Source organism: Peromyscus californicus, unplaced genomic scaffold, assembly GCF_007827085.1.
Source record: "Peromyscus californicus insignis strain IS unplaced genomic scaffold, ASM782708v3 Scaffold_13__1_contigs__length_99412109, whole genome shotgun sequence".
Classification (NCBI taxonomy): Eukaryota; Metazoa; Chordata; class Mammalia; order Rodentia; family Cricetidae; genus Peromyscus; species Peromyscus californicus.
Genome location: NW_026294424.1, coordinates 14,829,636 through 15,398,412, shown reverse-complemented (window position 1 = coordinate 15,398,412; position 568,777 = coordinate 14,829,636). Strand labels below are relative to the sequence as shown.

Sequence of the window (568,777 nt, the reverse complement as noted above, 5' to 3'; positions counted from 1 at the left end):
TTCTAATTTAATAATCTCACCATCATATGGGTTTACATTTATAAATAAATGTCAATCCCTTTATATCAAGGCTACTTTTACAACAGCAATTATGTTTTATCATTTCATAAAGTGATTGACAGAGTAACTTTTTTATGACAGTCTGTAAAGCATACTATAGCCCCTACCTTTTTCTTTGGTGCCTGTATCATTCTCATGCTTGTACCCCTTCAGGATATGGTGGAATACACATTCTAGCCACTTACTAAGAAAAGGTGAAAGCTAAAATTTTGGACATGCCCATACCTGGTTGTATCTTAATCAATTCTCATGCTAGCATTAACATCAAAGTTGGGTCTAAGATTCTAATTGGGAAGTCATTTCCCTTCATAATGCTAACAGCACTCCTCCTCAGTGTTTTCAGTATATGATTCCATGGGGCTAATCCTTTGCAGAGAGTCAACTCCTATGCTCTTCCAAAGTTAGAGTGAGGACTCCCCACCAGGTTCCTCAAGGTAGAAAAAGTGTATCAGACAGCATCACACAGCATCCAAAAGGAAAATGCCATCGCTTCAGCCTTTACCTTCTACCTCTAATCTTCCAAAAGTTCATTTCCTCCAATGCCTGAATACTAAGTTTTCAGAATGAATCAGCTTGATGCTGGGCCTCCCAGACCGCCGACAGAAATGCATTGCTCTTTCATCCCATATTCCCCAAATCTAGTCTTCTCGTCCATCCTCTTTGACCTTGTGCACAGAGGCCCTTTTGACACCAATTTACCATCACTGTGGTCATCTTCCAGGAATAAGTTGGTCAATCCATACACTATTCACTGTTTGGGGTCCATTTACCAAGTATGCGCCCATACCCAGTTATTACCTTCCTGTGACTCATCTCATTTCTAAAATGGGGCAATGATAGTATTAAACTATATACGGGTATTTTGAAGACTGGATAGGTAATACAAAGGTCTTAAAAACAAAATTACATAAACACAGCTGTTATGTCACAAGCATGAGTAAAACCTGCCCTACTAGAGTGTTAAAGAAAACCTGCAGGAAGTGATTTTCTTTTTCAAGAATGAAGTTCCCTTCTGTTTCTCAGGAGGAAGGGGATTTTTATGTTATTTATTTACTTATTGGATGAGCTGTGGAAACTTGGAGACATATGCATTTAAACAGAGGAACAACTAAAAAAATCCAGGTCATCTGTATATTATCTGCACCTGAAAAACAGCAGGTGCTTTACTTTTAATGTGGGTGGAAGCTTTGATGTATTCAGTCATCAAGAATTAGCATGTGGAAGTTGATGTGCCCTATCCATGGCTACTTGCTTAGCACACATTTTATGCCACAACTAAATGCTATTGAGAAACAGCATGGTATCAAAGACAAGAGTACGTATGGTTTTGATGATAGAGAATCTTCATCCAAATACTGTTTTCATTATTTACTGGCTGGGTGAACCTCAGCAAGTTATTTATCTGTCCATAACTCCACAACAGTTCTACCTAAAATACTACTGTGTGTTATATGAGATAAATTGTAAAATACTTACAATTTAGTATATAAGCTACAGTAATGCTTTGATTTAGTGACTACTAATAGATTCCTAATAGCTTGTCAATTTTTCATTCAAAAATAATAATTTTAAATTTGTCTTCTCTAGAAATTTCAGATCATGCCACTAGAGAGCTTCAGAAGATGCCTATCTATGTGTTTTTAGAGGAAACCCAGTATCTCAGTGGAGAAATAGTTCGGCTCTCAGCTTGCTAATGTGTGGAAAGACTGACAGAGATAAATGTAAAGAGCATCTTTGTGAACACTGTGCTGGATGGGAATTTGGCAGGACTGACGGGACTTAGGAAATGCGTCTAGGTTTGTCTTTACCATATAAGTGAGTTTAGAAAGTTGGGAATGCAGGAAGAGCATTGCATGAATACGTAAGATTCCAAAAGATCACTGCACACAGAGATACTGAGAAATGTCCATGAACATAATTGTGACGAATGAGGCCGAGATTAAGGGTGAGCAGACAGAAACACATGGCACACTAACAAAAATTCAGAAAACAATCCATCACAAAAGCGGTGGTCCAAGCCTAATCCCAAGGGCACACTCTTGGATGAGCCGCTGAAAATGTCCCTCTAACAGAATTCAGTGACGTCCTGCTTGTCACAGTCAGCCTTCTGCTGACCAAGTTGACCCTAATTTGTTTCCTCTCCATTCCTATGCCAACCCTTTATGTCCTACCCCATCCCTGAAGCCTCATCCTCCTGGGCTGGGAATAAGCCTGAGCTCTGAGTCCTCTCTCTTCTTTCTGGTACCAGAGCTGTGACTTTTTAGTCCCTTGCTTTTGTATCATAAAGGCTACCTGGAAAACAGGACCCCAAGAAAGACACAGGGATCGCCCAGTGACGGAGAAATGGAAGAGATCTACATGAACAACCTGGACATGAGTGGAGGTAATGAAGAGCGAGGGTCGAGGGAAAGAGAGCTTGGGGGAGCGGGAGATCCCAGCTGGATCAACAACAGAGAGGGAGAACAAGGAATAGGAGACCATGGTAAATGAAGACCACATGAGAATAGGAAGAAGCAAAGTGCTAGAGAGGCCCACAGAAATCCACAAAGATACCCCCACAACAGACTGCTGGCAATGGTTGAGAGACAGCCCGAACTGACCTACTCTGGTGATGGGATGGCCAAACACCCTAATTGTCATGCTAGAAACCCCATCCAATGACTGAGGGATCTGGATGCAGAGATCCATGGCTAGGCCCCGGGTGGAGTTCTGGGAGTCCAATTAGTGAGAAAGAGGAGGGTTTATATGAGCGAGAATTGTTGAGACCAAGGTTGGATAAAGCACAGGGACAAATAGCCAAACTATGAACCAATGGCTGAGGGGTCACCAACTGGATCAGGCCCTCTGAATGGGTGAGACAGTTGATTGGCTTGATCTGTTTGGGAGGCATCCAGGCAGTGGGACCAGGTCCTGTGCTCATTGCATGAGTTGGCTGTTTGAAACCTGGGGCTTATGCAAGGATGCTTGGCTAGGCCTGGGAGGAAGGGACTGGACCTACCTGGACTGAGTCTACCAGGTTGATCTCAGTCTGTGGGGGAGGCTTTGCCCTGGAGGAGATGGGAATGGGGGGTGGGCTGGGGGGAAGGTGAGGGGGGGCAGGAGCGGGGAGAACAAGGGAATCCGTGGCTGATGTGTGGAACTGAATTGTATTGCAAAATAAAAATAAAAAAAAGAATAGCTATTACTTGAAAATTGTATTATTGTATATAATTTTGTTGAAATAAAGGTGATAAAACTTAAAAAAAAAAAAAAAAAAAAAAAGAGTGCTAGGCCCTGCCTTGGCTCGTGGCTTTCTGCTTAGTATTATTTTCTGATTTTTATTTTTAAAATAATACATTGTCATTGCTGAAAATCTGAAAACTATAGAGAAACACAATGTGGAAATATCTAAATCACTCCCAGAGAGCCATAGTTTATGCTATCTCTGTAAAAATTTTATATGAACTGATTGATATAAAAATGGATTCATGCTGTAGGTACTTGCTGTATAATAAACATTTTCTTGTTCTTACTCCCCGTGTATTACAGAGTTTATATTGATGACTGTGGATTCTAGTTTTTATTTACATCCTCGATGTGCTTAGAAGGTCTCATCAATAGATGTAAAACTGAAAATATTTACAGGCCACAAACATTGCCTTAGGTTTGCTCGGTATCCTGCGTCACAGTTCTTCAGAAAAAAAAAGTCAGTGTCCTCTGCTTTAAGGAAACCAAGCACATTATTAGAAAGAATTTTATAAAATTTGGAACAATTGCTAGTTTTGTTTTAAATACCTTTCTAATGGCGTAAATGTCTTATCCAAAGTGGTGAAATTAGTAGCAAGTGAGAAATCAGATTTCTTTCCCTCTGACCTATCTCTTCTTCCAGTTGTCCAGAAAAGCATAGGGACACAAGAGTAGATCCACACCAATATAAGAGCTCCCCTCACTATACAATGATGAAACTGAGGTTCCAAGGAAGCAAATTGCATCTCTACGGCTTTCTTGCCTCAAGCAGGGGCAGGGAAAGAGTCTCAAACAATAACTAACAGAGCCTTGGAGTCCTTTATCTCACAGACTTGAAAAATGAACTTCATGGTCAATGGGAAGGTGAGGTTTTTTTTATTTTTTGGTTTTTGTTTGTTTGTTTCGAGGTAAAATACTTTGTTATTATTTAAAAGGTTTTTTTTTTCATCTTACATACCAACCACAGTTCTCCCCTCCCTCCCCCCTCCTCCAGCTCACCTCCCGCCTTCCCCCCACCACACACACACCCACACCCATCCACTCCTTAGGGAGGGTAAGGCCTCCCATAGGGAGTCAACAACATATGGCATATCAAGTTGATGCAGGACCGAGCCCCGAGCCCCTATATCAGGGAGGGTGAGTTTGAGAAAAAAAGTGTATATGAGAACTTAATAAAAGGAAGCAAGTTCCTGTACAGCAAGAGTTAGTTCTAGGAAAGGCTTGCCACCCAGGGTCTGACTCTAGAGACTAACACGGTGTTACTGGGTGGAGGAATTAGAGGGAGGGTAGTGAGCTGGCCAGTTTTCTCACTCACCAGGTGTTGAAGGTGTTGATGTACCTTTCCCACCCTAGCGTCTGGCATTTCAGGCACTTTCTGATGAAACATAGCTTTTGGTTAGCTCTTCTCATTAAAGCTGCTCTTTAAATGGAGAAGAAGAAAAAGAAAACAGAACACAGACCAACATTTCTAGACACTTCTGGTATTTCTGGCCTCCAGCAAGGAAAAAGCTGCTTATAGAACCAAGAGTATTCTCAGCTTCTGGCCAACAGGGTACTGATTTGCAAGGACAAGTGGCAGGATTATTGGGTTTTTTTTTAGGTCCCCACTCCTGTACTCATCAAAGGGAAAGAGACACTCAAGAAGAAAGCAAGATGCATCCAAGACAATGGGTGTCAGTTCCTCAAAGGGAGTTGCAATTCAGTGTGCCAAGACCACTGTGCCAGTCTATATGTGTAGATAGGCTGTGTGCTACTATCTAAAGTCTCGAGAACAGATACCTGTCCTGAGGACCATCTTCTGGTCGATATGATTGACAGGCCCATTTGGGTTAGCATTTAAGTGAGGACTATAATGTGTCTTTCCCCTTTACCAGCAAGTATCCATAGATAGTGATCTTAGGACCTTTGGGGCAACTTAAAATCTCCATCCAGATCAAAGATACAACTCAGATCCTGTTGTTTTGTCTAAAATTCATGTAAATAAAATAAAGAAAAATAAAAGAAATAAATCTATGACATAGCTTGACAGGAGGTAGTGGCCTTGCTTTCATGAGCATCAATGAATCCCTTCCTTCCTTCCTTCCTTCCTTCCTTCCTTCCTTCCTTCCTTCCTTCCATAAGGTATTTTAAGTCTTCGGGAAAGGCAATTATGCCTCTCCCTGTTTCATATTCTAAGAAGGGGCACTTTCTTATGCATTCCATTTCTTTAAAATTAATGTGTTAGCCAGAACACAAGAGGTAGTGTCTAAAATTGATCATGAGAGGTAATGATTTTCAAGTCTCCTAATTTCTAACTAGCTGTTTAACATTTAGACCCACATTCCCTGTACAAAAATCTTATTTTTCCCTAGGTGGTGGTGGCGCACACCTTTAATCCCAGCACTTGGGAGGCAGAGCCAGGCGTATCTCTGTGAGTTCGAGGCCAGCTTGGTCTACAGAGCAAGATCCAGGACAGGCACCAAAACTACACAGAGGAACCCTGTCTCCAAGAAAGAAACATCTTATTTTTCCACAATGCTGGTTTTGTCATGCCACATCTGTTAACTCACTAAAAGACCATCAGAATAAGCAGTTTGTGATGCTAAGTTTATTAAAGTCACTGCAGAGGCACATATGCCAGGAGTAAAAGTCAAAAGGACTGACTCAGAGGATGAAATGGGCAGAAACTATTGACAGGGTCTGTTGTTCTGATCTCTGGCCTTCTTATGTAGGGACCTGATCAGAAAGAGGTGTACATGAGGCTATAAAAATGGCAAGGGAAGATGGTTTTATTTGCATACAGGAGGGATTCTAATTTCTCCCCACCCGTGTCCATGGCTATGTTACTGTAGCAATGAAGACCAATTGAGAAAAATCTCTTTCAGGTCAAGAGAATACAATTTCAGGCCTAGGTGGAGAACTGACAATCACCTGACTGAGAATCAACCCCTAGGAAGGCAAAATCAACTTAAGCCTTGCCAAAGAATTAAGTGAAATAATTTTTTCTTTAATAAGATACTTCTGAGTTACTTAGAAAAACATAACTTTGGTTGTTCTTTTTATCTCTGCTCACAGCATGCTTTCCCTGACACTCTGAGCTTCCTTACTCTTACTCTAAGCCCCATCCCCTTCTCTGCTACATGGCAGCTTGTCCTCCATGCTCCTGATATCCATGTTGGTTTAAATGCAATGAGTATTTTTCCTCTTCCCTCTTCCATTCTCCTTCCCTGGGTAAATATTGAGATTACAGCTTGCCTTTTCTGGGCTCTTTATTTTAAACTCTAATAAAATGGTTTCAAGCTCCTGTTTGAGTCCATTCTTATGTAATTTTATTAATGAGACTAAGAACCCCAAAGGAAAACCTTGATTACCCCAGTTCCATGTAGCAGCCCAAATGGGATCCACCCCCACCCCAAATCACAGTAACAGCAGCCTTACAATTCATAGTTAATATGAAACAAAACCCAGAAGATACGCAGACTTAGCTGTTAGGCAGTTTAACCAGACTTTTCCTGTAGGGAAGCCCCTCTGTTTGCCTCTGTGGTCTCTATTCTCAGCAGTTGCCTTCACCTTCATCACAGAGGGTCTGTTACATATTTAAAAACTGTGCAGTCACAGAGACAATTTTGTGTTCAATTCAATGCCTGAGAAAACTGGAGCAGACATTCCATCTACAATCCCTTGTTCAAAAAGGAAAACAAATCTTAGGGGCTCTGTGTGATGATGGGTATAGAACCCTTCTCATTCTGTCCTGGAAGAGGTCTTTGATCCCCAGAGTCCTTTGATAGATATAGAGAAGAAGCCTGTGTATCTTTTCTTTGGAGGTCAGCTTCAAGCTCTGGTTTCACCACCCCTGTTTAAAGGCACTAAATTCACCTCTGACTAAAGAGCCTGTCACAGATACGTGAGAGCAGTCTTAAAAGTCAGGTGTTGTTAAATAAAAATTACAGGAGGACATTGTTTGAGACTAAGCTTCCATACTTGCCACACCAGCTTAAACTAAAAATCAAAATGGAGTCACTCATGCTGAAGTTCCACATCACCGAGCTGAAACTAAGCTGTTTATCTACCCTTCCCAGAAATCAGGATTAGAGAGATAACAGCCACAGTTCCCAAAGAAGCCAGTTTCAATCGACATGGTAATAAGTTTCCCTCTGCCTTAATCCTTACACACACACACACACACACACACACACACACACACACACACACACATACACACATACACACACACACACACACACACACACACACACACACACACACACACCCCACAGCTTGTTAACCAATCCGTTATTTTTCTATTCTCTCTTCCTGGCCCTGCCTCACACAAAAAGTAACTTTGAAATAGCTGATCTGTCTGTGTGTTGGGCTCTTCCTGTCAATAAACCCAACCTTCTCTGGTCAGTTCATTGAAGCATTTATTCTAGTTTATGAAATAAAGACATTCCAGATTCAAGGATCATAAATAAAACCAATTAAGATCTTTAGACTAAATTGTTTTTGTGATTTTGTTTTTTGATAATGCCATAAGCATCTGGTAACATTTCAGTTTAGAGAAAATGGTATTGAAGCAAAGACTTTGAAGATGATAAAGCACCAGAAGATACCTGCCTAGGGCTGAGCTATCAGTGGCAGTTATTCAACTCTGAAGGTCAGGTGAGGATAGTCATAGCCAGGCTACACTTCATCATCCTTAGTTTAAGCCCCATCACTGAAGCTTCACTAATTAAATGAAAATTGATTAGGTGTCCACTAAATTGGCAAGCAATAAGCTAAGCACTGTGCTATGGCTTAAGGGACTTAGTATTTAGTAAAGGATACATAACAATTCATAAATAACTATTTCGTGAAGTGGCAATAGAAATGTCTCACAAAAAGATGACATTCCAACCAGGCCACAAAGAGTGACAGATTTTGCTGGTGAAGGAATGTCAGTAAAAGCAAATGCAAGTGATTTGAAAATGTGGCATTTTATGAGACCACTGATGAGCAAGGGGGCTGTCTGGCCATAACGAGAGCAAGATGAGGCATGAGGGACAGCTTCAGGCTGCCTATGGATTGTAGATTCTAAGGCATCTACTCCTTCAGGAAACCAGATACTGTATTGACATCAGGCATTCCAGACTCTATATTACTCCATATTGTATAAAAGCAACTGGCTTTTCAGTCTTACATATGCCCATTTTACAAGCAACTTTTAGCTCCACTTAGAAGAAAAATGATTCCAGTCAGTCCCTGGGTAGACTCAGAAATTGTACCATCCATCAGGTACCACCACCCAGCACAGACTGATACATGACTTATTCCCTAGTATACAAAGGGAGCTACCCTATATACTTATCAGAATAAATTGAGATGATAAGGCCAAATTATTTCAAGGAAACCAGGTATAAGATCTTATTCTTAATCCCAAAGATGTGAGGATAAAGACCACCAGCCCAAATCATCATGACCAAATTAATTAAAGCAAGCTTCTTTATTTATGTACATAGGCTGCCTCCCCCTAAGGTGAGGTTCAAGATGTCAATATTAGACATGAGGAAGACAAGATTTTTATAGCTCAGAGGTAGGGGGTTTCTAAATGGGGGATTTGGTAGACAAAGTAGGTTATTACAGGAGCAAAACATAAACATAACAAATTCATCATAACTACCTCCTGCAACAAAGACATGATTGCAAGGTGGCCATAACAAAGTAATAGCAACCTTTTGAAACAAAGACATGATTGCCAAGTGGTCATAAGGTAATCCTAACAATAGGGGTTCATAATAACAGGTGGCCATCATAGCCTTTTGAAACAAAGGCAGTGATGCTATTTCCTGGAATAGGCAGTACAGAACCATTTGTAGCTAAAGGTTACAGGTGGGGTCCAATCCTTGACAAACAGAGATTTAATCATAAACAAATGAACCAGTTTGTCTTCACTGTAAGATGGCTTTCAAGCCTAAAATGGAGGCAGACTGTTTCATCACTTATCAGACACTCCAGAGTCAGGAAAAGCTGTAACTTCTTTGCCTGAACACTATACAGTGATGGACACCTAACACTGTGATGGTGTGGCCACCAAACAACATATGATCCAATACCTTGCATGTGCATGAAGGACCAGCAAGCAGAGAACTTCTTGGCTATCCCTGCCTTTACCTGTACCATATTACCAAGGTAGGCATGATTATATGGCAAATCCTTGTCACTGTCACTGCAGAACTTTGTGTATTAATTGTTGTTCAATAAATTCTGAAATTGGGTATGTTTCTGGCATAGTATAATTGGGACTTATAGTAACCATTTTTAAATCAAGATTTGACTTTGTCTTGTTCATATAGTTTTGGCCTCTTAGGGGAGGATTGATTGAATCAGGAAACTGCCTATTGACCAGGAACCTGAGTGCTTCACAATCAGGAAATGAGCTAGAAGGGCCTGTGAGGGGTGAAAGACCTGGAATGGCACCTCACACTCCTAGCCCCAGCTGTTTGGCTGCCTATCACTGGCACCACATGAAGAGTACATTCAAATGTCAATTTCCAACACAGTGGGAGGCAGGGAGATATTGGCCTTTTAAAAATGCCTCCCAGCAGCTTGGTAAGTGAGAAAATCAAACCTTTTCTTATGCAAGTTGCTTTTCTCCTCAGTGAACTGGTGAATTGTTTGTTTCTTACAACTTATTCACCAAATTCCTACTTAGGTCAATCTGACCTTGGCTAAGAATGTTCAAATGTGAATTTTTATCTTAATGACAAATAAACATCTTATTGGAGTCTGAGAGCTATTAGTAATTGTTAAGATTTAGCTTTGACAATGGCTTGGCCTTAACCTGAGCCCCAGACTCATCAAGACTTATATCTGCTACTCAACATGAGGTCCACTCAACCGCCTCAAGTACATGGCTGTGTAATCATCCTGGCAGGGATAGGGAGATTCTAAAGAGACACAAGTTTCCCTACTTTTGGCAATCAGATTATTCCATTGTTTAATGGCACCCTAAGATTTGGAGTTTTCTCATGATGAGAAAAAGAAAAATTCTGACACCCTGACCCTGAGGAAGAAAGAGTTGCTGGAGTTGAGAGCCATTGGTGAATGGCTACGCTGTTGAGTTGTGATTTTTTTTTCCTTATATTCCTAGGACTCCAAAGATGGACTTGTAGAAGTAGTCACTGTCTCTTTGTCCACTTTCCCAATGTTAAATTGGCTAAATCTCCTTTTTTCTGCTTCTCACAATTACTTTGGCTTTTTAGTTGAGCTTATTGCAGAGAGGTATATTATATCCCTGACCCTCTAGCTGCTGTTTGCTTTCCTAAATATCAGGTCTCTCTCCAGAGAGCTAATAGCAATGTCAGCTATGGCCTTGCAGTCCTCCTCTGTCCTCCCTTGCAGCTGCAAGCAAGCACAGCCTCATTCACAGCCCCAACTTAGACCGCAGGTAATCTTGAGTTGCGAGCCTGTCTATGCAAGAAAACACATCTCTCTCCTCTAACAGGATAAGAAATAGTTTATTCTGGAGAAAAATATGAGTGACCAGGGCTCAGAAACACAGATTCATGTCACCCAAATTGCATGATCCAATGTAGTAACAGTTTCATGGAGTTTTTATAGTAACTGAACAAAGAAAAATCATAAATCAAGATACTTTTAAAATACAGTAGCAGAAATATCAGGTAGGCAGGCATCCTAGCTAGTTTTATGTCAACTTGACACAGGCTAAAGTCATTTGAGAGAAGGGAACATCAGTTGAAAAAAAAATGCCTACATGTGTTTAGGCTGTAGGCAAGTCTGTAGGGTATTTTCTTAATTAGTTATTGATGTGGGAGGACCCAGACGAAGAGAGAACACCCTTGAGCTGGTGGCCCTGGGTTCTATAAGAAAGTGGCTGATTAAGCAATGAGGACCAAGCCAGTAAGCAGCACCCCTCCACAGCCTCTGCCTCAGCTCTTGCCTCCAGGTTCCCAAATACAAGGATTGAATTCCTCCCTTGGCTTCCCCTCAGTCCCTTGAGATTCATGATATGTAAGCTAAATAAACCACTTTCTCCTCAAGTTGCTTTTGGCCATAGTATTTTATCATAGCAGTAGTAACCCTAACCAGGATAGAAAAATGGGGAAAACTCTGCTATACATGCAAGATGCTATTTGACAGCATTCTTAGGGTTTTTTTTAGTGGAAACTAGTGGTCTATTTGTACAATCCAAAAGATTTATCTAGTGATGACAAAGACATTAGGTCACATACAGAGATGGGCAATAAATGGCAATTAACGGCCTAAGAAAGCCCAAGATATTTTGTAATTAGGCCTTAGATCTGCAACATTCCAACCTCTCCACAATAAATGAATTTCTAATTAATCCTGTGATTAAGAAGATAGGTCTTCTTTCCATGAACTTACATCCACAGTCCCTAGTCCTCATTACTCTCTTCCTGCCTCCCAGCATATGGACTAGGTCACATGTCTTGAAATTCCCCCTACCCCTGCTGAGGAATCTATATAGCCAAGAAATTCTATTCTCTGGAATTGAATATAGCCTCCCTCATGACCCCATTGTGCTGTCTATGGCACAATGCTCTAATACTCCTGCTGAAGTATTGACTTTGAAAGTCAATGTCACAGCACCTTGCATCCTGCCTGGAACATCTTCTAAAATTTATCTAACAGGGTAGCTGAGCCGCAGCTGTCAGCACTACCAGGATATAGTAAGAGGAGATCCCAGAGACTGGCAGACAAGAGGAAGCAGCAGTGGAAAAACTGGAAACCCTCAGCCTACCTGAGCTTCATTCAACTGAGGGAGCATGCTTAGAAAAGCCCTTCCACTCTATGAACTTGGGAGAGACGGGTACTATGTAAATGACCCATAAAAGATCACTGCAGCCCTTGACTCCTCGTCCTTTTCACCCTTTCGCAGCCAGACTATGATAAACCATCCTGCCTCCATCTTGGGCTTGAAGGCTATGTTATAGTAAAATCAAACAAGACTCATTCCTGTTTATAATTAAACCTCTGTTTCTCAAGGATTGGGCTATGCCCCATCTGTAACTTTAACTCTAAATGGTTCTTGACTGCCTGTTCCAGCAAACAGTAACTGTGCCTTTGTTTTAAAAGGTGACTACTGGACTGGAGAGATGGCTCACAACCAAAAATATAAAAGGTTATGATCACCTGTTATGACCACCTTGCAATCATGTTTTTGTTTCAGGAGGTTGTTATGACCAATTTGTTATGCTTGTGTTCTTTTTCTATAACCCCACCTATTTGCCTGCCAAATATTCTCTTTGGAAACCCCCTACTCTTGGACGATAAAAGCCCTTGCCTTACCCATGTCCAATGTTGATCTTTTGAACACTGTCTTTAAGGGGAGACAACCTGTGATCACTAATAATAAAAAGTTTGTTTTAATTAATTTGGCCATGATTTGGGTTGATGGTCTTTGTCCTCGAGTCTGTGGGATCAACATTTGGAGGCCCCCCAGCAAGATTAAAAACCCCAACCTAAATTCAGAAGCCAGACCTTTCCCTCCTGTCCTCCAGGATTGAACTTCTTCCTAGGTGTTGTGCACCTTGGAGACATTCCAAGGCCCCAGAGTATGACTTCTGTTTGGTGGACTGCCTGAGCAAACAGCAGCATCCTCTGGTAAGTCACAGATACTCTCTATGACATCAGCTTCTGTTCTGGTTCTGTAGGATCCCAATCTGGAGATGTGGTAGGAAGGGTCTGAAGAGATCCAATATTATCCCATCTAGGGCAACAAGGGAGACATGGCAGTTGCCCATCTCATTACCTGGGAGTTCAGTCAGAGCCACCATTTTTTTGTTGCTGTTGTTTTGTTTTGTTGTTTTTCTTTGGGGGATGTTTTCTTTGGGGGGGTGTTTTGTTTTGTTTGTTTGTTTGTTTTGTTTTTCTGACCCACCTTGGGACCCTGGGGACACACTGATATGACTGGGAGCTGAGAAGTAAGAGAGGCCAGGAACCTGAGCACCCATTGGCAAGTTTTCAATGTTTAGGCTGTACAACAGAGTCAAGGACCCCTGAGGATGTTTCCAGATACGGGGAGCCAATAGATTGCAAAGGCCCAGTGTGGGATGCCAGGTATTACTGGAAGCTGAGATGGAAATTGGAGAGGCCTGGCCTAGCTGAACTGGGGAAACCACACACTCTGAGAAAAAGCCTTGTATTTGTTTAAAAGAAAAACTTCTTTGGTCAAACTGGTGTATCTTTGAATGACCCCAGTGGTTCTTGCCATTGTCCCTGTTCTGTTAATATTTTTAATCTGTCTTGTCTTGTGCTTTGCTTGTCTTTGTATGTTCTAACTCCAGGTGACTGAAACAGACAAAGGACATGAGTAATAAGACTAGTAAGCTGGACAGTCCTCTAGCCTGTGCCCTGGGTATTGGTTTCGATTTTGCTGTCTCCATCTCTTGAGTGTGCATCTGTGCCCCCCATCAATCTTTTTAAGTTACATGTAAAGATGGGAGCCAGACAATGCTCTAGCTACTGCCACTTCAATGCTGCCTGGCTGAGGCTGGGGCAATGCAGGCATGCCCCTCTCCAGCATGCCACCCTGGGCGGCATGCCTCCCTGCCCAGGCACAAATCCCATGCTGCTGCTTGCTGCAGCCACATGTTAGCCAAGCTTCAAATTTTCTTTTTGGTCACTGGATTCAATCTAGTAGGGATTCAAACATCTTCTGGGTATGGATAATGTTGAAATATTGTTTTGTACTATTCTACCATATTGAAAAGCTGGCTCCAGAGTTGGAAAGTTTCTGTCTTGTGTCAGGGGAGCCACCTGACTTTATGACAGAAAAAAATGAGCTAGGCAGTACAGCTAAAAAAAATAAATAAACTATTGGTTTCATTTAACTGCCTAAAACTTTTTCTAAGATACAAACCTTGCTCCAAGGTTCGTAAGACTATTATATGGACTTTCTATACTTCTAGATTTATAAATTTATTGAATATGGTTAAAAATCTGTAGAATCTATAATAAAAGCTGACTTAAAACTTATAGCACATGTGTTAATAATTAGAAAGCTACATAGGTAATCTTACCATTCAGGCTGTAAAACTCAGCACACAGACAACACCACCAGCCAAAATGAAAACAAAGACCTAATCCATCAGAGTCCGTAGTTCTGGGAAAGTTTCCAAATATACTAACCTTGTTTTGTAACCCCCATAGTTCTGAATCTGACTAACTGTTTTTGTTAAAAGAAATAAGTCAACCCAAAACTTAAAGTCTCAAGGCTACGCTGGAATCCCAAACACCCAGAATAATTGCCAGCTGATATTCCTATCTTATAAGGCACCAAGACAATGTCCTAAGCAGTCTGACAAAGAGCCTATAAAAGCCTCTCCTTACCTAAGGTCTAGTCAGGCTAACAGAGACTGACTTAAAAATGTATGTCTAATTTCCTTTTCTTTGCTAACTTTGTTACGTTTTAGATATTTTGATAAACTGACTCATACTAGAATTGGTGATATTCTGTAATGGGGCAATATGAAAGGAAAATTGCCAGTCTCCCTGTGGACTACATTTATGATTTGTACTAAAAGAGCTTCAAGAATTGTAAATTTTTTTTTTTTTTTTTTTTTTTTTTTTTTTTTTTTTTTTTTTTTTTTTTTTTTTTGGTTTTTCGAGACAGGGTTTTTCTGTGTAGCTTTGTGCCTTTCCTGGAACTCACTTGGTAGTCCAGGCTGGCCTCGAACTCACAGAGATCCGCCTGGCTCTGCCTCCCGAGTGCTGGGATTAAAGGCGTGCGCCACCACCGCCCGGCAAGAATTGTAAATTTTTAAAACTAAATTTAACAGGGATAAAACTATAAAATCCTAGTCTCATAAAAGATACTAATTTTTGTAAACTGTTAAAGATAATTAAGACATACAGATTAGTCGTCACCTTATAAATGATCAAATTCCCTACAAATATAATTCACTTATGGGGACAAGCTTTATTTAGCCTCCTGTATATGTTTTCAAGGCTAAACCTAAAACAAGTAACTAAAAACAAGTAAAGTTTATTTAGCTCAGGTATACTTAATAAATGGCCTTCAAAACTCTTCAGAGATCTGCTGAATATGGTTTTTAAAATGTTTAATAGAGAAAGCTTCATGTAATAGGCAGAAATGTCAAATCCTAGAGGCAACCCTAAGATCTCCAAAGAAGACAATGGGACACCAACAAAACCACCTGGATTGTAATAACACACTAACCACTAGGCAAAACTGTCCTTTGCTTCGCCTGCCACTAGGGCTTTACCCAAACTATGGATGTTGTTGGGTTAACTGCCATACTCTGCCTCATCAAAGTGAGGCCAGTTTTCCCAGGTTTCTTCTCCACAGGAAAATCTTTCAGTTCATCTGGGTCTGGCAAGCTAAAGGCTGATGCTGTTCTGTGTAGCAGCTGAAAATGTAATGCTGTACTGTACGACAGCTGAAGACCTCTGTCCCCTGTGAAACCACTGGGACCACCACAGGAGCCTAGGTGTGGTGGTTTGAAAGAAAATAGCCCCCAAAGGAAGTAGCATTATTAAGAGGTGTGGCTTTGTTGGAGTGGGTGTGGCCCTTGTTAGAGGAAGTTTGTCACTGTAAGGGCAGACTTTGAGATCTCCTTTGCTCAAGCTACACTCAGTGTGGCACACAGGTCACTTCTTGTTTCCTGTGGATCGAGATGTAGAACTCCCAGTTTCTTTTCTAGCACCGCCATGTTCCATCATGAAGATAATGGATTCAACCTCTGAAACTGTGTGCCAGCCCCAGTTAAATGTTTTCCTTTATAGGAGTTGCCGAGGTCAACTTCACAGCAACAGAAATCCTAACTAAGACACTAGGGTAATCATCCAGATAGCTGGTACGTCTCTGTCGTTTTAATCGATACAGAGGCCACTTGGTTATACTTTTTACCATAATTTATCCTCAGATTGCTGATGGTGTTGACAGCTAACTGCAGTTTTATCAGTTTCACAGCAGCTTCCTCATCAATGCATTTCATATATAAAAACCAGGCCTTACTTTTCTAAAGCTATTAGGTCACCTGCTGAATAAGAAAAACCCAAAGACAGGTTTATCTTAATAAAGGGCTTCATATTAAAGGATAAAAAGGTTTCAAATGTAACTTGTACTATTTAAAGGAAATTGCTTTTCAAAAAGTGCTCTCAGTCATCAACTACTTATGTATGACTAATGGTAAATAATTGGAATAAAAAAGTTTAAGGTTTATATAAATTATAAGAGTCTAAAAATAATTTAAATTATAAACATTTGAGGATATAAAAATCTAAATAAATTATGAAGATATAAAAAGATGGCTTAAGATACATAAATACAAGTGACTCTATGCTATTGTTATATTAAGATTTCAAAACTTCAAAGTTTTAACATTAATCATTGAAGTTCTGATAAGTTGGTAAAGCACAGATTACTCTTATCAGTCACAGCACAAGATTTTAAATTTCCTCTGGTTGTCTTCTAAATATAGACTTGAAGATACTTCTCATCAGTTGCTATATCCCAGTCACCAACTCAGATGAAGACTCCCTGCTCTACCAGAGACCACATTGGCCACAAGAAATCCAGATAGGGCCCCCATCCATGGTCCTTTCCACTCTTTTAGTGCACTCCCCATGCTATCCCAAATCTCCCCCCTCCATGTCACCATATCCTAGCTCCCAACTTGGGTAGAGACCCCCTGCTCAACCACAGGCCATAGCAATCAGAAGACCAGAAAGAAAACAGAAACAAGGGACAAAATATCATTCAACAAAGACAAACCCAGAAATCAGCACCTAGACCTATAATCACCCAAACCCCAGATGTCTAGACAACAGAATAAGAACACAATTAACAATAGCCAAGGCAACAGGTCACCACCATAACCCACCTATCCTACCAAAGCAGGCTATGAATATTCCAACATAGCTGAAACACAAGAAAAAGACCTTAAAACCAACTTTATGAAGATGGTTGAAGTCTTTAAAGAGGAAGTGAATAAATTCCTCCCAAGAAATTGAAGAAAAGTGTGGAGGCCCACAAAGGTTTCCTACTGAGATCTGAGCTTGCTTCACCCAGCAGGCTGTATTAGAGGATAGCTTGACCACATGTATGGTTACCAGGTGATTGGAAGGGTCTACACTTGGCTGAGCTAAGGGGAGGTCTTTTGCTCCACGCCTTGGTAGTCCTATAAATAACCCTTTAGAAGAGACAAGAGGGGCTGTCGAATAATGATCCAGGTCCTCCCGAGGCTGTCCTGTGTTTCTACCTGTTTCCTCTCCCCTTCTATATCCTTCTGTCTAATATCTCTTATCCCTCTCTCCTCAAGAGTTCCCTGTCATAAAATATGGGAGCCAGTCTCCCAGCAAGGCTCCCACAGAAAAGACAAACAACTGAGGGAAAAGAATAAATTCCTTAAAGAAAGCCTGGGAATGAGGAAGAGACAGTTGGAAGAAACAAAACTGTTCAAGACTTTAAAATGAAAATGAAAACAATAAAGAAAACACAAATTGAGGGAATTCTGAAAATATAAAATCCAGGTAAACAAACAGGAGCAACAGACACAAGTATCATCAACAAAATACATGTGATGAAAGAGAGAATCTCAGACACTGAAGATATGATAAAAGAAATGGTTTCATCAGTCAAAGAAAATACTAAATCTAAACTATTCATGACATAAAACATCAAGGAACTCTGGGACACTATGAAAAGACCAAACTTAAGAATAATAGGAATAGAAAAAGGAGAAGAAACCCAGTTCAAAGTCCCAGAAAATGTTTTCAACAAAATCATAGAAGAAAATTTTCCTGACCCAAAGAAAGAAATGCCTATAAAGGTGCAAGAAGCATACAGAACACCAAATAGATGGGACTACAAAAAAATGTCCACTAACCACATAATAATCAAAACACTAAATATACAGAACAAAGTAAGAATATTAAAAGTTTCAAGGGAAAAAGAACAAGTAACATATAAAGGCAGACCTATTAGAATTACACCTGACTTCTCAATGGAGACCATAAAAGCCAGAAGGTTCTGGACAGATGTCCTGCAAATTCTAAGAGACCACAGATGCCAACCCAGGTTACTATACCCAGCAAAACTTTCAATTGCCATAGATGGAGAAAACAAGATATTCCATAATAAAGTCAAATTTAAACAATATCTATCCACAATCCCAGCCCTACAGAAGGTACTAAAAGGAAAACTTTAACCCAAGAGGATATACATATTTATATATATATATATATATATATATATTATATATATATATATATATATGAAAACACAGGAAATAAATAATCTCACACCAGTAAAATAAAAGAAGAGAAGCACACATGAATGCACACACAATCCAACAACAACAGTGATGGTTGCATGTCATCATGGTGAGCAAAGATAGGGTGGGGTGTGAGAAAGAGAGGGAGGTAGAGTGGATCATACTGAAGAGAGGCAGATCTGGGGAGGCAAAGGTGATGAGGAACAGGCTGATGTCAGAAGCCTGATTGCCACCCAGTGGCATCTGGTCCTGGGCTGCTCCCTAGGGCTATGTCTGGGTCTGTAGCCCTGCCACGGCCATAGTCTGTGTTGATCTCCATGACCCCTGTCAACCACCGAGGGCTGTGGGAATCCCCAGGGTCTGAGCTCCTACATGTGACCTCATTGGTATCTAAGGACCACCCTATAGCCTAGGTGATGCTGATCGCAGTAGCCTGCACTGCTACCCAAGGCTATGGTGATATCCAGGCCTAGGCTGCTGCCATAGACTATATCTGGTCTGTGGTCTACCTTAGCTGGAGTCTGTGTTGATATCCATGGTGCATGTTGCCACCAAAGGCCACATGGATGCCTGGATTCTAGGCAGCCACCTGTAGCCATGTTGGGGACTGAGGGAAATGCTGGGGCTGGGGCTATGCCAATCTGAGTGGCCTGCACTGCCACCCATGGCTATGGTGTCAACCAGACCCAAGTTGCTGCTAAGGGCCATGTCTGGGTCCATGGCCCTACCATAGCCAGGACCTGCATTGATGCCAGTGGCTCCTGTTACCTCTGAAGGCTATGAAAATGCCTGGGTCTGAGCTGACACCTGAGGCAATGTTGTTGCCTAAAGGTCATGCTGCCACCAGATCCATACAGATGGGGTTAGCTGAGCTGCTACCCGGAGCCATTGTTGATTTCCAAACCTTAGCTGTAGCCCTACCACAGCCAGAGTCTGTGTTGAGGTCCATGGCTCCTATGAGGGTCTGGGCTGCCTGCTGATCTGAGAGGCCTGGCTGCCACCTGGGTCCATGGTGACATCTGAGCCCAATCTGTTGCTGATGGCCATGTCTGGGTTGTGGTCTTGCCACAGTTGGGGTCTCTGTTGATGTGTCGGGGTTCAGTGTTGGAGTTCCCAACCTGTTGATGGGTTCTTGTGGGGAGGAGTGAGGAACTGAGAAACGCTGGATAGAAATATAGATGGAGAAAAAGACAAAGACACAGGATAGCTTCAGGATGTCCCTGGGTCAATACCCAGCAGCCTCGAGTTTATTTCTAATGAGCTTTTTACGTACGAGCAAGGGGAGAGGCAAAAGACCTCCCCCTTTCAGGATCAAAGCACAATGTACAACCAAGTGTAGACCCTTCAAAACACCTGGCAATCATGCCTTTGGCCAAATCATTCTATTATGCAGCCCTGCTGGGTAAAGCAAGTTCAGACTTTCTGACCTTGAGTTAGGCCTTACTAGAGAGCCTCTGTGGGCCCCTACATTGATGTCCATTGTCCATGTTACCACAGGGGCCCATGCAACCATGTGTTGAAATGTGTTGAAGTACAAGGGCTGTGCTGAGCTGGTCCTGCCCCTCACTGGCCCTGAGTTAATGAACCCAATAACCCCGGCACAGTAGAGCTGGCCCTGACCCTAATAGGAGAACTACATGCCCCACCTTGGGAAATCTGGCTCCATCCCTCACCATAGGCATGTGAGAGCTGGCTCCACCCTCTGAGTGGGGTGGTCCTGGCAGCCTGGTCAGACCAACTCAGCTACCACCCAGGCACACATCCAGGACTTTGAGCTGGCACTCCCCAACATCTACCCCATCTTCAACCTGCTGGAGTATGTGAAGGGATTGATCCTACAGAACCATAGCTGCAGGGTCTCCATAAATCGGGGCAACAGCAGGATATCTGAGAGGAGTTTTGGCGAGGGTCCAGTATTGATGGTGTACCAGAAGCCAGAGGCCTTTAACCTGACCAATAACTCATTGCAGTGAACATTTGCAAGTAAAGTTGCATGAAATGCCCCAGCTCCCACTGCCACTAAGACAAATTAAGAAACAATGGCAAGGCAAGAAAGACAGAGGAGTGAAATGGGCTTTTGGGTTGCTTTGTTTCTTTGTTTGTTTGTAATACTATTATTTGTATTTTGTTTATTTGTATTTTTTATTTTTATTATTTCTCTTTTAGTTTTCCTTTAGTGAAGGACACCACAAGGGTGAAGGGCAGATACAGTGGAACTGGAAAATGAATGAAATTGGGGTGCATGATGTGAAATTCCCTAAGAATCAATAAAAAATTATTTAAAAGAGACAGAAATAAACAGTCTATATTGTCATGAGAGTTTAAATGCTGCAAACCCCACAGAAATGAGATTATCTTATCACTCAGGGGGCAAAATATAGTGTATTGTAATGTAATGGAGAAACAAATTTATTGTCAAAAGTTAAGCTTTTAGTAGACCAAAGGTGAATAGCCCATCTATGTAACAGATGCATACTTTGGAGACAAACATGGAAAAAATCTTTAGCAGTTAAAAGTATAAACTGAGAAAAACAACATATTGTCACAATTTGGACAACAACATGTCACTTGAGCAAAATGGCTATGGCAAGATTAATTGAGAAAAGAAAGAAAAAAGAAAATGTGGTACATTTATACAGTGTAGTATTATTCAGCTAATTTTTTTTTTAAATTGACATCATGAAATTTGGAGACAAATGGATGGAACTAGGAAAAAAAATCATCTTCAGTGAGGTAACCCAGACCCAGAAATACAATTATGCATGTACTCACTTACAAGTGGATATTAGTTGTTAAGTAAATGATAATCATGCTGCAATCCACAGACCTAGAGAGGCTCAGTAACAAGGAGGGAGCTATGGGGGATGCATGGATCTCTTTGAGAAAGGGAAATAGAATAGAGTTTGTGGGTAGACTGGAGGTGGGGTAGAAAGGGAACAGCCAAGGGATCAGGTGGAGGAAGAATGGAGGGAGAGAATATGGGAAGAAATGATTGGAATTGGAGGGCATTGAGAGGGGCAACGTGCAAACCCAGTACCCTAGAAATTCCCAGGGTTCTACAAGGGTGAAACTAGCAAGGACACCTAGTAATGGAAGATTCAGAGCCTGAACCAGCCATCCTCTGTAACCAGGCAAGGTTTCCAATGGTGGGACTGGGACTCTAACCCAGCCACAAAGCCTCCGACCTACAATCTATGCAATCTACAGGATGTGCTGAGGCGATGGAGATGCAGAACTTCTGGGAGTGGCCAACCGATAACTGCTCTAATTTGAGGCCCAAGCCAAAAGAGGGAGCCCATGCCTGACACTGCCTGGATCACTGGGAACTGGACACTGGGTAGCCCAGAGACCTAGGGGGGAAAACCAATAAAATGATTCAATAAAATGATTGCTAGTAATATTCTGCTGTTCTCATAGACTGTCATCAGAACCCAATTGTCATCAGAGAGACTTCCACCCGCAGCTGATAAGAGCAGATACAGAGATCCATTGCCAAACATTAGGTGGAGAGAGGGCCCAAATTGGAGATCTCTACTGAGTTCCTCCCCTTGGAGCTCAGGGAACCCAGCAGAGACAGGGGGGGAAGAATTGCAGGAGCCAGAGGGGTTGAAACACAAGGAGAACACAGGCTCACAGAATCAACTAAGCAGGACTCAAAGGGGCTCACAGAGACTGAAGAGATAATCACAGAGCCTACATGCATCTGTGCCAGTTCCTCTGCCTATTTGTTATGGCTGTTAGCCTGATATTTGGGGGGGACTTCTGACAGTGGGAGTTGGGGTGTCTCTGACGCTTTCACCTGCTCTTGGAACCCTTTTCCTCCTATTGGGTTGCTTTGTCCAACCTTAATATGATGGTTTGTGCCTAGCCTTACTGTATCTTGTTATGTGGTGTTTAGTTGATATCCCTGGGAGGCCTGCTCTTTTCTGATGAGAAATGGAGGAGGACTGGATCTAGAGGAGAAGGGAGGTGAGGAGGGCAGGGACTTAAAGGAGTGGAGGGAGGGGAAACTGCAGTCAGGATGTATTAAAAGCAAAAAAATAAAGAAAGAAAAAAATTGGAAAAAAAAAGATGCTTCTCATCATACTAAAAATATCTCTGTCCAATCTATATATTCAGCCCTATAGACAAAAAAAAAAGGTCTGTGCTTTTTAATCCAAAGTGATAGCTCTTGCTGTGACTCAAAGGCATGACTCTATTCAGCTGTTTTTATAGATCCCTATTAGCTGCTTTTTCTATAATATTGATTTCAATACAGATTATAATGATAATGTAAGTTTCAGGGAGTTGAAAAAGTCATAAAAACTTAGATCCACCTCTCACAGGTCAAATGGACTCCAGCTAAGTACTCCTGTCAACAGCCTAAGCTTCCCTGCCTTTACCCTGTTCATGAGGGGAAGCTCCATTAAATTTCCTTTAAGTCTTTAACCTTAACTTCTGTACTTAGTCTATATCTGTCTTGACAGAGTTCTACTCGGCTGGTAGACACCATCCAGAGATCAGCTGCAGACTACAAATTGCTCCAAAGGTGATCTACACCATGCCAGTCCCAGGTAGTCCTATAAAGCTGGAAAGTCCTGGAGTTGCAGAAAACTGATCAACTGTAAACTGTAAACCAGTCAAGTCAATGTGATTGCTCTCTGTCTCTTCAGCTGAATCAGCAAATCTGACACTTGTGATGAATAGCCCATTGCCCTAATCCCCTCCTGGCCTTTAACTAATATTCCATCCTTCCTGGGCCCTGACCACCACATCCTAATTTCAATTGAGAAGCAGTTACAGAAGAGAATACATTGTCCCTTATCCTCAACAGAAGGCCAGAATGTTAGATCAAAAGGAAACTCCCTGGTAAAGGGAACAAAATAACTACTTACAATCCTATTGGCATACCAAGATTATATGGACTCAATAAAATCTGTTGCCAACCAAACAGATATATAATCAGGCCATGCATCTTATAATGCATTACAAATTTTGTTCCGCCCTGGATAAAGAGTGCTAAGTTCCTATCAAGGATTTGACAGGGACACAAGACAAGTGGCAAATGATAAAACAGCCTGCCTCCATCTTAAGCCTGAAAGCCATCTTACAGTAAAGGCAAACTACAGGCTCATTCCTGATTAAACCTTTGTTTCTCAAAGATTAGGCTATACCTCACCTGTAACCTTAACTACAAATGGTCTGTGCTGCCTGTTCCAGAAAACAGCAACCATGCCTTTGTTTCAGAAGGTTATTATGACCAACTCGTTATGTTTATGTTCTACCTCTGTAACTCCACCTATTTGCTTGCCAAATTCCCTCTTTGGAAACCCCCTACTCCTGGACCATGAAAGCCCTTGTCTTAACCATGTCCAATGTTGATCTCTTGAACCCTGCCTTTAAGGGGAGACAGCCTGTGTAAACAAATTTTAAAAAGCTTGTTTTAATTAATTGCTTACTTTAATTAATTTGGCCATGGTTTGAGTCAGTGGTCTTTCTCTTCCCATCTGTGGGATCAACAACCACAGATGATGTCTGTGTATCTCCAAGATTCTCTGTATTTCTCCTTAGTAACTACCTTTTTTCCTGTAACTATCTATGTGTAACTTCATTGGATAAAGCACAAGAACCTAGAAATGCTGGGACCTGTCCTCTAGACTCAAAGAGTAAGGTAGGGGATACTGGGAACTATTAAAGTGAAGGATGAAAACATACTGATAAAGTGAAGGATGAAAAGAGGGGAGACATCTAAATAGTGAAGGTGAAGGAGAAAGCTTTGAGTCATCCCTTATTGACCTCAATTCTCATAGGTGGTTCTCATAGTTCCTTTCACTTTCTTTTGGAATATACTGCATGCTTTTGTATCTCAGTTTATGTTTTAGCTCTACTAAGTTTACAACAGGAAACTTAAGGTTTCAGTCATGTAAAATTACACTGGAGAGACTGTTTCATAGAAGACTTCCTAGACAAAAGAACTACAGGCAACTAAGGACTGATGGCAGAAGAATTAACTTCTCCCAGGAATGAGTCCCCTTATTGGTTGTCCAGTGCAGAGCAGTCAGCCTTGATACCATATATACACAAACAATAAAAATGGACTCACCAGGTTGTATTTTATATATATTTGTATATACTTTACATATATGTGTGTGTGTGTGTGTGTGTGTGTGTGTGTGTGTGTGTGTGTGTGTGTGTGTGTGTATGTGTGTGTGTGTGTGTGTGCAATAATAATAATAAAGATGCTACAAACTTGAGGGAGAACATGGGAGGGATTCAAGGGGGAGTAACATACAGGGGCTGGAGGGATTTGGGGGAGAAGTGTTACTCTATTTCAATTAAGAACATTTTAAAAATACCCTAGATAAGCATGTAAACACATTTGAGAAAGTATCTCTAGAGAAATCTCCCCAGAGCAAGTGTGATATGTCCTTTTGATTAGCAATCTGGTCTAATCAATAACTTTAATAGGAGGCCCTATAATATACCAATTTTGGAGTGTGTCACAGACATCAAGGATTCAGGAGGTGGACTGATAACTTGTTGTGATCCCCAAAGACATTCAAACACCCAGTAAAAATGTTAGGTAGCTAGTCAGATAATGATCAAGCTCAGAATTCGTTGAGGGTGGGCCTCTCCCCTTCCTAATCAGCTTTGGCCCCTACATCCTGTTTCCTTGATAACACACAAATTTTAAGAAAGGGTACATTCTGCAACTGTCCTCCTTAAAATTTGAAATACTATGTGAAAGGAGAAAGAAACAAAAAGAAAGAAGAAAGAAGCATCTTCCTCTTCCTGGTAGCTACCTAGATTTACAGTTGCCCTGCGCTTTTTTTTTTTTTTTTTGTCAAAATCCAATAAACTTGTTTTCTAGTTCCCTTGAATCCATTTTAAAATTACTTTATCTATGAAACTGAGAGCACAACACACACACACACACACACACACACACACACACACACACACACACACACACACGGGGTCCCTTTGTCTCTTGGTAACAAAAACAAGACACTGTCAGTGGGCTTAGTCCTCCCATTTGTCAACAATGCACTCTGCTGCTCAAGATGACCTTGCTGGACTCAGTTAGAATACTGACCTAGAACTTGAAGTTACAGTATCAGAGCAAAGTGCAGAGGAGAAGGTGATTAAACTCCAAACTTTCATACAGTTTTAGCTCTTACAGACTGGCCTTGAGACATTCATAGCTTCACACCGTGCTCTTTTTAGGTATTACGAACTCAATGAATTCTCTCATTCACCTTCACTTCATTACCTAATGTCCAAGAGAGATGATACTTCTAAAGAGGGGTGACACAGAGACGAGGGCTGGCATATAGTCTTGAGGTGAGACAGACATTAATATGAGTATCTTCGAATAAATGAATTAATTTTAACTTTTTGAATGCTATGTAATGCATGCCAACCTCATTTACTCATTTAATGAAATTGGAATAATATCTACTTTATAGAGGTCTTATGAAAATGTGTTACAAGATATGCCAAATATCTCAAAAACAGTAAAAATTACTACTGCTTGTTATATTAATTCTGGGCCAGCATCTTAGCTGAACAACCCGAAGAAACCACTTCATGAATACCGTTTCATGAAATGACTTTTTAAAAAGAATCTCCATCACATAACCTTCTGTCTGGCACTCTCAAATACAATGCAATGGATTTCAATATATGCAAAATCTTACCTTGTGGACCATTCTGTGCTCATCTTCCTCAGGGATGGCTCATTTTTTATCTTGCAAGTGTGTGCTACAACTCAAAGTTGGATGTATAAATGTGTCTGGTGACAGGGTGGCCCCTGTGGCTCCTGGGACATTCTAGGAGCTGTAAATACTCAGCAGGATGGCACTGGAATTATTACCAAATGTCAGCATGAATACATGAAGGTACGACTTCCCTGAGTCAGAAAAAAATGAAACTATAAATCAAAGACCCTGGAGTAAAATTATTGAAATTGCTCTGCCCTTCACATGTGGGGATGGTCAGCCATTGTGATAATAAATTGGTCTACCTGAAATCCCAAAGGAGGAGCTTTTACTTCAAAGAAAATAAATTCAGTTCTACCTTCTGCCTTTCCAAATAGCATTCCATTAGCAATGTGCAAATAAACTTCTAGAAATTAGGCACTTGATGACTGAATTCGAATCAAGATGCTACTATCAGGTCCACATCCATTGGCTTTAATTTATCTTGAGAAATCTGAATTTAGAAACTCCATCGCTGCAGCCTTCTCTGGCATACAAATAATTCAATTTACATCTTTTTATCACAGCTACAGTTGTACATATTTTTCTCTCATTTACCAAGGACAAGACAGAGTTACAATTGAAGGACAGTTGGTCTAAATACTGGTACTAGACAGGAAGGTCATGGTGTGCTCAGTATCATCAGGTTCACAGAACAGAACCCCTCAGTAGTACACCTTAGCATGTACAGGATCCTGTGTCTATCCCCAGCAGCAGAAAAACAAATACACAAAAGTTCACAAAACACATGCATGCCTCTGAATATGGTGTACATAGATTTTTTTTGTATGTGTAGCTCTTAAAAACATGGACAAAACATGAACTTCTTTCGGAAGTTCAAAGACTCCTGGAAGGTCACTGGAAGGAGAGAACAGAAAACACAGGACTTTAACAAGATAAATCCTGCTGTTTGAAATAGGGGTTCATCAAAGCTAAATAGTGAGATGAGAATAAAAGATTCAAGATATTGACAGGGCTCTTTGCTTTTCGATGATATTAAATTCAAAAGCCTCACTCCAGAGATGGGTCTGGCTGCATGCAGGAACCTCACAGAGAATTCTAGTCTCAAGCTTAGGACCAGAATGGATTGCACTGTGTCCTCACATTTATATCACTGAAAACCAGGGCAGTAGAGAGCCTCTACCACACTCTGTTTTCAATTTTGAGGGGCAAACAGGAAGGAAAAATTGCTCTGTCTTTTCAACATTTTCATTAACGAGCTGTCCAAGTCACTATTGTAGAAATGACTGTATTAATTGGGCTTAATTAATCACCTTCTGAGTTATCTGCTGATGGGACAAAGAACTTTCCTTCAAGGTCAGAGGGTATCAGCCATTAAAATGTTTTGCCAAGAAAAAAAATTATTTTGTCCTAATTACCAAAATTACTGTAATTTACAGAATAATCTGAAACAGCTGGTTATATGTTTGGGACAATTTCACACTATCACATAAGACTAGGGTGCCAAGATCTCTGCATCTGCATTGACTCAGGGTTGGAACAGCTAGTAGATTGCCATCTATGTAGGAACCAGCCTGCTGATGCCAATTTGTGTACCTCACAGTAGGAATGTTTCAGACTTCTGGACAGCAGAACACTGAAGCAATTTTCAAGGCCTTCTTATGAAAATTTCCACTTCTTTCTACAACCAGAAAAGAAAAAGTAGTAATTCTTTGTGCCTTTTAATTGAGGGAAGGATGTTTTTTTTTTTAAGTCTGAGCCAAGAGGGATTAGACATTTTTGCCAAATAATCCTGGATTTTGCAGCTTCTGAGGCTCTTGGATTCTTTTCAGACCTAGGTATCTCTAAGGCAAGGATGTCACTTGCAAAGTTACTGGGCCCTAAGAGTTGACTCTAGTAAATAAAGAAGGCTGCTGTTTTGTTCTGCAATGCTTATGGGGGTTAGAGAGCAGTATTTGGAGAAGTATGTCTACTGTGGTCAAAAGCTTTGTTCTTGACTCCCAAAGAAAATGTCACAAAATGTGCTGGATGTGAAGACTGCATCGTGGGAGCTGCTAAAGGGGCTACAGGGGAATGGGGAGGAGCAAAACGGAGAGGAAGGGGTTGCTTATCCCAAGATGACACTGGGGAATAGTGATAGTTAATTTCAACTACTCACTTCACATGACGTAGAATCACACACCTGCCTGCCCTTGTGGGATTGGTTATATTGATTAGATTAACTGGGGTGAGAATACCCACTCACTACATTTTGAGTGGCAGCATTTCCTGGCCTGGGATCCTGGACTAAATAAGAAGGAGAGAGTGGGTTGAGCATAAGCATTTATCACTCTGTGCTTCTTCACTGGCTGCTGATGCAATATGACCAACTGCCTCACGTTCCTGCAGCTGCCACTTCCCCACCCCATAACAGACTACACCCTGGAGCTGTGGGTCACAATTAACGCTTCCTTCTTTAATTTGTCAGAGTATTTTAACATAGCAATTGGAAAAGCAGCTAAGACAGGTGCCCAGAGATGACATTTTCTTTTCATAGTTTTTTTTTAAATTACATCATTTCCTCCCTTCCCTTTCTCCCATGTTACCCCGGCCCTTCCCTCTCAAATTCATGGCCTCTTTTTCCTTAATCATTATAGTTACACACACACACACACACACACACACACACACACACACACACACACACACACTATATATATATATATTTACTGTTGCTTGGATACATGTGATTTCAGGGCTGACCCCTTGGTACTGGATAATCAATTAGGAGGCTCATCCCCAGGGACACTTATTCTCCTGCTCTGAGCATTCCTTAGTTGCCTGTGGTTCTTTGTCTAGGGATGGAAGGCCCTGCTCCTGAGGTTTCCTCCTTTAGTGTTAGGATGTTTATTGATGCTTTCCATGTTCAAGTCTTATCTATGCAGCCATATCATTGAACTATCATGGGTCATTCCCAGAAAATAGTATCTCAGCAGATTTCCTAGTCTGTGTCTTAAAATCATTACACCCCCTCTTCCATGATGTTCCCCCCTAAGCCTTAGGTGCAAGAGTTGTGTTGCAGATGTATCCACTGGGGCTGGGCACCCCACTATCAATTTTTTCTCTATATTTTGACAACCTTTGGTTTTCTGTAAGAGTCTCCATCGGTTGCAAAGAGAAGTTTCTTCAATGAAGCTATTTTTGTCTGTGGGTATAAGGTAAGTATTTGGCATGCAGTTAGGAATTATACTGATGTAGAAAAGTTGTGGTAGCTGGTTCTCCTCTAAGGTCCATGACCTCACCAGCCCCAGGAAAGTGGCTAGGTTTCCAGTACCAGGCATGATTTCTCTCTTGCTGAGCAGGCCTCAAGTCCAATTAAACAGGATCTGAGAGCCACTATTAGAAATATCTTCCTGTGCTGGTCATTGTTGTTCATAGGTGCATGGCAACATTTTCAGTGTGTGCTCAAGGTTTATAAAGCAGAATAGAAACATAGAACCACCTTCTTACTACAACACATTATAACCCTTGACCTCCCTATAGTCCACTGAGGAGTTAGATAGATGAACTCTGAGCAAAGGGCCATACAATTACTTCATTTAAATCTCCCACTATAGAGAAACTATCTGAACAGGTATCATGACCATCTGTACTTTAACTTAGTCCCATTAAATTACAAAAGGAATAGATTTATATTGCAAATAATAACCCATTGGCAATGGACCCTTGCCTCAGACTCAGCTTATCCTGTTACTGAAGCTGCTGCCTAGCTACAACATCTCATCCTTACAGCTACCATGGTAGGAAAGAGGTTCACTTAGCTACAGAGAGAACAAGTAGGGTTCATTTCTCCTTAAAATCTAAACATCCAAAGCAAAGGGAACAGCCATGCAAGTTTCACGGGGCATCACATGACATGCTAGACAGCTGATACCTCAAGGCAGAAATATCAGATTTAGCAAATGAGAACACAGGACACATAGGCTTTCATTTAAGTGAATAACAAATGATTTTTTTTAATTCTAAGTATAGTTCAAATGTTAATAGCACTAAGGACAAATGAAGAGTGATGAGAAGAGCCACCACGTGCGGACATCTTATCTGACCTTCCTGCTTCAAGACGGGAATATCTGTGCCCTGGCCCACAACTCCAGACACCCCTGGTGAGGCTGACTCCCTCAGCTACTTGTTACTAAGCAACTATGCCAGCTCTGGCAGCTTCCAAAGGCAGCCCTTTTATCTCCTACAGACATGAAGCCTATTGGTTCATATTTGTCAGCGAAGGCCATCAGCAGCACCTGTGCAGTGGGTTGCCTGACATGAACAGAGCCTACCAAACCTAAGCACACTAATAAAGAGAATGACTACAATCAACAAATGTTATATGCATATGCAAAAAATGCTACAGTGTGATCCGTTATTGCATACAGATAATAAACAGCAATAAAAACTCAATGAAACAACCACATATCTATCTTTCCCTTCCCATTAGGTTTGACCATCAAATCTTAAGTTCTGTTGGGAACAGAGGGAAGGGGGGAAAATGAGTAGATAGGGGAAATAAAGGAAGGCGTCAAGTAGGAAGGAAGGAGGAAAGGAAAGAAGGGCAGGTCATAGTAGAGCAACCAGAAGGGAGAGGCAGGGATTCAGCTCACTCACCTACTCACTCTGAAAATATAGGCCCAGTACAGGCCTAGGTCTCTGAGGATAGCAGAAGGCTCCAGTTCCATGCACAGTCTCTACCTCCTCAAAGTGGGTGTGATTGCATGCTCCGGGTAGACACTATCATACACTCACACAAACAAATTACATAAAAGTTATTTCACAAGCACATATTCTTACCTAAACACCCTTCCCAATCAACATATCCACCCTGAAATGCATATATCCCCTCATACATGCTCATACACTCACAGGTGATTGTCTTGGTCCCATTACATGGGTAACAAAGAGCTCTACTGTCACAGTAAAGAACTAAAAGTTCTGTTTTAAATCCCTGTCAACACAAGGTGCAGAGAGTGAGAGACCTTGGAACACTCAGCCCTAAACTGGATGTCTCCATCAAATCATCCCCTCACACCTCAGAGAACTTTGTAGAAGAGGAGGCAGAACCATTTTAAGAGCTGGGGTAGGAGAGGGAGGGGGGTGAAAGGCACCAAGAAAGCAAGGCCTTCTAGACACAAGAGGACTGACACACATATAAAGTCACAGAGACTGTGGCAGCATGCACAGGGCCTGCACAGGTCTAAGCCAGATGAGGTCCCAGCACTGCGAGGGGAAGTGGGTATAAGCCCCCATCCCTAACCAACTGAAAACTACTCTCAAAGGAAAAATTACTTTTCTCCAACAGAATTGCACTGGGTATTCAAACCACACTTAGGGGCAAGGTGGCCCCTTGCCCAGGAGTAGATGGCCAACACAAAGGAAGCTCAATGACATTTCTGGAGGTTCTTTGTCTCACAATTCTTTGTCTGGACTTTTTTTTTAATCTTACATATTTTTTTATATTTTTTTTGCTTACATATTATGGTTTCTGGTTTTGTTCTGGTGAGTTTGTATGTGTGTGTGTGTGTGTGTGTGTGTGTGTGTGTGTGTGTGTGTGTGTGTGTGTGTGTGCATCTGAATGTGTTCACTTTTTCTTCAGCTCTTTTTTTGGTGTGTATTTGCTTGTTCTGTCCTGTTCTGCTTTGTTTTTACTTTATTTTATTTTTATTATATATTTTAGATGTTTGTTTGTATTCTAATGAAAGAGTGTGGATTTGAGTGGGTGGGGAAGTAGCAGGAATTTTGGAGGGGATGAGGGAAGGGAAACCATAGTCGGAATAAACTGTATGAAAAAAAATCTGTTTTCAATCAAAAATAAAGCACTCTTGTATAAAATGCCTTAAAAATTAATAAATAAGTTCCTGACAATATACTGAGTACTCTGTGACTCAATTAAAGTCTTGAGAAAACTATCTGAGCTGGAGTTAAGAAAACCCTGTATGTGGTGAATCTCCTTCCAAATTGATAATCAAACACAGACAGAATTTTCTTGCTTCTTGAAGGGTAGATAGGTGGAGGGATGCACTCTCCAATAACCAGTCCATGACCTCCCCATGCTCTCAAAGGTGCCTCCCAGGCATCATGACCCATTCTTTCCTTCTTGAATGATTTATTATAAATAATTAATAATAACTATTGATAAATAATAATAAACATCTTTTGCTCAAGTGGGTTGGGGTTTTTTTGTTGTTGTTGTTTTGTTTATTGTGGGAGCCTACAAGGTTTCCTAGTGAGATCTGAGTTTGCCTTACACAGCAGGGCTGCATTAGGGGATGACTTGACCATGTGCGTGGCCACCAGGTGTCTGGGATGGTCTGCACTTGGCTGTGCTGAGGGGAGGTTTTTTGCTCCACCCCTTGGCACTCCTTTAAAAGCCCTTTAGTAGAGACAGAGGGGGCTGGTGGGCTTTGACCCAGGCCCTCCCGAGGCTATCCTATGTTTCAAACTGTCTCTCTTCTCTTTATTACTATCTACATATTCCTCATTTCTCCCTGCTCAAGAGTACCCTGGGGGGAAAAGTGGGATTGGCCCCCCACAATTCATATACTCTCTTGATAAGAAAGGGTCATTTACCCCACTTGCTGAAAACAACACCAACGCAACTTTTTTTTTCTTTTTTGATTAATGATTAACAATTTTTTCCTTTATTTTATATACCAACCACAGTTTCCTCTTCCCTCCTCTCCTCCTCTACCTTCCCCCTCATTCCCATCTACTCCCTCCTCATCCACCCACTCCTCCTCTGTCTCCATTTAGAAAGAGGCAGGCCTCCTATGGGCTTGAACATAGCATGGTACACCAAGTTGAGATAGGACTGAGCTCCTGCCCCCATATAAAGGGTGGACAAGGTAATCCAGCATGGGGAACAGGTTCCCAAAAGCCAGCTAAGCACCAGGGACAGGTCCTGAACTCACTGATAAGAGCCTTACAAAAGGCCAAACTACACAACTGTCACACACAAGCAGAGGGCCTAGGTTGGTACCATGCAGGCTCCCTAACTGTTGGTCCAGAGTCCATGTGCTCCCACAAACTCAGATCAGCTGTCTCTGTGGGTTCCTCCATCATGACTTCCCTGGCTCATACAAACCCGCCTCCCTTTCTTCAAGAGGACTCCCAGAGCTCTGCCCAGTGCTTGGCTGTGGATCTCTGCATCTGCTTCCATCAGTTTACTGGATAAAGGCTCTGTGGTGACAATTAGGGTAGTCACCAATCAGATTACAATAGATTGTCAGTCCAGGCACCCTCTCCACTATTGCTAGTGGTCTTAGCTAGGGATATCCTTATGGATTCCTGGGAGTTTCCCTGGCACTAGGTTTTTCCCTAGCCCTCTATCCTGCAAACTGCCTCCTGCACTAAAGAGGGCCCAAAGAGGGATGCATGCATTTCTCTGGGAAAGGAAAATAGAAGAGATCTCCTAGTGAACTGTGGGTGGGGATGGAGGGATGAGGGCGTGGGAACTTGAGGGAGCTGGTTGGGCAGTGCAAGTCTTGAACATGGCAAAGTTGAACTAGCGCCTTCACCCTTGCATTCTAGCATCTCTTTGGCACAGGAAGGTACTCTGCTCACTACCAAGAGAGAAACACCAACCCAGCCACACGCCTTTGATCTACAGTGGTGTCCTGCCTGCAGGATACACTATGGCAATCGTGGCTCAAAGCTTGTGGGAGTAACTAATCAATATCTGACTTAATTTAATGCCTACTCCACAAGATGGAACTCATACTTGAAACTGCTTGGGTGACCAAGAACTGAAGACTAGATAGCCCAGGGACCTAGGATAAAACCAAATATTATTGTTCTAAACAAACAAACAAATAAAAAGTAGCAATAAAATGACTCCTAATGACATTCTACTGTACGCATAGATCAGTGCCTTTCTCAGCCATCATCAGAGAAGTTTCCTCCTACAGCACATGGGAACAAATACAGAGACCAACAGCTTAACATTGTGCAAGAAATAAAAGACCTTAGATCATTCAGCCCAGCCCTAAACAGGATGACTCTATCAAATCCCTCCCATCAGGGAACCCTATGGAGGAGAAGGCAGACAAAGTGTATAAGAGCCAGAGAAGATGGAAGACATCAAGAAAATAAGGCCCTCTAAATCAACCTGATCAAAGTTCATATGAACTCACAGAGACTGAAGCAGCAAGCACAGGGCTTGCATTGGTCTGCACTAGGTCTTCTGTATAATATATATTTCCAGTTTAGTATTTTTATGGGACTGGGTCTCTAATTCCTGTGCCTTCTCTTGGGCTCTTTCCCTTCTGTTTATCTTGTCTAACTCCAGTGTGGTAGTTCATGTTTTATCTTATTATATTTTATCATTATCTGTAGCACAAATCTTATTCAGTCTTATTAATAAAAACAAACCCAGAGCCAGGTATTGGAATAAATGCTGAAAGATCAGAGAAACAGAACCAGCCACAGCTAACCTCACCTCGCCAATTCCTCAGCTGATCTTGTTTCCTCAAACTGGAAGCCTCTGCATCCTCATCCGAACAGATCTCAGCTAAACTGCTGCTAAAAGCCTAAAAGATTAACAGGACTCTAGTTCTTGGTCCTCACGCCTTATATACCTTTCTGCTTCCTGCTATCACTTCCTGGGATTAAAAGGCGTGTGTGTCACCATGCCTGGCAGTTTCCAGTGTGGCTTTGAACTCACAGAAATCCAGATAGATCTCTGCCTCTGGAATGCTAGGATTAAAGGTGTGTGTGCCACCATTTTCTGGCCTCTATGTCTATCTAGTGGTTGTTCTGTTCTCTGGCCCCAGAAAAGTTTATTGGGGTCCACAATATATTGGGGGACACAATATAACCACAATTATCCCTTAGAAGCCTGTTTATTTTCTAATGAGAGAGTGGAAATGGACGGGAGGTGATGTCGGGAGGAACTGGGAGGAGTAGAAGGAGGGGAAGTCATAATCAGGATATACTGTTAGAAAAAATTATTTTCAATAAAGGGAGAAAAAAGAAAGTAAGGGTCCTTTCAAGTTGGCAATCAGAAGATGACTATGGAGACACAAAAAAGAGACTGACCCAGCCGGGCGGTGGTGGCGCACACCTTTAATCCCAGCACTCGGGAGGCAGAGCCAGGCGGATTTCTGTGAGTTCGAGGCCAGCCTGGGCTACCAAGCAAGTTTCAGGAAAGGCACAAAGCTACACAGAGAAACCCTGTCTTGAAAAAAAAAAAAAAAGAGACTGACCCATCCTGTCTTGCAATACCCACCCCACTGAAAGCTGAGACCCTCCATTCAGTGAATAAGAGTATACTAGACTAAAAAGCTTCATTATCATACCTTTAAAGAAGCTGAGAGACTGAGAAGATACTTCACCCAGTCTCTGGACTGGCTCCACTAGTTCCCTGATCTAACTTACACACACACACACACACACACACACACACACACACACACACACACAGAGAGAGAGAGAGAGAGAGAGAGAGAGAGAGAGAGAGAGAGAGAGAGAGAGGCCTGAGCAGTTGCTAATGGATGTGGACCAGCATGAATGTCAAACTAGGTCCCCAGGAAAACACTTTACTGATGGCCCCTCACTGCTTAGGGCTTAAAATAAGATACGGTGGGGAAAACAGGATGGCCCTGGCTGTTCTGGAGGAACATCCAGCCCAGACTAAAGGCCAGTTCCCAACGGAGACCGTTATGGTCCTAAACACTAGCCTGTAGTTCCTAAGAGTGGCCACTAGCAGAGAGGTGAGGAAGCAGGGAGATGGGCAGAGTGGGCAAGACTTTATACATGGGCTGTAAAATTAGCACACAAGGAAGTTGTTGCCAGGATTCACCCAGGCCCCCAGAAAACACCATCATGCAAAAGAGCCAAACAACACAGAATGTGGCATCAAAGTCCCTATCCTTTATATATCACTGCTACTGAGCTTCTAAACTTTCTCCAGCTTCAAAGTGTATCTTTTCTAATAAGCTATTCCTGTTTCTGCCACTATCCAGGTGTCTCTGTCCAATTACTTTTACTGGGACACTGTAGCACAAATTGTAATTGGTCTTAATAAAAACCAAAGTCAGATATCAGGGTGAAAGCTGAAAGATCAGAGAAGCAGAGCAGCCAGCCACTAGAAAGACTTCTTACCTCTACCGAATCGTCAGACCAAAAGGGGCTGAGTTCCTGTGTCCACCCCGCCTTATCACTTCCTCTCTCTGCCCAGCCATATCACTTCCTGTTTCATCCTCCCAAAGGCTAGGATTAAAGGCATGAGCCTCCCAAGTACTGGGATCAAAGGTGTGTGCCACCACTGCCTGGCCTCTAGTGGCTAGCTCTGCACTCTGATCTCTAGGCAAGCTTTGTTTGTTAGAGCACAAACAAAATATCACCACAGGACACAAGACCCTGGAGCCCCTCAGGAGATTCCCACAGAACTCTAACATCAGCCAAAATCTGAAACATCTACCATAGCCCTTGCCTCGCATCCACCAAGTCCTGAATCTAATCCAGTATGCCACCTAGAGTCAAAATGATGGTTGAAGTTTGAAAATGTAGCAGTATATATGAGGGGGAAAAAACACAAAGGTGTCCAATTACAGCCATCTTCTCATAAACACTCTGGGTATTTTTGTAAACTAGTACACTAAGTAAAATTTCAACAGACTTCTCTCCTTTTAGTCTTTTAGGCAGAAACTATTCCGTTGTCAGTGTTGAAGTGTCTTCAGTATTCTCCTCCTTGGTTGTCTAGGTCTTCCAAGTATGTTCCCCTAATCAGAACCTGTTTTTTAAAATGCAGATTCACTGCTCTCCTCCAGGTCTACTGAATCAGGAATGCTGTGTCAAGAACATAGAGTCTCTTCTGCAAGTTAAAACATGGACTCAGGAGAGAGAGACAGAGACAGAGACAGAGAGACAGAGAAAGAGAGAGAGAGAACAGAGGAGGCAAGCTGTAGTAATCTTGATAGCATCATGTAGTAGCATCTTGGTAGATGCTGGGAGGAGGGAAATGGAAAAGAGAAGGAGAGAAAGCCTTGCTTCTGGAGTCAGAGGTCAGGAAAACAGGCCGGCTCAGCAATGGAGGTCTTTCAGAGCTGTATTGGTTGGGGGCTGAGAGAAAAGAAATCGATGCTGTCTCAGTTAGAACTGAGACAAGTGGGGAGACTTGCAGTGAGGAGCTGTATGCAGCGGCATCCAGAGAGGGAACAGTTGGATCACATGGGAGTCCTAACAGTCTTTTGAGGAGCTGCTCTCCTGATTACCACAGCACTGATCTGCATTCCCACCTCAGGCTCCTTTCCCCCACTCTCTATCCTAATGTTTGTTGTTTGTGTTTGTTTTCTTGATGACCCCCTTCCTGACCAAGGTGAGACAGAATTTCAAAAGATTCTTGTAGAGGACAAGACAGATTGGCCTTGTGAATTTTAAAAGTTGTTTTATTTAGGGGGAGTAAAAGGTCTAAAACTCAGTTCTACATGATATTCTGAGCTCAACTCTGACTTAAGGCCAAGTGGGAATTTATAAACAATCCAGGGTCAGTGGCTAGAAAGCTATGTAGAGGAAACCTGAGGAGTAAAGAGGATTCTCATTAGACAAATGTAACAGCATTCTCTCTGGAGGGCAGGTTAGAATGCTAATATACTCAGCATGGTCAGACACTAAGGACAGAGGCTTTTTGCTAAACTGATAGAGTGAGACTCGAGACAAAATTGGATTCCACCAGAACATAGAATGAAGTCCAAGGTCAAGTTCAATCAGCAAGGACCCAGGATAGACTGACGAAGTGTTGTCAAGGAGAGTCTTGTCACCATTACAAGGAGGAATGACCCCACTCTCTTGAGCCCAAGGGTAGATCTCTTCATTAGTGTTCTGTTCTGCTCCATCATCGTGAAGGCAGTTCTGTCATCCCACTACTAAAGTAAAGCCGCTCAGTGTTAGGGAGGGAGCGAATGCCTTTCGCTCTTCACCGTGTCCACTTCATCACCCAGTGCCCCGCACACAGATGTCTCTAACACCTACTCTTGTGGAAGTCCTAATTTCCAAAATCTCAGAGTATGACTGTATTTTGAGAAGGGAATGGTAATAAGGGAATTGACTTGTTGAGGCCTTGAAAGTGCTAATGCATTCTGACTGGTGTCCTTATAATAAAGGATAATTGGCCCCAAAGCATGAAGAGAGATCATGAAAAGACTCGGGGAGCAGTGGCTGTCTGCAAGCTAAGGAAAAACACCTCAGGCCCAGACTTCCAGCACCCAGAACTGTAAGACAATCCATTTCTACTGTCCTGGTCACCTGGGTGCATATGTCACATATCTCCAGGTCACTGAGACAGCCTTGTAGGATGAGTCCCTCTTTCTCACACCCGTCCAAACCCCAGACCTAGATGTGTGCTGTGCACGCAAGGGAAGGGAGCCTTGCTTCTGTGTGAGGCAGCTATAATCTGGTTTCCGATCTGAAAGGCAAGAGCAGAAAAGCAAAGCTCCCTCTAGAAGGGGGCTGCAGTAGGTCAGGAGGGACATGGAAGGTAAGACGGGGTGAATGGAGACTTCCACAAAACCCCAACTAGCATCCTGACACTACGGCTCATGGCTTCCCAAGGCCTCATGGCTTCAGGCTCCTCCCTCTCCCTAGACACATTCCAGATATCTAGGACCTTGGGTGTGAATCATGACTACGAAGTCCTAGGGGAAAAAAGTGAGGACAGCTTACCCATTGTATTAAGGAAGTGTGGCAACAAGTTTTGTATGTGTGAGAATCTGGGGACTTGGGTTTTATTTTGTTCAATGTTTCTTCATTGGAGAGGTAAAATATGTACTTTACCTGCTCTGTGAGGAATTATCTCTCTCTAATTTCCTCCAACTCATTCTAGGAATTCCTCCCAGACCACCACCTTTGCCAGATCATTCCCAAGCCCTCCACTTTCCCACTTTTGTGGCGAGATCTGGTCCTCTGCTTCAGAAGCCTGGGGCTGCTCTATTCTATCTCTCCAGTCTATGCCTGAATATTAGACCCATAGAAGAAGGGAACCCACACCAACTCGGTCTTAGCCTATGTTACCAAGACATTTTAAGGAGTTTGCTTGACCCCCACTGACATATTTCTGTAACAGTGTGATCACTTTCTGGGCAGGAAAGGCAGTTTCTGCTTGGCTGCTCTTTCCCTACATTGGCCTTTGTCTTTAAACCAAATGTGGTAGAATCAATTAAATCAGTGCTGCTCTGTCTGGTAATTATCTTTAGCACCTTAACTAGGCCACTGGCAGGTAGGGCACCCTTGCCTTCTACTTTGTAGAAAAATCTTTGTAAATGTCACTATATGATACCATGGGTTCCAATTAAGAACCCCCACACTACATTCCTGCTGTCTTTAGCTTGTCTCCAGACTGGGGACCAAATGACTCTGGAGCTGAGAATGTAAGTAAATCTAACAAAAAATGATTTAAAAAAAAAGTGTAAGTTCCTAAATAAGCCTAACAGTGAGACCCCAGCACTGGCATTTGTCATCAGCTAATTGGAGATGTAGTAGTTTGATGATGAAATATCTCCCACTAGAATATGTGTTTGATCATTTGTTGTGCAGCTAATGACTCTGTTTTGATAGGCTGTGGTACTTTCAAGGGATACACCTAGATGGTAGAGGTAGGCCACTGGGAGTGAAGCTTCCCGTGTTACTACCAAGCCCCATGGCAGCCCTGTTCTTGCTTCCGGTCCTGTTTGCTATTTCTAGCCTTACCTCTTTCCTGATCCAATAAAACATAACCCTCTGACACACACACTCCTGCCACCGTAAACTCCACCACGTCTTTATGACGATGGCCAAAAACTAAAACCCCAGATAAATCTTTCTGGGGTTTGCTTCTGTCAGGGGCTTTTACATCAATGAGAGAAGTAACCAATACGTGGAATTAATAAGAGGAGTGGGATTGTCACTGTAATAAACCCACCCATTCGTTATTCCTAGACCTTCAGAGCTGATTTGTGAGAGGAGACTAGAAGTTTGGAATTCCAGGATAGACAATCCCTAGAGTTCTTTTTTTCTAATTCCACATTCTATTTATTTTCATGATAAAATTCTCATAATGGGAAAACCCAAAGTATGCTCTCCTGAGCATCCAGCCAGCCACCCCTAGAGCTCTTTAAGCAGCCATTTATAATGGAAACACAGAAAATAAAAACATGAATAGAAGTCTCAACAACGTAAAAGCTGTGCTCACATCTGGGCTGGCTGAAGGCATCCACAGGCCCTCCTGGTGCCACACTGCTCCCGCAGGTAGAAGACACCTGTGGTCCAGAATGGGTCATCACAGTCTGGGCTGGCTGAAGGCATCCACAGGCCCTCCTGGTGCCACACTGCTCCCGCAGGTAGAAGACACCTGTGGTCCAGAATGGGTCATCACAGTCTGGGCTGGCTGAAGGCATCCACAGGCCCTCCTGGTGCCACACTGCTCCCACGGGTAGAAGACACCGATGGTCCAGCCTGGGTCATCACAGTCTGGGCTGGCTGAAGGCATCTGCAGGCCTGCCTGGTGCCTTGTGTTGCTAGGTGGGTGGGTCCCATTATGATGAGCAAGTACATAGTGGAGAAACAGGAGGGAAAGAGAAACAGAACAGTTCGTCTGCTGTGGTAAGAGTCAGATCTGAAGAAGTGAGGGCTGTGAAGAATGGGCTGATATTGGCAACCTGCTTGCCACCCAAGACCAGGGTAACATCCAGGCCCGGGCTGCTACCTAGGGCCATGCCTGGGTCCATGGTCCTACTGCAGCCAGAATCTGTATTGATATCCATGACCCATGTTGCCACCAAGGGCCATGGGGATGCCTGGGGTCTAGGCCACCGCCTGTGGTCATTTTGGTGTCTGAGGGCTATGCTGCTGCCAGGGCCATGCTGATCTGAGTGGTCTGTGCTGCCACCTGGAGACATGATGACATCTGGGCCTGAGCTGTTGCTGGGAGACATGTCTAGGTCCATGGTCCTGCAGCAGCCAGGGTCTGTGTTGATATCCATGGTTGCAGTAACCACTGAAGACCATGTGGATGACTGGGGTCTGGTCAGACACCTGAGTGCATGTTGGTGTCAAAGAACTGTGCTGCCACTGGGGCCATGCTAATCTTGGTGGCCTGTACTTCCAACCAGGATCATGGTGATAACTGAACCTGGGCTGCGGCATAGGGCCATATCTGGATCCATGATCCTACCACAGCCAGGGTCCGTGTTGATATCTGTGGCTCCTATTAACACTGAAAGCCATGCAAATACCCAGGGTCTGTCACCTGAGACCAGGTGAGGGTCTGAGGGTCATGTTGCAACTGAGGCCATACAGATCAGAGTGGCCTGTACTTCCACAAGGTACCACCTTGGTGACATCCAGGCCTGGGCTGCAGCTGAGGATTAGGTCTGGGTCCATGGCCCTAACACTGTAGTAAGAGAGCTGGTCCTGCCCCTCATGGGAAAGCTGGCCCCCACACTCAGGAGAGATGGCCCCACCCCTCCCCACAGGCATGGGAAAGCTGGCTCCAATGACATGGGCCTAGGAGAGTTGGCTCTGCCTCTCATTTGAGGCACAGGGGGGTGGGGAAGGGCGGGGGGGGCAGTCCTAGAAACCCGGACCAACCAGCTTAGATACCACCGAGACCCACATCCTGGGCCTTAGGTTGGCCCACCCTAACATCAAACCCCTTCTATGACCCGCTGGAGCACATGAAGGGACTGGTCCTATAGAATGACAGCCACAGGATCTCCATGACTTGGACAACAGCAGGATTTCAAAGAGGAGTTTCCAGTGAGGGTCCAGTGATGATGGTGTGTCAGAGGCCTTGAACCAAACCAATGACTCATCTCAATGAACATTTTGCGAGTGGGGTTGATTGGAAAAAAGGGTATAGTACATGACACACTCCAGCTCCCAATGCCTCTAGGATGAATGAAGAGGTATTGCAAAGACAGAAGAGAGAGGTGGGTTTTTGTTTGTTTGTTTGTTTGTTTTGTTTTTAATAATGTTTTTCTTTGGCGGGACGTTACTGGGGTGAGGGGTGGCTACGGAGGGACTGGAAGTGAGCAGGATTGGGGTGCATGATGTGAAATTCCCAAAGACTTAATGAGTTATGTTTTAAAAAAAAAAACAAAGCTGTGCTCATGAGGTTTCAGAGGATAACCAGGAATTGGATTAAAAGTCATTTGGGCAACATTATGGTAAAGAATCTGGCTACGTTTTTCCTAGGTCCAGAGAATAGGAATGAGGCTGAATTCCAAAGTAATGGACTGATTCATTTGCAGGGGAAATTTCAAGACCGCATAGCATTCAGGGTGTGACATGATTAATTCTTTCTGATTTTAGCTGTATTTATATAAGAGGAAGCAAGATTTAGAGGAGAAAGATGTAAAACGCATGCAGTATGAAAGTGTGGGGATGCGTGAAGTCGCAGACAAAGGAGGCACAGACAAAACAAGTATAATTTTTAAAGAGCTCAACACAATTTCAAAGAAACATTGCTCACAGCACTGGGGCAATAGGAAAGGTGCCTTGCAGCAACAACATGGCATCACTCCTGTAGTGTCATTTCATAGGCATGCAAAATGCAACACTTACAGAATCATAGCAGCTGGGGTCAAGCTCTCGAAAAAAAAGCCAACAAACCCAAGCATTTAATACATAGTAGAGCCAGGTTCCTTGAATGGAACTCCTTGGCAAGTGAAAGCCTCAATGGAGACTCCTGGATGGTGGAGCTGTGAGGAAAATGGGGTGTCCAACAAGGAAAGCTATGGGCACCAAGCAAATTGAGCCCAAGATAGAGGCCATGTGTATACCCAGTCACAGCATCATGGAGACTGGAGCACACTGGGGCACAGATGATGCTACCACGTGGTACAGATTCCAGATGTGGATTGCCTTAGTTTCTTTTTTCATGCTGTAATAAAATACTTGGACAAAAGCAATTTAAGAGGAATAGGATTTATATTAGTTCATAGTTCTAGGTTATAGTCTATTATGTGTGGGGAAGTCAAGGCACCAGGAACTTCCAGAAGTCAGTCACATTATGTGCCCAGTCAGAGCCGAGCAATATGAATGTGTATCTGTGCTTAGCTTACCTTCTCCACTTTAGACATTCCAGGGTCCCCTACCCAGAGAATGATCCTGTGCACAATTAAAGTAGAACATCCTATATCAATTAAGATAACCAATACAATCCTTCACTGACATTCTCAGAGGCTAACCTTAATCTAGACAATTCTTCACAGGTGTGCCTGGAGACTTGCCTCCTAATTGTCCAGTTGACAATTAATACTATCTATCACATGGACCTACACTGTTTGATTTTTGCCCTGCTGGGTTTTGGGTTTGCATTAGTCCAGTCTTTCTTTACTGTCTTCCCATTATTTCTTTTTAGAATAGATGTTTTTATTACACATCTATTTTTATTAAACTTTATTGTAAAGAACTTTCAAATAAAAAACATTACGAAAAGAGATTTGATGGGCATTTCTATTCTTCACCATTGTATATTATAAGTATATAACTTTCTTTTATATTGCACACAGGCACACAGTTTCATAGATGTTTATTTAAGTTTTTTCTTTATTTTACTTTTTTTTTTTTTTTTTTGGTTTTTTGAGACAGGGTTTCTCCATGTAGTTTTGGTGCCTGTCCTGGCTCTGCCTCCCAAATGGAGTGCTGGGATTAAAGGAGTGTGCCACTGCCACCTGGCTTTTTTTTAACTTTTTGAGATTATAATGTAACTACAACATTTATTGTATCCATTTATGTATATGTATACACATATATATCCCTAAATAAAACCTGTTCAGTCTGTATAATGTTGATTGTATGTTTTCAGGACTGACCATTTAGCACAATTGATGCTCTCTTCCCTGGGGAAGACCCCCATCTCCCACTCCCAGCTTTCCTCAGTTGCCTATAATTCTTGTGTAGGGATGAGGCCATGTGGGCTTTTCCCCATCTACTTTAACATATCTATTGGTGTCGCCATTGTTCAGCTCATGTGTGGAAAGTCATGTTGGTGAGACTTTATGGATGTAGCTTCTGATACTACTAGGAGAAACAATCTCACAGCAAACTCCGTAATTCTCTGGCTCTTACAATCTTTCTACCTCATCTTCTGCAATATTCCCAGAACCTTAGGTGTGGTAGCCTTTTGTAGATGTATACATTGGGACTGGGTTCCACAATTCTGCATTTTGATTGGTTGTGGGTTTCTGTCATGGCCTGTCTGTGACAAAGAGAAGTTTCCTTGATGATGGGTGAAGACTACATTTCTTGGTGGGTATAAGGAAAATGTTTATTTCTTAGGGATTCTACTGGCTTAGTAAATTATTGGTTGCAAATTCTCCTCCAAGAACCACGACCTCACTAACTACTACTGAGTAGTTAGCTAGGTTTCCAGTACCAGCCATAGTTTCCCCTCTTGTTGAGCAGTCCTTAAGTCCACTTAGAGATCTCTTAGTTGCTACCAAGGTATGCATGTCACTACTACACCCTTAACAGTATTATGCCATGCTTATCGTTAATGTGATTCATCAGTGTCATAGCTAGGTAGGATTGCTGGTTACCTCCCCTTTGAAAGCTTCCACGGTGCTTCCTAGTATCATGAGAACTAGTCCTTGGGGAGATGGCATTCAGGTCAGTCCCAGTGCAGGGGCCTCAGCCCTCCTTCTGAAGTGCGCGGTGTCTTCAACAATAGGGACTACATTCCACTGCTGGGGGGTAACCAAGGGCAACAGCGATAGGCTGCATGCTTTGAGAGTCCCTTGGGCAGCCCTGGGCAACAGCAAAGAGGCCTTCTTGGGCCTGGTGTTAGAGTTGTTAGGTTGTCTTTGACGCTTAGAGAGAACGTCATCAGCCCAGAAGGAAAAGTTCATTAAAACTATGTGTGTATATTTAAATACTGAATTTTCAGTATTATAGGTGGATTTTTGTCCCTAAAAATGTTTCCCTAATTACTTTATATAATAGGATAACTTAAATTTAACATTTCTTATTTTTCACAAGACATCTAACAACGTCATATATAATAATTTTAGTGCCTTTATCACAGAACTTCACACAAAATGATTGATTGTTGAATAATAATTTAATTAGTCTTTAAAATGCCTTTGCTTCACAATAGCTCTTTTTAAAAAATCTTCTTTGATTGAAAAACTTTTTTTTCATACAATATGGTCTGATCATGGTGTCTCTTCCCAGATCCTCTCCACCATCCAATCCATCCAACTCCATGCCTTATTTCTCTCTCCTTCTCTCTTCCCCGCCCCCTCTCTCTCTTTCCCTGCTGTCTTTAGAAAACATACAGGCAAATAAAAGAGCAGAATAAATAAATAAATAAATAAATAAATAAATAAATACAAACAAAAAGCATGAGAAACATACACACATACACACATTCTCACACACGCGCGCGCGCGCGCACACACACACACACACACACACACACACAAGAACATAAAAATATAAAATCAGAAACCATAATGACATTCGAGAAAAAAACTGGTAGGGTTTTCAAAAATGCCCAAACAAAGCCAACAAAGTAATATTACACAAAAAAATAAATCTACAAGGCCACCCTCAAGTTTCTTTTGCATTGGTCATCTGATGCCAGGTATGGGTCCTGCCCTTAAGTGTGGTTTTTATATATGGGGCTTTGGGTTTTGTTTTTTGTTTTGTTGTTTTGTTTTGTTTTGTTTGGGTAAATAGTTAATAGTAAGATTCCTTGTGGCCTTTCAGACATACTTATTGTTATTTTACCCTCCTCTCTCTGCCTTAAATAAAAATTAAAATTAAAAAATTTAAAAAAAGCCGGGCGGTGGTGGCGCACGCCTTTAATCCCAGCACTCGGGAGGCAGAGCCAGGCGGATCTCTGTGAGTTCGAGGCCAGCCTGGGCTACCAAGTGAGTCCCAGAAAAGGCGCAAAGCTACACAGAGAAACCCTGTCTCGAAAAACCAAAAAAAAAAAAAAAAAAAAAAAAAAAAAAAAAAAAAAAAAATTAAAAAAAAAAAAACTTTGAACATTGTACTTTTGAAACATGCTGGGTGTTGAGGACTCTTGAAATTGAACTGGAGATATTTTGCATGAGCTATCCATTAAAATATGGGACCAGGAGCTTGTGGGAAGTTTAGAGAGTGACCCGGCTTCTGCCCCTGTGTTCTCTTTCCTGATACACCAAGAAGTACGGAACTTCAGCCACATGCTCCCACTGCCACATTCTTCCATACCTTCCCCACTGGTACATACTGAAACTATAGGTAAAAACACATCCTTCCTCTCTTGAGCTGCTTCTGTGGGTGTTTGTCACACTGATAAGGCGAGTAATACAACAGGGAACTGGTAACAAACAGCCAATCTCCAGAATCCAAACTGCTCCAGATATACTGATATTTTCATCCATATTATTTCTAATATCAAAATGGGAGGAAAAAAATACATAGGTGTGCTTCTCATCTCTGTAGTACTAACCCACTTCATAATTGCTACCTTGAAAATTACACTGAAAAATGCACTCTCCATTGAGCTATCTACCCTGGCCTTCCGCTTCTCACCTAAGCTATCTTACTATATAAAATTTGAAGGCGGTATTTTTCTGTTGTCTCCTTTAATTGCCTGCGTGATAGTACATTCCTGTAATCCTAGTCCTCAGAAGACTGAAGCAGGAGGATTCAGAGTTCAAATCTAATTCAGGCTACAAAGCAAGACTCATCTAAAAAAAAAAAAAAAAAAAAACCACTGGCATTTAGAACAAATGAGACCTAAGCAAGCTCGTTAGGATTTTCTCATTTGGGGAAATGACTTGTTCTCCTCTCTTCCAGATCTCCCATCAATTTCCAGCTCCCCCATGATGCCCTTATCAAAGCCAGTGCTGGAAACTTTACTCTTTGGTTATTCCATTTACTTCCAATTTAAACACAATGCACCCTCTTTCTGTGTTTCCATGGCTGCTTAGGCCGTACTAAAGCACCTGTCCTGTGTCACTGGTTAATGTTCCTTTTTCCCACTTCAGTTTCTGAAAGAGATATATTTCCTACAGTGCACGGAATCAGACTTACAAAGGTACACAGTAAAAATGAATTGAACCTGTCCAGTTAAGTGTTCACTGGGATCCGAGAAAATTCACATGGCCCAAACTACTTGCAATAGATTTCTGCTACTGTTGTTATACAGATTTCACAAATTTCTTGCTGGAGAAATTTACAAAATGGTTTCTGGGATATTCTGTTAGTGAGATGGAGATGGAAAAATCCAAATTGCATTGTCTTCACCTTCATTAATGAAACAGTCTGTTGTCCTAGCAAACATCTGCTAAAATGCCATATATATATCCCAAGGGACGGTTTCTGCTGGATGTGGAAGAGCAAAGCCTGTCAGTCATGAATGATTAATCTTTAGCTTCAAGAATAACAAGGCAACTGTCCCTTTACCATGGAAGGAGATCTGGTTACTCTCACTAAACGCGATGAGGGGTTTCCCATCCTCTGCCCTGTTAGTATGGGTAAAAGGGCATCTGAAGAACCTGGAAGCTATAGGACAGAGACACCCATGGCTAGGAATACAGTTCCCTCAGTGAGGACTTGTGAAGACGTTTGCTATACTAGTATTGACATGCCCTGAATCTCAGGCCTTTCTCTGTGCCTAAAGAGAAGGTGAAAGGGGTATCGTAGCCAAAGATGAGAAGCTCTGCCACAGCTCTGTTGCCAGGTGACTACTTCCAGTTTCTCTGCCATTGGAAAATTGTATTCTGAATTATAATTTCTAGTCATTGTCTAGGAAGAAAGAAAAGAAAGGAATAATTTTATATTTGATTATCATATTCTTGAGTTTCTGCATTTAAGAAAACAAGTGTCACTGGTTTTCAAATTGAGCCTATGTCTGCCTTAGGATTTAGTTATTTTCAATATAATCATGAGTCTCTTCATAGGTAGATTTTAAACATATATGTATTTATGAATACATACATACATACACACATACACACATGTAGATGTACAAATATATATGGAAATTCATGAGTGTATTTATATACATATATTATGTACCTATGTGTGCATTTTTAAATCTATTATATGAATTTACATAAAAGTATTGATATGATAAACTTACAGCCTGAGAAGCATCGTGGAAAAGAGCTCATCTAACAGAAAGAAACAGAAACCCAAGGGCAATCTCAAAGCAACAGGTACCATACCCAGGATAGTTACATACACGCAAACCCCTTAAACCAGCATTCCCCCTTCCAGAGATTTATCTTAACAGAACCATGTGGAGCTTGACCTGACGTTTACATTACGTAAGGCATCACAACATGATGACTATATGCAAACAGCTGAAACCAATCTTGCTTTCCCCCTCTGAGCACTAGGCAGATAACTATGCCCATCCTGTGCTTTACAATGCAGCCTTGAAATAAGGCTATCACAATGTTATCCATGGATGAATTTCATAGGAGATACTATAAAGCAATAAAAAGTGCTGGATATTGGATATTTGTGTGCCCTGGGTCTACAGGCATAACTGTCTACTAAGACATGCTCAGATATCTGTGTAAAATATGTCACTTGTGCTACTGTTCACACACTTTATGTACTTTATATATTTATTTATCTATTTATTTTCAAGACAGAGTTTCTCTGTGTAACCCTGGCTGTCCTGAATCTCATTCTGCAGATTAGGCTGACCTCAAACTCAGAGATCCACCTGCCTCTGCCTCCTGCCTGCTGAGATTAAAAGTATGCACCAGCTTGGTTTATGCACCTTAAAAAAATGGAAATATAAATGAAAAGACAGAACCAATGGAGGTTGGTTTGTGTGGCAGTGGGAGAACATGGAGATGGGAAAGAAGAAAGTTGGTATGCCAAGCTACAGTTTTCATTTTTCATTTTAGAATCTTATGAATATTTTATAAAAATCAAGAAGTAAAACCAAAACTAGATATTTTAACCTTAAAAATCGGAAACACTAGTTTGGCTAGTTGTCTCTGGACCTGCCTCAACTGAATGTACCAGGCTCTGCTGACTCCCCATGGGAGACCTTGCCTTGGAGGAGGTGAGAACAGGGACTGTTTTGTGGGGGAAGGCTGTGGGGTGGGAGGAGGGAGGACGGGAATCTGTGGTTGATATGTAAAATGAATAGAAAATCTCTTAATAAAAAAATCGGAAACAACTGAAAGCTAACTCTTCAGTGTGGTTTATGACAATATTGTGAAGAATTATTTTAAGTGACTTAAAACAAATGATTTTGACTCAGAAACCTCAGTAAAATATAGCATCATTATAAGAAGAACAATCACACTACATTCACCAGCTTTTTGTTAGTAACATTGATACATTTATATGAAAATGTTCGTGTGTGGACAAAACAAGTAAATACTTGTATCAAGTATCAGTAGAAACCATTATGCACATGGAACCAGACTCAAGTAAAACTCAAAGTCAAATATACCCCACGCAATACCAAGTTTGGGTGGATGGTATATGCCTCCCAACAGGCTCAGGACAGTCTTGCTAAATGAACCAGCACCTGTGTGTACTCATGCTCCCATGACATATGGACACAAAATAAAGGGCCCCGAGAATACTCAGTGACAATGTGTTAGTTACTTTTTTTCTGTGATAAAACACAATAGCCCAAACAACTCACTGGAGAGTTTTGGGGGACATATGATTCTAACAGAATAAGAGTCCATCATGAGCCGGGCGGTGGTGGCCCACGCCTTTAATCCCAGCACTTGGGAGGCAGAGCCAGGAGGATCTCTGTGAGTTCAAGGCCATCTTGGGCTACCAAGTGAGCTCCAGGAAAGGCGCAAAGCTACACAGAGAAACCCTGTCTCGAAAAAACCAAAAAAAAAAAAAAAAAAAGAGTCCGTCATGGCAGAGAAGCATGACAGCAAGCATCAGGCATGGTAGCAGGAGCAGAAAGCTGAGGTGTCACATCTTTTAATAAAATCATGAAGTGAAGCATGAACTGAAATAGGGAGAGGTTATATAATCTCAAATCCTAGCCCAGGGTAATTCCTCCATTAATGCCATACTTCCTGTACCTCCCCAAGTGGAATCGCCAAGTGGGCATCAGATGTTCAAATGCCTGAGCCTCCAGGGTACATTTCTCATTCAAACCACCACAGGCCACGTGGAGACCTGATTCCAACAAATTGAATGTGGGAATGTTCTGTGCTGCTAATAAGAGAAACCAAGTGCAGGGAATGGAAGTGGTGGTAATAAATCATTAGCAGTAGACGTGACACTGAGAATAAAATCACTGTATATTAAAGATTCCTGCTATTGACTGGAACACAGATGGCATTGTTCAGGAAACTTCAGAAGTACTGACCTCCTCTGTCAAGCATTTGCCACCTAACAACAGGGGTTCATACAGCATTGTGTTATCGATAGAAACTTCGAAGGGCTGAATCAAAGTTCTAGCCCCCATGTGGCACTCAGGTGATCTACAGTGACAAAGCTCCTAGTAGTCCCTAGACCCTGCCTTCTATGCTACCATGACAGCAGAAGCTGCCTTTCCTCCATGGTTTGGTGCCGTTTCCCATGAATTGATGGACAGACAGCCTGTTTGCTTCCCTTATGGAGTCTGCTCTGAAAAGAAACCTCCAGATCTTGACTCAATCTTCACCTATGGCCTGAATCCAAAGGCAAACCTCAAAACTTCCTAAAACCCCAAGGTGGTGTAATTTTATATTAGGTGTCTGTAAAAATCTATAACCTAAATGCAAAACTGGAATCTGAAAGTGTTGACTATGGGGAGAGGTCTGTGATTTTTATATATAGATAAATTCATTTTTAGGAAGTCACTTGCCTGATAATTTGAAGTCTGAAACCCAGCAGCTGGGGGTAGTATGGTGTTGTTTGAGAGGTTGATTGACTAAAATTAGAAATGAAAAGCTGTCATACTAAGTAAGAAAAGATACTAGGAGTTTCTAGGTATAACATTTTTTTTAAAAAAGAAAAGAAATCCTAGTCATTGGGAGACAGAAGTGCAGGAGATCTACTTTGCTTTGCTTTTTATCATAGTGACCTTTATCTTTCCCAACTCTGGGGAATGAAAAAGAGCACTGGACACAAAACAGCCCCGTAGTTGAGACCAAAGAATCCTCCAAAGGTCAGGAGTGAGCAATTGATACCTCACTCAGAAGTGTATCTGTCTTTGGTAACGATTATAATTTCTCTGGCTGACATGAGCTTGGAAACTAGAGAAAAGATGGCATTGTTATTGTCCTGGGCAGCCAAACTGGGATGGAGCTCAGAAATGACCACCTAAAGATAGTTGGCAGAGGCTGAGGGTGATTGAATATGGTCCCAGAAACTAAAAGAGATGAGCAATGTAAGCCTAAACTAACATCAGTCTTGGTGAATAATATTTCCATTGTATTTGTGCTGTATATTCTAAGAGCCTCAGTAAATTCCTGACTCCACCAGTAGTACTGGGCTTTGTATATCGTCACTCATGTGCACGCATACCTGTAATAAAATTTAATTATGTAGTAAATTAATAGATTAAAAAATAATTGTTTTGGTTGTGCTAGAGAGATGGCTCAGGTATTAAAGGCTAGGCTCACAACCAAAAATAACTGTGGGGTTAATCTTGTCAACTTGGTAGCCTGGAATTAATAAAACACATTTCTAGATGTACATGTAAAGACATAGCCAAGAAATGACTATCTAAGGACAGAAGAATCACCCTGAATGTGGGTAACACTATCCAATAGTCTAGGGCCTTGGATAGAACAAACAGAGAAGTTAGACAAAGCCTGTGAGTGCAGACATTCTCTGCACTCTGGTAGGAACCGTGAAGTAAACTCCTCTTCCCTACCTTTGCACCGTGCCTTCCCAGGCACAATGTAGTGGGACCTCTCAAACCATGAACGAAGTCCTTCTTTCCTTAAGTTGTTTTGCTATGATATTTTTGTCACAGTGACAAAGATCTTACTAACAGCAGATTGGCACACACACAAAAAAAATGAGATTATCACCATGATTGCAAGCTCTCATGGTTCAAAAGCCTTTGAACTGATGTGTTGGAGTAATTTGGAGAATTTTGGATATGTGAGCTAGAAAATCCTAGAATGATAAAGTAGGGCATGATGGGAGAGTCTAGAGGGAGCTCAGAGGGCCAAAATGTTAATAGGAACAGAGAGAGTAAAGGTTATACTCATCCAATTTAAGATGGTAACCGGAACTCTACAGGGAAATAGAAGGGAACGTGTTTGTATTACATTGTCGCAAAGAACCTGTCTAAATTTTCTTCCCACTATGAGACTTTGGGGATGGTGAGGTTAAGAGTGACAGCTAAGTCTGGCAGACTGAATGTCAAGGCAGTCCAGCATTCACCTTATATTATGGGTATTTTATTGCTATTGCTGGCTATTTTAAGCCAAGTTTATAAGAATAGCTGTGAGAAAGTAGGTATGGAAAAGTAATTTAGCCAGAAGTCTATGTAAAGTTGGCGCTAAGAAAGATACGTTTTTTAAAAAGATTAGTAGTTATTAAAAGGGCAATAATTAGGATGCAAAAATGGCAATAGGAACAATGGCCTGGTAGGGACAGACAATGTATGGCAGGGTGAGGATACCTGGAAATTCCTCCTAAGAAGTCATGGAAGAGTGAGGGGGAAGACGAAGTAGGCATGGACAACCTAGGGAGTTTGAGATGCCAGAAACGTAAAACATTTGTCAGGGGAAACTGCAGGGTGTAAGAGAGCTAACACAAGAGAGGCCATGCGGGCTGCAACTAGCGCTTTCATGGAGATGAGACTGCCCAGGCCTGTGGAAGTTAAGATCAAAGGACACACGGGGCTACAGAATTTAGTGCATATTGTCCTGGGTTCCGATCTTTCTTTGTCCCAACCCTCTTTTCTGTACCCCTATCATTCTCTTTGGGAATGGAAATGCTCATTTCTTGTCACTATATATTGGAAGTACTTAATTGGTTTGATTTTGCAGGCTTATGACTTCAGAAGTTGCCTTTAAACTTCAAAAGAAAATTTGAACTTGGCCTTTTGAATAATGCTTGAACTGACACACCTATGAGTCTTACAGTTTGGAGAAGGACTGAGTGTGTTTGGCATTACAAAATGGTCATGAACCTTTTGGTGGAGCCAGTGGTATAATTTTATAAGTGAAGAGATATCGGGTATCAAGTTGATAAGGAATGGGTTTGTCATAGTTAATCTTAATTATTAACTTAATTTGATTCAGAAATGCCTAGATGTTGGCACAACACCTTCCTGGATGTGTTTGTAAAAGCATTTCACAGAGGTTTAACTAAGAAGGGAGACCTGCATGAACATGGAGGAAAGTGGTAGGTACAGTCCTCTTGAATGAGGGCCAGGCAGGGTAGAAAGGAAGATGGATAAAGCTTTTTGGTGCAGACAGCTTCTTTGCCTTCTGGAAACTATTATCTGCCACACTCTATCAATGGGGATGGAATGAAACTATGAAGCAAAACAATTCTTCCATCCTGTAGTTTGTCTTGCTCAGGCACTTTGCCCCAGAGACTAATAGAGGAGCGAATAATAAACTGTAACTATTATATAGCAATATGCTATAATACAAACTACATGAATGTGGCTGGCTATTACCCAGAAAGTCTTATCTTATACTGTGCTCACCTTTCTCTTCTTATGATGATGTATGATGATAGTTGAAGGAAACACATTACAATTTTCCTTTGACATAATTGAATTATTAGATAAGTACAATTGTGCTTTGGAGCTGTGATAGCTAATCTTGGTGGTCAACATAATAAAGGGAAGAAGAGATCCTCAATTTAAGATTTTTCTCCATCAGATTGGCCTGTGGGCACAACTTTGGGGTGAGTTTTCTAGATTGCTAATTGATGTAGGAAGACTCTATCCACTATGAGTGGTCCAATACCTAGGCACATAGTCCTGCTATATAAGAAAAGTTGCTGAAAATGAGTTGGTAAACCAGCAAGCAGTGTTCCTCTGGGTTTCTCACTTCACCACCTGGCCTGGTTGTCCTCAATAATGGACTATAACCTATAAGTTGAAATAAAGGCATTCCTTCCCAAGTTGTTTTTGGTCATGGTGTTTATCATAGCAAAAGTAAATTAGAACATGGACCATTGTTAAGTGAAACAAAGGTTACATGAGCACAATCACTTCAATACTGTGACAGTCTGATAACTAATAAAGTTAAGTAACAGACAAATAGTACAGTTCCCCTAGAGAAGGGATGATTCATATACAAGGTGAAATAGAATGTGACAGACTAAGATTCCATCATACTATTCATGATGATGCACAATTTTGAACTTATTACTTATTTATATAATTTCCAATTTCATATTTTCAAATTACTTTTCTGGGAAACTGAAACCACTTAGACTGCAAATGAAGGAGTCTAGTGTATATGATTAAGAAGCAAGTTAAACACAGATTTGACATGCATGTCCATAGTCTTTCACTCAGTTCTTCCATCTGAGACAGTTCATTGATTGTTTCAGTTACAAGAAGTTAGGTTCTGTCTTAGTTACTTTTTCTATTGCTCTTAAGTGACACAACAATCAAGGCAACTTAAAGAAGAGAGAATTTATTGGCACTTGCAGTACCAGAGGGCTCAAGTTCATGACCATCATGTCGGGGAGAATGGCAGAAAGCAGGCAGGCAGTTAAGCAAGGTGCCGAGCAGTAGCTAAGAGCTTATTTCCTTATCTACAAGTAGGAAGCAGAGAAAGAGCTAGCTTGGAAATAGAATGGACTTTTGAAACCTCAAAACCCACTCCCTAGTGACATACTCCCTCCAATAAAGCCATGGTTCCTCCATCCACACGGGCTGTGTGACAATTTTAATAAAATAATGTTCCCCATGAGCTCATGTATTTGAATACTTGGTCCCCAGTTTGTGGTACTGTTTAGGGATGTTGTAGAATCTTGAAGAGGTGCAGCCTGGCCAAAGGAAGTACATCACAGGGTACAGGGTTTGAGCATTTTAGAGCTTTGTCTCACTTCTTGATTGCCCTCTCTGCTTTCTATGTGTGATTGGGATATGATCTCTCAGCATCCTGATTTTGCTGCTTGCTGTCATGTTGGACTACCCTCTAGAACTCTAAGTCAAAAATTAACTCTTCTTGAGCTAGCCAGGACAGTTCTGGAGAGCTCACCCTGGTGGTGACAATGAGGGAAAGCTGGCAGGCTGACCCCCAGCCACTACCCAGGCCCAGAACCAGGGCTCTGAGTTGGCTCACCCCAACATCCACCTCATCTACAAACTGCTGGAACATATGAAGGGGCTGGACATACAGATCCAAAGCTACAGGTTCTCCATGATATAAGGCAGCAATGGAATATCCAGGAAGATTCCCAGTGATGGCTCAGTATTGAGGACAGCAGAAGCCAGGGCCTCAAACCAGACCAATGACTCATTGCAACGAACACTCACAAGTAAAGATGTATGGAATAAAAGGTATACTATGTGACTCACTGTGTCACACTATAACTTCCACACTGAGGCTTTTGTTTGTTTTTGCTTTTTATTTTTTGTTTTTCTTTTAAATTTTATTTTATTGGGGGGTATAAAAGCAGAGGGCTAATAAGACAGAATGGGAAGATGAATGAGATTGGGATGCATGACATGAAATCCACAAAGAATCAATTAGAAATGTTTAAAACAAGTTAACTCTCCTACCAGATACTTTTAATCATGGCATTTTAATAAAAGAGAGTAATATAGGCTACAGTAACACCATAAATATTGGGCCCTCCTAGCTAAATGGAAAGCATTTCCTAGATGGTCAGATGTTTTCTAATTAGCAAGATATATACAGAAGGAAGGAGAAGATGGTGTAGAATTCTTCATCTCTTTCAAGCAAATCCAGAACCGTTTGAAAGAGCCTGGGTGATTGAGAGCAAGTGGAATTCTTACTGAAAGATACAGTTGGCCATTAATATATATGGATTTTGAATGTCCAGATTCAACCAATTGGAGATTTAAAATATTTGCTGAGGAAATAGTGTCTATACTGAACATGAATAGACTTATTTCCTTGTCATTATGCCCTGAACACCACAGCATAATACAGTATAGGTAGGATAAAAAAGGTTAGTGATGATTTAAAGTGACAGGAGGCTCTACAAAGATATTATACGAGTACTAAACCATGTTTATAGAAGGGAGTTGAGCATCCACAAATTCTTTTCTTTGGGTTCTGTAACCAGTTTCCTGTGGATACCGAAGTATCACAGCACCATGGATCTTTTTAGCCTTTCCCAAAGGAATGCTATTCATCTTCAAAAGTATCTAGATACTGTGGTAAGAGAAACAGACAATTCAGAGATGGTTGGAGGCTGGGTCTGTACTGATACTACCACAGGCATATCAAAATATCCCTGTGGCCAATCTATTAGAAAGGACTTTCCATGAAAAGGAATCCATTGTGCTGACTTTCACCATGAAAGGGATAATTCCTCTGTCTTTCACTGACTCAGGAAATACAGGTCTAGCGTCAGGAGGTAAAGATGGGAATGGCCTTTAAATTTACCTCCTTTGGGTCCCTTGCTGATGTTTTAATTCTGACCTCGGCCAGTCTGGACATCTCAGTACTAGAGGAGAATAATATTTCAATTAATCAATGAATTCCATCAAAATGGAGGCTGAAACTTCTTAAAACAGTGGTTTTAAACCTCCCTAATGCTGCGGCCCTTTAAAACAGTTCCTCATGTTGTGGTGACCCCCAACCATAAAATTATTTTCATTGCTACATCATAACTGTAATTTTGATACTGTTATGAATTGTAATGTAAATAGTTTTGAAGACAGAGGTTTTCTGAAGGGATCATGATCCATGGCTTGAGAACCACTGGCTTAAAAACCTATGGCACTGGGGATTGGAGTCTTATCAAAACAAAGGGCTACAATGTCCCCTGTAATGACTAATTCTAGTCATCTAAGAGGAACTACATCATATCTAAGAGGTTCTGTAACATTCCATAACACTACACTACAAAGGACATTAAAAGTATAGCATTTTGAATACAACTACCAAGACAATCAAACCCTTCAGAAAAAGTTTTGTTTACCCAACACAAAAAAATTCCAACAAAACCAATCAAGATGCTACTGAGAGCAGTGGAAACATGGGTTAGGTATAAAAAGGTCATTAATGAAGCCAAGGCCTACAGATGGTACAACATCAAGAGAAACGATGCCGACCACATATTGCCTTGGTAGGCTTGCCCTTATCCATTCCTCCACTGCCAATCCTACATCAATCTTCTATCACAGGAGCTCTCTCTAAAAGCTAGACAAACTATTCTACTGAAATGGCTTCAGTTAGCAGGTACAGTATCCTTGTTCTTACATCTCTACCTCTCATTTCTCTGTCTTTCATGAAAATAATATTGGTAGTATTTGCTTTACTCATTCATCTGTAGTCATTCAATAACAAGCTGAGCCCTAGGAAAATGATTACCCAGCTCAACTTCCTCTGCGTATCACTTCATATATCCCCCAACTCTCCCCTCCTTGCCTCCTTTACATTTTCTTTCATTTCCATCCTGCTATCCCTTCACCCTCTAATAAAGAAAATTAATACTATGATCTGAGTATCAGTATTTCCCCTATCAGTATGTCATAGTAGTAGTATTGCCAACTGAGGATCATAGGAAGTGACTAAGTCTTGAAAACTGCATCCACATGTGAGACCAGTGAGAAAGGTTTGAAGGGACTGATTTTTCCCCTCCTACTAGACAGGAACACAGAGAAGGCGTCATTTTGGAAACAGGTTTTCACTAGACATCAAATCTGCCATCACCTTAAACTTAGGCTTCCCAGTCTAAGACTGAAAGGAGGGGAAAGTCAATTATGTATATATTTTTCTAGACTAAGGATTTGTTGTATTAACTTCAGCAAGCTTAAGACAGCCCTTACTAACAATAATTCCTCCACTGCCAATCCTACATCAATCTTCTATCACAGGAGCTCTCTAAAAGCTAGACAAACTATTCTACTGAAACAGCTTCAGATAGCAGGTACAGTATCCTTGTTCTTACATCTGTTCTTTAGTGTTCTTTAGTCATACTAATACCATTGATTGTTCACCCCCATTAAACCTCTCAGCCTCACAGATTTCTGTGACCAGTTTGTTCTAAGTTCTGTTTATAATTGTTATTTTTTCTTTTAAGCATATTTTTGTTGGAGGTTTGTGGTGGTTTAAATGAAAATGGCTCCCATAGGCTCCCATACTGTAATGTCTAGTCCCTAGTTGGTATACTGTTTAGGGAAGGATTAGGAGATGTGGCCTTGTTAGAGGGGATATGACACTGGAGGTGGGCTTTGAGATTTCAAAGACCTCACACCAGGTTCAATGTCTTTCTCTGTCTGCTGTCTGCAGATCAGGATATAAAAGCTCTTAGCTACTCTTCCAGCACCATGCTAGCCTGTTGCCCTTGCCCCCCCCCCCCCAAATAAGCTGGAGGTTAAATGGAAGAGTTTTGGATTAATGGCTTTGGCAAAGGAGATGTCATGACAGCCTAGTACTGATGTGGTTATTAGTGATTGCTCTTAGGCAGATCTACATGAAAGGGAGTGAATGGAACAAACAGAAATAGAAAATGCACAGTTTGAGGAGGAAAAGAGGACCAGGAAATGTAGTGTTGAAGCCAAGGATACACACTTTGTCTCTTGTGCTCAAGGAGATAAAGTTTAAAAAAAAGACTTAATGATAAATGGAATAAAAGAAGTGGTACCCCAGGGCAAGACACTACCCAACCAATGCTGAAACTTGTGAAAAGAAATAATCTTAAAGGATTTCCTCAGTCTAGATCATCAACAAGTCAAAGTTTATGCAAGTATAATTCAAGGAGGTAGCCAGATTTCAATCCTAGCCAGCAGAAGAACTAGGCAGCTTTGGGAAAGTTCTGGCTTTAAAGGAAAGGAATTGTGGAATCTCCCTCAGAGGTTAAAGAAAGCCCCTGAGGCCAGGCATGGAGCAGATGAGTCTTAGCATGGAGGCCCAGAGAATCTATTGCATGAAACTGTGAAGGTGAAGCCTGGATTGCAGTGGAGACTCCCACTGCATCCGTGGGCTCCTTATCCTTCTGCTCAATTACCCACAGATTGAAAGTATTCAAAATAACAAACGATACCAATACTGAACATGCACTATCTTATTTTTCTTCAATATGAGAGTCAATGGCTCTTCGCAAAGCATCTGTGTCACAGTAGGTATTACTGGCAATTTGGAGATGACTTAAAGTATGTAGAAGGACTGTGTGGATTCTGTGAAAATACTATGCTACTTTACAAAAAGATTCAAGCATATATAGATTCCAGAGTCAACTGAGGATCCTAGTAGGGATTCTGAGGGTTGACTGTGTTTACAACCATTCAAGGCATCCTTAAAGAAATGTTGATGGTCAAAAGATCTGCCCTTTTTCCCCTTAAAGCTCCAGCTCTAGGCCATCTGCCCCCACCCTCGAACCAATTGCTTTTGAAATTCAGATTCCAGTAAACACCATGATACAGGATTATTTCTCCCTCCATGGAGTATTTTATAATCTGGAGACACTTTTGGTTGTCACAACTAAAGAGTGAGGGCTACAAGCACCAGGGCAAGGGCGACTGCCAAATGCCCCACAGTGCACATGGCAGACTCTCCTCTCTACATCAAATCATTTGTTTCCAAAATGCCAGTAATGGCAACTGTGTCTTCAAGCTTGGACTCTATTTTAGACTTTAGGTTATACAAATGGAAGAAAGGAACCACTTAACTTTAATGAAATTATTCTCAATTCACAGATAAAGAAACTAGGACCCAAAAAAAATTCTTTTAAATCACATTTTCTCTGATAATAAATCATAATCCTGATATGTGGTAAAGGGGTGGCAGCCTCCCTTACACTATGAGCCTTGCAAGGCCCACTGCACAGGGCAAAGGACAGCCACATCCTTAATGCCCCATTTCCATCAAACAGATGCCATTGATAGCCAGAAAAAAATGGTTTGATCCAACCAAGTACTTTACATAATTGTTAAAAATGCGTCAATTTAGTTTTGGTCTTGGGTTCTTTCTCTCAGCTTTTTAAAGTAATGAAACACTTTCTGTGTCAAATCCAGGCACTGTGGTGTGTCTCGAGGAATCTGGGCTGCATCTTCAGCAGAGTAGTCGTGAGGCTCCTGTCTCCTTCCCACCTGGTCATGTGGCTATTCAGCCTGATAAGAAGCCATATTACTCCAGAAGTCAGCACACAAGGTGTCAAGGCCCACACAACAACGGTTTTCTGTGTCCATGATTTTTACTAAGGGCTTTTCTTTTTATCCTACATAGTGCTGCCTGCCAGGTTGCTTCAAAATACCATGAGAAATAAGGAGACTGTATTTGCTTTGTACAATGTTAGTATTATAATCAAGACACTGTTTGCCATAGAAGAAAGCATGCAGGCACAAGCTTTTGCTTCTTCTTTTATTGCTTTACGGCTGCATTTCCCAAACTGGGTTCTATGAAATGCTTTTCAGAAAAAGGTGCCAGAAAGAGGGGAAAGGGTTGCAGTAAAAGTGAAAATTACAAACACGTGTATGAAATTCGCTGAGAGAAATCCAGAAAGCATGACAGCTGATTACAATCTCTAAGAAACCCAAGCATGGGCAGATGGATAATTATGCCTCTTCATCTAGCTCAGGCTTTCCTGGGTGCCTTGATCAGCAATCCCATTTTTTACAAGAATTAGCAACCAGCAGGCTATTGTTTGACAGTACATCACAAATGCTGCTCTGAGACATAGGAAATGCAGGCATTACAATCTTTGTTCTAAAGATGAGAAATTTTGGGCTCAAGCCACAAGACCAAGCTCACTGTCACCTAAAAGGTGCAGATTTTCACTGCCTTCCATTCAGCATTTCTAGATCCAAAACTCTCTCACCTACCACAGGATTTTTATTTCCCGTGTCTCACATTTGCGTAGATTCTCCTACATGAGGACTTTCCACAAAGCCACGTACTGTCAGGCCATGACTGGTGCCTGTTTCCTTAAAATTTCCACTCATAAAACCCTGAATCCTTCTGCTTGCAAATCTGGAGCCCAGAGGTAAACTCACCCATACCATAAATAGCAGGCTGATTCTTGTTTTCCTCCTCGGGGCTCACTTTGAAGTAGACACATAGATTGAAGAATCACTTGTCGAAGTTTTAAGTCTCAACCAGTTGCTGGGGCTGTTGGTCAAACCTTACCGTTGTATTCCGACTGAAACCACCGTTTTTCTGTTGTGTTCCTAAGTATAGTCACTCTCTTGTTGTCATGTGGTAAGACTTTTCCTAGGGAGATTCAACACACACATCTACTAACTCCAGATAGGGAGCCCATGACATACACGCTAGAGTACAGATTCATGGGCAAATTGGGATCCTGTCACTTCTTCTCCCTTTGTCTGTGACTGCTACGAGATGAACAAACCCTTCCAATACTCATTCATGTCATAATGTCTGACTGCACCACTGTCTCAAAAGCTATGAGCAATTCAAAAATAGGCTGGCATCTCAAAAAGAAAGAAAGAAGCTTGGGATTATCTTGAGGGTTTAGATACAGTAATAGAAATCTGACCAAGCCCAGACCACAGTTTATGCCTTCAATGACCAATGACTTTCCATGCCAGTTGCTGCTCACCTGAGTTGTCTTGATTCACAGTCTCCTTTTGGATTTATTTTTATTATTTTTAAGTTCTCTCTCTCTCTCTCTCTCTCTCTCTCTCTCTCTCTCTCTCTCTCTCTCTCTCTCTCTCTTTCTCTCTCCTCTTTCTCTCTCTGGAAAGGGGGGTGAACATGAGTGTGAGTACACACAAAGGCTAGAAGCATTGGATCCCCCTAGGTCTGGACTTACAGGTAGTTGTGAGCAACCCAATGTAAGTTCTGAGATCACTTTGGGTCCTCTGCAAGAACAGTACTTGCTTTTAACCACTGAGCTGTCTCTCCAGCCCTTACTCATGGTCTCTTGTCCACTGAATCTACCACCATAGACACAAAGACTTGAAAGACCAATGGATTACCTGATAGACCAAAGCATTCTTTACTACAATCTTCAACTATTTTTTTCCTGACTAAACATTCTTTCCACTTCCTATGGAATCACATCTTATTCCTTAATTTTTGCTATAAAAAAAAAAAACCCAGGGAACAGAAGAGATAGCTCAGTGGTTAAGAGTGCTCTTGTGGAGGATCTGACTTCAGTTCCCAGCACCCCCATGGGGCTCACAACCATCTATAATTCCAATTCCAGAGTCTGATGCTCTCTTCTGACATCTACAGGCACCAGGCAAACACATAGTCCACATGCATACATACAGGCAAACATTCATAGAAACAAAATACTAATAATAAATATAAAGGAAACCTCAGTGCTCTGCTCCCTGCCTCGATTTTACTCAGAGGTAAAGGGACTACTTGGCTGAGCCCTGGAACAAAGAGTCTCATGTTATATTTTTGAAAAGCTGTGCATATGCTTGGAATGGATAAATGCCCTAATAAGGTGACTCAGATGTCTGATATGAAATGAGTCCTGAGGGGAAGATGAGAAGTGGTCAGATGGAGGGAAATCATACAGATACTGACGTGAGAACTCACTGATGGAAACAATGAGTGGGTGTACTGAGGCTGCCGTGATTTACTTGACATGCTACTGTCCACTTGAGGAAAGCAGAGCTCAGGCATAAAAAGGCTTAATGGCGGCCGGGCGGTGGTGGCGCACGCCTTTAATCCCAGCACTCGGGAGGCAGAGGCAGGCGGATCTCTGTGAGTTCGAGGCCAGCCTGGTCTCCAAAGCGAGTACCAGGAAAGGCGCAAAGCTACACAGAGAAACCCTGTCTCGAAAAACCAAAAAAAAAAAGGCTTAATGGGAAAGGCTTGCAGGGAAAAAGCAATACCTTTCTCCACTGTTATTGGTTTTTTTTTTTTTTTAAAAAAAAGATCTATTTTGTTATGTATTATGCATGTGTAGTTGAATGCCTGTGTAAAGTTACATGAACCACATGCATGCAGTTGCCCACAGAGGTGAGAGGGTGTTGGGTTCTCTGAAACTGGAGTTACAGGTGGCCATTTCTCTAGTACCTATCGTTTTTTATTAAATGTATTATATTATTTATCACATGTGTGTGCATGTGCACACACATTCATGCATGCACAAGTGTGTGCACCTGTGGGAGTTTATGTGTACCATGGGCATGTAGGTACCTGAAGAAGCCAAAAAAAGGGGGGGGCATCAGATCCCCTGGAGCTGGAGGTACAAATGGCTGTGAGCCTCCCAGTATGGGTGCTGGGAACTGAATTCAGGTTCTCTGCAAGAGTAATACAGGCTGGAAACTGCTGAGTCATCTGTCTACCTCCTCACTACTCTGAGACTTGAAACGCCCTCCAAAGACCCATGAGTTTAAGTCTAAGTCTTTGCCTTAAGAAAGTCATTTCTCATCATGGATTTTGCAGGCAAATGGATGGAACTAGAAAATATCATCCTGAGTGAGGTAACCCAGACTCAGAAGGACAAACATAGTATGTACTCACTCATGAGTGCGTAATAGATGTAAAGCAAAGGATAACCAGACTACAGCCCACAGCTCCAGAGAAACTAGCTAAGAAGGAGACCCAAAGAGGGATGCATGGATCCCCCTAGGAAGGGCAAATAGATGAGACCTCCTAGAGTAAACCGGGCATGAGGGGATGGCAATGGAGGGTAGGGGATGGAGGATGAGAACATAAGGGAATGGGATGGTCAAGCTGGAACAGGGATGGAGTGGGAGAGCAATGAAAGAGATACCATGATAGAGGGAGACATCACGGGGATAGGGAGAAACCGGGTGCTAGGGAAGTTCCCAGGAATCCCCAAGGATGACCCCAGTTTAGACTACTAGCAATAGTAGTGGAGAGGGTGCCTGAGCTGACTTACCCCAGTAATCAGATTGGTGAATACCCTAAATGTCATCATAGAGCCTTTCTCCAGCAACTGATGAAAGCAGATGCAGAGATCCACAACCAAACATCAGGCCAAGCTCCAGGAGTCCAGTCAAGGAGAGGGAAGAGGGATTCTATGAGCAAGGGGCATCAAGATCATGATGGGGAAACGTATAGAGACAACCAAACCAAACTAGTGGGAACTCATGAAATTTAGATCAACACCTGTGGAGCCTCCATGGGACTGGACTAGGCCCTCTGCATAAGGGAGACAGTTTTATAGCTTGATCTGCTTAAGGGGCCCCCACGCAGTACGATCAGGATCCATCCCTGGTGATGAGTGGGCTTTTTGGAAACCACTACCTATGGTGGAACACCTCGTGCAGCCTTGAGTCAGTGGGAGGGGCTTGGACCTGCCTCTACTGAATGTACCAGGCTCTGCTGACTCCTCATGGAAAGTCTTACTTACCTTCTTGTAGGAGGGAATGGGGGAATGGGTTGGGAGGGGGAGGCTGAAGGGGCAGGATAGGGGAAGAGGGGGATCTGTGATTGGTATGTAAAATGAATAAAATATTTTTTAATTAAAAAAAAGAAAGTCATTTCTTCTCTCTTTTGCTGGGGCTCTTGCATATCAGAACTCCAAGCTTCCTGACTGTGGAACTCCAGGACTCATGCTGGCAGCCCCTTGGTTCTCATGCCTTAGGCCTTGGACAGAGTTATACTATGAGATCTCTCAGTTCTGAGACCATCAGTTCTGATTAGGACACATCGTTAGGATCCCAGGTCCTCCAACTACAGATAGCCTATTGCAGGACTTCCCCTTCCCCAAGATAACACATGCAATTCCCCAATAAATCCCAAATATACACAGATTATATCCTATTGGTTCTATGTCTCTTGAAAACTCTCCCACAGGCATAAAACAATCTCCAGAGTGTGGAATAGGGGTAGGCCTCCTCCTGAGGGTGGGCCTGGGCACACTGATCAACTTATAAGAGGCAGAATGAGGTCTCTATGATTTGCAAGCATTTTCCTTTAAAGAAAAAAAAATTGCCTTCAGACCAAAATATAGGATTCTGTGGAAATGAATATAAACTTTGTGTGGGTATATTTCAAATGGCTGGCAGTAGAGAAAACAGAAAGAAAAAAATAAGAACAGCATGTATTTGACGTAGCAAAGGACAATCTAATCCTCCTTTTTAATAACCCCCATCTATTCTGCATTCTTTTGGAAGAACGCAATAGAAGAAAAAAAAAACAAGGCCTTATTACATTATGACTATGACTAGCACAATTCAAAGTGATCAGGGCAGAATGCTTGCCAGGCATTACAAACATTTAAAACTATGCGTTTGTGCCAAGTGAAAGAGGCTCATTCTATTCTTTCCCAGCCTCATAAGAAAATATGCACTTGCTTAAAGGGGTCATTCAGCTGCCAAGGAAATAATAACCTCAGGTTTTCAGAATAAATAACACTTTAGTCCGTGTTCCAATTCACAGTATCAAGATCAGCTATGTATGCCCTATGTCTGCAGAAGAACTCATAGCTAGCGCTTGCACACAAGGTCTAATTTACCGATGTAATAAAGCAGGAGTGGGTGCTTCAAAGTCTGCTTTGCAGGTGGTAAAGACATGAGGCAGAAGGGTGTCAGTATTGTTCAAGGTCACACAGACCCTCCCACTCCTAGTGCACATAATTGCCTGCTCTAGCAGGAATCCAAACAATAAAATAAAATAGCTCTTTAGTCTGGAACCAATCACTTGCCGGCCCTTCACAACATATTTCTGTTTTCTTTCTGCTGGAGTAATTATTTGTATTTATAAGGTAATTTTATTTCCTTATCAATCACGGCTCTCACACACATTTAAGAATTTCCTTGAAATGATATTCCACTGCCATAGAGAAAAAAAATTGATTGTGATATGTTTGAAAGAATTAGGTGCCCAATTTAAAAAGAAATTATTCTCATTGACATCTTATTTGGCAGGAAGCTGGGAGACAGGGCCCTGGGCTGTAGGAACACAGTCCTAGTAAAGACAGGCAAGGGAAGAGCTTCAAGCCAGGAGTCGGCTGCGATACTAAGGCAGGTCCTACCTGTGCTGGGGAGTCCTGAGTTCCTGTCTAAGTCCCAAGCTCCTCATTGCCTACCTGTGCTGGAAAGTCCTGAGTTCCTGAGTCCCATGCTCCTCACTGCCTACCTGTGCTGGAAAGTCCTGAGTTCCTAAGTCCCAAGCTCCTCACTCCTACCTGTGCTGGCAAGTCCTGAGTTCCTAAGTCCCAAGCTCCTCACTGCTTACCTGTGCTGGAGAGTCCTGAGTTTATGCATGTTCCTGTCTGAGTCCCAAGCTCCTCAGGATACAAGTGCCTGGGCCTTCAGATCAGGGTGATTAGTTCTGCTGAATTTTCAGGAGAAAGAGTAAATAAAGTTGTCTATAAGGGGTGTCCAAATTTTTTAGTGCTAATACCATTTTTTAATTCATTTTCAGGTCATCCTGGGCCAAACCCAACCCAAATGCAGGTCAAACCTACAGGCCATCAGTATGCATAACTTTTGTATAACATCAAGTCCTTGATTCCCACTGTGGTTGGCGCTTTTGTTTCCAGGCTGGGAAAACAAGCTATTGGCTTCTCCCTACGGGATGTCTGCTGGGTGGATAAGCCTTGAACAGTGACAGAACTGGAGAGTCCCCGTTGGAACTCCACAGGGTAGGTGACTGACTGCTTTGTCTCCTGTGACCTTAACGCCTTAATCCACTGATCCTAACGCGGTTCCACTCCTTAATATGGGGCGTGGATGAAGCACTCTAAGGAGGCCCTGACATTCTCATCATCGAGGTGTCTTTTAAGCCTGTGGTTTTAGGATGACCTCTTTCAGCATGGTACCATCAGACTCCTGTTCAGCTGGTTGCAGCAAGCTTCAGATGACCTCCTCTTACCCTCTTGTCACCTCAGTGACAGAAGTGCCAAAGATAAGGCATGCAAACCAGAAACACAAGGGTCTAGAGCCAGCAGTGAGAAGAGTGGACAAGCAAGTGACAGGGCCATAAACTAACTCACTCTTTCAACTTAGACTTAAGTGAACAAACCTCTTCCGTTGGGCTTGATCAGCCACTCGATGACTCCACCCACGGCCACTGCTGCCTCCTTCATCCACTAGTGGGCCAGTTTCACAGGCCCACGCTCTGTCTTCAATTTCTTAATTTTCTCTTGAGCCTATCTTTCCTCTAAGTGAAGTCTGCTGGGAAAACTGAATATGCACATAAGCAGAAAAGTCATGTGGACAAAAAGAGAAAACTCTGCATTTTTGTACCTTTAAGAGGGGAGAGAAATACTTTCTGTTATATATGCAAGCTAGGGAGACCCATTAGGTAAGAAGCTATTCAAGATGGTTTTCCTTGTTAGCCTAGGCTAGCCTTCAACTCCCTATGTAGCTGATGATTACCTAGAATTTCCGATCGACCTGCCTTTACCACCCAAGTGTTGTTATTACAGGCATGGGCCATGTCACCCAGTTTTGTTCATGGCAATTCTCCAGTTTTTCTACAGACATCAATTTGCTGTCTTAAAATTTAATCCAGCTCTGGCAGAGTTGGAGCCTTGGTGCCAACCCTACAGGGGAAGGCCAGACTTGCCAGACTGCCCCTGTTTCAGGTCCCCAACACAACAAGGTGGACTTCCCTTTTGACTTACGACTGAGGGAAGCCAGGGCAAGAACTCAAGGCAGCAACCTGAAAAAAAAAAAAAAAAGAACTCGAAGCAGAAGCCATGGAGGACCACAGCTTGCTGACTTCCTTCCCCTAGCTTTTCCTGCTTGCTTTCTTACACAGCTCAGGCCCGCCTGCCTAGGGATGGCACTGTTTACAATGGGCTGGGCCCTTCTGTATCAATTAGCAATTAAGAAAATGCCTCACAGACATGGCCACAGGCCAATCTGATGGAGGCAGTTTTTCAGTCGAGGTTCCTCTTCCCAGGTGACTGTAGGGTTGTGCCAACTTGACAGCTGAAGCTAATTATGACACTTACTATCACCGGTTTATGATAAAGGGCACAGCTCCAAAGCAAACACACAGAGGAGATTATGGGGCAGAGTCAGGGAGGGTGTTTTTCAGGTGCTCGCGGAGGTTTCTAGTGCACCACCACTTAGGTTAAGCCCTCCTGGAGTTGTCTGCTATGCTTTGGAAGTGTCCCTCAAAGGCCCATGTGTCGAAACTCGATCACTAACTGCTGGCACTATTGGCAGGTGACTGACCCCATCGCAAGTGAGGCCTAGTAGAGGAAGTGTGACCTAGGCCAACCTCTGCTTTCTCTCTGCTTCTTGGCTTTTGTGAGGCAAGTGTCTTTGTTCCACAATGTGCTGCACACCATGACATGAGACAGGACCAGGAGCAATGAGCCCAACTAAGCAAAGACCGAAACCTCTGTGTCGATAGCCCAAAGTAAACTCTCTCTTTTTCACTTATCTCAGGTACTCATTCATGTGTGGAAAGCCAAGATCAATTACACACGCTATGTCAGAAGAGCTCAGGGCAACCAGCTCCCAGGACCCAAGATTTTCCCACTCGCATCAACCCTGGTAGGGTCAAGAGGGGTTTGTTACACATAAGGAAAGATGTTCCTCTCAACTCTGCCTCCTCGGGGAATCTCAGGGGTCTTCGAAGCTGCGTGCCAAGAACCAGGAGCTATTTTTTGCGGCTGTTACAGCTCTAACAGTTTTCTTGTCCCCGTCAGCAGGAGGCCCAGCATTTTCATTTCACAGTGAACCTTACAAATTAGAAATCATATGTAACCTACAGAAATTGTGGCTTTGGTGGGCCACAGGAGAGGTGTCCAGCCTTCCTAAACCCAAACCACAACCCTTCGACTGTACTATGATGGATACCATCCTCACTCAGTAGGTAAGCTTGCTCCAACGCCTTTTGAAACCCGGGGTCCTGTGCAATGCTCTAACCTTACCAAGTGTCGGGGGACTCTGAGGGCAGTATGCCTTCGTCTTTGCCTCCTCTTCTTCCACTTGTGATCTCTCTCTGCCCTGAGCAGCAACATTACAAGTAAAATGAGGAGCAGAGGAAGGCAGAGGTTTGTGGCAGAGAGAGAAAGGCTGTGCAGTGAGAAACTCCGCCCTTCAGGATTCAGGTTCCTCACGTTGGCTGTTGCCCAACGACAGTCATAGCAATTGTTTACTCTGTATGAAACCCTCAGCCTGCTAATGACACATTCATATGGGTGTGGTGTGTATTTTAAGGACTTACAGGGAGACTAAATTTACTTTCCTCGAATTCTCATACTCTCTGTGTGGGAAAGCACCTGTTTTATTTTGATTACATTTTTTGTCTGTTGCTAAACTCTGCCTCTAAGCCACAGATGAGTAAGCAGCATTTCTGGGCTACTGCCTAGGTAGCATCTACCCAACTGGTTGTCTTTATTTTCACCAACCATGATGGAAACATGCCATTTTTGAAAATCCTAATTCAATTATTGCCCCCTCCCCAGTCCCTCAAATACTCTGATCACTGCAGATCTAGCCTTTGAAATAAGCAATTCTCCTGCAGGACCCAAACTACAGGCTGATCCACTAAAAAGCCTTGGGGACTTTGACACCTACCTGAAATGTGTTTGTACAGTTCCCCGTGTGTGTGTGTGTGTGTGTGTGTGTATGTGTGTGTGTGTGTGTGTGTATGCCCATTCATGCATTGTTCTAGAAACAAATATTACTCGAATGCCAAAAAAGAAAAAAAAAAAAGTGCCAGGTACTAGCCAGTGCATTCTCCATTCCTGAAACAATTATAATCTATTCTGCCACCGGGTCGAGAGAGTCAGGGGCAAAAGGCTGTTACAACTTTCAATGCTAAATTGTCCTCATGAATGTTCCAGTTCTCAAAACGCTTAGGAAGAGACTCCCATCTGCTGCCCTGTGGTAGCGGGGAAAGTTAGATTAGCTTTCTCAGCCTATTTGCCCATCAGTAAAGTGAAGCTATTAACACGTTGCAGGGACTGCTGTGAAAATGTAATGAGATAACATTGTATGTGAGTCACCCTCATCCCCAGGTCAGGGCCACCATGGGCTTGATACATGGAAGTCCTTGGCCCTCCCAAGGGAGGTGCTTTCCTGATTACCGGTCCTCACCACCTGTGTTCTCCTGTGATGCTGTGCTCTGCAATTCCCAGCAGTTTTAGCAGCATGACCCTCCAGCCCAGAGATAAGATGCCGTGGAATTGCCTCTGCTACTCGGATCCGTGGTCCCAATTTGATATATTACTAATGCAGCCAGCTGCTATGCCAATGTTAGCAATTCCATCCCCTGCACACCTCCATTCTGTCCCACAGCTGTGAATACAAGTGCCATCCTCTCTGGCCTGGCTGTGAGTCTAGAGTACAAAGCAGCAGAGGATACTGAGGTGAGCTAGCTCTGCAGTTAGGCAGCTCCTGCTGGTCCTTCTCCTGTTTGCCTACAGCCCTACAAGAGTGTTTTCATCCTAGATGGCAGACCCTCCGCTCCAGAGAGAATGGCTGCCTTGCCATGGACCAGGCCTGGCTAAAGCTATTCTGGGAAGGTACATTTCTGGTCTTCCAGGTAGAGGTCTTGGGAAAGCCATGGGGAAATGGATTCTTACATGGCCCAATCTCTTCTTAGCAGACAGCCTCATACTCAATCCCCTTTAAGTGATGCTGCAGGACAAAAACATGCGCAGAGCCCTCCTCTGTGAGAGGGATTTCAACTTGTAGGTGCCCAACCCTAATATCAACATCACATTATCTGAAAACTCGAAGCCTTGGGTTCTGCCCAGGCTTCCTGATTCAGAAGTGCTGGTCTGCTCTGAGGGTCAGAACCAAGGACAATGATTCTATGGTAGCTTCTAACATGCCATCCTGGTCTGCTTGCTCTCTCTCTCTCTCTCTCTCTCTCTCTCTCTCTCCCTCCCTCCCTCCCTCCCTCCCTCCCTCCATCTCTGATTCTAATATTCATCTTCCTTAGGAGTCTCTCCAGCTGTTGTCTAGTTTCATCTGTTTCGTTCTGTGACATGGCCCAACTATGTAGCCCAAGCTGGCTTTGAACTCACACTCATCCTGCCTCAGCCTCCTCAGTGCTAGGATTAAAAGGTTAGAGTACCACGTTCATCTGCTATGTGGTTGAGGCTTTCCAAATGTCCTGATAACTAGAGAATCTCTACTCTAATAAGAAAATCATCCTCTCTCTCTTTGGGAATCAGTAACACATTCTCAAATCTACTTTGTATCCCTTTTCACAGATGCAGGACATTCACTTGTCAAATTCCACCAGGAGCTGGGAACCCACTGAGATTTTCCCAGGAGGCAACTGGTGCCATTCTCTCTGTGGCTCTGGGAAGGTGATTCTATGTTGACTCAGTTCACACACACACACACAAAAAACTAGACACTCAAAGAGTACTCGGGCAGGACCAGCTTAATAAAAGTAGGTGGTGGAATGAGATCAGATGTGCCATCGTCAATTGGCATGCCTCAGAGCATATGTATATTTCCAGTGCTGCTTCAAACCTGTCGTTACAAGTGTGGTGTTAAGCGGGATTGGTTTATACCACGTATCCAATCGCAACTGTATCTACAAAGCACATTAGTGTCTCCAAGTCACTGAGAATTATTCTTACCCATCACTGACCATTTCGAATTCCAGTCTTAACAAGTGTAGGCCTGGCCGCCTCTTACGCCTGGCACAGCCTGGTACCCCTGTTTACTTCACTTTCTCGCTGTCGCTTTACTTCACTGTTGCCTTCCTGCCAAATATGCGTAAGCTGGTACATATTCTCAATAGCATGCTTACATCCTCTCTGTGTGTTTCTCTCTGTCCCTCTGTCTGTGTGTGTGTGTGTATCTGTCTATCTGTCTCTCTGTTTCCCCTACACACACCCCCAATCATACTCTACTGCTCCAGAAGACAGAGGATCTTATAAGTACTGCTCATTCCTATTCCTCCAAACTGAGCTCATGATTCCTTTCAATAGATAGTGACTCTTTGGAGTCCACAGCTTCTCTAACTAGAGGGGAACCCTCAGAACCAGGCCCAGGGCAGATGGCACATATCATCCTCAGGAGCAGTGGCCCCCACACAAGCCTCACCTGAATGAAGCCTCACACAGCATTTCTCCCAGTGCTGCTGCATGGTGTTGCTGATCGTAAGTACCAGCTTTATTCACTCAGTAGTTCATGCGCTGACTCTTGGGTACTTCCTGCATTTCAGGGATACAACAGTACAATTCAGACCTCCCACATTAATGTCTTCTGTGTGTTTTGGGGTTTTGACAGGGACTTGCTCTGTAGCCCAGACTGGCTTTGAACTTGTGATCCTCCTGCCTCTACCTCCGGAGTGCTAGGATTACAGACATGCATTAGCTGGAGTTAGCATTTTCAATAATCATATATAATTTTCAGTTTAGATTTAACTAGGGGTTACTAGACCTCCAAGGAATGACTATATATAGACACAGAGTCACAGTATTGTCTCATATTCTTAGTGTGGTCTACTGATTCCTACTGTGTTACCCTTTGTATTTATTGTAGATTGTTTTATGATTAATGTCTCATGCAATGGGCTTATGAAACCCTTCTGATTTCCCTTAATGTGCAATCCTGATTTAACAAGTGTTTTGCCACTGTAATTGCATAATTATCACTTGAGACATTTTGAGTCTTTTCAGCCTGAGTTCTCTATCTTTTGTTCTATTCTTATTCCAGCATTCCGGGTTTCTTTGGATGCCTGTCCTCTTTTCTACATCCATTCTGCCCCTTGCTTTGTTCTCAGCAGCACCTGACACAGTGCAGAGCAAAGAGCCTAATGTCTGACTGTCTCAGGCCAGAACATTTGCCACTGTGGAATAGCTGGCTGGTCCTGTTTAGCTTACAAAACCTCCCTGAGCCGGGGAAGGTCTGTTGAGACGTGCAACATGGCAGCGCCTTCATAACTGGCCACAGGCTTTCTACAGACAGGTCCGAGTCCTGCAGAAGCACACAACTGATTGACTGGGAAGGGGGAGTGCAGGCACTTGTCAGGTGCTGGCTACATTTCTTCACAGTGGCCTCCTGCACAGTGACTACCCAGCAGACAGACACAACAGTCTTCTATTATGTTCTGCTTGCTTGCCAGGGCCATGTGCAAAGGGCACATACCCACTTCTAAAAAGCTGTACTTTGCTTGACCCGAGACCTAAGTATGGGCATTTCCAAGTTATATTATGACGAAGTCTATAGCTCCATCTGCATCTATCTCATCTCTTTTATGTTCATGTTTCTATTTATATGTATCATAGATACATAAATAAAAAGACATATACAGGAATTCATGAGCACTGTTTGTAACAATTTCTCCAGTAAATAAAATAAAGACATGTTAAAACTGGGTGAAATGTTTAAGTTAGTAGTCCACACCTGTAATCCCAACACTGAGTCCAGATGATCAAGAGCCCATGCAGCCTGAGTCATACAGAAAGATCCTTTCACAAGTAAACAAACACGGGAAGGTCGGGTTTGCCCAGTCAGAAAGAAACAATGGAACAGCCAGGGAGCTACTTGCTTTACTTTGACAGTTGTCCACAGATACATGGTTCTCATCTTCCAACACGTAACTGCTGTTTCTCCTTTGGTACAAGGATAGAAACAATCCATTATAAGATTCCAGGGTCTGCAAGACAAGGAACATGACTGATGCTGACATTTAGACCTGGGAGAATTCCTCCTTTGGGCCTTTATGAATGGATGCTGTGCAAAAGAAGAGATGCCTCTAGCCTGCATTCATGGATTCATTACAGATTTATTGATTTACAGTCTTTCATTCCTTATCTGAAAATATTAAAAATGAAAATAATAACACAGGATTTTCTTTCCTCTAGTCTCTGCATAATCCTCAGCATCTCCCTTTATGCAGTGAAAGGTTTTAACCTGAAAGCATATTTTCCAAATGAACTTGACGAGTCATTTTTTTCAGGTCATGACTTCTTTTTGTGCCTCTGTTAATACTGTCCACATCCATGCCCAGACAGCAAATGTGCTGGCTTGTGATTAGAAGGTTTTGGGGAATAATGCTGGATGAATAAAATAGTCTTTTAGTTTGAATGCATATGGACATCTTTTCATATGTCATTTTAGTAAAATATAAAGTGTATGAATCTTAATATTCATTTTGCATTTGTATACTTTTTGATCTTCATTTAAGTGGATTCTCTCAAGGAACTGCCATTTTCCAAAACATCAGTGCCTCCTGCTATTTCCAATCCCCTTTCTCATTTCTTTTGAATTAATTCAACCCCAGATGTGTGACACACACACACACATACACACACACACACACCACACATGCACTCACACACCTATGTGTACACACACACAAACACACACACACACACACACACACACACACACACACACACACACACACACACAGAATGTCTAGAGTGGGACCTAGTGCCTCACTGTGAGTCAGAAAAAAAATGAAGAATATAAGGGATTTGCTCTTAACGATTGTTAGTGGCTACCATTTAGAGCCGTTAGTGGTTCTTAGCCCCGACAATAAGTAAGGCTGGATCTGATGACCAGAAAATAATCACTGTCCTCTCAGTGTTTACTCTTTCCAAAGCACCTCCAGGACAACACTACTGGTTTTCAACCTTCTGTCTCCTTAGCAGCCTCCTGTGAAGATGCACAGACCTCAGAGTCGGGAGCATACAAGCGCTGGAGCTTCATTTCATGATGGGACTTCCCATCCCATGGCTTAGGAAAGGCTATTTCTGTTGAACAAGTGATTAAGTATTTCCAAATGAAACATTTTTGAAAACGTAAGAGTGATGTTTTTCATCTTGGGCCTCCTTCGCTCAGTTTCCGTGGTTCAGCAGCGCCACCCAGTGTTAAAAACATTTCCGTGAGAAAATTCTCCCCTTTGCCTTGTGAAAGTGAACCTGGGAGTGTCTTTGAGTATCACATGAGAAGAAAATGGGCATCCACAGAATGGATAACAATACGCCTGGGCAGTTCAGAAAAATTCTGACCTAGAATGCCACCAAGATCACCCAGGAAACAAAAGGACTTTCCAGTCCCACCCAATTAATAACAGGGGGCAAGCCAGAACTAGCCCAGTACAAAGTAGTCAGTAGCATCCCGACAGTGAGGGCTATAAAGACAAGATCATGTGGATGACGGGTCAGTCGTGGCTGGACCAGATCTCAGAGATGACATCTTTCACTTTATACATGAACTAAGACTAAGCAAAACTTCACAATATGCACAAGTCCACAGCCAATGACTTTGTAGCTTAGATAAAAGTGTGTACCATTCACCTCCTGGGTCATCATTCTCCTCCAAAATGTCAAAACTCAAGATGACCTAGTGTGACAGTCCATAAAGAAGTATATGGGGAAAGGTAAGAATGAAAACAGCTGGGAGGCAGAGGCAGGAAGATCTCAAGGAGCCAGCCTGGGTAACAGAATCAGATATTGTCACCAAAAAAATGAACAAGAAAAAAAAGGGAGAATATATTTCTCATCTCTATGTCTTTTTTGAAACTCTAATGTTAAAATTCTTAATGTTTGGAAATAACAGAGTTCTATATATAAAATTAATTAGAGATAAAAACCAAGTGCTAGAAATAGCTTGTTATGCTAAAATGAAAGTAGAGGCCGTGGATATGAAGCAAATCAAGAGATGTGCTGGAGACTCTCACAGGCTGGGTCCTTGTTCTGTGATAATCTGTTCTTTGTATAGGAAAGGCCGTCCTTGATCAGGGCCAGAGCTTAGACATTTGCTTTCCCAACAGCAGTTACATTTATCCCACGATGCTTAGAATGTGTTTTGTTTCCTAATGAGTGAAAAACAAGTGTTGTGATGGAACCTAGCAACATGGACATGGATGGAAGTCCTGTTGTTCATCACCTGCACAGTTGGTCAACTTCCTTAGCCATCATGGTTCCTGATGGCTTTAATCTTTAACAGTGTGTGTGTGTGTGTGTGTGTGTGTGTGTGTGTGTGTGTGTGTGTGTGTGTATGAGGTAAAGGAGTCAAATCTCTTTCCACTCTATGAGTTCTAGGTATAGAACTCAAGATGTCCAGCTTGGTAGCAAGTGTCTTTACAAGCTGAGTCAATTCACAGGCGCCTCCTCCTGACATATCTTTAAATATAGCAATTAATGAAAATAAGATCAAGTTCGTGGCATCCAGTATTCAACTGAGAATTGTTTTCTGACATTATACTGCAAGATTCTCTAACATGCAGAAAAATTGGAAACATTTTCCTATATGCATATACCATCTCACTTCTGCAATTCTTTTTCACTACACTGGATTTATAACAATACATATATCTAATATGCCTGTTCATTGGTGAACCTGTTATTTGTAAGTGCACTTCACAAGCTCAAACATGAGTAATTTTCTCCATGACATTTTATTTTGGAAGTAAAACTCACATGTAATGAAACACATTCTCTCTCTCTCTCTCTCTCTCTCTCTCTCTCTCTCTCTCTCTCTCTCTCCCTCCTTCTCTCTCTCATTCTTACTCTCTTGCTCTTGTTCCGTGTGTGTGTGTGTGTGTGTGTGTGTGTGTGTGTGTGTGTGTATGCATGCATATGAGTGAATGTGTGCATGTGCACATGTGTGTGCAGGTGGAGGCCAGAGGTCATTCCTCAGAAGCTGTCCGCCTTGGTTTTTGAGACAAAGTCTCTTACTGGGCCTCACCAATTAAGCTAAGTCGACTGATCAGCAAGTACAAAGGATCCACCTGTCTCTGCTCCCCCAGCACTGTGACTGCTTGCTCACACCGCTGTGTCCAGTGTCTTCTTATGTGGGTTCTGGTGAGAGAATTCAGGTCCTCCTATTTGTGCAGCAGTGCTTGATGACTGAGCTGGGACCCCACCACACAAATAACTCAAGTGTACCATCTGGAGAGTTCTGAAGAGTGCTCACACTCTACAACCCAAGCCTCTCTCGTGGCACCTGGAGCATTGATGCCACCCCCTAGAATGTTTCCACATGACCCCTTCCGGTAAACTCCTGAGCCAACAACCAAAGTGCAACCGCCACCCAGACTCCTCTCACCACGCATTAGTTTTGCTCCCATCAAAAGCTGGCCCGATGGGACCCAGAGCCTGTGTTCTGTTAAGTGGAGGCTCTCACTCATTAACCAACAAGATTACACCCAGACAGGTACAGTCTCCATTAGTGGTTGCTGCTGGCTTCCTAAGAAGTGTCACATCTACAAGATGACAAACGCAACCCCACATACAAATCAAGACTCTTGTGGGATAGTGCATCAGTCTGTCTTTTTCTTTCCTTAAGATTTATATATATTAATTATACGCAATAACGGGTTTCATTGTGCATTGTAATATAGGCATCTAAAGTATTTTAATAATATTCACGCTCATTACCCTCCCTCATTCCTCTCCACTCTTGGTGATTCTCTTACCAGTCTGTCCCTTTTGTATTTTCATCTGTTCTTTTAACCTATTGTTTTTGCCTTGACAATGAAGAGTTTGACCGCTAGATGGCAGGAGGAACTCATTGTATCATATCCACTTCAGTGCGTAGCTCACTCCCTGTTCGCCTATCTTGACATTTGATTAAAAACATAGGTGCAAACAACAATCAAGAGTGGCCATATTGATGACTAGAATTTATGCACGGGAAAACTAATAAGCAACTGAAGAAATCCACAGAGGAGGCTAATTACTAGATGAGAGATTCTTGAGTGTCTGTGCACCTGTTCGAGGGCTCTGGGCAGCTTCGGATGGAGGTATAGGGTGTGCTAGATGATGTGCCTCTGAGGACTGATTGTGGAGTGCTGACTGCAGTCACATAGTGATAGCTAACAGCGTTCAGACGAAGGACTTTCACATCTGCTTTAAATAAAATACTGTGAAAAGCCAGCGTATTGACTCCATCTCCACTGTCAAATTATGATTTAAATTCACAAGAAAGTAGACAAAGTGTGGAAGGCTTGCATCTGGACCATCATAAATAGCATTAGCCACATATAAAAATGATTGAAGAATTCAGAACACCCAGAGAGAAGTTAAGGGAAGGTGCCAGGGGCCAACTCATAATTTGTGGCATTGATAATAAGGTGTGCAATATAGGAAAGGTTACACTAATGTTAGCCACCAAGGAAAGCACTAATATGGAGGTTCTCAACCTTCCTGATGCTGGGGCTCCTTCACACAGTTCTTCATGTGATGGTGACCACCAAAAATAGTTAGTTTCGTTGCTACTTCGTAACTGTAATTTTGCTACTGTTATGAATCACAGTGTATACATCAGATACGCAGATAGTCTTAGGTGACCCCTGTAAAAGGGTCATTCGTGATCCACAGGTTGAGAACCACTACTAAACAGAGCAAGAACAGATTTAGGAGGCAAAACATCTTCCCAGGAGAAGAAACATGTGTTCTGGTTTGTTTTCTGTTGTGTGATAGACACTATGACCAAAAGCAACTTGGCAATAAGAACTCTCTTTCATCTACAGGACATCATCAATGGAGGAAACTCAAGGCCAGAGCTTAAAGCAGAAACCATAAAGGACCTCTGCTTATTGGGTTGCTCACAGGCTACCTTTATTATATAGCTCAGACCCAACTGCCTGGGGATAGGACCACCCACAGTGGACTGAACCCTTCTTCATCAATTAGCGATTAGGAAAATGCTCCCACAGATGTTCCTGAAGCCCGAACTGGTGGAGACAATTCTTCAATTGAAGTTCTTTCCCCCCAGATGTGTCAAATTGGCAACCAAGATTAACCATGCAAATGTGTGACAAACTGATTTTCCTTTATTGCATATCCTTTCACTGAATCATTCACATTGAAGGGTCAGAGGACAGTGAGATCAAGCCAGTGGCTTGTTAGTCAGACTTTGAAACTTGCACCATCTGTAGGTGCTCCAGGATTTCCATGTGAAAAGTTTATTTGGGGAAGTGCTTAGATAAACATTAAATAACAATAGCTCATGGTAGCCAAGTGCATCCTGAAACACCAGCTGATCTCTGTGAGGTTTTGAATCACATACTGCAATTAGCTGCTCACAACTCCAGTAAAACCAAGAGATTCTTAAAGTTACAGCATTTCTTGGGGGCTCCCCTATTGAGCCCTTCCTCACCTCACAGCCCACACAAAGCCTGTACCTACCCTAACACCCTCACATAGCCACTCCTGGATTCCCAGGTAGATATCCACATTTATTTTTCTTAACAAATAAATGTACTTAAGTAAAAAAGTGTGAAACAGTTTAATTGATTATTTGAGAATCTCACAGCATGCAACCCAATTGTGTTCACTTCCCATGTGGCCTCCCCCTTCAAAAAAAAGTCCATTTTGTGTTGTCCTATATTCACTGGAGCGTGGAGCATGATCAGATTCCTAGTACCCAGCCCACCAAAGGAGGGTGAGTCTTTATCCATCAGCTGAGGAGAGCTGTGTGGTTGGTGTCCAAGGGTTTTAGCTCTCCTGCACCCCTACACCCACACCACCACCTGCACCACAGTGCTGAGGGCTGGTGAAGGGTGGGGCCAGCTCTGCTGTGAGGGGCAGGACCAGCTCTCCTGCCGCCCACACACATTAGCATGGCTTCAGGTAGCAGCCCTAACCACAGGCATGGCCTTTGGTGGTAACACTGGCCACAGACATCAACACGGCTCTTGGCCATATCAGGACCACTGTCCCACTCACGGCCCTCAGCGGCTGATGACCATGAGCCTCAACACTGCCTTAGGTGGCGACACATGCCACTTACATCAGCATGGCTCCCCAAGGCAGCAAAGCCAAGGCATGGGGCAGCGACACAGACTGCAAACATCCACATGGATCTCAGGCTTCGTGGCGGTCCAGGCAGCAACATGGACCTCCGACACCAACATGCCCTCTGGTGGTATTGAGGACCATGGTGGTCCTTTGAGGAGGTCCAATCCAGGAAGTGAAACTTTCCCATCTCCGGCCTCCAACATTGCCCAGAGCCAGGGGAATCCCGCAGCCAGGTGGCAGGTTCAGGGCTGAGTCTGTGTCTGCATAAGTTCCCGGCTGTTGTGCACCATCCCACCAACCCTACCGGACAATGACAGCATGTCGACCTCAGCCTTCTCTCTCACCTGTCACCACCATCATGTCTCCAGGTCCACCTCTCCCTAGCAAGGGCACCACTCAGTTTTTCTGTCTTTGCTCTTCTCCATCAAGTATTTATTGTAGTGGTGCCTGCCTACCCCAGGCAGCAGGGGCCCCAGGCAGCACTCAGGTGTGTCCATCCACCTAGGCCACCTTTAAAACATTTTTAAAGTGGTAACACAATTAGCATAAATTATAGAAATGGCAGAAACATGAGGGGAATACACTAATGACAGAAAGTTTAAAAAAAATTACCTCCCAAAAGGAGCTCTTCTTAAAATCATATGGTCAATATTTTAAAGAAACTAATAGGTAATTACAATGCAAACTCTGGTCAAAGTTTTAAGTCCATGTATTTATTTCATATTCTCTCTCTCTCTCTCTCTCTCTCTCTCTCTCTCTCTCTCTCTCTCTCTCTCTCTCTCTCCTCTCTCTCTCTCTCTCTCTCTCTCTCTCTCTCTCTCTCTCTCTCTCTCTCTCTCTCTCTCTCTCTCACACACACACACACACACACACACACACACACACACACCCCTCTCTTTTTAGGAGGACAAATGCAGACATAATGTTTCACCAAGTCCATCATATTGAAGCATTCCATATTGGTGTCCTCTTTTCCAAGCTCTAACTAAAAATTAAGTGCATTATAACTAGGCCGGGGGCGGGGGGATGTAGCTCAGTTGTCTAGCACACAGTAAGTCTTGGGTTTGATCCCTGGTACCTCATAAACCAACCAGACCTGGTGGCACATGTTTGTCATCTCAGCACCTGGAAGGTGGAGGCAGGGGGATTGCATCCTCCACTATATAACGAAGTGAAGGCCAAGTCGGGAGACATGAGATTTTGTCAAATAAATAAACAAACAAACAAATGTTCTCCATTAAATGTTCTCTTTAACCCCAAGTGGTGACTGTGGGTCTTGGTGTATTGGTCATCTCAGGATGAAAGTCCCTTGTCAATGATCTACAAATCTATCAATCACTTGCAACAAGAGTTAAGATCACCTTAACATATGATAGTACAATGTCATTGACTTTGATTCCTTATGGGGACAATAAGCCCATATTGAAAGGCCAATGTGAGTGAATAACTGTTAAGTACTTAAATGAATATATGGGTGTATTAAGAACAGTCATAGTGTGGCAGGTGACTGAAGGTTGAAACATCAAGATTAACATATGATTTGTGTATTTTAATTTCAATTTTAAAATTAAAATATAATTACACCTTTTCCCCCTCCCTCTCTTCCCTCCAACCCCTCCCATCACACCTCTTATCCTGCGTCCTCTCAAATTCATGGCTTCTTTTTCTTTATTGCCACATATATAAACAGATAAATATATAAATACAATTTACTGAGTATGTTTAGTGTTACTTGAATGTATAGGATTTCAGCACTGACCATTTGATATTAGATAACCAATTAGGGGGCTCATTCCCGAGGAAGACTAATTCTTCTCTCATCAGTTGTTAAATGCCTGATGATCTATAGCTCTTTGTCTAGAGCTGGGAACCAGTGAGATTTCCCCCTTCCATGTTATCATATCTATGGTGTTATCGTTGTTCAGATCCTTTATGCAGACATATTGCTGAGGTATCATGGGTGTCGTTTCCCTGTCTTTCTAGGAGACATGATCTTGCAGCAGACTTTATAGTAATTTTTTTTTAAAGAATCACATGACATAAGCCAGGTTGCAGAAGACTGGAAGTCTTTTCTCACCTGGTCTTCATGTAATGAATAGAGCCAGCTCACAAAGAGCCTGCAAAACACGAAAGGGATGGACAGGCATTATGTAAGTGTTCAATAAAGGACTGCAAGCCTCTTGATCTGGTGTGTGAGGCTCCTTCCTTGGTTCACTAGCCCACTCCCATTGGATGCTTTTCCTTTCATGATACACCATCTGTTTCTATATCTAATCACATCTCCTCAATGCAGTCCTTTGTCCTTGGATACCATAGCCTGGAATTGGGTGCCCCTGAACTCAGATCTGGAGCTCAGCACGAAGCAGGTTTTTCCTTCTCCTTTTCTTTGTCTCTGTTTTGGATACTGGCCTAAAACCTAAGCATGCTTCCCAGACACCCTTTGTCAATGTTTTCGTGACTCTGCACCTGACTTAAAAAGCATAGTTTTGTTTGGTTTCATCTCCTCTCCTCCTGGCAGCTGCCAGGATTTGCAGCTTGCCTATCCTGTTGTTTTTCTCTCAAAATTGGCTGTGCTTGGGCTTCTTCAAATCTTTTTTAAAATTCTTTTATTAAAGAGACTGAGAATCCAGAAGGACATCTCAGTTCCCCATAACCAAAGGACCATTGAGCCTTCAGAAGATGTCTTTATCTCAGATATATCATTCTCCAGAGCAGTGAAAATAGTTAACTCAAGTGCAGATAGGCCAGCATGGCCAATCCAGATCAGAAAAGTTAGTAAATGTGTGCATGTGTGTGTTCTTTTGTGTGAAGGAAAATATCAAGGGCAGTAACTCTCAGTGTAACTTTGGTTGCATGAACAATGAGTCCATGAGGTGCTCATTGCTCAGGAAGGATGACTGACTGGCCTGTCTTCTTAAGCAAAGAGGTCCAACATGAAGGAAGTCAGCTGTGTGACCACCTCTCTCTTTTGTTAAATTTTTTAAAATTCATTTTACATACCAACCACAGATCCGCCTCTCATCCCTCCTCCTGCTCCCTCTCAGTCTTCCCTCCAGACCCCCCCATCCCCTCCTCCAAAGGGGTAAGGCCTCCTATGGGGAGTCAGCAAAGCCTAGTACATTTAGTTGAGGCAGGACCAAGCTCCTCCCCACTGCATCAAGGGTGAGCAAAGCATCCCACCATAGGTAGTGGACTCCAGAGAGCCAGTTCATGCACCAGGGATAGACCCTGATCCCACTGCCAGGGGCCCTTCAAACAGACCAAGCTACACAATTGTCTCCTGTATGCAGAGGGCTTAGTCCAGTCCCATGCAGGTTCCACAGTTGTCAGTCTAAAGTTCGTGAGTTCCTATGAGCTTGGTTTACTGTCTCTGTATATTTCTCCATCATGATCTTGACACCACCACCCCCCCACTGCTCATAGAATCCCTCTTCCCTCTCTTCCACTGGACTCCTGGAGCTGGGCCTGGTGTTTGGCTGTGGATCTCTGCATCTGTTTCCATCAGTTCCTGAATGAAGGCTCTATGATGACAGTTAGGGTATTCACCAATCTGCTTACCAGAGTAAGCCAGCTCAGGCACCCTCTCCACTATTGCTAGTAGTCTAGTCTGGGGTCATCCTTATGGGTTCCTGGGATTTTCCCTAGCACCAGAGTTCTCCCTTACCCCCATAATGTCTCCCTCTATCAAGATATCTTTTTCATTGCTCTTCCACTCTGTCCCTGCCCAACTCAATCATCCCATTCCCTCATGGTCTCAACCCCTATCCATGCCCTCTATTGCCCCCACCTCATCCCCAGTTTGCTCATGGAGATTTCATCTGTTTCCCCTTCTAAAAGTGATCCATGTGTGTGACCACCTCTTTTAGAAATGCCTTCATAGACAAGAATGTGAACAATGGAACTATCAATAGACATACTAACATGGAAGGAAGAAAGTCTCATAGGATCCCACACACAGACAAAGAGCTATAGGCAACTAGTGAATGCTGAGAGAGAATTAGCCTTGCCCAGGGATGAGTCGCCTGCTTGGTTATCCAATAGGGGGAGGTCAGCCCTGAAACCATACATACACAGCTCTGAAACCAAACAAGAAAAATAGATTTAGCAGGCTATATTTATGCATATAACGCAACAATAATGATCAAATAAAAAAGCTATCAAATTGAGAGTGATGAGGGCATTGGAAGAAGAAAGAGAGGGGGAAGTAATATAGTTATATTTTTATTCATTTTAGTTGAATAGAATTATATCAATTTCCTCTCCTCCTCCCTCCAGCCATTTCATGCCCCCACTGTCAGGTTGATAGCCTCTTTTTCTTCGATTGTTATTGTTAAAGATGTGTGTATGTATGTGCATGCACAAATACACACACACACACACACACACACACACACACACACACACACACACACACACACAACCTGCACTCTGTTTTTGTTTGTGTGCATGTTTGTGTGCATGTTTGTGTTTTCAAGGCTGACTATTCTGCATTGGACAATCAATAATGGGGCTCATCCCTGAAATGGGCTAATTCTCCTTTTCACAGCAGTCATTAGCTGCCTGTGGTTCTTTGACTAGGAGACGGACCCCATGAAATTTTCCCCCTTTCTCCATTAACTTGTGCATTGATATTACCTCTGTTCCAGTCTTGGTTTTGCAGCCATTCCTTGGAGACACTACTTCTAGCAGAATTCTTGCTGTTCGCGCTCTTACAATCCTTCTGCCCCTCTTCTTCTATGTTCCCCGAGCCATAGATGTAGGAGCTGTGATGGAGATGTATCCATTGGGGCTGTGCTCCCCACAATCCATTGATATTTGCCTTATATTCAGTTGTGATTTTTCTGTCACGGTCTCAGCTTGCTGCAGAGAGAAGCTTCTTTGATGAGGAATAATAGCTACACTTAGCTGTGGGTATAAGGATAAGAGTTAGAATTTAGATAAGGAATAATCCCATCTCTCTCATCTGCTGCAGTCCCTAGCTCCAAATCTTCAGATGTGAGTATATGAGTAACCACAGAAACCAGGAAAGTATAAAGGAACTCCATGTGTGTGTGTGTGTGTGTGTGTGTGTGTGTGTGTGTGTGTGTGTGTGTGTAGGGGAGTCAGGGGTTGAGGGGGAATAACAGAATATAGGTGATATGAAAGGGGAAAATCAGAGCAGAGGCTCTAATTGGGAAGACGAAGAAAGGACAAATAACACTGAGGTCATTTGATAACTGTGGGGGGGCAGCTCCCACAGTTATTTACCCCAAGTACTCTTGAGGAGTGAGGGATAAAAGAGTTAGATAGAAATATGGAGGAGAGAGACAGACAGAAAGAAACACAGGATAGCCTCGGGAGGGCCTGGGTCAAAACCCACCAGCCCCTTCTGTCTCTACTAAAGGGCTTTTAAAAGAATGCCAAGGGGTGGAGAAAAAGACCTCCCCCCAGCACAGCCAAGTGCAGAATAATCCCAAACACCTGGTGACCATGCGTGTGGTCAAGCCATCCCCTAATGCAGCCCTGCTGCGTGAAGCAAGCTCAGATCTCACCAGAAAACCTTGGTGGGCCTCTACAGATAATGCATCACAGTTTTAATGGTACTTCCTTGCTTGACTTCTGCTAGACACTATTTCATATTTTGTAATTAATTATGAAAACTTTTTAAATTTCAGTTCTGTTAATCTTAGAGATCTTCCCAGGAAACGTATTTGTAAAAAGTTTGCCTTTGTTGGTTCTTTCCTTTTCCTTTGACAGGATTTACTGGATCTGCCTCCTTGATCTCTTCCTGACCATCTTAGAGTTATTGTCACCACCACCTTAGCACCCTGGATGGCCTTCTCCCATCACTTACCTAAGCCCAGACCTTCCCCTCAATGCAGCCAAACAACACACTGAGTAACCCTTGCCTGACTGGGCTCTTTGCTTAAATATCCTCAATGATTTCTCTTTGCCACAGGGTGGCACCAATAAAAAGACATCTATCGTCGCAAAACAGAAATAACAAGTCATGAAGTTAAATGACATGCATGTGACTTTACCAATTAAGATGTTTTAAAATGGTTGAGGTTGAAGACATGTGATCTTTCAAGTTCAGCCTGTTGAACAATGTATGTTCAATCAGGTATGTGTGGGGGCTATGAAAGGTACGGCAAGGCAATAAAGGTGAAGGTGAAGGCAATGAGCCTACATCTTGCCTGTGATGACAAGTTAAAGTGAAGCCTGGGTATCCTTAAAAACTCAGCTTGGTGCACCTGGGGATAGGTAAGGCCCTCCTGTGGCTCCCTCCCCTAACAACATTATATGAGGACAAAAAAAAAAAAAAATACCGTGTAGATAAAACAAAGAGCAATTTGGGCAATAAGACACTCTTCTGCCTCAGGGTTTGAAAAAGCTGAGAGCAAAGACAAGGTTATGGTAAAGGGCTTGGGCCTTGGCTATCAAATGGAGCAAGTTCACACCCCACAGGCGTAAACCAAGAAGGCCAACTCCCTGTGCTCTGCCTCTCTGCCAAGGACATGGCCGTGCCTAGGGTGCTGTCCTGGTGATGTCCTAAAGTGGCTTGAGCTGCTGTTGATGTCAGCAGTTTGCTGCCTGGCCACTCCACTTGTTCTTCAATAGTGCTACCACAGTTTGCCCTCTGGGAGCTGCCAAACTGGAGATGTACCTCTGTCTTTAGAGCAGTCTATAATCTTAATTATAGCCTGTTCCTTCCTCCACTTTCCCCAGGACCCATTGCTGTCCCCTCATCTCCCCTCTCTCTGTCATGCTCCACCTCCAGAAGTCCTAACCCTCTCAACGAATCTCCTGCCCTCAGAATCCTTGCATGTGCACCTTAGGGAGCCAGAAATGGCCATTTTCTTTTCCCTCTTCTTCGACTGACTCAGCGTGAATAATTTGGAATTTTAGCTTTAACATTATCATCACCCTAGGAAGGAAGAATGGCGCAAATTACCTCAAACATTATTTGGGTACCGCACTTTTTCCTAATAACTATCACCTTTATAATATTTACAGTATTTAAATTCATATTTAAAACTGTACTTGATTACAGATACCTTGAGTTGTCATAACTTGGAGAATGAAAAAAATAGACCTTGTTTTCAGACAAAGAATGTATTTATAAAAGGTTTGGGTACAAAACAATGTTTGAAAATAATGAAAAAAACATAATAGTAGTCTATATCATAATTAAATATAGATTTCAAAGACCAGCCAGAAAAACAGAGTTTGTCCATAGAAGGAAAAAAGTATTGAGAATTTTTAAAACATAAACAAAGCTGAGGAGAAGGAAGTCCATCCTCTAGATGTGCTCAGCAGGGGAGGTGGAAAGAGCAAGCTCCAAATTAAGTCAACTGTCACCTCTTGCTACATCTTAACATCATAAATGAAGTGTCCAAAAATTTCTCAGTGTCTGTTGTTCAAGGAAAATCCAGGCACAAGGATGACACTCTTATCTGCCCCGCTTCTGGTGAAGAGAGGCCACAGCAGTAGCCTGGCAGGTGGCGTTGACAGTCCTCCAAGGCTACAGCTTCACTACCACATGATGACTGTCTCCCTCTAGTGTGTGAACACAGAGAACCCCACCCCACCCCTCCGGCTACCAGGGTCCCCTCTAGCAGCACAAGGCATATGGTCCATGTTCTCTAGTCACTCAGCCAGTGGCAAGTGGCCAGCTTCTTGAGACTGGAACCCAACAGAGACCAGAGTGTGACTTCCAGCAGGATCACATGAAGAGAAGACACTTGCTTGGAGAGTTGGACTTGCTTCTCCTTGTAATAAATTTTAACCCCTGTAAAGCCTTAACTCAAGGAATTTATCACATACATTGTGGCAACTTAATCAGATAAATGAAGTAATTGGACTTAAGTGGAAGGAAGAACTTAGTCATAAAGTTCCTGTGAAAATTTGTAAGCTAAGTATTCTACTACCTTGCATCCATTTTAAAGAAAAATGAAATAAAATAATATACATAGGCAAGGATGTAGACAAATTAGAACTTTTGTTTACTGTTGGAGGTACTGAAAAATGGCATAGCTCCTAACCATATGATATCATAATGTTACTTCTGTTTGTATTTCTAAAATAATTAAAAGCAAGAACTTCCAAAGATCTTAATACATACACACAACAACAGCAACTTTATTCACAATAACCAAAAGATGTAAGCACTGAGTGTTTATTAAAGGATAAATGGAAAAGGAAATTATACAATTTACAGTTTTGAATGTTGCTTAACCTACAAAGGAAGAAAATGTTGGCATCCTGACAATGATGCTACAATGTGGAGCAATATGGAGGACAAAAGGCTCATCAAAATAAGCCAACAACAGAGCAAAAATTATATCATCTCATTTATTACAAGTGTCTTGATTAGTTAAATGTCTAGAGACAGAAGGCAGACGATAAGGACCAGCAGCTGAGTGACGGGGGGAAGGAGAGTTATTGTTTAAGGATATTGGGTTAATTACTTTTCTGTGGCTGTGATAAGACACCATTATCAAAGGCAACTTACGGAAGAAAGAGTATATTTTGATTTATGGTTCCAGGAAGACAAAAGTCCATTATGGGAGGAAATCATGGCAGCAATTACGGAGGCAGGAACAGAAAGCTGAATACTTATATCTTTTTAAAAAAATTTTTATTAATATATTTTTCCTTTATTTTACATATCAACCAGTTTTCTGTCTCTCCTTTCCTCGTGTTCCCTACACACACACACACACACACACACACACACACACACACACACACACACACACACACACTGACTCCCATCTACTCCCCTCCCCATCTATCCACTCCTCCTCCATCTCCATTCAGAAAGGAGCAGGCCTCCTATGGACTTGAACATAGCATGGCACATCAAGTTGAGGTGGGACTGAGCTCCTCCCCCTGGGGAAGGTAATCCAGCATGGGGAACAGGTTCCCAAAAGCCAGCCAAGCACCAGGGATAGGTCTTGACCTCACTGCTTACAAACAGACCAAGCCACACACTGTCACACACATGCAGAGGACCTAGGTCGGTCCCATGCAAGCTCCCTAACTGTTGGTCCAGAGTCCATGTGTTCCCAGGAGCTCAGGTCAGAATGCTTATATCTCAACCATAAGTACAAAACACAAAAGAGAAAACAGGAATGTCACCAGACTTTTAATCTCAAAGCCCTCCCACAGTGATTTACTTCCTGCAGCAAGTCTGCACCACCTAAACCTTACCAAATCGTGTTACCAATTGGGTACCAAGTGTCCAAATGCCCAAGACTATTTTAAACATTTTTCCTTTAAAGCATCACAGATATAGAATTTCATTTTTGCAAGGTGAAAAGTTTGGTGTACAAATAGTGTTGTCAGTAAATGTATGTTTCAGAATGGGTAAAATGTTGTGTTAGTTGGAGTTCTCTGAAGAAACAGTCAATTGTGTGTATGTGTGAGCAGGGAGATTAGATGATGGAGGCCAAGTCCTAAGATCTGAGGTTGGCAAGTTGGAAGGCTAATAGTGTAAATTTCAACCCAAAGTCTACAGACTTCAGACCCAAGAAAAGCCAATGTTTCCATTCATACTGAGAAGACCAAGCAGATGCCGTAACAGGCTGCTCAGTCTTCTCTCAGAGATCAGGCCTCAATTTCAGTTTCCTAAGATTGAGCAAGCAGTTTCTGGGAGGGCCATGAACAAAAGAAAATTAATAACTGATGCTCCTGTCAACAGGGACAGGGAGATAAGACACACCAAGCCTGGCCACTGAGTCAGTCCCACAGTCAATAAGTGCTAGACCAGCCGGCCTCCACAGCAGCTCAAGGACAAAGCCTGGGACTTGTCCAGGCCTGCCTCAAAATGGCTAAGTGTAGCCTTGACAAACCCCCAACTAACCCTAGCCAATTAAAAGTTATTAACATGATTGTCACTCACGTAAACCAATCCTGAGTCGTTTCCTATGTAATCTGTAGACCCCAAGACTCGCCCAACCTTGCTTTACCTACTATTAAAACCCTGCCCTGTTGCTACTCAGGGTCTCTCCTTCTCTGCTGCGTCGTCAGTCAGACAGAGAGGCCTGAGCTAACTCTCAATAAAAGACTCTTTGCTTTTGCATCGGTTTAGCCCTCGGCATATTATCACTCAGCTGAAAGAATGCCAAGCACGATTCTTGTTCATTTCCCTCCATTCTCAGCTGGCCTTTAGTAGTCTCATCTCTCAACCTCTAACATCCTCTCCTCCTTGTTCTTGTCTCTGCCAACCATGGCTACTCATCCCCAAGGTCACATGGTGTTCTGTGCTATTGTTAATGATAACCTTCCCAAATCATGAACCCATCATTTCCAGCCTCTCCTGCTCCTTCTCTCTAGCACACTTTTCCTGCCTACCTTCCAGGTTAACTAACATCCTGCCACAAGTGGAAGTAAGTGTGTTTTCAGAATCAGACACCAGATGGCAACCAAGGACACCTAATCCAGGAACAGACCTGGCCATTCACTCTAGGTTGAGAGCATGCACCAGAGACCAGAGAGGGGCCTTAAAAGAAGGCATCGAGCCAGCACATTCCCATGTTTACTGCGGTGCCCAAAGCTCACAGCACTAGCTGGCCTCTTCACCAGCTCTTCCACCTAGTGCCTGATTTCAGAGTGCAGAAGCACAACTTTCCATCCCTTTGTTAGCGGGACATGGCTGCATGTTTTCCACAGCTGTTTCTGATGTTAATCTACTCCTTCTCCCAGAGAGTCTATGAGATGAGGGATTTCAGCTTTAACTCCCAATCTAGAAAGTCAGTTTGCTTATAGAAATGGTACAATGAATACTATATGGGGAATTAGTGGGAAGGGGGGCTTTCAAAAGGATGGAGAATAATAAGAATTCATGTCTCACTCTTCAGAATTTCAGGAGACTTTTCTATCGTCTTTCCATTACAGAATCAGAGATTGGAAGACATTTTAGCATAAATTATGTTGGCCATGCCATCTGCTCTCTACCCACTCCCTGTTCCAACCATTGCTCTCTGGGAACATAGTCACTGTTATTTTTATGCATCAGTCACTTATATTTTTACTTTGTTGATTAAGCTATTAAGAAATGAGTTCTGCAGATAACCATGCACACGTGGAAGAGAACCCAATGCCTCAGAGGAGATGCCAGCCTGAGCCAGTGTCTAAATTGTAGCATTCAGACATCCTAAGCTTAGGAGAGAGCTAAGCCCTTCTCCCTTTTCTGACCCACAGACACTATGAGATAACAAATGTACATTGTTTAAACTGCTAAATTATAGCAATTTGTCACACAGCAATAGAAAACAAATATAAGCAATGAGCAACACTGTAGCATTATGGTGGGGACACTACTTTCATTCCATGAAACTCTTAGGTACAAAGTGTATCTTTACTAACTTAATCTCTATTTAATGTACCATTTCCTCTGCCAGAACAAAATGATAAATTGTTCAAATTAAATCTGAATCACTTGAGAGTTCTGTTTTTTCCCTAAATTTTCATTTAATTTTCAGGCACATTTTAGTCTGATGGTTAACATTATGTTTAAAGTTTAAACTTACTGTGGTGATATATTGTGTCCCCCAATATATTGTGCACCCTAATAAAGCTTAGTGCACCCTAATAAAGTTTATCTGGAGATCAGAGAAAAAAAGCCAGCCACTATATTAAACATAGAGGTAAGGCAGTGATAGCACACACCCTTAATCCTAGCATTCAGGAGGCAGAGATTCATCTGGATCTCTGTGAGTTCAAGGCCACACTGGAAACAGAGTGGACCAGGATTTATCCCTAGTGCATGAAATGACTTTTTGGAGCCCATTTCCTATGGAGGGATACCTTGCTCAGCCTTGATGCAGAGGGGAGGAGCTTGGTAGTGCCTTCACTTGGTCTGCTAGACTTTGTTGACTCCCCAGGGGAAGCCTTACCCTCTCTGAGGAGTGGTTGGAGGCGGGATGGTGATGGGGAGTAGGGGGTGATTGAAGGGGAAGTGGGGGGGACACAGGAAGTGGGGAGGGAGGGGAAACTGGTTAGTATGTAAAATGAAAAACAAGGCTTTTAAATAAAAAAAAGGAAAATAAATGGTTCATTAGCCCTTATATGAAACCAAAAATCAAAAACAAAAACAAAACAAACAAACAAACAAAAACCTGTGACTCTCTCCAGAGCCTGGGGTCAAGCACAATCTTTCAGGCCTGTGCCTTCCAAGCATACCATCGAGGGCTTTATTCTTTGAGGGAACCAACCCTTCTTTCTTCCTCAAGTCTTCTGCCCCCTTCATCAGTCCCAAGAACAATTGCAAGTATGGAGGGGATGAGGGAGAGAATCTCTCTCTCTCTCTCTCTCTCTCTCTCTCTCTCTCTCTCTCTCTCTCTCTCTCTCTCTCTCTGTGTGTGCATGTGCGTCTGTGTCTGTGTCTGTTTCTTACTGGAAATTAAACCTAAGAGCATGTGCTCTACCACTGAGCACACTCCTAGACCATGACGTATTTTTTTCAGTGTTTGTTTTATACCAGACCAAAACACTTCTAGAACAAGGATTTGATGATATGGTCCCTAGTCTTTTAGAACTAGAAATCTCAAATCTTGTGCCAAATATTGAGGTCATAATCAATAAGCCCTGTTTGACCTTCAGCAAGAAACACAATCCCTGAGAGTTAGTACATAAAAATTTTCTTTCACACATATAGCATCTGCTCTTAGCAAGACAACTCTCATGGTTGCTCCCTGCTGTAACTCTGTATCCAGGTAACTTTGATTTGATGGCTCTGTGTCCAATGTTGGCTCATGCTGGCTAGCCACAACCAGGTCTTGGTATCTCCTCCTACCTTCACACTGGATGATAATACACACTAACATAATGTTGGGAGATACCAACATGTTGATTTACATTTATCAGCACACTACTAATGATTTATTTTAGCACATTGTCACCAAGGTAACCAACACAAAGGAGTATATATCTTGAGAGTGCATTGCTAGGTATTATATGACTCAATCTACATAAAACACATATTAACTCCAATATCAGGCCATTGACCAGAGCATGCTCACCACCTATGTCTGAGTACAGAAAAGCTAAGAAATGTGACCTAGTACATGAGTATTCCATGGGAAGTAAAGGCCCATGTGACACTGCAGGAAAGGCATTATCAACAACTAACATCAAATTCCCTACTACCTCCCTACAGAAGAAATCTGGATGGGCTTACCTGGAAACACAGATAAAGAGACATCTTACACAGAGACATCAGAGGAATAGCAGCTATTTCAATTACAGAATAAAATGTATAGAAGTCGCATATGACAATTGCTTCAGATTTTGAAAGAAGTTCCATCTGTGTGAAGATGCTAATGGTTTTGATACACGTCTCTCCAAAACATATATGCTGAAATCTACTCACAGAGGCAATCGTATTAGAAGGTGGGGTCTTTAGGAAAGAGATGAGGCTAAGGGCTCTTCTTCCATGGACTGGAGTGGTGCTCTTATAAAAGAGGCTTCAGAAAGCTGTCGTGTCTGTCCATCCTTTCTGCCATGTGAGCACACACCATGTTCTCCTCCAGAGGATGCCACATCACGGTGCCATCCTGAAAAGAGAGAGATTAGATACTGATCAGACTCCAAATCTGCAGGTGCCTCGGGATTGGACTTCAAAAACACTGCATACCTTTGAAGAATAATTTCTATTTTCTGTAAATTATCTAGTGCTGTGGGATGGTCTGTATGTCAAATGCGTTGCTGATTGGTCAATAAATAAATCACTGATTGGTCAGTGGCCAGGCAGGAAGTATAGGCGGGACAAGGAGGAGAAAAAACTGGGAAGTGGAAGGCTGAGTGAGGGAGACACTGCCAGCCGCCATGATGACAAGCCGCATGTGAAGATGCCGGTAAGCCACGAGCCATGTGGCAAGGTATAGATTAATGAAAATGGATTAATTTAAGCTGTAAGAACAGTTAGCAAGAAGCCTGCCATGGCCATACAGTTTGTAACCAATATAAGTCTCTGTGTTTACTTGGTTGGGTCTGAGTGGCTGTGGGACTGGCGGGTGAGAGAGATTTGCCCTGACCGTGGGCCAGGCAGGAAAACTCTAGCTACAATCTAGTCTCAGGCATTTTGCTACAGCAGCAGAAACAGAGTGGGGTAGAGTGATTTTTACTTCATAGAGTTTGGTTTAAAGAATGAATAAAATGGATCATCAAAGCTAAATTAAGTAACTAGACATAACTAAGCACTAAAATGAAATCAAACAAAAATAAAGAATTGTAAGAGAGTGTGAACAGAAGCATTCTTTCCATTTAGATTGGGTAAAGAAGAATATGTCCTGATGATATTGAGCAGCAATGGCTAATCACAAGAAGAAATAGGAGTATGAGCAAGCCAGTGGGTGAATAGTCTAAGATACTCATGACTCCATAAAATAATGTTATAACAATCAAAACCAATTAGCCAGTGAGGGTGCATCTTGTCCAAAAGTCTCAAAGATGACTCATTGTTGTGTTGAGATAGTGACTTAAATAGATGTCCTTTGGGCTCCAAATTTCAGTGACTTGCAGGTGGGTGTTCGGTGTTTGGAAGAAGGATGATGATTGTTGTCAACTGGGAAATAAATAATCTAAGAAAAAACAGGGGGAAATGAAGAGCACAGAATGTCTTCCTTTGGAGAGAGAGGAAACACGAAGCTCAGAGCAGCAGGCATGCTTTGCCAAGAATCTGAAGAATGCTTGCTCAATGAGCTCCGTGCCTCTGCCTCCGCGACCCAGTCTTGGTTAGAACTACTGCTACCTGGGGATAGAATAGGAAGCACAGAAGTTCCCCTGGCTGCCCTTACAGAATTTCCCTTTAGGGAAATGAACATAAGTGAATTAACATAAAACATTATTCTGATGTCCTCTTGGCCAAACAATCATGAAATACTGGTTTTCCCAAAGCAACGAAAAGGCTGAAAAATGAAAACGAAGCATTGTGTACCGAACAGATTTGGTTGTATTATTTAGGCTTCACTTACTGTTTAGTTCTAAATGGTTGCCTGTCCGTGGTCAATTTGTCCATTTGTTTGTCTTTTTCTTCTCTATCTATCTAGACACTCTTTGCATAGCTTCATGCCTCTCCTTAGGTGCAGGAAGTGGCTACTTTGAGAAGCCAGCTAGCCCCAGAAGCTGTAAGTACCCCAAGTTTTTCACACTTTCTGTAAAGATGACAGACAGCTTTCATTTCAGGGCCAGACTGCTGATCTGGAAGGTGATTTTGCCCTTGGGTCGGGGTGTGTGTGTGTGTGTGTGTGTGTGTGTGTGTGTGTGTGTGTGAAGGTGGACAATAAAGCTTGCCACTGGGTTTGTGGCTTCTTCCTTGGGTCGGGGTGTGTGTGTGTGTGTGTGTGTGTGTGTGTGTGTGTGTGTGTGTGTGTGTGTGTGAAGGGGTTTGTGGCTTCTTCCTTAGGCAATCATTGCAATTTGTGGGCTGTATTTTATCACAGTTACCACTAGATGGAAGTAGTTTCCGCAGATTTGTTTCCAAGGGTTCTGAGGCAAGCCTTTTTACTGGCTGAAGCTCGGGCAGTCTGGCGAGCTGCCTAGGAAACCCTGTGGCTTCTCTCAGAGGATTGGATGCAGCCTTGCAGAACAACCACTCTGTGGCTCACACTTTTCCTCTGCCCCGCCCCCGCCGAAGAGAGCTGTCCTGGTAACCAAGATCAGAAGCAAACATCACACATTCATCCCCCACCTTCATGAACCATGCTGTTCCCATGGTGCTGCTCATACAGGATAGCATGCTGCCCTTCAGAAACCCTCTGAGGTTCGTGCAGATCCTGATGGCTTGGGCATGACTGTAGGCAGCACTTAATGGGACACGGCCTACCTGAGCCAGTGCAGGCACAATTTGTCCACGAACATGGCCTTCCACATAAATCTCGGCAAAATCTCTGCTCCAGCTTCAGGCTCTCTTTAAACTACATAGACTTCATGTCTTTCCCTCTAGCTGCCAACTCCCAGCATCCCTTTGGGCTACATAGTCGCCTTTCTTCCCCTGTTCATTGTCTGTCTGACTGTTCATCATCTCCAACTCTCTGACCTTGGCCAGGGTTCACATCCCTGAGCCTGGTTCGAAGTTACTTCTGGAGGGGACAACTCCCGAAGCCTGGTTGACTATGTATAGTTGGTAAAGGACATAGCTGAGATTTTAAGGCTAATTTCTCTCTCTCTCTCTCTCTCTCTCTCTCTCTCTCTCTCTCTCTCTCTCTCTCTCTCTCTCTCTCTGTGTGTGTCTGTGTGTCTGTATGTGTTGTGTATTACTGGGTATTGAACCCAGGGCCTTGCACATACTAGACAAATGCTTTACCACTCAGTTATATGTGCAGATCTTCTCCAATGTTTACACTGTCACGGACCAACTATACCTCTCCTATTGAGTCCACACTTGAAAATGCTGTTCTAGGCAACTGGACATTTATTTGATGCATGTTGAAAACAGGGGCTGCAATGTTCTGTGCCCATATCAGATATTAGTAGCAGTTCTTCACTCAGCCCAGGGGAGGCTTCACCCAGCCAAAGTGGCCTCATTAATACATCAGATAGTACTTGATATGAGTGACTAGGTACCCCAACCTAAGAGCACTTCTCCGCTAAAGCAAAACTCCTATTTCTGTGATCTGAAAGTGGTTTAATTACCTCTGCTTTTATAAATGTGTTTTTGATGATGGCTTCATCATAAAACACAGGCAAGTATTTCTGCATCAGGAGAGTTTAATCACATTTTCAGTGTGTCCTATTAAGACATTAGTCTATTTTAATTGGCCAATTTAGTAGGTGTACATATTAAGCTCAGAAACAGAGAAGTCAGCAGGGGAAATAAAGGTATACAGTTCCGGGAAGTGACAGCTGCCAGAGTGAGAAGTATGGCGACACCAGTGAAGTTTTTTCGAGAAACTCCAGGGGAGCCATAGAGATGCTGGGTGTCGCTGGTGGAGACGGAGAGGGCACAAGGCAAGTGCTCTCTCTCTCTCTCACTGGATGTCTTGCACCTAAAGCCCAGATATCACTGGTTTCCAAATTTGTAAAACCATAAATTCTATTATTTATAAGTGCCAAGTCATGTCATTCCTCCCCTGAGTACCAGTCATCAATGTCTGATAGCTCCTCATTTGAATAGCACAAACATTGAGCTTGTGGATTTGTCTTCAGTCTCTGGATTACAGGCCCTGTTCTATTAGGCTGTGGTGTCTTTCCTAGCCACCCTTTTGTTCTTTTTGGCTTGTTCATTTTACTATTACTAGTTGACTTTCCTGTACAGACAATGTCCTCCATTACTATAAATTATGCAGTTGAATCCCCCACATTTGGTGAAGTCACATTGGGGATCAGCAAAAGTGCAGCAGCATGGACCTAACCCTGGGAAAGCTGATGTCTTGGTCCTGGCATCTCTCCTACCGAGTAAACGTTATCATTTTACTTTTAATACAGACACTCTAGAACAGAGAAACCGGGGGAAGGAGAAGTGGTTTCCTTACAGTAGTCACCCACTTCAGCAGCATCTGCCCTTACTTCCATTCAGATTATGATAAAGCAATTCCCCAGCATCAGGTTTCTCATCTCAAAACATTTTACCATATTCTTTTTAAGGGCAAGTATTCTTTTTAAACAGTACACACAGTCATTCCAAAACTAAATTATCAATTGTACCTAATACCATTCAATATCCAGAGGATACTTGGGTATCTCTGAATGTTCTCTTTATTTCTGTGTTTATTTTTTCAAATAAGGTCTCTGTTAAAGCTTGCTGATAATGGTGTCCAATGGTCTCTTTTAATATGAAAGGTTTTTTTTTTCTCTCTCCCTCCACCTTTCTTTCCCGTAAATGGATTTGTTAAAGGAACAGAGTCATTCTCCTGTTCCCTGAGTCACTGCACACTGCTGAAGGTCTACATCTACTGAAGATCTCCATCTGCTGAAGATCTCCATCTACTGAAATATACATCTACTGAAGATCTCCATCTACTGAAATCTACATCTACTGAAGATCTCCATCTACTGAAGATCTCCATCAACTGAAATATACATCTACTGAAGATCTCCATCTACTGAAGATCTACATCTGCTGAAGATCTACATCTACTGAAATATACATCTACTGAAGATCTACATCTACTGAAATATACATCTACTGAAGATCTCCATCTACTGAAGATCTACATCTACTGAAGATCTACATCTACTGAAGATCTCCATCGGCTGAAGATCTCCATCTGCTGAAGATCTACATGTACTGAAATCTACATCTACTGAAGATCTCCATCTACTGAAATCTACATCTACTGAAATCTACATCTACTGAAGATCTACATCTGCTGAAGATCTACATCTACTGAAGATCTACATCTACAGTAGTATTGAACACCATCTTCCAATGGTACATTTTCTGTGACTCAATCATTAAATCTAGGCTTTGTGTGATTCACAATTATTTGGTAAAACTACATAGACAGGACTAGGCTCTAGGTCAGCATGTACTTAGCATGTCTGAAACCTCAATCCTTGTCATAGTTCTTGTCAACTTGCTATAAACTGTACACACTGAGAAGAGGGCACTTCAGCTGAGGGATAGTTTCCATCAGCCTGGACTTTGGGTATGTCTGTGGGGCATTTTCCTAACTTCTGGTTGATGTGGGAGGGCCAGTGTGGGCAGCGCCTCCTCTGTGCAGGTTGACCTGGCCTGAATAAGGAGTGTAGCTGAGCAAACTATACAAAGGAAGAAAATAAGTATACAAAGTAAATAAAGTAAAGTAATAAAGAAAGTAAGCAGAGTTCCCCTGTGGTCTCTGCTTCAGTTCCTGCCTCCAGGTTTCTACTTTTGAGCTCATACCCTGCCTTCCCTCCATGAGTGACTCTAACTGGTAAGCTGAAATAAACACGTTCTCGAGTTGGTTTGGGCCATGGTATTTATCACAGCAACAGAAAGCTGACTAGAATGATCTCCCACAATAAAAGGAAAACACATTCCAACAAACATGAATGGCTTTGTGTATTTCTATTCTTATATGACTGATTGTATCCTGGGACAGCTGTGGAAATCAAAGATTGCTATTAGATCCAGAACAATTTTTCTTGATTTTTCAATATAAAAAATTACAAATACAATTATATTTTTGGTTTATTTGCCTAACCATCTGAGTTCAAAAAATATTTGGGGCCAATATGATACTACATTACTCCTGGGAATTTCATTGGGGTCACTATTTCACCGTTGTTAGCAGAAAGAAATGTCAATCCAGAGTGTGCTGTTTGGGCCTTAATTGATGTTAGTCTTTTATATTTATTCCCAATTGACCTGTAACTCTAGGGTCTGTGCATCGGGCAACAGAGGAGGTAAACACAGCTGGGTGGTGGTAAACACAGCTGGGTACATCTGTGAAGAAGGGTCAAAGGGGAAGACACAGAATGAGACAAAATGAGACCTGGAAAGGGGAAGAAGGGTCAGAACGGGCGAGTACAAAAGCTGACATAAGAAGGATTGACTTTTCACACTGGGTCAGCCTACTGAGATGAGCCCAAGGGAAAGGAAGAGTCTGGGATGATGAATACAAGCAATTCTTCCAGGAGGGCCTTAAACAGAGGTGCTGTGGTGGGTCTGCTGGGCTCCATGGTTGTTTGCACAGCCCCATCCCCCTGTTCCTCCCTTTACATAGGCAAGAGGCTCTGCTCACTCAGTGGGAGTTCACAGAGGGGTGTGGGTTTCCCTCACTCCTCCTTTTTCCACCCCAGCCACGGCAGGCACTGCTTTCCCAGGGACCACCCTGGAGCTTCAGAGAAGACCTCCTTGTTTCAGTCTCCAACCCCCACTCCCCCACCTGTGGACAGGGCAGGCCACTGAGGCCCATCTAGACTGCAGTGGCCCAGTAGGATCAGATAAGGCACAAGAAAGCAAAAAGGCATGTGTGTTTATAAAGGAAGTAGCCGGCAGTGGTGGTGATGGTGGTGATTGCCAGTAGTGTTAGTGGTGAAGAGGTGGTAATGATAACAGTAATGGTTATGGGGATTATAGTAGTACACTATCTGCCTCAGTCAGGCTAATCTTACAGAGAAATGTGTTTAGCTTACAGCTTTGGAGGATCGAGAGCATAAAACCGGCACAGCTCTGATAAGGGCCTTCTCGGCTGTGTCACATCATGGTGAGACTGTGAATACAAGGAAGAGATGCAAAACAAGAAATCAGAGAGAGTCTGGGACCACAGTATCCCTTCTGAGAGCACATCCCCAATCGAACTCAGGACCTCTTACTATGGCCTACCTCTTTATAGTCCTCTTACCAAAACACCTATGAATCCAGCCTCCAGCACATGATTCTTAGAAAACAAACCACAGCAGAGATGGCATCGGTGAAAGCGATGTGGTGATGGTGGTGATGATGACCGTAGAGTTGCTGGTGATGATAGTAATGATGGTGCTGGCGATAGTAAGCATTCTAGTGATGCAGGAGATATTATAACGGTGGTGGTGGTGGTGGGGAAATGATTCTGGTAACAGTGACAGCAGGCAAGTCTTAGTGTCTACTGAGGACTTAACCATAAAGCACCATAAGTGTACTGTATGATTAAATCTAATTAATCCTCATAATTCACATCTAAGCACTCTGTCCCCGTAGTGAGTATCCTAAAGGACCACCCATGCATGGCTCATTCATCAGAAAAGGTTCCCAGTCAGTATCAAGAGGCCAAAGGGACACCAAGGCTACCAGCACTATGAATAAGTTGTTACAACTAGTTAGAAAAGAGCTTGGTGGTGCTCAGTAGGGGTGTTCTCATTATGTAATAACAAAGTACAAGGGGAAAAAGAGGTTAGAGGCCTTGAAAGTGCCCAGTGAATGTCCTCCATTTAATATTGTGAGCATTCTTGGTATCTAATGGGCAGACAAACAGATATTCCCAAGCCTCCATCACCAACTAATATGTATATATGAGTTTAATAAAGTGTAGTAAGTTAGAAACCCAAAGTCTGCATTGATTCCTCAGGACAGCGTGAATTTCTGTGAGCGTTGACACCAGTGCAGACATGTTTTCCCAATCTCCACAAGTTTCTGCTGGGAAAGAAGACCTGTCTAAAACACAGGCACACTCAGCAGCACCCTCTCATTTCATTAAAAAAAAAAAAAAAAACCCTCATCTTCTATCTGAAACCAGACTGGAATGGATGAGGTGAGAATTGCCACTGAGGTTAAAATAACACAATATGGGATTAAAGGCGTGCGCCACCACCGCACTCGGGAGGCAGAGGCAGGAGGATCTCTGTGAGTTCGAGGCCAGCCTGGACTACCAAGTGAGTCCCAGGAAAGGCACAAATCTACACAGAGAAACCCTGTCTCGAAAAACCAAAATAAATAAATAAATAAATAACACAATATGCAGTGAAGGATCCACAACTCACGTACTGAGTCTAGGGGAGAAAAAAAAAACAGCCCAATCCTCAAATAATGAGATCCAATGCTAAAATACTGTAGGGAAGTGATCAATATTCAAAGGTTATATATCTGGACACTCTCCCTGACACACACACACACACACACACACACACACACACACACACACACACAGATAGCATTGTTCAAGGATGTAATGCCCATGATGTACTAGGGAGACACTAAGTCAGTTACAGAACAGTACCCTCTTATGATTGTGTCTATGGTGGGCAGAGGAGGGAAACAGGGTTAGAAGCTGGGTGCAGTCAACATACTGGAACAGGTGCAATATTTCATGGCCCCACCCTATTATTTACCCAGAATACAAATATCTCAAAGGGGTGTCACCCGGAGTCACACAGTGAAATAAATGAGCAAAGTTCAGTTCTTGAGCATGAGCCTCCAACCAGAGTCACAACTGATGCTTTCACATAACGTGTCTCTTCCAGGGTCACTCAGCCCAAAGCCCCTAGATACATTGCCAAGGCTATAAGGGAGGATGTCCCACTGAGTGGAAGGACATCTAGAGAAGGACTGAGCCAGATTTTGTACATTCACAAAATGTACAAAATAAGATTCGAAATGACCTCTGACCTGCCCTGGCCTGATGGGAACAAAATTTCAGGGTTTGTCACTGTGGCTGTGGCTGTCAATAAAATGTGACACTCTGATAGTGACGAATTGCTATTCCCACACAGGTTGTTTAATTTTTTTTTATTGTGATGAATGTCTCAAAAAATAAGCTTGGAAGTGGAGGCCCTCACTCAGAGAACAGTGAATACCAGGAAATTGAAGAATCATTCTGTACTGCAGAAGGCACAAGTAATATGTTGTCAGTCAGGTTTTTGTCACTGTGATAAACATCAAAATCAAACAACTTCAGAGAAGAAGGATTTATTTGGTTCAAGACAAGGATTCACCATAGCTCAGTTTCAGAAGCTTTATTCAATAGTCAACTGGTTCCATGTTTCTGGGTCCATGGCCAGTAATGCCACGTTAGGAATTCATCAGGAGATTAATCCATTCAGCAAGTCAGAGCCCTCATGAACCCATCATTTCCCCAAATTCACTCTGAACACTCCTTGTATCAGGGACTAAGCCTTCAAAACTTAAGAGTCTTTGAGGGAACACTTCATATCCAAACTCTAAAACAATATGATTTCACTGGTTAGCTGCCAATATCTTCAGGACCTCCTATAGGACCAAATAAGTATTCTTTCCTCTTGAAGAAGATTGGATTCCAAAACAATGGTGGAAAGAAGACTAAATGTGGGCAATTTCAGAATGTTCTGGAGTCTCCTGAGTAAAGGACATCTACATGTCTAGTTGGGATAATGTCCAAGTGCATACTGTGTGTGTACTTGCCTAAGGAGATTGTAGAGTTGTTGTCCAGAAAACCAAGACATGCAAACGTAGACCAGGCCTGCCTAGAAGGCATCTCCTGCGTTTGCCACTTCTGCTGGCATCATTGGTTTGCAGGAATGTTTAACTTTCTAAGTGCCTGCATGCTGCAGAGGTAGAACAAGAGTTAGAGGCCAGACAAGGCCTGTCTCGGATGGTAAATACACACTGGAGGTTGTAATCATCTAGTAGACAGTCTTCATCAGAAGGCCATCTCTGAGCTAGATAAAGGGGATGTCCAGCTAAGTGGTGGTTAGTGCCTCTGCATCATACCTTGACTTTAATCCCAGGGGCTGTGATAGATACAGAGTTGATCCTCAGTGCCTGTCCATCAACTCCTCCAGCATGCCTTTCTCAGAGTGTTTGGGCTGCTTTTTAAAAAAATAACATAGATTAGATAGTTTATGGACAATAGGCATTTGTTACAATTCTAGTCTGGAGAGTGGAGATCAAAGCATTACCAGTATTGGCTAAGGATCTATTTCCTGGTTTGTAGATGGCCATGTTCTAGCTATGTCCTCACATGTTAAGGTACTTTTGTAAAGGTAATCCCATTCATGTGAGCTTACCTCCGAAAACCATCTCACGGGGTAGTAGGTTTCAACATATGAATTTTAGAGGGACACAGACATTTAGACCATAGCCACAACCTTAGGACCAATTTAATTTAGCTAAATTCCTTCTTTACATACCCGGTCAAATGCAACGCTATTGAGACACTAAGAATTAGGACTTTAGCATATTAATCACAGGGAGCACAATCAGTCCATAACATTAATAATAATGCATTAATGATATATCAAGTGATAATAATTACAAGGGAAAATAAAGTAAGGACAAAGAATTAGGAAATGCAATTTTAAATATATTAGTAACAGATCTAATAAGGTAACTACAGGAAATGAATTTTCAGAGAACATGCAGAGTAGGATAGAAAGATGTAAAGCCATGGAGCAGAAGCTCCCCACCGTGTCCCACAGGTGGGCAGACTGGTCTCAGATTCTCAAGCTGTTACCTCAGCTTCCCTAGTTCTGGGACTACTTTAAAAGGCTTATCTTAAAGGGAAGGTGCCAGCATGAAGTGGGGGCATATATACAGGCAAGGATAAGTCAAAGGTGACACAAAGGACTAGCCTTGACCACTCACAAGAGGGTTAGATGGGGTATCAGCTACAAAACAGGGTCCCAGTCGAGAATCCAATCTCGAAACAAGTCCCAGAGACCTTCAGAATAGGCATTTGCATAAAATACACCTTGAATTTTAGAAAAGCTGCCCATACTTTCTATTTCTAACACAAAGTATGCATCACTTGTGTGTAGGATAAAACAATGGGGTTTTAAATACAGTTTGATATCAATAAACACTTCAGTGATGAAGTATTTGCCAACATTAACCACCACAGATAAACAAATTAATTTTCTTCTATTTACCAGTCAAATCAGACAAGTCTGATAAAATAATAAAGACTATCACGCTAAAGAGTCAGGGGCTCTTCAAAGAATGGTGTATATGAGAGGCTGAATCTGACAGCATCAGCATTTGTCATTAGGAACATTCACATCATGCCAAGCAAATTTTGGATATTAGAAATCTGATGCGTCCAAAACGACTGGAAAGGTTGTTCTTTGAGTTTGAGCCACCATTTACTTACTGTGTTTGCTCAAATGATAGGCAAAGTACATCCTATTGTTTATACAGGAGTTCAATGCCTCTCTGTAAATCCTATGAGAACGTGGTCAAGCATGACCCTTCTATCTTTGAGAAAAGGCAGAATAAAGTCACAGTATGACGAAGGCCCCCAACATTCTTTGGTGCTTTTCTGCACCCTGTTCCAATCTGTTACAAAGGACATGTGTGCAGAGCAGACAAGAGGAATAAAATTTTCACACATGTATCATCTTAGAGGTCACATGGAGGGAACTAACAAGCAGGCATAATATATGAAATGTCAGGTTAAACTTGAGTGAGAAAAGGGAAAAAATATGTGAGGAAATCTCACCATTGCGCTATCATTGACTATTCATGAGTAAAGGGAAGAAACTGATTTATGCAAGATCCTGTACTATGAGTGCTTTTCTGAGACAGGGATGGCAGGCAGCCAGGCCCCTCTACTCCTGAGCCACAGTTCTGCAGCCTTAGGTAGCTACAGGCTGTGCCCTGCTCACGTGTCTCCATAATGATCCCCGTGCAGGAGAAGCCTCCAGACACCAGCACCTGTGTTTATTTTTACAATGAATGGAGAGGGCCAGGCAGTCTCACCCCCAGCTAGATACCCCCACCTTGTTTTAGTGACCTGGGGGCAGGGGGATGTCATCTGCATGAAGAAGATGAAAACCAGGCAAAAGCACACCGTGTATTCCTTCCAGCACATAAGACCTGAGCTCAGAGAGTAATAAAATATACAGAAATCAAAGACTCTAACTGACAAATTAAACCTTGTTTTCTTGAACACTTCAAAGATCCCAGTGAGAACATGAAAACAAACTATTTATATTTGTTTACTTTTCCCTGGAGACTCAAAGACAGGCTTTTCCCTTGTACTCTGGACACTTGACCTTGATCTGCCACCCAGCTCTACTTCCACTCCCCACAGATCCTTCCATGTCCATACCCGATTCAAATCCTATAGCTTGGTGCAGCCTTTCCCAAAATGCCCTTTTGCCAGGTGGAAATTTCCAGCATTCCACAAGGCACAGATTAGCTGTACATGGAGGACAGTTGCCCCTCTTTGTTTGCAGAGGTTGTGTTCAAGCCTCAAGGGAAGGCAGAGACCACAGATTTGCTAAAATTTCTATTGGCTGTTTTTTCCTTATATATTATCCCTTGCTTTCTGAGGGCCACTGGTTCTAGGGTACCCTGCAGTTACCAAAGTCAAAAGATGCTTAAATCCCTTTCATAAAACTGCAGAGTGCTTGCTTACAAGCCACCAACATCCTACTATATTTTCTAAGTTGTCTGTAGATTTCTTACAACACTGAGGACAATGTGTAAGTAGCTATTAGTCTTACTCTTAGAGAATAAATAATACTGGCAGGAAAAAGTCTGTACATGTTTAGTAATGGATGAGATTTTTTTCAAATATTTTCTATCCATGACTGGCTGAATCTGTGGATACAGAACTTGCAAGTATGAAAGGCTGATTATACCTACATATCTATTAAAAGGTTTAATTTATAAATTTGGCACAGTAAGAGATTTATGGCAACAATAATAAAACAAATAGTATAATGATATGCCAGAAGAAAGTATTTAAAACCTATATGGATTATTTCTATAATGCTTCAAATAATATTTTCATACAATAGGTTACTATGGCTTACTAAAAACCACAGAAAGCAAAACCATGGGTGAGGAGAGTCCAATGTGCTTAAATCACATTATATGCCCTTCAAGACTCCATGGGTGGTAGGCAAGTTCTCTGCCACTGGGCTACATCCCTAGAACTGGTATTTCTGCTGTTGAAACACATTGAATCTTGGAGAATTAGATAAATGTTTCAGATCCATCTCAGGATTCACATCAGCTCAGTGTTAATAGTTATTATCATAAACATAAAAGGTAGAAATTAAAAGTTGCATTCTTTCATAGTTTGTATACATGAGGAAAATGCAGAAACAAAGCTGAGGCCTGGGAGCTCCATGAAGCAAGATCCAGTGTTGACTCAAATGTTGACAAGGGCTAACTGCAGTGTTAGTGTGGGAAGGTGGGAAAACCTGCCTCCTGTACCATCATTCCTCTATGAGCAGAGCATGGAGTGCTCAAGGCCAAAGACAGATGGTAGTATTGAGAATATAAGCCAAGCACTTGGCCCCATCACATGTGTTTGTTGCATGTTCAAACAGAAAGAGGAGGGTTGAAGAGATAACTCAGTCAAGCACTTGTCACACAAGTTGAGGACCTGAATTTGATCACCAGAAGCCATGAAAAAAAAAAAAAAAACCAGGCTCAGGGGCACTCATTTGTAATCCTGGCACTAGATGGGCAAAACAGGTAGATCCTTAAGACTCAACAGCCAGCCAACCTAGAGTGAGCTCCAGGTCAAGGAGAGACCCTGGTTCAAAAAGCAATGTAAATATCCCCAGAGGAACATCTGAGGTTGACCTCTTGCTTCCACATGTAAATCCCTGTAATCACACACTACACATACGCAAGCATTTTAAAATAAAATAATAAAAGAGAAAAATGTAGAAGTCATGCATTTAGCAGATGTTCTACAGATACTTTATAGTTAGATAAAACTTAAACTTTTAAATAAAAACATGTTTCCCTAAAACTGATCACAATAGAAATGGAATGCTTAATCAAGACCAATTACCATAGAAGAGACATGTGTAAAAAATGCTTCTTTATAATAAAAGCCATGATCAGAAACTTCTTTTCTTTGTTAGACACAAATGTGTGTGTGCGCGTGCACACACACACACACACACACACACACACACACACACACACACATGCACGCAGAGAGACAGAGAGAGAATAAGTAAAGAAAGAAAAGAGTGTTCAATATGGTAGGGCTTTAAGTAGACAAGGATACACATAGCAAACCCACCAGTATCTAGACATTGCCTGCTGAAGAAATTGGTCAACAAAGTGGGGGGGCAGGGAATTAGAATTTGAATGTACAGTTGATCAAACGTATAGTTTTAGTTGGTATAACCTTTGTCTATGACAGAGGTCATAGCCATTTGCATATGCCCTCTCACAGTAGCCTTACTATTATCTGAGCTCAAGGTCTTATTCTCAGTTTGTTAAATGTAGCCTACCACATATTTGATCAAAGACAATGATTTGCATTAGCTGAATTCACAGGTGCTGCATGTAGAAATTAGACTGTGTTCTGCTTTAGTTGTGGTGAGCAGGCACCATCAAGGAAACGGAATGAAATGCACAGTGTGATCTCTGTTCACACATGCTATTAGAATTGCAATAGAAAAGACTGACAATACCAAGTCTTGGTATCTATCTATGCTAGCAGGAAATTCCACTCAATGTTGCCAGCTGTATAGTCTAAGGAACTCTCTTCAGAGATCTACTCTGATGAAGCTGGTATTCTTAACTTACACCACAGGAGAAAAAACCATCAGGGCAAGTCAGTATAAAGCATAGTTGAAGTTTACTAAGAAAATTAAGTTTTAATGTGGATATAAGCATGAGTGCTGCAAAAGATGCTTAATAAAATGCAATATAATGAATAAGACTGAAGTGTGGTTTGTGAGGCACAAGTTCAGAGGCTGATAAAATAGAGCATAGATAAAATAGTAAAAGGTATTCTTACCCTCCAGGGAAGTCAGAGCCTATGTTTTGACTATAGACATGGTTCACTGCTACTTTAGCATTCTTATTTGAAGTATCTCTCAAAGAAAAAGGAAGATTGTCTCTATACAGGCTATCTTCAGTTTGTTGTTGTTAGTTGTACTGGAATTTTTGAATCTCAGCCAGCAAGAGACTTAAACCAGGTTCCAGGGTAATGGTTCATTTCCCTTCCCAGGTCTTCTTACTTTTCTCTGTGTTTCTATCCTGCTTCTTCAAGAATAAGCACTAGTTCACAATTCATGGGTGGGACTTTAAATCTGCATGTCATGTCCACCTTGGGAACCTATCAGCAGCATCTAAAACTGAGCAGGTCCCTTCCCCATGATTCAACAATCCATTTCCTGGATAAGACAATAAGGGGAGCTGTTATACAATTTCTCACAAGCACATGCACTAGAATAGACATAGAATCTTTACTTATATTAGCAAAAATTTAGGCAACGCATCTGTGAATTACTACTATGTTTGACAAATGAAGTAGAATGTTTTCATGCAATGGAATATACAGAGCAAACAGCTGGCCCTGTAACTCCATAGACAAAATTCATGGTCAGAAAAAGCTACACAAGAACACATAGCCTTTCCTTTGGCTGATGTTTCAGAACATCAAGCATTCTGAAAATATTCTTTGTATACTTTGCAAAATTAGGAAACTATACATCTGCAATAACAGCGTCTTGATGGTAAGCATGGCATATAACAAACACCAAAAGTGAAAGAATTTAATTGGATATTGAATGGAGTTTGGTAAAAAACATTACAATGTTATCACACAAATAAGACCCATGTACTTTGAAAACAGGATATTAGACCCAAAAGAGATGAATCATGAAAATTTCTTAAAGACTGGAAGCCCTGTCTCTCAAAGAAACTATTTCAAATCTAATGCAGCATGCCCTGGGCTTAGACATATTTTCTGGACAATAGTAGGCACTCAATAAATATGTTGGGAATTAATAAATAGCATTAATAAATCAGCATTGATCCAATTAAATAACACAAAGATAAGTACTTGAAGATTAAAACATTAGTTTAAACCAGTAGATGAAACAGCAAATTGATACTTTATCAGCTTGCTCTCTCCCTCTCATTACATATATTTCTTTAATTTTCAATGTGTTTATATTTGAGGTAGGACTGAGACTCCAATTTGTGGCTCCACTACAACTTGTTTCAATTTGTATAAATCTGATACATTTGGGAAGCCTTCTAAACTTGGTATGAATTCAATTAGGAAATTCTGGATTGGATCCAAAGTTTCAGGAGTCCCCAAAGAAACAACAGTAACCTGAAACTCCCATAGAAGATCATAAACGCTGCCTTTGTCAGGCTTCTCCAGCCGAGTGAAACCTGCCTGGCAGGGAAAGTGTAGAAACTGGAGAGTGACCTCACGATCTGCCAGTTTCAATCTATTGTAGAAGAGAGCCACTTAACACAGAACAGGTAGAACGACTCACAATTAAATTTTCCCATATGCTGCTACTCAGAGAAATGGCATCTCACCCAAGGACACTGTCATCCAATGGACTGAGAAACTTGTCTTTACAGACTATTACAAGTTATAAAAACAAACAAACACATATGTCTGTTTTCTCGGGCTGTAGCAGTCAAACCATAAAACACCAGCAAGCATATCCTTACCATAATCTGAAGACCTTCAGGGTGTCAGGGTGACTGTCATGTGCAGAGATGGAGTGGGGCTGGCAACAGATTCTCAAAACTCTCACTCAGTCCCAAGTTAAGTTAAGCAAACTCCAAGACCTGTGCCTTCAGGCTGGTCAGCCACCTCTGAGTACATTTTTATGGTTATGATTTGTTTTTCATGCAGACTTCGCAGCCTGGTGGTGTCTGCCTGAGTAGGCAACCCCTAGGCTCAGGGGAACACACAGCAGAAGGGGTTACTGTTGCCTGAAAGAGAAATGAGAGAAAGGATATTTAGTGCTACCCCTGGCTCTTCCTTGGAATGCAAAGACAACTGCATTAGGATTTGGTAGCGTGGTTCTGACAAAGTTACAGGATGGTGCCTGTGAAAGAGGTACGTGACTGACATCTTATGGGTCTTCAGCATTGCCAAATCATTGAAATTCAAGATCTTAAGAGTCCCTGGCCTTCAAGAGGGAAATTTTCATGTATATGTGAGCTTGATACCAATTTGTTTGAAAAAAATTCCCATTAACCAAATACACAAGAGGACAATATAGGAATAGGACACCCACTTGATAAATTGTGATGAGATATATCAATCTTAAGAAGTGATAGTAATTACACTCAGTAGGCTTCGTGCTTCTATGGGAAAGTCTGTACAGAAAACAATTATACAAGACACAGAGTTTTACACCTCTAGACCTGTACATCCTTTGTGGCAGTTTCTATAAGCTCTGAGGCCCATCAATTATGCATGGATGTTACCTGCTGGACTCTCAGGGTATGCTGCCCAAGTTCTTAGGAGTACATTACATGACAATACCATGTACACTGCCCACAATTGTCTCTTCATTATGACATTAACATCTCTGTATCTTGGACAAAGTAATTTACCTTTTTGGAATGAGCTATATAATCTGTACATTTTAAGCATATTGGGAAGAATAGAAAAGATGGCTTCTTGAGAATTCTTGAAACCTGAAGTTTATGATTTCAAGGAGAAATAAGCCTAAGATTTATATATTCCCATAAAGCAGAGCTAAGGTGTATACAGACACCACTGAAGACATGGCCCATCTCTTCTTGCATGATTCCTAAGGATCTTCTGTTGAAGGTCTCTTAGCCATCAGCTAAATTGCATATTATATAATCCATTTGTCATGCAGTGGTCTCTTAGATCAATTTGGCTTGAAAACCAGTGGCCTACGTGTGTTTCATTGTATGAGCCAATGGTCAGAGGCTAGCAAACTGCAATCATGGCCCAGTAATTATGCCTGAAGCAAGAGCATGGATTTTGCCTATTCTTAACAAACATATAAGCATTTAATTATCACTAACAGTAGTATCCTTATTTTATAGATTAAAAATCACTTCAGAAGTTTTAAGTGATATGCCCTAGCTTTCCATCCCTGATAATTATAAGCTGTGTGTCAAATCATGGAGATTCTAACTTCAAATCTGTTATATTAGTCTTTTCACAATTATAGGTAATCATAGCCCAATAGGTTCCTATAACATTTTGCTTTGGTTAACACAGTCAGTAAGAACAGCATTCCAGACAAACAAAACAGAACTTTCTATATGCTCCACCCTTATATCCCAGAACTAAGAATGCTCCACACTAGGGAAACCTTGGCTAATGATACAGGGAATTTCAGCACCACCCTGAGTGTCTGAAGTTTCCGGAAGGCAAAGAAGGGAAAGATGCCAGGGCCAACCTGACACCAGGGATCCCATACGCTCTTCCTCCTGGACTGAAACCCAATGCCTGCCTTCACAGCACACAGCCAACCGATCCTCTTCCCTATTTGGAAGGGGCTATCACCACACTAACTTGAAACCCAAGCAGCCCGACTGCTGGACAGGCTGTATTGTATGTCCTGGGAACATCAGATGCAGACGTGCTAGGTGCTCCTGCACTCATTCTGGGAGGCTCTGCTCAGGAGTCTCTGGCTTGGAAAGCAGTAGACTGAATATGTTTCAATGTACAGGCTGATGGTCTGATACTGGCAAGCTGTAATTGTGGCCATAGCTGAAGCAAGTGGGCAACTGTGAAGGCTTTCTCTCCTTTACATTCGATCAATATAAACTGATCGGTCAATCAATAACTGCTTCTACCCAATCAAATCAATTCCTCTTTTCTTTGGAGATGTTCCTGAAAGCACATGAGAAACTGAAATGGAGTTTAATTACTATATCTTGGACCAGAGAAGCCAAAGATCTCATGTCCTCTTATCTGTTCCAGTTTCCTTCAATCCAGGGGAAGAGAATTGGTAATGTGCCCATTCACAAATGCAGATGTAAAATAAAAGCCAAATTTAGAAATGAAGCTATACCAAAGTTTGTAGAGCACTTTGCCTAGCATGTAATCCCCAGCCCTAGGAAGAAGTGAGGAATTTGAATATTTATAATAAAGTATCCTTTTATATTGACATGGCTACCAGGATGTGAATATTGAGAGATTTCTTTATTGCTCTGTATTTGAAATGGGCCTGAATCTTAGTTAATACTTTCAAGTTCTATTTTAAACTAATTTTATACATATTCACATATATGGTATATATGGAATTACACAGGTTTACATAGGTGTAAAATCACAACAAATTCCAACAGGAACAAACATTCCTAATGCTTATGTCACTCTAAGTATTTATGGCCCTACAAATTTGATAGTGTCTGAGCTATAAAAAGAGATAATGAATATCATTCCATTAAAACAAATTCATGAAAGAACTTTATTGCAAAAAAAGCATAGTAAAGATACCTGAGCAGTGATCATATTTTAATATTAAAATCATATTTTATCTAGTGGCATATGCAAGCTCTCTTATGGAAATGTATGACTGGGGTCTTACATTATCACAACCATTTCCGGTCTGCAGGTGTTTGTCAGAATTTGATTAGACATATTAGATATTAAAAGCTTATCAAACAACAATTGTTAAGTTGAAAGGAAATAGCTCAATATTCTTTAAAAATGTCCAAATAAGCAAGATTGACTTGTATTTGTGACTTCAAAATACCTGTACTATAGAAAAATAGAATTCTAAAATGGTTATGATGCAACCTAGAGCTTTCTTTGCAGGGCAGAAGGGTGGCCTCTGTATAGGCAGATTGTAGGCCATGTCACCAGGGCTCTGAGCCCATTACAGTGAGAGAGGAAGGTGATCAGAAGATACCCATCATCCCTCTGGTTATTAGAGATTGACAGCAGCTCACCTCTCAGTCCACTGACAAAAGAATGGGTATTTTGCCTTGCACTAGTTTATGCCATCTGGTTTCACTGTGACAGCTGAGGAAAACTCCACTATGGAGCATTGCTGTTCAGTGATGAACAGGAAAGGCTGCAGCTGCTCATTTGGTTATTTTGCACAATCAGAGAAAACATTTACAGTGTACACTAGCCCAAATAGCAAATGGCTGCTTATTTTCCTATTTACTGACTATCTCTAAGTTACACATCTCAACACAACACAGAGAATTAACTTAACAGAACCAAGTGACATCCTAGAGAGCTTTCTTCATCAAAGGGGGACTTTCATGGCCTCTGTTAGGCGGTGTGTTGTTCCAAATCACACCTTCTCTGCAAGGTGCAGAGTCATAGTTTTCCTGCTAAACAAATTGTGTTTATCATCTCAGGTAGTGAACTCCACTCTGCATACATAATGCATACACACACACACACACACACACACACACACACACACACACACACACACACACACACACACGTACACACGCACGCACTAAAGGAAAGACATTGAAGGGGTGAATATTAAGATCTACAAATTATATTTCAGCGGACAAGTACCAAAAGGGAATCCCACTCTAAGTAACCTTACCTATGAAAGTATGTTTGTATGTTTTTGTGTGTTTTCTTGCTTGCTAGGCTTTCATAGGAGGCACAATGTATATAGCATATAGACCAACTCACAGCAAAGCAGAATGTCTGTCACTCCTCCATCCCCCGACTGCAAAACTTTCGGTGCTCTCACAAGTCACAGTTCCTACTGGAAGCTTTTGACACTCACTAGCACACAGTTTGGAATTTTCTTTCTTCTTGATTTATGTTTAAGCCCTATGGACAGGCACTTTGAATGGCCTTAGAGAATCTACCTTTTTTCACGGTTCTTCTTTTGCTGCTTATTCTATGCGGCAGTAATCAAGCCGTGGCCTTCTGTGGTGAAGCATCTTCCCACAGATCTCCTTGAGTTCCTATTTCCATTGTCAAGTCCCTCTCCTTGCCCAGTTCCACGGCCCAGCTCAGTCACTTCCTAGATCCCTAACCACCGGAGAGCTAGGAGGAGATACTGTCTGCTGTATACACTCACAGGTCCCTTGCTTTTCGGGTGTGTTGCCTGCCCGTGTCCTAACCTTTATTTCCTCACAGTTGTACCATACACACTGCTGCACTAAATAGCGGGAGCTATTTTCGCCAAGGCCAATATGAATTGCAACCATCGCTTCCAGAGCCCTATTTGTCCCCGTGTGGCTCCGCATCCGCTGCAAATACAGGAAGTCATGATTCCCATGACATCTCATCAGGTCGTTGATAAAGCTGTTAAGCAATGCTGAACCCAGGCTGGGGAAACACCTGCTCTTTAGTCCCAGGTGTCACTGATAGGTGATAGCCACTCCCAGTACCGACCTCTGGCCAGTCAGCCGGTCATCTCTGCGGTGCGTTTTCCTCCTGGTGATTTTAGTGATATGGAAACAGTGGTCTGTTTCAGGCGGCTCAATGGCCAAGATAGATGCATCGTTATTATTGTAGATTAATATTTAATATGGTGATTAATCATTTGTTGTGTAAAAGAGTATTTATTAATACGTATTGTATGTAAAAGAAGAGAAAACAATGAACTGGTGCAAAAGGGGGCACTGGTGAATAGGACAGCCTTTGCTCCGTACTTGGGAACAAGCTCCGGGACTGTTGGCAGAATATCCATAGGAAGAACACTCTGATTTACCTTCAGGAATGGCACAGAGTTCATAGTTTTTATAACAGTCTTGTCTTAGTTTTTTTTTCTTAGAAAGAATGTTCTTTATTTTATTAGGATTTATTTTTATTACCTTTGATTATGTGTATTTGTGTATCTGTGTGTAGATATGTGCACATGAATGCAGGTGTCTGAGGAGTCCAGAGGCATCAAATAGTCCCAGGGCTGGAGTCACATATGGGTGCTGGGAGCTGCACTCAGGTCTTCTGCAAGAGCAGCACATGCTCTCAACAGCTAAGCTGTATCTGCAGTCTTTATTTCCCTATCTAGCAATTCATGACCCAGTGGAATCGTTCTAGGTCATAACTTGTATCTTAAGATAAAAGAAGAATTCAAGAGAAGCACACCTCAAAGAGAGTTCAAGGACGAGGAAACTTTAGACGATTTCATCTCGAGATTCTTTAAAAATAAGGTATTTTATTTACCCATGATGGTTTACTATATAAGCACAAGATGAATAATAATAATAAATAGAAAATTATAATAATAAATAGAAAATTTTAATAATATATTGAAATAAGTGGTTTGGGTTTAAATTATTTTTCTTAGCACATATTAATTATATATAACAATGTACTTTACCAGTGGTTATACCACTGAAGAAGTCTCTCAGGTTCTAGTCAACCATTAACTGTCTATAATAAACATGAGGGTGGGGCCTCATGTGTTCTTCCCTCCCTGTGACAGAATATCAACAGGCCTCATCTCATGGAGTTCTTGTGCAGGTCCATGAATTCGTAAGTGCAATGTTTATGTTGTGCGTGAACGACAATAGTCACAGCACTCCACCCCTTCCCCCAGCTCCAACATTCTTTTGCTCTCTTTTCTGCAATGTTCCCTGAGCCTCACACTGAATAATATAGATGCCCCATTTATGGCTGAGTATTCAACTGTCACTGGTTTTTATTATGTCAACTAGTTATCATCTCTGCAGTAACTGCTATACCCTGAAAAAGGAAGCTTCTCTGACAAAAAAAAACTATGTTACCACTCATCTGTGGCTATAAACACAGTTGTTTAAAATGCAATTTGATGGTAAGATCACATCCATGTAGAAACCTAGACTACGGGGTTCCCCACTAGAGCCTGTGACTTCTGGAACCACAGACTTCTGATTGAGTTTACCATACCAAATGTAAGTTCCCTCCCATGGAGCAGAACTCAAATCCAATCAGAAGGTAGCTGGTTACTCCCATAATAGACTTGAAACTATTGAACCAGTGGGCATATCTTGCTGACAAGTAAGTCATGTTACAGGAAGAGTCCACAGCTGAGCAAGACTATTGACAACACAAAAGCACAACTCTTGCCTCAAAGTGGATAAGAGACAGCTTATTCTGGAGTCAAATATGAATAACGATGGCCTGGGAACAGAGATTCAGGCTGCCCCAAATTCTATGCTCATATATGGAAACAGTTTCATGGAGACTCTACAGTAACAGAATAAAGAAAATCATAAATCATAACACCTTTCACATCCGTTGGTAGAAATGTCAGGTGAGCAAGTTACAGAAAAATAGGGTGGAAACTCAGATATTTAACCTAGATGATATCTCAAGTCATTTTCAGTCTGTTGGTTGGTTGAAGCTAGTGGTTTGTTTCTACATACCAAAGGATTGACTCAATAGTCATAGGGATATTTGGTCAGACATGGAGTTTCTGGCGGACTCCATAGAATGAGAATAGCATCACCTATAATAAAGAAACCGACTTCTTCCTTTCTTATTTGTAACCCTTTAATTTCCTTGTCTTGTTTTATGGCCATTATTGCTCTGGCTGAGACTTTAGGCACCATCGTGGATAGGAGAGTAGAGAGAATAGACACCTTTGTCTTTTTCCTGTTTTTAACTTAAATGTTTTATTTTCTTCCTCAATTTAGCATGATGTTAGCTGTAAGTTTGCCATATACAACCATTATTGTGTTAAGATACGTTCCCCTCATGTCTTGTCTCTTCAGGGATTCCATGCCAAATTTTGTCAATGGCCTTTTCTGCATGGAGATGATTGTGTGATTTCTGCCCATCAGTCCTTTTATGTGACATATTGCATTTATTCACTTGTACATGTTGAACCATCCCTGCATCTCTCATATGAAGTCAACTTGATCATGGTGAATGATATTTTAGACTTACTCTTGAATTCAGTTTTTGAGTATTTTATTGAGAAGTTTTGCATCTAGGTTCATCGGAAACCTGTAATTTTGTTTTTTGTTGTGTTTTGATATGATTTGGTATCACAGTGATACTGGCTTCATAAAAAGTTTGTAAGCATCCATTTCCTATTTTATGGAATAATTTGAGAAGTATTGGTGTTAGCTCTTTTTAAATGATCTTGTAGAAGTCTGCAGTGAATCTGTGTGGATCTGAACTTTATTGTGGTGGTATTGTGTTCCCCAAATTATTGTGCACCCTAATAAACTTAATTGGGGTCAGAGACAGAACAGCCACTAGATACAAAGGCTAGAAAATGGTGGCACTCACACCTTTAATCCTAGCATTCCAGAGGTAGAAATCCCTCTGGATCTCGGTGAGTTCAAGGCCACATTGGAAACAGCCAGGCATGGTGACACACGCCTTTAATCCCAAGAAGTGAGCCTTTAATCCCAGGAAGTGATGGCAAAAAACAGAAAGATATATAAGGCATGGAGACCAGAAACTAGAAGCATTTGGCTGGTTAAGCTTTCAAGCAGCAGCAGTTCAGCTGAGATTCATTCTGGATGAGGACTCAGAGGCATCCAGTCTGAGGAAACAGGAACAGCTAAGGAATTGGCAAGGTAGGGTAGCTGTGGCTTGTTCTGATTCTCTGATCTTCCGTTATTCACCCCAATGCCTGGCCCAAGGTTTGATTTTATTAATAAAGACTCTTTAAGATTCCTGCTACACTTTATTTGATTAGGAGAGGTATTTTTTGTTTTGTTTTGTTTTTGTCTTTGTTTTTTCACTGTTTTAATCTCATTGCTTGCTCTAAGTCTGTTAAATTATTTATGTGATTTGGTGTTGACCTGAAATACATCTGTTTCTTTTAGGATTTCCACTTTATTGGAATGTAAGTATTTTTTCAGTTTGTTCTTTAATCTATCTAATGTGATCTTTCTCCCTCTTGATAGTTTGGATTTGACATCTATTTTGTGCAGTCTTAGAACATTGACTACTGCTTGTTTCCTGGTTCCATTTTCCTGGGACATTTTTCCATCCTTCCACCACAGGGCAGTGTATTAGTTGACTGATCACTGATTTGACAAAGCATCTTACAGAAGGAAGGGTGATTCTGTATCTCGTCAAGTTGACAAGACTAACTACTACAGGTAGTATCTATCTTTGATGGCAAAGTCTGTTTCTTAGAGGCAGAAAGATACAGGAATTCTGCTTTTAAATGTAACCCCAGTCTGTGTCTTTTAAAAATTACTACATGTGTTTATGTGGTGGAGGGGAAGGAAGGCCCTTGCCACAGCATGTGTGTGGAGATCGGAGGAAGACTTGTTAGAGTTGGTTCTTTCCTTTCACTATGTAGGCCTCAGCAATCAAATTCAGGTTATCAGAATTGGGGGCAGATACCCTAACCTCCTGAGCCATGTCTCCAGCCATAGACTGTGCCTTTGGATTGGAGAGTTGAGATCACAAATATTCAAAGTTATTTTTGAAAGGGTGGCATTAATTTCTGTCATTTTGTTGATTTTGTAGTGTTTGGCGTTCCCCTCATTTGCATCACTACTATTTTACCATTGTTTATTTTTACCTTGTAGCCCTTTAGATGTGTTTATCTTTCTTTTCAGTCTGAAAAATTCATTTCAGTATCCTCTATGGAACGAGGTTAGTATCTCACATTCCTTTAGCCTGCTTTTCTCATGAATATTTTTTTCCAACAGTGAAAGTTTTAGTAAACATAGCAATCTGTGTTGTAAGTTGTCTAAGTTAGGATTTCTGTTGCTGTGATATAACATCATGACCAAGGCAAATTATAAAAGAAAGCATTTAATTGGGTTATTGGTTCAGAGAGTTGAGGTCCATGATGACAGAGTGAAGGCCTGGTAACAGCTGAGAACTCACATCTTGAACCACAAGTAGGAGACAGGCAGGGCACACTGAAATGACATAAGCCTTTTTAAATCTCAAAGCCCACTCCCAGTGACATACCTCTTTCAACAAGGCCACATCTCCTAATCCTTCCCTAATAATTTAACCAACTGGAGTTCCAGTACTCAAAATGAGCCTTTGGGGTCCATTTTCATTCAAACCACAACACTCCACTCTCTGCTCACTATAGGCTCATGCCCGTATCATGATGCAACATGCATTTAGTCCAACTTCAAAAGTCCCCACAGGATTTCACTACCAACACTGTTTAAAAGTCCAAAGTTTGGCCGGGCAGTGGTGGCACACGCCTTTAATCCCAGCACTTGGGAGACAGAGGCAGGTGAATCTCTGCAAGTTCAAGGCCAGCCTGGACTATAGAGTGAGTTCCAGGAAAGGCACAAAGCTACACAGAGAAATCTTGTCTCAAAAAACCAAAAAAGAAAAAGTCCAAAGTTTAAAGTTTGATTTGAGACTCAAAGAAATCTCTTAATTATAATCCTCTATTTTAAAAAATATATATATACTTCCAACATAAAATGGCACAGAATATAAATTACCATTACAAAAGGGAAGAATTGGGGCATGGAGAAAAAATACTGAACCAAAGCAAGACCAAAATCTAGCAGGTAAAACTCCATATTCTATAGCTCCATATCTGATACCAAAGGAATTAGATGGTTCTGTTCTTCAGTTTTGCTGCCTCCAACAGACATCTCCTGGGCTGGTTCCACCACCTGTGTGTTACTCTCCTTGGCAAATACCTCGTGTCTCTGGCACTTTGAACTTCTTGGGGTTTCCAGTACAATCCTGGCTTCACTTCTATAGCCTCATGCAATGACCATTCAGTGCCTTCATATAAGGACTGCCTTGCCATACATTGCCAGGCTTCAGCAGTTCTCAACCATGGAGGAAGATTCTATAGCTCCTTCAGTCATGTATCTTTCATGACAATAAAGTCAGAACCACATGGACAAGACTGTATGTTATGTAATAATCTTTTTGTACATTGTGAAGATGTGTCTTTGCCAAGGTGTCTTCTGATTGGTTTAATAAAAGGCTAAATGACTGATGATAGCTAGGCAGGAAGAGGTTAGGTGGAGAACCAAACTAAGAGAATGCTGGGAAGAAGAAGAAGGCAAAGTATTGAGGGTGCTCACCAACCAGAAACAGAGAGAGAGCTGGAGATGAACATGACATGCTAGAAAAAAGGTACCACCACGTGATAGAGTGTAGATAAGAAATATAGGTTAATTTAAATTAGAAGAGCTAGTTAGTAGCAAGCCTAAGCTATCAGCCCAGAATTAGGAATATATCTCTGTGTGATTATTTGGGAGCTGGCTGGCAAGACAGAAAACCCAACCTACAACTATAAGTTCAGCTATCTGCTTGAGATGGAACCTGTTCCCATCCCCAAATCACATTTGTAGCAGCTTTCATTTGTTAGGGTGTTTTAAGAGCATAAAATTCCTTAGGCTTTTTCCTTTCACAAGTTGGAAGATTAGCTGGAGGGGGGGGGAGTTTCCAAGGGCACTCCTCCCTTATCTCATTGGGGATCAGACTTCTCTTTAATATCTTTATCATTTAAAGAACAAGCCTTGGCTCCAACATCAAATTTCTTGGTGCTCTTTTTCTCTTCAAATTATACGTTTTGTATTTCTTTTTGTCTCACCTGCACTTTTTTATTGTAGGCCTATACAAGCCTGATTACTAGTAACAATGCAAAAGAATCAATTCTAGGCTGCCCTGAAATCTCCTCTGCCAAAGAAATTAACCCAATACTTTTCAGTTTAGCCTCAAGAAAATTCTTAGGACAAGGGCAGAAGGCAGCCACATTATTTGCCAAAGTTTCACAAGAGGAGTCTCTAGCCCACTTGCTAATAGTGTTTGCATCTAAAATCCCTTGAACTTGGCCTCTACAGTCTTCATGGCTCATTTCAGTGTTTTCCAGGCACATACCAAGATGATTCATCAAGCTTCACTTAACAGCACTCAAGTCAAAAAAAAAAAAAAAAAAAAAAGTCAGGTCTGTCATAGCAATAGCTGACTTCCTAGTACCCTATGGTCTCTACTGCTGGGATAAAACACCATGATGAATGCAATTTATAAAGAAAAGTATTTAATTGGGCTTACAGTTTCAGAGGGCTAGAGTCCATGATGGCAGAGCAAAGGCATGGTGGCAGGGACAGCTGAGAACTCACATCTTGAACCACAAGTAGAGGCATACAAGGCACACTGGAATGACATGAGTCTTTTTAAACCTCAAAGCTCACCCCTAGTAGCACACCTCCTTCAACAAGGTCACATCTCCTAATAATTTCGAAATAGTTCCACCAAATGGGGACTACATTTTCAAACATATGTTACTATCGGGGGCCTTTCTCATTCAAACCACTACAGAAGCTGTGATCATTCAGAACTGAAATAACATCATCATCCAAAGACCTTTTCTCTTTTGATGTTTGTGCAAGAAATCATCTGCTATTCTGATGGGTTTGCCTTTGTATGTAACGTTGTGTTTCTCTTTTGCAGGTTTCAATGTGTTTTCTTTGTTCTGTGTATCTAGTTTCAACTATAAAATGGCACATGAAATTTTTTGCTCATTCTGTCGGTTTGGTGTTCTATATAGTTGTTATACTTGCATGGGCCTTTCCCTAGATTTTAGAAAGTTACTGTAATGGTTTTAGTGAAAACTATTTTACATGCCTTTGTTAGGAGTTCTCCTTCTATGCCAATAATTCATAGAAATAGTCTTCTTATGGTGTAATCAAGATCCTGCACATTCCACTCACACATCTGTTGTCCTTGACTGAATCTTTCAACTGGTCTACTTTGTCTTGGTGCTCTGATAGTCCATCCTCCCCATCATCTATCCTATTGTTGAAGTTCTTCATTCAGTTTTGTATTTACTTATTGAATTTTTCAAATCCCATCATTTCTATTTGGCTCATTTTTCAGTACTTCTACCTCTTTACGGAATACTTTTACATATCCTATGTTGAGTTTCTTATCTCATTTAGCTATTTGTTTTCATATAATTTATTCATGAGTCCATTCATATCCTCTTTTATTTTTTTGAAAATATTATAATCGTTTTTGAATTCTTTGTCCATAATTTCATCAAAGTCATTTGCATTGGCAGCCTTTATGTTGGGATTTGTGGGGTTTTTTTGAGTCCTCTAGTCTTGCTTTTTCATATTACTTGTGTTTTTTTCATTAGGACTTGCACATCAAGACTTAGACTGTAAGTTGAATTCTTTTCTTTAAGTCATTTTTCTTCTTTCAGTGAAAGTATTTGCAGTGTTCAAGAGGGATTAATTTGTAGTAGGGTTAAAGTGTCATTTTATCTGCTAAGCTGTTATCCAGGGCACCAGGCTCTATCCCTCATCTTTCACTGAGCATAGAATATGCTCTGTAACAGCTGTGACTCTGCAGGGATAGTTTCCCTACAAAACCAGTGTAATAAGCAACTGCAAAACAACTTCTCCTAAAGAATCAACAGTGTGATAGAGTAAAGGGACACTGCTTGTACTGTGAGTGCCAATGTATTAGTTATTACAGATGAGGGGGAGGAAAAGAAGCAAAATGCAGCAAGACTAGTGATTAGTATTGGGATAATAGAAGAGGAAACATAAACAGAATGGGGAACCGGAAGGTCACATACAAATACACACACACACACATACACACACACACACACACACACACACACACACACACACACACACACACACACAAGCTGGAGGATATGAAGTCTGACTAAAGGAAAGACTGAGAAAGAAACGTAAAGATATGGTATCATAATGACATCTAGTAATCTCTCTCAGGAGCTAAGCCACCGAGACCCTGTAAACCAGGCCAGAAAAAGAAAGACAGAAGTATAAGGAGGGGGAGAAAAGCCATATAAGGCAAGATCAGAGCTGGACTGCTGGATAAACTTTGAGTACTAGACAAAAAAAAAAAAAAGAACATGTATAGAGAGAAAGAGAGTCAGGTGAGGATATAGGAAATGAAGCTAATTGGCCTGGTGGCTGAATTCCTTCGGGATTCTCTCAGGCTCTCTCCCTGGCTCCTAAAAGCCTGTCTCACTGCTGGGAGCTCCTCTGTGACGGAGTGGTCCCTGTGGCACTTTGAATCTTACTCTGGATGGTGGGTTTCCTGATGCTGTCACAATCTGTGGACAGCATGTCACAGGTGGAATCTCAGATAGTAGTGCACCTCTGTGAATTCCTTCAGGACACACTGGCTTTGCCCCTCTGTAGCTCTTACCGATAGCCTGTGCGCTGCTAGTCTGTATGAGTTTCCCTGTAAAGTTTGGCCACCTCCAGATTTTTAACTTCACTGAATGCTGTGCAGATCTTCTCTCTCTCTCTCTCTCTCTCTCTCTCTCTGCATGTGTGCGCGCGCGTGCGCATATGTCTGTCTCTGTCTCTTCCCCCAGTTGCTCAGGGTTTTGCTCAGGTTTCAGCACACAGTCCTAAAACACTTCATCTGAGTTTCCTGAGGTTCACAGAGGGTCTTGGGCTGTCAAGAGCCACAGCTGCAGAAGTGTTTTTGAAATGGCGTCCTGCCTCTGCTCTGCGGGAGAAGGCTTTCCCCAGTGTCTTTTCTATTAACACTCACTGCCCTGGATGTGACCTCTTTTCTTCCCATCTGTTTAAAGTGTTTGTTGCTTTTCTGATAGCTGGTTTTCAGCCTTCACCTGATTATTCCCTGGAGATTCTCTGAGGTCGTGTCTGAGTGCAGCCTGCAATCTTGAAAGGAAAAAAGAAAACAAAAAAAAAAGCATGGAGTTTAATTTTGCTTGATCATCAACTCACACAGTTGACTAAACTCTGTCGGGTGATGTTTTGAAGGCGCTCCCTTTCAGGGCATGTCTTGGCCCCTCTTTCAGTGATGTTGTTAGAAGTTTCTCCTCTCTAGACTGGCTGTATTGGCACACAGATTCAGTCCCAACTCTAAGGAGGCAGAGACCAAAGGACCAGGCTAGCTAGTTTACACAGCCAGGTCAGTCAGCCAGGGCTGCATAGTGAAACTTGGTGTCAAAAAGCACAACTACTGCCACCACCACTACCACCACCACACACACACACACACACACACACACACACACACACACACACACACACACACACAGAGAGAGAGAGAGAGAGAGAGAGAGAGAGAGAGAGAGAGAGTTGAAAAGAAAAGCATTGAAAAGACGTTTTTCCTTCTCTTATTCAAAGTTGAATTCTTGGATTCCTAGCCTTCCCAGCCACCTGGGTAGCTGGACATACATGGGCAAGAGGAATGAAGCAGGGCCTTATGTCCCCACATTATCACTGATATCATGCTATGCAGTTATTGGGCAGTTGCTTAACTACCTAGTTTTTTTCATTTGCAAAACTGAAGGAAAATCATCCATTTGAGGATTTTAAGTAGGTTAATATATATTTTTTCCCCTTTTTTGGTTTTTTGAGACAGGGTTTCTCTGTGTAGCCCTGGCTATCCTGGAACTTGCTCTGTAGACCAGGCTGGCCTCGAACTCACAGAGATCTGCCTGCCTCTGCCTCCCAAGTTCTAGGATTAAAGGTGTGTACCACCACCACCCAGCTGGTTAATTTATTTTTGAAAACACTTAGAATATTGTCAGTCATCTTAGAAACAAGCCTATAAATTTACAAGTTGAATGTACCTTATCTAAAATGTTTGAGACCAGAAGTGTTTCAGAAGGATTTAAGAAAAAAAATTAGGATATGACTATCATACACATAGTAAGTTACTTAGGGGTATCTAAGTGTAGAATTTATTTATGTTTTATTTACTACATTTTATTTACATAACCCAAAGGTAAGTCTAGACAATATTTTAAGTAATTTTGTGTGTTAAAAAAATTCCAAAAAAAAAAAAAATCCAAGGTGTGGAATTTATGGCTTCTGAAGTCATGTTGTTACTCAAAAAGTTTTAGATTTCATATTTTCAGATTAGAATTGCTCAATCTATATGGTTTTTACTAGGGCCATGGCGACATCAGGGCCCAAGCTGCTGCCAAGGGCCATGTCTGGGTCCATGGTCTTGCTACAGCTGGAGTCTGTGTTGATCTGCATGGCCCATGTTACCACAGGGGGCCACAGGAACCACTCATGTTAAAATCCAAGGGTTGTACAAAGTCGGCACTGCCCTGTGCTGGCCCTGGGAGAGCTGGCCCTGCCCCTTGCTGGCCACTGCAGCAGAAGAGCTGGCCCCAACTCCCACCCCTCATGGAGAAGATGCCTCCCCCACACTCAAGAGAGATGGTCCCACTCCTCACCATAGGTATGGGAGAGCTAGCCCTCGTGGCATGGGCAAAGAAGAGCTCTCTCTGCCCCACACCTGAGGTTGGCAGTCTCAACAGCCAGGACTGACCAAATCAGCTACCACCCAGACCCACATCCCAGGCTTTCTGTTGGCCCACGCCAGCATCCCATCCCCACCTATGACCTGCCCAAGTGTAAGGGGCCTGGTGCTGCAGACCCATAATGACAGGATCCTCATGACGCAGGGCAACAGCAGACTATCTGAGAAGAGATTTGGTGAGAGTCCAGTGTTGGTGGTGTACCAGAAGCCAGAGGCCTTGAACCAGACCAACAACTCATTGTCATGTACATTTGCAAATAAAGCTGAGTGGACAAATGGATACACTGCTTGACCCACAGCTGCTCCCAAAGCCACTATGATGAATGAAAAGATGTAGAGAAAGTGGGAAAGATGCAGAGATGCAGGAGCAAAGTGTTTTGGGTTTTTTTTTGTTTTTGTTTTGTTTTCAGTTAATATGTTTTTAGTTTTTTTTTATTTTTTATTTATTTATTTATTTTTGGAGGGAAGGGACAGATATGGAGAGACTGGAAAAATGAACAGGATTGGAGTGCACGATGTGAAATTCCCAAAGGATCAATAAAAAGAAATGTTTTTTTTTTTTTTTAAAAAAAAAAGACAAAAAAAGAAGTATTTGCATTAGTCAGAAAACATAGGACCAAGTTGAACTGGAGAACTATCTTAAATTGTAACTATCTTAAATCTGGTGAAGTGGTAACTAAATGCTGTCTGGGGCCCTGGAGTAGACAGAAAAAGAACAGTCGAGAGACTGGCAACTTTTAACTAACTGCTGTAGTTTAATAAACAGCCTCACACCAATGTCCAGTTCCTGGTTTGAATAATGAGGCCATTGTTACAGACGATATTAACTCAGGAAATTGATTGAGGGCATCCACGGACTTTCTGTACTATTTTGAGACTTGTTAGTAAGTCCTGTGAGTTCGAGGCCAGCCTGGTCTACAGCGCGAGATCCAGGAAAGGCGCAAAGCTACACAGAGAAACCCTGTCTCGAAAAACCAAAAAAAAAAAAAAAAAAAAAAAAAAAATTATTTAGAAACACTTTGAAATGCTATTTTTAATGTTAAAAGAATCATAAATTTCAATTCAGTTCTTTAAAACTTCTGCATGTTTTTAAAGCAATTCTTTAATTTCCTGTTGCTCTTGAAGGCTTCTTTTATATTTTTATGATTGTACATGGTTGCGGTTTAAAGAGCAGAGCAGGATAGGGAAAGACCTAGCACTGGCCGTTGACTGCCCACATGCGGGACCCAGTGATACTAACAGGCAAATAGAGTTAGAACAGACCTGAAAAGCAGATGGGTGGGAGCTGGCAGCAGCAACATAGAAATTGCTCTCAGAGGGGTTGATCTTGAAAGACAGCAATGAAAGGGGGACCCAAACACCAGCAGCTGGGGGTATTTAATATGTGGGCTTGGTGACAGGAGTGATCCGGGAAAGGGTGATTATGGGGGTCATAAAGGTTAGGGGAGCAAAGCCCTCGGTTGGGGAGAGGTAGCCTTAGGAGTTAGGGCCTTGAGCCTATTAGCAAGGTGAGAGACAGGGTTATAGGCAAGTTACTGAGAGGTTAGGAAGAGATTGCAAGGTTCTTCTGATTACAGACATTCCTTGGCTTCGGGTGGCTTGACTCCATGATGGTGTGAAGGTAGCATGCCTACAACAGAGATGGTTCCTTGAGGTTGGAATGTTGACGTTTTTCAGCCCAGTAGTGTGTTCAGCTTGTACTCCCTCTGGGTGCAGAGCAAGGCAGTGAGTGATCTATAGCTCTAGGCAGCTTCTCCAGAATGTGGATTATTAACCAAAACTCTGTTATGCCCCGCTGAGAAGCAAGGATGTGCAGCATCAGATATAGTAAATACACTTTCTGATTATAGCATCTTGAAGTTAATGATAGGCTTGTCAGTACATAGCCCCATCCTAAGGTAGGAGTAACTGTACTTATGTTTCCTCATGACACAATTACCAAGGTTGTTAGCTCTATTAGTGAGAATTTTTAGAGAACTAGAACAGAAAGAAACAGGTACACATATCCATTTAATCCATTTAGGCTTCTGCATCCTCAGGTTCCGCATCCATGAATTCAACTCACAGGGTCAAAAGCATGTGGAAAGGGAGGCTTGAGAGATGCCTCAGTGGTTAAGAGCATTTTCTGCTCGTACAGAGGACTCAGTTTCGTTCTTAGCACACACAAGGCAGCTCACAATGGGTCTGTAACTCCAGTTGCAGAAGATCAAAGCCAGATTTGCACAAGGCGCACAGATTTACATGCAGAAAAAAAACACTCATACACGTACAATAAAAACAAATTACTGTTTCTTAAAGTATGAGAAAAAGCTGTTTTGTCTGCATTGACTGTAGATAGATAGATAGATAGATAGATAGATAGATAGATAGATAGATAGAGATATCCCTTAGTCATATCAACACATATAATTATCACAGCAATGAACAAAGGATCAGAGAAGAGGCTCAGAGGTCTTGGGAAATTCCAAAGGACATCAAGTGGTGTCATGCAAGGTGGGAAATGTAATCACGGAGCAGTTCCTGGGCTCCCTTGAGGTGAGAGGTTATGAGTTTAAATGAGTTCACTCTCCTGTACGGTATGTTTTACTGCAACATTCAATTTCTCAAAGTGCAGAACCCAATTGCATTTTGCTGCAGCGAAAAGCAGGTGGGAGAGAAGGAATGGGCGCACAGAGGAGTGGCTCCCACAGTTCACCATGAAGTCAGCTGAGGATTTAATGTAACATAATTTACTATAATTGGTGGGTCTCAAGAGAAAGAGGTTTATGACTTTCAGTATGTTTGTTTAGTTAAAACACTTAAAATACTATTCCCTCCCATGTCTTAATGACCATGTAAATTAGATGGCATAACCTGTAATCAGTGAGATCCCGGCAGATGCACTGTAGGTAAGGACAGCAAAGGCTTCACTGACTCACCCTGGGCACCCAGGCTCTGCTCATTACATTTCCTTTCTCAGTAAATAGCAGTTTTAGTAGGCAAATGTGTTTCCTTCCAGGCTCTATTCTAAGCAGACATAATAAAATTTCAACATCTCTAACAAGAATTTATGGAATCATAAATCCTCCTGTTTTTAAAAACTATGATATTGTCTTCCAATTATTTCTTCATTTTATTTTATATTTTGGTTGACTAGGACGACATTTCTACAAATTTATAGGGCATAATGCAACATTTTGATGCATATGTCCAATGTATAATCAAATACATATGCCTTAGCAGAGGGCAGAAATCATGAGGTATGGAATGCTGTGGCAGCTTAAACATGGAGCCCTATCCAAACAGATCAGCAAGGTGGGGCAGGATATGGTGTGAGCCTTAGCTAGGCACTTTTCCTTGTCTGTAACCACTGAATTAGCTTCTTTAAGATTATTACACATGGAGCCGGTTCTCATTTCTCCTTTAAATTCATACAAAAATTTAAGCATATGATTGGAAAACTAGTAGGCATCCCATTCACTCAATGAATTGCTAAAGAGTGTGAATCCGGGCTGGAGAGATGGCTAAGTGGTTAAGAGCACTGGCTGCTCTTCCAGAGGGCCTGAGTTCAATTCCTAGCAACTACATGGTGGCTCACAACCATGTCCTCTTATGGCATAAAAGCTTACTGGTCTGCAGATAGTGCTCATATACATATAAAAATAAATAAATAAATAATTTAAAGTGTTTTTTGTTTGTGATTCTGAGATACTATGTTCACTTTATGCCTGAAGATGCTGCACCCAGGGCCATTAAGAAGCTTACTTGGATCCAATAGCAAATGTGTCTGTTCTTAGTACACAGCATGGAAAGGATATCATGATAAATGCTGAGCGAAGTATCCATGAAAAATCAAAGGAAGCTTGAGCTTGGTGCCAACTGAGATAAGGAATGGAAACTCTGAGCTCACAGAGGACCATGGAGGAGGAATGTCTGGACTTGGTTAAGAAACCTCCTTTTACCTTCTTCAATAAACAGGAGATTTTTTTTCCTTAGGGGTAGATTAAACTTAATATGTATGTGTATCAGGGGTATCAGTTCTTCCTTTATCAGAGATCACTGTGGGAGCAAGTCCAAGAAACATGGCAGGGAGTCACAAGGAAATTATATGCAGGCATGCTCACACACACAATCACCACCACCATCACCACCAACACACACACACACACACACACACACACACACACACACACACACACACACACACAATCACCACCACCATCACCAACACCCACTGCCACTACCACACCACACCACACCACACACTTTGGATAGATTCAAACTTCCAGTCAGGCCTTATATTTGATAGTGATATGGTTGGACTAATAATGAGAAGAGCAATAGCCTCTAACATGGAAGGCTGCTACCTCCAGCATTCTGTTCTCTCAGAGATTGAAATTAGCAGCTTGTTGTGTATCTCCTATATGTTTTATATATGTGTGTGTGTATATATATAAAACATATAGAAAATATGTTAGATTTAGTCCTTAGATTGTTTTGTTTTGATTGACAAGTAACATAATAATGTGTAGACTATTATGAGTGTTTCCATTTACCTGTTGTGTACTTGATTTGTTTCCGGCTTAGGAGTATGACAAATAAAACTCCTTAGAACGCTAGTCTATATGTAATATAGATATGTTTCCATCTCTGTTGGGCAAATACCTAGAAGAAGAATGGCTGGATCACATGGTAGGTATATGGCACTTCTCAACTGTCTTCCAGGTAGAATCTACACTAATTCATTTTTTGTTTCTGTGATAAAACACAGATCAAAATTAAAGAAACATACATCACCAAGGGAAGCCAGGGCAGGAATTTAAGGCAGGAATCTGGAGGCAGGAACCAAAGCAGAGACCACAGAGAAATGTTGTTTACTGGTTTACTCCCAGGCTCAAGTTCAGCTTACTTTTCTTATGCAGCCCAGGCCCTCCTGCCCCAGGGATGACACTGCCCACAGTGGTTTGGACCCTCCTATATTAGTGAAAAACTAATAAAATTCACCACAAACGTTCCCATCGGCTGATTGATGGAGGCAATTCCTCAACTGAAGTTCCCTCTTCCCAGGTGACCCTAGGTCTGCATTAAGTTGGCAGCCAAAATTAGTCATCACAGTATCATTCCACACTCCTATAAGAAGTGAATGAGAGTATTAGTTCATTCACACTCTCCCAGTACTCTCAGTAAAAATCAATCTTTTTCTTTTGCTATTTTAATCCCCAGGTTGTAGTGTTTTCTTGAGTCTTATATGGCTAACAGGTTTTGAGCATTTTTAATTCTTTATTATAAACCTATGCATCTTCCTTTGTGGTACTTATCTTCAAATCTTCTGCCAGTGTTTCAGTTGGGTTGTCTTTGGTGTGTGTGTGTGTGTGTGTGTGTGTGTGTGTGTGTGTGTGTGTGTGTGTGTGTAAGTATGTAAAAGAGAAAGAGAACAGAAACAGAGATGGAGATGTGCATTGCCAATGTTTTCTTACATTCCAGAGGTTCTTGTTTTTCATCTTCCAAGAGCAGAATTTTAAATTCTGGCAGAGTCAAATTTGTATTATTTTTCTTTTATTGTCCTTTTCTTTTATTGTCCTTTTATTGTCATATCTATCTAATAAATCTTACCCCAATCTAGGAGCACAAACTGTTCTTGTATGATATTTCCTCAAAGTTTTATATGTAATTTTGAGTTAAATTTTATCTATTTCACAAACCAGAATTCACATCAATATTTCAAAATATGAATACTTTCTTATTATAGTACTAGTTGTTGAAAGGTGTGTTCTTTCTATATTGAATTGACCCTACACTGAGAGCCAGTTGCCCAGGTGTACGTAGAATTACTTCTGGATTCTTATTTTGTATAGTTATAGCTGCTGTACAAGGTGTGGTTTCATTGCTTGAACAAATTAGCACGTCCCTGGTATGCAGTTACTGATCTGGCAAATGCTCATTTTATATACACTAGTAAAGACTTCCAGAAGAAGTTTGGTTTGAGGTGACAAGGTCAGCAGTGTACTTTCTCTGTCTTGACTCTTCAATTCTATTGCATTTAGTTATAAGGGAACTTTATCCCCCTTTCTCCTCTATAGGATGGGGCATGGTATATCCCCTTTATGGCACTATGGCCCGTTTTCATTTAATAATCAAGAAAAAGAAGCTACTCTAGATGTGTTGATAATACAGATACATGTTCAGGGTTGGACATGTTTTATTAAAATTCAGGAGCCTTCTACTTCAGTGAAACATTCGGGGTTCCTGTGGCAGGGCGAGACATCCATTCTAAAGCAAAGGATACATCTCTGTAGTTATCCTTTCTTACAATTGAAGAAGGGGCACATTGCATAGTGGGCCTCATAGAACGGTGCAGATAACCCATCTCACATATGACTGTGCTACTCTGTTCCACATAATAGATAAACACAAAAGCTGCTAGTTTTAAATGTGTTCCAAGACATAGAGAGGTATCGCATGGACCTCTCTGCCATGAGTTGATCAGCTGTTTGGGCCATGTGATATGACAGATCCAATGGCTTTGAACTGTCATTGGAGAGCCAGAAGGGATGTAGAGCATTTTCCAATCCTTTATAGTTGAACTGTAACACAGAGCCTTGTGATTTTGGAACAATGCCCTGCTATCACCTGCAGACACCTTTTTCTTAGACAGAGAAAGATTGGCCTGCTATGGCGCCTTAATAAAAACAGAATTATGATCATGGGCCACTAAGTTCCTGTGTACTATTAACTGTCCTCTGTAAACTGGGTATTAACTGAATCATCAAGCTATAAATCTTGACATACACAGCAATATTCCATCATCAATTGGAGTGGTTTGTAAACGATCAGGCTCTGAAGGTATAGTTAAGCTATGGAGAAGTAAAACAAACCCCCACAATCCTACTTTGATACACTGCTTTCTGTTTTTCACTCTACATCTTCTTAGGGATTCCCTACCAGCAGGAGTAGAGCTTTGACTTTGTAGGAGTAAGAAAGAACTACAGCCTGTTTACGAATGCCTCCTTGTGATATGCACTTGCCACCTAAGTAGATGTCTGTAGCACTACAACCCTTCTCTGTTACATCTCTAAGGCACAGTGGTAGAGGGAAATCCTCTACATATGAAGAACTTTGAGTAGTATATATGCTTAGAAAAAAAATTATAAGACATTTGGAGCCGGGCGGTGGTGGCGCTCGCCTTTAATCCCAGCACTTGGGAGGCAGAGGCAGGTAGATCTCTATGAGTTCAAGGCCAGTCTGGGCTAAAGAATGAGTCCCAGGAAAGGCACCAAAACTACACAGAGAAACTCTGTCTCGAAAAACCAAAAAAAAAAAAAAAAAAAAAAAAAAAAAAAGACATTTGGATATATTCATAGGCTTATATTCAATTCACTGGTTTGGCTGAATTGAATTCTATTATAGAATTAATAGGAAAATGATTAAAATGATTGAAAAATTGGTAGAAAAGAACTTTGGAGAAAAGAAAAGGCTAGACTTCTTTTTCATGAATAGGGGACAAGAAAGTGTAGTCTAAAAGTTTTTTCCCAGTTCCGAGTTCCTCTGGTCCAGCCCAGCCCCGTGGTCACTCAGCCACTTATAAAATAATCACTCAGGCTTAATATTACTTACAAACTGTATGGCCTACGGCAGGCCTCTTGCTAGTTATCTCTTATATTTTAAATTAACCCATTTCTATTAATCTGTGTTTTGCCACACATTCCATAGCTTTACCAGTCTGTTGGTATGTTGCTCCTTGGGCAGCAGGCTGGCATCTCCCCAGATGCCACCTTTTTCTTTTCTGTCTCTCTCTCTCTTTGGATTTCCCGCCTGCCTCTAAGCTGTCTTACCATAGGCCAAAGCAACTTATTTATTAACCAGTGGGAACAACATACATTTACAGCATACAGAAAGACATCCCCCAGCAAGAAGGTATCGGGGCACCCATGTCAATGCTCATCAAAGGAGGATTTCAGCAATCAGGTATATAAGGTGACCCATTCTGTGGACCCCCCCCCCCATCAACTTCTTCCCCTAGCCACCTCCATCATCATCTAGTGTGCGAGGACAAAGGTGGCTATGGTGGTGGGGATGGAAGTTAATCACATGATGGGTGATGTCGTTCTGTATTCTGTGAGTATGTGTTGCTCTGATTGGTTGATAAATAAAGCTGTTTGGCCAATGGTGAGGCAGAATAAGGTTAGGCAGGACATTCTAACCAGAGAGAGAGAGAGAGAGAGAGAGAGAGAGAGAGAGAGAGAGAGAGAGAGAGAGAGGAAGAAGAAACACAGAGCAAAGGAGACACTGCCAGCTGCCACCAGGAGAAGCAAGATGGAAAGGTAGCAGCAAGCCACAAGCCACGTGGCAAAATATAGATTTATAGAAATGGGTTAATTTCAGATGTAAGAGCTAGCTAGCAAGAAGCCTGAGCCATAGGCCATACAGTTCATAATTAATATAAGCCTCTGTGTGTTCATTTGGGTCTGAGTAGCCATGGGACCGCAGGAGCCAGGCGGGACCAGAGAAAACTTCCAGCTATAGTCACATGCTTAATACTATGGGCTTCTGATCAAGGCTGACCTAGCTCCAACCACATCAGATTCCCTAGTATGATGTTATTCTGTGTAGTGACAGTGATCAGACAGTTATATGGCAATATTGGATATATTGTATCACTTCCTTAGTGGGAGAAATATCATTTCATTCTTACTGGACTCTTACTAAAAACTGGATTTGACTTTTCTGCCTACATCATCTTTTTCAAAACCCCCATCCTTAGAAATAGAGAAAGCCTTATCTAGCATGATATGCCACACAACATTGGCTCTGATCAAAAATTTCTTTTCACAGCCAGAGAAGTATAGCATTGGTATCATGCTCATGGAATTTAATATGAACTTCAGCACCCTGAAGCAGCTAATCTGTAGAATAGTGGATGGCTTCTGAGGATAACAACACTTGCTCAGTGGCATTTCTTGCAAGCTGGACACAGTTCTTTAGAAGGCTGCTTATGCTCTGAATCAGGTCCTATTGTATGGTGTTGTTTTTCTCATAGCTGAAACGCATGGGTCTAGAAATGAAGGGGTGGAGCTGGGAGTGGCCCCACACACCATCACCCCTATTAATCTACTAGAAAAAGTTTGTTTCCTGTTCCCACAGACTTATGCTCTGTTGGCCTAAGGTTCTTAGCTCCAGATCAAAGAATTATTCCACCAGGTAACAAAACAATGATTCCATTGAACTCAAGGTTGACACTGCCACCTGGCCACTTTGGGCTCCTTGTGTCTCTGAGTCAATAGGCTGAGAAGGGAGTTACTATGTTGGCTAGGGTGGTTGATCTAGACTGCCAAGGGGGAAATTGTTTTGCTATTTCACAATGGAGGTGGGGAAGACGTGTTTCTGAAGCACAGACCATTTCTGAGAGCATTTCTCAGAATTACAATGCCCCGTGATTAAGGCCAGTGGAAAACTACAGCTGCTCAGTCCAGTCGGGACATCTGACAGCCCTTCAGGAATGCAGCTCTGAGCTACTCCACCAGGGAAAGAAAAAGGTTGCTTGCTGGAAGGACACAGAATTAATAGTAGAAGAGTATAAATGCCAGCTATGACCATGTGACTAGTCATGGAAAGGAGGATTCTAATAGCCTTATTTAATTGAGAATATGCTTATGTGCATATAGTACATATAATTAGCGAGCATCTTTGTTTTTGCTCCTGTGTTATTCCAGTAACACGAAGGGGAAAATGTACTAATTTTACATAAATGTTGTCAGTTTCCCATCATAGCACTAAAGTTATGGGCTACCAGGAGAAGAGTAAACATTACTTGGGGTCTTTACCATTGATTCTGGGAAGGGAATAGTCAGTTTTGTTTGGGTACAGGAGAGCTGGGTTGTGTTAGATCTAAATAGAACTTTACAATTGTCTTTATTTGGAGGTTTAGTTTGGATTAAGGTGATATGGCTGAGCACCAAGTTGATAAGAAGTGAGCTTTGGATCATTCCTTTTATGTGACCATTTCGCTAATCTAAGTTTGTCTTAATATCTGGCAAATAGTGATATAGTTTTTGTTGTTTTATTTTTATGTATGTGTATATATGTATGTATGTATGTATGTATGTGCACATGCATGCACACATGTGTGCTAGTGTCCATGGAGGTCAGAAGAGGCCATTAGACTCCCTAGAGCTGGAGTAACAAATGACTGTATATTGTACAATGTATGCAGAGATCTGAACTGTGGTCCTATGGAAGAGCAGCAAGTGTTCCTTTCTACTTCCCCAACCTCATATTATTAATCGTAGTTGAAGTGGTCTTTTAAAAAAATAATTTTTTTGTGTGTTGAGTTCGTGGACCATAGTGGCTGTGGGGAAGTCAGACAATCATCCGCAGGAGTGGGTTCTCACCTTTCACCCCACGAGGCTCTGGGATTGAATTCAGGTCATCAGGCTTGGTGGCAGGTGCCTTTACTCACTGAACCACCTTATGAGCTCCTAAAAGTAAGCTCTTAAAGGAAGAACTATACCTATGTTGACAACATCATGCACAATAGCAAAGTGATAGCTGTAATCCAGGCAGCGGATATAGACAATGGTGTATTATTTAGCTTAAAATAGGGTTTGCTGACACACGCTGCAATATACAAGGTGGAGGATGTTAGGCTATGTGAAATGACCCAGTCACAAAAGGACCAGTACTATATGATTTCACTTTCACTCAGTCATCAAATTCATGGAAAGTAGAATGGTGGTTACCAGGGCTGGAGGGAAAGCAGGAACTTGAGGAATTGTGGTTTAATGGGTACAATAAGTGCTCTTAACTGCTGAGCCATTCCTTCATCCAAATGGCATGTCCTTGGAGAGTCTGTGAGAGAGTTTGGGAAAGAAACTAACATTCAAATGAGGTGACAGAATAAAGAGGATTGCTTTCCTTAAGGCACGTGGGTATCATGGTATCATTCAGTCCACTGAGGCCTTGGATAGAAACAGGAGGAGAAAGAATGAATCCTTTCCTCCATTGATGCTGCAGAATCCATCTTCTTCTATTTGTGATTTGCAAGATCTTTGGGCCAAGACACGGACTTACACCATTGGCTCCCCTAGTTTCCACATGTTGAGGTTTGCACTGAAACTGTTACTGACTTTCCTTGGCCTCCAGCTTGTAGGTGGTCCATGGTCATTTCATGGACTCCATAATCATGTAAGTCAATCAATTAGTTTAAATTTTGGTCTCCGTCACTCTCTTTCTCTCTTACTGATTCTGTTTTCTCAAGAGAATCTTCAGTTACTGATTGTACATCTATAGTTGCAGGGTTCTATCTGTATTCATGATAGTGCTGGCTGTTGTCTCTCTCTGAATTATATCTCTGATATAATTCTGATGTCTCTGAACAAATTAGGAACTATCACCCCCTCTTCCATTTCTGGGGGAGTTTGGTGGGAAGTACAATCACACACACAAACACACACAGAAACACATTTACACACACACACACACATACACATACATACACACAAACTTATGTTTATAGACACACATACATATACACAAACTTATGTTCATAGACACACACACACACACACACACACACACACACACACACACACACACACTTCTTTGGTCAGGACAGTAACTGGATTAGCTGAGGATATCTAACCTCATCTAATCTCATGTAGAAGTCATGAGATTTTCTCTTTCATATATATACCACTCAAAGCAGAAGATATTGACAACGAAGGAAAGGGAAAATTAAGGCAACTCATAGCTCCTTTTCCATTTAGTCTTCCCTTATACAATCATAGACAGAAACAAAATAAAAGCAGTTTGGTTAGTTTCCTGAAGTTTTATTTAGCAAGTTCTGATATGAACAAAATACATCACATGTGGGAGCTACAAAATAGATGCTGTGTCATTTTGGTGAGTCTACATATAAATTAAAGACAATTTGTCTTTTAAAAACTTTTAATTTTATGTATATTTGCGTGTGTATGCCAGTGTGTGTCTATGTGCACCATGTGCATACAGGAGTCTTCAGAGGGCAGAAGAGGCATAGGACCCCCTGAAGCTGGAGTTACAGATGGTTGTGAGCCACCGTGTGCGTACTGGGAACTGAACCTGGGTCCTCTGCAAGAGCAGTCAGTGCTCTTAACTGCTGAGCCATCTCTCTTGGCTCTGTCTTTATTTTCATTTAGAAGTGGCATTATGCAATAAAAAGATCAAAAGAAAATATATGTTCAGGATTTAAAGTTTCAGAATATTCTTTACTGGGGACGACAATGACCAAGTGGAAATCATTATGACAAGTTAAGGGAAATCGTACAGAAAAAAAGACAAGAAAAAGCTTTACATTCAGAACCTTAAATGCTCCTGTTCAAATATTGAGAACGACCCCTGTGTTTCATTTTGCAGTAAGTTTTAGGGAGGCCATACCTCCAGACCTCCTTGAAATTGGACGATGGTGTCTGGTGACCCTTGAGGAAGACTCGAAAGTGTGTCACTGGTAATCACTGGTGTGAAATGAAAGTACAAATAAACTGTGACTGTCTGGATCTACAATGCTCCCCAGGGGCTGAAGAGATGGCTCAGTGATAAAGAACACTGGCTGCTGTTCTAGAGGACCCAGGTTTGATTCCTAGTACCCACATGGCTGCTCAAAACTGGCTGGAACTCCAGTCCCTGGGGATCTGATGCCCTCCCTGGAGTCTATGGGCACTGCAGGCACATGGTGCCCAGACATAGGCACAGGCATTACATCCATATACATAAAGTAAAATAAGAAAATAAATAAATAAATAAATAAATAAATAAATAAATAAATAAATAAAGACACTGGCCATCTGTTTTTTAAAGCAATTTAAAAACAAATGAGCCGGGCGGTGGTGGCGCACGCCTTTAATCCCAGCACTCGGGAGGCAGAGCCAGGCGGATCTCTGTGAGTTCGAGGCCAGCCTGGGCTACCAAGTGAGTCCCAGGAAAGGCGCAAAGCTGCACAGAGAAACCCTGTCTCGAAAAACCAAAAAAAAAAAAAAAAAAAAAAACAAACAAACAAACAAAAAAAAAAACAAATGAAGTATGGAGTTTTAAGATAACATTTTATGAAAAGTTCCACAAGGGCCATGCATTGAAATTTAGTCCATAACTCATGGCACTTGTGCAAAATGGTGAAACATTCAGGCGCTCAGGACTAGTAGCAGGAAGTTAGATCCTTCAAGGCATACTCTTAAAGGGATCATTACGACTCTGGCTTCTCTTTGTCTGTCTTTGCTTTCCAGTGGTCATGATGTGAGTATGACCACTATGCCATTTGCTCTTGTGGTACGTTGTGCTGCCACATGCCCAAGACAAGAGGTCCACGTAACCATGGACTGAAACTGGAAGCCCAGACAAACGCTCTGCTTCATGGATTGATTCATTCAGGTACTTTGTCACAGTCATGGAATGCTGACTGGCATGTAGTCAGTAAATTCTTGCCATCATTGCCTTTCCATGTTAGCTTCTGCTCCTGGTAGCCTAGCTTCTCTTGTAGTACTTACACTGCTAATTCAAGTCCCTGAGTGTCTGATCCAGAGGCCCTGCCACTGCCTTGCTCCCTGAGTCCCTAGATGAAAATGATCAAGTCATGATCCCACTTTTAGACTAGTGTCAACAAAGTCGAATCACTATCCCCCAGGTGACCAAAAGCAGCTTTATTACCTTCTGTTTTTTAAAGAGTGACAGCTGCAGCAAGACCCGAATGGAGGTAGGGAGCCACCGAGAATTGGCCGTCTCATTCTTCTCAGCATTATTTCAATGATTTCACTAGTTGTGCAGATGTAGGACTCAGGCACCTTTGACCTCAGAGAAGCAACACTGTAAGGACTGTGCTGGGAGCATCTGCAATCCTTATGACACCCAGGTTGGAGGAGAGATGAGGACGGAAAGAGAAGTGATCTTGGGTCTCTCCATTCCAGAATTCAAGAATCAATCCCGTCCCTTCATTTTCGCTTCTGGGTTTGGGAGGGTAAATAAATACAGCTCAACATTAGCTGTAACCTGGGAAGCATAAGCACAAGCACCTTCACGAGTCTGCAAGAGAAGTCCCGGGACCAGCAGGCATCAGCCCACTTCTGAAGACCCAGATTCACAGGATCTACAGAACCCATCTCTGCGTGGGGTTGACGGTAACACATCACTTCATCACTGAGCTGCAACTCCTTCTGAGGCTGATGCTAAGCAAGATCTTATCTACCCCATAACTTTCCCACAGGGTGCTTGGAACATTCCACAGGGGCTGGACCCTCACAGGAAGAAACCTAACGTTTGCCAAAAAGCCATTGTGATGTTCATGTGATTAGTTGGAAAAATAAAAGTAATACCTTCAGAAGAGTGAATATCACAGAGCTGCCTGCATTTAAGATCTGTTCTCTTGGGATACTTTTTAATCTGGAAGTGTGGGAAGCCACTGCTTCTGCAGTTTAGCGTGCTGATGTTGGCATGGCCTCCATGAGAACTCTCTGTCTTTTAATGAGTGAAACAAAGGAAAACATTGGATTAGAAGTTGAGTATAATAGGCTGTGACATTTCCTGAACTAAGATTCCAAAGTCTGCTTTTTCATTTTTTAAAATCCCAGAAGATCTAGTTAAGATGGAAAGTGTGATTTCACCAGGCAGGGATGAGATGCACCCCAGGGAAAGCCCTCAGCTGTTGAGACATACCATCACCTCCAGATATTTCAGTCATGGCATTTCTGACTTAGCTATCATAAGCTGCTTTTACAGTTAAAAAAAAAAAAAAACAAAACACTTTCAGCTCTGTCTGTTGTTTGCGCCTGAAGCTTATCCAACCACGGTGAACTTTTTAAATTAAATTTTAAAATTTATTTTACATACCAACCACAGTTTCCCCTCTCTCCTCTCCTCCCATTCCCTCTCCCCACCTCCTTTCTACCCCCACCCCCCATCCACTCCTCAGAAAGGGTAAGGCCTCCCATGGGAGTCAACAAAGCAAGGCATACCAAGTTGAGACAGGACCAAGCTCCTCCCCACTGCATCAAGGCTGAGCAAAGGCATCCCCCCATAGGAAATAGGTTCCAAAATGTCAGCTCATGCACCAGAGACAGATCTTGGTCTCACTGCTTGGGGCCACAAACAGAGCAAGCTGCACAACTATCACCTGTATGCAGAGGGCTTAGGTCGGTCCCATGCAGGCTCCCTAGCTGTCCATCTAGAGTCCCTGAGCTCTCACGACCTGGGTCAGCTGTCTCTGTGGGTTTCCCCATCATGATCTTGACCCTCCCCCCCCCACTTGCTCATACAATCCCTCCTCCCTCTCTTCAACTTGACTCCCAGGGCTCGGTCCAGTGCTTGGCTTCCATAATGAACTTTTGTGGTGACGGCATGCACATATGTCAGAGAGTCCTCTTCCCTGGAGTATTGTTCTGAAGGAGGCTGGGACCCTCCATCACCATTTCTGTCATTATGAATCTGCAGAATCTTGAAGGTCTTTGAAAATATCCCTGGAGAAATTGTTCGCTCCACAGCTGAGGTTCTCTTGGCTGTCCTAGACAATGAATGAAAAGAATGCCTAACTAGCATAACAAAGAGAGTGTCCTTACCTCTATCCTAGTATCCTTAAGGATCTCCAAGGCACCCATAGCTCTGAAACTCCCCCAAGATGTTTTTTTCCATACTTCACAGATCAGTGGTCCTGCCACGAGTGGTGGCTCCCCAAGATCCTCTCGTTTAGTCAATGACCATCTTTGGTGCGGTCGCCTCTGCTGAAACCCTGTGCTGGGGCTTTCCTCCACAACTGCACTGTAAGACAATGTGGCTTAGATGTTGATCTGCCCCACACCTGTTGGGACTAGGAAAGACTGAAGCAAAACACAACATGTATGACACTATGACACGTATGAGGTTTTTGCATTCCCCCATCCTTGATGCTGAGAGTGCTCTTGAACTTCCTCTGCTCTTCTCTACCCTCAACCCCGGGGATAAACTTCTGCTAGAAGCTTCCTCAGCTTCTCCAGACATGGGTGTCTTAACAACCCAACTCCTTCTTTTGTCTGGTATGCCTGGTACAGCCTGAGACCAAAGTATAGGTGCTATCTGGGATCCCTGTTAAATATTAAATACTTGGGAATGCAGGAATTCAGAAACGACTCCCTCCTCTTTCTTCCTTGTGTAAATGCAGAGTTTTGGCTTACTAGAAAGATGACATTTTTCATTCAAGTTAGAATCTCATGGTTTGATACAAAACACCACCAATATTCAAACTATAAACAAAATTTAGAATGTAGTTCCATTCACCAATCTCTTCATTCTTGGTCAAGTTAGGAAATAGAGAGTTTGTAGCAATGAAGGAGGTATATAAGAGGGACCAGTGATAAATCCATCTCTGATTTTTCAGAATAGCATTAAAGCAGAACAGAACAGAGCTATAACAGAGGACATACTTATCTGTTGACTTCTGAGATTTACTTTCTGCTGACTTTTAACCAGGCAAGTTCTTTGAGGCAAAATACTTCATAGAGACAGAACACACACACAGGCCCAGGTCGGGAAGTCTTCTTTAGTCAGAACAGCTTGATGCCTTTTCTGTGCAGGCTCATATTTCCGGAAACCCCTGCAAAGAATCCTACACGCAGTTGCATAATCCTCGTGTGGGCTGAGGGTGGAGGTGCGATGTTATATAAGTTCACCCCGACTGCACATCAAGGCAGAGCGGCCAAGCGATGCTTCCCTCAACCAGAAGCAGAGCTCCCAGAATGATCTCATCAGAAGAAAAATGATGACAGCTGGTGGCTTAAATAAAGCTTCATGACAACGTGGCAGGCGAGCCACACCTACACATTCTCTCCGTTTGCTGTTTGGCTGTAAGCACAGCACACACTTTCCGACAAACTCTAAGTGTTGGCGCTACTTCTGTGTTGAATCATCGTCAGAAGAGCTGGGCAGCCGGCATACATGAGAGCAACTGTGCTTTGTGGATGGTGAAGAGCCTAGTATCCAGGGTAAGATTCCAGGGAACAAGCCCTTGCTTTGTGCAAACATGAATAACTTTCTGAGGCTCCCAAACTCTTGTTTTTTCCCCATTGTAAAATGGTGACAGCAATGATACCTATGTTTTGTGCTGATTTTCTGTAGAGGGCAGTGCTGGGGATAGAACCCAGATAAGCACCCTATCACTGAGCTATACTCAAGCCCTTTGGGGTTTCCTTAAACATTAAGTGATTAGCATTTCTTAACAAGTTTATCATAGTCCATGGCATCTAATTGTTGTATTTTGATTTTGTTTTACTTTTTGCAGCATTGGATGCTGAATCTCACCCACATGCTGGACCCTGCAACTGTCCACCACCAGCCCCTATAGCCACTGCTTTTAAATATTAACTTTTGCTATGGTTCAACAAACACTGGGGTATTGTCCACTGGGTACATGAAGTTATTATAATTATTACTCAAAGAGAGGAAGAGACAAATGAGTATCTATACTGTTTAATTGCTGGGGGTGGGGGTTCAAAGGAAATAAATGAAGCAAAGTGGAGACACGGATTCAGCTCACAGACTGTGATTTTGAAGTAGAGTAAGATAGGAACTCCTCCCATAAGCCTCATCCATTGCTGGCAAGTCTGTAAAATAGTGCAACCATTTTGGAAAACAGCTTTGCATTTCTTCAAGGGAACCCTGGAAGGAATAAGTATGGAGTTACCTATTTGTCTGGTTATGCCTCTTAAGTACATACCCAAAGAGAACCCAAAATATACATCCACACAGTTTTCAATATGTATAGCACAGCAGCAGTGTTTATAACGTCCAAAGCAGAAATCCAATTAATGTTTATCATCTGATCCACAGTTAAATTCAATGTCGTTTGTACATTCAATGGAGTATGATTTGAGTATTAAAAGATGAGATAATGACATGTGCTACACTGTGGATAAACCTTGATGATATTATCCTAAGTAAAATAATCCAGCCATTAAAGACCATTTGTTGTATGGTGTCATGTATATAAATTGTCCAGAATAGGCAAATTAATAAGGGAGATTAATGGTCCCAAATAATGAAATCCAATAGATACAGGGCTTACTTGGGGGTGATTATAATGATCTGGGATGAGATGGTGGTGGTTGTTGCCAAGATCTACATGCATACAAATACCTACTAAACTGCATTCTTTATTTCTTTTTCCTGTGTGTGTTTGTGTGTTTTTGTGTGTGTGTGTGTGTGTGTGTGTGTGTGTGTGTGTGTGTACACCTGGAGGCCAGAGGTCAACCTAGTATGTCACTTCTTAGCTGTACTCCACTGTTTTCTTGAGACAAGGCTTCTCACTTGGCTTGGAACTCACCAATTAGGCTACACTGGCGGTTGACAGGCCTTGGAGATTTGCTCATTTCTGCTCTCTAGTGCTGGGATTATGAGCGTGTCTGACCATGCTGCTGGTTTTTTGACCTAGGTTCTGGAGATCAAGCCTAGGTTCTCATGTTTGGCAAACACATTGCCAACTGAGCCGCCACACCAGTCCCAAACTGTATGTCTTAAAAGGGATGACTCTCATGGAATGTAAACTGTATTTTCCATAAAAGAGAAGCAATCTATACAAACATTTAAGCCATCATTATTACCTAATGATAGCATGTGTGGGGGGCCATCCCTCACCCCCACATTTCCCCAGAGTACTCGAGTAGGAGCAGCAGGAAGTATTAGATAGAAGAATAGAGGGGAGAGAAACAGAAAATACAGGCTAGCCTCTAGAGGGCCTGGATCCGAATCCATCAGGCCTCAATTGTCTCTGCCCTAAGGTATTTAAAGGAAAGGCAAGGGGTAGAACAAAAGACCTCCCCCGCAACAGCCAAATGCAGACCATCTCAGACACTTGCACCCAGGCCCGTGGTCCAATCATTCTCTCTATGCAGACCTGCTGGGTAAAGCCACTAGGAAACCTGAAAATGGGCTCCAAGAAGCATGTAAAATATGCCATTTAAATACTTGATTCTGTTATGTTTTAGATATGATTTGCCACCAAAAGTTCACATGGTGAAAACTTTGTCCCTAATGCAATGGTGTTGACATACTGAGACATTTATGATTTGATTAGCTTATGGAATACCACCATTTGAAGGGAGTCATGTAGTTCTTTTAGAATCAGGTTTATTCTACTTAGAGAACGTTGTTGTAAAAGAACAAGTCTGGTCCCTCCCTTTATTCATTCCTCACTTCCATCTCTCTGCTCCTCTGTAATGCCATCCATCATGCTACGACATAGGCAGCCTTATGGGATTAGGCAACACAATCCTGGAATTTTAGCCTCTAAAGCTGTGATATAAACAAACCTCTGTTTTTTATACATTACCTAGTATCAAGTATTGTTGTAGAACACACAAAACTGGCTAAGACACATGGGCTAGCGGGCCTTTGAGTTGCTGTGACAGAACGGGCAATGTAACTTAAGAGAAGGAGGGTTTCTTTTGCTCATCGTGCCTGATGCGTCATTCCTTTGTGGTGGAGAGGATGGGGTGAACAGAGCAAATCCCACTGCAGCAAATAGAGAGACAGAGAATGACTGCCCTTAGCTGGCTCTCTCCTTTTTCCCAGTTTATTTCATTCAGAGAGGACAGTGAATTCAAAGTAGGGCTTCCCCTCTCAGCTAACTTATCTTCTCTGGAAATGTCCACACTAACATGCCCAGAGATGTATTTTACTGATCCCCGGGCACTTCCCAATCCAATCAAGTTGACACTCAAAATTAATCATTGAGGATACCATCCTAAAGAGAAAGTGTTGTAGAATATTATTTTAAGGTGTGTTACTTTTGTTCCTGTTGCATTTAACTCTGTGACGCTGTGCTACTGTGCCTGTCTAAAACGCCTGATGGTCTAATAAAGAACTGGCCAATAGCAAGGCAGGAGAAAGGATAGGTGGGGCTGGCAGGCAGAGAGAATATATAGAAGAAGAAATCTGGAGGGAGGAGACATAAAGGTAGCCAGAGAAGGAGGAGGACTCCAGGGGCCAGTCACCCAGCTGCACAGCAAGCCACAGAGTAAGAGTAAGATTTACAGAAATAAGAGACTGGAAAAACCCAGAGGCAAAAGGTAGACAGGTTATTTAAGTCAAGGAAAGCTGGCAAGAAACAAGCCAAGCTAAGGCCAGGCGTGTATAACTAAGAATAAGCCTCCCTGTGTGATTTATTTGGGAGCTGGGTGGCAGGCCCCCCCAAAAGAGCCAAAACTAGCAACAAGAAAGCAGTTCAGCCTTTACCTTGAAGTAGAGTTGAGAATGGAATAGCAACATGGATGTCAGGACATGGGGTTATCAGGTCTCTTCTCAAGAGACCTTGGGCCTAAAATTGTTGCAGACTCCAGGTGGGTGCCACAAGCTGCACAGAAATAACACACAGTTGCAGCTGTGAAACTCACACTCTCCCCAGGAAAGTGGTTCCTAGGACTTCAAGCACCCAAGCAAGATGGCTGAAGAAGAGACTTTGGTCCCGAGTTACTTCTCAAGCTTCACTCCCGTGAGGAGAAAGGCATCCCTGCTCTGGCACTGTTTACCGCCAATAACCTTCCCGCCACCACCCAACTCGTGTCACCTGCCAGAGCAAAATGACTGGGGTGTGGCTTTTGTTTATGTTCTAGCAATGGTTCAAGGAGCTAGAACTCTGGTCACACACGTTTGAAGGGAACTATGCACCTCAAGAAAAACGAATATCTAATCTGTGCAATCAGAATTAAAAAGAATTGATTGCTTATGAGTGCCAGGTGCCACCGTAAGCCATTGATAAGTGATATCTTGTTTAATCCTTACCCAGACATGTGAGATAAATATTACTCTTTATTCTTACCCCTGGGGAGCTGACTTACTGATATGCTAGCAACCTGCTGGTTTTTAGTGGTGTGTCAACTTTGAACAATTGTTTTAATGGTTTATTTTCTAAATCTTTTTCAGTCTCTTCAGACTGCCATAACAAAAATACGATGGAATGGGTAGCTTAAAAAGCAGAAATTCATTTTCTAATGTCTCTGAACACTGAAAAAGACATGATTGACATGCTGCTGGGCTTGTGTTCTGGTGAGGACTTTCTCCTTGGGTTCCACACCGCCAACCTCTCACTGTGTCCTCGGGTGGCCTTTGTTGAGCATACTGAGAATGCTGGTATTTCTTTTTTTCCTATAGGACATCTACCACAATGGAGTAGAGATTCAACAGCATGTTATTGTTTTATCTTACTGACTTAGAACCTTTCTCCAAATACTGTGGATTATAGACTAGGACTTTATTATTCTTCAGAAGGCCACAAAATTTTATCCATACAATAAATAACCACCTTAGAATTACAATTTGTATCAATCATGTTATTATTTTTAAAAGGTTCCTGAAATCATGTAAGGTTAAGGCCCCACAAAACCTGGATCCGTTTAGGTTGCTCTCACATTGCACAGGAGGAAATGAATGTTTAGAGAGAAGGAATTTGCTGCTGGCAACACTACCAGTCAGTGCAGGATCAGTCCAGAAGCTACTGTGTGTGACCTTCAGTCCCTGGGCCAGCAAATTTTGCATCCCTGAGAGCCCATTAGGAACAAAAGCTCTCAGGTGCCTCACTAACTGGATCAGAATCTGCACCCTTCTCACATTCTAATTCAGGAAGCACCGACCTAGCTAGATTCACCTCTACCCATCTTTATGTCCCCTTGTGGTGACCCTGGGCCATCCTGGGCACCTTGTATATGGTCTGGGTGTACAGTAGTAGGGCCTCTGAGGTCCCAGGTGTCCCTCCCAGAGGAAAGGCAAGACTTGAGAGGAAAGGTAGAAGGGAAAGGGGAGATTGGGACACAGTAAGACAAGAAAGTCCCTCCAGTGACCTGGACTCTGGTGCTGGCTCTTTCCCCTGAGTCATCAGCCTCACCAGTCCCAACCCCGAGATGCACAGCTAGTGCTTAGCTGTGCTCTTGGATGAAAGGGACAGAGGTACAGCCTTTGTGTAGCACATAGGAAGTTGAGATCTGAAGAAGTGCAAGCGTGTTGCCTCCCCCTTCTTCCTTCAGGAACACCTTGATGGGAACCTGACATCATCAGTCCATGTGGACTAGTCACATCATGCAAACTGACAAATACTACATCCTTACCCCCTCAGCAATTACAGATAATTATCAGAATATCTTGGCTGTTTGCAGGTCTATAAAATATTTTGTGAAGGTCAATATTTGAAAGAGTGTTGGTTTGTTGAAAGGCATTTTAAAGTGCATGCAGGGAGGAATCATCCTCTTCCTGGAATCAGTGTCCTAACATGTCATTATGTTATTTGCTCTACTCAGATCAAGGTGTACATGAAAGCATCCAGTGACCTCCAAGGTCAAGTCATCTCGGCATGTGGTACTGTACAGAATCCTCCTCAGACCTTTGTTTTACAGCCTCTGTCTCAAAGAGCTATGCCTTCTGCGTGTTATTTCTGTTTTCCCTGTTTGGTTCTACCTATTACCGGCCTTCATAGGTACCTGTGAGAAAGATATGATTTTGGGAACAATTGTGCATAGATGGATCTGTTGGGACCCTTTCCATAAGGGAAGCTGGGTCCTGATTGTCAGGGCTGGCCTATTTACATTCCGAGCAGAGGCATCAGGAGCTTAGATCTGCCTACGGGTATTAAGCCCCAACCTTGCCTTGTGCTTCACTGTGGTAAGTCTTCTCAGTTTCTTCCACCCACTCCACTTCCCTTTTGGGTTTCTCAGATTATGGTGTTTAGTGGCTTCCCTAGAATTGGAAGTTGTCCAAGCCCAATGCTACCAGGGCCTTTTTCCTAGGACAGAAATGGGAAGCTCAGCCTTGAGGTGGACAGTGCCTGACTTCCTCTAATTCTTTTTGTGTGGTATTCTCTCTCTCTGAGAACCAACTGCCTTCCGTGCTCATGACTTCTAGCTGCTATCTCTGCCCACCATCTGAGCCACTGATACTTCTTGAGATATTCGCTGGGGTCTAGATCCCTAGTTCCTGGCCTGCTGGCCTCTCCCAGGCTACTCTTTCCCACAGTAGTGTCCAGAGCATGGAGAGATCTTAGAGATTCCAGGAGGTAACTTCTGATACCCACACCCAGAGCTGGAAAGCAGCCTAGAAATTCATTCACTCAATGTTCTCTTTATGTAGTGAGCCCTAATCCACCCTCACTTGCTCTCCTAAATGTTGAGAGTAATGAAAAAAATCAGACAAGGCCCACTGTTCGAACACCGAGTCACATTCTCAGGAAAGAAACCCAAGTCAAACACATAAAAACAAAAAACCATATCGAATACAGTATGGACATATGCATATACTTATATCCCATGTATATATAATTCACACACCCATATTTATTTATATAAATATAAAATTTGTATGCATATACATGGAAGCACTTTATAAACATACACACACACACACACACACACACACACACACACACACACACACACTAAAGTGATAAGCATCCATGAGGAACATCAAGACAATGACAATGAGCAAGAGTGTCAAATTCAAGACACTGGACAAGAAGCAGATGGGAATTGAGAATGGGGTTGTGCTTTAGTGCAAAGGGGTCACAAAAGGCCTCCCTGAGTAGCAGGTATCCGAGTAGAGCCAGCAGGGTTCATACAGATCCCAGAGGCCCTAGGGTGGGAAAGTGCTCTGAGTATTTGCATTCAGAATGAGGCCAGGCCATGCTGCAGGTGTGAAGTGGCTCACCTGTTCTGAGTGGGCACTGGGGCTGGGGGAACTGAAGGCTTTGCAACCACCCCAGGACTTACATTTTGTACAAAGTCTGACCTTCCCATCTTTCCTTAATCGGAAAGTTGGGGCTCAGAGGCAGAAAGGCTTAGGGCTGGCTTCTGAATACCGAGTCCAGTCACAGAATCTTGCATCTTACTAGTCTTTTATTCTAACTCGAAGAACCTAGTACAATTGCTGTATTTGTAGGGCTGAACTTCATAGCCACCAGGTTCTTTTCCTGTTCCCCTGGTGTCAATTAGCAGTGTGGAGAGGTGAGGTTTGGTGGATCTGGGCCTTTAGGTTGACTTGCCCTGAGGTTTCAGCACCTGCTGCCTCTGCTGGTATTTTTGCCCACCAGTCCGCACAGGAGTCGCCACAGTAATGTCCACTACTATCCAGTCAACCAGGCTGGCAAATCAAAGCATGCATCCAACCCAGTGCAGTTCTTGTTGGCACAGCAGGTCTGAACCAGCCTCACTGCTTTCTGATGTCTCAGGAACGTGTACCTGCACCCCAAACTACATCCCTCTCCACTTCCCGGTGCTGCACACCTAGAACCTCATGGACCACTCTCCCCGCCCCTCGCAGTAGCCCTGTGGCACTGACAAAGCTTCTTTTAGGTTCCGGGACAGAAATTGGGGCCCCAGGTACGCCTCTCTGTTTCTTCCACTCAATTCTCGACAGCTAGTCCACCGGCCTCGCCCTACACAGCCACAGGTGGCCAGGTGGTTCCCTGCCCAGTTCCTACCACCCGCCCGGCAGGCAGGCAGGCCGGCGAGCCGGTGCCCACCGCGGGGTGCGCGCCCCGCCCAGGTGCGCTCGGGCGGCGGCGGGGGCGCGCGGGGAGGCGGGCGCTGGGGAGCGGCGCGCGGGCGCGGGGCGGTGCCGCGGTGGGCGCGGCTGAGCCAGCTCGGCGGGGGCGCGGCGCACCTTGCTCCCGCGTCCCGGCCAGCCGCGTCGGTCCCTCCCCGCGCCCCCGCCCGCCCGGACGCCTCCGGTCGCTTCCGTCCTCTCCTCTCGGCACGGCCGCTGATCCTCGCCAAGCCCGCGTGGGAGGACGATGGGTCAGCGCGGAAAAAGTGAATGAGGACGGCGGCGCCGCAGCCAGCGCCTCACTCGGCCGGCAGAGCCCGGAGCGCAGCCCGCCGGCTCCATGGACGCGCCGCACGCACTGGCGGCCAAGCCCCCTACCGGGTAAGCGGGTGCTGGAGAAGGGCGGGCACAGTTCTCCGCGAGGTGCTGAGTACTTGGGGCGCCAGGGTCTTGCACTGGTCACCGTGGCAGGCCTGGCCCGGGAGCACTTTCCGCGAACGGTGCTGGTGTAAAAGCTCTTGTGTATAAATGTGTGTGTCGGGGTCGGGGGTGGGGGGCTGACCCTCTGTGCAGAACCTCAGCTTGGGGCTGCCTCCTGCCCCTTGCGATCGTGGCCGCTGCAGGCCGAGGGGACAACAGGACTTCGGGCCTCGGACTCCAGGGGTGCCCGTCTGGTCCTGTGTGTGGGTTCCTCCAGCCACCCCTGGCAGGCCCAGTGGCCGGTTTGCACCCTGCCTCATGACAGGAGGGTACTTGGACGCGTGAGGCCCATGTGGCCAGGCGATCTTGGGAGGTGTGTGTAGAAGGGACTAAATGAACACTGTTCTTCGTGCTGCCCCACCCCCCCTGCCTGTATGGGGCCGGAAGAGGTGAAGACCCCTTCATCGGACCAGAAAAGCAGAGCTGTCATCCCTGTCTTCCGGTATCCTCTAATGTCCAGGCCTCTTTAGTTTCTTTTTGCTGTTCCCACACCTTGACGGCAGAGATTGCCTGTCACATTGAGGATTTTACTTGCAGAAAGAGAAACTTGCCTAACACAGGTCAAACAACCTTGCCCTTTAACCCCTCCCCAGATCATGCCCACTCGTGCCCATCCCTGTCAGGACGGTTGGCAACCCTTGTGGACTAGGTAGATTTCAGAGAGTGCCATGGGGCGGACCTTTGACCTCTGATCTCTGGAGCAAATGTGTCATGAGTGTTGCGAATGGAATGAGTTGGGGTGGGCCCGCACCTGCTCCCGGAATGGCCCACTTTCCACTTGAGCAACTGGGTTTTCTGAGGCAGCATTGGGGACAACAAATCTCTTTTCTTTTGCAGTTATGTCCACTGACTCACCCTGTCCTTTGCCCATAGATGTTGTTGCCCAAGTGTTTATAAAACCCTTCTAAAGCAGCTCTTTATTATTTCTTAAAAATCTCCCCCTGGAGGCTTCCAAAAAGTAAGCTACATTAGTAACTCATAACCTTGAAGCTAAGGAATGTTGAAAAAAAAAAAAGTCTTTCCCCCCACTAAACTTAGGTGTGGTTATATAATTTCTTTGAACAAACAGATTCCCCTTAAAGAAAATAAATACGGGAATACTTTTTCTTGGTAACCGGAAATCCCAACATGACCCGGGGAGATGTAAACAGAATTGCTTTTACATTTGTGGCTTTTCTAGATTATTACATAAGTGTATTTAAGGGAATTGAATTATTTGATGACATTTTCTTATAAATAAATATGAATAGAATATTTAGGAGGCCTGCAAAGTTTCCTATAGTATCTACAGAACCAGTAAACGAGTCTGGTAATAGTGAAACCACCCTTCTCAGCCTGATCCCTAAGAGGACAACCTAGGTCTGCCTTCCTCACTTCGGGTCACCAAGGAAAACCAAGGACTTGTACCATGGTGCAGAGCATATGAGGCGTGATGGTCAGCAGCCCAAGCATATTGTTTGCTTGCTTCAACCTCTTTGTCCAGGAAATGTAGATCTATTTTTTGTAATGTCTTTTATTGCCATTTGTCACTTGTTTATACTTTGAGTACAGAAACACCAAGAAAGTATAAAATATGCTTTTATTTTTTTCAACAAAGATTACAAGTTCCATATAAAGTATCTTATGTTAAAATTCAAAGAAGGAAATGGCACTAGAATTTTGGATATTTTATATTGTTTAGTTGTATTGCTTGCCTCTCATGAAGGATTGTGGCATTTTGGGGCTTCACAGTGTTATCGGAGGCAATTAGATTTTGTTGGCTTGTATCGGAAATTACTGTTTTCTTTATCTCTTGAGAATAGGCAGTGTTTGCAGTGTGCTTGAGGGAAGTTTGTTTTCTATCTGATACCAAAGAGGCTAGTTATAGAATTAAACTTTGTGTAAACTATCATTTTCCCATGTGACAGCAGACAACTGATGTAATGAGTTTGTTATTATTGACAAAAACTCCTTGTGCTGTGTAGACTGGTTGGAATGGGCAAGAGATTGCATATTATAAAGCGTGGATTAGTGAAGGGACAGATGGGCTGGCGAATGTAAAATCATCTCCTTAGAGCGTTATCTTTGTTAAGAACACAAATGCAAATTTTACTTGGATTGAAATCATATTTTTCTTAGTAATTCCATTAAAGCAGTGACTGTGACGCGTGTCTGTCTGGGGAAGGCATTCTTTTAGGAAGGAGATTGTGTGTAGACTTGATGTGTTGCTTAGGGAATTTTAGAGCTCATTTTTAAAGGGCGTGGTGTGTGTGTGTGTGTGTGTGTGTGTGTGTGTGTGTGTGTGTGTGTGTGTGTTTGCAAATGTGGCTGGCTGCACACATGAGTGCAGATTAGGAAGACAACCTGGGAGTCAGTTCTCTCCTCAGGTTTCGACTAGTCAGAAGTGATAGCTGGTGGAATATTTTAGAATACAGATTTAAGCAAATTGCTTTTGGGTGAAGTTTTAAAATATAGTTAAGCCCATACTTAATGTATTTTAATGTATCTGTTTGAGTATGTGGGATCCATCTTAGAAGTTGGTTGTTATAGAACTAGAGACTGAATTCTGGACTGAACACCATGTAAATAAGGGAGAGTGTTTGGCATTTGGCAGGATGGTAGATATTGATTTTTTTTTCTATAGAGAAAATGCTTAATTGTATAGAACTAGAAAGTATCCATTGACATGAAATTTCAAAACTGGGTACATCTGAGCTAAGGCTGAGTGGCTCATACAAAATCAGTGAACTTCACAAAAACATAGCTTTACTTATTTGTATGCATATATTTATTTTAATAGACTTATTAGAACAAGAAATAATTTGGAAAAAAATTAAGTGGGTGACTTTTTGTTGTTGTTGTTGCTTTGGGATATAGAGTCTCTCTATGTAGCCCAGAGTGACCTTGAACTTGTGATCTTCGTGCCTCAGACCTCTGGGATGACAGGCATGCATTGCTATGCCCAGCTCAAAGTGGGCAATGTGAGACACTCTTACCTGTCAGCAGCCAACACAATATCAAGAAAGAGGGCCTATCCATTTTAATGGTAATATGACCAGCCATACTCATGCTTTGTACCAAACCATTCAGTGTTTTGATAGTAAAGAAATAGTAACTACATATCATAAGACATTTAGATTTGCTTTTGGAGAATGGACTGGGGAGTGTTGAGATCTTTAAGAATGAGAGAATAAGGATATCTGTTACAAAACTTCAACACTAAATTTGAGCTACATTTTTAAAGATGTTATTACTCTGAGCTCTTCTTTATTCCATCAATCCACTTAAATAACATTTAATTTCTGGTTTGGAGAGTATTCCTAGGGATTTTACTTTTTGTAGTCATGGTTTTTTATCTATGAGGAATTAGACATTTGCAATGTCAAATAATCACAGATCATTTTTATTACGTCAGAATAGCTCTGTTCAGATGATGGATCTGAAGGGCCATGAACATTGCTTCAAAGATACATGCAAACTGTTGAATCACTCCTTCTCTGGGATTCTAGAATGCAGGCCATCCTTTGGTTTTCTCTCATGATCTCCCATGCATGGGCATATTAGATTATTACTGGGTGGCACTGTGACCTGGAAATATGACAATCCCCACATTTATGCAGGCTTGAATTCTGTGGCCTCTTTAATTTGTGACTTGCACAATGAGGTCGTAACTTGTGTGCACCCAATTATATGTCTGTATTTATTAAGAAAACAGTGATTATAGGATGTATCTGTATCCCATAATAACTGCCTTAAGATACTAGGCCTTTTGAACTTTGTGATTGAATTTACAATTATATTTGCTTTTGCAACTGATCAAAAGTTTTCAAAACTGATCAGAAATATTTAATATCAAATCAAATTTGAAATACATGAACAAGGTTTTATTTAGACTTGAACTAAGAAGACATATTCAACAGACAGTGTATTTACTGTGTCCCTTTGGCCCCATTCACCTTGAATGATGGGGTTTGTGGATTTTGTGGATCTACTTAGTGATGTGTTTTAATCTGTGCTGCAACATAGCACAGCTCTCATATTGTACCAGCCACTGAAAACTTACATATCTTCTCCTACTTGTACTTTTCTTAAACTATTTACATTGACTTATATTGTTGGTATATAGATATATAGGTATATAGATAATGTATCTTTTAAAATTATTTTCATTTATATAAGTGAATTGTGATCTGTGTCTGCAGTCTTCCTTCTGTCTTGCCACTGTGTGGTTGAAGGGCCTTTCACAGGTTTCCATTAGCCTTCCCTGCTTCCACCACTCTATATTTCCGACTCTTCTCTTGCTAGGGAGACATTATGTATGCTTGACAAGGTTTTGGTTGCCTTTTATAAAGCTTTCAAGACTTGTACTCATCATTGTAGACCCACGGTGGTATGTATGCACTTTACAGTGACAAATGGTGATGTTTCTCCAACAGTACAGACATTCCCCATAGTCCATCCCCTGGGCCTTTCACATGTTTCTGAGCAAGTCTGTTTATAAGATAGCTTTTTCCCCCAGCCAGCAGCACCCTGTGGTAATTTAGGATTTTAAAATCATCTGTCTAGTCTCCCTCAACAGGAGGTAAACTGCTCCTGGCTAGGACCATGTCTTCCACTGGCCAATTAAAGTAAGTTCCCTAGCCAAACATATTTTATTTAAAAAAACGAACATGAAGCTTTTTTTTTTTTTTTTTTTTTTTTTTTGGTTTTTTGAGGCAGGGTCTCTCTGTGTAGCTTTGGCGCCTTTCCTGGAGCTCAATCTGTAGACCAGGCTGGCCTTGAACTCACAGAGATCCACCTGCCTCTGCCTCCCAAGTGCTGGGATTAAAGACGTGCACCACCACTGCCCAAGAAGTTTTAAGATCAACTGTCAAAATATGTTTTACTTAGGCTCATTTGATTAGACACATTCCCAGGTCACAGGTGCTTTTACATAAATGCTCTTGTAGATCCACTTCCCATCTACACCAAACCAAGTGATGGGGTTTTTGTTTTTTGTTGTTGTTGTTGTTGTTGTTGTTTTGGGGGGGTTCGAGACAGGGTTTCTCTGTGTCGTTTTGGTGCCTGTCCTGGATCTCGCTCTGTAGACCAGGCTGGCCTTGAACCCACAGAGATCTGCCCGGCTCTGCCTCCCGAGTGCTGGGATTAAAAGTGTGCACCACCACCACCTGGCCCAAGTGATGCGTTTTAAAGACTCCAGCTGAAGCTGGGCATGGTGGTGCAGGCCTGCAGTCTCAGCTACTTGGGAAACTGAGGTGGGAAGATCGTAAGTTCAAGGCCAGTCTGAGCTACAGACTCAGTCACACTGTCTTCTTGGGTTCCGGAGTGAGTTCAAGGCCGTCCTGGGCAACTTAGACCCTTTTTCAAAGCAAAAAGCACAAGGAAGGGTGGAAATGTGGCCTAAGATAATCTCTTAGGATTCTCACTCAGTGGTATAGCTCCCCACCCCCAGAACCTAAAATCAATCAATCAGTCAAATAAACCCTGCACACAACAACAGCAAAACACTGCCTTGAATTCATTTAGAGAATTCAATAAGCCCTTATCCCTTTAAAAATTTCCTACTGTAAGTCACTGAACTCAGGAGTCCTACTCCTCTACCTCATCCTCTTACCATAGTTCCTGTCCAGTCTTTGCTGCTCTAGAACCCAGTGAGGGAGCCATTGTTCTAGGGCAAGCCCCATGTTGCTCCAGGCACAAGGCAGCAAGGATACCCATTCTCTTTTATGCACCAGGAGAAGGTGGGGTTAGTGGGTACCATTTTAGGTGACTAGGACTTTTGCTTGTTACTCCTGTCCTCCTGTGGGAAGCAGAGAGAAGACTGGAAGGAGATTTGGATGCTGGTGGTAGTGTGCACCTCTGATAGCATGGTCTGCAGCCCTCCTGACAGGGCTCTGCATGTCAGTCAGCTGAACTGTGATCTTACAGTGCCGTCCTGTGTGAGTGGCCAGTGCACCTGGAGGACAGAGTTCTTCACCTGGCCTGTTTTCAGCTCATTTTAAATCTAAGTTACTCTGTGCGGCTTGGAGGTCTAAGGTGACTGGTCAGGATTCTGACTGTGGTTTCTCAGTCTCTGGTGGCCGCAGCAGCATCTTCCCTATAATTCTGCCAGTGTTGCATACTTTTCCCCATCACTTTGCCCTGGCAGCCTTTCCTTCTGTCCCAGGAAGGGACATGGTTCCTGGAAGCCTTTAGACCATGTAGGCTTCCCATCCCAGGCCTCCGGTGACTTATAGAAGTTAGTTGACTGACATTTCTTCTTGCATCTCCAGGCTTTCCCCTGACAGATCCCTTGTAGGAATTGTGATTTTAGTCGGCTAATCTTTTCCCCACTGAATTCAGAGCTCCTCGGAGGCAGGCACCCTCTGTGTTAGTGTCATCTGCCTGTGGCACAGGAGACAGCTGTCATCCAGTAAACCAGCTCCGCTTCCCATTTGTGGCTGGATAAGATAGAACTCAGAGGGGCCTCGTGTCATATGATTCAGTGTGTTCCCAGCATGTGCCGAATGCCTCTTTCAAAAAGACATTTTTCAAAATGGCATTTTCTTAAACTCTCACATACCTTTGTTTCTGCCCAACTGTGTGTGAACAGACAGATCAGCTGGTACTGTGGGTTCTCAGCTCTGACAACGTTTGCCAGCGACGTGGCCCTGTTCTGCACTGACTTGAGAGGTGTTGGATGCCTTATGGAGGAACTTGGAGCAATGGTGGCTTTGGGAAAGTATGTCCATTTTTAGCTGATTGTCCAGTGAGTGGGCTGGGGGAGATCCCAGCTTATCACAAAGCTCCTTCCTTGCCTTGATGCTTTGAAATGGCCATCATGTGGCTTTGCCGTGTTCTAGCCCCAAAGAGGAGCAGGATGCAGAAGCACCTGCCCTTTACTTTGTGACACAAGTTGTACATATCTCTTTTATATATGTGGCCTTGGCCCAGCTCCCAAAATACAGTCATTAAGGTGAGACTCAGCATAGGGGAACACAGCCTCTGACAAGATGGTGCTATTGGTGAAATTATTAAGGCCACTCCACGTAGTTAAAAGGAGATTTATTTAATGGCGTAACTTACAAATTAAGGGATAGGTAGGTCGTGGGGTCTGGAGAAGGTGTATCGCAGTCCAGCGGTGTTCTCTGGAGCTCTGCTTGGTCCACCTCTCACGTCCAGGGGTCCCGGAACCCAGCGGGAGCCTGCTGATCCAGATCTCCAGTCTCTAGGCACCTCCCTTGGCCCCGCCTTGTAGGCGTGACAGTTGCCGAAGTCTCAATGGGGGTTGGAACTTCCAGATCAAAGCTGGAATGGCTACCCACTACATGGTGCAGTGAAGGATAGGAAGAACTTGACACAGTAGGCTGACGGGACCGGTGATCTCAGTGCACATGTGACTCTTCTTCCTCCTACCAGGGGCCTCAGAAGTCAGCTGTCAGGAGGTGTGTCCAGATGGTTTCTAGCCTGAGCTGAGAAATGCATCCTTATTTTGCTCAGTTTATAATTGGTAGGAAATGGGCCTGAGCTTCACAGAATGGCTATGTATTGGCCTCTAGCAGCTGGTGTTTCTGATTCTTGTCTCCACATCTGAGTGTGGAGAAAATGCAGACCCTTCACCCCTGCCATCTCTCCAGGACTTTGGAGACTCAGAGCATAGGAGTTCCCTGTCCATCCCCAGGAGGAAGTGACATTTAGACAGTCACCCAAAAAGATGGAAGGGAAGGAACCAGGCCTTTCTCTCTGTTAGATGTTGGGGGACTGGCATGCTTTGACTTTTATGATTTTCATCTTCCATATTCATGTCACACCAACTTCTTTTTGTTCATGGTGTACAGCAGTCTAAAGTTGAACAGGTTGGGGAGAGAATTCCCTAGCCAGAGCCATAGGCTAGCTGTGCTGGCAAAGTTGGAGAGCCTCTTGCCTTCCTCCTTAGAGAAGGCAGGATGAGCAAGGAATACCTGTTCTCCAATGACGAAGGTTGTCTGCAAAGTTCAGCAACTTAAATACTGTGTGTGGCTGGAAGAGTCAGAGACCTGAACCTGAGACGTACCCAGGGCACTGATTTTCAATTCTAACTACATAGTCTGAGCAATTAAATACTTAAATAGCTTCCTCAATCAGTCCTGGCAGTGTTTCCCAAACTTAATAGTTTGGGAGTTGTTTAAAAATAGGCCTGGGTGGGAGTGATAATTCAGACATGAACACTTCTGTTCAGGTGGCTAGAACCTTGATAATTAAGAACAAAACTCACTAATGTTCATTAAACAAATGGTTAGCTTGCAAGCAGCTGGTGTAGTGTAGGTAGAATCTAGACGTTTGCCATTGCAAATAGTTCCTTGTCAAGGTCCCCATCTGTCTGGTCACCCATCTTGCTGCTGCTAATTTGGTGTTGACTCGGTTTTAAGGTAGAAGTAAAACCTTGTCCGTCCTACTCAGTGCCTACGTCACTTATTATGTGGTAATGGTCAGTTATGCTCTGACAGCATCGTTTGTATGGAGAATGAGTTAGAGATCTCTTCCGGCCCTTACCAGATCTCATGACTTGTTCTCACAAGTGTTAGTTGGGGTACAGAAATCTCAGTGTTTCTCATGCTACATCAGCCCTCTAAATTCCTGTCCTTAACTACTTCTCAGATGTTTTTGACTGGTGTTCATGGAGTGATTCATTTTCAAAGAAAATGCTCCAAATGAAGTTCATGTGCAAATTTCACAACATTAAGAACCATAATGAGAGGCTGGAATGATGGCTCCCTGGGTAAAGTGCTCACTATGCAGGCATGATAGCCTGGGCTCAGAATTCCCAGTGCCCGAGTAAAAGCTGGGTGTGGTGGCATGCATCCGTAAAGTACAGCATCAGGGGCAGAAACAGGCTGGCCCCTGGGGGTTGATACCCTCTCAGTCTAGTAGCTAGACTCTAGCTGAAACATGGAGCTGCCGGTTCAGTGAGACACCCTGAGTCAAGTAATAAGGGGGGCAGTGACAGAGGAAGATGCCTTGCATGGATCTCTGGCTTACACACACACACACACACACACACACACACACACACACACACACACACTGGCACTCACACAGATGAGAGTATACCCCACATATCTCCACACACACATACACACTGGCACTCACACAGATGAGAGTTCTCCCTCACATATCTGCACACACACACACACACACACACACACACACACACACACACACACACACACACACACCATACACACTGACACTCATACAGATGAGAGTATCCCCCACACATCTACATACACATACACATACACACACACCATACACACTGGTAATCACACAGATGAGAGCACTCCCCCACATCTACACACACACACACATACACACACACACACACACACACGCACACACACACACACACACACACACACGCACACACACATGCACATGCACGCACGCGCACATGCAGGAAGGTAATGAAATCTAGTTTGTAAAGTAGACCAATTTGAGAAATTTCCTTATTATTTTTCAGTTTACCTAAAATTTTACATTTTTGGAATGGTAGTCTTTTGGGTTATAGTTTTTTAATTATTTATTTTTGTTTTATTTACGTTGGTGTTTTGCCTACATGTATGTCTGTGTGAGGGTGTCAGATCTTGGAGTTACAAACAGTTGTTAGTTGCCATGTGGGTGTTAGGAATTGAACCCGAGTCCTCTGGAAGAGCACTCAGTGCTCTTAACCACTGAGCCATCTCTCCAGCCCAGTTTTTTTTTTTTCCTTTTTCTTTTTAAAGGAGGAAATTGAAGTGTTCATAGGCTGTCAGTTAGGTGTGTTACTGTACTGGTGGTATGCTGTAGGTCATGTTGAGTCTTTGGATGCTCTGTGGGGCTTGACTCTTACAGGGTATTCCCCTGGTCAGAAGGACAGTAGTAGCTTTCTTCTGGTTGGGGTTTCAATTGCCCTGTGACTTTCTAATCTGGGAGGTAGCCCCTACACCTCATCCCTTGGTTCTATTGCTGCACCAGCTGGAAACACAGAACTGAGGTTCCAAAGTCCCCTCTGCTGGGGCCTCTTCTGCTTCCTGCAGGAGGATGTGATACCCCGATATGCTGTAGCTTCTCACCAGCCTTTTAAGACACAGTCTGCCGCAAGCACCCCCATGAAGCCTCTTGATATCTGTTGCCTGCTGCTGTCCACCTGATGATGTCTTGCTACAGTTCCAGGAAGCACACCCCCTGAGACTCTAGATGGGACTTAATTTCCTGAAGGAAGTATGCATGTGTGGTAGAAGAGGACCTCTCTCAGAAGTGGGTGGATGCAGTGAGAGCATGGCTGAATTCATACAAGTTGGGTCCAGACTCTGCCTCCCATCTAGCAAGTGCTTCTGCCCCGATGCTGGCTAATGAATTAATAAACATGAAAAGCCTTCCTTTGTACTGATATGACTCGGCTCTCTGTGTCTTGTGCTGATTCCTTGGATAGAGGTGCAGAATTCTGCTCTGTTCAGTAAATGCACTCCCTAAACTTCCAGGTTTCTTAGTTGTGTTTTCTTGTGTATAACTTTAGGCAGCCCTCAGTGAGAGCTAGGTGATTCTTTAACTGCCCCTTTGTTGTTGGTAAGTGAGTTTCACTGACAACAAGTGTACTTGGTACTTGTAGGGCTTCTAAGGGCTGATATCCTTCTGCAGGGACATGCTAGACAGGGGAAGGATAGTGTGTAGCATTTTGGTGTGGCTCTTTTTTTTAATATAATAAAAATTTATTTATTTATTTATTTATTTATTTATTTATTTATTTATTTATTTATTTATTTATTTATTCAACATCCCAGCCACAATTTCCACTCTCTCCTCTTCTCCCAGTCCCTCCCTGGCCTTCCCCATTGTATGCTCCCATTCACTTCTCCTCCACTTCTATTCAGAAAATGGCAGGCTTCCAATGGATATCAACAAAACATGGCATATCAAGTTGCAGTAAGACTAAAACCTTCCTCTTGTAGTTATACATAAGTCTACACAATTATAATAATAAAAATCTTGTATCACGTACCTCAATGTGGTATTTTTATTTCCTTTTTTCTTTCATTTTTCTTTATTAAGAAATTTTCTACTCACTCTACATACCACCCACAGATCCCCCCTCCTCCCTCCTCTCACCCCCCATCATAGAGCCTTTGTCCAGTGACTGATGGAAGCAGATGCAGAGATCCACAGCCAGGCGCCAGGCTGAGCTCCGGGAATCCAATCGATGAGAGAGAGGAGGGATTCTGCAGGTGGGGGATGTTGAGATCATGATGGGAGGATGTGCAGAGATGACTGGCCACACTAGTGGAAGCCCATAAACTGTGGACTGGTGGCTGTGGAGCCCCCATGGGACTGAACTAAGCCCTCTGGATATGGGAGATGGTTGTTTGGCTCGAACTGTTTGGGGGGCACCCAGGCAGGGGGATCGAGATCCATCCCTGGTGCATGGGCAGGCTTTTGGGAACCCGGTGCCTGTAGTGTGAGACCTTGTGCAGCCTTGGTGCAGTGGGGAGGGGCTTGGATCTGCCTAGGCTCAGTGTCCTGGGCTCTGCTGACTCCCCATGGGAGACCTTGATTTGGGGGATGTGGGGATGTGGGGTGGCTTGGGAGGGTGTGGCTCTTACTGGGTTATTGTGCTTGGTATTGCATCCATTCCTACAGCTCACTGGTTCTTATTTTTATTAGTCAACTTCTTATTAATGTGACAATTACCTAAGATATTTAAGTTCTCAGGAGGAAAGATTTCTTGTGGTTATGGTTTTCAGTGGCTTTAGTCCATGGTCTCCTGTTCCTGTTGCCTTTGGATAGTGGGAGTACATCATGGTAGGGAGTGCTGTGGAGGAAGCTGCTCAGATCATGGTAGCTAACTGGGAAGTAGACACAGGAAGGGAGGGCAGGGTCCCCAGTGACAGGACTTTCTCCATCTGGGCTTACCTCCTTAAGGTTATGTCACGCCCCAGTAACACCAAGTTCAAGACCAAGCCATTAAAATGCCAAGCTTTTAGGGGCTCTCCAAATCCAAACATTACGTTGCACACTGAGAGACACAGACACAAAAGTGGAAAACCATTCCTTCTTCATGGCTAATGCATTTCTCACTTAGTGTGAGTTGTTTTTGTGTTGAATCTTCTCTGCAAATTAGATTCTTAGCTCTGTGGGGGTCTGTGCACATGGAACATCCCTCATCCAATCTTTTTTTTTTTGAGTGGAATCTATTTGTGGTGATGTTGGATGGACCTTAGCAGAATCCTTGTTTCTGTTTTAACCAGTTGCTATAGCTAACTCAGGTGAAGGAGGAAGAGTATACCCTTGACTCTTATTTTAACTGTTGGTCTGTGGGAAACATTGCTCCTTACACAAGACATCTGAGCAGCAACCTTAGAGGAAAATTGTATGCTTGAAATGTTTTTTGGTGCTGACTTTTCAAAACTATAGGTCTCTTACGTCAGTGATGATCGTTTAACAGGGAGCTTAGTGGAAAGTGATGGGTTATTTGCCTTTGAACTGAGTTGGCCTTCATAAAAAAAACTCCTGTGCCCTGAGGGGAGAGGGCTGCACACTCATTTGCATAACGTTTTTATTTAGAAAAGGCAGTGTTTCTGTAATGAAAAAAATGTTTATTGGCTTGAAAATGTGTTTGTTTTAAATATGTCTAAGTGTTATATGATTTTTGTGAAAGATTTTCCCCACCCGTCTCTCTTTCTTTTGTTAGTGATGCAAGGGATAAGGCCCTGCTCTGTGGGTGCTTCCTGGCGTTGGGACAGTGGGGGATGTTGCTGCAGAACCATGGCTGTGGTTCTGGTCTCTTTCATGCTGAGCATGTGGAACTGCAGATCTTGTGGGGAGGAAAAGTAAGATCTTTCAAACCATCCTCGGCCACTGAGACATGTGTAACTTGAACCAGTTAGCTAGTTTCCTTGTCCCCCAGGTCCTTCCTCTTGATTTTCTGGAATTACATGGATTATAGAATGTTTTTAAAAGTTTTTAAATTTTATTTATTATTACTGTGTGTGTGTGTGTGTGTGTGTGTGTGTGTGTGTGTGTGTGTGTGTGTGTGTGTGCTCGCGCGCGCACGCTACAGTCAGTGCATGTGGAAGTAAGAAGAGGATTTTCAGGAGTTGCTTCTTTCTTTCTCTCTACTGTGAGACTGGGGACTCAAACTTAGGCCATCAGGTTGATGTGGTCTTTATCCCCGAGCCATCTTGTTGGCCTTGGGTTGTAGAATTCATGAGATAATTTGACAAGGAGTAAAAGGATCCAGTGGAGTGAGTGCCTGCCATATGGTGGTTCCTCTTTTTTCCCATTACTTTTTTCTACCAGCAAGCCATCAGGCTAAACAAAGGAACAGACAGTAGGTACTAGTACGGTACACTGCCTCAGAGCATGTCTGTAGAGAGACATTCACTACATTTCCCATTGTTTTCCCACAGTAGAGACACGGCCAATGCTACTGTAATAGGAAACTGAGGACTTAGTATAGTGTTCAGAAGGGCCTGCTGCTTTAACACAGGAAAACAGCAGTAGGGGTTTGATAAAGATGGTAGCTTGTGTTCCTAAATTGCTCCTGTGCAGATGTTATGAGCACAGCATTGTACATGGATCAGGTAGGCTGAGCTACTGGGAAAGTTCTGGGGTGGACAGGACTGGAAAGACTCGGGGCTGATGGAGAAGCTCTAGAGACCTGTTTGTCTCTCTTGAGGAGTTTTGTCATCATTTTGTAGTGTGGGCTGCACCTTGTAACAGCTTAGTGACCCTGGCTGGGGCTCAGTGCTCTGCTCCCAAACAGAAGTGTCTGCTCCATGAAGACAAGGCCAGGTCTCATCCAGGATGAAGTGATAGCTGCCCTTAACAAGTTGTATGTCATCCTATATCCAATTAAAATGAGTGTGAAAGTACGTCTTTGAGCTTGGTGTTTGTGTAGCACCATCGGTAATAATATTCAGAAAAGAAGCAACAAGAATCAGGACGATTTACCTAGACATTGGTGTCTAGGTGTTAGGTAAAATGCTGCACATGTGTATAGGTCATTCCAGAGGATATTTACACGTGTCCTGTTGGGAGTTGGACCAATAGTTAAGCTAAACTATGAACAGTATGCCTGTTCTTGTCACATGTAACATCTAAGAGTCATTAAGAAGTTGCCCTGCCTTTTTCCTGAGGCCCCACTGTCCAGATGGGGCAGGGTGCCCTATCCCACCAGTGATGATGCCACCTTGATACAGCACAATAACTTGATGTATAGTTTTAGATGGTGAAATTTTCCTTTCTCATTCAATTGGGTTTTATGTCTCAGACTCTATAAGGGGTAAAAAGCATTCATGTATATCTTTGCCCTCTGCAAATGAATATTAGAGCATTACTCTGAGATTATAGTGTTTTGCATTAACTCTGTAAGGAGGCTTAGACAAACATTAGTCCATTATAGTATTTTAACCATCCTATTTTATAAAGTGTAGAGTATATAGCAGTAATGGAGGCAATAGCTCATTTTGAAAATGCAGGCCTGTTAATTGGTATATGTTATCATACTTTTAGCGTTACATTGGAAACACTAACCTAGTAATTTCATATGTGCCAGAGCCTGGTTCTGCTGGTGCCTGGCAGGTGCCCGTGTCCAGCTCTGATAATCATGCTTGGTGCTGTATGTGATGCCCCTTTTTAAAAATAGATGCAAACTGGCAGAAGAAGTTCTCATCAAGAGGTGGAATGGGCGTGGTTATCAAGACACTTGTGATCCTTTAGGGGGAAAGAGGGCTTTATCAGTTTACATGGCAGTAGAATGTGGGTATGGCTTGAAAGTGTCCTCCAATCTTTATTGGTTGGAGACTTTAATTCCCAAATTGATATCTTAGTGGAGAGGTATTTGGGAGGTAACTGGGATTTAAGATCATGGGTTGGGGACCCCATGCTTGCTTTAGTGGCTTTTCAGAAAAGGTAGCAGGAGCCCAGTTAGCCCACAAGCTTTGCTTTATTGCACAACAATTCAGGACGCAGCTGTATCAGATGCTAAGCAAATGCGGGTGCCATGCTCTGGACTTCTCTGTCTCCAGAATCATGGGGTAAGGGAATCTGTATTCTTTGTAGGTTTCCTAGTCTGTGACATTCGGTTACAACAATAGCAATGTCTGGGAGTGGGACTTCTTGTCAGGGTTCAGCACTAGGAAAGGTGTTCATGCTTTATTCACAGGTTTCTTCCAAACTTATTCTGCAGAGAGTGAGGTCAGGTCTTTACCCTTGTTAGCTACAGTTCTTTCATAAGGGCCTTTTTTAGCACAAGGCACATGGACTGTCCTCAGAGAGGACATAGGAATTGAGTGGGATGCGGGTGAGGGAAGGTTGAGGCAGTGAAAAGCAAGCAGAGGCAATCAAAGGCAAGGCCTGGCTGTTGCTGCTGAGAAATGATGCCTTTGTGAAGCTGGAGGGGGGGGGTTGTTAAGAGCTTGTGAGGCTTTGAGCTGGAGGTTGAAAATTAGATAAGGTATAGCTAAGGGGATTGCAGAAGGGTACCAACTGGCATGAATAGAAGCCACAGGACTGATGAAAGTGTGGGCTGTAGTCACCACCGTGCGTGTGTAAGTCAGTAGCAGGGGTAACAAGTGACTTAGATGCCTGCATCAGGAGTGCATTGTGGAGGGTCAGCTGGTGGGCATTGCAGAACATGGCTTTATCTTGATGAACTAGGAATCGGACCAGCATTTTTGAGTACAACATGATACTAATGAACAAAGGTTGTTCTTAGAATATTTCATGATTCCAGAGAGAGAATAGAGGAAAGAAGGGTGGAGATTAGCTGGGTTGTGGTGACATGGCTTGGTTCTGCTGTCTCATTAATAATGAAGTTGGTATCCTGAAGCGGCTCTAGTCTGATGAGTCCTGGATGGTAGGGTGTTGCCCTGTCCCACAGTCATGGCGAAGGGAGTGTAGTTGGAAGTGTTAAAACCTTCACAGTGGGGGTGTTGGTGTCTTGGACAGATCACAAAGTGGGAACTGGGCAGAAGCCCAGGGTCTGAAAAGCTTCATAAATTTCCTTAGGGTGGGAATGGGTGCGTTGTATTCTGACCACAGGATAACGATTCATCAGATGTGACTGTCAGCAGGTGCCTCTATCTCCTCGAAGACTGATAAACTTTGTGATTGGCCATGGGGTCAGGACAGCTGCTCCAGTGTATAGCAGAAGTAAGGGGGCAGGCGGGGCTAGGCCCTGGTGATATCAGCCGAGAGTGTAGAAACTGGCAGGGTACGAGGTGTCTAATGTCTTCATGTGTGTCCTCACCTTTACTTCTCACAAATACCTCATGGGGTGGGTTCTAATCCTATTTTAAAGGCAAGGACTGCAGACAGACCACAGAGGGTTAACTCTCATGACCAAGGACAGCTAACTTGATACATTCACCTATTAATTATGTTGATGTAATCTCATTCCCTCCTCAGATGTTCATGGATAACATGCTGGAGGGCCCTGAGGGAAGTCCAGACTCCGAGGTGAAAGCAGGGAGATCAGGGAGGAACAGTGAGAGCTCACTCAGGTCCTTGGAAGGCAGGTGACCTGGGCGGAAGGCTGGGTTTACTTAGGCCGTGCTTGGTCCTTGGCGTGGTTGGCTTGGAGTTTGTCACGGTTTATTCTTTCATTCCCCTGAGAAGGTATCCATCCTGCTTACCCAGTGTTTCTGCAACACGCAGGTGGTAATGACATGGTAGAGGACATAGACCAAGGACTGTGAGTGTGCACTGTTTATTCTAGTACACTGTGCATCCTGCTCTTTGAGAAGCGGGGGTGTCTGAAACTTAAAGCAAGCATGAACACATGTGAACATAAAGCAAGCAAGAATGGAAGCCAGTGAGCTTCTGGTCAGAGATGTGCAGAGTTACTCAAATTTAGTCTGTGGGCTCATCTGTCCACAGTGAGATAAGCATGGCTTTGAGAGTGAATCCCTGCTTCAAGAAGTTCAGAACCTTGTGGAGACACCCAGGCATACCATGAGAAGGATGCATACAACTTTGGACTTCTAGACCCAGAGCAGGCCACCTGAGTCACTGAGTGCTTTTCTTAGATTTTTTGTCATTCATCCACCTCAGTAGATCTGTTTGCAGGACCATTACACTCCCCATTTTGGAGCTGAACATACTGAATCCAGAGAGATTGAGGAGCTAGTTTAGGGTAACCTGGAAATAGTACCACACCACACACACACACACACACACACACACACACACACACACACACACACACGTAGCATTTCTACTGTTAACACCACCTGTCCTCTGAACAGGACTACCAGCCTCCACTGGCTCCAGGGCCATAGGGCCCATCCTTACTTGCAATGATGGGGAAGCCACAGGTGTGTACCCCTGGAACCAATGCTGGTGTGCTGGGATTTATTAATCCTGCAGGGGTTTCAAGCTTATGACTTTGGGAAGAAATAGGGACAGACAGGAAAAGATGATTAAAGTCTAGATTACTTTGGTCTCATTATTATTCTTTTTGGTTCCACAGCAAATTTGCATTAAAATGTCTTTGTTTGTTTGTTGGCTTTAAAAAAAATTTTTATACAATATATTTTTATCATACTTTTCCTCTCCCCCAGACTTTGTGCCTACTTTCCCTTAGCCGTGCTGGGATTTTGTCTGGCTTGCACTTATTCAGGTCTTATACATGATGTCAGTCTCTCTGAGCTCATATGTGCATCAGCACTGTTGGGTCTGGAAGATGTTCTGTCCTTGGAGAATATAATGCTTTCTTAACAGACAACTTCATACCTTCTAGGAAGCCAGGCAGTGGGGCCTGACTGCAATTGCTCAGCTACATTACTTCATTTCTCAATGTCTTAAGAGTGCTGAGCCCTGTGAGGGGTGTGCTTGTGTGTGTGTGTGTGTGTGTGTGTGTGTGTGTGTGTGTGTATGTGTGTGTGTGTGTGTGTGTATGTACAGACCATGGAAGGTTGTGTTGGCTGGTCTTTGAGAGGGTGTGTTGTATAAACTTGTGGCCCTAGGAAAGAGCAGAATAAGACTACATGCTCTTCAGCAGTGCCTGCCTCTAGCTGTCTTTTCTTGGCCACACCATATGTACCATAAGGGACTCTATTCAGATGGTTCTTCCTGACCACAGGAACTCTGTGATGGGGAGAGTCTTGGAGGGGAGTCTTCAGGGGTAAGTGGAGGAGATCTGAAATGACAGAAATGAGTCATTATACTGAGATGAACTGATTGGACTGGAGAATTAGAGTCTATTTTATACAAGCAAGTCCACTCTAAGCTTGCTTATAGCTATGGATTGTCTGGGATCCTGGATGCTATACAGAATGCTCTCTGTTCATGTTATTTAGGTCATTATTGTTACTTCTGGGGCCTGTTTATGATACTTGATATATTTCACTTGAATTTCATGAATTTCATTCCCTACTTTCCAGATGGAGAATAGCCAATGTACTGATTAAAGACATCGAAGTAAGCTGGGCATTATAATTCCCATCTGTTATTTTAGCACTGGGAAGGCTGAGGCAGAAGAGCTATGAGTTCAAGGCCAGACTGGTCTACATAGTGAGTTTCCAGGGCAGTCTGAGCTACAGAGGAAGATCCTATCTCCAAACTAACAAACTTCAAATAAATCAAGCATGATGACGTAACCCACCTTGCTCAGTTATCTGCCTTTGTGCTGGGTTGTAAAGCAACTTGGGGCTGGCTCTATGTAGGTAGCCTGTATGTGTGGATGGTTGTTGTTTACTGTGATGAAATCACATCTGATCACAAAGGAAAGTGACTGGATTTAAGACTACAGATAGTAGTGATCTGTTACTTTGTATCGGTGTCCTAGAACTATGCACCTGGCATCAGGAACAGCTGTTCTAAATGTGACGTAAGCTCCCTTGTTGCAGTAGCTATGTGTAGTTCATATGAAATGGCTAGGAGATGGCTCCATCTTTGTTAACTTACAGTGGATGCTTCAGCTCTTTGCGGTGTGGCCATCTTTCTCTGTGTGCTTGGGTGTCCTCACAGCTGGTACCTGACACCTGCAGATGACAAAGTGACTTGGGGGAGTGAAGGAGGAAGCTGTAAGACCTTTTGTGACCTAGCCTCCAAAGTCACACATGATAGCTCCGAATTCTGTTGGTTAGATACAAATCACTAAGTCAAGACCATGCTGGGGGGGGGGGGGGCGGTGGTTGGAGTGGCTACTCTAAAACACCTGTTTGGGAATTTCCATGGAGCAATCAGCTGAATTGCCTTCTTCCAAAGCAACTGTCAAGACCCTATTGAGGATCCACTAATAACATCCATCAGGGGTCCGAAGAGGAGACTTTTATAACCAAATCCCACTTGAGGTGGGATGGGCACAAGGTGTTCTGATAGTTGTTTTTCTGTGTGCAGAGAACTGCATGTGGTAATTATCTTTACATGAGTATGTATCATTGTTTACATAGACATTCACAAAATGGTGAAAGTTTGCCTACTGTTAATAACAAAGGACAACAAAACCCTCAGATACTGGAAAGTGAACAAGTATCTCAGTTTGGGTTTACCCTTGTTATCCTCATGTTGTTCCTGATAATGTCCATTTGCTGCCATTTTTAATGCATTTCACATGCTTCATCCGTGTTGCTTAGAGAAAAGGCAGCTGAGTCCAGATTGCAGGCAAGCCCTTGATGGGCTCAGCACTCTCTGTGAGTAATCAGCAAAGGGTGTCAGGAACACTCATGGTTAAAGGACCAATTAGTTCTGCCTAGAGTGTAGGGCCCAGACACGTCCAGTTTACTTTTGTGAAGGGCCATCTCAGAAAATCTGATGTGTGTTTCATCGCCATAGTCACCATGTTAAGTGTTTTTCTTGCAGCCAGCAGTTCTGGTATTCGGGTATGCACCTTCGCTGTCCCTCCCCGCCTTCGTCTGTCCGGTGCTGCTGTCAGTCTGTGTGTGGCTGTCTGTATGTGGCGCTGCGCATCGCAGTACTCTGCTTTGGTTATGTTCTTTCACTGAACATAATGGTTTCGATATTTACTCTCGTGTGGCACTTCTGGGCTTCACACTCTTTATTGACAGGCACTGATCCATGCACTAACTTGGAACAGTTTGTCTAACCATTCTCCACTTGACAGATATTTGGATGATTTCCAGGTTTCCTATTATAGGTAAAGCTACTGTGCTCATCCACATACAGGCTTTATGTGACATGTATCCCCTTCCTTTTGGGTCAATACTTTGAGAAGAAAGGAGGGGTCACATGATTGATGTGCTTTTAATGTTTTAAGGAACTTCTGCCCAGTCGTACATTCCACCAGCTATGCACAGGAATTATATTTACTGGGCCAGTTTTCCCCCCATTTTAATGTGTATGAAACTTACTGAATTTTACATGTAAGTGGTTTTTGTTTGTTTGTTTGTTTGTTTTGTTTTTCAAGACAGGGTTTCTCTGTGTAGCTTTGCGCCTTTCCTGGATCTTACTCTGTAGACCAGGCTGGCCTCGAACTCACAGAGATCCGCCTGCCTCTGCTGGGATTAAAGGCATGCGCCACCACTGCCCAGCTCATGTAAGTGTTTTGATTTGAGATATGATATATGTTTGGTAGCTTTCTTCAGAAGGACAACAGCCTTCTTTATAAGGGCACCTTGTTTCCAAGCATGGGCTGTGTGGCAAGTGTGTGAGGCTTAGGCCTCTCCTCCCACATATGCAGAGTGAAGAATCAGTCTTCCTTTGTGGCTCTAATTCTCAAGTGGCTGAATTCCTTGAGCCAAGGTTTCTCTTTCCAGTTTCTAGTATTCCTAGTGCTGGTCATCCAGCTCATGATGCACGCACACCCTGACATTAACCTAGCCTCTGCTGTTTTGGGATTCAGCACTAGATGTCGGTGACTTGGCTCTTTAGAAGGCAGACACAGCTGGTTGTAGTCATGCAGGCTATATGCTGTTGCTATTGGTGAGATGTGGCAAGAGGGACAGGCAGTCAAACCTCAGGGGAGGCCTCTGCTAGAGGGAGTGCCCCAGGGCTTCCTCAGAAGATTAGTATGCGTGTGCAGGGGAGGCATGTGCCTGATAACAAAGTCAGGGTTGGATCTATGGGGAAGTGCCGTTCACATATTAATGGTTAGTGTCATTATTTTGGTAATTCAGTCTTCCTGAAACTTGAAAGGAGAAGAAAAGACTGAGGATGTGAGGAATGTTTCTGGGAAGTAGTCTAGGATGGTAGGGGAGCTGCAGAGGTTCAAGCTGGCTGAGCATAGGCTTGGGTTTAACTTCAGGAAGACAGCCATGTGTACTCCTCAGTGCCCTTTCTCTTTGTATTTATGCTTATCTTTGTGGGTGAGGGAACAGTTAAACTTTTTTCTTCAGACAAGATTTAAAGGAAGACTGAACGCAAGTCTTTCAGTGATATTAACAGGTTTTGTTTTGCTTTCCTGAAGTCGGCTTCTTGAACTGTGACATTTGGTAACTCACATGATCTCTGCTGGGAAGATCCTAGTGATAGGGGTTGGGGTAGGGGTATTCCAGTCTGCTTAGCCTCTTGGAACCAACGTGTCCCAGAGATCAATAGCCAGATTTCCAAGGAAAAAGAAATGGTCCTTTGTCTTCTGGTAGCCAACAGCACATGGCACACATAATGATATTGTGACTTGGCCTTCTACTGTCTCTAGGATTGGTGTTTGTGTTTGACTGTATTTTTTCAATGTAAGTTGGACCTTGAACAATCGGCTTCTCCACTTCAAATGGAAGTCCAGCCACCCTGAGGTGAGGCCGATGCTGCTCCAGTTAACATCCTACTTCCCAGTACCTTCTGAATGGGTGCCTCCCAACAACATTTTCTTGCTTCTGTGCTCCTATTTTTTTTTCTATACCCCATCTGTTTCCCCAAGGCTTTAATAGGGCCCATATGCAAGGATGGTAATCGAAACAGAGCTAGCAAAGCAAGCCAAACAAACAGAGAATGGAGAGAGCCTTTAGCTATGAACACAAAGCAGTGTGCTGTGACTGAGCATCAGTTTTGTCTTAGTATTTCTGGCAAGCTGAGCATAAGGGAAACAATAATTTCCATTATTCCAATTATTAAAAGTAGGACATATTCTGGTTCCCCAAAAGCGGCGTTACTTTTCCTGCCGCTAAAGGGTAATAATTCCTTGCAGTTGTTTGGTCAGGACCCTGTACTCCCATCCATTCTGTGGCCCGTTGGAAAGGTTTACTCAGAATTTCCAGACTCTGTAAGCATACCTACTGCATGTGGAATGTGATAAGTGGTTGATGGTGTAGTGTGAGCATTTGTGGAACCATACTTCTGTGGGTATGGCGCTCCATTGAGTCAAGAGCATGGGGCTGCCTGTGCTGGGCTCAGTGGCCTGGGCAGTGAAACTTCCAGTAGAAAAGGCATAGTAGCATAACAGGAGCAAGGAACAGAGGCATCTGATGAGATTTATTTATTTATGGATGGCAAGAAAGTTGGCATTGCATGAAGGGAGGCCAGCAGAAAGAATATCTGGGCAGGATCTCTCATAGAGGCCACACAGCAGTGGAGCCCGTCAGGAGCTTTGACCAAAGGCATTGGAAGAACATGAGGGACCACTGGAGCCTCTCTTAGAAAGCTAACTCTGGTAGCATTCAGGGGGTGCTGGGAGACAAGAGCTTGGGCTATGCGGGGGCAGCCAGCCTAGAGGGAGGAGAAAGAGGTTCTGAGCTGCCTCAAGAAGGAGGTTGTGGGTTGGGAGGGGATTTAGGATGCCTGTCATTGATGGAGCAGAGACCCACTGTAGGTGCAAATTGGGGAAGGAAAGGGACTTTTGAGTTCTGATGTTATGACTTGGTTGGTCATGAGCCCATAAGAATAGTTTGAAGAGCACTTTGTAAATGCCTTTGCAAGCATGATCGTGCCATCATGCATGCTTGATCTTCCTCAGAGGACAGGACAGGTTCAGTTCAGTTTCACTTCATCAAGACTCATTCTGAGTCGCATAGCCAGAGTGGTGGAGGCCGGCCTACAGCTAGCTGGAGCTGCCAACTCCCTGGGTCGTGGTGGTTGTCAAAGCAGGTCTGTAATTTCAGCCATCAGTTTGGGGTAAGGAGCCAAGGGCCAGCTTTCATATGGAGTGAGAATGCGATGGAGGGCTGGTGAGCAGGGCCTGCCTAGAGTGCTCAGCAGTGACTGGGTACCTGCAGGGAGTCCAAGCTCCTGAATGGACCTTGGAGATCACCAAGTGGACCAGAGACTAACTCTGATTAAAGGTTGCTAAAGCCACAGCAGAAACTGACACTACCTGTCTCGTTTTTATCACCCATCTATCTGGTAGGTCTCACCTTCCTCTCTTCCCTAAGGATACTGTGACATGGAGGATCAAGAACTTTCCCAGGGCCTGGAAGCTAAGGCGATGACTCAGCTGGTTAAAGGACTTGTTGCACAAATGTGAGGACTTGAGGTTGAGTCTCTAGTACCCACGTAGAAAACTGAACAGAGTGACCCCATTGCTGGTAGGGAAGGTAGGGTGTAAAGAGGAGGACCTCGGGAGCTAGCTGGTTAGCCAGTCTAGCATAATCAGTGAGTTTCATGTTCAGTGAGAAATCCTGTCTGAAAAAAGAAAGTAGAGAGGGATAAAGGGAGACACCTGATAATCAAGTTCTGACCTCCACGTGGACGCATGCACATACACCTACATTTGCACCCCACACAAGTCCACACACACACACACACACACACACACACACACACACACACACACACACACGTGTGTACATGCCATGTCCTAGGGTTGCCAACATACAGGAAGCCCAGTTAAGTGAGAATTTGAAGTGAAAAGCAAGACTTAAAATTGAAAACGTATCCTAACTCTTCATTGTTTATTTGAAGTTCACATTGGACTAGGCAGCTTGTATTTTTGCTTGCTGTTCTACTGTGTATTTGACTTAGTTTTCTGACAGTCTAAACTGACTAAGAATATCATAGACTAAACAACTTAAACAACAAATATTTATTCTCACAATTTCTGGATGCCATGAAGCCCCAGATCACAGTGCCAGCATGGTTGGTTCTGATTCTTGGTGAGAGCTTTCTTCCTATCTTAGGGTTTTGTTGCTGTGAAGGGACATCATGACCATGGTGATTCTTATAAAGGAAAACATTTAATTGGGGCTGCCTTACAGTTCAGAAGTTTAGTCGATTATTATCATGATGGGAAGCATGGCAGCATGCAGGCAGACATGGTGCTGGAGAGGTAGCTGAGAATTCTACATCTGAATTTACAGGCAACAGGAAGAGGCAGTAAGCCACTAGGCCTGCCTTGAGCTTCTAAAACCTCAAAGCCATTCCCTAGTGACATACTTCTTCCAAAAAGGCCACACCTACTCCAACAATGCCATACCTCCTGATAGTGCCACCCCTTGTGAGCCTATGGGGGCCATTTTCATTCAGACCAGCACACTAACTTAATGATGGCATCCTTCTTCATGTCCTGAAGTGGGAGAGATGGAGGCACAGGCAAGAGAGAGAAAGAACCACTCCTCGGGGTACTGATCACATTTTTTTAGACTCTGAACCCATGGCCTATGCTCTTCCTTCAGGCCCTACCTCCAGATAGCATCATCTTGGGCATTATGATTCAGCAGAGAATTGCGGGTGAGGGGGGATGTGAGGGGTGGAGGGGTTGGGGGTGGGGGGTGGCATGAACATTGATTCCCACAGTTCAGGTGACAAAGCTGTTACTGCAGTCTATGAAATCTGTCCTTCCCTTCTGAGATGGAACAGCGTGTTCTTCAACAATCACAGCTGTAAGTCCCTGAGGGAAAGTGTGTGAAGTGAGGACAGAGGAGGAACAGGTGCAGTCTTGGAAGCACTGTTCCCAGAGGGATGGCCCAAAACCCTAGACAGCTAAAAGAAAAAGCACTGCCATGAACCAGTTGATGTCTATTCACTGTCCATCCAGTTCTGAACCCCACATCAATCACTGATTAAGAAAATTCTACAGGCTTGCCTACAGCCTATGGAGGCATTTTCTCAACTGAGGCTCCCTCCTCTCAGATGACTCTAGCTTGTTTCTAGTTGATATAAAGGTAGCCAACACGGTGTATCCCTTTGAGCCTTCACTTACCATTGCATTGGTGATTGTGTATGTCGGTTTATTCCTCTCTGTTGCCCAGCAGTAATCTATCCTGTGGGTCCACCAATCTGTTTACCATCACTCATTGTTCCAGTGTTATACCACTGCTATGCTGCTATCAGCATTCTTGCAGGTCTGTGTTTGTGTGCACTTCCTAGTTTTGTGTTGCTAGGGTGAGTATGTTTACTCTTGCATTTACCTGATGACTAATAGCTTCATTTCTCTGCCAGCCATGCATCTGTTTAGTAAAAGAATGCGTCTAAGCCCTTTGCCTGTTTTTTTTTTTTTTTTTAAATAATGTTTTTTTGAAGTTTCTTTATGTAACCTAAGTACAGTTCTTTGGCCCTGTATGTGATTTGAGAATCTGTTTTGCTCAGTCTATAGCTTGTATTTTCATTGTTTTTTTTTTTAATCATCATCTTTAGAAGAGTGGAAGTTTTCACTGAAGACATTTGTTCTCTTTGAACTTCATGTTTACATGTGTAGGTACCGTGCCTGAGAACTCTTGCCTACTCCTGAATAGGAAGGTTTTGTCTTATGCTTCCTTATATACATCTCATTTTGTGAATTTCTGTATAAATGTGGGATTTGGGTCAATGTTCTCTTCCTTCTCCACTTTCTCCTCTCTGTCCCTTTTAGCCCAGGGTCCAGTCACAATGCCACCACTCATTGAAAAGACCATTTTCGTTTGTTTGATTGTTTGTTTTCCTTCATTCCTTCATACTTTTGACAAAAAAAAAAAAATCACCTGGCCATATTTGTGAGGGTCTGTTTCTTGATTAACTTGTTTAATGACTTAAACCTGTTCCCCACAAATACCACACTGCTTGAGTATTGTAACTTTATAGTAACGACTAAAGTAGTGTAGTCTAATGCCCTAAACATCCTTGGTTTTTCAACACTGTCTCGGCTGTTTTTCCTTTGCTTCTCCACACAAATTATTAAATAAGGTTATCCATAGCTACAAAATAATCACATTGACAATGTCTGGAATCATGGGAAATCTGTAAAGCAATTTCAGTCTCCCAATCCATGAATGTTTGTCCCTTTTTCTAAGTCCCCCTCCATTTCTCCCATCAGCATCGTCTATCAGTGTTATCAGTGTTCAGGAGGGTTATACCTAAATATGTTTTTCTTTAGGAACCAAAAGTGTAAGTGATATTTTCAAATTCCAGTTTGAAATTGTTGCTTGATAACATAGAAATTTAATTGATTTTTGCATCTGGACCTTGTCCTGTTCCTTTGTTAAATCTATTAATTCTGTGGGTTTATATTATTTGAAGATTCTTTGGGAATGTATATGACTGTCTAGAAAACAGGCATGGCTTCATGCCACTGGTCTAAACTTTATTTCTTTTAAACCTTTTCCCTTCCTGTTGCCCAATGTTTGGGTCGAGTGAAAAGACTGATGGTGTCATCCTTATCTTGTTCCTAATCTTAGTGGGAAAGCATTCAGTTTTTTAACCAAGAAAATCTATCAGCTGTAGATGTTTTATAGATGTCTTTTTAAAAAAATTGTTCATTTTTATTTTATGTGCATTGGTGTTTTGCCATGGGGTGTTGGGTTCCCTGGAACTGGAGTCACAGACAGTTGTGAGCTGCCATGTGGGTGCTGGGAGTTGAACCCAGGTCCTCTGGAAGAGCAGTCCGTGCTCTTCATCACTGACCCATCTCTCCAGCCCCCTATAGATGTCTTTTTAAAAACTAAAGGGGTTCCATTTTCTTCTTTATTTATTGAATTACATCATTGTGTTTTTTCATTTGGTTTTCCTTCAACTGATAGTGTTGATTATTTACAATAACTGATTAATTACATTAATCAAGTTTCAAATATTGAGCCAGCCTTGTACTTCTGTGATTAAGACATTTTGTGTGACATATTATTCCCTTTATGTATCTCTGATTCTATTTGCTCTTTTTTCTTAAGTTTTGTTATATATGTTGCCAAGGGCCATTGATATGTTGGTTTCTGTTCTTATGCTATTTATTTTTTCATGTTTTTTCATCTGGTTAATAATAGCCTTATATAATAATTTGGAAAGTGCTGTCTTCTGTTTTCTAGAAATGATTGTATAGAGCAGAATTTTTTTTTTTAGTGTTAAGTAGGCCTGAAAACTCCTTTTCCATAGTGTTCCTAACTATAAATTCAAAGTTATTTGTTACTGTTCATGTTGGTGGGGATTGAAATCAGGGCCTTATGAATGTTAAACATGTGACTCACCACTGAACAGCATTCCCCACAGAAAAACCAAAGTTTTAAGTGGATATCTTTAGGTTATCTATTCTGATTTTTTAATTTCTGGTGGATTTTTTTTTAATTTCCTTTAGGAAACCTTTAAAATTCTGTGAATTTACTAGTATGGGAAATACACAAGCTTTTGGCATTTTACTTAAGTTAGTATTTTGCCATTTATGTGGCATATAACATACAGGTCAAGCATTTCTAATCCCAAACCCTGAAATCTGAAATTCTGTAAGATATAAAACACTTTGAGCTAAACATTATTCTAAAAATGTACAAATATTTAAGAACCCACCCCACCCCACCCCCCAAAAAATAACCCCAGAAATCCAAAGTACTGCTGGTGCCAATCATTTCTTGTAAGGAGTGCTCAGCTTATCCACTCACATGGTGTCATCTGTGCCTTGTGCTCTGTGCATATTGTCAAGAACTGAAGTCAAGAATATGCAGAGTCTATGGGACTGAATGTGTTACCAGGTTCCCGTTCCCTTTCCTCATAATATATGTGCCATGTTCATTGCCATGTCTTGTCATATCCGAAGAGCTTAATTTAGCAATTGTAGAACAGTTTTGTTGGCAATAAATTATTTTTATCTGCCTTCATTTGAGAATGTCTTTTCTTTTTCAACTTACATGTGAATGAAGGTATTAGTTTGCTTTTCATGGCTATGACCAAAATAGCTCTTATAAGCATCTGAAGGGAGGAAGGTTTTTCTTTAGTTGGGGTTTCTGAGGAGTCAGTCCATGATTGGTCTTGTGTGTTTTGGTAGAACATGATGTCTACAAGAGCTTCTTCACCTGGTTGTAGACAGGAAGCAGCAGAGACAGGAAAGAAAGCAAAAACAAGAGACCCCCCCCCCCAAAGACTTCCTGCAGTGACCTCTTTGCTCCAGGTAGGCCTCACCTCCTAAAGTTTCCAGAACCTTCCAAAATCATGAAGTGAGCTGAGGACTCAAGTATTTAACATGGGAACCTATGGGGGGGAGCAGTATCTCATATTAAATTCAAACTGCAGCCAGGATACAGTCACCAAATGTACAAATTCCTTTCGGTACTTTGCATGACTTTGTTACTCCCTAGGCATTGTTTCTGTGTCATGAAAAATGTGGTTTGCTCTGTTTACTCTCAAGATGTCTGCAGCCTTTCAGTCCCAAATAAATATACAGAGGTTTATATAAATTATAAACTGTTTGGTCCATGACTCAGACTTCTCACTAGCTAGCTCTTTCATCTTAAATGAACCCATTTCTATTAATCTATGTTTTGCCACATGGCTTCGTGGCATTACCTATGTTCCATTACTTCGTGCTCCCCCAGCACTCTGTCTTCTTCTCCTGGTCTCTCTGCTTGGATTCACCACCTGGCTCTATTCTGCCATAGGCCATAGCAGCTTCTTTATTAACCAGTGGTAGCAACACATATTCACAACATACAGAAAGACCATCCCACAGCACTTCCCATTTTCTGTCTAATCAAAAAGGAATGTTTTTATTTTAATATAGTAAAATTACATATAACAAAACAGATATCAAGTAAGAATTATAGTTACAATACCTAGTTTATTTGTATTTAGCAAAATTAAAGAAAATATCCTATTTTTGTGAGTCTAAAGTTTCATATCTAATTTACCATTTATCATGATTAAGAAAACATGTACTTATAACTATCTAGTCTTCAGGTCCATCAAAAACCCCCAAAGGATATAATATTACCTGAGTAAACAGGAAGTGCACTGTAAGCAACTTCCAAAAATCTAGAAATGACAGAGACATCTGGCTGCCTGGACAATCACCCAAATTCCTCTGTAACATTGGGGCATCTATCTTCAACCTGCAGGCCTAGAGTCTCTGGCAGACTTTTTGGTGAAGCAGGTAATTTGAAGGACTGTTTCGCCTATTTTGGCAAAGTTTGTCAGTCTCTTTTCTCCATGTCCTGCAGAATGTCTGGCAGTTTCTTCTGTGAGGCAGGAACCTGAAGGACCATCTCACCCTGTTTTGACAAAGTTCAGGGGTCATTTTCCCATGGGTCCTGCATGTCCAGTTTACACAACATACTGTCAAACAATCCAGGCAAGAGCAATTTCTTGGCTCATGTCTCTCATGCAGGCCAAGGCACAGAGATGCTGCAGCATCTGAGATTGAGCACAGCATGGCAGATTCCTGCTGTGGTACACAGAGGCATCTCCAAATTGCACAGAGCACTGTGTAGCAGATTTAGCTTTTGCTAGTGCAGACAAAAAAAAAAAATCTGGGCTACACGATGCTTGATGGAGGCATATAGACCCACTGCTCCCCAGAGTTGGCAGTGATCATGGCTCCCAGTGCTGGTGGTAAATGTACCTCTGCCATGTTGGGAATCTATGTTTTGCCATGTTGTTTCATGTTCTCTCACATCTTGCTTCTCCTGGCATCCACTTGGAGCGTCTCTTACTCCACCTATCTTCTCTCTATCTCTCTTGGATTTCCTGCCTGGCTCCATCCTGTCCTGACATGGGCCAGTGCAGCATTTTTGATTAACCAATGGGAGCAACACATATTCACAGCATACGGAAAGACCATCCCCCAGCAGTCTTCAGCTGTAAGATAACGTAGATTATCATGTCCAAGATTGGGCAGTGCTTCACTCTGTACGGGGTTTGCTGAACTTTATGAACATGTAGGTTTGTTTCCTGTGCCAACTTTGGGAAGTTTTCTGCCATTAACTCTTGAAATGGTCACTTTCTCTTTCCTTTCTAGAATCCCATTGACCTGAAGCTTAGACCTCTTGGTACCATTCGGTAGGTTCTCAAGCCTTCATTTTTTTTTGTTTTTTGTTTTTTGTTTTTTCGAGACAGGGTTTCTCTGTGTAGCTTTGCGCCTTTCCTGGAACTCAAACTGTAGCCCAGGCTGGCCTCGAACTCACGATCCACCTGCCAAGCCTTCATTTTTGACAGATTATTTCTCTCTGACACCTAGATTGGATAATTCCACTGACAAATACTTAGGCTTGGTGATTCTGCCGAGGACCCATCCCTTGAGTTGTTTATTTCACTTACTGCACATTCTCATTCCTCCTTTTCTTTTCTTTCTGCTGGATCTGGGGGAGGGCAGGTGGTGGTTGCATGGTGCTTGTCCAGATTTCCTTATTCCAGCCTTGCCTGCCCCAGGTTTCAGGCTGTGCTGAGTCCAGGACTGAGCAAAGAAGTGGCAGACCGAGCTGGTGGTCCTCCGAATTCTGGCTTTTGTTCTCAGTTCATCCACCACTGTTCACGTTCCCCAGCTCACGTAGTGGTGTGCACCCCGAGCAGCTTCTGTAGCCGCACTGAACAAATCGTGCAGCCCTTGTATTTGAACCACTCTTCTTTTTCTGTGACATTCGTGTCCCATTCACATCCAGACAATGAAACTTTATTCAGCACTAAGAAGAAATAATGAGTCAATCTAGGACAGGACAGGACGGGCTGTTAACTGTGTGTATTACGAAGCTAAAATCATCGGTCTCCAAAAGCTACATGCTGTATCCTTCCAACTGACTTCTGAAAGGGAGAAGATAATGGAGAAAGTAAAAAAGAACAGGGGGTGCCCGGGATTGAGGAGAGGGAAAGTGGGCACATTTGTGCCTTACAAAGGATGTGTGGGACACTAAAAGGGCTTACAGGACACTAATGGTGATTTGTGGCTTTGCACCTTTGTTTGCTGTACAGCCTACTGGATGTACAGCACTGAGAGTGATGTGATGTGATGTGATGTAATGTAATGTAACATAATGTAGGTCACAGTGATGTGTGCTATAGTGTACCAGTTTTAACAATGCATGATCACAATAGAGAGTGTTGATAGTGGGAATGGCTGTGCCAATGTGAAGGAAGTGAGCATATGTGACCTCTGTACCTCCTTTTCAAATTCACTGCAAACCTAAAACTACTAAAACATTTAAGTTGATTTTAAAATTAATACATTCGCCAAAGGTTACATAGTAAAACAATTGGAATGCCTAGGAAATGTAGTTGAAATCTTCAGTGTATTTGCTTTAAAGCACAGTGATATTAAATTTATCAAAAAAGCAATGTGCACTTTGGAAGTGTAATGCAGCCCCCCCCCCCCTTTTCCTCTTCATTTGTCATGATATGACTGTTGGCTGCTTTTTATGTGACTTATTGGAATTATCAGGATCTAATAGATAATTTTGAACTTGCTAGAACTCCATGATAAATTTAAAGTGTGTACAATGCCTTTTTCAGAACTTTGCCACATGCTGCCCTGGTGATTCATTGGGTTTTAAGAGCTGAGACAGTGGATTCATCTCACTGCTGGGCTGGCACACAGGGTGGGGCTTGGTGTAATTTGAGAACGATAACAGCTGTACCATTCCTTATAGGACACAAGTGTCTCTGAGGAGAGCATTTCCCTGTCGCCTGCCCTGAGGCCGTGTGGGTGCTGCAATTAGTCATAACACACAGCCCTGGAACAGTCACAGGCAAGGCATGCAGTAGCTATGTAGAGCCTGTAATTATCATGTATCTCCAAATTGAAATCTTAAAAGAAATACCACCACACAAACGAACAAACAAAACAACAACAAAACAGAAAAATAAAACAAAACCAGACAGTGCATATTAAGAGACAGGGTCTCCACCCCTGTCCCTGTTCTCTATGGCTGCCATTTTATAGTTTTTGTAGTTTGTTTGTTTGTGGGTTGGTTGGTGTTTTTGTTTGTTTGTTTTTCTGTTTTTATGCTTTTGGAAAAAAAATGAAGTATTAAGACACTGTCTGTAACCCACTGGCTTAGGAGGTGAGAGTCAGGGACTTGTCTAAATATAACACTGCTGCTGTCTCTAGTGCTGGAGAAGGGGCCATCGGAGTGACTATACAAGGGTTGCTCTGACCCCTGGTCTGGGAGGAGGCTCATCCTTCCTCCCCGCCCTGGCCTGTTTCTGGGTTCAACTCATCTGATCAGACACTGTCCTTTTGGTGTGCCTGTATGAGTCTGTACATGTGGAATTTCTACATTTACTTATTGCTTGATAAGAATTTTGTGTTCTTGTATTTGGGTACTCCAGGCTACTGCTGCTTTTAGTACAGTTTGGATTATTAGACATGTTCGTATTCCTATGCAGTCCAAAGATGCATGTCAAACTGAACTGCCTACTTAGATCACAGGCACAGCTCCTTCATACATGTCAAACTGAACTGCCTACATCACAGACACAGATCCTTCAATTCCTGCATGCTCAGAGGTGGCCCTAGAGTATTGCAGTGACTCCAGGATGTATTTGAGAGCCCATGCTGGGCCAGGTTCCCTGTCTCCCCAGCTGAAGTCAGTATTGATCGTTCTCATTGGCCAGACTCTGTGTGTTGCCTCTTCAGTAGCAATAGTATAATTTCCTGCAGCAGTCTCCCCTTTTTTTAATGAAAAAAGATTGTTTTCATACAATCTATTCTGATCATGCGTCTCTCCTCTCTCAACCCCTCCCAGACCCTCCTTGCCTCCCTACCCACCCAATTTCACTCACTTTCTCTCTCTCTTTAAAAAACAATACACACATACACACACACACACACACACACACACACACAATCATAAACCAGAATATACAAGCAATAGACCAATAAGACAAAAAAAAAAAAAAATGCCCTAACAAAGCTATATGAGACAGAGTGTGATGGTTTGAGAGAAGATGGCCCCCAAAAGGAGTGGCACTATTAGGATGTGTGGCTTGATTAGAGTAGGTGTGGCCTTGTTGGAGAAAGTGTGTCCAGTGGGGGTGGGCTTTGAGGCCTCCTATGCTAAAACTATACCCAATGACACAGTTCACTTCCTGTGGCCTGTGGATCAAGATGTAGACCTCTCAGCTCCTTCTCCAGTACCATGTCTGCCTGCATGCCACCATGTCCCACCATGATGATAATGGACTAAACCTCTGAAACTGTAAGTCACCCGAATTAAATCTTTGCCTTTATAAGAGTTGTCATGGTGTCTCTTCATAGCAATGGAAACCATAACTAAGACAAAGGTACTAAATTTGCTTTGTATTGACCATATATTTCTGGACATGGGGCCTGCCCTGAAGTGTGGTTAATATACTCAGTGAGCCTCTCTTGGAAAAGACTAATTTTTCATTTGCGAGTGGGTACCAATTGCAGATAGCTTCTTGGTTAGTGATGTGGGCCTGTGTTCACTTAGGTTATGATCCTCCCACCTGCATTTGACCTTAAGAACTGTGGAGGAGATAGGATGTTCTGTCACGTCAGCCTTGCTGAGTTGATTATCAGTGGTTAGATACTGTAGCTCACTAAGGGATATTCACCATGACTACAGAACCTCATTGGAATTAAGGAGGGCCAACTCATGGGAATAAAAAAAAAACATACAATTCATACAGTTAAAATTTTAAAATGCGACCAAAAGTTCTTCTTTGGAAAATAATTAAATTGCTTGAAATCAAGAATCTTGAATTCCTCTTAAATGTTTTAATTTATACATCCAAAACAACTACTTATGATGCAGTTAAGACAGATGACAGACAGAGAGGCTGGAGGCCAAAGTTGGTCAAGTGCTACCAGGAGTGTTAGGGAGTGGTCTGGAGGGAGTGGCTAGCGGTGTCTCTGGTACACATGAGTAGGTGGATCAAACAGAAACTACACCATTATATCTGTGGATCAAATCTAATTTCCTTGTTTATTTGCTTTATATTTTTGGAATCATATCAGATTTACGGGAAGTCCCGTGATGCAAGAATCTTGAAGAGAGTGAGGCAGTGGTGGCACACACCTTTAATCCCAGCACTCGGGAGGCAGAGGCAAATGGATTTCTGTGAACTTGAGACCAACCTGTCTACAGAGGGAGTTCCAGGACAGCCAGGGCTACACAGAGAAACCTTGTCTCAAAAAGCAAACAAACAAACAAATAAATAAATAAATAAGTGAATGAGTGAATAAATAAGTGAATGAATGAATGAGGGAGGAAGGAAGGAAGGAAAGAATCTTGAAACACTCTCCCTCCATATATTCCTGCTGTTCACGTGGATGTAATGTTCTCGCTGCTCTCTCTTCTACTCCTTATTGTCACATGTATCTGTTCACATGTGTGTGACACATGCACACACATTCTCTTTTATCTCAGAGCAAGATATACTAATTCAAGAGCTCACCCTTATGTCTCTCTGTCTAACATTGCCCCTCCCAGCCTTCCCACACTCCTTATTTATAACTCATTCCCTGGCACTGATAGGCCTGGCTCCTAGTCTTTTCCATATAATTACATAGTTTTCTCACTCCCCTCAGCCAGGCCTACTTTCCCCTTCCCCTCTAAACCAGTACTCAAAGAAAGGAGAACAGAGGTATAAAGGGACGAGGTTCCTTTAGGGAAAGGCTCATTTCTTCCCCCCAAACGGTGATTGTACTGATACACGAGAGTTCCACACATTTTTGGAAATGTGTTTTGGGACATTGGACTTTTCATAGGTAGAAATCTTGCATCAAAATACTCTGTTCTTCATAATTAAAAAACTGACAGTTTTGTTGATCTTTGTACCTTACATTGCTATGCAACTCATGCCTACATTTTCAATGTGTTAGATATAAAAACACCCAAATGAGTAGAGGCCAGAGTCACATCATTATCAATCACTCACCCCCTTTCATCAGCATCCCTAGGGCAGAAAGCCTCTCACCAAACTCTTGCTCTTGATGCTAGCTATGGAAAATGTAGAGGAGGCAAGGCCTTGTGCCCCATGGAGCTGCTGGATGGGGACTGGCTGTGTGCAGATATCCGCCGGTTTATCCACAGATATCAGGCAAATCTGGGCTCACAGTTAAGACTGGGTGCTACCAACTTAAAAATCATTGCATCCTGCCGACAGTGGGAAAGCGCAGGGGTGGGGTCTGTTCTTGGCTGACTGACCCTAGCTTTTTAAGAGCACGACTGGCACGTTTGGATTGGACATGACATTGACTTGGACTCCAGAGCATCTGTGGCCATCATAGAAGCAGTAGGGCTATATCCTGGGCCTTGACAGTAGCATCTCATCCTGCACTGAGAGAGATTCTGTGCTTGGGGTCCTGTTCCCTGCCTGCTGCCTTTGTGCAGGCCAGTGACAGACCAGGAGCAGGAGGGCATGAACGATACCTACTTCAGCTTCCCTCCATGTGTGTGTGCTCACTGGAGGTTCCGGGCCTTCCTTCCCTTTGGTTTCCTGTGCTGTATCTCATAACTCTTGCTGGTCAATTCCTACTTGCTTATGTGTAAGCAATGACTAAGGATGACTCCTCTCCCCTCTGTGGTGCAAGCCAGGTTCTTCCTTGGGCATTGGGCCCAGGTACACGTAAGGCTTGGCTGACACTGTGTCCAGCCTTCCCCTCCCCTTTGCTAACGGTGACCTGAAACTTTCTCCCCCTCCTCTGGAGGCATCTTCCTTCCCACTTACCCACTCCCTTGCTCAGCCCACTTACCACCATGCCTCTAGGCCCATTCTCAGGTTCCACCACAGCCCTTTGGCCAGTGTGTACCTCTGGGGCCTCCTTGCCCTGTGTGTTCGCTGGCTTTCTGGTGGTGTTCTTGGAAGTTTTCTGAAGGTTTCAATGACAAAATAAGAAGAGCCATTGCTGGGCAGGATTGGTGAGAAAGTCCAGCATGGACATTTCCTGAAGTCAAGGCAGATTCTCCATCTGTGGCTGAGTGTATGGCATCACCAGCAGGGGCCACCCTGACTCAGCAGCTACCATGGGTAGTGCCTCCTTTCCCAGAAGTTTGGGTCATCCTCCCTTTTCCCATAGGCTTCAGGACCCAGAGTTGTCTAGAAGTTATAACAAGTCAAAGAGTCCCATTCCTCATGTTCTCCAAAACAAAGAGTTAATGGGGTCAGAGACCTTCTTACATAGACTCAGAAGGTACTGAGGATGCGTGTGGGCCATCCAGCCATGTATGAGAGTACTAGAGACCTTCTTACACAGGCTCAGAAGGTACTGAGGATGCGTGTGGGCCATCCAGCCATGTATGAGAGTACCAGAGACCTTCTTACACAGACTCAGAAGGTACTGAGGATGCGTGTGGGTCATAGCCATGTATGAGAGTAGAGACCTTCTTACACAGACTCAGAAGGTACTGAGGATGCGTGTGGGCCATCCAGCCATGTATGAGAGTACTAGAGACCTTCTTACACAGACTCAGAAGGTACTGAGGAAGCGTGTGGGCCATCCAGCCATATATGAGAGTACCGATGGAAAGAGATTCCTTACCATTCCTGTCTTACTCTAACAAAAATGTACAGAATGTCCTGGAAACCTGTCTTCATAGTAGATCCTCCAAAGTGTACCTTCTATTTGGAGAAACCAGAGATTAATTTGTAGAGAAAAGAGTGGGGGCTGATAGTTATCCACAAGTGAGTAGAAAGAAGGTCAATTCCTCTATATTAAGGTAGACACTTCAGTTCCCACCTGACAGGTTAGAGGAAGAGGGCAACAGGTGAAAAATAGGGCTGTAGCATTTGCCAGGGCTTTGAGAACATATTTGGGGTTCACACTGGGAGGCGGAAGCTACAATTGCTAGCCTTCTAGGAGTCCATGGGTAATTGCGTTTGTGCCCTTGCATGGCCAGGTGGGATGCTGTGGTTCCTCCTGAGCACTTGTCACTGACCATGGGGTCCGTGTCTATGGGCTGCCTGGTGCCCTGGGCATCTGTAATTTTGTGTCACTCACTGACCATGCGGTCCATGACTGTGGGTTGCCTGGTACCCTGGGCATTTGTAATTTCATGTTTACTCACTGACCATGGTGGTCTGTATCTGTGGGTTGCCTGGTGCCCTTGGCATCTGTAATTTTGTGTTCACTCACTAACCATGGAGGTCAGTGTCTGTGGGCTGCCTGGTGCTCTGGGCATCTGTCACTTTGGGAAGTACCTTCGTGACTCTAATAGATGCTAAGGGCTGAGGATATTTGTGTCCTTATAGTGGCTCTTGAGCCACACTGCATTGTGTGGCAGACATACTTGGATGTCTTTTTCTTTGTGTGTTTCCTACATAGTCTTTTCTCCATCCTTCAAGGAACCTCTTGCTGTGGTGGGGTCTTATCCTCATCCTCTCTCTCCTGCCAAATGTGCTCTAGAAAGGATTATGGCCACTTGGACTGCAGAGGCCAGAACCCTGGAATAGTATATGACCCAGTTGGAGAGCAGGGCCAGAACTCTGTATATCATGTCACCCTGTGTGCCCTGCCCTGCCAGATCTGGAAGCAGTAGTTCTCCAACAGCAACCACAAGGATGCTAAATGTGGGCTCAGAAAAAAAAAGCTAGAGGATGAGGTGTTCGTTGCCTCAGTTTTACATATACATAACGTCCAGAGGGGTTTATCCTTCAGGCAGAGAAGGGAACTCCCCAGTGGAACTTCCTGGCCCTTACTGAAGCTGCCCTGGTGCCCCCTCTCTTTGTGAGCTGGCCTCTGCCTTTGCTCTCAACTGTCTGGCGTGGAGTAATCATCTCTGTCACGGTTCCTAGTGTTTACCAGCCCTGTCAACCCCGTCTCCGCCAGCCTCTTCAGCCCTGCCTGCATCTCTTCCAACGGTTCAGTCCCTGATGAAGTGAACTCTCAGGCAGCCAAGAGTTCAAGCCAGATTGTTTATATTTTAAGTTGTTATCACCATGGGTGTTTCTCCTTTCAGGGCCTCATAATGAGCATGCAGACCTTCAAATCAAATCAAATTATTGGTGTCAGAGAAGAATTCTTTTTATTAACAACGTGTCAAAATACTGCCTTGCGTTTCAAAACATGACTAAATAACAAAGATTTAAACTAGTGTTTTCTAAAACGAATCTGTTGTTGGAGGCAGGGAGTCCCTGAACTTGGAATTTCTGCAGGAGTGTTGTTTACTTTGACGAGTCCTCCACTGTGCAAGGCAAAGATTGTGCTGAGCCTGTGCAGAGAAGCATGCTGAGTGGCGGATTTTAGTGGGGCTTTGTAGGCTGAGCTTTCCAGAGTAAGTCACCACACAGATGCAAGAGTTGTCTACTGTGCTTGGCTCCAGACACCCCTGCTCCGTGGCCTATTTCTGCCTTTCTTTCACAGATAATTAGTGGTCTCGACTTGGTTCCTTTGAAAGCAAGGGAGTAAGAAGTAGAAAACAGTTTGGAGCCCATTGTGACAGTAAAGCAAATAGATAAAAAGGAACTGGAGGGTGTGGAGGCAATAACCATGGGCAGAAAAGAGCACATTAGAGGTCCTTGCAAGTGATGCCATCCTCAGGCCTGGGGTGACTTAGCTTTGGGGGTGAGCTGGGGTAGTTATTCAAGGGGTGTTCTTTGTCTGAGGAACAGTGTATTTATTTGGTAGGGAAGGTGCTAAAACATGGTTGGGTATAAATTGGAAGTCTATTTATATGGGAGGGGGCAGTTGAAGGCAAGGCACAACATGACAGTGAATTTCAGGCAAAACGAGGCCCTTCCAGTAGAGGAGAGGAAGGCCCGCTCAAGGAATAGAAAGGTGCCACTGTGGAGGGGGCCACTGTGTCCTGTGACACGAAGAAGAGGAAGAGGGCTGTGAACAAGTGGCCGCCGAGGAAGACTGCATTTTCACAAGGCATACAGGCCTGTCCAAGGTTTTGCCTGCTCTTCTGTTGCTCTGATAAACACCATGACCAAGAACGACTTCGGTGAGTAGAGTTTCAGTTTACAGATTACAGTCCATTGTTGAAGGAAACGAGAGCATGAGTATGGAGGCAGGAACTGAAAGAGAGACCATGGAGGGGTGCTGCTTACTGGCTGGCTCTCCATAGCTTGCTCAGCCTGCGTTCTTACACATTCCAGGACCACCCGCCACCACTGACAGTGGGCTGGGTCCTCCCACATCAATCATTAATCAAGAAAATGCTCCACAGACTTGCCTATAGGTCAGTCTGATGTAGGCATTTCCGTAATTGGTGTTTTTTTTTTTTTTCTTGCCAGATGACTGAAGCTTGTGTCATGTACACCAAAAATCAAATAAAACCAAAATGAAATGAAAACAACTGACTAGCCCAAGTCCCAATCACAAATGGGTGGAGTTAGTGTCACCAGAGAAAGCGCTGCTGGATGCAGGAGTTGGGACAGGTTCGGTGACACTTAAAAAGAAACATCTAAAATAGGTTGTATGAGATGCTGGAATTCCAAGGCCACTGAAGTGATAAAGTATTTTAAGAATTGGTTTTGATTATCAAACAATTTAGGCAAGTTAACTATTTTCAAAGAAGTAAAATTAGTTTGTCTTGCTGGCAAAGCTCGTCATTCTCATTTAGAATCTTGATGGTAAATGCCAGCTAGACCAGGCCGCTATAAATATGCAGCAGACAAGCTGCCCAGGCCCTCACATAGGAAGAGCTGAGGATGGAGGACCAGTCTTCTGTCTTAAAGCAGAGGACTGTGGCAGGGAGTAAGTCCGATCCAGGTTGTCATGATCTGACATCTGCAAGAATTTTCTCAGAAATGTCTCTGTAGGTACTGGTTACTTTTATGATAAATGTTATGAGAATTTTAGATAGTGGCATTTTTCGTCGTATTACCTCAGACACCTTTACAGTATGTTGATGATTAATAGTAGATGGTTTGTATTTTAAGATGGCTGTTCGATTGATTAGCATTTGACTTATTCTAAAACAGGAACAGGCACGTGTTTGGGTTATTGTTTCTGCTGTTGCTTGTGTGGCATTCCATAATGGAAGCACACACTGAGGAAAGGGGTCCGTACTGTGGCATCTCCTCTTTCCGGTAAGCAGTGGATTGTGAATAGCTTTCTGAACTCACAGGCCTGCTTTGGGCTTCTGTTTGGACATCTCTGGACTCCAGAGACAGGTTGGCGATATGGAGAGAGGAGCCTGGACAGCATTTATGTGGGTACGTGGGCTCCCCTTGATCTGGCAGCTTGTATAGCTTGCACCTATTTGAATGTTTTAGACGTCTAAGGATATATTCACTGATATTTTAGGACTTAGACTAGAACTGAATGACCCTTGAATTCGTCTTTTCCTGAATTAATTTGTTCTTAGTAATCTGAATATTCTTTTTGAAACTTCAAATTAAAATAAGATTTTTGTTTTACCTGTGGTGGAGGGTTCAGCGGGCTAAATATTTCTTATCTGTACAAAAACGTGATTTGGGTTTCTTCAGAGTGAGAGTACTAGAGACTTGAAGAAAAGGATGCTGTGTTGGATCAGGTTGCCTGGGATTAAATGTGCTGCCTCTGAGCTGTGAGACCTTGCCAGGCTAAATCCATACTCAAGATGCAAAGGGGGAAGAAACTCTACCCCAGTGGAAGAAGACCCAGCTGGAGTGGGCCATGCCCACCTGAAAGAGCAAGGAGCTTAGGCTCTTTAGGCCCTCACTGTGCTAGCAAGAACTCACGTAAGTGAGTTAATTTACCATGTATTTACAAGGATGTGGTGGCCTTTTGATAGAGGGCCATGCCCAGAATGTGACTAGGAACTGCAAACCATGTGGTAAAATCTGAGATTCGGTCCTCCTCCTGCCCTGAATCTTTCTCAGTTCCCTCTCTGTGACCTTAGTAAACATCTGTTTACATGTTTATAATTTTTAGCCGCTCACTTAGGTTTTCCTTAAACATTAAAATGGAACTTTGGTAAAAATATTTCTACACTCTCTTTACAGCTATTATCTGCTGCAAAATTATTTAAATAGTATGACTAGCTATTACACTGCCGGCCTGAGCCGCTTGGGAATGTCAGAGTTGGCATTTAATGACGATGTCCCCACCTCACAATCTGGCCCCTGGAGGAGCCTGGTGGGAGCTCTTTCACAGAAGGAGCTGAGGAAGTGGTTCACAGAGTGGCCGGAAGAGGGACAGCCCGTGTCTTGGAAAACCTTGCGTGCCCTACGCAGCAGGGCAGGAGTCGGCCAACACTTTGGCAGAGGGTCAGGTGGTAAATGTTTCCAGCTCTGTGGGCCATCTGTCTCCGCAGGACTCCTTGGCTCTGCCATGACATCCATGGCCACTGAGCAGTTCATAAATGAGTTCTGGCTGGGATCCAGTGCTGCTTTGTCTATGGGCAGAGGAACTTGAATTTCTTGAAATGTGTAACAGGAAATATTGTTTGTTCTCTTGTTTTCTCACCAACCCATTTTAAAAATGTCAAAGTCATTTTAGTCACGTTGGTGATTGGGAAATTTTTTCAATGTCTTTTGTACCCTTCCTACCATTTGTATATGTTCTTTCTTCAGATTTTATTTATTCTGTGTGCATGTGTGTCAGATGTGTGTGTGTGTGGGGGGGGTGCTGTGTTGTCCATGTGAAGATAAGAGGATACTTTGGGAAGCTGGCTCTCTTCCACTTTTCCACGGGTCCCAGGGATGGAGCTCAGGTTGCAAACACCTTTACTTGCCTCGCCGTCTCAGACCCCCTTTTGTCTTCTCTAAGGAGGTGTCTGTTTCAGTCCATTAAATGAGAAAGAAGGTTGAGGTTAGACCTCTGATATAGAGATAATCTGTTGTATTCTCAAGCAGGCCCTGGGTTAACAAGGATGCTTTCCAGACAGTCCGGAACCCATGTGCTGGCAAACCTGCGTTTATAAGAAGGTCTGCAGCTACAGCAGGGAACGGACCAAAGCTTGTGAGCCAGTGTGCCATCCCTGCTGGTGGAGGGGCTCAGGGCTGGTTCCTAGTGCCCACGCCGAGGCCTGGTGGTAGCAAGTCTTCTTTGACTGGACAGGTTGCACAGGAGCCCGTTTGTTGCTGCAGAGGAAGACCAGCCTGTCCACATTCCCTACCTAATGCCCTCCCACATGTTATCTACACAAATACATTGAACAAAAGCGAATTACTAAGAGTTCAGCACTGTGTGTTGGTAGCAAACATACTTCTGCGTGCATACGTGTACATGCATGACCATGTGGGTGTATGTGGACATATATGCGTGTGTGTGTAGAAGGTCAACCTTGGGTGTCATTCCTCAGGAGCTGTCCCCCTTTTGTTGTTGTTGCTGCTGACAGAGTCTTTCCTTAGCCGGGAGCTTACCAACTTGGCTAGGCTAGCCTGCTCGCCAACCCCAGAGATCACCTTGTCACTAGTCCCCAGTTCTGGAATTACAAGGTATACCGCCATACCTTACTTCTTCTTTCCCATGTTGTGGAGGTTGATTTAGGGTCCCCAGGCTTGTACAGGAAGCACTTTCCTGGCTGAGCTTCTTCTCCACCTGCTTAACATTTCTAAAATCATATAACCTTGTTGTTTTTTAAAAAGTTAGATGTGTTTTGTGTGCTTCATAATTCTCTAGTAAATTGCTATCAAAACGGCACTGAGGTAAATGGGTTTTTTCAGTCTTTCAGATCGCCTTTTGTGAGGCCTTAGTTTCCATATGTCTTCTCTGTCCTGTTAGCATTCCTATTTTCTATAGAAATAGTCTATGAAACTCCATTCGGAAGATTAAAAATCTGACAGTGGGTTATTAAATTTATTTTTCTGTGCCATGTCTCCTAGGGATATTTGTGTTTGCTTAATCAAGTTTGCCCAGCAAAAGGCACCGTCTCCTTTAATGGTGTCTGAAGTGTAAGCAAGTCAGATGTTTTTGCCCTCTGCCAGAATTCGGGCTGTGCTTTCTTACCCCCGCTTCACCACACGACTCCTGAAAGCAGCGCTTGGCACCCAGTAAGCACATATTAAACACGGGGATGAATGAGCAGATTGAGGAAACTCGGAACCACATCCAGGAATCTGAGTTTGCAAGGAACCTCGTTTTAAAGTCGTTTTGAATGGGACTGCTGCTTCTCACCACCTCGGAGCTGGTCCTGGCGCAGAGCTTTGCTGTCTTTCGGCTGAATAAAGAAACTTTTCAAATTTCTCTTCCCTTCTGAAAAGGATGCCTTTTATTTTGTTTCAACTAGATCCCCTGTGCTTTGTCAGGTGCTCCAAATATGCCCCCATGGCAAGTTCTGCTCACTAGAAGCATTTGTATGACAAGACAGGGGCATTCATATAAGTCTGTGTCCATGTCAGAGGCTGACTGTGTAAGTAGACTCCAGACAGAAACCTGTGCTTGGGAAAGGTTTAGGCATCGGCATATTTACATTCTGCTAATTGAAATTTAGCCAGAAGGGAGGAGAAGCAATGGGCGTTTTCTGCCCTTTCTCAGGACAGCCTTCAACTATCTCAGGATTTTCTTTGTTTTGTTTTGTTTTCCCCTGAAGACAAGACAGACACCTTATCTTTCCTATGGGGAGTGTTGGTATAACTGAACATTGATTTTCTAACTGAAAAGATGAGCAGACATAGAAAAGGTTGATAACCCACAGAAACGTGATTTCCCTTTCCTGCCTCTGGTTGTCTCAAAAGAAAATTTCAAGGATGACACCAAGAAGTCTGCATTTATTGTCCCTTGCCTTAAACTGAGCAGGTCTTGTCTGCTTACTTGGAACCCGCCATGGAAGAGCTAACCCACAGGAGTCGGGTGAGGTGGAACATGGGACTCCTTTCTGAGTGCTTCCCCACCCTGTGTGGTAAGGCAACACCCAGACTTGAATACATGCCTCACATTCCTGCCAACTGGGCCAGCCAGGGGCTCTGGGTGGTGGCTGCATCTTGTTCCTTCTGTTAGTTACAGAACCGTGACAAGTAGGTCCTTGCAGTACCACCCAGCCCTCTCCTCTCCTGCAGACACTGATGTATATGACCTTAGAGCAGACCTCCAGCTGTGGGTTGCCTAGAGACCCGGCAGCTTTTTAGGACATGCTGGAAGGGAGAAGGGATGCATTTGCCTTTAGGGCTGCTGCTGCTTGCACTCCTGGCTCTGGAACACTCATTTCCTGTCCTTGGCAAGGATGGGGAAGAAGGCTGTAGGTTCCTTATCACTCCACCATAAGACCCAATCGTGGATAGGTCACTTGTTCATTTGTTAGAGCTATGTTCCCCCAAGTGGTTGTGTGTCATCCTTGCCTGCGCCTTGTGATCCAACTGGATTTTGGCAAGAAAATATTTACTGTTATCTTAGTCTTCCAAAGATCTATTTTGTATAATTTTTGTAATGCTCACAATATGCTAATAATGTGCCTATGATTTATAAGTAGTCAAATATACAGAAATAGAGGTAGTGGCATAAAGCCTTTTCAGAAGCAGTCATGATGTGGACCTTGCTTGATGACCAAAAGGAATGGCTTTTGTCCTTAGATTGGCCCCCTAGGGTTGTTTTGTCTCCAACTACTATGTGGAAAAGGGCCAACAACCTTCAGTTCAGAGGGCTTACCTAAGTAGACAGGCTATTTACTGTATCAGAATGGGCATGAAAAATCAAATTTAAGGAAATAAAGGGATAATGATGATGATGATGACGATTGTTACTATTATGTCGTGAGAGTCTCACTTTGTAGTCTCATCTGGCTTGAAACTCATTATGTAGAACAATTTTGCCTTGGATTTACAGAGATCCTCCTGCTTTTGTGTCTTTATAGCTGGCATCAAAAGTGTGCACCACCTTGCCCAGCTAGGGATAATTTTTTTTATTGGTTTCCTCCTAACACACCCTGTTTATTTAAAGAGCCAGTGTGCTAGAAGGAAGATTGATAAATTGAGATGACATCTTTGACTCCCTTGAGGTTTATCCCAAACCCATTTGGAAATTTAACCATGACACAAGTTGAAATGGTTTTGTTTTTGTAATTATTTAATGTAGCTGTGCAATAAATCATTGGCTGAAACTGAGAAGCTAATGAATGCAGGTTGCCATAGTGTTAATGGGGTATATAAAAATGGGACTCAGTTTACACATTTCCCTTTCCATATGCTTCCCAAGGCAAGCGAGTTGCATTATCTGAATAAAAACACAATTATCCACAGTCTACAGTCTGCAGCACTTAGAAGCAAGTCATGAAACAGGCACACACTGGTGCTTTGCCCTGCAGTCCATCCATCCATTTGTGTGTGGGAGGATGGAGGTGTCTTTGCACGTGAGTCATGTGTGCAAAAGGGCTGTCAAGCAGCCGGTAGAAAAACCTTTCTCACCTTGTCCTTTAAAGTAATAGCAAGTTGACCTTTAAAGCAAAAAAAGAAAAACAAGAACTGCATGTCCTGAATGAATCTTTTGCTTATAATAAATAAATTTCAGTCTGTATTTACTATACATTTTCTTTCTGTGACAGAAAATGATAATTCTTATTTTGTGATTAATTTGCTCACATACAAGTTTGTTAATTACCAAATTAAAATATTTCCACAGCATGTGTCATTAGGTACTTGAAATGCTACAGTTTGTCCTGGTGTCTGGTGAATATCAAATACTAATGTTATAGTAACTCAAGAAGGCTCGCAGGATTATATGTTACTGTAAAAGAAATCATGAGTCAAAATGTAGACGGAATCATGGGTGGACTGAATCCCACATGGACCTAGTTTTTACTACAGATACAGAGATACTGTTTCCTTAGATTGTTGGTGGGTATACATTTTATCATATGGTTTAAAAAAAATCTGCTGGTCCCCATAGACTGTATCAATCTATGTGAAATTTGAGCTCATTGTAGAAGCCTGAGAGCCCTAGCAGGGAGGGAAGTGACAAGAAACAGAACACTGCCTGTGTGACCTCAGCTGGGAGTAAGTGCCAGCCTTCATTCCCATCCTTTTGCCCTGAGCAGCAGGAGTTTCCCCTGGATCACTAGGAGAACAGGATCCCATCCAGAGGTGGGCCTGGCAGGTTGCCCTTCCCCCTTCCATCCTCCTCTGCGGTAAGCTCTGTTCCCAGAAACGGACCGGGAACACCCTGTCTCACCTGCTTCTCTGTCCTCGCTAGAACCAGGTGACAGTTGTGCCTTCTAGCCACTCGCTGATGAACATTCTGCCCTAATGCTGGTAGTGGTCTGTCTGGGGGACAGCAACAGAGGCAGGAGTCAGTGGTTAGGGACCCTCCCCTCTGAAGTGTTGCACTGACTCTGTGCTCTGAACTCTCTAGAGGCTTCAGGGATACAAATGCCACTAGCCTTGAACAGCCGAGGGACGCTGAAACACATGAGAACATGACTGAAGAGTAAGAATGCCCCTACCTCTGAGGTCCTGCCTTGTGGATTTTCTTGAGCAGCTCATTTAAACGCTTTTGTGTAGAGGGTTAAGGCCACTGTCATGTAGCCCGTTAGGAGGGACTCACAGTAGAAATGAGAGAGTGTGATTGATCTGAGCAAGGAGACTCCCGGGACTCGCTGGATTGATGCCACCAGCTTAAGGGAATTGAAGGCATCTGCTTCTTCTTGCCTCACATGTTAGGATTACTTTTATCATATTATCGCTGGTTGGCAGCGAGCATCTCCTGGTGACTGAGCTGAGACGGACCTGAGCTGGAGTTATGGCTCCATCCCTTCCTAGCTATCTCGTGTTTTGACAGTTACTTAATCCCAGTCTCGGTTTCATCTATAAAAATGGGAAGTAACCCCTCCCTTATGGGTTGTCATGAAAATCCAAGGAGACTGTGTGTCTGGACGCCTATCTCGGCACTGTCTCAGAGTGAGGGTGAGCATTCCATCCGTATTAGTTATCTCCTCTCCCTCCTGTGAAAAGGGGGTAACTCTACAATGCCAGATACTTTTGCATAGAAATGATTATGAAATGTTCGGAAGTCGCCAAGAAGGTGTTCAATGACATTAGACTTGTGTCACCATCAGAGGGACAATCTATCAAGACCAGTCTGGCCGGTTCTTTCTCCCAGGCCTCAACCAGAGTCCTTGAACTTAGAGCCAGGCTGGCAGGGCTGAAACCCGGAGCCTTACGACCACGTCTGGGAGTTCTTATCCTCATGGCTTTTGAAATTTTTACTAAAAATGGTTAAGATTCATCTAAAAGTCAATGTGTATCATTTGCAATATACCCTAAAGCAGAGTCCTCCGCCTGCTGCATGAGCAGGTCACCTACTAGTCTCCCTCTCTCTCTCTCTCTCAATCTCCCTCTTTCTCTCCCTCTCTGTCTGTCTCTGTCTCTCTCTCTCTCTCTCTCTCTCTCTCTCTCTCTCTCTCTCTCTCTCTCACACACACACACACACACACACACACACACACAGGCACATACCCACCCCTTTTTTGTTCAGGAAGAAGTCATAGATCCAGCTGTGAACATTTCCCCTTTGATTCCCCTCTGACAGAATTTGTCCCTGTGTGGTCTGTGGAATCTTGAATAACTTCAGACCCTACTTGGGGTAGCTGACCTTGGTCTGTCTCCCAAGAAGCCCTGGCTCCTGTGAGAAGTCCTGGCTCCACACAAGGTGTGGATCCTAAGGCATGTTCAGAATCTGCAGCAGATGGGAATCCAAGCCTGGGTTTGGAGGGTCCTTGGTAATCGACTCGGCCCAGATAATGAAGTGACATAGTGAATGTGGCTGTGTGGGGGATCGGCATGGTTGTCATGAGCCAGATAATGTGGGGAGAGGAAAATGCTGACAGTGGTCGGTCATGACCCTCTGAACTCTCAGCCCCCTGCTCAGCTACCCCTCCCTTTCATTGTGGTCTCCTCCAGCATTTCCCTATTCCGTGGTCTTATCCCCACTGCGAGGTTTGTGCAGCCCTGGTTCTTGTTCAGCCCCTTGCCAGTTCCTCCTGAGGTTTCTGAAGCTTTCTTGCTTCAAGCCTCGTACTTGCTCACCCATCTTCTGTTTGCTACCGAGCGTTCTTGAAGCACACTCCTCTCGTCTTCCCTCCTTTTCAGCAATGTACTTGCTCCTTCTCTCTGTCCCAGGACCACTCAAACACAGCCGCCCAGGAGCATCTGAGAATAAGGTCCTCTGGCCTAGTCCAGATCTTCTCAGGCTGTGTGGTCCATGCTCAGCAGAGCCTGAGTGGGAGCATGCTTCTCTTCCTTTGCCCCAGTGGGGTGAACGTGACAAGTGATTTCTCGAATAGGACTCTGTCCCGGGGCCACTCTCTGGGCTTGGGAAACTCCCAGTGAATGAGTAGTCACTCCATATGTGGTCACCCCACTGCTATTAAGGACATTGCCACTAATGCCAGAGTGAGCCCCGAGCCCCGGCTGTTGCTGCCTTCATCTTGCTTTGCCCAGCCCACCAGGGCAATGCTGATTGCTCTGTGTACACATGGCCTGGGACTCTTTCATCTCAGAAGCTTTTGTCCCCAGCTTCTTGGAGGACTTATCAGTGCTCTGTCCTGTGTGACGTCTGCTGGGGTGGATCCATGTGTTTCTGGCCCCACTCTATAGGGTAACACCTTCTTTTCTTTTCTCAAAACTCTTGAAAAACCCACAATTTTTCTGCCTTACATTCTTTCCTGAGGGTGTGACCTTCTGAGAGCACAAAGGCCACTGTTCTGTAGCACTTCCTGCTGTTTCTGGGACAAGGCCTCTCTATTGTGGAATATTAATTTAACTGGGCAAAGATGTGTTCCATTTGTTTATGCTGCAGATTATCACTTTAACTGTGTAAAGATGGGTTACATTTGTTTATGCTGCATTTGTTTAACAATGTATGGATGTGTGTTTAATTTTGTAAAGATGTGTTACATTTGTTTCACGTTGCCTGCCTAAGGCACCTGATTGGTCTAATAAAGAGCTGAATGGCCAATAGCTAGGCAGAAGAGAGATAGCCGAGGATGGCAGGCAGAGAGAATAAATAGGAGAACTGTAGGCTCAAGAGAGGAAGAGAGGAGAGAATGAGGAAGACACCTGGGGCCAGAAGCCAGGCAGCTGCCAGCCAGCAGACACGAGAAGCAGTGAAAGTAAGTTAAACACTGTGTGTTCTAAGTTCAAACCATGCTTGTAAACTCAATTGTTCTTATGTCCAGCCATGTTTCCCATCTTTTCCTCTTAGTTCATACCCTTCTTTCCATGATGAATATTGTGCTGTTCCTTAAAACATAGCTCAACCAGCACCTCCAGATTGTTGCCTGGGACCACATTCTCTTCCTTAGGTAGACAGTGCTCATACTCTGATCTTGAGCTCTTGTCTTGTAGCATGAATCTTAAAGAGTCTTGTTAATAAAAATAATCCCAAGGCCAGTTATTGGGGTGAATGCTGGATGATCAGAGAAGCAGAACAAGCCACAGTTACCTCACCTCGCCAGTTCCTCAGCTGATCCTGTTTCCTCAGAATGGAAGCCTCTGAGTCTTTATCCAAATGAATCTCAGCTGAACTGCTTCTCGAAAGCCTGATGCTTAACCAGCCTAGTTCCTAGTTTTCATGCCTTATATATCTTTCTGCTTTCTGCCCTCACTCCCTGGGATTAAAGGCTCACTTTCTGGGATTAAAGGCATGTGTCACCATGCCTGGCTGTTTCCAATGTGGCCTTGAACTCACAGAGATCCAGACAGATTTCTGCCTCTGGAATGCTAGGATTAAAGGCAAGAGTGCCAACATTTTCTAGCCTCTGTATCTAGTGGCTGTTCTGTTCTCTGACCCCAGATAAGTTTATTAGGGTGCACAATATTTTGGGAAACACAATACCATCACATTGTCTAGTTAGGTATTTTCTATGTTTATCATGCTACTGGGGTTGGAATTCCCTATATCTTACCGTATCCTTCCTCTTACAAGGGCCTTTGGCAGTATGCTTCTGTGGGCCACTGGCTTTTCCATCTTGTCCTGGCTGTAGTATTCATCTTTGTTGTGACTGCTTAGCAAGCTCAGAGTCCTGCCTACTACTGTAGGGACTGAAGAATTTGTGGCATCGTGGACTTCTGAGCATTTGTGGGGCCTTTCACATCCCTATCTGTTTTAGGCACAACATAATGGATAAATAATACTGGTGAAAGTAATGGTAAAAATTCCCATCTAGGAAACGTGTGGCCTCTTTACCTGCAGTAGTAACTCAGGGAAGCAGGCTGTCCAACAGGAAATGTTTTAAGCTGGACAATTATGAGGCAATAAAACTTCCTCTAGTGTACCTGTCATCTATGAACCAGCTGGCCACCTTCATCAAGCCTCAAAGCTTCTTCATCTAGGTTTGTGTTTCCTGTTAGCTGCCTCCTTGTGGGCTCCTTTTGAGTAGACTATGCTTAGAACTGTCCGTGTACTAGAAAGATTATGTAAAAGCAGGTTGGCCAGAGGAGAGCTATGGCCTCCAGCAATGGCACCACGGGCAGGCAGCTCCCATGATAGTTTTTCCCCAGGGATTCTGGCCTCTGAATCCCAACTCAGAACAATGTGGGTGCAGTTGTTGACTCTCCATTGCGTTTTAAGAGTGGGTTCTGCTTCCCAGTGGCTATGTGTGCCAACAGTGGACTTTCCTGGTGCACAAAGGCTTGTTTGTGTCCCTGCAAGCTTGATTTCGAAGGATGCTGAGGAAGAACAGATGGGGTGGCTCCTGTAAGAATTTCATGACTGGATCTTTGTGTCTTTGGCTTCAGCCTTTTATTTGGCTCACTTCTCAAGTCTATAGCAAGTGAGATTGCTAATTTGTTCTTGTCAGATCAAGTACCCAGGGCAGGCTGACGAAGGGCCAGTATAAAGGCTAGGTAGCTCTGTTACTGCCTGGAAACACTGCCTTTGTTCTGGAAACTGACATGACATCAAAATCCTGCTCATGGGATTTCAGAGTGCATTTCAGAAAACCTAACCAAGAGTAATAATGTTAGTGTAGTGGGTAAAAATAGCCTCTAGTTCTGTCATAGAGAGGTAACTATAGGCTAGTCCTGGGTTTGAGGCCAGTGTCAGGGTATGGTAGACTTGCTGATAGGAGGCGAGCATCCGACTCTGTAGGAGCTTAAGGAATAAAACAGAGTGGGGCTGGAATTCCTGCAGGTCAGCTGAGTGACTGTGATGGGTGAGGCCACCTCTAGAGCCTGAATGGCCCTTGTGTTGGGAGCAGGACAGTTCTCCTTTAACTGTAGTCTCTCATGATATGAGACAACAGAGCTCTGGTCATGATTCATTGCGAGCCTCACAAGAATGCAAATGCCACAAGGACAAGGCAACTGGTCTACCAGAAAATAATTAAGGCCTGGATGATGCCATTTCCTATAGTGTCCGAGGTCTGGCCATCAATAAGTTTGTTCAGAGGAGACTTGGCAAAGGCTGTAGTGTTACTGCTTGGCTCTTTTCCCAGAGAAAGACGAAGAAATGCTCTCATAGGATGGCTGAATGTCACTGTGCACCCAGCAGTACCCCAGACACTCTTAAAGACCTTTTTTCACTTTACCCTCACAGTAGCAGCAATGTGAGATAGCTGGGATGATCCCTCTTTCATTAGAATGTGCATTTAAAATGCTTATTTTTAGACAAAGGAATCTGGCATGTTCTAAACAGCAGGCTCAGAAATAGCATAAGATATTCAGATTAATTCAGGCTTTGCAGAAATCTTATGGTTCAGTTTCTTATTAGTGATTTAGGGGAAATATATGTTTGGCTGATGGCTTGAAAAAGTGTTTGTAGTTAAGTGAGTAAGAATACATATATATTTAAGTACATGATAGGACATGTTAATACTTTTTAAATGGAGGTAGGACTGCTATAGATCACCTGAGGAGTAAGATACCATGGAATCAAACATTCACCTAGCCCTGTGCTGAGGTCTGAGCAAGACTACAGGAAACATAAAGCAAACAGGGACCGTGGGATATAGGACCATGCCTTCACCATAAACCCAAGAACTAATAGACAGTTGTCTAGAGAATTTTAGTTACTCAGAGCTCTAATATTTGATCTGGAGGATTCTTGGAGTTTAATAGGCCACTTGATGACCCTAATGGAGGTGAATGAAAGAGGAATTCAAAGAAAGGGAAAGAAGATGGATATGGAGCTCTGTATGGGTGATAGGATTTGGTTGTTTTAATATGATTTAGTTCAAGTTCACAGTTCAATGTTGAAGATATGTTTTTGTCTACTTGCTGTAAATAGATAATGCATTTTCCTATTTGCTTTGATTTTAGGATCCAATTAAATACAAATAGCACCTCATTCTACAGTGATAGTGCCACGTTTAATTATCAAAGGGAAGATGCTTCTTTCATATCAAGACAGTATTCTTAGTCTTAGCTCATTTTCTAAAAGTACTTTGTAGCAACCATAAAAATAAAGATGAAACTCATTGATGGTTAACAGAGTTATTTCTAATAGTCACTGTAAGAGAAAAGAGCATTCAGAAGCTGTTTGTTGTATGTCTTTGGAGCAAGAATTGAGGGGAAAATGGAATAAACACATATTTGCTTTCTTTTGGGGAAAAACATATAAAGAGAAATAGTACATGTCTACAAAAAAAAAAAGGATGTCTGAAGAAAATAGAAATGAGACTTCCTCAAACATTCCTCTTTATATGATTTTGATTTTGAGATGTGAGATGTTTTACAGATTCAGAAAACAAGATAGTGCCAAAGCTCACGTGAATTCTGAAGTTGAAAACCAAAATGCTGTCTGAATAGAGAAAATTGATAACATGGTTGAGACTGTTCAACATAGCAGCAGTAAAGCTTCTTCATAAAACTCAGTGTCATGATCCTAAAAGTCCTGTGGAAATGCAAGAGACCCAGGAGAGCTAAAACAACCCTGAGAAAGAACAGCAAACAGTATGCCAGGACTTGTTTTACCTGATTTCAGTGTGAGCAAGAAGAGCCTTCCAACCAGGCTGCCAGTCAACCAGTGCTGCCGGGCAACCAGTGCTGCAGGGCAACCAGTGCTGCCAGGAACAGCTGTATACCCACATGCAAAAGAATGAAGTTGGATTCAGTATTTGTATTATACGCAGTGGCTCGCACACTCTGATTTAAATTTATTAGTATTACTATTATTACTGTGTGTATGTGTGTGCACATGTGATTGAGTATGGGTGTATGTGGTGCGGTGGAGGTCAGACTACTTACTACTTTGTGGAGTCAGTTCTCTTCTTCCTCCTTTACATGGATTCCAGGAATTGAACTCAGGTTGCTAGGCTTTTGCAGCAAGCACCTTTATCATGGAGCCATATTGCTGGCCCAGATCACAGACCATAATCTAAGAGCTAAAAATGAGAAAATTCTTAGAAGGAAACAGAAATAAATTGTTGTGATTTTGAATTAAGAAAACATTTTTTTTAAGACTAACAGCAAGTACACAGTAGGCCAAAGAGAACCTGGATAAGTTAGACATACAAACATTTGTGCTTCATAAAATATCATGAAGAAGGAAAAATGTAATCTGTGGAGTGTGTTAAAATATTTGCCCATTTCTTATGTGATGCAGGCACTTGATTCTGGAACCTGTAAAGAACTCTGTCCATCTCTGTTGTAAAAAGGTTAGAAAAGGTTAGAAAACTGCCGAAAGGTTTCAGCAGATCTTTCTCCAAAAGAGATATCCAAATTGTCAATAAACACATGAAATGTGCCTGATTCTATTAGTGATTGCAGCCATGCAAATGAAAACCGTGTGAACTGCCTCTGAAAAACCATTAAAATGGCTGTAATAGAAAAGTCAGTACAAAAACAAAACAAAACGACAAAAGAAAAGCCAGTAACAGATGCCCCCGGAATGCAGAGCAGCTAGAAACCTCGTGCATTGCTTGTGGGACTGTCCAGTGACTTTGAAAAATGGTTTGTCAACTCCTCTAATTATTAAACACGGGCTGGCCACATGGCACAGAAATTTTATACCTACGCAGAAACATGAAAACACACGTCCACACAAAACCTTTTTCACAGATGTTTATGGCAGCATTATTTACCATAACTAAAGAAATGGGAGCAGCCAAAATGTCCACTAACTATTGAATGCATAAATATAATGTGGCCTGCTCTTACAGTGGGATATCTTGCAGTACTCAAAATAACCAAATGCTGATACATGGTGCAGCAATGAGTATACAATTTGAAAATATTATGCTATGTGAAAGAAGGTAGCCACAAAGACCATGAGGTATATGGTTTCATCTATATGACAATGTCCATAATAGACAAATCCAGAAAAAAGTTGATCAATAGTTGCTCAAATCTAAGGAAGGAAGGAGCAAGGGCACTGGTTACTAAGACATATAGGTGTCATTGGGGTTGATAAAAATATAGAATTGTTGGCTGTGAATCGATGAAACATTGAAATGGTACAATGTCAGTGGGAAAATCTTATGGTATGTGTATATCAATAAAACTGCTTTTAAAAATCCAATGCTAGAACTACAATACAAAACAAAGACAAAGGAGAGAATGTTTTCATTTAAACGGGTCCAGCAATGAAGCACAGTGCCTGAAACTTGACTATGATTTTGACTGAAAAAATCTCTCCAAAGAATTGCTTGGGCACAACTGAGACTTTTGAGTTTAAATTGAGTGTTAAGTACTTTTTGCTTAGGTTTGATGAAGGGTCATGGGATTGACTAGGGTTCTTCTCCATGCCTGAGAGATGCTTTCTTTGAGAAAGATTGCATTTAATTGATTTAAGTACTCCTTCATGTGGTTGGTAGCACCCCGAAGCAGATGCAGAACCCCTTATCACCAGCAGTTTCCTACGTTAACGCTCTACTCTCACCCCTGAGATGGCGGGAGATACAGAACTGTTGAGTGTATTTTGTGCTTGAAATTCCTAAAGAAAAGAGGTATGAAGTATACAGGAAAATAAGATGTCTGATGTGTCTAATACATTTTCATGGGGTTGCCTATTCTTTAATTTATTGCATTCATCTTAATTTGCATGTTTATCTCTGGTCCTCTACCCATTCATGTGACATTTATAGGGTGGTTATACTGTTCAAGATATTGTTAATCATTTTAAGTTTAGAATATATACTACAATCTGATGTTAGGCTCTGACTGTCATTGAGGAGATTTAACAGTGCTCAAAAAATCATCTTAAGCAATGCCAATACTTGGCCAGCTGCTTTAAAAAGTTATTTAAAGGAGGAAATATAGTACATATGTACCTTTCTCTTAACAAAATATGTAGAATACCTTCATTGGCAAATTCTTCAATATAGGGCTGTCTTTCAGTTGTTGTAACAGAATTCCTGAGGATTGCTGACTTATAAAAAATAGAGGGGCCTGGCAGTGGTGGCACAGGCCTTTAATTCCAGTATTTAGGAGGCAGAGGCAGGCAGATCTTTGTGAGGTGGAGGCCAGCCTGGTCTACAAAATGAGTTTTAGGATAGCTAGAGTTGTTACACAGAGAAACCCTGTCTCAAAAAGAAAAAAAAAATAGAGATTTATTTTGGCTCACAGCTCCGAAGTATGGAAGTCCAAAATCAGCATCTCTACCTGATGGTGATCTTGTACTGCATCATAACACAGTAGAAAACTAAGATGGATGTGTGAATATGTGAAATAAGGCACAGTGCTAGGGGTGACCTTGCTCCTACCAGTATTTGCTAACCATTAGTCCTTGGGGTGACTAATCCTTTCCTGAAAATACTGCATTCGTCCTGATGACCTATTCACTTCCAGAAAGTTCTTACATGCAGGATTTTAGCATGCATTTTGGAGGGGACAAACCGTATTCAAACCACAGCAGGAGTAAGGCCCTTTCCCCAAGTGTGACTGGAGCCTGTATGGCTCTCACCCTCAGCATTCTCAGGGCACCTAGTACCTGGGGCTGGTGAGGCTAAAACCAGCTTGTCTCTGTTTGCTGTTGCAGATGCCTACATTGTTGGCATGGAGGACTATTGCCTTTTTCTGTATTACATCAAGCCCCCTATGGTTGACATGGGGTTTAATACTTAAGATTCAAGAGCATCTTTTAAGCAATTTTATTCATGTAAGAACTTGAGATTTTCTGTTAAGTTTCGTAAGGGACAAAGACAATAAAAGACAGTTGTACTGAATCAGTAGTGAATGCATTTTCACTTTAGTAATTCCCATTCTTTTACAGTTTGCTTGATGACTTCTAGGAAGACTATTTTAAAAACAAAGACAATCATCATTACTTGTCCACAGTATTTTACATACAGCCATCCGTTGTTTTGCTGTCGCTATAGTTGGGGTCTGGAATGTCCCCTAGACCCATGGTTCAAAACTTGGTCCTCAGAGTGGTGCTTTTGGGTAGTAGAATCCAGTAGAAGGAAGTTACGTTGTTACAGGTGCACCTTTCGAAGGGATATGAAGATTTCCCACCCCCTGGTTCTCTCTTTGCTTCCCTCTTTGTCGAGGTAACAGAGCCTGGGCTGTATTAAGAAAGGAAGCTGAGCAAGCCAGAGGGAGTAAACCAATAAGGATCATTCTTCCATAGACTCTGCTTCAAGAGCCTGCCTCAGGTTGCTGTTTAAGTTCCTATCCTGACTATCACAGTGATGTGCTGTGATGTCAAAGAGTAAGCCAAATAAATCCTTTCTTTCTCTGAATTACTTTGGGTCATGTTTATCACAGCAGTGGGAAGCCAGCTAGGACAATTGCATATCTCAAGTACTTTGCCCATGTGATGGAAAAGGCAATTAACGGAGTTGTTAAACTTAGATCTCATTACTTTAACTGATATTTAGTTAAGTTATATAATTGGTCACATGGACAACTGGTAGTGATGAACGTGTACACACAGCCCGTTCTGCTTTGTCAATTATCATCATAGCCAGCAGTAGGAGGAATGGCCGTTTGGTGGGTGTGATGGGTTGCGGGGACTTTGGTTTTGCTTACTAGAGACACGGGAGCCCGTGCTTGTAGACCTGCCACACGTGGACTTTGGTCAAGAGAATGCCCATTCTGCACTTCATTTGATCAAGCTAGAGTTCACAGTCAGACCCAATCCTGTGCAGAGAGCATGAGCCTCCCTTCAGGGCTGGGTCTGCTAGCTTCTGCTACTTTGATGCATGAAAACTGCAGGATGGTCAAAGCACAAAAATAAATGAAGAGTCGTTACTGAGAAGCAGAAGTAGGCAGAAAGGAAAATGTCAAGAATAAAAGCTGTGACAAAAATGTGGGTGTGTCTTGCTTGGAGAAGTGAGATTGCAAAATGTATTTCATTAAGGAAAATGTAGATGAAAGGAGTCACATTATATAATTCAGATGATCTACTCCTGAAGAATTAAAGAAAGTCACTTTTGGATTCCTTGGTCTGCCCTCATTGAAAGTGTGATTTGATATATAAAAATGGACTCATGTTGCCCTTTCTTTCCAGAGTTTTATTCTGTGGAACACATGATGAAAATATATTTTTGGGAAGACCCTGGACAGGTTAAGCAGCAGAGTCTCTGTGTTAGTTACTGGTTTTCATGTATTCTTTTCTCTAGCGAAGATTCCATTTTAGGTTACAGGACTCATGTCTCCCTTTGGTTGTCTCCTAGAACTCACGCCTTCCTCTCACCATACTGTTAATCCTGGGTCACCAAGAGCCCAAGAGAGAGGAGAGGCATACAAATTGGTTGAAAAGTTGCCTCATTTAAATTTACTGGATGAGTAGAAAGGCAAACTCACATAAATAGGCAGCCTACTTTCATATTTAGGAATCATAATCTACCCATTTTATTTTACTGTATATTAGAAACCTCAGACAACTGAGCTTCTACCTAATCAACTTGGTAAAAGCTATTTTTTTATTGAACTTTCATTTGTAAGATCCCTATAGCTTTGGCAAGAAAAATATGTAACTTTCCTTTAAGATAAATACATACACACATACACATTTATGTACACATTCCTTTCAACACACACATATATACATATATATGTATACCTTTCAACACACATAATACACACAAAGATACACAAACATACAGACACAGACACACAGACACACACCATCTTCCATCTAGCTGCCTAGGATTGTCTCAAGTTTAAAACTGAGAAACATGAATCTTTATTTCCTGTACAGCAACACTCCCAAAGGAGGAATAGCCTTATTTACTCTTTTTCCTCAAGAGGCCTTGTACCAAGGGCCAGTGGGGGTCTTTGAGAGGGAGTAGAGAACACAATCCCCACAGCCTGCAGGTATCAAGGCAATTCAATGCTAGCAAGAAGGCAAATGACTCTGAAGGAACTGGACCCCAAACTCACTGTATTTCTAGAGTCAATTCCAGTTGGGAAGTAATTTAAAGGACTTGTTGGTGGGTGGTGTTGATGTTTCAAATCCTATGATTTTGCAGCATAGACAAGAAAGAAAGAATGTGGTATTCTTAATTTAGTAATGGAGGACATGGACTGTGCAAGTTCCGATGATATTCATAGGTGTCCACTGATCTTATAAGAAACCAAGGCCCAAAGATCTGATGTGCTTCTGGTTTGTAGACATGCCAGTCTCAGTTAACTGTGAGGAGCTTTTGTGATGTGCTGGACCCTAATGGCACTGACATGAAACAGGTGCACAGTCCCATCTAGATCATTCTGTGAAAACCCTGAAATTTTTCTAATATCTCTGATGTTTATCATGTAGTTTAAAAAGAATAATTAAAATGCACTTGAGTTGTCTACATAAAATGTCTGTTTGCCCATGTCCTACCTTGGAAGAAGTCAGTAGGTATGGCAAAATGTTCATAACTAGGATATCTGATCAAGCCAAGGACGATCTAGAATAACAACCACCATAACTTTTATTTCATAAACATTTTAGTGATGTATTAATCAGCATTCAGTGCATTTTTTTCTTTTGATCCAGTACCACACGTTGTGCTGGGCTGTGTTATGTACAGATATCAGTCTGTCCCTATCACTGCTGGAACTGAGAGCTGGGCCAAAGTATGCAAGGGTGGGGCCGAGATAATGTCTGAGATGTGTGCCAGGGACTTGGTTCACTCACGTAGCTTTGAGCAATGCCTCGTGACGTGACTGAAGATGGACAAGGAAGGGTCTCAGGAGACTTGGAGGAGTGGAGTTATTAGGTACCCTGCAGCCACAGTTATCATGAGGTCCCAAGCTGGCCGAGAAAAGAAGAGTTGTCCTTGCTGTTGTAGCTCCTGCCTGGACAGAATGCAGATTATCTGTCACTTTCTGCCTGATTATACATTGAAATGCTTTTTTCTGAACAGAGCCCCTTTGTTTCGAATAGGGAATTCAGATATTAGATTGTTCTTTGTGAAGGTTAGAGTGTTTGAGTTTTCTTTTCTTGTTTCAAATTCATGGAATGATAGTTTTTCTTTAAGTGCTACTAAATATTTTTGCTTAAAATTAAATACCATATGCTACTATGTGACATAACTGATTATTATTTTGTATTTAATATTTGCAATGATCTTTGTTATATTGAGAATTAACCTTCTGGGTAATATGTCTTTTGTGCCAAAATAAAACTATCTTACAAAATTATAAGTTACTCTGCAGGCAAGCTTTGTTTTTTCATCTAACTTTCTTTTGCATAATTTAGTACCATTAATAACTGCTTTTAAATGTCCACATTTGAATCCTGCAAGCTGCCTTCCTTACTTCCTATCACTTAATCACATGCTTTCTTTCAGTTTAAAACTTATGTGTGTTTCTTACCATCTCTAATAGACTGTTAGCTACCAAAAAATCTGAGACCATATAACATTTGTATCACAGGTTGCCCAGTGAATCTTCCAAAAATAACAAAGTCCTAAATAGTCACCCCTCCATATCCACAAAGGGATTGGTTCCAGGACCCCCCAAAATACCCATCTACAGATGCCCAGGCCCCTTACCTACATTGACATAGTCCTTGCCCAGAACCTATGCAGTGCTCCTATAAAGCTTAAGTAATCTCTATATGACTTGTAATGCCCACTGCAATGTAAATTCTATATAAGTAGGCATTTTATGGTTTAGATCATTGTGATGAGGAAAATGTCTATTCAGTACAGATGCTATTTTTATTTTGAGAAAGGGTCTGGTTATGAAGTCCAGGTGGACTTGAACTTGAGTCCTCCTGAGCCTCTACCTACTAAGTGATGGGATTGGTTCCAGTCAGGCACCATCATGCCCAGCCTCAGTGTAATTAAAAAAAAGTTTTCACTCTGCATTTGATTAAACTCATGGATGTGGCACACCCATATTCAGAAAGTCAATTTTCCATGTTTATGAATTCCGTGCTCTTTGCATGCCGTTTCTATGGGTGTAATTAATTCACTTGGCAGTTACGCCTTGAGCTTATATTTTCAGCTAGCTACTCTTGACTGTTCTGATTGGTGCAGAGTTTGGTGAGAAGACAAAGCTTATGCCACTTGGGACCGAGTTGATCAGAGCACATGTTGCAGAGCTCTGGGGAAAGTGTTGAGAAGAAGCACAGAACTGATATCCTAATTGGGAGGTTGCAGAAATGGCTTCTCATTCTCACAGGAGTGGGTGGAAATGAAGAGGAGGTGAGGGTTAAAAAATATAAGGTGTTTTAGGACTAGCTAAAGTTTTTGTTGCACTCTGTAAGAGGTATGAGAGCGGGACAGAGACAGAATCTCAGGAAGAATGAGGAAGAGGGGCCATCTTGGGAGGGGACACTTTATGTAACCATGATAACTTCCTACAGACTGGTCATGGTCAGCTATCTGACCAGTCCAGGTGCAGAGGTAGAAGTCTGACTTTTAGAGATGCTGAACCAGTAGGGGGCTTTTTTTTTTCTTTTTCCTTCCTGGGCCCTGCACTCCCTGCATAGAATTGCTAAGCTCTGTTGATGAGAGCATGAGGGTTAGCCCTCAGGAGAAGATCTTGGCAGAACTGCAGTGGTCAGTAAGAGGTTTGGCAGGCATAGGAAGGAGCAGCCAGGAGACCTTGCATGTCTTTGGAAGTCATTAAGTGTGCATTTGGAAGGAGATTGCGTTTCTTCCAACAGTGAGTGCCCCGAAGCAAGCCAGGGAGAAAGCTCAGGGAACGCAGGGAATGGGAACAGAAGCAAGTGACTTCAACAGAGGCTTGGCCCCATCAGGCCTGACCTATTGCGTGTGAGAGAGAGGACTCGGTTTGCTAAGAAGAAATCAGTCATCTTGTACACCAGGAGAAGACAAGTCATTATTTTACCCACTACCCCAGTATGCTCTCAGTTCTGTAGCCATTTCAAAGACACTGCCCCTGCCACTTGGCTGGTGTCCTCTCCTGCAACCTCTCCTGCTTACGGAGTTTCATTATTTTCCCTCTAATACTCATGCTATTGAGAGCTCTATCTCTTGAGTCGGTGAGCTTCGTTCCTCATCATCCGTAGAACACAGTTCTGGGGATGCAGACCATGATAATGACACTTCTGTGTCCTTGTGACCAGCATTAATGCATTGGTCTGTTATCTCTTCAAAGACTCTGTAGCTGTCCAGATCTTGAGATATTTCATGAGTTAAAGTTTGGATCACCTCAGACGCCTTCTCTATCCTGAGGGGAAGGCCCCTGCCCAATTGGTGAAGGTACCTACCCACACTGAAAGGAATTAAATGCCCCAACTCTTAGACTTGCTGATAAAATCTGTCTACCAGACTTCCCTGGGATTGGATCTCATCGTTTCTTTTTCCTGGGGATCAAGCCAACGAATTTAAGGGTCATTCTTCCAGCGAAGCTTGAAACCCCTAAGTCTCTGGTAAGGGGTTTTAGTGATTTTTCTCCCTGAAAAATAGTGTTTTTGTCAGCTGTAGGGTTCCATCCCTGCCCAGATGAAAGGCTTTATGAAGAGTTTTCTTGGGAGATCTCCTGTGTCTTGTCTAGTATCTACTGTTCTATACCATAATTGCTCCAGGTCTGAATTCCTGTTCTAGTTTAAGTCACTTGTGGACAGGAACTGGGTTTCTCTATTTTTAGGACTTCCCAACCCTTCTTGTGAAAACAGCAAACCTCAGTTTTTCTATCTGTTAAGTCAGATGACCGCTCCCATGTGGGTCGCCACAAAAGACCTTGGAGTTTCACTGAAATGTTAGTTTTCTTCAGTCTTGGAGGACCAAACAGAGTAAGGCTAAGCCTCTGCTTATGTAAGGGAGGGGACACACTTGAAAACTTAACAGTTTCTTTTTTTCCTACATAAGAAAGGTATGGGGGTGGGATTTTGGCACAGCATACTGAAGTGCCCTGTCTATGGGAAGAGTAGAGAGAGTAAAAGGTGAGACTGGATTGGGGCTGGGAAAAGTAGAGGGAGCTGGGTAAGAAGAGTGTGCACTTTTGCTGGAACTAAAAGCCAGTCCTTCCCCATCCCACTGTTAAAGGAGTCTCTGGTTCCCCTCCTTACTTGATAGCTGGTTTGGAGGTTCTAGCAGGGGAGTGCAGCTCTTCCTATACCCCTGACCTGAAAGCAGTGCTACTGCATTGGAGAAGGTTGTCCTTTTTAATTGAACAGACAGCTCTAGGAAGCATCTATATGGAGTGGTGAGGGAGAAGTGAGTGTTTTGTAAGGTTTAGAGAATGATCCATGACAGTCATATTTGGCCTTTAAATGAGTGAGTTTATGAAGTACATAAACAAGTCAAAGTAAAAGAATAAATGATAAGAGATGGCAAACAATCATGGTGTCCAAAGCATCCAGCAGAAATCAGTTGGGGAAGGCCTGGTGAGGCAGTCGTTTATAGTCACTGGCCGAGTCCCAGGCAAAATAGATAGTATCCCCTTGGATAGAACTTCCAAGTAAAATAACAAATAATAGCTGAAAGGTAACATCATCAAACACAGGTTTACAAACATCCTACAGAAAACAGTTTGGAGGAAGCTCCATTAAAGAAGCTAGCTGCTGTTCTCCCATGGCAGGGCACCAGCCAGACTACCAACAAGGGAAGGACAGAGACCATCAGCCAAGGACACGCCCTCTTCCATGTCCCCACCTGGGCCGTGGAGGTAGATCTCCAAGGAGAGGAGGCCAAGAGCAGGAACCGGCGCTTTGCTAGCCAGGCCCCGCAACTGTGGAGTTCGTGGTGGGAGCAGGGGATTTAGCCCAGTCTTCATGTTCACCTTCTGAGAAATGGGGCCGTTCGGGTAGTGCATAGAGCCTGCTTCCAGGAGAGAAGAGTGACAGAACTGTCAGTCCAACTCCCCATAATGCAACAGTGTCCCTCCCCTTCAACTCCAGTTTCCAGAACTGAACCCCCTGCCCCAGAACTGAAGTCTGGGTAGCAAGGTATACTGAACTAACTAGCCAATTTGAAATAATGTCCTCCTGAACATCTGTCCAGTTTCTTCCCAGACTACTTGACCACTGCCAGCTACATCCTCTGGAACTACCTAGGCCATTCTAGTGTTAAATAATAGGTAATTAGGAAACCACCAGAAGTAAACTGCACAACATATAACTATAAAAATGGAAAACAAGCCACAAGAGTGATTGGCGAAAATAAATATAAACAGCAATTAAGTTATTGAACATACCAGAATGAATGTTTACAAACCTAATTAAAATGAAATTTGTCAAATTTGGGAAGCATAACCAATTTCCAATTATGTCTTATCATCACATTAGCCCCAGAGGAGATATGCTGGCTGAATCGGCACTCATTTTAGATCTAAAATTCTACAATAAAATTAACAGTTTTCATGTGAATCCATTCATGGAGCTAGCGAGGGTAGAAGTCACTATGTCTCCTGTCTCAGGAAGAACAGAATGCCAATGCCCAGAAGTCAGGAAAATATTAAAGATAGTCATTTGCTTTCAGTAAGCCACACGGTGTAGTTTTTTCCCCCCAATCAGTGGGAAAAGAAATAACAGAGCTGTATTAAATTCCTTCTAACAAAGCATGAAGAAAAGTGGAGTGGGAATCTTAAGATAAAGATGCCAGAACCAGGAGTTAAATAGGAAGCCATCTACTCTGAAACACATTGTGGCTCCCCACTGATAAGCCAGCTCTCTACTTACTTTTGTGAATAACTGAAAAGCAGGGAAATCTGACTACACAGCTTTCCACACAACTAGTAACTGATGGGAATTGAACAGAGCTCAGAGAAGTTCTCAGGAAAATGAAGCCAGCTCCCTGCACCTGGGGCTAGGGGTTCATATAACACAGTGGGTCAAAGAAGCAAATGTCCACGTGGTCCACATCCATGTCTTAGGGACTTCCTTGTTTCTGGGCCGGCACTCTTCCATACAGTATCACATGTTAACAAACGTTTGTGTATTTGTTCTAAAACCAGCTAGACCTGTGTATAAATGTACCTACAATTTAATTAAATCACCTTACAATCTTATTTCTGCTGTTGTTTTAAACAGAGCTTCCACTGCCTAAAATAGACACAACACGCTTCCCCCACCCTCCCGGGGTTGGGGGTGGGGAGACATGCTATAATCCAAGATACCTCCAGTAAAAACATCAGAGAGAAGGGACAGTGTGAAAACACAGCAACCCAGAGTCACTCTGATTCCATATGGACATTTTCTGAACAAAGAGTCAAGTGCTGGGTGCCTTTTAATTCTCTGTTGAAAATATGACACTTGATAACCTCAGTGTGACTGTTTCTCAAAATAGGGACTGGGCCTCACAGCAGATGTCTGGGCTGGTGAAACCTGAGCTGAGTGGCCCCACAGGCTCTGTGGGAACAGGCAACACAGCCTCTCTGGCTCTTTGTCCACCCTCTCAGAATTCCTGCAACCCACCCCCAGGACTTAGAACTGTGCAAAGATGCCAGACCGTGGACTCCAGCTCTACTCACCCACTTCCCAGATAACACCTGCAACAAGAAGTCTAAGCAAAGAACACTAACAATGACAGCATAAACAAAAACAAACCTTGAAAACAGTGTGATGATTGCCCATCATTGGAATTGACTGATCAATTGACTGAGTCCTAGGCATGGGCCTGTGAGAAGCATTGGTCTTCCTGGCTTGTTACAATAGAGAAGGAAGAGAGAGAGAAGGGATATTGTAAAATGGTTTTTGAAAAATACTTTGTGGTATTTGTTTGTGTGTTATCTGCACCCCTGAATCCCAGGGGCCCTTGTCACTGAGGTCTTGGGATGCTCCAAGCCTGAAGGTGTATCCTGTCTGCTGACCTCACCCTGCCCAGCCCTACATAGGTCACCAGGAATCCCACTTGTTTGTGGGGTAACTGGAGAAGCACCAGGTAAAGAGGGCAGTCTGATGTCCTATCATTTCTGTAGTATGATATCAGGGGATGAGACACTGGTTGCTGCTTTCGAGGGCTCCCCAATACAAGCACATTCCTAGTGTCTGATGATGGGGTTCTGAGTCAGCTCTAAGATTTCAGGAGGTGTGTAACACAGACTGCTTCATTTTTACACTGTGTTGCAGAGTCATATCTGAAGGCTTAGGCACCAGGAACTTGACTTTGGCCATGGACTTTGAAGATTAGACTCCTGCAGTCTCTACTTGATCCCATGGTGAAGGGGTGGCCATTATCCCCATCACACAAAGGGGAGAGAGAAGCAATCATAGCATATATTGTTAGGCCATGCATGTTCCTGATAGTACTGAGATTTGAGCCCAATCAATGTTAAACTTTTCCCGTCACTTCTTAAGGTTCTTCTTTACCTTCTTGCCTCCCACTGCAGGACACTTTTACAGTCTGCCCTGTGACTCTGTTCTCTACTAACTCAGTGGAGGCTAGGAAGGATTGGCAGACCATGAAACCTGGAGCCTACACCAAGGTTCTTGCCATGGATGATGCAGGGAATGATGGATGTAACATTGGAGTCTTAGATCAGACAGAACGATCTGGACCAAGCAGGGAGTGGAGACTCAGACATTTGTATCATGGAGGGAATCTAGATGGAGATTTTCTAGAAAAGATACATCTTTAGCTTGAGATGGGACTTGGAGGTTGGTGAGCCAGGTAGGTGGTGGAGATTTCTTAGGAGTCTACCCTAAGAGTCTGAAGGTAAGAGGAACAGCCAGAGCATCTGTAGCTCTAAAGACGTGGAAAGTGCCTTGGCAACATTGAAATAAAGTTGGATTTGGGAAAAGAGTAGAAGGATTTTGTTGAATGTGAGGAGGAAGAGAGAGGAGAGTGTGGGGTTGAACCCTGAGCAGAAGATGAAGTACTGAAAGAGACAAGAGGCTCCTTAGGAAGTTCTTTTCTGGATAGCCTTAGGGGCTAGGGTGCTACAAACTTGGATCCTCATGGTGCCTGTATATTCAGGGCCAGGGGGTGTTTCAGTATGCTGGGTGTTTGTTGTGAGGAAGAGTGGAGGAGATGGCCTCTCCCTGGGGATGCCAGAGGCCTACTCTGTACTTTCCTAGGTCTATTTTGGAAGTGGCCTTTGTCCCTAGGAGATGAGAGAGGCTGATCACAACTGTGGAGGTCGTCAGCCAGGCATGGCGTTGATTCTGGTTACACAGCAGTGGACATAGAGATGAGGGGAGCAATCAAAGATGGAGGAAAGCTGGAGAGGATGGCCAGATTCCTAGATCCTGAAACCTGTTCATTGGGGTCCTGGAGCCCTTGACTGCAGGAGAGCTGAGAGTCCACCAGGCTCACAGACATAACTGCTTGCTTGTGTCCTTTGCATCAGCAGCAGCCTTTGTGATTCTGGGACAGGACTGTGAGTGGAACAAAACGTATCTTTCAGATTCAATAAATAAATAAATAAATAAATAAATAAAATAATATACCATCCCTTAAAGACAGACTACCAAGAAATAACGAGCTTCCGGTTGCATAGCTTTGAAAAGAAGAAAACCCCAAACTCCTTCAGGAGAAGGTTCTACATCATGGCTGAGAAGATGATAGGAAGGATTGCTATATCCAAATTCAATAACGCTTAAGCACATACGGCCAGCTGGCAGTGTTAGGAGAGCTGACTCATCTCTCCAAGAATATTTAGGCATCTTCCCCACGGGAACGCCTGTGCACCCACACTGCCAACTCCCAGAGGTTTGCACACGCGTTGGGAGGAAGAAGCAGGTGCTGCCAGACATCCTCATTCCATAGGAACTCTGCTCTTCCTCCTGCATGACTTCTGTGTTCTCCTTTATGTTTTTATGCGTTTAAACGGGGGAGGGGGGAGCAGGACAATTCCATTGATGTCATTCTGCAAAGGGCCTTGCGAGCTTTTTGCTGGAAACCCAGGCAGCAGCCTTCTCCCCACCTGTGAAGTACTACATCAGGTGGCCCTCATAAAAATGTCACTGTGCTCCTCCACCAGGCCTGACTGAGCCCAGTGGAATCTTTCCTTTAGCTCCTGGGGCTGCACTGACTACCATAGAAAGCACATGCTCACTTCTGTGTAGTGTGAGCAAGTCCCCTGGCCCGGGTAGGGAACAGCCTGAGATGTACGCATGTGTTGGCTAACGGTTTGGCAATTGGTAAGTTTTCTCCCAGTTTACCTCATTTCATTTGTTAAGAATGTTCAAACCTCAGTAAACTAGTATTGGCTTGTTTGTGAAAGTAGATACTCCTTTTCTGTAATATTCAACAATACAACTCTAGCTTTTATCTGCTCCTCAGAGCAGGAGCTGCCATGCTCAGCCCCAGGGTGGAGTATTTGCTGATAGCTAAGTCATGCACACTACAGGCTTTCTTAACTTGATAGGAGTTCAGTAATAGCTATGAGACCCAGCTCTCAAATGTTCCTCTTTGAATATGTACCTGATGTCTGGTGAGATATCAGCATTCCCATATGTACTGGTCCCTGAGTTTAGAGGTTGGTCAGACCTAATAGCTTTTGTTACTGTGCTGCAGAGAATCCTATCAGGAAAGTCAATCTTTTTATGGTGAGTTACTGAAAGCTTCCTCCACCCTAGGTCAAAACTAAAATTTTATTGTGAATAGCGTTTCTTAGTTTTCAGTGGGTTTGCTGTGTAAGTGAGCTTTTCATTGTGCATCTGGAAGAATAGGCTAATGTTCTGCTCTTACACAGATAAAAGGTTTTTCTCTTAATCCCAAAGAGTAAAAATACGTGTGGTTAATTAGTAGTCATTGATCATTGCCTGTGTCCCCATAGGAGTCATTTCATACAATGCTCATGCCACCACTACCTGGTAAACCTCTTCATTTTCTGTTCAGCTCTTGGAGAAACTGAGGCCTACAGATTACAATGGTTTGTCCAAATAGAGCCACCTGCTGGAGGATGCACAGTACCTCAGAGACTTGCTGGGTCTGACCTGAGAGACTTAGTGAATCTGGAGTAGGGAGCATGCCCAGTACTTCATTTGCACTTATGAGAGGGTATCCTGAGGCTGACTGTTTCCCTGAAATGAAGTATTTTTGTGGGTTAACTTACATCCTTGCATCCAATGAGCAGTGAGCTAGACAGCGCCTCTCAGCAGCTCTCTTGCAAGCTGTAGTTTGAATGTGGTCTCAGCCTGTCTGTTTTATAGATACATACTCTAGGCCTCGATTATCTGGATCCTGGATGTCTTCTTAGAGTTAAGTTCTATTTTGAAAGGCAAGGACAGTTGTGAAAGCTTTGGCAGAAGTTTCCTGATTTATCTTTTCTATCATTAGAAGACAATCTTGTCATAGGAGCAGTGCCCTGAATTTTGGGATTGCTGAGCCCCCAGGGTTTCTTATCTTGGGTCCCTGAAAGACAACCTGTTTTGCAAAAACCATGTTAATAGGAAGAAAATGTGGTATATCTTGTTTTCAAGAAATTTCCCAGCTTTGGTTATATGTTCCAATGGAGGTTTTGGCCCTAGAGGCATTGCGGAACCCTTGGGACTAACGGGCCTGCCTCAGCTCAACTACCTGTCATCAGCCTGGGCATGTGTTTCCATCTGTTTGCAACTTCAGTTCTTTCTCCATTTCCTGAGGCAATTTAGCAAGTTCCTGACATTATGTCTGAGTCACATGGAGCCTTAACAGTGGGTGCAGTTCTCAGGGGGCACCAGTTCTATTTACAAAGGTTGGCCATAGCCCTCATTAGAGAAGAGGATGTATCTGATTGTGTGCTGGAAACCTTGTTGAAGGATGGCCCTTATCCAATCCCTTCCCCTGCAGGGCCCCCAGTGTGCTAAGGCAGTGCATAGGGCCTGCATTTCTACAGTAGCTTGGGGTTGTTTGGTTTTGAAAAGCATTTAAGGCAGTGTAGTGTCCACAGCCGCCAGTGCAGTGCTCAGGGGTCAGTAATGCTGTAGTTGGAGTTCTGACGTTCTAGCTGTGTGCTTGTCTGAAGGTTGATGCATCTGTTGGATCCTCAGTAGCCTCAGACTCCAGAGAGGAAGCTTGTCACATGAAATTGCTGTTAGGATTGGATACATACAGTGTTTGGTTTGACGACTAGTCCCTAATTGTTCAGGGAAACAATAGCTAAAAAATTGACTGTTAATGGATTATAGATGCAGGAGTTGGTGCTGGACAATGTGGACACCCCTTAACTTCTTGACCTGATTGTATGCTGGGTGAGAGTGGGGTTCCTGAAATCCTTTGTATAAAGTTGAGCACAAGACGACTGATCACAGGGGATTTACTCCAGTAACCACTCTTTGGGCCAGTGGCTTCTGAGCTGTCTTCCCTGGGCTTAGCACTGTCCTGTTGAAGTCCGTGGTTTCTTGGGATTGCTGTCTAGAGCTGTGGCTAGTAACTGACACTCAAACAGAACAGAGGCAGCTCACTTTGCACTCAAAGGCTCCCTTCCAGGAGAAAGCAAAGACAGGAATCCAGAGACCTCCAGGAGAGAAAGGAAACCCCCATGGGCCTGCAGCATAAACAGATGCCGGTTTGCTTCATGGTGTGATTGGCAGGCAGGATGTGCCAGGTCTACCTGGTTCCACTAAAATGTCCTGTGAGCAGGTGCTATTTAGCACTAGCTAGGCAGGATATCTTGCTTAGTAAATTGCAAGAATCTCATACTTGGCGTTTTTCAGGCAAGTTAGTGTCAGCAACCTGTAACTCAATTTTCTAAATGGTCTTTTAATTAAAAAACCCAGAGCCAGATATTGGGGTAAATGCTGGAAGATCAGAGAGACAAAGGAACAGGCCACTGCCTTGTCTTACCTCTAGGACTCCTTAGCCTGAAAGGCTTCAGCTGAAAAGCACTCCTCAGCCAAAAAGCTAGTTCCCGTCTCCTCACACCTCATATACTGTTCTCTGCCCAGCCGTATCACTTCCTTCTTAGTGCTGAGATTAAAGGAATGAAGGCCTGTGTGCTTCCCAAGCAAAGGCATGAGATCTCACGTGCTGGGATTAAAGGCGTGTGATTCCCAAGTACGGTATTAAAGGTGTGTGCCACCACTGCCTGGCTCTGTTCCTCTCCTAAACTGAGTCAATCTCATGTAGTCCACGGTGACTTTGAACTCACAGAGATCCAGACAGATCTCTGCCTCCCGAGTGCTAGGATTAAAGGTGTGTGCCACCACTGCCTGGCTCTGTTTCTCTCCTAAACTGAGTCAATCTCATGTAGTCCACGGTGACTTTGAACTCACAGAGATCCAGACAGATCTCTGCCTCCCGAGTGCTAGGATTAAAGGTGTGAGCCACCACTGGCTAGGCTCTATGTTTAATCTAGTGGCTTGTTCTGTCCTCTGATCTTCAGGCAAATTTTGTTAGTGTATACAATATATTACCACATTTCCCTTTTTTGTCTAAAATAATAAAAGAAGTAACTAATATAAGAAAAACTAGATACATAAGTATATACAATATATATAGTCAAAAATTACATTAACAATGTCCAGTCCATTACCATTTGACAGATTCAGAGAAAATACTCCATTATTTATCCTATTTTGGTGAGTCCAAAATGTTGTACCTAATTCATTTTCTATCCTAACTTGTATTACCAATGCAAAACTATCTTTTGATATCGTTCAAACTTATACACTTTACCCCTCTTTAGTGGGTTTCTTTTCTGAATTTATTAACAAGGAAAAATATAACTATCTAATCTTCAGCTCCCTCAGAGACTCGAGAAGGAAATGATATTAACTGAGTAAGCAGGAAGTGAAAACAAGAGACTTTAAAAACTGAGAAATGACAGAAACAGCTGGCTGCCTGGACAGTCACCCAAGGTTCCTCTGCAACATTGGGGCATTATCTTTGGCCTACAGGCTTAGCATATCTGATAGACTTATCTGTGAAGCAGGATTTTCTGAAGGGCCTTCCCATCTTGCAAGGTTTGGCAGTCCTTTCTTCTGTGTCCTGCTTGTCCATTTTGGACAGCAGACTGTCAGCAGTCAAGGCAAGGGCACTTTCTTGCCCAGTGGCTAACTTGCCACAAAGAAAGTAAACTCCATATGGAGTTTCTTCAATACCCATCATCTTCTCTGAAGTAGATTGATGCTGCCAGGAGAAGACATGTCTCACTGTCATAAAAAAAAAAAAAAGAATCTATGTTATTAAAACATCTTAAGTGCCATATTCTGAGGATCTCTGAAGTGTTTGAAGATGACCTGTCTATCTAAAATATATCTGTTTGACCTTGAAAAAATACATAATATGACTACAACTTCAATTGTAATAACTAACTACTAACTTTCATTTCTTTATATTCTAATAATTACTTTCAAGGACTAGCAATTTGCATTACATTGTTAAATGAGCTGTATAGGTACAATACCTTGAACAAGTGTAGAAATGTAAGTACAGTATATTCCAATGAAAATAATCTCAACTTTGTATCAATATACACAATTTGTATACAATATAGAAAAATCCAATCCAATGTAAAATATTTAAAAATAGTAGTTGCTTTTAAAAAGTAGAGTCAATAATCTACCTTTTAATCTTATCATATTCATATTCTCTCTTTTTTCTTTTCAGAATAGATTCAATAATCTACCCTTTTATCCTATTATTTCTCTCTTTTTAGAGTAGATTCAATAATCTACCCTTTTATCCTATCATTTCTATATAATACACTTTTATATCATACTCCCCTTTCTTCTTCTATGACCAATAGCAATTTTTAACCAACCCCTAAACAAAGACAAACATCCATAATCCATTTTGGGGGCACAGTTTTCTAGGCTACTTCCTACTGATTGGGGATGCTGGTAATCTTATGGGGACACAAAGAAAATTTTGGATTATGGTCAGGTCCTGACGAGTAGTGTGTGAGGCTGTATCATCTCAGCTACCCATCTCAGTATTGTCCTGAGCAGTTTGTAGTCCAAAGCTGATCTTTTGGTGATGTTTGTCAGCTTAATGGTGTCATCATCATCCTGATGATTGTTGTTGTGGGGTCCCATCATCCTTTTTGGAGACTTCAATGGTCACTGTTAGGCATGGTCATGGTTCATTGCAGAAAATCTTTTTCTTGCGACAAGTTTTCTGGATGATTTGTCCTTTTTCTTCGGATGTCTCTTTTGTCCAGTGTTCTTGAGATTCTTTAGCTTTCATTCTCCTGAAAGACAAAAACAAAACCCTTACCCACCCTAACTTTAGGGAGTTTCCAAATCTAATCTTTATCAATTTTGATTTATAATTTTTCCTTAAATTTTTGTTTTATTTTCTAAAGCTATTCTATCATCCAGAGTTGTATGGTTTCTTACAATAGGCCTTAGGTTATTTAATTGCTCTGAGAAGGAGTTTCTTCCATGATGACAGAAACAACTGAAAGGAATTTAACATGGGGGCCTTTGAAAGGTCCCTCAGGGCATTTTCTGTAGGCAAAGGCAAGGGATTATCTTGTCGGTCCTTTGTTGAACTACATTTGTTAGTCCAATATCTGCCTTTGTCACACTTTTTGCATAATCCAGAAGAGAGGGGTGTTCTGTTGGGTTTATTCCTTGAAAAAACATTGTTTCTAGGAACACCCTGTTTACAATCCCTTCTTAGGTGACCATGTTTACTGCAATTGAAACATTTGACATTACTATTTTTCTTCACACCTCTGGAAATCACCTCTCCTATCAGGCATCATCATGAGATTCAATATTTATTGTATCTCAGATCTATTCTTCCAAAGGTGCTGATCTTGCCTTTAACAGTGTAATTACACTTTTTCATTGTGCATTAGCATTTTCAAAAGCCAGAGATTCAATAATTATATGTCTAGCTTCTGAATTTAGTATCATTCTATTTACTGCTGATGTCAATCTTTGTAAGAAATCAGTGAAGATTTCTTTTGGGCCCTGTATAACTTTGGTAAATGACTCAATTTTCTTTCCTACTTCTTCAGTTCTGTCCCACACATTCAAGGCTGCTATGTGACATAAAGCCAGGGTGTGGTCATCGTATAAAGATTGTCTTTGTACATCAGCATAATCACCTTCTCCAAGAAGTTGATCTTGGGATATTTCAAGACCTCTAGCCCTACTTCATTGTTCAATGGTCTTAGTCTCATCCTTCCACCAGGTCCTCCATTGTAATTGGGGACCAGCCTCTAAGATTGCTGTAACAAAATCTTTCCGGTCTTGAGGGATAATTCTATTACAAGCTGACCATGAGTTTAACATCTGCTTCACAAAAGATTAGCCGTATGAAACTATTGCTTCTTTGAGTCTCCTCAAATTTAACATTTACACAGGAGTCCATTCAGCTCGTATCCAGTCTTGGGGATATCTATCATTTGGCAGTTCCTATAAGGTTACTGGATAAATTAAGGTTGGCTGTTTGAAAGCATTAGGCAGTTTCTCTGTAACCTTATAATGCAATGTTGAGATTTCTTCTCCTTTAAATTCTTCTGTCTGAGTCTGAATATCTCTAAGATCTGTTTTAACAAGTTTTTCTAAAACTTTTATCTTGGCACTCATATTAACCAACTTTTTTAAATGATAAAATAGAAATGATCAAACAAATAATATTTATAATTAACATTATATAAATCACATCAACATTGATTATCCTCTCATTTAATTGTTCCATCATTAGACCATCTGTCATTTCATATTATCAAATAGAGACCAAACTCCCTCCAATGTAAAAATGCTTCCTAATTTTTAATGTGGGAAAAAAATTTCTTTTAACTAATTTCTGCCTTTAAGAAATCTTAATTGACTCACCAAATATGCTGACAATGATGATTCAGATAAGGGTGTTGCCACAGCCCAAAGAGGGGGCCCAAGGAAAGCCAAAACCCACCAGGAGAGGAAAGAAGTGAAAGATCCAGCTGTCTGCACAGGGAAAATGTACGAAAGTGGCTAACTCCTGTGGTTTTTGGAGCTGAAAAAAACCTACAGAGTTTGCTGCAGAGAGGCTGCAACAGAAACTTAGCCAGCAGGGTGGGGACTCTGGCCTTGTGTAGCTCTGGCCTGAGCCACAGACAAGCAGCCTTTTTGTGAATTTGTGCCCCAAAAGTTGGACACCAGATGTAACTCTAACTTCTAAATGGTCTTTTAATAAAAACAAACAAACAAACAAACAAACAAACAAACCAAAAAAAAAAAAAAACCCGGAGCCAGATATTGGGGTAAATGCTGAAATATCAGAGAGACAAAGGAACAAGCCACTGCCACATCTTACCTCTAGGACTCCTTAGTCTGAAAGGACTTCCTCAGCCAAAAGGCTTCAACTGAAAAGGGACTCTCAGACAAAAAGCATTAGTTCCTGTCTCCTCACGCCTTTTGTGTCCTCTGGTCCTGGGCGGCTAAAAAGAATTTATGCCTGGTCTGGCAGTGGTGACGCACGCCTTTAATCCCAGCCTGGCCTACAGAGCGAGGCCAGCCTGGCCTACAGAGCGAGATCCAGGACAGGCACCAAAACTACACAGAGAAACCCTGTCTCGAAAAAAAAACAAAAAAACAAAATTTTTATGCCTCTATGTCTGCAGCTGAAGGCTCTGATGGAGAGACAAGAGAAACACAAAGTACATACCCTTCAGATGCTGGCCTTGGGGCTACCGAGAGGCGGGAGAGGTATGAATTTTCCCTGTTCAATCTACAGACCCTGGACTCCCTCATCCTGGGCCTCAGTAGTCTTGAGTGAAGGCCTTTGATCCTTTATGGAATTTGGGTTTAATTCATCTGTCTGCACAGAGCCTGAAATTTGCAGTCTCTGGACCATTTAGCCCATGTCTTCATAGGTCCTCTAGCTTTCAGGGACCAGGTTTCAGGCACTCTTTGCTACAGTGAGAAAGCTATCAGAAATAAAACCGAGCTGGGAGCCACGAACTGATGGGGATATTAGTAAGTACTCAGGAGCGTGGATGTCGGATGGTCCCACATCATTTGGAGCCACAATTGATGACTTGGAAATGCCAGGACTGTTTTCTTATATAATATACTTTTTTTTTTTTTTAATAAACAGTTCCTGCCAGGGCACACACACTGTTTTAACTTGGAGAGTTGGAAAGGAGTCGGGTTTTGTGCTAGTGATTCATCTCCTGAAGAGCCCTGGCTGGACCAACCTGGTGGCAGCTGAGCAGCACCTGCCCTGGGTGTGCCCAAGAGGAGCCAGGCAAGGCCCTAGCCCCAAGGACTTCATGGCACTTGGGCAGAAGCTTGGCCCTCTCTCATGTGCTCCTATATTCTTGAATCTTAGCTTCTGTAGATTGACGATTTGCATAGATCTTTGACAACCATCTACTTGGTAGCGCCCATGAGGTTGTTCACAACTGAGTGAAGATGACTCAGGATATCTGTTTGAACAGCAGTGGTTCTCTCTGTGGTGTTCAAAAGGGCAGGAAGGTGGAGTTTTCTGTTTCTCACTATGACTATGTTCTTTTGTTTGTTTGGTTTTTGTTTTTGTTTTTCAAGACAAAGTTTACAAGTTTCTCTGTATATCTCTGACTGTTCTGGAACTTCATCTGTATGCCAAGTTGATCTTGAACCTAGAGATCCACCTGCCTCTGTCTTCTGAGTTCTGAGATTAAAGGCATAGGCCACCATACCCAGCTATGACTATGTTCTATGGAGGACATTCAGAGAAGCCATGCCTGCAAGCATGGAGAAGGGAAAAAAGATCTTTGCCCTAAGGCTGTGTACTTCACCCACACTAGAAACCTCTGCTCCCTAATGTGCACATCCTTGATAAGCCTGACTATAAAATATCTGCATCAGTACACTGTCCCTTGGTGGAAGATGAGTCAGGAGGGAGCCAGGGTTGAGGCTTCATCATATTCCATGCACAGCCTGCTCCCTCCATCAGGATCCCCACCCGGGAGACTCATCATGTTAACCATGACCTCCTAAGAGACAGTTTAAAATCTCTGTCCGCTTCCTCTTCAGGCTCAGCATCCTTGCTTCATCTGGCAGCCTGCTCATCAAAACAGCCACCTGCTATGAACACAGGTGAACAAATACCTAGTCAAGCCTCTTTTTTCAGTTCTTCGGCATCTATGTCTAGAAGGACTTGTTAGTCATATGATAATTCTAACTTTTAAGGAATCACTTTCCTGTCTCCTGTAGTGCCTGTGCTGCTGCATAGGCTCAGTAGCAGTCCACAGGTGTTCCACCTCTATAGTATCCTAATGGCTACATTTCGTTGTCCAGTGAAATAAATGTTGTAGCTATAATAATGCTATTTTAACTTTTGATTACAATCCATACATTTCAGATGTTAGGATTTAACTGGTCAGTGACAGATGCAGGGCACATTTTCAGCTCCCTGTGGAGTTTCAGGCTGAGTGTAGAGAAGTGGAGACTCTTCATCTTGGTCATAGGTCTTTCCCCAGGCCTGTCACATCCAGAGATGAGCACTCAGAAACTGTGGTCTTCCAGGGACCTACACGGGACAAAGAGTAGGGAGAGGGCAGAGTGCCATGAGGCTCATATAGATGGGGCTGCTCCAGACTACGGACCAGTTGTCAGGACAGTGGGAGAGACCTGGGAGAGGTTGAAGGCCAAGACTCCAAAGGTGTGGTTATCAGTATAGTCTGGTGGGGCAAAGATGTATGATGTCACTGAGATGGAAACCCCCTCCGTCACTGGAATGGACACAGCTGACTTTGCTGTGACTGTGATCAGTACACTGTCACGTTTCCTCTTTAACAGAATGAACTAGAAATTATGTTGTGGTTTTGAAATAATTCTGTTTTTCTTAAATATTGGCTGACTTGCCACATGTGCATACATGATGTGCACACACACACACACACACACACACACACCCCTCACTGTCCTGAGCAAAAAGCTCTACTCAGAGTAGTCACAGCCTTCCAAGTTGTATCAGACCATAGTCAATGGGCTTTCCCAGGTAGTTTGTGGAGTGTGCTGTGAGGATCAGCCCTCAGATCATGTTCCCTAAATACTGTGGAAGGAACCTTAGGGTGGTGTAACTGACTGGGAAAGAAGCGGGTTATGTGACTGTGGAATTGTGAGGTTCATGGCCACTGGAATCATGAACACTGTAGGGTGGATAAAGTGATATTACAAGGTATCTAGAAGATGGTGACGGGTTGCCTTTGCAATGAGTGAAGGAATGGATGACAGCCGTCACCTAACTATAATACTGGGCTCCTGTAATAGCACTGAACACTGGGCTGCTTCCTGCCTGACTCTGCTCTGCTAAATTGGAAAGGTATTTCTTCTCTAAAAAATTACAAAATAAATTTTATTTGTCTAGGCACCTGTGGGAGGTAATTCATAGACTGGGCTTCTGGCTTGAAGTTAAGGCTAATTGGTGAATGTTTCTTTGTCTTCATCTTTTTAATCTCCAAAATGGATTTAACAGCTGTCCTTCAAAGAGACTCAATAATACAGTGGTTAAAATTTCAGACACTGCGTAAATTATCTGGGTCTGAGGGCAGCTCTACGAGTCTTGGTAATGCTGGGAGGATGTGCCCCTTTGTTATCTATAACATAGGAAAAGTCTTACCTTTGGAAGCGGCACAGACGGAAATAGGAGTTAATCAATAATGGGACCTCTGATACTAAGAGTTTTATTTTATTTGAAATTGTTTTTTCATGGTTTTCTCTTATATAGCCCAGATTTGGCATGAAAGTTACTATGTAGCTCAGGCTGGCCTGGAACTTGCTACCTTCCTACCTCAGCCTCTTGAGTGTGTTGGGGTTATATGAGTGTACCACTATTCCTGGATATTTTTGACTTTTATGTCTATGAATGAAAGGAAATAAGCAATAACAGTTAAAATACAGCATAATGTACAAATATTATAATATAAATCTTATGTTTTTATTTTTTAAACTTAATTTATAATTACTTTCCCAGCAGAGAATAGTAAGCAAGTGCCATTCCTCAGTCTGTGTTAACTGTGATGGGGACATCTGGAAGCTTACAGCCTCTTCTGGATCCCATTTCCTGCTTGTTCTCATTTCTAAATGATGGCTCATGGTTTACAAGTAACACACATTACAGTAGCAAAGCACATGTCATATCTGGCATCGCCCACTGCTACTTGTTCACTATGTCTTTCTAGACTGTTGTAGAGTCTGTTACTAGAATGTAGCCCTCTCTAAAAATGGTTTCCTAAACAACTATTTTGAAATTTTCTATTTTTTTTAAATTATTTTCAAAAACATCTGGTTTTGCCTATTGAATGACACATTTTTAACTATTGTTACCAATATACCAATATAAAATAATTTATTGATTTTTACTGATATGTCCTATTGGTTATTTAATTTACTGGTTGGTATGTGGTTAGATTAATTGTCTGCCATTAGAAATGATGTCATTATATTACATAGTATAGTCTTATGAGCTTCTTGAGAATAAATTTCTATAAGCCTGTCTGATATCTTTGAAACCTCATGCCAGAATGCCTACAGAAATTCAGTTGGGCAATAGAGCTCAGGGTGTGTGAAGGACTCTCATGGCCTCTGTATGGGTCTTCTGGCTAGGGCTGTACAGGGTGGGGAGGAAGTAGGCAGGCAGTAGGAGCATTGGGGCATCAGCTAGGTATGGTTCCCACCTCTGCCTGATATTGAGTGATTGTGGGCTTTTAATTAAGCTACAGATCAATCTGGGCTGCAAATTATTTTGAAATCTGGAAAGTGACTATTGAATGAATAGGTAGTTATTAAGCAAATTGTGATGGTTATTTGGTTCGGGGCATCCAGTATTACAGGTTCATAGATCCAGGCCCTCAGAACTGGTCCTAGTTCCTGAGCTGGAAAAGGTGGACACGAGAGCTTTGCAGAAAATTAGGTATGACCACCTACTTGTTAGTAGTGAGCCAGCATGGAGAATCCAGAAAGGACCAGGCCAACAAACTCCTCTGTACATGCCTATACCTTGACCAGGGTGGGTAGAAAGTAGGACATGTTGCTTGCAGATGGGGACAACATTTTTAGGATGTTTCTTTTTCAGAAACACTTTCAGAAATGCTTCTCATGCTGTTTCTTTGAACTGGTTTGGTTTTTACTTGTTTGTGGAAGATATTATCTGTTAGGACTGGAGACTGCTGACACAGAACTTTGAAAGGTCTCCATAGCTTTCAAGGTATTTCTGAAGCAAGCCATGAATGCTTTTAAGGATGAGTCATTTGGAGGCAAGCATAAAACCCTCATGTAGTGTCTCTGTGTTATCATTTTCAAGAAGGAAGATGAAGGCCCGTGCTCCACCACCTCCTGGAAAGCCTACTGCCCAGAGTGTCCACAGTGAACAGAAACTGCCTCATGATGCCACACTGGGTTCACAGCAAAGCCTGGTCCACATGAAGGAGGGACTACAGAATAGCACCTTGGACATCACTGTGGTCCTGCCCAGTGGACTGGAGAAACAGAGTGTGGTCAGTGGAAGGTAAGATCCTGGTACCTAGGTGATAGATAGCTCCTGTGTTCTGCTTCATTCATGTGGGAAGAAAAGGAAGAATGGGTGTGGGCATGTCATACTTAGTTCCATGTTGAATTTGACTCAGGTTAGAATACATGCTATGGATTGGTACAAGAGCACAGCCTAGGAGAACCAGAACAGTACCACTGGGGAAGAGTGTGGGCTAACTGGCCCAACCAGGCTCTCTGTAGTCTTTAGGGGACCCAGAGCTAAAAGCCCACCGTGGTAGAGTTTGGACTCAGAGAAAAGTATAGAGATACATAAATTTTCAGGTTTATTTTATGTGATAATTAAACATAATATTGATGAGTATTGCTTCCAGCCTCAGTCTATAGCCACAACTGGAATTGTTGTGTTCTAAAATACCATGCCTTTAGTTATGATGGGTAATATCACACTGTCTTTGAAGGTCTTACCACCAGCATAGGGTAAGAAGATATTTTTCAGCAGGGTTCCTCCTTGCTGCCATTGTCACAGGTATAGGGAGATCTTCACATTAGCAACAAAGGAGCTTCTTGGGCTTGAGACTGACACCTGGTGGCATTACCCCAGTCCCAGCTCAGAGACTCTGAATTGTAAGAGTTTCTGTGTGTGTCTGGTTGTTTTATAGAACAGTCATTATGTTTGGCACTCACTTCCTGCAAAGTCAGGAGTATGTTATACTATCATATCATAGATTAAAAATGATTTTAGAATGCATGCCAGTCTACCAGTAAATGTATATTTCCCATTTTTATATTTTGTCCCAGTTGATAGTTATCACTTTCTCTTCCCTTAGCTTGTGGCGTCTGGATAGTAACACATGAATCTTCTTTGACAAACACAGGAAAAGGTGGGGTTCCTCCTAGAAAGTAGAAATATTTCTGAAAAAAAAAAATGCTTTCAAGTGAATGCATTGTGCTCCCTCTATCCTTCAACTTCTTCTTCCCTTAGAGCAGTGATAACACTGTGCCGTTTTGTAAGATTGCCACAGAGACGAGGCCGAACCTTATAAAAGATTCAGATACATTCTCTGTTCTAAGCAGGGAAGCTTAGAGTCAGGAAGAATCAGCATCGGCCTGGAGGCCTCTGTTCCTGGGCTGCTCTCTGGGTGCTACAGATGAAGGCATGTTAGGTTCCTGTGTCAGGTTCCTGACTCTTTGCTTTTCTGTTACATTTTTTTCTCTCTTCTGCTTAAGCAGTGGCTTTAGCAAGGAACATGCTTATCTTGCCCTAAAAAGCACTTTACAAAACATAGCCAGCCTTGAACCTTGTGTTTCCTGACGGGCAAGAATCACCTAGAGAAAACATGCTAGTGATTGAATGCTTATGGCCCCATTCTGCAAATCATAGTTTTTGATTTTTTGAGCTGCTCTGTAACTTAGGGACTTTTACTTGTGTTTCTATCTGTTCTGAAATATTAAGATGTAAGGATGGGGCTTGGAACCGTTCCTGACTAAGGGAGAAGGCCTGGCAGGCCTTTAGGAGTTGGGCTGCCAGCTCTCTGCATGGCGGGTGGGAAGGAAGCCAGCAGCCCCATTGCTTTAATTGGGAGCACAAGTGAAGAGAATATCTTTGAAGACACAGTACCCTCAGCCCCGGGGGAGCTTCATAAAAGGCTCGTAAGTGTTGACAGTGTTAGGCTGTGTCATTTTAGTGTAGAAAATTAGTCACATCCACATTGGTTCACACAGCTAAGGGACATCTGGCAGGGAAAGGCAAGTGTTTCTTTTTCCAGAATAGATGAAATCTCTCCCAGGGTTCAGTCCTGATTCTGCCCCTAAGAACCATTGTGCCCCAAACACCACAGAATAGACAAGTTTATACCTGTGCAGGGAATTCCAGGTCACGAGCCTTGTAAAGCAGCATAAGACTTCTACTTCCTAGTTATTAAGCCTATGAAAAAGGCTATTAAAGGACATCATTATTTACAGGAGTTTCCATACCCAGTTTCCCCTTTCTTCCTTCCTCTCTCCTCTCCTTCCCTCCCTCCTTTTCTCCCTCCCTCCCTCCCTCCCTCTCTCCCTTCTTCCTTTTCTCTCTCCCTCTCCCTCCCTTTTAAATAAAGGAAATAGTCTTTTCTGTGTAAATAGCAAGACTGAGGGTCTGACATTTGAATGGCAAAGAGCTTGTTGTCCTGCAAAAGGAAAGGAGTGTTTTCACACACCCACAGCCCGACAGATAGTTCGTAGAAGGTTTTGTCCTTGTTTGGATGGTGGTCCTATTCCAATCCAGGAGAAGTATTACTTTGTGGGCTCTTGATAGGTTACTAAATAGTAAAATGTTCATTTATCCATCAAGCAAAATAAATAATAAATGACAAACCCATGCGAGTCACTGGGAAGAGTGTATCTCAGGCAGCAGGGGGAAGGGGAACATTTGCTGAGCAGCCCACATATGAAACAGGCAGGTCCATGTTACAGAGTCTAGAGTGAGGAGGAAAGGTAGATGGACCTGCCCATGCAGTGGTTTTTCCTTAGCCTATACAAATTGTAAGAAATCTGGCTTTGGAGCACGAATTTTCTTCAAACCCAAGGAAAAACAAACATATTGAGTGGCATGTAAAATTCAGATGAATTTTTAAGACAACCAGAATTCATTACTCTAAGGGTAATTAGGTGTGTCCAGGTCTGCCACGGTACAACCTCTTAATGAGGATCATATAGAAGACATCTGCTTCTCCTATAAGCTGGACACAGAATGGTATAGACCAGTGGTTCTCAACCTGTGGATCTCAACCTCCTTTGGGGTCAAATGAGCTTCTCACAGGGGTCACCTAGTGATATACTACATTGCATATCAGATATTTACATTACGATTCATAACATTGGCAAAATTAGAGTTACGAAGTAGCAGTGAATAATTTTATGGTTGGAGGTCACCACGACTGTATTAAAGGGTTAAAGCATTAGGAAGGCTGAGAACCATTGCTGTAGACTCTGAAGAAAGGTGACCTCTAAGACACAGGTGAAAAACAGTAAGGACAGAGTTAAAAAAGGACAAGAGTAACTGTGGTCAGAAAAGGGATACCTTTGGGGCAGAACCTGTCCACACTTGCTGCCATTACCCGCATCATATGGGATCGCTACTGAACAGGATAAGCACCAGGTTCTCCTGGATTCCCAGCTGAAGCTTATCTCCTCTCTTCAGAGCAAAGATTCCAGGCAACGTTGTTTTCAGATTGTTTTTAAGTTCAGTTGCCTTAAGAAGACAGGCTCTCTCCACTTAGCAACCTGCACCTCTCTCTAAACCCAAATTGTTAGACCTCTTTTAGACAGGCAACAGCTACATGGCCCTGGGAGATCAAGTCTCTCGAATTTTACTCCATTGTTCTCTCTGTAGCATTTGTTAACCAGGACCCAGGCTTTCATGAGACTAGATTCTGGTTGGAGATTTCAGCTTCATATCTGAAATCCTGCCTTTGGCCATCAGACCTCCCCGTCTATGGGCCTTTTTCTGGTCTCCTATCTTGTTCTTGACTGTATTGCTGTCTTGTGCACATGTTCCCTGGTAAAGATCCTCAGTGCAGACTCTCTGCCAAGGACCTTGATTACATCTTGCCTTTCCTCTTTGGTGCCACATGAACCTGACAAACTGGACTTTCTGTCAGGATTTGTACTGACCTTGTGGTATGCCTCACCCAGAGCTTAGGGCCACATGCTGGCCTTGGTCCATACCAGAAACTAGGACACAATGGAACAGTTTGAAATTTGGCCATGTGTGTAAATTCAGTTTGTTTTAAGACTGCTGGGATACACCTGAAAGCACTTTGCGTACCTAGTACCCGGTGACCATTCAGTCAACATAGGTTCCCAGTGTGCATGTTATGATACTTAGTATCATGAAATTCTAAAGGTGAGCCCCTACAACTGTAGCATTGGCACCACCAGGGCACTTGTAAGAAGTATAGGTTGGGGGTTGGGGATTTAACTCAGTGCTAGAGTGCTTGCTTAGCAAGTGCAAGGCCCTGGCTTTGGTCCTCAACTCCAGGGGGAAAAAAAGTGTAGGTTTTTCAGCCCCACCCAAGCTTGGCTGAATCAGAACACCATGGGTGGGGTCCATTAAACTATGTCTCCATAGCCCTAAAGTTTCAGATAGCATCCTCATCAGGAGATCTTCTGCTAACAGCATGTTCTTGGTTGTGCCCTTGGCCAGGCACTCTGTCCTGACAGTGAGTTTGGGCTCTTCCTGGCCTGATGACATGAGGAAGGAGATTGGAGTACTATATGTACTCCATCGTCTTTATCACCCAGACACCCAGATGGAGTGTCCTCAGTGCCTTTCCACCTATCCCATCCATCTGAGGGTAGCAACAGGTTGTGATCTAGAGACGAATTCCCTTCAGTCCAGGACGGCAGTTGGTTTGTGGCCCCTCTAACTTTGGCCTGTTGGCCTCTGAGTGGCTCACCAGCGTGGGGATAGTGCTGGCGGCCACACAGACCTTTCATTTCTTGTTTAGTTCCTTAGTACGACTCTGAAAACAGCCACATAAGGCAGAAGACCAGTTTCTTACTGGAGTCACTGACTCAGGCAAAACCAAGTTTTAAACTTTGTATACTTTTAGAAAGCAATAGTTGTATATTATACGTACATAAATATGAAAAAAAATTTTCTTGTCCCCCATGACAGGGTTTCTGGACTATCCTGGAATTCACTTTGAAGACCAGGATAGCCTTGAACTCACAGAGATCTCCCTAACTGCCTTCCGAGTGCTGGGATTAAAATCACCACTGCCTAGCAGAAAGCAATATTTTTAAGAGAAAGAAATTTATAAAAATTCTGCTCACTTTTCAAATTTATAATTAGGTTTATAATAAGTGCCCAGAAACAGTTTCATTTGTGTTATGAATGTTAAATGGCATTGGGCAGCAGAGGGCAAAGCAGCTGAATGAAAAAAGCCATGGAGGGTAAATGGGAGGAAAAAATTAAAGAGACAAGTGAGCCCTCCAGCTCAGCTTACTTGTTTCTGGGAGATGGTCACTCCCCCTTTATCACTGTAATTTTTGTTCTTCTATTAAGCTTGTGATTCTGCCTTAATTTTAAATGGGTGATTAGGTAGAGAAGTGGCACAGAGGGCTATTTGTGTATTTTATTCAGATTCTTGAGTGTTCCTATGGAATCATCCCTGGGGGCCAGATCTCTAGCACTTCCTGGTTTCCAGCATGCCTGACTATGCCTTTGACATTCTGAGAGTGTCTGATTGCTAAGTTTCATTCCTTAGGAGATAGGGGAAACTCTTTTGCAATTTGAGGGTCTGATGTCACTTGCTGAGAGCAGGGTGGCACTTAGTCACATACACTGTAATCCTCTGCCAGAGCAGTATACAGTTCACATGGAACAGAGCAGTGAACTGCCATTGACTTAGCAAGTGGTGACATGGTGCCTGCATCTGGGCTGACAGTGTTTGGTGTCTTAAAGCTATTAATTTACGGAAGTCTCCAACAACCCTCTAAGGTGGGCTCTAGCCTAATGCTCATATTGTGGGGAAACTGAGGCACAAAGCAGTGCAGGCACATTTCCTGGGCCAGAGAGGCCATGTGTAGTCATCCCAGGATTCCACACAGGCAGGCTCTCTGAGTACCACTAACAGAATGCTGCTGTGGGAAAGACACCAGTCCCTGACTAGAGGATGATGTCAGGAAAGCTGTGGACCAGGGGCCAGGATTTCTCTAGGAGTTCATGGGAGGAGAGGCCAGGCTCAGCAGGTGGTGAGAATGATGAGGAGTGGCCAAGCAGCCTTGCCAGTCTTTGGAAAATTCTCTGTGGTAGAGTGACACAGTGACCTACTAAGACCGTGTGGAGGTATGCGCATAACACTCAGTTAATGAAGTCATTAGTTCTTTGTCCATGGGCAACAGGAGGCAAGTTGGGATCTGATGGGTCTGTCATAAAAACACACAGAGACTGGAGGCAGCTAGCACCTCTGTCCATTCTTAGGCATTGCCACTATGCATAGAGCCATCTTTCCCTTTCTGGATAGGTTTCTCCAGGAGGATCAAAGGAGGTTTTAGAGACCTGAGGAGCTCCACCAAGTAGCTGTTTAACAGGTGTGCTTCAAACTGGAACAGACATGGCCCCACTCACACTTGGTTTTGACAAATGTAAAATGATGGCACAGTCACAAGTCATGCCAGTGAGCATCCTCTTTTAAATCAAGTGCCAACCCCCTCCCGACACATAGTAAATTGACCCAGCATCCTGTGTTTTCTTATCTGTACCCAGGTTCCCATTACAGCCAAGTCAGTCCTCAGGAGAAAGCTTCAATGGGACTTTCACAGTGAAAGATAGCTAGGGCAGGGTGGAGCGGCTACTAAGACCTCAGTCCTATCTGGCCCCAAACCTCCTCACCTTTCCATAAAAACTTATCTGAGCTGGGTATAGGCTCTAGCCACCAGGAAGGTGTGAGAACCTGTTTGCTCCTCAAGGCAGAATTAGTAATGACTTTGTGCTCTTTAGTAATGTAACATGCATAGTGAGGCATGTCTAGTTTATTGTGTTTGGGAGTTTTAGGTTTTGCTTTGTTTTTGTGCCTCCCCCTCCACTTAATGATAAGTTGGAGTAGGTAGGTTATTGGCTATTGATAACTGCTCCACCCCTCAGATATTGAAATGTCATTGCAGTTCCTCAGAATGAAGCACTCTATGGAAATCTACAGCCTTTCCTCGGTGACTTGGAAGGATGGAGGACAGTATCACATAGAGATTGGGTCAGCTGATTTTAGAATGTCATTTGATATAGAAAGTTGAGATTTGGACACCAAGTTATTTACTTCGACCTAATGATAAACACTGTCAATACATAGAGTTGCATGTATTGGCATCTACTAAGGCAAAAAGGATGTGTTCTCTCTAGTGGAGAAAGCCCCAAACTTGCATGCTCCCTTTTACAGCACTTTGCATTTCAGATATATTTCCAAGGACTCTGGTTGTTCTTCAGACATTAATGTTTGGATGGTAGTAGTTAATGGCTGTGTGCTTTTTTGTGTTCTTTGATAGTTTCTATTCACATGTTTATGTGGTGGGAATAGATTCCCCAGTGGGCTTAGTTGAGACAAAGCTGGAATCAGTATCCATAGACGTGGGTATAAATTGAGCCCCAGCACGGCTGGTTTGTAGAAACCCCGGAATGACTGTCCCTATTGCTCATACTGGAACTACTTGTGAATATAAAGTAAGTAGCCCTAGGCTACCAGAAAGACAATGAATGGAAATTAGTATTTTTAAAAGATTTATTTTCATTTATATATATATATATATATATATATATATATATATATATATATAAGCATTTTGCCTGCATGTATATTAAAATGCATTGCATATGTTCCTGGTGCCCTCTAAGGCCAGAAAAGGGTGTTAGATCCCCTAGAAGTGGAGGTACAAATGATGTGAGCACTACAAGGATGTTGGGAACCAAATCTAGGTCTTCCACCAGAGCAGCAAGTGCTCCTAACCACTGAGCCATCTCTTCAGCCCAATGATAGTGGCATTTTATTGTTCTATTTCATTTTATTTTTCCACAGTGCCTATTTCAGGATAGTCAAGAGTTGTGCCAATGAGCTTCACCCTCAGCCTTATTTTATTTTATTAAACCACCAGAAAGAAAAACCTAAAACCAAAGGAGGCAACAGAAAATCATAACAAATATTCAAAGAATTACACAGCAATGCTTCTTAAACTCTTCAACAACCGCAACAAAGAATAAATACCTCCAAACTACAGTATCAGCAAACCACAGGCTGCCATCCAAAATGAACCGGGATGAAAAAAAACCTGAACAAAATACTAGCAAAGAAGATGCAGGGTTGTTTTAGTACTTTTCAAAGAGATTTCTCTGTGGAGAAGGCTTTACTGTGGTACACTGCATGGCAGTGTGTGTTTTCCTTGTACTGTAAGTTCTGTTTTGGGAGAAAGGTGAGTGTGTATCCAAGCTGGAAGAATCAGATGTCACAGCAGGGCTTATCCTGCTCATGCCTTAGTGTATATGTGAAGGTTGAAGGTGTCCTGGTCCCTCCCACCCAATGTCAAAGGGAACACAGGTTGCCAGCTTCATGAGAATCATTGTACTGGTTGGCGCATGCTGTTAATGTCATCTTAGATGGAAGATGTGGTAACCATTGCTTGACAGTCTTGAGTATTTCTTTGAATCAATCAGAATATTCTCGATGTTCTATGGTGATATGTTATTTGTATGTTAATAAATAAAGTTGCCCGGGGGTCAGAGCTATTAGCAAGCCATAGGAAAGCAGGGCAGTGGTGGCATACGTTTGTAATCCCAGCACTTGGTAGGCATAGCTGGGTAAGTCTCTGTGTGTTCAGGGATACAGCCATTATTGGATACACATGCCTTTAATCTCAATACCAATCATGGAAAACCTGGAGGCCTATACAGACAGGCCATGACGAGGCGGTCATGTGGTTGGGTTTACAACCAATGAGAAGGCAGAACAGGAACTCTATATAAAGACTTTAACACAGGGGTAGCGGGTTGGAGAGGTAGGACCACTGCAGGAGAAAGGGTAAGGTTTTAGCTCTTAGCGCTGACCTCTTGGCTTTCTTCTTTGCATTGGTTCTGTGTTTCTTATTTAATAAGAAGGTTGGTTACATCTACAATGTTCATTAGGTAATAAATGAATAAATAAATGAATGAGAAATACGGCATTTAGGGGATTCTTTTGATACTGTATTTGCTCAGAGCCAAGGAGCAAGGAACCAAGGGCTTGTGTTTTCTTCTGGGTTCAGAGACGAGGCTTTATTTATTTTAAAAATTTTCAAATAAATGACCCCATACACCAGTAAGTGTTCTAGTTATCTGTATTATTTTCTGAATTAAGCATGTACTTTTATGCTTTTTCATTCTCTCTCTCTCTCTCTCTCTCTCTCTCTCTCTCTCTCTCTCTCTCTCTCTCTCTGTGTGATTTTTATTGTATTGCAGTAAGTTCTTATGTATCTATTGTGGTGAGAGACTTTTAAATCATGAATGGATGAATTTTGTAAGATATTTTTAGTATGAATTGAGATGTATATTTGTGTTTTTATGGTTAATTTTGATGGTATGATATATCACATTATTTATTGACTTGCCCCTATATATTGAACTGGGCTTGAATTCTAGAAATAAATCCTATTCATTCATGGGACATAATCTCTTTGCTGTGCTATTGAATTATATTTGCTAGTATTTTATTGGAGTTTTTTTTTCATTTGGTATGGCAGCCTGTAGTTTGCTGATGTTGGGAGATGTTTATTCTTTTGTTACTATTATTCATGAGTTTAAAAAACATTGGTGTGTTATTTAATTAATTGGTATATTTTCTGTTGTATCCTTTGGTTTTAGATTTTTCTTTTTGGTGAGGTTTGATTTGGTGAGGTGATTCAATCTCTATTTATTATTGGTATGTTCAAGATTCTCATTTTTCTTTGATTCAATCTTGGTAGAGTCTGTCAGTTGTTAATTTGTTGGCTCATTGTTCATCAAAGTACCTCTCAATTTTTTCAACTTAAAATTTAATCTTTGAATTAATCTTTACATTTACAAATAACTGAAAAACCAGTGCCATGAAACCATAGGTTGTGTAGTTTTGCTTGTAGAATTTAGAGAGCTAACCTAGTAGATCCATGGATTTAACTAGAAATAGAACTCTTATTTTCATCTATTATGATTTTGAGGGGCTGTTAAAATAGTTTTTCTTTTAGTAATGTTGGTAGCATTGAAACTGTTAATACACCATCATATAATCATGGATAAGAACTTAGTTTTTACATTGTTTTTGTCGTCATTGTCTTCTTCCTCCTCCTCCTCCTCCTCCTCTTCTTCTTTTCTTCTCTAGGCTTTTTCATGCATCCACATGTGCATTTGCTCTGCCTCACTCAGCTAGACAGAAGAGAGCCTGCAGACAGTCTTGATAACCATGATTTGTCTTCTCCTTTTCAGCCATGCCATGATGGACCTTCTGGTTGACCTCTGCCTTCAGAACCACCTGAATCCTTCTCATCATGTCCTGGAGATCTGGTCTTCTGAGACCCAACAGCCCTTGAGTTTTAAGCCAAATACTTTGATTGGGTCCTTGAATATACATACTGTACTTCTGAAAGAAAAAGTTCCTGAAGAGAAACTTAAGCCTGGCCTACCCAAGGTGCCTGAGGTCAGTGGTGCCTGTGTGTTGTCCGAGGATATACAGAGATACAGATTTGTGTGTGAGTGAGTGTGCAGGAGTGCTGTCGAGGTCAGGCTTGCTCTTTGTTTGAGTACCTAACACACAGTGCTGTATTGAGGTTTCTTCTTCTATGCCAAGTGAAGGTAAGTACTAGTGAGATTTGCAACAGGAAATAAGAACTTTAAAGCCGGGCGGTGGTGGGGCACGCCTTTAATCCCAGGACTCAGGAGGCAGAGGCAGGCGGATCTCTGTGAGTTCGAAGCCAGCCTGGTCTACAGAGCGAGATCCAGGAAAGGCGCAAAGCTACACAGAGAAACCCTGTCTTGGGAAAAAAAAAAAACTTTTCAAATTTATAATGTTTATTGTTGTAATACTAACCCTTTCTATATTATACAAGTGGAACTATTATAGGACAAAGTGTCCATCAGAACCACCTTGAAGATGGAAGTGTTCCTAAATCTGCATTCTCCAGCATGATAGTCACAGATCCTATGTCACATCTGAGCACTTGAAATGTAGCTGTATGATCAAGAAATTGATTTCTCAATTTTACTTAACTGGTGACTGCTTTCTTGACACACATATTTCTGGATTTCTTTTGGCCCTAAGAGTCAAAGCTCCATAAAAGAATTTGCTGTCTGAGAGAGAGAGAGAGAGAGAGAGAGAGAGAGAGAGAGAGAGAGAGAGAGAGAGAGAGAGAGAGAGAGAAGAAGAGATAGGCCCTTTGGAAATTTTTATTTTAATTTTTGATTTTTGCTATTTTTCTTTTGGTTCTGAGAGAGGGGGATGGGGGAGGCATATGAAGTTGGGAAGTGGATAGGACCTGGTAGGAGTTGGGAGAGAAGAGAGATTATGATCAAAATGTATTATTTAAATTTTTTAATTTAAATGTTTAGACTGTTGTTTTCAGGGAATATCTTAGTTGTTATTCTGTTGCAGCCATAAATTATCAAGTAAAATTAATCCCAAATTCCTTTAAAATTTTTTTTTTCTGAGGTAGGGTTTCCTTGTGTAGCCTTAGCTGTCCTGGAACTCATTGTATAGATCAGGTTGGCCTTAATATAACTATATGTAGTGCATATGTACATACATATATAAACATGTATATCTATATGTACATATATGTCTGTCCATACCTTATATGTACTTATATTACATATAATGCCTTTATATATAAACTTATATATATTCACATTTATATGAATATTTTGACTTCTAAAGCAAGCATTTTTATTTTATGAGACTTATTCTTAAAACTCTTCGTACCATTTACAGAGAGTTTTCCCTTAGGAAAAATATATAAATGATTTGTGCCGGAGTCTAACCAGAATCTGTGAAAAGCTGTACCCGTACAGGATTTAAATTTAGATGCCTCACTTACGTCAAGTTCTCCCTGTTGTTTAGTAGTTGCTAATTACAAGCGAGATCCTAACAAACATCTGATATTCTGTACATTTATTTTTCAGTATTCATTATGTTATTTTTTTTCTCCTGGACCCACCAACTTCGTGGAAGAACGACCAGGGCCATACTCAACTCTAGAATTAAAACAGAAATTAAAGTAATACCAGGAAGACGTATTCATAAAATTCTTGTGTCTGGTGTGTCCTTGCAGAAATCCGTGCGTCTGGTCGTGAATTACCTGAGAACGCAGAAAGCTGTCGTGCGTGTGAGCCCTGAGGTGCCTCTGCAGAATATTCTGCCAGTCATCTGTGCAAAGTGTGAGGTCAACCCGGATCACGTGGTTCTGCTCCGGGACAATGTTGCTGGGGAGGAGCTGGAGCTGTCCAAGTCCCTGAATGAATTAGGGATAAAGGAGCTGTATGCGTGGGACAACAGAAGAGGTGAGGCTTGCCGTGTTGAACATACCCTGACGCATAGTGACTCGGACATGAGGTCTGCACACAAAACCTGCATTCTCTGCTTGCCTCTGTCAGTAGCACTACCTAGCCATGGGTGTGGGGAGCTTCAGGCACCTGGGTTTTTGTCCAGTGGTGAAGTAGGCAAAAGAAGAGTTTGGCCTGTCTGCTAAGTGTGTCTCCGTCTTCCTTCAAACTCTGACAAGAAATAGCAAATAAAAAGAAATGGTGAGGAGAGGGTCCACCTTTTGCTATTCCTAATCAGAGACCACTTACAACATTGCTTGAATTCTGGTTCAGATGTCATGGCTTTAGCCACTGTTCGTGTCTAAGATCACCTGCCAGAAGAACATTGACTATCTTCTGACGTCCACCAATTCTGGTCCCCGTGATCGGTGCCGCAGACAAATTTTACACTAGTTTATTGCCCATGCTGCACCTGTGATGTGAATGTGGCACCATCATTAGTGCCATAGATGAGTGGCAGCCCCTGTGTAAGGTTGGTACAGAGAAATACATTATGTAATCAGAATTTTCCAATTGACATAACAATTTGAAGTTTTAGTTAAATAACTTTCAGGCAAAAGTATAATTTATAGTCCTTGGCATTTTAGTTTTAAGATGGACTTTCAAGTGTGGAACCCTGCCCTTGGTCAAGACATAGATGCCACCATCATGAAGTCAGAGCAGCTGCGATTACCTGCTGAGGACTCTCACAAAATTGGTCCAAATAACACTGCTGCTGCCCATGTTATTTATTCTTCAGATAGCCTGGACTTCTAAAAACATGCAGCTGGTCTTTTATATGTGCTTCTATATTCTTTCAAACACAGCTTTTTAAGATAATTGATTCTAATAAAAATATGGTTTTCCTTATTAGCAAATATATTGTGAAAACAGTGGTTTTCTCTGGGTCCAATCCATACTTTGGCTCCTCTCAGCCCACCCCTTCTCTGGGGATTCTGGGCTCATTCTCCCGATTGGCATGGAAGAAAGGGTTCCCGTTCCAGGTAGGGTGAGGCACATGGAGTAGTTAGTCTCCTGGAAAAGGTGCTCTGAGGCTTAGAACATAGTCAAGTTTATTGCTGCTGATATTCGTGGTTCTGGAGGTTGAACTTGGGACCTCAGGTGTGATCTCCCAACCCGAATCTTTTTCAAGCACAGATGGCAGTGCTCCCTTGTCAGCAGCACAGACCTGGTGCTGAGAGTGTGTTTGCTTGGTTACATTTAAACTTGGATTATGGGATTTTTTTTTGTATGTGTATGTGGTGGGGGGTCTTCTCTTGTAATACAAAAGGAAAAGAAAATCTCTCCTAATAAAAAGAAGAAAGAAAAGGAAAGAAAAAGAAAAACTGTTCTATGTTTAGCGATCCAAGAGTAAAAAGGCTTGCACACCTAGGCTTCTGTTACACACTCACTTGGACATATCTTAGAGAGCAGAGGCCAAGCTGCTTCCTGGAGAAGTCATACCAGCCTGCCTCTCTGTTAAGGAGAAGTCCCACTGAGGTATCAGAGACATGGAAGCTGAAGCCTCAGCAGGACCAGGACGCTGAGCACAGCTCATGCAATCTGTGGACATGGCGAGCTTCAGAACATGAGATACAGCTAGTTAGCCTTTCCACTCTTGACCGAAACTCCAAAGACCCAGAGTAGCCCACTCTCTGCCATGGCAATCTATCTCCCAACCCCGTGGTGGGGAGACCTCCCAGCCCAAGGCCACCTGTATGCCTTTCACTTAGACCAGGCCTGTTTTGATGTCCTTGGGTACCACCCTGCCACATGCCTCCATCTCATCTTGCTAACCACCAGACATCTAAGAAGAAAGGAGTATTTCCCAGAGGCTGTCCTTGAGGACCCTTCTCTCTTTGGAAGCTGACCAGCAGAGCTGCTAGGGTGTGGGTAGGGAGCCTTTGCAAGAGGGTGGGGAGCCCTTTCCCTGGTCCTGAGGCTGCTGGAGAAAGGGGAGAGAGCCGCAGGAGTTTAAGGCTGCTGGTTGATGCCTCAGCTTTCTGGGCTCTGATGGATGCTTGAAGAATCCCAAGGCTCTGCTGCCCCCTGTGCTCACTGCAGGCCTAGCAGCCTGTGCTGGGGAGTCCAGGCTTGGAGATACAGGCCAGCTCTACATACGCCTTTGTCACTTTTGTGAGTGCTGTAACCCACACTTGAGACTGAGGAGTACTTAGACCTTTGGTCGGGGCTGCTGCAGACCTCCAAGCTGTTCTCATTCTCTCCTTGCCTGCCTTTTCCAGTTCCTCTGACCAAAACGCAGTCTGAGCCTTCTCTGAGCTGTCAAGGTAACAGTGAGTGAGCTCACAGGCTGTACTCTGCATGGCTCCAGATGGGAGGGTGCACGGAGGCAATATGTATGTCAGACCCTGAGGAGCTGAGTTTGGCTTGAGGCACCCCAGGGAAGGGAGGGGGCTTGCTGGGTTGACAGGAGGTTATGATTTAAGTTTTCAGTTCCCCAGTTGTTCTAGACAAGAATGTGTCCGTGTGAGAATTGGCTATGTGGCTTTAACCCACAGGAATGGCTGCGACTGTTGAAGATAGGGAAGTCTGTGGCTCAGGGCTTCAGGTGAAAGTGATATGTACTGAAATGACACCAGGCCCCTTTGCCTCCACTTGCCTGTGGTTCTTACTTTTGTGCTTCCTGCCCAGGTCTAGCCTACATGCTGCGGAGTATGCGCCAGTGTGGGATTGAAATTGAACCCTATATATCCTAGTAATATAGGTGTGCAAAGGGTTGGTTCAAATTTGGCACTTATTTAGAAAGTCTCTGTGTATTTACATGTACATTCACATATATATATATATATATATATATATATATAAACACGGAGGTACACATATTTACATGCATGTATTTGTGCATATTTGCATAAGCATATGCACACAGACATAAACACATATGAATTACGGTTTTAGTGAGCCTTTTAGAGCGTGCACATACCCATATGAACATATATACTAAAAGCTAATATTCTGATGAGTTTCTGTTTTTGGCAGGAAGTTTATCATTTTTGCTAAAGTATTGATTATAATATAATAAATGCCAATTTATGTTTAAAACACATTTAATGAAAGAAAATGCAGCATTTGCATGGAGCCCAGTGATGTGATGGAGCATCTGAGTGCTGGGGCTGTGTCCTGTTTGCCAACCCATAGCTGACCTGTCTCCTCAACAACAGAATTTCGCACACAAGCGTTCTCTCTAAGGAACACCATTGTTCTGAACAGGACACTCATGACACGTGAAGGCTTTAGCCATTCTGGGAGATTTTACTTCGGGATTCAGGCAGACTGGGGCTGGGGAGAGGTACACTTACTGCCTCTTCCTTTGCTGCCCTGTGTCTGTACCTTAGAGACAGCCTATGATGAGAACGCCCTCATGGACCATGTGGGAACTCCCCCCTGTTCTCTCTTCTGGGGACTCGTTCGCTGGCCTTTTTCTGGTGACGGAACTGCCAAGTTTCCACTTTTCCCATCCAGACAAACAGGTGCTCTGGACTAGATTCAGCGATATTTTCACTTTCTCCTCCCCTGTGCCACTCAGCGCACCTCTATCATTGTCTCCATCACTTTCATATGTCCACGTGGGAATTGCTTTCTTGGAGATTAAACGTGAGCCTCGAAAATAAGTGCACTGTTCCCATGTGTGGTCATCCATTTGGGGCTGTGATTCCAGTTCTTAGAGCACATGCTCTCCAGGGAGATCTGTGTGTCCACAGCTCACTGCCCTCATGGGAGAGCAATCTGTCTGTGGAGACTGAGGTCAGTGTAGAGATCTCTCTGTTGCTCAGCTCTCTCCCTTCTACAGTGTTTGTCTAGTATCAGGAACCTCTTATCGATCCATAGGTAAAGCCTTTAGAAATAGGCCATCAGTTTGAGGCCCTACTGTACCACGCAGTTGTTAGACAGTGGCGTGAGAAGCCACCTTGCAAACACTATGGTTCTGATGCCAGGGTCATACATAACCCTTCTTCATAGGGTGCTCTCAAGCCTCTGAACAGTCACTGTCTATTCAGGGAGAGAGACAAAAGATTTAGCTTGCTTTCAGTTTTCTGTTTCAATCTATCATTTTCATGGGTACTCTAGTTGGGCCTGTGTAATAGCAACATATTTTCTTTCTTCTTTGTCTATGGGGTTCTGCAATGTTACCAATTTTAATATATCCTTGTCATATGCCATTCAGTTGTAAAACCAATATAAATTAGAAATACACATGTTAATGCATGCCGTAATTTGAATATGGTATTATTTTGTGCTGTAAGATGTTTTATTCTTCCTAATTCTACACTGAGTGAGGATGTTTGAAGTGACTAACATATAATTATGTGTGTGCATGTGTGTCTGTACAACTGCATCATGTGAGCAAGTCCTCTGGTTTGGTTGCTGTGTGATGCAGAGCCTGCTAATCTCCTTAGCTAAGCCCTTTGCATGTCGTTAAGCGCCCTGGCCTGCCCAAACAGGACAAAGGCCCTGCTTCCTGCAGGATGGTTTAAGAACCACAGGGCCTGGGTTTGGCTTTGTTGAATAGACAGTATTATTTCATTACGAATTTTTAAAATGCATTGACTTTTATGTTCTTCTTCAACTTAGATAATGAATCCACATGTCATTAGACACAAACATTAATGGGTGTTTACTGTATTTGGGTTGATATACTCATGGCAGTTTGTCAAATCCCACAAGGAAGTATTTCCACCAGTGGTCCTGAGGTCTGGCTGTCCTGCAGTTTGGTCTGGAAAAGTTGATCTTTCTTCCCTTTACAAACACCTGTTTTGTTTGTTTTTTGTTTTCCCCAGCTCTTTCAGACCTTTAAGTGTTGGAAGAGAAGGGCAGAGTGAATGAAGATTAAAAGCCCAGAATAGGCAAATAGGAGAATGTAATTTAAAAAGGAAATATTCTGTGATTGGAGAGAAGACAGCTCAGTAGTTACGAGAGCTTACTGCTCTTTCAGAGGACCTGGGTTTGGTTCCCAGAACTTACATGGCTGCTCCCAAACATCTGTAACTCCAGTTGAGGGGACTTGATGTCCTCTTTGGGCCTTTGTGGGCACCAGGCATGAATGTAGTACACAGGCATACATTGTAGGAAAACACTCATATGTGCAAAATAGCACAAATCAAAATTTTAATTAAAAATATAAGAAAGATTATAGAAAAAAATGGTGACCAGTATCCCTGGAGATCTGGTTTCAATAGTACCCAAATCTCTTCCACTGTTCCTCCATGTTCTAGGAAAGAACAGGGGAGTTAATGATTTATTTAGCATTTCTTTAACCTTACTTATAGCTCATAAGGCAGACTGTCTTTTACAGATGCCACAGCCCTTGCAGCAATACTGTTTAATTGAGTAGCACCAGACCATCTCTTGCCCTTAGAGCTTAAGTAGTCAGTCCAGATGGAGAAATACTGTCAGTTCCAAGGCAAGTGTAAAAGATCAGTCACATTCATATTAACCTTGGTAAGATTATAATATTTTAATTATTTTTGATTAGATAAAATTATAAAGTTGACTTCACCTATTTTTAATTTTTCTTGTTTGTAGAAAATTTCTTAATTAAAAAAATAAAAGAAAATAGTCTATTTTCAATAAAAGAAAAAAGGAAAATACATCACCTGTTTTTTTTTAATGCAGTTGCTAGCAGATGTAAAACGACAGTTTGCATTAGCCGTCTCTTGAAAGGCATTCACTATTGAACCTCCATTGATTTGCTTCTTTTCAGCTCCACAAGGACAAAGCCACTCTCAGAGAAAACGCTGCTTTAGTCCCTAAAAACCTGTGTAAGGACTTCATGTGATTTCCTGTGGGCCAGAAGGCTTTGAGGTAGCGCCGAAGGCTTTGAATGAAATCGTGATGATTTTCTTCTTAGAACTAACAGATTAAAGGATTCGGTTAAGGTTTTAACAAGTGAAGTACTTAATCTCACATTTCAAATGCTGAAGAATACAACTTTTTTTTTCCCCTCCAGAAGTGTTCAGGAAATCATCGCTTGGCAATGATGAGACAGATAAAGAGAAGAAAAAATTTCTGGGATTTTTCAAAGTTAATAAAAGGAGCAGCAGTAAGGTAATTCACCATACGCATATGACTCTGTGGGGTATAAAGGTGTTTCTCACAGTGTTTCTACTGGACCGATCTTGGGACTTTTTCTAAATAATTCTGTTTAGTAATACTGAATCTTCACCTGGTGCTCCAGGCAATTATTTAAGATGAAGTCATTCACTTATTGGTAGACTGGCAAACCTCTGGACTCCCCAGGCCAAGGTGAGCCACACGCTGCCGGGTGCCCACACTCACACGGAATGCTGTGAGACTCAGCACATAGTCCTTGGGTATATGAATGAGTGAATCTTGCATTATTAAGTTTAAGTGCCTGGTCAGAGATCTTGCAAATAATTGCAGCTTTCCAGCTTAAAGTGGGAAGCCTGGAATTGCTGAACTCAAGACCATTTGCATCTGTCTGGAACTAGCCCATTTTCTATAGTTTTAAATGTTTTCATACCTTTTTAACATGGCCTGAAATCATAGAACACTGTAAGTTGTTTTTGATCTCATTACTCTTTGTTAAATAAGTCTTTATAGTCATATTATAGATGTAATATTGTACGATAATTTAAAGTCATATTACAAAGAGTTAAAATGAAGGGCTTTTTGTTTGTTTTTACTTCTAACTATTTGGCAAAGAACACATTAATGTTATTCTATTCTTTTAATATGTGTATTTTACTAGCATGTGGTATCTGTTCCTTGCTAATAATTATGGCTCAAAAATACGAAGTTGAAGGTAAAGGGATGGCTTAATGGGTAAGCGTTATCTGCTGTGCAAGCATGAAGAAAGACCTGAGTTTGGGTTCCCAGCTCCTTGTAGAAAACCAGGCACGTGTGTGTAAGACACACATATAACACACACACATGCATACACACACACACACACACACACACACACACACACACACACACACACTGTTTTTTTTAAAGAAATGACTAATATAAATAATTGACATTAATGCCACTCTCTCAGTTGGAACAGGGTCGCCATCTGTGTGGCTTTATAAGAGGTGAGGAAGCCCTTCAGCTCTACTTCACAAACCTGTACCTCTGTGCTACATAGATATCTCCTGCTCTTTCCTTCTGCGACTTGCAGCCCTGGTATGATTCTGCCTGTGCTCGCTGCTGGTGATGGTGCTAAAGTTTAGAAACGTAATGTGCTTTGCCCAGTGTCCCTGACCCGTTAACGCCAGGGTCTGTCCAGCTGTGGAGGCAATCAGCACCTTCCACTAGACATAAGTTACACAGAACTCCAGACTCTTAACAGCGAAACCCTCATGTCTTCAGTGATTTCAGTCTACTCCTCCTTCCTCCTGGAACCTTGTACTGGTTTTCTCATTCTGATTTGTGAATGGTGAGGTATATAATTATATATTTTCTGCTCTTTACCATGTTGTCCTGTGTTCTTTGAGAATTTGTGCTCAGGATATGACTCTTTACTGAGATTTTTTTAGCCTTGGGGAGTTCACTCCCCTCCTCTCCTTCCCCTTCCTTTCCTGGCCTCTTTTCCTTTCATGTCTAGTATAAATGAAATTAAGGAATCAAAATTCTTTAGGTCACTTAATTGTGTTTTTGTTCCTCGTGTTGTTTAGATGAACTTGCTGGGACTGTGTTTTCTGATGTCCCCTCGGTCACCAGTTCATAATAAAACCGCCATTCCCCATTCCTCACCTTAGATCTGGCTGATTCTGCAACTCCTTCTTTATGTGAGGCAAACCCCAAAAATAAAGCAAAATATAGGGGTCGGAGTACATTTGGTTTAGCCAGTAAGGCACCTGCCAAAATTGGGGTTTAGAGATGACCATGTAACTTTTAATTAGAAAGGAGTAGACACCAGGACTCCATGACTGTTAGTCATGTGGTGGTATAATCTGCTCTGTTCATCATAAGGACATTTCCTTATGTAGTGCCTTACCTTTTCTGTGTTGGAATTCTAGAGTCATTTTTCACTTTTTATGTACCTTATCTTTCATTTATTACTGCCTTATTTAAATATATTTTGCTCTAGACATCCACTTACTCAGCCTTGTCTTTATTCTCTCTCTCTCTCTCTCTCTCTCTCTCTCTCTCTCTCTCTCTCTCTCTCTCTCTCTCTGTGTGTGTGTGTGTGTGTGTGTGTGTGTGTGTGGTGTGTGGTGTGTGGTGTGGTGTGTGTTATGCATACACTTCCTAGCTCTTTGCCTCTCTTCTTGTTATAGTTAGAGGTTTTTGCATGCTAAATACATCCTTACCTTTGTCCCTAAAGACCTGGGAGAGAAGAATTATCATCACATTATACGGATCAATATGGTCAAGCAGCTCATGCCTTTGTAATTTAGTCAGTTATAGGATTAATAAATGCTAGAATTAACACCTTTCTAAGTCCTTTATGTTAATAACTCATTCATATTGTACAATGCTTAGCAAAACTTTCAATTTCTTTATCTATAAAAAACACTTGGAGTAACTTTAAAATGATTCTTAAAATCCTGTGATGTGATGACACAGTACAGAATCAAATCTGAGAATGGGGACTTGTGAAAGCATTCAAACTGAAGTTATATTCTAGTATATTGCCGTCATGGAAGACTATGCATAGGTGCATATAGGTGAGTGAACGTTACATCCATAAAATGTCAATAAAGTATATACCTTAAAGGGACATAATTTTGGTTCAAGTAAAGTGAGGGCCAATGTTTTATAATTTGATGTTTAATGCATGCCAATTTTGTATCACTTTGGCATCATATATTCTCTTAAACCAGTTGTTTTCAAAACATACCCAAGTGTCATCTTGAGACCTAATTGAAAGTGTGAATTCTTGCGGGTCATGTCCCCACATTCTCATTAGGAGGCCAGGGAATTGAATTTTCCAATTAGCTCTCCCTACCTGATCGTGTGGCTGATGGTGTATTATTATTTGTCTTTTATGCATAGGAAGGGAATCAGCTGTTTGGTAAATGGTTTCTGTGTACACTCAGTCCATTAACTGTGCAGAGATTAAAACTGGGAAATCTTCAAGACCTAGTTAATCAGTTGATTTGTTGGGCTAACTTGTCAGTTCACGGCCCCTGCTATTTTTTAAATTACATGTTTTCTAAATTAAAGAAATGCATTGGGGAAAGAGAAAAGGAAAAAGTAAGTCTCTTCCCATGCGTTGTGGGTTCAGTAATGTGATTTTGGAGTGAGGGAGTGCTTTGGTTAGGAGCTGTTTTAAGACAGTATTCCATTTCATAAGGTGAAGGAGTGAGTGTGGACTCTGCACTCTCCATTGTCGGAAGCTTGGCCATGCCATGCCGGTGTTTTTTGCCTTAAGAGATGCTAAGGATGCCTGCACTTGTTGGAGATGATTTTCCCTGGAGTTGACAGTGGGGTGCATGTCTGTGTTCTAGGCTGAGCATCTCGGGCTGTCGGGTGCAGATAGTGATGAGGACCCCTTGAAGTCAGCGTCTGGAGGGAACTTGAACGTGAGTACTTAATCCAGTGGGTGCTTCTGCTAGCCAGGTGGAACTTCCCACTGCAGGTAACAAAACTGAAGATTAGCTTCTGTTCACTCCTCTGCTTGGTTTCTGTAGTGGCTGCGTATGGTTGCTCGGACTTATTTGGACAGTGTTCAGTATTTTGGCTTCTGCTCTTCTGTATTCCACTAAGCACAGGCAGGAGAACCCTGCATTAGATTAGGCAAATGTACACTTTCTGAAGTTTTTCACATATGCTACCAGGAGCAGGCTGATAGTTTATAACCACTGGCCACCCAGAGCTAACATTTATTAACCTCTGTAACTATATTTTGTGCACAGAACCAAGAAAGGAATCTCTTCAAACTCCATTTTACCCACATTTCAATACTGGCATCTAGAAAGTTTCCTTCTCATTTTTTTAAATACCTGAAACAGTGTAATTCATTGCATCATATAAGGACGTATATGTTGAATATCTTTAATAAAAGTCTGACAATTACTTCTAAAATTTATCTAGACAGGGCATAGGAAAATGGCCCAGTGCCTGGCACCCACACATAAAGCCAGGTATGGCTGCTTCGTGTGCCTGTAACTCCAGATTGGAGGCTGGAAATGGGTGGATTCTGGGAGCTCACTGGCCAGCCAGTCTAGCTGAAATGGCAGTTTCCGGGGGCAGTGAGAGGCACTGTCTCAAAGGAGTAAGGCAATGAGTGACAAAGTAGGACAGCCGATGTACTCCTCTGGCTTCTGTTCGGCTCATTCATTATCCTCCACACACATGTGGACACACGTGTGGACATGCACACACATACATGCGTGCACACGTGCATCCATACAGGCACACATACATGCACACACAAATTACCAGGACCAACTTTCCGTATCAGTAACAATTTTATATTGTCACTCTTGGTCTCACCTCAGTTACCACGTCAAATTTTCTTCTAGCCAGTGTGTGTTTTATACTTTAAAGCATTTAATAACAATCTTGAAATAAAGTCTGGTGTAGAAATATCCATCTAAGATTTGTTTTATTTCTGTGGTTATATAGCTATAAATTAGAAAACATTTTTATATGTTAAGTTTTATAACAATTCTTCAAGATAATATAATGATATTACATTTGACATTGAATCGTTAAACATGAGAAATAAATTTTTCTTGCAAAGGCCTTTCTTTCTTTCTTTTTGTTTTTTCGAGACAGGGTTTCTCTGTGTACCCCTGGCTGTCCTGGAACTCACTCTGTAGACCAGGTTGGCCTTGAACTCACAAACATCCACCTGCCTCTACCTCCCAAGTGCTGGGATTAAAGTCGTGCACCACTATCAACCAGTGCAAAGACATTTCTTAATAAAATGAAAGATAAATCTTTCACCTATTCCACAGGTTCAGAAGAGACTCAGCACTAATTCAGTACATCTTTCCCCATTCACTGATTTAAACTGAGGAACGTTTTCTATGAATAGTCCGTAAGGGTGGAGCACTTCTGTCACATGGGCACCTTTTACTTCTTTGATGTCTTTCAAGAAGGCCCACACCAAAGCACAGAGACCTAGGGTCAGAATAAATAAATTGTCTTCCAGATCTGTTCACGGCCCAAACTCGGGAGCCTTCGGATGTGTAGTCACTCGGGAACCGCTGATTTCTGGGAAGTGTAAAGGTCTATCTCAGTCGTTATCCAGTGCTTGTCACACTCACACCAGTGGGTAGTTTCTAAACCTTATGTTGTGAGACTTGAAGTCTTTGTAATAGCCTTACTTTCTACTAATTTTTGCAAACAAATTCTTTTTTTTTTTGGTTTTTTTTTTTTTTTTTTTTTTTTTTTTTTTGGTTTTTCGAGACAGGGTTTCTCTGTGTAGCTTTGCGCCTTTCCTGGAACTCACTTGGTAGTCCAGGCTGGCCTCGAACTCACAGAGATCCGCCTGGCTCTGCCTCCTGAGTGCTGGGATTAAAGGCGTGCGCCACCACCGCCCAGCGGTTTTTTGGTTTTTTGAGACAGGGTTTCTCTGTGTAGCTTTATGCCTTTCCTGGAACTCACTTTGTAGCCCAGGCTGGCCTCTTAATGATTTGTATTTTCATGAAGTGCAAGTCTATTTTGGGGGGAGGGCAGGCAAGAATGTGGAATTTTATTTGAGATCAATCTTGGGCTTATTTTTTTGTCAAGGGCTGGGGTTAGTGAAAGTTAGCTCATTCAGACAGTGGGAGATGATGCCTGTTATCTAAGTTAATTGGTACAAGAAGCCCTTACTGTTGGCCTTAGAAAATGTCAAATTTCCCTTAGTTACAAAAGTCCAATTACGTTTTTAAATTCAAGGAAATAAATAAATATGTGCCCGAGGTAATTATGTCACGTCTGCCTTTAACCACAGCTGTGCTGGGATGTACTGATGCTCTGTATGCACTTGAAAACACAAGTTTAATGCTCAGAACTTAAGTGTTTCCTCCTTTCAATGGCCTCCTATGAATGCACCGTGGAAACCAGACTTCCGCCTTTATTGTAGCCACTTCTTTTTGGCAAGTAAGAATGTTTGCAGTTTTGAGGATTTAATGCAATCCCCGAAGCTCCGCTGAGCCCGCATGAACAGGGGCACACACTTGTCCATGCCTTTTCCCATACAAATCGCCCCAGCCTGAATAGAATTATGGAATGATTGTAAGGAACGCTCTTCTGTGATAATCTTCAGTAAGTTCCTATCTGAACTAATTGCACCAGCCAGGCATTGTGTTTGTTTTGCTATTAAACAGACTTAAATCAACAGAGGATGACTTTTGATGGCTATAAACTCCCTAGTCTTTTGGGCTTGTCTTTCATCAGCCTATTTTATCCAGGAGATGTTGAAAACAAAATGTCTTCTAATATTTCACACACTCAATAAACAAACTACTTATGTTTGAGTGGGGAACCCATTATAGCCAAGGGCTTGGCATCTCCTATGTTTGAGGCTATTATATAACCAAGTAGTAACTCTTTCTACATTAATGAATGCTAGCTTAATTTTTCAGTAAGCATCGCTAATTTGGGTGAGCCATTTTGGTGTGCTTAGGAACATAACATAGTCATGATACCCATGGCTGGCTGACTGGATGAGTAGATAGAAAGGTGGATGAGTGGATAAATGATGGATGGTGACACATAGATGTCAGAATCTGAGCAAAAACTTCATAGGAAATGTCTAAAACATTTTTTTTTTAATTTAAGATCCTACAAATATATCTGACAATAGAACTGTTTCTATGGAAACAGGGGCCATACTCTTGGACAGGTTGATTCAGTACCATTGTTGCAGTTAGGTTTTGTTTTAGAACCAATTAAGTTAATTATAAAGTTTAGTTGGAAAAATTAACAAACAAGAATAGCTAAGAAAACCTTTAAAAAAGCCTGAGAGATGGAAAGCTTTATATTTTTTCAAGTAAATTTTGAAGCTTTGAAGAAAACTATAGCAGTTTGGCAGCACTATGGTGGTATGGCAACACAATAGGAAAACTTGGAGCCAATTGCATAGGAAATATGGACTCCAGAACAGTCAGCACTCCACAGCAGAGGCCAGTGAACATTAATGAGTGAGGGTGGGAATGACCAGGAAGGAAAGTGAAAACTGAGCATGCTCTATAGCATACAGCACAACAAATCCAAAGATCAAAAATCTACATGTGTATATTGAAACCAGGCATGTGATCAGCAGAAAACATGTGTGAATAATTTCTAGCTGTGGCTCAAACTCAAGATGTGCTAATGAGAACTTTGATAAATTTGACTGTGGGGTGGGGGGGTGGGGTGGGAATGTTGAATGACAGGATGAAAAATAAAGGCATAGGAAAGCAATCCAGGAGAAAGAGGAGGGAGAGCGAGAGAAAATATGAATGTAAGAATAGCATAAAAACTATAAAACTCCAAATATCACATGGGAGAGGGCCTTCAGAAATATTGAAGGCAGATTTAAGTTGATGCATGGACAGTCTAGAAAGAAAACTGGTGTGTGTAGTATGTAAATTATTGAAAATAGTTGAAGCTTAGTCATGAGAAATACTAATTACACTTACAGGGAACTCTTATTACCCACCTATTAGATGGCAAAATTTCTGAAGTTTGCCCATCACTTCAGTTGGCTATTCTGTGGGGACTCTTAAATGTGTTACTGAGCACAATATAAAACAACATAGCATTTAAAGTGGGGAATTTGGTACTATCTAGCCAAACTGTTAAGTAGATTTATTATTCCTTGCATCAGAAATTCTACTTTTAGAAAGCTATTGATCGTAAAAGCTCCTTTATCAGAGTCTGTGGTGATGCAGGAGTCCATTTCTTACGACATCATTTGTAATAGCAAGAGCTAAACAACGCCCACAGGCTCCTGAGTGGGAGACTGAGCGGGTAAACAACCGTGATTCAGCATGATTCACTGCAGCATTGTGAAGGGAAGAAAATGATGTTTACCTACTGATGTGAGGTCTTCTCTGGGATATATATTTCCCCATTAGAAAAAAGAGGAATAATTATTTTTAATGTAAAACAAAGTCTGTAATGAAGCTTCGATATGCCAGGTCAACCATTGATTTTGAAAATAATTCAAGTCCTAGGACAGGATGACATGTAAGGAAATGGTGACTGTCCCTTCAGGTGACCTTAGCTGCTACCCCAGCCCTGCCTGGCATCAGTGGTTAGCTTAGTTATATGATCTCGGTCCATCTTCCTTTTACAGACACAGAAAAATCCAATTTCCAGAGGTGGATGATTGATCGAATCTGTTGCCCTTGTTGAATCCCTTTGTGGGTGTTTAATGAGATCTCTGCTTTGCCAGAGTGCAGAGATGACACAGCATTCCTTCAGAACGCCGTGCTGCCATTGCCTGTTACTTTGCTGTTGTCTTCTAGCCTGCAGGTACACCCTCAAACCGACAAGAAGGCAGGGTCAGATTGCATCAGCAGGCGGGGGCACAGGAGCCCTTCATATCTTTGAACATTCTCTGTTTTGAAGGATTGAAGGCAGCCATTCCTCCTTCTAGTTGTACTATTTAGACTGAGAGACTCCCAGTTCATAGATCCAGTGATAAATTGCAAGCTCTTCATCTCCTGATTTCTTCTTCTTCTAGGCCCGATACAGGACTGTGTATTGCCTTAAGAGCTGTGAGATGATGGCTTTGTGACTCTTGAGCACTTCTCTGCCATTAGGCTGCTCTGTGCTTTTATATAACTTTTCCAGCCACAGACAGTAGAGTGCTTGGAAGGGTGTGTGTGTGTGTGTGTGTCTGTCTGTCTGTCTGTCTGTCTGTCTGTCTGTGGTAAGGGTAGGGTCAGTCTCTATGAGACCCAGGGCAAGTACCTGCCTCAGGGTCAGGAGCTGATCTTTATATTCCATCCTCGAAGAGGGACCTGTCCACCTTCCCTTCCTCAACTGTAAAACAGCATCCTTCAGGAGAGCTCAGTATAAAGATTAGCGTTGCATGGCTCACTTAACACCACCCACCGGGAAGCCTTCTGAAATACTGAACACAATTGAGTGGAGCCTTGTCAGAGGGGTTGCAGATATTGTTGCTTGCTTTTTTCTTTAGAAGCTTGTAACTTGGTTATCATATCTATGAAACAAACAACTACAAAAAAAAACGGTATCAATATAAATGGTTCATATAATCCACTTCTCAGGAAAATTCAGTTTCTATAGACTGAAGTTTACCTTAAAGATTTAGCTTCCTTCTGTTATTTGAATCAAATTAAGTATACTCAGTACTTTTCTAATAACTTCAAATGATTTTCTTGAAATTCCACATTTTCCAGGAAGCATTTCTTTCTGTGTCTATGGATGGAATGTGATTTAGAGGATTTGTCATTAGCTCAAGTACACTGAGCAAGGCATGCTGACCTTTCCAGAATTAACATGGGAAGTAATCTACCTTTAATAAGCCCCATCATTTGCTTAAAAAAATCCTATAAATGAACCAATCTACAATTCATTAACAAGAGGTTCATTGATACTGTTGTCTTGCTACTGTGAAGTCAAAGGCTTTTTGATGAATGAGTTAAAGAATCAGGGATCAAAAAGTAAGTACATAAAATTCAAACTAGAGGCAGTTTATTCACTTGCCCTGTTCAAGTCCTGGGGAAAATTGGTACTGTGGCATTGGCTCCCCTGGGTAGAAGGAGTCTTTTGTGTTTTGCAGTGTCTTCCATATTCAAATCCCTCATAAGCTCTCTGTAGTCTTTACCCACAAGCCCAGCCATTTAGGACTCCAGAAAATAGCAAGGAAGCCCATGAACACAAGGACAACTTAGGAAAGGTCATTAGAAATACTGTCTTCAGGAAATTCTGTCATATTTCCCATGCATTCCAGTCTATCTTCCTTCCCAGCTGGTACTGGTCTAGGTGAAGAAGACAATGAACTCCCAGAGGCTGCCAGAAGCATGTGTGTGGAGCTAGCTCACCACAGGGTGTCAGTGTTCCCACAAGTACAAGGAATCAGGCTTGCCCTAGCCTGGAAAAGCTCAAGAAGGCTGTTTCTGGAACATTCACAAATTGCTAATAAGAAAATATATCCTGAGGGCTGAGCCATGTGCTTTTAGGGTAGAACTAACTTTTGTTAGAAATCAATTTTGTATAGTCTGTATCTTTACATTATATATTCAATATTGTAAAATGAATAGCAGATGGCAATTGAAAAAATATATTTTTATTTATTCTTTGGGAATTTCATGCATGTATACAGTATATTTTGATCATATCCATTCCACTCCACTCCCTAACTCTAACTCCAAGATCACAACACCATGTTTCTCTCCCCAACTTAAGGTTCCCTTTGTTGGTTTGTTGTTGTTGTTAAATCCACTGCATCTAATTAGTGCTAGCTACTAGTACGTGCATGAGTAGCCTGGGAGTCGCATCAAATGCTTCTGGTCTCCAAGGTTTCTTGTCACTTTGTACCTTTCTCGGTGGTAGAGCTGACGTACACGTAGAGTGGCAGATTTGCTCTCCCCTTTCCCCATTTAAAATCAGATGCTTAAAATTTTGCCCTGCTGTCTTCATAGTGAAAAGGCTGGATGTGCTTTTGTAAAAGGAAGCTGGGAGTGCAGCTCAGTGGAAAGCCATTGCCTAGCACACCAGGCCCTGGGTTCCATCTGCAGTACAGAAAGGAGACTGACTCTGGGTTGTGTCTGTTCGAATTTAGATTCTGACTTAAGCACTTAGAGTCCTCTGACCTTATAGAGCTTGTCTTTCCCTGTGTTGGGGTTTTAACATCCCCGCCACCCAGCGTCTTTAGGAAAACTGAATGATCCCGAGTGAGTGGAAGCAGAGTGGGGGCCCTCGGTCATTTCTTGATAAAGCTCACGTATCTGTCACTTGTTACTGTTTCATTCATGCAGGCCACCATGGTCTCTAAAACTGTTTGCATTTGGAAGTTTTGTTCTTGCTGTTGTTGTTTTAATGAAGCTAGCAGAAGAATTAGTGAACCAGTGCAACTGGGAATTTTGTGGCTTTCACAGGACTGTGTCACTACATTGATTCCTGCAAGGGCATGCTCCTGCCAGAAACAAGTACCAGTTCATTGTGAAGTCGCTCAGTTTTGAGTTTCTTTTCCCATGACTCAGTTGTGAAATTCCTATACATTGGAGGTATGTAGACCTCAACACACAGTTGAGAGGAGTTATCAAATATCTTTTTCTCTGTGTACTTGTGAAAAATAGTAATTAAAATGTTCACATTAGGCTGATGAGATGACTCAGCATGTAAAGGCACTTGCTGCCAAGTTTAATGACCCCAGTTCAATTCCTGGGACCCACATGATAGAAGAAAAGTGACTGCAGCAAGCTGCCCTGTGTCTGACCTCCATATATGTCCCCCCCCATGAAATAAATGGAAAAATTATATTAAAAATAAAATAGTCATGCTATGTCTTTCTTAGAGCTAATGTGGGAGCTGTCAGAGAAACATTTATATTTAAAGCTTCAGTGAGTTTTCCTCCCAAAGTATTTGCAATGAGAGTTCAAATTAATGCCCCTTATCCAACAAATACTTGGCACGAGAAGTATCTGCAGTATTTGTGTTTGGTTTTCCAGCTGATAGTCCTTAATTCAAAAGTTCAAAATCTGAAAGGCTTCACAATGGGAAACATAAGCATCATGTCAGTACCCAAAACCTTTGGAATGTCAGAGTTTGTTAGATTCCTAATTGCCCAATTAGAGATGCTGTGTTCATCAGCATCTGCTACTGAAGTGAGATGTCTTAAGATGAGGTTAGGAAGATGGCTTAGTGGGTAAAGTTTCTGTCACAGAAGCATGAAAAACCGAGTTCAGGCTTGCCAGCACCCACCTTCGAAAAAGAAAAACATGTGGCCATGTATGCCCATAATCCCAGCACTGGGAGGCAGAGCCAGGAGGATCCTGGGGACTCAGTGAGCTCCAAGTTCAGTGAGAGACCAAGTCTCAAAAAAAGAAGGTAGAGAGCAGTAGAGGAAGCCACCTGCCGTCCATGTGTGTCCTCTGCGTGCAAACCCACACATGCGCACATGCATATTAAAGTTAAAAGTATCTAAGGCAGTCTGGGATGTAGCTTAATGATAGAGCGTCAGCCTACCCTATTGTGTGCATGATCCTGGATGCCATCTCCATAAACACACACACACACACACACACACACACACACACACACACTCACACACACACTTTTTCTCTCTGTCTCTCTGTCACTGTCTCTCTTCCTCTCTCTCTCTCTCTCTCTCTCTCTCTCTCTCTCTCTCTCTCTCTCTCTCTCTCTCTGTCTCTGTCTCTCCCCCCACACCCCAATTTTTAAAAAGGTTTATCTTAGCTCACAATTTGCATTTTGGAGGTTTCAAGTCATAGTTGATTAACCTGTTGCTTTGGGGCTTAGGTAAGGTAGCAGATTATAAGGGAAGTGTGTGGCAGAGAAGGCTGGTCATCTCATGGTGGCTAGGAACCCAAGAAAGAAGAGGATGAGATTCGAATATCCCTATCAAGGCTATTCCTTCAGTGATCTAAACTCTTTGTACTAGGTCCCCTTTTGAAGGTTCCACCACCTCCTAATAGGTTCTAAGAACTAAGTCATGGCTTTCAGGGATACTCCACACCCAGCAATTGCAGATGCTTAGCTTGTAGTACATAACAGAGCCTGAAAAATTGATGACAGTCGTTAACTCTAGGTGAAAAAAAGGAAAAAAGGAAGTACAGATTTTTTAAAAAACGTTTTATTGATTTATTTTGGATTTCATATCATGCACCCCAATCCTATTCATCTCCCTATCTCTTTTTATCCACATTTTGCCTTTGCAACATCCTCCCCCAAACAAAATAAAATTTAATTAAAAGAAAAAACTCTCATCATGGAAGCTGTACTGAGGCACAGTGAGTCACACAGTGTACCCTTTAGTCCAAACATCTTCACTTGCAAGTGTTTATTGCAGTGAGTCATTGGTGTGATTCAAGGCTGGCTTCTGCTACACTATCAATAATGGCCCTCACTGGGACTCCTCTTGAATATCCTGTTGTTGTCCTGTGTCATGGAGAGCCTGCAGCTTTGGATCTGTAGAACCACCCCTTCACATGCTCTAAAAGTTCATAGATAAGGTGGATATTGGGGTGGACCAACTCATAGCCCTGGTTCTGAGCTTGGGTGGTGGTTGGGTTGGTCTGCCCACTGGTTCCCCTTCATCCTCACTATCAGAGAGAGCTCTCCAGCATGACCTAGCTAGCTCACCCAGTGGAAGAGATGGCAAGGGAAAGGGCCATTCATCCTGTTCTCAAGCTCTGAGGGCCAGCTCACCCATATCCACACCTCCAGGGCCAGTTCTACTGTGCTGTCCAGACAACGCGCAGGGGCCCACTCTCCAGAGTGCTGCAGCCGGTGAGGGGTGGGGCCAACTCTGTGCAGCCCTTGGATATCAACATTGTCCCCAGGTGGCAATCTAGACCAGGGACATGCACATGGCCTTCAGTGTGCCTTGGACATTGACACAGACCCCTACTGCTTCATGACCATCAACCCAGTCATGGCCCTCAGTGACAACATGGGCCAGGACTTGACTTCACCATGGTCTCAGGTGGCTTCACATCAGGCTGTTTCTCTCCACCTTTGAGTCTTCAGCTCTACCTCTCTTCATCATGCTCAAACCATTCAGCTCTTGTCTTTCTCTCCCATCTCTCCATCCCATACTTGCATGGTATAGTGGCTAGGAAGTACAGATTTTTAACTTCTACTGAAAACATGGTATTTGTAGGGATGCCAGGGGTAGAAAATGTCCCTCTCAAAACACTTATTTCCTCTTCCCCCCTTAAGGCATGACCTGCTGTTTCTCACATCCTTAGTTCTTTCCTGGCCTTGTCCCTATTCTCTAACAGGTGAATACAAAGCTAGACTCTCACGTGGCTGCATGCCGATTGGTTTAAGTTGCTTCAGATACTAGGGAGGGGTGACTTGCAGAGCACTGCACCCATGATCATTTCCATCCAGGAAATGGTAGTTCTGTATTCTCTATGCCTAAACAGAAACCTAGGATGCTCTTTGCTTCCTTTGTCTACTGTTGCACCTGTGACCCACCATCAGGTCATCTGCTACCTGCAAGGAGCGCGCAGAACATCATGTTGTGGCACAGCCCTGTTGCCATCATCTTGCCCAGGCTGATGCTCCCAACTCCCAGCACAGTCTATGCAACCACCTTCTAATCTTGGAGTTTGTGGTCCTGGTACAGCCCTTCAAAAGCTAGAGAAATGCTGTCTGCAGCCTCCTTGGCTTAGAGCCTTGGAGGTCTGGCTGCCTGAGGAGGATGCGTCTTCCTGGGGCCTCCTCATTTCTTCAATCTCATCTCTTCCGGTGTTGCTCCCTCAAACTTCCTGTGCACATTTGCTTGTGCCTGTATCTGGATCTGTGTGGAGACGGGCTTTCTATACTATGGCTTTTCCCTGGATATGTCCTTTCAAACAATGGTAGAGTCTTTTTTCTACTCATTGCCCAACACCTATGCTATCTCAGACCTCTTGCTACCTTGTTCTAATGCTCTGGATTTATTTTCAGTTTGTACCCTGAGAATGTTGAGTGGTGGGCACAAGGCCAGCTGCGCTTTGCACATTCTTATGATCTCATGTGTTCTTTCTACAATGAGTTATTTCTTCCTGAAACTGTCTGATGTTAGCTCTCTTGTCTGCTTTCTCCCTGGGCTTAGCAGGCAAAGTGTGTCCAGCAGTGCAGCTATGGGTTCCCTGGGAGCATCTAGCCCCCACTTTTTTGCAGTCCTGGGATGAGTTCATCTCTAGTGTTTAGGACCTTGGACCGGGTATCTGTGACATGTATCTCTACCTCTACAGCATCTTGAAAAATCCCAGCATTCCCTGCTGCTCCATTTACTTTACATTTCCTTCCCTATTGGCTGGCCTTTGCTGTGACTTTCAGCTTAAGTGAGTTCCATGTTGACCTTGTCTCTTATGATGGTTTTGGACTCATGACTGGGGAGACTTAGAGGACCTCAGCATCCTACTCCTTCACTCAGGACTCCACTCTGAAAACAAATCACCTCTGAGGGTCCTTCTGCATTTTAGAAATGCTCTTAGCCCCAATTTGTACTGAACTACTGAGGACAAACAAAACCATTCATCCATCATGCACAGCTCACAAGGCTTCATGTTTAGCTACATTTATATTGTATTGTATTATATTGTATTGTATTGTATTGTTAATCTCTGAGAAACACAGGAAGTACAAATGGTGTTGCCCCTCTAAGCCTAGCACATCTCATGCTCTCCCTCCCTGAGGTAATGACCCCTCTGAAGCAACATTCCCCCACCCAGGGTAAGGAACCTTTTGATAAGTGTTCATAAACAGTACACAGTATGTTTTTTTATAGTTTAACAGATGAGGACTCCTTTTCTTCATTTAACTGATAAATGAAAATTATATAGCTTTTTCTGTATACTATGATGTACAAATGTACAAATGTACAAATATAGCTGAATCAAAGTAACATCTCTGCTACATCATATTTTTCTCAGTTAGAGCTTTTGCATTTTCCATCAGCACTTTTCCAGCATGTAGAACATTAAGTATAATCACACTGATGTAAAGTAATCAGCTCTTTTGAAGTGATGGCTTATTCTCTAATGTTGGGTCTTGATTCATGGAATAAGACCAATTCATGGAATAATATCAATTAATATTGATAGGGCGAGAGATGAGGGATGGAGGGAGGGAGGGAGAGGGCATAAAAACACCTCCCCTGCAGTAACTAAGCACACAGACATGACTCTCACTGGTGCAAACTAAACCTGTACTGATGCTATGGGCCTGAGGTCATGGTACTCAGATGGAAGCTCGTCTACATGCTAGGGGTCCACTTCCTCATTGGTGTAGGTTGCTCCCAGTGAGAGAGGAAGAAGGCCTGGACACATAAGATCAACTCTCCTCCAGAATTCCCTGAGAATCCTGAGGGGAACTCCAACTTAAGGGGACATTTGGGCTTCCAGCTCAAGTGTAGAAGAGTTTAAAGGAGACGGAGAAGAAAAGCTAAGTAAAACTTCAGTTCTTCAGTCATACTGTTTTATGATTAGGAAGCTCACCCTTAAATATTTAACTTAGGCCGAGGTGTACATGTTTGTGCCTATGTGTGAGCATACACCTGGGATGTACATATGTATATAAAGGGTGGGTTTTAATGGCTACTATTGGAAACATGCATCTAGAGATAAGCTGAACATATGACCTATCACTACTCCATACATGACCTCCACTGTGGTGAGAAAGATGAAGTAATTCTTTTCATGTCACAGTCAGAATGACTCCCTAGTAGCTTGGCTAAGAGTGCTTTCAGCTGTGGATGAAGCCATGCACTCGTAATTAGAAAGCATAACTCCTTTGAATGGTGGCCTCCCATAAACCTGGACACTTCTGTGTGATGCTTTCATCCTGGAGCTGGGTGTCTCCTTTTAGGGTGAAACTTGGATGAGCTTTCAGGAAAGGACATTTCATCAGGGATGGCATTGAACTTCACACTGAGATAATTTGGTAAATTTGGACAATAACTACTTCATGAATACTTTGGCGAGATTTTTTTCTGAAAGGAAGAAAACACATGAAAACTAAAAGTGTAAGAAAGAAATTGTTTGGCTTCCTCACTTGAAAATAATAGTTATTTATTGCTAATATATGTATTCCAGCTTTTTATATAAGTATTTTGAAGTAAAACTGTATACTTAATCATAATTCCTAAGTTAACTCTATTGCCTTTGATATTTGTTTTCTTTTAGCATAATGAATTTCTGTCTTAGATGGGCTAGAAGCATTGTGTGTATGCGTTTGTGTGTGTGTGTGTGTGTGTGTGTGTGTGTGTGTGTGTGTACATGCATATATATGCAAGTTGTGAGTTTTCTTCATTCTTACTCTCGCTTTATTTAATGTGATGTGAATCCTCTTGGTCTTGTGGAGATGAATAAGTAAGAATGCTGGAAATTTCCTGAGTGATGTAGGCTGTCCTCCATAGAAATCTTTATAATTGGACCCAGATTAGATGCCTCAAGTAAAACCTAAACAAGTCAAATAGCTGACTTAAATATTACTAGGAAGGTGGTGGTCTGCTTATGTTCCATTAAATCAAGTATGAACTCTATTTAGTATGTACTACTCTGTAGATATCTTCCTCTGAGTATTTATTTTTTAATTTGGGGTAAGGAAGGGAATTTGGACTATGCAGATAAAAAGCCGTGAACTCCCATAAATTCTGTGTACAGTCATTGTCACTACTATTAACACTTTATCTTCTATGTACTGTATCTCTAATGGCCCTGCCAAACCGTGATTGTGGTTTCCTTTCAGTCATCTACACACGTTTGACCATGTCAAAATCTACCTCTGCTATTTGTTTTGGGGGTTATCTTCTGACTTCAGCAATCAATTGCAGCCTGCTTCTTTTTGAAACATTGGAGTGATTTGGTAGCACATAAAAGATTTTAACTCAAAAAGACAAGCATCATTTATTATTTTTCTTATTAATCTTACAATTATTAATCCAGATCGCATTAAACAATGCAGCTGTGTGACATGTTCGAAGTACAGCCAATGAGAATTGACTTCTGGTCTAATTTGTTAGTATTTATGGCCTACACTAAAGCAGATCGCAGTGTTTCAGCAAAGCTATGATGCACACAAAAAAAGAAAGAATGTATTAGTGCTAAAACTTCTGTCACAGTTGCAAAGCAGGTTTTCATGCAGAGATCTGGAAAAAGGCGGCCTCCTCAAAAGGATAGAGCAGCACGCTCAATTATTACTGGGTGTTCATGGAAAACCATGAGTACCCATTCCTCTCCAGGAACTGCCATCTCCAGCCCATGGGGGTTGAGGTCAGGAGGACCAGGCACAAGTACCAGTAAGGCAGCCCCAGATGTCACTGATGACCCCTGCTTCACTGCATTGTTGAGACTGCTGACTCTTAAGAGGAAAAGGATATCCCATGTCCTGCAGAAATTTTATATGGCAGAAGCAGAGGAGGGAAAAGCTTCAGCCTGATGTTTTTGTTGAATCACCAGGATATTTATTTTGTTGTTGTTGTTGTGAGTACCATCCCCCCAGGTCTACTGTCTCCTTTAAAATATCACCTTTTGCACTGAACGCTGTAATGACAACTGTGTTACCTTTGTTCTGTGGCTCTCAAGCCCCTCTGCCTCCGGGCCTCACCTACTAGTTACCCATGAGGTCTATCCCATGTAGCTCACAGTTGCTGGTCCGTTCTCAGATCCAGTGAACAGCCTCAAGAAATTTCTGCTTCAGGAAGTAGCTTAAAACTGCCATAGTCCTTCTTCAGGCTTTCTTTTCTAAACTAACATCCATGGCATTCAAATAACCTCTCACAGCGGCCACCATAATACGGAAAGATATGCTGCTATAACAAGATTCCAAAATGCAAAGGTTTTGATCAGACACTCTCTCACACAGTGCCTGAAAAGTTGCAGTAATTAGACATGGAGGCATCGGCCTTTTAGCCCAACACAGTTCCAGGGTGGCTCTTGTTGGTGACTATGATTGGGTGTCACTCTAGAGAAGACAAGCCTGGAAGTACATGTCCATTTTATTGGAGAGAGTTTAAGAACATGGGTGTATAAAGCTACAAAAGAGCCTGGGAGATAATGGCATTCAGCTTAGCACAGACGTTGGAATAAAATAAAGGGAAGGGAGTTGGGCACACAGCTGGCAGAACTGCCATTACCCTCCTGCAAATGAAAGTTGCTGAGGCCTCCTTTGCTTGTCTGCCTCTGCTGCCCCTCACCTCCCTTTCCTGATGACAAGAAAGTGGAAGATAGGGAGAAACAGTCTGAGTTGAGCAGCTACTTTGCTAATTTACTTTGTGGGAAGAAAAAAAATTCCTATATGGTTTTAATTAGTTGAGCATACTGTTAAAACAGCAACAACCAAGTCATATTCAACATCTTTTTTTTTTAATTAAAAAAAACAGCAACATGTATTTCTGGGCAGCATCTCAATAATGAGTTATTATTATTCAGATAAGTAGGATGAGATAATGTTTACATATGTTTTAGTCTCAGAGTATAGATAATTCCTTCTGAATTTTATGTCATTCTAGTTTATGTAAAAAGTATATGCTGAGCATCCTGTTCACAATAATACTTAATTGCTAGCAAGCAAGCAAATTCAACAGCAATATGTCAAGAAGCACAGTAATATAACCTCAAAAGAAAGACCAATTTTTATGTGACTACCTATCCTTGGGTGTCTAACTAAAGATGGTCCACATTTGGTAAGACCCTTACATTCCGGGACCCATAGGAGAGGACAAAACTGGAATCCACAGTCAACTCTATGAGCATGTAAATTTAATATTATGAGCACAAAAGTACAGTAACTCCCTAAGGGTTTCAACATATATAAAAATAATTCGCAATGAATGAGGGCTCTAGCTTGTATACTGTTGGTTCCTGCCTGTCTATTCTGAGAAATCCATTAGTCCAGCCATAGCTGAAGGTCTGAGCTGCAGAATCCTGGTGGGTCAGCCAGAACATTTCCATGTTGGGTCAGAGAAAAAGAAATGCCCCCCAACCCATTTTCATCCTTTGTCCCTCCAAGGCCACCACATCTCCTCTGCAACCATATTCTAAGGCGGAGAGAAGATGCTGTCTCCAAGCTGATTAGTGCTATCCATTAGCCTGTGTACAAAGCTGCTTTCAATTTCAGAATATTTTTGGCCTTTGCCAGCTTCTCCTTAGCAACAGAACACAGCACCCCAGGAAGCCAGAGACTAGTGAGAAAGCTTAAAGCAGCGATTTGACAGCACTAAGAAATACCTGGGGAGCCTTGAAAATATGAAATAACGGTTTATTCCTTCTCCTCTTGCTTTTGGTTTGGCAATTGTGCTAAAAAGATGTTGGAGAGAGTTGGTTTCTATACAGAATCAGTGACCTCTGCAATGATAAATGCTGGAGCTTTTCGTGAAGCCAGAGGGAAGGGTGGAAGGTGAACATCGCCACTGACCACCTTTGATTGGTACCAAATACCTGGTCATCTGAAAGGTGGAAGTCGGAGCAGCTCTGACACGACCTGTTGGTTCCCGCCTGTCTATTTTGAGAAATCCTTTCCTCAGAATAACACATAGAAAGGATATAGTAGAAAGCTATAAACACCTTTCTACTGGGGCAGAGAGATTGGTTTTTTGTTTGTTTGCTTGTTTGTTTGTTTGTTTTGGCTTACAGCTGACAGGTCCCCTGCTTCTGAAATTCTTTCCTGAACCAGATGTGAACAACTACCTTAGAGTACTTGCCATGTCTGCCCTTTTGCCCTGTGCCTAGCCAGCCCTTCCTGGAACACTGACATTGCAAGAGCAGCCTTGCCATTTCAGATCGTAGCAGTTTCCTCAAACACTGTCTAAACCTTTAATGCAAAGTTGCAGTGTGTAAATTAAACATTAAGGTATAAGTCAGAGTATATTTTTCCCTAAGACCATATGATATGTGAGCTAGGCATGGATGGCATAAAGCCAGATCAGATCACTGAAGAAATAATCTGCCAATGTATCTGAGTTCAAGAATGGACTCAGGTCCCTGCGGGTGCTGGCCTTGGTGCACAGGCGGGAGGACGGCCATGCTGCATCCCTAGCCTGCACAGGCGGGAGGAAGGCCTTGCTGCATCCCCAGCCTGTGGGTGCTGGCCTTGGTGCACAGGTGGGAGGATGGCCATGCTGCATCCCCAGCCTGCACAGGCAGGAGAATGCCCATGCTGCATTCCCAGCCTGCACAGGCAGGAGGATGGCCATGCTGCATCCCCAGCCTGCACAGGCAGGAGGACGGCCATGCTGCATCCCCAGCCTGCATAGGCGGGAGGATGGCCATGCTGCATCCCCAGCATGTCTTGCTGTGAATCCTTCATCTTGTTGCAGCGAGGCTTCTGCTTTTGAAAAAAAATGACCATGCTCATGTCTTAATCAAGGAAGCTTGGACTTTGCCCCTCTAATTTTTCCTAGTATGAGTGTTTTTCATTTTTATATTAAAGCCTGGTAATGTATACCTAGAGAACTAATAGAATATGCTGGACATTGTTGTAGGTAAGCTATAGTTGACCTTAAATGCCTTAGTTTCTTCTTAATTGCTTTATGAAATATACTGTATCATGAGGACTACACACTGACTTATTAGCAAGGTTTAAATACACCTTCTTTAAATTATGTCTTTTACTTTTTTGAGATTATAACATAATTAAATCATTTCCCCCTTCCCTTTTCTCCCTCCAAGCCCTCCACATACCCTGCCTTACTCTCTTTCAAATTTATGGTTTTTTTCTTCGTGAATTGCTGTTATATACACATAAGTATATGTATACATACACACACATATATATTCATATATATATATACACACACACATATATATATATAATATATATTTCCTAAATACATAGGTATAACCTGCTCAGTCCGCATATTGTTACTTGTATGTATGTTTTCAGGGCTGACCATTTGGCGGTGAATAACCAATTTGTGTGCTCTTCCCTGAAGAAGACTATTTCTTCCACTCCCAGCATTCCTTAGTTGCCTATAGTTCTTTGTGTACGATTGAGGCCTTTTGAGCTGTCACCCATCCATGTTAACATTTCTATTGTTGTTGTCTTTGTTCACCTCACTTTTAGATAATTTTGGTGAGACTTTATAGTTATAGCTTCTGACATTCCTAGGTGACACTTATGAGGGTGCATTCATGTCACACATACCTTGTTGGTAACCGACAGCTCTCTAATTGAACTTAAGATCCTCTTAACAAGAGGGATAACCTGTATGTTACCAGAAACCTACCTAACTACACGGAGCTAGTGAGGTCAGGAATCTTGGAGTAGAACCTACAACTACCACTTTACTAGACCAGCATAGTCTCTGGCTGCATTCTAAATATTTGCTCTTGTACCCCCAGATAAGTGAATTCCTCACCTCTCATCAAGGAAGCTTTGCAGCAGGGACCATTACAGAAAAACCACAATGAATCACAATGCAGAGTTGTAGAGCCCTGTCCCAACGGAAAAAAAAAAAATCTATAAGCCCTACACCTAAGACACAGGGAACATTGTGAAAGAAGGAGCAGGAAGATTATGAGGCAGAGGAGCAGGCATTGAATCTCTTCTTTAAACATCAGAACATCTGTTTGCCAGCCTTCTCTACTTTCCTACACATGCCAGTGTCCTATGGAAACTCTTAAGAAGGCAGACTGGGCACAGTGGGTGAAGCTTGTTTTATCTTTCTATAGTGTCTGGGAGGAGATGCCAATGTGTATCCCAGGCTCAAGTCTATAGTATACCATTGGGCAACAGACTGGAGCTAACATACAAAATTTATATGGATCTTGGTTTTCTGTGATTCAGAGCCAAGGGAAATTGGCATAAATCGCTGAATTAAGATTGGAAAATTTGGGGCGTGTTCAGCAGATGAGGTGAATCCAGATCTTATGGCAGCTTATGCATGAATGCACTGAGAATTTTAGTTGGCCCAGAGTTTCTTACTAGTATCATTCTATTTTTCTCTGAGGGTATGTCTTGGTCATGTCAGAATGGCTAGTGCTAGTTGAGGAACGGAGACTGGTGACTCTCATCTTGATCAAGGGCTCTCTGTCTCTTCAAGACTGAGCATCTGCAGAGAGTTTCCACATAAGCTCATGTCTGAAAAGGTGACATCCCAGCTCTAAGATCCTATAATTTTGTGTGGGAAGAAACAGTGCATACTCCCCAAAGGCCAGTAAGCCAGAAGGAGACCCATTACCCTTTGAGTTGTGGAGCTCAGCATCTCTCTTTGGCTTTAAGTGGCCCTTGTTGGTTTTCATCATTACAAAGAATTAACTAGACCCTTTGTAACAATGGAGCCATAGGTTTGCTCCCTTTTCTCACTTCTAGACTACAAGGCCATGGGGTGGTTCTACTTTCTCCTGGAGAATTACTTATATTTACACACTCCCCAGGGAGTTGTTAATGTGCTAAGGAGGATATTGGCTCCCTTGTAGCTAGAGTTACAGATGGTTGTGAGCAATCTTACATGAGTTCTGGGTTCTAAACTTGGGCCCACCACAAGAGAACTATCTTTCTAGCCACTTCATTTGATACCTCTAATATGACAGAATGATGCCAGGTGCTTTCCCTTAGTTACTTCATTTAATGCTTATAATAGTGTTGAAGCCAATAGAATTTTCCCCATTTTAAATGTGATAACAGTCCTTGCCCTAGTTGTTGACCATTCAATATGTCAGTGCTTCTGGGGGTGGAAGAGTTATAAAATTAAAACTTGAAATCAGTAAGTTCCTTGTCAAATGTTTTAATGAGAATAGGCAACATAGAACTTTACGCAGAGACATTTAAAGAACAGAGGTAATTTCACAAGCATGTTGTATGATCAGTCAGGCAAGCATGCTTAGTGGTGAATACTAAGGAGAGAGGAAGTGAAGACCCATAACTAGACAGGATGGAGTGAAGAGAAGCAATGAGATGCCAGAATTGTGAAATGTGTTGTCCTGAGAAGGTATTAGTGTTACTGGGATGCCAGATAGTTAGTCTTGTTCTCCATTGAGGGAAACCAACCTCCCTAACAGGAGTGTGTGAGCTTATGCTAATATTGTGTGTTAAATGTTTATGTGAAGGGGTGTGTGTGTGTGTGTGTGTGTGTGTGTGTGTGTGTGTGTGTGTGTGTGTGTGTAATCACCTGACTTTATGTATAAGTAAATTGCTTGGATGGTCCTGGTGTCTATGTTTCTGGCTACATGCAGACTGGTAAGGAAAATCGAGGTTTATGCTCCTCCAACATTTGGAGATAATTTAAGTCAACTTGCCACCAGTGAAACATCTCCACAACTCCAATCATTGAGTGAGCAAAGTTCCTTTAGTGGTTTGTTTCTTATACTTCATTTAGTCACTGAACCCTCAGGTCCTGTGTTCTTGAGGTTTTCCATGAACAACTTGGAAGCAACTTATAGAGGAGAGAGTTTATTAGGGGTTCGCTTTCAGTTTCAGGGAGTTAGTTCATGACCATCATGGCAAGGAATATGAAAGCAGGTAAGCAGACATGGTGCTGGAGCAGTAGCAGAGAGCTTATATGTTGAGACAACCACAAGACAGAAAAAGAGCTAACTGGAATGGCATGGTCTTTTGAAACCTCAAGGCCTCCTAATGACATACCTCCTTCAACAAGGCTATGCCTACACCAATAAGGCCACACCTCCTAATCCTTCCCAAACAGTCCTACCAACTAGGAACCAAGCATTCAAACATGTGAGCCTATGGTGACCATTCCCATTAAAATTACCACAGCTTTTGTAATTAAGGTCAAAGAAATCTGAGACTAAATTTCTATATCAAGTAATTGAATAATAAAATTTATGACTAACCAAAGTAATACTAGGTTGTTGCTTACTCTTTTATATATTTCTTTATTTAAAACAATTATGTGATAAAATCTTGCCGTATCGCTCAGACTGATCTTAATCTTATGATCCACCAGCCTCATCATTCCAAGTATCCATGATTATAGGCATGTGCCACAATGTTCAGAAATATATATCTACATCTATCTATCTCAGAGAGACGGGGGGGGGGGTAGGTTACATATGAGGAATGAGTTGGTCACATGAAACCTTACCCACAAGTTCAAATGTGAAAGTGGAGTTTTATAGAGGCTAAATACCATCCATTCATTCCAACAGATATAAGCTCATGAGCCTTCCAGGCTCTAGGAACTATGAGTGCTGAGGACATAGCAGTGACTAAAACAAGAGACAATCACTGTCTTCACAGAGCCCTCATATAAATAGGAGAGAAAGATAGACAGGGCATTACATAATCGTAATCACTTAAACATTTTGAGTGTTCACTATGTGCCAAGAACTCTTTCATGCTCTTTTACATGTAGTAACTCATGTAGTTCACAATGATGGTTCTGTTATGTAGGAGCTATTCACTTCAATTTTGAAAGACATAAATTGTTGCAAAGACAAATTAAAACTTGCCCAAGGTTATGTGGCTGGTGGGGGGCAAAGCCAGAAATCAAACTTAGTATCTCCCGAGTCTGAGACTTTGTCTTTCTCTGTACTGACTTTATGTGGAACACATCCAGGATGGCTTGTGCTGTAGATAAAGATCAATGTGAGTGACAGTATAGCTTAGGGTATGGCTGCCTTTTGTTTTTAATGTGATGTTAGAGTTTTCGTTCCCTACGTGTTTTTTTCTTCATGAACATACCTTCTTTTTCTATTAAGAAACTTGGGCAACATGTTATTTAGCTCATTTCTCAAGGATGGAAATTGTTTCTAGAGACCAACAAGAAGTGTATTGAGTGGCAATTATATGTTTGCTCACTAGCAACTGTTGCCAAGTTCTACACTATTGGTCTGAGAGTCTTCAAAGCCTAGTGCTTACAATACACCATCACATTTTCATCTAACTTTTGAAGGTTAGAAGAACCTGGAAGTAGGTGAAACATTTGTCAGTGGTAAATGACTGCCACTCTTCCCCATTGCAGTGCATTGCTTCAGGAGCTCCTTCTTTGCAGTCTCTAAGAACTCATTCCTGTGACACATTAAAGCTTTAAGATTGATGATTTACGCCCACAGTTTAGATGGAAATGCCAAGTGGTTCTAGCTGTTAAGTGCCCTTAACAGTTTAGAGCTGCTGAATGCTTCGTGATTGAGCTGTACCCATGAAATCTTCACAGTATGCTGGCCCAAACAATACCTGAAAATGACAGTACCAGCTGATGTGCCAATGTGAATGGGAGAAATCTCACAAGGTCCTACCCCTAGATAAAAAGCTATGGACAATTACTGACTTTTGAGAGAGGGAGAATCTGTCTGCTCCCATGCTGATCTTCTGATAGGAGATCCAATCCCAAGCAGTCAGTCCTAAACACATATACATATGAGCAACACTAAATGAACTCAACAGTTGTATATAAATTTATGTGCATATATATGTATATGTGTGTGTAACAATTAAAGAAATAATAATTAAAGAAAAAAGGTCATTAATTTGAGGAATGTGGGAGAATATAGAAGGAATTAAAGGGAGGAAAGAGAAAGGACAAATGACGTAAATACTGCATGCATGCATAAAATCCTCATAAAAATCAGTAAAATAAAAGAAAGTAGATCCTACTACATAGATCTGGAATGCTGTAAAGTTTCCTAGGAGAATGGTAATAGGTGTTTTGCTCCAGTCCTTCATGTCACAAATAGATGTCAATAGAAACTTGAGTGGGTAGTTTCAAGTTTGGACATCCATACAGAGAGAAGTCACCTTATTGATGAGGTGTTGTCTGTCTCTTCTCCTACAGGGCTGCTTGACAACACCCAACTCACCGTCCATGCATTCTCGGTCCCTAACACTGGGTCCCTCCCTCTCACTGGGCAACATCTCTGGAGTGTCTATGAAGTCAGAAATGAAGAAGCGCCGAGCCCCTCCTCCTCCAAGTCCAGGACCCCTGGGTCAAGACAAAACATCAGAAAAGGTAGGGGAATGCTCCTCTCACGACCAAAGCATCTTTTCAGTGACCCAGTTAACTCCACTGCAGATCCTTGGAAATGCTGAATTCTTTACTCTTGTGGTTTTAGCAAGCTGTGTTCAGGGTGAACATCTGAGCTTTATTTAGAAGTCAAGGTGCGACGTCACTGTGTTTCAGTTACTAAGGTAGGAAACTATTTTGGGGGCTTTGGTTCTTAAGGACCCAATGCTTGTAGATTCACATGTGTTTTATTTTAGCACTGAAGTTTTGGGGAGTGTCAGAGAGATTGCATATGAGAAATTGCGCAAATAAAGGTACTTCAAGAAAACCGGGGCCCATGAAAGAGACAAATTGCACAAATAAAGCTACTTCAAGAGAGCCGAAGCTTGTGAAAGAGACAAAGTGTGTGACCAAGATGCCTCAAATTATTCAGACTCACAGAAAAACAAACTTCACCATATTAATTTGCTTTTAATATGATACAGGGTTCACTTCATAGGCCTGGTATTTAAGAAGCCCACTTTCTGTTTGTCTTAAGAGCAGTGCAAAGCCTTCTAAGGCATTGTGTCATTAGATGTTGTGCTGAAGATCACATCCTCAGCAGTGAGTTACCTAGCCCATGGTTTCTACTGGTTCTCTTTCCTTCAGCTACCTGCTGATACCTGGAAGCATTACTTGAAATATCAAGCCCTCTCTTCCCAGGAGTAGGGAACCATGTGTCCGTATAAACTATGATATCATTTTCTGACATTTCTGGTACTCACAGCTAACTACACTCTGAAAATATTAAATAGGAAGTTCTAGAAACAGTTTATATATTTAACTCCCACACTCCTCTGAGTAGCATCATGGAAATCTCAGTCATACTCCATCCTGCTAGGAAATGAGCCGTCCCTTTGACCAATGTATCTATATTGTATGGACTATCTGTCTGTCAGTTACTAAGTGGCTATCTCAGTTATAACTGACTGTCATGGTATTACAGTGCTATAGTCACATAATTCTTATTTGACTTAATTGTGATTCAAACATGAAGAATAGTAATTTAAACATGGAAGCGGTTGGTATTTGCCAAAGAGAAGCTTTCATTAAGTGGAAAGGTGAAACATTATTCAAAGTGTATGTGTGTACACACATGCGCGTGCGTGCACGCGCGCACACACACACACACACACACACACACACACGCACCCACACACACGGAAGCACAGAGTATAAGCCTGTGTGTGTGTGTGTGTGTGTGTGTGTGTGTGTGTGTGTGTGTGTGTGTGTAGTTTAATACTAAGGTTTCAGGCATCTCTGAAATTTGTGTCCTCTGTAGTTATTGTGGGAGGGATTAGGTACTACTCCTCTTTTCCAAGCTCTAAAGGAAATACTGAAAAAAAAAAAAACATGAAAATTTATTTTTCTAAACACATCCTCAACTGGATGAAGTGTGGAGATCACCTCTTGGGTACCTGAGAGGCGCTCATGCTTTTGGCTGTTCCAAGCTGTGCATCATCATCCATGTGCTAAAGTGCAATTTGAGAATGAGGATGGCTTTTTCTTCATTGGCTGCTTTGTTTCAGCTGGCCCAGCATTTCTTCTCCCAGGAGAAGAAAGCATACCCTGACCACTGGTATCACATGAGTCATGCTGTGCATCTTTTGCTCTCTGATGGACTTCACATCCTCTTTTTTCCTGATGCCTTGGCATCCCTTGCTCTGTCCCTGCATCATGACTCTCAAGAACAATGACAGTCTACGGATTTGAATCATTTTTACATTAGTCATAACATGGCTTGTTCTGAAAATATACTTATGTATACTAAAAACAATGTCCAATCCACCAAAATTTGAGGCTTTGCTTTGGGTCTTCATTACAGCTGCATATCACTATGATGGGGTCCTGACATCTTCCTTGACATGTGTTAGTTGTAGTTCTCATTGCTGTGAGAAAATATCACCCTAAAGTGGGAAGGGTTTGCTTTGGTTTGCAGTTTGAGGATACAGTCCATCACGGCAAGAAAATCACAGCAGCAGGAGATTGGACATCTGTTTACATTTCATCAGGAAGCAGGGAAAGATGAATGAATACTCAGCTCTCTTTCCTTTTTATTCAGTCCATACCTCAGTTCATCAGATGATACTATCTACACTCAGCATGGCTCTTCTCTCCATTAAACCTTTCTGGAAATGACATCATAGACATAGCCAGAGGTAGGTTTCCAAATCAGATCAAGTTGACAATGTAGACTAGCCATCACAGCATCTTTATCATTCTGTCTGTCTGTCTATATGTCTGTCTGTAGACTTGCCCTATAGGTGTCTTTATTTTTTCCACAGGCCTCCTTAACCTTGCCTGTCAAGAGACCACATCTGACCCTATAGGCCCATACTCATTTCACTAGAAATGTATCTCAAAATCCTACAACACAACACATTTTAGAAGATGTTCTGATACTTTTTGTCTCAAATACTCATTTCTTTTGAGATTTTTGTGATGCTGCAGCCATGTTCTAATTAAAGGAAATTTAGTCACAGAGGTACATCAGTTGGTTCCATACTTGATGGGATGATGTAGCCACTATGTGAAGCTCTTTCCTGTGAGCATAGTTCATCTCTTTAATCAGTTTAGATTCTGTACTTTTTCAAAACACCCAGATATATTGATAACATTAGCCATTTCCAGTTACTCCCGAGACATCTTTTTCTTTCTGGTTCAGATAGATATTTCTTTAATGATAAAAAAAATATGTATTCCAGGAGCAGGGTTATGTAAACACTTTACTTCAATAAGAAACCTTAATGTGATAGAACATAGATGGTACATCAACATTTCAACATTTTCTTCTGTACAAGGATGTTATGTTTTGTTTTTCTGAATTTAATTTAGTTACTCATACTGGATATTCTGCTGGAGCAGAAAAACATATAGTAACTAGAGAATTGGGAACTTTAAATGGAAAATAAACAGTACATTCTCCCCTGCAGAATGAACAGAGTTCCCTCTGCAGCAATAAAAGCTTCTGCTGAAATCTGTTTTATTTGGCACAGAATGAGTTGAGAAATTGGTTGCTGAAAACCATCTTCCTTTTTAATTGTGTGAGTGAAATACAGATTGCATTTAAGCCTTTCCAATGAACATGCTTCTTTGTAAAGAGAAATATATTTTGTTATTTACCAATTTCTGAGAAAGGAACCCAAAAAACTATGTTGTCCTGGTTGTTGGGAAGAACATCAATTCCTTTTAATGAATTTCCTTTCATCTAAAGATAAGTTGTTTGTTTGAAAACCTTATTTATATGTAGCTGCTACTAAAACCAAAATCCTGAATCAGGAGAAAAATGTTTAGTTTCAGGACTTGGCCAGCTTAGGAGAAGACTTAGGTTTTCATCTTTACATGTCTCTTTTTCTTATCAACTAGGTGGCAAAATTAAAATTTTACCTGTCAGTGACTTAAAGGTAGAATAACTTTGCCATGTTCTGAAATTAAAAAAAAAATATTATGTATCTTTTACCCAGTTAAATACTCATGATTTGGTCATCAGTATTTATTTTTGAAGGCAATTCCCAAGAGATGTCCCTAGAGATGCTGTAGCTGGAAAACAAGCAATGCCACCTTTATACAAATCTCTGTGTAGAGCTTTTGAGAACATGAGTGGGAACAAAGGCATGATCTCTTCAGGAGGAGGATGGTGCCTCTCTTCAGAGCCCATTACTTCGCCAACAGCATCTTGACCATTGACTATATTATGGGGAACTTTCAGGTAGAGATAACATATTATGTAGGTCATGCACTAGGTGCTGGGCCAGTATTTCTCTAACTTGAACAGACACAGAGTAGGATTGTAAACTCATGTTCTAAGCCTTGTTCCCAGAATTCCCATCCATTGAGTCTGGGAGGAACCTGAGCATTTTCATCTCACCATATCTGTTTTGCACTTTGCAAACTACCACTGCATAGAAGACTGTCTCTACTCAGAATTCTGACTAATCAATTTATATATGGAGAAAACTACAGCAGAAAATTTATCTCAACACGAACAAATATAATACCACAAAATAATAATTATTTACAATTGGCTTCACATAGCCATCGATTCCATATCTGTAGATATAACCAACCTTGAACCAATGTAATTGGAAAAATATTGTGTCTGTGCTGAATACATACAGTCTTTTTTAAACATAGTCCCCTAAAAATATGATTTCCATAACATTTATGTTTTATTAGGTAATCTAGATGTAATTTACAGCATATAGAAAGATGTATACATATATATGTATATATATATCATATGCATTGCCATTCTGAATAAGGGATATGAACATAATTTTGTATCATTGTGGATACCAAGAGACACCTGTAAAACCACCATGAAAGAAGTTGAGACCTAAAGTTGTATTTCAAAATTCAAAAGAAGTGCACACTGGGACCTGAGGAATATTCATCAAGCAGAAAGGAAATATCCATTTTCCTTCTCTTGTCTCCTGGTTAGGAAGTCATGTTGCATCTCCCGCTTGCCTGATGCTGTGATGGCTTTTCCCAAAACCTCAGCTCTGAGTCCGATGGGATCTCAGCTTGCTGTACCTGTCTTTGAGCCACAACTTATGTACTGTCTTCAGCAATCTGCCCCAGGGAGAACTGTTTTCTTTCCATCTAGCCATGGCTTTCCCACTTGGTTTGCACTTGTTTTGTGCAAAGCAATGACAGATTATGAACAAACGCTCAGTCAGATCCATGCTTGACTGAAATCTATGCCCAGCTCTCTCTGTGGTCCCCAGTGCCCTCCTCTGTAAAATGAAAACAATCAGCAGTGTTGACAGGAACATGTTGGAATAGTCAGAATGAGGGACCTGCAGCAAGATCCCCTGTGTGCCTGTGTTCTTAAGTGTGCCAAGTGTACAAAGGAGGTGCAGGAACAGCTCTGTGTGAGGGTGAGGTCGGAGGACAGAAGGGTGTCATGAGAGAGCTGTAGGGTCTAGCCAGAGTTAGACCACGTATCCTTAAAAATCAAATCATTTATAGCTACAAAGTATCAGGTATATCACCCTGGGACAGATTCATGTGCTAAACAACTCTGGCATCTTTTCCCCTCTTAGTGATATTTTCCCTTCTCAGCTTTGTTAATGTAAAACACAGCCCTTTCTGAAAAGGAAGAAAGAAATCAGTTTGTTCTGAGCCAAATATGAGTGACAACGGCTTGGGAACATGGTTTCTAGTTGCCCCAAATGAAATTGGTCACACGAACTTTTAAGAGTCATAAAACAAAAGAAAGTCATAAATCAATGCATTCTGCAAATACGTTGGTGGGGATGACATCGGGTAAGTTGGTAACAGTGAAGTGGAAAGTGTCTGCTATAACTTTAAGATGCTGATGAGGAACCAGGTGAATATATTCCAAAAGTTTTATCTCATTGTCAAAAGGATGTTAGGTTGAAATGGGTTAGGTGATGCATGGCTACTGAAGGTACTAATATAGCCCAAGATAATGTCAGCTCTCCATCTGCAACATTCTAGTTTTCTGCTGTCTGGAAATTCTCGTAAGCTAATCAATCTTGTGAATCTTCAGCATAGGTGTGGCTCTTATTATTATTTTTAAGTTTGGTTCATAACCACAAAGGACAGACCCACTACCCACTATTCCATACCTTCAGAGAATTATGAAGAAGAGGGTCACCCTTCCTCCCAAGTCCTGGCCATCAAGCTGGGTAGAAAACTATTAAGAAGACATTCTTCTCCAGATGACTTCATTGCCCAGCAAAAACTGCAACACCACCCTCTACCCAAGGCCTGTTGATACCTCGTTTCCCCCAAAGCTGTGCATATCACAGAGAAGTTCATTTTGCTTTCATCTCTATCAATTGATTAGAAACAACTAGGAGAAGTTTACCAGGTAATGCTATTGTCTAATTTCAGTTATCATTATCCACAAATACATAATGAACAACTATTCCTTCCTTATATAAGTATACAGTTATTATGTACCTACTTTTATGCATATCAAACTGTATATTTCTTCTCTTATGATAAAAAAAAGAAAATATTTTAAAGCTACTGAAATGTCCTTTTATATTATATTATTTGGAATGTTGTATTCTAATGTTCAGCATCCCAAACTTTCAATGTGACAGGGATTTTTGATGTAATTTTGGGCTCATTGTCCAAAGGGCAATAGGGATTCAAAATAGCAATGTGAACTACAAAAATGAAATGGTGAAGGCCTGTGCTGTGAACAGGTACTAACATCATCCAAAGTAAGGTTTTCTGTGATGGTGTTGCTTATTTGTTCAATAAATACTGATGGAAAGCAAGGCTTTGCCCCAAGACCAGGAATTACCATTCATTGTTCTCATGCTTCAGTAAAGCATGCACATGGAAGCATAATATCTCATATCATGAAGATACAGAATGATCCTAGATTTTAGAAACTTCACTAATAACATCTCTACTACTTGGATTTAGTGGTTAGAATATTACAGAAAATAAAAAAACTGCTAAGGGCACCTCAGAAGGAATACTTCCTTGAGAATTGAAGTATCTATCTTACTATTAAAGGCTGTTTCTTCTTGTTGTTTGTTCACTTGTTTAAGAAACGGTCTCGTAGCTTAGGCTGGCCTCCAGTTCACTCAGTATATGTTGGGCCAGTCAAGGGTAGCCTTGAGCTCTTGACCCTTCTGTCTTCACCTCCAGTTTTATGGTTACTGGCATGTCTCCCAACACATGCAAATTCAGGTATTTATGCACACTAAGCAAGAACTCTACATCTTCAACGCTAAAGGCTGATTCTCTTTCCTTTATGAGGCATAATTTGGTTTTTAGTAACAGTATTTTAATACAATCTTGACCCTGGGAGTCATAAAAAAGAGACACTGTGGAGGAAAGATAAGGTAAACCCAAGAATGTGGACGTGGCTTCTTTAAAAGGAGGTTGTAGAAATTAAGACATACAGAAATATAGGTAGAGAGCGTACACGGGAGAGTGTCATTGTAATATATTTTGTCTAATGTTCAAAGAAGGAATAGGAACGGGGTGAGGAAAAGATAGACTTTTTGAGATAGAACTCAGAAACGTGGTTAGCGGAAATGCTCTGCAAGCAAGGTTCCTTGCAAGGTTGCCTCTGATGGCATGGCATTGTGTCTGCTCTCCAGAGAGGTCACCTTGGCTGAGGTGGACTTTAGGATCTCTGGTACTATGGAGTCCCTGTAAGTTTGGACAACAGGACTAGCATGGCTACTGGGAGATGGTTAGTGCTATCTACTTCATAGAATCTAGAATAGCTGGAGAGGTAGACTTCTGGTTTAGCCTGTGAAGGAACATCTAAATTGCATTAATTGAGGTGTAAAGACACTCCCACTTGGTGTGGCACCATGTCATAGCTGTCATTCTGGACTATATAAATGGAGGACAAGAAAGCAGACCCTTATGTTCATCACTCTCTGCTCCTGATTGTGGATATGATATGACCAGCTGTTCTAAGCTCACACGTTATACCCTTGAACTGGGGGCTGAAATCAACCTTTTCCTTTGTGCTGTTGCTGGTGGGTGAAGTTTTATCACAGCAGCAGGAAAAGAAACCAAGACAGCCATCTTCTCTTGTCATTCTATGTTCCCTTCCTTGATTTCACTTCTCTCTTAGCCCTCAACATATAGGTTTAGGAGACAAAGCAATTTGTATCTTTATTCACTAATATCTCCAGTATATCACATAAGAAATACAAAGAAAAGTAAAACCCAAAAGGCCAAGGTGATTGTTGTGGCAGACAAATCACAGATATATGGATGTTCAATGGCAGTACTTTCCTGTGACTATTGGGCAGTAAAGTCCCCTTCATCTAACTGGCCCCAGGTCTCATAAACATGATTATAGTAGTTTAATAACAATTCATTTTTTGTCCAAAGACCTTTATGCTCACCATCTCATGTAGCCTAATAGTTGTTCTGTCTTATAAATAATGTACAGTTACTGTCTTCATTTTACCAATAAGGGCAATAAGCTTAGAAAGAAGAAATGAGGTCACAGGGCAGCGGCCATGCCAGTCAGTGACACATTGTAGACTAACTGATGTCTTCCTTACATATAACCATTGGAATTAATGCTGGTTGCCTCACAGAGATATGTAGCTGTCAGTTGGCTGAGTGAGGAACATGGTGGGGTGAGTCTGATCTTCACCCTTTGGCAGCTCTGACACTGGGGAGGTAATAGACCAAAGCACATTGTACCACTGAGGTAAATGGCCTTCACATGAGCCTGCCTGACAGGGAGATGCTGAGGGTCAGGGGATGTTTGAAATGGAAGAGATTACTTATTCACCACTGACAAGGAAAGCCTATGTTTGCTGTCCGAGGGTCAAACAGAAAAGACAAGGAAGTTCCATAAATGCTGAAGGAAGATTGTTTTCTTGCTCCACATTTCACATCACTCATGTGTTTTTAAGAAACAGCTTCTTCCTGCTGTCAGGGCAACGATCTTTCTCAGTAGCTCACTCCATTTGTCCTAGAGGTAAAAAGTACTGGTAGAACACTTGGCAGAAACAGGTTAAAAATCAGTTCACCTCCACATACATCCATTGTCAAAAAATTAATTTGGACTGGCATGAAACTGATGAGGGATACTGGACTCATGAGAGAACTATTTTAAATAAATGTATTCAACTGTCTTCGACTTACTGGTTTCAAAGTAAGAGTTTTAAGAGTTTTGAAGCCCATATTAAGCTCATATTTTTAAAACTATTTTATTAGAATATTTAAATTTATATAATGAGAACTAATGAAAGATAAGAGGCATGATATAAAAATGAAACTCGGTGAAATGAGTTGAATGTGTAGACATGTGCAAAAACAGCTCATATTTAGAAGCATAGCATTCTAAGGCCCTTACTGTAGTTATAGCCAAATGAATGATAAATATATCTACCAGTGTAGCTGAAATGTGATTATCTGTGTATTTTCTGAACTGCTGGTTTTATTTATTGACTCCATACAATTTCCAAGTCTGTTTATGTACTCATATGGTATCAGAAACTTCACAAACCTTGGCAGAAATGAAGAATAAAATAAGTAGAATTCATTGGACCTAGCCAAACTGTCTTTGAGTCCACATCTACAAAGACGTGTGTTATTAATCTTAAATGTTCCAGGTGTTAAGTTTATCTGTCTTTTTATTTTTTTTTATTTTTATTTTTTTTTTTTTTTTGTTTTTTCGAGACAGGGTTTCTCTGTGTAGCTTTGTGCCTTTCCTGGAACTCGCTTTGGAGACCAGGCTGGCCTCGAACTCACAGAGATCCGCCTGGCTCTGCCTCCCGAGTGCTGGGATTAAAGGCGTGCGCCACCACCCCCCGGCCAGTCTTTTTAGTGAATGAACCAAACTAGTGCAAAACTAATTATTTGGATTTGTTATGATTCTGTTTTGTATGGATAGCCTAGTAGAAGCTCCATTTGTATCTAAAATGTGGAAATATAACGCAACATTTATGGCAGCATGGAACAGCTTTTTAAAAAGTGTTGGGTCAGTGGAAGTGCGAAGATGTCTCTGGTGTTTGGGAGGCTTCCTTCTTCTCTGGAGATGGAGAAAGTGAGGGCAGACAGCATTGTGTTCAGCAGCATGGCGGAAGACAGGCTCTTTTCCAACATAAACATCCTGAAGAACCTGGGTGTCTCCCTTCCACTGCAGAGCCTGGGAAAATAGGCCACAGAGGAAGTTCTTCAGTGGAAACAGCAGGGCGGCCATACTGAGAGTGCATTGTGGAAGGAAATGGTAGCTATTTTAGCTACTGGACATCTACCTTTTGTTTATAGATTCTTTCCTCTTTGACACTTGCTGTGAAAGCACCAAATGTGGCTTTGAAAGAGATTAGATTTCTCACCTATTTTTAGCTATCCTTAAAGTGTGGCATTTTAGAGAGGCTTTCAGCTAGAATCAAAGTAAGAAGTGCCATGTCCATTTCCCAGTGGGAAACAGTTTCATGGGCAGTGGAAAAGGGAAGCTGGACTTCATGTTCTGGGCACATTGTTTCATTTTCGTCATTGGTTTTGCCTGTCAGCCATCTCAACAGAGAAATAGGTGAAATTATGGTTCCATTATTTCTCCTAACTTCACATCTTCCCTCTTTAGTGTTGATTTTTATTTTTAATTATGTATACATGTGTGTGGGAGGAGTTGTATATGTTAGTGCAATTCCTCCAAAAGAGGTCATTGGGTCCCCTGAAGCTGGAGTTGGAGTTACAGACAGACGTGTAGTGCCCAGCATATCACTGAGCCATCTCTCCATTCCTGTAACTTTTTATATCTAAGTATTTTCATGATTCTTTCTAGCTACCTTGATAATCAACCTTAGGAAAAGTGAGTTTAAGAATACAAATCTTGCTTAAAACTTGAAGTGAGAAGTACCCTACATCCTTTCTTGGAGGCATGATCTGTTTTGGAAGCTGAACCCAAGTGTTGAGTTACCAGGATTATCTTATATTAAACTTCCATTCTGGACTTGGGTGTCTCTGCTTTGGGTTTGGAGTAGTTAAATAACCTCCATGTTTTGAGACTTTTGGTTTATTCTTCAACCAATCTTATGAAATTTTAGTGTCTGTGACATATTTACTTTTTATATCAAACGACAGACCTAAAAAATTGAAGAAGCAGCCTAGGGAACTTTAGATATTTGAAAAGAGTATTTCTAATAGGGGATTTAGTATCTAGAATATATAGATAAATTAGAATTTAGCAACAACAAACAGAATAACAATAAAACATTCACAATACAGTTGAATAGGCATTTTCAAAAAAAAATATGCAAAGAGACAATGTACATATGAATAGATGTTCAGTATCACTAATCACCAGGGAAATGCAAATCAAAAACCATGGTATGAACTCACACTTACTGAGATGACTACCATAAAAAAACAGAAAAGGAAAAAACAAAATGCCGAGAATGTAGATAGACTGGACCTTGTGTGTTCTTTCGATGGAAATGGGAATGGTACAGCCTCTATGGTGAAAAGTGTCAGTTACTCAAAACATCACAAACTGACTCCTGTCATAAATCTCCTTCTGGTATGTCCCCAAAAGATTTAAAACCATGGGCCTAAGGAGATAGTTCAACACTCGTTCTATTCATTGTAATCAATAAGGGGGAGTGACCCCAATGACCCATCAGTAGATGAATGAGTAAGGAAAATGGAGTGTACCTGTGTCATGAATTATTAATTTTAAAAATAGAAGTAATTCTGATACTCGGATCAACATGGATGAACCTTGAAGACATTATGCTAATTGAAATAAGCTAGCCACTAAAAGACAGATACTGTGTGATGCCATATATAGAAGATGCCCAGTGTGGTCAAGTGTATAGATACAAAAAGTAAAGTGGTGTCTGTCATGTGTGGGGAGAGAGAAGAATGGATGAGTCCTGCAAGGAGAAAAGAGTTTAGAGGACTAATTGTACAGCACTGCCGTTCATGTAAAAAAATGTTAGGATGATAAATCCCATGTGATTTTTACAATAAAAATAATGATTTCAACACTTTCTTGAAAAGGTATAATCTTAAACAAAATGCTTTACTTAATTATGAGAAATACACATTCTAGTGAAAGAACTTATGTATGTTTTTGTCTGCCTTTCTTGTTCTCTGTGTATATTGTTCCATTTGTCAGCATAACTTCGATTACTTCTTTGATAAATGTGTTTTAAAAAGCTATTGTTTTCTTTCTGTTTTTGCACTCCCATAGTTAATGTATTCATTTCCACATACATACATTTGTACACACACATACATGCACTGTGTGGTGTGTGTGTATATGTGTGTGTGTGTGTGTGTGTGTGTGTGTGTGTGTGTGTGTGTGTGTGTGTTCTGCCAAAAAACCTAGTCAACGGGAAACCTGAAAGCATGTAGTGCATCTTTGCTGAGGTACCTACAATGGATTAAGAAGTCACAGTATGGGCTGGAAAAGTGGCTCAGTACATAAAAGTTCATGCTATGCAAACGGCAAGATCTGAGTTTAAACTTGTAGCACCCACAGCTGGGCACATAGTGTGAGCATCTGTAATCCTAGCACCCTTTCGGGGATATGGGAGGTGGAGACAGGAGAATTCCCAGAACCTAGAGGACAGGCTATCCTGGTTTGCACAATAGAAAAACCACAAAGAGACCTTGTCTTAAACAAGGCAGAAGGTGAGGATTAACACTTAAGGTTGTTAAGGTTGTCCTCTGAGCTCTACGAATGTGTTGTTGCATTTGCAAACCCATCTTCATGCACATAAATTCACACACACACCATACATACTCATCACATACATACATGCATATACTTACATAGTGACATGTTGAAATTAAATTTAATAGTTTAGAGGTACTCTTCTCATCCATGTATTTTTACAACTTTGGGCAAGTCATTCAAAAGAACTTAATAATCAACATTTTTGACTTCTGTTTCTATGAAGTAAAATAACCTGTCCACATGATGAAGAGCTTTTGAAGAGCTCATGTGTTTATTAATAAAACATGTAAGAGTGGAGGAGATGGGAATGGGGGGTGGGCTGGGGGGTGGGAGGACAGGGGAATCCGTGGCTATTATGTAAAATTAAATCAAATTATAAAATAAAAAAAGAAAGTATTGAAATACTAGGTTAAAAAATGTAAATCTCTATATAGATGAATACTTTATGTAAAGATCTTATAATGGGAGTCATTTGGAGGCCTTCTAAACAATACTAGACTTGTGGAAATCATCACAGACCTACTATAGCATGCTTGATCTGAATGGAATGTAGAAATTAAAGGTGTATAGTATTATCCTTAGTACAGTTACTAAATCAAATAAGCAAAAGAGAAGAAAATGTTAAATACAAAAGTAACATTGGAGCAAAAGAAGAGGAGGAATGATGCCTTTAAGAAAGAGAATGGCTAAGGTTGAGGGTGGACAGGGTTCAGATGGACCCACAATAGTTATGGCTGCCTCTGGAAATTCTGCACTTCACAGTTCAAGAACTCACTACGTGGGTCAGAATGCAAGCAGTAAAACAGCTCTCCCAGAATTTCCTCCTGGGTTTAAGGCTGACAGATAAAATTGTAAAGAAAGCTGGCAGCCTGCCAAATGCTTATGTTTATGAAGTTGGCTGTGGGCCAGGGAGAATCACATGATCTATTCTTTGCCAGTGTTGGTGAACTTCTGCTGGTTGAAAAGATTGTGTCTTCATTCCTGGATCGCAGATGCTTTCTCATGCAGACCCCAGAACGCTGAGAAGTGTCCCTGGAAATATGTTGACATTTAAGATAGGGAGGCTTTTCCAGAGAATCTTGAAATTATCTCTTTCCCATGTACTGAATATTATTAGAGACAAAGAAGAGATCAGAGGTCAGACTTGGGAGAATCAGGATTCCATATATTTTGTGGGCATAAGGAAATCTCATTCTGTATTATACAGTCATAGAGGAAAATGGTAGGTTGCTTTTCTTTCTATTGTGATGAAAAACCATGACCAAGACAACCAAAGTTAATAAAGTAAGAAAAACAATAAGACAACCTATAGAGGAAAGTATTTAATTTGGGACATGTGGCTTCAGAGGGTTAGAGTCTATGATTGAAGAACAAAGGCATGAGGGCATAAACAGCTGAACATTTACACCTTGATCCACTTTTCTCTCCTAGAAAGCAGAGAAAGAGAGAGACTGGGAATGGAGCATCTTTTGAAACTCTTATGTCCATCCCTAGTGACACCCCTCCAACAAGACCACACCTCCCAATCCTTCCCAAACAGTTCTGCCAATGTGGGACTAAGTATACAAATATATGAGCTTAGGTAGGCATTCTCATTCAAACCACCACATTTGGGTCTATGAACTTTTTCAAATCCAGAAGACATTATTTCAGAGCGGTCCTCTGGCTCTTTGAATCTTTCCACCCCCTTTTCTACTCTTGAGTAGATGTAATATGATTTGTTCCTTCAGATACTTGCCACTGTGACTTCCCTGCCGTGATGGACTATACCCTGACACTGTGAAAATAATAACCTGTTTCTCCCTTAACTTGCTTTTGTCAGAGTCTTGTATCATAGCAATAGGAAAAGAAATTAAGGAAGTTGGTTGGAATGATTGTTTCCCTCATCTTCTATCTTTATGTCTTTAGGATGGAGTGATTTTTTGGGGAGGTGCGGGGCAGTGGGGGGGGGTTGTATATGTGTAGATTTCGAGATAAGGTTTCTCTATGTAGCCCTGGCTGTCCTGGGACTTGCTCTGTAGACCAGGCTGGCCTGAACTCAGAGATCTGCCTGCCTCTGCCTCCCAAGTGCTGGGATTAAAAGCGCGGTGTCAGAGTGATTCTTAATCATTGTAACCTTAGATATAATACTCTTATTATACATCCATGTAAATCTTAGGTGAGTTACAGAGAGGGAGGGAGGGAGGGAAGGAGAGAGGAAGGAAGGAAAGGAAAGGAAAAGGAGGAGACAACGGGAGAGGAGAAAGAGAGGGAAGATAAAAATATAGAACTCAGTCCTGGCTTAAGATGGGAAATAGGGAGGGAAATTAGACTTAAATCCCTATTTAAAAGCTGAGAACACATTTCTATTTTGTGTTTGGGCCTTTTTTTTTAAGTCGTATAAGGAAAAAATACTTAATAGACAACCTCAGTGTTATATTTTAGGGAGCATAAAGAGGAGGCAATAAAGGAGAATGGGAGACTGAGCCAAATCCTTTAGGCAAGAGAGTTATTGATGCTGTAGGTAGAATCTGATGTATATAGTTTCATCTCACCCATTCCTACACCTTGCAGGCACAGCAAAGTGGCTTCTTCTATGGTTTGTAGTGGAAGGAGAGATCTTGCATTTCTGGAAAGCAGGTCTAGTTAATGTGTTACCTATGCCATGTGACAGAGGGCCATGGAACATGTGTGACTTACTCTACATGACAGGATTTACTCTTCTGATGGGTAGGGAAATGGGGCTTGGTAAATGTGTGACCCATATTATGTGGCTATATTCTTGGTGTCTCTGACACCTAGCCAGTAATTTTGTTCTTGCCTCGCTTGTAGCCTACTTTGCTTAGAGGGCTTGCCTGGATGGTCTTGGTTTGCTAACAGTTAGTTTATTCTCATAACACTCTGTGAAGAGTTTCCCATGTTTTTCTTTCTTGAATTACCAAAGACTGTGATGATAGGTAGTGTTCCCTGCCAGCATGCCTACACCCACCTATGAAAATACTTTTTAAAAAAATATAATGTAGACAACCAAGGGAGCACTCTGTTGACCTATGGCATACGTGTTTACTTAGACTCTTTCCAACCTTCCAAAGGAACCTAAAAGTAAAGCAGAGTCCCAAAATACCATATAGATCCTAGATTTTGCATGAAGAAAATGCAGTCATTTTACAGCCATTTAACAGCAGTAGATTATAAAACTCTTTGTTTTTATCTCCCCACACTTTGGGGACAGGTAGATAATGTGTGCTTTGTTCAGACCCTGGAAGGCTTCCTACTTCAGGGTTAATAATTTTATCAGTTAAATTGGAATTTTTTCCCTTGTCCATCTTCTTAGATGGGAACTTCTGGAATTCTATTTCTGTCTGACAGGTTCGTATACACAGATCATTATTCTGTTGTCCGCAGTTACTGTGTGACAGACTGTCCTTAGGAGAACACACACACACACACACACACACACACACACACACACACACACACACCCATAGTCCCCTCAGAAAAGGAACCCAGTACAGACCAAAGTAATGATTGCACCAGTGTCCAATATGGTGGACCAGTGAGTGTTTATTGGGTTACTATGAGGAGTACGGATGAGAGGTTGTTACAAGGAATATGGATGACTCCAAAGCAGGTGCATCACCAGAGTGCCCACCCCAGCACATGCGACAGCTTGTGAAAGCTGCAGCCCTGGAGCTCTCATCACCACTTGTAGGCAGCTTAACAGTCTGAGAGCCTCTTCTCTCCGTGTATCTGCTGCTGAGGCTCCTCCCTAAGTAGTTGTTTAAGCCTACATACACTGCTGGGGAAAGGGCCCTCTAGAATGTTTCAGGTTTCTATTCTTCCAGCCATGGACCTTTTGTTTACCTGCTGGTCTCATGAGCCTCTCCTTCCCTCCTGGAAGGAAAGTTTTAATTTGACTGTTGTTGCAGGAAATTGCAATGTAACAACAATGTAAGGAATAAGATGTAGGGCTATTCTCTGCCAGGAAGATTAAATTCTTCAGACGGCACAAGGATGGCTGCATTGCAGAATCTCCTCCTAGGCATCACTAACAACTAGGGTGAATACCCTGCCCGGTGAGATGCTCCAAAATTTAAAATTAGGATGATATGGCACCACCCCTTCTTCACTTCCCAGGAAAGAAAACCGTCCTCACCTAAGAGTCCTTTAGTTTGGTTCCTACAAGCCAATTTTAGCTGAGAGAGGGATCTCAGCAAACTTAGCCCTCTAGGCCTCACCTTGATGGCTCTGCAGAACAGGCTGGTGCAGAGGGGAAGTCCACCTCCACTTCCATAAATATTATAAATAATGACAAACCAAAATCTTCTAAGACCTCCCCTTTCCTCATGATGTCCTTTGACCCAACATATTAAGACTCTCACTTCCACTTGCTTTTTTCCATTTCTGTCTTCCATTCCTTCCCTGAAGTCACTACTTGTCTGGGCTCTGGCATAATCTCAACATATGCTCAGAATGCCCAGATGTGGTGTCTGTGCTCATACTCTCTGAGCAGCCTTCTAGGAACACAACAGCCCAGTCCCATAGTTTAGGGTAGCCCTAGATCAGGTCCCTTCCCATCATGTACCAGTCCTGACCCACCAGATTTCACCGCTTAGGTCTCTTCCTAAAAAGTTTCCCTCTACACTTGTGTGGCATTTTGTATGCTATATCAGTGTCCAAGTGGGGAGGGTGCCTCAGCATCCCACCATGTTTTAGGCCACTCACTCACACACCTGCCCCTCTTCTCCACCTTGAACTGCCATGGCAGAAGCAGGTGTCCAGCCTTCTTCAGCTAGATCCATGTTTGCTTGGCCGTCCCTTCTTCTGGGAGAGTACTCCTTCCCTATGTCAGTTCTTCATTGTCTTTGCCCCAAACCTCTGTTCTTGGTTCTCTCCAGCAGCACATAACATGTTCATCAATTCACTTAGCAAAGATTCCTTACATGCTGAGTTTGTACAAAATCCTCTACTGGGCATGGAGAAAATACAAATAACACAAAACATCTGCTGTCCCTTTGAAGTTTCTGCCCGTCACCCCTGACTCCCCAGGACCCTAATCACATGCTCTGCCCTGCTTGATCTTGTCTATTCTCAGTGTCAAGTTCAACTTTCACATAGAGTAAGAAGGAAGCCATCAAATGACTGCATCTATCCTGTAAGTAATATTGTTTTAGTCACCTGCATGCCTTTGGTTAAGGACATTGATTCAGCCAGGACTTTGTGAGCATCCTGCATAGGCCAGGAAATATTCCAGGGTAGAGGGCTGGCTACAGACCCTTTCCTTCTAATATACAAAATGGGAGACCTGTGGATTGGCTGAATGCATAATGCTCTACCACCATCTCATTTTGTCAAGCAAAAGTACTGCAGCATCCAAAGGGCAAGCTGTCCTCCTACACCCTTGCTCAAAACCTCCAGTAACTTTCTTGACCTTAATGAGCTTCTTTTCCTCTTTGGCACAGTGAAAATTACAGCCATGTCACTTCTTAGGGTTTGTGTGATAATTAACCACAGTAGTGACACATGGGAAGCTCTGAGCACAGATCTTGCCTTGGTTCATGTTAGATGTTCAGTGAACAGGCTGGGTTCGTTATTCTTTTTCATTCAAGATGGATAATGTGATCTTGGTCTATCTTCCAGCCTCTTTTCTTACCTACGGCCTATACATCTGGTTCAAAGATATTGTGTTTCTTTTATGTCATTTAGCTAACTTCCCAATTATTTAACATGCACATATATAGCACTTTCTAACAGCCTCTGCAGCCAGAGACCTTTCTGAGCACTCACGAATTCTTACATTAGTTCTGTGGGGTGAGAGCTGTCATGATCCCATTTAAAATGAGGAAACCAAGACACACAGAAATAGGTCACAGCCCAGGTAGGCCGATTTCCAACCTGAGGCTATTTGTTTTTCTTTTAGGTTTTTTTTAAATACACTTTTAATTAAAATATGATTATATCATTTTTCCCTTACCTTTCCTCCTTTCAGCCCCTTCAAAGTCCCCTCCCTCCAACTCTTTCCATGTCTTCCCTTCCTCACTCTCAAATTGATAGCCTCTTTATTATTATTACATGTATGTATGTATGAATATGCACAAATATAGAAATACAACATTTTGAGTTTGTTTGTGTTATATTTATAACAAATTAGGAAGTCATCCCTGAGAGAAACTAATTCTCCTCAGTTCTTGTCTAGGGAAGCCAGTGAGATTCCTCCCTTCAGAGTTAGCGTGTCTACTGATACTTTTGTTTATGCAGCCATTTCTAGGAGAGGCTGTTTCACAGCAGATGTCCTTGTATTCTGGCTCTTACAGTCTTCCTAGCAGGAAATGGAAAAATGGGGAGGTGGGGGGGGGGGGGTGAGACTCGGGAAGGGCCAATACAAAAAGAGAAGGAGGGAAGAGGGACAAATCATACCTAGGGGTGTGTGTGTGTGTGTGTGTGTGTGTGTGTGTGTGTGTGTGTGTGTGTGTGTGTGTGAAAGAGAGAGAGAGAGAGAGAGAGAGAGAGAGAGAGAGAGAGAGAGAGAGAGAGAATGTGTGTATCTTAAAGGAAGTCATATACCTGGGCTGGCAGTGTTCCCCATTAAAAAACATAGACTACCAAAAACCTTAGGACCATGCACCAGAAACCTCCTTTGTTTTTTAACTGAAAATATTTTTCCATACAATATATTCTTATTTCAGTTCCCCCTCCTGCAGCTCCTACCAGATCATCCCCAACTCCCCACCCATTCAACTCCCTGCCCTCTTTTTCTGTTTCTTTAGAAAATAGTAAATTAAAAACAGAATTTAAATAGATACAAACAAATAGCATCACACACACACACACACAAAACAACATAAAAACACAGAATCAGAATCTGTAACATACAAGCTAAGACAAATAAGGTAAAAAAAAAATGCTCAAATGAAGCAATGTGAAGCAAAATTAAAACTCCAAAAATATCACTGAGTTCATTTTGTGTTAGCCTTCTATTGCTGGGCATAGGGCATGCCCTTAAGTGTAGAAACCTCCCTTCTAATGGTTGGTCAGGGTAATTCAAGTGACTCCTGAAACCCAAAAACGATAAAGACAATTGCAGTTGCTCTTAGTTGCCTCTCAGAGGTTGAAGGTAAACTCTTACTGCTGAAGATACCGCATCCAAGACACAGATGATTGGAGTTCGGTCTAACCTGATAAGCTCCTTCCTGTGGTCTAGCTTCCATAGCACCAGAAAATACTCTGCAAGTTGCCAAGGTAGGGAAGCAACTAATAATCCTTACAGTTGCGATACCTATGAACTACAGAGTGGCTGAAATCAGGACATCCATAAAGGTACAAGGGGCACTCACATTGATAGTGACCAAAGACTATCTAATTGGACTTCTGGCCTTCTCAACAGGACAGAAATCTTATCTAGTACTAGAGGCCTAACTAACTTCCTGGGGCTAGTGAGGTCATGGGTTTTAAATGAAAATGCACTGTTGCCATTTTGCTATATGGCTATACCAATATAACTCGTTATCTAAATTCTAAATCTTATCCTTATACCCACAGATAAGTGTAGCTATCACCCCTCATCAAAGAAGCTTCTCTTTGCAGCAAATGGAGACCATCACGGAAAACAACAACTATATATACGTTGTTTTTTTTAATAGAACAGTAGTATCAATGTGTTTAAGCTCAGGTAACCAAAGTAGAGAGGCAAATATTGTTCTCTGAGAACTCTGTGTTCCCTTAGGAACCGTGACTTAAGGCAGTGCAGATCTGATGCTAAGGTGCCTCTGGGTGTCCAGGTTCCCACCAGGCTGGATGCTCTTGATAGGGAGGAGCCAAGATTGAGAGTAAGAAGTCTGCATCAACTCCCCCAGAAGTTCCTGTTCTCTGTGTTTCCCATTTGGACCTCATAGGGACTGGAAGAGCCAGGTACTGTTTCTGTTCTAGTTCAGTGGCTTATTTAATGTTATTTGGCCAGTAGACATGGACCTGTAAGCCTGGCAGTCTGGTTACCATCATTTCAGGCACTCCTTTCCTATTAGTCTTTCCTTGGCTATTTTGGTTCATAATATTTGTCACATAGTCTAGGAATATAGAGTATTTAAAGGAAATCATATATAATAGTCATCTTGTAAGCATGTGAACGAACAGTTTTCTTCTACACACATGAAAACTAATGGTAATTTTTAAAATTGCTAATCCCAATGTTCATTATCTATATAATGCTTTTCATGTATTCTGATAAAAACAAAAATGGATACCAACAATTATTGAAGATTAAAACTCATACAACCTTTCTAATTCCAATTTGTAAAACTCATACAACCTTTCTAATTCCAATTTGGCAAAACGGATCACATTTAAAGCCAATTTTATTTCAAAGCATGTTTCTCCCCGTAGTAAGTTCTCAAGCACATGGTGTAGTATTAGTGACCACAGGGACAAGTGTGATAGCATCTCCAGGCTTTTTCATCTTGCATAAATGAAACTAGATTAACAAACTTTGTCTCATTCCCTTCTCCCATATGCCCCTAGGAGCCCCCATTACACCCTTTGAGTCTGTGAATTCGAACTGTTTTAGAAGGAAATCCACTCGGTTTTCCTCTTCTCCTTTGGGTTTTTCTTGGCACCAAGCACACTTGTACATGGATGAATGGACAGATGGACGAATGGATGAAAAGATGAGGAAACACATAAATGGATGTGTGATGGTGCTCATTCTACTAAACACCATATGTGGACCCTTTGATCCATTGTTCTTCAGAGCGTTGTTAAACATAAAACCCAAAAGAATGTTTCCATTCTCCTTAAGAATGCTCATATAATTCCCTTCTTAGTCAGTGTTCTATTGCTATGAAGAGACACCATAGCCAAGGCAACTCATATTTTTTTTTAAAAAAAAAAGCATTTAATTGGGGCTTGCTTACAGTTTCAGATGTTTAGACCATTATCATCATGGTAGGAAGCATGGTGGTATGCAACCAGGCATGGTACTGGAGAAGTAGCTGAGAGTTCTACTTGTGGATCTGCAGACAGCAGGAAGGAACAGCTGCTGGAACTGGCTTGGGATTTTGAAAACCTCAAAGCCTACCTCCAGTGACACGCTTCCTCCAACAAAGCTATTGCTCCTAATCCTTTCAAATAGTGCCTGCCTCTCCCTGATGACTAAGCATTCAAACCTATGAGCCTATGGGGGCCATTCTCATTCAAACCACAATACCTGTATGGAGATTAGAGCTATAAAGGATCACAGAAGCCAACATAGGCTCATTTACTCACCTTGTATGAAGTTCCTATAGAATATCATACCCTAGCAAAGTTGCAGGAGTCAAGGTGAGAAGCACGAAGCTGTGTGTCTCAGTGAGAATTCATATTTATCATCTTCTAATTAATTTCTCCTCCCCTTGAGATGCTTTTGGAACTTGAGTCTGGTCCTACATATAATTGACACAATGAGATTAAGAAACTAAGTAACTGAAGAGGCCCAAGGGAGCAGTGCTTTCTAACACTAAGCAGCCCAATGTTCTCTAGGCTGCTGTACCAAAAGCACTTAGACCACAGACATTTATTTCTCATAATTCTGAAACGTGTGAGCTAGAAAGTCTAAGCTCCAGAGGCTTCAGACTTGGTATCTGATGAGGTACCCCCTCCTGGTTGTCTGACATACATCTTCTTGCTGTGTCCTCAACTGGTAGACACGCTGGAATCTGAAGCTTTATAAGGACACTGATGCAGTCCATGAGGGTTCCACCACCATGACCTACTCACCCCTGTAGTCCCCACCTCATACTAGCCTAATACCATAGCATCAGGGCTGAGGTTTTCAACATAGGAGCTTGTTGAGAAGATGCAAAGCATTCCATTTGTAACAAGGAGCTACAATTCCTGGTTCCAGAGAGGAAAGAGAATAGAAGCAAGCTCCACAGAACAGCTGAACTGGTGTTTGTGTTTTGTTTTCCTCCAAGAATTCCCTAATGAAGATAGAGCTCAGGGAACCCATGGAAGAGGAAGAGGAAGGATTGTAGGATCAGAGGGGTTGAGGATACCAGGGGAACATGGCCCACAGAATTAACTAAGCAAGGCTCACAAGGCTCACAGAGACTGAAGTGGCAATCACAGAGCCTGCATGGGTCTGCACTCAGTCCTCTGCATGTATGTTATGGTTGTTAGTGTGGGGGTTTTGTGGGACTCCTAACAGTGGGAGTGGGGGCGTCTCTGACTCTTCTGCCTGTTCTTGGGACTCTTTCCTCCTACTGGGTTGCCTCGTCCAGCCTTGATATGAGGGTTTGTGACTAGTCTTATTGCATCTTGTTATGCCATATTCAGTTGATATCCCTCGGAGGATTGCTGTTTTCTGAAGGGAAACAGAAGCAGTGGATCTGGGGGAGAGGGCAGGTGGGAGTGGGAGTAGAGGGGAGGGGAAATTGCCATCCAGATGTATTGTATGATAGAAGAATAAATAAAAAGAGAAAAAAAAAGAGTGCCTTAATGAGACTATTAGACTTTTTAAGTGTCTCTAAAGCAACATTTTCAAATACGAACTGGTTTATGTGGTGTCCAGTCAGCAGATGTTTACCATATGGGACATTAAGAACTCTAGTGGGGGTGGCTAGAGATGGCTCAGCGGTTAAAAGCACTGGTTGCTCTTCCAGAGGACCCAGGTTCAATTCCCAGGACCCACGTGGCAGCTCACAACTGTCTGTAACTCAAGTTCCAGTGGATCTGACATCTTCATACAGGCATACATGCAGGCAAAACACCAATGCACATAAATAAACGAATAATTAAAAAGTAGTTTTAAAAAACGGCTGTGCTATAGTTGCTTACAGTATCACTGGAAGACGACGTATTTCCATTCAAGCTGCGGGTGTTTAACCCTAAGCCTCTCACCCCTAGCCAGATAAACAATATAAAGAAATAGCCAAAGAGATCCTGTTTTGTGCCCGTTAAAGGCCAAATGCTGGCATTGCCCACTTCTTAGCTGTATAAGCAAAGGCAAGTTATTTTCCATAAGCCTCTGTTTCTGTTCTCTGTAAATGAAAGAGGTGGGCTGGTGAGATGGCTCGGCAGGTACACACACTTGTGACCCAAGCCTGATTGCCCACGTGTGCCCCAGAACCCACGTGAAGGTGGAGAGAAAGAAGCAACTCCTCTCTAATTGTTCTTTGGTCTCCACGTGTGTTCCATGGCACACACGTGCCACCACACATGTTATAGACCCCCTATACAGACAATAATGATACATATTTTAAAAATGAGAGTAACTGGCTCTTCAGAAAGGATCTTGGGGTGGTCCTGTGAGATATACTTGACAACTCCAATAAATGTCTAATAAATGTTTTTGGCTGCCACTGTTCGTGTTTTCTTCCAAGTCTATAAACCTTTCTACCGAAAGCCTTTGTTTGAGCATGGTAAGCCTCCAAAAGCTTCAGGAAAATGTTCTTGCCCATTAGGACTTACCTTCATCGGAGGGCCTCAGACCTTGCCAAACCCTTTGCAAGCACAGCACCTTAATTAGTTTAGTACGAGTGGCCCTGTGGCTGAAAGGCACCTGCTGTTCCCCAAGAGCTGGCTGAGTGGGAAAGATTGGCTCAGAGGAAGCATTTCAGTGGTGGCGTGAGGCGGCTTTGGCAGGGGCTCCGGACGTTAATGCTGCTCCAGATCTGTAATGAGGAGGGCGCGGTCGCTGTCTTTCAGCAGGTGAAATTACTTTTCCAAATTGGGCAAGCCTGAATTGTTTTCCTGTTCCCTCTCCTAATTAAGTCCAACCCACTGTGGATGTGCAGCAAACTTCTAGTACATATCCCTATCCAGACATCACTGGGAGCCTAGAGATCTCTGCTAGCTAGTATGAATTAAAGGGGAAAAAAAAAAGACCCAGGCCCCCAAATCACAGGTCAGGGCAGCATTTCCAGGCCAAGAGACCGTATAAACTCTATAGAATTACCTATCCTCTGGTAGCCTTGAACATGTTGAGGTTGGAGATTGTATGTATCATTGGATCTATTGTAAATTCAGTTGCAGAACAATGACTCAGCAGCTTCTTGCTGATTCACTGAAGGGAATAAAATAATGGCTGGTACCAAAGTCTCACTGTATTTGAGGAAGTGGTTGAGAAGCAGGACGTAGTTGATCACTTCTATCATCCTAGTACTCAGGAGGTTGATGCAGGAGCATAACAGTGGATTCACATATGCTGAGTTCCAGGCAACCTAAACTATGGAAGGGAATGCCAATCTCAAAACAAAACATAAGAAAAGAAATAAATATTAGGATGTATGGGCTAGAAAATAATGCAGGTGGGCAAACCCACAGTGTTGAATGACCACAGTTAATGAATGGGTTCTGTTAAGCCTAGAGGAAGAAGTCTGTGGCTAAAAGACTTTATGGCTTTCAATGTTAGCAGCAGCAGCTTCAGTGGAAAACAGAAGTACTGCCAAAGGCCGAACTGTCTTGCCTGCTAATATCCCACTAATTGGGTACAAGGCAAGCTGCTGCTCCAGGATGCTTGGCTCACCATACCACCAATACCGTGCAGGCCTTAGAATTTAGAATACTGTACCATAGTTGATATTTGCAGAAACATTGCAAGGTTTGCTGTTCATTTTTTTTCTTTTTGAAAACATGCTGGTGGTAATTTATAAACTCAGTGTGAACTAACCATCTAACAAGGATTCTTTATATTACCAATGTGATACAACAGAACCACAAAGGTAGAATCTTCATCACCCTCAAATGTGCATCAGTGAGGCTTGGCAGGCAAGAGTGCACACTGCTTTTACAGAGGACCCACAATCAATTCCTAGCCTGACCCACATCAGGCAGCTTATAGCTGCCTATAACTCCAGTTCCAGGAGATTCCACTTCCTCTTCTGGCTTCTTTAGGCACCATCATGAACATGATGCAGAGAGAGACAAACAGGCACATATACATAAAAATAGAAAAGAGCAAATCTTTGTAACTTTGTACAAAATTTAGGTATGTGTACCCTGTACAGCTCTCTCAAACTGTTTCCTGATGGATAGTTATACTTTATAACTACTTCATCTCTCCCTTCCTCTATTTCCTGTACCCCCAACAATCACTATTCCTACTTTCTGTGATTTAGAATTTTGGCTGTTATAGAGATCCCATGTAAATGGAATCATGCATTATGTTTTCATGACTGACATGTTTCACTTAGCAGAATCTTCCAAAGGTTTTCCCATATTGTAACATGCTTTATCATTTCTTATTTCTTAAGGCTAAATGTGTTTTTCACAATGCATTTAATAATCAGAAATTTAGGTTTCACATGACTCTTGGCTATTCGGAATAGTGATACAATCAATACGGATATACACATATTTATTTGAAATCCTACTTCAGTCTTAATTGTAGTTTTTAATGTATACACAAAAATAAGATCATGGATTATATAGTAATTCTATTTTAATTATTTGAGGCTCTACTATTCATTTTTCATAATTGCACTGTTTTTATATTAATATTTCATATTCTTGAGAATTCTGTGCATGTATATAATGAAACATTATCACTTCTTCCCCCACTTCCTTCCTTCAACTCCCCTCTCCCAACATGGCCTGCTCCCAACCTCCTGTTTGGTTTTGTTGATAACCTGCTAAGTCCAATTAGTGCTGTCCATATGTGCATGGGTGTGGGGCCATCCACCGGGGCGTGGGAAACCTACCAGTGGCCATACATTAAAAAAGAGAAAGAAGAAGAATTATTTTCCTCCCTCCAGCAGCTGTCAACCTACCCCTTCCCTGTATTATCACCAAGGCACAGGGAACACCAAGGAAGGGAACGAGGGGCAGGAGGAATGTAGGAGCTTCAGGATAGGAAGAAGCACTATGAAATGAAAACTTCTGGGCTCAGCAAGTCAACGAGAGCTCATGCCAGCCATGGCTGTGTTCACAAGATGCCCATGGTCACATGATCAGCCCAATTGAAATTTGGGAAGTGCTCTCCAGGCCCCAGTCCTTACTGAGATGCTATTGGCAGGTGATAGCTCCCTCCCTTAACATGTAACTCCCGTCAGAAGACCCTTTTCTAGTGGCTTAGTGTCTTATAGGTAGGGGTTCTGTTGCTGGGATAAAGCACCATTAACATGTAACTCCCATCAGAAGACCCTTTCTAGTGGCTTAGTGTCTTTTAGGTAAGGGTTCTATTGCCAGGATAAAGCACCATGACCAAAGGGTTCTTGGGAGGAAAGGGTTTCTTTCCTCTCCACTTCCACATCAGGTACATCATCAAGGAAATCGGGGCTGGAACTCAAGGCAGAAACATGGCTCAGGCCGGCTCCCCTCCACTGCTGCTAATGTCCTTTGGCAGTTGTCCCATCTGCAAAATTCTGGGGTACAGCTGGGCTGTACCTTCACTGATAGCCTCTCCTGGACCCTCTTGAGGGACTTGACTCTGTTACTTGACTTAAAGCTTCAGCTTCTTTCCAGGACCCCTAGGGCACCTACTGAAATGGAAGCTGTACTTTATCTCACAGCCTCTCCTGGCCTCTCACCGTGGCAAGCCTCAGCTCTCTCCATGACCCCTTCATGTCTTCAAAGCCGGCACCCCCTGGGTGATTCTTACACTGAGTTCAGCTGGCATCATGAGTTACAGACTTGGCCCCCTTCTCTACCACAGCTTCTGTGTGCTGACACCGAGGAAATACTCCCACAAGATTTCACCTCAGTGCTGCTGGTCTCCTAACAGCATCTGATTTCTCAGCCTCAGCTGACCAGAATCAGTTGTCCCCATAAAACAAAGTTTTTACTCCAGTGGTGATAATTTTTGTTAATTACAGCTAATTCTTAATCCCTGCTCACCAGATACCACAGATCCTTAACACAAAAATATCACTCCAATGGCCCAGTGGAGCCTATTAGGCTCTCAAAGCTCACTATCTACTACTATTATTCTTTCAATTCAAGTAAGAAACCACTTTTAACCATCTTTTAGTGGAGGTCTGGTCCTGATAAATGCCCTCAGCTTTTGTTTTTCTGATAAGGTCTTCTTCCTTGGTTTGAAGATTTGATTATTTTAAATAAATAACAATTGTGTGTGTTTCTGGGTGCCCTATGATCCTTGATATATTGTAGAAATAGTTAAGCTAGTCAACATATCTGTTACCTCACCAATTTGCCTTTTGTGGGGGGGTGGAAAATATTAATCATCTATTTTCTAAGTAATTTGAGAATTTATATTATAGTGTTAGGAACCGTGGTTCCCATCAAGCAACAAGGAAATTTGCTCCTTCAGTTTAACTAAAACATGGCATCTTTTGATTAAACCCCTCCCCTTTCTCTCCTCCTCTGTATTCCATAGTATGTATATTCTACAGTTTCTTTCTATGTTTGTACACTGACAGATGATTGTCTCTGTGTATTGGCTCTTGTGAGTAACATGAGAGAGCAGATATCCCTTCAGCTCACTTTTGTCCATTCCTCAGCAAATCGACCCCAAATGGGAATGCCTGGGTCATGTGGTTCCTATTTTATGAGACTTCATGCTCTTTCTACAGAATGACCACTAACTCAAATTCCTTCTAGTAGCTAGCAGTACTCCTTTTTTCTATATCCTCCCCAACTTCTGTTATCATCTTTCAAAATAATAATCATTGTAACGGGTGTGGTGAAGTATTGTGGTTTTAATTGTCATTTCCATGATGATTTGAGTTGTTGACCAGTTTTCATATAAATTGGTTTGTTTGTTTGTTTGTTTGTTTAAGGTAGGGTTTCACACTGCAACTTAGGCTGGTCTAGAATGCACTATGTATCCCGATTTGGCATCAGACCGTAGCAATCCTTCTTCAGCCTACTGAACACTAGGATTACAGATGTGAGTCACCATGCCCGACTTCTATTGACTATGTGTTCAGACCCTTTGGCCATTGTTTAATTGAGTTATTTATGTACTGTTGTTTGAGTTCCTTATACAGTTTGTATATTGTCCCTGTGTTGGGTATATGGTTTGAAGCACTTCTCCCAACCGATTTCTGTTCTCTTACTCCTCATTTTTTGATTTGCTATATAGAGGCCCTTTAGCTTGATCCCATCATATTTGTTTCTTTTTGCTTTTAGAATTTTATAATTTTAACTAGAGAGCAAAAATGCAAAGCATTAGTGATTAAAAACTGAACAAGACTCAAGTAAATGAAAAGATACTCATTGTTTAAATATTAAAAGTATTAGTGTTATTAATATGTCCATAACACCCAAAAAATCTACTGATTCAATCCAGTCAAAATTCCACAGTTGTTTTTCATACAGACAGAAGAAGCAATCCTAAGATTTGCATGGAACTGCAAAAAAGACCCCAAATAAACCAAACCTCAAGAGCAAAAACCAATGAAATAAACAGAGCCGAAGACATTACATGCCATGATTTCCAAATACAGTATATGTTATAAAGCTACTATAATCAAAGCAGCAACAGATCACATAAAAATAGATAGAGCCATGAATGAGATAGGTCAGAAACACCAGAAATATACTCACCAGTTTACAGTCACCTGACTTACAGCAAAGCCATCAAGGGCACTCCATGAGTAAGAGCTTCTTCAATAAATTGTGTTGGGAAAACTGGACATTCATATGTAGAAGAATGAAATTGGACTTTTATCTCACCCCATGCACAAAAATTAGCTCAAGATGGATTTTAAAACCTAGAAGTAAGACCTGAATTCAAAACTATATGAAGAAAATATACAAAGCAAGTTCTGCGATGTTAGTCTGCGCAGTTATTGCTAGTTAGAGCTCTGTTTTTAGCAGATGGCTTTGCCAGAGTGTTCTTGGTTGTCATTCTGTTTTTCCTTACAACTTTGGGTCTACCATCCCATCACTTCTGGTCTCCACAGTTTCTTCTGAGAAGCCATAACCTGGTGATCTGCTCATGTGTAGCACTTAGCAGTCTGTCTTCGCTGCTTTGAACTGATTCTCTTTGCCATTGGTTTTCGATGATTTCTTACCAGCTGTCTTTCCTCTGGTCTGCTCTGGGTTTGTCTCAGTTTTAATCCTTTGATCTACCTGACTTTTTATGTAGGGTGATTTTGACTGTTATTTCTCCAAAGAAGCTCTACCCTTTTCCCATTCTTCTCTTTCTGGGACTTCTAAAATGCATACATTGCTCCCTGTGAGATTATCTCAAAAAGAGTCTCATCTTCTTTCTTTCTTAGGAAGTCCCTGACTGTAATTTCTAGTGGCATGTCTTTGAGCTTGCAGACCCTTTCTTCTGTTTAGCTAGGTTTGCTGGGTAAACCCTTAGAGTGAGCTTTCAGCATTTCTGCATTCCCCAGCTCCAGGACTCTCTCTCTTTCCCGGCTTTTGTCATTGTGTTTTAGCTTGCTCACATACAGTTTTCTTTAATGTTGCTTACTCTGTCTGTCTGTCCTCTTATAATTCATCAAACTCTACTAAGATAATTACGTTTAACTTTTTCAGGCCATCAATCGCCATTTCTTTGGGATTGCTTTCTAGAGATTTAATTTGTTGATTTTCTCAGGACATAGTTTTCTGGCTTTTTATTGTAGTTTTTATTTTTATTTGTTATTGTAAACTGTACATTTGAAAAAAAAAACAAACAAAACAAACAAACAAAACCCACACATTCCCCCAGACTTTACAGCATAGCATTTTATGGGTCCATCGGGGTAGTAAGTTCATCTGCAGATCTTGGAACAGCTCAAGCTTTGCCAGTGTTTGTATCTTCTCCAGCCTTATGTGATTGTATTCCCAGATAGAATGTTGGTGAATTTCTTTTTTTTTTTTCAAGTAGCTTTAATTTCTTCCTCCCTCTGGTGTTTGACTGTGGTATTGCAGGTTCTAACATTGCCGCCAGTCTCTAGGCTCCCGTGGTCTCCATAACTTCCTCAGGAAACTTGAGAGTGTTCTAAGAAATGTAGTTTGTAATAATCAAGACAGATATTCTTAATATTCAATTAAAGGCAAGGGGCCTTCGTTGCGTATGGCTCATCTGTCCACCTGAGTAACAATCACTTAAGAAAATGTTTGAAATTTTACACGTAAGTGGATAGAGGGAGAGGGAAACAGAATGTAAACATAAAAATAACAGGTATCAGAAATACGTCACTTCTTTCCATACCCCCAGTCAACTGTGACCAAAACCTTTCACTCATGGAGGCCTATACAGAAAGCCAAAGCATTACCAGCCCTTCCCACTCTTCTCATCCCCGCAGTGAGTAATCTGCATGTTAGTGTTTACTCCTGATTGTGCCACACTATAGCAGTCTCCACTGGAGGCAGTGCCAAGTCTCTGAGCTCTGAAGCAACCAGCTCTTAAATTTTTATTTCTTCAGTTCCTGCCATCTGCCCACATCCGAATGACATCAGCTCCCTAAGAGCTCTCCTGTAACTCACGACAGAGCCAGTCCCTGCCTAGGCAACCCTTCTCAAAATCTAGAGAGTGGCCTTATGCTTCCTTTGTCTTCCTCCCTAGGGAGAGCTGAGCTATTCTGGCTTGGGGGAAGGAATGAGGTACTTGAAATGAATTGGCTTTCTTATTCATGTTCATGCGACTGCTCTTGCTTGAGTGGTCTGGATGCTGTGACATCCTAGCTGATTACGGGAATTCTCATTAAAGCTTTGCAAGTTGCAGATGGATGCTAAGTCATTGCTTGTATAGAACAAGGCCCAGGGCTTCATAGTCCTCCATCTTACTGTTGCAAAGGATTTTTAAATTGGGATAAGTAAATCTGGACTCTGTTGTCTTCACTCTGAATTTGCTTGAGAAGTAAAAATAAATGGACTTAATGAAGATTCAGAAGAAGAAAGGAAGAGATAAATGTTGGGAAAATAAACGAGAGTGTTCTAAGAAATGTAGTTTGTAATAATCAAGACAAATATTTTTTTTCTTTTTTTATTTAAGAAAATTTTCCACTCATTCTACATACTAACAACAGATTTCTTTCCCATCCCTCCTTTCACTACCCCGCCAGCTTCACCCCCCAATCCACCCTCCATCCCCTCCTCCAAAAGGGTAAGGCCTCCCATGGGGAGTCAGCAAAGCCTGGTACATTCAGTTGAGGCAGGACCAAGCCCCTCCTCCCTGCATCAAGGCTGAGCAAAGTGTCCCACCATAGGTAATGGGCTCCAGAAAGCCAGTTCATGCACCAGGGATAGATCTTGATCCCACTGCCAGGGGTCCCTCAAACAGACCTAGCTACACAACAAGACAAACATTCTTAATATTCAGTTAAAGGCAAGGGGCCTTAGTTGTGTATGGCTCATCTGTCCAGCTGAGTAACAATCACTTGAGAAAATGCTTGAAATTTTTCATAAAAGATAAGAGGATGGAGGGAGGGGAAAGAGAATATGAACATAAAAATAACAGTAAGCATGTGAGAGTATAGATTTATTAAGTAGCTTATGATTGTTTCATAATGTATACATATAACAAACCTTCAGTTTCAGCACCTCAAATATATTCAATGTTTACTTACCATCTATACGTCAATAAATTTGAAAGTAAAGGAAAACATGACAAATTAATGTCTCTCCTTTTGAAACCCCATTAAAATGAATACAAATTATTTTTAAAATAATGTTCAGATAATTTTAAATAATAGGGAGCGAAACAATGGCAGTTTTCAAGAGGCACTGTGATAAATGCCTAGTAAAGGGGGAGCAGCTGAATAGGGATAGGGCAGGCAAGCCCAGAACCCGACTAGGCTCAGAACCCTGAGTCCACTCTTTGGGGATGGCTGACTTAGGAGAGAATCCTACACAAGTGCTTATGTGGAGCTCTTTCCTGTCAGCTAACAAGATTTCTGCCCAGACACTTCAGGGAATCTTGTATGTGTGTAAATAGACTCTATCCACCAAAACAATATATTGTAAGCAGTCAGCCAAGGAGCACAGATATTTGAAGACAGGTTAAAATGAAATTATCAGAGACAGACAGAGGTGCAGGGAGGGGAGAGAGGGAGGAAGAGATAAGGGAGAGAGACTTATAGAAAAGTACAACAAGTAGTTAAGAATACTGAAAGTAAAAATACTGTATATGGGTCACGCAGTGGTGGCACACACCTTTAATCCCAGCACTTGGGAGGCAGAGGCAGACAGATCTCAGTGAGTTTGAGGCCAGCCTAGTCTACAAAATGAGTTCCAGGACAACCAGGACTGTTACACAGAGAAACTAGGTCTCAAAAAAAAAATACTATATGTGTATTACTGTCAAGGAGAAAATGAAAGAAACTATACCCAAGAAAGAAGACCACAATGCTGATTTTAAAATAAGTAGAACTCCTGGAAATTAAATATGCTGTAGTATACTTTAACACTCAAAAGACCTGGGCATTCGAGTAAAGGAAATTTCTAAGAAAGAGGCAGGAAACACTAGAGAAAAAATAGGCAGTTGCTTCACAATCCTCCATACTCAACTGACTGAAATTCAGAGAGGGAAAATAGAAGTAAGAAAAACCTGAAAGGTAGAACTAGAAAATTCTGCAGATTGCAGGAATATAAATACCTCAGAAAAGGATGAAAAGAGCATGCTCTGCTACACCATGGACTATCTGGGCTCAGAGGGGAGAGGACCCTCCAGGTCAGCAGGAGGAAAGCCAAAAGCAGGTGGAAGACTGAGTCTTAGCAGGGTTTGTATTCCATGGGCACAGTGGCAGTTTGGGAGTGGGCAGACCTGAATGTTTCCAGTATTTTGTAATTGGATATGTCTCCTCTGTATCTATGTACAATGTACTAAGATAAAGACATTCTTAGATTCAAAATCTCAAAAATCTTCATGTATAGTGTGTTCCATAAACAGTGGATCAATAGAACATAAAAAGCTAATTTCCTGGATGTTCAGCTAAGAAAAGAGAATTAGGTGGCAAGCCTGTTTTCCCAGGCAGGAGGCAGTGGGACAGTGCGAAGCTTTGTCTTTAAGGAGCTGGACCCAGGGGAAAACCTAAGAACTGTTTGTTTTCTGTGTAAGAATTTCAGATCACAGTTGACTTCCGGTAACAGAAACCGAACCTGTTGGTGAGGATGGAGTCCTGGGCCGCTAGAGAGTGGAGGCTGATTGAAGTCTCAGACTGTAGTGTCAGGGGCACTCTGGAGCAGAAAATCAACCCCTTCTCTGTGTGTCCAAGAACTGAGTCTCCATCTTCTGGAGCAGAAAGACAGCACTCTAGCACGTGCAAATCAAGACAGCATAGCGACCTTACTCTGTGGTGAAATAGTGAGTTCTAAAGGAAGGTGTTTTCTGTGGGTGCTGCTGGAGTGGAGATGGGAACCAAGACTCGCGGACAGCTAAGCTTTGAAGGGCTGTTTGAGTTCCTGTTTGGCCCACTCTTTATGTGCAATATACCAAAGAACTTTGAAAATACAGGAGATTGTTGTGATATATTACATATATAAAAAGCATCACTTTACAAAGAGAAAACTAAAGGTTAGAAAAAAAAGATATGCCAGCTGTTAGTACTTTATCTGAACAAAATGATTTTTCTGCCTTTTGTTTCCATATACATTTTAAACTTTTTGCAATAAAAGTGTATTACTGATAAAATTTATACATGTTTTACAGATGCACACACCTCTAGTCAAGAAAAAGGGTTTTTTTGTAGCATGGTGCTATATTGTACTACTCATGAAGCATGCTTTAATTATTAAATCAAAGAGTACCCACGGCAGGCCTGAGTTACTAAAGGGTGGCAGTATGCTCAGGATCCAGCCCTGGAAAGGTCTAGGAATGTTTGGACAGGACTTGGCTATGAATAACTGAAGACATAAAAAAGTGAAGCCATCCTCTGCACCGAGGCCCCTCCTCTTTTTTTTTTTTTTTTTTTTTTTTTTTTTTTTTTTTGAGATCTTCGGATCTTAGAATAACCTTTAATATAGTTCCTACATGTCAAGGAGAAAAACGAATACAACTGTATCAAAGTGGGTTCAAGTTGAAGTCGAAAAGAAGAGTTTAAGCATTATCTTAAGCTAGGGTAGCTACAGCAATACCCATTTTTCTTGGGAAAAAAAAGGATGTACAGTACAGAATGACTCCATGTGATAAAGTGAGTCATAAAAGAGCAATTTGTCAGGCGGTGGTGCCTTTAGTCCCAGCACTTGGGAGGCAGAGGCAGGCAGATCTCTGTGAGTTTGACACCAGCCTGGTCTACAGAGTGAGTTCCAGGAAAGGCTCCAAAGCTACACAGAGACACCCTGTCTCGAAAAAACAAACAAACAAACAAAAAAAAAAAACGGAGCAGTTTCAGTGCAGAGCAAAAGCATGGTTATCCTGTTCACAGAAAAATGTATGGTAAACCAAGTACCATTTGGGGGAAGTGAACAGTGAGTTACTCAAGTTACTCTTGCAAGGCAAGTATAGTTTACAGGATGAAAGTGTCATTTTCCACAGTTCCTTCATATGTGGATGTAAGCATAAAGGTCATTTATGAGCTTTATGACAAATCATATGAAGCATGTATGACTCAAAACTGGCCAATATGTAGTACCTGTCCAAGTGTTGATTTGTCTGCAATTACAAGCTTTCTTGAGGATGTAAATATACACCTCTACAATGTGGTTAATTGAAATAACATATAAAAAATAAAACCCTAACTTTACATTATTTCTATTTTTATAGAGTATTATTTTGCCTAATTGTTCATATTTTTTATGTAAAAGATATAATATTTTCAGAAGAACTAGAAGAAGAAATAACAGAATTTTTTTTTTTTTTTTTTTTTTTTTTTTTTTCCCCTTTTCTATTTTAATAAAAAGGAAAAAAAAGAAAAAGGTTATAACTAACAAAAGAAAAACTATATACAAAAGTACAATGACTATATACAATATATACAAGTAATAAATGTCTAAACAATGTCTAGTCCATTTGTATTTGACAAATTCAGAGAAAATAATTTCATTATCTATCCTATTTTGTTAAGTCCAAAATGTATCTAATTCACTTTCTATCCTAATTAATCTTCAACTATAACTAACTAACCTTCAACTATAACTAACTAATCTTCAACTCCCTCAGAGACCCAAGAAGGAAATAATATTAGCTAACAAAAATAAAAACAGAAAGTGCATGTAAGCAACTTCCAAAAAATTTGTGAGTTGACAGAAACAGCCAGCTGCCTGGACAGTCACCTGAGGTTTCTCCACAGTGTTGGGGCATCATCTTCAGCCTATAGGCTTAGCATATCTGACAGACTCATTTGTGAAGTAGGATGTACACAAGGTCGACAGTTCAACCTCACATTGGGTGAGAGCAGTCCATGTACCAGAAACACCTGAATTCCACTAGTGTCATGTCATGATTCAGGATTTTAAATTCTGGAAATTGTTGTTGATTTTTTAATTCAGCTGTCCATTCTTGGCTGTGTATATATGGCTTCATCTTAACATCCCGTTCTTCTCCACATCCCTCTGTCAAATGCCAGTTTACTATTGCGAGGCGTGAGCTTAGTTACTCTTCAAGAATAACTGTTACAGCTGCTGTTCCATTGCACATCAGAAGCCATCGGCCCACTGCCTATTCAGCTGCCTTCGAAGAAAAGGGCACTGTACCTTTTCCAAATTGCGAAGGCCACTTCAGGGATGGTGCCATATTGTCCTGGCCTCAGAAGATGCCTTTTGATAAAGCCATAACCACACTCGTTTTGGCAAGAATCAGTAGTCCTTTGTTTCATGTCCTGTCTGTCCATTTTGTCAGCAGTTGATTCAAGGATACTTTGTTGTCCAGTGGCTAACTTTTGCCACAATGAAAGTTAACTCCATATGCAGTTTCTTCAATGCCCATATTTTCTCTGAAGTAGATTGGTACTGCCAGGAGCCGACATGTCTCATAATCATAACAAAAAAGAAAAATTTTCTAAGTTATTAAAACATTTTAAATGCCATATTCTGTAGATCTCTGAAGGGTTTGAAGATGACCTGTCTAAAATATATCTGCTCAATTTTTAAAACATATCTAATATGACTACAACTTCTATTGTAATGTCTAACTACTAACTTTCATTTCTTTTTTTTTTTTTATTAATTTATTTTGCAATACAATTCAGTTCTACATATCAGCCACGGATTCCCTTGTTCTCCCCCCTCCCGTCCCCCTCACCTTCCCCTCAACACCCCCCCCCCATTCCCATCTCCTCCAGGGCAAAGCCTTCCCCACAGACTGAGGTCAACCTGGTAGACTCAGTCCAGGTAGGTCTAGTCCCCTCCTCCCAGGCCGAGCCAAACAATCCTGCATAGGCCCCAGGTTTCAAACAGCCAACTCATGCAATGAGCACAAGATCTGGTCCCACTGCCTGGGTGCCTCCCAAACAGATCAAGCCAATCAACTGTCTCATCCATTCAGAGGGCCTGATCCAGTGGGGACCCCTCAGCCATTGGTTCATAGTTCATGTGTTTCCATTCATTTGGAGGCCCCTCCTCTTAAATGAATTCCAATCAAGTGAGAATGAACTAATGATAACTTGGACTGCAAGGAGGAAGGGAAGAGAATCGAGTCCTTCAGGAGCAAAGAACTGTAACCGGTGGATCACAGACAAAAACCTATTCTACTTTCAACTGTGAACACTGCTCTGACACCTGATAGACAGTGTTACAATGTCATTGTCATCCTCCCTGAGCCAGAGCTGGACATAATGTGGCTCATGCTGGCCCTGGGATGTCCACATGTGTTCCTTGTACAGACCAACTAATCCTTGTTGTCCTTTATGGTGCTTCCCAGGCCTCACTCAGCTCACAGGCTGATCTACAGAAGAAGAAGCGGCGGGCGCCAGCTCCTCCTCCACAGCCACCGCCACCAAGTCCTGTGGTCCCCAGCCGCAAGGAGGATAAGGAAGAGAACAGGAAGAGTACAGTGGGTGAGTTGAGTGTGGCCTGCTGTGTGCATGTCTCTGGGATGCCTGCTTTAACACGGTTCTTTAGCACTGTTGTTAACCCTGGCAGTGAACTCCTTGTTAATTATATTAACCCAGAAAACATGTATGCTAAAGAAAGAAAGTCTGGAAATGATTAGCTCTGAATTCCCTTAATATCTTATTTACACGGAGGAAGGCGTCGCGGAGGCGAGGATGGTAGGAAGGGTGGCTGGTGGCTAGAGAACCCCAGAACCCCAGGAGAAAGTGATGAATGGAGCTCAGGGTGTGAGTGGCTATGGCAGGTGTCTCTGGAGGATGTCTGTAGAGGCTGCTTGAAAAGTGTTTGTCATTTGAAAGCTATCTTAGACCCCTCGTGGTGTATACAGGTTGTGCATTCTGAATTTGAATGTCTGAAATTCTTCATAATCTGAAACTGGTCGAGCACCAGCATGATGCCACAAATGGAAAAACCTGCACCATGGAGCTTGGTTTCATGAACAAAATTATTTAAAAATTACATGAAATTACCTTCAGATTCTATATACAAGGTATATATTAATTATAAATGAATTTCTTATTTAGGTTTGAGTTCCATTCCCTAAGATACCTCATCATGTATATGCAAATGTTCTAAAATGAGAAAAATCTGAACTCCAAAACACATCTGCCTTTGGATATCAGTCAGTGAGTTCCTACTTGAAAATAGTCCCCATTTATATACTGTTTATGCATTTAGTAAAGCCCCCATGTTGCGAGTAAGAGAACACAAAGAATCAGGCTGGAGTCCTGAAACCTGTAATCAAGGAGTAATCTGTGATGTCATTCTACCACACCCTCATGTGCTGGAGACCATGGAGGGGAGATGCTAAGGGCTGGACTTCCTGGGTCCATGAACCTTAGGAGACTCATTTGAGTTTCAAATCTTTCAGCATCAGCTATCTCACTGCAGTAGGATATCTCACTTGCAGCTTTAGAGACTCCCATAGGTACATCAGAGCTGAAACCATGAGGCAACCATGCCCATTCACTGACTCAGGCCGCCCATTGTTTCCCTATTGACAACGGGTCTGTGGCCCCAAAGGGACAATACTCCCAAAGATAAGTGGTTGCATTGTCAAGTTCTGAAATTTTAATAAGGGTGACTTGGCTGTTTGTCAGCATTTTTTCGCTTTAGTCAGTACTTTCCTTTTAATGCCTGGCCTTTCACAGCCTGGGAATCAATTACCCTAAGAAGTAATAACCTGCATTTTATATATCAGTTCATCCCATTTCCCAAAGGAATATAATATCAGAATGAAAAACAAGGGCTGAAGAGACAGCTCAGAGATAAAGGCTCCTGCCACCAAGCCTAGCACCCTGTGTGTGATTCTTGGAACCCACATGTAAAAGGAGAGAACTCCCACAGGCTGTCCTCTGATATCCACATGTCACTCATGCCCTGACCCATGCACATGTATATGTGCGTGTGTGAACACACACACACACGATAGATAGATAGATAGATAGATAGATAGATAGATAGATAGATAGATGATAGATAGATAGATAGATAGATAGATAGATAGATAGATAGATAGATAGGAAAATGGAATGACCTGGGGTCCATATTGGACATGAGATCAGCCAGTGCCCACAGATGGCAGCAGGGATTAGGTGTCTAGACCTGAGAACTGAGCTAACATCCCTTCCCTGATAGTGCAAAGAGAAGATGTGGATAGTAGCAGTTTGCCATACTTCCCCTACCTGCTCTGTAACTTGTTGGTGGATACAAGAAAGCCAGACAGAATCCCTTTCTTTCTAAAAAATATTGTTACCCTTTGAGGGCAGGAGTGGTAGACAAGGTCTTGAGAAGCTGAATTTCCCTCCCGATCAGAAGAATCCATAAATTAAGAGGATATCCACAACACCCCACAAACCTCAGCAACAAAATCTAGGTATCAGGTTAGAAGGAAGACAGAAAGAAGATTCTTCACACACACACACACACACACACACACACACACACACACACACACACTGCATGTTGCACACATACACACGTGTACACAAAGTTGATTTTTCTACTCAGACATCTAGATTTTAAAAAGCAAGAATTATTTTTGGAACATGAAGTAAAATAATATTGCAGTTCCCTTCCTTTGGGTCAAGGGTCTAATTTATTAGAAATCACAAATAAATCTTGGCACGGGGAGCATCCTTCCAGTCTGCCTTACTCCCATGGTGTAACCTTATGTGTGCTTCCTCCCACATAAGGCTGCTCGCCAGGGGCCACCAACAGCATCACTCAGACTGATTTGCACTTTGGGGAAGAGATGACTTTAGCATGAGGAAGTCAGTATTTTCCTACATCTAGAGAACCAGATCCAAAGAGGGGATACATGAGTCTATCTCTTAGTGAAGAGCATATTTCTCAATATTTTAGTTGTATGGCGAAGGGCATAAACCATAGGCTATATTATTAGAAGATTCTAAACTGTACATCTTGAAGAAAGTATTTTTAAAAACACAGCAGTAAACATGAATTATGACATGGTAATTTATGTCATGTATGAACTTAAGCGATTGGCTTTCACAAAAATCACTAGTATAAGAAATCTGTTTTCACATAAAATTGTAAATGTATCCCGACATGTAACAAACAGAAAGGGGCTTCTCTGATTCTTGATACAAAGTACAGGTGGACTGCACACTTCTAGCTCTTTCTGCAACCTGGAACCCACTTCAAAAGAAAATTTGAAGACTTTGGTCCTAAAAAAAATGAAAGAAGTTGATAGTGAGGTAGTCTCAAAAGTAAGTGAACGAGATCTGTGAGCCTGTAAAAGGCCAATGTGAGGAATAGTCTCATTTCAACTGTGCTGCCTCCAGGGCTCTCTCAACTTGTTTCCGGGCCAGCATTTATGAAATTGTGCCTGACAGACACAAATGGCTACCAACCAAGCAAATCTTTCCAAATTATAGCTGACAGTAAAACACTGTGTATATGAAATGTTTAAGCATGGAGATGGTTGGCTGTGGTGTACAACTGGGTGAGTGACTTTGAAATGGGGTGTGGCTGGCTTGATGTAGAGTGAACTGGGATTTGGCATTGAATGTGACTTGTTTGGTACAGACTGAGGCTGGATTTGAAATTGAATGTGGCTGCTTTGGTATTTGACTTGGTATTAGCTGTGATTTGTTTAGTGTTAGATTTGGTGTTGGGCGTGACTGCTTTGGTATAAAATTTGATGTTGTGTGTGTGTCTGCTTTGTTGTTGGATTTGGTGTTGCATATGGCTGGTTTGAGGCATAGTGGTGTGAGCTATGGTATTGATTATGACTGGTTTTGTGTCTGGTGAGCAATGGCAATGTGCCCTTGGTTAGAAGACAGGACATCCTTTGGCTTAACCTTTGAATCCTTCCTATTGATTCCATGTAGGTGTTGGACGTCAGGTGCCACAAAAGCCTCCCAGAGGCACAGCCCGGGGCCCACCCCAGTTAGTGCTCCCCCCGCCCCCACCCTACCCTCCTCCTGACACAGATGTGACAGAGCCTGTCACCTTTCCTGGGGAAGGCGCTGGTTCCGAGACCTCAGAGCTGAGACCCAAACGTACGTGCCTCTTGTTTTCCATCCCAGCTATGTGTTGACCATCTGTCTTTCTGGTCGCTACTGGTATGAATATGTTTCCAGACATTCCCTTCTTGCTTTTGGAAATCTGTACCTTTCCTTTTCAAATTTCTTTCCAAATGCTCAATGCAATGCATCTAGCTTCACAGAGAATGCACTGTGAATGCCACACAGTGGCCTGTAAGAATGATGCAGTGAATCAGTTGTTCCTACTGCCTCTAGACTTTAGCTAAAGATGTGTTTGTGGGTGTACCACCAGGAAGGAGCTGATGCTCTTGGTGTTGGGAGTTCCCTCAGAATGTGGGCAGAGAGCAAGAGCCACTGGCAGAGCAAACTTTGCCATCCTGTGGAGGCTCACTCAGGACGACTGCGAATGCCTGTCAGGGCAGTCAGTGTTCAGGAACTGGAGTACTTCACTTTTTTAAGTCAGCTGTGACCCTCGTCGTCAGTGGGTAAGCACTGGACTGCTTCTCTGTAGTTAAAAGAAGCTGAGAAACCCAAAGCAGAAGCAGCTTCTGTCTGGCCACAGCCAGAATTAGAGTTCTATTGTGCCTGTTTCTCACTATGCATCACTTTCCCTCACAGTCTCTTGAGATTCTTTTAATAAATGTTAATAACTGTGTATAGCATTTCTCCCTTGAGATGGATAAGAGCTTTACACACTCAGCATGTTTGGAAGGCATCACCTTTGTTCCAGGCCTGTGACAGTGCACACTACATCACAGCCCATGTATTCTAATAGTGTAGTGTCACTCTGAACTAGCCCAGTTGCCAACATCTGTATAATTGTGCCATGTAGGAAGTTTGTGCTTTTCCACCGTTGCATCTACCTTTTTCTAACTTTGGAAATGACAATTACCTGTCCTCTAACTTAGTTCCTTTCTTGAGGCAAAATAATGGTGATTGAATTTAACTTTCTCCACAAATAGTTCTTATACCCTTCAATTATTTTTATCCTCTTTATATTGAGCATGTTTCTTCATGAAAATGAATTATTACAAAGTATTTGATTATTAATAATCAACAAGTGCCAGGTGGTGGTGGTGCCTGCATTTAATCCCAGCACTCAAGGGGCAGAGGCATGTGGATCTCATGAATCCCAGGCCAGCCTGGTCTATAGAGTGAGTTCTAGGACAGACAAGGCTACATAAAGAAACCTTGTCTTGAAAAAACAAACAAACAAACAATCAACTAGAGATGCTGAAGAGATGGATCAGTGGCTAAAAGCAATTGTTGCTCTTACAGAGGACCCAGGTTCAGTTTCCAGCACCTACACAATGGCTTACAACCATCTGATGCTGCCTTCTAACCTCCATGGACACCAGGCATGCACATAGTGTGCCTGTGTGTGTGTATGTGTGTGTGTATGTGTGTATGCAAGGAAACTGATAATACATATAAAATAAAAATAAATCTTTATAAAAAATCAACTAGACATCAGTGAAATGCTAGTTATGGTGGTATCAAGCCATTGTGGCATCTCTGAAGAGAGGGGCATTCTCAGCCCCCTCACACCAAGGCACACGATAATTTCAGAGGCCACTTCTGTGACTGTTATCCTCACTCACAGCATCTCCTCCTTGTGGGGACAAGTGAACAGAAATAGTGAGTGAGCACAGTAAAGCTCACACTGTCAAGAAGGAACACCCACAAGACCTGCAATGTGGTGGTCTACAAAGGGTGGAAGAGCCAGATAAACCTGAATCCTCTCCCCTGCTTGCCTTTCTTCAGACCCCCAGATGTTTTGACATCCAGCAAGCAGGCTGGGGTTTCAGGCAGATAGGATTGGGGAGGAGCTTACAGAAGCCTTCATTAGGCTTGGGAGGCAGAGCTTCCCTCTTCATTGGCAGTACTATGAAGATATTTCCCAGCCTGCCCTGAGACGTCCTTAGAGGTCTGAGGGGTGTGAAAGTAATGCAGCAGACTTGATTTCTTCTTGCCTTGTGGCTCAATTTCTCATCCTATGGTCACTGCCATCCGACTTTGAGTTACTTCTCCAAATACGGCATTTCCTTAGCGCTCCACATCATAAATCACCTTTCCTCCACCCTCCCTACCCACAAAGATGCAGGTAGTGGAGAATATGCCGAGAGTCAACAAATGCCACTTTGTTCAGTCTCCCTTGGCCCCTGCAATGCAGTCCAGCCCCTTGGAAGCAGCCTGAGGCCACTCCTCTTCTCTCCTGACTGTGTGCACCAGAATCGCAGGCATCCCGTGCAGAGCTATTATGCTGCCTAATTAGCAGAACTGGCCTGTCTGATGTTTATGACATTGAAAATTGCAATCACCTGCCCAGCCAAGCAGACTACAACTTGCCTTCTTTGATTCAGGATTTAAAGAATAGTTAAGGAAAATGAAACCTTTGTATTCTTCCATTTCTTTCCATAAAGCAGAAATCTAGTTACTCCTCTTACCTGTCTCAAGACAGGCAAAAGTGGTGAGCATATAAAGTATCTGGTGTTGATTTGTGTCCATATCATATGCTCTCTCAATCAGACTTCTGGCTGTTTGGGCTACATAAATGCTCAATAGAGACGTTTTCATGCAAGCTCCAAGCTCTTCTGTCTCTCTTCCTCCTTTCAGTTTTAAAACTTCATTCCTTATCAAGGAATTGCCATGCCCTCAGTGGGAACTTATCTTGAGTATCTGTAAGGGCCAGATGGCCCATCAGGAATCTCATGCACAAGACCTCATGTAGACTCCACCCCAGCTCTGCCATGCTAGAGAACTGAGCTTGAATGCCTTAAGTAATGCAGTGAAGTTTCTCACTATAGTGTCTCGGGCCCTCTCTCTTGCTTTGTCTGTCACCTGCTCTTTTCTCTCATTGTGCCGAAATCACCCACGGGACACCTTTGGCTTTGGCATACCCCTTGTGATTTGTGTAACAGATGTATATATCATTCGGGTGTTTTAGTCTTTCTTGGAAGCAGTAAGCTCAACTAGCCTTCCTAAGTTTGAGAACATTTCAGAAGCTAATCGGTGATGGATCTGTATGCAGATGTAGGAGGGCAATGGGAAGACACAAAATAGGTTCTCTGACCTCTGTCCTGTGTTTTGATAGCTCCCAGTCTATCTTTCTATTTCAACCCTTCCCTCACTTCCTCCCTAACCTTTATAAACACTTGATCCATGGCTGTGAAACCACACTTACCTGTGATGGGAGAAAATGGAAAGACAGTGTCCATGTGTTTGCTCTCACACAGATTTGGAACTTATGAACATATCTAGAGTCAAGGGCTCCAGAAGAGAGAGGAAGTAGCCATATATTAATGTATGGACTTCGCTTTAAGAGCCCACCTGTTGTAGCCTGTTCTGTAGCCCAACTTAGATGGTCTCAGACTAGATCCAGGTTAATATGAAGTCTGTACACTCCAGCTTGTTAGACAGGCTGCATTATCTGTGTGTACCCTGCTATCTAGGAACACGCCTACCACTCTTCTGACTTGAGTTTTTCTAGTCATCTCTATGTGTTTACCCTTTCTTGTCCTATATTACATGTAATTGGTATATGCCTAAGGAAGCTAGAGGCTGTTGTTTTATATTTTTGTTTATCTTACAACTTGGTGCTTGACATAGTAAAGACCACTTTTCCATTCAGCTTCATTAAATTGAGATTCACTTGAAGCTAGAGAGAATTCAGCAACACTATCCTAATTGTACTGTAGACTATCCTGAGTGAGCCAATGTTCTCTAAAAGACATGTGTCCATTTTACTTCAGAGAGATTGAAAGTCTTAAGTGGAGTTTAGTATATCAATTTCTGCTTGCTTCTTTTTTCTTTAGTTGGAGCTAGACCTTCAAATGTGGTGAATACCTCTAGAATGTTCCTTAATAATGTCCTTCCTCCTTGTTAATTTCCTTCCCTGACCCCAGTGATTCCTAATGAAGAGGATGTGACAAAGTAGTAGGGAGATCCTTGTCACTTCCAAAATGAACCTAGATGATGGCTGTGTCTTTAATCTTAGACATCCCTTACTCCTTCCTTTTTGAGAGACCTGGCTGCTATATGCGAGCTGCTTTCAGGAGACCCTTGGATAAGGGACTGAAACCCTATGTTCACGGAGCACAAGAACAAATCCTGCCAGCAGCCCCTTTGAGTCAGTGTGGAGGAAGACATCTTGCCGGCAGAGCCTGCATATGAAGCCCCAGCCATGATGTAGCTCTTGTGGGAGACCTTCTGCCACAGTCATCCAACTAAGTATGCTTGGTCTCCAGGCCTACTACAAAACTGTGATGTAAGAAATGCTATTGCTTTAAGCTTCTGGGTGTTGGGGCAGCTTGTTTGGTAGCAATAGGTAACCAACTCAAGTGGCAAGTAAATGAAGCCTATCTTCAAGGGCTGGTGTCCCCAGTGAGAGAACGTCATGTCAAAGAGCAGGAGTGGCAGAGATGAGCCCAAACTGGTCACCAGAGACCCAGGTGCTTTCTGCCCCTTTTCTGTCCCCTTTGGGGTGATTTCCTTCTCAGGCCTCAAGCAAGAGGTCTGTGATTCTTTCATAGATTACATACAGACACCAGAATCTTCAGAGGGAGACAACTGTCTCTCCTAATCCCTTGTAGCAGGAAGCAAACTCATTAAAGGGTTTCTCCATGTCTCTTGATCACGCTGGAGAATACATTGGCCCAAGGCCTGACAAAAATGACATCACCTTAAATGAACCAGGCTCATCTAGACAGAGGCGTTGGGGACCAGCTCTCCTTGAGGCATTTGGAAGTTGATGGGTGGCACTGGGGTACCATGGTTAATATTGCGTACACAGCCAGTGGTGTCTGCCCTGCTTGTTAGAAGCCTACAGTTTGGTGGTTGTCTCCATAAGATAGGCTGTGAATGGGTGTAAAGAGAAGGTGCTGTGTCTTGGTAAAGGGCACATGAAAGAGTAATGTCAAAGACAGCACAGCCAAGGACCTGAAAGCCAGAAATCACCAGGGAATAGTCCTCTTGAGGAGGGACAGTGTCATGCAAGTCAAGCCACCTCAGACTTGGCATCTATCTATCTCTCTCATTTCCTGATTTTTACAGAGCAGAGGAAGTACTGATAGTGCTCCTAGCATCAGAATGTGGACATCCTTCCTTGCCTCCACTCATCTGTCCCATAGTTCTGGTCACCATTTCTGAATGAACTAAAACATTCCAGACATAATTCATACATTTTAAATTATATACTCTCTTGAACCTTGTGATAAAGTCTCATATCATCCAGCTCTCTCCTGCCCAGGACCTGAATCACCCCTTTTCCCTGTACCCACACTGTTGCTGCTACCTGCCATTAGTGTCACTTGGTAGCGTCTCTGTTTTAAGATTGACTGTGAGGATACTGCAGTGCCCATGTCCAAGTAATCCTTATTGTCCTTAATAATGGTCCCAAAGTGCAAGTGAAGTAGTGCTGTCAATTCAGACATGCTTCCCTTAAGTGCAAAAGGAAAGGAAAGCCTACACTGAAATTGCTGAAAGATCTATGGTAAAATAAATGCAACACAGACACACATGCGTGCACACACACACACATATCTATGTCCATGTATAGTTGTAACTACTTCAGTATTCTTAGTATTTTCTAGCATCCAGTGAGGGTTTTAGAACACCTTCCTTGTGGCTATTGTATGCCTTTTTAGTATCCAGAGACTAAAGTGTCTGTCTTCTGGATAGTCTTAGTAGTAAGGAAATAGAAAAGCAGTGTTGGTGAAGGTGTGTATCGAACTCATGAGTCTTAAGAGTGTTGTCATTTAAAATTACTTCCTGCTTTAGAAAACATTCTTCCATGTTCCTAAGTACGTTAACTATAAACAAAAAACAACAGAAGGCACACATGAAGTTGCCTCTGCCAGAGAGTAAGTTCTTCCTTCTGCTAGCCACTGCTACACATAGAGTTAAGGTTCCTTCTCTATGAGCCTTGCAGTCAGGACCTTCATTGTCAAAACATCTTGCAGATTCTGCATGGATGGATGCCACAGGAAGAGAGGTGATTAAGTTCAATAGCCTCCCAAAGCCTCGTGTTACCAAGTTCATCTCCAACATGACTGTGTATGAATGGTTCTTAACATAATTGTAAGAGTGGAAGACTAATAGGTCTCTGCTCTGTGTTCTTTAATCTTGTTCATATTAATAAGTTTTCCTATTTCCCATTAGGTATCTACTTACACTACTTACATAGGCAAGTGCTTGGTATGCATGTCTAAACCAATAATAATGTGTGCATTTGGGTCTTGCTTCATAGCTTTCTAACCAGCCTCCATTCTGAGAGCATTTGAATCTGCTCTCTGAATCACTTCTGTGGAATCATCCCATGAGTTGCACTGAATTGTTTGTTTTCAGGATTTACAGTACAATCCTAATTGGGGTATTAGTGGCTCATCAATTACAAATTCCAGTTAGAAGACCCTGGGGATTTGCAGATAGAGCACATGGAGCTTATACTGAAGCATTGCTTTAATTTTTTAATTTTTTTTTTAGTAAATTATCCAATGGCTATCATTCTCTTACACATTTTCTTGTGAATAGCTTGAGGAAATAAGTCTTTCTCTGGATATATGTTTATAAGAGAATTGGCCAGGAATTGTAATGGCATAGAAAAAAAATTAGGCCATTTTCTCCTGTTCTCAGCAGGAGCCATCCCATTGTGTTATTTCTAGCATTTTGATTTTAAATTGTGATCACTTCAGGGTCTTTTGGTTAAGATTGTCTGTAGAATCCTCTTAAATTTGAATAGAAACCCTGTTCTAAAACACATTAAGGAAATTCTAAGCCAGAGGGGAGGAAAGATCAGAGAAAAGAATTACCATTTTGAATTAAAAGTCGGTAATTTGAGTTTGATCAATGCAAAATGAACAATAATAATTCACACTCCAGGCGAGTGACTCAGCAGAGGAGCTAAGGAACCGAGAGATCTGGAGCATGCTGCCGTGGTAGCTTGCAGATGCCTGCCTGGAATCTAACTGCAGATACTCACAAAGGGAGGGCTGATGGCCAGCGACAACTGTCTCTGCCTGAAGAGAGAGCCTAAAGCTAGTGAGATGAAGTGAAGATGCCTTTACATTTGGGTCAGTGGTCCTAAGTCACCTAATCTCTTGTTCTAAAATCCAACCCTGCCCCCGCCCCTGCTAAATACTTCTGCTTTTAAAAACAAACCCATTGATTGCAAAGCTCCTTAAGTCCACAGGTGGGTAGAGGTCAGAGCCAGCTCAGCAACGGTCCTTCCTTGCCCTTTTCTCCTATTGATTTCCTCCTTTCCTGACCATGGCAAGGAAGCTTGCTGCACAGCTGCTCCTGCTGCTGTGGGAAAAGGCAGAGCATCCAGGAAAACAGGAAATAGATCATGAGCGAATAGCCTTTTCCATAAAACAGCAGGAAATTATTGACTGTGGGAGCAGAGTCTGTCCCTGACTAGATTTTCAGCCTGTTATTTTTGTACCTTGGGCATTATTATCCCTACCTAGCACGAAGATTGGATGCTTTTTAAGATAGAAGCACGGAAAGCCACAGTCTGTGTGCAGCACTGAGAGGGAAAAAAAGAAACTTAGGAACTTAATTCTTGTTGCTTATTCTTTCCAGCCCTTTATAAGGTGTCATGTCCCTGACTTGAAAGAGAATTAAAGAACTTAGTGACAGTGCAGTGACAGGGGCCTGTGTCAGCTCGTGAAAGCATGTTGTTAAATCTTTGGGAGTGTTATAAGCCAATTGCTAAATAGAATTATTAATAAAAGGAAAAATATTAAGGGTGAAATTTTTTCATTTTTTTATTAATTCTTTGGGAATTTCACACAATGGGTTTTGATCATGTCCCTCCCCCACTCCACCTCCTCCTAGATCTTCCCCTATCCCTACCTGCCAAAATTGTATCCTCTTTTTGTTGTTTGTTAAACCCAGCAAGGGCAGTTGGTGCTGCCCACCCAGTCTTAGATTGGTGGCCTTTCATTGGGAGGTAGTCCACCCACCAGGGGATATACCCTTAAGAAGACTGACTCTCACTCTCCTGGCAGCTATTAATTGCCAAAACCTCCTTAGCTACGAATGGGACTTGGTGCCCGCCCCCTCCCCACCCTCTCCATGCTGGGATTTGGTCTGGCTTGAGCTTGCACAGGTTCGGGGCACACTATCACAGCTGCTGTGACATCATAACATCATATGTGCAGCTGTCCTGCTCTGTCTTGGAAACAGTTCCTTTTAGCCGTCCACTGCCTCTGGCTCTGGCTGCCTTTCCAGTCCCTCTTCCACAGTGATCCTTGAGCTGGGGGAGGAAACAGTGTGATATAGATGTCCCATTTAGGGCTGAGAGGATTTAAAAGGGAGGAAGGCTAAAACACCATGGCCTAAAAGGAGAGAGGGGGATAGTGGACAGGAAGGGATAATTGGGGGGAGGGATGGAAGAACAGGGTAAAGGAGGGAATAGAGAGAAGAAGAACAACACTGCAGATATTTCAGCAAAGTATTAAGAAACCTACTACTTCTTAAAAAATATACATACACAAATATAAAGACTTTAAATGGAATCACCCTGTAACAGAGCAGCAATGCCACTACTAGACATCATATACTTACATCTGAAAAGGCCTAGTGCCAGGTATGGGTTACTACTTTTGGAGTTGTTGGCCCATTTGGTCCCAAAGACCCCAGACATTACGGGCTGTTATCAGTGCTGTTGGTTACCCTCCAGAACTTGACGTTAAGAACCTGTTGCTGCAGATATCACAGATTGGAGTTTTAGAACATGGAAAAATCAAGTCCTCACCTTGAAGCCTCATCTCTACCAGCTAGTTTTCATAGTGCTGGAAGGTACACTATGCACGATACCAGAGGAGAAAAGTAATCATCAGTATTACCCAGCTGTGACCCCTGCAAGTCATGATGATAACTAGCCTGGCAATACAAGTAATAAGGGCGTAAATGTTATGTGAGTAACCAACTATTTTCTGATTGGATTTAAGGCCTGCTCCACAAGATGGAACCCATACCTGGCAGCATTATTGAGAACCTATCACTAGACAGGTCCTAGGTCCTAGGGAAGAACCTTCTACTATTCCTTTGCTAAATCAACATGGTATTAAACCAGCTCCTAATGACTTACTGTGATAGATTAATACATCTCTCAGAGAAGCTTCTTTTTTGCTGTAAATGGTAATTAAGACAGAGATACACAATTGTTCAAGGCGCAAAGAATAAAAAATGAAATTGTATTTTTGCTGTTATAAATTAAGGAATTTGACAAAAATTAATGAAAGTATTCTATCAGAATCAATTGGTTATATAAAACTTATAAAATCAGTATTACATATTTTATAATTTCTTATAAATATTGTGCTTCCCATCCTTATCTCAATAAAACTTATAATTATGCTTTTGCTTCTATACAGCTGGTTATTATTTACCATCATATCAATAAAAAGAAATAAATATATATAGAATGGAGAAAAGAAGTAAAATTGTTTAGGAAACATGGAGACAAGTTTATCTTCAATTTTCCACAAGTTAATCAAGCACTATGTTGACTCAACAATTGTGCCCTTACACTTATGGTTGTGTGTCTTAAATCTTTAGCTTATAGCATTAAATCAAGTTAGGAATACAACTTTTTTTATATGAAATGTTATGAGAGCTTTTTTCTGGATTCATATAAATTTAAATTCTTCTAAGAAATAAGTAATGGGCACATTGGTTTTTCAGGAATGGTGAAAAAAATATTAAGTACCATTGCTTCCTTTTATCAAAAGTAAATAAGGTCCATGATTGTCTTAGTTAGGGTTTCTATTGCTGTAAAGAGATACCATGACCATGGCAACTCTTCTAAAGAAAAACATTTAATTGGAGTGTCTTGCTTACAGTTTCAGAGGGTAAGTCCTTTATCATCATGGTGGGGAGCATGGCAGCCTGTAGTCAGATGTGATACTGAAGCAGTAGCTGAGAGTTCTACATCTTGTAGGCAAAGGAAGTTGACGGAGACGCTGGGCAGTATCCTGAGCATAAGAAACCTCAAAACCCTCTCCCACAGTGACATACTTCCTCCAACAAGGCCATACCCACTCCAACAAAGCCACCCCTCCTAATAGTGCCACTCCCTGTGAGATGCGTCTTAGAGAGCCATGTGCAATGGTGTTAATTCAGAGTCCTTGATTTCAGTCTTTAGCCATAAGACCTTAAAACTTCGAACTACTTCCCTGTAGTCGTCCTTTATTATATCTATCATAGGTCAGTTTCGCCCTAGAGGAAACAGCAGGACTAAAAAGAGCTTAGGACCTTTCAAACACTGTATCACAGCCTGCACTGACACCTCATGTCTATCTCCAACTCAGTGAACTCTGACCTGTGAATGTAGGCTTGAGCTCTGCCCAGTATCACCAGCATCAAGAAGGGATATCTGACCTTGAGAACATTATAAAACAATACAACCTATTTTTCACTAGCTCTACAGGTAGCTTGGCCATTTTTTTCCAGAAGGTAGTCCTGCTTCTAGCTGAAAAGCTATTGACAATTGATGAAGAGCTACTGGGAGTGACAGAGATAGTTTTCTTCAGGGGTGCATCTTCTGAGAGGCTATCCATGCCCCCAAGAGATGGGCCTATACCCGTGCACATACTGGCAGGACTAAGTGAATCCAATGGTATTTTTAAAAGGATACAGGAAATTGAGATCAAAAAGTGGGGGGAAAAGAGAGGAGTTTAAAAGGTTGAAATGGGAGGGTGGGTTTGGTCAAAACTCATTATATGCACGTATGAAATTCTTAAGCAATACAAAAACAAAATAAAATAAATGAGGTAGGAAATAATATTTTTCTTCCAACTAATAGGTGTTATTGCTTATTTTATCTGGTGAACTAAAAGACATAACACAGCTTTCACTGGAGACAGAATTCTACTGCTGGATCAATAGACCCACTTAACAACAGACCTGGAAAGGGACTAAAAAAAGCAATGCTGACGTCAATTGACCAGCACCGCTCCGTGTGCAGTGTGAAATCTCCAGGGGTTGAAGTGCACGGTACCAGCAGGCAGTTGTTGTGCCAGGACTTTACATTCATTTTGCCATCTATTTCCTCTACAGTTTATTGCTGTGTGTCGTTCCCTACCCATGGCAAGCGCTCCTGATGGACAGGCCTCTTCCTGCCTCAGGCTTTTCCTGGTGTCTCTGCTGTCCGGGCTCTGATGCTGCTGTCCTTCTACGTTCTTCCAATTTTAGGACAAAAAAAAAAAAAGGCTCATTTGTACCCCCTTTACTTTCTTTAGAATTTACATATAAATGCAAAAATGGCAAAGATTTGCTTAAGGTTCATGTTTCTTTGACGGTGATAAAGACTTCTAAATATAAATTTTAAGTTGATGATATCGACTTATTGGACATTCACTGATACATGCATCTCTTACTGTGAAGTACATTATTTTAGCTTATTATTGATTCATACTTTTTCTTACTCCATGTTCTTTTCCAGAATTTAGTCTCCATTTTCCTCAGAAGCAGATTGTATACATGATTTTTCTGGTATTGTCAGTTTGGCCAGAATGGAAATAGTCTATCTACCTTGCAAAACAAAGTGCTGAACACATGAATGAACTCTGACCTCTAGAACTCAGGACCTAGGATGTGCCCTTCCCGACTTGGGCATTCATGGGTCCAACTCCTTGGTATGTCTCCAGTTTTCCTGTTACTCTATCTTCTGCCATTTGGCTAGTTTACAAAAGAAAGGAGAAGAGGAGCTGTTTCTCCCTTCTTCTGTTCATTATTCATCCATCTTTTTCTCACTAGATACTCATCAAGCACTGATCTGATGCTAGGCCTTGTCCCACTGTCCAGAAAATAAGAGTAGCTAGCAAACACATGGGTTTTTCTTAGCTATGGAAGGAAAAAACAGCGGCTCTGTGGGACAAATATTGGTCCTAAGATTCGTCCAGATGAGAGAGGTACCAAAGAATCTAGCAACTGTGTCTACAAGGGAGGGTTTGGATCTCCATGGTGTCCAAACCTCTGCAATCTTGAGGAAGCTGACATACTCTGTCATCCCAGAGTAGGTGAGGATGATCCTATCTGAAGATTTAAGGTTAAGCAGAAATGGCAAATGTTCCTTGCTTGCTTTGGTTAACTTTTATGAGTGTGCAAAGACACATTTGATCTGAGAGGTTTTTGTGTGTGTGTGTGTGTGTGTGTTTCTCTCCGAATCTTTTAAAAGGGTTTTGCTTAGAGTAGTTTTTATTGCTCTTGTCTTGTTGATCACAATGAAAACATTAGCTAACAAATACAGGAATGATCATAGCAGATGCTGGTATGTGTAATAAAACAAATACAAGCTAGAGCTACATAAAACCAATGTAGTGCCATGAATTGGGGATAAAAGCCAAAAACTGGTAGGATTCACACACGTGCACGCGCACACACACCCATACACACATACATTAGAAAGTGCTTTCTCATTTCTTTTTCTTTTTTAATTTTCCCTTTTTCTTTCTTTTTTTGCATTGAAATAAAGGACTTTTGTCTGATAAGTAGCAGTCATTTGACCTCAGATCATTAAGTGGGGAAAGTCTAAACAAGAAAAGGTAATGTTTATAAAATGTTGGGAAAGCATCAGAATTTATGAGCCAGACATTAAAGCTTGTAGAAGATTGTATATAATTACAGCAATAAGCATTTGTGTGAGAAGCAGCTATTATGCTTAAGAAAGATGGCAGCCAAAAATTCTCAAGGCAAAACATGAGTACAAAAGGGAAGGGTGATACTACTTATGAAATCATTGATTAAAGTGAAAGAGATATGGTGGAAAAATATACTGAAGATGAGTGGAAGTAGAGTACACACACACACACACACACACACACACACACACAAAGGGAGAACAGTTCAGTCCATGGCAAGCACAACTTGACTGCACAAGCCCCACTTACTTGATTATAAAAAGTCACCTAAGACATGGATGGGTAGTCTCTGACAGTCCCCAATGTACCTTTATGACCGAGTACCTAAAAGCCTGATACAGCATTATTCAGAAAAGCTCAGTTAAGTCAGGCAGATTAGTGTCTGCCATGCATTATACCAGAGTCTTTTACAAATTAGAAACATTGATTTGCCCCAGAGCATCTGCATTTCAGAAAGGCGCTCCTCTCTGACTTACTCCAGAACCCATCCCTGACTTTGTGGGTCATGCCTTCTCCTGATAAGCCAGCTGGAGGGAAAACATGTTGATATCTATTCTCCATAATGTGTTGTGCGTGCTATCTGTAAAGGATGATAGTTCCCATGTCCCGAATGGAGACCCACAAATCAAGCAGACTAGTAACTGGCCTGTTCTTTTGCACATTCACAGAGCAGAAAGCACCCTGGAGAATATTGTTCTATAGTAAATGCTAAGGTAAAAGAAAAATTAACTATAATTATTTGTAAATTATAATTAGCTTAAAGGCTTCTGTTTTTACTGTAGAGAGCATCTATCCAGTGAACAGTGGAACACAGTGAGTCTGTCAACTGCATGAGCTTTCACTCTTGATGTGAGGATTCTGAAACTTTCTCATTTTACGTAAAAGCTGCTAATTTTGCAGCTGAAATAATTTGGAGATATTTTCCAACTGTTTACTCAACTGGTATTTCATTTTCGCACCCATTATAATCAATCACACATTGCATCTGTGTTTGCGATGCTTATCAGCTGCTAATTTTCACAGTTTTCATCTTAATTTGGATGTATAATATGATTCAGTTTGTTCACAACTTTTATAGTTCCTATAATCGGATTCAAAATATTTCTATGTGGAGGCTAACATTTCCCATAACCAAACAAGCTTTTTGCAATAGGGGTAGGATTATATTTTCCAGAAGTGGAAAGGAGAGGTAAAGGTCTTCCTCACAATGATGCAAGGTACGTTTCAAACGTCACAATCAATTATAAATTGCCAAGGTCCTGAAATTCATCAATTACAGAGCATTTGCTTCCAGTCTCCTCTTTGAGGGTGTATGTGTGTGCATACACACTGTTGTATTGTTCAGGCCCACGGAATATGGATCAGGGAAACAGCTCAACATGGTACTTCTCTCATCAGTCACAATGGTCAAACAACAAGAAAACTTCAAACATGTCACTAAAAACAAATACCTAAATAGTAAAATTACGCGGCTCAGGAGGCCTCTTTGGGATGGAGCGGGTAGGTGGGTTCATGTTTCTCTTCAGTAGCTGGATGGAGTTAGTAACCATGACTGAGTAGTCCCCTCTATATCATTATTTCTTTGTTTATTCTATCTTCAAGTGACCCTCATGACTTCTGACCCTTTCTTCTCCTTCTTAAGTAAACAGTGCATTTTATCATAACGCATGAAGCTGCCTAACAGTCAGGAAACAATGTCTGCTGGTATTCCCCCGTAAAGAACAAAAGAAAAGAAAAAGGAGGAGGACACAGAAAGAGAGGACTGGGCAGACTGGAGAGGTTGTGTCCAGATTTATAAACTGGGTGAAGAAGGGAGAGAAGTGAGGAAAGAGTAAGCCAAACCTGAGTCCAGATGCCAGAACTGATGTGTGCCACACAGCCATCTTGGGCCTGGAACAGACCAGGACTGAAGAACAAATGTCTACTCTGGTGGACTATAGGGAGAAGCAGCCTTGAGGAATGTAAAAGCCCCCTGCCTCACACAAATCTCCAAACAAAGGAGACTGGGGATGGCAAGAAAGCATACATATGGCATAATTGCATGGCCTCACGGCTCAGTGAAGTTTCCTGTGTTGAAGTTCCATTTAACTTAGAAAGCTAGTCCCTCTGGAGTGTATGAGAAGCCTTCCGCACAGACTTACGTCCCCCCAGGGAAACCCGGGCAGCAGGTGCCCGTAAGCACAGGCTTGGACCCTTCTGGTCCCCTTGGCCCCAACATTTGTATTGGCCCCTAGGTGTCTTGGGGTGCTGCTTTTCCAATAAGAGAACTAAATGGAGAGTGGCTGTGTGATTGTGTCTCACAGCCAGGCTCCTCACTGTCTGACCGTAGGTGGACAGAGGTGTAAAACTAAACATATGCTATTAATAGAGCTGCTGTTTGTACAGAAGAATGGGTGGTTCTTGGGAGCAATAAAGAACCTTTGTTCTCAGGGCCCGTTTCTGTCTTTGCTGTATGCTGCCTGTACCCAGGAGCGCGTCATTGACAGCCTCTCTCTCCACCGTTTTTTCTTCCATTCAGTCTTCTCTTAAATAGGCAAACTCCTCTCAATCTGTACCACAGTTCCTTACATGTTTCTTTATCTCAAATATCCCCAAATATTCTGTTATCCAGAGCCATTTTTACTCTGCAGGTATGCATATGTTTTGCACAAATGAAACATTATTTACCTGTCTACATACATCACCTTATGTCAGTATTATAAATCTAAGGGGGGAGATGAGCAAAACATGCTTTCTAATGACGTTGTAAATCAATTGAGATGTAAAGCTCCAGCCCATCTAACTAGGAGATTGTTGAAGTGTGGACCATCACACGTTGAAATTAACATCCTTAATGATGAAGTGGCCTCGCTCTTGGGAGAAGGAAAACTGAGTACGGCATGTTGTCGTCCATGCAATCGTCTGGATATGTTATTGTAAGTGAAAATGCAGATGTGTAAACATACACACAAGATGTTGCCCTCTGTCCCTCTGTCCATTTCCAGAGGAAACATGAGGCTGTTCTTCGTGCCACTTTCTCCTGCCAAGGAAGCATGAATGCATTTCTCATACATATGTCAACCTCCCTCTTTGCTATCCAAACCCCACCTGACAGCCAGCTGATAGGACCAGCTTCAACCAGTCTCCTTCAGACCATCTCGGGAGTTGGTAGGGCTTGTGCCAGGGGAGAATCTTTCCAGGCTCCAGTGTGGACCAACTGCTGACCAACCCTCCTTCTCTGAAAGCTTGGCAGGTCCCTAAGGGGCTGGTTTAATTTAAGGTATCTTGGAAAACAAGTGGTTTTATCTGCTTATATATGTAACCACCAGGGGGAGCTCTAGTTATCCTGTCGATGGACGGCTCTGCAGAATGGAAACAAAGATACAAAAAAATAAACACCAGGGCTTTGCTTTTATGCCAGTATTATGTTGCAACCAGTCACACAGAACAAGCAGGCTTGGTGGCTACAGTCTTAAAGCTGATCCCTCTCTAGTCACACAAAGAAGAAAGTAAAGCCAAAAGAATCAACTGATTTGCTTAAAATCACACAGTTAAGGGAAGGCCTGCCTGTACTCAGCTTGGTAGATTCTCCATCTGCTGTTGCTGGGGTGACTAATGAATACATGTATCTGGTAACATTATGTGCATATATACATGTGTGTGTATGTGCTTTGTGGGAATATACATGTTTATTCACTGTATCTCTGTATAATGTATACATATGCACATGTATAATGTAGAAAGACACTGGTACATGCTGTAAACACATGTATATGTACATACAACACACAGGAGTGTCCATACCATATACATGCATGTGTATACATCATTGTTACAGAAACACTATATCCATATATACATTCATAACACATATACAACCATGCATACAGACATAGTGCATTGTATGTGTACATGTCCGTATATGAGGTTAGTATAGTATGTGATATTATTAGCTTGTGGATGCCAGTTCATGTCACACATGATATTTATGAACCTGTGTTTGGCTTTGTAAGAACTGTGAACCTGTCCACTTAGCCTTCCCAGAAATCATTGATGGCCTCCTTTATTTTCTATCTCAGGTCCTTTTCTTATTGCTGTGACCAGATACCCAGCAAAAAGCCATTTCAGGGAGGAAGCGTTTATTTTGGAGCACATTTTGAGGGGCTGTAGTTCATGGTGGCAGGGCACCTTAGTAGGAGCTTGAGGCACTAGTCACATTGCATCTGTAATTAGGAAGCAAAGGGTGAATAGGATGTAGAGCCAGCTATGAAACATCAAGGCTCACCCCTAAGGACTGATTTCCTCCAGGGAGGCTCTACCTCCTAAAGTTCCAGAAGCTTCTAAATGAGCACCTCGAGCCAGGGACCATGTGTTGAAATATGTAATAAAACATTACATTTTATATCAAACCACTGTGCTTCTTAATTTGCCACCGGAAGGAGATTTGCAAATGGAGGAGAACACGATCAAATGGTTAAAATGGAGAGTTATCCAGCTTTGGCTAGGGCCGGAATCTCATGCCGCCATATTGATATGCTTGTTTCAATGTTCATCTTAATATCTGCATCCATTAGCTGTTTTGTGTCTGGATATTGCTGATACACAGAGGGGGGGTGGGCACATAGTCGGTCTGCAAAAAGAAGTCTTCTGGAGATGGACAATGTTTTGTACTCCATGGCCTCACCCCTCATAGGATAAATGCATGAGGTAAAAGTAGCTAAAGGTACCCCCCCCATTTTTATGGGTTAATTATTTAATCTTTACCACAGCCCTAACAAGGCAGTCCTGTTGTTAACATCCTCGGTTTACAAATAAGAAAACCTTGGCACAGAGATAAGTAACATGTCTGGGCCAAAAATCAAGTTAATGCTTAAGCCAAGCCGTGTTCCTTGCCAGTTGGGCCCCACTCGCTTAACTTTGTGTCTGTTTCCTCCCTTCACCGTGCCTCCTGCTAGTGTGCGGCCAGGCATTGTGCATCTGCTCTGCTGCCTCCTCCTCCTCGTCCCCCAAAACTGTCCATAGGTCCCCAGAAGGAGAGTATGGAGCATGGCAGCCCTTGCCATTTGAGGTACGGGCAGTGGTGTTTGGTAATGTTTGAAGCCCTTGAGTCCACAAGTACAGAGATGAGCCAAAGCACTGGGCTCACATAGTTTCCCACCTGTGGACACCTCTCGAGACTAGATTGTACTCGACTCTTCTCCAAAGCCACACCGTACACTGCTGCCTTGCGGAGGCTACTATGACGTAGAGGCGACTGTCCACTCAAACAAGCCATGTGTTCTTCCCTGGCTTTGAAGGCCACAAGTACGTGATCAGGATGTCAGTAGGATTGGTTCCTTTACAGGCTCTCTCATTGACTCATGGATGACATTTTTCTCCCTTTGCCTTCCTAGCTCTTCTGTGTTTGGGGCTCTGATCTCTTCATTTGTTAAGAATGCCAGTCATATTGTCTCACCGAAGGAGGCCTACCCTATGGTCTGACTTACTTTTTCACTACTTTCAAGACCTTTTTTCACATAATGTTCCATTCTGAATTTGCTGCAGCTAGTGTGTTTTTAGAACAAGTTTTGGACCATAACAATCGCTGTCATCATCCTGTGGTTGCTAAGGAGATAGTGGAGGCTGCAGAGAGTATGATGTACCCATGTGTAATCATGGAACAGCAGTAGCTCCTGACTCTAGGGCCTGGGCCCTTTTCCATGTCAGTACCCCACCTCTCTCCAGCTACTAGCTGTACTGATTGTACCCACATTTGTCATGGTCTATGATGCCCTGTCCCTGAAGTAGCCATTTTCCTGTGTGTATTCCTGCCCTTGCTCTGACTTAATTTCATCCATGTTGACAGTTTAAAGAGTGTCTGCAGTTCTGATGACACTGAGTTCTCCGCTGACTATCAGAGAAAACCTGTCAATCCCAGGAGATGCTTCTAGGAGCAATCAGGGACTGTGATATCCTACACCATGCTGACATCAGAGGCTACTTCTGCTTGTGCCAACCCTTGGCCCCCATGTAACTCTCAGCCTCTCCTTGGACCTTTCAAGCATTTGTGGATACACATGCACCTGTATGCTGGTGTACACACACACACACACACACACACACACACACACACACACACACACACCATGGTTGAAACCTATCTTGTGCCTTGGTTGCATTTGAACTTTGGGTTTTACAGACCATTCATAGTAAGCTCAGCATTCACTTCCTGTTTATCCTGTGTTCTTTCAGAGCATTGTAAAGATGCTTCATATTTATGGACCTGCAAATGTTCTCCTGAAGTCAGTTACTTACACTCCTCTAATGTAATGAATTCTATCCATCTTAAAGGTTACCACATTGTCACCAGTTTCTCCCAGCTAACAGGACTTCTGAGGAAACTGAGCCAAGATATTAACCATTAGCCACAGATTGTGTTGCAGACTTCGCAGGCAAAAGGGCCCTCGAGACGCTGCTCCAAGGGCCTGGCAGCCTCTGTGTTTTGCTTAGACTTGTTTTTGCTTGACCTATGCAAGGCATCTTAAATTGTTTGAGTAAACTGCTGAATCAGTTAGTAGCCCTTAATTATAACTTTTAAAAATAACACAAAATGTGCAACATTAGATATTTCCAAGTGCATGATTCTGTGGTGTTGGGATATTCACATGGCTGTGCAGCAGACCTCCAGGTCCTTTGCTGTCTTCCAAGCCTCATTCTATATCCATTAACTTCTGTTTTGCCCTTTTCCCCAGCCTCTGCCAACCACAGTCCCACCTTCTGTTTCTAAGAATGTGATGCTCGAGGTACCTCATGTAAATGGAATCACACAGCATTTGTCTTTCTGTGACTCACTCAAGGCCCTTAGCACAACGCCCTCAAGATTCATTCATATGGTGGCATAAGGCAGAATTGCCTTCCTTGTAAAGACGCAGTAACTCCCATTGTTTGTGTATGCCATATTATCTTTCTCCATCCATCCATATACAGAGATTTAATTTGTTTACACTTCTTATCAGGACTAATGCCAGAGGGAACACAGATGTACAAATACCTCTTCGGAGACACGCTTTCCATTGTTTGGCATAACAGATCCAGGAATGGGTGGCTGGAATGTCACTCAGTATGCCTTTCGTCTCTGCCAGTTCCAGTGACTGTGACTCTAGAGGTGGGAACTAGCTCCCTTAAACCAAAGTAAGTCTCATGTGAGCTCTAGAGTCAGTCAGGGTGACTGATCCATGCAGTTACATTTTTTACGCCAGAATGCAATGACCAAGCCATAGCAAGGACAGTAAGATTTCATCGGGTCACGAGGATCCTTGTGCTAGACAATTAGGCTGTTTCTCCAAGCAGAAGAGGTAGAAATGATCCTGAGCAACCCCAACGGTGTCTACGGAAGCCTCTCCAGAGCAGCAAGCAGGCTAGAGTCATACAACTTGGGCCAAGCTCTTAACTCTGTTATTGGATAATCTCAGGCAATTTAATTGTACTCTGCCAGAGTTTCTATGAAAAGAAAAGCTGCTTTTGAGAATTACACAAGCAAATAAATGCAGAAACATTTAGAACAACAATCAACACTGAACAAATCATAATTAGTATGAAAATGGCTACAATTCAAAATGCAAGAAATTATACATTAAAATCTAGACTTTTTGCTTCTTATGAGAAAAAGAGGCAAGGCAACATCAGTTTGTCTCTTTGAAAGTGTTATGGTACAGTGATGCTTATGTCTAATAGGTGGCGCCTGGCACTCTAGATATCCTCTATGCCCTCTCACTCCTTTCCCTTGGCCTGTCTCTCATTGATGTCCCAAGATCTCTTTCAATACTCTTCTCAGATTTCTACAAACTAGAAAGATTAAGCAACTCAAGTCCTCAATTGTAAACAACAACAACAAATATCAGAAGAAAAATGCTGATCGTGTTATGAAGTAAGCCCAAATAAAACCTCAGTTTCTACTTCAGACCCCTTCCTGAGAAATGTGGGGCTAAATTGCTTTTCTCTTTTTTCTTGAGATATTGTCATTGCCTGTCTCCTTTGAGAGAAATCTTAAAGTATCTTTAACTGCTTTTGAAAATGAATGCCTAGCACTTGGGGAGCTCCTGCCACTTCTCAGAGAACCTCTGATGCCCCCCAACTATGGCTGTGAGTTCTGGATGGCATGCCCTTGGCTGCTAGGAGTTGAAGAGTCGGACTCCTCTGTCCCCTCTTTTCTTGGTACTGCAGAGCATTACCAACTGTCTCCGTGCCCATGAGCAAGTACTAGTCTTTCTATGCAGCAACAAAACGCAGGAATAAATTAGCCCTGGCATCCTCTGGGAGCACTGCAGCCAGTGTTTAATTGAGATGCCTAGAGTGGACACTTTTGCCACTTCAGAGACACAACTGATGCTAACTGGGAGCTTCTCACCCAGTCGCTACAGGTAGGCCCAGTGCTGGACACAAAGCCTATAAAAGTTAAGCCTGAGCCCTCCTGCTACACTGTCCCCCAGTGTCTAACCAGAGTACAGGATTCCCCAAGCTACAGAGAGGCAGTTGAGCCCTCAAGCATGTTTCCATGGCTGTGAGTTCTGTACCTCTCATGGGACAGTTGAAAGAAGCAAGAAGGGAGGGAAAGTGGGAGGCTGTGCCAAACATCCATGCTGGATATGCAGTTAGGGTTGCACCCTGGGAAAGCTGATTCGGGAGGAATTACACCATTGCTAATTGTGTAATTCATTCTCTGAACAACTTCAAAGCATGGGCAGAATAATAAAGTTTTTATGAAATATGGATATATTAATCCTGCCTACTGTTTAGCCCTAATGACGTATGCAGTCACCCCTCAGTATTCACAGGGAACTCTGGATGCCCAGGTTCCTTTTGTGAAGTTGTGCAGTATTTGCATGCAACCTACGTAATCCTCTCATATATAGTTTAAATTATCTCTAGATTGCTTATACTACTCAATATAATGCAAGCACTATATGAATCGTATTGTTTAAAGGAAATGACAAGAAAACAGCGTATATATGTTCAGTCTTGAATGCTTTAATAATGTAATAATGCTTTATTCATGGAACTGGTGGATACATAGAGATACCTGCTTGTATTTTGCATGCTCATTATTTAAAGAGAAACTGAATTAAAATTCAGAGTGGTTCATGTGTGACAGGAGACCAGAAAGCCCTACCATCTGCCATATACGGGCAACAGCCTCAAGAGCAGCAGAGCTGTAAGGCAAGTTGAGTGTAAAGGACCTCAAGCCAGGAGCTCTGTTGTCTGAAGGTGAAGAGGGCTGGAAGTCACCCTGCAAACAGAGCAGTTTGTTGTCTTTTGACCCTGAGCAGATTGAATACTGAACTCTGTAAATCCTCTTTTTCTTCTAATCTATAATAGTTAAAATGCTCATGTTCCATACCAGCCTCAGACATCCCAGAAATATTTTGCTCACTTAGACTCATCAGATGACATGTAAACAACTGTCAGGAGTTCACTCCCTCTCATCAGTTTGACCACATGGATGCCTTTAAATCACACTTAATCTCCAAATACAGATAAAGACAAGGTCTTAATATCAAGTAACACAATGCAGCTCTACTGCAAACTATGGAAACCTTAGTATTCCCTTCTTCCAGGGGCAGCAGCACCTCTGAGACCTGTCTCTTTTCTTGGTGTAAAATTAATAATACTTAAATACTGACATAAAGTGTCAGTGGTATTACATGTTAAGGAAAGAAAATCAGAAGAAAATGATTTATTTTTGCATAATTTGTTTATGTCTAGAAGTATATTCATAACAAAATAAGTATAACTGTAGTCACCATTTCTGTAACAGTATTCATGGCATGAACTGATATTTCTATCATCTACCTTCTTTCTATATCCCTTTTTGGCCTTTATTAAGAACCTAGACTCTTTATGGTTCATTACTTAGTGAAATAACCCAAACCTTCGTTCTTAAAGGGTCTAAGCCGTTAGTAGTCTGCCTGGAATGGATTAGGGTAGTTTTCCATTGACCTTAATCATAGGACATTGTAATTCTGAGACTTGCCCTAAGGGGCAGCCTGTGTTCTAAAGAGAGATTCTTTCCTACTTTTCTTAGGCGGTACAATCCAGTTTCCCTTTTGTAGTCTGGGTTAGTCACCCTAGCCATCATTCTAACCCTCTCTTAGCCTTCAAAGATAGGAAGATCCCAAAGTGATGGGGTGAGCAGTCTTAAATTTCAGTTGAGTGAAATCATTGTTGTGTCTACTCATAGAACTCTAGGATGGAGAACCTTAAGCCTGCAGAACAAAGGGATGACGAGAGAACAGACAGCAGGAAGTTTGTTAGTGGATAACTCAGGGGTGATGGTAGGTGATGCCGCTTCAGTTCCACCCTTTGATTCCCAGCTATGGGAAGGACAGCATGGTATGTTGGATGCTGGCTCCACACATGTAGCCTCCTGAAGAACTGTGCTCAGCATCATTTGCTACCAGCACTTGGTCAGCGCTATCTGAGTCTCCAAAAGACCACAGTTCTACCAGGACGCCAAGAAACATGTGAAATGGGTGCATTCTGTAAGCAAAAGATAGAGGAAAATGTTGTCTTGAATTTACTGACTATAGAATGAGTGGCTAAATCAGTAGTGGGTGATATATCTAATTTTCTTCATATATTATAAAATTTTCTTATATGTGTATCCTTAAAAAAAAACAGAAGTAAAAGCAGCCAAATGTAGACCGCCATGATTATCCTAAGAATGAGTGAATGAGCAATTTTATTCCAATTGCTAGTATTTTCTTGATTTTCTAATCTAGAGGGTAAATAACCTTGTTCTAAGACCAAAAAAAAAAAAAAAAAAAAAAGAATCCTAATAGCAACCTACCAGGTAAACTTTGGTGATAGTGTGCCATCCTTTCCTTTCAGAAAAGGAAAGTAAGGGATGCCTCAAGTCCTGAGGACTGACCTTGAAAACTTGGGGCTGGACCTCAGCATCCATGAAGGTTATTTTGGGGATTGGTAGATTTGCTGAGGTGAGTGTTTTCTGACCAATAAAGCCAAGTTATTTTGGGCCACCATAATTGTGCGTTAGACAGGTGGTTTGTGTATGAAACGTTTAATTTGCTGGCTGTGTAGTCTGTTGACTTTGGAAAGGGCTAGAAACAATTCTATACAAGTTTCCCCAAATGATGGGCTCAGATGCTGATCTTGTCACCGTTACAAGCAGATACACATCACCAAGCCTGCTGGAGTGGCAAGAGGGCTCCGTGGGAAAATCATGGTGTGACTTTCCATGGTCTGTAGGCTAACCACTCACTGGGATTGAGCGGCCTTCAGATGGTAATTTTGCGGGGTATGTATGTGTTATAGAAGAAAGCATTATATGAGCATAAATATTAGTCTCTTAGCTTTTCTCCACATATTTCATGGTATATTTTCATTTTGGGGGTTTCTGATATTATGTAGAAAGGAACTTGTCTTAAAACAACACCTGTCACAGTGTCTTTCCATATTAAATATATATGCTTTTATTCATTAGTACAGACCCAGGCAGCAGTTTGAATAAGTCATGTTCACAGCTTGTGCTAGTCTATGTGTTCCAGACTTTAGACGATGTACACAAATAAGAAGACGAAAATAATGAGCTGGCCAGCTAAGCAGATGAGGCTGTAGGTGTGGGTGGGGATGTGTGATGGGTAATCCTCAGAGACCTAGACTTTAACAGTCATTGAGGATCCCTTAATCTCCCTGCTGCCTGCTCACTTTTATAGGTCTCTTCATGACATTATGGCAACATATTTTGAGGGGAGGGGTAGAATAATGCAGATTTATTGTCCCTGAGACCTGGAGGACAGATGTCCAACATCAAAGGGTTGGTGGGCCCCATTCACTCTGACACCTGTAATGGTCTGATCGCTGGAAAGGGAAAGTTTGAAGTAAAAGGTAAGTTCCATTTGCTTATGTCGTGTTCAGAGAAAAGAAGAGGAAAACGTAAGAAAGGATGTGGGATGTTGATGTCCCTTGGGCTCCTAGAGGATAGAGCCAGTCTCCATTACCGAGGGGTCTATAATGGGATGTAGACCCGGAGCCACTCAGGCAACATAGATGAAGGGACTTCAAGAGAATCTTGACACCGGGCAGTGGTGGTGCACGCCTTTAATCCCAGCACTCGGGAGGCAGAGGCAGGTGGATCTCTGTGAGTTCGAGGCCAGCCTGGTCTACAAAGTGAGCTCCAGGAAAGGTGCAAAGCTACACAGAGAAACCCTGTCTTGAAAAACCAAAAAAAAAAAAAGAGAGAATCTTGAGCTAGAGCAAGACCAATCAGCCACTAGCCCAGCGGAATGTCATGGAGAACAAAGTTCAGGAAGTCACTTACCTCTAGGCCAGTCAGTCAAAAGAGGGAGAAAAATAATGTAATAATCTTGATTGATCTAGAACGTCTGGGCCACTTAGCACCTGTCACTCAGGTGGCAAAAGTCCACCTCAAGGCTCTGTTCTGTATAAGACATATGATGTGGTCTGAATCCAAGACAGGAGCTAGAACACCTTGTATTATACCAAACAGCTTAAAAGCTCCATGCATTAGATGGATGTATAAATAGCAAAACTTAAGAAGCCATCAATATGAAAATAAAAAGAACAGGTGAACAAATGTAATCTATATTAAAAGAAAACAACCATCACCTTATATTTCAATTGTTTTAGAAACACCAAGTGAAAGGTTTTGTTGTAGATATACAATGGCAGTTTCATCTGTAATGATTGACCTCACTTTCAGTACAACTGAAGTGGGGGGGCGGGAGTGGAGGTATGAAGATGAGGGTGTGGCTGGCCTAATGCTGGATGGGACTCTCAGGATCATGGGAGGCCAGGTAGGCCCAGGGATGGGGGCCTCTAAGATGTCCCACATTTCATGGTGGCATTGCAGGTCATTTGTCATCTTTTCTGAGCTGTGTAAGGTGACTCACAGGACTGTATGTCCTTAGCCATGCAGAAGATGAGGTTTTGATGTCAAGATTCTCAAATTTGAACCAAAAGTATGCGTTCCACTTATTGAACACTGCAATTATTCATTGTTTCATCATGAATTTAAGGTTCATAGTGTGGCAGTAGAAAGAGGCCTCCTCACCAGGTTAGACAGGCCCAAGATACCCCTTGTTTTTACAATTCCTAGGCCTGCCATCTCAGAGGGCAGGCAGGGGTGGTTGAGGGAACACTCAGTGGTGCATAGTGTTTGTGAGAGGATTGTCTTTTCTTCTAGTGGAAATATCTGTTTTATTTCTAAATGGCAGGAAGTGTTAAAAGGGATCATAAGCATTATTCAAACCGAGAAGACTCTTGAATAGGAATGTTTTTTATTTTGAATGATTGGAAATAAATCCATCTTTTCCTAAAATGGCTAACAATAAACCAGGAGACCTCAAAGTGTATGTGACAGAAAACAGGGGGAAGGGACCCATAAAAAAATAACATTAAAAATCCAATTGTTGGGCCTGATGAGATGACTCAGCAAATAAACTTGCTTGCCCCTGGGAGTGAGAAGCTGAGTTAGAGCTCTAGAATCCATGTGATGGGAGGAGACAGTGACTCCCACAAATTATCCTCTGACCTGCACATGTGCCGCGTCATGGTACACATATGTCATGGTGCGCACGCACCCACACATACACATGCACACATATATACACACACAACAGATGGACAGATGGATGGATGGATAGATAGATGATATAAAAAAAATCAATGACTATTCCTAATCTACTTGAGAAACCAAGGCACGAAGACATCAAGAAGGACTCTGGATCAAAGATTACACATTTATTCAATAAAAAAGAGAAAGTGTTTAGAGGGCAAGGGAGATCTAAATTTAATAGCAAACTGAAGAAGGCACTTATTTCTAAAACACATCGAGTCTTTAATGCAGTGATTTACAACCTTCCTAATGCTGCAACCCTTTCATACAGTTCTTCATGTTGTGGTGACCCCACCATAAAATTATTTTCGCTACTACTTCTTAACTGTAATTTTGCTACTGTTATGAATCATTATGTAAGTAGCTGATGTGCAGGATAATCTTAGAAAACACCTGTGAACAGGTCTTTCAATCCCGAAAGGGGTTGTAACCCACAGGTTGCGAACCATTTCCCTAATAGGTAAAATCAACAACAATTCAACATAACATGTAAAAATCTTCTCTATTTGTTTTTATATTAAAAGGCCAGGCATGGTAGCTCTGCAATGTGTTATGGACAGTTATGCAGAAGTAGGCCCCAAGCACTGTCTCTCAAGCCCTAACGATGAAAGGTAGAAGGTGGAGAAACTTCAAGTGCAGCAGGTGATATTTTTCATAGAATGCCTCGTCCATGTGGCAGATGACTCACCTGCTCTGCGAAGGACCCGAGTCACAGTCACTTCCAAATTGAGCCCCTTTGCAACTTGGCAAGTCCCAAAGGTCAATTTTCTGAGGTGTTGAGTAAATAAAAGTCACGTGCTTTCATACACTAGCCAACCTAGAGACAGGGTTTCTATTTTGACAGTGGAAACGAAGGCTTCCTTTGGCTCTTGGCAGCAGTAACTGCCCTCCACTCCCAGTCTTCCTGTTCCGTTCAGAGGTGAGGCCACAGAAGGACTTAGAGAGCTGAGGTATTTTTATTAAAAAATACTTTCAAAACCTTGGATATAGGTAACTAAAATTTGTTCCATTGATTGTAAAAGATGACTCAACTTTAAAAATTTCAATGCAGATATTCTAGTAAAGTTCTGATTATATTTTCTTGGTGAAAGAACCTTGCTTGATTTAGAATTTGCCTAAACGAACTTTTGTGATCTTCTTTAATGTACTTGCCCCTTTTCTGAGCCTAGCAGAGTGTTTCTGTCACATGTACCCTCAAGGGTAGGTGAAATAAATTGTTGAACTTTAAAAATGTTATATCCATTTAGTTATTTTCTCTGTACGTATGTGAGTAGGGGGGTTCATGCTATAGTACACATGTCGAGGTTGGGGACAGCTTTGAGAGAGTCAGTTCTCTCCTTCTATTGTGCGGGTCTTGGGAATCAAACTAAGGTTCTCAGGCTTGACAGCATGCGTCTTCACCTGCTGATCCATCTCTCTAGCTCTTAACTTCTTTTACAGTTTGCAAAATTGGAATCATGGTACCTTCATTGGAGGTATCATGAGAATTAAACATAAGATAGGTAAGTGCCAGCCACTTGAACAATACAGACTATAAAGACCCAGTTCTATGATGAAGCTTTCACATATATCAGTGTTGACCTGACCTCTCCTTCATAGTAATTAGTCAGTATGCAAATATTGTAGGTGACTTTCAAAGCCATGACATTACCATCTCCTTCATAGTAATTAGTCAATACTCAAATATTGTAGGTGACTTTCAAAGCCATGGCATTACCATCAACAGGGAATCCTGTTTGGCTATATGCTAAAGAATTGTGTCTTAGTCAGATTTCTATTGCTTTGATAAAATACTGTGATCTAAAGCAACTTGAGGAGGCAAGGGTTTATTTCCTCTTACAATTCTCAGGTCATGCTCTGTCACTGAAGTGTGTCATGGCAAGAACTCAAGGCAGGACTCTAGTAACAGGAACTGAAGCCGAAACCATGGGAGTAGTTACTTGCTGGATCCTCATTGGCTTGTTCACCCTGCCTTCTTATATAACACAGGATCACCAGCCTAGGGATGGCATCACTCAGAGAGAGCTGCCTCCCATCAATCATTAATCAAGAAAAATGTAAGACTGACTTCCATGTAGGCAATTTGATGGAGGCATTTTCTCAATTAAGGTTCTTCTTCACAGATAAATCTGCTTGTGTCTAGTCTAGTTGTCAAGAAACAAAACAAAACAGAACAAAACAAAACAAAACAAAAAAAACACAGCAGGGCAGTAGTAGCACACACCTTTAATCCCAGCACTCGGGAGGGAGAACCAGGCGGATCCCTATGAGTTCGAGACCAGCCTGGTCTATAGAGTGAGACCCAGGACAGGCACCAAAACAACACAGAAAAACCCTGTCTTGAAAAACCCAAAAACAAACAAGCACAACTTGCTTAAAAAAAATGGAACCTTACTTTGATGAGGACTCGGTTCAAGCACTGGCCACCAACACCAATATTGTGGCTACTGTTTTTCAAAACCCAGCTACCTGTGTCAATGTATTGTTTACCTCAAGAAGTCAAGCTGTCTTTCAGCACATTGGAACTCTATTTAGTCCAGCTCTGGCCCATGTGCCACATCTAGGACTGCTGTCTTTAGGCTTTTTGTACCAAAGTAAGGAAACACTGAAATTCACCAGTACCAAGGGAACCCATTTTCTCCCATGCTGCCACCCTCATGAAACACATAAAAGAAGCTAAGAGTCACCTCTCCCCTCCTCTCCCCTCCTCTCCCCTCCTCTCCCCTCCTCTCCCCTCCCCTCCCCTACCCTCTCCTCCCCTCCCCTCTCCTCTCCTCTTATCTTCTCTTTGACATAGGATCTCATTATGTAGCCCCAACTGGCCTGGAACTCACTATGTAAACCAGACTGGCCTTGTACTCACAAAGATCTTCCTGCCTCTGCCTCACAAGTACTAGGATTAAAGGAGTGCTCCACCATGAGAGCCAGACTACTTTTAAATGCATAAGAGACTGATTGATCGAAGAAGTTGACTCTAAAGAAAACAAAGTTACTTAGAACTTAAGAAATGATGCAGGACTTTAAATGCTAGATTAATTACTTCAGAAAATTTCCATATGTCACCCTATGCATAAAACAAAATTAATCTTGTTAAAAATAGACAAATGTTTACCAAAACATTCATGAAAATTATGTATTCATCCTTCAAAACATACACATTTAGAGGTGGGTAAGGATGTTTTAAATAGAACACCAGCACCACAGGAACTAGCCCCAGCTATCAACAGGTGAGACTATGTGAATGGGAAAAAGTCTTACTACAGCAAAAGAGGCAAGCGAACAGTCCACAGCATGGGAGAAATTCTTCACTAGCTGCCGTTCAGACACAGGGCTGGCATCTAGAACTCACAAAGAGTTTCAAAATTAAATACCAAGGAAACAAACTGCCACTCAGTGAGTGGGCAGGTGAACTGAATAGATAGTTCTCAATAAAGAAAAAAGGAAAAAGAAAATCAAATGGCCAATAACTATTTGTAGAAGTGTTCAATATCCATACCCATTAGGGAAATACAAATAAAACCTACTTTGAGATACCACCTCACTCTATTCAGAATGACTATCATCAGCAAATCTGACAATGAATGTATGGGGAGGGAGGGAGGGAGGGAGGGAGGGAGGGGGAGAGAGAGAGAGAGAGAGAGAGAGAGAGAGAGAGAGAGAGAGAGAGAGAGAGCGCGAGCCTTATTCACTGTTTTGTGGGGAGAGGTGCAAATTAATACAGCCATTGTAGAAATCACCTTGGAGATTTTTCTAAAACTTAAAATTAAAACAGTCATATGACCCTGCTATTTCACTCCTAGACCTACACCAAGAACTCCATACCCTACAATAGAACTATTTCTATCCCCATGTTTATGTTTATTGTAGCTTTAGTCACTATAGCAATGAATTGATAATGAAAGCTCAGCTCTAAAAAAAAAATGAAATCACAAGATTTTCAGGAAAATGTGTGGACTTAGAATGAAAAATGTTAAGTGAGGCCACATAATCTCAGAAAGAAAAAAATGTTCTCCCCTGAGTGCAGAATCTATCCAAATGTGTGTGTGTGTGTGTGTGTGTGTGTGTGTGTGTGTATTACATATGCAACCAAATGTGGGGGGGGGGTACTGTATAACAGGCAGAAAAGAGAACAAGAAAGGCTAAATAGTAGGGGATGGGTAAGGACCAAATGCAGGCAATGAACATGAGTTATGAAAGAGGATATAAAGCTAATTGTTTTCTAGTTATAACTGTAGATTTTTCCTTTTTGGTGGTAGGTAGGTCCATAAAAATGTGTTTGATCGTGGAAGTATAAAACTCCAATGAGAAGCTCCATAGCCTCCATTTTGAACAACTACTCTAACTATATAGAAGTTCACTGAGTTGCGTAGTATTCGGATCTCATCTGGTTAATTTTGGTGATGAAATTTTTTTTGCAAATTTTTATAATAGAGTTTAAAATAAACTAAAAATTCATGGTAATTATGGATTCATCTTCAAAATATACACATTTAGAAATCTATTGGTCAAAGTTTTGATACACACATGTAGAAAGGAAAATCTTACAACCTTCTACATTTAGATTGTATAAACAAGTCATGTTAGCACACAGGCATTCACGTATTAGGCAAGGTGCTAAAAAGAGAGAAGCCAGGAAGGAAGATTTGCCTCTAGCTCATACTGTGATTGCTCTATACACAAAGTCAAGGTAAGGAGTCAGTGAACTTGCTGTCTGACAAAGGAAGGCTGCCAAAGTGTTCTCCAGGTTTACTCAAGCATATCCTGAATTGGATTATACTCATGTGCAATACAAATAAGTCTGGGAAAGGTAAGGCATAGGTTGGGTGGCTGTCAAATTACTGTCCTTTAAAAATAAAGGTTTCTACAGTGGAAATACCATCTTGGAAAATATGTGTATCTTCAGTCAGAGAAATATAAACATTCATTAGATAGAACTCTTTCATTCTAAGAAACAACTATATCTTGAATGACTTAATCAAAGTGAGAGAGAGAGAGAGAGAGAGAGAGAGAGAGAGAGAGAGAGAGAGAGAGAGAATGTTTAGCTTTTATCACTTGGAATTCTACAAGGTAAGTATTTACCATATGTATGATAGCTCTATGAACTGAAATTTTTCCTGGGGCTATGCTTCTTTCCAACCAGTGGAAAAACCATGTGCCAGTTATCATGGCCAGCACTTATCAAGAACTCACTCCTAATCCATTTGTCACAGATCAATGGAACCAGCTTCCTCGATAGCTCTGATGGAGAGGTTGTGAGATTTTGAGGCTCCTAGCTTCAAACACGTATCTAGCATTGCACTGGTCATTATGTTCATGTTTTTCACATTACTCATGCTTTGTTTCATCTTTACTACCTTCTGTGGCTAGGGTTTCTTGGGAGCAATAGACTCACCCAGAAAATGAAAACTAGGCTAGAAAAAGGTAACAGCAGTGAAAATGTAACTCTGTTTTATAATGAAGTAAGGTTGCGTTTTCTCAGGCTGAGATTCTAATAGGTACATTAGGATTCTAGGACTAGGCATAGTTCATGCTCTGAAGGAATGAGGATAGGTTGATACAAAGAATAAAATATTTGACTCTTAAGATAACCAGCTCTATTTTCTTGGTCTGTTGGTGCTTTCCAAGTCTTCATCGTCTTTTCTTCTTAAACATGGCCATGATCTAGGTTGAGTTTCCTACATTTGCTACCTTCACCATGGGATGGTCTTCAGAGGCCTGTGTCTCTGGGTGAATTGATTGACAAGGACATTAATATGAGATACTAAGCAGTTTCTATCAAGATAAAGAGGATATAATTTTGAAGAGTAATAAGTCAACTTCACTTGATGAGAACTGTGAGAATTGATGAGAAGAAAAGAGAGCATAGCATTTGCAGACACTAGTTGGAGCACTGTCCATGCATCACTGATGGCAGAGGGTCTCTCAAAGACTAATCTTAAACCCACCTCCCTATTTGCACATATGTGTACATGCAGTCATAAATGTAACATGAGACACTGGAGCCCTGGCCACTCAGCAGTACCCAGCATTTCCCAAGCTGCCTTTGGTTTTGTCCACCTCTCATCTCTACCTTCCAACAAGTTTGTTCCAAAATGTGACTCAGTGGTCAGCTTCCTGACTCCCCTACTTAGGAGGAATGTTCTACTCACTCCATTTCCTGGACATTCTCTATGGACTTCATCACCTCAGATCTTCAGCTGCCACACTGGGCTTATATGTGGCTTTAACCAGTCATGTTTCCATCAGAGATCTCCAGGACTTCCAAAGGAGTGCTTTCCAGGAGTTTTCTACCTTTTTGAGAACAGCTATAATAAGAACTCCAGCATCATTCCATGTCTCCTTCCCTGTTCCAGGCTTGGCAAAGGTTCTTCTCCCTTACAAATACAGACACTCTCCTTAACCACTGGGAACCTCACTAAGGTGCAGTTTCTTACAGTGGACAAGTCTTTCCCTCAGGACCTAACTAAACCAGTGGAGATACTGACATATGGTTGAGCAGATATGTAACACTAGTGATAAAAAAATCCTTCTGAATATCAGGAATTTCCAGTTCTTCTCTTCAACCAAATTGATAAAAGACCTAACTATACTGCCCAATTATAGATCATTAAGCATAATTTTTTGTGACAGGTCTATTATTTTTGGCATATAACAGAAGAAGAGCTTTTTAAATTTGAGTGGAATGATGTAGCCATAAGAAAATTCCTTTCTTGCACCTCTGCTTTTTTTTGGTGCTTGTATCTGATAAAACCGGAAGTTATGAATTGAATTTATGCTAAACTGTGCCTCATTTTAACAATAAGGACTCCAGACATTTCTAAGCAATGAATGGAGGAGAAAGAGCCTCAATTTGATTCATTATACAAGATTAATTTGCAGCATTTTACCATTTTGTTCAAAAAAATGTCAACATTTTTAGTGTGTTTATGTAGCTGGAGGTGTAGCCCAGCGGTAGATTGCTTGTGTAAAATATACAAGACCCTGAAGTTGATGCCTAGTGTCTCAGGAAAAAAAAGAGATATTTATGCTAATTCTCTTGCCTACTAATCATTGTGGCAGGAAGTCGGTGCACACACAAAAGAATTTAATAGTATTGCCTTACAAGGAAAAGATATAAAAATTTGTCTTTCACTTATGAACATATTTTACAGAAAATTTGTTTAAAATATATTTTTCACAAAAAGTATATTCAGTTAAGATAAGATTTTATTGGGCTATAGAATGGAAATTAATTCAGGGAGGAAGAGATGTGGCCTAAAGCCTTGCCTATTAGAGGAGGAATTTTTTGTTCATTTTTCTATGGAAGGAGCTGATCATGAAAATATAGTAAGTAGTCTTTGGATTGCAATTTTTAATTAATGAAACATTTATATGAAAACACTAATGTTTACAGTGCAGTAGAGCTGTTGCAACTTGTTGTAATCACTTGAATTCATGATGGTAATTTTTCAAGTGTTGCTTTAAAAAGGAAAGGGGAGTGTGGTTGTTTAGAATTATTCAGGAGATCCAGAAAAACATACTAGAATGCATCGTGTGAATTTGCATCACTACATGAGGAGCATTTGCCTTATTTTCTCTTTGTTCCCAGGACATATAATATAAAGAACTAAGATAATGTACATTGAGATGAAAGACAAACATTAGTTGCTAGCTCCGTATTGGATATGGAACCCACAAGTCTTAGTGTGGGACATAGAAATATTTTTTTTCTTTTTAATCTAGGCCATATAAATTTAGTGAAATCAACTCTTTTTTTTAATTAAGACATTTTCTATTCATTTTACATACCAACCACAGATCCCCTCCCTTCGCTCCTCCTGCCCCCCAGCTTCCACCCCCTCCTTCCCACCTCCTCCAAGGCAAGGCCTCCTGTGGGGAGTCAGCAGAGCCTGATACACTCAGCTGAGGCAGGTCCAAGCCCCTCCCCCTGCACCAAGGCTGTGTAAGTTGTCCCATCATAGGCAGTGGGCTCCAAAAAGCCTGTTCACATCCTAGGGATGGATCTTGATCCCACTGCCAGAGGGCCCCTTAAGCAGATCAAGCTACATAATTGTCTTGCCTATGTAGAGGACCTAGTCCAGTCTCATGGAAGCTCCACAGCTATTGGTCCACAGCTCATGAGTTCCCACTAGTTTGGTTGTCTCTGTCCATCTCCCCATCATGATCTTAATGCCCCTTGCTCATAGAATCCCTCTTCTCTCTTTTCGACTGGACTCTTGAAGCTCCGCCTGGTGCATGGCTGTGGATCTCTGCAGCTGCTTCCATCAATTACTGGATGAAGGCTCTGTGATGACAGTTAGGGTATTCACCAATCTGATTACTAGGGTAGACTAGTTCAGGTACCCTCTCTAAGGTAAGGTCATCCTTGTGGATTTCTGGGAACTTCCCTAGCACCCGGGTGAAATCAACTCTTGAGGACTCTTCTTGATGACTAGTGGGGAAAAAAGAATATGATATATGATTTTCCTTTTATTGATCAAAACAAAAACAGAATCCGTTGTAAGTATAGATTCTCCTTGACTGATAGATTTCATCTTGAGGAACATAAGGAAATTTGAAGTATTAGAAGTGGAAATGGGTTTGCTACATCTGACTGGCGTATAAGCCTTCTAGCTTGTCAACACCATATGGTGTTGAGTATCCGTGGTTCACTTCCTTAGCCTGTGGCTAACTGGAAGCAGTTACTCAGTGTTGCTATGCAACACCACAAGAGAGCCTTGGACCACAGCAGGGACCCCCAACAGTGATTGGGATTCAAAATGCCATTCCAAATGAACATTTGTTATTTTGTACCATACTAGATTTGAAAATTTTTAAGGTGAATCATCATAGATCAGGGATTGTCTACCTTGAAGAGATTGATACTTGGGGTTTGATATTTTTCCCCTGATGATTTTGTCAGGACATGTATAAATGAACAAGGAGAGGACTGAGGGTGGTTGTCTAATTTTATACGTGCGTTTTCATCAAGTGCTGTGTACTTTAGTTGACAGTTTTACACATGTAAGACATGAGCTTGGAAGGGAAGATAGATAAAAAAATTAAAGATCACAATGTGGGTAAGAAATGGAGAAACAGTTCAGTTAATAGTCATTAAAATGATTGTTACACAAGCATGAGGACCTGAGTGTGATTCCTAGGACCAAAAAGAGCAACGAGAAAGTCAAGGTGAGGGAGAAATGAATGGCAGCGAGCAGACCCACCCTGGAGTCTGATTGGGTAGCTTCAGAGGATCAGAGTTCGAAGTGGGGATGGAGTCCAGGAGTAAGGGCCATAGGTACCAACTCCAAGGCTTTATGGGGAGAGCAGAGAAGAATCTTAAAGCTTATCACCGACTCATGGGCAGCAAGAATTGCAGGCTATGGAAGTCCATGTGTTACTTTTCTCATGCCTGTGGTAAAATTCCTGAAAAGGCAATAGAAGAAAGGGAGGGAGGGAGGGAGAGAGGAAAGATGGATGGGTTTTGGCTTACAGTTCTAGGGTGTAGCCCATTGTGGTGGGGAAGACATGGCAGCGGTAGCCCCAGGTGTCATCTGGTCTCGCATCAGAACTCAGAAAACAGAAACGAATGTTGGTGCTCAGCTTGCTATTTTATTATCCAGTCCAGCACCGTGGCCCATGGAATGATGTCACCCACACTTAAGGTCGTCTGCCTGCCTCAATTATTTCACTTAACCCAATCTAGAGATTCCTTCTGAGTCGTGTCCTGAGGTTTGTCTCCTAGGTGATCTAGATCTTGTCAAGTTTACACTAGCCACCAAATACAGATAGTGCTGCTTGTTCTGCAGTCTGCCCTGTTAAGTCTTGCAGCTGGGCATGGTGCTGCACACCTGTCATCCCAGCACTGAAGAGGCTGAGGCGAGAGGATGCTGAGTTCCAGAATAGCCTAACCAGGAATGGGAACAACAACTCTTGTTCAGCAGCGCTCTGAAATTAAGTGCATTGCCTTCTGCATTTGTGCCTCCCCCACCCCGCTCTGTAGTTCTCCACTTGCCTTGAGCTCTTTTTGTGAAATTTGTGTTCTGATAAGTGTTCATTTTTAATGTTTTTTTATTGTTCAAAATCTCACATAAAGCAACACATGAAGGGATTTTCCTCCAGTTTATTGAGCACATGCTCTTAGTTGTTGCTGAGATATAACGTTTAGAGATGTAGGGTGTGACTTGTATGAATGCACAGTAATATCATCGGAGTGTGCACTTGCACACATCGACAGCCTACATCAACACCGAAAGTCCAGGGGCTATGGGAAAGGGATTGACTTTGGAACACAGTACCTGGTGCTAGCCTCGAATCTTTAGATCTAGAACCTGTGTCTACTGAATCAACTGCAACCCTAGAGTACAACTAGTGGAGAATGGTCAACTGCTATCTTGCAAACTCCAGCTCTATACACAGAGCTTTCTGACACTCCGGGAGAGAAAGGTGACTTCTCACTAGTGATATATAACATGTCTCCAAGTAGCAGGACGACTGCCGTGTTCCCTATCAGGTCTCAACAGAGACAAACTCTAAAGTCAACAGAAAGTCACACACAGCTCTGCATACAATCTCCCTGTGTGTTTCTTCTTAATGCACACAGACATCAATCAACCACTGGTACTTGAGTTCTGATACCTTTTAATTTTACCTTCCCTTCCAAGCTCATCTCTTATTTACACAAAAACTTATCTCAAGTCTAACAATGAAGACAGGTCCAAACATTGAGGAGGAATGTCATGAACATGTAGGATCACATTTCCAGCATCATTCTGTGAGGCTGCTGGTCAGAATCCCTTTACCAGAATGGTTTACTTCTAGTTATTCTTAGTGTTTTTGTTTGCTTGTTTAAGGAAGTCACTTTTTGTTATTTCTTTTATTTTTGAAATTATAATTACTTCATTTCTCCCTTCTCTTTCCTCCCTCCAAGCACTGCTATATACCCCTCCTTCCTTTTTTTCAAGTTCATGGCCCTGTTTTTTTCATTAATTGTTGTTATATACATAAATGTGTATATGTATGTGTGCATATATATGAAGTCGTTTTAAGAGTCAGACTACAAACAGTTGCTTTCATTATCACTAGCTTGAATATTTAATCAGCATAATTGCCTGGAGGATGCATGTTTAGAGGACTAATTAAGGGTTTGAAGATGTAGCTCCTTGGTTGGGCCCTTCCTTAGCATGTGCAATGCCCTGGTTAAATCCCAAGCACCACAAAGATAAATAAACAAAATTAATCAAGTACCCAATTTTTATGGGAAAGTTTACGTCAATTATGCATACACATAAGGCCTTGTCACGTTTCCAGGGGATGCTATTGGTTTGGCAGGGGGTCTTCCTTACATAAATCTACCTGAATCATACATTTCAGATAAGTCAAAGGGATGTTGCCCATGTTAGGAAGCATGACACCCTGAGTGGCCTGTGTTGACCTGTCTTTGTGTGTCCTCTCCAGTGAGCCTGCCCCTGGGGCCTGGCAGCCACTGCAGCATGGGAGGAGTCTCACAGGTGCCACCAGAGGCTGAGGAGACAGCATCTGTGGGCAGCTGTTTTGCATCCGAGGATACAACCGAGGACTCGGGGGTGATGAGCTCTCCCTCAGATGTCATCTCTCTGGACTCACAACAAGACAGCATGAGATCTAAGGATAAATGGGCCACAGACCAGGAGGACTGCAGCGACCAGGACCTAGCTGGAACTCCAGAACTGGCTCCCCAAAAGAGCCCATCACGGGGGAAAAATGGCTCTGGGAACTCAATTCTAAGGTGAGTCATGGAATAGCTGGAGGTGGAGCCACCTATACCCACCTCCTAGTTTTCAATGAAAGACGTTTTTGTCAGGGTGACCCAAATAATGATCATTGAAAGCCCAGTGCCATGTGCCTTCCATGGATGTGTCCCCACCCTAATTTGCAATTTGTTATCTCTAGTCCTGTCTTCATGCTGCGTGTAAACATGAAGATGCTTATAAGCAATGCATTAGAATGTTTGGTGTGCCTTGACACTGGATCCAAAGGCACTATCCTGTGATCTACTTTTCTACTCGACAGTGTTAAAAGTCACCCTTGATAACACATAGAGTGACCATTCATGTATTTGTCCTCTTTCATACTAATGGACTCAGGTTATTCCAGGTTTTCAGGGCTGGAAACAATAAGCAAACTACACGTACGTTTCTGTGTAATATAGAGAGTTTTCCAGAGGAGAAATTAGGTCATCAGAAAAATTCATCAACTACATGGAATATCAGTGTGTCTGTATTTGCGGTTAGTAGACATCTAAGTTTTGCTGATCCCATGAGTGTCAAATAGCATCTCAAGTGTCCTCAATTTATAGTCTTTGGATAGTAAAGATTGATTATATAATCTGTTTACTAACAATTTGATCTTGTGCTTTATGAATTGTTTTCTGTGTACTTTATTATGTTTTTTTTAATTGTATGTCTTGCCATATTTAAATTAGTAACTTCTTCATTGGCTATTTGACCATAAGCAGTTTCTAAGTCTGAAGATTGAATTTAATTTTGTTATTTTAAATTGTACAATAATTTCCTGTGTCATATGATTGAATGTGTCCTGGCCTTCCAAATGTATATAGTCTCTGCATATTTAAGGGACCCCTCCTATTACCTCAAGGACTTAATTGGCTGAAATTCTGTTGCTTTCTTACACCAGGGTGCTCCTCTACCTGTGGTTCCTTTTCAGGTATGTTGTGATAAGAGTCTGGGTTTTTTGTTGTTGTTGTTTTGTTTTGTTTTGTTTTGTTTTTACCAGGATCCACTTCCTCCCTGACTTGGCAACAAGTTTCAATAGCTACATCACTCTGGACCACTTTGCACAACACTGGTCCCTGTCACTTTCCTCTCTCTGACCTTGTTCACCTTGTCAGCTGGGCGAAGAAGACGACTATCTCTGATCTCAAATCCTGACTGAGACACTAAGTTATCCTCTCAAGAGATGACCTCAGGTCTCTCTTTTCATGAAATGAAAAACTGTAGGTTGGAGGAGGTTAAAATTTTCGGCAGAAAGTATCTCAGCTGAAAAATCATACATTCTCAGCCCACGCGTTTATTGTGTGTGTATTTCAAAGTACGCAGTTCAGAGCGTTGCCAGGTGGATGGTAGGCGATGTCCATAGTGTAAGAAGGGGTTGAAGCTCATGTGCTGCAGCTGGCATGGGGTGAGGTCAACGGCCATCGTTAAGGGAGCAGACAGTGAGGGCAGAGGACTTGCAGGCATCACCTGAAGCTAGCCCTTTTGTGGACATCTAGTTATCACCTGGCAAGGAGGTTACAGACCTTGTGTGGATGGTGTCTGAAGTGTGCCAGACATCCAGATTTGCATTTCACATCTCACAAACGTAAAATGCTGTTATGTAACTTGAGTATTCATGGCGAGACTAAACAGGTGTGCAATCCATCGTAGGCAGTCCTCAGGTGTGCCCTTAAGTAAGTATATAGGGATGCCTTCACTATTCTGTGACTCTTATGGAAGCACTTTTACCCTGATTGCCCATCTGTAACCTTTCAGATGTTGCTACAGCTATTCAGAATAAGAGCATGTACAGATATATCTGGGAAGCCATGATATTCTCCTCTCAGCCTCAGTGGGTTATTAGAAGATCTTGAAGACCTTGCAGACAAGGACACTGGTTTATACAACCCCCTGCAAAAGGCCTCTGGGTGGGACTTAGGATGGTGCTCCCTTAAGCACTGTTTGGAAACTCTGTTTAGTATCTTCTTCCTACCAGGGTTCATACTTAGTGCAGATGCAGATGTCATTCCAAACTCCTGCCTCTACCCAGAATAATCCCAATCCAATACCTAGTTTCTGAACTAATATTAAGATGGCTGTTTGTGTTCCCAAAAGGGTTCATCCTGCATGGGGCATAATGGTAGTATGAGACCAGGCTATATTGTGTCCCTCTCTGTCACCTCTGAATGCTAGACCCTAGAAGGTTAAGGACACCAAAAGTTACCCTTTGCCATAACAAGCAAGGTCAGGACTCTAGGATGAGAGTGGATTCCAGGAAGTTGTCATAGATACCCTCAACATGCAGAAAGTATGGGGTCAGTCACTAGGGAGGTAAGAATTACCTATGGCTTTCAACTTTACTAGCATGAGATCTTCTGTTGCCACACCTCCATTCCTCAGGAAGTCACTAAATGCTGTTTGAACATCACGTAAAGACAAATCATGACCCATAAAAGCCCAAAAGGTCCTGCTTTCCTTAGCTTCTCTTGTCTTTACTTATTGATATCATCTGTGTTTGGGAGAATGGATTGCCTGGGTTTGCATTTTACTGTTTCTCCCAAGCACCCATCCAGAGGACTGTGGGGGTCACCCTCTGCTACTAGCGGTCTTTTTTCTACTGTGCAGTCATGTGGTAGAGTTGCTGCTTTGATTTGGCATGGCTGAGGGTAGAGACTTAGCCCCTTGCCACTATGACTGCTTCTTCATTGCTGGCTTGTGTTGATGAGTACCACCCAGTGTCCCTGGAGCCTAGGCTTTAAGTTTAAGGACCTCAGTCGTAAAACCCTATCTTCTAACACAATAAAGCAAGTGGGAATGGTTGACCATAAGTCTAGTTTATTGTGTGTGGTACAGTTTGAAAAGGGGGGTGCTTTTCCATCAACTCATTTGATTAGATCCAGTTGCAAATTATTCACTGCCCTGAATTCAAACTGCACCCAAAAACTGGGGCATCATCTTTCCATTGTCTTCCTCTAAACTTGGTACACAAAATCAATTCACAAGAGGAATTCTGGCCGAAAGGTGGACACACACACAGGTGAGATATGCCTGTGGTGGCGGTCCCTCCTTCTGAGTGACACTTTGAGCCTCACCAGTAGCTTTTCCCGAGGAAAATGGTTACAATTCATGCTAGATGGACTTAGAAGTATCTTACACCTGTCTGTTAGAGAGGACCCAGGCCACCATTCCTTATTCTTAAAGAATAGCTGGGCAAAAGTGGGCCTTTGGCCTGCACATTCCCTTCTGCCTTCTATTTCTTCCTCAGTAAAATTGAGATATGTAGCATTTCCTGTTAGAATAGTGACTAGCATGTTGTTAGCCTTCAAAAGTGGTGCCTGATACTATTATTGTTGCTGTTGCCATCATTTACAGTTCATGGAGGAATAAGAGAAACAGGATTCTTTGGATAATCTTTATGATCATTTCCAGCTCTGCTTGCCTGCCTCCTCTTCAAACTAGAACATCTTTTTTTTTGAGTAGAAATAATAGGCAGAGAAGGGAGAAGCAGAGGGGATGTTGTCTCTCCCACCCCAAGAAGACTAAGAGCTAACAATGTTGCTAAACAGTGGATCCCCAGAACCATCTGGCTGTCATCAGGCACTTCGTCTGTCTACACATCAGCATCATGAAACTCTGAGTTCCAAGGTTCCTGTGGGGAGCTTCAGTTAGGCAAAAATGCTGTAAAATGTGAATCAGAGAGATGACGGTGTGGCTTGGGGTTTTTCTTAACAGTGTATCCACATGCAGTCACATGGAGAGCCTCCCAAAGTAGAAAATACAATATCCCTTCGGCATTACAAAAGATGGTAATGTAAGAGCCAGAGGATGGGGAGGATGCCGTGAAACACCATCTGCGGTACGTGACATGTCCATTGGACCCATGAACTCACAGCGGCTGCAGGTACTTAACAAAAGACCTGCACAAAATGGAGCCTGTCCACCATCCATCATGCTTAGAGGAGGGGCCATGAGGCCTCACCCCTCTCACATTATCAGGAGTTGTTGACAAGTGACGGTTGCTGGGGAGAAAGGGAAGTCACTTTTCTCAGTGCTGTGGCTACTGGTAGGTTGCTCATGGTCTAATAAACAAGCATCCATCCATGTTCACACTAACTAACCTCGTTCAGCTCGGTGGGTCATGAATGATAGTAAAAGCAAGACACCTGAGAGCGGAAGTGACTTCTTGGGAAGAAGGACTCAGCAGAACTGTGAAGAGGATGGGAGGAGGGATGGGGTGAAAACGGTCAGAACATGTCATTACATGTATGGATTTTTCAGAGGATTTTTTTAAATAGTGTATATGTGTGAAGAGAAGTATAGTTTCTGCAGTGAAGAGGGTCCCCTCTCCCACCCTCATCCATTGCCCCACTCTCTACCTGGAAACCCTTCAAGGACCTTCCTAGCCCCAGCTTGTTGGTAAATGGTAGGATGGTAGCAGTGAGGTTCATAATTACAGTTTGAGAGAAATTCTTCCCCCACTTTCAGAGCATGTGTTCCCAAGTAGCCTTGCATGTAGACTGAGACTGGAAAGGAACTTGGGCCCTAGATTCTACATCATCCAGCCTCTGGATCCCTAAACTAGAACTCCAGCAACTGTGGCCACAAAAGTTTCAGAAGTCATTCATGTAGCTCAGACCATAATACCTGGAGTCCAGAAACTGTGTGACCACAGAAGCGTTTATAAACAACACCATGACCATGTAGAATCCTGAGTATTTATGACCATCAGCACAGTAGCTACAGGAACAGTGAAAAGCATATTATATGTTGTACAGTCCTTCTAAGGAGTATCAGAACACACAGGAATGTGGGAAGCGTTGAGGACAGCACTCATTTGGTAGAGTGCTTGCCTTGTATACATAAGGCCCTGATGTGATCTCCAATACTATAGAAAAATATTGAGTGCTGGACTCTACTATAGCCGCTAGTCATATTAGCTGCTAAGCACTTGCCACATGGCTATCCAAGTTGAAATAATTTGTATGTCTAAAATATTCATCAATTCTAGTGCACCGTGTACAAATGTTTTAATCACATGTGTACATAAAGCTAAAATTAAAGCAATTAAAATTGCATTCACTTCTCTCCTTTAAAATAGGATTGTAAGAAGATGTAAAATTACACATATGACCCCCCCGTGTATTAAACACCAGTGTCACAGTCTGAAGCCTTATCACCAGGGGAATGCTTACAGCTGCAGTGAGCATGTGCAGCAGTCATCCAGTTTCCCAGGCTACCTACTCTCAGGCTGCCCTTATCATTTTGCAGTAGCAGGGTTGCTTTGGTCTCCATAAACAAATTACACTGCTCTCTGAAAACATCGTGATTTTCCTCTTAGACATTGTTCACAATTGCATACATCTCTTAGAGAAACTCAGCCAAATCAAAAAGAAGCATAACAATGCACTGCGAGTATCTTATGATTTGAGATGAGTCAGAATCATGCTATTCACCTTTTCTTTTCTAAAAGCAAATGGAAAGAAAATCTCACCAAGCTCCTATTTGTCCTGGCACTGAATAGACAGGGCAATTCCCTATTCTCATCTGCCTGGAGCTACAGAAACAAGTGCTGAGGCCAAGCTGGGCCAAAGCTGCCACAGCTGGATAAGAGGCATCCCCTCTAGCTCCACTCTGAGCTCCCAAAGAGAAGGCATATGAGGCAGATGAGCCTCCTAGACAGATGGGTTTGGAAGTCCCCGGTGCTCTTTGCTTGTCCCTCATACCTTATGCAGCAATAGCATGAACATTATCACATTCTCCACAGTCATCACCTCCAGTTCTGTGTGAGAAAATAGCTCTGGCTGTGTTTATTCAACATGTGCAGGCTGATAGCAAAATGCCCACTCAATGTTTGTCTGCTTTCAGTTTTCTTGGTCTTCAGCCACAATAAACTGCCAATAAGAACTCTATCTAAAGATTTGGTCATTGTCGGGGGAGGTGGGGAGCCTGGGAAAGAAACATCCGTGCTTTGTGTCAGCAGATACATTGCTCTCTGCCCACTATGCATTCAGTGCTGCATGCCTTGTGCTCTCCTGTAAGCCCAGGAAGCTACTCTTTAGGCCCCATGATTGAGTCCAGGTAAGTTCCAAAGAGGAATGGCAGTCTCATGCTTCAGTGTAACCCTCTGCAACAATGGAGAATGGCTATGGAGGAAAAGCAAATGCCACTAGATCTCTAACCCCAGAAATCTTAGACAGGAAGACAAAATTGGTCAATTGTACATTGGCATTGATCTTGACTAGATAACCCTTCATGCAAAAGCTCAGGCTCAGAAAATAGCAATCCTTGAGGTACATCAAAAGTAGGGCAAGCTGAAGAAGCAGTGAAAGGGACCCATTGCTACCTTGCTCAGAGAGTGAAGGGACTTGGCAGCTTTGTAAGAAACCTAAGCCAAGGGCCTGGCAATGGTTAGACTTTCCTGCATTCCGTAAGGCACCCAGGTTGGCTACTGCTGGCATATGTCTACTCCTCCCCGAATAACTATGACCCTAAGGGCACAAATCACATCCGAGTGCCAGGGAGCAAGGCCAGGACCATGGGAGAATAGAGGTGTGCTGGCAGGGTCTGAGACTGGGTGCCAGCATCAGTGGGTGGAAAGGGAAGTCTTTAAGTCTATATGAGGCAGGAAGAGGAAAAGGACTGGTCAGGGGAAAGAAGACCTGGGAGAAGGAGTAGCTGTAGTAGTATGGAACCTCAGACTTGAGCACGACAGTTGATCTGGATGCAGGGAAGAAACTAGCCAAGAAAGCCCATACACCTAGAACTAAGCTACTAATAGAGCAGTTGAGACTGCTCCTGGGTGGTAGGAGTTTGCTGAAGGACTGAAGCTGCTCCGAACTGACTGTAGTCTTCTCCCTGATAGATGGCCAGTGAGATCTTGGGACCAGTAGGCTCCTGTAGGAAAGAAGGCCTTGCCATACCATTCATGTGAAAAACATTTAAACTCTTTTACAACAAAAAAGAATCGTTAACTGGAGTCTGAAAACAGTTTAAATTTTGCACATTAAAATAGGCTCATCAGTCTTGGGAGATAGGTCAGTAAAGAGCTTGTCATATGATCATGAAGAACTGAGTCCAATCTCCAGAACCTACATTTAAAAAAAAAAAAAAAGCCCAGTATGATGGCATGTGTTTTTATTTCTAGCACAATGGAGGCAGAGCCAAGAGGATCCCCATAGCTCACTGACCAGACAGTCTAGCCTACATGGGGAACTCTAGAGCGAGGCCATCTCCAAAACTTCCACATTCAGGCACATAAAAGCACCCAAATATGTAAGCATGCACTTTAAACAATTACTTTATCACACAAGGCACTGATGGTAAACAGCCCCTGCAAATCCTCCTTTTCAGTACAGCACACTGCGGCTCATTCCTAGCCCACCCTTGTCCACAGGCGTATGTAGTGTTTGTCGTCACAGTTATCCTATATATAGTTCTGTGTCTTGGTTTGTTGTTTTTTTCTCATGCATTGTGCTAGAAGCAGCATTAGTCCGTGTTTCTCCATAGGCTCTCTGATTGTCATGGTTACTGATTGGACTGTATTTCTCCACAGGCTCTCTGATGTCAGAATTACTGATTTTATTGCCCTTTACAATGGAGACAGCTCTCCTTGCAGCTGAATATTTTAGATTGCTTCACAGAATACAATGAATACTGTTGCATTTATATTTTCTCCTCCAGTTGAATTGCTTCCTTACAAAGATAAAGTGTTGTTTGTTGATATGTGATTCCATATTGTGTTCCATTTAAAATCAGCAGCAGGTGTGCGTGTCTTATATTTATTGCAGTTTCGTTAGTTCAAAGTGGTTTCCTTTCTTTCCTAGTTTAACATTTAGAATAAAATGGTGGAATTTAGTTTTAATTCTTACTGATAATCTTCTTTTCAATGTCTCCTGGGTGATAGAACCATACATTCTTTGAAGACAAATACCTTAATGTAAAAGAATATATATGTGAATATATGTATACATATACATATATTTTTATTATATGTTCTTTGGCTGGACTTTAAGCATCCTAAACCACAAGTATAAATCTAAAAACTGATTTGTTTTATATGTCAAATACCATTTTGCCTGGAAATTTCCATATTTTCCTCTGCCATGTATTCTAGTAAATATTTGAATTTATTTTTTTCCATCACATTCCCTGGGAGAGAAACAGCTTTAGTAGACTGCACTGAAACAATTAAAGGCCAAAAGCAAAGCAGTGGGAAGGACAGTTGGGCACCTCTTGTGGTCCTGATTAATTGGTCTGCATGCACACACATCTCCAACCAGCCCCTTTTGTCTAGCCTGTCAGAGGACATTAGCAGAGACTGATCCTGAAGCTACTTCCTGGCTCCCAAATGGACATAGTCACGAAGAAAGAAAGACTCATTTATTAGAATAAAAATTTTGCTGCGTAAGTGAGGATTGTACAAGGCACATTTCATGCATCATTATCTGGGCCTGATTAGCAATGATGGAAATTGGTCCTCAATTTTAACAGTCAGCGGAAAGGAACCTTCAGCTCTCACTGAAGACGGACAATTGCCCTAGACATGCCTGTGTTTTCTACACAATAGGAAAACAGAGGCAAAGGCCCTCGCAGAGGCAGCTTTCAAATTGTTTTGGCAGCATTTGTCTCACATATGCCATTGTCCCTGTGACGCAAATAAATTATGACCTCCCTCTCCTGAGCAGCAGGATGACATATCTTAGGATGCCCTGTGCCACCGCAGGCCACATTGTCCCTCTTGACCCTAGACATGGCTGGGCCACCTGATCAATGCAGCCTACCCTTACTCGAGCTTTGGAGCAGGTGCACCTGGCTTTGAATGCTATGTGAACTTGCGCATGCCAGTTGGTCTCTCTCTACAGTTTCTTATCTGAACAATGACAATGATGACACCACTTACCTTGTAAATCATTTGTGAGGGTTGTGATAAGGTGATTTATACAACTAATCTCTTTTTGGGGTCCAGCAGGCCAAAGCTGCCTCTCTAGCACAGAGGCATGCCATCTTCTGGAGCCTCCCTCTGAAAGACCTCCAGGAAGGAAGCCACAGGGAAAGCCAAGAATGGGAGCTTTTCTACTATTCCAGTGGGCTGAATGTTTTCGGTCTCTCTTGTCATGGTCTTTATGGTTACAATAAAAAGAATCCAAAGGTAGTTCGCCTCCGTGTGGGGCACAGTCAGGTTTCCCAAGTCCCCATAACTCGCATCTTCTGCCCCATGCAGGAACTAAGATGCAATAATGTGATGAAAAAGAAACATATCAGACAGTATGAAAGCCCCTTATTGTAGAGAAACGAGTTGTTCCTCCCTTTCCAAACCTTGCAGATGGTTCACTGCAGAGAGGCGGCACAGTGGGCAGGCAAAATCGAAGGACTTCTGAATGCTCCCCACACGGGCCCACGTGCTCTGCTCTTAGATTCTCTCTGACAGCGTAGGAAGTTCGAAAGTGTCCTGTACCAGAGCCTGAAGCCTACATGACTGCAGCCTGAGGGACACTGATGTTCACGGACAGATGTTCATGATGCAGATGTTCAGGAACAGGCTGACAGTTTAGAGTCTAGCAGAGAGACACGGCCCTGGCATCATGACAAACAGCTAGTCATCAGGTGCCTCTCTTCTTAGAACGCCAAGCGCGGTGCAACTCAGATATGTACACGAGACCTACCAGCATGTTTACTTGTCTGGTGTAGCAGAATGAAGACATGGGGACCACATTCCAACTACATGGGGTTCAGGTGTTGATAACATTTTGGGACTAATATGAACGTAACACTCCAAACATATCAGGTACTACATGCGTAACTTACACGCCTTATACAGTATACAGACATCACCCGTGCAAATCTGTGTAGTTCCAAGGACAGCAGTGGTCCAGTGAATGTGGGACTACTTAGCCTTGAATATGAACTGAACTTTCTGGAAAAGAGGACTAAGTTCTAATCAGTACTAGGAAAATAAGCACTCTTCTTTTCTCTTTGGTCTTCCTTAGAAACGAGAAAGTCACCATGCCTCCAAATGATGATGAAGACCTATTCATTACTGGACACCTCCATCAAACCCTGGCAGAACTTGATGGAGACCTGGAAGGTAACAGCCACAAGCCTCCTACTTTGATAGCATCCTGTATGACCTTACAGGAAGGCACTTTTTCTGAGTACTTTGGTATGACTCCACAAGAAAGAAGTCTTGGGATTGCAGCTTGTTTTGGATGTGTTTTGCCTGTATGTAAGGGCTAAACTCCTCTCTCAGGTGAGGGCTGTTCTTGATGGACTGCTTTTTGTCAGGGCTCCAAGCGATATTAAGAAAGGATCTCAGTAGTTTTTAAAGTGTGTGACAAGCAATGCTACTTTAGAGTGTTAAGTATCAGTCTACACACATTAAAGATAGAAACATCCAGAATACCAAAATGAGGTAGGGAAGCCCTAGATGGCACAAAGAGAAGCAGCTGTCTATTAAAACTTATAACTCCTCCTTGCTTGTTAGTGCAAAATACACAATCTTTTGTCCATGATAAACACCCTTACCATGGAATGCCCCATGGCACTGCTGTTCTTTTAACATGTTTCTTGGAAAATAGCACTATAAGGTCAAGGCAGGTACAAATAATTACAGTAAGTAAGCAGGAACTCCTTTAGACAAAGAAAGCCACACTATTTTCTTCGTGGCACACATCAGAAATAAACTAGAAAAACACAACAAGGATAAAACAGACATTAAAACTGACCCTGTCTTTGTCTAATTCAGTTTTCTGTGTCTCCTCATTGGTATTCGGTTGACACAGCTGGGAATCTGAACCAGCCATATAGTCTCCCACACACTGTGACCACATGACCCACTCCATCATTTAGTGCTTTGAAGAATCAGTGTAATTCTGAAGACACCAAAACTTACTTATTCTCTCTTTAAGAAATTAAAGCTAGAACAAATCATTCCTCATATCTTGCTGTGCTCCTAGTAGACACAAGAAATAGGAAGGATAAGATCCCAGTTCACTTGAGGACATTTTCCAGAATTTCAAATGTAGGAATCTGTCTTATGATTGGATGACTTGGCAAAATGTGGTGACTAAACATCTCACCCTGAAACATCATGGATCTGCAAATGGCTCTCTTGCTGTATGGTAAAAGTTGCACTTCTGGCTCCAGACAGATGTAGATTATAAATCAAGATAACACTTAACATGTATGCTTTACAAAACACAGTAGGAATCCCTGGGGAAATCAAAGGATTGGCCATGCTTGCATTAACTCACTGGAAATACTACAAAGGGTACCAATTGGTAACTTGTGTTTATCTTTCGCTGCAGGAATGGAAGAAAATTATGAAACAGATACCAGCTCTCTAACCAGCTCCATAAATGGTGTGTCTAACCACAGTCTGCAAGAAGCCATAATCCCTGATAATGGCATGGATGACATCCCAATTACATTTATTGGGGAGGTTTCTGATGAGCCTGTTGACTCAGGACTGTTCCCCAGCAGAAGCAACAATGCGGCTACTTTTAACACAGAGGGCATTGCCAGCCAAAGATCTCACCTGTCCCCATTTCAGACTGAGCATAGCCAGCCCCATGTAAGGACAAATAGAAAAGAGCCTGACCCCTCCCCTCCTTCCCAAGATGTCAGAAAGAGAAATCAGTCATCAACCTTAGCCAATACTTCTGAAGATGAGAATCTGATGGAAAGAGATCCCAGAGGTACTTCATTTGTTTCAAAGCTTTTTATAGATGACCTAAAAGCGAAGGATAAAGGCAAGGGGCATGGATCTACTCACAGCCAGAAGACACAGGCAGGTCCCGGAGTAAATTCACTGCCAGTGAATCAAAAAGATGGTGAGGAGGAAAACCCCATCTCAGCACTACCACTATGGTCTCAGCATGGCCAGGCCTCAGGGGGAAGCTATGGACTCAAGTATGGCCTCACTACATATAAAATTGTCCCTCCCAAATCAGAGATGAGGTATTATGACAGGGATGTGTCCCTCTCCACTGGTGCCATTAAGATTGATGAACTAGGGAATCTGGTGAGTCCACACATGAATGGGAGCAGGACCATATCCCGGTCATCAGCTGTTGTCGAAACGGATGCACAGCCTATTGGAAAAGTCAAAGAGTTCTGGAGGCGTAACTCAATGGAAAAATACCTGAATGGGCCAGCAGCAGAGTGTACAGCCAAAAGCGCTCCCTCCACTGCCACCACTGCCACACCAGCAAAACCACAGCAGGAAAATGGACTGAAGGCAACCTTCACAACGCCCACTCCCCAGCAACAGCCTGCCCCACAGGAATATGGGGCCCACCTGGAGGAAGAAAGAAGCCGGCCACGGTCAGCAGTCTCTTGTCATGTGAAAGTGCCAGCGGCTAACCCCGCAGAAGTCACATTCCTCAAGCCTCAGAGAAGAACATCCAGCCAGTACGTGGCCTCTGCTATTGCCAAGAAGATGGGGCCTCCAAGAGTCCATGCTGATGTGGTGAGACCACATAAAAAGACGGCTGAAAAGGGTCGTGAAGAACCAAAGCTGGTTAGACCACCTCCCACTGGGAAAGACGATGCAGCTCCCAACCAATACTCAGAGGCACGACAGCATGAGCCTGATACAAACCAGGGCTCTGTCTGCCTTTCCAGCAACCCTGGTGTGCATGTGCCAGCAGGAGACCATCCCAGGGTAGGGGTCAGCAGCCCGTATGGGAAGCCAGCTACTCAAGACTGTCCTGCTGCTGTCCACAGAAACTCCAATTTCCTCCCAGTCAGATCTTCCCAGAGGGATCGTGTTTCTGTGGGACCGAGCTGTGGTTTCAATGAAAAGCAAACTATAAGTAACCAAAAGACGAGCTCAACATCTAACCCCACACGGGCACCGGACAGGACGCACCCGCACCCGCCCCCTCCACTCTTGGCAGAGGCCCGTGACTCTGGGAGGATACTGATGAATGGTTCTGCACGGGCCCCAGGAAATTGTGAGCCTCCTCACTGTCCAAAAGAGTCTAGCCCTACTAGCTACATCATCTTACAGACAGAGGAAAAACCTAGTCCGTTAACTACAGATGTTCAAGACACAGATGATGTTCTACCATCCAGCATTTTTGGGCCAAAGAAAAAATTCAAGCCTGTTGTTCAAAGGCCAGTTCCAAAAGACACATCTCTGCATAGTGCCCTAATGGAAGCTATACACTCATCAGGAGGGAGGGACAAGCTCCGCAAGGTGAATGTGGTGGGCATCGGGGTTGGGTGCAGGGAGCACAGTGAATGTGGTGGGCATCAGGGTTGGGTGCAGTGGTGGGCATCGGGGTTGGGTGCAGGGAGCACAGTGAATGTGGTAGGCATCAGGGTTGGGTGCAGTGGTGGGCATCGGGGTTGGGTGCAGGGAGCACAGTGAATGTGGTGGGCATCAGGGGTTGGGTACAGGGAGCACCTGAGCAGGCCTTTCATCCCTGTTGTAGATCTTGAGAATGGGACTGGAGGAAAGACTGCAAAGACAGAGCTGCTAGTTTGCAGGTTTCATTTTAACTACGTTCTGTCTCCTGCTTTCAAAGCATTTAAATAAAAGCACTAGAGAGGCTGATGGGCTTTATCTTGTCAAGTTCCAGCAGTGCAAGGGAAAAGATGTCAATCAATAAATATCCATCCTCTGGGCCAGAGTGATAGGGAGGCCAGGGTATGTGACTATACTCTGGTCTGGAAGCACTCTTGTCAGCTTTGTGTTCTCATAACAAAGTACCTGAAAAACTTAGAAAAAGGAAAAGTTTGTCTTGGCTCACAGTTTGGAGTTTTTAGTTCATGGTCAGTTAGCTTATTGCTTTTGAGCCTGTGGCAAAGCAACAGAGTATGGTGAGATCAAATGCTCACCTCATAACCAGGGAGGCGAAAGAGACAAGTATCCCACCATCCCCTTCAAGGACCTCCTTCCAGTGACCTTGGACCTCCTACCAGGTACCACCTCCTAAAGTCTCCACCAGCTTCCAGTGGTAACAGGCTGAGGACTATGCCTTTCATGAGCTCCCGGAGAACATCTTGACACTCTGAGAGAGTAAGACTCAGGCAGGGCCACTGCTTTCTGATCAGCTGTGTACTGATCAACACAGCTGCACATTCTGAGAATGGCATGGCAGTCTGGATTCATTGTTGTGTGACCATCGTGAGGTGTCGCACAAGCCTACATGGCAACAGGCCGGCACTCAACAGGGACTTCTCGTTACATCAAGTGTAATCATCAGGAGATGAAAAGGTGCCACTGATCTAATAGCAGGCCTCATCATTTTGGAGGTAGATAAAGGAATAAAACCAAATCCTAAAGGTAGTTGTCCATGCCAAAATAACCATAGAACCTATAGTATAGTGAATGCATAATACAGTAACACGGTCACCCGTGTCATAATCCAGGGTTACAACTATATACAACTGTGTGTCATACCCATGCATGTCTACCAGTACAGTGCATAGGTTTGCCTACACTAGCATCACCCCCAAAAACCTGCAAAAGTCATTGCAGTAGGACAATAGTATGGCTACAGTGTCCCTGAGAGACAGGAGTATTTCAGCTCTTTTCAGTCTTGGTAGTCTGTTGTCATCAGTGTGGTATACTGTTGACTGAAACATTATGTGATGGCATTGCTATTCTACAGTTAAAAAAAAACCACAAGAATTTTGTGATCCTTCTCCATATCAGCTCATTTAATACATCAAAATGTTATTACTAAACCAGTGCTAATAATGAGTTATTTTCTCTATTTTTTCAGTTGAAACATGGTAGGGTGAGTCTAAATGCTCTGACCCAATGTCACCCACTAACATTCTCATCCAGGTTTACAAGCTTTCAGTAGATTTACAAGATTTACGACATTGCCAGTTAGGGAAAGCTGGGAGAATAGCAAGAATAGTCTCATAGTAAAAGCCAACATTTGATGCAACCCCAAAGCTATAGCTTTAGATTCCCAGATAGCTGCCCCCCCACCCAGCTTACTGCAGAGTTCTGTCATGGTAGCCCATAGAAAGTTGAAGATATCCTAAGCTGTAAAAACCTTAATGCACTGAACTCTGCTCGTGCTCAGAACATTTACATCAGCCTACATTTGAGCATCATAGTCTAGCTCAAAGCCTGCTCTACAAATGTGTTGAATGGCTATGTAAAGTTTTTGAATGTGATGAAACTAGACAATCAAATGGTTATGCGATACTGTGGCTAAGTTGAAAGCATTTCTGGGACCTTCTGAGTGCACCTTTAGGCAGACAGAGTGAGTGGAATGTATGCTATAGGCCTCCGCTGATTTGGAGTGAGCCTTTCCTTATTGTCAGAGTGAAATATGTTGACCTTGTTAATATTCTAGACTGCAGAACACACCTCAGAAGGAAGGCCAAAGAAACCATCCTACACAGAGACAGAGAGCGAGCGATCCGCCCTTCTGGCAGCCATTCGGGGCCACAGCGGGACTCTCAGCCTGAGGAAGGTAAGGGAAAGGGTCTCCCTGTATATATAACAGGTTCAGAAACTTGCCTATCCTTCGCCCCAGCAACCTAGGCCAGGACCACCAAGTTTCCATCACTCTGTCTAGATGGCAGTCACCATCAGAGCTGCAGACTCTGCTCGCTCAGCACATTGTCTCCCGAATCCAGGCAGCGGTCATAGCTGCTGCTCGTAGAAAGTGAGAGACCATTGGCATCCTCCTGCCTTTTCTGCAAGCCTACCTTGTACACTAACACTTCCCAAATTCTCTCACACACTCAGCATGATCTCGGGCTAGGAAAACTAGGCCACTGCCTACCCTCACAGAATGAGGCTGCTGTGTGAAGCTATCCCGAAACATGCACGACTACCAGCAAAATATTAATTGAGTTTAGGGGCAAGACAGCGCACCCATAGCTGTCATACATGGGATTTAAGAAATGATGTGACATGGACATTTCCCCTGTGGTCTTAGTGACTATCAACCCTCACCCCTCGTTATTCAAGTTTGTATGTCTGGCTTCTGTTTCTCTCATGTGAAGGAAAGTTGAGTGACTAGAGAGTACTCCTGCCATGCTTAATGCCCGTGGGCCATGCTTTGGAAGAGCACAGGGATATGTGTATAAGTCATCAGCAGACAGATGTCTGTTTCTTGTGATTCATCATTAAGGAGCTGTTTGAGGTTCACTGTGAGATGGGTAGCTGTGTGCTGTATTCTTGGAAAGGACCTTTACACAAATGGTAACTGAGTCTGGCAGGCTGCTGTAGCAAGGCACCATAGACGGGCTGGCTTAGAAACAACGCAGGTTTATTTCCTATAGTTCTGGAAGCTAGAAGTCAAAGATCATGGCAACTGCAGAGTTGATGATTCATTTGGTTGTCTGTCTAGTTCAGTGTACCTTCACACCAAGGCTTCACGTGACAGAAGGTTCACGGGACTCTCTGGGGTCTCTTTTACAGGGTACTGATTCTGTTCATGGTAGTTCCAATTTATGATCTCATCACCCCTGAAAGTGTCAACCCAATCACCATGGGGTGTCACAGATGAGATGGGGTCCATGAGCCCTCACTCTAGTAATCACTTAACTGTCTCGTTAGGTGTCATCCCTTGCCTCTGAGGAGCTCCAGAACTTCCGAGATGCTGCGCTCTTAGCCCCAGGTTTGGACAAAGCTCAGCAAGAAGACCATGGCCTTCCACCCCCACCTGTCCTGCCACCACCACCCCCTCCAGCCCCCCAGGCTCCGTCAGCCTCCATAACGGCTTCTAGGTTCAGCACAGGCACCCTCAGCAACACGGTGGATGCCAGGCAAGCCTTGATGGACGCCATCCGCTCGGGCACAGGAGCTGCAAGGCTGAGAAAGGTGAGCGTTGGTAGGGGTAACAGGACTGGAGGCAAAGCTGACTGTGCAGCCCCGCTACTGGAGGGCACCACTGAGGGCTGGGCAAAAAAGAGCTGACTCAGGAGAAAGCCAGCTCTACATACCACCTGCTGCCCATGTGGCAATATTCAAGCCAAACCCGCTTCTGCCCCCCTCCTAACCCCAAATCAGCGCTAGTGCAGCGACAGGCTGAGTGAGAATCCACAGTGTGCTCGCTGGAGCTCCTACTGGGGATGCAGCACCCTTAGTCTGTGATGCCGTCAGCTGTCTTCCCCTACCTACCTTCGTCTGCCAGCATAAAGCGTAGCTCTTAGTGAATTCAAAGTCTCCCAACAGAGCGTACACTTTTTTCTCCCCCTCCCCCGCCCGCCCAGGTCTCTCTGTGCAGTATAATGCAGGCCTTCTTATCTACTTCCCACCTAGACACTATAGAAAACTCAGGCTCCTGAAGCAGTTAAAAACTCCACCTGGCTTCTGAGCTCTGTTTCAGCTCCAGGTCGTCCTATGAATTCACTGACTTCTGTGGTTGCACATGCCTCCTGGATATGGAACGTTATGCTAATAACAGGAAAGCCTAGGGTGTTTTAGATTTTCTAAGAGATCATTTCTGCATCCGAAATTGTGCTGTCCCTGAAGAGGTTGGTAGAAAGTTAATCTTTACTTCATATGTTAAACATACAAGGCTAGAGAATCCAAGTCCCTTGGCTTAGTCAGACATGGCCTGGACTTAGCACAAAGGGTACTTATTGCCCAGGCCGTATCCTCTAAGGAAAGCAGGTTACCCATGAAGCCAAGGCTGGGTCCCTTTCATATAAGGCTGCTCTTGCCATGAATAAGACAGACAGATCTCCTTGTTTCCCCCGATTAGAAGCCTAACGAGGCAGAAGAGAGGAAAGGTCCCTAGGACATGTGGCTGAGAAAATCTGTCTTTCCCTCCATGGGCACCCATAGGCTACTAGCTCTTTTGCTCTGCCAGAGCCTCATGGGCCCCCCTGAGTGACGGTTTTCTAAGCTCCCTCAGGCATCCATTAGGTTCTGATCCCTGGTTAGCCCCACCTCCCTGGGCTTGTCCTGTTTTGAGGGCAATGGCTCTGCAGGTGTGACTCCAGATAAGAAGTGACATTTCCTATCAAGGATGTAAGCCATCTCCACTGGAGGCAACGCCTGCTACAGGTCCCTATCCTGCAGCACCGGAGCGTGACAAGCTTCAAGCAAATCCTCAGGAAGGGCATGGGAGCTTTCTTCGGGCCCTTCTGCTTTCCCATGTCTATGGACCTGGTGTATTTCTGAACTTGTGTCATGAGTGGTTGAGATGGACTCATGGAAGTCAGATGAAGATGACTAAGTACAGCTCTGAGGCCCCTCTGGGCCCCAGACAGCCATTTCCCAGAGCCTGAGTACCAGAGCCGATGGCTCTGAACCTCTTTGGAGAAGTCCTAAGTAATTTAGTGAAGACCATCATCAGACTTTGTTTCTGAGCTCCTAAAATCATGTTTTTCAGCCAAAAAAGTCTATAGGCAACATCTGAGTCCTGAATCAGACTTTTCAGACTTTAGAATCCATATGTCAGCTGAGTTCAACTGTCTACAAAGGGACTTTGCTGTATGATTTGGGGTAATTATATGTCTTGTTCACTGCTCTAATATATTCTGAAAAACACTGAGTATAACCTATTGGAGGCTTCTCTTCCAACCATTTCAGTGAGCTAGTCAACCATGGTTTGAAAATATTAAGTGGAAATTTCCGGGAATTAACAATTGATGAATTATAAATAACTTTCATTATAGCAAATGGGCATTAGTACTATAGTTGTTAGTGTCTCCCTGTGCCTAATATGTAATATAAACTTTTCATACTCATAGATGTGTGGGTCTAGTTGAAAGCATAGTCCACAGGCTCTGGTACACTCTACAGTTCTAAGTACCCATGGGAGCTCTATGGGGAAGGAGCTGCTGGCATAAAGGCTATGTGCACACGCTTGCTCTCAATATTTACACACATCTCACTGGCCGCTAGTTGGAGCTTTTCAAAATAGCTGCCACTTTATCCTGCTATGATGAAAAGGATTCTGTGTCGAGAGAAGCCAAAAGCCGAGGCTGTTCAACTAACAAGTGGTAGTCTCCAAATTGAAAACTCAGCCTTGCTTTCTCTGAGACCTGTTTCCTCTGCTTCGCAGGAAGATAAAAAGAAACAAGATTAAAAGAGTCTGAAAAAAAGAGACTAAGTGATTTGGAAAGGAAGGGGCAGAAATGAAGGGCAGAGAATGAGAAAGCCTGCACTAGACATGGCCAGCTGAAGGTTTGGAGGTGAGGAGGAGGTTGGCCAGTGTGCACCCCAGGCATGCGTGGAGGAAAGGTCATTACAGCTAAAATGTTCTGGCCAGAGTAGGAGACACAGCTGTGATTTCCCACATGATCTCAGCTTTCGGTCAGCTGCTTAAGTGGAATCCACAACACCAAGTTTTGATTATTTCTTGGATTGACTTAGCTCTTGGGTTCTCCTTATCCACTCTGAAAAGTATGGGTCAGTCAGTGTTTAAGGATTTATATGGCATGTTTGTTTACAAGGTGCTTTGGGTCTTACAGCTGGGTCCTGGGTGATGTGGGGCAAGATGACACTGAACAAGTTCTTGTCACTCTGTCAATATTGTACCCAGATGACCTCTGCCACCTGCTGCAGAACATGGCTTAGGAAGCCAGGGCAGGATGACACACGCTCCTGAGCAGCCCTTCCCAGGCCCTCTGGTGGGTGTGTGTGTGCAGGTACTCATGAGCTACACTGCCCTCTCCTGGGCACATGCTGGTCCCTAGGGCCATTCCCCCACCTTTGTGGCCTCTGGTTTGCCTTCCTCCTGCAACTTTCTGTAGAGCACTGGATCTGGGCCTCAGTGGGAATGTTCATAATTCAGGTAATGGTTCCAAAACGCTGATCAGATGGTGCTCTCCTGCTGTGTGGCCCATGGACTATGATGGCTCTGGAGTGTCAACACAGGGGCTTTCCCTCTGTTTCTTTAGCTTCCTTCCTCTCTTTGATCCAGCTGACATTGAGGAAAATCCAATAAGCCTGTGGCTTTTGCAGCCTGGGCAGCGCTCTCTACAGTGAGGCATCTATGTGGCTCTTCACACCTGGGTGTTCGGTGTAACTTCCTGCTCAGATGGACCCTTGGCTCTGGCTCTCCAGGATTTTGTGAAAAGCTGCCATGTACATTGCAGGGTGCTTCTTGCCCCTGAGAAAGCCCTTTCTCAGCTCAGATCCTGGGGTGGGAGACTTCCCCAAGATTTAGAACTTTAAGAACAAAAAAAAAAAAACAAACAAAAAACCTGACCATGCCAGGCAAAGTCGGATGGTTGTTCACCTTACTGTGACTCGGGTCTCATTGGGAAGATGCTGCCCATGATACAGAATGGTCAGCTTGAGGGAGAAAGAATAATGATCTTAAAGATGACATCATTGTTTTTCACAGTGATCACAGTCGCCTTCATGGTGTGAGTGGCCCAGGTCTCTGGCTGTTGACTGCTGCCAGTGCAACTCCCAGCTGCCTGATTTGCTTTTGGTTCCATATGAGGGCACGTGTGTCTCTGCTATAACCACTCAGGTTTCTTCCTAGGATGTCTCCTCTTCTTAAAGATAGGTTTCAGTGCACAACCACCTCCCAGTGATAGCTTCCTCCTCCTTTCAGTCCTTCATTCACAGCAAAGGTAAAAACAACCTTGTGCATCCAGCTGCCTTAGCAGATCTGTGTGAAAGGAATTGTGTCAAGGGGCCTGGAATGCACACCTTGCTTCCTTCTCTCTGTGTGTATGTGTAAACATGCACATGGCAGTGCTTCGTTCCCTAAGCCTGCAGTAGCACCTTCCAGGATGCTGGCACTGGGAGAGCCATTCAGAGTAGACAGCTGAATGAAGCCTCATTGTGCCTACAAAAAGCACTGTGCCACAGAGACACAAAAAGGGAGAAGTAACCTTTCAGAATAACTGAAGGACTTGGTTAGAATCCCCACCCCACCCCACCCCACACAGAGGGCATAACAAGCTCCTGCTCTATTCCCCTGGGAGGAAAGGCTGTGGCTTCCATTTGATAAATAGGCAGGTGGGGTGCTGATATCCTGTGACTTTTCCTGGCAAAACACTCCTAGGTCAGCACCTTTGTAATGCCCAGACATCTTATCAGCTCCTGGCCGCCTTGGCAAATGCCCATGAGCCACACTGAGCTCACACAGCACAGGTGCCCTCTTTCCCACTACAGGAATCACAGATGTAGACACATGCATGTCATGCCTCTTGACCTCAACAGGAAGCCCCAAGAACTGATTAGACGTAATGTTGTCAGGATGTCCCAAGCTAGGGAGGAGAAAAACAAACCTCTTCCTTCTCAGCTGAAGAGTACGCCATGTTCCAGGGACTAGGGAACAGAAACCTGTGTCAGCACAGGCCTGACTCCTAAGTACAGTTGCTTCAAACACTGGGCCCCGGTTGCTCATTGTATGAGCCTCGCTATATGTAGTTAAATCGGAATGGCTTCGAGACAGGCAGTCAAGATATTCCTGTGACAGCTCTCCCACCTTACCTGTTGTCTGAAAATGGAGCTGGGATGAAGCCTGTCACGAAACCACTGAGTGAATTCATCCTTGTTTTCAAATGTACTCTAAGCTCTCCAAAGGGCTCCTTCAGTCCCCAGGCAGCTCAGTTTTCCCACATTGTCACTATGTAATTTTCCCTTCTTAATGCAGGTCACAACTCCGAGTTCCCTGAGAACTAGTGTAAGTCCTGTTGGATGTGGGCCTGTGCTTGCACAACATGGACTTGCACAATAAGACTCGCCCATCATTGTATCTTCAGCCCCATCAATAGCTGCTGGCATAGAGTGGGCATTGGGTCCCGAGCTGGAAGGAGAATTAAGAGAGTGTGTCTCATTCATAATGTGCCGCACATCTCAGCCCTCCTGCTGCATCCTGCTGTCTATGCGCTGAGAGATCACAGCCCATGAGAATCAGTAGAAAATCTTGCCAGATATCCAGTTCAAATTGGAAGTGCACACCTTCCTTTCCTTTGGGGAAATAAAATGACCTTTGGGCATCTCCAATCTTTCTTCCTGGCCTATTTGCACCCTCAACTGAACTAGAGAATTTCCTGCTCTCTTGGCGATTTCTTTTTGAAAAAAAAAAAAAAAATCGTTCTCCAGCAGCAGTCCCCAGGAGTACTGTTCACTTCACCTTTTTCCATGCAGAGAATATTCTCCTTGGCAAGTAAGGAAGAAAAATAAAAGTCAAATATTTTTGCAGCTTTCTGTATTCTCTAGTGACCCCCACACACATACCCGGAGAACTTTTCTTTTTGTCTAAGCAAAATAATATGAGACTCTTTTAGGGGTCATGAGTTTTGGAGGAGGTTCTAGTGTGGGGCATCCACACTGATCTCTTCTTTGAGACCCTTCTCCCATGGGCACCACCTCTCTCCTCCTCGTCCACGCTCTTGGCTCCCAGGCTGCTGCTGGCCTGCTGGCCACAAAAGCAGACTCTCACAGTAGAACCATCCCTGATAGCAATCTAGCTGGCAGTAACCCAGCAATGTAGCCGAAGCCTGAGCTCAACCTTCATTGACAGTTACCTGCCTCCCTAAACTTGCTTCAGTGAAATTCTACCTAGATGGTTCCCAGGCTGTCCTTTTGCAGTTTTCTTTTTTATATGTACCAAAAAAAAAAAAAAATGAGCATTACTTTCCTTTCCAAAAATTTTTCCTAACATACTGAGAACTGTTCTAACCCATGTCACACCATCCTATTGGTCTTGCGGGTAGTAGACATGACTTCCAGATCTTCTATACTGCCTGTGAGAGCAAAGGATGAGCAGTTGTCTTGCCTCCTCATCTCCCTTATCCTACCATCACCAACTTGCCCCGTTCCCACTTATCCTCATGTGTCTTGAGAGATTCACCTAGGTAAGGTACCACAATACCCCAGACAGAATGATCTCAGCATCCTAGCATTAGCAAGCTGGGAATGCTCACTCGGCCTGTGGCTCCATGCCAAACCCTCATTACAGATCACTAAACCTGACTCTGGGAAGTGATATAGTCTGCATCTGTAGTGTTCCCCAGAAGCCCATATGCCAAAGGAGAAGCCTAATGGGAGTTCTGGCCATGGTTGGCCAGCTCCTTCTGCCTTCTGCTTCCCTCCTGCGAACGGAATGCATGTACCCGGCCACACATGCCCTATCCAATGCTGCCTTCGTGATGTGCTTCCATAGACCTAAAACCTTGGGCTGACACCTCCAAAACCAAGAGCCACCTCAACCCTTTGCAATGTGTGGGGAAGCGTGCCAACACAGGAGCACCCTGGAACCCCATGGTGAGCAGGTGTGCCGGCCAGCCCATTGTGCTAGGCACCCTGTGAAATGACCTTGGCCACCTGACAACTCTGTAACGTAGATCTCACTCTCACTCTACCAGTGGAAGATACAGGGGTTAAAAAAAAATGTGAGCAGCTCTCAAAGCTTCACCCAGCCAGGGTTCAAGTTCACAGTCCACAATGTGTGCTCCTCACACTCACACACATTCTAGTTTTACATTTGGGGATTATTTTTTTAATGAACTTATCCCAAGACTGGGTGGAGGACTTGCTTGAAAGCCTGCCTAGGCTTCGCAGCCATTTCTTACTCTGACTTCTATAAAATACAGTTCATCAAGCTCCATTTTTCTTCATTTTTGCATGAAAGATTGCTTTTTTATCATTTTTTTTATTTCAAACATGTTGAAAAGTTGAAATAATTGTGCAAGTTGAAACAATTGTGCAAGCCCCAGGAGCTTTTGATGAAAACTTGCAATATTTGTTTTCTCTCACATCTGTGTCCATTTTCACTGTCTACCCGTCTGCCTACCAGCACACACTCTTTCTTCTCTTGTTGAAACAAGATCCCACTGTGTAGCCCAAGCTGGCACTGAACTCAATGGTCCTCCTGTCTCAGTGTTCAGAATGCTGGGCTTGCAGGCCTGTGACCCTCACACCTGGCTGAGGATTTTATCTGTGTGCAGTAGAAGCACATTGCAAATATTAGCATACTTGACTCCTGGGTGACTTCACCTGCGTGCTACTGGAGTTTGTTTACTTTTTACAGTCATTTTTTCAGGTAAAAATATACATAGAGTGGCATGCATACATTTAAGGAGCTCAAAGGTCATTTTAGTGGGGCTCCATCTTAACCATTTTGAGATTGGTTTTTGATAAGAATCACAAGAAGAATAAAGCTGAAATAGTATGTCTGGAGAGCTTACAGGTGTGCTAGCATGTGTGAATGTGTGTATGTGATTTGTAGCTATTCAGACTGCCTGCTTCTGCCTTGGCACAGTTTGTATAGGCTGAGTGGAGAGGGAAGGGTCAGGTACAGTTGGAAGACTGCTAACCTAGAACAGTGGAGGTGAACCGGTAGAATCAAACTAGCCAGGAAGAAAGGGTAAGGCACACCTAGGAGGAAAGACACAGCTTTTTAAATATCCTCAATGGGTCTCTGGAAGAGTCTTCAACCCAGAAGGTAATTTCAGGGACTGGATTTATCATCCTACCCAAAGTAGCCGAACATTTAGGAAAATGTGACTTCAAAGTAATTAACCATTGAGCCACAAGGATCATGGTCCCTGAGAGACACCACAGCAGATGTTGCGGCCTGCATGCGACATCTCCTTCCCCAGCAACATCTGAGCTGTAGTGTAGAAAAGGTGCTGACACAGGCCCATTGTCCTTGTTAGGGTTACTGTGCTGTGATGAAACCGTGACCAGACGCAACTTGGGGAGGAAAGGGTTTATTTGGCTTACACTTTCACATCACTGTTCATCATTGAAGGAAGTCAGGACTGGAACTCAAACAAGGCAGGAGCCTGGCTGTAGGAGCTGATGCAGAGGCCATGGAGGAGTACTGCTTACTGGCATACTTTGCATGACTTGCCTAGCCTGTTTTCTTATAAGACCCAGGACTACCAGCCCGGGTGTGGCACCACCCACAATGGGCTGGACCCTACCCCATCAATCACTAAGAAAATCCACTATAAGCTTGCCTCCAGTCTGATCTCTTGGATGACTTTTCTCAGTTGAGGTTCCCTCATCTCAGAAGACTATAGCTTATGTCAAGTTGACACAAAACTATCCACCACACCCATAAACTCCTTGTTTGAGAAGCAGAGCTACAGTCCCAGAACACCAGGGCAGCTGGCATGCACAGTGAATATTGAAGAGGAGATCGTGACAAAGAGCAATCCGGAGACCCGTAGGACCTGCTACAGTATTAAGCCTGTGCACGTGAGGCTGCAAAGAGAACCACCAAGAAAGACTGGAAGAAGAGAATCTGGAGCTCTCATAGGTTGAGAATAATGCCTTCAAGTCTTCTGAAGCTAGACTCAAATGTCATGTCTTTTGGGCACTGGGTAGACACTCTCATCTCAGCAGTGAGCAACAATTTACATGGCCCTCTACTTCCCCAAAAATCTTTCAAACAGGGATCAAACTACCTCCAATGACCACATCTCAGAACAAAGCTTAAAAATATACATATGAATGTGAAACTATTTAACACTCAAGGCAAAATTGGCACTGTCTGGCATTCAATCAAAAATGATCAGGTAACAAAATGGAAGGCCAGCCTGCAACATTAGCTACTTAACATGACTCAGACCTGCCCTATAATGAACCCAGATATTAGAGAACAGTTAATGTAGCTACATCTAAAGAGTACAAATAAAAATTATGTTCATGACTGTAACAGGATTAAATTATAAATTAATAACAAAATGGCCTCAGGAAAATCTCCAAGTATTGAAATAACATAGTTCTAAATAACCCATGGGCAAAAGAAATAAAAAAAGGAGGATTAGAAAGTAGTTTGAGGTGATTGTGAATTACACCATGGAAGTGTGGAGTACTGCCAAAGTAGTGTGTTTTCCAGATAATTCCATGGTCCTTTGTCATTCTACAACTGAGTTAGGTTCTTCCTTAGGAAACTAGAGAAAGAGTGAAACTGAAGTCTGAAGTTAGCAGGAAAAAGTAAAGGTCAAAGCAGGAATCAATAAAATAAAAGAGAAAGCTGATTTTAAAAGTTAAACCCACAGCTGCTTCTCTAACAAAACCAACAAATTGGTAAGACTGCCACAGGATATATCAAGAGAAAAAAATTATTTGTCAATTTTGGGAAGGAGACATAATATCACGCAGATTCTACAGACATCATAAGAGACTATTATCAAAAGGGAATATCACACACAATTTCATGCCATGAGTGTATTACTTTAAACACACCAACTTCAAACTATGAAAATACAAATGCAAAACTCCAGAAGAAATACATAAGCTGACCAGCTCCAGATCTAGTAAAGAAACTAAATAATAAGCCTTTTACTAAAAGCCTTCACACACACACACACACACACACACACACACACACACACACGTGTGTACTTCCAAACCTCCTGGATAGCTTTAGCGGTGAGTTATACAAATGTAACAAGACCTTTAAACACGTTCATCCGAAAAGCTGAAGAGGAGAGCAGGCCCCAACTTCTCCTATGAATCCACTGATTCCTCTACCAGACAAAGATAGATAAGAAAGAAAACAAAATAAAAATGATGGTGTGTGGTAGCCAAGAGAAATGTGTCCTAAGGAACACAAGGTTGGGTTAACATTTCAAATCATTCCCTTATGAACTGTTATTTAAAGTCATACTAATAGATTCCTTTGATGCATTTGACAACATACATCATTTGTTATGAAAACTCCGTAAAGTAGGAAAAAAGGAATTTCTTCAAACTGATAAAGGCCATCAGTGGAAAGTGGCAGCTAACCCATGCCTGATAGTACAAGATTGAATACTTCCCCAACATCAAAAAGTAAGAAAATGCCTGTTTTCTCTGATTTTCTTCAACACTTACGGAGAAAAAAAAAAGAACAGGGTAAGATGGATGTATTTCCATTCATATATAATGCTTACAGAAGTTGTGTGTATAACTGTCTCAAAACATCAGCAAAAGAATTAATAAACAATTAGGATGTAGCCGTACAGTATCTACAGCAATGACAGGTATGTGGATTACTGCAGCAGTATAGATGAATTTCAAGACAATTATGCTGAAAACAGCCTGGCCATAATGCTGTATTGTTTGATTGCTATAAAATTCTAGAAAATATAAACACCTCTGTCGTGCTAGATGATTGGTGGCATCTGGGGACTGAAGGGAGTTGAAGGAACTCTTGAAAGTGCTGTTGTGATCTTGATTGTGGCTCTGGTGCCCTGTGGTACATGCATTGTTAAAACATACCAACTTAATCCCAGCACTAGGGGCAGCTGAGACCATTGGACTGTTCACAAGTTAGAGTCTAGCCTGGTCTAAATAATGAGTTCCAGACCAGCCGAGACTACATACTGAGACTTTGTCTCCAATGATAGGTGTGTGTATATGTGTGTATGTGTGTGTTCTAGACTCTACAGTGAATTTATTCTGCTGGTTTGGATTAACAACAGAAACCTGACTAGAGGAGCATGGAGGGCAGGGTCTGGAGTTTGGAGGAAAACACTATTATAAAGTATGGACTCCCTATTCTGTAAGCCTACAACTCTCTGCCTGCCCTGCTGAGTTGTACTGCTGGCTATGCCAGAGCTCTTTATGAGGTACCACCCTTGCCCATTCTCCACCATGGCCCTGGAGCTGACTCTAGCTTCTCCCTAATCCATCCCCTCTCTCAGCTTCCTCGTGGCATATATCTGCATGAGATTCTAATGGCCCTGGCTGTATCTCCTCCTGTACCTTCCAGGTGGTCCCTACTGTACTGCTCACTCTTACCTCCAGCCCTCCCCAGCTTCCTCTGTGGCACCTGCAGGCAGGCTCCCTTTCTGAGTTAGACTGAGGCATCTCTGACCACATCCTGACCTTGTCTCACCTCATCCTCTCCCCAACCCCATGACACCACCTGATTGCACTGGATACAGGTCTTGTCCTAGTCATTGGACCCTCAAACTTCTGCCTTCTCTTTGCATCTTGTCCCAGCACAGAGGAATTGATCTTAGCTGGGGATGGTGGCTATAGCTCCCCTACTCTGCTCCCAACCTCTTCCCTTCTCCCCCCTTTTTTTATTTAAATTTTTTTCGTTTTACATACCAACCACTGTTTCTCCTCATTCCCCTTCTCCTGTTACCCACCACCTCCCCCATCCCACCCACCCCCCCATTCACTCCTCATAGGGGGTAAGGCCTCCCTTGGGTAGTCAACACCAGCTGGCATACCAAATTGGGGCAGGACTAAGCCCCTCCTCCCTGCATCAAAGCTGAGTAAGGCATCCCACCATAGGGAATGGGCTCTAAAATGCCAGTTCATGGACCCAGGATAGGTCCAGGTCCCAAAGCCAGGCCAAACTAGACCCTCCCTTTTTTTTTTTAATTGAAATTTTTATTGAAAACTGATTTTTAGATTTATACTGGAATGCAAAGCACCTATGATAGACAAAATAGTTTTTAAAATAAGAAAGAACAAAGCTGGAGGACATACATTATGTGATATTAAGACTTCTTACATAGATACAGTGAGTGAGGACAGATAACTACATCAGTGGAGGCAATAGAGTCCAGAAACCAGCCCATGCAGATAGTCAATTGATTTCCAACAGTGTTAATGGGGCAATTTGGAAGAAGAAGGTCACCTCACTAAGCCTCGGATCTCCCTGGGAAAGGGAAACAGAAGTGATTTCATGGATGTACTAGGCCTCATCCCTTCTTAACCAGTAGCTAATGCAGCCCTGTTCCCCCTCACGACTGTTGGCTCTGGGCAGCTTTCTGCAGGGTTTCTGGAGCCCCGCACAAGCGGATCTGCCGTGGGTATCTTACATATGCTTTTGCTTCTGCTAGGGATGGAAGGACAGAAACAGAGCAGGGGCTTTGAGAGCTGTAGGTGTCAGACAGACTGGAGAAGCCCTTCTAAGGAGCCACAGTATGGCCATCGCACAGCTTCATAATTGGTAGCTGTTAGTAGGGCTGCCACCTACATCTCCTTGTTCCCAACCTTCACCAAGGCTGCTCAGAGAGGCCAGCCCCAAAATGTGAAGGCACCAGAGGTCAGAGGGTGCTGAAAGAGCTGGGAAGGTGTTCCTGGGCCCACATGAAGACAGAAGAAGTTGAGCCTTACATGCAAGTGGTCAGAAGGACCTGTGCTCTGAGTAGGGCTTGCTAAGCTATCTGCTTGTGAGCATTTGACCCAAAGGCACTAATTACTGCCAGCTGAATGTCCCTTTTGTCTGTATCTCTGATTGAATGTCACTGTACTGAAAGTATCTGACTCCAAAGCTGGTCTGTCTGCCTCATCTGTTGTGCCTTGTCCCTGCAGGGTCATCGTTCACACATTTTTCTCCATTGCTCTGTCACAGGTGGAAGCAGAGACGTGCCACCCCCTTCATCCACACATGCCACAGGTGTTAGGGGAGTTGTGGGGCTGACAGTGCTGCCAATAGTACCCCCACCAAGTCCATGTCTGTTGCTGTGGGAAGAGGCCACTGGCAAATGGCTTCAGGCGCTACAGACAGTGACTTCCCCCCTCCTGGGAGGTCAGGACAAGGGGATGGCAGGTCCATTGAGGATGAAGTCCAATGCTTTTAGGCCAGAAGCACCACAGTGAGAGTGCAGAATTGTTCCAGGTCTGGACTGGACACTAAGCCCTTGGTAGACACTATACTCCTTGGGGCCTCGTCACCTCCCAAAGCTACCACCTGGGACTGAGATGTTTAGCTTACGAACAGGAGGAAATATGCTCTTCCAGACATAGTGTGCCCATTGTTCTTGAGTTATAGTAGGATTGTTGGGAAGATCCAGCTAAACGGAGACCCATTGAGGGAGTAGGGCCCCCTGCATGCAGGCTAAGGGTAGTAGAAGGGAACTAGAGTGGAGGCTTGAAGGGTTATAGACAGCAGATGGACTGGAAAAGCCCAAGCCCTTGTGAGGGACAACTGAGAAAATACACAGAGGACAGCCCAAGGGAGGTACTTCAGAATTAGTAGATATTTGCAGGGAATCCACCTACACCTTGGTCCAAAGCTTCATCAACAAGGCTGCAAAGGGAAAGGATCCCCTGAATGTCCAGGTGACTGAGGCAGAGGCGAGCTTACAGGGCTGCAGGGGATGGGTTACTGGTACTCATGAAGAAAAAAGAAATTGGAGCTATATATGCAAGTGGACAGAGGGCCTGTGAATTCAACTCGGCAGGCCTGGCTAAAATAAAACTGTATATGACTTGACTTGAAGCACAACTCACCTCGTCTATATGTGAGAGGCAAAACTCCTGATGGTGGTGAACTGATTTGAAGTTCCTTGAACTGATATGCAGATGAGCTAAGACTTGTAGAGTCCACATGATACTCAACACACAGTGGATACACTGGACATAAGCCAGGGACTGGCAACCCAGTGGGAGGAAATCTGTTTGTGTCTTTTGAGTATTTGCTTTGGTTGATAAACTGAAAAGGTAGAGCCTGATGCTGAATTCCCAGTCCAGTCTGTCCAAACTGTGCCCCAGTTTGATACTCCAGGAGAGTGACAATGGTTATTCATAGAAAATCCATTTCTGTAAAACATGTTGAAAAGCACTAGAGTCAGTCCCCTAGATCTGGATTTCCTGTTGTTGGGCTGTCGGGAGAGAATTGAACCAGCAGAAGCTGTGTGACCTTTCCTGCTAAATAGAGGATAAACTTGCATGCTCCTTTATCCACACCACAAACTCTGCTCATGCCCTTCATATATGTGGCAGTGAGTAAGCCTACTAGGGTTTCTGACTCCAGGCGACCCTCCAGCAGAACTGTAGGTGGAGGAACACAGGAGGAATGAGTATAGTTTTAGGGGAGAGACCTACAAACAAATATCTACAGACTCCACAATGCTTTTTATCTCCCATATAATCACAAGTCATTGCAAAGTTTTAAGTGTATTTGTATTTTGGAAAGGCTCTCTGGAACGGTAAGTAGCATGGTCAGTGGTCTAGATTTCAATGCTCCAACACCCTTTACAAGGATGAGCATGCATCTCTCTCTTCTGTACACTTTGTTGCCCACAGAGACAGTAACTCTACCTGTCTTCACTGCAGGTTCCCTTGCTCGTATGAAGTCCTACCACTGCAGAAACCACCTGTACAGCTCCCAGGATCATCACTAAAGGAATCCAAGTGACAGGAAATGAAACCAACAAGAAGTGGTACTTTCCAGTCTCCAGGCCAACGTGCCCACAGTGGATTTTCGGTGTTCCTGCATAATAGTCAAAGGAGAGATGGTGCTTTGCTGTGTGGCTTGTGTGCCAAGGACATGTGATCTGCCTCTGAATGCTCACAATTGCCAATAAACTGCTCTTGTTGGCAGAGTAATGGGAACACACAGGCTGGAGCCCAACACTCACACTTGATTATAGCCATGGGCACAAAGAATCACGCCTTACATTGATTTTTGGATCTTTGAGACTTTGACCATATACACTCGGTTAAAAGCCTTTGTTTAAGATCTTTTGAATTCTAGGTGGACAAAAGCATAAATCAACAGAACCAGTCAGAATCCATCACATGCTACATGATGCTCTGTTTCTGGAGTAAGAAGGGTGATGGAGGAAGGCTGCTACAAGATGACTTTTGCAGGATAGTAAAGCATCAGATTCCTATTCCTCACACAGTGAAGCCTCACACCTCACAGATGATCTTGGACTGTGATCTGACCAACTAAGCTTTTAGAATTCAACTAGTGTTGCCCAGAATAGGAGCCTTACTGGACCATGTGAGCAGGCCATTCCTGGCTCCTTACAAGGTGATAGGAAGCAAAGATCAGAACACTGGAAGGGCTGTCCCTTTTTTTATGGCTTCTGTCCCACTTGTATAGCTGTCCCCAGTGCCCCCGCAGGCTATGAAGTGCAGCAGGCCACTCTGAAGGAGCCTTGCATGGAGCCTGAGACTTCACCAATAGCCTTCTGAAATCCTGCAGAGGGCCAAGGAGCAAGGTGTTGGGTACTTACGTGTCACAGAGGGCAGTCCAAATTGTGCTGCATATTCCGTGACTTACAGTTTATCCTGACACACTTCAGCATGGTCCAGCAGCTGCTCTGCTATTATATGACAGTCTTATAGCACATGGTGGGTAGACACCATCTTTAAAGAATTTAAACTCAGCAGGGAGTTTTGTGGGTTGTTTTTTTTTTTCATGTGTCTCTAAAACCTTTTCTTATATGGAGAAAACCAAGAGAGCAGTAGAAGTCAGAAAAAGTTCATGATACAAAATCTCTGCCTTAGTGAAAAAAAAAATACATGAAATCATTTTGCTGTTTCACCCTGTTTCAAATCTAGGCATCAGATAGAATGGGAACTTGGTACTGTGTGATTACCATTGCTAAACTTTCTCAGTGAAGCGAGAGCTACCAGCCAATTGCTCTTAGTCACAGCTGTCTGCTCTTTCTCTTAGTGCCACAAATAAATGCAACTCCAATCCTGTAACTGTCGTGTGGATTTCATGCTACAGTGTATGTCCTTCCTGCAAAATGGAGGGATTAATTTATTCTGCCAACAGATATTTCGGCTGCTGTGTTAATCAGCAGTGTTCCATCACTGTGACCAAACACCTGAGGGAAACAGTTTAAAAGGCTATATTTTGGCTCATGGTTTAAGAGACTATGGCCGTGTTGCTACCCCTGTGGTAACACAACACATCATGACCGAAGTGTCATGCCCAGAGAGGCCACCACTGCTCACCTTATAGTGGCATAATACAAAAAAGAGAAGAAGGGACTGGGCTCTTGATATCTCGTTCAGTTGTGTAACATTTCCTTAACTTCCTCTGGGCCTCAGCTCCTGAAGGTTCCCTCCCAATAGTTCCCTCCACAGGCTGGAGTCCAACTCGTTAATGCATAGGCCTTTGGGAGCCTTTAAAACTCAAAACTCCAGCCGAATCTTCCTGTATTCCTCTGAGTCTCAGCAAACACGGTAGACACGATCATCATCACCATGTAGGTTAGACTGTAGAAGAGAGAAAAGAAATTACCAGGAAAAGGGGGCAACAGACTCAAACAGCAGGTAATGGAGACAGGCCTTGGTTTGGGTAAATTACTGAAGGAAAAGACATAAACAAGGCGGAGAGAGGAGCAAGTGCAGGGGCCCTAAGGACACAGCCTAGGGGAGAGGAGTGAGAAAGACTGTCGAAGAAGAGGGAAGAACAGATGGAAATGTCCGTCTCTCAGGCCTGTAACCCCCAACCCTTCAGGTGTTTGTGAACTGCCTGGAGCCCTTTTCAGTGAAGCTGTGATCCCCCAATCCAACCTGAGGGGTCCAGAGATGGTCCTCAGGGAGCACAGGGACGCCCTGCACTGGTTAATTTTGCTCATGTGGATCAGTAGGATGCTATATGTGCTTGTGTTCTTCCCCCAAAGTACATAAACATTCAGGTTTTAAGGTGTGGGATATAGAATAATCACAGCCTCCCGGTTCATGGTGTGGTCTCTGCTAAGTATTGCCCCAGTTACTCTTGATTCATCTTCTTGGGAAACCCAAATACCAAAGCATCAACTTCCAGATGAGCAAACGGGAGGCTAAGAAGACTAGATGGGTCCATCATGTAGCTTACATTCTTGCAGCACCCTTCTGTGGCTCCTGTTACCTGGAGTTAAGGCAGAATTCTCTCCTTAGCCTACCAAACTCATAGGCCCTATCTCTCCTCTCTCCTCCCTCCTCCACATCTAAACAGCCCTTCCACTGTTTCCTTTGTCCACATCCAACCACCCGTTTACTGAGAGTACCCTGAGAGAGTATGTATTTTCTATATTCTTGGAGTATTTCCCCTGCCTGCTATGCCCAGAATCCTCCACTACCCATACCTTTCAAGTGGAATCTTCAGCTTTGTCCTCGACAGCTCTATCCAGCATGCTCACACCTCCTTGCTCCCACCTTGTCTCATCTCCGCCTTTATTAGCTGTGCTTCCCACACCAAGCTCCTCATCTCTCACCTTCCTGGCTGCAAAGATGAGCCTGGAGGCGAGTAGCAGGAAGGGCTTAGTTCCTTCAGGGAAACCTCAAGAGCCCTAACTCAGGTCATCAGCCTGGCAGGAAGCCTGTAAAGACATCTATCCACTCCCTTCTAGTCATATTTCATAACACAGAGGCACAGAGAAAAGGTGAGCAATCTCAAACAGGAAGTAAATGGTTCAGCTCCAGTCATTGCCCAGCCAATTACGAAAAGCATTCCCAAAATATCCCAATGTAGTTCATAAAATCCATGGCATCTATTACCAGATTCTGGCCCACACAGTGCAGTAAAGGTTCAGTGAATGCCTCAGTCTCCTAGGAAAGCACAGATTAGTGGAGATGACCAGAGCTAAGGCTCACATCTTGCCTGAGATTTGTCTGTTTTGCTCCCTGCCTCTGTGTGGCACATGATGGCCAGAAAGGAACCTGTAAGATGTCCTTTCAGGCACCCCTGCAGGGCTAGTAGCCTGAAAAAAACACTGGCAACTCTTCCCTGATGGATCTAGCTGCTAAAACCTGCTGATAGTTCTCAAGAAGGAAGTTGTTTGTGACTGAATTTAGAAGGCAGGCCCTTTACAGCTTGCCTAACCCATTCAGCTTTCAAAGCTGCCTCTTCAGTGATGGATCCCAGAAGCCCCGCTATGAGCATCACTGCTACACAAATAGTGTCCCTTTCTATGCCTCTGGAAAGCCCTTCAGCTGTGCTCCTGATCTGGAAGACTGCTGGCTTGTGTGTCCTGCCAGCTCGCCTCACTTGACCATGACCCCACTTTGTTGTGTGTGTGTCTGGGCCTTGTGCCTGCACCTCCTGAGTGGCTCACTTCAGTAGTTTCCAAGTCAGAAAGACAAGGAAACATTGGCTAATCACTCAATTCTTCTGTGCGTTTCTCCTTCCAGGGCTGTGGGTATTTGTCCCACTGCTGCTTCCCCATGGCTCCCCTTACTGCCTCCACATTGCACCAACTTCCTGAAGGTCCAGCTTCTACCCGCTGTGCCTTCCTTATACCTCCAGACCTATATGCAGCCCAGCATTCTGGCCACTGGGCTCAATGGAAGCTCCATAGTGCCTGCTGATCAGGCTACCTCCAATGGGTAGCAACTATGCTATATGTTGTCCATGTTAACTTCTGGGACACATACCTATTGGTTTGGAATCTAAAATATTTAGACAAGAGTATGACATTATTCCTCCATCACAGAAGCCCCAACAAATAGCAGAGTCACTTCACAAATTAGTAGGATTGATGGCTCCATTGTCCTTTTTCATCCCATGTACATGTCAGAAGGGGGAAGAAAGCAAGTGTTTTCTGTCCCAGCCTATGCCTGGCTGCAGCCACATCCCCCATTCTGAGTAGAAGAGCAACTAATCTCAATGCACAGTAGCACACACTAGCAGACTGGCCTGAGTGCAGTTCCAGAATCTGCCATGATGTCACCTTCCTCTTCAATAGGAGACTGAATGGCCAAGACATTGGTCCAGAGGACATCTCTCCTCTGCTCAAAGCATCCTGGCTCCTCAAAGGGCTTGGACATTTTCCAGGACCAGAAGCCATCAGAACTGCAAGTTGAGCCGGGTGGTAGTGGCGCACGCCTTTAATCCCAGCACTCGGGAGGCAGAAGCAGGAGGATCTCTTTGAATTCGAGACCAGCCTGGTCTACAGAGCGAGATCCAGGACAGGCTCCAAAGCTACACAGAGAAACCCTGTCCTGAAAAACAAAACAAAACAAACAACAAAAAAAGTGTAAGTTGAGACCCACAGGGCTAACTGAGAGTACTCTTTCAGGGATACCCATGCTGGACACAAATATGTTTATTATTGGACACACAGGAGTCAGGTACCAACTGATCCCGTCATTTCCTCTAGTACTCCATTAGAGTCATACATTTTTCCTGATAAATTCTTTTTTGTTATAGCAGAGAACTGCACTGTCAGTGAAAGGAGGATTGGTCCATCTACCAGGAAGAAGAAGAGGGCCAGAAGGCCAAGGAAGGGTAATTCCAGAGACCCAGGGAGGCTGAAGGCTAGCATGACAGAGGTTCCTGGGGCAGGGAGGGAAGAACAAACAGCAGGTGGAGAAAACAGGTAGCCCAAATCACCACTGTGCCGTGCCTCTGTCCAGCTCTGCCTTGTCTCAAGGCTCTGTTCTCAGAATCTACCCCACAACACAGGGGTACAGACAGACGTATGTGGCACACCCATGCCCTCCTTCCTCCTCCCCCCTTTCTCCCTTTTTTTCTTCCCTCTCCTCTTCCCTTCCTCTTCTCCATCATACCCCATCCCTCATTCCTTCCTTCCATCCATCCTTCCCTCCCTTCTCTCCTTCCTCGGTGCCTTCCTTTCCTTGCCCTTCTCTCTTTCTTCCCACCTAATACTACAAGAGCTTCTCTCAGTCGGAATCCCCGATGGGTGCTGGAGACAATTACAAATTAGTGTCTCTGCCTTCCAGTAAGCCTGCTGGCAAGTAGCCACATGGAAATGCCAATCAAGAGTGTAACAAGTATCCTGGGGGAGAAAAGATGTGGGGTAAAGATTGGAGGTTCTTCCTGGTGGGTGGCCGGGGTGGAAGCCCCTCAACTGAGCATCAAGGTAGAAGCTTCTTGGCAGGTGGATGGAGCAGGCCATAGCCAGAGGGCTTGGGGAAGCCAAGGCTGCTACGGGAGACTCAGACTAGAGGTTCTGCACCAGGGCTCTGTTCCACTGCAGAGACATTCCTAGGGCTGAGGCTGCTGCCACCCACTCCTGTGTTCCACTAGAAATACAAATGTGTTCAAAGCGGAAAGATCAAGAAGCGATTAACTATGCTGGCACCTGTTCATGAGTGGTTTGGCTGTGTTCCCAACTGGGGTGTGCGCCGAGTGAGTGCAGGTGGCAGCAGCTTGCCTCACACTGCCTGGCATACTCCTCTGGGGAAACCATGCCCTATGGTTTCTGGACTTGCATCTCAGACCCTTGCTCTAGATGCAGAGGCTGGAAACTCATGAGGGAGAAAGAAATGGACTGTCAATCCAGGTGGGACCACACATTGCTCTCCACCTCCTCTCTGAGCCCAGCCTCACCAGGTCTCTGAGAGCAGCAGGGCATGAGACCACTCTCATACCCTGACTCTGTAACCAGAGTGGGACTGGCCCTGCCCAACAGGCAAGGTAAAGGACTTGCTCAAGGCTGAGCTCTGGCAGCTGTCCCTCCACTCGGCTGTGGCCTTTCAGATTTCCTGCTGCTCTTCAGGTTCTGAGCCCTCTAAAGCTTAAGCAGCTTTGATTTCTCTGCAAATACCTTGTGGGTTCATTCTACCCTGCTTTATCAGAATGCCTATTGATCCTCCAAAACCCAGCCACCTCCCAAGGAAAGCCTCTTATAACCACTTAGTCCCCTGTGGAATGTCGCGCTTCTTGTTACTATGGCCATTTCTCAATGGAGTCTATTGGCGTTTGCGACCCGGAACTCTGTAGGCCTCATTCATGTGAGAGTGTCAAGCCTGAGAACACAGGACTGATGCCATGGGCATTCGTTGAATGGTGCAGAGTCTGCCCCAACCAGACTGGCAGCAAACTCTGAGTACAAAACTCCTGAAGACCTGCTTGGCCAATGGCTAGTGGGCAGATGCCCAAGAAAGGGAGGCAGCAGTGTTCCTGCAAGGCAGCTCAGAGTCCTTGGAAAGACTCCAGACTGCAAGGATGGCAGTGGCCAGGGACGGGACAAAGAATGGGCTTGCTGGCAGGTTTCCAACTCAAGGGTACAGCTGGCCAAGCCCAGGTTGGGCAGAGAGCCACTAGCACTGGGGATGAGGAGTTGGCTGAGGTGGGGCTTAGAACAAGATGGCCACAAGCCACTCAGAATACGCAGTGTGAATGGTGAAGCGGCTGGGAGTCAGGGAGTGAGTCATACGTGAATAAGGCTCAGCTTGGAGAGCAGAGTGGAGCATGCCCTGGAGTAAGTGATTCTGTTTCACAGAGCCAAAGTCCCCCTGCCATGGCACCATGACATTTACCATCCCAGATCCTTCGGGGTGACATCGTGGATACTGGATAAAGCAGTACCATTTTCTGAGTGATGACAGCAGTGGCCTTTTAAGGCCCCTTCCTGTAAGATGGAGTTTGGGGGGGGGCTACCAAGGCCCTGTGACATCTTTGACCACACAGGAGTTAAGGGGTCAGCTGGCAGGGTCCACCACTCTCCTCTACCTTCATTTGCTTTGCTCTTTTCTACTCCTTACAAAGAGACTTAATTAACTTAGCAGGCCGAGTAACTGGAAGCCCCTTAAGCATTGCCTTGATTCAGCCATATGGAGTTCACAAGTGTTTCCTGAATTTACCTCAAAAAGCCAAACCTAGGTCTCCTCAGATCCCTCCTCCTACCAATGGAGGCAGAGAGACATCTAACACTTGGGTTCACCCTGACATTGGCCTGAGCCCTAAATTTCACTCTCTCCTCATCCATTGTACCCCAGGAAGAGCTGTAGTCCCAGGAGAAATGAATGCTTTTCATTGCCTGGACTCATGTCATCAAAGCTGCACCTAATCAATGTATCTATGAGCTTGACACACAGCTAGCTGGTCTGCAGAGGGTAGGCAGGCTCTATGTTGCCAGGATTCCTGAACCAGGAGTCTCATGGAGCCTTGGTTCCTCACCAAGACGTCCTAGTACCCAAGCAACATCAAGTCAGGACTGCTGGGCCCTGGGGTGATCTGGTCTTTGCATCTTTGGGTGCATCTGAACAATAAGGACCTAACTTCTTATAGATCTTGCCTGAGAACTAGAAAAGACAGGTGCAACATAGACCCTACTGCAGACATTCCTGAGCACCTGAAATTAAAACCTAAAGGGTCCCCAAGGAGAGGTGTGAAGCATGGCTTGGGAGGAGGTCTTCTAGGTCCCATCAGGCCTAGGGCTCCCCACAAGGGGCTTCTGGCTCTGCTTGCCTGGTACTTGAGACTCTCAGGAACCTGAGGCTAAGAGGCTGCTCCAAACATCATGTGACTGCAAGGCCTGAGGTGAGGCGGAGCAGGGAGAGGCCTGAGTACCCAGCTCTCTTCACAAGTGTGTGCTTATTCAGCTGTATTCCCAAGCAGAAACTCAGCCATAAGACAGAGCATCGTGGGAAATGCAAAGCTGTTCTGGCCCGTCTGCCTGTTCTCTTACAGATGAGAGAACAGCACGGTTTGCCTCAGAGGGCACAACCCGCAACCGTCCTGAGTAAGGGCCAAGCATGCTGGCTGTGAGTCAGTGTCTGGTCCCCTGTTGCTTCCAGGATCCTCAGGGACCAACAGGCAGCAAGCCCGGCTGTGGGTGTGAGCCCCGGCGGGATGTGGTAGTGCTTCCTTGATGGGCTCTCTGCCAGACCCAGGAAAGACAGTCATCTCTCTTCCAGACCTCGCTGTCCCAGACTGTCCCCTGTGGTGGACAGCATGGCAACATGCCTGAAAGGTTGATTTTCTTTTCTCCACTACTTCCAGCTTTTCTTTACTAAGCAAGTAGTGATTTTATCATATGAACAATAGGCAAGAACCATTGCTATGTATAATTCTTTAATACTCTTTGTCACTTAAAATTATTACTATTTTTTAGACAGGAATAGTCTGTTAGCTCCACTTGCTTGAACTCTGAAGCTCATGGGATCCTCTGCCTCAGTCTCTTCAGCAGCCAGGACTCCAAGCACTTGCCACTGCTCAGGGAATTTCTTTTTCTTAGACACAGTGTCACCATAGCCCCACTGACCTGGAACTCATTATGCAGACCATGCTGGCTTCAGACTCACAGAGACCCACCTTCCTCTCTGCTTTCTAAAGATTGGTACTAAAGGAATGTGCCACCATTCCCAGGTTCATTTTATTTTTTTAATCATAGATATTTATGGAATACAATTAAGCATTCATTCATAAATACAGTGTAAAATGATCAAATTAGGTTAATTAGCATTCCTTTATGTTAGAAACTTTCAAATCCTGTCTTCTAGTTCCTTATAAAATGTATAATCAATTGTAGATTGCTGTCACCCTGCTTGCCGTACAACACTGGAATTTAACCCTGTGGCGAACTCTATTTTGGTACTGCTTATCTTCTTCTCTTTGTCTCTATTCTTCATACCCTCCTAAGCCTCTAGTGGCCACTATTCCCTCTACTTCTGGAAAACCAACATTTTCTTTTCTTTCCACACATGAAAGAGATCATGCTGCATCCGTCTTTCTGTGCCTGGCTGAACGTGATATCCCTAGTTCCATCCATGTTGCTGTTGCTGCAAAGGATAAGATTTATGACAGAACACTATACTATCCCTGTGTGTGTGTGTGTGTGTGTGTGTGTGTGTGTGTGTGTGTGTGTGTATGACAGAGAGAGAGAGAGAGAGAGAGAGAGAGAGAGAGAGAGAGAGATTTTCTTCAGCCATTCATCTATGGATGGACACCTGTTGGTCCCAAAGACTGGCCATTGTGAACAGTGATGCAATAAGACAGAAGTACTGACTTTATCTTTGTTGACTTTACTCTCAGTAGTGGGATATCGAGATCATATAGTGGATCTATTTGTGTTCTGTGGTTTCTGTAATAGCTCTGACAGTGAACATTTCTCTAACAGAGCCCCACTGCTGGTTTTCTCAGCCACCCTGTGTTATCTTCTGTGTCTTCAATAACAGCCCCTCCACCTGGGCTTGGGTGATATGTCATTGTGGTTTTGATTTGCATTTCCCTGAAAGTGATGAATGCTTATTCAGGGCCTCCACTGTCAGAATTGCTTAGGTAGGCATCCTTGCTGCATCCTGGCTACAGGAGGCTGTCAGAGTACCTGCATGCATCTCTGCCCTTCCCTGGGGTAGAAGGCCAGATCTTGGTACAGTCATACCCAAATGCTCCTGACTTTATGGGTCAATAATTGCAGTGAACTTTACAACTTCCTAGTTCTGATTCTGGACTTCAGCATGCTCCTGGACCTTAGGGCTGCCTGTGAACATTGCTCAGGGACCCCTGAGAGCAGCTCCAACTCTCAGCACTTGGCCCATTTCCCCAGGGCCTCTGGCTTACTTGTAATGCAGGGACCCATGTTAGCCGTAGTCTGGTAACCCCATACCCTTCCTGCCCTTGCACAGCTGTCACAGTCAAGACACCTTTTGCCATTTGGTCCGGCCTCCGGAACTCTACTTTGATTTTAGATTAGCCCACATGATGGGGTTGGGCTTAGCCAAAGGCAAGGTGGTTTAAATATAGCTCTGTTGTCAGATCCAGGTGAGAAGCCTGCCTGTCACACATTCCCCGGGCCATGTGGTTGACGATAGCACTGTAGGCACTGGGTTTCCTCATCTGTGTCACTGGAAGATCTGGAGACCAGAAGGTGATGAGTGAATACACATGGCATCTAACAGCCTTGTCTGATGGGAGAGTGAAGACAGGAATGCAGGAGTGCTCAGTGATGTGACTCATGCTGCTTGGGACCATGGTGAGAGTGTTCCTGTGGCAAGAAGACTTCAGCCCTGGGCCTTGGCCACAGGTTGTCTGGCAGTAGCTCTGTAGAGCGCTTCTTCTTAGTGAGCTTCTGTCTCTCCCCAGTACAGTAATGAGTTTACAGTGTTCACTACAGCCTCTCTAGAGCCTTGGTGTTCTGGAATTGAATTTTTCACACGGAATAACCCTTAATGCTGTGTCCATCAAGATTCAGAAATACCTTCATTCAGGTGCATGACTTGAGGAGACTAATCCCAGAACTGTTCTCAGAGGCATGAATGTAACAAACCAGGAAAGGACAGTCACCACAGCCTAACAAGGGTTCTGTGTTCAGCAATTCTTCGAAGAGGAGACAAGCTCATGTGACAGAGAGTCAGCTGCTGACCACCTCAGCCTGGCTGGACAGGAAGTGCTTCTGTTTGTTAGTCTTAGGCCCTGCTGGTGCTTTCCTTTCAGATCCAACTAGAATTCACAAGACAGGAACTTGTCAGTGCTGTACACAGTGATCATCCTCCCAGGTCCATGATGGTTATATTCCCATGACTATGATAGTTATATTCCCATGTCCATGATGGGTATAATCCCATGTCCATGATGGGTATAATCCCAGGTCCATGATGGTTATATTCCCAGGTCCATGATGATTATATTCCCAGGTCCATGATGGTTATATTCCCAGGTCCATGATGGTTATATTCCCAGGTCCATGATGGTTATATTCCCATGTCCATGATGGTTATAATCCCATGTCCATTATGGTCAGTCTATAGAGTCCATGAAGGTCAATCTTTAGGTCCCATGATGGTCAGCCTTTAGGTTCCATGATGGTCAGCCTTTAGGTTTCATGATGGTCAGCCTCTAGAGTCCATGATGGTCAGCCTCTAGGTTTCATGATGGTCAGCCTTTAGGTTCCATGATGGTCAGACTGTAGGTTCCATGATGGTCAGCCTCCAGATCACACAATGGTCAGCCTCCATGCCCCATGATGGTCAGCCTCCAGGTTCCATGATGGTCAGCCTCCAGGTCCCACGATAGTCAGCCTCTTGGGTCCATGAGAGTTATTCTCCAGGTAGACAGCAGAGGACAGAAATAAGATCTAGAAGGACACATGTAATACTCTGCCTAGTGCCTAGTTAGGGCAAGGCAAAGTAAACAGTGCTTCGGTACCTCACTGTAAGAGTGGGGCTTTAAGGTACAAAGGGTGGTTTTGAATAAACAACAAGTAATTTCTGAACTCAATGTGAAATTGTTCCTTTCAATGTAAAACTGGGTTTAATTGTTTTCACATTTCAGCAGTTACAAATTTCCATTCTTTTTTCTTCTGAAACTATTTTCTAAACAAAAGTTATAGTAATCATTCATTCACTTCCCTTCCTAACTCATAATGCACATGACCAACCCCCTCCCAAAGAGCTCTAACTTTATCCCTCTTTATTCAGCACACCTGAATGGGATGGTTAAAAGGGAGATCATATGGTTAGTGATGTTTCAACAAGTTAGTCTATTCTTGGGGCCTGTCATGACCCAAATTCCAAGAGAAAAATCTTCAAGAAATTAGACAATATTGATGAACTACATACATGTTGATTACAGAGGGAAGCAATTCAGGAGCAAAATGGAATTTTCAGCCACAAGACTAGACTATGCCAACCAAGAACTAGAAATTTCCAAATAGTCATTGCATAGATGCGTGACAAATCATCTCTGGAACTGTTAGATGATGTTAAGAATGAAGGGAGAGAGTATGTCTGGAGCAGAGTCAATAATTAGTAGGCAAACATAGGGCTACTTGTCTCACTTAAGTTTGGAAACCACTGAAGACTGTCAAGTGCAAGCAGTGGACACACAGTGGACACACGCTGGACACGAGATGCCAAAGCTTCAGTTCTTCACAGGGAGCTGGGAAGGAGAGACAAGCGCAAGGGTGTGTCCGTAAGAGCAAGTGAGACAGACCCCGGATGCACACACCAAAACCTAGCTAACCGTGTCAAGAATGCTCCCCAGCAAGTGACAGTTCAGTGGATCAAAGAATGAGCAGTTCCGGGTTCCAGCAGGTCATTCTAGAGAGCTTTCTCTGAAAGGCCAGAGCAAACTAGAGCCAGGGTGAAGGTTCCCAAAACCAGGACAATTGAAGAGGATAACTGACGATTCAGTACTTTCAAGCCATAGACTTTGAAGTCATCTTGATTGCTAATAGAAGTCACTGAACATTTACAGAGGGAGTAGCAGGATTAATTTTGAATTGTCATTCTACCTAACACTGGGTGAGTATCACTGGGGCAAACATAAAAGCAGACCAAGGAAGGGGCCCCCAGCCGACCAAGCAGTGAGGGGAGATGGGAACTAGCAGGAGCTCTCCCATGAAGGTGAGCAGGCTGCCGGGTTAACCCAGCTGGGCTCAGGCAGCACAGCCCAGAAAGTGTTAGAAGTGGACACAGATGTCAGCTCACGGGGACATGCCATTCATGATCAAGAAGGCCTGCACCAATGGCCATAGCTGAAGTAAATAAACTATTATACACAAAGCCACCACACGATTTCCCATTATCCACACGAAAGCAACACAATTACAGATTACGTTGCATTGACTTTCATTACAGTTCGCTATGTTTTAAGAGCACTTTTCCTGCATTCACGATATTCCAAAGGCAACTAAAAATGAGAATTATGAGGTGCAGGCACCCATGTCACTGCATGAGTCAGAAACCCGAGGAAAATTCAGGGGCCCCCACCCTTCTCTCCAATCCCCATCAGTAGCCTACCATTTAAGTGCTCCATTTTGTTCTAAAAAGACAAATAACTTCATTTTTGCCCATGTGTCTCCAGATGCCCATATGCTATTATATGTGCTCCTGGATTTCCTCCATAGAATTACCTCTGCCAACACAGCTGTTCCATCTTTAGTGCTGTTCAGGCCTTCTACTGGTTGGCTGAGGCCCACCCACACTGCAGAGGAGAATCTGCCTTACTCAGTGTCCATCAGTTTCTATGCTTATCTCAACCAAGAGTATTCTCAAAGAAGCAGCGAGAACTATGGTTCTCAACCTGTGGGTCACGACCCATCATCTCAGATATTTTATATGATGATTCATAACAGCAGCAAAATTACAGGTATGAAATAGCAACAAGATAATTTTATGGCTGGGGGTCACCACAACATAAGGAGCTGTATTAAAGGGTCACAGCAATAGGAAGGTTGAGAACCACTGCTCTAGAAGAATGTTCAAGTACATTTGACACATAAAATTAATCATTAAAGTTAAACTTTTAAGATATTAGAGATTTTAATAGGTATGTAGTAGTATCTCATTTTTGTTTTAATTTGCATTTTCATAATTAATAATGCTGTGTATTTTAAGAGCTCATTTACCACTAACCATCTTTGAAGTACTATTCAAATGTTTGGCCCATTTTTAACAGAAATTTTAATCAGCTTGAGAGGTATTTATATTGAAAAGTAAATAAGAAATAATCATGTGAATAGTTTGTAAATATCTCATTAGACATGTTGTTTTGGTTATAGTTAGGTTTGTATTATCTTTCAATATATGGAGGGCAAGGCCTCCAAAATAGTCCTTCATCTTCAGAATTTCCTTGCAAAGCAAGAGCACTTGTTCTTGTAGATCAATTTTGAAATCAAATTACTTAACTTCAACAAAAAAATGGGAGTTTTGATTGAGTGAGCAATAAATTATAAAACAAATTTTGTAAAAGACACATGCTATACATGGGTACATGTACATATGCATCCATATGGGCACCTGTATTTTCTAAGCCTTGGTCTTTTGGTTCTTTGTTTGTTTGTTTGGGTTGGGGGTATTTTGAAACAGAGTTTTACTATATAGCCAGGCTAGCCTCAAATTTAGTACCCTCCTCCCTCGGCCTCCTAAGCACCGGGGTTACAGTGTAAGCCATCATGTCAGCCTGTTTCCTTGTATTACATCATCCTTTTCTTCCTAGAATAAGTACCGTTGACTCACAATGAACTCATATTTAAATGAAATGCTGGGCTCTACTCACCCATGTAAATTACATTTTGTCTTGATAGTAATGAACAAAGTTGGTTTATAGAGATTTTTTCATATTACATTTTGTAGGTTTTAGAATCCATGTTGGTCATACTTCATATTTTACCTTTTTAAGTGGTAGAATTTTTTAAGTAGCTTTGCAGTTTTCTGATATTTAGTAACTTGGCAGACTTTTTCTAAGAAAGCATCTGGTCAGGTAGGGGTTATAGCTCAGTGGTAGAGCATTTGCCCTACCTACACAAACGCTCTGGGTTCAATCCCACAAAGTCAAAACAAGCCAACAATCAAAAATAAGGAAAAAAGAGAGAGAGGAAAGGTAGGCAGGCAGGCAGGCAGGCAAGCGTCTAATCACGGTACTTGTAAAGACCCATTTTTATAAATTGCTCTCTTTCTTCTGAGATAATTGGTCCTGATTAGACATTTCTATCTCTACTGGGGTCAACCTTGAGGAAATACATTTTTCTGAAAATGTACCATTTTCATCAAATTGTTAAAGGTATTTGCATAATATTCTGCTAAGTGCATAGTTTTGTTTCTTCTCTATTATCACTTTCTTTTAAAAATTGTTTGTGTTTAGATGTGGGAGTGTGTTCAGTGGGAGTGTATCTGTAGACAGGTCAGCCTTAGGTGCCGCTCCTCAGGAGCCATCCACCTTGATTTTTTGAAAGAGCATCTCTCTTTGGCCTGGAGTTTTCAGAGTAGCCTGGGCTGGCTGGCCAGCGAGCTCAGGAATCCTCCTATCTCTGGCAGGATTACAAGCAGGCACCACCGTGCCCACCACCTGTTTACATGGGGTTTCTAGAGATTGCATCCGGGTCCTCCTGTTACTTGAAGCCCTATTTCTTCTTACCTGTTGCTCACTTCCTTGCTGATTCTTACGTATTTCTTGTGCTTGTGTATTCTGTCCTTCGTCTATTTTCTTTGGCTATGAATTCTCCCCATCTTAAATCTGCTTTCAGTTAGTGACCTTTCCTTTGTTTTGTTTGTTTGTTTTGTTTTGGTTTTTCACTTTCCCTTGTTGATGTTTTTTCCTAGCATTTTGAATTGGCAACTCATTTGTGTGTTTTCATTTTACTGAAATAAGTATTTGCTGCTGTGCATTTTAGATTCTGATATGTTGTGTTTCCATTCTTGCTATTTTCTAGAAGTTCTAAAATTTAGCCTTATCTTTCCTTTTGTGCAAAGAGTTATCTAATCACTAACAGTTGCTTGATAAAATGGCCACTGAAAGAAAAAGGGGGGTAAGCCTTAACAATCCATTTCTTTGAGTTTTGTTTTTTGTTTGTTTGGGCAACTTGAGGGGTTTTTTGTATGTGTGAAAAATATAAACAGCTTTAGTGAAAATTGGTCTTGGAAGAAGGTGTGTTCTCTGTCTAGTTCAGGAATCTTACATTATATTGACAATGTTACCTACTAATTGGTGGCTCCCATGTTTTATTGCTCCCTTAATAAATGTTTTGTCTACTTGATCTATCTCAAACTGGGAACCGTTTCTGTGTTTGATCTATTTCCCCTTATATTCCCTCGGGTTTCTACTTCACAGAGTCACTGCACTGTTCTGTTATTTAATGCACCAAGGTTTCTTTGACTAAGATCTGGAAACAAGGATTCAGATGCCAGTGGCTGAGATGGTAAGTGGAGAACACAACGGGTGAGGGAGAAAAGCTAAGTCAGAGCAGGGTGGGAAGCCAATAAAGGGTCGCATTAAGACCGTGGGACACATGGAGCTTTACTCACTGGGAGACCAGCTGTTGGCTTAACGTGTATGCTGAGGGGTTTTCCTGTCCAAGGGAGGAAGCTGGGTACTTGCATGCTCCATGCCAATTATCATGGTTGAGGACTACTCCCAGGGATATTAATTCTCCAGCAATTCCACACTATCACGTGATGCCAAAGAAGACGCTGGCTGCCAAAAAAATAAAAAAATCCATGCAAAGAAATGAGATGCCAGAGTGGGTAGTACCAGTAAGACTGGTACGTACAAAGTAAGACTATTGGTTGATGTGAGCGGGTCCTGATGCATCAGTTCTAGCCACCAAAAGGATAAGCCCTGCTGGCCTGTTGCTTTTCTTTATGCAGTGTGTTGGCCATGAGTTTCACTTGGATTAATGTTCATTGCAACTATGTCTTATAAGTAGTGTTGTGTTTTGCTTTGTTTATCAATCTAATTTTTCCTGTTATTAAGAGACTTGAATCATTTTTGGGGTTTATTAATGATTGATTTATTAATATTTGGTCATTCATATTATTCATGTCATATTTCAATATGTGCTAAAAAATTTCTTGAGACAGGGCCTCACTATGTAGCCCTGGCTAGCCTCAAACTCACTATGTAGATGAGGTTGGCCTTAAACTCATAGAGATCCTCCTATTTCTGTCTCTAAAATGCTGGGATTAAAGGCATGTACCACCACACCTGATATTTACCATTTCTTTATGGCACAGATATTAAAAATCCTTTTTCCTGGCATTTTGAAACACTCAGTACATTATCATGGACTGTAGTCACCTTACTGTGCAGCACCCCAGACCTTCCTAGTCCTTGTAACTATTTCTTGGTGCCATTATCAACCTTCTCTCACCCCCTTCTTCCTACAATTCCCAAACTCTAGCAACCTCATTCTGCTGTTGGCCTGTTTCTGTATAACTAGTGTATAGTTGTACAAAACAATGGATTGCATTATAAAGTTTCAAACATGTATAGCATGCACTTCTATCAAATTCACCCCAAACCTCTTGTCCTTTCTCCTTGCTCCTAGTGAACCTCTTCCCCTTCCCAAATAGTTTCCCTTCTACTTTGATGTTACACACACACACACACACACACACACACACACACACACACACACACACACACAGAGAGAGAGAGAGAGAGAGAGAGAGAGAGAGAGAGAGAGAGAGAGAGAGAGAGAGAGATTCTACATGTATCTGCTGTCAGTTTTATGAGATCAGCATACTGCTTGTGTGAGTAGAATTATGCAGTCATTTGTCTGTTCATGCCTGATTTATTACACTTAGCACAGTGACCTTAAGTCACATATTTCTAAGTCTTTTAAATTTAAATGCAAACTTCTACTTCTAATCAAGATGTTGTTAGAAGGAAGAGATTTTTTCCTCCGACAGGAAACAACAGAACACCAACACATGCAGCAATGGCATCTGGACACTAAAGCACGAGCTGTAAATGATCCTGTTCAAAAGAAAACGAGCAGATGATGTAAGTATTGCAGCTGCTCAGCTTCTCGCTCTGGGAGAATGTCCAGGATGAAATGGGGGGAGAGGGAGCAAAGTAGAGCGTGGATGCTGATGCAGCTGTGAGTACCAAGAGAAGGGGACCTCTGATGATCGCAGGAAAAGGTATACAGAGAGAGAGACCCAGAGCTCTGCACAGGCTGCGCTAGAATTCAGCTGAGAGGAATTTTCAGCTCACTAAGCCCATGAGTGAATTAGTCTGATATTTGCCCAGCACTAATCCACGTATCATCTCTTAAAGTTCTCTTATGGTCCAACCTCACAAGGGAGAAGTAATTAGCATGAGTTTTGGTAGTTATTCCAACTACAGCAGTAATAGAGAATTTGAAGGGAAAAAGTATACTCCTAAAATCCAGGAGTGAGAACCCCTAATTGTGGTGACCCCAGGCAAGCTAGCTTGGGATAAAGAATCAGGGTTAACCCAGAGGCAGCTCTTAGGGGGACCATGAGACCTGGTGTTGTTCCTCTTCACCCTGGCTCTATAGATTTCTCTTCTCCCCGACTCTCATCTAAATGATTCTGTCCCTGCCCCATTCTTTAAGAGGCTTCTGTAGTGATTTATTGATTCAATATAAATGATGAACTTAAATGCAACTCAAGAAAAATAGGACCAAATAGCTCATGGTACTGAGGCTCCCCGGGGCATTTGCAATTCTCCCAAGGCCAGAAGCATCAATCATAACCAAATGGTATGGTAGAAAGTCATGATGGGCTGTGAATGGTGAGTCAACATGGACAGTGAGGTGTTTCACAGGATAGTTGTCGAGCAGGGCCGAGGAGCCTGGTTTCCCTGTGTCTTACCTCTTAACCAGCCAGGCCTCAAAGTCCAGAGCCAAGATGAACAGATAGGACAACCGTGGAAATTAGGAGCAGGAAATGCCTGTGAGCTCTACAGTAAAGTTCAAACAGCCTTCAATCTCCATCCTGTGAACTAACCAACAGAGCATTTTCCCCACCAGGCAGATGCAGAGGACACAATGGCCCACTCTTGTGTGCTTTAAGTAAGTGCCTGGGGAAAGCTATCTTGATTACAGAAGCCTGCTTATATAGTTAATAGTCAGACCTACGCACAGGCCAAGATGTTAGGCACCAACAATGTTCTCAGGTATATCTACAGACGTCAGAATGGGAACTATATTAGGTATGAGGTATGACTTTTCAATTGGGAAAAGCAGAGATATTAACAAGGCTGCTCATGAAGTACCATAAAGGTCTGTAGACTTGTCTCTGGCAACCACAGGTTATCCCCAAGGACTTACCTAGACTGGAGTGAGCAACCCAGAATGCCCAGTGTCCTGCCAATGAGCCTCCATTTATACTAGGAGATGCTACTGCCCTTGATGTTCAAATCTTGCCTTCAGTTTGAGTAACACCAAACTACCCCGTGCCTTTTATTGTCAATCAGTGTTCTCAGATAATTAAGATGCTGTTAATTCTTGGCAAAAAGTGTAATTAAGAAGCTTAATTATGTCTGTGTGGAGTGAGGGGACTCAGCAGGGCACAAGGCAGCGGCTCTCAGACTTTAATTGCATTAGGAGTCACCCAGGGGGAGCTTGTTAAAAATGCAAATTCCCTGGCTCATTGCCAGAGCATTCTGATTCAGCCAGTATGGGTGGGACTCAAGAATGTGCATATTTATTCTATATGTAAGTACACAGGTGACTCTGACGATGTGTAAGGTAACACATGCTGGGGAGCTAGCTGGCAGCTCTTGGTTAGTGTGACCCAAGTCATCCACTGACAGGAGGTGGAGATTTTCTAAGCCACAGATCCAATGAGGTCTCGGCCTTCAAAATGCACTGTGCATTCTAATGTGTTTCTGGAGCCTGCTCTGAAAAGCCATGCTTTCCTGGGCTCTTACCAGGGACCAGCACAAGTGCTAATTATAACTTAACCCTTTAGGGTGTCTACATGTGATGAAAGTGTTATTATACAGAAGAAGACACTGAGCTTAAGGAGGGTAAATACGTTTCTCATGATCACACGGATTTTTCATTTTTTAAAAAATGTAATATGACTTTGCTTATGGAAGTCTATACTATATGTACTGCATTTGTATATAATATTACCTAAACTTACTTGACAAATACATATTCATTTCCATTATTTTGTTTTATTAGCATATAGTAACTGTACCAGTAGTTGGTTACATTATGACATTTTCATATATTTTAATACATGGATATAATAAACTTTGATCATGTTCCCTTCCGTATTACCCTCTCTTAACTCTTTTACCCTTCCAAACACTCATCTTTCTTCTCCCAAGTAGTTCTTCCCCTATTTTCATTTCTCTTTTTTATCTTTTTTTTAATTTATTTAAATTTATTTTGCAATACAATTCAGTTCTACATATCAGCCACAGATTCCCTTGTTCTCCCCCCTCCCGTCCCCCTCACCTTCCCCCCAACCCCCCCCCCCCCATTCCCACCTCCTCCAGGGCAAAGCCTTCCCCACAGACTGAGGTCAACCTGGTAGACTCAGTCCAGGCAGGTCCAGTCCCCTCCTCCCAGGCCGAGCCAAACAATCCTGCATAGGCCCCAGGTTTCAAACAGCCAACTCATGCAATGAGCACAAGATCTGGTCCCACTGCCTGGATGCCTCCCAAACAGATCAAGCCAATCAACTGTCTCACCCATTCGGAGGGCCTGATCCAGTGGGGACCCCTCAGCCATTGGTTCATAGTTCATGTGTTTCCATTCGTTTGGCTATTGCTCCTGTGCTTTATCCAACCTTGGTCTCAACAATTCTCGCTCATATAAACCCTCCTCATTCTCGCTAAATGGACTCCCAGAGCTCCACCCCGGGCCTAGCCGTGGATCTCTGCATCCAGATCCCTCAGTAGTTGGATGAGGTTTCTAGCACAACAATTAGGGTGTTTCGCCATCCCATCACCAGAGTAGGTCAGTTCGGGCTGTCTCTCGACCATTGCCAGCAGTCTGTTGTGTGGGTATCTTTGTGGATTTCTGTGGGCCTCTCTAGCACTTTGCTTCTTCCTATTCTCATGTGGTCTTCATTTACCATGGTCTCCTATTCCTTGTTCTCCCTCTCTGTTGTTGATCCAGCTGGGATCTCCCACTCCCCCAAGCTCTCTTTCCCTCAACCCTCGCCTTTCATTACCCCCACTCATGTCTAGGCTGTTCATGTAGATCTCATTCCATTTCTCTGTCATTGGGCGATCCCTGTGTCTTTCTTGGGGTTCTGTTTTCCAGGTAGCCTCCCTGGTGATGTGAGTAGCAGACAAGTCATCCTTGTTTCATGTCTAGTATCCTGCTATGAGTGAGTACATACCATGTTTGTCTTTCTGAGTCTGGGTTACCTCACTCAGGATGATTTTTTCTAGATCCATCCATTTGTCTGCAAACCTCATGATGCCATTGTTTTTCTCTGCTGAGTAGTATTCCATTGTGTATATGTACCACATTTTGTTTATCCATTCTTCAGTTGAAGGGCATCTGGGTTGTTTCCATGTTCTGGCTATTATAAACAATGCTGATATGAACATAGCTGAACAAGTGCTCTTATCTTTTATAAGATTTTCAATTATTAAGGAGAGAAGTATCAGTTGGGGTCTGCCAAAGAAAAGTGAAAAGGATATGTTTGTATGGTATGTGTGTGTGTTTGTGTGTGTGTGTGTGTGTGTGTGTGTGTGTGTGTGTGTGTGTGTGTGTGATGCCACCATGAAGGCTGAGAATTACAGACCCAGAAAAGCCAATGGTATAAAATCCATTTTGAGTTTGAGTCTGAAGTCAGGATCTCAGAAAGCCGATGCCTAGGTTAAAAATGGGCAGAGAAAGAAATCTTTCTTAGTCTTTTATTCTCTTTAGACAGATTGGATGAGGCCCAGTTACATCAAGGAGGGTGGTCTGCTTCACTCAATCTCATCTTCAGTGTCATCTGGAAATTTCCTCACAGACACATCTGTAAATAATATTCAACCAGATATCTGGTGCCCCAGTACTACAACAAGGTGCCGTGTGAAATTAACTTTCACAGTTGCTAGACAGGGTTTTGTTACCCGACATGTCCCTCCCTTCCTGCAGCAGCCTTATTGGAAGTCTCCTGCTTTGTGGTGTGTGGGTGTCAGGGGCTGTTTGCAGAGTGCAGGTTGTGAGGGCCCCAGTCACTCTCTCAGATGTACAGGAGCTGTGTGGTGGGAACAGAACTCCCTCCTTGCCCAAGGTCTCAGTACTTTAAACTTGACCTCAGATGATAATCTTATTGCCCAACATCTCGGGCACTGCAAAAAGGATGCACGTCTGTCTGCCTTATGTTGCTTAGCTTTTTCATAAGCCCTGGTCTCTGCCAAGGTCCCAGTCCAGGCAACAACCTTGAGAAGAAGTAGAGTTGAGAGAATACACACAGAACTTCAGGTCATCTCTACTATGTGATAGCGAGCCCCTAGACTATTCAGAGAAATTGGTTGTGATAATAGGAGATGAAGAAAGCAGCAGACACCCAGAGAGATACGGTGTTTCTCTTGTGAATATTTCACAAATTAGATCACAAATTCAAGCATTTGATGCTCACAAGAATCAAAAGAAGCAGGAGAGGAAGAATCTAGGGAGCACCAGCTACCATGCTGTGGGCTCCATCCCTGTACCAAAAGAAGAAACATAACAACAAAAATCAGTGGTCAGATTATGTCATTAAAGATGACGAAGTTAAGGCAGTGGGAAAAGAAGTGCCAGCGCTGGTATGTGGGAAGGATAGACCCCATTTATACCTTCTGTAGTCCAAACTGTAGAGCAGTTTGGGGACAGTTGGATGCATAAAATCATGAGAGTCACTAAGAGAGAGCCTTAGCCCATTATTAGATGCTTGAGAAGGAATAAGAGAATGTAATTTTTAAAAATGTAACAGTTTAGGGTTTTATTTCACAGAAAAATCTGACAATAATGGGGATCACTCATTGGAGCGTTAAGTAATTGGAGCCAGGTAGAGAAAAAAGACAGGTCTCAGCCTGGCTTTGGACTCCAGTTGACACAAGAGGTATGTGACAATGATCTCATGCTGGGTACAGCAGCAGGCAACAAAATCGTGTGTCAGGAAGAGCCAAGGGATTCAGAGCTGGGACACAGGGGAGAAAGCATATTCTGGCAGACCTAGGTCACATGTGGAGCAGGGCCGCAAGGTTAATGCTGTCCAGACCCGGCCACTCTCAGGAATCTGGAAGTCTCAGGGCTGCATCAGTGACACCTGAAGTTACCAAGTACTACAGGACAAGTGACAGAAAGCAGCTTCTCAAGGAAATCCTAGGTGGCTGACTGTAGATTCACAAAATGAGTGTTGTGGAAGAGTTTGTTGAAAACACAAGACAAAAGAGAGCATATTTAGAGATTAGTATTATCTCATATACTTACTATTGAAAGTTTTAAATCATTGCCATGCTTCAACTGAATAATTTAAAAGTGCATTTCCACATCAAAAGTGGCATAACTCCTGTTCACTAACTCATATTCCCAGAATTCTGTGCAAACGAAACAAAACCACATAGATAGATGAACTAAAAAAAATAGGGAATTCATAAAATAAGTTATAAGTTATCTAAATAAAGCAAAGTCCCAGCTAGTTAAAATGATGTTGAATGTTTATGGAAAATATAGTAAATGGAAAGGAAAATTAGAAAATGTGTGAATTAGGTGACAATCCAATCCACTTAACTAAAATATTTTCCTTAATGAAATTGTTTGAATCAGTTAACAGCTAAACCTGTTGCTAACCTCTGTAGTAGCTGGAGTTCTACAGCAGAATGGCAATAGCCATGGACAGCATTCAGCCCCAAAGATGCCGCGATGCCAAGTTGCTCCTTCATGGCCATTTCAAGGTCAATGTGATAGAAGCCCTGAGGTGGTGCTTCTTGGGTCCCCATGGACAGTACACAGGATTGAATCCTAGATGCTGACCCTGTCCCTCCATCCCCAGTTTTTATTGACTTTGCTTTCAATTAAGGTCTAATAATGAGACCATTGGTAGCCAGTGTGATGCCTCAGCTTTCCTGGCCATGGAAAACCCACGTGGAATGGAAAATTTGAGCATTGTTGACCATGGCCCTGAAACAGATTCTAGTCACCAAAAGGCCTGGTCAAATCAATCATCAATCAATCAATCAATCAATCAATCATCAATCAATCAATCAGCTGTGTTGATGTGTCTCTCAAACCCAAACTGGGTGTTCTAGCTTGCTGTGATAAACACTGACCAAAAGTAACTTTGAGAGGAAAGAGTTCATCTCACTGTGCATTACCAGGTTATAATCCCTCCGGGGAGGTGGGGGCAGTGAGATTAGGGCAGGAACTCAAGCAAAAACCTGCATCAGAAATGGTGGAAGAACGCTGCGTGTTGGCTTGCTTGCTTGATTCGCTCAACAAGCTCTCTTCCATAGCCCAGGACCATCTGCCTAGGGATGTTCCATCCATGTGATCCCTCATACATCAGTTAGGAATCAAGAAAACGCCCCACAGGCATGCCCACACAGCAGTCTGGTGGAGGCAATTCTCTATTTGAGGTTCCCTCTTCCCAAGCGTGTCTAAGTTGTGTCAAGTTGAAAATACAAACCGACTAGGACATTGGGGTCAAGCTCAGTACTGTATTAGAACATGGTGATGGACCACCATAAGAAGACTGCAAGTACAATTCCACAAATATGTGAACATACCTACCCTAAGCCAAATAAGTACTTCATCCTGATGACTGTGTAATCCTGAAGTCCTTCTTGGCTGGGTGTGTGTGTGTGTGTGTGTGTCTGTGTGTCTATGTGTATACATGTGTTTCTGTGTGTATGTAAGTATGTGTTGATTGTGTGTGTGTCTGTATGTGTCTGTGTATACATGTGTTTGTGTGTAAGTATGTGTTGAGTGTGTGTGTGTGTGTCTGTGTATACATGTGTTTTTGTGTGTATGTAAGTATGTGTTGATTGTGTGTGTCTGTATGTGTCTGTGTATACATGTGTTTTTGTGTGTAAGTATGTGTTGAGTTGTGTGTGTGTGTGTGTGTGTGTGTGTGTGTGTGTGTGTGTGTGTGTGGTGTTGAGTGTTCCTGTTTTGTTTTCCATGTCCTGTGTTGGACTTTCTGCAAACATCCTGCTTTCATTGAAGAAAATGCCAGTTGCGCTGGGGATGTTGCTCAGTGATAAAGCACTTGTCTGGCATTCATGGGACCCTGTAGTCCACTCCCAACCCTGCAAGCAAGAAGAACAGCAACAAAACAAAGACTTTTAAGACAAAGAAGAAACTACCATCATCCTACTATTCCAGTTGTTAATGCCCTGCTCCAATCTCCCACCACAAAAGCCTTCAAGTACCCGAGCTGGTGAGTCAGGGAACCACATCCCTCACCAGATACAACTTCAGCCCTGATATGCCTCTCTGTCAATTGAGGCTTGATTATTAAATGAAGGGGGATGGGGAAATGTTTTCTAGAAAGGTCTATAGAGTAAATATTTTCAGTGTGTCAAATCTGCAGCCACAGGCCACAAGCATCCCAGGATAGCTCTGAATGTGGTCCAGCACACTTGTCGATAACAGTGTCATATCACAATGTGAAAAGATCCAGGTTGAAGGCCAAAGAATCTTGTGTTTGATAACCACGTGCAATAACCATGACACACACACCTGTTTAGGAAGAATAAGCTTGCTCTGGCTTCCTCTTCCTCCAGTGCGTTTCCATTTGGGAGCCAGGTCACATTAAGGATAGCTCTTCTTCCCAGTCAGGGCTCCACCTGTCATTCCCCCTGAGAACTCCCAAGATACACCCCATTGGCGGGCTCTAGCTGTTGGAGATTACTCTCAATCTAATCAAGTTGACAAGACCAACCATCACACCTCACCTCATTTTTCTGAGAATCCTAATAGTGGTCTATTTATTTTCTAATCTTGTGTAATAAATTTCATTGAATGAAGTGATGTTAAACAATCAGATAGAGTCTTTCATAGTTTGGAGGCCAGAGAAAATAGCCAAGGTATTAGCTGGAATGTACTCCCTCTGAGGGTAATGAACAGGAAACTTCCCTTGCCTGCTCTGGCTTCTGGTGGTATCAGGTTCTGCATGGTACAAGACTCTTAAGACTCTCCCTTCTAAGAACCTACTTACTGAATTTAGAAACATCCTTAAATTCAGGATGGTCCTCATCTGGAAATCTTTGACTGACATTTACAAAAACCCTCTTTACAAGCAAAATCACAATCATGTGTTCTAGCATTTAGGACTGACATGTATATTTTAGGGGATACCAAACACTTAACTAAAAGCAGTTCTTGTAGTCCTTTCCCACAATTACATGTTCGTTAAGTGGGGAGGGGGGGTACAGATCATTTGTCTACTCAGACTTGATGGGTTTTCAGTTTGGGAGGATAACGCATAAGGAACTGTATTCAGGGAACCTCACCTACGCTTCCACCTGATGGAGGTGAGATGTGGTCCTCAATCTTAACCTGATGCTAGAATGGAATGAGACTTTGAGGGGCTCCTAGGAAGTGTGGTCATATTTTTATATGGGATAAATATCAATAATTATAGTAAAAAGGCATAAAGAGTCAAAAGGCATGTGATGACATTTTTAAAATATATCTCTCTAAGGCCCTTCTATCTGGAAAGGTAAGATCTACATCTCACTAGAGAGACCAGGGACAGGAAAGAGGGATGAAGTATACCTCATCATCTCGTCTTCCTGCTCAACTTGGCCTTGCTACATTAACCCTTAAGGCATACTATTAAAACTTGGGATTGGGCCGGGCAGTGGTGGCGCACGCCTTTAATCCCAGCACTCGGGAGGCAGAGGCAGGCGGATCTTTGTGAGTTTGAGGCCAGCTTGGTCTACAGAGCAAGATCCAGGAAAGGCGCAAAGCTACACAGAGAAACCCTGTCTTGAAAATCCAAAAAAAAAAAAAAAAACAAACAAAAAAACAAAAAAACAAACTTGGGATTGGGATCCTAACCACTGGATCCCTGTGCTAGGTTGGCTGTGAGGAACTTGCATGGCCATGACTGTGGTGATGGCCACCCTGCAGGATTCCTATCACCCCCCTCACACACACACACACACACACACACACACACACACACACACACACACACGCACAGCCAGACTGCAAGCACCGGCCGGGATCTGCAGAAGAGCTCATGACAACAGCCGCAGGCTTCTTGGCTCGCAAATCTCTCTACAAGTCTCTTCAATCCACCCCAAATAAACACTGCAATACCATGTTTGTTGTGAAAATAGAATTTCAAACAAATCCTTTAGCACTTCCTTTCAGGGAGAAGGAGACCACAGTTCTCTCACAGAGAGGTTTAGGAGCTGTTGGGAGATCTGGGGCCCTGTGAGGTAGAAATTCTGAAGGTCAAAGGGGTGATGTGTTAGTGTCCTAGGGGTCTGAAAACAAATACCCCAAAGTGGCCAACTGTAATAGCAGAATATATTTTCTCATCATGCTGGAGGCTGGAAGTCCCTGTTCAAGATGTGAGTGTTGGCCTCTGAGACTTTCTCTTTGACTTCTAGAATGCTGCCTTTTTTCTGGGTCTACATAAGTCAATATTTCTGTCCTGTCCCTTTGTCTTAAAGAACACAGCCACACTGCATTGCTTCCACATAAGTGACTGCATTTTACTTTAACTCCTTCTGTAAAGAGGCTGGCTGTAATCCAGCCTCATCCTGAGGTACTGAAGGTTAGAACTTCAGTATGAATTTTGGGGAGCACACAGTGAGTCTACAATAGCAGCTGCTCCTAGTGTGCTGAGAGACAAGGGGGATGACCCCACCAAGAAGGGGGCTCTAGGGACAACATTGACAATGACAAGTGGTATCCGCTTGCCAAGGATACTTCACTTTCTTAACTCTTAGTTCCCACTTATTGAAAAATACAGATAACAATCATATATCCCTTGCAGGGTTGCTATAAGAATTAAACTAAAAGTAATTGGCTCTGTATCCATAGATTCCCTGTCCCCAGCTGACTGCAGATTTGATGTTTTTAAGAATTGTAACTGTGAGGGCAGGCAGTGGTGGCACACACCTTTAATCCCAGCACTCGGGAGGCAGAGGCAAGCGGATCTCTGTGAGTTCAAGGACAGGAACCAAAACTACACAGAGAAACTCTGTCTCGGAAAAAAACAAATTGTATCTGTGATGAACATACAGACTTTTTTGCCTTGGCACTGTGTCCCTAAACAATATAGTATAGCAATAATTTACACAGAGTTTTAGGTAATCTAAGTAATTCAAAGATGATTTGAAGTTAAGGGAAGTTTGTGTCATGCTCATATACTATGCCATTTGATGCAGGAGATTTGAGTCTCCCTGTATTTTGGTATGAGAGAGGTGCTGAGTCAGTTCCCAGTGGATACTAAGGGCCAAGTGAATGTACATAAAAATCCCGCAGTACACAGCTAGTCCTGGCACCAGAACCAAGCCTATTAAATGCAAGTTCACCAGACTGGACTGCCAAGCATCACTGAGGCTCCAGTGGAGGCTAGCAGAAGAAGAACCAAAGCTCAGCTGCTTCTCCGCCTCCTCTGTCGTTACTGAGTCCCAAACCCATCCAAAGCCACAAACACCAGCTGGTTTCTGCCCAGGCTTTCTGCTTCCTTTTCTTGCCACAGTCCATCCCACCTCCATCTGCTGTCTACACAGCATCTCCATCTCAGCAGCCCCCTGCTTGAAATTCCCTCAGAGCTTTCTGCTTCTGCTAATGGTAGGGGAGGATGAATTGGAAGTGTTTCTTCATGGCAGGCAAGCCCTTACCTGCTTCTCCTCGTCTAATGCCTCTCAGAGTGTGTTGGCCCCAGCCCACACCCAACACTTTGGTCTTGCAGCGTCTTCCTACCTCAGAACCTGGACACACACTGTCCCCTTCCCGGAACACTCTTCCTGTTAAGTGACTAAAAGTCTTCACACAACCTTGAGGTCTTGCCTAAAGAGCATTTCCAATGAAATTGCTATCATTCCTGCCTTTCATGGCCTGGCGTGAGGTAGATGCCCCAATATGCTGCCTCATAGCCCTCAGTACTCACACTCTGTCCCTCAAGATTCTGCATGTGGTATGGTCCTTTGCAGGCTCTAAGTAGACATACTATATGAGGAGAAAGGTGGAGAAATGGGTGGAGGAACAAAGCAGCTTTGCAGCATTCTGTAGAGAAATCTGCTGGAGCCATTCCACTCAAGGCCTTCCGTGGGCTTGATGTAAACTCTCACCCTCGTACTTTTCTGTGAACAGACAAGAGACCTTTCCACTGAAGCCCCGGGTTCAGGGTGCAGCCAGGCTTGTTTGATATCAATTGATTCCTAAGTGTGTGCGAAGCAAGCTTTGTTCTGCAGGAGAGATGACTGTACACCAGCATAGCTGAGGTACATTTTTTTTTCTCTTTAGTTTTTTGGGGGTTTTTTGAGATTATAATTTAATTATAACATTTCTTCCTTTCCTTTCTTCCCTCCAAATCCTCCCCTATACCCTTCTCTGCTCTCCTACAAATTCATGGTCTTTTTTTCCACTAATGGTAATTACATGCATATATGTATAAACATATATTCCTAAATATAACCTTCTCAGTCTATATACTTACTTGTATGTATGTGTTTAGGGTTGACCAAATGGAGTACTTAAAAAAAAAACATGATTCTTTATTGATTCCTTGGAAATTTCACATCATGCACCCCAATCCCACTTACCTCCCAGTCCCTCCATTTCCCCCCCTCACCCCTGCTCCTCCATTTTTCCAGCACCTCTTCATTTATCCTAGTGGCATAGGGAGTTGAGGTGTGTCACGCAATATACCCCTTTTGTCCAATCAGCCCCACCTGCAAAAAGTTCATTGAAATGAGTCATTGGTCTGGTTCAAGGCCTCTGACACAGAATGAGAGTTTGCAAAGCCATGCTGAACCCTCGTGGGCTACAGTGGTGGCAGAGGCAAAGCAAACCTGAAACTGGATTCGTAGGGACAGGATGAGCAGCAGGTGGGCACACCAGGTCAACAGGAAGCACAGTCTCACTGTGGAAGAACAGCAAGCAGCTATGAGATAGGAGAGGCAAGAAAGGCCCCCAAAGCCATGGATTATAAATGTAGGCCCTTTAACTGTCTATCAAAGAGTTGAGAAGAGTCCAGCATCACTGGAGCCCAAACTTGGCCTCTACGATGAGATCAAGTCTACTTTGGAGAAATAGTCAGTTCCAGGATAGAGAAAGGTAGGCTGAGTCCAGAACAGTTGGTTATGAGAGACAGTAAGAGAGTTTCCCCAACCAAAGGTGAAAAGTGCCCCAGATGTGGAAGGCAGCCAGAAGGGGCTCCTGCTGGCCAAATGCACTCATTGATTTGTGCGTCCAATCAGGTGCAGTAACGCATTATAAACCACCTGGGAAATGGAAATGCGAAGGAATTCCCCTAATGATAAATCTATAGGTTAATCAATTACTTCACTATTGGAGGACTTTTAATGCTGAGAGCCTAAGATGAGTATGAAGAGACATGCAATTTGACTCCCAATCAAAGGAAACCAAACCAAAATGGAAGCGATCCTACTGAAAGGGGTAGAAGAGGGCTGGTGAGATGGCTCAGTGTGGAAAGACGCTTGTCACCAAGATGATGGCCTGAGTTTGAGCCTGAGGACCCACATGGGTGAAAGAGAAACTGACTCCACACATTGTCCTCTGACTTCCATGAGTGCTTTGTGGGCACACACACACACACACACACACACACACACACACACACACACACACACACACAGTAAAATAAATAAATAATGTCTTTTTTTTTTTTTTTTTTTTAGTGGCTGGAGAAGAGGTTCACGTATGTCAGCTGGATGAAAGAAGAGGCAAGAGTGAAAATGCATTTGACTTGTTAGGGTTAGAGAGACAGGCCCATGAATGCCGTGCTTGTCCCGAGACTGCCAAGGGAAAATTCTCAAACCTTACTGAGTTAAACACAAGAGTGGCCTACAGGTGGGAGACAAATGTTGCATGGACTTAAGTATCTGACATTGGTGCTGTGCTATGTACTGTGAACACATGAGAAGCTCTCAAGGATTCACACCATAGGGATTTGTGTTGAGATGTGTGTGGTAGCTTCCTCTCAACTTCAATGGTTTAACTTTCCTTTATCTTTCTCTGTTCTCCCTGGAACTGGGGGATTGAAAACCCAGGCCTTGTAGATGCTAGGCATGATTTACCACTGAGCTATATTGACATCCCAACTTAGTAATTTTCTGTTAGAACTTAGTTCAGATGAAGGAAGGAAGGAAGGAAGGAAGGAAGGAAGGAAGGAAGGAAGGAAGGAAGGAAGGAAGGAAAGAAGGAAGAAAAAGACGAAGGGAGGGAGGGAGGAAAGACAAATGAACACAGAGAGGGTACACAAACAAAGAAAATAGGTTGAGGATGATATTAGGTAAAGTTTCATTTAATCATCTGCATTAAATTATACATTATACCATTGGCATCATGTATATTACATTTATTACAAATGCAGTGGTTACTATTCAGGAAAAGACATTCTAGCGTTCTTTGTGTGCCCTTATTTTTGCATGCTTATATAAATTTAAAACGTCCCCCATTCCTTCTCCCTAAACTCCTCCTCTGAGTGCTGAATTGGAGTATCTGACACATGTGTCATGCATAGCACTACAGTTGTCATAACAAAGATTAAAAATGAAAAAGGACAAAAGTCGGCTGCTTACATGAGTGGCAGACCCATTCTCAGTTTGGGCCACTGTGGACAGATTCTAATCCCAGATGATCTCTGTAGCCTCTCACCCAAGCTCACCACAACTGAACCTTGTTCAAGAGAAGAAATGGAACAAATTACACCGGCATTAAGATGATAGCAGAAAGAAGTTCACTGTTAGTTACTCCACCCACATGTCTACACTCCCATGGGATGTTGTAAAACAAAGGTATTTCGTCTTAGTGATTTCTTCTCCAGGGGGGAATGACTACCTGTATTGTATGTCCCCAAAGTACTAAGGAGCCTGTTCAGATTATTAAAATCACACCATGGGGACAAGTCCCTGCCCATTTGCCTTCAACACCTCCTGTACTTTCCCTTCAGTCTAGCCTCCTCTTGGTCCTTTGTCCTGCTTTGAACATGCCCAAAATCCAACTTAAAAAGTCTCTCTCTCTCTCCACAGTGACAGCATTCCTCAATTAAGAGATTCTTAGCTTATCTTAGAATGTCTGCAACTTCACAGCCCTTGCCTAAGAAGAATACTTATTCTATAAAACATCATGCTATCCTTATGATGAGAGATCAATACATACATACTCTCAAAGGCACCACCATGTGAGGTCTCAGGGAGAAATGGCATCTTTAGTTCTGTTGCATTTTCTTTTTTTTTTTAAATTGAAAATAGATTCTTCTCTCATACAGTACATCCCAACCACAGTTTCCCCTCCCTCCACCCCTTCCTATACCTCCCCTCTCCCCCAAATCCACTCCCTCTCCATTTCCTCTTCAGAAAAGAACAGGTCTCCAAGAGACAACAACCATACAGGACAAAGGAAGATACAATAAGACAAAGCAAAAGCCCTCATATCAAGGCTAGCCAAGGCAACCCAATGGAAGGAAAAGAGTCTCAAGAGCAGGCAAAAGAGTCAGATATACCTGCTCCCACTGCTCAGGAATTCTCACAAGAATACCAAGCTAACAGCCGTAACATACATGCAGAGGACTGTGGGAGCCCACAGAGGCTATCTAGTGAGAACTTACTCAGGGTCAGAGAATCTGGGCTTGCTTTACCCAGCAGGGCTGCATAAGGAGATGCTTTGGCCATGGGCATGGTTACCAGGTGTTTGGAAGGGTCTATACTTGGCTGTAAGGTGTGCCTTGATCTTAGGAGGGGGAGGTCTTTTGCCCCTCCCCTTGGCATGTTATAAAAAGCCCTTCAATAAAGGATGAAGCTGTTGGGTATTGATCCAGGCCCTCCCAAAGCTATCCTGTGTGTCTGTCTTTCTTCTCATCGCCTAGGTCTCTTTTTCTATCTAATATTTCTTAATTCCTCTCTCCTCCACCTAAGAACCCTTCAAAAAGGTGAGAGCTGGACTCCCACAGAGGACCTGGTTCAGACCCATACAGGCCCCAGGCTTGCCATTTCAGTCTCTGTGAGACCATATAAGCCCTGTGTAGTTGATTCGGTGGGCCATGTTCTCCTGGTGTCCTCCATCCCCTCTGACTCCTACAGTCTTTCCTCCCCCTCTTCCTCATGGCTCCCATCTCCTAGGGGAGGGAATAGATGGAGACCTCCAATTTAGACTCTCTCTCTCTCTCTCTCTCTCTCTCTCTCTCTCTCTCTCTCTCTCTCTGTGTGTGTGTGTGTGTGTGTGTGTGTGTGTGTGTGTGTGTTGTGTGTGTGTGTGTGTGTGTGTGTGTGTGTGTGTGTGTGTGTGTGTATAATGTCTGGCTGTGAGTCACAGCACCAGCTCCCATCAGCTTCTGGAAGAAGCCTGATGACAAATAGACAAGACACTGATCTATGAGTATAGCAGAATATCATTAGGAATCATTTCATTGGGTTTTTCTTGTTGTTCATTTTATTTGTTTTGGTTTGGTTTTCTGCCAGTCATGTTTGGGTCTACCCTAGGTCTCTGGGCTATCCAATTTCTGGTTCCTGGCTATCCAGGTAGTGTAGGGCATAGGCTTCCTCTTGTAGGGTGGGCCTCAAGTTAAACCAAACATTGGTTGTCCACTCCCACATATTTTGTGCCACTATTGCCTCAGCACATCTTTCAGACAGGACAGATTATAGGTGGAGGGTTTTGTGGTTGAGCTGGTGTCCAGGTTTCTCTTTCTGTAGCCTGCAGAGTATCTTCTTACACCAAAGGGACTAGAATGTAGGAGTGAGGGCTCCAAGCCTGCATCAGCTTGACCTCTCTACATTCAATGAGCTGAGAGGAAATTGTCCTCAGCAATGGGGCCTGCTGTCAGTTTTCAGAGGGCAACCTTGTGTCCTAGCATCAGACTGGGTTGTTTTGGGATCTCCACAGTACCTCGCCTAGTCCCATCACTGAAAGCCTTACCTGGCTACAAAAGATGTACAGTTCAGACTCTGTATCCTTTATTACTAGGAGTCCTCACAGGGGTTACCCTTTCATTATCAATTATCCATTGATGGACATCCAGGTTGGTTCCTGTCTTAGTCACGGCATCTGTTGCTGTGAAGACTCCATGACCACAGCAACTCATTTAATTGAGGCTGTTTTATAGTTTCAGAGGTTTAGTCTATTATCATCATGGCAGGAAGCATGGCAGCATTCAGGCAGACATGGTGCTGGAGAAGGAGCTCAGAGTTCTACATCTGGATCCACATGCAACAGGAAAAGAATGCCACACTGGGCATGGCTTGAGCATCTGAAACTTCAAAGCCGACCCCCAGTGATGTACTTCCTCCAACAAAGTCACACCTACTCTACCAAAGCCACACCTCCTAATAGTGCCATTCCCTATGTGCCTATGGGGACCCTTTTTATTCAAATCACCACTGTTCCATTTGCTTGATGCTGTGAATAGAGCAACAGTGAATAAGGATGTTCAAGTATCTCCATATAAGACATAAAGTTCTTAGGGTACAATATGCACCCAAGTGTCATATCCGGGTCATACGGTGAATCTAATCCTAGTTTTCTGAGAACCCTCCAGACTGATTTTCAAATGGGCTGCAATGGTTTACACTCCCAGAAAGTGTGTAAGGGCTCCCCTTTCCCCACATCCATGCCAGAATTTGTCTTTTGTATTCCTGAGGTTGACCATTCTAACTGGGGTGAGATGGAATCCTAAAGTAGTTTTACTCTGAATCTTCCTGATACCTAAAGATGTTGAACTTTTTAAGTTTGCTGGACATTTGTATTTGTAGCATGCTTTTCATCAGCTACCAGCTCACAAATAATGACACTGAGACTTATTATTAATTATGAAAATTTGGCCTTTAGCTCAGGTTTGTCCTCAACTAGCTCTGATAACTCAAATTAGCCTGCTTCTATTATTCTATATTCCGCCATGTGGCTTGGTTACCTCTGCTCTGTACCATATGTCCAACCTCTTCAGTGTCTCCCTGGCATCTCTACCTTTCTTCTTCTCAGAGTTCTCCCTTTGCCTGGAAGTCCTGCCTATACTCTCCTGCCTAGCTATTGGCTATTCAGATTTTTATTACACCAATCACAGCAACACATATTTATACAGTGCACAAATATCGCACTTCATGTATTTTTCTTTTTATATAATATTACTAGTTCTTTGAGAATTTCATATATGCATACAATATATTTTTATAATATTCACCAGTACTTATTCCTCTAATCCCTCTCAGATCCACACCTCACACTTTTGAACCCTCTCAAATTCTTGTCCTTTTTTAAATAACATATGAAGTACAAATTTTGCTGCCCATAAAGTCATGGGTGTAAGGCTATCCACTAGAGCATGGTTGACATACCAGTACCCATGTCCTTAAAGAAAACTGCCTCCCCCTCCATCAGAAGTCATTAATTGTCAGTAGCTTCTCAGCTAGCCGTGGAGGCTTGTAAGCTTCTTGCCCCTCCATGGTAGAATGTTGCCTGGTATGATTTTGTACAGCTCTTGTATAATCAACCAGAGATGCTGTGGACTCATGAATATACCAGGGCTGTCCTAACTAGATGATACTGTTTCACTCAGGTCTTCTCTACCTCTGGCCCTTACAATCATTTTGCACCCTTTTCCATAATGTTCCCTGACTTGGGAGGTAAGGATGTGATACAGGTGTCAGGTGTCCCATTCTCTGTGCTCTAACCAGGAGTGAGTTTCTGCATTAACTGTTGTTCACTGCACACACACACACACACACACACACACACACACACACACACACACACACAAACCTTATCTGATGAGGTCTGAGAGCTGCACTAATCTGTGGGAACAGAAATACGAATTTAGAGAGCAGATTGATACTATGCCCAGTTAGCACAACAGTAGTAGGTTTATCCCTGGAGACAATGAGCTCCCAATGTGGGTGCTTAGTCATATGTGTGGTTCCATGCATATGTTCCTCCTGTGAAATGGGCCTTAAATCTAATCATTAAATGGCTGGTTTCTTCTATAATGTTTGTGCTATTCTGTGTGTCGGTTCATTGTCTGGTTTAGTACTAAGGTTATACAGTCTTCATAAAAAGAATTGTGAAGTGTTCCTTTTCTGATTCATGCAATCATCTGATTAGTAATGGCTTAGTTCTTTGAAGAGCTGGTAGGATTCTTCATTGAACTCTTTCAGTCTTCAGCTTCTTTTTTTCAGTGGGGAGATTTTAAAATGAATGCTGCTGTCTCATTGGTGGTTTCTATCTGTTTAAATTATTTGCTTCATCTTGGTTTAGCTTTGGTAGGTGTGTGCATCTGGAACCTCACCTATTTCTTTTAGATTTCTGAGATCCATGGAATATGAAATTTTACAGTATGTCCTCATTATTCTCTGAGTCTCCTCCATGTCTGATGGAATGCCTCCTTTTCATCTCAAATTTTATTGGGCATTCCCTCTCTTCTGGTTAATTTGGTTCATGATTTGTCAGTCTTATCTTCTGAAAGAACTAATTCTTTCTTTCATTGACTTTTTTCATTTTTTTTCATTTCTATTTTAGTAGTTTCTACCTGGTTATTTTTATTCCTGTCTACTGCTTTGGAGAGTGGTCACTCTTGTTTTTCCAATCCCTTATGATTCATCATTGGGTTGCTTATTTGAGATATTTCTGATTCCTTAAAATGCAGACACTTTGAGCTATAAACATTTTTCTTAGGTCTGCCTTCATTATATTCCATAGATTTGGAGACATTTCATTTTCATTTTATACTGGGATTTTAAATGTTTCCTTTATTTCTTCAATGATCCTCACTTCATTCAGGACTGTGTTGTTAGTCCACAAATTCATTTATTTCTGTTGTTTCTCTTGCTGTTGGTTTCTAGTTTTATTTCATTGTGATAATATAGAATATACAACGCTATTTCTTTTTCCCCTTTTGTTGAAAATAGTTTTTTTTTCCTTCTCACATATATCCTGATTATGGTTTCTGCTCTCTCTGCTCCTCCCAGTACCTCCCTCCTCACCTCCCCTCCCATAAGATCCACTCCCTTTCTGTTTCTCATTAGAAAACAAACAGGTTCTGAGGTATAATAATAAAATAAAACGTAAGATAAAAGGAAAACTAAAACATCAAATTTGGACAAGACAAACCAACAGAAGGAAAAGAGCCCAAGAGAAAGCATAAGAAATGAAGTCCCGCTTGTTGATAAGCTCAGAAATTCCATTAAACTGAATATTTAGGACCTGATGCAGACCTGTGCAGGCCCTGTACATGCTGCTTCAGTCTCTATAAGCTCATATGAGCTTTACTCCTGTTGATTTAGAGGGACTTGTTTTCTTGATGTCCTCCAGCCCCTCTGGTTCCTCTTTCTGCCTCTTCTTCCACAGGGTTCCCTGAGCCCTGAGGAGAGAGATTTGATGGAGACATCCCCATTTAGGATCGAGTGTTCCAAGGTCTCCCATCCTCTGCACATTGTCTGCCTGTGGATCTCTACATTTGTTCCCGTCTTCTGCAGGAGAAAGCTTCCCTCATGATGGCTAAGTAAAGCACTGATCTATCAGTATGGCAGGATATCATTAGGAGTCATTTTATTGCTGCAGGGTTTGTTGTTGGTTTTTTTAAGAACAGCAGTCCTTGGTTTTTCCCTAGGTTCCTGGGCTACCTAGTCTCAGGTTCTTGGTCAGCCAAACATTGTTGGGTAGGGGGTCCATCTTATGGAGTGGGCCTTAAATCATATCAGATGATTGGTTATCTCCGCAAACTTCGTGCCACCATTGCACTAGCTTATCTTGTAGAGGGGACACCATTGTCAATCAAAGGGTTTGTGCCTGGGTTGGTGTTTACCTTTCTCTTTTGGTAGAGTGCTAAATACCTTCCTGTATCAAAGATGCTAGAACTTGAGAGTGAAGGCTCCATGTAGGCACCAGATTGACGTCTCCATGCTCAATGAGTTGTGTAGGTGTTATCTTCCACAACGGGGCCTGATGTCAGTTTGTGGAAAGCAATCTGCAGTCTTGGCAACAGCCTGGGTTGTTTGGGGATTCCCATTGGACCCATTTGGCCAACAACTCAATTAGATGTTACCCAATCCCAGGACCAAGAGCTTTGTTTGATAACAAGAGATGGCCTGTTGGGGCTCTGTTTCCCCCATTATTTGGCAATTTCATTTAGATTGACTTCACATGTGTATATATGTTAGGAAGCTTCTGCTGCATTAGCTTTCCATACTGCCGCTCAAATGGCCCTTAATTATATCTGTCTCTCCACTCATTCCCTCCCTTGCCCCTCCTTCCTCCTCCTCCTCACTTGATCCTTTCATTCCAGCCACCCCATCCATCCATAACTATCTATTCCATTTCTCTTTCTTAATGAGATCTATCTGCACCTTAGTCACTTCCTCTATACCTAACCTCTGTGGTTCTGTGGATTGTAGCTTGATTATCATTGACCTAACATCTATGAGCAAATACATAGCATGTTTGTCTTTCTGGGTCTAGGATATCTCACTCAGAATAATTTTCCTCTAGTTCCATCCATTTTCCTGTGAATTTCATGATTTCATTTTTAATGGCTAAGTAATACTCCATTGTGTGAATGTACCACATTTTTTTTCTCCATTCCTTTGTTGAGGTTTTCCTATATTTATTGAGACTCACATTGTGTTCTAATACGTGATCTATTTTAGAGAAATTTCCTTGGACTTCTCAGGAAAATATATATTCTTAAGTGTTTGGGTGGACTATTCTGTAGACGTGTGTTAGGTCCCTTTGACTCCAGTTTCTTTGTTCCATCTTAATTAGTGTTTTGCAAAGTTAATCTGTTTAACTAAGAATATGATATTGAAGTCACCCAATATTCCTGTGTTAGGGTCAATCTGTGACTGTAAATCTATAGTAATTGCTTTACAAAATTAGACGAACCTATATTTGTTGCACATATATTTAGAATTGTAATTTTCTCTTTCTGGGTCTTTCCCTTGATTAGTAAGAAGCAACCCCCCTCATTTCTTCTGAAAAAAGATTTGGTTTGAGTTCTATTTGGTCAGATATTAGAGCAGCTACACCTGCTCTACCCTTTTACCTTAAGACCGTGTCTATGTTTGGTGAAACATCGTGTTTCTCCAGAAGCAGCAAAATGAGTGATTTTATTTTTTCTAACCTGCCATGTCTTCTTATGAGTGAGTTGAGACCACTGAGTTATTCAGAGTTATTATTGAAAGGTGGGGTTTGTTCCCTTTCACGTTGCTGTGCTTTAGACTTTCTCAATCCTCTTTTGTTTAATAAGTGGTTGACATCATTTATTTTCTCCTCCTCTACTGTCTTAAGTGTGTTTGCCTTTCTCTTCAGGCTGAAGTATTCCTTTCAACATCCTCTGTAGAGCTAGTTTGGTGGTCATACATTTCTTTAGGATGATTGTATCATAGAAAGGTTTTTCTTTCACCTTCAATTATAACAAATAGTTTTTCTAGGTACATTAGACTGGTTGGCAATTATGATGTTTAGAGTTTAAAAGACATCAATCCAGGCCCTTCTTGCTTTCATGGTTTACATTTTTTAAAAAAGTCACTAGTTATTCTTAGGGGCCTGCCTTTGTATGTAACTTGGCCCTTCTCTTTGGCAAGCTTCAATATACTTTCTTTGTTCTGTACATGAGAGTTTTTGACTGTGACACGGTCCTGTCTGTTTGGTGATCTGTCTGCCTCTTGTATATGGATGGGCTTCTCTTTCCCTAGATTTGGAATTTTTTTTCTTCCTATTGTGTTTTTTATTTCCATCATTTCAGTTTAGGCTTTCTACAGCATTTCTATCTCTTTATTAAATTCTATTTTCATATTGTGAGCTAGCTTCCTTATTTCATTTATCTGTGTATCTGTGTTCTCTTGGAAAATATGGGAGTCCTCCTTGAGTCGTTTTATAATACTTGTAACCATTATTTTAAATTCTACATCTGGAACATTATCTAAGTCATTTTTATCTGGAGTCACTATTATGAGATTGGTAGCTTTTATAGGAAGCAATGTGTCTTGATGGTTTATGTTACTACTATTTTTTGAGCTGGTATCTGCACATACGGGGTTAGCTTGTTGGTTACGATGTTGTTTTAATTCAGGTTGACTCTCTTTGTTCAGTGAATGTGTTCAGGGTTCAGGAAAGACTAGACTGTAGTAGAATTGTGATGTTTTTTTATCTGCTGGTGTTCCAGGCACCAGACTCTGTCCTCAGCCTGTCCAGACAGGCTGAGTACTATCTACAGCAAGAGTCACTATGCAGTAGTCAACCTCCTGTGATAAAAGAGTGGCAGGTAAATACAAATAAACACTTATCAAATACCAATTTGTTTAGAGAGTTAAGGACCCTGATAGTACTGTGTGTGCTGATATATCAGTGTGAGAGGGAAGGAAGAGAAGAGGTGAGAAGAAGAGTCATGGGGAGAGCAGTGACAGTGATAAGTTTTCAATTGCTAAATTGGAAGGAGAGGAGAGGGAGATACATGAGAATGGGAATAATTGAGGCAAAGGAAAAAGTGGAGTGACTGTGTGGGGCATTTGGTTTACAGTAGACTAAATGTATGGGTACAGATAAGTACTCAGATATCATAAACCTGGGGGGCCTCTGGGATTTGCGGGGTATAACAGTAAGAGGAATGGGTTCAGAAAAAGAAAAAAAACAAGGGAAAGGAAAAGAAAAGTAAAGAAAAGAAAGAAAGAAGGAAGGAAGGAAGAAGAAAGAAAGAAAGAGAAATGAGAGAGAGTAAAAGGCTTGGGACAGTAGGGGACAGTGTTGGCCTGTGACAATGGCCTGCTCTATCTATAGATAAGAGCTATCTGTAGGAGAGGGTGGAGAGGTGGGTGGAGATGTGAGATAATGGAATCACCAGAAGATAAGGATTAGTTGTAGTGGGGAAGAAAAACGGGGTGGAGATATCAGAAAATGAGATTGCTGGCCGCAATGTTCTTCATCCCCGTGGCAGATCCACTGATGTTTCTCCTTGGCCCCATTGATTCTTAGTGAGCCTGTTCTTCTCTAGTGGCCGCCCAGCTCTTCTTGTTTATGGAGTTTTCCTGACTCTGCTGTGTCTGCTATGACTAGAGAAGGCAAACTCTGTCCCTCAGTGGTTGCTGTACTCTGACAGGAATCAGTGCCTGGTGGCTGCTCGGTGCCCAGAGCTTGCGCCTAAGTCCCAGAACTTCACATTGCTTGTTGGAGCACTGACGGTATGCTGCTAGAAGTTGCCGGGAACCCTTTCAATGAAATGTCGACCGACACAGCTTTTGCAAATCCCCCCGATAGGAGTCTTTTGCAAAGGTTAAAAGCCAGCCATACACAAGCTGTTTTGGCTTCAGTCACAGCACTGAATCCAGTCTGATAGTAGAGAAAGTTCTTGAGTCCTGTGGTTTGTTGTGGGTACCCATGAAATCAATTCAGAGACTGGAGAAGTAGCTAATGGGGTGATAAACTATTCCAATCCCCTTACTTTCTCACACTGTAACCAGCCACTCATTTCAAAATGGCTTCTAGTGGGCCAGCTTACCCTAAAGTCTGTAACGTCTGTATTTCTTCTTTTGAGAACTTTTGCTCAGATCCATAACCCATTTTTAATTGGGTTGGTTTTTTTTTTTCCTTGGTGTTTAGTTGTAGTTTTTCCCCCAGTTCTTTGTATACTGTAAACACTAATCTCTTGTCAGATGTGTAACTGGCAAATATTTTCTTCCATTTTGGGCCCTCACTTGATGATTAACAGTTTCTTTTGCTACGGAGAAGCTTTTTAGTTTAATGAGATCCCATTTGTCAATTGCTAGCTCCATGCTCTTGGATTTCCAAGCCTCCGTAATGATGAGCTCAAATAAACCTGTATTCTTAATCAATTACTCAGTCTCGGCAATCCTGTTACAGCAACAGAAAGCAGATAAAGAAATGATACTGATATTCAGGGGAGACACACATGGTCTATGTAGGTCAGGTAAGTCTCAAAATTTTCCGAATTGTTCTAAAGAGAGAATTTTATCGCTCATATAAGAAGAATTTGGCAAAATTAGAATTTATTATTCTGGTTGTCCTGTGTACACCGGAGGGGAGAGGAAGTAGTACTGAACCTTGAGGGACTTCCTTCCATCAGCTGAAGTTTTTAGGATCAAAGCATGGCCTCTGGCAGCTGTGCTATATTCAATAACCAATTAAAGAGACAGATGACAGTGATGTGGAAAGAGGAGAAGGTTTTTCAATGTGGCCACAATGGAAAAAGCAAGAGAGAAGTTCAGTGACCCCTGAGTCCGTCTTTAGGGTGCTAACAGGAGGCTTAGGTTTAAGGAGAGTAGACATTCATGTAGCTAAGGTCTTCTGGCCTCGATGTTCTTCCCATCACTGATCCCTCTTGGCTCTGCCCCACTCTCTTCGGCAAGTGCTCAGAACTGTGTGAGATTTTTTTTTCCCCTGGGAGATAAGTTACTCCTCTGGCTAGCAACAGGGTTCAGTCTTTTCTTTCTCATAGCATGAGATTCCTGAGGAAGCCCTAAATGCTTGGGATCTGTTGTTCACATAGCTCAGAAGGAGGCAAAGTGTCTCTTTTTCACCTCACTCGGTTCCTGCCAGGATGGTTGAACTATTAGTCCTTCTCATTTTACAGTTTAGAGAGGATTCCAAGGCAGAGCTGCTTCCAAAGCTGATGCTCTGAACACGGAGGTGTGGAGAGCTGATGACTCCATCCTGCCGGGTGATACGAAGTAACCCTACTGCTTATCACAGTAAAACCTGGGACATTTGAAAGCCAGTCTTCCTAGAAACAAGAAAAATCTGGTGATAGTGAGGAAGTGCAACCCTTCAGGGAAACTCCTCTGATCCTAAATCCATTTCCCAAAAAATTAATTATGCCTGGCTCTGCCTCCTGAGGGCTGGGATTAAAGCACCACCATGCCCAGCAACTTCTTTTTTTTTATCACATCCTCATATCAAAAATTTGAAATGTAGAAACAGTGGACCCTCTAAGTTCTTATGGAAAACAGGAATATAAATCAGTCCCATCTCCACACTAGATGAGGAGTCTAGAGGTGCTTGGATTAAGTGAAGACCCCTAAGGATCCCTCCCTGAGAATAGTGGTACGTCATCAGAAGGTCTTATGGGAAGTATAATACAGCTTTCAATCACTCGGTGAATCTAGTTATTCAAAGCTTTTGCTCTGTTTAATGGCAGTCTTTGGTTAGCAATGTCCTCAAGTTCCCTTGCATGGAGATATTTTCTGAGAGAGCTACTTTCATGCTATACTTTCTATTAATTCTGCAAATAATTTGGGAAACACGTTGTAAACATGGAAAGACAACCAGCCATATGTGGAGACTAGATTGCATGAGACAACAGGAAAGAACCATCCAGAGAAAATTTAGGAGACTGTCAGTCAGTTTTCCATGACAACACACTTGAGATGCTTCCAAAAGAATGGCTTGTTTGGTCTCCTGGTTTCGGTCCATGATGGATCAGCCCCGTTGCTTTGGGCCTATGATGAGACAAAAACACACCATGATGGAGAGGATGTGAAGGAGCAGGCTGCTCACTTCATGACAGCTGAGAAGGGAAAAGGAGAGCAAAGAAGAGGAGCCAGTATCCCATAGTTCCCTTCAGTGCTGCGTTACCCAACAGCCCCAACAGCCTTAAGCCTTCCTCTGGTCTCCACATTCTAAGGATTTCTTTTTTTACTGCCTCCTAATAGTGTCAGACTGGAGGCCAAGCCTTCACCATAGTGTCTGGGTGAAACACCCCAGGTCCCAACTACAGCCAACTCGCAGAAGAAATCACCACATGTTGAAACTGACCAAAGATTGTGCTTAAAGCTTTAGAGGATGGACTTGGGCATCTGTACATGGGAAGTGGGGCAGTATGATGCCAGAACAGACTTGGGATTTAAAAAAATGACAGGTTTTCAAAAGAATTTAGAATAAGCAAAGCAAAAAGTTGATTAAAACCACAATAAACAGGCTTAAACTATGTACAATACACCATAGGCAGAGTCTGTAACCTGAGGAGTAAAAGCTTATGCATGCAAAAGGAGGAAACTTTGGCATAACGAGGGGCAGCTCAGGCCAACCAACATCCCAAAAGGGGAGAGGAAGGGAAACAGGACTCATTTTTGAAGAGATAAAGGATGGTGGACATTTTCTGACATTGTACTGATTTCCAGAATAAATTATCATAATGGTTTTTTACTTCAAACAACATAAACATGTGATCATATATTTGGATGCTGGAGATCCAAAGTCAATGCACTTACAGGGATCTAGCCCTTGGAAGGCTTGGGGGAAGAGTTCCATCTTGCCAGCTCCTAACGTCTGTGGGTTCTGGGACAGCTTGGCATTTCTTTTTTGGTTAGCAGATTCTTCCTTGAGTTGCCTCTTTTTCTACTCTTTCTACTGGGCAACGAGGAGAAACTCTTACATGCTTCCACCACTTAGCTTGGAAATAACCGCAGGTAAACATCCAAACCATAGCTAACAAATTCTAGCTTCCACAAAGTAATGCAAGCAAGCTCATTGTAAAATTATTTTCTGTTAATCAACCACATCAGCAGGGATTAATTTACAAATCAAGTCATAATCATGAAGTTCTAGGTGAATGTAGAGTTTTGTGGAAGCAAAACAGTCCTATTTAGTATAGATATCCATTCCCCATTTCAGAATCCCTGTAAACTTCCAGCAGGAAAATAATATTTTTATACTTTATACTTACATTTATATATTTATATTTTAATACTATTTATACTTTATATATTTATACTACTATTATAAATACTACTATTATATATACTACTATTATATATTATACTTTATATATTTATACTACTATTAAACTTTATATATATATATATATTTTTTTTTTTTTTTTGGTTTTTCGAGACAGGGTTTCTCTGTGTAGCTTTGCGCCTCTCCTGGAACTCACTTGGTAGCCCAGGCTGGCCTCAAACTCACAGAGATCCGCCTGGCTCTGCCTCCCGAGTGCTGGGATTAAAGGCGTGCGCCACCACCGCCCGGCTAAACTTTATATATTTATAATACTATTTATACTTTATACTTACATTATATATATATATATATATATATATATATATATATATATATATATATATATATTTTGGTTTTTCGAGACAGGGTTTCTCTGTGTAGCTTTGCACCTTTCCTGGAACTCGCTTTGGAGACCAGGCTGGCCTCGAACTCACAGAGATCCGCCTGGCTCTGCCTCCCGAGTGCTGGGATTAAAGGCGTGCGCCACCACCGCCCGGCTATATTTTAATACTATTGAAAATAGTATTCATCTCAGGAAATCATGAAACTACAGAAAACCAAAAGAAAGACACCTAGGAAACCGTCAGGGAGTGAGCTCAGAAGTCACCAAATGATGTTGGAAGATTTGAAGACAAGTTAAAGAAAAATGGAGGGCCAGGCGGTGGTGGCACACACCTTTAATCCCAGCACTTAGGAGGCAGAGCCACGCGGATCTCTGTGGGTTCCAGGCCAGCCTGGTCTACAGAGTGAGTTCCAGGAAAGGCTCCAAAACTACACAGAGAAACCCTGTAAAATAAAAAAATAAAAAAAGGAGTGGAAATATTCAACTACCTATCCAGTCTCCAACTTGCTATGTAGCTGAGGATGACCTCGAACTTCTGACTTGCCTGGTTCTGCCTCTCAAGTGATGGGACTGCTGGCATGTGCTATCTCACCTAGAATATGAGATGGTGAGAACTGGATCCAGGATTTGGTGAATGCTAGGCAAGCATTCCACCAACTCCCAGCCCAAGTGTCTTACTTTTTTAAGGTGAAAACAAGACAACAAAAAAGCTCCCTGGAACTGAAATAGCAGGATCTGGCACATTGTGACCCTGTGACTTCTTTGACAAATGGACAGTGTTCATCTTCTTACTTTAAGGAGAAAAAACCGGTCCAGCAAGATGGCTCAGTGGGAAAAGTGTTTGCCACAGAAGCTTGAGCTTTAGAACTTATGGTTGAAAGAGAGGTCTGAGTCCCAATGTCTTCTGATCTCCGCGTGTGTACACACAAACACACACATGATGATAACAACAATAATAAAGTAAATTTAAAAATTATTATCACATTTACCTAAAGCAAAAAATTTACAATCTCTAGAGCCAGTATTGCCCAACTCTGAGAACTATGCAGGTAAGGACATGTCCGACCTGTTTCCCCTCACTTGGGGGAAAGGCTGAAACCTGAGCACTCAAGATTTAAAAGATGAAAAAGCACAGACTCACAAGGCACACCAATGGCCTGGTGAACAAGAGCACACCTGGGGAATATAGGCTTCCCTGTGTTCGAGACTCGGTGACTATAGAGACGGTTTCCCGACTGCTCTGTGCTCGGAGACTCAAGTCCCTCTCAGCTTCCTTGCTGTGAAAGTTCTCTCATTTCTCTGGTACTGAGCATACCAAGTCCCTGTACTATGAGCACCAAATGTCCTCCTCCATTTCTGGAACCAGGATACAGACACAGGACATAGACAGACACACTCCCAGCCCCACCCTGCTCAAGGAGGGTGCCTTGAGTAGAGGAAGCTTCATGGCATCGCTTCTAAAATGTTACCCTCCTCCTACCTGTCTGTATTCACCAGCAATGTATGCTTATGTTTCCCCCTCTGCCATTAATTGTTCTTGCTGCAGGGAGCCAAGACCACTTATGCTCTCTGCCCGCTCATTGAGTCTAATCCTCCCACTCAAGCTTCACACACACCAGGTCCTCTCTTGCCTTGAGACTTCTCAGTATGGCTTACAACCAAGAATATTCACCAAAGTTACCCACTTATGCGAATTCAGACCTCATATCCACTTCTCAACAGCAAGACTCTATGGAAAAGGTGGCCACAGTGCAATGGACATTCTACTGAATTCCATACTATGGTAGAAACTTGTTGATTTATCTATTTCTATTTGTTTAGGCATGCTCACATACTTGCATATAAATACTGAGAGAGTTGAATGAAAAACCAACCTCAAAACCCATGTGCATCAATATCCATGCTGGAACTATGAGATGAGCACCCCAAACTATTGAGACAGCTTGGTCAGTATAGCTCTCTCCTTGAAAGCACGAGGATCTGACTTAATACCTCAAAATCCACATAAAAAGCTAGATGTTGGGGCATACCCAATGATGGTAAAACTAGAGGTGAAGATGGATGATTGACTTCTGGAAGGTCAATGGCCAGCTGGTTTTACCCTCTTCCCAAAGTTCCAGGACAGTGAGAGGCCCTGTCTCCAACAGATAGTGGAAGGCACCTGGGAATTCACCAAAGGTTGTCCTCTGTCCTCTGTTCATCTGCCTTCACATATAAATATGTACACACAAAAGTATGTGCACACAAACACAGAAGTGGACACCCTTACCTGTCTTGAACACCCAACACCAACACTTACTGAGTACAAAGTCCTCCTCACTCCTCTAAGTGTAACCTTGTGAGAAGTGACCTGTTTTTTTTTTTCAGTTAGAATTTCTGTGCATCTTCATTGGGGGTTAGAAACCCTCATCGTGGTGCCCGGGGGTTCTGAGAGGATGGACCTCTAAAAGTTGCATGTGTTTCAAGCATTCTCTTTGTGGAAAGAATTGCTTGACTCAACGAGTTGAAGCCCTCCCAGCCTCCACTGGCTTCTGCACACAATGAGGAGCAGTGCATCTTCCGCCAATATCTCACTGAATTGCCCAAGGTTAGGCCCGCTACTTCTCTTAGCCTTTAGAAGTCACACATCACATGTCTTTCCTTGTCTCACATGTGTGTTGCAACCAGGTTCGTTAGTGCCATTTATGTGTGCCATTAGTTAGTTCTTTCTACACACACCCTTTCCTATGTGCGGCTCCACCTCCCTCTTTGCAGGTGCTGGCTCCGCTGTTCTAGGGCCTGAATACTTTGGGGTTTCTCCTTCTAGACTCCAAGCAGATGTCTACTCATTAGGTTAGCCTGGAAGGGCCCCAAACCTTCTGACCCTTCTGCCTGTCCTTCTCACTGGAGCACACAGGCACTCATGATGGGTATAACTGAAGTTCTTGGTGACTCCACCTTCCTTGAGGCTGAGTGCGGATCACAATGGAAGTATGTTTCCCTTGTTGCCTCTCTGTCTTGCCTAGGCCAGACATCCATCTTCCTATTCTCATCAGCAGGCCCCTTGAAGAAGGCTCCTGGACATTCTGATTCTCAGAATTTGCTCTTGAAATTCTCAGATTCGGGCATTCGTTATGACTGAGTATCTCTGGCTGTGAGAATATGAACACTTACATTGCACCGGTGCTGTTAACAGAGATACAGCAATAAGACCCCAGGACTGTAGCAAGCTCCAACACTACCGTTCTCCCACTAATGACTTGAAAATGGTACTATTATTGCAACTCATGTTTTATAAATGAGGAAAGGGAGACTGAGAGGCATGGGAGCATCTGATGCCCAGGCCCATGTTCTTCCTGCTCTACCAGGACTCCCACCTCATTAAGGTGCCTGTTTGTCCCTAGATTATACCACAACAGACCTTTATCACTCACAGAAAGCCCGCAGAAGTTTTGAGGTTGAAATGTCCTTTGTTCATTTGGTTCTTTCTAACAAGGAAAGCAAGGGACCAATGTTTGTCTAGCTGATGTGAGAACAAAACCGTGAAGGTGTTCTTCAAAGTGAACAATTAGTATCCTGTTAACCCCAATATGAAGTTGACTGAAAAGTATCAGGAAAGAATGTACTTAATCACGTAGGGTGTGCCGTTTCCAATGCAGGAACAGGAGAAGGCAGAGAAGACAGTGGTTGCCCTTAGGGCCAGTCTTGGAGAAGGAGAAAGGTTCCAATGAACTATGCCACTTTGGTCTGAAGTGTGGCTGGGTCACCCACTACAAGATGATATAGAGACTAGTCCCCCAAGCTTCCTGATCCCTCCCCCCAGCCACCCGCTCTCCTTCAGGGTGTCATTTTATTTTCATCAAACTTCTTAACTTTGCCACCCAGCCTAGCTGAAACAATGAATCCAGGTTCAGTGAGAGACCTTATCTAAACAACAATAATAAAGTCACAAGCCATCAACAGAGTTCCCAGAGGTCAACATCCAGTTTCCACTTGTACATGCACAAGGGAGCATACCTACACACACATGTACAATCACATGCACACATACATAATCTAATCCTTATGGGAGGTTGGGTGCCCGCCTTGTTTTTATATTGGCCTCCAAATCATTCCAAATATCCTGTCAACTCTAGCAGACATTGTCCAGTCTCTAGTCACACTCCTGCAAAGCATGCACAGCAGGTAAGAGACATCTGGTACAGCAGAACACTTTCCTCCCCCACAGTGGAACTTCCATGAGCTGATGCTCAGCGGACCTCCATCAGTCACTACTGTGACGCCACGTATTAATCTGCTTACACCCACTCCTGGAGACTTGCATATTTTCACTAGTGCCTCCACCATTCTTCCCAGGAATGCAACAGTTCACTGCAGTGCCTTGGATGGATCTCAAAGAATTACCCAAGTACCTGTCTGCTTTGGAAAATGTTTTATTTATGTTGTCTGTGCAAGACAAAGTGTCAAAGCTCTCACTAACTCTGGACATCCTGACAGCCCCAGGTGGACTGGAGAGACAATCCTGCCAATAAAGTCCTTGGTGAAGAAGGGTGGAAGTGAAAGAAGAAACCCTGACCATATTCCTAGCACAAGAGCTGGGGAAAGGGAGTCTAAGGGATTCTTAGAGTTTTCCTTCTTGCCCCAAGATGTCAGTCCAAACACTTTCCTCCTGAAATGTTTGAAGAAGTCTCTTTCTTTTCACCCTGTGTTCTGAATGTCTCAGTACCTGTGAGCCACAGCGCAGCATGCAGAAATGCCTGGCTATGCAATGTGGTACATTGTAGGAAGCTTAAAACGGTGTTTCCCTCTGGGCACCACAGAGTTTCTTTTCACAGAAATATTAAACCAGCAGTCTGCATTCCAGTTTGTAAAAGTATTTTTTTCACAGGCTGCCAAGAAAGGATGTGTTGCCGAGGCAGCTTACTGGTAATTAAAACGTGACGGCTCCTATCACAAGAGTGCCTCAAATGTTTCCTACAGAGCCGCATAGTTTCACAATCGGGAGCAGGTGCCAGCCCTGCTTTGGCTCCCACTGACTGAGCAGGTACCCGTGTCTGGGTCAACCTTGCCAGTGTCTACAGTGACTCCAGCTTTGAAAAGTCAGCCATCCAACTGCGCGTGACTGCTTTTGCTTAATCAAACACTTTTAACATAGTGGAAGCCTGTAACAACTATGCAGCATTATCAAAACACAAATAATAGCAAACTGGGAGGAGGTGGAGGTGGGGAGGAGGGATGGCTTTTTCCAGCTGGCATCTTCTCAGGCTCATTGGCTGTGCCTACCTTGGGGAGTTCTTGGCAAGAATGGATTAGGCAGCCAAGCAAAAGCAAATGAACAGCGCTGGCTTTGACTGTTCTATTAAAAAGACTTAAGCAGGTGGTGATGTCCAAAGCATCCCAGCTCAACACCATAGTGAGAGGGAGCTGCCTGGACTGAAGGAAACTTGGCAAATGAAGGCTTTCCACACTCCTCCATCCATCCTCAGTATCTCTTCGAGACAAGTGCAGGTGGTCTGCCCCCATCCAGGACATGAAGAAACATTCAGTACAGGCATCATGCCCACAGAGGTGCATAGCAGGAAAGTGGGGAGCAAGCCCACACGAGCCAAACCCAAAGCACGTTTCCCACATGAAACACACTCCATTGAGGTCACACTCCTGCACAAGAGTCTCAGAAAGGGACTATTATTGGCCATTAGGACAAATTCTCTAACTGGGACAATGGTTTGCTGTGGTATTCCATCTAACTACTCACACCAAGCAAGAAATTTGTGATAGCTAAGGTTTCATAGACTCTTTGTATCTGGAGATTTTTCTAGAAAAAAAAAATGAATCAGAAGAGTCTTAGGAGAGAACGCTCTTCCTTGTTGTTTCTGCCTGTCTGCCAGGGGACCTTGGTCAAAGGGAGAGGAGCTGTGGAAAGAGTTCAGCAAATGTTTGGACTCGCAAATCTCTTGTCAACACAAAAGTTTCAGTGACCACGTTGTTCACTTGCAAAGTATTTGATTTTTGCCCATGCTATTACTTTTACCATTTCTACCTGGCCTCATTAGTAGTTATAGGTAACATCCATAACCCTAAACAACTCTAAAACTGCATGTCACTATCTTTGTCAGACTACTGTGTTGTATTATTTTTGCTCCATCTACGCTAATTTGGCCATGTAGACTTAGTTAACAGGCTTTTCTATCATCAGAGTCTTTCAGAAGCTCCTGGGTTGAATTTCACTACACATTTTGAATTGGAGAGATTTCTTTTTTCTTACTCTCTCTCTCCTTCCTTTCAATCTCTTTTATCCTCTTCCTGTCTAAAGCTCTTCCTGTATGTTACTGCTTTTCACTGCTCTGCCACCATACCTCTCCCCGATAGCTCAATCTCTGTCAGAAGTCAGGTCATAGTCTCTTGGTTATCTGTGCTTGTGTCCTGCACCATTAACATATTCTCATGGGGGAGCTGCTCAACTCTATCACACCCATCCATAATCCTTTCGATAAAGTAACTATTTTAGAGGCTGATAAAATGACTCAGTGGGGAGAGGTACTTGCTGCCAGGCCTGATGATCTGAGTTTGACCCCCAAACACGCATGCACACACACACACACACACACACACACACACACACACACACACAATCACTAAATGTAAAAAAAAATTAAAATAAGTAATTTAGATATCAACCCTGCTATGTTTATTGTGTAAATTATAATTTCTAACAATGTAATCTATTAATGTAATTTCTTTAAAAATGTATGATGAAGTAGCTATAATGTGAAGAAATAAAATCAATTTTATAATATATAGTTTATATCACATTTTATTTACAATACAAATTATATTAAACAGTTCAATATAATGAATTTATAATAAAATACATAAACATTTTAATATATAAGGAAATATTTATGGCCTTGTACCTACTAACAACAAGTGTTTAAAAGTTTAAATCTACAGAAAATAAGGAAGAATTGTTTTTTTAGGGTAACTAGGTGACTGTCAGACTGACCTTCTCACAGATAATAATAATTTCATGCTGGATGAATACACTAAGCAGCTATTTGAAGTTCTGGAGAATAAACAGAGGCAGATTTTGGAAGGGATTTGACAGGAAAAAGAAAGGGTCTGCCCTGGGTACATTTCTCAACTACAGGATTCTGGCATGCAGGTAGCACCTGGCTCCCCATTACAGGATGGCTGAAACTCCAACAGAAAACCTGATGCCAGCTTTGGGGTGGGTTAAAATCTATAATTTAGGATTATCTAAATCTTTGCAAAATGAGGGGATATTCCAAGAAGGACAGAGCCAGACAAAGGAATCCAAATCCTGTACATCAGATCTGACTATGTCCTGAGCCCCATAAAGTCCTAAAAACGGATCTAAGATTTAAGTCCCCTCTCAAGAGGTAGTTGGCAATATGGGTCTAGCCAAGTTATTTGCATTCTAAACAAAACTAAAAGTCTTTGGAGGGATATAATAAAATTCAAGGTCTTCATATAATAAAATTCACAATACACTCATTCAAAATTCACTATACAACAAAATTATTCAATATACAAAGAATTATAAAATACAACCAACAGACTTCATAATGATCCAGATGATGATGAAGTGGATGAGGACATCAAAGTAGATATGACATCTGTTCTCAGTAGCCTAATGAAAATATGGTTCTAATTTATGAACAAACAGATCACATCAGAGACACAAAATTAGTTGTTAATATGGCACTTTTACAATTAAAAAATACAACATTTGAAATAAAAACATCATGGGATAAAATTTATAGCCAAATAATGATTATAGCAAAAGGATTCATGTGGCTTTTTTTTATAGCTCACTTTAAATCTGACCGAAAAACTGACTACAACTTCAATGATTTTTAGAACAGCACTAAATATTAGGACATACATGCAATGGGAGTCCTGAAGGAAAGAAGCAAGAGAATGGGAACATCGAAATGTCTGAGAAGTAGAGAAATTATAAACCATGTGTGCATAAGAAATAAAGGGAAAGGAAAGAGAGGAAATATAATGGACACAGAACAATAATAATTGACAAGGTAAGAGCAGAAAACCTGACTTTGTGCAGAATGAGAAAGGGATGTAGTGAACTTATTGGAGCAGGGAGACCACATCACGACAACCTAGAGGTGATGACAGTGAAAATGAAGGGGACTCATGACGCTCTCACAGGTGAGTCAATCCTTAGGGGAACGGTGATTCAAAGACCACATCCTCCGCAATGAAACACCCTGGCACAGGAACAAAGGGGAGTGCACATGTACTCCTAGAGAGCACACTCCTCCTTATTCAAAAGGAAATTAGAGAATGGAATTGTGTCTAAAATTTGATTCACGGCTTGAAGAAGCAAACAGCCACACTGCAAGCAAGCATGGACACATACGTAGCCTCTGAGAAGCGTCAGCAGCTCCTGGCTGAGAGCCAGCAGGAAGACTCAGTCATGCAGGTGCAGAAAGCTGGACTTTTTACCTACACTTACATGAGCTGAGAAGAGAATCACAGGCTCTAGACCAGAATGGAACACAGGCAGACTGGTGCCCAGTGATATGTTCGTGAAGACCCGGACAAGCGAGCCTGGACTCCTGTCCCAGAGAGTGTAAGGGGAAATAGCAGTGGTGTTTTAAGCCATTCTTTAAAAAATAACTCATACTATTTTTTCCATATAAATGTCTCTTTTCAGAACAATCTTCTCCAGTATTGATGAATTCTTATATCAGACCCTATAAAACCTTTTCCATATAATGAGATTCTAAAGTACATTAATGCACAGGAATAATGACTATCATCTTCAGGGACTTTTAGAACACTTCACTTTTGCATTGTGTGGGACTGACCTATGAGCAGCCGATCACCATCCATTTCTGTACAGACCATAAGGGTCCTCAGGCAAAAAAAAAAAAAAAAAAAAAATGGCAATTCTGAGCAGACTCAATTTCCCAAAAAGGTCCACCAAGAGGCACCAAGCTCTCTAAGAAAGTAATGATCTAATATGGGGAAGAGTTCCCATGCCCTTGTAATAAGGAGACCACTCACCTGGGATCCCTCCCCAGTCACTCACCTCAGGTGTGTCCATTTGCTCTAGAACTCAGACAGGAAATGCCCCTCTTCCACTTCAGCCCTACACTGCTTTGCATGTTTGTCTAGGGATTTTGTTGTTGTTTCATTTACATAGTTCATAAAATCTGTATCTTCATTTCAATTCAAATATCTCAGTTTTCATTTCTTTGTCTCATCTACCAGTACTATACATTGGGGCCATAATGCTTCATGTCAAAAGTGTGTACTCACTGGGCCACCTTGACTGGACACATCTACTATCTCTTAAACAACCAGTAAACATGACTCACAGCGCAATGAGCAGACCTCGTCCTCAGTAAACAAAGCTTTCGTCAGCTATAGCTTATGTATTCATTTACTCTTGTCTCTGGCAGCTTTGGAGTCGTGATAAATGGTGAATGCTTGTCACGGAGACTGCCTGTGGCTCACGAAGCCTGACATACTTACTGTCTGGTTTTTTTCTAGAACAAGTTTGCTGCCCTCTGACCTAAAATTCCTTTTCTGTACCTCACAGTCATTGGTTTTTGTTTTCTTTCTCTCTCTTCTTCTCTCCTTCCTACATTCAGTTTTTTTTTTAATGTATGGTTTTTCTGCATTATCCTTTTAGAGAAGCCACAGAGGGCCTTCCTTCTCAAGCCTATGGTATTTCTGTTCTATCATCATACATTTGGTGTAGTTTGGAGAGTAAATGTCCGCAAAGACTCAAGGTGATATAACATATAACAGCAAAGTGGCAGAGCCTTTAAAAGGTGGGATGAGCCGTCCTCGGGTCATGGCAGAGATGCCCTTGAAGGGAACTGTGGGACTCTGATCTCCAAATCTCCCTTCTCTGCTCCTCGGGCCATTAGGGACGTGGCTTGTTCATCAGATGTCCCTGCCATGATATGCTGCCCTCCCAAGAGGCCACAAGGTCTTGAGCCAGAACCTCTGCAACTTCTATTCAGAATAGCCAGGCTGTTTTTCCTTTGCAAGTTAATTGCTCTAAGGTATTTTGTTAGGGAAACATGAATCTGACTAATATGGCACCTACTTCTGGCCTGGTTTTGTGGCTCATAAGTATAGTTTAATTATTAAGACATCACCTAAATCCTTTCCATTCTTTAAGACTTTTAAATGCACATGGCTGTGCATTTTCCCTTTCCCTCCTTGGGCTGTCTGATGTCACACAGAGTCCCTCACTGCTGTTGGTTACCGAATGGTCTAGAATGCCACTTTGATTCCTTTTTATTCTAAGAATTTTAAGAATACTGCTCTGGAATATTCCAAATGGATAGATTTTGCTCAGTTAATTTTGTTTCTTAGCTTCTTCGTTCACTGCCTTGTGGTCACAGAATATGACTTATGAGTTCTGTCACTGGGGAAGTGTATTGAGTTTTTCTCTGAATCCTATGACATGCTACACTTGATAAATATTCCATAGGTAGAGTCCTTTTCTTTTGTATTATTATAGGAATATGGATGGTTTAAGTATGACATGTCAGATTTTATAGAACCACGTTTTGTCTGTTTTGAGTGATGTAGACATCAGTGCTTCTGTGTTTGGTGGTTAAATTGGTGTGTATTTGGTAGAATGTCACTTTTCATCAAGAGGAGATACTTTGATCCATGTAATACTCTTTTTTAAAAAATTTTATTTTTATTTTATGTGTCTATGTACCATGTTTATGCAGGGCCTGCAGAGGCCAGGGGAGGATATTGGATTCCCTGGGACTAGAGTTAGCTGCAGTTGTGGGTGTTGAAATCCAAGCCAGGTCTTCTGAGAAAGCAACCAGGCTCTTAACCACTAAGCCATCTGTACACTTTGGGCAGGATGTTTTTAGCCATGTAGCTGAATTTCATCTTAAAAAATTATCTTTTTTCATTTCCATTTTCAACTTTTTTGTGCTATTTAATTTAGGTATTTGTTTTATAGAAGAAATGCGATTAGATCATTTTCCAAACAAATTCGTGACTCTTGACTATTGTTCTATGCTTATTGGTTATATTTTAACAACCCCAGGACCAAATTCTCTGTTCAACACTAATAAATAACCAAGGATCATTATTTCAGAATTTACTTCCCCTTTCCCTGCTTGATTAGCTCCAGTATCATCAAATTAACTAAGATTTTAGTAACCATATTTTTGTTAAAGCTTTTCCTTCCTAAGAATAATTTCTTAATAACTCTTTAGCCATCAATATCAAGCAAGATTACAAATGAGAGAGAGAGAAAGACAGACAGGCAGACAGACAGAGGGAGAGACAGAGACAGAGAGAACGAGTGAGTTCCCAATATGGCTACCTTGGGCCAAAGCTGTGAATTGAGTTGTATTATGTATTTGAGGAACCTGGAGGGCATGTCTCTTATCCCTTTCAATATAATTTCCTATTTGGTCCTTGGTCTTTGCATCTCTTTTTTTAGCATTCAAATTCCATCAACAGAAACCAATGGCTGGTCTCTGGCCACATGACCATACTCTGGCTAGCACTGTAAAATTTAACAAATTTTCCCCCTATGTTAAGGCTCAAAATTTTCTCTCATAGGCCAGGCCTTGTGGCACCAATCTGTAATAACAGCATTAGGACGCCAAGGCAGGAGGACTGTGAATTCAAAGCTACCCTGGACTGTAGTGTGGCCTTACCACCCTAGTCTCTTACAGAGGAGTCAGAAGAGGCAAGTGTTTGAAATTCTTTTTTTTCACCCTCATTGGTTAATTAAATCTTAGCTAGCTATAGAATCTCCACAGGGAACTGATGTGAACTGCAACAACTGAGGGCTGAGCAGAAGGTAGACAGGAGGAAGAAGTAGGCAGAGCTGTCCCGCAGGACCTCGAAGAACTGGAAGTTGTTGATATCAAAAGGAGTTCAGAGTTGCTAAGGTCTGGTGGTCCCTATCTCCTTGGTCTCAAGGGCTGTCCATAAATTCATCATTCTTCTTCCACTGAGCCAAGTAGAGCCTCTTCCCGTGACATACACCCCTAAATTCTCCTAGTGTTTCTGCTCCCCAGTGCAGTGATGGTCATCCATCATCCTGTGTTATGGTTATCATAGCTCTCACTACTACCTGAAATGTTTCTCTGGTCTGTTGTTTATTTTCCATTTTCCTCTGTAGAGCTAAGACTTTGTCTTTTCCATTGCTATATTCCTGGTACCTGACCCAAAATAAGCATTTTGTAACACCCAGTGAGTACATAAGTGGATGCGAGCCAATAGCAATTGGCCCTTTCACCTGCCAGTTGATGGAGCCAAGTGTCTGCATACATGTGCTATCTACCATGGCATCACAACGCACTCACCCACAGAAGGTGGGGGACTACTGCAGACTCAAGCTGCTCCCACCATCCCCACGGCTCAGGCACCGCTGTGCAGCAGTGTGCGGTCCACTGTGAAAACTTCACCAGCCATCTGTCTTCTCTCCTGAAACAAGAGTAAGAGGGCTTGAACCACGTATCACATCCATATATAGGGAGAAAAGGGACCATGAGTGAGTGCTGCAAGCTTCATACCCAGCTCCTCGTCTGTGGCCTGAAATGGCCTTGTCCTCAGGAATCCAGAAACAGGGACACAGAAGCACGTGATCACACCTGGAGCAAAGAGCTTGGGTACTTTGCAGAACCTCGGGTTGCCCCAAGGGAGCCAGATGGCCCTGCCATATGCTTGCCTCTCCAATGCCCTGTACTTGAAGACAGAAAGAAGGAATCATGTAAAACAAGGCTCTTGCCTCCCCTTGCCTGTCCAGAGCTCCTGAACACATGGTCCACTCCTTAATCCAAAGACAAAGTAACCACTGGTGGCTCTTCCTCCCCTGCTTCACTGGAGTGGACAAGAGCCTGGGAGGCTTCTCTTTGTCAGGAGAGGGAGCTGGACTCCCTGACATTGTCACCGGTCTCCAGGCATGCTGTCCCTAAAACAAAGGAAAAGAAGCCAAAGAATCCTGGAAGAAAGTGGGCAGGACTCCTGGATTCCTCGGCAGAGAATCCAGCTGAAGCCAGAAGAGTTGGATGTGTCTTCCCCTCCTTCACAACGGCTAGCACATTGCTGAGCCACAGGGAACTGAACTGACTCCTCACCACACCTGTGCTCACGTCTCCTGTGTGCACCCAACCGCAAGCAAACTGTGGGATAGGTGTGGGGGATGGGTCGGAGCCTATAAAAGCCATTGCTATCTTTGCAAATCTAACACATGGACATCCATCTAACACACAGGCAGGAGTGCAGGGGAGTCTGGAACTTTAACGCCCACTAGGTTCTCATTGCATCAGTTTCCTGGGTACTATCGTATATTATATCTAGAGCAACAGACAGGCCAACTCAGAGCAAACTGCACACAGGTAAGAAGAGTTGGTTCTAAAGCTCTGCAGCGCAGGTGACTACAGTCTATGCTAGTCTATGGTTATTGTACCCATTGCACATAACCAGAGAAGCCTGAAGGTTCCCCAGATGTAGAAATGACGTGTGAAGTGATGAAAATGCTAACTACTTTGATGTAATTGTTACAGATGGTCATGGTGAAACCCACATGCATGGATAACACATTTGAATTGGAGAGCATCTTTTGGTGCTGTGAGTCCTCACCCTCTGTTACCCAAGGATCTCCATCATGGAGCAGAGGTTGGCAGAAGACTTTCCCACACAGGTTCCTGGGCCAGCCATCTTCCTCCCAGACTTCTAAACAAGGTCTGCCATTGGCCTTGACCACTGCAATATTCGAGACATGAGCCAGGTGTGATGACATATGCCTTTAATTCTAGCGCTTGGGGGGCAGAGGCAGACAGATCTCTGAATTCAAGGCTAGCCTGCCCTACGGAGCAAGTTCCAGGGCTATACAGATAAACTACTTCTTGAAAAACAAACAAAAGAGTCCAGACATGGCTTAGTGATACTCTGCAGTTGTTAGCAGCCAGATAACATGTCCCTACTCAGAATCACATTCCAGTTCTGTGGAGGGAAAACAGCTGGTCTGCAGGACGCAATAGACTGATGGCTGGGGAGATTACTTTCAGTTGCACATAAACACTGACACTGAGAAACACACCTAGTTTTTAACAACATGAATGAGAGCATTTCAAGGGAAGGATTCAGCCTCCCCACTCTGAGGACTGTCCCTGATACTCTCAGGCAGGGACACCACTGGTATGGTGGCTGTGAGCTGATGCTGAGGAGCAAGTTTCTAAGATAGGGGCTGTCACCATGGGAGGTCAGAGAGGTGAGAGACTTACTCTGCATAACTGCTGAAGCTCAAGGTGGTGTTTCTTTTCATTTCAGAGAGGTTATCATACAAAAGATACTACATTTTATTCCATACTACCCAGGAGGTCCCCGTGGAAAACTCCATCTTTCCTGATCCTCCCAGGTGTCATCCAGAGTGTGGCTCTGTTTCCCTCCATCCTCAGACTTGCCATTCTCCTTCCAGAATTTATAAACAAAGGATTGTTGGCTTGCCTTCTGAAATGGAGTAGGTGATCGTTTCTTTCAAAACGAAAAGAAAAAATCCTCAAGACCAGAGACCTTGAAGAAGAACGAAACCCCAACATTTAGAATAAAAATTAGCTTCTGGGGACTCATTTCTTGGTGAGCGTTTTTATTGAGTTTTGTTTGTAAATCACAGTATTTACCCAACAGTTAAAAAAAAAAGCCAAAGATGCTAGCTAGGTTACTAGCACTCAGTAAAGTCAAATGTATCTTGCATTAGGTGGCTGGAAAAAAAAATAAAGAGATATAACGTAAAGAATATTTGGAATAAACTTGATCTAAAACTACAGTTATTATAGTTAGCCTGCCTTTTTTTCAGGCTTGGCCAACATGAGCCACTTCTGATAAAATCATCCCCTCGTCATAGTAGACCCTCCCTATAAGGTTCAAAGAGACCTCAACTTTGGACCATAAGCTGTTCTCAATTGCTTTGATGTTCTTGATTTGAGCTTTCCTCAAATCAGCTTTTAATGGTACAGCATTCTGATACCTATGCAGAGATGCCAGGGCCCTAACAGTTTATGACGATGGTGGACACAGCTCTCCTGGTACCCCATTCTCTTCAGCTGTAGGGATATGTCCTAGCTTTTGATACAGCCTTCACATAATAAAAGATGCTTTTGTATAGTTTAAGGGTCCTTCTCACCTGTAAAGGATAACCAAGTCCTAGCAGTCATTTACACATGAGCATGAGCTATTCCTAATCCCCAATGTTGGTGGAGACCTAGAGGAAGAGTACATGGGTATTTGAGATCATGGAGAGACAGAAGCAAAGTCTGAACAAGAACAGTGAGTGACATTGTTAGATTCACATAATAAATGAGAGAGAGAGAGAGAGAGAGAGAGAGAGAGAGAGAGAGACAGAGACAGAGACAGAGACAGAGACAGAGACAGACAGAGACATTATCTTCAAAGAAAATTCCCCAAAGACTGATGATCTCCCATGAACTGAGATGTACCCCCCTCCCAGAATGCCTTTCTGACTCCTGATCCTACTCAGGAGGACTAAACACCCTGATGGAGACTGTGGCATCCTGCCTCATCCATCACTTACCACATCTTATTCAGTTAGTTCTCTCATCTGGCTGTTCCCTAACTCTGCTCCTTGGAAACAGGAGTCATCCCCCATCACCCTTCTTGGCACTGAAGTTCATGGACTGTGCATTTAATTGGAGGGCTGGAAGGCAAGAGCAACAGAGGAGAGAAGGAGAGCAGAAAGAGGGAAGGCAAAGAAAAGAATAAGACAGAAACGCTCTCGTTTTCCAGGACCTCGAACTCCCAGCAGACAACAGGCAAATGTAGCTTTTAAAAACCACAACCTTTGGGGTTTTAATTATATCCAACTAAATATGTGGAAGCATCTTAGCATCCTTCATTATTTATACTAGTATAAGAATGAGTTTAAAATCAGATTGGTCCCTAACGATCTAATTTATACTCTCGTGGATCTGCAAAGCGAGCGTCTATTAGCTATCACTCCCCAAACAAGGGCCATGCTGTGCTGCAAGTCTGGCAGCCAATGAAAGGGAATGACAATTATCAGAACTGCCCTCAAAGGACACAACCCAATCAGAACTAGGAGCTTTGGGCAGTTTCCAGTTTAAAGAAAGACAGACATGTGAAGTCCTGATGATGAGATTGTTCTTTAATGATTAGGAAAAGGAGATGAGAAAGCTGAAATGCTTTAGGTAACTGACTGTGGCCAAGAGGCCCAACCATCAAAATTTTAAAAGTGCACATAGCAGGACAATATCTAATCATACTCTTGTTATTTAGCACTTAGACAAAAGGCTAACTTCAAGCAATTTTAATATTTGAAAAAAAAACACCAGAACTGAAGGCCAGTAAATGCTAAGGGCCCCAGGAGCCCCACGGATACTCATTCTCCTGACCTGAAGAAGTTCTCCTGACCTGAAGAAGGAGATTCTGAGTCCTCTCCATTTTGCCAACTGAACCTGAGGCGAAGGCCATGCTCACACCATCTGCGGCACCTGCTGAGAGTCACACATGTGAGAAGCAGAGGTAGAATAACTGACAAACATTCTATTTCTTGACACACCAGGCCAACCTACTGTTAGGGACATGCTCTTCATGTGTCCTTACCGAAGCCCAGTGTGTGCATGATATATAAGACAAGAAACATCAGAAGCCACAGGCTCCTGCCAGCTCCCAGTGTCCACTGTGTACAGCTACCCATCATGGCCAAACCCAGATGATCAGAGGACATGGGAAGCAGATGCTCTGCTTAGCCATTAGAAGCTTCATGACATGCAGGGTACCTCTCTGCACAGGTATTCTTCTTCTGCTTCTTTTCAATGGGAAAACCGAGGCATAAAGGCTCACATAGGTCAGCCATGTTGTACAGCTCTGAACTTGCTCTGCTGATGAACGTGTAGTCTGTGTACTTAGCTTTTGAACTGTACTGGAATTCGTCTAGTTTAGCAATCAGTTCAGAGGTTAGCTGTTCTCCAAGTATCCCGGCTGTGTGTATAATGAACACTGACAGGTCCCAGTTACATTTGTGAATGAAGCATAGGAATTCCGTCCCTCGTGGAGCTTTATAATTCCTAAGAGGGGGTATGTCTCAGCCACGAGTGGGCTGTCAAGCAAGCTTCCTATGAAGAAGACATTTAACCTGCAGCTGACCCTTGGTGGGCAGATAGAAGTGGAGGAGAGGTTGTCTGGATACAGAAGCACATGAAAGTCCCTACATGGGAAACACCTGCACCTCAGAAGGGCCCCAACAAGGCTTTAAGGAGCAGTGCCTAGAGACACAAGGGGAAAAGAGGCCCAGGGTGGCAAGAATGATCATTTTCTCTAAGGCACATAAAGTATCTTAGGGATCATGTCTTAATCTCAAGGACACAAAAGACAGCCCTAAGATGGGTCCAAAAGAAACCTTTCAAAGGAACACTGAAGAGACAGAGAACCCAGCAAGCACCATAGTGCTCAAAATATTGTGTACCACAAGGAGGCCTGGACTGTCTATTCATGGCTGCATCTTTGTGAATTTTAAAAAGATGGGGGAAAAGCCGGGCGGTGGTGGCGCACACCTTTAGTCCCAGCACTCGGGAGGCAGAGACAGGCAGATCTCTGTGAGTTCAAGGCCAGCCTGGGCTGCAGAGTGAGTTCCAGGAAAGGCTCCAAAGCCACACAGAGAAACCCTGTCTCGAAAAACCAAGAAAAAAAAAGATGGGGGAAAAAAGGAAGGAATACAAAACAATTTTGAAAAAAAAATTATGGCCCAAATTCTCTCAGTTTAATGATAGCTGCCAGGGGCCCAAGTAAATGAACTAAAAAACCAGATGAACACACATACCTCTTGCAATCATTGATATAAAACCCTCAAAACTTCAGTTAATGCTTAGGAAGGAATGACCCTGGGTGGGCTGAGTAGGTCTGATCAAGTCTATCAGAGGCAGGAAGAGCAGAACAGAGGCTCCCTGGAGAAGTTCCCTGTGAATAAGGTCAGCCCTTGCCTAAGAGTTCCAGCCATGGGGTCTCAGGCCCTACAGATCGCAGACACCAAATCATTACAGTAAATTAATCCAGCAAAACAAACCCAAACTGAAAACTTAGAACTAATCAGGAAAGCAGAAGCATATAGACAGAGGTGATCTAGAAGAACGATCTGGACAGCACCATATATGTTATAGTTTTGTGATGTGGTCTTCTTGAGGGGCCCCTGACAGTAGGAGCGGGGGCTGTCTCTGTCTCTGCTGCCTGCTTTTGGGACCTATATCTCCCACTGATTGCCTCATCCAGTCTTAATAGAAAAGGAGGCGCCGAGTCTCACTGCAACTTGATATACCATGGCTGGTTGATATCCATGGGAGGCCCGCCTGTATCTGAAGAGAAACAGTGGAGGAGGGGTGGATGGGGGGCAGTAGAGGGACGGTGTGGGGAGAGGAATTGAGAAGAGGAAAGAGAGGGGAAATTTTGGTTGGGACATAGAAACAAAAATAAGTAAACAAAATCTTAATGTTGTATTACTTCAGCTAATCACCTTACTATGCACTCACATATCAAACCCTCACATTACAGTTTTGTCAATTATGCATGTTCATTAAGTCAGGGAGAAAAGATGTAGGTGAATATTAACTATATGAAACATATTTTGAGGATGGAAATCCAGGTATGTTAAAAGTAAAAAGGATGGGGAAGCCTATGCCACACAGGTCTTAGTCATGAGAAACCTAGGAGTGACTATATCCATACTGTGAATTTTAAAACTAGGTACTAGAATGAGGCAAGCAGGGCACGATGATAAGGGATCAATTCATCGCAAAAAAAGAGGCATCTTTGATATATATGCACCTAAAAAGGGTTTTTAAATTCCTGGCACCACTGAAGGGACCAAATAGACACATCTACAACATAGTTGGAGATTTTATCACCTTTCTCCCCAAAACTGTCAAAACCATTATATTATTAAGCAGAAAAAAATCATGGAAATGCTCTAAGCTCAAAAATGTGTTCATTAAAAAAATAAACAAAATGACATTGACTTTCTTAGCAGCGGCAGAGACTCAATGTGGGAAATTGATTTGAAGTACACCTCTATCTGTACATCTGGAGTAAAGCCCACTACCCACCATGTACACCGCTGTCAGAGAACAGCAATAGTTCTGGAGAAAAACAAAAGAGATTTGAAAAAACAGTATCTCTGTAACCTGAAAAAAATATTGATGTGAGCCTCATTTGACACAGCAGTTCCCTCTCAGTTCAGAGAAATGTCTTATCAACAACAACAACAAAAAACCCAGCATCCTATATGGCCATGGTACTCAAATACACAGCAGCTGGGTTACCTGCATAGAAGGGGATGGATTCACAGGGTCCTTCTCCACCCACTGGAGCTAATGGAAGTGGAGGGCTGCGGGAGAGAGGAAGTCATTGTCTTCAGTGATGTGGCCACTGGCGAGTTATTCATGCTCCAGTAGATAGTTTCAACTCCTGCCCACGGGGGTGGCCCTGTTTAATCCCTATGGGTCACAAAACAAATACAAAAAGACATGAAATTGGAAGGGGGGTTTGGTGGGACTGGGAGGAGGGTAAACGGAGGTGGAGGGATGAAGGTGACCAGCATGTATTATATGCACATAGGAAATTGTCAATGGGTAAATTAATTTTCAAAACACATTAACAACAATGTGTCCTAAACCAAGCATGATGGCATACCTCTGAGAGCCCAGCACTCATTTAGGAAGCTGGGGCAGGAGGACTGTGAGTTAAAGGCCTGCCTAGGCTAGAGAGCAAGTGCCTGTCTCAAGCAAACAAAAGCACAAACAAACAAACGTGTCCTAGGGCTTGCCCCGTGCCCACTGAACTCTAGGGGGCAAGTTGACAGACTAGGGGAATTTTGTATTGAAAATGGATTTTCATATATTTTAATTACAGTTCCCCTCTCCCAACTCTTCTCAGATTCTCCCTACATCCCCACCCACCCAAATCCACACCCTTTCTCTCATTAGGATACAAACAAGCATATGATGATGATGATGATAAAATAAAAAACAAACCAAAATAGGACAAAACAACCAGAAAAAAAAGAGCCAAAGAAAAAGCACAAGAAACATGCACAGACACAGAGACACACATGTTCTCTCTGTCTGTCTTTCTCACACACACATTCTCACATAGAGAGAGAGAGAGAGAGAGAGAGAGAGAGAGAGAGAGAGAGAGAGAGAGAGAGAGAGAGAGAGAAATCCCATAAGAAAGCTGGAAACCATAATATATAAACAAAAGACCTTTAAGGTTAAAAAAGAAAGAAAAAGAAAAACAATGCCCAGTCAAAGCATTATGAAACCAAAAAACCCTCCAAGAGTACCACTGAGTTTGTTTTATGTTGGCCATCTACCGCTGGGCATGAGCCCCGTGCTTAAGTGTGGTTTGTATACCCAGTGAGACTCCCCTGGAGAAAACTTATTTTTCTTTTCTGAGAGTTATCAGCTGAGATAGCTTCTAGGTTAGGGATGGGCTCGTGCCCACCTCCCCTCTCAGTGCTGGACTCTCATCTGAGTCAGACTTGTGTAGGCTCTGTGCGTGCTGCAGCAGTCTCTGCGAGTTCATACGTGGAGCTGTCCTGCTTCGCCTAGAAGGGCTTGTTTTCTTGGTGTCTTCTGTCCCCACTGGCTCTTACAATCCTTGTCTCCTCCTCTGCAGAGCATCCTGAGCCCTGAGGAGAGAGATTTGATGGGGACCTCCCATTTAGGACTGAGTGTTCCAAAGTCTTTCACCCTCTGCACCTTGTCCATCTGTGGCTCTCTGTCTTTGTTCCCATCTACTGCAGGAGGAAACTTCTCTGATGATGGCTGAGAAAGACAGTGATCTATGAGCATAGCAGAATGTCACTGGGAGTCATTCCTTTATTTTTAAAACTGAACCTGACATTCTAAATATAATTTCCATCAAAGGCATTTGCCAACTTCTAGGCTATGAACTCTGAGAGGCAGATGATACCAGACCATGGCTACTTGTCCTATGCAAGAAATTTAGAGGCCCTGGGGTGCCAAGGAGAAAAATCAGATTCTAAGACTCACCAAGGAGAAGGAGCACTGCTCTTATATTTCTAGTATTTCCATAAAACCCAAAGACAATTAACCTAGTACGTTAACTAGTACATTCAGGTCAATATAGAGAAAGGCAGACAATTTCAAAGTGATACCTTATCTGTGAAGTAGAAAACACTACACTTTCCCTTACTGAAGGGATCTGCTTTCAGAGCCTCAGCAACTCGCTGTCCTTACTATTGCTGTTCCTATCTGTATTGTTATTAGGCAGGGCCTCATTATGTAACCCAGACTGGATGTAATTCACAATCCTCCTGCCTCAGCCTCTCAACTCTGGTGATTACAGATGTGAACCACACCACATCTGGCTTCTCAACAATCTTTTGCAAACAATGTCTAATATTTGATCAAAATTGTAAGCAACCATTTTGAGACAAGCACATGGAATTCAAAATAACAACTGTAATTACAAATATGGATGGAGCTATGAAGTTCTTAATAGAAAAACTATGAAGATCAATAAAATGGAAATTGTTTACATTTCAGTAGTTAGATATCACATAAACGAAAGATGGAAACATTCTTGGAACTCAAGGCAGGTCAGTAGATGGCTTCAGGTTGAACAATGGGAAAAATAGTGAGTTCAAAACACATGCAAGAAGATATAAGACACATAAGAAATACATTTAATGTATGTATACCTGAAATCCTGTAAGGAAACAAAAGAAAGATGAGGTCAGAAGACCTAAAGATCGACCAGCAATAGCTTTCCAAAACTGGCAGAGAAAATCAGGCCACAGAATGAAAAAAAAATTGCAAAATTCCAACCAGCATAAACACCAAGACACACACACACACACACACACACACACACACACACACACACACACGCACACGCACACGCACACGCACACGCATGTGTGCACACATGCATCATAGTTAAAGAGAAAATCTCCCTAAGACAAAACCACTGTTAAGGTGGCAGACAAACCATCTAAGCAGCCAGAGGAGAAACTATGGAAACCAGGAGATAAGGAAGTTTTTTTAAAAAGACCAGTGGAAAAAACTTCCTACCAATGATCCGACATGAGACAATGTGCCCTCCAGGAAATACAGAAACACAGACAGAAATTGATCTCCATGGCAGCATGGGAATACAGGAAGAAAACACCATGTGAGTGGGATACAATCTAGCAAGTAGAAATGACTATGGAATTATTCAGTAATACAAGGGACATTTTAACCCTGAAATATCAACATCAAATACAGATAAAAGGATAGCTGGGTTTAAGTAATTCCTCGTGATTTCTTGTCCTGTTTTGTTTGTTCTTAACACAGGGTCTTATCTAGCCTAGGTCAATGTCAGGCTTGTTGTGTGTCCAGGGCTGAACTTGAACTCCTGATCCTCCTGTCTCCACCTCCCAAGTGCTGGGGCCACAAACCTGCATCATTACCTCTAGTTTCAAGTTCTTAAAGTAGAACCCAATATACATATTATGATGTTAAAAAAAATCACCTGTATCTAAGAGCCATAAAAACCACAAAAGAGTAACAGGATTCAATGAGATATTCAAGATAACTAGTAGAAAAGCAAATAACATGATTAATCCAAAAGAAAGAACGAGAATGAAAGGTGGGAAGTAGGGGTACAACAGAAATACTAAGTCCCAAGAGGCAGATAAATTACTAATTGCTGATACTAATGTGTTATATATACAGTAAATTTAAGTATAACAAGTATTACCAGTTTAAATAATAAGGTATCAAATTGAAATTTTAACACTTATGGTATTTGGAGACATTTCGATTATAAAGATACCAAAAGTTCACAGGAAAATGATAAAAGGGTACATTGAAGAAACACAAGTCAAGGAAAGGTACTGTGACAGCAACTTCATACTGTGTAGACTCCAATCCATCTATGCTTAATAGTCAAAAAGAGGAGGCTGGAGAGATGGTCTTGTGGTGAGTACACATGCTCTCACGTCAGGTGACTCACAAAGGTCTGTAACTCCAGCTCCAGGGGATCTGAGGTCTCCACAGGGAACAGCACTTGCGTGCACATATCCACACAGATACACGTACATGTACAAAATGGAAAATAAAAACCAATCTTAACAAAGAACAAAAAAGGACACTTAAGACAATATCATCAAATAGCACCTAAAGTATATAAAGCAAATAATGACAGAGTAATGGTATAATTAGAAATTCTAAGATACCTCTGGAACTATTTCTCTGACTACTTTAGAAATAAGATAGAAAATTTTGAAAAAAGAACAATAACCAGGGAAATCCCCAGATACCTGTGGTTAAGCAGTACTCCTCATAATTCACTGTTTAAAAAGAAGTCAAAGAGGAAATTAGAAAGTGTATTTAGAATGATGTTTCACAACATGTAGGATATTGCTGTTACTAAACCAGCTAGTTCTTCTCACTGAATGGCATGCCAATCACCAAAAGGACATGTTTTATAAAGGAGACATTATTAGAGGACACAGGAGACTCCAGTCTCTAATGCACCTCCCTGGGGATAGAGTCTGTGGATTTCTACCAGCTAACATGCTTGGAGGTTAACTAAGGACAAGTGAAGAAAGGGAAGTCTATAAGACTCATTTGTATGTCCCCTACATTGCACCACCCATGTTGTTTTTTTTTAATGGTATATTGGCAGTCCTAGAACACAAAGAAAAGAAAGAGATGCTAAGAAGCCATATTGAAAACCACTGGTCTAATGTCTGCCTCAAGACTAATAGGAACACAGTAAGCTGAAAGAAAGTCCTAGGATCCAACATGGCTAAGAATGTGTACTGAGAAAGTAAAGAATTTTAAAAAAATGTAACTGATATTCATCTGGTGATACTGGTAAGTAAAAACTGCAAGTAAAGGCCATTAATAAATATTTCAATGGTGTATTAAAATAAAGATTCTGCCTTAAACCATTACAAGGTGATTTTATTCTAAGGATGAAAGGATGGTTCAACACATCCAAATCAACAAATGCAATGCAGCCAATAGACTTAAGGACAGAAATCCCATGTTCATCTCAATAGACACAGAAAAGACCCGTTACTGCTCTTTTTAATCACTCTTTCATAAACAGCTCTTAATAAATGACCTGCCTCAATTTTTTATATTGTTCAGTAATAATCTTCATATTTCAGTACTCGCTCTATTGTTTATACCCTGTTTTCCTGCACACGACTTATGTCCTTCCCCATTCATTCCTACCTTTTCCTACTTTCCCCTCCTCAATATTTTTCTCAGTTGATCTAACACTAATCTCTAACCTTACTCAGGCTACTTCCCTTTCTTTCCTGACTTAGTAACTAATATCTTAGTCTAAATCATATTACCCTCCCCTTATCTCAACAGTTATAAGGTTAAAGGTGTGACTGTATTGAACCAGCTCTCATACTGCATAGTGGGCCTCTGCAGTGGTTGTGGTTGCTTCTGTAATTAATATTATATTCTCAAAGCTGTAGAGGGGCTCAGACCCTGAACCTTCAGCATGTAGAGTATGAACTTAGCTACTAGCTATGGTGCAGCTCCTACTACAACCCAGTCCCACTTGGACATGGCAAGTGCTTCACCCAGAAGATTATAACTCATTTTAAAACCATTAGAAGAACGCCAAAAGTGCAAGTAGGAATGCAGAAATATAAGAAAGAAGAAAAATCAAGGTTTTATGACCCCTCCAAAAAAATAAATTCCACAGTAATGTATTCCAATGTGAATGAATTACATGAAATCCCAGACAAAGAGTTCAAAAAATACTTTTAAGATTGTTCAGTTAAATCAAACATAACGCAATTGAACTCCCAAATGAATTCAAAAGAAAATACATATAACAGCTGAATGTAGTAAGAGGGTCAATACAGGATATGAAAGAGAAATTCAAGAAGGAGATTAAAAATATTGAAGAAATACAAAATTGTAAATTTAGAAATAAAGATGTCATCAATCCAAGTAAAAAGCATAGTAGAAAGCCTCAGGAAGAGACTGAAGACAAAACAGATTAATTAGAACATTTAGATATCTACAAAAATAAAATAAGTTGTTGTGACTGTAATATACAAGATCTACGAGACAGAATTAAAAGACCAAACTTACAAATCTGGGCAACAGAAGAACAACTTTAAGCTAAAGGTATAAAACATTTCCCAGATCTAAGAAAAGAGATGGCCACCCAGGCTCAGAAGGTATTTAGAACATCAGACAAATAAAACAAGAACAGAATCTTCATACACCATATAACAGTCAACACATGAAGCACGGAGAACAAGAAAAATACTACACACTTCAAGAAGGAAGCACCAAGTTACATATAAAGACAAATCCACCTGAATTATATCATCTTTTTTCAGCATAAAACCTCCAATTCTGAAGAGTACGGAAGTCTATACTCTAAATCTGAAAGACATTAACTGGTAACCCAGGTTACTATGCCCTTCAACTTGTTTGTGGTAATTAATGGAAAAGGGAAAGCTTTTTATAATAAATACAAATTAAATTAATTCATGGCCAATAATCTAACATTATAGAAATATTTTTCACTATGTGATGTTTTTATTTGCACATTCTTTATAATAAATTTTTTTTAATTTTTTGAAAATACACTAATATAATTATTTTGTCTACTCCCTCCCTTCCTCCTTCCAACACTTCCCATAGTCCCTTACTCTCTTTCTCTCTCAAATTCATAGCCTCTAATTCTTTAATTATTGTTATATATGTGTATGTATGTACAAAGATATTTAAAGAATTTCATAGCACTGAAGAAAACGATAAACATATCCATGAGGCTACAGGAAAGAATAAACCATGCTAGATCATTACCTGAGCAACCAAGAAACAGAAAAACAACAAACACTATACAATCAACAAAACAACAAATTGACATATACTTTTCTATGATAACCTTGAATATTAGTGGTTTCAATTCCCCCAAGCAAAAGACAGACTGGGAGGTGTAAAGGCAGCTCAGCAGTTCAGACAGCCTGCTGTTCTTCTAGAGGGCTCAGGTTCAGTTGCCAGCATCCACATCAGATGGCTCACAACCACCTGGAACTCCAGCTTCAGCTGACTCAATGCCCATTTCTGGTCTCTGGACACCCACATATGAGGCACACACCATATACAATATACACAAATACACAGAAATAAAAATAAATGTTTTGAACCATTCGAAAAATGGGCCTGGGAACTAAACAGAGAGTTCTCAAAAGAAGAAGAAAGTTGGCCAAGAAATACCTCAAAAAAAAAAAAAAAAGATCATCATCCATAGCAATTAGAGAAATGCAAGTCAAAACAACTTTTGTGATTTTATCTTAACCCAGTCAGAACGGCAAAGATTACCAAAACAACTGGCCACAGATGCTGGAGGGGATGTGGGAGAAAACAGAACCCTCATTCATGGTTGGTAGAATTGCAAACTGGAGCTACTATGGAAATCAATATGAAGAATTTTCAAAAAGCTAACAACAAATCTACAATATGACTCAGCTATACAACTCTTTGGCATCACACTCCACAGGAACTTGCTCAGCCACCTTCACTGCTTCTCTATTCATAATAACTAGTAGATAGAAACAACCTAAATGTCCTGCAACTGACAGATGGACATTGAAACTCTGGTCCGCACACACCGTGGAATACTATTCAGCTATAAAGAAAAATGAAACCATGGACTTTGCAGGGAAATGGACAGAATTAGAAAAGATCATATTGAGTGGGGTAACCCAGACTCAGAAAGACAAACGTCACACTGTCTCTCTTATCAGAAACTTCTAGCTCCCAATCTGCAGATGGGAGTACGTGTCCTGGAGTAACTACAAAAACCAGGAAAGTACAAGGGAACCATTTATGGGGTATAGGGGCGCTGGGGAGCAACAAAGGGAGATTAGCGGGGTACAAACAGTCTGCTTAGGAAAATGTGGAAATGGGGGCTCTACAGGGAAGTGGGAGATAAATATAGAAGAAGGAGGGAGGAGGCAAAATAACAATAGTGATGTCTGAAAAAAGTCATAAGAAATCATACTATTAACTATTTATTTTAAAAAATAAAATATACATAATTCCATGCATAAATATGCATATATAATTGTAATGAATTTTCCCATTTGGGCTGACAGTGCTCCCTCCAAGAGCCAAAGATCACCTAACAAAAACCCCAATACCAGACCTGAGAAGCCCTCTTTTGAGCTGTTGGTCAGGGTTGTCCGAGAGAGTCCCAAAACATACAGCCTTTTGCTATTGCCCTTGTTTGACTCCAAAAGTGGAAGGTAAGTCCCTATTGCTGAAGACACTATGCATTTCAGATACAGGTCCCAGAGGCCCCTGAGCTGGAACCAACCTGAATACCTCCCCTCTGAAGACTAGCTTTCATGGTATGAGAAGGTGCCATGCAAGCTTCCAAAGGAGGGAAGCAACCAATAGTCCCACCCAGAAATGATGCCTAGGAATCACAACAATGATCCACATGGCTCAGTAACCCTAAGGAGGCATTAGTGGCAAGCATACATTGGTGGTAACCAACAGCTCTCTAATTGTACTGAGACCCACTCAACAAAAGAGAAACCATGTCTGGTACTGGAAACCTAGCCTACTTCCCAAGGCTAGTGAAGTCATAGGTCTTGAAGGAGAACCTACAACCACCACTTTACTAAACCAGCATAATTCCTAACTACACTCTAAATATTTATCCTTATACACACAGATAAGTATAGGTCTTACCCTCATCAAAGAAACTTCTTGTAACATACAGAGATCATTACAGAAAGCCACAACTCATCAAATGCTGAGAACAGTGGCCATGTGGTGTCCAGCCCTAACTAATACACCTTCAACACAACTCCTGAATCTAGGGCTCAGGGATCATAGATGAAGACGGACCAGAAAGACTATGAGAAACAGCAGAGTAGGAGGTTTGCTGTGAGATTCTGTCTCCTAGAAATGTCAGAGAGCGAGACCCATGAAGCCTTATCAAATGACTGATTAAAGAAGGCATGAACAATGAAGATACCAATAGACATGCCAAATGGAAAGGGGAAGTCTCATGGGGTCTCAACCCTAGATAAAGGATTGCAGGCAACTAAAGAATGCTGAGATGAGAAGGGGAAGAATAGTCTTCCTTAAGGAAGAACCCCCAAATTGATTATACAATACAAAGTGGTCAACCTTGAAATCATACAATGTAAGTGACATTATACAGACTGAGAACATTGTATTGACATATTTAGGAAATATATTTATATAAATTCAAACACACACACACACACACACACACACACACACACACACTTAAAGAAATAGAGGCCATGAATTTAGGAGAGAGGAAAGGGTGCGTGAGAAGGATAGTGTGAGGAAAGGGAAGGGGAAAACAGTGTAATTTATTACAATTTCAACTTATTTTTTAGTTTAAAAAAGTGTCTAGACTGATGACAAACAGATCTTTTCTTGTCATGGTCCCTAAACAATGCAGCGCAACTGCTTGTATAACACATTCTGTGTTTTAGGTATTGTATTATCTCATGTAGTGGGGTGTTAATAAATAATAGTTAATAAATAATATCCCAGGCTGGAAACATATGACTACCACTTAGAAATGTAGGTCCACTATGAAAAGAATGGATAAAGAATTTAAAAGGCATTTCTTCCAGGGGGGACTCAGAATATACAAGCTGTGCACAGGTGCCATACAAACATGGCATATTCACGTAAGAGTCATGAGCTTCTGTGGATCTGGGTACAGTGGAGAAGGGTGTCCTGAGACCAAGCTTTTGTGACGATATACCCTAAGGCTAAAGACAGAAGTGTAAATAAATACTGAACTCTAGGAAGGGAGCTTATTGTTGGTCAGCAGTTCTGAATTATTTCTGTGTATTCTAGGATTTGTGATAGTAGACAGTGGGATATGGGAGCCAGGCTTCTCATCATCATCTAAATACACTCCAACTGTGTTCTAAATGTCAAATCACAAGGGAACCCAAGATTTTGTTTTCAATTCAGGGGAAATGACTGTATTTTATACACACACACACACACACACACACACACACACACACACACACACACCACGCCCCCTTGCTGTCACTGAGGCCGAGGAAGCATACAGTCCTGAAAGTCCTGAGCCCCAACTTATGCTCAATCATCTCTCAGCTTCTATATGAAATGGCAACCAGGATCTTTTTGGATCTTTGGTCACACAAATCCCATATATGAAGTGACTTAGTTGTGCATAACAAACAGTGCACATAATCTCTCATATGTTTTAAGTACTGTCTTGATCATTCATCTAGTAAATCATAAAGTCTGCAAGAGTAATCTTAGCTCTTTAGGAAATAATGACAAGGGAAAAGGATACTTGTTTTTCAGTATACTTTCCACCTGAGGTTGGCTGGACCTGAGGATTCCAGCTCCAGATGGGAAGGGCTGACTGCAGCCATTAACAGAGAGCAAACTTTCTCTTCCTCACTCACTGTATGCCCAGTTAAACCAGCACTTCACTTTGCAAAGTGCTGTTTTTCGTATAAACAATCCCAAGGGAATAATTTAAAAGGCCCACAAAACTAAAAATAAGTGTAGACTGAAGTACTAGGTTCTAGTGTTCTACAAAATGGGGGAGGTATAACTCATAACAACCTATCATATATTTTATGAGAGGAGAGGAACTCAAAGGGAGTGGTAAGAATATGGAAATGCTAATTACCATGATTTGATCAGTACATAACAGTGTATGTATATTAAAATATCACATTCAGCTTCATAAATGAGGAATTATGTGGTAATCAAAAATTTTTCAAAATGTTTAAGAGGATGGCAACATTGGCTGCTCTGGTTTATCACTGCATATCTAAGAAGTATCGTTATCACCACATATCCCATAAATTTGTACAATTAAAAGCAATTACTAAAAACTCTTTAAATGCCCACAATTTGTCTTTAAATCTCACAGTTGGCCATCATGAGACTGCTGTTCATGCGATTTGATTGTGGTCTGTTCTCTCTCAAGAATGGATGAGCCTTCTTTCATGTCTGTAATTAAAAGTTGGGCCCCAGAGGAGATTAGCTCAAAGCTAATTCCAGTCTCCACACTAGGTAGACATAGCTGCTTATAACTTTTAAAAATTTTAGTCAGGCACAGAGACCCATGTGAAACAACTACCAAGCATGTAGGTTCATGTACAAAAACATGCCACTGCAGAACCTCCATCCTCTAATGGTTATGTTAAACTGTCCTCTATGATCATTGGCTCTCTGGCATTCCCTTCTGCTCCTCTGCACAGCACTGTACTTAACCCACAGGAGGGGAGAAAATTCTGGTAAGTCTTGTTCTACTGACAAACAGCTATGCTAGCTTTAGCATCAATCATTTTCTTTGCATTTGGGCAAACAACGACCGTCTACGAGAGATCAGAAATTTCTATTTCTAAGCCCAGCTTGGCCAAGGAACTAAGTGAGTTCCAAACGATCATCAAAAATAGAACTCAAGTGTCCTAAATTCTTAGTTTTGACCTATGTCTACCTGCCCAGTATGAGTGATAAGAAGCAGACACCATCTTACCTAATTCAGTATTTTAACTTTCATGTGTTACTTAGCGCCCAGAATAGAGTTGGCACTCAATGAACATTTCCAGCCGTGATAAAGTTTAAAATCATTTACAGAGTAAATAACAAATTCATTTTTCTTATCCTTTGGCAGGTGGATCTTTATCAAGTTTAAAGGCTGGCATCAATTTGTCATAGGATTGCTATCCTGGATTTACTTTGCTTTACTCCTGTTTTAATCCCCAGAGAAGCACTTTGGCTTTGAAGGCATTTGAAGCCCTGAATTATCCATAGAAAATATCTGGAAACAGCCCAGCCAGGGCACCTGGTATTTGCATCTCATCAGTTAAGGCATTTAAACATTTTTATCCCTTCAAATCCTCACACTCTGCAGTGTATAAACTGCAGCTCTGTATCTCACCTCACAGCCAGGCAGCTGGGTGGCCAGGCAGCTGGGTGGCCAGGCAGCTGGAGGTTTGGGTTTGTTTGGGATTTTTGTCATCTTAAAAAATACTTTATATTCATTCTTTGGGAATTTCATACATGCACACAATGTGTTATGATTATAGTCCTTCCCCATTTTTCTCCCTCCAACTCTTCCTGGAATCCCCCAACATGGCCCCTCCCAGTTCTGAGTCTTTTTTCCTCCATTTTCTTCTTCCTATCCATTCTCCTCCTCTGCTTCCTCCTTTTCTCCTTCTCCTTCTTCTTCCTTCTTAAAAAACAAAAACAAAAACACTGCATCCACTTAGTGTTGCCCATCCGGCAGCTGGAGTTTAATGTCATTTGTTGATTAGAACTTTGGGCTGTGATTTACTGTCTGAGCCGTCTGTAAAACTGCAGCCCCTCTGGTTTGCACTGTGGAAACACAAAGGCCCTTGTACAGCATGAATAGAACCTGAATAGAGAGCCATCTACGACAGGGGACACCACAGCTAAGAATGGGACATCACAGCTAAGAATGGTCCTGAGTTGTGTGATCTGTGCTTTCATTTTAACCACAGAATGTTTGTCTTTCCTCTCTTCTTTACTTTTGGTTCCTTCTCATGTACTTCCCAGTGTGAAGGCCTCGGGAGTCCCCAATTCAGGTACCAGTCACAGTGGAAAGCTGTTGCTCCACGCAGGCCTTGGACTAACCCACTTATTGAAGGCTTGCTTCTCGTCCATGGAACTGTGGAGGTGCTGGAACCTTTGGGGTATGTGGCTCAGTGGAAGGGAACTAGGTCACTGGGGCATGTCCTTGGTGCGGGTTTGGGGATGTAAGTCCCTTCCTCTCTCACTCCCCAGCCACTGTGAGGCGAGCAGCTCTGTTCTGCCTTCACGGTGTACCTCATCAAACACCCAAATGTGACAGAGCAAAGGGACTGTGCACCAAAACCTCTGAAACCACAAGCACACACAAACCTTTCTTCCTCATAACATGTTTATTTCACATACTTTGTCATAGCAATAGAAAACTGACACAGTTACCCTGAGTGCTGAGATGTGAACACTTGCTTCCACTAGACACATACATATTTTGTCTTTTAACTGGCAATGGTCTGCAAATGTAAATTTATGCACATTCTCATAATAGCATTTTGTATAAAAATCTATATTCTGATCTATTTTTCTATGTCATAGGTAAACATGAAGAACTCACAAGATGCAACCATAGCAGAATGTAATTTTTTGTGGTGCTAAAACTCCAGCAATGTACATTACATATGTCACTGTATTGGCATCATCAATAACTCAACATGAGATTTAATGATTGAAAGTGGGATGATTAAAAACTCTGATGGTTCAGTTTTATTACACCGATTTAATATTTAATGAAAAATGAGGCTTGTGTTGTTTCATGAAATAGTAAGTTATGTTCTGAAAAAGATAAAGCTTGAATGTATAATGAAGGGTGAACTGCAGATAGGTTAGAGAAAGGTCAATTATCTTGTAAAATACAGGAAGAAAAAAATCTGAAAAAAAAATAAGAGCACTTGCAACTGGCATAAAGGTGTCTTGGAAAAGTGGGGGGATGGCTTTCTTTCTTCCAAGTACCTCAGTTCCTGCTACCTGGCTTTTCTTGGCTTACCTAAGAGCTATGATGAAAGGGGGCTTACCCTCTCCTGGAGTTCGGTGTTAGATGCAGCTACACCCAAGGGGATAAGCAATATGCAACAATGTCAACAGCAGCCACAGTGAGCAGGGAAGGGCACAGGAAGACAGCACCTCTCAGTCCAGATCAAATACCAATTTCATATCTCTGCCTCACCCCCACACACTGAGATCAAGGCTTCAGGTATCAAGGCAGAACTCTACAAAGCATCTCCCCAAACAATGTGAATGTATGGGAGGTCAAGAGCTGATGAGGCAGAGCTGAGAGCTGCTGGCCACTGTGGTGCCCGAGGTCATTTACTGACCACCTACAGCCTCAGCTTTCTCAATTACAAAGCAGAATAACCGGTTAATGATGTGACTGTAAAAGTAAAAGCATGGTTGTATAAAGCACCCAAAGGCCATATCAAGTCAAGGCAAGTGCTCAGAATTCAGTACCTGCAGTTATTTTTGACATCACCTCTGGCTCATGGAGTCTGGGAGATTTAAAAGAGACCCTGGGACACATCTGTGCAGAAACAGGTCAGGACAGTGCCACCCTTGTAAATGTGATGTTACTTGCAGCCAGTCCAAAAGGTAAATTCTGGAGAGGGTCAATACCTTGAACAGCATGTGGATCACATTTAGGAGTATTACAGTAGAAAGATTTCCTCTGGTGGCTGGCGGCCCTACCGTTCTGGTTGTTTATGGTGTCATATATTCCTAGGTGAGTAGTTCCAAATACCATGCAACACCTCCAGGCATCCTGCTTCTCAGACACATCTTAAAGGCTTCTTTTAAATAATGACACTAAATTACATTAGCCCCACCACCACCCCATGGATGGGCAGCTGTTCTAAGACCTCTCCCAGATGTATTAAACCTTCTCTAGGAGTCAACCCTTTACGTGCTGTCTTTTTTTTTTCCTTTCTGCCTCTTCATTGAAAGGAAGAATATTAGTGACTCATCTGGGAATATCTAAATTACCAGCACTTTTTAATTCTTTCACTTGGGGGTTACTATTAAGTAAAATATGGGTTCCTTGAACAAAAGCACTGTGACGTCACACTAGTCTGTTACACAGTCAACTAAGCCACTAAGTGACAAATGAACCGGTAGCATATGCTGTATGGATACCCCGAGTGACCGATGATTGTATCCTGGACTAGAAGCAGCAGATTCTGGTGATTTCATCGAGATACTTAGGACTATATGAAACTTAAAACCTAGGAATTGTTTGTGTTCTTTTATTATTATTTCCCATTTAGTTATTTTCACATTATGGTTGATTATGGGTAATTGAAATCATAGAAACTGAAACTTCAGATTAGGGAAGATTACGGAACTAGATCAAGAGGGGCAAAGGGAGTCTCTCGTGTAACTGTTTCTAGTCTGTGGGAACTGGATCAAGAAGACCACCTGCTCAATCTAAAAGGTTACGTGACTACATACAAAGTTCTTCCAGGGCTAGGGACATGGCTCAGTTGGGGGAGTGTTTGTCATACAGGCTTGAAGATCTCAGTTTGGGATCCTCATTGCCCATGTGAAAATCTAAGTATGGAGGTGTGCCTGTCCGCAGTCCCAGTGCTGGGGAGGCAGAGACAGACAGATCCCTCATGCTCACTCACTAGTCAGCCTTGCTGAATAAGCAATTCCAGGTTTGGTGGGAGATTCAGGAAAGTAGACGGAGAATGACTTAAGGAAGGATCTATCCGATTTGGGACAGGGAAAAAATAAACAAACTGTCTAAGAAATGCCAGTATACATGTGTCCATATAACTTATCCTAGGCACAAGAGTATTTACAGAGTTAGTCACCACTTGTGGAAACAGGCTACAAGCTGGAAGTGATGTGAGTGGCTTTAGGAACGACGCTGGAAGAGATCAGTGAAAATGGGGACAAGGAATCATAGCTCCCCCACACAGGAAACTGAAGATGCAGGCACAAAACGCTCAAAGAATAGGCTTTTGTCAGGAAGCTACCATCAACGGAACGGAGACGTGATGCTGTTCACTGAGAATGGCAGAGAAGGATCGCGGCATCTCTGTGCTGGGCCCACTAAGCACCTCACAGCCAGCATCTCATCCCGTCCTTATAAACAAGAAAAAGAACACAAGAATACCAATACAGATCATTTCCAGGAAGTACGTGTGACTCTAATAATGATGCCCAGGAGCTGATAGTACTAGAACCCACATGGGCTGCACCTGAACACTGTGCTGTCCCCTGTGGAGCCTGAGAAGTACCACTTGGTGGGCACTGTGGCTTGAATATGGTTGTATTCCCTCTGAAAACACAGGTTGACATTTAATCCTCATTGTGAGGCATTAAGAGGGTGGAAACCTGGCCTGGTCATGTTCTTAGAGTTGGACTTTGGGAAAGCAATCAAAATGATATCAGTTTATCAGGGTACAGTCTCTGTGACTGAATAGGGACTGAATAAGGAAGTAACCTGCAGACTTGGTGTTCCTTCTCCCTCAGCCTTAGGACCCCACCAGCAAGAGCATTACCACCAAAAAGCAGCCCTGAGGCTTTGGACCTCCAGAGTCATGGGGCATCTTAAGCATCTTTTCTTTATAAGTTACTGGGTCTCTTCTTTGTGGAATTAGCCACAGAAAACTGACTGATAAAATTATCAGTGCCGAGAGCAATAGAAAATACTTAAGGGTACTCCCATACCAAATGTCCCAGATAAGAACCAAAAATCTGGAATCAAAAATTCTGATTCTTAGCATCAGAAAAGCTCTGAACATTTTGATGGAGACCATACACACAGGTAAGAATGTCTCTAATGCAGCATATCACCTGTTTTTTGAACAAAAATACGGACACACATCTCATTAGAATTCCTGGGACAGTGTTCAGCATTTCTACCAAGTAAGGAATGGTTGAAAGTCGTTTTGTAGAACTGCTTATTATCCATTTAAGATGGGAAGTCTCATCTGTCATCCTATTCAGCATACTGCCTTCTCAGTGCGTACAATGAATATTTATGAGGACTCTCCCACTGTTTTCTCTGAGGCTTCAGTACAGTGGTTGCAAATTCTTCCCCCATCAGCTTTCCATTCATTTCTGCTTTAGAAACGGAGCATTGTACACATAAGGAAAACATGATAAACAGAGGCCATGTCTCCAGAAATGTCACGGTGGAATGGTATAGGTAAGAATTACTACATAGATTAAACCTGAAGATGAGCCGGGCCGTGTGTTTTGCTAAGTGTGCCTGTCGCCAGAGAAATGAAGTGCAACAAACCGAAGAAATTGTCTTAAACAGCTTGAAACATAAAGTGCCAAGAGAATAAGAGAAAAAATATAGAAACATTAGCGCTGTTGTTTTTCAGTCTCATTGAAAAGAAGCTCGGAGATGTGGCTGGCTCTTATCTGGAAATGCCACGCCTACTGATGTGGCAACACTTCCCTTGGCCTTCACCTCAGAAGAGACAAAAGCAATGCTTTTAAATGTTATGCATAAGAGATGTGTGATGTTATTTGAGATAATGCTATTTCAAAATAAATCACGTGATCCAAAAATGAACTTCACATTTACTAATTTCTGACTCACTTAATGTAAGGGGTAAAAGTGGGGCAAATAAAACTGGTAAAAAATATGCTTGCCTATTTTCCTATCATCACATCTGCCAGTGATTCAGTTCAGTTCCCATGATACTGTGTCTTTGAGACTGTCCCGAGTGACATGCAGTATAAACGAAGGTCTCAGAGCTGAGCCAAGAACGCCAACGGAGAAACCTGCCTTTCTGATCAGAGAGGCAGAGAAGAGCAGAGGGTGGAACACTGCCTTTTAATTACGCTCAGACTCATTTACCTAGGTGATAGGCCTCTGTGAATATCAATTTCTAAGTTATAAAGCTTAAATAATAGTATTTTGCTATGTGAACATGTGGTATGTTTCTCGACCCTCACTGTTTTCAGAGGTTACTGAACATTTGTGATCCCTAGCTTTGACACTTGACCTAGCAGCAACAGGCAGTCAACTATTATTGTGATAGCCACACTGCAGAAAAGGAACCTGGGGGGTCAAAAACACTGACCATTTTCACAAATTCATGCAGCAAATAAGAAGTAAAACCAAGAATGGAATCCACAGAGCCATGCTGGTGCTTTTCTCCTAAAGGAAAAAGACATGGAAAAAAATATATCAAAAATACCAATGCCAAGACTGACGGTCAGAAATATATTTAGAACAGTTTATCTGGGGAGCCAGTTATGTTTAAAATAAGTAAATGGGGCTGGTGAGACGGCTCAGCGGGTAAAGGCACTTGCTGCCAAGCCTGATGACTTGAGACCAATCCCTTGAACCTACATGTTAAAAGAGCACCAACTCCTACAGGTTGTCCTCTGAGCTCCACAAGTATTTTGTGGCATGTGCACCTACATTCATGTACTCTCACATATTAAATAGATAAATGAATAATAAAATCGAAAATGAAACAAAACACAAAAATGAAGGGGATACATAAGTTTATGATCTGAGCTTGAGTGTGCTGACAACTGACAACAAAATGTGATCTACACAGGCTACTGCCATTGCTCTTGGTTGCACACTGCAGTAACATAGAATACCATACTGCTAAAAAAAATGCACATTTTGGTTAGAGGACATAGGGAAATCAATCTCAAACAAACTGGGCAACCTCCTCCCCACTGGCTAGCTTTCATGATGCTGGAAGGTGCCAGGAAGGCTACTGGGGTGGGAAGACATCAAAGGTATTGCCAAGCAACAAACAATGCATGCTACAATACCAAGCTGCCAAACAAGATGTGCCTACTTGTGCAAATGTGGCACAAAGGTTGTGTGGGTAACCAACCACTTTTGGATTGGTTTTGAGGCTTGCTCCACAAGAGGATATTTAACCCTGGTAGTATAAATTGGGTCAAAGCCCATGGCTCAGGAGGCTACAATCCTTAATGTGGAGCCTACGACTGTTGTCTTGCTAAATGGACATGTTGTTCACCTACCTTATAATATTTATGTCTGTATCCCAAAGATCAATGATACACTCAACCTTGGCCAAAGAAACTCCTCTCTGCAGTGCTCAGCAGTTAATGCAGAGACTCATAAATTGATACAAGGTCTGCGAATAAGTGTCTACTGAGTCCTCAGCCATAAATGGGACACCTACACCAACATTCCTCCTCCCCAAGACTCAAGGAACATAGTAAAATGAGGGGCAAAAAGAATTTAAGAGGTAGAGAGGAGAAAGAGAGCTTTATGAAATGCTGCCTTCTAAACATGACATGGAGAGCAAACCCATAACTCACTGCAACTGTGATTACCTGCACAAGACCTTCCCAGGACCACAAGTCACCAAGATCAGTACATGTTCCAACATGAAGCACTAACTGGACTCAGAAGGTTATAGAATAAGAGAAGAGGCCATTAAATGAGAAAAGTGACACGTTAGGGTTACTTTAGGGGAGGGGGACAGAGGAGTTGGGGATGGATATGATTAAGATGTATTGTTCACACATGTAAAATTGTCAAAGAATAAATAAAAGGTATTTTTAAAAGATAATGTTATACCTGTTTAAGAACAAACTTGCAGATCATTGGAGTAACCCTGAGAGTCTAGAAAAAATAATTTAAGTGGATGAAGCCTCTTGTCCTTTGGCCTCCACATACCTGTGCAATGGTGTGTAGGCACATCTGCACAACCACATATATGAGTGTATGGGCATATATACAAAAGAAATTAGGGAGAGCAAGTCTCCTACTTTTAAAAAATTAGTAAGCTCATGAACAGATGCTGAACATCACTATGACTGGGGGACTGTAATTAAACAAAGCCCCATGCTACTATTATACCTCTGCCAGAATGTCACAACCCAAGACTGACAGCATAGACTACTGATAAAGAGAAGCACCAGAAAGTCAGACTTGCTGTTGGTGAGAAACCGAGAGCGGCCACTTTGGAAGACAGTCTGTTCATTTCTTAGAAGAGTGTATACTCTCACCATTTGATCCAGCATTTGTGCTCTTTTGTAATTAACCAGATGAATTGAAATGTTATGTCCATCCACAAACCTGCACATGATCATAAGAGTAGCTTTATTTGCAACTGTCAAAACTTAAAAGCCACGAAGATCTCTTTTAATAATAGATAAACAAGCTGGCAAAGCTGGGAAATGGAACAGCACTTACCATTAGAAAGAGCTGAGCTACCAAGCCGTGAAAAGAGGAGGAGAAAATGAATATGTTTATTACTGAGTGGAAGAGGCCAATCTGAAAAGACACCAGTCCATATGATTCTAATCAAGTGACGTTCTGGCAAAAACGAAGACCCAGTCAAGAAGAGTAAGCAGAATGTAATTGCTTCCTTGGAGTGTGAAGTAGTCTATAGGATCATGATGTGCACATACCATTAAAAAAGTATACAAACTAACCAAATATAGAATACCAAGAGCTATATCTAATACAGACTGTGGAATCTTGTCTGAGAATGAAGTCTCAAGGCAGCTTATCTTTTATTACACATAAACCACCCAGATGAAATATGTTGATAGTTGGGAAGGATATGCATGTGGAAGACAAGGAATACATACGAATTCTGTGTGCTTTACACTCACTTTTGCTGTGAAGTCCAAACTGTTCTAAAAATAGATTTTATCACATCAGGCATGGTGGCACACACCATCAATTCCAACACTTGGGAGAATGGGGCAGGAAGATCAGGAGTTTAAGACCTGCCTAATACATAGTGGGTACCTGTATTTAAATGATATATAGTAAGATCCTGTCTCAAAACAATATAAAATATCCCATTCCCCTCCCAGGGCACACCATATCTTCTACCCTCTCCATACATTGCTCAATAAATTCACCATTACTAAATGATTTGGATTTTGGGGGGCTATCAAGTATGCTGCCACATAACAGGCTTTTATAATATAATATAATATAATCTAAGTTGTTACATTTAAAAAATTCTTGATACATAAAGGAACTGGAGGCATGTTTCTGTATAGAATGCTTTTTCAAATGATAGATTTTTGAAAAGTCTGCACAAATTGCCTGCAAATTAAACAGAGTTCCATTGCAAAAAATGAAAAAAAATAGCAATCCATCCACTTTTCAGTAAACAACCTTTCTTCACTTGTAATTTTTCATTTTTTAGAGGGGGATTCCTTTGAGGTATTATATAAGCCTTGATGATATTTTTAAAATAATCATATGCAATTGGCTATATTGTTTTTTTACTACGAAAACTGATTGACAGGAAAGCTGAAAGAAAGGTTCAGGAACTTCCTTAGCTCAGCTCCTCATGTTGCATGGAGTAGATATCAATTGCAAGGTGTGGTGGGTGATGAGTGAGGCATGGCTGAGGTGTGGACATGTTCTGAACAGTCAAATAAGAGTATGTACCTGTCCTCTTAAAAACATTAAACATCTATCATTTTCAGTGTTGGGTTAAAACAACTTTTTCTCATTTTTAATATTTTATTAGCAAAATCAAAAACACATAATGATGGGTTTCATTATAACATGTACACAAAGTATTTCAATCATATTTATCCCCCATTAACCTCTCTTATGTCCCTCTTCCTGAGGACCCCTTTCCTTTTCCTAATAACCTTCTACTTTGTCTTTTATTTTGTTTTTTGAGACTTTCAGGCATGCATATATAATGTATTTTGATCAAGACTACCCCATCCCCTTCTTTCTAATTCCTCCCCTCTTCTTCTACCATATTTCCCTCCTAAATTCATGTTATCTCTTTTTTTTAAAAAAAAAAAGCCACTTAGCTTATTCAATGCCTTCTATGTGTGCATGAATGCAGGATCCTTTATTGGAACATGGATAACCCAATGACTTGCATCCTTAAAGAAACTGACTGTCCCTCCAGCAGCTATCAATTGCCCAGAGTTCCTCAGATAGAAGCGGAAGTTTATCAGTCTCTACCTTTTTCCATACTGGGATTTTTGCTGGCTTGATCTTATTCAGTTTCTATGCATGCAATCACAGCCACTGTGAGTTTATGTGTTCATCTATGAAAGCTAGCCATCAGGGAGGAAACTTTCCCAGTAGATTTGAGATACAATTCTCTATGTCCTCTAGCCAAAGTGTGTAGTTTCTTCAGGATCTTTCCATGTCATTCTGATGGGCAACCAAGAACATATGTTTTAATAACATATGTAGAAACATATAATGGGAATAACATATGTTGTTTTGGGAGCCACCAGTGCCTCCTTGACCAGTAATTCATAAAGATTTATTCCACATCTGACACTAAGATTATCATGTGATAACCCATGTCTTCTGGGGGAATCATTGTCAACATACAAGTGTACTTGTGTTTAAATTCCTTCTCTTTATAATTATATTTTAATTAGCTTACCATGTAGTAGGTTTCCACAAGAGATCTTCATACATCCTTAAGTTTTGGTTAACGAACCCTCTGCTGTCTCCTCTCCCCTTTCCCTGCCCCATCCCTGATTAAACCTTTAACCCTGAGTATTTGTGTCCTCTACTTGCATATCACATGTTTTCTATCCTCTCGTCCCTTACCTCCTCCCCTCCTCTTTCTAGCTTCCTGGCATCTACAGATAGTCTCAATTAAACACATGAAACAAAAATGAAAGCTTGTACATATATGACAGAAAACATGCAAATTTTGTCTTTGTGGGCCTAGGTCACCTCACTTAGTGTAATATTTTCCTGCAAATTTCAGTTTTCTTGACAGATAACTAAAATCCCATTCTGTGTATATATCACATTTTCCTTATCCACTCTTCTGTTGATGGTCTTCTAGTCTGACTCCATTTCCTGGCTCCTGTGACTAAAGTTGCAATGCTCTGGAGTGGTACAGCCGGATCATAGGGTAGATCTATTTCTTCTAGGTTTTGAGAAGCTTCCTCATTGGCCGCACCAATTTATATTCCCAGTGACAGTGGATAAGCCTTCCTCCCCTCTTCTTCCCCACATACTTCCCAGTATTTTTTGTCACTTGTTCTTTTACTTTTCCAGAGAATTCCACACATGAGTGCAATGAATTTTCATAATTTCCACACCTCCTTCCCTCTCCAACTTCTCCCATGTTTACACACACATACACACACACACACACCTCACTCAAATTTATACCCTCTTCTTCAATAAATATAATTTGATATAAATTTTATTCACCATATAGACATATATAAAAAATCTATCTATGTCTATACATAGGGGGTCCAGTTAGTGTTGCCTATATGCACTTGGGTGTAAGACTGACCAGTTGGGTATGGGCATCCTATCAGAATGTTAGAAGAAAACTGCCCTCTCCAGAAGCCATCTGCTGAACATCACCATTCTGACTAGGGCAAGATGGAATCACAGAGTAGCTTTAATTTGCATTTCCCTAATGGCCAATGATGCTGAATTCTTCTTAAAATGTTTATTATCTGTGTGAGTTATGTTTCTGTTGATGTGGTAAAATAAGAGGGCCAAGGCCAATGGAGAAGGAAGAGTTTATCTGGGCTTATGGTTCCAGAGGGGTAAGAGTCCATCACAAGAGGCAGGCGGATCTCTGTGAGTTCGAGGCCAGCCTGGTCTACAGAGCGAGATCCAGGAAAGGCGCAAAGCTACACAGAGAAACCCTGTCTTGAAAAAAAAAAAAAAGAGTCCATCACAGTGGGGAGACATGGTAACAAACAGGCATGACAGAGGAAGCAGGGAAGCAGGAAGCTAAGGGAGCACATCTTTAACCACAAGCACTACGCAGAAAGAGTGAACAGAAAGTAGGGTGAGGCTACAGAATCCCAAAGCCCACCCCACAGTGACACTCCTTCTCCTACAAGGCCATACCACCTCCTACCAAACAGCACGACCAACTGGGAACCAAGTGTTCAGATCCTAGACCCTCTGGGGAACATTCTAACCCTCACAGTACCCATTTGCACTTTTTATTTTGAAAACTTTCTGTTCAGATTCATGGCTTGTCTTTTAAGTTAGGGTGTTTGGGGTTTGATGTTTAGATTCTTGGGTTCCTTGGATATGCTAGATTCTAATTACCTGTCAGGTTTGAAAATGTCTCTTCACATTGTTGACAGTTTCCTTCAGTAAACTGATGATTTTTCATTTCATGAGGTTCCATTTATTATGTGCCTTATCTCATAAGCAATCAGAGTCTTATTCAGAAAGTCCCTATCTGCAACTATATCTTGAAGCATACTCTTAATTTTTTTGGTAGCAGTTACCAAGTTTGGGGACTTATGGTGAAGCCCTTGCTTCATTTGGAATTAACTTTCTGTGTAGGGTGAGAGATATGGTTTCAGTTTTATTCTTCTACATATAAATATCCAGTTTTCCCAGCAGCAGTTGTTAAAGATTATTTTCTCTGGTGTGTTTTTGACATCTGCATCAAAATGCAGATGACTGTGGTTGTATGGTTTTGTTACTGGGTCCTCCATCCTATTCCACTGACATGAGCTATTTTCTGCTAGTACCATGCTGCTTTATTACTATGTCTCTGTAGCATAACATGAAATCAGATGTGGGGATACTTCCAGTGTGCCCCCTCTTCCTCAGAGTTACTTTGGCTGTCTGGGGTCTCTTGTGTTTCCATATGAATTTTAAGATTGTGTTTTACTATGTGTAGAAAGACCCTGGTGCTTTGATTAGGGTTGCCTGGGATATGTAGATTGCTCTTAGATAGTCATGTTATAGCTGGAGACATAGCTCAATAGTTAACAGCACTTTATTCTCTTGTAAAGATTCAGTTCCCAGAACCCACATAGTGGCTCACAACTATCTGTGATTCCAGTTCCAGCAAATCTGCTGGGGTCCAGAGGCACTGCATGCATGTGGAGTGCAGACACACATGCAGGCAAAACACCCAGATGTATAAAATAAAATAATAAATCTTTTAGAATACTTAAAAGCCATTTTTACAACATTGACTCTTCCAACCCATGAGCATGGGAATTCTTTCTAGCTTCTAGCATCACACTCAATATCTTTCTTCAGGATTCTAAATGTCTCATTATATTCTTTAGGGTCTTTTATATATAGAACCATATCATCTGCAAATAGAGATACTTTTATTTCTTCCTTTCCTATTTGTATCCAATTTATCTTTTTCCTTTGGTCTTGTTGCTTGAGCTATGACTTGCAGTACTATATTAAATGAAGGTGGAGATAGTGAGCACCCTTGCCTTATTTCTGATTTTAGTGGAAATGTTCAGTTTTCCCCAATTAATAAGATGTTGGTAGTAGAACTGTCATATATAGCTGTTATTATGTTGAGATATATTCTGAATTTCTTACGAGATTTTAATATGAAAAGATAATGGATTTTCTCAGAAATAGTTCTGCGCCAAATGAGATGACCATGTGATTTCCGTCCATGAGTTCATGCATGTAATTTGTAACCTATATTGATTTATACACATTGAACCATCCTCGAATCCCCACAATAAATTCAACTCGATCATGATGAGTGATATTTTGTTATATTCTTCAATTCAGTTTGCAAGTATTTCACTGAGACTTTCTGGACCTATGTTCATCATGGAAGCTATACTTTTCCTTTTTGTTGTGTTATGTACTTTGGTATTAGGGTAATACTTGTTCCATAAAAAGAGGTTGGCAGCATTATTTTTTGGGTTTTTTTTCTTTTGAGATTATAATATAATTACATCATTTCTCCCTTCCTTTGCTCCTTTCTTTTACAGCACTGGCATTAGTTCTTCCTGAAAGTCTGGAAAATTCAACCTACACCTTTGTTAGTTGGGAGATTTTTAATTAGTTTCAATGTTACTCTTCATTATATATCTATTTAAATTTCTTATCTCATTGTGGCTGAATTTTGGTAAGTCATAAGTATGTAAATTCATTTATTTCTTTTAGATTTTTCCCATTTAGTGGAATATACTTTCCAGATAAGAACTGATGATTTTTAAATTTCATTGGTATCTTTTCATTATAATCTTTCATTCTCTTTTCCTCTCTAATTTTACTAATTTGGGTCTTATCTCTCTTTGGGGTGCTTCGGCTAAATGTTTGTCATTCTCTTTATTTTTTCAGATAACCAACTCTTTTGTCCTTTGTACTGTCTTTTGTGTTTGTTTCAATTTCATTCATTTCTACCGGGATCTTAATGATTTCTTTCCCTGAACTGACTTAAGGTTTGGCTTGTTCTTCTTTCTCCAGAGCTTTGGGTTATATCATGAAGTTATTTCTTTGAGATCTCTGTTTTCTTATGTAGGCATTTAGAACTGAGGACATCCCTCTTAGGACCACCCTCATGAGCTTCATTCCATAAGTTTTGTATGTTGTGTTTTCATTTTCATTCAACTCTAGAAGTGAATTGATTGATTGATTTTTTTCAGACTCATCAATAGTGTGTTGTTCAAGCATCATGAGATTGTACGGTGCTCTAAGGTTTTTCTTGCTATTGATTTGCAGTCTTTTAAAATTACTTATTTATCATTTTATTAGTTCTTTGAGAATTTCATATAATGAGTTCCAATCATCTCTACACTCCTTCCACAAGCCCATCCCCTTCTCTTCTCACCCAACTTTGTGTCTTTTTCCCCCATCAAGATCAATTTGTGCTGCCTATACACCAATGGATGCATGGCTTTCCACTTGGGGTGTGGTTGAAATATCAGGGGCTACATTCTAAAACAAACAAACAAACAAACCTGACCCCTCTCTAAACAAACAAACCAACAAATCTGACCCCTCTCTAAAGTCACCAGTATCTCCTCGGTTAGAATTTCAGGCCTACCTCCTCCCTCTCTTCTGAAATTCGGTCTGGGTTGGGCTTGCCTAGCTCTTGGACACACTGTCACAACCACTGTGAGTTCCTATGTGCAGCTGTCTTGCTGTGTCTAGAAGACTTTCCCTGTGGTCACCAGCACCTCTGGCTCGTAGATGCTGTCAATTCCCTCTTCCTCAATGTTTTCTGAGCATCTGGAGAACTAGAGATGGTGCCTATGTTCCTTTTAGGGTTAACTTTCTTTTTATTCTCTGCAACTTGGTCAATTGTAGATCATCATCTACTACAAACAGAAGCTTCTCTGGTAAGGGTTGAGAGGTGCCTTAATTTATTGGTATACTGATAAAACATTGTGTCTATTTAGCAGAATAATAGCAATAGATTCTCTCTTATGGCCTATGACCCTCTAGCCACAGGTTCTCAGCCCGATAATGATGCCAGGTACAGCTTCCATCTTGGGGAATGGGTCTTAAATCCAATCATAAAGTATTGTTTACTCCCATGATGTCCATGATGTTTATGCTACTATTGCACAAGTGGGCATGTCTCAACAAGCCAGTCATTATTGTGGCTTGCAAAGTGTCCATCTGAGTATGACTGATGCTTACCTTTCTCCTCTGGTAGCATATTCAGCAGCTTCCAGCACTATGAAAGGTAGCTGGTATGAATGAAGTTTCCAGGTCTGTACTAGCTTGATTTTTCTATGTTCTGTGACTCATGTATGTGATGTCTGTGGCAATGGGGCCTTACTGTCCAGTTCTGGAGGATAAGCAGAAGGCTTTCAATAGCCTGTGTCTAGGGGCCTTTGGGACCCCACTGGCCAAAACTTGAAAAGAAGTAGCCATTCCTGCTCCTGGGCTTTTTATTTACTAGCCTCTGGTGTTTATTAGGGACAATGCTTCCCTATTATAGGATAATCCATTTTAACTCTTTTGTGTGTGTGTGTGTATAGAGCGTTTTAGGAAGCTTCTACAGCAGTAGGTTTCCATAGGAACTTTTTGAAAAGTCTTTAGCATTATCTATCCCTCCAAGTTTCCCTTATTTTATGCTGCTTTCCCCTACAACAACCCAATTTAAGTCTTCTGGTCCCATAATTCCCTTTAAACCATTTGTACCAGGGTTTTCTATTTCCTCTCCCTTGAAAACTCTCCTCCAAGAGCTCTCAGCAATTTCCTGATTTCTGTGGATATTCCAAATGAAACAAATATATCTAAAAATTCAAGACTAACATCCACAAATGAAAGAAAGCATGTGCAGTTCTTCTTCAGTTACCTCACTCAGAATAATTTCCAGCTCCATCCATTTACCTGTTAATTTCATAATTTCATTTTTCTTAATAACTGAGTAATATTCCATTGTCTGAATATACCATATTTTCATTATTCCTTCATCAGTTGATGGCATCTAGGCTGTTTCATTTTCTGACTGTTGTGAATAGACAACAATGAACATGGATGAGCAGGTATCTCTGTGGTAGGTTACAGAGTGGCCTATGAATGGTACAGCTTGATCATAAGGTAGATCTACTTTCAGGTTTTTGTGGAACCTACACACTGATTTCCACAGAGACTGACTCCGCCAGCTTGCACTCCCACAGCAGTGCTACATCCACGCTAGCCTTTGACAGCTTTAGGTTTGTTTTGCTCTTAGCCATTCTGATTGGGGTCAGCTGAGATCTCAAAGCAGTTTAAATTCACATTTCCCTAATCACAAAGGATGTTGAACATTTTAACAAATGTTTCTCAGACATTTGTATTCCAACTTTTAAGAATTCTTTTATTCCATTGTGATCACATAGAATACAAGGGATTAGTGGGATATAGTTATGCATGCCTTTAATGGCAGCCTAGACTATTGTACCTGGAAAAATGATCTGCAGTATTTGAAAGAGAAAGAAAAACTTTTTATGATATAAATAGACTAAAAGAATTTATGCCCACCAAGCCAGCCCTACTGGGAATACTGGAAACAGTTCTTCAGACTGAAGAAAGGAATTAGCATAGCTAAGAAATCATAGAAAGAATACAAATGAAGCTAGTTCAATGAAACACAAAATATCAAAAAAAAAAAAAGTTAACAATTAGTACATACCTTTTAATGGCCTCAACTGACTAATCAAAAGTCACAAGTTAGTTGAATGGATTAAGAAAGGAAAAAAAAGCTCATCATGCTTTCAAAGACATCCTTAAAGTGAAAGATGGAAAAAGATATTCCAAGTAAACAGGACCAGGAAGAAAGCAGCGTCACTCTCCTACTACCTTACAAAATAGACTTCAAACTAAAACAAATCAGAAGTGATAAAGATACTTCGTCCAATCAAGGAAAGAAGTAACAAAGAAGACATCTAACACTAAACATACATGCACCCAACTCTGGTATCCACAGTTTCATAAAAAGCATACTATAGGACATAAAGATACAGACAGACTCCAACTCAGCAATAATAGGTGATTTCAATATCTCATTTTCTCCAATAGACAGGACATTTGAACAAAAACTGAACAGAGAAATGTTAGAATGAAATGATGCCATTCATCAAATGAACCTAACAGACTTTTAAAATATGCCACCAAAACACCAAAGAACATACATTCTACTTAGCTGCCTATGGAAGCTTCCCTAAAACAGTCTACATCCTGGGACACAAAACAAATATGAACCAATTCTGGAAACTGAAATAAATCTGTGTGTCCTATCTGACCACAATGCAACAAAGCTTTAAATTAACAACAAGCAAATCTCCAATAATTACCAAAGTTATGGAGATTAGACAACACAATACTAAATGATGAATGAGTTAAAAGGGAAATCAAGAAAATTAAAAGTCCTCCTATTAAATGAAAATTAAAACACTACACAACAAAACCTCTGGAACACACTAAAAGCCACCCTAAGAGGAAAATATATAGCTCTAAGTACCTACATTAAAAAATTAGAAAGAGCACAAATAAATGACTTAATCATATAGCTCAAGAATTTGGAAAAACAAGAACAGACAAACCCCAAATCCAGTAGAGAGAAAGAAATTATAAAAATCAAGCAGAAACTAATGAAACAGAAACAAAAGAAACCATAAAGAGGATCAATGAATCTAAGAACTAGTTCTTTTTAAAGACAAGAATTTGAAAAAGAGCAAGGAGGAGTGTATGGGAGAGTTTGGTGAGAGGAAAGGGAAGGAAAATGATGTAATTCTATTACAATCTCAAAATTTGAAGAAAAAAAGATTAAAATAAATAGAACACTGGCCCAATTAACCAAAAGAATGACTCAAATTAACAGAACCAGAAATGAAAGAGGCAACATTAAAATTAATAGCAAACAAACAAACATAATATTATAAGGGAATAATCTGAATGTCTATCCTCCATTAAATTAGAAAATTTTAAGGAAATGGACAAGATCCAAACCACCAAAGTTAAACCAAGAAAAGATCAACAATTTAAATAAACCCATAATGAATAAGACGATCAAAACAGAAATGAAAAGCCTTCTGACAACAACAACAACAAAAAGAGCCTAGGTGATTCTCAGTAGAACTCTACTAGGCTTTCAAAGGGTATCTACAAGTAGCACTTCTTAAATTACCCAAAGGAAAAAAAAGAACAAACAGAAGGATCACTCACTCCCAAAGCCCTTCTATAAAGCCAGTATCACTCTCATACCCAAACCAGTTAAAGACAACAACAAAGGAAACTGCAGATCAGTATCCCTGATAAACATATAGTCATAGCTTCTGGACATGAGAGGGAAGTTACACGCATGAAATATCAACAAGTTGGTTGCCTAAGACTGGCCTGCATGTTGGCAACAGCAGTTGACATGCCAACATGGATGAGGGGAATTTCAGAAGTCCCACCCTTGGATGAAGAGCTACAGACAATCAGTGACTTTTGAGAGAGGGAGGATCAGTTTTCTCCAGGGATGAACTCCCTGAAAGGCTATCCAGGCCCAAGTAGGCAGCCCTAAACACATGGAAGTATGACAACGCAAAACGGACTCAGTAGATTATGCACTTACAATAAATGCATATATATATATATATATAGATAGATAGATAGATATAGATATAGATATAGATATGTACACTTAAAAGACTCAGTAGGTTGTACACACACACACACATATATATTTGTAACACTGATAATTAAAGATAAATTAAACACTAAAAATTAAATACATAAATATATGTATTTTAGAGGAAGAGGGGGGCATGGAGAAGTTGGATGGTGAGAGAGAGGAGTGAAGATGTTATAAAAACAGTACTCGTGTATGAGAATTTAAAAAGCATTTAAATTTAAATTATAAAAAGATTGGTATACACAAAAACATCAATAAATAATGAGAACATTTTTCAAAGGGAAGGAAATTAAAAGCAAAAGATGGTCTATACGGTATGATTTCTTCTATCTTTCAGTCCTTAAATGGGAAAAACTTCAGTAATGGAAATTCCAGCTGTTATTTCGCAGGCTGAGTCTGGGAAATGGAATGACTGCAAAGGGGTATTTTGGTTGTGGTGGTGGTCAGAAGACTTCAGAATTGCCAAAAGCGTATCAAACCATAAACTGAAATTACTTATATAAACTATACTTCAGTAAACTGAAGAAAAACCGAAAAAAGACAACCTAATGGTACATTAAAAACAAACGCAAGATCTTTGAAGGAAAAAAGTATACACATTTAAAATTCAATGAACTTTTGCTGAATAAATGCTAACGTGTTTGCCAAAAGAGACTAGGGAGCTGGAAGCTAGCAATGAATGACTTATCCAGAACTCAGACTAAAGAGATACAGGAGAAAGAAAGAAGTCAGAGCTGGAGAGATTGCTGGATGGTGGAGAAGACTTGCTTTTCTTGCAGAGGACTCTGGTTCCCAGCACCCATATCAGGGGCTCACAACCTCCTGTACCTCCAATTCCACAGGCATCAATGCTCTCTGACTTCCATGGGCACTTGCATGTTCGTAGTATACATCAACTCATGCAGGCGCACATACATACACACACAAATAAAAAATAATTTTTAAAAAAGAGACGTACAAGATAGATTTAGAGACTATAATATATTTTAGGAGTATCATTAAAAGGATAAAGTGAGTAACAGGAAATATATTTTATGAAATAATAGCTGAGAATTTCTAAATTTGTAAAAATAATCTGATCACTCAAAAAATTGATTCTTGGTTTTAAAAGCGTTAATGAAAACAAATACAAATTTATGAAATATCAAAACATCAAGAACATGTGTTCAATTAGCCCATGAAAAATATAGATGACCAAAACAAGAATAGCACAGTGGTGGTAACCTTCTAATCAGCATTATCAATCATTCCCAAACTGTCAAATGATTGCCAATCTTGAACTTTGAACACAGTAAGTTTTAGATGTGAACAACAAATAAAGACATCTCTGAAGTTCAAAGACGAAGAATTTACCACTTACAGGTCTTTGAAAGAACAAATTAGGAAATTCTTCTCTTTGGCAGAAAAAGAAAATCCAGAGTGGGGAAAATGGGATATGAAAGCATTGGTGAGCACAGAGATAGATCATTACATTAATTCACCACTGGCTGTGAAAAATGATTATTCTGTGGTCTAAAATATTACTACGCAAGTTATTATGACAAATGAGGTTCAGAATATCTCCCCTCCTAGAGGAGGCAAAAACTAAGCACTGAATACATAACAGATTCTGCTGAAAAATTTATACAGAAGCATGTTACCAAATTGAGCCCATGTAACACACAGTGTGGAATTTAACTATATCTGCCCAATAAACATCATTGTTAACATGGTATTTTCTCTGGTACCAAAAATAAGGCCTAATCAAATGGAATGATTTGGAACACAGATATGAAGCAGGACAGTAGAACCCACTGAGAGTATATCTGCAGCATGATGTAGCTATCAATGTTACTAAATAGACTGTTTAAGTGTGACTAATTTTAGCTACTCATACTTCTAAATCTATAACAGAATCATTTTTAAATTGTTTCACTATTTTTATTGTTATGTTTCTTTTACTTCCCTATTTCTTAATATTTTCATTATAATGTTTATTAATTCAATGAGACTTTCATACAATGTATTTTGTTCATATTTATCTCCCACTCCTCCCCCTAACACTTCCCAGATCCACTCCTTACCTCCCAGCCTCATATCCTCTATCTTTTTTTAATTTTTTAACAACCAGGGTAAAATATTTTCTGTCCATACATTCATATGCATAGACCCATCAACTACAGTATGTATTGATCCACCATGGGACACACCATAAAAGAAAACTGATTCTCTCCTCCAGAAACTATCAGTTATCTCCACTCCTTGTTAGAGGTGGAGTGATCAATTAGGATGAGGGCTGGCTTGACATTGTGAAGGTCTTTTGCAGACAAACACAGTTGTTGTGTGTGCATGAGTTCAGTAGTGATGGCAGAAGTCCCTGACTCTTATATCTTTCTACCACCTCTTCTATGATGGTCTCTGGGCCTTGAAAGGGCAATACAGATGTCCCATTTGTGACTGAGAATTCTGCTGACACTTACTCTCTCTCCTGTAACTACCTGTGAGTTTCTGTGTTAACCACTATCCACTGCACAAAGAAATTTCTCTGATGAGGCCTAGGAGTTGCACTGACCTATGAATATAGAGATAAATTCAGAGGGCAGTTTAACACTATGTCCATTTAGCAGAATAAAAACAGTATGTTCACCACATGGGTTCTTGACCAGATTTGTGATACCATGTATATGTTTCTCCCTGTAGATTTGGCCTCATATCCAATCAGAAAGTAGTTGGTTACCACCACCATCCATAACAGTCATGCCACTATTGAACCCATGGTCATATTTTGCCACACTGATCATTACTGTAGTCTACAGTGTTCATAGCCAAGTAAGACTGTTGATGACTTTCCTCAAAACAACCTACATAGAACTTTCTGGTACTATGAAGGTAACTATCAGGAAGAAAGTATCCTGGGCCTCAGCAACCTAGTTTTTCCATGTCCTATGACAAAAGTGTGTGGTGTTGTCAACAATGGGTTCTTACCATCAGATCCAGTAGTCAATGAAGAGCAATGGCAGTAGCCTGTATTGTTTAGGTATCTCTGGGACACCCTTCACCAATAACTTGCAGTGATGTATTCCACATCTGGCATTAGGCTTTTTATTTGGTAACCTACGATTTCTAAGAGGAACTCTATCCTTTGTGTAGGATAACCCCAATTAAATTATTTATATAAATATATATATATATAATTATATAAAATTGTATAATATGTAGCTTGTAATACATAATATATGCATTAATAATAGGTTTTGCCAGGTACTTTGGCACTTTAAGGGACAGAGGCAGGCAGATCTCTGTGAGTTGTAGTCTAGCTTAGTCTACATAGTGAATTCCAGGGCTACACAATAAAACTCTATCTCCAAGAAATATTTCCAAATTTTTTCAAACATTCTTAGTGTCAATTAACACCATGCCCACCATCTCCACTCTATATTAATATTTACTGTGTGTTATATGTATAGAAAAAGGGAATGATGATAAAATGTCAACTCAATTTACCATCATAAAGTGAACATAATTGTATCATCACTACCCAGTCAACAATTAAGATATCAAAGCTCCCCAAAACCTATTATGACTCACCATTCTTCACCAAAGGTTTCAAAATGTGTCTAGTACTATAAATGCAGGAGAGAGAGAGAGAGAGAGAGAGAGAGAGAGAGAGAGAGAGAGAGAGAAGAAGAAGAAGAAGGAGGAGGAGGAGGAGGAGGAGGAGGAGGAGGAGGAGGAGGTGGAGGAGGAGGAGGAAGGAAGGAAGGAAGGAAGGAAGGAAGGAAGGAAGGAAGGAAGGAAGGAAGAAGGAAGGAAAGCAAGAAATGCATATGCAATTATGTCTTTTTAAACTTATCATTGTGAGGTGTAGCTTGAGTTTTCCTGCCTGGCCCACAGTCAGGACAAATCTCTCTCACCTGCCAGTCCCACAGCCACTCAGACCCAACCAAGTAAACACAGAGACTTATATTGGTTACAAACTGTACGGCCATGGCAGGCTTCTTGCTAACTGTTCTTACAGCTTAAATTAAACCATTTCCATTAATCTATACCTTGCCACATGCCTCGTGGCTTACCGGCATCTTCACATGCTGTTTCTCATCATGGCGGCTGGCAGTGTCTCTCTGACTCAGCCTTCCACTTCTCAGCTTTATTCTCCTCCTTGTCCCGCCTACACTTCCTGCCTAGCCAATGGCCAATCAGTGTTTTATTTATTGACTAATCAGCAACACATTTGCCATACAGAACATCCCACAGCAGTGAGGTATGGTGAGGTAAGAAATTTCCCCCATAGAATGAGATATTTGAACATGTGGTCCCCAGTTAGTGGTACTGTTTTGGGGATGCTGTGGAAACCTTAAGAGGTGCAGCCTTGTGGCAGGAAGCACATCACTGGGGGGTGTGATGGCTTTGAGAGTTTATAAATGTACTTTCTGCTCTGTGTTTGTGATTGAAGATATGCTCTCTCAGTCCTCTGCTCCAGTCACTTGCCGCCATCCCTCTTCTGTCGTAGTAGACTCTTGCTCTGGAACCATTAGCCCAAATAGGTTCTTTATTCCTTAAGTTGGTTTTGGTCAAGGTGTTTATCACAGAGCAGAAAGCAAACTAGAACATGAGGTGTGCTTAAAGTACAGTCTGCTTATTTGTATTTTATATGGTGCTATTACATATTCCTTAATATACATATTGCATGCTGAGTTGATGGATTGATTACATATTCCTTAATATACATATTGCATGCTGAGTTGATGGATTGATTACATATTCCTTAATATATGCTGTTGTCTGTGAAAGACATAGACACTTTGGTACATGTGTGAATGCAGTTCTACAAGGTGTGTAATGAGAATTTTGGAGTCACAAAGTAGATATGGGTTGAGTTTTCACAGTCATTGTCAGTTTTATAGAGGCCACTATGGTAACTTCTACTAATAATATCTGCAAATTCTCATTGCTCTTCATTTTCACCAATACTTGTTTTTTTTTCCAGAAATTAAAATTGGGGCCATTTTGTGGGTCAATGGTGTCATCTCATAATGATTCCAATTTTTATTTCTTACATTGTTAGTGAGATGGTTTTATTTTTCCATTTATTTACTGGCTGCTTGAGCATCCACTTTTATGAAATGCCTCAAATTTTCTTGTATTCTTGTCCATTTCTTTAAAACTATGGGGTGAGTGTGTGTGTGTGTGTGTGTGTGTGTGTGTGTGTGTGTGTGTGTGTGTCTGTCTGTCTGTCTGTGCTCCTGTGCACATGCTCACAAATGTGCTAATGATTGAACTCAGGAAGTCTGACGTTTTAAGCAGGTACTCAACCACTGAGCTATAACCCCTGCCCTGTCTTGACTTTTGAAGTGAAAGAGTTGCTTATACTTTATAGATATGGACCCTTTGTCGGCTATACACATTGTAAATATGATCTCCTACTGTATGTTAGCTTAAAGATAGCTTTCATTTTCAGACATTTAAAACATTTTCCATCTGAAATCATTTCAAATTTACAGGAAGTATACAACAGCAGAGAGAGTTCCCACAACAGCTGCATTAGTCACTTTTCTATTGCTGTGATAAAGCACAAAGACCAAAAACAACTCACAGAATGAGGAGTTTAGTTTGGCTTATGTTTCTAGAAGGAAAGTCCATACCAGCAGGGGAGGGATGGCAGTAGTGACCCATAGTAGGAAGCTGAGAGATCACAAATTCAAACACATGCCAGAAGCAGAGACAAAGAACTGGGACTGAGGCAAGACTATAAATTCCAGCCCCCAGTGACAGGCTTTTTCCAGCAAGGCTGTATCTCTAAAAATGTCCCCCAGACAGTGCAACTAACTGGGGACCAAGTATACAAAAAAAGTAGCCAAGACTACAGGAACATTCCACATTCAAACTGTAACAGTATATATATATATATATATATATATATATATATATATATATATATATATATATATTATATATATATATAATATATTATATATATAATATATATATAATATATATAATATTATATATATATTAGCCTGTTGTTAATATTTTATTATATTGCCATATTGCTTTCTAGTTTTGAACCATTTGAGAATACATACTTGCTTTCCCTAAATGCTATAGTGCATTTCATAAAACCACTACCAACAGATGGATAATCTACGTACCTGCAATACAATGGTAAAAATGGGAAATTCTGTATATGAGCATCAGGGGTGAGCTCTCGGGTCTTGTTTGGTACCTACTGCTAAGCTGTCACTGCCTCTTTCCAGGGCCACTGTGACCCCGCGCCATTGCCTGTTCAACTCTGGATTCCTGGATCCTGTACTAGCCACAGAAAATTCTGACAAGATGGCGGATGCTGACAGTGAAGGACAGTTTTAATTTGATCAAGATTTTGAATGGTTTAAAAAATAATGAAGAAAAATCACAGTGTACCAACTGGCCATTTAGATCATGCAAAATCATCAGGTTCTCCCAGCCCTTCAAGAAAGGTTTGATGGTCTCATAAAAACACCAACAGGGTGCACAAAACTCTTGTACCAGGTAGTTAAAAAGTCAGTGAATGCTTTCGTACATATTCCAGTTCAATGGCCACAGACAGGAGTCAGATTCTATGGGCAAGTTCATAATCTTGAAAGGCTGTACATTATTCTAATTCTATCTCCATCAGACAAGTGATTTGAGATCATTAATGCAATATATTAACCAATAGAAGACTGTGAACAGAAATTAGAGGAGGAGAGTTTTTGGAGTTCATGGCTAGTCAGTCAGGTCCCAGAGACACCCACTCACACCCCAATATTATAAGCTATTGCCAATGATAGGTTACCATCCAGAACTGGATGGTATGATGCTATTGCTGAAGAGAAGACATCACAAACTTAAGTCATAGAATATGGGGCATCAAGCTGGTCCTCACTGGCTAGCTTTCATTCCTACTGGCTAGTTTTCAAAGTTCTGGAAGGTGCTGTGCATGCTATCAGAGGAAAAACAGGAATCAGCAATCTTATCCGACTGTAAATTACGTGATCCACAACAATGACTGGTCTAGTAAGACTTGGCCACTAGTAAAATAGTGGCACAAATTTCGAGGGAATAACCAAGTACTTTCTGATTAGATTTAAGGCCCACTCCACAAGTTGAGTCCTGTAGTTGGCACTGTCATAGGGTCCAAGAACCTGTGGCTAGATGTGTCATGGACCCTAAAGGAGAACTCCACTATTACTCTGCTAAACAGACATAATATTAAAGTGACCCTAATGGTTTGTCATTATACCCATAGATTGATACATCTCTCAACCCTTATCAAAGAGGCTTTTGTTGTTGTTGTAGTAGATGGCAAATTAACATAGAAACCAACAAATGGTCACAGTGCAGAGAATAAGAGACAGCAGAATGCTCACCACTGAACAACACATCTGTATCACACTCCCTCCTCCCGAGGCTCAGAAATCATCACAGAAGAGGAAGCAAAAAGATTGTAAGACCCAGAGGTACAAGATGACCATGAGGAATCAGTGTTTTCTGGACATGGCATGGCACTGGCACACATGAATTCATGGTCGTTGTGAGAGCATACACAAGACCTCCACAAGCTGCATCCAGAAAAACTCCCAGCATGGAGGAGGGGAGGTGGGAAAGCAGTCCCACCCCGTCTAAGGAGCTATTGAGAATTAATAGCTTCTGGCAGCAGGAGAGTCAGTTTTCTTTAAGGGTGGAGCCCCTGGTGGGTTGATCATGCTTCAGTGAAGGTCACACATCCAAGAGTATATGGGCAGCACAAATTGAATTTGATGGGTTTGAAATTAAATAAGGACACAGTTCAGTAGGCTTGGAAGGAGGGGTGGATCTGGGAGGAGTTGGGGAAGGGGGTGAATATGACCGAAATATATTGTATGGAATTCTTAAAGAACTAATAAAAACTGAGAGGGGGAAAAAAAGAAATTCTGGAGGAACTGAATAAATACCAAGACTGAAGATGAGAATCTGAATGAAAAAAAAAAGAGACCCTAAAGGAATTGATGAAATTGTTTGGTTGTTTTTAAGAACGGCAACTTGTGCAGTGACAATGTCCCAGAATATGATGAACCTATTCTGAAGCATCTGGTAGACACTCATGTTTTCAGTCTCTGCTTAATTTAGAGCTTCACTCTGAGCCCATTGAATATTTCACAAATGAAGTGTTAACAAAGACATACAGGATGGTGTGAGGACCAAATAAGTCTGACTTCTTGCTTTGATGAGCCAGAAATTATGGGCTATACAAGGCGCCAGGTAGATTGTAAAATTGAAAAGAATGCCACTTTTAAAAAAACCATGAAGCAAAAGCAGAATCACAGGGGATGTAGGACAGTTTACACTGAAACTAGAAAGATCTCCTGTGACTCTTTCATTTTTTTGCCTGTCCTAAAATTCCTGAGAACAAGAGAGCTATATGCTGTGCCTGAAGCAACCCTTAGAGTAGCAGACCTTGAAACTGGTCGCGTTTTATGTGAGTGTATAATTTCAAGATCTCTGTGGAAGACAAAAGGGGGGAGGAAAAGGCACAGATGAGGAAGGGGAAGAAATAAATGAAGGAAATTATCTGAACTGTGAGTTACAGGATCTGAAGTGCAAGCTAGAATAAAGAAGGATCCTATGGCCTGGAGACACCCTGTGTTGGTCCACCTTCTGCCTTCATGAAGAGGATGAATGTGCACCATTTTGTAAGCTATTTCAATTTGTTTCTTGCTCGTTTGCTTATTTTTCTCTTTGAGCTTAATATTAAAATGCCATATATGAAGAACAAATTATTTTACTGTCTGTGTCTATGGGTAGTTCCAAATTTCACCAGTTTATTGTGATCATGTTTCCAATAATAAAAGTAAAATCCACTTTGGGCCAAGGATTCAATTTGAGATTATCATGTGTTATCTTTTGCTGCCATGTATCTTTATCCTCTCTTTTCAAAATTATTTCATTTTTAACAATTACATACATGTGTAGAATGTATCCTGATCATAGTCACCCTGCATTACCCTCTCCTGTCCCTTCCCAATGTAACTGACTGCTTTCTTCCAAGCTGGCACTGCTCCTACCCCATGTCTGCCTGCCTTTCTCTATCTTCTCTCTAGTCTCTGTCTCTCTTTGTGCCTGTCTGTCTGTCTGTGTGTGTATGCGCGCACAATGCTCACAAAAGTTTGAGGAGTAGGGATCATACTCTGTAGCCTGACATACTCACCATAAGGTTTGGAACTATCCATTAGAGCCTGGTGGGCTAACTAGTAGATACACAACTGGATACAATGACAACCCCTCTCCAGGAATCTCCTGCCAAAAGGTCATCAATAAGTGGCAGGATACTGTGAGGCCATTCCTACCCATAGCTGACTTGGGAGGGCCCAGATTATACAGGTCCAGTGCCAGGAGGCACAACTTCTCTTAATTCATGATTATCATAGCAGTGTTATGCTTAGAAGATGACACTTTGAAGCTCTCCTCCCCATATCAAATGCCATACTAAAGAATGATGGAGAACATGGACACTCTTGTCTTGTTCCTGACTTTATGGAAAGTTCTCTATTGTTTTCCCATTTAGCATGATGCTATAGATTTGTAATATACAGCCTTCATTGTACTGAGAGAAAGCTCATCCTAATTGTTATGAAGTTTTTATGATGAAGGGTTGTTGGATTTGTCAAATGCTTTTCTGCATCTATTGATATGATTATATGATTTCCATCCTTGAGGCCATTTATGTGAAAAATAGAGCTATTGATTTGCATGTGTTAAATCATCCCCATATCTCTGGAATGAAATCAAGTTGAATATAATGGATGGTCTTTTTGATGTGTTCTTGAATTCAGTTTTCAAGTATTTTATAGAGAATATTTCCATCTTTATTCATGACCAATTTGTCTATGGTATGTTGTTTATCTGGGTTTGGAACCAGCATAGTTCTGACCTCATGAAAGAGCTTGGATGCATTCTTTGCTTTTACACTTTATGAAATGATTTGGGAATCATTGTTTTTAGTTCTTTAAGGACTTGCCAGAATTCTGTAGCAAAACCATTTAGGCCTGGGATCCTTTTAGACACAAGGGTTTATTGTTGTTTTAATTACTATTGCTTCAAATCATTGTTTGTTGTATGTGTGTTTAAATTGTTTTATAGGTGGACTAGGGGTGGGGTGGGCAGGAACAGGAGGATATTAGGGAAGGGGAGGGAAAATGGGGTTGAGGGAGGGAGTGCAGGAAGAAATAGCTAGAATTGAGGGTCATTTGAGGGACAGTTTGGAAACCTAGTGCTGTGGAAACTTCCTATAATATATTAACATAATCCTAAATGAAGTCTCCAAATAAGGAGAAAGATAGAGTCCAAACTGGCCATCTCTTGTCAACAAAGGACGCTTCTAGTACTGGGAATAGATTATATCTAATTGAGTTGTTGGCCAAAGGGGTCCCATGGAAATCCTCAACCATGCAAGCTGTTGCCAAGACAATAGGTTGCTCTCTACAAACTGACAGCAAGGTACCATTGCTGAAGAAAACACCCACACAACTCATTCAACATGGACAGGTTGAGCTGGTGCCTACATAGAACCTTCACCTCTACATTTTAGTGTCTTTGGTACAAGAAGGTACTTTGTAGGTTACCAAAATAGACAGGTAAACACAAACCCAGCTACAAAACCTTTGATCTACAATGCTGTCCTGCTGGGAAAAATATGCTAGGGCAATGGTGGCACAAAGCTTGTGAGAATAACCAACCAATGTCTGATTTGACTTAAGGCCCATGCCACAAGATGGAACTCATGCCCAACACTGCTCAGGTGACCGAGAACCAGAGCCTAAATAGCACAGAGACCTAGAGTAAAACCAAATGCTACTGGCCTTAAAAAAAATGATAAAATGACTTCTAATGATTTTCTGCTGTACTCATAGATCAGTGCCTTGCTCAGCTATCATCAGAGATGTTTCCTCCTGAAGCACATAGAAGCAAATACAAAGACACACAGCCAGATATTACACACAGACAGAGAGAGAGAGAGAGAGAGAGAGAGAGAGAGAGAGAGAGAGAGAGAGAGAGAGAGAGAGAGAGCGACTGACCAACCTTGGGACATACAGCTCTAAATGGAATGTCTCCATCAAATCTCTTCCCCTCAGAGCTCAGAGAGGATAGAGGACACCAGGAGAACAAGGCCTTCTAAGTCAACTGAGCAAAGCCCCTATGAACTCAGAGTCTGAAACAGTAAGCACAGGGTCTCCAGGGGTCTGCACCAGGTCCTCTGTATATATATATTATAGCTTTCAGTTTAGTGTTTTGATGGGACTCCTGAGTGTGTGGATGTAAATGAATGGGTCTCTGGTTCTTAAACTTTCTCTTGGGCTCTTTTCCTTCGGTTGGTTTGCTTAGAAATGATGGCTTTTGTTTCATCTTATTTTACTTTCTTATGTTTTGTTGTTTAAAAAATTGTGGCATCTTGTCTTAACTTTGGTATGTTGTATGCATTTAGAAATTCGTTTCTCTCGAATTTTCTAATTTAGTAGAATGTAGGTTTTAAGCTATGTCCTGACGATGTGAATTTCATTGCTATGTGTGTGTTGATTCTCTTGTCATCTCTAATCTGACTGACTTGGGTCATTTTCCTCTTTGGGTTGATTCAGCTAAGCATTTATCAATCTTCTTTATCCTTTCAAAGAGCCAACTCTTCATTGCATTGATTCTGTTTATGATTTTCTTTCTTTCTATTTCATTGATTCACACCCTGATCTTGAATGTTCTTTATGCTTATGCCTTCGAGGTTATTTTTTCTTGTTTTTTAAGGATTTGAGGTGCATCATCAAGTTATTTTTCTGATATATGGCTTTTTGTTTTGTTCTGTTTTTTGAAGGCAGTTCTGCAACTTTGAAATTCAGCGGGTTAGTTCTCATGCACATCGACTGTAGATTTTTAAATGTGATAACAGGCACATAAGCTACCAATGTGTAGAACTTGTTTGGTGAGTTCTCATCCTCATTATGTTTTTCTGGACAAACGTACACAGATATGGTATAGAACATTCCTTATTCCTTTGGCCCAGATGGCTTTTTTGAGCCTGGTATCACTGAGCATGTCTGGAGTCCCCATCTCCTTCATGGCAAATTCCAGATTTCTTTGAGTGCCCGAGGAACACACTTCTTGAAGCCCACATGGATGTGCTTGTGAATGTTGATGGTGTATTCTCAGTTTACCACCTCGTTGACAGTAGAACAGCCTTTCTTTGTCTTACCACCCTTCCTTGCAAGAGCCATCTTGAGCCTGGAAAGGTTGGATCTGGAACTCAGAGCCAGAACCCCTCGACCTGATATCTGATTTTTTAAATTTATGTACTTAAGAGCCATAAATATCCCTCTTAGGACTGCTTTCATTTTTATTCTGTAGGTTTTGGTATATTGTGTGTTCATTTTTATTCAATTCTAGATTTCCTTATTTATTTCTTCAATGACTCCACTCATCATTCATAAATGTGTTGTTTAATTTCCATGAGTTTGCATATTTTCACTAATATCTTTTCTGCTGATTTCTAGTTTTGTTCTATTGTAGTCATATAGAATAGAAAAAATAATGTCAATTTTCTCTTATTTGTTGAGATTTATCTTGTTTCCTAGCATTTTATCTATTTTGGAATAACTCTCAAGGACTGTCGAGAAGAATGTATATTCTGCACTACTTAGATTAAATATTCTGCAAATATCTGTTAAATCCAATTGATCTATGCAGTCATTAATTCAAATGTTTCTTGGTTTATTTTTGTCTAGATTACCTGTCATTGGTAAGAGTGGGATATTATAGTCACCCACTATACTGAATTGGGATTTATATGTGACTTTATATCCAGTAGTTTTTTTTCTTAAATGAAATCGGGAGCACCTATAATTATAATATCCTCTTGAGGGGCTATGCTCTTGATTAGTGTGAAGTGGTTTTGTTCATCTTTTTTGCATATTTATAATATGAAGTCTATTTTGTTGATATTAGGATCACAATGATTGCTTGTTCGCAGGTTCCATTTGTTTAGAATACTTCTACCATCCTTTCACCATAAACTCGTGTCTTTGATTGTCATCTGTGTTTCTTGCAGTAACCAAATAACAAACAAACTAACAAACAAAAGAGATCCTGACAGATGGACCAATGGAATTGAATCAAAGATCCAGATATCAATCCACACACCTATGAACACCTGATTTTTTACAAAGAAGCCACAATTATACAATGGAAAAAAGAAAGCATCTTTAACAAATGGTGCTGGCATAACTGGATGTCAGCATGTAAAATAATGCAAATCGATCCATATCTATCACCCTGCACAAAACTCAAGTCCAAGTGGATCAAAGACCTCAACTTAAATCTAGTTATACTGAACCTGATAGAAGATAAAGTGGGAAATAGCCTTAAACACATTGGCAAAGGAGACAATTTCCTGAATAGAACACCAGTATCACAAACACTAAGATTGATAATTAATAAATGGGACCTCATGAAACTGAAAAGCTTCTGTAAGGTAAAAGACATGGTCAAAAGGACAAAATGGCAGCCTACTTAATGGAAAAAGATCTTCACCAACCCCACATCTCACAGAGGGCTGATTTCCAAAATATATAATGATCTCAAGAAACTAGACAACAAAAAACCTAATAGTCCAATTAAAAACTGGGGTACAGATCTAAACAGAATTCTCAACAGAAGAATCTCAAGTGGCTGAGAAACACTTCAAGAACTGTTCAACATCCTTAGCCATCAGTAAAATGCAAATCAAAAAGTCTCTGAGATTCCATCTTACACCTGTCAGAATAGTTAAGATAAAAAAAACAAAAACAAAAACAAAAACACAAGTGACAGCTTATGCTGGAGAGGATGTGGAGCAAAGGGAATACTCCTCTATTGCTGGTGGGAGTGCAAACTTATAGAGCCACTATGGAAGTCAGTGTGGTTGTTTCTCAGAAAATTGGAAATTAATCTACCTCAAGAACCAGCTCTACCACTCGGGCATATTCTCAAACAATGCTCAATCATACCACAAGGACACTTGCTCAACTATGTTCACAGCAGCTCCATTTGTAATAGCCAGAAAGTGGAAACAACCTAGATGTCCCTCAACTGAAGAATGGGGGGAAATGTGGTACATTTACACTATGGAATATTACTCATTGACACCAGCCAGGTGGTGGTGGTGCATGCCTTTAATCTCAGCACTTGAGAGGCAGAAGCAGGTGGATCTCAGTGAGTTTAAGACCAGTCTGGTCAACAAAGTGAGTTCCAGGACAGCAAGAGCTGTAACATAGAGAAACCCTGTCTTGAAAAACAAAAAGAAGAAAAAAAGGAAAAGAAAAGAATGACATCATGAAATTTGCAGGCAAATGTATGAAACTAAAAAAAAATCATCCTAAGTGAGATATTCCACACCCAGAAAGACAAACATGGTATATACTCACTTATAAGTGGATATTAGCTATAAAGTAAAGGAAAACCATGCTACAATCCACAGACCCATAGAGCTTAGTAACAAGGAGGGCCCAAGTGGGGAGCATGGATCTCCTTAGGAAGAAGAAATAGAAGAAGTCTTGAGGGTGGACTGGGGGCAGGCAAGGATGGGAATATGAGGGATTGAGTTGGGGGGGCAATGGAAGGGGAGCATACAGAGAGAATGACTGGAAAAGGGGGGCATTTCGGGGTCAGGTAGAAATATGGTACAAGGGAAATTCCCATGAATCTACAAGGATGACCCCAGCTAAGACTCCTAGCAATGGTGGAAACACAGCCTGAACTGGTCATCTCCTGTGACAAGGCAAGACTTCCAGTGGAGGGATTGGGACACCAACCCATCCACACAACCTGTGACCTACAGTCTGTCCTGTCTATGAGATGTGCTGGAATAAGGATGGTGCAAAGATTGTGGGAGTAGCCAACCAATGATGAGTGGTGCAGCCTGAGACCCATGCCACCACAAGAGTGAGCCCACCCCTGACACTGCCTAGAGTGCCAGGACCCAGAGGCTGGATGGCCCAGAGACTTAGGATAGAATCAAACATGGCTGGAAAAAAAATGTCAATGTAATAATGCCTAATGATATCCTGCTAAACTCATAGATTGGTGACTATCCCAATTGTCACCAGAGAGCCTTCACCCAGTAACTGATGGAAAGAGATGCAGAGATACACAGTCAAACATTAGGTCAAGCTCAGGGAATCCTGCTCAAGGAGGAAATCAGCTGTTATTCTCATGAGACTTCCTTTGTGTGTGACCCTGCCCTTTTCCCTTGCAGCTTATAATATATGTTGTTTGTTCTATTTATTCAGAGTTTTGACTATAATCTGAGGTGGGGGACTTATTTTCTACTTACATAATTTTGATTATTATTCCTGGATGATCATCTCTTTTCCTACATTTGCAAATTCTTCTTCTATGATTTTATTGAAAATGTTGTCTGTGCCTTTGGTCTATGATTCTTCTCTTTTGCTCCTTCTTCTATGTCCACAGTTCAAAGGTTTAGTCTTTTCATGGTATCTCAAAGTTCTTGTATGTTCCATTGATATTTTTTAAATGTGTCATTTTTCTTCACTTGAATGCTCCAGTTCCTTTACTTTGTCCTGAAACTCTGGTACTCCATCTTCCACATGATCCATTCTACTGGCAAGCTTTCTACTAAGGATTTTAGTTGAATTATTAAATGTTTCATTTCCAGCTTCATTTCAATTTGGTTTATCATAGTATTTCTATTTCTTTATTGAATTCTGTTTTTTGTGTCCTGAATTGATTTTCTAATTTCATTTAGTTCTTTGCTTATGTTCTCTTGGAATTTATTGAGAAGTGTATGCTTGACCTATTTAAACTCATTTTAGTGTTTATTCATGTCCACTTTGAATCCTATGAACATATTCATAATTATTCTTCATATAAAATTTCATCTAAGTGTCTTTCCTCAAGGACCATCACTATCACTATCAGGTCAACAGATTTTTGAAGGAGACATTAATTTCATTTTCCTGTTAGTTATGTTTTTTTCTTTGTTTTATTTTGTTTTGTTTTTTATTCTTCTCTCATACAATACATCCTGACCACAGTTTCCCCTTCCTCCACTGCTCCCAGCACCCCTTCTCCCAACCTCCCCCAGATCTACTCCTTCTCCTTTTCCCTTCAGTAAAAAAGCAGGCCTCCCAGGGATATCAATTGAATATGACCTAACAAATGACAATAACATTAGACACAAAACCTCACATCAGGGCTGGGCAAGATAACCCAGTAGGAGAAAAGGGGTCCCAAGAACAGGCAAAAGAGTCAGAGTCAGAGACAGCCCCCATTCCCACTGTTAGGAGTCCCACAAAAACACTAAGCTAACAACCATAACATATTTGCAGAGGAACTAGCACAGACCCCTTTAGACTCTGCGATAGCTGCTTCAGTCTCTGTGAACCGCTATGAACCCTGCCTGCTTAGTTCATTCTGTGAGTCATGTTCTCCTGGTGTCTTTGACCCCTCTGGCACCTATAATTCTCATTCTCCCTCTTCCATGGGGTTCCCCAAGTTCTAATTTGGGCTCTCTCTCCACCTAATGTTTGACTGTGGGTCTCTGTTTCTGCTCTCATCAGCTGCCAGAGGAAGCCTCTCTGATAATGGAGTGGTCTCTGGTCAGGCAGCTGTTAATAGTGTTATTGTGCTGGGGTTTGTACGTCTGGAGTTAGTCCATTGGCTGAGCCTTTCTAGTATACCAATTGGATTGGTGTCTTGTATTCCCTCAGTTTACTTGGTCTTGATTTGGCTTGGAGTTCTGTCATGGAGATACTTAGTGCTGATTCAAAGATGAGCAACTGAGGCCATCCCTACATTCTCTGATCTCTCAAAAGGGGTCCACAGGATATGCTGTTATTGGAACCATACTGCAAAGTCATTGATCTCTAGAGACAGGATTCAATGTGTCAATAGGCTGAAGTCTGAGATCTCATGTTATATATCTTTAACCTCACATAAGACTATGCATGTAGGTCCTGGCAGGAGCCTGGAGCTGGTAGAGGAAATAGAGGTATAAATCATTGAACTCATCTGATCTCACTCTGGGTCAATCAGAGTCCTTGTGAGTCCAGCAGAGAATGGAGATGTGTAAGGGAAAGGGTTACAGTTCATGGGTCCCTGAACTCCCAGTGGCCATCACAGACCCTTGGGTTTGAGCAAGAGTATGTAGTTGGACAGAGGCACAGGGTAACTGTTGGCAGGTTTCTGATCTCACACTGGGTCAGTCAGAGTCCCTAATGGTCCCAGCAGGAGTCTGGGGGTGATCAAGGGAATATATATCAAGTATTTTTTTTGAAGAATAATTTGGAGCTGGGCAGTGGTGGCACACATCTTTAATCCCAGCACTCAGGGAGGTAGAGGTAGGTAGATCTCTGTGAGTTTGAGGCCAGCCTGGTCTACAGATCAAGTTCTAGGACAGCCAAGGCTACCAAAAGAAACCCTGTCTTGAAAAACCAAAAAGAAAATGAAGGAAGAAAATAATTTGGTCTGGAGTACTGAAGTATATCTTTTCTTTTGGGATTGGTTGTTGGGAAAGGATAAATTTTGCTTAGTTTATATTCAGTCAGTATCTCCTGCATCCCATGGCCTCTATCTTACTATTTAGCCAAAGATGACATTGACATCCTGAGCCTTATGCCACCATCTCCTGAGTGCTGAGATTGTAGGTGGGCATCACCACACCTAGTTTATGAAGTCCTGGAAAGCAAACCCAGGGTTTTGTGAATGCCAGGAGAGCACTGTACCAAATGAGATGGATCCCAAACCCCTATTAGCCTAAGTTTTTAAGTCTTATTTTCAGTTTCTTCTTTTAGTCATGGTGTGGATAAAGTCTTGTACCTCTCATAGTCAAGGGATGAGACTTGAAGTTGGGGATATTTAGGACAGTCCTAGCTCAAAACAACTTCAAGCCTGCAAAATCAGTACCACATGGACAACCCTATCAAATTCTCCTGCCAGCTCTAGATGACACCTGGCATCCTTGGACCACAGTTAGAGCAGGCTCCGTGTGGCGAGCCTGGGTTAACGCTTCCTTGTGGAATCACTTCTGAGGGTCAGGGAACCCTTTCCGTGGCACTCTCAGTTTAGACTCTCCTTCCAAATAAATTTCATTTTCACAAGATTAAGCCTTAAATTCAACCTTATTCAAACTCTCAGAACACATGCAGAATGTAGCCAGATTCTTTGCCAGTGTATGACCCACTTAGACCCTAGCCCAATTTCTAATAGAGTCCTTCTCCCACTAAAACATCAGGAGCCAGACCTCTACTGTCTACATGTCAATCTCAATATTGTTATCTTCCATAGTCCAACCAGAAAAATACTACTTGTGGCATTCTAGGGCTTTTGTACCCCCAGTTCCAAACTCTTTTATCTTCTTCCTACAAAACAATTCGGAAGGCTAGATACCCCATAGTCAGCAACAATCAATTGATTTCTAGCTATCAATTCTCTGTATTTGTTACTTATCTCATTGCTGTGACAAATGCAATTATGGAAGGAGGGGCTGATGTGGGCACATAGTTCAAGGGTGCAATTGACCATTGTGGAAGATGTCACAGCAGCAGGAACTTGAGGGACCTGATCACATTTTGTTCACAGTAAGGAAGTAAAGAACAATGAATGCTCAGCCTGCCCTCTCTTTTTTTTTTTTTTTTTTTTTTTTTGAGCCCAGCAGTTTTGATGGGTTTTTCCATCTCAATTAACTCAATATGGAAAATCCTTCAAAGATGTCCCAAGATTTGTCTCCAGCATGATTCTAGATCTTCTCAAGTTAACATTAAAAAAAAAACAGCACAAAGTCTGATAACCCAACCTTCCTGTAATATCCTAAAGCAATAATCCTCCCTTTGAGATTATTAACACCATGTGGAGTCCTCTTGAAGCTAGATAAGGAATAAATTCTGAAGACTGATAGGCTCTCTGAACTACATCTCAATGGTTAAGGATCTCCCCCAGATCCTTGAGAACATTACAAGAAGACAGTTTACTTCACTTGAATTTCACCAACACCTTTGGTCTTGTGTTCTTTGTAAAATCCATGTGATTGCTTAATACTGATTATCAGTTTGGCAAGACCTGGAAATTACCCAGCAGACAAGTCTCTGGGAATGCCTATGAGAGATTATCTACACTAGGTTAAATGAGATGGGCAGCCCCACCCTAAATGTGGGAAGCACCACTCTGGACTGGTGTCCTGGGCTTCATAAAAAGGAAAAAGGTGACTGAATGCTCCCATTCATCTCTCTATGCTGAATTGTAGACACAATATGACTGGCCAACACCTGCTCCCATGACTTTACTGCCATACTGGACTATACTGTGGAACTGTGAACCTAAATCAGTCATTCCTTCTTAAGATGCTTTTGTGGGGAGTTCTTGTTACAGCAATAAGACAAGTAACTCAGCCACTACCACACTCAGTAATGCCATTGGTTGCTTGTAAGATAGCTCTGAGCTGGGTAAAATCACTCACACTTCTGGTCAGGAAAAGGTATCATTTCAATAAAATTAAGCAAGCATTCCCTTGACAACCTTTCTATTGTGGGTTCCAAGATCTATACAAGTAGGTCTCAAAGGATTTTCACAGTCTATTCTTGACTACCACTGTATACTACAGGCATTCTTGCTTAGAGAAAAGTGTAGCATTTAGTTGATCTTGTGCAAATGTTTTCATAATTAGCAGTGGACAGACCCATCTTCCATCCTTTTCTGCTGTTTGCAGTGTCAATGTTCAATGCTGTAGCTTGGGATCAACAAACAGAACGTTCCTTTTGAAGATTTGAATTCATATAACCAAATCCCCAGAGGGAGAAGAGCACTCTAAGCAAATAGTGCCCAACTGTCTCGCTTGTTCTTCTGTTTTCATATCTGGGCTATTACAGATCGGCTGATGTACTTTAATCCAGTGCAGAGGAACAGAAGACACAGAATGATAAATATTCATCCCCACAAGTCAAACCAGGATTCTATGCACTAGTAACACTATTCTCTGAACATTGTGTGTATGTGTCTTCATGTGTATTCCTGTTTTGCTGTTGTTTGTTATTTTGGCACATGGTCTCTTGTATCCCAAACTGACCTTGAACTCATTATGTAGCTGAAGATGATCTTGAACTTCTAATCTTCCCACCTCTAGACACTAAGTACTGGGATGACAGGCATGTGCTACCATGCTCAGTTTATGTAGTGCTGGGGATCAAACCCAAGGCTTCAGTTCTAATAACAGAAAGTGGGTCTTATAAATAATTTACCATCAATAAAACTGAAGCTCTGAGAAGATATAATTATACTCGACTGTGACTTTGTAGCTGCAACACATCAGAGTTGGTATATAATAAATGTGGAGCTGAGATTTTTGACAGAACTCCTCTCTGTGATGACTATATCTATCCCCTGAAGCCATGAGCCCAAATAAACTCTGTGTGCCAAATTGATCAACACCATCATCTAAATAGTGGTGTACAAATGCCCTCTCTTAGGAGGATACAGATAGAGAAATAGCTCATTAGTATGATCCAGGATTTAAAATTGGAAGTGCGTTTAACATGGGGCTAGAGGTATTTAGTACTGCAGGGACCAAGACCCTCATGCTCCTGGGTGATGTCAGGGTCCTTTTCTCACAGTCATCTGTGAAACAACTTCTAATACATTTATCAGGGTCAGAAGAGAAGCCTCTACTCTCTTCCTGTTCCAGGCTTCTGTCTGTCAGCACTGCAGCAAGGCTGCCAGGCTAGCCCCCACTTTCCTGACTCCTACTGCCTAAAAAATTAGAAAGTTGGTTTAATTTATTCTTCTGGCTGCAAAACTCCATCTTATGCATAGAATAACCTTTTATAATCCATTCACGATTTCTCCCTAGAGAAACTGCTCTGAGAAACAGATAAGGATTATTTGTAAATAATTAGCAATTACTTCCATGTAAATGGATATCCTGCAAATGCTTCATGCTCCAAGGTAAATGTATCTTACGAAATATCTCTATCGATAGGTACTGATTTCTTAGGGAACCCCTCCTCCATTCCTGTTCCCTGAATCAGTAATCTCTTCCAGACCACTGTGAAAATTATTTGCAATTCCAAATCCATGAAGATTGTGCTAATGAGCTCTTCCTCTACCTGCATCCTTGACATTAACATCAGCCAGCCACCGCTCTGATTTCAGAAAATTTATTATCAATTTCACACACTAGAGAGGGTTCAATTAATTTTAGGCAAAGCCCAAATGACATAGCATTTTGTCTTCACTCCTGTTGCCCACGCAGGAGGACTTGCAAGAATAACATTTTAATGGCTTGGAAACTGTTCCCAACAGAATTATCTGAGAGAGGATTTTTCAAGGGTTACATCACTAAATGACCAAACAAAGACGCAGTGTCTGGCTACCACCCACATGATCCACTGTGAGCCATGTTTTCATAATGATGACACCCAGATTTAGACACACCTCTTTTTATAAGTGGTCAAAGAGATATTAGCAAAATCAAGACTTGGTCCTCAGAAGCCACCAAATGTCCTACAGGGTATAAACTCTGCTTTGTGGTTTATTCTCCATAATAATAAAAGCTAAAATGTGCTGGGCATGTAAGGTACACAATGCACATTGCCTCATGTGACCCTCACAAGAGCCCTAAGCATTGAGTCCTGTTATTGTTCTCATTGTCAGGAGGGGCCACTGGAGGCTTCCTGAGGCTGGCTACTTTGACATCCAGGTAAATGAGAGTCTACAGCCTCTGTTCTTCAGTTGATTCTGATTAAGCACTATCAAATTAAAGCTAAGGCTGATGTATATAAAGTATAATAGAAATAAAAAACACTATTTCTCTATATGTAGCAATTTTATTCTTTATTAAAGTATTGAGCTTGATTTTCAAAGCTTTTTTAGATAGATAAAATTAATTTTCAGGGTTGTGCTTTGTTTGGGGTATTTTCAAAGAGTTTTGTTTCTCCACCAGGTTGCATATGCTGTGCTAGGTTTACGTTGGCTGTGTAGGTATAGTAATTATCTCCCCTTTCTTTTTTTACTGAAAGGGTTAATCTGAGATGCCTTGAAGGCTTTGTTGGCCCCTCTACTTCTTTATGGAAGTAGCACATTCCCATCACTTTCCTCAGCATCTTGCTCCCTCCTTGACTCACAGCATTGTAAGCCAGATCAGATGTATTCCTCTCCCATGCAGGGACCTGGTAATGTCTTTACCATTTCCCAGAAGTGTCAGTGAGGTCTTACAGAGTCACCATCCCATCCTGGAATAATCCCAATTTTCATACTCTACCTTTTATAATGCAATGCTGGGCCTCATTTTAGACTACGGCTTCAGCATTGCCATTTCTCCCTCTGTACTCTGTCTCCGGTCACATAGAACATTTTGTAGCTCCGTCAAGTCCCAATGCTGTTCTGTGCCTTGAACCCTTGCTACCACTCCTGCACAGGCTAGCTATCTCATTCTGCCTCATCTCAGTGATCCTGTCAAGTCTCTGGGCAGTAGCATGTCCAGAAGACTTTGGCTAAAATTCCCTGTCCACTTGGAGCTGGAGGAAAGTCCAGAATAATTGAGGTGATACTGTAACACATTTGTTACTGGTTTCCAAAGGATGTAACTCAATAGACAATGAGGACTTTTTGCCCACAGGGAAGGAAAGACAGAACTTTGACTCACATCATGAAATCCTTTGTCTTATGAAAGGAGTATCAACATCAAAGAGACAGAAGTCTTGCCCAAGACAGTGTGCACTTCCATGCTGCTCATCAATTCAGCCTGGCTGCCTCCCTGCACCTTCTGCCTCAATTCCCTACCAGAACACAGGCCAAGGCCTGATGGCCACTGCCCCACCCTGATGCCATCCACAGGTGCTCACAGATCAGGACTCTCTGTCTAGATCATGTCATTAGAAACAGACACTTCTTAGATTCATTGATCTCGGTAGCCTCATCTTGCCAACAGTGTTATAGCAGCTTGGACAACTCTCTGCGCCTTGAATCTTTCCACATCTGCTCTCATTTGTTCATCCATACTACCTCTATGTGAGATTTGATTTGATTTTTATTTTTGGTAATGCTGAGGCTCAAATCTATGGTCTTTCTTGTTTCCCACTCTCATACCTGTTGAGATGCTAAATGCACAAACAGTGGGACAGAGCATACATACCATCATATTCTGATACAGCAAAAGCACTGGAGGCCAACCTACTCTTGTGAGCAATCAGTCAAGGAAACCAAGCATAACCAGTGCAACAAACAGCCCCAAACAGCCAGGACTCGATCAATAACTGAACAGCTCTCTCACTTCTTCCCTAATTTCAATTGAGGACCACCTAGGAAAAAAAACAAATTTGCCAAAACTGACAGCATGCATTTTGGTCAGATCACAGAGAGCTTTTCCTAGGATGGGAAGTCCATAGAAAGATCTCAGCCCCAGGGCCAGGCAGACCATGGTCCAGGAATTGTCTGCTTCCAAGCTACAATTGAGATGACTACCGAGAGTGTTCAGAATCTTTCAGTGCAATCATGTTATATTTGTTCTTATTATACTTATTCAAATGTAATTTTATGTCTGTTGAATCTAATAATGAAAAGTTGGGGTATATCATTTGTATGCCTTATTCCATTTCTTTGGCAATTCATTTCTATTGTAGCTTATGAGAACATTATTCAGAAATAGGTCAAAAATAACAATAAAACAGATCTTCCACTATAAAGAATTTTAAAAAATCACTGTGGCTTATGTCCCTTACAGAATGAGTGGCGGCGGCAAAGAGATGACAAAGGGTAGGTTGTAAAGCCAGGCAGTGAATAGTCCTTGAATTAGTAAACACATACATGACCCGAGTGAGTACAACAGTACCTGACACACATGAAGCCAGTGTCACCATGAGAGGTCGAGTTTCCTGCCTTACATTTCCCAACAGGAACCGAAGTCCTCCATTCTATAGGTTTTTGCAATAAGAGCAATGCTCTTGAGGGCTAGGAAGTTAGTCACTGTAACCTAACCAAAAAGCAATTTGGCTAGCATACAAGATCAGTAAATTGCAGTGGAAAACTAAACAACTAAAAAGATTTGGATTCGGTTTCTGGAAATAAAATAGCAACAGAAATACAGAGAAATCATGGTTATTAGTATCTTGTTGGCATGTTAGCTTAGGTCTAATTCAAAACAACTGTCTTAAAGGGTGGAATCGGGTTCTCATGCACTAGATCTACCAGGACTACTCTCTGTGGATCTGGAAACATTCCCTCAGGATACATTCTATGCAGAGGTTTTGTTGGCAAGTGTGCCTGTGGAAAAGAGCCCTTGGAAAGTTTCAGTAGTGCACCTGCCAATATGCACAGTACGTTTACCAACCCTGTGTCCAATTTCAGCATTTGCTTCCTTGTTGTTTCCTTAACCAACAAAACATTGACAAAAATAATGACAATGAGCATTCTGTGAGAAATGCACTGCCCAAACCCAAGAGTTTCCAAGTAACTTACTCAACTTAGGCAAAAACAGACACTTGCTCATGTGCCTCCGTGCTATCTCGGATTTCCACCTGTTTCCACCCCCACTCAGCACTCATGGTACCCTAAATCAACAATTCTCAGGCTTCTATTTATCCTGACACATGTGAGATATGATGTTTACTTACAAGACTCACTTCTTTGGGCAGTATGAAGCTATAGACAATGGCAGAGGAGGGAGCCCCAATTCAAGAGAGTAAATGGGATACAGTAAAATGGCATGCTGCTGCGGGTCACCTACAAACTTTGAAATAAAACTACTAACTAATTTTGATATCCCTAAGAAATGAGTACAATCACACACATACACACACACACACACACACACACACACACACACACACACACACACACACACACCTCATGTGTTATAATTTGGAGATTGAAACATTCTCATAACCTATTTTTATGGACTGAGTTGTATGCCCATTGATAAGTGGCATCTCTAGCCTCTGTTGTTATTGTGTTTGGAAACAGGGGCTTTCATCAGTTACTTTTCTTGTTGCTCTGAAAACAGATTTAACAAAAGCAACTAAAGGAAGAAAGCATCTATTCTGGCTCACAGTGAAGGTCTGTCTGTCCATCATGGTGGGGAAAGCACGACAGGAGGAGAGGGAGGCAGCTTGTCACACATTGCATCCAGTCAGGAAGCACTTATGATGCTGGTACTTGACTGCTTCCTCCTTTTTATTCAGTCTGGGACCCCAATCCATGAAACTGTGCTGCCCACTCAGGGAGTACCTCCCCTCCTCAGTCATACTTCTCTGAGAATCCAGAATGATGGAGAAAGTAATTGTTGTCTAAGCTACCTGGTATCTGCAGTATCAGCCTCTCAGGAAGGCATAGTGCTTTCTCCTATCCGCATAGCATAGACCATCTTTTCAGCAAAAGCATGGGTTCTATCCCACCTACATACTAAGCAATCCTCCAGTTGGCCTCAAAATGGTTGATCTGCAATTGATTCACCTCTGACACTGATTCACTTCTACCTGAGGTAGCATCAGACTCCATAAATTCAAGACTCAGTCCACTACACTGTGCCCACTTAAGATGGCCATTCTGCAGTGGAAACCTGTACTTCGAACCAACCAGTATCATTTGGATTCTGTATGATTACCCTGCTCACACTCAGCAACTTTTCCAGGACACTCACTGGCTGGATATAAGGATTGTTACACAGGAAACAGAAGAACAGCCAGATGCAGAAAGTCACATAGATAGGTCTGGAAAGTCCTAAGCAAAGGAGTTCTGTTTCAAGGGATTTCAGGTGTACCACCATCCTCCCAATGCATGATTATGTTCACCAACCTGGAAGATCACTAGACCTCCTTGCAGAAAGGTTTTCAAAGAGCCCTCTTACCTCTTTCCCAGATACTGAAATTGGGCCTGGAAACCACACACAATGTCTCCAAATACATGGGCTCCCTGGTTCTGGTCCTATCTGAAAGTTATCTAAGGGCCCCATCCGAAGTCACCACAAGAGAAAATGCTCAGACCTCAAAGGGGCTCATGATGAATAACAAGATATCCCTATTACTTAGGAAGATACAAGTATTTTAGTAGTCATGTGACAGGAAGCTGACACAAAGAACAAATAGACTTCTTCTCTTGACACATTTGAAGTTGTTTTTTTTTTTGGAGGGGAGGGGGGGATTTGTAAGATGGTACCTGAAATATAATGTTGTTTGTTCAAATGGCTTTCTATCATCCCCTCTCCTTTTCCTCTTATAAAAGTTTTGTCCTTCGGAAGCAGAGAGTTTTGTGCAGGGTGAGAGATAAGGATCTAGTTTCATTCTTCCGCATGTAGCTATCCAGTTTTACCGTTGTAGAAATTACTGTCTTATCTCTGGTGTGTATTGTTGGTCTCTGTCAAAAATCAGCTGGCTATAGGAGTATTGCTCCTATATCTGGGTCCCAATTCAACTGCATTGATCAGTGGGTCTGTTTCTTTTTGTTTCCAAATGAAATTTAAGCTCTATTTTTTCCCGATTTTTGGAATTTTGATGGGGAAGTGGCCCTCCTTATCTCTCCTCACTATTTTGTTTTGTTTTTTTTTAATAGTAAAATATCTATGCCTGATTGTTTTTCAGTTTCATTTACTTGAGATAATACTTTTTCAACATACTCTTCTTAGGGTGTTAACTATAATTGATAGTGAAATGTGTTTCTTAAAGGCAAAAAAAAAAAAAAAAGGTAGATTCCATTATCCAATCCAGTCTGTTAGTCTGTGTCTTTTATGGGCAATTGAGACTACTAACATCCTAAATTATTACTGAAAAGTGTGTATTAATTCCTATGGTTTTGTTGATTTCCTCGTGTTTCCTAGTTATCTTTGGATAATCTGTCCTGGTGTTGCTTGTTTGTTCCCTGTAACCTCTTCCGTGTGTTTATCTCTCTCTTCAGATTTCAGTGTTCCTTCCAGTACACTCTGCAGAGTTGGCTTAGAAGTTGTAAATTCCTTTAAACTGTTTATATCATGGAAAGTGTTTATTTCTCCTTTTCTTTTATTAGGTAGGTTTGCTGGGTATGACAGTTGCGTTGGCAGCTGTCTTAGTCAGGGTTTTCTATTACTGTGAAGATACCAAGACCTCCTGTCTTTCTAAGTCTGTTTTAAAAGTCGGGTGCTGTTCTGATGAATCTGCCTTTAGAGTTGACTTTGTCTTTCTGTCTTACAGCTTTTGATATTCTTTTTATGTTCTGTATAGGTAAGGGTTTGATTATTATGTGAAGTGGGTAGTTTCTTTTCTGCTTCTGTCTACTTGGTGTTCTGTATACCTCTTATACCTCAATAGGAATCTCCTTAGCTTTAGAAATTTTTCTTCTATGATTTTTTGTTGAAAATATTTTCTCTGCCTTTGACCTGGACTTCTTAGTTTTATTCTATACATACGATGATTTGGGGTTTTTGTCTTTTTATACCGTTCCACAGTTCTTGAAAGTTCTCTTTTGGGGTTTGTTGTCATTGTTGGCATTTAATATTTTATTTGGCTGTGTGATCCAAGTTCTCTACCTTCTCTTCGAGACCTAGTATTCTCTCTTCCACTTGATCAAGTTTGTCGGTAAGGCTTTCTTATAAGCTTTTGTTTAATTTCCTGAGTTTTTCATTTCAAGTTTTGAGTTATTTTGGCGACTCTGGAGATGTTTTTGTACTTCCATATGAATTTCGAGATTCTATTTTCAGCTTCTGTGAAGAATAGTGTTAGAATTTTGATGTGAAATGTATTGAATCTGTAGACTGCTTTGGATATGATGGCCATTTTCACAATAGTAATCCTACCAATCAATAAGTGTAGGAGGTCTTCACATCTTCTGGTATCTTCAATTTCATTCTTTAGTGTATTAAACTTCTGATTATATAAGACTTTTACTTTCTTGGTTAGTTTATTCTGAGATATTTCTGAGGTTATAATAAAGGAGATTGTTTTCCTGATTTCTTTCTCAGTACGTTTGCTGTTGGTATATAAGAAGGGTACTGGATATTGTGTCTTAATTGTGTGTTCTGCTACTTTTCTGAATGTGTCTATCAGCCATAAGGGTTTCCTGATAGAGGCTTTGAGGTCCTTTATGTATAGAACCAATCATTGCAAATAAGGATACTTTAACTCTTCCTAAGAAGAAAGTTTATAGCACTAATACATCAAAAAATTTGAAAGATCTCAAGTTAAAAACTTCATAAGGAGCTGGACAAGGATGACTCCAATAGATACGTTTACAGGAATGGGGAAAACTTCAAGAGGCCTCAACTCTACACTAAGAATCAAAGACAACTAAGAAATGCTGTGGATATCGCTTTATATAAATAAAGCACTGATTGGCCAGTGACCAGGCAGGAAGTATAGGCGGGACAAGGAGAGAGGAGAATTGAGGAAGGAGGAAGGAAAGGGAGACCAGCTGGAGCCACCGCCAAGACAAGGAAGATGTAAAGTACCGGTAAGCCACGAGCCACGTGGCAAAGTAAAGATTAATAGAAATGGGCTGAATATAAGAGTGAGAGCTAGACAATGATAGGCCTGAGCTAATGGCCAAGTAGTTTAAATAATGTAAGAGTCTGTGTGTTTGTTTTATAAGTGGGCTCCGGGACTGGCAGGACTTGGCGGTAGGAGCTGGAGAAAAATTCTCCAGCTACAAAGAAATGCCGAGAATAGAAGAAATAGTCTTCCTTAGGGATGAATATATCAAATGGTCAGTCCTGAAAATATATACGTATTATTTAAATTATTCAGACTGAGTATGTTGTATTTATGTATTTAAGAATATATATAATTAATGGGAAAGATGCTATAAATTTGAAAGTGAGCAAAGATGGATATATGAGAGGGTTTGGAGGAAGAAATGGAAGGAAGAAATGATGTAATTATATGAAAAATAAAAGAAATAATATTGAAAAAGATCATACACTATGACCAGAAACCTAGTATTGCACAAGAAAGCCTTGTAAAAACAACATCCAAAAACAGTAGACAGGAAGAGATAATCAAAATCAAGATTGAGTGAAATAAAAACAAACAAACAAAAAAGTAATTAAAACATCTATTAATTGATGGCTTGATTCTATGAAAAGATTAACAAGTTTGACAAAACTGTAGTCAATATAACAGAGAGGGAAATAAAGGATTTAAATTAACAAAAGTAGAGATTAAAGGTAGATATTGTTATAATATGAGGAAATTTGAATTATAAGACCTACTTTAACTGTTTATATTTCATGAAACTGGAAAATCTAAAGGAATGGATAAATTCCTTAGGTGTATGTGACCTACCACAGTTAAATAAGATGAGGTTAGTAATTTTTAAGAATCCATAACAACCAATGAAGTGGAACCAGTATTTGAAAAATATCCCAACTAAAAGGGCATATCAGAACACAGGTGAGATGAAGGGGGAAGGGAGAATAATGAGGATGGAGGTGTAAGTTGGAAGAAGACGAGAGAGTAGGGCAGCAAAGTTGTAGGAGGGCATAATTAATACCAATGGTAGTTGAAAAAGCCATACGCAAACTTACTATGCTATAAGCTTCCTCAATACCTATATTTTCACACAATACATTTAATTGGAGTTAACCTACACAGGGATAATGCTCTTCCCAGAAAACATACATTGCCAAATAAAAGGTCCAATGCCAGATGTGGGATACCTCCCCTAAAGACCCCCGCCCCAGGAGAATATATGTTGTTTCTATTATTCTTGGTTGCCCAAGAACTTTGTAATAAGACCCTGTTGCTGAAAACACTACACACTTTGGTCACAGGAAGCTTCCTCCATGCTGGCTAGCTTTCATAGTACCAGAAAGTACTAGGCAGGCTTCTGGGGAGAAAAGATCATCAACCATCTCAACTAGCTGTGAACCTCATGAACTTCAATACTGACCAGTGGGACTAGATGATGTCCATGGGCTCGACAGTGGCACAAATGTTCAAGTAGCACAAAGTAGGCCCAGTGAGCTATTTAAGCCCAAAACAAGCAAGAGTACGTGAATTTGTAGGGAGGAAGGAGGTGATGTGGACCTAGCTAGGTGAAGGAGTGTGTGTGGGTGGATACAAAACAAATATACTGTATGGAATTCTCAAATAATTAATAAAAATACTTTTGTTTACAAATATCTCAAATTTCACAGTCAATCTCAGTACATGAGACAACCCTTGACTAATGAACAACAGCAACTGGTAGATTTATGCTTTCTTACTTCTTTCCTGGTGGACAACATTAGTGTCTTATATGACCCCCAAAGGATATAGAGCCTAGTCTCAATATATAGAAAGAAGGTAAACTTGGGACCTAGGAGATGGCTCAGCAGGAAAAGTGCCTGTTGCACAATTATGAGGACCTTTTGGATATCCATCACCCACATAAAAGCCAAGAATGGCAGTGAACATCTGTAACCCCAAGTTTTGGGGAGCAGACAGAGACAGGAGGATCCTATGGGTTCCCTGTCTAGCCAGTTTAGCTGAAATGGTGAGCTCCAGGTTTAGAGAGAGATCCTGTCTCAAAAGTTATGGTGAAGAGGAATAACAGGAGACACCTGGTATTGACATCCAGCTTCCACACTTATGGATACCCAGATGAGTGCATGCACACACACATGGGAATGAGGATGATGTCAAGGGGGCTACCAAGAAATAAGTGTCTGGTTTCTCTCGCCTTCCTCCCTTGTTTTCTATAGAAGTCAGACAAACTATGGTCCCAGGGGCAAGGAAGACTTCTAGTGTAAGTCAAACTGTTTGGCCTCTTGCAGCACATAGCACAGGGATGGAGTAGAGTTGGGTGCATCTAGAGAATTAGATGCTTATGACATCCTTAAGAAGGACATTTCTCTAAGACAAACATCCACCTTTGGCTCTGCATACAATGCCTCCTTGTCTCTCCCCAGAAGCCAAAGTCCCCAACTACTTCCAGGCTCTATTTGTCAACTGATAATGCCCTAAAGTTTCTCATTGAAATTTAGGTGGACCTTGGGCACCCATTCTGCATCCCAGTTCTGACAGGGACTGCTGGGAGCTATTGAGTAAGGCACAGCTCTGCAATAATCACCTCAAGGTTGAGCCTCCATTTCTCCACAACCCTCACTAAGCAAATCCCCAAATGCAAGGGTTTGTTTTGGCTCAAAGTTCAATAGGACAGTCTATCATGGAGGGGGTAGTTTGAGTGGAAAAAGTTGGTTTTGTTTTATCCACAGTTAGAAATTGGAAGACTATGATTCCAGGTGCTCAGCCCAGCTGTCTTCCTTTTCTCCAGAAGCTAACCCCAGGGAATAGTGCCATCCACTAATAAAGTGGATTCTTCTACCTCAATTTACCTTATCAAGTTAATCCCTCACAGGCACAGCCAGAGATTAGCACCTAATTTAGAAAAACCCAGAGACCTATCTTGAAGGTGAATCTAGATCCTGTCAAGTTGATAATCAACATTACTATCACACTAGTCTTTAAAATCCTTAGCCCTTGTCAGTCTCCGCCTGCTCCAAGGTGACACGGTGGCCTGTAAACCTTGTATCTGTGTAAGAGAGAGACTGGAATATATATTAGTTACTTTTTTTAATTGCTATGACAAAACATCATGACCAAAGCAATTTACAGAAGAAAGAGTTTATTTGGACTTACGGTTCCGGAGGATTAGAGTCCATTGATGGTAGATTCAAAACATGGTGGCAGGGAGAGAAGCTGAGCTTTCACATTGTGATCCTAAAACACAAAACAAAGTGAACTCAAAAAGGGTGAGGAGCTTTTAAACCTCAAAGCCCACTCCCTGGTTACATACTTCTTCCAGCAAGGCCACAATTCATAACCTCACCCAAAACTGTGCCACCAACTGGGGACCAAGTTTTTAAAGACTCAAGGCTATGGAGGACATCTCATTAAAACTACCACCGAGCTTAGTCAGGTCCAAGCCCCTTCCTACTGCACCAAGGCTCAATGTGCTGGGCTCTGCTGACTCCCCATGGGAGACCTTGATTTAGGGCATGTGGGGATGCGGGTGGCTTGGGAAAGAGGGCTAGAGGATGGGAGGAGGGAGGAGGGGGTCTGTGGATAGCATGAGGAGTAGAAAATTTCTTAATAAAGAGAAAAAAAAACTACCACCAAATGGAAAATAAGAAAGCAGCTGGGCCATTCTTTGTGCTGAACAAGACGGCACATCTGTGCTATACAACTGCTACTCCTTGTACTCCCTTCGGTTGGACTGAACCCTGCAGTCTAGAGGTCAGAAAGAATTGTTAGATCCAGAAAACATGGGGTTTATATTTTCCAAAGATGGCATGAAAATACTTGTCACACCAATGCTTCCCTACAATGTATGTGACTTGGGCATCTCAGTTAGGTCTGTGTCCTTTCCTTTGCTTCTAAAGATGTTTGTTGCTGTGACAGAAAAGTTAACACAGCTTGTTCCTAGAGTGCCCTCTCTGGACATTCTCATGCATGGCTGAGCTAACATACTCTGAGAAGCCCAAGCTACATGCTCGAGCCACACACATTGGTTAATTCTGTATTGTTGTGACCACAATACCTGAAAGAAACAAGGAAATGAAGGCTTCTTTGGGCTCAGGATTTCAGGGTGTCTCAAACCTTTGTTGTTGGGAATGCATAAACAACAGTCAAAGCTTGTGATAGTGGCTGTTCACATTGTGGTAGACCAGGAAACAGGAAACAGGCTTTTAACTTTCAGGAGCCTGTTCCTAGTGGCCTACTTCTGCCAGCTATTCTGCTCCTCTTAAAGGTCCCATCGTGCCCCAAAATAGTAACAGATAAAATATGAGCCTGTGGGAGACATTTCAGATTCAAATCATAACACTACATGAGCGTTCTGGTCCCAGGTGAGCCTCACTTTAGCCATCCTGGCCCAGTTAGCAGACAGTGCAGGAGGAAGCCATCTGGGAAGGGATTTTCTAGTCATGTAATTCCTGTCTTCCTAGCAAAGATCTGTCACTATAAAGAGCAAAGAGTCTGCCCTGGGCCCTGTCTCATTCCTGATCCATGAACTCATAAGCACAATGAAGTGATTACATTATGCCCTCAACTAAAAACCAAGAGCAAATGGAACTAAGATCTCTTCTCTGCTCCATGGCAACTAAGGTTGCATTTATTTATTTATTTATTTATTTATTTATTTATTTATTTTGATTTTTTGAGACAAGGTTTCTCTGTGCAGCTTGGCGCCTTTCCTGGATCTCGCTCTGTAGATCAGGCTGGCCTCGAACTCACAAAGATCCGCCTGCTTCTGCCTCCTAAGTGCTGGGATTAAAGGCGTGCGCCGCCGCCACCCGGGTCTAAGGTTGCATTTAAAAAAACTCTCCCTGGTTGTTTCTGAAAGCTCTGGGTATTCGTATGTGGCCACAGTGAATTTGGAATATGAAGTGCCTGATTTGGGAACTCGACCTGCATTCAAGACATACTTCCTGGCTGCTGAGCATGAGCAGGTGACAACACTCTTGTGATTTCCAGAAGAGACAGGAGGTCCGGAGTTCTAAGGAACCAGGAAGGGGCAGACACTCCTTCTCTCCACATACTGCTGCTGATGGTGAAATAAAGTTGGCACATTCTTGAAAGACACAGCAGCCCACCCTGTACAAGTTTCTCAGTATTCTTCTTATCTGGGCACCTGAGGGAAAGAGCCATGATCAGAAGACTCAGAATCCCCTTCAAGCTCCATGAGACAGTGGCTATCTGATAAAGCCCAGGTGGCCTCTAGGAGTGGACAGCTGGCAGAAACAGTGATTGCTATAGCCCCTAGCTGTCCTCAGGGCTTCTTTGTCATTTTTTTTTTCATCTCCACTCTCGGTCCCTGAGATATTATCTTATCTCTCACTCACATGGAGTCACTGCTGTTTGGAAGATTCAGACTGGACAGCCCTGGAGACTGTCGGAGCCTGTAGAAACCCATCCAAATTCAACCAGCTTAGTCAGCATCCACTGAGAGAGTAAGAGAAGCTAGGAAGACATAGGTCCTGATTCGCCCAGGTGTATCTGGGGTCTGTAGTCCTCCAAAGCTACTTAGGACTGGCTCCATCTCAACTTCTACAACTAGAATTCATTTGGAAATATAGGTAAGCCCTCTAGACAGATCCCAAACAATGCAAGGTTGTTATGTCAAAAAAAACCTAACTCACTTCTGTGAAGTGGTAAGAGTTCTTGGGTTAAGGCTTATTTATATATTCACAGCCACAATAAACTTGACTTGGTAATGGCTGCATCTGTGGAATAAAATTGGACCTCAGTGCATGTCAGGTTGGGATTCAGCTCCACAGGTGGCCACTCTTGTAGCTTTATATTTAATCCATGATGCTATGATACAACTTGGCATGCCTCAAACGCTTCAATAGAAACAGAAGCCCAAGGTTTTCATAGCCTCACTGCCCTAGATCCCACCTCCAAGGTAAAATGTGCACAGAAGCTCACCTGAACAGCACCTGTCTTCTACATGGGAGCCCCAGCCCCCAATAATGGCATGGCCACTGCCAGCAGCTGCTGTTCTGATGGGTCCTCATGATCCAACTCGGCCCCTGGAAGAAAAACCTGGAGATGCAAGGTGGGGAGTCTACACAGCTGTGAGTAGGCAGATGAGAATCTCTCCTCCTGGGAAAGAATGGAGCTGAGCACTAAAGAGGCTTGGGTCAGTCCCCAGAGCCTGCAGGAGCGAGTGCATTGCTGTGCAGAGATGCATGCTCTACTGCAGAGAGATAATGCTTCTGCAGACTGAAGCTGGATAATATCTCAGGGACCGAGAGTGGAGATGAAAAAAAAAAATGACAAAGAAGCCCTGAGGACAGCTAGGGGCTATAGCAATCACTGTTTCTGCCAGCTGTCCACTCCTAGAGGCCACCTGGGCTTTATCAGATAGCCACTGTCTCATGGAGCTTGAAGGGGATTCTGAGTCTTCTGATCATGGCTCTTTCCCTCAGGTGCCCAGATAAGAAGAATACTGAGAAACTTGTACAGGGTGGGCTGCTGTGTCTTTCAAGAATGTGCCAACTTTATTTCACCATCAGCAAGAGTATGTGGAGAGAAGGAGTGTCTGCTCAGAGGGCACAATGTCGGTCTAAAAACTCTGTGATGACTGTTTATGTAGGTTATTTGGTTTTGGTTTTGAAAAATTGGGATCAAACCCAGGGCCTTGCACAAACCAGGCAAATGCTCTATCACTAAGCTTCTTTACAAGCCCACAACCTTCAGAAAAGAATGCTCACATTCAGATATTATTAATCATTTCTAAGCCACCTCTGGGAAGGTCTGATCAGTGTGAATACTCACACAGCCAAACAGATCCTTCTGATACCACTGACCCTGTTTTTTTTTCCCCACCTGGAAACTCTTTTGAGCCACAGTCCACTACCTACCTGTTCTACTCCATATGAAAGACAGGAACAACATCCAGATGGCCCCAAGCAGGAGGCTAGCTGAGCGCCAAGGTGCACATGAAATAAGTTTCAAATGTGTACAGCCATGCAGCTCAAGAGGTAGTCTTGACCAGAACTAGAGGATTTATAGACATATGTGCTGAACATGGACAACCTGCCATGTACCAGGCATTGTGCTTGGGCTCTGTCTTCCCTTTCAAATCCTCCCAACACCCTTCTCAGATAGGTGGTACAATAATACCAGCTTTACTACTTGTCTAAGATGAGTGGCAGAAGGTGACCCTGCATCTGCTTGCTCCAGAGTCTGTGACTGTCCTAGGGCAGGCTGCTCTGATGTAGGCTCCACCAATCCCAGTTGGATGCCCAGAGGGCTCCAGATCCTGGGATTGGTAAGGAACAGAAACAGCTGAAAATTCTTTCTTCCTACAGAGATAAAGGCATACTTCCTAAACTGCAGATGGAGAAGGCAGCTGAGTCCTTCTGTAACTGATGCTGACCTCAGGCAAGTGTCCCAGCCCCAAGCCTGCCCTCTTTCCCTCCCTCCTTCTTCTTACGGGCCCACCCTAAGGTGGAACCTACCCTCCACGTGCCCTTCATGCCTTCTTCACTGTCTTTTTTGTCTTGATCATGCAGCAGCTTGAATATATCAACAACCATGCTCTAAGGTGATAGAGGTGAAATGCCTTTATTTAAATCACAAAGGCAAGCAGATCAAAGCTCCAGATCAGCAAGGCTACATAGTAAGCACATGTCTCAAAATACCTAAATAACAACAACAACAACAACAAAAATAATGACAATGATACAATAAGTTTATCATGAAAAGGGACTGACAAGAAGTAAACAAGGTTCGATACAGACACCAGAATAAGAGGATGTTGCATGGCACCCTTGTCTGTAAAGAAGGAAATGAAGCAAGGACCTCAGGGCAATCTAGAACACACCAGTATATTGTGGCAGAATCATCTGAAAAGATAAAGAACCTGGTGTATTAGGGTTCTCCAAAAGAATAGAGTACAGAGAAAGAAAGAGAGAGAGAAGAGGGGAGAAAGAGGAGAGGAGCGAGGACGGAAGAGAGGAGAGACTGAGAGTTTAGGTTGGCTTACATGATGTGGTCTGGACACTTTGACAATGGCTGTCTCACACAGCAGGGGGAGAGAGCCTGGTGGTTGTTCAGTCCATGCAGCAGCATGCCTCAGCTGTCCCAGTCTGGTGCTAAAGGCCTGAAGGATTCCTGGAAAGGTTTGAGTTTTCACTCTAAATGAGAAGCCCAAAGAAGTTGGTTCCAATATCAGCAAAGGAGTGCCACAGCAAAAAGACAGATGGATTTGCCAGCAAGAGTGAAGGCAAGCAGGCTAAAAGGGAAGTTTCCTTCTTCTATGTCTTTTCATCAGGGCTGCCGGCAGAAGGCACCGCCCACATTTAGGATAAGGCTTCCTGCTTCAAGTAATCTATCAAGACAACCACTCAGGAACACCCAGAAGCCTTTGTTTTAGGTGATTTCAGATGTAGCCAAGTTGATGACCAAGGTTAGCCAAAACAGCTGGTTACAAAATTCAGATTCCATGTCCCCTCCCAGAAACCCTCTGCATCAGGATCTTGAAAGAAACTTAGGAGGCTGTGGCAGCTTTGCCAAGCCAGAAGGATTTACCACAGGCTAGAATGTCTAGACCAGAGATTGTTATTAAACCCAGACCAGTGGATGGAGGGAGGCCCGATTCTCTGACCCAGAGGTGTAAGCCTCCCACTTACAACCCAGGGGGATCAGGAAACAGCCATGAGCATGATGGGAACATGATAGTTGATACTGGATTTAGGACCTACCCAGTATGTAAGAAGCTGGACATGAAAGTTTGACAGGCTTTCTTCCACTACCAGCTTCCTAAGAATAAAGTGAGTAGCAGGTGGGATCTTGTAGGGAAATTGAAAGACGAACATGTCCAGGCAATAATCCAGGATCACAAAGGAGGCTCATGAAGGTATCTGAGAAATTGGTGCCTTTGCTAGCTACTGCCCTGATCCACATAGGTCTCTGTTATTGAGGCTCAGTCCACTCATGGCCAACACCTGCTGTAGCCCAAATGGAAAGGTGGGTGCAGCACAGAATGAGGAGGCATGGGACATGGATGCTTCTCTGTCCCGTACCCAAGCAAGGCAGCCTCGGTGCCATGGTATCACTTCCTCCTGCTTTCAGATCTCTTCTAACTTGTCTTTGACCAAACCCAGCCCAGAACTACTTAAGGAAAGAGATTCTGGAAAATTCTCAGTTTAACCCTATGTACAAGGAACAATCCAACACAGTTGTGTAGAGGGGTTCAAGTATCTGCAAAATTGCATTTGGAAGATATAGCCGGTCTGTCCCTCTGATGACAATCAAATTCCTTTTGGGAATTCCCACCAGATAAACCTAAGGGGGACGTTAAGTATACCATACTCCAGACACACACACACTCTTGCACATACATTGAAACATGACAGTGTGGGACACATATGCCTGTACAGTCTTTCTCCCAACTATTCATGGAAGGATGTAGTTCACTATCCCAACACAGGATATCTGTTTTGTTTTGTCTGGTTTTGTTTGGTTTGGTTTTGATTTTTATTTTGTTCTGCTGCCCTCAGACTTGAAAAATCTTATCAAGATTCTTTTTCCCATGTGCTACTTATAAAGTGTCTATCCCAGTTTATATATCACCTCCTCCCTGAGGCTTTCCCTGACCACAGCTACTAAAGTGCTCAGTGTCTTCTTTACTTCACTAATGCATGTTAGACAGACCACCATTCTACTACACCCTAGTGACATAATGCTTTCTCTACGAAGCTCTCCCGCCTAGCCTCCTTTCTCCTCAGCATGAGTTCACTGCACTCTTCTTCACACAAGTAGTACACAGGATAGAGAGACTAATGCTTTCCAATAAGTAGAGATGAATGGGTATTTTCCAGGTAATGTCTCATGGGCCGTGTGCTTTTTAATGACTTAGTTTTAGTGTTGTTCAATTCACTGGAGTTGGCGAACCTGACACCTTGGAAGAAACAATGGGAGTCATGACCAGGGACTGGAAGCTGTAATCAGACTTTCCACTCCACCTACTCCCTGGGTCAAGATTGGGTGGTTGCAGATCGAGCCACAGACCCAGACCAGAAAGAGTCAACCCCATGATTAACATCTCCTTCTGCAATGTTCCCCAACCTCCACGGCGAAGGGAAACCTCTGGCCGGTTTACAGGAGGACTGTCTGTGTTTGCTTACCAGACAGCTCCCACTCACTGGAGGACAGGAAGGAGGTGGCAGGAAAGCACCTCATGGAATTTCCTCGCTTCTCAAGGAAAGTGTCCCCTTTTTTGGCCAGAATGTCTAGGAGAAAGTTCTCGAGAAGCAAAACCAGGTTTTACAAGTAGCTTCCAGTTCAAACAAAATAGAAAAGGGAATGTACTTTTTAAAGCTTCCAGTTGACAAAACCTTGAGAATCTTAGCAACTCTGGCCTAAGTTAGATTTTTATATTAACATTATTATAAAAGCCCACACTTGAAGCATCCATTGAAGGCCACAGAGATTAACCTCTTCTTGGGTGAGTATGAGAAAATACAGCTTTGCTATTTTGCCCTTCCCTGCTCTTTCTTCAGAATTACAGACAAACATAAAAATAAAATAAAAACTCTGCATGGTATAAGATGCCCGGAAGTAAGCTGTGCTTTCTTACAAAATTAGACTTAACTTGCTTAATATAACAAAGGAAAGAATTTGAAAATGATTTTTGAGGACAAAGGATTGTGAGCCATTTTCTTTGGTTCTGTAGTGTTTTAGGTCTTAAGAGACATTTATTAACCACAAAGACAACTATGAAGCAAAATGGCCAAGAAATAAAGCCTGTGATTATTGGGAAGAATTGTAAGTGTGGGGTGCTTTTTCTTTTCCTTCTTCTTTCATGCTCTATTTTTCAGCTGAGTTAAAACATAAAAAGTTTTGTTGCTTTGCATGTATACCAAACTATGCTTTTATCAAAATGCCATTGGGGAAGCTGGCATGGTGGTGCCTGCCTGCCTGCCGTTCCCAGCTACTTGAGAGGTCTCGAAAAGAATATCACTTCAAGCCATAAGTTTGAAGCCAGCCTGAGCAACATAGTAAGACCCTGTCTCAAGCAAAACAAAACAAAAGCACTTTTGAGGAACAAGATCCACCCACAGTCAGGAGTCCCTTAAATTAAATTCTCAGTGGATTGCATCACACTGTAACCTCTTCTTATTCATTTTATTCATACTCACTTATTGTACAATGTCTCATTATACTTGTTGGTATAAATATTAATAATCTGTGCTTTCAGGGGACTTCAGCACACCCTTTCATCAACGTACAGATCAGCCAGATGAAAAAAATTCAGAGCTAAACAATGCTGTATACTAAATAGATCCACCAGGCATTTACAGAACACTTGGTCCAGCTGCAGCAGAATCCACATTCCTCTCATCAGTGGATGACAGCATTTTCCAAGTTAGATATTTTAGAGCCCAAAATGCTTGTTAACAATTTTTTTTCAAAATAGAATTCAGTATCTCTTTTACACAAATCAAATTTAACTAGAATCAACAAACTTTAAAAATACAAATACATCGTCTAAATTGATCAATGGGAAATCAAAATAGAAATTTAAAATGTCTAGAAACAAATGAAAACTGAAACACAATATACCAAAACCTAAAGGATACAGTAAAAGTAGTATGAAGAGGCCATTTTATAATAATGATGGGGTGGGGGTTTCAAATGAGCAACTAAGGGTACAATTTAAAGAAAAAAAAGCAAGAACAAACAAAACTCAACATTAGTAGGACAGAAATAGCAAAGAGTAGAACAGAAAAAAAATGAGATACTAAAAAGTTACAAAATGACAATGACAAGCATTTCTTGAAAGGATAAAGAAATTCAACAAGCCATTTACTAATTCAGCAAATAAAAGGAAAAGATTCAAATAGATTAAACCCCAAGTGAAAAAGAGCTATTATGACTGATATCATTGAATTAAAAATCATCATCAGGGACTAATATAAACAAATATGCTAACAAATTGGAAAACCTAAAATAAATACACAATTTTCTAGATAATATAATCAACAAAAAGATTAACCATGAGAGCATGGAAAATCTGAATTGATCAATAAATAACAAAATGAAATCAGTAGCAAAACGCAAATCTCCCAACAAAGGAAAGCCTATATCTTAGTTAGGGTTTCTATTGCTGTGAAGAGACAACATGACCACCGCAACTCTTATGAGGAAAACATTTAATTGAGGAGGCTCACTTATAGTTTCAGAGTTTCAATCCATTATTATCATGGCAGGAAGCATGATGGCATGCAGACAGATGAGGTGCTGGATGAGTCTCTGAGAGTCCAACATCTTGCAGGCAACAGGAAGTTGACTGAGACACTGGGCGGTATCCTGAGCATAGGAAACTTCAAAGACTGCCCCCTCAGTGACACACTTCTTCCAACAAGGTTTTACCCACTCTAACAAAGCCACCCCTCCTAATATTGCCACTCCCTATGAGATTATAGGGGCCAATAACATTCAAACTACCACATTCCACTCCCTGGCATCATAAGACAAAATTCATTTAGTCCAACTTCAAAAGTCACCATAGTCTACCACAGTCTCAACAATCGTTTAAAATCCAAAGTTCAAAGTCTCTTCTGAGATTCATGCAATCTCTTAACTATAATCACCTGTAAAAACCAAAATCAAAAAGCAAATCATATACTTCCAACATATAATGACACAGGATATACATTACCATTCAAAAATACAGGGAAGGGAGCATAGCAAGGAAATACTGGACCAAAGCAAGACCAAAAACCAGCTGGGCAAACTCCAAACTCTGCATCTTTGTGTCTGATTTGGAAACACTCATCAGATCTCCAAATCTGTTCAGCTTTGTTGACTGCAATACACTCTTTCTCTTGGGCTGTTTCCACTCCCTGTTAGCAGCTCTCCTAGGCAGGTATCCCAGGACTCTGGCATCTCTAACATCTTGGGTTCTCCAAGGCAATCCAGGCTTCAACTTCATAGCTTCATGCAATGGCCTCTCTACTAGCCCTCCATTCAGGGACACCCTTGACACATGCCTGGCCTCAGTGGATTTATTCCATAACTCCTTTCTTCTATCCTTAACTCTAAAACTAGAACCACGTGACTGAAGCTGCCATATTATGCTGCTTGCTGGGGCTGAAACATTCATTTATATCTTCACCAGCTTTCTGTCTTTCATTGCCTAAGTTTGGCTATACTGAAACTTGCTCTGTAGAACAGGCTGGCCTCAAACTCAGAGATCTGCCAGTCTCTGCCTTCTGAGTTCTAGTATTAAAGGTGTGCCCCACCACACCCAGCTCTAAGTTTTTCTTTAATTCCTTTCACAAGTTGGAAAATTAGCTGAGTGGGAGTTTGCCCTGAAGTCACTACTCCCTTTACTCAATTTTTTAATCCCTATATCTCCTTGAGCACAGCATTTAGCTCCATTCCACTTTCTGGTGTTCTTTTCCTCTTCAAAATTTACAATTTTTAATTTACCCTGCTTTGCTTGCTCCTTTTCATTATAAATCTTCATTACAGTTACCACTAATAACCACATAACAGAGTCTATACTAGGCTGTCTTGAGATTTCTTCTGCCAATGGAATTAATACAAAACTCTTCACTTTAGCCTCAGGGAGATGCTTTGGACAAGTGCCATATTATTCACCAAAATATCACAAGAACAATCTCTAGGCAACATTCTAAAATTCCTCTCCTCTGAAACCTCTTGAGTTAGCCCCCAACAGTTTGAAATAACTCTTAGCACCTCTGTTTTCCAAGTTCATCCTAGTTTGCCCATTAAGCAGTGCTTAAAGCATTTCACTACTGTCATAACCCAAAGGACCAAAGTCTAAATTCTTCTAAACAAAATCATGGTCAGACCTATCACAACAATATCCCACTCCTGGTACCAACTTCTGTCTTAGTTATGGTTTTCTATTGTTGTGAAGAGACACCATAACCACTGCAACATTTATGAGGAAAACATTTAATTAGGATGGCTCACAGAGGTTCAGTCCATTATCATCATGGCAGGGAGCATGATGGCATGCAGGGAGACGTGGTGCTGGAGAAGTCATTGAGAATCCAACATCTTGCAGGCAACAGGCAGTTAACTGGGACACTGGGCAGTATCCTGAGCATAGAAAACCTCAAAGTGCACCACCACAGTGACATACTTCCTCTAACAAGGCCATACCCACTCCAACAAAGCCACACCTCCTAATAGTGCCACTTCTTATGAAATTATGGGGGGGACAATTACATTCAAACTACCACAGCCTAGGACAAGATGGCCTAATTGATGAATTTGACCACATTTTGAAAGAAAACCTACCCCAATTATTCTCAATCTACTGCCAAATATTGAAAAACAAGGGGTCCTTTCAAACTCCTTTTAGTTTAGTACCACTGATACATCAAAATCAGAGAAGATGATGCAATAAGAAAAGAAAAACATCCCTGATGAATATAGATGCAAAAATTCTCAACAAAATACTAGTGAACAAAACCTAATAGCCCACTGAAAAATTATATCCTATGATCAGGTAGACTTCATCCTAAGAAGGCACAATGATTCAACCAAAGCATAGAAACAAAATACGTGAGATCAGCAGATGTAAAAAAAAAAAAAAAAAAAAAAGGGATCATCTCAATAAATATAGAAAAACTACTGGATAAAATTTAAAATAGAATTTAAGTACCCAAAAATAGTATAGGCTACCTGTCAGACTCACAGCCAATGTCTTTGGGAAACACTGTAAATTTCCTGTAAAAAATTAGGATCAACACAAGAATATCTATCTACTTCCTTCACCTTATTCCTCATAGAAAAGGGAAAGGAGACAGATTGTAGGTGTTTACAGACAGCATGATTTTATATAAAGACAAACCTAAACATATCATTAAAAACCTGCTAGAACTGACAAACAAACACAGTGAAGTTACAGAATGCACAACCAACATGTAACGATAACTACTATTTTCAAATCCCATTAAAACTTACTACAAAAGATGTTTTTAAACCTTCCATTCATAATACACATGCATGCACACATGCACATACATAAATCTAAGAGTAAACTTAACAAGGAAGTTGTTTATTTTCACAAGAAAAAAATGAGGTGACATTAAGACATAGACAAGGGCACTAAAAAAGTAGAAAAACAGCCTATGATCATGAATTGGAAAGATTTATATTATTAAAATGTTTGTTCTACACAGTGTGATTTAATGATTCACTGTAATTCCCATCAAAATATCAATAGCATTTTTCACAGAAACAGAAATAACAATCTTAAAACTCATGAGGATACAGGAAGAAAAAACAAGAATACATAAATAGGCAATATTGGTGGAAGTATTAAGTCAACTCTACGTAGTTAAAAGGGAGGTTTATTTTGTGGGTAACTTACGATAGGTTACAGGGTCCAGGAAAGGTATAGTGCAGTCCAGTGGTGTTCTCTGGAGAACTCTGCTCAGTCTACCTCCAGTGTCTAGGATCCAGGAACCAAGAGAGCTGGCATATCCAGATCTCGGGTCTTAAGGACTCCTCTCTCCGCCCACCTTGTAGGCATGACAGTTTCCGGAAGCCTCAATGGGGTTAGTACTTCCAGGTCAAAGCTGGACAGCTACCCACTACAAGACAAAATTGCTAAAGCAAACTCAAGCAAAAGAACAAAGCTAGAATATTACAATATCTTACCTCAAAACATACTGCAAAGCTATAGTGACTAAAACAGCACAATATGACTGTGGCATAAAATCAGGCACCAAGACCAACAGAATAGAACAGAAACTTCAGAAATAAATTCACACATCTAGAGCCAATTGGCCTTTAACAAAGAACCCAAAAAATGGCACTGGAGAAATAATAGCCTTGCCAACAAATGGTATATGGAAAATTGGATATCTCTACATATGTATGTATTGAAAAAATCAACTCAGTATGGATCAAAAACGTAAAACCTCAAACTACAAAAATACTGGGGGAAAAACACAAAACACTTCAAGACAAGAATATAACCTTTTGAATACAAACTATTGTGTAGTCTTTTTTTTTCACCCATCAAGACCAATTTGTGCTTCCCATATGTTCATGACTGTGCAGTCTTCTCCTAGAACATGGTTCACCTGTCAATGGCATCGCTTCAAAGAAACAGATGCTCCCTTTCCCAGCAGGTACCAATTGCTTATACCTCCTCAGTGAAAGGTGAGACTTCACTTACAGCTCCCCTTTCCATACTGGGATTGAGTCTGGCTTGAGGCTCACAGGGAATATGTATGCTGTCACAACCACTGTGACTTCCTATGTGTAGCTGTCCTGCTGTGCCTAGAAGGCACTATTATTTCCTTGCAGTCATCCACCATCTCTCTGGTTCTTATACTTTTTCCATCTGCTCTTCCACAATGATTCCCGAGCCTTTGTAGGAAAGAGGGAAGTATAAATGCTCTATTTTAAGACTAAATATTCCAGTCTCTAGTTCTCCGCACCTTGACCAGTTGTAGGTCCCTGTGTCAATCATCATCTACTAAAAGTTGAAGCTTCTCTGATGACAGTCGAGAGATGCATTGTGGGTGTAGAAAGAACTCATTAGGAGTCAGTTTAATGGTGTGTCCATTCAGCAAAGTAAGCATAACAGGTTCTACCCTAGAGCCTATGATCTGCCTAGATGTTGGGACTTGTTTGTTTTGTTTCGTTTTGTTGGTGCAACATTGGCACCAGGTATGGGCTTCATTTTATGGAGTGAGACAAAATCCAATCAGAAAGTGGTTCAAACCACTATTGCAGCAGTAGAGATATCTTGCTAGGCTACTCATTATTGTAGCTCAAAGGGTTCACAGCTAGGTGAGACTGATGATTACTTTTCTCCTTCGGTAGCATGCGTAGCACCTTCCAATGCTATGAAAGCTAGCTCATAGGATGAAACTCCCAGCTTACAAATTTGGGTAGGTAGAAAAAAGGGGTGGATTTGGGAGGGGTTTGGAAAAAAGAATGAACGTGGTCAAAATTCATTGTCTAAAACTCTCAAAAATTTAATTTTTAAAAGAGGAGAGGGGTGGGGTGGGGAAAGAAATGTTATCAATGTTAGAAAAGTTTTTTTTCCCTAAAAGCAATAAGGAATGGAAGAAGGCAGGAGAATGCTTTCTCATCTGGTGTTAAGGTTTTCTGACTTACTAATAACATAAGGGCTAGATATTATTTGTGCTTGGGAATCATTGTCTACTTTCTTCTATGGATTGGTAGAACAGTGGTTATTTAGAGGTCATCCTCCTTCTTTGAAGATGCAGGTATGAGTGCTCTGATGCCTGCAACCTCTTTTCAAATATCTCAGAAAAACATGTAGCAATAGCTGGGCAGTAGTGGTGCACACCTTTAATTCCAGCACTCAGGAGGCAGAGGTAGGCAGATCTATGTGAGTTCAAGGCCAGCCTGGTCTACAGAGTGAGTTCCAGGACATGCTCCAAAGCTACAGTGAAACCCTGTTTTCAAACAAACAAACAAACAAACAAACAAAACAAATGTAACATATCTTTTCTTAGGTAAAGTAATATTCCACAATGCCAGACTCCCCCTTTTCCGTCCTCTAAAACCCCAAGACCCTCACGCCACAATCTCCCCTCTCACAGAAAGACTACGGTCTTTCAGGTGTTCTGATTAAAAAAAAATAATTACATTCTGCTTCTGGAGATGCCTGTCTGCTTTCTTTTGTTTCCACTTCACCTCCATCAACCTGATCTAACAGTTGGAGTGCTGGGGTTGGAACTTAGGGCTTTGCACACACTAGGCAAATGCTCTAGAACCCAGCTACATCTTAGAAGTGTCTGAATTGTACATGTATGCCACGTTTGGAAGACATCTGCAGTAGGCTGGAACTTTTTTCCTTTTTCTAGATATTTCTATTTTAGTCTAGAAGTCAGAGATCAGATTGGCATCCTTGGCAGCCAATTCTTAAGTCCTACTGACCTCCTCTGATCAAAACCCAACCTACTTTCCTCTCACTGCGCTGTTCTGCAAAGTCAGTGGGGTGGGGTCTACAGTGTTGTAATGAGGTTCCCACTGAGAGTGGCTAGAATATCCTTCCCAGCTCTGGGTTATATGCCTGATGTGATAGATGTCCCTTATTTTCATCCAAATCCCTGGGCAAGTGTGAAGATGGGGTCTCTGACATGTTCTAGAGATACCACTCTAGATTATTCTCTGGTGCTTATGAAAAATAAAACTTATACTTCTGCTCAGTGCATCTTCCGGTTTACCCAGGGACCTTTTCCACTTTCTGTTGCTTTTTTGAACATTGCAGTGATGCCACCCATTTTCATTTCATAACATCAATTCAGTTTTCTAGGATTCCTTTAAGATCACCCACAGAGGTTCAATGTTTACAAGGTCTCATGGGCCCCTGGGATCTGAGCCAGGGACTTGGATGGACTTCCAGCACTTACGTAAGGGGTCACAAACTCAAATGTCTATAGGAGCCAAGTAGTGGACAGGGGAGAGAGGGAGGATCTGGGAAACTAGAGATTCCCAACCAAAGTCAGCAGCACCTCAGATTTCATGACCCTGTGCTAATCGTCCAACAATATCAAACCATCTAATAGTTCGAGAAAATAGAAGGGTTTTTTTTAGAAAGAAATATGTAGATATCTAAATTTTGGGTTTATACATTAAATTTGAGGTTCCATCCATCAATGACATGGATTGGGACTATTTCCATGATCCTCGCCCCAACACAAAAGCGTTGCTTCATTTCTGCCCATGTTAGTACATACTACAACTGGCTTCTTGACTTTGGGCCCAAGAGCTGTTTTCTGTTGTTGCTGCTGTCCCTGCTCTTGAGTTTCATCTGCTTCTCTGCCATCAGTATGACTGTGCCGGGATCAGGCCGGCACCACCACCACACCTTGCTCTTTGTCTGAGCCCCTTTGGTAGCATTTGGAAAGTCTGTGTCTTTGGGGCCTATCAGTCTTTAGTATTCCTAAAGCTATGTTGCAAACTCACACTTCCCTCATATTCCCCATAGAATATTATGCCATGCCATTTTTTTTTCTATGTTTTATTCATGTGCCATTTAAATCTGAGCTCACCAGAGAGTTCCTGGGGACAGCCTTGCTGCTTTCTCTCATTGTATGCCCCGTCTCTGACCTTTTAAGTAATTCTAACTCAAGGCAAGCCAGCAAGGAGTCTGTAGGTGACAACATTCTAGGCAGTATCGCAGGGCCAGCCCTTTCTTCTGCTACCTTTTTGGTCCTAGTCTTTCCCTTGCCTTTATTTGCTCCTGAACTTTGAGCTCTTCACCTAGCTCTTAGGAGGTATGCCTGGACCTTTTGGACATACTTTTCATGTTTGGAACTGGGATTCTGTAGATTCTCACAGCTCATTTCTTTAGTATTTAGAGTCCTTAAGAATAACTTCATACCTTCTTCCTGCTCCCAAGTAAGACCAAGCCTGACAAACTCCAGCTTCAACCTAACAAGACAAGACCTGGTTTCTCTTTATTTTCTTTCCTGCCCCCATGGAGGAGGTGAAGGATTCATTTCCCATACCTTTCACTCTATGCACAGAGAATAAGAAGAATCAACTCCTCATAACATACCTCCCATAGGCAGCACACCATTAAGGACTTTCCTTGGATTATCTCTTTTAATTCTAAACTCAATTCTATGATAGTAGAACCAAAATTACTCCTTCACAAATGGGGAAACTGAGGCTCAGGGCAATGTAGTAACTTCCCTGAGATCACATGGAAGGAAGACTAAGCTGAAATCTGAATCTAGGCAGCTTATTTCCAATGGCACGAGGACCATTCTTTTTCTCACTGACAAAAGGAAGTAGTCATGTAGGCAAAATGCTACCAAGCAAACCAGAAACACAGATACTTGGAAAATAGGCCACAACCTCCTGCAGACTCTTATGTGTGCTCACACGAATGTACTTTAGATTGTCACCTAATATCTAGTAACAAGCCTCAAGCCTCCACATTAGAGTCTTTAGAGGGGAAAAAAAGCTTAGAAAAGAAACAATGGCACCAAGGTCTGATTTTTCAGCATGAATTCATTCTGGAGGCATGGGTTAGACATCTATGACATGCCAGGCTTTGAGCCAGAAATGGGAATATAGCCATCAAAAGGCAGATTTGGTCATTGACTTAATGGATCCCTCTCTCCTAGGCACTAGTTAAGTCACTGCCAAATTTTCCTCTCACACACACTCACATTGGTTACACATGCCATTCTGAGGAACTGGCCCTGGCACCAGATAGGAAGAAAAGAGAGAAATGCTGTACTCCTCCCTCTACCAGATCTCTACCGACAAGCTCCATCTTCTCTATTCTTGCTGATGACCAAAGTTCTCAGCTGTCCCACAGCCAAATCACTTCTGTGTTTTCGATAAAGTCTTATTTCTATACTGCCATTTTTAATCTCACAGGTTTCTTTGCCTTAAACACACACTCAGGAATCTTTGGATGGACCTATTATCTTTTCATTTGTTCCCAGCCCATGTCCATGAGAACACATCAAATAGTTAGCTCCTAAAACCTTCACAGAACAATGATTCCCACTACCGTGTCCCAGGAATCAGCTCTTCTTACTTTTTCCTACAGTTGATTTTTGCTGTAACTGAGTCAATTTAGCACAGGTGTGGGAGTTAGATAACAATATTAAGACTATAATTCAACTAGTTTTGCTGCAGTTCAATTTCAAGTGTTCACTGTCTGCAGTTGAACCAGCATGGGTAGATCAGGACTGATGGCCTCTTCCATCTCAGAACATTCAAAAATTCAACTCACTCTAGCTGTGGTTGCTACTTAAATAACAGAAATACCATGGAATAAGTAAAAAAAATATTCAAAAATCTCTACCATCATAGAGTTTATTTTCAAGCCATAAGAAGTTACTGAAACATGCAAAAAATGAGCTGGAAATCATTTTATTAAGTGGAATCAGCCAGACTCAAAAAAAAAATCATTTTATTAAGTGGAATCAGCCAGACTCAAAAAAAAATCATGTTTTCTCTTGTATGTAGAAATGAAATTATGTATGTGTATTTATATATCAATGTGATATGCCCATTTGTATATGTGTCATTAAACTAGAAAGAAGATCATGAAAGGAGAGGAAGAAAGACAAGAAATTACAAAAGACAAAATAAGCAAATTATATGAAAAAATATAGACTACATTAGTTGATGATAAGCATGTAAAATAAGAAAGGGAGCCGGGCGGTGGTGGCGCACGCCTTTAATCCCAGCACTCAGGAGGCAGAGCCAGGCGGATCTCTGTGAGTTCGAGGCCAGCCTGGACTACCAAGTGAGTTCCAGGAGAGGCGCAAAGCTACACAGAGAAACCCTGTCTCGAAAAACCAAAAAAAAAAAAAAAAGGGAGATGGGAAGAGGCACTGAACAGGTGGCACCTGAGTGAGGACCCACGAGCAGTAAGAGATTTAGCAGGCATCATCTCTGGGGTTGAGGAAGGAGCCAATGTTGAGGGCAAGCTGTGGGATCTCGCCTGGCATACTCAGAGCAACATGGAGAGAAGTGAACACAGAATCAGAGATCAAGGGCTTGTTAGAGGGAGAGACTCATGGCTGTTGTAAAGACCTTTTGGTGTCAGTACAGTTTAAACAGAGGTCATCAGAGAAGTATCAACGGATAAGAACATGCTAAACTTACTACCTCGACAGCCCACTCTGAATGTGAGTAGAACAAACATTAACAAGACTGCGAGGGACCAGCCCACCTCTTTAGTCCCCATGTCCTTTTACCTGGTCTTCTATCACAGATGCCCAGAGCATGGCCAAGTCCTTTTTTTTCCCTTTGAGCTTGAACTTGCTGCTGCTAGACATCTCTCTTCCCAAGGAAAGCTGTGAGAAAGATCCACTGAAGCAAGTTGTCCATGGATGGGAAAGGAAACGACATTTAAACATCTGCTTTCTGCTAATGGGTAAGTTCATAATACTCATACTTGACATGTTATCTGATTTAATTGTCCTGTCACCGTAACATACAAAAGGCTCACAGCAGAATGACTGGCAATTCAGTGATAGATGTTGATCTACACATTACATCCCTGACACCTCTTCCCATCCTAGGATCTCACTTATCTGAGACAACATGCAACAAAGTATTCCATTCATTAGGGAAAAAATCCTGGGCTCCCTTGAACACCCGCCTAGAGGGCATAACGGTGCTTCTCGGCTGAGACTGCAGCTGAAGTCTTCAGGAGCTAAAAAACCCACGATTACTCATTTGGTCACAAGCTAAATTAAACCCTACCTCGGCGAGCTAAGCACAAGATAAAGGTGGAGCCACTCATAAGAAAGTTTAACCCAATGAAAACATGCCTGAAAGGATGTGCATGTCTCATCACTATTCTTTTCCTACTTAGGAGACATGAGAAAATGCAGAAAGAGGAGCCAGACTTTGCTTTTGATGGATTACTTGAGGGTAGGTAGCATGGGTGAGGGCTGGTAGGAAGAATATATCTTTGTCACTTTGAACTCTCAGCACATCTAGGAGATTTCACTCCTTTTCAACATTCCATATATATTATGAGGGAAAAACGGATATTTGGACCATTCCCGCTCTCTCTCTCCTCCTGTAGCCTTAGCAACATATTTCTCCCCTACGTGCTGATTTCCCAAAGTTCTGAGGGTCAACCACATCCTGATAGCCCTTAAGAAAATGGAGACACTTTCAGAACTCTCGGTTTTCAGTTCTGATCTCCTAGATTAAAGAGTAACAAAGGAAAGGATGACTGGAGCATCTTGAATAAACAATGGAGTATGGAAGCTGGGGTTACTGGGGTCTTATTTATTTCCAGTATGGTACCAGGATCCAAACCCAAGGTCTGAATATGTGGGCAAACACCAAGCTACATCCCCAACCAAAAACTTCCAACCCCAATTTCTCTCTTTCTCTCCTTCTCCACCCCTCCCCCATCTCTTACACTCTACCAGGCTCTCATTATATAGTCCAGACTGGCTTTAAATCCATGATTCTGCCTCAATCCCCTTAGCGCTGAGATTACAGGTGTGTACCATTGTGTCACTGATTAAGACCTAAATTGTGCTCCACTAATACATATGTTAACATTTTAACTCCTGGTATCTCAGACTGTAACTGCATTTGGAAACAAGGTCATTCAAGAGCTTGTTAAATTAAACTGAGGTCATTAGGGGGGCCTCTAATATGACTCACATCTTTAAGAAGTGATTAGAACGCAGACAATGGAAAGCACAGGTGAGAGCAGAGTGGAGGCAGGTTTTAGGAAAAGCCCACCCCACCTGCACCCAGGCCTTGTGTGCACAGCCTCTTAGTCCATGAGAAAATCAATGCCAATGTGCAAGCTTCCCAGGTGAGGTGTTTTGTTATGGAAACCTGAGCACCACACACAGGTACCTTAACAATGGCACTGGAGAGGCTGAGCTTCTAAGCATCAGCCTAGCTCTAATGTCCCAAATAGACAAACTCTGCTATCGACATAACTCAGGAATGGGGGGCATACCTTGGACAGGTTGTAAATTCTTTGATCTAATTGTGTTCTGGTGGCCAACATTCTTGCTAATTGTTTCCAGCTGCCCTTCTCTACCATCTTGTCACATTCCTCTGTCTCCTTCATCCTCTCTGTAGAACACCTGGTCCCCTCATTTTGACACATTGTACATGCCATTCTTTGTCTCTAGAACATGCAGACGTGCCCAGTGGAATACATCCTTCCTCATCAATCCTTGTTTTAGCTGGGTCATCCACTTAACTGCCACTTTCATGTGTGCATTCCCTTGGGCCTGTTAGGATTCGTGTGTGCCGGTTTTCTTTCTGTGTCATGGTCATGACAGCAGCCACACTCTATTTGTGATTCTCCACACGTAGCAGATGTCCCTGGGGACCCAGGGACCCTGGCTAGGTAGCTAATTTGTATATGAGAATAATTCTCAGAAGCACCTTTCCTTTAGCCAAGGGTGGAATACACAGGCATGTGTGCATGTACACACACACACACACACACACACACACACACACACACACACACACATACACAAAGAGTTACCTCAGCAGATCCATGTGTATACAGTCTGCTGTTCACTGGACTGGTCCACTGATCTTCCATGCTTTTACATTATGATGGATTGCTCAGTGTGGTTCTATTCCCCTGGCGACCCTCTTGGTAATTCCCTAATTGCCTCAATAAAGCCTCTCTTTTCTCCCAGCTCTGTCCGCCTTCAGCCTTGAGATTTCCTAATGGAAACCACTCACTCCTATTGGACTCCCAGGCTGTAATTAGCAGTCTGGGACTTTGGTTTCCTTATTCTTGTTGGTGTGAAGGTGAGGCCATTGCCAAAAACATTGTCAGTGTCAGCCGAGCAGCTCCTTGAAGAGAGCATATGATGGAGTTGTTACATGTTGACTGTCTCCTGTGTATTTATTGACTGAAACATTTGAGCTGTTGCTTTTTCACATTTGTAATTTTAGATCACAGATGCCTAGCGAGTTTAATCATACAGCAAAGCTCACATTTAATGAGAAAAATGTCAAGTATATTGTTATCCACCATAAAAGCTGTGAAAAATATTTCTGCCATCTGCAATGTGCCTTCTGCTGCTGCCTCTAAGAAATTTTCTAGTAACAATACAAAATTAACAGTTGGGCAACATTATAAAAGGGAAGTTGCTGAAGTTCCTGAAACTCAGACCGTGCCTCAATGTCATGTCAAAATACTTCACCTAGATTCCCAGAATAACCTGCTGCCGGATGACATAGTATCCTGCATACCTCACACACCTTCGACATTCTGCCAGTGACTAACTAAATCCTAGATCTGGCTACATCGGCCTCTATGAAGCACCCTTGCAAGGCATTTCCTCTCTAGCCATCACGCATCAGCACACTCAGTGTGCTCCTTTTGCCTCCCTGCTGGGCTCCACATTCCAGCCAAGTCAAGTTCTTGGTCACTGGATGAACTTACCTCCATGTTACTGCTGAGAAGAAGAGCTTTCCTCCCCTCTGTGTGGTTATTCCTACACACCGTACCACATCTACCTCAAATGTCATTTCTGGGAAACCTTCAGTGACACGCCCCCAAAGCATAAATCCACTGGAGCCTTCTATGTACGCTGCCATAGTATTTCCACCTGAAGACTTTGCATGTGGATTCCTACCGCCTCATTTGCCAGCCTCCTCCTGCTCAACTGGTTTACAAGGATGTTGCTTCTGCCATGGCTGCCTCCCAGCCCCAAAACTGAGGGCAAAGTGGCGGTAGCAGCTGCTTTAAGGGACTCAGAAGCTACAAAGTCACTGTAACAGGAGTAAGCGAGGTCTCTTACCCAGGAACTTGCTCTTTTGACGTTGGCAACACAAAACCTTGCCATTATGCAGGCTGTGTTTATTTCTAGGTTTTCTCTCTGTATTTTAGCCCTTTCTCCTACTGAAAGAAATAACAGTCCTGTCAGTCAGAGAGCAATTGATAGTGATAAAAACTCTCTTTTTAGACAGTGAGTTCACTTGTTCTTAAGTCATTCCTTGCCACAAACTGCAGGCTCATTATACGAGGAAAATGTGGTATCTTGGAGAAGCCACACTCTTAGAAGTTTGTAATTTACCTCGCCTGATGACTAAGGTCTGGAGGTTTTCGCTGCTTATTTGAGTGTGGTTTGGGTGGGGAGGCGATGGTAAACAAAGCCCGTCTTACTCACTGGAGCTGGCCTGTGGGAGTTGTGTAGCAATACCTGCTCTTTGGGCAATACCTTCTGCTTTTGGGGGCTACAAGAATGAAGGGGCCTTCTCATAGTGTCAGTGTGATCCCTAGCTCTGAGCAGGTGCTCACTACATACGGTGCACCTCACCCACAACCTATCTTTCCCTTTACTCCCGGTCATCTTCTGAGTCTCAGTCAAGACGACAGCTGGTAGATATCAACTCTGCTTATATGACTTTTGTCAGGAAAAATGGCATTAAGGGGAGGATGCTTTGCTGAGGGAGCTCGGCATCCTCAAGGAAAGACACAAAGTAAACTTAAGGTAGAAGTTGACCTGGGAAATATAGAGCAGGATGGGTAAGTGAGACTCCTGTCACTCTGCACCCAAATAAGATCATACAAAGTAGCTCTGCCTCACCATCTAGCTCACAGATGGAGAGGCCCTATTCTGTTTTATTAGTTTGCTTTCCATTGTTGTGATAAGCAACATGACCAAAGCCATATGGGAAAGAAAGGGTTTATTTCATTGTACAACTCTAGATTACATGCCATCATTGGGGGAAGTCAGGGCAAATACTCAAAGCAGGAACCTGGAGGCAGGACCTGAAGCACAGACCATGGAGGAAGGCTGCTTACTGGCTTACTCGCCTTGGCTTTCTTAGCAAGTCAAGGGATTTTCTCAGCTAAGGTTCCCTCTTCCCAGATGACGCTAGATTGTGTCAAGTTGATGAAAAACTAACCAGCATATCTATCTTTTCTAAGTGCCTACTGCAGGCACCTCAATCTACACCTCCAAGAAGTCAGACTGGCACAGAGGACAGGTGTCATATATACAGAGCCCATCTTTGCATGGGGAAGAGTGTGGATCACATGGACACCCCCAAATGCTTAGGGACTGGCCCTATTCTCCTCTCCTTTTCTTACACCATGTAACTATGAAGACAGATATCAGCCAAGAAACTTCATACAGCTGCTCCTCCACAGCCTCCAGAAGGAACTAATGCTGCTGTCCCCTTGACTTTAGAGTTCCTGTCCCTGTAAGATATAAGTCCTGTTGCTCGAGTTGCCTAGCCCCTGGGCACTGCTGACAGCAGCCCCCAAGGAACTAACACACTTGCCTTTATGAAAAACTGGTGAGACCAGCTGGGCAGGACAAAGGAGATCTTTCAAGTGACCTTAACATTGAAAGAGGGTAGAATGACGGGGTCACTGTCACGGAGTTAAAGCTCACCAGTGACGGGGATGGTTGCTGAACTGGTAGCTGTTCTTCCTTGCAGAATAATGTTGAGTCTTAAAAAGTTTGAATAGCACAATCACATATGTATATATTCTATTTACATAAACACACACATAAGGGAGAGCGAGGATAATTATATACATTTACTAAGACATAGAGAAAATACAAAACTTTGGTCAAACTATTCCTCATCAAGTACACAAGCAAGTGATTGTTTTAAAGAAACCCTCTTCTTCTGAAGTAATAGTTTTCACTTGACCACTTTTATTGGTGCTCTTCTTTATAACTAGATTTTTATCTAATTAATATATAATTGTAATATTTCCCCTGCTTCTCTTTCCTCCCTCCAACCCTTTCCATTACCCCACTTCACTCCTTCTTAATTACGTTTTTGTCTTTATTATTGTTACATACATACATACACACACCTACATATACATACATACAGAAATATGTAAATACAACCAGCTGAGTCTGTTTAGTGTTGTTTGTATATACATATGATTTGGGGGCAGACCACTTTGTTTTGGATAGCCGAGTAGGGGGCTCATCCTTGAGAAAGACTAATCCTTCCTCACTGAGTGGTCGTTAGTTGCCTATTTCCCCCTTCCCTGCCACCATGTCTACTGTGTTGTCATTGTTAAGGTCTTGTTTAGGCAGCCATATTGTTGGCATATGACATCGTTGCTTTTTCCTTTCATTTCAGACTTGGATTTTTATTTTAGACAGTTTCCTTTTTCTTTTTTGGCAAGAGAAACATTTTTGGCTGAAACATTTCTTTATAATTCATAATTCCTTCATTCTTCAGAAGACAATTACAAAACCCTCTTCAGTCTCCACTGAGCATGCACAGTTCAGAAAGATAAAAGAACTCTGTCTCTAATGATCTAGAGCTATGTGGTCCGATATGGTAGCCAATGGGCACAGGTGTCAATTTGCCTTTACATATGAATTGGTTTCTATCAAATATTAGAAACCCCAGTTTTGTGGTCAAGTGCTCATTGTCCACATATGACTAGTAGCAACCACACTGAACAGCTCCGATAGGGAATATTTCATCATCACAGAAGTTTCTATGACTCAGTACTGTTCAAGAGAAGCAAACCAAAAAGCAGACAGATGCAAGGCTGAACTCAGGTCTGTGTCCCAATGCCTGCTTCATATGTCTTCATCACAAGCCTCTGGCAAAAGATTTGGTATATTTCATCTTTCCTTTTTGTCTCTACTGAAAGAAAGAAGATAGTTTACTAATATTGTGGACTTTGTAAATTAAGATATTTATAAAAATCAATTTATTGCAACAAATATTTATACAACATTTATGAGCTAGGTATTATAAGTCTGCAGAACAAGGTTGCAACAGGTTCTTCTGGCCTCATAGAGTTTTCATAAGAGAAAGATGAGGCTAAAAATAATTACAATATAAGTGATAATAAATAACCATCATATATTAAGGTAGAATGAAATGGTGGTATGAAGGTCGAAGAATGTCTAAGAGGCATTTTGAGGAAGAGTCCACATAGGAAGCACTTCTAAAGTAAAACGGTTTGAAGAGGGATTAGTGTTCTGAGAAGCTTCACCTTTGCTCTCTGGCATAGACTTTATTCACTGAACTCTAGGTTTTTTCTCCACTTATTCTCTTCCTATCAACTCTGAGCAATCTTTCCTGTTCATCTACAGAGCATTATCTTCAAACTCTCATGTGAAACACCACACACATACACACACACACACACACACACACACACACACACACACACACACACACACACGAGAGAGAGAGGGGGGGAGGGAGGGAGAGAGAGAGAGAGATTAAGAGGCAATGATAACAAAATTTAAGGAAGATCAATTTTCAAGATACTGGACACCACTCAGTGGAAGTCAGTGGTCACCAAAAGTTAAGAAACAACCCAGATGAGCCCTGACATTGCCCCCCAAGCCTTAACAGATCCTCCAGGAACTGGCGATGAGGAAGAATCTCAGCCACTAGCCACTGAAACTTCGACAAAGCTACAGAGTTCTACAATTCCATTTATACAAAATATCCAGAGTAGTCAAAGCCAAAGAGAGCAATAGTACATGAGAAGTTTCTATGGGCTGGAAGAATGGGTAACACCTGCTAATACAGGTTTCTGTGAAAGAGATGCCCCATCCTGTGATAACCAACTGTGGTTGGCTCCATCTCAAGCTGACAGCAGAACACTGTCCACATAGTACTGGTTTGGAGTCATAAAGTTTCACACCATTTTCCCAAAGAGGACTGAAGCCAGTCAATGTATGGCATGGCTGGTGTCTCTACGAAGAAGACCTCTGAGACCACTGTATAAAGCTTCGAAAGAAAAGTCTACATTGCAATGGAGACTCAGGATTTAGGAGATGTCAGGACTATGAGACAGTATGTGCTGACACGGAAGGGAGCTGGCTGGAGAAAGGGGCTATGTGTGCTGCAGGCAGCAGGTGTGGACAGGAGGCATACCTAAGCCCTTTAGACCCCAATGCTTTCATCGCAAGCCCCCAAAATGGACACGGAACTGTAGGGCTTGGTGTTTCCCTGCTGGAGTTTGGTCTTTGAATGAAATGATTATTTTAGTCTTTGGAATGAGAATATTTACTCTGAGTCATTGTATGTTGAACATATGTAACTTTTTTATTTCATAGGAGCACACAGTTAAGAGACTACCTTGAGTTTTATATAAGACTTAGATTTTTGGCCTTTTAAATAATATTTAAATTGTTTAAAAGACTGTGGGAATTTTTGAAGTCTGGTTGAATGCATTTGAGATTTCCACGAGCCTATGGGGACAAGGGATAGAAATTTATGGGTTAAACGTGATGTATTTGGGTGTCAGGTTGACAAGGGGTAGAGATGATGGCTAATCTTGATGGCATTTAGAATCACCATGGAAACAAATTTCTGGGCATGCCTGTAAGGGATCATCTAGGTTAGGCTGATTGAGGGGGGAGGATCCATCCTAAAAGTGAGCAGTACCATTCCACGGGCTGGGGTACCCAAACTGAATGAAAAAGAGAAGTCAAGTTGATTGCAAGCATTCATCTGTCCGTGATTCCTGAGTGTGGACACACTGTGGAGCTCCCTCCTGCCCCTGCTGCCTTACCTCCTATGCCATTATGCACTATATGCCCTGGAACAAAATAAATGCTCCTTTCTCAAGTTTATTTTCTCAGGTATTTTGTAACAGTAATAATGAGTTACTCACACAGTACATTAATTATAGTTCAATATGTTATATAAAACAATTTTTAAAGGAGAGCATAAAAGCTTCAAACAGAGAAGTGAAAATGATGATTAGTGTAGAAGACAGACATCCTGCTACTCTGTTTCTCCGGGGGTTTCATTTCATTCTCTGTAAGTAGATATCACTGCTGTTTGTCAATTCTTTATTTCAAAACACATGCTGAGCTCATTTCTCTCTGCCCTTGAATTAGTCTGCTCAGGCTTCCATAACAAAGTATCATGGATTATGTGCCTTAGACAACAGAAATTTATACTCTCACACTTATGGGAGGTGGGATTGAAGAGACATGATTCCTTTCTAGGACTGGGTCTGGGCTCACCTTTGCATGGTCACTGACTTCTGGTGTCTCTTCCCTGTTTCTAAGGCCTAATTATTTAATCTCCCCTGACTAGAGAAGCCTCCATAACAAATATTTTTATCTTACTTGGGTATCTTTGTACATATAATTTCAAATATTTCACATAATGTTTCAGATTTAAATTTTAATTATTTTTTCCAAGTCTCTATAATGATAGATAACATTATAAATGTTAATCATCTCTCCAATGATCTTTTCTATGCTTATGATTTTACCTGTTTTGGATTAGTTCCTCATATTATATTGCCAAATTATATTAATGGATTAAATTGCCCATCACTTTTATGGCTGTTGATCTGAGAACCTTCACTCTGTTACCTGTAGTATATAAATGTACATGCTCTACCACATGTTCACAAGTATTGGACAGTATTATTAAAGGAATATAGTGATCCTTGCCTTAGTACAAAGAGTCATTAGAAAGTATCCTTTTAAACAGAACTAATGAACTAAAAATATTTGCCTAAAGCACAACTAAAAGGTGATTACTAGATTTTGGAAAGCAGACTTTGAAGAACACTGAAACTCTTATTCAATAATCAGCAGAATGTTTGTGTCCACAGATAGGTAGGTGTGAGCACTGAGATTTAGTATTAATTGAAGAAAGTATATAGAGTATAAATTCTATGATGGAAGAGATTGGAAGAGGGTCTGCTTCTCTTCCTGGGCTTTTCACACAAGTACTTGATGAGTTTAACATTGCTGGTAGGAATCAGTATGGTAGTTTCTACAAACAAACAACAAAAACCTACAAAGAGACCTACCAGATCCAGCAATAACACCCCTGATATTTACTAGGAGGACACTAATTCAATATATCAGATACTCGCACACAACTGTCCATTGCAGCACTATTTATAATATGACATTATAGAACAAACCTATGTGCTCACAATCAGAGAAGTGGATAAGGAGAATGCAGTGTACATACACAATGCAATCTTCTTCAGCCATAAAGAATGAAGTTATGCCATTTGTGGATGGTGGTGTGGCTCGGTTTTAGAATGCTTGCCTCTATGCAGTAGGTCCTGGGTTCTAGATCTATCATGGGGCTAGAGAGAGAAGCTAACATTCATCAAATGTTTCATATTAGGTAAGTAGCCAAGAGCTGTGCATACAGTAATTAAGAAACTTTTAGAAACTTTAACAACATTGCAATGTGCACACTGTTATGAGCCTTGTACCATGACCATCAGGTGCAAGAGGTGAGGAGTACTTTGGTACTCTTAGAACTGACTCCAGAGCCTGTGTCTGTGCCTTTAACTCAGCATGATGGACTTTCATGGAGGGAATATTATCTCCATGTCATTTGAATACTACCTCCTCCCCATGTACTCTCTCAGAATGACTTCTGCCTGTTCTTGTCTCTACACCATAGACTTCTCTTCTACAAGTTCCCTTGCAGAAGTCATTCTGAGAATAAGGCTTTCTGACCAGTTCATCTTACTCCTGGTTACCTAGCTCTCAAAATCTTCCAGTTTACAGAGGAGAAATGCAGATGTCTTAGAAAAGGCAGAACTGGGGGAGGGCAGGAGAACATGAAACAAAAGTAAGCTGGAGAAGAGATAAAATGACTGTAGATGTCATGCCCTCGGCATATTCAATCAATGGCTGAGAGAAAACTGCTAAGAGCCGTGGTAGGAGAGTAAGAGTTGAAGCAGCAGACCTCCAATTATATGTAAGTGGTCACTCAGCCTCCAAGTCCTGCTTTATATAATAGACGTGTCTGTTTCCCTTTGGGATAGGGATACATGAACACCACTGTTGAATAAGCACCATGGAGTTAATCCTGGTGCATTAGCTAAAGCATATGCCCACTAATTCTTACAATGACTCTGGGACTTGTGCCTTTATACCTCCCACAGAGCAAGCTCACAGGCCAAACTTGCCCAATACCTGTTTTTATATGGCACATGTGCTAAGAACTATCATTATATTCTTAAATAGTTTAGAATATAAAACAAAGAATACTGTGTGACATATGAAAATTAGGCCTAATTCTAATTTTGGTATCCATAAAGTTTTATTGGAAGATGGCTTTGCCCATTTACTTGCATGTGATCTCCAGCTTATTTCACTCTGGTGACTGTGTCTGTATAGTTTGAAAAGCTGAAAATATAATACCTAGCTTTTTACATAGAAGTGGGGCCTACCCCTTGTCTTAGCCCATTTCCCATCACTATAGCAGGTTACCCAAGTCAGAAATTTATAAAGGAAAGAAGGAAGTTTATTTGGGATGACAGTTCTGAAGGTGTGGAATTCTAAGATCAAGACCTATATCTGGTGATGGTTTTCTGCTGCTTCACAGTGTGCAGATGTTAAAAGAGCCAATTGGTGCAGGAGGCTGTGATAACACAAGGAGCAGCCTTGCTTTGCAGTAATCTATTGTCACACAATAACACACCAGTGAGAAAGCATCGATCCCTACTAACGAGCTAATCATTTCCTAAAGGAGAATCCAACCAAATACCATCAACAGACTCACAGGAGACCAACCATACCCCCAATCATAGCACCCCAGGTATGAACAAGGATCACAAGGCCCAGAGAGACTGAAATTTTCACTTACTTATAAGGATCCAAAAGAGACTGTTAACCAAGCTGCTCCTAGAGCGTCTGCACTCCTGCTTCTGGGAAGAAGAGGCAGACAGATATCATTGGCAGTTGGAGGTCATTCTTTGTACTTATGATAACTGACAGTGAGAACATATTGCTAATATTCTTCTAATGGTGTATCCTCCAAACCCCAATTGCTCTGCTAAGCCTACCCTCTAGGATATGTGAGGTCTCCCGAAGAAATGAGATTCAGGAAAGCCTTTTTTGTTATACTGGGTTGCTGTAGATCCTGGGTCTTTTTATAATATGACTGGAAGCATGAAAACTCCAGGAAGGCGTAGGGCTCATAGAAGCATTAAGCGAAATAAACTCTTAAACTGTCAAAAGTAAAAGGTAAGTTAAAGCCACATTTTCTATTCAATATAAAAACACAAACTTAATGTCAAAATACATGTGCATAAAGTTCTTCCCAGCTTCCTTAAAGCCTGCAAGTTATTACTAGGTGTGTGGCAGATTATAAAAACCAAGGAAATATCACCAAGAGTTAGAGATGAATCTCCAGCTAACATATGACTCCAGACCAACCTTCTGCAGGGCTGTGTCGGAGGAAGCTTATTATGCATTCATCAACAAATCTCAGGTAAGGGTCCACTCTGTCCCAGCAAGTGCTCTCAAGGCACAGACAAGACCTGCAAGGTGCCTGCTCTTCAGTCACATATGTCATCATGCAGGAGAAAAGCCGTAAGTAGAAAATCAATTACAATTGGTGACGAGTCTGTGAGGTGAACACAAAACATGGCAAAGATTAGTAGACTTGCACTGAGTGACCAAAGAAGGCTCTCTGAGTAGAGCTTTGAAGGAAAGCAAGTCTACTTCAAAGGAACAGATTCCAAGCAGAGGGAAGACTGATGAGGAAAGACTCAGTATAGATTCAGGAGTGTCTGAGAAACAGAAGAGATAAGAGAGTGCTAGAGCCAGTTTTGGGGCAGAAGAAAGAAGCCAGAGGAGGTGAGACCTCTGAGATTAAAAGTCCAGTGATCCAATTTCATTCTTGGGAAGAGGTGGTAGTGGGACAATGTCTCCCAAAAGATAGACTGAGGCTTAACATTCAGTGCCTTTGAATGTGAGCTTGTTGGGGTGGAGGGATCTTCCAGGGTCTTTTGCCTTTTAGAGATGGTTTCTCTGTGTAACAGCCCTGGCCGTTCTAGAACTCACTTTGTAGACCAGGCTGGCCTTGAACTCACAGAGATCCACCTGTCTCTGGAGTTCTGGGATTAAAGACCTGTGCCACCACACCAGGTGTCATGAGGGGTGAGGGGAGCTCTTAAGAGGATCATTAAGCTGAGATGAAGGCCTATTGCAATATGATGGGCCCTCATCCAGTGGCTGGCATCCTTGAAAGAAGAGAGGAAGGAACAGACTCTCCCAGGGAGGAGTGCTATGAGACAACAGAAGGAGCCGAGATAAGAGTGATGCAGCAACACACCACAGAATGGCAAGGGTTTGCACAGCCACCCGACGCTGGGGGAGACAGGGAAGGATGTGCACAGGAGCATGGCCATGAACATGCCTTAACCTGAGACTCACACACCTGACACCTCAAAAACAAACACTGCTGTTGTTTCCAGACCCCCCAGTTTGTGTGAGGGCTGTTTCTTGCCGTCTGTGAGGCATCGGTTCCAGGACCCCTGTAGATTCCAGAACTTAAAGGTGCTCAACCCTTTCTACAAAATGGGATGCTATTTTCACACAACACATCCACATCCTCCTGTGGACTTCAAGTCATCTCTGGATTCTTCACAAAACTTAATACAGTGTGTACAATACATAAATAGTTCTTATCTTCTTCGGGGAATAATAACAAGTAAGTCTGTCTATGTCCAGTATAAATGCAAACATGGTAGACAATACAGCATGTTCTGCCTTTCACCAGAATGCTCTATACACAGCAATCTTAAATTTTGACTTTTGAAACCTTCTGCAGTTTGGGCCAACAAAATGGTTTTGTTTGCATACAGGCATTTACAACCAAGCCTGATGACCCGAGTTCAATTTCCTGGAACATACATGGTAGAAGGGGAGAACTGACTTGCACAAATTGTCCTCTGATCTCCACACATGCACCCTGGCATGTGTACACACACACACACACACACGCACGCACGCACGCACGCACGCACGCACGCAATCAATCAATCAATCAATCAATCAAGGAAAATTTCTAAAATTAGTTTCAAAATATTTCTAAGCCATAGTAGTTGAATCTGTAGGCATGAAATCTTCAGATACAAAAGGCATACTGTAATTTATTGTCTTAGCCCCTAAGAAACTAACACATGTAAGTCATCCTCAAGGGTTTAAACAGAAGTGTGTCTGGCTGAAACTGTGGAAGAAGCTGTGGCTACTAGGTTGAAAGTCGGCTGCAGGGCTAAAGAGTGTAGCTCAGTGGTAAGATCTTTGCCTCATATGCACAAGGGCTATGAGCTTGATCACTATCCCTGAAAATGCACAAATAAACAGGAACTAAAGAACAGTCCTGTAGGGAGAATGAGGTACTGCAGAAGAGAGGTGTCCACAAGCAGCGCCAGGGAGCTGGACTCCTATTTTGAGGCTGAGCACCTGCAGTGGCAGCCAAGCATGACATAAGAAACAGTCACACGTGTGGACCCACCTATGTGCCTGGAGGACTCAGGTGAAGGCAGTCCATTGTAATTGCAATCCCTGACATAACAGACACCCTTCAGCTAGTCATCCAATATACGGCTCCCTGAAGAAGAACTTCCCAAAGGAAGAATTAGTGGTTTTCCCTTTTTTCTGCACCCACAACTATGTTTACAGGACTTGTGTAGAGCTAACTGCCCTATGACTGTTGAGGGACGTGGGTGGAGTAAACTGAAAAGGTGACTATATGCTAGAAACAGACTTGCCAAAGAGCCAAGACTGTTTTCATTTAATTTGTTCCATCAATTTTGCTGGAATCCATTTACTGCGTGTATTAAAAAGTTACAATATTTCGTCCTGAAATGCACCAGTGGTCAGGAATCTATTGTTCACTCTACCTCCTACGTAGGGTGAGAAAATTTTGATTCTTGTGACTTGGAATCGGTGACAACAGGAACCTATTAACAACCATGAAGCCAGCCAGTGTTCCCTCACACTGGAAATGGGGCTACCTGCTACCTGCATAGCAGTGAACAGCAGATCTTCCCACCAGGCCTCTATACCTTTCTTTCTTTAATAATAAAATTTGTAAAGTTACCATTGTGGTCATGATGGAGAGATTTACAGATGTTTCGATGAAACTCTTCATTTGGACTTTATGCAGCAAAGTACATATTGACTTTGTGTCACTGAAAACACTAAGATTTATTATTCCTGAAGATAAGTAATAACCTTGACTTTGACTTGGTCAATATTTATCTCACAAGTCGATAAATCTCCAGCAATAAATTTCAACAAAAGCCAACACTTTCTGATACAGGGTTGTATTTTGCAGAGGCCCCCAAATTTCTCTGTTCTTTCTCACAGAGAGAGTAGTCAAACCTGCGAAAGTATTCTCAGACATATTTTATTTTTAGTGAGTTCAGTCCCATTATGACAGCAGAGTTTTATCCAAATAACTTAATGTGGGTGGGAAAATTACAGACTCTGAATCTTTTTGTCTTCCTTTCAATAGTTGAACCAATGAATCTTCTCCTCAGTCCAGGTCTTTCTAAAGCTGATCCCAATGCTAACATCAGACATTGGCCAGAGCAGGCTAAGGGACAGGCCTGTCTGCAAATAAAGGTGATATGTGATACTGGTCATTTGTGCGCCTGTCAGTGAAGGCATTATCTAAGCTGCCCTATTATATTTTAACAGTGAGTGACCTCATACTAACTTCGCAGAAGCTCAAAATCTCTTTTTAGTGTTTGTTGGTCAAATAGTCTGTCACCTTTTAAAACGACAGTGTATGTGTGAGCAGCCAAAGCGGTTTTCCCATCTAACTGGACGTGACATGATGCTGGTAACCCCAGATGACTCATCCTTTGCATCTTCAAAGGCCTTTTACTGTTCAGGGTTACAGCCAATCCCCTTCTTTCATAATCTTTGGGATCTGATACTGGGTGATTTATAAAGAACAGGGAACCATTGCTTTCGCTTCATGGTTCTAGAGGTTAGGAAACACAAAAGCATGGCCCTGGGATTTGCTCCGCTGCTGGCAAGGGCCTTTCTGCTGCATCAGAATGTAACAGAGGACATGTCATAGAAAGACAGAGCGAGGGTGCTACCTTGGGTCTCTCTTACTCATTTTTATAAAGCAACTAAGGACATCATGGAAACTGCACCCTCATGACACCTGAGGCTCACTGCCTCCCAAGGGCCCCATTTTCAAACACATGAATGTATAAAACTGAAGATGAGGCTTCCAACACATTGCACCGGGAGACATATTCAAGCCATAGCAACAGGTTGATAATTTATCAGCATGTATGCACCAACACTTCTGAACATGCGGTATCTTTTCTCCTCAAAGGAGAGTAACCATGGCGATGCCTACTTTCTGTGTGACACACTTCACCTGAGACCACGGAGCTGAATCACAGAGAAGATTCTTTTGCTTGAGTCTATAAAAGCTTCTTTCCTGCCTATCAAAGACTCATTCCAACATGCTGATAGATGAATCTGTTAAGGTCCTTACCACCTGAAACTTTCCCCCCAACCAAAATTTTAGGAAGACAATGTTTAGCTGCATTGTATATAGATTTTCACCTACCAGGCAGGTTTTATTGAAGCTATTTATTTGTGTTGTGTTTTATTTGAGGCCAGGTTTATTTACTCAACTTATTTACTCAGTAAAACTTCTAGAAAGCTAAATCACAGATGTAATATTCTGAAAAATCTAATATATACTTTTAGATTATATCAAAATGATCCTAGTCAAGCAAATTAGTAACTTCCCAATAGTGGAATACTGTCTTTTTAATATTACAGATCAAAGTAAGGATTTTGGAGCCAGACTGTCTGGAGTTGGATCCAACCTCTCCTACACACCAACTGTGCTACTTTGGGCAAAGTAATTCTCTCTTTGAGTGTATTTCCTCACAAGTTAAACTGAGACCTCTAGTTGTAGAGATCTCATAAGATTGTAGGGATCTGTAAGATTGTTAGGAGAATTAATCTATTTAATATTAGAAAAGTACTTAGAATAATATTTGGCTTTCAGTGATAAATACATAACACTGGCATTTGTAATGAGAGTGAGATTGTACATTAAAAATACACTCTTAATCACTTCATGTGATTATAAAAATTTTCAGGATTATTTTACAAATTAAAAAAAAAACCAACAACAGACCCAGCAGATCAAGAGATTTGCCTGAGGTGGTTTAGTAAGTCCTAAGAACCTGGCTTCAGAATCAGAACTCTTGAGTATAAAAATGCTGGTTGAACTTTTATGGCAGCATCCTAAGATGCGAAGGCCACTTACACTGAGCACTCCCTGCGTGGTTTCCATCTTCACATGTGTCGTTGCAAGGACTGCAATAGTCTTTTGAGTTTGTTTGCTCCTATTTCATGACAGGGAACTGAAGGCTCCTGGTTCATTTCAGACTTAAAGACTGTATTTTATTTTACTAATTTTAAGTGTATGTACAGGTGAAGCATGTGTGTAGAAGCCAAAAGAGAGCAACGGGTCCCCTGGAGCCGCAGTTACAGGTGGCTGTGAGCCACTCAATGCTGGTACTAGGAAATAAACCCAGATTCAGTGCAAGAGCACTACGTACACTTAACTGCTGACACATCTTTCTAGCCCTTGGTCCTAGATTCAAATCTGTCTTTAGAGATTGAAATTGTTCACTTTCTATCTTGCAAACCACAACCACATTTGAATAGAAACTCTAAGTGGTTTTCTCACTGCTATCCCAACACACCCTAGCTTTTCAGTTTGACATTTTCTAGGTCTTTGGAGAAGCTGAAAGAATACAACAATTAATATCTAAATGTCTTTCAACTGATCTCAACAATTATTTTTATTTTGTTTCTTTCAACAATTATTTTCATCTAAAAGTTTTTCAAACATACAAAAATGTCACCAGGAAATGCTACATGATATGAGGAAGGTTGCTTTCTGGTGATAAAGGATACAATACAGAATAAGATCTCTCTGTGATGGATACATCCGCATCAAATACTACAGCATCAAATTTATAAAGCAACTGCCAGAGAGACTATCATATGGACAAACAGAACCAAATCATCAGAAGTGTAAGACTTGAAGCTATCGCTCTCTATTCATTAAAAATAAAATCAAGGAACCATATAAAATGCACATAAAATCAAAACAAGGGTGGTATGGGAAGAGTAAGAATCCAGAGACAAGTCTTGGCTACATAGTGAATTTCAGATCTAAATGTGAGCTACAAAGTGAAATCCTGTCTCAAAAAGAGGGGGAGGAAGAGTGGGGCTGATCTAGCGTGGGGCTGTGAGAGATTACAGAAGGTGAGCACTCCAGAGAGGGCTGTATCATGGTAGCTACTAGACAGGAGAAGCCATCAAACTCAGGAGAACATGAGCAGAAAGTCCCTTTCCTATCATCAAAGCAGCCTCTGTTTGTATGGCCAGTGTCACATGCCTTGTCTTTAGAAGTTCTGGAGATCGATGGGCAGAGGCGAGGGGGCCAGTGAGCTGTCTGTTTTCAAAGGGCATAGCTCAGCTGCAGACTGCATGGGCATTTCCAAGCACGGTGCAGACCAAATAGCAGTCACGCAGAGACCATGTTTTCTTCCAAGGACAACAGAATGTGTCCCCTGACTTGTACTTAAGATCGACTTACTTCCCTCACCGAGGTCTAGCAGTGAGAGATGGTGTTCTGCATCAGGTGGTTGAAACATTTATCGAGGTATGACTGTGTACATGGTATAACTGTATAAGAATTTGAATGTGCCACACCTTGAACAGGTTGGTGGCCCATAAGCGGAAACTCGACACCACTCTAGCTTCTATTTCTAACTCGGAGATGTGTTTAGACATTCTGAAGCAAAGCCTGACACAGTTAGACATGTTCAAATCAGATTTAAGTGTCAAATAGTACCTACTGCTTTCATGGAGTTAACGGCTGCTCCTTGCCTGTTCCAAGCCTCATGTATTCATGATAGTAATCATCTGCTTCACATGGATGAGGAAGTTGGGCAGCGTTCGCTGTCTGTCTAGATGGCAGCAGCAAGGCTGAAGAAGGACATGATGAAGAGTTAGTGCCCTGCTACACAAACCTCCACTACCGGTATGCTGAGTGAGTATGTAGTCTGGGAGGATAAGGTAGGGGCAGCACATTAGTTACTTTTCTGATGCTGTGAAAGAATACCATGGCAAAGGTAGCCTATTGGAAAAAGAGTTTACTTTGGCTCAAAGTTCCAGACAGGGTATAGTCCATCACAGCAGGGAAGGCATGCCAGCAGGAGCGTGAGGCTGGATTGGCAGTCAGGAAGCAGAGTGATCACATTCATCCACACACGGGAAGCAGAGATTAGAGAATATAAAGTAGCGGTAGCTATAAAATGCCAAAACCCGGGGATGTGCTTCTTCCGGCAAAGCAACGCCCTAATGGTCCAGTGAATTTCCCAATGTCACTAACTGGGGACTAAGAGTTCAAACAGGGCTTCTGAAGGACATTTCATATTTAAACCACGATACACAATATGCCAAGAAGAGCTGAACATCTCCACACAAGTCCTGCATCCTGCATCTGCCACATGAGTAACAACAAAGGGTTCTCACACGTCTCTCCTGCCTTTCTATGACCTACTTGGTGCTCTAATACCCCAGCAAGGACCTGAGAGAAGATGCCACCTTGAGCATCAGTGACTGACACTGGCTGGCCATGGCTCCTCCATGGAGGAGAGGTTGTCAGTTTCTCCTTCAGATGGAAACACTGGCTTTAGTCCATGACCCCCGGCAACTGAAACTGTAGACAGGTTTGGAAGGAGGAGCATCAGCTGCCACTGCCACCTTTGCGTCAGAAACACACAATCCAGAAGCACTGAAACCAAGACAAAACTCTCCAGAGAATCGCATGTTTAAAGAAAATAATTTCCAGAAACTTAACCAAATCAACATTTTTCGTTCTGACATTAAATCGTCAAGGCGGTGATCCACAGCAGCCACGGCACAGAGGAAACCTGTGTCCACACGGAGAGATGAGGCGCTTCAGGTCCATTAACTGATGTGGGCAAACTCTAAGAGTTTCTCTTTTCTTTTTTTTTTCCTGAAAACACACTGAAAGCTAATTGATTGCCCATTTCTGAACAAATAAGGATGTTACACAGGTTAAAATGTATTTAAAAGTAAGAGTGTGACAACAGAGCAAAGGCCAGGAGGGAGAAAGTTCATGGCTGCAAAGTCTCGGGTATCTGCACAGAGTGGGACAGTACTCCACAACCTCACACATCTGCTTCCAGGAAGTGGAACCAGCCTGAAACCATGAGACCCTGTGTTGTTTTGAGGGACTGAGAGGGAAATGGCTTCACATCTCTGAACCAAATTTTATTCATCTACGAATTTGTCTCTTAGGTTTTGGGGGGTTTGCTTGTTTGTTTTTTGTGCTATAACAAAATGTTAAGAGTCCAGTTACTTACAAAGAACAGAAGTTTATCTGTCTCAAGGGTCCGGAGAAGAAGTCTTAAAGGCAGGATGCTGGGATCTTGACAGGGCCTTCTTTTTGCATCATAATAGCACAGAAGGTGTCACACAGTAAGATAGAGTGTATGTGCCTGCTGAGGCTTTTTCCTCTTATAATGAGATCCCCACTTTCAACTGATCCTAACTGCCTACTGTCTTATTTCCCTTTCTGTTGCTGTGATAAAACACTCTGAGATTACAGAATATAACAGTCACAAGCAGCAATCCTCCAATCCCTCCCGGATTTCCACCCAGAAAAGTTAATTACTCACTGGAAGCCATGTCTTAGGACTGCCTATCAATCCACTGTAATCATGATAACTTTGAAAATTGTGCTTTACCAGAACTCTGCCAGCCGTCAAAACCCTGAATTTGTTTGTGCCCGCCTCTCCTCCTTGACTGTTCTGGAAGCTGGGGGAGGTGGGTAACTGGCTGGGACTTGGCAAGTTTGTTCTTTGAATGGATGAGCACTAGGGTTCCTTCCCGGTGAAGGTTGTTTCAGCCACAAAGCAATTTCATTCCACTGTTTCAGTCTCAAAATAAAAGGAAACGTCTATTGAAAAAACAAAAAACCAACACTCTGAGACGGCTTATTTTAACTCACTGTTTAAGGTGCAAACTATCACAGCAGGGAAGCCATGGCAGCGGGAGTCGGAAAGCAGCCCGGCACATCACAGCCACCAGGAGGAAACAGAGAGCGATGAAGGTAAGCCGGTTAGTGTTCTGCTTGCTCTCTCCATTTCACACAGCCTAGGATTCCCTGGCCAGAGAACTGTCCCACCAACAATTTAGATAAGTCTTCCCACTGCAATTAACATAATCAAGATAATCTCCCACAGGCCTGACCAGAAGCCCATTTCCCAGATAATTCCAGATCCTACCAAGTCGACAATTAATGCTAATCATCACACCTATTGTGATGGCTCATCTTGGTTGTCAAATTGAGTGGAGCCAGAATCCACCAGGAAACGCACATGTGGGCACATCAGTGAGATTTCCGGAGAGGATTAGATAACTGAGGGGAAAAGACCCTCCTTCAGAGTGAGTAATACCTTCCAACTTGTGGCTTCTGAGGTCCAAGGAAAACCAGCACTGCCTGCATTCCTGCCTCGACTTCTTCCTGAGCCAGAGCACCTTTCTCTGATAACATCAGATTCCAGCTCCTTCGGCTTTCCAGAACAGACTGAAGGACACCAATGATTCTCCAGCAGTTTTCAAGGACTTCAGCACCGGGTTAGGAGTGCAAAGCCATTCAGTTAGTTGTGTTAGGAGTGCAAAGCCATTCAGTTAGTTCCCAGGGCTGAATGCCTGCTGCATTCTCAGCCCCTCAGCATGTACACAATTGTTGGACCATCCAGACCTCTAGTGTAAGCCAGTCTAACAAGTCCCCTTTCTCCCTCTTTTGTCAGACACACAGACAGACAGACAGATATAGATATATAGATATATAGATAGAGATATATCTATATATCTATAGATATATCTATAGATATATATGCCTTTCAGAGCCAGTCACCTGAGGAACTTGTTTTTCTAAGTGGTCTCAAATTCTGGCCCTACTGTTTGGGGGACTATCACTTTGAATACAACTAATTTAAGAAGTACAGTTCTCTCTAGATATATATTTTTTCCATTCTGCTCTGCCAGATATGCCTATCAAAGGTCTCACCTCCAAATATTAATTCATTAATTTGGCCATCACATTAAAATTATAGCAACTAGGAAAAGCAACTTTCTTTACATTGTCACTCAAAATGTAGTCAATGAAACTAGAAATTTTTTTCAAATTCAGGCTCTACCTCAAAGCTACTGAATCAGAATTTTCACTTTGGAAGCTTTCTGTATAACACATAGGTATTGTAAAGACCTAGAATCAACCCAGTAAAGAATTCATAGAACACATAAGCAAGCAGACACATTTTGTTTATGTTTTAGACATGGTCATACTCTGTAACCTAATCTGTTCTTGAATCTAATCTGTTGCTATGTATTGGAGGCTAGCCCTAGACTCCCGCTCTTCCAGGATCATCCTCCGAAATGCTGGGATTACAGGAGAAGGCCACCATACCTGGCCTGAGCAGGCACTTTAAAACAACAACAAAGAACAAAAAACCAAAACACTGAATGCAATGTTAATATGAAGTATTTCATAAGAACCAAGAAAAAAGAAACTGTTTCTTCTTTATCATTGTTTTATAATAATTACCATACTGAAATAGTTTCATTTTATTTTTAGCTTTATATTTTCGATAAAACTATAAGGCATCAGGATTTATGTAAACATGTTATTTAACATTAAAAAGTTTCTATTTTGCTCCAATTTTCTAACACATCAGAAATCTCAACCAGTGGTATGTGCCTTTCAGATATTAAAACTCTTGCATAAAATGAGAATTCAGTCAATGACATCCCCAAATTGTTAGAGTCAGAAGAAGTTAGCTCCTCGCTGCTACAGGTTATTTCACTGAGAGACATTTCAGCCTGAAATTTGCTGAGAAGGAGGCCAGGTGAGTGCAAGTCCTTCTAAGCTCGGGGGAAGACCAAGAAAATGAAGCAGGAACAGCGGTAGCGCCTTCACTGGGAGGGAAACTACGGTGTGGGTAAGAGGACTTCCTGCAACTCCTGAGTGCAAGATGTAGCAGCTGCTTCTCTCATTTGGGGAGACTGGGGTCAGCCTCAGAAGTGCTGCCGCTTGGTGATGAGGTATAGTGAGGCCACAACCAAGGCTTGTTTTATGTTTGTCTGTCGTTTGTCAGTGTGGGACACTCCAAGGTGTCGTTCCTTTCTCATGTTGAAAATATTCAGGTAGGCTGAGGAAGGCAGTAGTCAGATGTCGCTCTGGATCAAAGCCAGGGGCTAAGAATTTCTGAGAATGTGGGGTCTGGGCCATGGGCTGTACAAACAAGTGATTTGGCCTTGGTAACTTACTGGAAGTTGACTCTTTGGGGACGGATCTTTATTTGTGTGCTCTCCTGGGGCCTCTGGCTAGAACTCGCTTGTCTGCAGGGGTGGTGTTGGGGGCGGATTCTTTGTTTATAATAATTGCCTAAGGTCAACTGCCTGCCTGAATTTCTGAGCCAGTCACCTGAGGAACGTGTTTCTCTAAGGTATTCTCAAATGCTGGCCCTGATGTTTGAGGGACTGTCCCTTTGAAAACAACTGACTGAAGTACAGCTATCCCTCAGAATCTACAGGGGATTCTGAGATATCCTGACTATTCCAAACCTGAGGGTCCCAGAGTCATCAAAAGATGCATATGATCAACACACTGCATCCTCTATACTTTCAGTATATCTAGAATAATTTTCGTAGTTATCCTTTACAGTTTATAAAGTCTTTCCATGCACTCCATCTCAACAAGGAACTAAACATTTTATGTTTGAACTGGATTCCAACAACACTGTGACTAATATTCAGACTACTGTGAGACAGCGGAAAGAGTGTGGATGGTGAGTAGCTCATATTTACTGAGCAGAGTTTTTATTCCAGGCACTAGGCAAACGTTGGTTCAGAAGAGCTAACCTACCTAGGATAGATGAATCTGCGGGAAATGAGAAGTCATGTTTGAGCCGGGCTGTCTGACTCCTGGGATCATGGCTGGCTTTACACCATGCTGTTGCTCCTCCTACAAATGACCGATAATAATGGCTTGATCACAATAAAATGCTTGTCACTCCCAAAACACTCCTGACAGTGAATCTAAATCTCTAGACTACACTCAGCCCAGTTTCCTGACGTTTCAAGACTTAGAGGACCACTCCCATGCACCTTGAGAAAGGAAAACTTTATGAATGAGCCCGGAAAGCTGCCTGTGGGTGTTTCAGCAGCCAGTCCTTCCTGTCTCTCATGGCGATGCTTCTCTGTGGATCTTGTACCACTCAGCACATTTGCTTCCCTCTGGTGTTCAAGTTCCCACTGCTCATTCACAAGTGAGTTTCTGGTTTTAATTTTCCCAGCACCTTTACTGTGAATGAGGTTGGCGTCTCCATACTCCCCAAATGGATGCTCTAAGCAAGAGATGCTCATGCTGAGGAACTGTTCCCTTAATCTTCTGTTGTGCTCCCATTAGCTTTGACTCCAACAGCCCAATCAGCTACAGAAAGGAGGTCTCCTATATAAACCATAGCAAAATAGGTGAGCAATAACTTTATTGGGTTATTACGACTTTGAATGAAATAAGAAAAAAGTTGAAAGGTTCCACATGTATCTTGTTCTAGCTGGGTAGTATCCATTTTCTCTAAGCCATTGTGTGGCTGCAACCTGCTGTCTGATGTTTTATTGAGTTCAGTATGTCAAAGGCTTCCAGGGAAAGATCCCAACGTGGAGGGATCAATGTCATTCCTTCAGGAGGGGTTGCTTCCACAAAAAGCTATCTTCTTGGGGACCAGGATGAACTGTATACCTAATGTTTAAACATGAGTAAAATCCTGGCTTAAGAACACACCAAGGCTGCCGGGCGGTGGTGGCGCACGGCCGGGCGGTGGTGGCGCACGCCTTTAATCCCAGCACTCGGGAGGCAGAGCCAGGCGGATCTCTGTGAGTTCGAGGCCAGCCTGGTCTCCAAAGCGAGTCCCAGGAAAGGCGCAAAGCTACACAGAGAAACCCTGTCTCGAAAAACCAAAAAAAAAAAAAAAAAAAAAAAGAACACACCAAGGACAATGAGATTCTGCTATCAGGGATTACACTTGGGTTGTTCAGGTGGTGATCATCCTCCCTGGAGCTGGTCTCTTGAAAAGGTGCAGTGTGTTAACCTTTCCTTCTCTCGCTTCAGCTGTGGAGTCCACTCAAGATAGGGGCTCATTTGTTGCATAGGTAGGGACATCTCTGGCCCTAAGTTAATCATTTGAACCAACTTCATGATAGCAGTTCAAAAGCATTTGAGCCTCCGCTCAATGTCAGACACAGTGCATGGGTTAGTTTGTAAAGTAAATACAATTGAATCAAGGTCCCCAAAGCTCAGAGGAGAAGGTAGACACTAAACAGGATTCACTGCACTGTTAATGGCACAACTATATGTCCTAGACACGATGTGGCCAAGCAGGCTCAGTAGTGTCTAGGTTGAATCCTGAGTGTTATTTTTCAGTCAGTGTTTCTCAGACCAGCATGTCAGGACCCATTCAAGCAGATCACAGCTGCAAGCCCTAGAGTGACTGATTCTGTATATACACCTGGGTGGTTCCTGAGAGTACACATTTCTAGCAAGCTTACTAGAGGTGTGGATACATACTTACCTGGCAAGGGAGATCTCATGATCATGAGGGTGATTTTCCTAAGGTGAGGCTCATCCATTGCACTACAGGTATGCTAACCCATGATTTCTCCAAAAGCAGGAAAGTCAACTGCATAATTTGTGATAGTAGAGAGTATTTATGCTCCACCACCAAAAAGAGATGTGGATGCTGCCAGTCTGTAGAGCACACACTGATAAACCTTTCTCTACTCCATGGCTTGGAACAGTGTGTTCTCTGTCTTGCCCTGGGTTCTACATGGGAAATAAGAAGAAAGAAGCAAGGTGGGCCCTCCAACTCATGAAAATGAACTTGAAATAAATGCAGGGCAGATTGGCACCATTGTCTGATGGTTGAGAATGAAAGTCTGGAGTTCAGGGAAATGTGCTGACGGTAGTTGTCAGTGGATAAGGAAGTGATGTGGCCCCAGAGGAGTTGTGGGATAAAGAGATATCCCCCTCTCTCTGTGTCACACACTCACTCTCTCTCTCTCTCTCTCTCTCTCTCTCTCTCTCTCTCTCTCTCTCACATACACACACACACACACACACACACACACACACACACACACACACACACACACTGTAGCTCCCTCTTCACTTTTTTCTTTTCCTCCTTCTCTCGCAGATACATATTTTACAATGTCTTCTGTAATCTTCTGTAATGTACAGTGCTGTTCCTCAAAGCATTCACAACATGTGTATTTTGTGGACTTTGGACGGCACCTACATTTTGGAAGTTCTTATAACCTTTCTTTGATCATGGATAGTGTGGTCCTATAAGCATTGCTCCTCTGGGCTGCATTGATTTCTGGCTGGTTCCAGAACCCTCTGTAGAAGGCATCAGTCTTGTTTCCTGGTAGAGAAAACTGGGCTGAGGCAAAGGGAGGGGAAAACAGTTCTAGAACCTAATGAAAGGATTAGAGAGAAAAGATGCAAACAAAAGCGGGATAGAAGTCTTGCCCTACAAAGAGCTGGGGATGGTAGTGATACATCTCTGTCTGATACGGCTGCCAATGAGCCAGTTAAAAGATCTTTTCATCAATACGGCCATTTTAAAAGATATTGGATGACAAGCATTTGTTCTGATGAAGGGGAAAGGTTTTTTTTTTTTAAGTCTCATTATTCCACAGTCTCTTCTTTGTATTTGTGGTGGTTAATCATGATCGTCAACTTGGCTGAATTCAGAGATGTCTATCAAATCAGTAAAGAAAATGTAAAAAAAAAAAAATGGTGTGCTTCTGAGGACATTTCAGGGATGTCTGACATGTGGAACAGAGGGAGAAACACCCTCCCTAAGTGTGGGTGGCTCCACCCAACAGACTGGGCGCTAGGATGGAGTCAAAGCGGAAGAAGAAAGAGACAGAAGTCTACATAGGCTCCATTCATTTTGAGAAAGTATGTCTACTGTGTCTGCCATTATCCATGAACATCAGACTCCAGCTTCTGAAGAAGCCTTTCCATGAGACTTACATAAGCACATCTTCCAGGAGTTTCTGTGGTAGGAAAGGGGACATCATTGATTCCCCTTGTTCTGAGGCTTGCAGCTTCCTGAACTGAGAAACAACCAGGTACTCCAGCTACCAGAATGCAGATGGCCTCTGCTGGATGGCCCAATCTCTAATCTATCATATAAGCCAATCCAATAAACTCTCATACACACACATATATACACATATATGTATAGATATGTATATGCATATGAATATATATGCAACATACTAATTGTTTCTCTAGAGAACTCTAATACAATATTCAGTTCTTTTCCCTATTGGTGATGATGTCATGGGCCTTACAGAAGAACCTAACTTTCTTAAACCAATGTAATTCCCAACTGCATTCTAAATACCTATCTTTATGACCCTTACCAGAGAAGCTTCTTTTTGTAGAATACAGGGGCTCCTATAGAGATCTACAAGTAGTTAAAATGCAGAGAATAAGTAACCACGGTGTCCAGCCTCAAATGGGACATCTAAAACATCATTCCAACACCTAAAACCCAGGGAATAACATGAAAGAGGAGAAGGAAAGATGCTAAGAGCCAGAAGACTAAGACGACTATGGAAAGAGAGTGTCCTAGACATGACAAGAATGTTGCACCCACAACATGGTTGCCTAAACAATATCTACACAAGATCTATCAGTCAACATGTCATCATGGATGGTGGGGAAAACCTCACGAGGCTCCACCCCTAAATGAATGAGCTGCTGGCAAGTAATGTTTGCTAAGAGAAGAACCAGTCTTCTCCAGGGACAAGCCCTCTGAGAGGATACCCAATCCCAAATGGTCAGCCCTAACACAACACTATATATGGTTATATATATGAAACATTAAATGAACCAAGTGCCATTTATACACACATGCATGTGTGTGCACATGCACATACAAACACATCACACACACACATTCAAAAAAGAAGAGGTCATGAATTTGAAAGCGAGCATGGAGAGCATTGGAGGGGCCGAGAGTGAGATAGTTACGTCTGAAATTCTCAACAGCAACAAAAAAGGAACCATGTATAAAGGAAAAGAAAAAGGTGACCTATTGCCACATCTGAAACCCACCATTGGAAGGGGATATGCATGGAAGCACTGGTCTGGGGGGTGTCCATGGCTAAATTCTATCAATTCTATATCTCAACGCTCTAATTGTAATGTGACAAATTAGGAGAGGTCCTCCAAAACAGGTGAGGAAAGCTGATGGTGCCAGTAGTCAGACCTTGTCCAATAAGATTAGTGTCATCATAAGAGGAGATTGGGACACTGACCTATAAGGAAGGAAGACCCTGTAGAGATGCCCTCAGTAGATGGTCATTTCCAAGCCACGGGGAAAAGCCACAGGAGGAACCAGCCTCCTTCATTGTGAGAAAATAAATGCCCCTTATGTAAGCCACCAAATCTGTGTGATTCTATTAGGCTATATGAGTTTACTAAGCTTAAGAGACTTGGGGAGAGACAGGTGGCAGGGAGGGGTTCATCAGTGACACCTGTGTGTGGACTCCCATTTCAAGAGTGAACTCTGAGGCTTTATGTCACTGACATGAATGACCTATAACAGGAAGTCCTAGACTGAGAAGTGGTTTATGAATTGTGGAAGTGGTCAGCCTGCCCTAAAGTTGGGGTGCCTGTGAGGCCATCTATCAAAGACACTGCAGCAGATAGAGAAACAGCATGAAATTTACAGACAAATGCTTGCTATAGAATAATTCAATATTTATAGAAAATGGGAGAGTCCCACGGAGAACTGGCGATCAGTTCTCATCAGTTAGTAGTATTGGATTAGACAACCCTCAGCATGCCTTCTAATGGCATGCTTCTCCTGGGGACACTACTGAGCTTGTTGGCTGTGCATCCAGTGGTTATGTAAGTGCCTTCAAGTTCATACACTAGTGCAGGCTGAGTGACAGCTGATTAAAGTGTGCTATGGTATGGATGTGGTGCCAGTGTGTCCCCCAAAGGTTTATGTTGGAAGTCTGGTTCCTAGTGTGGAAATATTAAGAGGTGGTGGATCCTTAAGGGGCAGGGCCTAGTGGAGGTAACTGGGTAACCGGTGGCATTGTCCTTAGAAAGGATGAATGTTGTTTATCCTTCACAGGCTCATGGAACAGGTGAGTTCTCATGAGAGTGGCCTCTTCCTCCTGTTGTCTGGCTTCCCATCTCACTGCGTGATCAATCCCCTACACACACACACACACACACACACACACACACACACACACACACACACCAATATGACATTTGCTATCATTTGACATACCCAAGGAGGCTCTTACCATAGACTAAATATGGGGTTGTCTAATTCTGAACTTTAAGTATCCAAAGCTATAAGATCAACTCTTTCTTTATAAAATACCTGGGTTCAAGGTTCAAGTATTTTGTCACAGCGTGCAACGCCAGATAACCTGGTACACTGCCCACCTTTTTTTGTTAACCTAGCATGGCTAGTTCTCCCAGCTGTTGCACATGTAGGTGACGGACAGCACCCACTGGAACTTCAAGACTGACCCTATGCCCACTCCCCTACCGGAAGCAACATTGTTCAATGTCCAATCAATGGAAAAGAGAAAAGAGTGGTGTTAGGGCCAGAGGCACCTGTAGGATTAACTGTGCCCTTCTTGGCTTCCTTGCCCTTCAACTTCTCTCCCATCAATCTGGCTTCCTCCCTTCCCTTTCACAAGTATCCCAAGCGAATGCCTTTCACACTAACCATTCCCCCTACACAATATCTTGCTTCCAGGCTGACCTACTGTCACATCTGTGATACATGGATTGAAGGAGCTGGGCAAGATCTGTGTCACTTTCATCTGTATAGTGACTAATACACGACACAAGAAAATGCTAATGTGGAATGACAGAGTTTGTGATCGATTTTCAATGTTCATGCAGTGTTCAGTGCAAAAGCAGGGTATTAGGACTCTCCAGCCATCCCCAGCCCACTTTGCTCTTTGTCCACAGCACGGAGGAACCCAGCTGAGGCTGATAACAATCACTGATCCATTAGGACTTGCAAAGAGCAGGGTGCTGGCTCTAAGTCACTGTGTTAATTACATTTGAGTAGCTATGACCATAATCCTGGAAAGAAACGACTTAAGATAGGAAGGATTTATTTTTGAATCATGGTCTTAGAGGACACAGCCCATCAAGGCAGGCAAGACAGAGTAGAGTTCATAGTGGAGGGAGGGCAGGTGTAGTAGAGTCTCTTCATACCATAATGGACTTAGGAAGAAGCACAACAGAGCTCATGAGACCAAAGCCAGGGGCAGGTATAATCTTCAAAAGCACATCCCTAGCTGCCCACTGCCAGAGGTTCTCAATACCCAAAGCCTGCAACATAGTACTACAAGCTATAGACAGTCAAGACATGAGCCTGTAAAGGGCATTTCATATTTAAACCATAATAGTCACTAGGATTTGAGAATGGTTGATGAGATTCCATTAGGAACTAAGAGTAAACTAAATTCACTTCCATTCAGGATATAGCTCTACTGTCTCATTAGAGGCTCTATCTTACAACCGAGCCTTGTGTGAAATCTGGGTTAGCCTAAAGAGATGGCCTTGTTTACGAAGATTAACTCTGGCATGTAAACACAGAGCCTGCTGGAAGTGGACACTGAAACTGTGGGGAAATTGAGTGGTCAGGGTGGAAGGAGACATGTCCTCGGGAATGACAAAGAGAAGGAACATCTCACACATGTGAGCAGGACCAGCCAACAGGAGAAGGGGTGGGGAGAAGCCAAGAGTCACCGGCAGCATGTGGCCCACCAGGAACACCATGCTCTGCCTTATGCCAGAGGCAGATGCTCCATGATGAGCGCTTTATGTCTAAGCCTTAGATACAAAATTAGACTCCAAGGTAACTTGGGAGAATCCTTCTTTCTTGACTCTACTAAAAGGAGGAAAATAAACTATCAGTGTTTTGGGTGGGGAGGACATGTCTTTTAGCAGAGAAAAAATCCACAGCTCGCCCCCATGGGTGTTTATTGCAATGCTATTCATACCAGCCAAAAACTGGAAACTGGCCAAATGCCCAACAGACAAGCATGTAGAGGGTGCCAATTCATAGAAAGGGGTGCCTGGAGGCAGCCGAAACCAAAACAAAACAGGAAACTCACTCCTCTTGTGATGAGATGGAAGCACGCACATCGCAGTATTGGGGAAAGGCCAAAGGTTATATAAATAGTTGACATTTCAAGTATTTTTTAACTCTTCCTGTCAACTTGTGACTATGAGGGAAATTTATCTTTCCACGGATGGTTATAAAAGGAGATGCTTTGAGCCACACGGCACTGCTTTCTACTTTCTTTCTTTGGAACAAAGCCACCACGGAGTTTACCCGCTTGCCGCTGAACTTTAATGTATGTCAGCAGGGCTGGCTGTTCGCCCCCAGGATGGGTGTGGAGAATGCTTCTGAGATAAAGAGGGGATCAGGCAGCCCAGCTCAAAGCTCACCTTGCAGGCCACCCACTTGGCCCTTCAAAGCAACCGTCAATGGAACAGGGTGGGGATGGGGACAGGGTGTCCCGTACCAGGCAGGGGATTCAGGTATGCATTCTTTGGACACTGTCATCTGACTAGCTAGGCTGCTGCTCTGAGTCTCCTATTCCCCAGCAAGAAAGCAACCAAGAGCCTCAAAGGTCAAGCTCCCTTCCTGGAAGGGTGATCACAAACAATAATGGTCCTGGAATTTGTCACTGCTCTAACAAAACATCTTATCCTAGGTAATGTGTGAAGAAGAGAGACCCTGACCCCCGATTCTGATGACTAGAATGTCCAAACAGCATGGAGCAATGTTTGGTGAGGGCCCCTGGTTGCAACACACATCAGATGGTATCTGACAGTGAGGAGAGAAAGGGTGAGCGGGAGAGAGATCACATGAGAGAGAGGAAATAAGAGAGCCTGAGGAGGAGAGAAGCTTGCTTTTTTTTTTTTTTTTTGGTAGCCCACTCTTCAACTCTTCAACTAATCTGCCCCCATTTATATTACTCATTTTGTTCATTGTGCTGAGAAATGCCTAACAGAAACAATTTAAGTGAGAAAAGACTTACCTCATTCATGGCTTCAGTAGGTTCGGTCCCTCATGGCGGGCAGTGTGTGGCAGAACAGAGGCAGTGTGTGGCAGAGCAGAGAAGCTCATATCATGACAGTCCAGGTAGTGGAAAATGGGGATACTGATGGTCTGCTGGCTTTTCTTCCATCTGTAAGTTTCAACATGACTTTTGTGAGAACAGATCATACTAGAACCCACCATTTACTGATGGATGGTAGGTAGGCACACTGAGAATCACATGGACCCACACTCCATGAAGCCTGAGATACTGCCTTAAAGGGAAGTTGGAATTGCTATTTCCCCAGGCCAGAGCTCTCCCCCTTACATTCACTCTAAGTTTTATTCTGACACTGTTGCTTGAGATCCTTACTAGGCTGAGCTGATGCCACACTATGCCCATCATCTACAGAACTGTGAGCTTATAAACTTTTCTCTATAAAATTACCCAGCCTCGGATTTCCCCTTCCATTAATGGACTCACGCCGTGGGGTGTGGTACAGTTTGAAACTCATGATTCCCAGTCAGTCGAGCTGTTTGGGAAGATCGTGAGGTCTAGTTCATGGAGATGGGTCATGGAGAGTTTCTCCCATGCTGCTTCTGTTCTCATTCGCTGCAGTCTGATCTGCCATGATGGGAAAAGCAATAGCTACATTTACCCACAGCCGGAGCCATGCTACCATACATTCTCCTCAATGAAGTATAATGTCCTCCTGATACCACAAGCCAAAATAAATCCCTTCTTCAGTAAGCTGCTATGTCAGAAATGTTGTCAAACTAACGAGAAAAATAACTAATATAAGTAAGAGGTGAGTAGCCATGCTTGCCACTCTGTCTGAATTACTGACCCACAGTCCTGTGCACTACATTATATTATTGAATAATTAGGGCCACAACCACATAAAATATATAAACCCTTCAAAACAATCCCATTAGGTAAGAATTATCCTGACAAAATTCCATCAGTGAGTCTGTAGACTTTGTTCAAGCTCAATTCATATGAAGAAAACTCTGATTTTGGACCTATTTCTGTCTGACACCAAAGCACAAGGCCTCCCTTTGCCAGGACAAATCATGTAGCCCCAACAGGATCATCTGCATGGTGCCCAGATGAGTTTCCCTCAAGAGTGATGGCCCTGTTGCAGAAGGTCCCAACGACTCCAAGCAGTTTATGGACACACAGAGATGGTAGCTCTTAGAGAAAGCACCTGATAATTGCTGTCTGTGCTAAATGCTCTACAGAGCCCCACAGTCTCCTTGAACTCCAGACTATTCAAATGCTTGGGGTCCCTTGGTGGTCCAGAGGGTCTATGCAGTTCTCCCTGTGAGAGGATTCCCAGGGCACCTTTGTTCTCAACATCACAGTCCGCTACCCAGAATCTTGCTGCAACACCCCTGAGGTCTTGAGAGCAGTGTAAATACCTGCATCCTACCTGTCTATCCAAGAAGCTTGCTCCTTGAAGACAGCATCTCATCCATGCTTGGCAACTGAAGCTGTCAATTCCAAGGCCATTGATGCTGTATAGTGAAGGCATTCTTATTGGTTCTACTTTCTTCCCACTTGGCCATCTCTCACCTCCATCGAGGATCCCTATGATGTGGGGATTCAGCTTGATCTAAGGGTAAACTGAAGGAGACCATTTGTATTCTGGATGTCAGTCACATCTCAGTGATTGGTACCTACCTTTTCTGTAAATGAATATTGATCTCCTAGCCCCATGTCCTCCAGCTGGATAAAGGGTCCTGTCTTCTTTTTGTCTAAGGCTTGAATCCATGATCTAAATGTCAGTCCAGAAATTGCTCCCCTTCTATCTGCCTCCATCCACTTGACCTATATTATAGTTCTGAATGACACCTGGTGTCTCAAGGCCCATCTGTAGGACACGTCCCTCCTTTGAACCTTTTGAATACACTGTTCAGTTGCATACTCACTGCCCTCTTCCTTCCATAGTATTTTGGATGGCTCTTCAAGCTTCCTAACGAGGTACAGTCCCCAACCTGTGGGTATCTCTGAGCTCTGACAATTCCCAAGACGGCATTCATAGTCAAACCCTCATATTCTCTAAAAGCAAAAAATCAAGAGAGAGGGAGAGACAAGTTAAAGTTCTGCTCAATAATGGACTTAATATTTTCTTTCCATGACTGTCCCTTTTTTCTACCTTGGATCTAGGACACATTGCATCACCTGAAAGTAAACAAGAACACCTTTCCTAAAGAGAGAAGGTATTAACGATACTAAAATCGAATCACAGAATTAGGCACAAAAGATAACTCGTGAGGTTATGTGTTGAAAGAACTGATTATACAATAAAAATAATAAAATAGCAAGGAAATGACAAGAGAGGCAGCTCTGAGTAGAGAAAAAAAAGATGGGTAGGTGCAGAGACCGTCAAATGGGTCACAGAAGCTCGGAGTTAAGTGGTCTTGAGACATCTCATTTCTCTGAGCTAAAACTGTAGCATTTACCTCACAGTGTACTGTAAGTATTAACTGAGACATGCATATAGAATCAGTGTGTACATACATGAAACATATGTCCAAGTGTATGATGAGGCAGATGCTTAAAAGATGCTTGTCTGGGGAATAAAGAAGAGGAAAAAGGAGACGATGAAATTAAAAAAAAAGATAGAAGATGAGATAACACAACTTTCCCTACAAAAATCTTCCATATACAGTCAATGCATCTTTGATTCAGATAGGCTGTCAATCCTAAGGACCCTGGGCTACATCTACACATGAATGAAGGAGAAAGAACATACCCATGACCGTAAAGCATAACTTGCTGTACAACTGACGTGTTCCTTGGCCAATAGAGGGCACAAGGTCCCCAAAGGACACAGACCCTCGGAGCACTGCTCTCCACCTGAGAGGACAGCTCATGCGTCTAGTCCAACTATGCTACCTTTTATCAAGCACGTTCCCAAGGGCTAGCTTCTCTCTTTTGCAGATATATGCACCCTCTTCATGAGTCTACACTGTCTAACAGAAGGAGTTTCCGGTATTAAGAATTTTGACACTGATTGTAAGGTCTCACTTTAAAAACATACTCTCCCTCACTGTCTTGCACACTGTGGAAGGTATGCTGATATTAAATCCCTCGTAGCTCTGCATAATTTTTACCACTTAAGTAATTTTATCCTTATTTCGGGTCCTTCTATTAGCCCTGAAACTTACGTTATTAAAACCATGAAATGCACTGGATGGAAATATATTTCATTAAGCAAAGTTTGTATGACATTAGTGGTTAATTAACTTGTAATTGAAATAAGGGACTGGGTTTTTCTTTTGAGGCTAAAAAGGACCTCACATTTTAGAGGCACATCTAAGCAGAACCCAGAGTTTATAATTGCATGCTAGCCTTCACATTCTAACCCCATGTATAATTTCATTAGAATATTACCTTTAATGAAGATGGGGCCCTGGATTTTTATGGCTGTAAGAGCCATACATGTTTGTTTAGATCCTTCTGGTTGTCTCTGAACCTTCTTTCCTGCTGTATCAAAGTTTAAAATGCCACATGCTCTCAACTTACCTTCCTACATGCAGGGATATAGGCTAGGACCTTGTTCCAGACAAGATGTAAGATGAAATTTCCTAGAGGCTTCCAGCAGAGGAGAAATGTCCCCTTGGTCCCTTGGACACAGTCACTAGAGTAACTGATTTTCTGGAGCCATGTCTGTATATTACTGGGGACAAGTATTAAGGTGAAGTCAGCACCCTGACGTTGATCAGGCAAAACTGGAAGTGCCTGGGATTTGGACTGGGAGGCCTTGTGGTCCAAATCGTGCAAATGGATGCTCAGTTTTCCAACTTGGATGGAGATGTCTCGTGGGCACCAGCCCTACCCCAGACTCTACCATTGTTCCATAGTGAGATCTTCCTACAGTGGCCTAGCCCATGAGCTCACCTTGTACTCTTTCCCTATCTGCATCCGGTCTTGCACTGGCTGCCCTGTGGTCTCTGTGACATCCACCATGCCCTGAAGACTCAAAAGGACAAATATCTGTGATCTCCATTTTTACATGGAAAAATCAACCTCAAAAAACATAGAACTCGATGGGATCCCTCAGTGGCATCCTTAGAACCTTGCCCCAAAGACACACAGCCTGGGTCCCAGCTGACTGAGCCTAGGTCCTGTTGCCTGGCCCCTTTGGCAGGGCCACTGACCTCCAGCTGAAAGGTTCCAAGCTCTTCCTTAAAGCAGCTTGGTGTTTATGTGCATGCTCCTCTGTGACTTGATGTGTGAGTGAACTGACCTCAGCTACCAAGCTTCAGACCACTGTTGCCATGTGAGAATGCGGTCCGTTTCATAGTACACTGTTGCCCTTACCGGTCAGTGTCTCAGCTATGCTTCTTGATCTGTAGAGAAGTTGGATGGGGTTTTCTAAAAAACACCTGGTGTCATCTAACTCCTTCAAGACAATCATCAAAAAGTAAAGTCAAATCGGATAATAATGTAAATATGAGAGCTGAAACTACAGAACTTCAAAAAAGAAACATAGGAGAATACCGTTTTTGGTATCAAGTGAAGCCAGAATTTCTTAAATAGGACTCAAAAAACAAGCCATGAACAATAAACTGATGGCTTATCCTCCAAAAACTTCTCTTTGATGCTTGAAATGGTGGGGGAGTTCGGGGAGAGAAAGAATAAGCAAAGCATGCACCCATATTAAAGAAACTTTAAAACTTAATAACATGAAAACAACCCAAAAGAAACATGATTTGAACAGAAGCTTCACAAAATAATAGACAGCAAGTAAGCACAGGAAAAAGTGCTTAACGTATTAACTATGAGGAAAATGCAAATTAAAATCAGGAAAGATATACCACTACACACTAATATGGATGACTACAACTGAGGTGACTGACGGGCAAGTCTGGAGTAACTGGGATAGTCATGACTTTTGGTACAAATGCAAACGGTGTAATGACTTTGAACATAATTTGGCAGTTTCTGATAAAACGTACCACAAGACCTCTCTGCTTTGCCTAGCCATTTACCCAAGGGATATGAAAACTTGTGTTTCCACAAAGAGCGTCTCACAAAGAAGTCTAGCCATTTTATTCATAGCTGCCTAAAACTGAGGCTGACCCAAATTTCTCCTCACCAACAAAGGAGTGACCATATGGACACACACCCAGACCGTGGAAGCCTAATCTGCATTGACAAGGAACGAGGTAGACATCTGGGAAACGACACAGGTGAGGTACATTGTGCTGGGTTACCTTCCGTGCTATCCCATACATTCCAACAGCACAACCACAAGGTCAGAAAGCAGGTGGGTGGTTGCCTGATGTGGGGCCCAGGGGGTGGGGTAAGGTGGGGGTTGACTGCAAGGGTCGGATATGAAGCAACCTTTCGGGGTCAATACTGCCCAGTATCTTTACTGGTTACACAACTGTGTACCATTCTAAACTCAACAACACGTACTTTTTTTTTTCTTTACAAAGAGTAAATTTTCCTGTCAGCAAATTGTTTCAATAGGTGAAACTCCCAAGGAGTATTTTTTTAGTGAGGCCATTTTGCTTTGAAAAGTCCTTCTTATTCTAGCTATTCAAAAAAAAAGGAAAGCTTATATTAAGATATTAGAAAACAAAATTATATAGGGAGTCCAAAGAACATCATACTACCCCAAGCCTAGAAGACGGGAATTACAGGCTCTCTTTGGGTCTACCAAGCCCCACTCTGTAGTCCTCACTCGGTGTCCTTTGTCCTGACCCCTATCAATGCTTCTAATTTGTAATCCCAGGTGTAGCACCCGATTGTTTAGCTCATCACTCTGCCCACTGGCTAAGCTGCCTAGGAAATGGACCCCTTGGTCCAGGTGTTATCCTGATCTGCCGGAGATCAAGAGAGCCAGGATTGCTGGGCAAAGTCCATAACACACATTATCTTCTAGTGTCCTTGGGTTAAAGGCAAATGCCTGAACCTGATGAGTAAGGTATTCCTGACCCCTCCAGCCTCAATTCTCCTGACTCAGCCCCACCCTCCCACCCTCCAGCTGCAGCTCCCACATTCTCCAACCAAATGTAACTATTGAGTTCTTCTCCTCCAAGAAGCTAAGATTTCTCTCGGCACAGTTCTGGGATACATGCTTCTCCCTGGACCCAAAGACCTTTTCGGTTTCCTCTTTACCTCACCTTCAAAGTTTGAGATTCTAGGACTCTATGGGGTCACTGCCACAGCCAGGAAAACTCTGAATGCCACCAGATCATTCTTCTATAGACTCTGGGGAAAGCTTTAACTCTGGCTTAAATGCTTCAGAGAGCTGACATGTTTGGACTACTCATGTGCAAGTATACATGGTAGGCTAAAAATGCAGATCAGGCTGGGCCTTGAGATTCATGTCTGTAACCTCAGCACTCCACAGGAGGATCCTGAAAAAGGACCAACCCATGAATGTTACTGCTGTGCCACCTAGATGGATGTAGGAACCAGTCTTGTAAATAGTTTCCTGGGTTCTGGGGCAGCCATTATGTGAGAATTTGTGAGCCTGCATTTTTAAACACTTTAAAAAAATAAGAGAAGGATTTTTTTTATAGTTGTTCTGGTTTGGTTTTTTGGTTTTGGGTTCATGGCTTCAAAAGATTCTATCCGTTATGGCAGGGAAGGCATACAAGCTCCTATCATGGTGGTTAGAAGCGGAAAAAAAGGACAGAGTAAGAAGCCGATATTACCTTTAAAGTTCTATTTCAAGAGACCTACTTGTGAATCCATCCAGGTTCTACCTCCTGGGTGTCCACCACCTCCTGAAAGGGCACCACTGCTGAAGATCCGTGCTCAGTACAGGCGCCTACAAGAAGGAGAAGACTGTGAGTGACATTTCATATACAAATCATAACATACTGTGATTTCATTCCGACTGCAGATCACTCGCTGACCCACCAGGGTGTTCTGTTGGACTGTCCTCAGACTGGCTGGTCTCTGGTTTCCAGCTCTGCCTTCTAAGCTATGCCAGAGTGCACCATGTGCAGTGGGGACGGAGCGGCATGACTAGCATCTGTCAGGATGCCATTTGCCCTCCACACTTTCCCTCTGCCAAAGCTACTGGCAACATTTGAGACGATGCCTGGGGCTGAAAGATCACTCCGTTACTCCATTCATTTACACTATGGAGACATTCATTTGTCTCTTATTTTCCCAATGACTTATTCCACTTAGTGCCTCTTTGGGCCAGGGTACCCCACACACACACACACCGTGTCGGCAGAACACTAGCAAAAGGTACATAGTTACCACTGACACTATTCCTACAATCAGCAAGGGAGACAGATGTTAATCAATTCATTACTAATTTAAAATTAGAGTCTATCAGATTCTCTACTTTCAGCTGAATGAGCCTCCTGAAGCTCATGTTTGGATAACAGAATTCCTCACTACCAGGGAATCCTGTTTCCTGCCTCGGCACCCAAGTCTAGTTCATATATTGCCCCTTTGGGAAGTTTGTGAGGCACAAAGCCACCCTGTCTTGCCCTAGGAGGCTGGGTTCTCCAGGCTCATTTGGAGATTGCATAGCCTCACAACATGGGCGTCTGCCATCATTCTGTGAGGGAAAATGTGGGCAGGGGATATTAGGAGTCTGGAGATGAGAAGGTACTAATGTCGTCTGCCTACAGAACTGGCCAGGACTTCCCCACGGGGGGGCTAACTCTAGCCCCAGTAGCACAGTAAGGCTGTAACCGTGGTTCAGAAAGGTGCTTTGTGTGTCCTGCCTGCTGAGGTCTACGGGGAGCCAGGGAATGTGGGAATGAGGGCCTGTCCAGGCTCCGACACCGACAAGAAAACGCTTGATACTTATCGACATACCATTCTAGTGAGTGGTAATGCCTGAAAACACACATGTTTAGGGACAAAGAAATTCAACTTTTTGCCTAGATTACTGCACTGGTCTTGTAAGGAAAAAGAATGCTCTAAGTTACCAGAAAAACGGACAAAACTAGACTATGAGCCTAGATTAGCTAAATGTTTCTTATCAATATAAATCTCTGAATTTCAGAAAAGTATGGTGGCTATATAAGACAAAAGTCTCGATTCTTGGGAAGGCTACATCAATGTACAGAGGGCTGAAGGGTTCATGGTGTTTGGAACTTACCAACAAATCGATTCAGGAAAAAAAAAAAAAAGTATTGCGAAAGCATGTAGAAACTTTCAAACATCTGTAAAAGTTCTATGACCTGCCAGGCTTTGTGTCTGGGGCAGTATGGATCACTTATGAGAGCCCGCAGGAAAACTGCAAAGTTTGAAGCAAATCAACTCGGGAGAAGTTAGCCCGGTTTCCTCTGCTTCGGTTTGCTTTTGAATCCTTTGTCTACAAAAGAGTTCTTGTGTTCCTTTCCCCAGGAATCTAAGATTTATTCACATCGTTTTCTCTGGATGTTGTGGGTTTTTGAGTTTGGACCAAGGGCCAGAAACAAGACTGAGTGTTCAGTTATAGGAAAGGAAAAACTTTTCATTGATTACATCAGTCTGAGGTCGGAAAAACCACTGTTAGAAGCCGGAGGTACAAACACCAAACACGGTGCTCAAAAAGAGCGTTGGGACAATGCACACAACTTTCAAATCCTTGCCCCGTGCTCACTCCCAACGCCTCGACTTTCTTTCTGGAAGTTACTTCTTAGAGATTTAGTCTCTTTATTCTCTACAGTTGTTCCAGGAACAACCTCAGAGGCCGGAGTGAGGGAGAGAAGTAGGAGAACTCATGAATGTTTCACACCACGTGTCTTCTCAACGACGGTGATTTACGGTTGGAGCTGCTTTTACAACGCCAAGACCCAAGAAAAAGGTGTAATTATTGGTACCCTATCTGTACTAAAAAAGCGACATAACACACACATTAAGAATTATTTCGAAGGGGCTGCTTCACATTAACCCGGTGGCCTTTTCAGCGGTCACTTTAGAAACCGGGTATGGCCGTCTGGGCATTACTTTCAGGCGGGCCCCCACTTTAGAGGTAAAGGACACGAGGCTGGCTCGGCGGCCTCAAGAAAACAATGAAGGGCCTCTCAGGCTTCCCTCCTTCGACTACTCACACGCAGCTGGCGAAACTGAGGCTGAGAAAGGTGAGGCTCGGACCCGACCCGCCGTGAGCAAGCCCGAGTTTCCTTGTCCGGGACCGGGACTGCCCACGACGGTGTCGGGCGGCCGCAGCCCAGGAAGAATTGGAACTGTGCGGTTGGGGAGTACTTTCTGAGTTTCGAACAATTCGCTTACACGAATGGCCCTTCGGGACAGGTCCGGTTGGTCTTCCGCCGGCGCGGTCGCGCACCGGGGCGGTGGCGTGGCGCCGGGGGGTCCCGCGGCCCGGGAGCATGGTGGGCGCGCGCTGGCCAGGGCGGGAGCATCGTGCCACGCCAGCCTCG

The 568,777-nt window shown here is 42.3% G+C and overlaps 1 protein-coding gene, 3 long non-coding RNA genes and 1 other non-coding gene across 15 annotated transcripts; 4 read left to right on the top strand and 1 right to left on the bottom strand.

Moving 5' to 3' along the window:
* The first annotated feature begins 66,823 nt into the window (after positions 1-66,823).
* Positions 66,824-80,618, top strand: LOC128108235 (uncharacterized). Of its 2 annotated transcripts, XR_008217382.1 has the most exons (4): positions 66,824-68,997; positions 71,351-72,253; positions 72,813-75,486; positions 78,583-80,618. It is a non-coding gene; the product is annotated as an uncharacterized LOC128108235 (long non-coding RNA). The 2 variants fall into 2 exon arrangements; XR_008217381.1 differs by having other exon boundaries at positions 74,753-80,616.
* Positions 80,619-138,078: 57,460 nt separating this feature from the next.
* LOC128108233 (uncharacterized) lies at positions 138,079-149,554 on the bottom strand. 2 transcript variants are annotated; one of them, XR_008217378.1, is made up of 5 exons: positions 144,350-149,554; positions 141,450-142,680; positions 140,610-140,808; positions 139,371-139,512; positions 138,079-139,047 (listed from the first exon to the last, which is right to left on the bottom strand). It is a non-coding gene; the product is annotated as an uncharacterized LOC128108233 (long non-coding RNA). The 2 variants fall into 2 exon arrangements; XR_008217379.1 differs by lacking the exon at positions 144,350-149,554 and having other exon boundaries at positions 138,079-138,613; positions 138,709-139,047; positions 141,450-142,311.
* Positions 141,903-142,982, top strand: LOC128108234 (uncharacterized). The gene is made up of 2 exons (XR_008217380.1): positions 141,903-142,007; positions 142,304-142,982. It is a non-coding gene; the product is annotated as an uncharacterized LOC128108234 (long non-coding RNA).
* Positions 149,555-149,610: 56 nt separating the features above from the next.
* Cobl (cordon-bleu WH2 repeat protein) lies at positions 149,611-384,693 on the top strand. 9 transcript variants are annotated; one of them, XM_052734542.1, is made up of 16 exons: positions 149,611-149,925; positions 229,191-229,391; positions 239,337-239,547; positions 241,175-241,403; positions 243,668-243,712; positions 247,393-247,490; positions 250,844-250,918; positions 273,697-273,870; positions 310,704-310,839; positions 314,251-314,421; positions 352,102-352,411; positions 362,384-362,481; positions 363,701-365,595; positions 367,718-367,837; positions 368,932-369,195; positions 383,311-384,693. In XM_052734542.1, the coding sequence occupies exons 1-16, from the start codon at positions 149,885-149,887 to the stop codon at positions 383,326-383,328; spliced, it is 4,086 nt and encodes a 1,361-aa protein (XP_052590502.1). In that variant the 5' UTR covers positions 149,611-149,884; the 3' UTR covers positions 383,329-384,693. The 9 variants fall into 9 exon arrangements, with proteins under 9 accessions (XP_052590502.1, XP_052590501.1, XP_052590499.1 ...); XM_052734541.1 differs by having other exon boundaries at positions 229,188-229,391; XM_052734539.1 differs by lacking the exon at positions 149,611-149,925 and adding an exon at positions 189,695-189,713 and having other exon boundaries at positions 229,188-229,391.
* A 168,176-nt stretch (positions 384,694-552,869) lies between these two features.
* LOC128109209 (U1 spliceosomal RNA) lies at positions 552,870-553,027 on the top strand. Its single transcript, XR_008217747.1, has one exon. It is a non-coding gene; the product is annotated as a U1 spliceosomal RNA (small nuclear RNA).
* The last annotated feature ends 15,750 nt before the right edge of the window (positions 553,028-568,777 follow it).

Coding starts and splice junctions, on each gene's coding strand:
- Cobl (XM_052734541.1), top strand. CDS start 149,885: ATGGACGCGCCGCACGCACTGGCGGCCAAGCCCCCTACCGG. Junction 365,596..367,717: donor GGAGGGACAAGCTCCGCAAG/GTGAATGTGGTG, acceptor TTAATATTCTAG/ACTGCAGAACACACCTCAGA. Junction 367,838..368,931: donor GGACTCTCAGCCTGAGGAAG/GTAAGGGAAAGG, acceptor CTGTCTCGTTAG/GTGTCATCCCTTGCCTCTGA.